The following is a 467,910-nucleotide window of genomic DNA, read 5'->3' on the forward strand; positions in this document are numbered from 1 at the left end:
AAACAATAATTTGAACAAACATCTTTAAGAAAGCACTTTTTTCAAAAAAATACCCATCAAATAAACATTGTGAATTTTAACCTCTATTAGAGCTTTTACATGAACTAAAGAGCTTTCTTTAAAAACTTGTTATGAACTGGAAATGTTTACTTCGTGTTTCTGAATTAATTTTGCATGCATGTGTCTGATTTCCCATAATGCACTAAAGCATAATCCATTGAATTAAAGAAATTTTCCCATCACATTCCAGCTGTGAAATTGTTTTTCTTCATCTAAATGTATGAATATATTTCAGAAGTGTTATCAAGGTAATACTTGTGCTTAGTATGTTTTTGTCTAAGCAGAAAATAAGTTGCAAAAATGGCAGTAACAGTATGTTCTGGAAGTCATCAGGCCAGGCAGCAACTGTGGAGAAAGGAAGGTAAATAATTGTAATCCAATTAGAAGCAAACTGACTATTGTTTTTTTTTTATTAACTGCATCCCTATTTAAAATGTTTTAACATTTAAGCTATTTAGAAGAATTGTATAGTATTACTTACTAATTTTTAATCCTGTTCTAAATGCCTTTGATTAAAAGAAAAGTTAAAAATGATTCAAAGGCCTTCCACAACAGCAAAGTGTTGAATCGCCATTATGGTTTTGGAGGAAATAGGTGTCGGGATCAGCTCTTACCAACCCCTTGCCACTCACAGCAGGATTCCCACAACAGTCTGACCAGCGGCCATCCTGCAAACACATCTTTTTTTATATAAGGGGCACAAGATGGTGAGCAATTTTGGGCCCAGTGTCTAAGGAAAGATGTACTGGTCCTGAGATGGTCCAGAGGAGAGTCATAAGAATGATCCTAGGTATGAGAGGCTTAGCATATAAGGAACATTGGATGGCTCTGGGCCCATACTCAGTGGAGTTCAGGGGATGAGGGGAATCTTATTGTAACCTACTGAAAATCAAAAGGCGTGGATAGTGTGGACATAGAGAAGATGCTTCTTTTATAGACGAGTCTAGGATCTGAGGTACAGCCTCAAAATAAAGGGCCTCATTAAATCAGAGATAAGGAGGAATCTTTTTCTGCCAGAGGCTGATGATTCTGAGGAATTCATTGCCACAAGAGGGCTATACAAGCCAAGTTATCGGGCATATTTAAGGTCGAGATGAAAAGATTCTTGTTTGGTAAAGGGGATTAGGAGTTGCAGGGAGAAGGTGCGAGAATGGGCTTGGGAAAAAAAATAACCATGACTGAATGGCAGAGCAGACTCAATGGGCCAAAGAGCCTTATCTTCATCCTATATCTCATGCTCCTATGGTCCTATATCTCACGGTCCTATGGTCAATCTTGACTGGAATGGCAGAAGTCCAAAGAGTGAGTGTGGTCACTATCCAGGACAATCCACTGAAATTCAGCCTTTCTCTCTCTGTGGGTGTTACCCAACTTGCCGAGGGTTCTTAACATTTCAATTTTTAAGTCTGCACTATTTTGCTTGACATTACATATATTTGTGCTCTAATATTTTTGTTTATGTGCTTTGTAAATCAGCATAAGAAATGAGAAAACAATCTGTTGCAGCAGAGTGTTTGTTGTTCCAGCTTCCAACATCTGTTGTCTATAGTATCTCAGGACAAGGCATGAACCTACTTGTGGGTGGGAGGCCCTTTGATTCTAGTAACATAGCATATGAGTGGTGATAGGTGTATGGATGGACGAGCTGAGTGACAGTGGGAGGGTGACGTTAAAGCTTTACACACTGGATCATTTAAAAAGAAGAGGGAATCATAAAATACATTATCTAGACATGAGGATTGGGGGGAATCACAAACATGAGAATGTCTGCAGATGCTGGAAATCTAGAGCAACACACACGAAACGCTGGAGGAACTCACCAGGTCTTGCAGCATCTATGGAAAAGAGTGAACAGTTGACGTTTCGGGCCAAGACCGTTCTCCAGGATTGAGAGCTAAGTGGGGAGATAGCTGAATTAAAAGGTGGGGGGAGGGGAAAGAGGCTAGCTGGAAGGTGATAGTTGAAGTCAGGTGGGTAGGAAAGATCAAAGGCTGGAGAAGAAAGAACCTGATGGGAGAGGAGGGTGGACCATAGGAGAAAGGGAAGGAGGAGTGGATCCAGGGGGAAGTAATCGGCAGCTGTGATGAATTAAAAGGTCAGAGTGGGGAAGAAAGGAACAGTGAGGGGCACAATTTTGTTCACTGGAAGGAGAAATCGATATTCAAACCATCAGGTTGGAAGGTACCACTGGGAGATGCAGTTGAAGTGAGACAGTGGAAAAAGGCACAACTTAGAAACAGAATGTGAAGTGACTGATTACCAGACTGCAACCCTTCAAATGTAATCTGCAGTTTTTGTTGACTTTATCTTAGGAAAGAAGCAAAAGATAGAAAGAGGAGAAAAAAGAGCGATGAAATGAATGAAGCATAAAATGAAAGAAGACCAAGGGATCATAAGCACTCTGATGACTCCAGTGTCTCTAAAGACAGAGTCCATGTACTCCCAAGCTAACGTGAGAGATTAACAGGAATATGGACAGACAGAATTCAGAACTCAGCACAGACGTTTGTTCATTGGCGCAACAAGCTAAATGGCTCTACCTTTGGCACAGGTTCAATGGTTAAGTTAATTACGAATAATAGTAATGGCTATGTAAATAGTGGAAGAATATTGTTTAGTAATGTAAGTGTCCTACAGCTCCATCTATGATGCTTTGCCTGCCTCAACCAACTTCACGATTTGGTATCTGTTTCCCAACGTTAGGGTCCCACGGCCTGTAAAACACTCTCTTGTAAAAATAAGTTTTTTTGTCTTTATTAACTTACAAATCATATTTCCAGCATTTAATTTTCATAGATTAGCAAGAAGACAGATTTTATTCATCCCTATTCTTCCTTCCGAGTTTGCTTTATTGTAATGAGTTGATTTTATCCATTCTTAGCCATTTTATCTACTTTACTGCACAGTAATAATGCATTGCAGGCTTTTGAATATTAATTTCAAGTCAATTAAATGCAAGTTAAGATGTACAGTTTAGGCTTAATATGAAAAGTAAATTGATAAACTCTGATGTAATTATTAAATGTGTATTTACTATTTCCTTCTTTCAAAGTTAACTCACAAAATGTTCAAAAGCACATGCTTTATATTATTCATTATCTTTTTAAGTATACTTAGTAGCTTTTAACAATGAATACTCTATAGATTTTAATCTCATTAGTTTCTACAAACACAACAGAATGCAATATTGATTAAGATTAGAATAGCAGATCCAGCATGAGCTGTGAGTGGAAATTCCTGATATTAATTATTTTAAAATCTGCACTTTCAAGGTTGTAATTTCAAGCTGAGAAATGTAGCTTGTAATTTAGTCAGCATTTCAGCTACTCTGTGACTTTCGTATACTGGAAAACGCTATGTGTAACTTGCAATATAGAAATTGCTATTGTACGTGTGGCTATAAGAATTTTCTTTGTATCAGTCTTGCTCTTTTATAAAGTTGTAAGTATTTTGAAACATTACACTGTAACTTCGGTGACATTTTTAACTATTTTGCCACCTTCCTTTTGTGACTTGCTGTATGAAATTTGAACTAATCAGAGACAAATGATTGAGGTACAGAAAAACGGGATACAAACAATTAGCAAGAATTTTATCCATAGTAATTCATCTTTTGGTGTTTATGCGTGTATTGCTGACTCTCCCTTTGAGACCTGGGTTTGTTCTTGCTTGAGACCACAGCTATAAACTCAGTATCCCAGACCTAATCTTCCACGGATCTAATATATTTGTTGAATCTTTCCCATTATAGTGCAGGGTTTTGCATTTTCATAATCTGGTGTCTGAGAGAGGCAGCTTCCTGAAGGAATCCTTGGAAAGTGTTTTCACAAATAATGCAGTTAAAGAAAAGAAGTTTGCTGTTTCTTGAAAATGCTTCTCAAAGGATGATTATCCTCTTCTGCATGTGTTCACATCCAATTTTCCCAGAAAAAAATTATCTCTCACATAGCTGTCTCCACAAATATATAAGTTCTCGAACTATTTCTGTTGTATCATTTGTTCTTTCACAAATCTTTAAGGAACTGTACCCCACCATACCTTGTTCCTCATACCTTTGGGCATGCACACACACACACACACACACACACACACACACACACACACACACACACACACACACACACACACACACACACACACACACACACACACACACACACACACACACACACACACACACACTATTGCAACCAATGGTCTTTAATGTTCTCAGTGCAGTTCACTTGAAGATCATGAAGCCAGCATAGGGATATGGAAGGATCTCTAAGATGACAAAGGGTAAAGATAGGAAATATAAGCCTAAGAAAAAAAAATACTCTGCAAGAAAAAGTCTGGTCATGCTGCACTATATTGGCCTTATGGTAATTATAAAGGATAATGCAATTTTTCAAAGATAATGAAAGAGCTCCATATGCAATGACAGTACAGTAATGAGATGATAAGCCCAAACTAACAAGGAGCTTTACTGCAATCAAAAGGAGTAATTAAAGAAGGTGGTAAGGAAAGAAGAAAATTAAAATAGTATTTTCCTGCAGGTAAATGTGCAAGGGCGATAAATTGCATGTAAAATTTAAATAGAGTGTAGTTGTGGTGCCATCTAGAGGTTCAGATATTGGAGTATGAATGTTAACACTGACATCTACTGTTGGGAGGACTGAAAATATCGTGTATTTATATTTCTCTTTGTGAAACCTAGACATGGTGAATCTAGAATTGCATGCTAGCATTGATGAAACATTGGAATTGCATGCAAATGTTTAGTATAGTTCATCCCACTAGTGTAGAGCAATTATTCCTACAACTTTGCCATGTTTATTACATTTAATATCATAAATACAAATTACTGGTCATTATCCCATTGTATGTTGGAATTTACTGTGTTAGTCTGGGTGTTGTGGTTCCAATAGTACAGGTGTAATAAGTCATCACTGACTTTCAGACTCTTTGGATGACCCAAGTGTACTAAAGTGACTACGTGATTGCATCTTTTTTTGCTCCAGTTTCCTCCCATGGTCCAAAGAACTGGTTGACGGTTTAGTCGGTCATTGTAAATTGTCCCATGATTAGGCTAGGGTTAAATTGGAAGTTGCTGGGTAGAGTGGCTTGAAGGTCAGAAAGGCCTATTCCATACTGTACCTCAATAAACAAATAAATCAATAAATATCAGCTGAACTACTGTATAGTTAAAGCATGGGCTGAAACAGAAAACATATGATCCCCGAATCATTTTTACCCAATATATACAGTACATATATTCTTTCTGCTGTGATTCATACAGAGTAAAAAGTTTAAAATTCATCTCCTTCCCATCCCCTCCTTCACAATGAGATTGTGTTTCAAATTTTCCTTTCAATAATGAGCCAACATGAAAGCCCATAATATTGATTGTTATCCAGATAAGACAGAAATGAGAGATTTACCAATTGAATAAAGTGGGAGTCCTTCTTTCAGATAAATAGATATCTGTGGGTTGGACTAATATTTCATTTAGTACCAGAATGTGGATAAAAACTAAAAACAGAGAGATTTTTCCACTTGTGGAAAAAATCCAAACAAAAAATTCAAAATCTCAAAAAGTCACAAATAAATCTAATGGGTAACTCTGGGAAAGTTCTTTTACCCAGAGAGTGTACACTCTGTGGCCACTTAATTAGGTCCACCTGTACACCTGCTCATTAATGCAAGTATTTAATCAGCCAATCATGTGGCAGCAACTCATTGCAGAAAAGCACGGAGACATGGTCAAGAGGTTCAGTTGTTGTCCAGATCAAACATCAGAATGGTGAAGAAATGTGATACTATATAAGTGACTTTGACCATGGAATGATTGTTAGTGCCAGGGAAGATTGTTTGAGTCTTTCAGAAACTGCTGATCTCCTGGGATTTTCACACTCAACAGTCTCTCGGGCTCAGACAAAATTGTGTGAAAAACAAAAAGAAAACATCCAGTGAGAAGCAGTTCTGTGGGAAACAATGCCTTGTTAATGAGGGAGATCAGAGGAAAATGGTAAAACTAATTCAAGCTGACAGTAACTCAAATAAGCAGGCATTACAACAGTTGTATGCAGAAGAGCATCTCTGAATGTACAACACATTGAACCTTGAAGTGGATGGGCTACAGCAGCAGAAGACCATGAACATTCAGTACTGTGCAAAAGTCTTACACACACACACACACACACACACACACACACACACACACACACACACATATATATATATATATCTACAGTGCCTTAGGCTTTTGCACAGTACTGTATATTATATTTTTCCGGTTACCAAATAACTTACTCCTGAGCTCATACAAAGCTAAATACTCTTGTTTCTGTTTCCCAAACACCTTCCTGTTTTAACCAATACTGTGCAAAGGTCTCAGGAACCCTAGCTATATATATGTGCCTAAGATTTTTTGCACAGTGCTGTGCACTCAGTGGGCACTTTATTACGTACAGGAGGTACCTAATAAAGTGGCCACAGAGTGTAGCTTGATATATGAGTTACAACAGGAACAGTTGAAGTAAATAACATGGATACACCTAAAGACAAGTAGGACATGTAAGAAAGAAAGAAATGGAAGACATTTATTTATTTGTTTGCTTGTTGACATACAGCACAGAATAGAACCACTCGCCCTTCGAGCCACACTGGCCAACAAACCTCCAATTTAATCCTGCGACAATTTACAATGACCAATTAGCCTGCCAAGCGGTACATCTTTGGACTGTAGGAAGAAAGCAGAGCACATGGAAGAGACCTACACGGTCACTGGGAGAACATACAGACTCCTTACAGGTGGTGATGGGAAATGAGCCTAGATTGCCTGTACTGTAAAGTGTTGTGCTAATCACTACACCACTCTGCTGCCCTATTATGCTGATAGGGTTAAACATAATGGATCGAAGGCCCATGTGGAACATGAAGCATATGGTCTTTTTTCTTTAAAGATAACTTATATATCACTGGCACAGCACCCTTGATATTTCCCATAATTACTCCTACACATATTTTATTTCTTTCATTTAATTCTGCCAAAATTCAGTTTCTGTATACTTCTGCAGAAACAATGATTCAGAAGATCCTGGGGCCAGAATAGAAATACTCTGCTATTAAGTGACGTGGTTGAGAATCTAATCTAACAGGATGGAGTGCACTTTCATTAGTTTCAAAGGGATTGCGTAAAAGCTCATCCACAAAGCACATTCCACTTCATCCTTTGTCCCTGTTACCTGGGACACTGAAAGTTATTGTTGTGCAACGCTGCAGGGAAGATGTGTTTCCAATTTCAACAATTGGCTTTGGAAATGCAATTAATTACCAAAACAGTGAGAATAAACATGTGTTTAGTGATTTTTGCCTCCCTCCCTGACTAGACTCCGAAGATCTGTTTATCAAAATACACCAAACAAGGCCCTTGTTTCGATGGTAGAGTTGGCAAGATGATACCATGGCAGAGGAGGATTGATAACCCTTTCAAGTAAATAAACATAAATATGGTCATTTTATTTCAGACCAGTTCTGTTCTTAATATATCTCTGTGTTGAATTGGCATGAGGAAAGCATATTCCCTGTTCAATCCCCCTTAAAATTGTCATCAGATCCCAATTATATCAATAGAGCCTTAAAGGTATTTTAATTGGTCCTTTTAGGCCTACCTGCTGAAATTCAACCATGTGTGTAATAATAAAAGCTTCTGCTAATGTTGTTTATACAAATGTTTATTTTATTTGAGCTAGATATAAACAAAATGATTTTATAGAAAAATGCCCAACAATCAAATATTGTATTAAATAAATATTTAAGAGAAGAATGTTAAAACAATCAATGAATATGAAAGAGCTTTTTTGCTGAACTTACCCAGCAGTTCGGCTATAACTTATGCGTTTACTGTCTGGTTTTCAGGCATTTGATAGTTTATTTCAGAAATTACTAAGTTAGCATATTGGTCATCTAATCCTTTCCTCCATTCGGTATTTTTGAAAGAATTGAGATGACTGTCAAGGTCCTGCATTAAAGGTCCATCACTAATAGTCCTTCAGAAAGCTGGTGTGAGCTGCCTTCTTGTAACTCTTGGAGTGGAAGTATTTACACAATATTGTAAGATAGAGAGTTCCAGTAGTTAGACCCAGTGAAAATAAGTGAACTGTGGTTTACTTCCATGTCAAAATGGGGAGTGATTTGGCTGGGAACTTGCAGCTCTATTGTGTTCCCAGTCACCAGCTGCCCTCATCCTTTTGCTGATGTCTTAGGTCTTAAGTTTGGGATATGCTTTTCAGTAGCTTAGGGAAATATTTTATAAATATTTGTCATGATGTGCTACTGGCAGTGGGAATGGACACAAACGTTGATGGATGAAGTGCCAATCAAGCAGGTTGCGAAGTATTGGATTGTGTAGAATTTCTGTAATATTGTAATAATTCAGCTAATTTACTGATCATTGGAAACACCAAGATGCTGACAGTAGGACATTCAGTAATGGTCATGCAATTGTACATCATTGGGTGGCAGGGTGGAGCTATATCTCTACCATAGGAACTGTAAGGTGCTCCTTCTCTCCGCTAACCTGCTGTTCACCCTTGGACAAGGCGTAGCACCTGCTTAGCAACCCCTGATCAGGGTCATGTGAAGCTATGGGAGCAGCTGGAGGATGGTCATATGAGCAGCGATTGAAAATCACAAATCCTGGTTATGCGACCACTGACACCAGGCAGAAAATCACTGAAGAGAATTGATAATGGCTGGGGCCACCTACCTTGTAAAGACACTGCCCAGAAAAAGGCAGTGGCAAATCAGTTCTGTAGAAAAGTTTGCTAAGAGTAATCACAGTACAGATGAAAGACTGCAATCACCCACATCATACAACATGGCACATAATGATGATGATGATTGTACATCAAGTGCAAGTGGTTCAATCTCATGAGATAGAAACTATCGTTGCCTGGCAGCTGTGCATCACAAATGCCATTTTCCAATTATCAATCCAAGACTGAACGCTAATCAGTTCTTTCTGCATGAAATACTTCATCGCCTGAAAAGTTGAAGAATGGAATTGATTATTAGTGATCTTTGCCAGCTCTGATAATCTTCTCCAAAACTTGTGACAATATACCACACCTCTGACCTGAAAACAAAGTAAATATGGTTGGGCCAACCCCACTTAAGTGATGCCTTGGAGATGGACTCTCCAGCAACCACAACTATCTTCCTTCTGCGAGATATACCTTGAACCAACGAACTGCTAACCTCACTGATGCCAGATGTAAATGTGAAGAGATTTTACCTCCAACAAGCTTTCAAGCAGTAAGTTGTACAGTAACTTCGGTTTACCAAAGCTCCTTGGTGCCACTCTCAGTCAAATGCTACCTTTGAGACAAGGAGATTCACACAAGTTTACCAGGTAAAACCCAAACTAAGTAGATTATTTCTGGGTAGGTTCTGCTTGATTGAGCTTTAGATTACACCTTCCACCACTTTGGTGATGATTGCATGCTATTTTTGTGTGGTAATTAGCCTTTTTAGTCCACCATGCATTCCTAGGCAATGTCCCACAATGCATGGCTTAGGTCAGTTTTTAACTTTACTGTAATGAATTATCTGATGTGTCTAGTTTAGCAGTGTGCTTTTCAAACTCATCATGCTTCAGAACAGTCCATCTCTTATTTCCATATTTTCAACCATGGAACATTAACAAAACGAGGGTCATTATGTCAATGCAGGTCACAAGGACCTCTATACAGGACTCTCCAGCCACCCTTCTAAATGTGAGGCCATTTTGTCTCCAGTATACTTTAAGGCAGTTAAGTTCAAAATTAACATGACTCATTGGGCAAAAAAATCCTCTCTAATCCTCAACCAGCTATTGTAAATCTTCATCTGCTTATTACCTTGCTATCTATCAAGAAAAATAGATCATATCCTTTTCATCATATCTAGTCTTCCCAGAATCTAAAGCACTTCAGTTAAATACCCCCTCCATACTACCCTCCTCCCAGTTTCTGTTATTCCAAAGTAAACAACCCCATTTTACTTTTTGGTCAGGTCTCCTCATAAGTCCAATGCTTCAGCTCTGGCAGTATCCATATAAGTAAGCTTCCTCTGCATTCTCTCTCGTGCTATCATATCCTTCCTGTAGTGTGGTGACTAGAATTGTGCATATTACTGAAGCTGAGGCTTAACTATTGTTTGCTGTGACTCCAGCATGACCTCCCTGCTCTTATAATCTATGCCTTAGGCTGTAATGTATCCCAAATGACATTTAAAGAACTTTATCTGCTTGTGTTTCTGTCTATAGGGACCAGCACATATGCATTCAAAGGACCGTCTCTTCCTCTGTAGTTAGCTTGCTCACATTTATCATGTATTCCTTAGCTTGCCCTGTCTTAAGTGTGGTTACTGTTGCTGTTGTAACAAAGGAAATGTGGCTGTGATATCAAGCATAACTAGACTTCACAAATAGAAAAAAATCAGGAAGAGATAACCTACTTTGGGAGTTGGCTGGTAATCAACATTCATCAGAACAGTAGAGATAAAACTACTCAACCCATCAAGTCTGCTCCGCTATTTAATCACGGCTGATTCATTATCTCTCTCAGACCTATTCTCTTGCCTTCTCTTCATAATCTTAACCTTGATGCCCTGACTGATCACAAACCTATGATCCTCCACTTTAAATATACTCAGTGACTTGGCCTCCACAGCAATCTGTAGCAATAAATTCCTCTGACTAAAGAAATTCCTGCTCATCTCTAATTGAAATGGACTTTCCTCTATTCTGAGGCGGTGCCATTTGGTCCTAGAATCGCCCACTATAGGAAACATCCTCTGTACATCCACTCTATCTAGGCATTACAATACGAGCTAGGTTTCAATGTGAAACCTCCTCATTCTTCTAAATTCCAGTGAATACAGACACAGAGCATCAAATGCTTTTCAGACATTGCCGCTTTCATTCCATGAATCATTCCTGAGAACCTCCTCTGCACCATCTTCAGACCCTCGGCAATGCCAACACATCTTTTCTTTGAGGGCACAAAATAAGGGCACAAAACTACTCCCAATACTTGAAGCGTGGTCTCACCAATGCCTTATAAAGCTTCAGCATCATATCCTTGCTGTTATATTCTGGTGCTCTCGAAATGAATGCTAACATTGCATTTGCCTTCCTTACCATCAACTCAACTTGTAAGTTAACCTTTATGGAATCCTGCAAGATGACTCCTGAGTCCCTTTGAAACTCCAATTTTTGAATTTTCTCCCCATTTAGTAAATAGTCTGAGCCTTTATTCCTTCTACCAAAGTGCATGACCAGACACTTCCCTACATTATGCTCCATCTGCCAGTTCTTTGCCCATTATCCCAATCTGGCTAAGCCCTTCTACAGACTACCTGCTTCCTCAACACTACCTGCCCCTCCACCTATCTTTTCATTGTCTGCAAACTTGGCCACAAAGCCAACAATTCCATCCTCAAAATCATCGACATATAACATGAAAATAAGCAGTTCCAATACCGACCCCTGTGGAACACCATTAATCACTGCCAGCAAACTAGAATAGACCCCTTTTATTCCATCTCTGCTTCCTGCCAGTCAACCAATCTTCGATCCATGCTAGTGTCTTTCCTTATTTTATTAAGCAGCCTCATGTGCAGCACCTTGTCAAAGGCCTTCTGAAAGTGGAAGTAAGCAGCATCCACTGACTCTCCTTTGTCTCTTCTGCCTGTTATTTTCTCAAAGAGTTCCAACACATTTGTCAAGCAAGAGTTCCCCTGAATGAAATTATGCTGAGTTTGGGCTATTTTATCATGCAACTCCAAGTAACCCAAAACCTCATCCTTAATATTAGACTCCAATATCTTCCCAACCACCGAAGTCAAGCTAACTGGCCTATAATTTCCTTGTTTCTGTCTCCCTCCCTCCTTAAAGAGCAGAGTGACATTTGTAATTTTCCAGTCCGCTGGAACCATTCCATAATCTATTGATAACTCTCCTGGTATTCTTCAAAAGTGACAGTGACCTTTTACATTTGAAAAGGGGATGATGGGAATGCTTTCTTTGTTGCTTGTTTACCACTATTTTCACCACAATTGTTCTGAATACAGAGCATTACTCTGATCATTTCTCTTTGTGGATGTAGACTGACCTACTGAATGTTCCTGGAATTTTCTTTTTTTTTAATTTGTATTTCAGTTATCTTGTATTTCTCTTTTGTTTGTACACTGACTATTATTTTTGGTGTTTATTATTCAGCTGTGCAATATTGTAGCTTCACTGAGTTAGTGTCATATTATAATGCTACGTTGATGTTTCCTGTCTCTTGTTGATTTATGTCAACTTCAAGTACATATTGATGTGGAATTGACATTGTCAAATGTTAGATCCCAATTTTACATCCTAATCTAATAAGCTTAGACATTTTTCATTGTAGATTTATTTATTCAGAGATAGAGAATGGTAACAGGCCGTTCCAACCCTACAAGCCCACGGCGTCCAATTACAGCCATGTGACCAAGAAACCTAATATTCTGGACCCAATATATTGATGCAATTAAAAATAATAATAATAATAATAATAATAATGATAGAATTATTTTATTGATCCCGAGTGGAAAATTCTTTTGTTACAGCAGCAACATTTAAAACACACTAAGCAGTGGGCAGACTTAACTAATAATAAAGCAGAGAATAATAATATACACAATAATAACGTACCAATGTGCAATAATAATGTACTAAATAATAAAGCAGGGATTATTGTACTATGATGTGTGTTTTCCTGTCGCACAGAGATGAACTGTTGTATATGCTTATTGCATTTGGTAGGAAAGATTTTCTGCAACAATCCTTGTGACCGCGGAGCTGAATGAGTCTGTTTAAAAGGGTGCTCCATTGCTTACTCAGTAGGTCATGAAGAGGATGTGCCAGATTGTCCATGATGGATAGCAGTCTGTTTAGTGACTTCCTCTCAACTATTAACGCAAAAGGGTCCAGGTTATGGCCAAGGACAGATCCATACTTTTTGATTCATTCTTTTTGCATCACCAGCACCGACATAAAGCAATAAAGAAGACTGCACTCATTACAACAGACTGGTAAAAGATCTCTAACATATCCTGCATACGTTGAAGGATCTCAGCTTCCTTAGAAAATAGCCACAACGGTGGACGTATTTCATTAGGTGTTTGAGGACAATTGATATATCCCCAAAGACACTCTCAGATGTACCATGGAGAGCATTCTGACTAGTTACATCACTGTCTAGTGTGGAGGGGCCAGTGCACAGGACTGGAAAAAGCTGCAGAAAGTTGTAAACTCTACAAGTGCCATCGCGGGTATTAGCATCCCCACCATTTGGGAAACCTTCAAGGGGCGATGGCTCAAAAAGGCTGTATCTATCATTAAGGACCCCCATCACCCAGGACATAGCCTCTTCTCATTGCTATCATCAAGGAGGTACGGGAGTCTGAAGACACACACTCAATATTTCAGGAACAGCTTCTCCCCTCCTCTATCAGATTTCTGTATGGACAACAAATCTACAAACACTACCTCAGTATTCTTTTTGTCTCTTTTTGCACTGCTTATTTAATTCAATTTTCTTTTTTATATATACTTTTTAAATTTATAATTTGATTATTATTATGTATTGCAATGTACTGCTGCCACAAAACAACAAATTTCATGACATATGTCACTATGATATTAAACCTGATTCTGATTCTGAACCCATATAAATTTGGAATGTAGAGGAAACCGGAGCACCTGGAGGAAACCCAAACAGTTAGGGGAAGAACGCACAAACTTCTTACAACTCCGGCAGGAATTGAACTTGGGTCACTGGTGCTGTAATAGTGTAATACTGTGCCACCCTCAAAACATCAGGGTGATTGCAATCCACCACTGCCAGGCCCTGCCTCAGAAAATATTAACTTTAATTTCAGGCTAATTGTGGTTCCAAGAGTCGTAGAGTTGAGGCTTAAGTGGACTATTAGGCCTTCTGTGACTTTTATAACATTATTAGAATCTAAATTTATCAGACAACATTAATATTACTAGTTCAGGGAGAACTGTGTATGCATGTTAAGCACTTGTGCATGTAACAAGGCAGCAAAGTTCCTGTTACAGCTGTGGTTAAGCAATGTAATCGCTAGATGTGATTTTCATTATTCTTGAGTAATGATGAAAATGAGCTTAAAATGTATCTATCACATAATTATATCCCTTAAAACTGTATTGAAATGATTTGTATTTGTAATAAGTTACACTGATGTGTTGACATTGTAGCTGAATAGTGTTAAATTTGCATACACAGCAATGTTCACTTAATTTAATGTTGGTTACTTTCCTCCATGAAGTCAAGGCACTGGAAAAACTTCCTGCTTGCCGCAGGAAGTCGAACAAATACTATTCAAGGAAGCTGTACCTGGAGTTCTCAATTAGTTGAAATACAGTAGTTGTAAATATAGCGTGTACAAGGACAGAGTGTTGCATGCATTTCAGTTACGCTTATATCCAGGAAACATGAATAGGAAAACGGTTTCAACACAACAACAACTAATGACACGGGATTATTTATTAAAAGTCTGTCAGGGATGATGGTTTATTGAACCATGCAGGATTAAGAGGTGCAAACGTTTTCTGCTTTATATTGATATTACGACGGGTAGTTGACTGGGTTTAAGTTGATCTCCCACTGCTCCTGATTAATTTGGGAGAGGAAATGTTTACATTAGAGTGAGAAAGAACGCGCTCTACTTGCAAACGGAAGAAAATGTAGAGCAGCCGAACTGCAAATCTTGAGACAACGCTGCTCACTTTCATTCCACCGGGTGATTGTTAACGTTGAACATCTACTGTCAGCCGCCACTAAGATGATGTAATGGACATTTTTGTCGAGCATTATTGAAATCCCGATTTCCAGAAGTCCGATTTCACAAATCCAGATATCCTAAAGGTCACTTGCAGCTTGGGGCCTCTAGTATTGTTCACCTCACGTGCTAAATCCGAACTAATTGTGGCGGAGGTAACCATTTCAGGGGATGGGACGAGTTCTCTGTTTTGATTACGTCAGCAGGAATAACCCATTCATAGTTTCAAACTGAACGCGACGGGCACTAGGACCCGGGAGCTACATTTGTGGTTAGACAAGCTGCGGTATGGGGGGGGGGGGGGGCTGTTGAAGAAAAGCTGCTAAAGTGGCATTTTAGAGCAGGCTTTTCCGTCTGAGTCCTGAGCACATGAACTGGGCACCTGGGCCCTCGACAGCTTCTTTAGGAACACATGTCTTTGCTGCCTTTGTCCCAAGTGAACTTTGTGACAGTGCCCGAGATCCTGCCCAGTCTGGGAGGGCTGTATGAGGCGAGTGACCGTCTGCCGGAAATCTCCCACGTCCTGATCCCGGCTCCCTCTATATTATGGTGCTGATCTCCCCCATCCAGTTTGATGCAAAGATCGCTAAGTTATCTCACAGTCTGCACAAGATGACAAGAGGACTTGGGCGCAGTGGTTTTGCAGCGAGACTGCAAATACTGTATGTTTTTATAAGCGTAACCGATGCATTCGTGACATGGAAAGATGGTGAGAGTTACTTTTTAAAATTTATTTTGGGTCCTAAAAGTACTATAACTTCTGTGTGTTTTCCCTACTATTTTATGGCCAATGCAATCGCCTTGCTTTCACGCCGTGCTCGTTACTTTGAGTCATCCATTGGCCGTTACACCATCTGGCTCCTATTTGAATTACTCAAAATACATTGGGATCAAACTTTCCTATTGTGCTTCAGAACAGTTGCACAGTTTACTTGGTATCCCGAGAGATATATTGAACCGATGTGATTCGTGCCCATGTAACTATGATCAAGACAGGTTTTCTGTCTTTTGGTTTACTTCCAGCGTAAGATTATTGACTGAATTTGATAGCCAGTTATTCTGTTCTCCGATCCTGCCTGCATCGCTCAAAGCGCGGGGCAGTTCTGCTGTGCTGGGCGTAATGCTCTGGATTGGAAAGCTAATGACCATTGGAAGGAGCTAGAAGTTGGAAATACTTTAGTACCGTTTTATTAGTGTTAGATCCAGTTCGGTTCGGCGCTTTTATAAAAGCTGGAAACTATTCACTTAAGAAAAAGTTACTAGAAACTTAGCAACAAAGTGACTTGTGTGATGGCATTTTTGGATGCAAACAGCGTTTGGAATTAAATGCGAAATCCTGTGATTTCGCTAACTCACTGATTGATTTGGAGTCATGAGCTGGCATGGAATGATTGAGCGAGAACTTCGGAGGTTACTTCTGTGCTCCTAATTAAATGTCAGCATCAGAATATAGTTCTCGATCCTTCAAAGTGTGGCCAATACTGATTAATACTTAGGTTTAAGGGATCTCCTTGCGGACGTATACTCGTTCCCTCTCCCAATTCTCTGTCTTTGTGCTTTCCAAAAGGGCATCGCCCTCTTCGTAACCTACACACGGAGATAACGCAGTTAACTTGAACCACCTTTCACTGATGAACACAAGCTCCCATCGTGTTTGGTTAGAACAGGAGTTAACCTGTATTTATTTGCCTTGGTTGTAATTATGTGTTAGAGGTTAGCTGGAGGAAACTCGCTTATTGAATTTGACGTGTTTCACCTTTTATCAAACGTTAAATCAAGACATCAGTCCTGTCACAGGCTGTGGCATCAATAAAATATTCCCCATTTCTTTCCTGAGTTGGACATCTGATGCAGAGGTTATGTTTTTTTTCTATGTTATCAGTGAATTTGGCATTTCATCTGAAAGGCTAATTGCTTCCCCAGATCAGGCAGCTGCAGTAATCAGATTTTTTGTTCTTCCTGTATAATGAAAATGAATGTACACGATGGATGGAGCTAATTCTATCTAAAACAGTTTCAATATTGGGCTTCTAAAACAGAATGCTAGTCTTTGGAATGTTGCAAACTGAAACAGGTGAGGATTGAATTCATTTTCATTCAAATATGTGTTCATAATATATCAGTATTCAGTTCCTTTAGTCATATGCTGTCAGTTGATTAATCAGTAGTGGGAACTGTTATGTTCCTTTTCATTGGAAGTTCAATATTCTTCCATCATCAGCAGGACTGATAATTTAAAAAGATGCATACTGTCGTGTGGTATGATGTTAATCCAGTATACTGTGTGAGAGAAATTTATTCCACTGGCTCTCTAAACAAAGGGTCTTCTGCCTCAGTTAGGCTGTCATAAGAGGTAAAAGGTCAGGCATTTTCCCTCAGGGAATGAGCAAAAGCCGGAGGAAGATTCTCCAAAGCCTGTCACGTCCCTTTTAGTGATGGATCCTACAGATAGAAACAGGCCTTTTGGCCTACTGAGGCACATCGACCATCAAACACCCATTTATACCAGTCCTACACCATCTCTTTTTTATTCTCCCTGCTTTCTCATCCATTCTTCTCAGATTCTATCACCCATCTACACACTAGAAGTGACTAGAAGTGATTTAACCTAACCTATCTGCACTTCTTTGGAATACAAAAGGAAATTGAAGCCCCCATGTGGTCACAAGCAAAACATTTTAATACATAGATAGCATCAGAAGTTAGGATTCAACTTGGGCTACTGAAGCCATGTGGCAGCAGCTCTCCTAGTTGGTCCTCTGTGTTGCTGTTGTTCTCTGAAGTACAGAAATGAATGGATCTCACACAATGTCCACAGGACAAGATTCATCCATTAACCTGCTGCTGCTGGACAATATCACCTCCCAACAATGAAGGATTCTGGGAAATGAATCACTTCACATACCCATGGGACCCATTATTCAATGAAGGCATTCATCAATCATGAAATTCACCACCACCTTCAGTATGCCTTCTGAGGAAAAGTGTGCTTGAAGCACAGACCTAACAAGAAGCTCATTGTCTCTCAAGTGTTGTGATTCTCGCCCTCCACTTTTGAGACAAGCCAGCTTGAAGTACTGGAGCGGTACCACAAAATACGTGTCAGCAAAATCTTCCAAATCCACTCAGAAACTAAACCAGAAACACCAGAACCTATTCACGGTAGCATAGTGGTGAGGGCAACGCTTTAGACCACCAGTGACAAGCGTTCAATTCCCACTGGTGTCTGTAAGGAGTCTGTACATTCTGCCCGTGACTGCGTGGGTTTCCTCCGGGTGCTCCGGTTTTCTCCCACAGTTCAAAGACGTACCAACTGCTAGGTTAATTGGTCACTGTAAGTTGTCCTGTGATTAGGCCAGGGTTAAGTTGGGGGTTGTTGGGCGGTGCAGTCATAGGGCCAGAAGAGCCTATTCCATGCTGTACCTCAATAAATAATAAATCGGGTCCATTTATGCACACTTCATATGCTGAAGTCCTGTATAGAAGTAGATTTTTCTTAGTTGTATGATTTATATCAAGATCAAATCTGTAGCTGATGATACCTGAAGTCTGATGATATACTTGCTTGACTGCCTGCGATCATCAAAGGTGATAGGTCACAGCCAAAGGCACCAGCCTGCATTGGATCCAATCTATTCCCTTTGATGATCAATTCAAAATAATTCTGAGCACCTTGCACTGGGATTAGCCATGAAGAGACAATAAGCAGGTCTGAATTATGACAGGGATTATTGAGTATTCATCAGTGATGTTTTATTTTATTGCTGACAAACATTTTGCAAATCATTTCTGATCTGCATTCTGTGATCACTGATCAGTTTACACTTTGCGGTAACGAGATGCAGTTCATAGCACCAAAGTCCATCTCAGCAGGCCCTTGCAGGAACTAGCTCAAGTACACAGGAGATTGCTGTGTCCCCTCCTAATCTTCTTTACATCACCTCCTGAACAGCTGCTCAGTAGAATAAGTTAATTATATACTTCCCAGGGCAGTGGTGTTGGGCTATTACAGGTTCCTTGTGGAGCTCCAGACATGATCCAGACAGATCTCATTTGAATTGATGACTCCTTTTGTAAAATGCTTTAGCAGTGCCTTTGACTGATATTTGCAGGATATTAATGCAATGCACAACAGGTGGCTGGCACACCAAAAATAGCCTTGTCTCCGTCAAGGCCTAGAAGACTATGAGTTGCTTGATGGTCCTCTTTCTCAGCAATTAATGATGTGCTTTTCAAGAGCTTGGCAGCCACTTTATTTTTGCCAATGGCGCAGAGACAATCTGTCATTAAGGGCAAGGTCAGGGAACAAAGTATGATTGAGATAAAATTGCCTACACCTCGGTACTGCTTAAATTCAACCATTCTTCTGTTATAATTGTGGCTGTTCATATAGAACTTTCCGAATGTAATTGCCACCATAAAAGTTTTTTTTCTCAGAATGCATTTTCAGCACTTTTTAAGTATCATTCACAGAAAGGAACAACGGTTACAAAGGATAGCAGTCCAGAGGAACCTGAGCAAGCCAATGAGTGAGAAAAATATAAATAATTGAAGTGTTTTAGTAAAATTATTATTATATATAAAGTTAATATTAATCTTGAAACCCCTTTTGTTTTAGTTCAAGTCTTCTTTAAACATAATGATAGTAACTCTACCATATTACTGGTTTGCTTAACTTTCTTGGGAACGTTAATCTCTGTTTGAGCATTGAAGGTGTATTTTGGCAAACTGAATAGAGGTGAATACATCTGGAAAATGTTACTAATCACATGAATAGTCACAATAATCACACAAGTGCCGCCAAATTTAAGGGGTAATGTTATTACCAAGCATAATGGACATTTACTTGAATGCCTGACTTTGTCATTGTTGACAGATCACATCTGTGCCATATCTAAGCTGACAAAAGGCATCAAGTGTTTGTTTCAACACAAATAGTTGGTTCAGAGGAGGGAAGCTGATTAACCACCGAATCACCAGCCATTGTCACCTTCTTCCCTTCAACGTCTTCAAAGGGAACTCAAGATATCCAGTTCTCTTTCCGCTGATGTGATAGATGTCACCGCCTCCCTGCGAGTATTGGGCCCCATGTCAGTTCTGGCTGTATAGGTTGTAACTTTCCCTCATTTTTGGGAGGATGTGATTTCATATCCCACAGTGGAGACTATGAGACCGTAAAACACAGAAGAAGAATCGGACCATTTGGCCCATCAAATTTGCTCCGCCATTCGATCATGGCTACTTTATTTTCCCTCTCAACCTTACTCTCCCTGTAACTGTTGACACACTTACTAATCAAAAACCTATCAACCTCCTCTTTAAATATATCCACTAACTTGCCCTCCATCGCCATCTGTGACAATGAATTCCACAGATTCACCACCCTCTGGCTAAAAAAATTCCTCCTCATCTCTACTCTATTCTTCTATTCTGAGGCTGTACCCTCTGGTCCTAGACTCCCCTACTATTGGAAAAATCCTCATCACACCCGTTCCATTTGGTAGGTTTCAATGAGATCCACCCTCATTCCTTTAAACGCCAGTGAAATCAAATGCTCTTCATACCTTAACCCATTCATTCCCGTGATCATTTGTAAACCTCCTCTGGATCCTCTCCAAGGACAGCGCATCGTTTCTTAGAAACAGTGCCTTGAAAAAGTATTCAGCCCCAACCCTTTGTTCACATAACCCTTTGTTCCCTGGTCTTACAACCAGGGATTTTGATCAAGTTAACTGAGAATTTTTATTTGTGTATTACCCTCCCCCACCACCACACACAGTAAAGCCCCCAAAACACAGAGAAAATTGTAAAGCATGAAAAACTACAAATTCAAAATCTAAAATGTCAGCAATTCAAATGTATTCAAACACGAGAAAATCTGCAGATGCTGGAAATCCAAAGCAATGCATACAAAATGCTGGAGGAACTCAGCAAGCCAGGCAGCATCTATGGCATCTATGGAAAAGAGTAAATAGTCAACGTTGTGGGCCAGGACCATTCATCAGGACTGGAAAGAAAGGGGAGAAGTCAGAGTGAGAAGGTGGGGGGAGGGGAAGAAGAAGTACAAGGTGGGAGGTGAAGTGGAGGGGAGAATGGGGTGAAGTAAAGAGCTAAGAAGTTGATTGGTGAAAGAGATAGGTAGCTGGAGAAGGGAGAATCTGATAGGAGAGGACAGAAATCCATGGAAGAAAGATAAGGGGGAGGAGCACCAGAGGGAGGTGAAAGAGGGAAATTGGAAGGGGGAATGGTGAAAGGAGGGAGGCATTACCAGAAGTTCGAGAAATCGATGTTCATGCCATCGGGTTGGAGGCCATCCCGACGGAACACAAGGTGTTGCTCATCCAAGCTGAGTGTGGCCTCATTGCGATAGTAGAGGAGCCCATGGACTGGCATGCTGGAATGGAAATGGGAAGGTAGAATTGAAATGGGTGGTTAATATGGGAGATCCCACTTTTTCTGGCAGATGGAGTGTAGGTGCTTAGTGAATCAGTCTCCCAGCCTAAGTCGAGTCTCACCGATAGGACTCACCAGGAGGCCACACTGAGAACACTGGATACAGTAGATGTCCCCAACAGACTCACAAGTGAAGTAATGTCTCACTTGGAAGGACTGTTTGTGGCCCTGAATGGTAGTGAAGAGAGGAGGTGTAGGGGCAAGTGTGGTACTTGTTCACCTTGCAAGCAAAGGTACCAGTAGGGAGGGACACCTCGGCAAGGGAGTCGTGTAGGGGGCGTTCCCTGCAGAAAACGGGAAGTGTGCAGGAATGATGTGTTTGGTGGTGCAATCCCGTTGAAGATGGTGGAAGTTATGGAGAATTATGTGCTGGACATGGAGGCTAGTTGGGTGGTAGGTCAGGACAAGAGGAACCCTATCCTTGGTGTGGCAGTGGGAGGATGAGGTGAGGGCAGACGTGCGCAAGATAGAAGAGATGTGGGTGAGGGCAGCGTTGATGGTGGAGGAAGGGAAACCTCTTTCTTTGAAGAAGGAAGATATCTCAGTAGTTCTGGAATGAAAATCCTGATAGCAGATGTTGCAGAGATTGAGGAACTGAGAGAAGGGGATGCCATTTTTTAAAATCCTTTCTTTCAATATCTTCTATCCTCTCTTATCAGATTCCTCGTTTTTCAGCCCCTTATCTCTTTCACCAATCAACTTCCCACCTCTTTACTTCACTCTCCTGGTTTCACCTATCACCTACTATTTTGTACTTCTAACTCCCCTCCCCCCACCTTCTTACTCTGCCTTCCCCTCTTTCTTTCCAGTCCTGATGAAGGGTCTTGGGCCAAAACGTTGACTGTTTATTAATTTTCATAGATGCTGCTTGGCCTGCTGAGTTCCTCCAGTGTTTTGTGTGTGTTGCACCATGTGATAGAACAAGATTTGCCCATTCCTCCTTGTAAAATTGCTCCAAGTTAGTTGGAGTGTGGTTGTGGACAGCAATCTTGAGGTCTGGCCAGAGATGTTCAATTGGGTTAAGATTAGGACTCTGACTGGGCCACTCAAGGACATAAATTTTCGTCATTTGAAGCCATTTCATGGTTGTTCTGGTAGTGTGTTTTGGGTTGTTCTGCTGAAAGACATATTTCCTTCCCAGAAGCAGAGGCTAGCAGGTTTTTATCCAGGATCTCTCTGTATTTAGCTGCATTCATCTTCCCATCAATCCTGACCAGATTTCCAGTCCTTGCTGCTGAAAGGCATCCCCAGAGGATGATGCTACCTCCATCATACTTTACAGTAGGGATGGTGTTACCTGGCTGATGTGCAGTAGTTGATTTACGCCACACGTACCACTCAGTGTTGATGCCAATCGTAATACCTTCTCCCATATCTTCACCCTATCTACTAAGTGACATTTTACAAAGCCTTTACGGGCAAGGATATGTTTTTTTTAGCTATGGCTTCTTCCTTGCCACTCTTCCATAAATACTCATTTTATGCAAGGCCCTAGAGATTGTGGAGCCATGAAATCCATCTCCATTTGCAGCCATTGATTTCTTCAGCTCACTCAGAGTGACACAGTTGGGGTCACAGTTGCCTCTCTTAAAGGCCCATTCTTCTCCAGCCATTTAGTTTAGAGGGATGGTCTGATCTAGGCAGTATGGCTGTGCTTTCATATGTTTTTTCACGTTTTCACAATGCACTGCACTGAGCTGAGGTATGTTTAGTGCTTTTGAGATGCTCTTGTATCCTTCCCCAGATCTGTGCTTCTCTATTATCATTTCCCTGACTCACCTTGAATGCTCTTTTGTCTTCATTTTGGGCTGCGCTATTGAAAATCTGCCATGCTGTTGAACCTTTGAAAGAGAGGGGGTATTGATTCTTATGAATTCATTGAAAACAGGTATCCTCCAATTTTGTACATCACAAATTGGTTGAGTTGGTAAGGTTGGAAAGTTAGCATAATAATTACAAAAGGGCTGAATACATTTTCAGCCTCACAATTCTGGTTTTTAATTTTTAACAGGTTTTGTAATCTTTTCTATTGATTTGAGATGATGCACCATGTTTTGGAGATTAGCTGAAAATATCTTACTTCAATATATTTTAAATTTAGAAAATAAGACAGTAAAATGTGAGAATAGTTGAGGGGCTGCATACTTTTTCCAAGGCAGTGTCTGGGACCTAAAGCTGCTCACAATGCTCCAGGCCTAATCTGACCTATGCCTGATAATGTCACAGCATTTGCTTTTATAACCTGGTCCTCTTGAAATGACTACTAACATTGCATTTGCCTTGAATGAAATACAAGTTCTGGGTTGATAATCGATGTGGTCAGTATGGAACGCTGCTTTGTCAAATGTTCTCTCAGATGGACAGTACCGATTGTATGGGGCTATTTCAAAGAAATAAAAGACTAGCAAATATTTACCCGTCAAGTGAGAAAAGATTATCTTTTCATTGTTGTACCTTGGAGGTTTCAGAAGTTTTGTGTGCAAATTGCCGCAATCTTATTTTATAACTTCATTTTAAAAATGCTTTTTTAGCTGTGGAACACTGGGTTTTTCTGGGGTGTGGAAGACTTATATTAGGGCATGTCTTTCTTAATCTCTTTTGTCAACAAAGTTTGTCAGCACCACAGACACACTTCACTATTAAAGCTTTTTTTTTAGGTGATAATGAGATTTGCTTGAAAATTAGATTTTCAAGTAATTGCTAAGCAATTGAGTTACCAATGCAACCCTTTACTTAAAAAAATGTGTCAAAATGTGGAATTCACTCCTGTTTAAGTAAAGATAGAGTCATAGAGTAATATAGCATTGAAGGTGGCCCTTCAGCCCAACTTGTCCATGCTGACTATTGTGTCCCACAAGCTCGTCCCATTTGCCCAAGTTTGGTGCATATCTTTCTAAGCCCCTGTTACCTGTCTACTTATTCAGATGTTTTTGGAATGTTGTTATTGTACCTTTGTCAACCACTTTCTCTGACAGCTCGTTCTATGTGCATACCACTATCTGCAAGCAAACACTGCTGTCATTTTCCTTTTAAATCTCTCACTTCTCAGCTTAAACATATCCTCTCTAATTACACTTCAATAAGGTCACCCCTCAATCTGCTAAATTTCAAGGAATAAAGTCTTAGCCTGCCCATCTTGTCCATATAATTCAAACCCTCAAGTCCTGGCAGCATCCTTGTAAATCTTTTCTGCACTCTTTCAAGTTTAATCATTTCTTTCCTGTAAAAGGGGAACCAATTCCATGTGTGGCCTCACCAATGTCTTGTACAACAGCAACATAACACCCCAACTCTGATAAAATACATCAAGGTCATTTAGTGTATACTGGTCTCCTGGTGCAGCCTCCTCTACATCAGACAGACCCAACACAGATTGGGAAATTGCTTCATTAAGCACCTTCACTCCATCAGTCTAACAGTCAGGATCTCCCGGTGGCCGGAGATTTCAATTTTAATTTCCATTCCCACACTTACATGGTTTTCATGGCCATTCACCTATCACCAACTGAGTTGTGCTCTTTCCCCTCCCCCACACTTTTTTTTCCTTTCCCAGCTTGATGAAGGGTCTCAGCCTGAAAGGCTGACTATTCATTTACCCGCATCGAAGCTGCCTGATCTGTTTTGTACAAATTACTCCAGCATTCCAGCATCTACAGTCTCTCCTGAGTCTCTCATACACAATGCTATTTCCAGTGAAGGCCAGTGTACCAAACCCTTCCTTCACCTGTGACACTGCTTTCGGCAAACTGTATATTTGTTCCTGTAGCTTCCTCTGCTCCACAACACTACCATCCACTGTACAAGTCTTACCCTTCCTTGATTTCCCAAAATGTAAAACTTCACGCTTATTTAACTTCAAATTCACTTGTGTAAAGGGGGTTTCTTCTTTTTTCTTTGTTACTGTGTATGTAATCAAAATGGCTTCTTTGTTTTTGTTAAAAGTAGGAATGCTTCTTTGTTGCGAGAGAGTGCTGGAAGCTTGTTTGGGTTAAAATTTACTGATAATGAGAATTGTATTCCTTTGTAAACCAATTGGGATTAATGTTGTTCTTTCTTCTGAGTCTGTAAGCTATTGTTGGCGGGCTTTTGGGGAGATCGGCGCGAGGGGTTGAGAGAGAGAGGACGCGATGCTGTAAGCTGGGCGAGGAACGGACCCCAAGCGGGGGTCCAAGGCCAGGAGTTACTCCGAGGAGAGGAGATAAAGCTAGATGTGCTTGGTTGACCACTTCGGGTGGTCCTAAGCTGCGAGTCGAGGAGTTCGGAGGGGATTGAATGGTGGCCAGAAGACTTCAGTAATTGAGCTCCAACGGTTGTGCACAAAGTGGTTTGGACTTTGATAAGTTTGGCACCTTTTCTTTATTGTTTTTCCTTCATATATACTGTATCGTTATTAATCACTTAGTTATAGTAACCTTTATAAATTGTACTCATTTAATCGCATATGGTGTACTGTCTGTTTTTGGGCGAGGCAGGGACATCACACAGCATCCACACCAGCTGATTACCCAGTTTGGCGGGGCCGAAGGCTGCTCCCCCTAGACGAGAACAAGCTGAGCGAGCCTGAGGCGACCCAGAGGATTACATTGTGGGGGCTCGTCCGGGATTGATTTATGTGGAAGCTGTGTGATCACCCTCTTTAAATTATGTCTGCGGCGAAGAGCTGGTGTGCCTTTGCGGGTGTGCGATTGCTGGTTATCTCTGCATGTGTGTTGGGTGAGTGGCAGTGCTTGGCTGAGGGAAAGTGACAGGAATTGGTTGGAAGTTTGAGTAGGTGGGCTGGTGACGTTGTTAGAACTGTCGGGTACAATTACCTCGAAGTGACAGCTGCCAGTTCCGGGAAAGTGTGGGAAAATGCATGTGGTTCGACTGGAAGTCAAATGCCGCAGCTGGGGGGCTTATCATATCCGTGGCAGGAGATTGGTGGAAAGTTTTTAGGGTATCTCTTTTGGCTAGGGGGGCAGATAAATTGTTTGCAGTGCCAGGGGGATCTGTCAAGGGGATCAGCTCCTCCCTCAGTTGTTCAGTTGATCCGAGAGCTGTCGGGAAACTTAGAGGAGGCCCAGTGGGGGAACGGCTTGGGGTCTCTGGGGGAGCACGTTCCCAGCGATGTACCAAGGAACTCCCGAAAGGAACAGCCCCTATTCCTGAAGGCTTAGAGGGACCAAGCACACAGGTGCTGTTACGGATGGATGGAAGTGGCGCTGGTTAAGTTGCTGTACAGTTTGTTTTATAACCGTTATTGGAAGCATTTACCCTTGACGACATTGAGGGCACTGGAGATTTGGGGTACCAGTGCCAGTGATTATCCAGATGACGGTTGTTGGTCAGTGAAAATGGAGTTCTTGGAGGCAAAAGTGGAGGTGACTGAGGTTCGTGAATCATTAATGCTGATGTGTCTGGACACTGTTGAGACGGGCAGCGTTTTGGTTCTGGAGAGAACCAATATCCTGCTGGTGCGCTTGGGGGCCTGCCCGGAGGAGGTGGGTGAGCGTTGTTTGGAGGCATTATCGATGCACCCAGAGTTTTGAGCTGCTTGTGCGGACGTGTGTAGCAGCATTGGGCCGATACCGAATTCAAACAAGAGCCGGTGGTGGTACGGCCTGGGGGAAGTATCTGAGGGTGAGACCCTCTTAGTGGACTCTGCGAAATACCACGAGGGAGGGGAGTTGACCGCTGAAGACACCTTGGTGAGAGAGAGGTTGCGGCGACTGGCCCCTGAAGCCGTGGAAGACGTAGGCAGCGTGCGTGTGGATTATATTGCGCTGAAGAGGCGCACTGTCAGTGACCAGAATACGGCCCCGAGAGCCGAAGAGGCGATGGCCTATCTGAGTGGTGCGAAGTGGTTTAAGGTGCTGGATCTGAGGAGTGGATGTTGCCAGATCCCGATGAGTGGGGCCGACAAGGAGAAGACGGCCGTTATAAATTCCCTAGGAGTCTTCCGTTCTGAAAAGATGCCACAGGGCATATCTGGAGCCCTTGCAACCTTCCTGCGGGGCATGTGGAAGACCATGGGGGATGTGGAGGTGTTTGGAGTTTTGGTGTATGTGGATGATCTCTTGGTATTTGGATTTGCCTCAGGAGAATATGAAGTGAGGTCGTTGCAGGAGCGGCTGAGAACTACAGAGTTAAAGTGTTTTCTGGACACGTGCCAGGGCTGGCGAAGGTCGCAGCTCGTGAGTGACTGTCTCTACGGAATCAAGTTTGAAATGAAGATGGAGAGACTGGAGAAAGTGATCTGGAACTGTTTGGAAGACTTACAAGTTGAGGAGAACAAAGAAAGTTGTCTGACTGAGGGCAACAGCAAACTGAGAACCTGGAGAGGGGAGTTTACGGAGGTGAAGAAATTACAGACAAATCTCGGAAGAGGGAAGCGGAAGCTTGAAGGGAACCTGAAGATGACCATCGACAGTTCAAATGAAGTGCAAAACCTGAAAGTTGATCTGGAAGAAGTCATGAAGAAGAAAAAACTGGAGAGAAGTGCAGTGAATACTGAACTGGAGGCTGACCAATCTTTAACTGCTGCTTTTCAGGTCGGGGTGGAAGAAGCTGTTGGAGTAACTGCGTCCCAGATTGAGATGGCCGGGATGCGTGAGTCAGAACTGCTGAACCTGTGGCGAGAGTTGCAGGGGCCAGAGAAGAAGCTGATGTCTCGATTGCAGGAGGCTGAAGAGATTGCAGGAACAGTGCAGGCCACGTGTTTCCAGTTGGAGAAGATCAAACCGCAGCTACCGATCGCAGAAATGAGGAAGAATACAGATTTGATGGATAATGTGCTGGATGTGTGGTACATGCTGCCTTTTGCTGACTTTCCCTCGATTGAGGAAGAGACCTTTGGCCCTTCTCCCACTGAGTCAGGTGTAGTGGGGAGGGTTAGCTGTGTGCAGTGTGGGGCATGAGTGAGAGGTTGAGAGAGGAGTTGGTAGCGGGCCCGAGGTATCCCCAGTTGTGACCGAGCCTGAAGGGTTTCGGTGAGGGGGTACGGAGGTCTCAGAAGGGTTAGGGAACTCCCAGATAGTTGGCCTATGTAGCGCCTGAGGAACAGGGCGTGAGGTTTACTGTGTGGAGAGGAGATGTTACTGTTTGTGCTTGGGTTACGGTGTGTTGGCAGGAGAGGTGGCGAGTTATTTAATAGTCATGAGGACATGACTTTTATTTGGTGGGGGGAGAGTGTAAAGGGGGTTTCTTCTTTTTTCTTTGTTACTGTGTATGTAATCAAAATGGCTTCTTTGTTTTGTTAAAAGCAGGAATGCTTCTTTGTTGCGAGAGAGTGCTGGAAGCTTGTTTGGGTTAAAATTTACTGATAACGAGAATTGTATTCCTTTGTAAACCAATTGGAATTAATGTTCTTTCTTCTGAGTCTGTAAGCTATTGTTGGCGGGCTTTTGGGGAGATTGGCACAAGGGGTTGAGAGAGAGAGGACGCGATGCTGTAAGCTGGGCGAGGAACGGACCCCAAGCGGGGGTCCAAGGCCAGGAGTTACTCCGAGGAGAGGAGATAAAGCTAGATGTGCTTGGTTGACCACTTCGGGTGGTCCTAAGCTGCGAGTCGAGGAGTTCGGAGGGGATCGAATGGTGGCCAGAAGACTTCAGTAATTGAGCTCCAACGGTTGTGCACGAAGTGGTTTGGACTTTGATAAGTTTGGCGCCTTTTCTTTATTGTTTTTCCTTCATATATACTGTATCGTTATTAATCACTTAGTTATAGTAACCTTTATAAATTGTACTCATTTAATCGCATATGGTGTACTGTCTGTTTTTGGGCGAGGCGGGGACATCACACAGCATCCACACCAGCTGATTACCCAGTTTGGTGGGGCTGAAGGCTGCTCCCCCTAGACGAGAACGAGCTGAGCGAGCCTGAGGCGACCCAGGGGGTTACACTTGTCAATCCTCATCCCACTAATCTAGTTGATCAATAACCCCATGTAATTTTTGATAACCTCCTTCACTGTCTGCAATATCACCTTTTTAAGTATCATCTGCAAACTTACTCTGCAAGACAACAAACTGTGCAAATACAGAAGTTATAAATTCTTCCTTTTAGCATGATTTTTGCACAGTGGTCGAATGGCGAGTTGGTGTGGTCTTTCATTGATTCTATTATGGTTATTATTCTATTATGGATTTATTGACTATGTCTGTAAAAAATGAATCTCAGGGTTGTATATGGCGGCGTGTATGTATTTTGATAATAAATTTACTTTGAACTTTGCATCTTCTTCTTAGCCACTTCTTCAGGATTGAGGATGATTTCTCTGCTCCCAACTGCAGTCTAACTTCCAGTTTATGTTGAAACAAATTCAAAATATTGAGTTAGTTGATTAAGCTTATATCATGCATGCACAGGAATGATTTAGAGCAGAAGTTCCCAACCTTTCTCATGTCATGGACCCCTACCATTAACCGAGGGGTCTGTGGACCCCAGGTTGGGAACCCCTGGTTTAGAGGGATATGAAGCAAATTGGACTGGTTTGGAAGGGCGTCTTAGATGATGTTGATCAATTGGGCTGAAGGTCCTATTTCCATGCTGTATAACTCCATGAAATGCACCCACTCAAGCTTTGTGGGTTCTGTAGTGACTAATGAGAATAATTATGTGAACTTTGAACTCTTCTACTGATTGAATAGGTGGTGGGTGAGGGGGTGGACAGGGTGAACAGGATTGTGAGTTGGTGCTCTCCTTCCACCGCTCACTCTCCTTTGAGATTCTTAGTACCATGCTGCAGGCTAAGTGTACAAGAGAGAGGAAAGACTAGAAAGATATGCTGATACAAAGGGATAAAGCAAGACAAGACATTGATCCATGGGGCCTAAGTATTGACATGTGGCCACAAGGTCTTTCTGAGCATTATTATAGGCCTCTCTAGTTGAGCATCCAAATCAAAATCAGTGACCCAAGGTTAAGTAGAAGAGTCAAAATATTTATAAATCATCTCCTTACCACTGTAAGACTTTTTCTCTATAAAGCTATATAATTACCTTATCAAATGATGAAGTGGTGCTAAAAGAGTATCATTTTTGATGTATCCTAATGAGTCACTTGGTTTTTACATTAATGTTCACATAATAGTTTTGTTTGAAGATATAAATAGTTGTAAAATCAGAAGCATTTTTATGGTTATTTAAGGCCAATGGTAGGGTATAAAATCTATTTTTTGTATGAGGATGGGTTAAATGAGTGGGGAAGGTAAATTCCTTATTTAGTTGAACTGCTTAAGTCAATGGAGTTAAAGCTGGGAAGAACGCAGGGTATACTAATTTTCACTATATGTTGTTGATCACAGTAATTCTTATAAATAATATGCACTGTTTAATAGAATTTTGGTCAGGATGTACAGTACATGACTAATATATGACAGGCTGTAATTATGATACTTGTATATTAAAAAAAACTTTTTCTAAAATATTGGTAACGTACTGTTAGAGACCACTGTTTTTAAAGATACATTTTTAATAAGATTTGTACATTTAAACAAACTCGTATTTTTCACGCTCACTGGCAGAAAGCAGTATAGCAGCTAATGATCTTTCTTATTTTTCATTGGCTTCCTATTAGCGCATTACCCACGTGATGTAATTATTTTAATTATGTAGCCTATTAATTAATTCAGTCCTATCTGAGACATTTTTCAATTTTTATTTATAAAATTGATAGATTTTTCCGAAGCGCCATCTTTATTTTTTGTCTTAGCCTTAATTCCCCTCCTTAGCATTGTTTCTTAGCTCTTTATTTGATTTGCTTAGTTAGTATTTGTATGTTTGTTTGTACTCCAAAATAAATGGAAATCTTAGAATAAAGACTGCTCATCATTCTTGACTCCTGGAAGAGCCCCAAGGATCAGAAAATAAACAGAAACAACAGGATCAAACATGACATATTCTGAAGTGGTATTGAACTTTATTCAGTTATTATGATGATTTGATTCTGCTTCTGAATTACCTTTTATATAAATGAAAGTGTAAAGTACACTTGTCTCAAATTGCTTGTTTGTAATCTTCCTTTCAGCATTTCCTTTTGATTACATGAACTTATCCAATAAATCATTGACAAAGCAATATACAATAGCTCAAAGCAATACATGCATTGTAGGTCATTTAGGATATTCAATATTATGGTGACAAATAATAAATCAGATATGCATTAAAATAGAATATTCAATAAGCATGGAGCAATGAAACTTGCTCGAGTGCAATGGAGATATTACAAAATTAATATCAAATTAAATTCATACACCAGAGTTTGTGAATCAGAAATGTGGCTCCATGCTGAGTTCACAGGTAGCAGAATATGTCTATTGCCCCACAGCAGCCAGCAACTCATACTGTTGGTCTCTTAAACACTCACTTGTATGTGAATAAGTTGAGTATTTGTGAACTGGGGAGTACCTGTACTGCATAGTTTAAATAGACTTTACAACAAGGGAGCACACGAAAAATTTATTAGTAGCCAAGAAGGCATATTAACAACATTCTTTCAATATTTTTTGGTTTTTGAAGAGAGAAGCATCCTCTTGTGTTGATTTCTAAAGATTATGATATGGTTCTAAGGATTCATAAATATGTAATGCAGCTATGTTAAGGTTGTGCTTTGTGAGATAGAATGTTTAATATAATTCAGCCTTTCTTAGCACTGATCTCTCCTAAACTGTCCATCCAAGGAGTCTTCTGGTAACTTAGATCCCTGTAGATTATGTTCAGAACTCTTGGATCAACTCCAGATGTGCTGGATGTTAAACTAAAATACCAAAGCTGGCGAGCATATTCTGCAGGATTTAATCGCCTTTTTGGAGAATAATAAATCAGCAATATTAGAATTATCGCTCACACCAAAAAAAAACCTAAAATAAATGATTCCATTGTTAACTTTTTCTGCTCAATTTATCAACATTTTATTTGTCAGGTTTTAATTCTAACTTATCAGATAGATTGACACCACTTAGCTCTTAGAGGGAAACATATTTCAATTTGAAAACCAGCTACTGTTATTCTTGGAATTGTCAAATGATTAAATGTATTATTACAATAAAAATGGCTTTGAATTTTTGAATATTTTAAGGACCTTTTACATTTTTAACTATTTATATTGCTCTGATGTGCTCTTGAAAAGTTGAATATTTCAGAACTTTGCTGAATCTTTCTGCAAGCTGATCAAAGTATTGCTCTGCAATGTGGTATTTCTTAGGAAAATATAATGAACAGATAAAAAGACTAATGTGCATTTGATAAATATTTGTTTATTTGTTTGATCCGCTGTGTTTATGTTTACTATTAATCTTTGCCCTATCTCCTTACTCCCGCTCCCAATTTGGATTTATTGATCAGAATCTTGTAAAGGCATTGGCATAAAATCTGAATAGCTTGTAGGCCCATGACCTATGTAAAACTTTATTGTCTTCCCAGGGATCCCACAGAGCAAATGAGCTCTCTGAAAAGCCTTTTGTAATGCATGTAAAATGTTATATTCTGTCGACTTCCCCATTTCCATTCCTGCATGATCATTCTTATTTTCATCCTTTCCAATATCCATCGTTCCCAATTTCCAACCTTCTCTAAACAATACCGCTCTTTATAATCTTTTTGATCTATAGCGTCTATTCATCCTTCTCTTCCAGCTCTTGTAAAACTGCAATTAAATTCAAAGGTGGAGCCAGTTTTTCCCTGTACTAAGGAGGGTGTCACCCCAAGAGATTGTGCCTGGGAGCATGCATGAAGGAATACTTCAATGCACTGTGTAATATTTTGATCTGTATAAACAGCATGCAAGACAAGCTTTTCACTGTGTTTTAGTGTATGTGACAGTAATAAGCTAATAGAAATACCAAATTTGCTGGTGCGAAGTAACAGGCCAGTCATCAGAAGATCTGGTCCATTGACTCTTTGCTAGTTTATGGTTTCAAAGACCTGGGATGCTTTCCAGTGTTTCACCCAAGAACCCATTTTTCATGCTAGCAGTCAATCTTGTTGGAGTTTTCTTTCTGGCTCCATTCTAGATAGTATCATTGGTAATCCTCATGTAATTTTGATTGGGATCACTGAGTTTGCATAAACAAGGATAAAACTTCAAATAGTCTGGGGACTGGAATTTCCACATGTTCTTCTCCCGATCCTGAATGGAAGGAAATCAAATTCTGTGATATATTAAGTGATATGTGGCCACATCTATTAGCCCTATGCATTTGATTATCCATTGTTCTTACGATGATGCAGCATTGTCTTCACCCGAGGGTTTTCCTTCCAGTTGAAGTAGTGATTGGGTCAGCTGGTGATTCTGCTCATTTGGGAAGTATGTCACACAGCATCCAGACTCTCTGGCACACACAGGCACAGCATTTCACCATTAATCACCCAATCAGCAGTTAAATGAGGCTGCTGTCTAGGTCTGCCTTGTTGTTACAGCATTTATTTGAGTAACTATGGATAAGAACATCAATCAGTTGATCTGTGTTGTTGCTTCTGTAGACATTTCAATTAGTTAAACGAGGAGAATTGCCTAACAGTCAGTTAGAGCTATGTACCTACACTGCAGCAGCAGAAATAATCAACTCCTGCATTTCATTTGATTTCACCCAGACCGCAATGGCCTGGCACCAGTTATAAATTGGTAATGCGCAATTGTGCTGATAATTTGCAGGACTTTTCTTTCAAGTTTATGCTGATGAGTTTCCACAGAAACTTGAGTGAACATACCAGCAATGTCCTGTACACTCTTGGAGTGTGTTGCTGATTGCGCCACTGCAGATATTCCATCTCCTGTTTAGTCTTGCTTGGATACTGCCTTGTCCACGTAGGCAGGCAAACAACTCGAATATAATTGTTTTTATTTAAGCTGTTTTAAATCTGTTACAGTTAATTTCATTTAGTGCACACTCACCATTATTATTATTTCTTTTTTCTCCTCTTTTTGTATTTGCACTTTGTTGTGTTTTGCTCATAGGCTGTTTGTCCGTGCTGTTGGATGCAGTCTTTCATTGATCCTATTGTACTTCTTGTATTTATTGTGATTGCCCTCAAGAACATGAATCTCAGGATTGTATGGTGCCATACAGTACTCCGCAAAAGTCTTAGGCACATATATATAGCCAGGGTGTCTGAGACTTCTGCACAGTATTGTAGTATTTTTATGTATTGCATTGTACTCCTGCTGCAAAAAAAAACAAATTTCATGACATACGTGAGTGATGATAAACCTGATTCTGATATGGGTCTCTATTGTGGAATGAGAGTGGAAAGGAGGCAGGGAGAGGGGAATATGGTTGGGAAAGGGGAAGGGAGTGGTGTGGGGGAGCGGGAATCACCAGAGAGCCATTCTGTAATCAATAAACCAATTGATTGGAATTGAATGACCTTGCCTGGTGTCCCAGGGCTGGGTGTGTCTGCACACACATGCCAACCCCTGGCGCTCTTCTGCCACTTGTCCCACACCCCTCCCGCAGCACTCCACCATCACCATTTCCAACATTCTTTGCTCCCGCCAGATTTACAAACTCGCTCTCCACTCTGCGTTGACAGTACTGTGCATAACCCTGGCTCTCTATATATATATATCTGCCTAAGACCTTTTCATACTCTATATGTACTTTGAAAATAAATTTACTTTTAACTTTGAACTGGGTCCCCATTTTCTCTTTCAAATTCTCTCCAGCTGATAAATTGATTTAAATTAACAAATGTCTCCAACTTACACAGACATGTATACCTACAGCTTGCCCTACTACTGTTGTATAGTGTTAAAGTAGCATTTTGTGTCACTGATTGAAATTCTCAGTTTAAAATCATCTATTACATGACTTGCAGAACAAAGTAGTTGAATTTCTTTACAGAATACTGCTGAATGTAAGTTTCAGGAGAGCTTTCACTCCCTATCTAGTCACTCAAGTTCTCTCAGCTGCTGGCATTTAACCTAGCATGTCCAACCTCAGGAGTCAGCTCTTTAAGGGTCACACAACAATACGGCAGCACTGTCAGCCAGGGAGAAGGTTAGTGATGCACCTGTGGTGAACTACATATACCTGTCTGGACTGCTCCTGTGGCTCCTCCCACAGACTCCTGCTGACTGCTCCTGTGGCTCCTCCCACAGACCCATGTATAAAGGCGATTGAGGCCTGAGCCCGGCCTCATTCTCCAGGATGTGGTATTGTTCATTCTTCCAGTCAATAAAAGCTGATATCTCGTTTCTTACGTCTCAGAGTGAGTTATTGATGGTGCATTAGGTATAATGCACCTAATATGGTATATGTTAGGTATAACATATATACAGGTATATGTATATGGTATATGTAGTTCATATGTACTATATGTATATATATATATATATAGTATATGTAGTTCTATATGTAGGTATATGTATATACATATATATGTGTATATATATGTACAGGTATATGTATATGGTATATGTAGTTCAGGTATATGTAGGTATATTTCAGGTATATCATATATCATATATCATATATCATATATCAGGTATATGTAGTTCACCACAGTTAGTAATTATGTTGTTTTAATGAAGTAGGATGTAGTAAAGAAGGGAGGGAGGATGCAAGCATGGAAAGAATTATAAAAGATTGTGCCTACAAGAGTTATGTTTATGTGCAAGTGACCAGCCTCTGGTCTGGGGCATTTCTGCAATGAGAACTACTTTGAGCCTCACCAATCTATGAATGGTTAGAGTTTAGGGAACACTGCATTCTAGTCAAATGATTCTGCCTCTACCTGTGGGCTGAAAGAACAACAGGTAATCTCTCCCTTGAAAAGTGAGGATTGAGTGCCCTGTCTTATTACAGCAATGAACAGCAATCTATAAGATGTGGAAGGCATCTGCAGGGGCCTTGAATGATTCTGACACCGGAGAGATGACTGTGGCTGTATCAATGACATGGACTCAGCAAAGTGGACCAGGAGCATTGGATGCTGTGTTTGGCATCACAGGAGGTCATGGCTCTCAGTTAGTTCAAAGCAAGCAGTTTGAGTTTTGGCCCTCATAGTGGCATGGAAAATGTGGTTATTCTGTGAGTAAATCAGAGCTGCATTTTTTTTCACATGAGTGAGGTGAAAATCGTGCTGGAAAACTCACTTTAACTTTTTAATATTTATCTCATCAAACAGAAATCCCATGGAAGCATCATGTACTGACTCTCCATGGGCAAAAAAAAGCTATTTAAATGTATACATCAGTGTATTTTCATCTGAACTGATTTTGAACTACTCAGCATTTTTCTCGTTAAAGTGCAAAGTGATAGTGTTTTCAGATCTAAGTACAAGCTTTAAAGTGATTCTAAAATATGCTTAAAATACTTGAGTTAATTCTTTTTCTTCTCAAACTCTAGCTTGGCTGAGTCAGAATGTAGTGGATTCTAATCGCACTGCTGACCTGGAGTGGAGAAGATTGCTTGAAAGAGTGGTGCTTTGTTGGAGGTTTCGTCCCTTGGAGGAAACTTTAAACCAAGGCCCCTTATTTAGGCACATGTGAAAGGATTCCATTGTGTCATTGAAGAGGATTAAGGAATTAGTATCCTTACAGACATTCTTTAGTCAGACTCACTATCAAAGTGAGTCTTATCTCTTTTGTTGCTTGTGTGGTCTTGCCATATGCAACTTGGTTGTTACATCTCCCCAGAAAATTCAAAAAATATATCCTGGTTCTTAATTTATTGAATGCAATGTACTTTGAGAAATCATGAGGAATATATTGCAAGTACTGTATAAGGAAAGTAATTTTGTTCTAACTTTGTCAAAGATGGACTTTTGGCCTCACAATCTACCTTGTTATGACCTTACACTTTATCATTTACCTGCGCAACACTCATTTGGTGGTTTTTACACTTTATTCTGCATTGTTATTGTTTTACCTTAGTGCACAATATAATGATTTGGTCTGTATATGCAAAACAAGCTTTTCACTGTATCTTGGTACATGTGACAGTAATAAACCAATATACCATTACGAATAATCTACATCGGTTGAAAAAAGATTTCAGGATGTATATTGTATACGTTTCTCTGACATTAAATTCGACCTTTGGACCTTTGAAATTGTATGAAATTACAATCAACTACATGTGGAAAAAGAATTAAGTGAATAGTAATTATGCTTCTTTATATGTTACAAGTGCAAAAATCTGGTATTTATATTTCTATCCATCACCCATGTCTACCATAACAATCTTGTTAGTTTTATAAGTTACATTTTCATTTCTGATCCTTGTAGACATCTGACACACACAACATAAATGATATTTTCTGTTTTTTTGTTTTGAAAAGCCAACTCTTGCAGAATGCTCGAATTTGACAACTATTTATTGACCCAGGTTTCCTGGAGAAACCGGCAGAGATAAGAAAATGGACTTAATGTACAAACATTTCAAATTGACATATTTTTTGTTTGTTTTTAAAGATAAAGTTTTGACATACCAGGAGCCACTTTCTCTGTCTAAAGCAGGGCATTATTTGCTCTGTATCCCAGTTTATAAAATAGTCTGCAAATAAGAATTCCTAATTCATCATGGGGCTGGTTTTTAAAGGGGTGGAACATGAGTGTAGGGGGTGGGGAAGAAGGGAAGTGGACCAGTCTGGAAATGGCTCTTGTCAATGACAGAACTTCATGACAGTGAACTGCTGTTCATCTGGTATTAAAACTTATTTCCTAAAACCTCTCTATGAAAGTTAACCCTGAAAAGGTAATTCTTCTCAAATAAAGTTATTACTGTTAATAAATGGAGCCAATAATAAATGTTAACTGAGTATCTTGATTCCATGACAGTGACTTAGTGGTAAATCATGATTTCCTACATAGGAATAAATTGGTACAAACTAAAGTAGGAACTATTGAAGCTAAATCTGATAGCCCTTAAAAAGTTTGGGGTATAAAGGATCAAGAATTGCCTTTATTCGCCATCAAGGACAACTTTCTATCTCTCTCACTTAATAAAATGAGTGTCTATTCAAGGTATCCTGCTGCTGTAGCCCATCCACTTCAAGGTTTGACGTGTTGTGCATTCAGAGATGCTCTTCTGCACACCACTAGTGTATATGCATGGTTATTTGATTTACTGTCACTTTCCTGTCAGATTGAATCAGTCTGGCCATTCCCCTCTGACCTCTTCTCCATTCTGATGTTTAACAACAACTAAACCTCTTGACCTTATCTGCATGCTGTAACGCATTGAGTTGCTGCCGCATGATTGGCTGATTAGATATTTGCATTCATGAGTAGGTGTACCTAATGAAGTGGCCACTAAATGTAAATATACAAGTGTCTCTTAACCGTCATTGTAGCAACCTTTACCTGGCTGTTCATTTCATATACATGAGAAGTTGTTGCCCCTCTGTTTTCAATTAACTCTTACCCCGTAAACCTGGGGTTCATAGACCCCTCAGTTAATGATTTGGTCCATGGCATATAAAAAGTTAGAAACCCCTGCCGTAAACCTTTGCCCTCTAGTTTTTGGTTCCTGTTCCCTGGGAAAAAGGCTATGACTATTTACCCTATTGATGCCCCTCATGATTTTATACAACTCTGTAAGGTCACTTGTGTTTTAAGGAATAAAGACTTAGTCTGCCCACCCTCTTCCCATAACTCAGGCCCTCAGATCCTTGCTATATTATTGTAAATCCTCCTCGCAGTTTTATTTTGTTTAGTTCTAGAGGTCAGTCCCTTTAAAGATGAAATAAAAAGATATTAAATTGTAATTCACTTTTTCCTTTATTCCTGACACCATTGAGCTATATATTGTGTAAATACACGGGAAGGGAATAAAATTTTGTAGTGTATAAACAAAAGTTGTCTGTCAGTTCGCTGTAGCTGAGGTATATTATAAGAGGACCAAACCAAATAGTGATGGCTGATGTGAGAATGTTCTCTATAATAGTAGTGTAGAATTGTATTGGTGCCTGTTCAACTGGATGCAGGCAGCATATACACTACTGTGCAGAAGTCTTAGGCACATATATATAGCTAGAGTGCCTGAGGCTTTTGCACAGTGCTGTATTTGTCAACGTGGAGCGGAGAGCGAGTTTGTAAATCTGGGGGTAACAAAGGATGTTGGGAATGGCAAGAGTGGAGTGTTGTGGGAGGGGCAGGTGGCAGAGGAGGAGTGCTGGGGGTGGGGGGTAGCATGGGTGCAGATACACCCAGCCCTGAAACACCAGGCAAGATAATTTAATTCCAAACAATTAGTTTATTAATCATTATAGAATGTCTCTCTGGTGCTTCGCACTTCCTTCCCCTTTTCCCAATCATGATTCCCCTTTCCCCATCCCCTTCCCACTCTCAGTCCACAAAAGAGACCCATATCAGAATCAGGTTTGTCATCACTCACATATGTCATGAAATTTGGGTTTTTTTGCAGTACGGTGCAATACATAAAAATACTACAGTACTGTGCAAAAGTCTCAGACATCCTAGCTATATATATGTGCCTAAGACTTTTGCACAGTTCTGTAAATGTTATTCCTGTCTGCTAAATATAATGCCGTAAGCATCCTGAGAAAGGAGATTTTCTCAGTGCTGTCTGGTGGCTGTTGGTGAGGAATAACAAGCTGTATCTTTATAGATGCCCGTTAAAAAGGGGTTTTAGCTGTTTTTGCTGGGGTGTCTGCAAGTAGTCAAATTCACACATACAGTACATATCACCAGTTAAAGTTAATCTGCCTTTCTGAAAGGCGAAGCACATTGTAGTGGAGCGGGTGGTATCATCTTCACTCCCAGTGAAGCTGACCTGGGAATAGATGAAAAATGATAATCAGATTGAGTTCAAGAGCCACACAGTAATGTTGTAGGTCTATTAAGCTGTGATTAGACCATGATTAGAATATTGTGTTCAGTTCTGGTCATCTTATGAAAGGAAGGATGTGAAAGCTCTGAAGAGAGTGCGAAGGAGATTTACCAGAATGCTACCTGGATCAGACAGTATGCCTCGGAGGAAAGTTTGAGTGACCTAGGGCTTTTTTTCTTCGAAGAGAAGGCAGATTAGAAAGAACTTAACAAGGGTGGCAATGACCAATATAGGATCCCTGGAATGCACTGCCAGGAGTTGGTGGTGGAGGCTGATAAACTAGGGACACTTGTGAGACTTTTAGATAGACATATGGATGCATGAAAGATGGAGGGCCATGTGCAGGGGGAGCGTTAGATTGATCTTAAAGAAGGTTAAAAGTTTGCACAACATTGTGGGCTGAAGGACCTGTACTGCGCTGTTCTGTGTTCTTTGATACTACACTTGTTCTGTGTTCTTTGATTTGTTGGGTTGGAGGTCTTGGTTGTAGAAGATGACAAAGAAGAAGGGAGTGAGAGGCTCCAGAAGTTAGAGCAGATTAATTCTGGAGGTGAGATTCTGAGGATCTGGTTGGAGTCCCGCAAGGAATTCCGTTGGAATTTACAGCAACCTGATTGCAGTTCATCATGCATTCCTCACCAGAAATTTCTTTCAACCAATGCTAGCCTTTATGCTGGGGAACCTGGAAACTATGCAGCTTCGATTCTGCTTCATTTATGAGAACAAAAGGTACAAAACATCAGTACTTTGTGTTTTTTAAAATAACTGAAATAGCTTAAAAGCTTTGGTAATTTTTATAATTATATTTTACAGTTTTATTGATTTTTTGGATTGTTTCAGACATTAAGAAATATTCATTGTTTTAGTAGCTTGGACAGCTGGCTAAACTAGTCTTATCTTAGTCAGTCAATCTTGTCAGTAGTTTTAGGGTTGGGTTTATTGTGGTTCATTTAACTTTATGACAGAATTTAGGGATATTAGGGGTAGGAAGCAGGCCCATGTTTGTGCTGAATTTTACCACAGAGCTTAGCATTGTTAGCAGATTCTAGACCAAAGCTTTAGGTGTGATCAAGATAGAATGGCTTTCAGAAGCTACGTCCTGTTTACTGCTTAACCTGATTTGAGAAATGCTTAAGTCACCACAATCACTTGCCTTTCAATGTGGTCTACCAACCAGGACTCTAATCTGATGTTCATACACTGCACCACACCCTTTCAGATCTGACATTGTACAAACCTTTCACCCATATCTTGCAGCTTATGAACATTGCCAGCCTTTTAGATGTGGCAAAACGTATCAAGCAAACAGATCACATAATGTTCACTGGCAATTTCCCTCTCCCTTGCAGGACAAGGAGATGCAAACAAACAGACACATTTACAACCAGATGAATGGAAGAGGAATAGCTACATGTCCTAAGCCGTGATGAAGGCTATGCTGACCTTAATAGGATGTCCAGAGCTGAGGTTGTGGCCAGTGGCAGGGCTGAAATTGACTTTGCGTCCTCAGACTTATGTGTAACCTCTTACATTATACCCCTGCATCAGTCTTTGGTAAATCATGTCATACATTTCCTTCACCCCACAGAACAGACAAGCTTTATTTTTCTCATTTCTGATAATTACACAAATTATCATTACATTAAGGTCATGTTTTACTCCTGTGACATTTTCATGAACTTCACCAGATTTTACCACTCACCTACACGTAAGAGACAATTTATAGAGGCCAGGTAATCAACCTTTGGGATGTGGGAGGAAGACAGAGCAGCTGGAGGAAGCCCCCATGGTCGCAGCACGAGTGTGCAAACTTTAAACAAACAGCACCAGGGGTCAGGATGGATCCCGGATCACTGGCACAGTGAGGCAGTGGTTCACTAGTTGAGCCGCTGTGCTGTCTCAAAACTGGAAGTTGGCAATCCAAAGTTTTTCCTCATCTCATGTCCATTCCATGCATCAGGTATCCCTGGCTGATTTTTCTCTACCCTATTCAAATAAATATGATTATTGTTGACACTGAGACCATTTAATTAACTCACCAGTTAACTGACCAATGAACTTCTCATCTGCATGTCAGTTCTGTCAAGATTCAAGGCTGTTTATTGTCATTCTTCAGTAGATGAGTGTAAGGGAGAATGGAATTATTGCTACTCTGGATCCAGAAAAAACATAATAAGCATAAAGAACACAATAGAAACACATACAGAAATATAAAAGCAATCCTATAAGACAATGTACAAGGAACTGTTTAAGTGGACTGCATATACATAATATTACCATATTTACATAGATTATAAGTACATAAAGAGGCTGATGTGTATGTTGTGGTGTCAGTGTTGCTTGGGTTGGTTAATGGGTGGAGGTGTTGATCAGCTTGATGGCTTGGAAAAGTAATTGTTTTTGAGTCTTGAGATCCTGGCTGCATAGCCTCTTCCCTGATGGGAGTGGAACAAACAGTCCATAAGTAAGGTGGGTGGGATGCTTCATGATATTGCTGGCATCCGTCGGTATGTACGTTTCAGTGGCCTCTTTATTAGGTACACCTGTACACCTGCTTGCTAATGCAAATATCTAATCAGCCAATCATGTCACGGCAACTCAGTGCCTGAAAGCATGCAGAGATGGTCAAGAGATTTAGTTGATGTTCAGCCCGAACATCAGAGTGGGGAGGAAATGTGATCTTAGTGACTTTGGCCGTGGAGTGGTTGTTGGTGCTAGACGGAGTATCTCAGAAACTGCTGATCTGCTGGGATTTTCATGCACAACAGTCTCTAGAGTTCACAGAGAATGGTGGAAAACCATCACAGGCACTTCCCCCTCCACATTAAGGATACATTTGAAGAGGTGGTGTCGCATAAAAGTGGCATCCATCACTAAGGACACTCACCATCCAGAACAAGCCTTCTTCTAGGGGAGGAGATACAAGAGCCTGAAGACCCACACTCAATAAGTTAGAAACAGCTTTTTCCCTTCTGTCATCTGATTTCTGAATGATCCAAAAAACCATGAACACTACCTCGTCATTCCTTTTTTTGCACTTTTTGTTTATGTTCTAATTTATAGAAATTATTATGTCTTTACACTGAACTGCTGCTGCAAAACAACAAATTTCACGTTCAATAAGGCAGTGATACTAAACATGATTCTGATTTGATTGTTGACCTCATTGCTAGTGTGGTTGTCTGCTAATGCTTTTTTGGTTCCTGTGTTACAGCAGATTAGATTTCAAAAGTATCAGTGAAAAGATATTTAGGATGGGAAGGGTGTTATACAGCTGTGAACAATTGCTGTCTGCAATGGACTGACATCTACCTTGCTAAAGCCAGGCAGCAAACTCTTGAAAAGTACCCAATTCCTGCACTACTCACTATTCTCCCATCCACTGCCACCAAACCTAGAGTTCCCTTACTCCACACTGTTTGCTTCTACCTCCTACCCAAGATCTACAAACCTGATTGTTCAGGTAGGCCCATTGTCTCTGCCTGCTTCTGGCCACTGTATTTGTGTCTGCATACCTCAACACTATTCTCTCCCCCTTGGTTCATTCCCTTCCCATCTACATCCACAACACTTCACATGCTCTTGAAATATCTAACAATTTTCAATTACCTGGCCTTGACTGCTTCATTTTCATCATGGATATCCAGTCCCCATACACTTTTATCGCCATCAAGAAAGCCATAAAGCTCTCTGCTTCTTTCTCAATAAAAGAACATACCAGTATCACTCCACCACCACTGCCCTCCTCCATCTGGCAGAACTGGCCCTCACCCTCGACAATTTCTCTTTCAGCTCCTCCAACTTTCTCCAAATTCAAAGAATAGCCTTGTACCCCAGCTATGTGGATGAGTCCATGATCCAACCCTTCCCCCGTAAAGCTCCCCAACTCTTTCTGTGCTACATTGATGAATGCATTGGTGTTGCTTCATGGCCTCATGCTGAGCTCATCAATTTAATCAAATTTGCCTCCAACTTCCATCCTGCCCTTAAATTCACTTGGTCCATTTTTGAACCTCTCTCCCCTTTCTCAATTTCTCTGTCACCATCTCTGGAGACAAACTGCCTATCGACATCTTTTATATATGTACTGATCCCAACGGCTATCTTGACTATACCCCTTCCCACCCTGTCTCCTGTAAAAATGCTATTCCATTTTCACAATTTCTTCATCTCCACTGCATCAATCACCAGGATGCAGTCTTCCTTTCCAGGACATCAGAGACGTCCTTCTTCCTCAAAGAACAGAATTTCCCTTCCTCCACTATCGATGCTACTCTCAGCTGCATCTTCTCCATTTCCTGGACTTCCACACTTATCCCATCTTCCTACCGCCTTAACAGAGATAGAGTTCCTCTTGTCCTCCATTACTACATTATCCTCTCATCCAACACATCATTCTCCACAACTTCTGTCGTCTTCAACAAGATCATACCACCAAACACATCTTTACTTCCTCCCCGCTCTCCACTTTCCACAAAGAATATTCACTACGTGATTCCCTTGTCCATTTGTCACCCCCACTAATTCTCCCTCCAGGCACATATCCTTGCAATTGAGAGAATTGCTACACGTGACCGTTCACCACCTCCTTCAGCTACATTCAAGGCCGCAAGCAGTACCGCCAGGTGAGGCAACGCTTAACTTGCAAATCTGCTGGGGCTGTCTATTGTTTCCAGTGCTCCCAATGCAGCCCACTCTACGATGGTGAGATCTGACGTAAATTTGGGAACTGCTTTGTTGAGCACAACCGCTCCATTCTCGAAAAGTGGAATAGTTCTGATCCATTCCCATACTGACATGTTGGGCCACAGCCTCCTCTTCTGCCATGATGAGGCCACACTCAGGGTGGAGGAAGAACACCTCATATTCCATCTAGGTAGTCTCCAGCCTGATAGGATGAACATCGATTTCTCCTTCTGGTCATTCTTTTTGCTAATTTTTTCCCCTCCCCCTTCCCTCTTCTTCTGTTTCCCACTCTGGCCTCTTACCTTTTCTCATCACCTGCCAATCCCTTTCTCCAATGCTCCTCTCCTCCTTTCAGCTTCCTTCTTCTCCAGCCCTTTACCTTTCCAACCACCTAGCTCCACATATCACCTTCTAGCTTGTCCTCCATTCCCTTATCCCACCTTTCGATTCTGGTGTCTTCCCACTAATTTCCAGTCCTAATGAAGGGTGTCAGTCCAAGACTTCAAATGTTTATTCATTTTTGTAGATGCTGCCTGATCTGTTGAGTTCCTCCATCATTTTGTGTATGGTTGCTGTGATGGTATAACAACTCTCCTATAAAATAGCATAAAAGATATTAAGCTCAAAACAACACTCACAACAAATTATAATTTATTGTAATTAGTAAAGGAAATGTATAAGAGGTCCTAAACATATATTTAGGTAACTGAAATAACTAAACTAAGTTATAAATTTGCAATTAAGATATACTGATAACAATGAATTCCAGTTAATTGGGCCATCAGTTATTCAGGGAAGCTGCTTATTTGAGCCAACTTTTAAAGAAGAAAAACTAATTAAGAAATAGCCAAGATTCCCTTAATTTATTTGGGTCACTATGCCGCTTAACTGGGGTGGGAGACTGTGGCTGAACAGTTTCTAACTAGCATCCCAGATGAGTGCACTTGTGTGTCTATGAGACACTACACCATGCTTCGAACAGTTTTTCAATAGCATCAGTTATGTGTGCTTTTGTTCAGAAATCAGAGATTTCTCTCACTGATAGTTGGTGAGAAATAAGCAGTAAGATAATTCAGAACTGTTTTTCTCACTGCGGTTTCAAACATTCAGGCTTAGAGATGCCAGAAACAGCCAGGAGTGAAAATGAAATTAATTCAATGCTTCAACAAGTTAGGAACTATAAAGAATCTGAAGATATCAACAATCATCTTGAGTGTTCCAATGAAAATGAAGATTTGGAAGATGCACTCTTCGATAGCATTGTATGAAAGCAGTCAGTTATCTACACACAATATCTGCTCTGATTTTGTTCCTTTATACAGCAGCGTACACTGAATTCCTCCATCAATAACTATTAGAAACTAATACAGTTTTATAATACTATAGTAGTATTTGTAGTGTTTTAATTTGTTATTAGTGTTCTCATTTAAATACATAATTTGTTATTCAGTTAATTGGTAGCTTGTCTTTATTATATGTTTTTAACTATTTCCATGAAACTTTGACAGTTTAACACAGCCGCATAATTGGGCCAAAATGTACTGGTTCCAAGCTATCTGAATTTATTAGAATTCACTGCATAGTGTTTTCTATAATGATACCATAAACCCCTATTTATAGGAAAATATATATGAAAGTGAGGAAAATAAACAGGAAAAAGGAAAAAAAATTCAGGAGGAAAATACAGAGGCAAATCAGAGCAAGATGCAATTGCTTTTTCTTGCTGATTAGTGACATACTATATGATATATGATTCTACTTAAATCTTTAAGTAAAAAATACTTAGCTGTATATAATTTTATACAGCTCTGTTAAAACTCATCTTAGCCTTCCAAGCTTTCTCATAGGTGGAACTTCCATCTTCATAAATTACCTCTGTATTCTCTGCATTTCACTCATTAAAGGTAAAATGTAGTGAATGAGAACTATAGGCACAAGCTGCTTTAATGTGCCACTCCACCCTTTGGTTGACTCTGGAAAAAGCTATTTGAATTTGTGAAAACCCCTGAACTACCTACAACAGGTACCTCAAATGCAGCTGGAAAATGGAACGTATGTTGTCTCCTGCAGAATACTCCACGTACACTGGAAGTATAAGAGAACCGGTGTGATTGCCTCTTTCCAAGACATTGTCCCCAGTATTGAGGTCTGGTTTCACTCAGTCAGCTATTTTGGGATGGCTTTGGTGTTGTGTGTTTGTCACTAGACTCCTAGGATAGAATCTCTGTTCCAAGCTTGGTAGTGAGAGGAGAGTTTCAGGTGGAAAAGAATCAAAGAAACATTCAAAGCCTCCTTGAAGATGCGTAACATTTCCACCGACTGCTGGACTCCAGGCTATGACCACTCTAATAGAGAAGGAACATTCAGTATGGCCTTGAGAACATTGAGGGTGTGTAGTAGGACAACACAGAGGCCGTGCATGACAGAAGCAGTGGACCACTGTACAAAGTAACTACCCAGTCATCCAATTCAGCAACCTGTGGCCCCATCTGTAGAACAGCATGTGATTCCCAAATTATCCCTATCAGTCACCTCACAACCCACAAAACCAGTGTGGAAGTAGGTCACCCTCAATCCTGAGGAAATGTCAAAAAAGAAGAAGCAGTACTGTGCATAAACACTCCCAGGACACACTTTCCTTCCTTCTATTTCCCTATGTTATTACGCCAGCCCAAATGCACGAATGCACACATTTCTGGATTAACTTCCGTTTTAGATTTTCTTGTTAGTACTAAGGGCCAAGGCTGACTACAATGTGGGAGCCAGCACCTTGTGAAAGTGGGACACTCTTTCTGAAAGGAAACAATGACATCCATGGTTCAAAGCGCTCTGGTAAATTGTAATGCACTTGGTATCCAAGCAACAAAATAGACAAGTGAGTGGTTCTGCGGCACAGGAATGCTGTTACAATAGAAAGAAATCAGCAGGTTATGGGATGGTATTTCAATAAGAGGACCCACTTCATGGATGGAGGTAAACTTTATAAAAGCAACATCTCCCCCAGGAACTATTGGAAACAAAGCTGAGAGTCAGAACAATTTCTTACACAATCCATTATGCATTAATGGGTTTTGACTTAATTCAGATATAATTCAGGACCTTAATGGCTTTGCACAGTATTATTTGCAGATTAGTAGTGTTCTGAGCTTTTCACTCCTAACATGCCATATATATTATGCATTGGGCACTAGGTAAGCTTAGCAGTAATATGAAGTTGCTGATACAGCGTCATTGAAAATACCTGAGAGATTATTATTCACTCGGTTTTGACATCAACATTAATCTTGAAATTGAGTACAGTCGATGTTTCGGGCTGAGACCCCTCAGCTGATGGGTCTTGGCCCAAAACGTCGATTGTACTCTTTTCCTTAGATGCTGCCTGGCCTGCTGAGTTCCTCCAGCATTTTGTGTGTCTTACTTGGACTTCCAGCATCTGCAGACTTTCCCTTTTTTGTAAATGAAGTCTCTTTGGATAAATCCGAGTGTGTTATAATTTTAGAGCATACCATTTTAGCCAGCTTTAATTTTTAAGAATACTCATATATTAGGTTGCTACAACGTAACTTGCAGGTTGAGTCGGTGGTAAGGAAGGCAAATGCAATCTTCGCATTAATTTCGTGAGGACTAGAATACAACTGCAAGGATGTAATGCTGGGATTTTATAAGACATTGGTCAGACTGCACTTAGAGTATTTTGAGCCATTTTGGGCCTCTTGTCTAAGAAAAGATGTGCTGGCATTAGAGAGGGTCCAGAGGAAGATCACTAAAATGATCCTAGGAATGAAAGGGTTAACATATGAGGAGTATTTAATAGCTCTGTGCCTGTAGTCACTGGAGTTAAGAAGAATGGGTCGGGGGGGGGGGGGGTGCAGAATCTAATTGCAACCTGTTGAATATTGAAAGGTCTGGATAAAGTGGATGGGAGAGGATGTTTCCTATAGTGGTGGAATTCTAGGACCAGAGGACACAACTTCAGAATTGAGGGACATCCATTTAGAACAGAGATGAGAAAAAATGTCTTCAGTCGGAGGGTGGTGAATCTGTTGAATTCATTGGGCAAGTCCATATGGCAAGTGCAGGCCAAGTCCATAGGTACAGTATATTTGAGGTGGGGGTTGATAGGTTCTTGATTCATCAGGGCATCGAAAGCTATAGGGAGAAGGCAGGAGAATGGGGTTGCAAGGGATAATAAATCAGCCATGACGGAATGGCAAAGCAGACCCAACAGGCCGAATGGCCTAATTCTGCTCCTATGTCCTATGGTCTTATGGTCTGAGAGTCATTTAGTTATTTTGTATCAGTTCACAATAGGACCTGCATCAGGCAAGAGCAAGGAAATATTGGAAATTACTCTCGGAAATATATTTCCTGGTCAAAGAGTAGTCTACATGCCATAAATTGAAATTATGTAATTGCAGCTCAACGGTTAAGAACAACAATTCCACGAGGAAATATATATTATCGAGCTGTTGATGGTGCAGAGAACTAGTATATTTCATGTTGAATGCATCTGGTAAACCTGGAAACCAGAAATGTGGCCTACTGGCGCAAACTGTTTCTCATCACCTTGAACACTAGGGACACAGTATTATCATCTCTAACCTCTCTAGGCCAGCTTTGGCATCCTCTAGTCTTTTCAGATCATCAGCTGAAGAAATACTGTACATTACAGAAGTTCTGCTCAATAGAGAAAAGAAGTCACCATGTACGACCAATAATGAGTCTGACAAGGCTCATTCCTCATGGCATTAAACTTCAATAGATGATTTATATTTACATTTCATATGCATATGTTTCACAGGCTGGGATAATGATGTGTGATGTAGAGTATATTGACCGGCTGCATTTCAGCCTGGTATGGAAGCACCAATGTCCTTGAATGGAAAATCCTACAAAAAGTAGTGGACAAAGCCCAGTCCATCACAGGTAAAGTCATACCCACCATTGAGCACATCTACATGGAGCATTATATCAGGAAAGCAGCATCCATCATCAGGGGGCCCCACCGTCCAGGTCATGCTCTCTTCTCACTGCTGCCATCGGAGCGAAGATATGGGAGCCTTAGGACTCACACCAGCAGGTTCAGGAACAGTTATTACCCCTCAACCATCAGGGTCTTGAACCAAAGGGAATAATTCCACTCAACTTCACGTGCCCTGTTTTTGAAATGTTCCCATAACCCATAGACTCACTTTCAAGGACTCTCCATCTCATGTTCTTGAAATTTATTGCTTATTTATCATTATTATTATTGTTATTACTTTTTTCTTTTTGTATTTACACAGTTTGTTGTCTTTTGCACACTGGTTGTCCACCCTGATGGTTGTGTCTTTCCTTGATTCTGCTAGGCATATTATTCTATTACAGATTTATTGAGTATGTCCATTGGACATACTTGTGAAAATTAGTCTTAGGGTTGTATATAGTGACATATATGTACTTTGATAATAAAGTTACTTTGAACTTTGAGACTGGGATAAGGATGGATGTGATATCAAACTCATTAGCAGAGTCTCTATTTTGTCTTGAAGTTTATTTCCAGCAATCGTGTATTTTCCCAAAATGTTCTTAAGTCTATTGCTTCAACATTTCAGTTCAGCAACAATGATGTACAAAGAACAGGATTTTCCACTCGGAGCAACATACAAGTGCTCTGGAGGAACTCAACTGGTTAGGCAGCATCTATGGCTGGAAGTGGGTAATTGACATTTTGCAACCAGATGAAACGTCTTGAGTCTCTTGAGTGGCTTTGTGTGTTTCTCCAGATTTCTAGCATGTATAGTCTTTTGTGTCTCATCAGGTTGGTCCACTTACCCATACTATAAAGGCATCATATCCCCCGTACTACTAAATATGAAACCAAAGTTCAGGTCTAGATTCAATCATGTTTGAAAGCAGATAAGCATAATGTAGGATAAAAGAAGACTACATAGCTTTGTTCATATTGATATCTCAACTAGCCTGACTGGGTTAACGAGTTACATTAAAAATGTTATTGATCTTCATCGAAGGCAGAATAAGAACAATTTTGAGATCCAGCCAACTGGATTAGCTTTTTCTATTGTTGCTCAGAGGACTTCCCGATGTTTGTCAAAAGCTAATCTTGCTCCTGGACTATAGTTAGCTGACAGCAATATATAAAAAAAACAGGAGATTGTCGACAGCTGCCACAATTGAGTTTCAAACATGCCGATCCACCTGGAATTAAATCACTTCTCTTTGCACTTAGCTATTTCACCACTCTAGTGGAGCTCTTTGCTTTTTGCCGAGCTACACTGTGGTACAGCATCAGAGTATGGAATGCTGGGAAAACCTAACCCTTCTTGAATCCATTAAGAACGGGCCGGGAAGTACGTGGTCACGTTGCATAGATAAACAAAGAGCAAATGTACTTGCAGTGATGTTATCGAAGTTTTATCAGGAAACCTCCTCCTTAAAGATCCTTTAGTAGTGGCACTTTCCTCTTGATTCTCCGGTCTCTGATGTTGACTGGCAGAAGGTAATGGATGGAGACATAAGATGCAGTAATCTGGAGCAAAACAACACATTTCCAGAGGAACTCAGTAGTTGTTTTCCCTACATCAGCAGCATCTATAGAGGCAGAGAGATGGTTAACATTTCAGTTTGAGACCATACATCAATCCTGCTGAACTGCTGAATTCAATTCCCCTAGCAGATCATTTCTATTTTACAGAAAATAATAGGTTATGCAATTGCAGTTCAAAGGTTTCAAAGGTCCATTTAATGTCAGAGAAACGTATACAATATACATCCTAGAATGCTTTTACTTCACAAGCATCCACAAAAACAGAGGAGTGCTCCCAAAAAATGAATGACAGTTAAATGTTAGAACCTCAAAGCTCCCCCCAGCTCTCCTCCCTCCCATGTGTAAGCGGCAGAAAGCAACAATCCCCCCCCCCACCCCAATGGCACAAAAAAAGCATTGGCACCCGCCACCGAGCACTCAAATGCGAGCAAAGCAGCAGCAAAGACACTGACTTGCAGAACCCAAAGATCACTTGTTCACCCGGTCTTCGACATACCACAGGCTCTCTCTCTCTCTCCCTAACAAGGGAGAAAGAGATGTCTCCGTTTCACAGCAAGAGGTAAGACATAACAAACAACTTGCTGGTTTAAGATGTTAAAAGTCCATTGCGTCGCTTTTTTCCGAGCTCTGTGCCCAAAGATCTCGGGTCTTTGTTTCCCAGTTAAAATGCTATGCCATATTGGATGATATGTAGTCCCGTGCCGTACTTCTAGTGCACATTCTCCGCTCCAATATTACTAACTTCCCTGAAGTTAAAATCCTCATTAATTTTTTAAACCGCATCCAGCAATCACTTTCTCTAACCATTCAGTTACTGTCATGTTTATTGATAGTTATCAAAGTAGGAAGTCTTGGCTGATTTTCCATTCCCTTCATTGGAGGTCTCCAGTGGGATTTCAATTACTGCCTAACTTGGAAAGAATTCATTCTTGAGACGAGCCATTAGTCCAGAAAACAGAGCAGCACCTTAGCTGATATATACTTGTCAGCATCGCATCATTGCTTCAACAGTTACTGAGAGACTCCAATTTCTAATTTTCTGGAAATTGTGTTACAGAAATATACAGCTCATTTTGATCACCAATAGATTTTCAAAAATGGAAGTAAAATAAGAAGCTTTGGCAAATTTTACAAAATTCTGCATGCATTGTATTTGGCACAAAATTGTTGTAAATAAATATTAGATAATTATTATAAAATAAATATTAGATAAATATTAGTTCAGCATGGACTAGAAGGGCCGAGATGGCCTGTTTCTGTGCTGTAATTGCTATATGGTTATATAAGGTCAGAAAATGGAGGGGTGGAGAAGAAGGCAGATGGCAGGTCCAGTAATAACAGACAAGTGCAAAATAATAGGTATGATAGGACAGATAGATTGAAGATTTTAATGCTCGGATTATTTTTGGCAAGGGTGATGAACTTAGACCATGGATCAGTGTGTAGAACTATGATGTTGTGGCCATTATTGGTTATGAGAGGGACAGGAGTAAGTACATAATGTCCCAGGGGGGTGATGTTTTAGAAAAGATAGAGAGGGAGGTAAAAGGAGGGGGTTGCACTCTATCAGGGACTAGATCACAGCTGTACTCAGAGGGGATGTAATGGAGGGCTCATACTCTGTATGGGTAGAACTCAAAAATAGGAAGAGTGCAATCACTGATGGGATTGTACAATGGACCCACAATAGCTACCAGGACATTGAGGAACAGATATGCAGGCAAATGAAGGAATGGTGAAAAAAACAGTCATGGGGGACTTCAACTTCCCTAATATAAACTGGCACTTTCTTAGTGAAGAGGTTTATATAGGACACAATATGTTAGATGCATTGAGGAGGACTTCTAAAATCAATATGGAGATAGTCCAATGAGACTGGTGCTGGGTGATGAGCCTGGCCAGGTGATTGGCCTTCAGGTGGGTGAGCAGTTAGGGAACAGTGACCACAACTCCTATGGTTTTAAAACACCAATCAGGATGTGTGGGCCTTGTGGGAGGGTATTAAATAGGAACAGGGTAAATTACAAGAGCATTAAGCAGGAATTAGTGAGAGTTAATTGGGAACGGCTATTTTTGGCAAGTCCACATTTGACACGAAGGTATTTACAGGCCAACTGCACAGAGTACAAGACTGGTATGTTCCATCAGAAGGAAGGACAAGGGCAAGGTAAGTTAACCTTGGATGTTGAGAGCGGTGATGAATTTAGTCAAGAAGAAAAAGGAAAACTATGTAAATCTTAGGAAGCTAGAATCAAACAGAGCCCTTGAAGATTATAATGGAGCCAGAAAAAAAAATTCAAGGGAATTAGGAACTTCAGGAGGGGCCTTGTAAAGTCCTTGGCAAGTAGGATTAAAGAGAATCCCAAGGCATTCTGTACATACACCAAGAGCAAGAGGATAACTAGGAAAAGGGTAGGATCACTCAAGGATGGCGGGGGAGGGACATTTGAATGAATTGACTTTATTGCTTATATCCTTCATATACATGAGAAGTAAAAAACTTTATGTTACATCTCTGTTCAAATGTGCAATTATAGTAATTTATAATAATTATGTACAACAGGATAGTCAATATAACAAAGAAATGCAGTTACATCAGCATGAATTAATCAGTCTGATGGCCTGGTGGAAGAAACTGTCCCAGAGCCTGTTGGTCCTGGCTTTTATGCTGTGGTACTGTTTCCCAGATGGTAGCAGCTGGAACAGTTTGTGGTTGGGGTGACTTGAGTCTCCAATGATCCTGCGGGCTCTTTTTACACACCTGTTTTTTGTAAATGTCCTGAATAGTGGGAAGTTGATATCTACAGATGTGCTGGGCTGTCCACACCACTCTCTGCAGAGCCCTGCGATTGAGGGAAGTACAGTTCCCATAGCAGGCAGTGATGCAGCCAGACAGGTTGCTCTCAATTGTGCCCTTGTAGAAAGTTCTCAGAATTTTGGGGGCCATAACAAACCTCTTCAACCGTTTGAGGTGAAAGAGGTGCTGTTGTGTCTTTTTCACCACACAGCTGGTACGTACATACCATGTGAGATCCTTGGAAATGTTTATGCCGAAGTATGTAAAGCTGTTCACCCTCTTAACCATAGATCCATTGATGTCTATAGGGGTTAGCCTGTCTCCATTCCTCCTGTAGTCCACAACCAGCTCCTTTGTTTTTCCAAAACTGAGGGAGAGGTTGTTTTTTTGACACCACTGTGTCAGGGTGATGACTTCCTCTCTGTAGAGAAACATCTGCTTGGATACAGAGGATTAGGATGAGGCCCTGAATACTTTACATCAGTATTTCCCAAGGAGAAGCTCATGGAGGATAAGAAGATCAATGATGAATGTATTGATATGCTAAGGCATTTTGAGGTAAATGAGGAGGTAATGTTGGGTCTCTTAAGGAGTATTAAGGTGGACAAGTCCCCAGCGCTTGATGGGATATGCTCCAGGTTACTGAGAGAGGCAAGAGAAGGGGCTTTTGAGTCTTGGCCAATATCTTCATGTTCTCTCTAGCCACAGGTGAGGTCCTGGAGGACTAGTGAGTAGCTAATATTGTTCCATTATTTAAGAAGGGAACCAGGGACAGCCCTGAAAACCATGGAGAAGTGAGTCTCACCTCAGTGGAAGGAAAGTTACTGAGGAGAATTCTTAGGGATAGGATTTCTGAGCATTTGGAAAACCATGGCTTAATTAGGGAGAGCCAGTGTGGCTTTGTGCAGGGCCAGTCATGTCTTACTAACTTGTTTGATTTTTTATTTTGATGAGATGATGAGGGCAATTGATGAAGGTAGAGCTGTGGATGTTGTCTACATGGATTTTCGTAGGATGTCTGATAGGGATCCTCATTGGAGGCTCAACCAGAAGATTAAGATGCATGGGATCCTTGGAAAGTTTGCTGTTTGGATCCAGAACCGGCTTGCCAATAGATGACAGAGAATAGTGGTCTCAGGGACTTATTCTAGCCGGAGGTCTGTCATTAGTTGTGTTCTGCCGTGATCTGTACTGAAAGCTCTGCAGTTTGTGATGTACATAAAATGAGGTTTGCAGATGGTACAAAAATTGGTGATGTTGTAGATAGTGTAGAAAATTGACAAATAATACAGAAGGATATAGATCAGAAGCAGATATGGGCGGAGAAATGGCAGATTGATTTTAACCCGGCAAAGTGTTGCACCTTGGTAGGTCAGTCAGATGTAAAGAGACAGTATACTGTCAAAGGCAAGGCCCTCAACAATGTTGATGAGTATAGGGAGCTTGGGGTCCAAGTTCACAGCTCCTTGAAAGTGGTTACACAGGTTGGTAGGGTGGTTAAGAAGGCATATGACATGTTTTCCTTTGTTAGTCAAGGCATTGAATTCAAAAGTCAGGAAGTTATGTTGCAGATTTATAAAATTCTTGTTAGGCCTTATCCTGAGTATTGCATACATTTCTGGTCACCCCATTATAGGATGATGCTGAGGGTTTGGAGGGGGTGCAGAAGAGGTTTACCAGGATGTTGCCTGGATTAAAGGACATGTACTATAACAAGAGGTTGGACAACTTGGGTTGGAGCAGTGGAGGCTGAGGAGAGAGCCGATAGAGATCTATAAGATTATGAGAAGCATAGATAGAGCAGATGGACAGCGTCGTTTTCTGAGATTCGAAATGTCTTATTATCAGAGGGCGTGCATTTAAGGTGAGAGGGTGTCAGTTCAAAGGAGGTGTGAGCTGCAAGTGTTTTGCACAGAGTGGCGGGTGCCTGGGGTGGTGGTGGAGGCAGATACTTCAGGGACTTTTAAAAGACGTTTAGATAGGTACATGGACGTGAGAACAGTGGAAGGATATGGGTATTTTGCAGGCAGAAGAAATGAGTTCAGTTGGTCATTTTTTAACATAATTTAATGTAATTTGTTCTGCACAATATTGTGGGCTGAAGGTCCTGTTGCTGTGCTGTACTGTTCTATGTTCTATAAAGGAGCATTTGTCATCCAAACAGCCAAATTACAGCTGAGTAGATCAGCTATTAATTAACCTACATTTAATGTAAGTTACATAAATGATTATAAAATAGACTTATGTGTGTACAACATTGACATAATGTTCTGATGCAAACCTTTTTTTCAAAACAGGCTATTTGTATGAAACATTTTTGCTTTTAATACAAGCCAAGCGTGCTTACCATGACTGATGAGTACAGATTTCCAGTCATATGCTTTGAATGAAGCCATTTATTAGCTCCAGACTTGAGGTTTTCAATAGGCCAGAATTAGAAACTTAACTTATTCAAACAGGCTAAAGTTAGGTACAAAACTAGATATAATGCTTCCTTTCTGGGATGACTCTGCAAATTTAGAACTGTGTTTCATCTCTTTCAAAATATATTCTTTAAAATATGTATTTTGTAGAGTTGGAAGATGCTTGAATATGATAGGACTGAGTGAAATTGTCTCCTTTAGGGAACAAAGGAACATACAGTAGATTCCGGTCATGCAGACGGTTATATAACCCTCTGAATTTGTAATGCTGTTCTCTAAGCAATACAGTGGATTCTGGTTAATCGGAACTCATCTGGAACCATATATTTTGGCTCAATTAAGAGGCTGCCCAAATTAGCTGAAGTTTCATGGAAATAGTTAAAATGTATAAAAAAGACTAAAACTGATTAAGTAATAAGTTATGTATTTAAATGAAATACAGAACAAATTAGAATGCTACCAATACTATTAGCAATACTATAAACTAGATGAGGTCCTAGTAGTTATTGACAGAGGAGTTCATCCGGTGTACACTGCCATGTTGTTTTTGTGGTAACTTCTACTTTACAAAAAGACCACTTGACAACTTGATGGCCAAAAGAGCATCTTTATCTGGGACGGCAAATGATATTTACAATACAGAGGCTCCCAGGTACCTCGTGCGGCATGGGTGGAGGATCTATATACAATGCATACTGGGAGTAGAAAGAGCGGAAGTAGAGATCCCGCCAACCCCAGATCCCGCCTCTTGCTACCACAGCTTCCTGATTAGTATTAACTTACTTTTAATAATACCGGTACTTACATTACAACACTTCTCCCCCTTTAAAGTCCAACATCCCCAAATAAAGAAGAACTGGGAAATAAAAACAGTGGCATCATTAGCAACAGGTTACCAATACAAAAATACTTTTAAAAAAAACATGGCAAATTCAACATTCAATCTAACAACAAAAGAAACTATCCAATCAAAGATTCAGTCTGTCAGGAGGTTTGCGAGGGTGCTGCGATCTACGCACTACCCCCGGTGACCCAGCAGACACCACTGGTGAGGATGTTTTGAGTGGATCTAGTGTTGGGGACACGAGGGGTCTGTGTGTCTGCATGAGAATGTCCATCCTCTTCAGGGGACTCTGCCCCCTCTGCCAGTGTGCCTCCCTCTAGCAAAGTCACTGGTGGACATGCTTCCCCAGTAGTCTGACTTACCATTGCAAACTACATGGAACTGTCTACCTCTGAGCCGGATTCATGACGCAGGCGCACATGGTCCTGATATCTGCAGAAAACACACCCATCAGTCAGCTTAACAACAAAGGAGACTGGATCAGTCTGCTTAAGATTAACACCAGGTAGCCATTGCTGATTGTTTCTCACATAGATATTGTCATCCAGTTCTAACGGTCTGTCTCGCGCATGTTGATCACATCCCTCCTTCTGCTTTTCCTGCTTTCTCTCCACTTTTGCCTTTATGTCCAGGCACAGCAGGTCCAATCTTGACTTAGGCCTACGCCCCATCAGCATCTCTGCTGGAGTGCGTGCAGTTGTAGTCTGTGGAGTGAGACGTTATTTAAACAGGAAATGTGAAAGCCGGGTGCTAAGAGAGTCCCCTGTCATTCACTTCAGGCCTTCCTTCACTGTCTGAACAGCCCGCTCAGCCAAACCATTTGAGGCTGGGTGGAAAGGGGCTATCCGAATGTGACGAATGCCAATTTGATTGACGGTAAATTAACAAAATCAGCACAGACTCCTCGTGCAGATAATGGACTGTCTTCACACAATATTTTCGACTATTGCATCCTCCAAATCTTTATTTGCATTGTAACATTCCAGATGATTATCGATACCTTCAAATTCTTTATAGTTCCTAACTTGCTGAAGTTTTGAAATCATTTAATTTTCACTCCTGGCCACTTCTGGCATCTCCAAGCCTGTATGCTTGAAACCACAGTGAGCAAAATGGTTCTGAATTGTATTACTGCTTATTTCTCGCCAACTATTAGTGGCAAAAATCATTGCTCTTTGTACATAAACACACGCAACTAATACTATATAAAAATTGTTTGCACTAAGCACGGCCACATGAGTTCACGTGACTGATGCTAGTTAGAAATTTCAGCAACAGTTTCCTGTCCCAATTACGCAGCATAGTGCAGAAATAAATGAAGGGAATCCTGGCTATTTTCTCAATTAGTTTTGTTCTTTAAGAGTTGTCCCAAATAAGCGGCTGCCCCAATTAAACCGAAGGCCCAATCCACTGTATTACTCGGCTACATACCTGAGTTTGTCAGGAGATTTTTAGGAATACTTTATTCCTTTGCATTACGAATCAATAGGCTATAAAATTGATACATTTTTAATTCAAATTCAAGTCAAGTTTATTGTCATCTGGTTGTACATATATACAACCAAATGAAACAACATTTCTCTGGACCACGGTGCACCCACAACGTATACATCACGCACAGCACATAAAAGAAAATATGACCACAAATAAGTTAATAAAATATAATTCAAAATGCATGTGAGGTGTGCAGTACAGGTGAACAATAAACAGTACAATATACAATAAACACTAAACAACTCACTGTCCTGGTGATGAGACCTAGTGGTGGCAGGGTATTCATTAGTCTCGTGGTCTGGGGAAGAAGCAGTTACCTCCTTCTTGATGGTAGTAGATAAAAGGGATTGTGGGAATGGGTGGTAGGGGTCCTCAACAATGCTTTGGGGCCTTTGTATACAACGCTCCTGGTAAATGTCACAAATAGAGGGGAGGGAGACCCCAGTGATCCTCTCCAAAGTTTTTACTATCCTTTGTAGGGTCTTGAGGTCCAATCGATTACATCATCTATACTACTCAATTCTATAAAAATATATTAGCTGTCTTGTAGTGATTAAAAGTTGCTAACTTAATCATCACAGATTGGGTTTCTTCTTACCTATGGCTATTTTGCTTAAAATTTCAGTGCAACTTCTCATTTCAACACAGATCTTGGAAATTGCAGACACTTTACAAGTAGACATACTGTGATTGCAATTTAGTAACTGAAAGAAATCTAGGTACATATTTTACAATAGAATTAAAGAAATGTACAGAATAAAATCAACACATTTTGGATAAAATTTGACTGTTGTTTGTGGTAATGGTCACAGAGGAAAAGGGCTGTTCATTTTCCAAGATCTGTCCTAGATTCCACGCAAGTCAGTTCAGTTGAGAAAGACCTGTCATTGTAATTTAGTTTGCTTTCGAAGCACAAAAGTGGAAGCATCTTCTTGAGAATTCCTGTCGATATAGTGGACATATTTATATTGTGAAGCTGTAAATTAGCTTAAAAATCTCAACCCAATTACTTTTAATGAAAATGAAAAGATCCATTGTCTCACCATAAGTTAAAAGCTTCATTGTCATTGTAGGAAAGAGAAATAAAAATAGTTGACTTGAAGTCAACGGGCCAACTGACATCTCTTTATGCTATAAAAATTCAGTGATCTATAAATGCACATTCTGTTTTACCAACAAACATGGATTAGGAACAATTACTGGCCATTTGGCCCTTCTGGCAGTTCATCATACTGCTTTGTTGTCCTAAAGTTCATTTTAGAATTAGAATTTTAGAATTTACCAACTCGGTACATGGTAGATCAAAGAGGAGCAACTCGTTTTTCTTTTCTCCGTTTTAATATAGGAGATGGTATAGCTATTTTGCACAAAGTAAACTCTCTCACCAGCTCAATGTCAGGGTTACAGTTTACCTGCTTCTCAGGGCTGAGGATAAATGAAGCAATTCAATGTTGCTGCTTTATAAGGAATGGCCATGCTTGCAGTTGATGCTTTAACAAAGAAAAAAAGTATTTGTTTACATATCTGAGTTGAAATAGTATGTGTTGGTAGAATAAATCAAGAAAATTAATCCAATCATAATTTGAGTTGAAAATGAACTTAAGTAAAACTCCAATAAAGTGACATGTACTGTATGTACATGTCCTGACGAAGGGTCTTGGCCCGAAACGTCGACAGCACTTCTCCCTATAGATGCTGCCTAGCCTGCTGTGTTCTCCCAGCATTTTGTGTGTGTTGTTGTTTGAATTTCCAGCATCTGCAGATTTCCTCGTGTGTACTGTATGTTCAGTGAATAGTAGGTTTTTTAGATGATTGGAAGTTCTTAAAGATCAGTACTCCAACACGCTTCTAATTACTTCTCCTTCAGCCCAGCCTTTGACCTCGTCCATGTATCATTCCCAGTTTCTCAATTCATCCCTCTCCCCATTCACCCACATTCTCCCTCACCTGGACCCACTTATCAGCTTATTCTTTTCCTCTTCCCCCGAACTTCTTATTCTGGCTTCCATCCCCTGTCCTGATGAACGGTCTTGGCCAGAAACCTTGACTCTTTATCTCCTTTCGTTGATGCTGCTTGATCTGCTGAGTTCCTCCAGCATTTCATGTGTATTGCTCAAGATTTCCAGCATCTGCAGAATCTCTTGTGTCTCTTAATTCCCTTTACACAGTAGTAGTATAAAATTTCCAGTGCATTTGGTCGGCTTAAAGTGAAGGATAACACTAGTCCTCGAGATGAGATTCTAAATTGGAAAAAGTCCAATTTTGATGGTATCAAAAGAGTTTTGGCAGGTGTGGTTGTTTCCTGGCAAAAGAATGCTTGAAAAGTGGGAGGCCTTCAGAAGTGAAATATAGAGAGTACAGAATCTGTATATTCTTGTTAGAATAAAGGCAAGGCTAACAGGATTAGGGAATCTTGGTTTTCCAGGAATATTGAGGCCCTGGTTAAAAAGAAGAAGGAGGTGCATAGCAGAATAGATAGCAAGGAACAAATGAGACACTTGAACAGTGTAAAAAATGCAATAAAACACTTAAGAAAGAAATTAGGACGATTAAAAAATGACATTAGGTTGCACTGGCAGACAAGATGAAGCAGAATCCCAAGGGCTTCCACATTAAGAGCAAAAGAATATCAAGGGACAGAAGTGGTCCTTTTGAAGATCAACGTGGTCATCTATGCCTGGAACCATAAGAGATGGGGGAGATTTTAATCAATATCAGACTCATAGAACACTTCAGCACAGAAAAAGGTCCTTCATTCCATCTAGTCTGAGCCAATCTGCCTAGTCCCGTCGACCTGTACTTGAACCGTAGTCCGCCATACCCGCCCATCCATATACCTATCCAAATCTCTCTTAAATGTTGAAATCAAACCAGCATCCAGCACTTGCACTGGCTGCTTGTTCCACACTCCCACCACCCTCTGAGTGAGAGAGTCCCCCTTCACCTTCCTCTTAAACATTTCACTTTTCACCCTTAACTCATGATATCTAGTTCTAGTCTCACTTAACTTCAGTGGAAAAGGCCTGCTTATCTTTACCCTATTTATACCCCTCATAATTTTGTTTACCTCCATCAAATTTCCCCTCATTTTTCTACGCTCTAGGGAATAAATTCCTAATCTATTCAACCTTTTCCGATAACCCAAGTCCTCAAGTCTTGGCAAAATCCTTTGTAAATTTTCTCTGCACACTTTCAATCTTATTGACATCTTTCCTGTAGGTAGGTGACCAAAACTGGACACAATACTCCAAATTAGGCCTCTACAATGTCTTATAAAACTTCAACCTAACATACCAACTCCAGTACTCAATACTTCAATTTATGAATGCCAAGTGCGAAATGCTTTCTTTACGATCCTTTCTACCACTTTCAAGGAATTATATATCTGTTTTCCCAAATCCCTCTGTTCTGCTGCACTCTTAAGTGCCCTACTGATCAAAAATGTAGGTCCTACCCCTAGTTTGTCCTTTCAAAGCGGGAAACCTCACACTTGTCTGCATTCAGTTCCATCTGCAGTTTTCCAGATCCTGTTAAACCTATGATAGTCTTTCTCCCAATCCACTACACCCCCAAATCTTGGTGTCATCTGTAAATATGACAATAGACAATAGACAGTAGGTGCAGGAGTAGGCCATTCGGCCTTTCTAGCCAGCACTGCCATTCACTGTGATCATGGCTGATCATACACAATCAGTACCACCTTCCTGCCCTCTCCCCATATCCCTTGACCCCACTATCTATAAGAGCTCTATCTAACTCTCTGTATAAGGGCTCTATCTAACTCTCTGCTGGTACAATTTACCACATTATCATTCAGAATATTGATATATAGTAGATGACAAACAGCAATAGACCCAGCACTGGTCCCTGTGGTGCCTTATGAGTCACAGGCCTCCAGTCAGAGAGCCAACCATCTACTACCATTCCCTAGCTTCTCCTGCAAAGCCAAAGTGTAATCCAATTTACTACCTCATCTTGAATGCTGAGTGACTGACCTTCTAGCCCAACCTCCCATGCAGGACCTGGTAAAATGCTTGCTGAAGTCAATGTAGGCAACATCCACTGCCTTGCCTTGCATCAAACTTCCTGGTAACTTCTTCGAAAAACCCTGTAAATTTGGTTAAACACAACCTACCACCTACTAAGTCATGTTGACTATCATCAAGCAGTCCCTGTCTGCCTAAGTACACACACACACACACACACACACACACACACACACACACACACACACACACACACACACACACACACACACACACACACACACACACACACACACACACACACACACACACACACAAAACTTGGAATTTCAACTTGAGGATGAGACCTATCTTTTTGCATAACTATATTAACACTAATGGCATTGTGATCACTAGATGCAAAGTGCTCCCCTGCACAAACCTCTGTCACCTGTTCCTTCTCATTCCCTGATAGGAGATCTAACTCTGACCCACTCAGCCCCTTTACACTATAGGAGTCGCAGTCAAAATATGGAAAGTTAATATTATAGCCTGATGTTTCTTTCAACAGTCTGAAATCTCTCTATGGACTGTTGGGTGAACTATAATATAATTTCATCAATGTGATCATTCCTCTCTTATTGCTCAGTCACTCTGTCCCACCTATATAGACTCAGTAGATGGGCTCTTCAGTCTTTCCTGTCTGAGCACTGCCGAGACATTGTCTCTGACGAGTAAAGCCACCGCTTCCCGTTCTGTGAGGATTATATTTTTTGATTTCTCAAATACTGTACCTTCAATACTATACAGCCTTCGTACCCTTAGAAAGGATTAGAAAGACTGGCTGTGTTATAGGAGTCAAAGTGGTCACACTGGAGGCTGTGGTAGAACAAAGGACCCTGTGGAAACTCCTGGCAATTCTGGGCAATGTTTCTCACCCTCTGCATGCCACCTTGGCTGAACTGAGGAGCACTTTTAGTGACAGAGTAAGACAACTGTGCTGCTCCAAAGTGTAGCATATGAGGTCATTCTTAGCCTTAGCCGTTAGGCTCTATAATGAGTCAACCTATAGCTGGAGAAGTGATAACCCACTTCTGTTAGACTGTTTGAGGTAACTTATTTTTTATTCTTTCTTACTTCTCTTCTAATATTTGTGTATTTGTACATCTGTGCTCTTGTAATGCTACTGTGACTCTGTAATTTCCTTTGGGATCAATAAAGTATCTATCTATCTTTAATGCTCCCCCACTTTGTCACATCTAAAACAACGGAACGGCAGAACATTGAGCTACCAGTCCTGCCCCTCCTGCAAACAAGTCTCAGTAATGGCTATAATGTCATAATTCCACGTGCTGATCCAGGCCTTAAGTTCATCTGCCTTTCCTACCATACTCCTTGCACTGAAATATGCATGGTGGTGGCATCCATCGGACTCGAGAGACCATGGATCTGCACCTGGAGTTTCCAGGGCGCAGGCCTGGGCAGGGTTGTATGGGAGACCGGCAGTTGCCCAAGCTGCAGGCCTTCCCCTCTCCACGCCACCAATGTTGTCCAAGGGAAGGGCACTAGGACCCATGCAGCTTGGTACCGGTGCCTTCGCAGAGCAATGTGTTGTTAAGTGCGTTGCTTAAGGACACAAACACGCTGCCTCAGCTGAGGCTCGAACCAGTGACCTTCAGGTTACTAGTCTGATGCCTTGCCCACTAGGCCACGCGCCAACACTATGCACATGTCAGGATATTAGTCCCACCATGCTCAATCTCTTGATCCTGACTTTGTGTATAGGCTTAACAACATCTTTGCCCACAACTACTCTGCTATCTGCTCTGGTGCTCTGGTTTCCAACCCCCTGCAGCTCTAATATAAATATCACCCCACCCCTGTGCTGCACTAGCAAGCCTTCTTGCAGGGATATTACTTTAGTCCCTATCCATTTCATGTGTAAATCATCCCTTCCATACAGGTCCTACTTCCCTGGAAGAGAACCCAATGATCCAAAAATCTGAAGCATTCCCCTCCTATACTAACTCCTTAACCACGAGTTAAACTGTATGATCTTCCTATTTCCCCTTTACCCCTCCTGACAGTCACCTGTGTCCTGCACCTTGGGTGTAACTACCTCTCTATATGTCCTGTCGATCAACACTCAGCCTCCTGAATGATCGAAAATTCATTCATCTCCAGCACGGTCTGAAAGAAGCTGCAGCTGGACATACTTCTGGCAGGTATAGCCGTGAGGGGCACAGGAGGTCCCTCTGCCTTCGCGTATACCACAAAGGGAGAATTCCATGATCTTGTCTCCAATGCTCTAACTGTGCAATGAGAAAGAAAAATGAAATGAAAAACAATTACTTATAGCCCCCTGCCTCTCCTTGCCGAAACCTCTATGAGCTAAAGCCTGAATTCACACTCTAACACTGGCCCACTCACACAGTAGCTGCTCCCACAATGCCTGCTCTGCTTAAACCTAACTTTTTTACTGGCTCTTTCCAAGTGCCTAATTATGCACAATCCAAGATCTTCTCAGGAACTGCGGCACAGAGAATGTCCTGACTATGGCCGCTTGCTTCTTTTAAAACCTCTCTCTCGCTATGCAATCCAACATCTCCTTGGGAACTGCGGCACTCTGATTGTCCCTCTGACTACACCCAATCCAACATCTCCTTAGTGCTGGGTTTGTTGTTGTTTATCATCTGCTTTAATGATCTACATGATAATGTGGATCAGCATATTTGTTTATTTACATTAAGACTGAAGGCATTTTTGACAGTGAGGAAGGCTATGCAAGCTTTCAGCATGATCAGGACCAACTGGAGAAATGGGCTGTAGAATAGCAAATGGAATTTAATGCGTGGAGGTGTTACCCTTTGACTGTACAAACAGGGAATAGTACAGCACTGTTCCATGCAGTGGAACAAAGTAATCCGGGAATACAGATCTGTAATTCATTGAAAGTGGCATCACAGGTAGATACGGGCGTAAAGAGGGCTTTTGGCACATTGGCCTTCATAAATCAGAGTGCTGAGTACAGGAATTGTAATAATATGTTCAAGTTCTATAAGACATTGAATAAGATGAATTTGGAATACTATGTGTAGTTTCTGGTCACCTATCCACAGGAAAGATATCGATAAACTTGAAAGAGTTTAGAGAAAATTTACAGGAATCTTGCCAGGACATAAGGACCTGAGTTACAGGGATAGATTGAATAGGTTAGGACTTTATTCTCTGCAGCATGGGAGAATAAGGAGCGATCTTATAGAGGTAGACAACAATTATGAGGGTGTAGATAGGGTTAATACTCTTTACCCTGAGGATTGCTGAGACAAGAACTAGATGTCATAGGCTTACAGTGAAAAGTGAAATACTTAGGGGGAAACTGTGGGAGATCTTCTTCACTCGGAGGGAGATGTGAGTGTGGAATGAGCTGCCAGCAGCAGTGGTAGACATGGGTTGATTGGCAACATTCAAGAGAAGCTTGAATGAGTACATCAGTGTGAGGGGTATAAGGAACTATGGTCCGAGTGTGGATAGCTGGGACTTGGCAGAAAACCAGGCTGGCATGGAGTAGATGGACCGAAGGGCCTGTTTCTGCACTATAACGTTCTTTGACTCTAAAGGGAGTGTCTGAAAGGGTTAAAGGGAGAGTGGGAATTACAGCCCAGTGAGCTCAAAAGGAATTTAGGACCCAAGACCCCAGTGAATGGAAGCAGAGTACTGTTGAGTTTTGGGGGGGGGGGGGGGGGTGGGGGGATACCAGGATCGTGGATTCTTGGAATTTCACTGCACTGTCAGGCCAAAGTGAGTCTACCGAGAGCAGCTATGCCATTTTAAAGGCATCTAATACTGACTCTCTTCATTACATCAACTGACCCACTCTATTTTGTTCACAGTTAATTGCTGATTTCATTGATGTATGAAACTGAAGAAGAAAGATACACATTTTCTTGAAAGTTGCATTCAAGGGTGAACATGTCAAGAGTAAAATTATAAACTTTTATACCCTCTGAAAGTTTCTCAACATGTTAGACTTTACTGGAAGTAATATTTCAGTCGTTTTTTTCTTTGTCCTTTACTGATGTAAAGCTCCTTGTATAAAGTTGGTCATCCATGAGACAGAAAAACTAAATTCACGTTAAGAGAGAGGAACTCACACAGCTGTGCTCAAATAATTTCTGGCTCCTGTAAACTTTTTCACTGGCAGGGATGAGACTGATTTTATTTTTGTTAACCTGGAATTAACTGGAAAAATTCAGCGCGTAATATGTGAGGAGAGCCCGGCAAAATTAAGCAACGGGAATATTTATTTAATTATTTATTTGTTCTGTCTATGCAGTCTGGTTCTATTTAAGAAATGCATCAAGTTTTCTTTATGCTAAAGGTTATCCACAACTATAATTTCTTTCACACCAATCTCCATCCTGCTTTTCTCATAACAGTTTCCAAAATGTAGCATGACATCATGAAATTGATGTTTCTGAGTGTAGAGCATGGCTGTATGAAATATTAAAACCTATCAGGAGTCAGGATTCAATTACATAAGCAAAGAAGAAAAATATGAAGGGGTATCAGAGGCATCTGAGTAGATTAATGCAATCCTTCTGCATTTCCCACTTGTTTTCATATGTGCAGAAGTTACCAATGTCGTAAGCTACAACAAAAAGATATTTCACTTGGGCCATTAACTTGGTTTCATCATTAAGAAAAGGTCTTTTGCTGATGGGTAGGTAAATGTTAAGTTGGTACTTAAAACTGAATCATGGTCTCTGCCTTAGCTTTGCCCATTATGTATTTAGGCCAGATTACTGTACATTGTGGCCAGGTTGCCATTATTCAATGATTTTTGGAAAAGGGCCAAAAAAAAAATCAAAATGCAGCCAAAGTTGTATCACACAAGTCCAAAAAGGGAGAAAAAGAACACCAGTCAAAAAGGTGTTTTTCTTGTACCAGAGATATTGCTTGTATTTTTACGGCTGTGATGGGTTGTTGATAGCCACTCTGGCAAACTCCATCCTTGGTTTGTTCAGCATCCAAAGGCATCTTGCATTTGCTTATTGGCCCATGTTCTGAAAACTCATGGGAATCAGAATGCAGCTGTATTGTTAGCTCGTCCCCTTGGAGTGTGTCTTGTTCAAACATTTGGGGTGTGTACAATCCAAGCAATTGTAAAATCAACACTGGAGACTAATTTCTGAAGTGCTGCCTTCCACTGTTCCTGTCTTTCTCTAAAGACTAGATTTCTGTTCCATCCCTTGTATCTGAAGTGCTCGGTTATCTTGACACTGTACAAGTGATGACTGTGGAAAGTGAGGGAGGATGTCTAAGGCTACAGCAGGATATAGATCAGATGGAAAGCTGGACAGATAATTGCCAGATGAAAATTAATTGTAACAAATGCAAGAGGCTGCATTATAGTGGTAGGATACTACAGTACCAGCAGAAAATATGCAAATGCTGGAAATCCAAAGCGACACACACTCAAAATGCTGGAAGAACTCAGCAGGTCAGGCAGCATCTATGGAAAAGAGTAAACAGTTGGCATTTCAGGCCGAGACCTTTCTTCAGCACTGAGGAGAAAGGGGAAAGATACCTGAATAAAAAGGTGGGAGGAGGGGAAAGAGGCTAGCAAGAAGGTGATAGGTGAAGCCAGGTGGGAGGGAAAGGTCAAGAGCCAGAGAAGAAAGAATCTGATAGGAGAGGAGAGTGGACCACAGGAGAAAGGGAAGGAGAAGGGATCCCAGGGGAAGTGATAAGCAAGTGAGATCTGCAAGGTCAGAGTGGGGAATGGGGGCGGGAATTTTGATCACCAGAAGGAGAAATCAATATTCGTACCATAAGGTTGGAAGGTACCCAGATGGAATATAAGGTGTTGCTCCTTCTCTCCTGAGGGTGGCCTGATCTTGGCACAAGAGGTGGCCATGGATCATCACATTGGAACGGGAATGGGAATTAAAATGTTTGGCTACTGGGAAGCCCCTCTTGTGGCAGATGGTGCTCGACAAAGCAGTCCACCAATTTACATTGGGTCTCACCAATGTAGAGGAGGCCACATCGGGAGCATTGACACATCCAGTAAATGGTGGCACTGTTGATGAACAGAGGGAGCATGTGGTTTAAGACCATAAATTTCTGAAGGTAGCAGCACAGATAGTGAATGACACAGTAAAAATGTACGTTCTTTTTACACAGACACTGGTCAGTGCCCAGAAAGGATTGACAGGGGTAGTGGTAAAAGCAGGTGTAAGTGTGGTGTTTAGATGAACAGAGAATGGAGAGATGTGGATCTTGTGTAGGCAAAAGAGGTTCACGTTTGGTGCAGATATCATGGGCAGAAGGGTGTGTCCCTGAGCTCTATTGTGCTGTTCTATCTTTGGTGTTTAAAAAGCATTGGTTAGAACACACTTGGTGCATTTCTGTTTACTACCCTATCGGAAGGATGTGGTGCTGGAAAGAGGACAGAGGAAATTCACTGGGATGTTGATGGGCTTGGGGGACTTTAGTTAAGAGGAGAGATTGAACAGGCTGGGTTTGTTTACCCTGCAATAAAACAGGCTTAATACTGACCTAACACTTGTATATAGAATTATAGCAGGTGGAGATAGAATAAACAGTCAAAATCTTCCCTTGGTTGCAGGATCAGAAACAAGACAGCATAGGTTCAAGATGAGAGGAAGGAGTTTTAAAGAGAATTTGATGGTAATTTTTTTACACAGAAAATGGTTGTTATCTGGAAGATGCTGCCAGAGGATGATTTGGAGTCAGATACACTCATTATATTTAAAAGACATTTAGATTAGGCACTTAAATAGACATGGTATAGAGACAGAAGGATACAGAGCTAATGTAGACAAATAGGATGAGTGTAGATGAGCCAAAAGACCAGTTTCTGTGCTGTACAACTCTATGAAAATATTTCATCCTTTCAGGAGTCTGATTAGAAGATTTTGTTTGAATTTTTAAGGTTAGGCTTAAACAAAGACTTTGAAACCCATCACTTATGCTGCTGGGTTTTGGAATTGCATTGAACTGCAGCAAATTAGCCTCTGCTTTCTGTTACTCAGTTCCCTACAGTCATAGATTCACGACCCTGGGGAGGATTTCAGTGGCACTGTCACTAGAACACAAACTATGTGTTCCTTTCATTCCAAGAGTGGCTCTAGAATGGCTGTCTTCATTTGAAAGGTTCCTTTGTGTGTATCAGAATATCGATAAAACCAGTTTCCTGACTGCTGTGGATTTGTAAAGTTTAAGATCAGCAATTTTAATATAACCACATTGTTTTCAGAAACAAAGCACTTGCCACTTAAGCATAAGTGGCCGTGCTGTTGCTTTCTTAATAACACGTGCAAAAAGTTGTTTCAGTTTCTAAAACAAAACATCAGTTCTTTGTTTTGTGACAGGATTATGCAGCCAATTTTGATTTTCATTTATCAGATTGTGAAGGGTTTCCAACTGTTTTATGTTACTGTTGGTTTGATCCCCTTGCAATTAATGTGTTGAGGAGAAAAATAACTACATTTCTGTTTGTTCTGCAAATATGATAAATACTTAGATGCAAGTGTGCACAGATTTATGTCTAGTGTATTTTAAGCCTTTTAGAGGTTTTTAAGAAAATTACATATGTTAATAAAATAAAATTGGTCTTTTGCCACAAGACATGCCAAAATGCAATAGTTGAAGTTATTATTTGTTTTAAAAAACATGTTTAAAACATCCAGTACATTTCCGGTAAAAGATATAACATTTTGTATAATACCCTTGAGCTGTTTAGATAGGAGTAGAAACTTGTAACCAGAGTATTCGTGTACAGCTGGTTTCATGACATCATAAGTCAAATGTTATTGATCTATTTTCTTCTGGCATTGTATACAACGGACTGTTTTTATATAGATGAGATTTTAATAAGACATAAGGCAGTGATTTTTGAAAGAGAACAAAACATTAGGCGCAAAGCAAATCTTAAGTTGCTTTGCATCACAACTGAATACATAAGTAATGAAGTGGTATAGAAGCCAATATATTGAAGGTAGGAACATCAGCCTGATAAATAAATATTTTGTCTAACACACACAAGATAAGTATTTTATATAAATCTCTAAAGTACTGGTGGTTGGATTTAGATACAAGTAATTTTAATTATTCTTTGTGAGAATATCAATTTTTCGCAATTAATTTGAATTGGTATTTTTTCCCATTGTAAAAGAATATTTCATTTCCAACTTATCTGTTGTCTCACTTAAACATTCTGTTCCTATTTCTTCAAATGTTGAACCTTTTTCAAAAAATGTTTAGAGATCTGATGAAATTTGTGAGATTTTACTAAATAACTATCTCTATCAAGGTGATATGGTTGTGACAAAGATTATAGCATTGGAATGAGTCTTAGATGGGTTTGAATTTGGATGTTCTTTTGTGCTGTAAGCATTTAAGTGGCATTTGCCATTCATACTATGACACACATTCTGTCGCAGACCATATTAATTGCTGGCTGTGATTGGGTACTTGTGATATCGACATTGATGTTCAACTCTGGAAGTCAAGATTCTTGAAACTGAACCAGCTCTCGATCTCTCATTTTCTATTCCTACTTCTGCGAACCTTCTTTCCATTGTGATACTTTTCTCTGTGCTCTGTGAGCTATAACTTAGGTATTTTCCTTGACTGGTTCTGCAACTTCCATTTAATGCCTCTTTCCCCCTGCCCAGAAGAGTTTCAATGGGTTAATTTGCTAGCTAATGGTGGTCTTTGCTGGTCGAATTGAGAATGACTTGGAGCTTGCACGGTGCAGTTCAACAGCAGCGGCTGGGTGACCTTGATTCTAAATGAGGTGACCATTGGTTGACCATCTTCCCATTAATTCTGATAATTAACTCCCCTCCCATGGGGAGCTTGTTGGAAGTGGAGTGCAGCTTTGTCTTGAGAAGTTTGAGAAAAAATGTTAGGGCAATGACTCAGACTTGCCTCATGCTGGTCTTCACTGAAACTGTCTCTAACAGTAAATTGGTTGGCTAGTGAACAAACCTAAGTGCCATTGCTCAGGCTAACATCAATATCTGTAATACTGTATGTTGGTTAAAGTAGGAAGGTGGTTGGGAAACAGAGATAAGAGTACTTAGCTTTGTATTAGCTCAGTAGTATTAAGTGTTATTTGGTAACTGGAAAGATATAATATACAGTACTGCAAAAGTCCTAGGCATATATATATGCCTAAGACTTCTGTTGTTTAAGAAACTCTTAGATGTGCACATGAATGAAAGAAAAATGGAGGGCTATTTAGGAAGGAAAGCAGATTTTGCAGAATAGACACTCTCTTCTAAGCTCTGTTGTGGGAACTGATTGTCAGGTAGTCAACGGAAATGATTTGAGGAATTGCTCAAGGTGGAGAAGGAGTGTTTGTGGTGTTGTGAGTCATGAGGCCTCATGTGAGCAGCACACAGAGACAGTGGAATCCACACTCTGGGTTTTGGTGAGAGTCACATGCTCTTATGAAGCTGTGAGCTTTTAAAAAAAATCAGACATAATCAGCTGTAATAAACATTCAGTGCAAAGGTGTTTATGGTGTGCCAGAGGTAAAAAAAACTTTTAGAAAGAGTGCAACAATATTTACAGTGGAAAAAAATAGCAAAATAACAAAAATGGCAAGAGAAAATGCTGATATATACCATCAGACCTTTAGGAGTACAGGTTCAAAAATTCAGACTGAAGTAATACACCTTATCTTAAGCCACCATCTCTACTGCTTCCCCACTTAGACTAAATTAACCTTTAAATAAGGATCTCCTTACTCTAGGAAAAAAGCAAAAGTCCATTCTTTGGAATGGGGGATGGGGAGGGGAAGAGTTGTTACCATGAACCAATTACGCAAAAGAAGCAAAACGCAGGATTTCACATCCTCCTTCACAATTGCAAATGTCCACAGATACATTAACCACGTTACGATCGTAATGACATTGTCATATTGTCCTGGTATGTGCAAATACAAGCAAAAGTGTCCAGGCTGCACGTTAGCCGAGCATGTGCACCAGATAAGCATAACGTCAGCACTGCCTGGCAGAGAAAATGAGGATTACTGGGCTACTTGGGGTACGGGGAGGAAGGAATTACTTGTGGTAGACCTGCTCTGTCACAACACAGACACCAATTTTCGCAATATCTGGCAACTCTTCCTCCATTCATGGGAAGTTCTTCAGTTCCCACGTTGGCTCCAAACCCACAAAACTGAAGTGGAAAGAAGTCACCCTCATTCTCGAGGGTTTGCCTAAGAAGAAACAGGGGGGTGACAAACCATCCTTAGGTATGGGGTTTACCTTGAGTTAGCAGTTCTGTTCTGAAATCTAGAAACCAGACAAATGGAGAGGAATTATTGTCACCAGTGAATGGATTCTTTATTAGAAAATGGACTGAATTATTTTTGTTAACTAAAACAAAAGCTGGGTTTCTCTGTAAATTCATCCGGCATGATAAAGCCCATAAGCTGATGGGACCTCAGTCAGATGGTGAGAATCCCCACACGAAGGTGCAGTGCAGAATGAAGTTTCTTGTTCACTCAAGATACACTGGGCTGTTTGCACTTCAGGTCTCCCACCTACAGATAGTAGATCCTCAGGGGAATATAGTTTATCTAGACGCAAGATACCACTCAGGAAAACAGAGATTTTATAGCATGGTATTTAAGTGATTGGAGTAGGGATTAATTCGCTCTGTTGTAATCGATGCAGGATGTGAAAAAATATCTATCTATCTATTTATTTATTGATTTATCTATCTATCTATCTATTTATTTATTGATTTATTTAATGATACCATGTGGAGTTGGCCCTTCTGGCCCTTTGCCCCATGCTCCCCCCAGCAATCCCTGACAAACCCGATTAACTCTAATCTAATCATGGGGCAATTCACAATGACAAATTAACCTACTCTGTATGTCTTTGGACTGTGGGAGGAAACTGGAGGACCCAGGGAAAAAAAATCCCATGCACTCCATGGGGAGGGCATAAAGAAGCTCCTTACAGAATGGCACCGGAAATGAACTCTGAACTCTGGAACGCCCCCCAAGCCATAATAGCGTTGCCTCAATGGAGAGAGAAGCAGAGTTGGATTATTGGCATACTTGCTGATGTCTCGATTGACATGTAAAAATGGTCACTTGACATATTGATCATCATTCTTCCTTGCATCCTGCTCTTAGCTAGGACATGAGGCTCTAGATCAGGGGTTCCTAACTTTTTTTATGCCATTGACTCCTACCATTAACCAAGGGGTCCGTGGACCCCAGGTTGGTAACCCCTGCTTGAGATGCTGATCAGGGATATTGCCCAGCAGCTGCATTCCTCCTCTTGCTCTTCTTTTTTTCTGCTGATCTTTAGGCTTTGCTCTTTGGCCCTCAGGCTCCAAATCTGCTTGCTGCTCTCCCCTTGACACTGGCAGCTGTTTCAGGTTTGCATGATGGTGCAGCATATAATATGCAGCGATTAGTCCCCTGCATCTTGTAGCAAGTACAGCAATGTGCCCCCAGACAGATGCCGGCAACAAAATCCCATTTTGAAGAGGCCAGTGGCAGCTTCCATGGCAACGGTGATCGGAGAAGGCAACCATGGAAGTTGAGAGAGCCTCCTGTCCCCCAGGATTCTTTGCTCCAGGCAGTGCTGGCTGCTAAACCTAAAAATGTCTGGCAGACTGGATTCCCTGAGGTCAATGGAATCATGTGTGGTTCCCAGAAAAAAAAAGAGCATTCACCACTAGGAATTAATTACCATAATCCACAACAAGCAACATATTGAAGGAATGGAAAACTTTCTTGTTGATGGATTCTTAAAGGAAGCCCTTATGAGCAAGCGATTGCAGTCAACGGCTGCCTGCATTTTGGTAAGCTAGCAATCACAGCAAATCACAAGAACCAACAAGGCAGCTGTTACTCAAGGTAGATCAAATCATTTCTTAGTGAGCGTCACCATCATCATCATCATCATGTGTTGCGCTGTGGGACATCATGGTCTATCCATGACCATGATTGTCCTTGGCAATTTTTGATAATGAAGTGGCTTGTTACTGCTTTTCTCTAGGCAGTGTCTTTACAAGATATGTGACCCCAGCCATTATTAATCCTCTTCAAGAGCCTGTCTACCCGGCGCCAGTGGTCGCATAACCCAGTCTTATGATATGCAGTGAGAGGGCGGCCTGTTGGGAGATGTAAGAAAGATCTGCCATGATGAGTTCGAAAGATCATGTGGTGAGGAAACTCGTGACATGGACTGCCACAAGTAGAGCAGCTCAGGCACAGGAATGGGAGTGAAGGTATCCAAGATGGCACCTGTGAACTACGGCAACGTGTTGCAGGCTGCTTAAAAAACTTCTAAATATACTTCGTTTGAACTATTCCTACTGAAATCTGTAGCTTGTAATTTACATTTAATAAACATATATTTGAACCATCTTAATGAAGTAGCAACTTTATGATCTTCAGAAAGACTCAGCAGACATGACTCTCAAGCATGCAGGTATGGCACTTTTACAATGCCTTGGCCAGAAGTGAGGGAAGAGGGTGGACTCTGAGCCTGACTGAGATGAAAGAGAATAAAATTCCCTCTATCCAGCATCTTGTTATCGAATGTAGTCACTGGAGAACAAGATTGAGAACAAGATTGCTATGTTCTGGGCTTCACAGAGGCATGGCTCGCTCTGGACATGCCGGATGTGTGAGTAAGACATGAAGGCTTCTCAACACGCAGGATGGACTGAACTGCTGATTTGGAGAAGGCAAGAAGTGGGGATTTGTGTTTCATGATAAACGCTGTGGTACTTTGATGTCTGACTGCAAGAACATGGTTTGAAGGGCCAGAAGGGCCTACTCCTGATGCACCATCAATAACTCACTCTGAGACATAAGAAGCTAGATATCGGCTTTTATTGACTGGAAGAATGAACAACACTACATCCTGGAGAATGAGGCCGGGCTCAGGCCTAAATCGCCTTTATACAGGGGTCTGTGGGAAGAGCCACAGGAGCAGTCAGCAGGGGTCTGTGGGAGGAGCCACAGGAGCAGTCAGCAGGGGGTCTGTGGGAGGAGCCACAGGAGCAGTCAGCGGGGGTCTGTGGGAGGAGCCACAGGAGCAGTCAGCAGGGGGTCTGTGGGAGGAGCCACAGGAGCAGTCAGCAGGGGGGGGTCTGTGGGAGGAGTCACAGGAGCAGTCAGCAGGGGGTCTGTGGGAGGAGCCACAGGAGCAGTCAGCAGGGGGTCTGTGGGAGGAGCCACAGGAGCAGTCAGCAGGGGTCTGTGGGAGGAGCCACAGGAGCAGTCAGCGGGGGTCTGTGGGAGGAGCCACAGGAGCAGTCAGCAGGGTCTGTGGGAGGAGCCACAGGAGCAGTCAGCAGGGGGTCTGTGGGAGGAGCCACAGGAGCAGTCAGCAGGGGGGGGTCTGTGGGAGGAGTCACAGGAGCTGTCAGCAGGGTCTGTGGGAGGAGCCACAGGAGCAGTCAGCAGGGGGTCTGTGGGAGGAGCCACAGGAGCAGTCAGCAGGGGTCTGTGGGAGGAGCCACAGGAGCAGTCAGCAGGGGGGGGTCTGTGGGAGGAGCCACAGGAGCAGTCAGCAGGGGGTCTGTGGGAGGAGCCACAGGAGCAGTCAGCAGGGGTCTGTGGGAGGAGCCACAGGAGCAGTCAGCAGGGGTCTGTGGGAGGAGCCACAGGAGCAGTCCAGACAGGTATATGTAGTTCACCACAACTCCTTACTGTATTGTGAAGTATAGTTGCACATATAGGGTTGAGTGAAGAGCCAATGAAATGACATCTGCTGTTGATCTGTCACAATGGTAAACAAATTAGAGCAGATCTAAGTCAGTTCACAGGCAGGAGTTGATATGTTTCATCACCAACCTCTCAAGGCACTTCATCACAGTGGATGTCAATGGTACTTGACGCTATTCATTGAGGCAGGTTACCATGCTCTTCTTAGGTAAGGATCGAATGGAAGCCTGCTTGAAGCCAGTGGATACCTCAGACTGCCGAAGTTGAGCAGCACAGTTTGTTATTCCACAGCAGATGGCATTTCATTAACTCTTCACTCAACCTTATAGCATCTGGTCAGCAAAGATGTAAACATCACCATTCCCTTCAGTGACTACAGCTACAAATTCAATACCATCATCCTCTCAAAACTAATCTTCTTTTTCTTCTTCTTCTCCTTCTTGTTTTACGACGGTTGGCACCCAGCTTAATGGTGCATTACCACCACCTTCTGCTCCGGAGTGTGGATCAGACGATAGACTTACATTCTAAATCCCTTCGCCCATTCCCACACACACACATACCCTAATGTACACTTTATTCTTCCTTCTATTTTCTCGAAACTAATCAATAAGCTTCAAAACCTTGGCCTCTACTTCCTTGTGCAACTGGATCCTTGATTTTCTCACTTGCAGACCCCAGTCAGTTCGGAATGACAAAAGCATCTCCTCTACAATCTCCATCCGCACAGGTGCGAGACAAGGCTGTGTGCTTAGCCCCCTGCTCTACTCACTCTCTACTTACGACTGTGAGGCTAAGCACAACTCCATTGCTGTATTTAAGTTTGCTGATGAAACCATTTTTGTTGGCCATATCAAAGGTGGTGACAAATCAGCATATGGGAGAGATATTGAAAATCTGGCTGTGGTGCCACTGCAACAACAACCTCTCACTCAATGTCAGCGAGACCATTGACTTCGGGAGGAGGAAACCAAAGGACCATCAGCCAGTTCTCACTGGGGGAATCATAGATGGAGAGGGTCAGAGACTTTAAATTCCTCAGTGTTATCATTTCAGAGAATCCCTTCTGGGTCCAGCATATAGTGGAATTACGAGGGACAAATGCCAGTGCCTCTACTTCCTTAGAAGTTTGCGAAGATTCAGCATGACATTTAAAACTTTGACAAACTTCTATAGATTTATGGTGGAGAGTATATTGACTGTCTGTATCACGGCCTGGTATGGAAACACCAATGCCCTTGAATGGGAAATCCTACAAAAAATAGTGGATATGGTCCAGTCCATCACGGTTAAAGCCCTCCCCACCACTGAGCACATCTATATGGAGCGATGTCGCAGGGAAAGCAGCATCCATCATCAAGGACCCGCACAATCCAAGTCATGCTCTCTTCTCGCTGCTGTCATCAGGAAGAAGGTTCAGGAGCCTCAGGAAAAGTTATTACCTGTCAGCTATCAGGCTCTTGAACCAGAGGGCATAACTTCACTCAACTTCACTTACCTCATCACTGAATTGTTCCCAGAAACTGTCGATTTACTTTCAACGACTCTTAGTCTCATGTTGTTGATATTTATTGTTTATTTATTTATTATTCTGTTGTGTTTCTTTTATATGCTCCGTACACCAGCAAAAAGCAATCTCAGGGTTGTATATAGTGACATATATGTACTTGGATAATTAATTTACTCTGAAGTTTGGACTTGACCAACAATAACCTCTCAAGCACAATACTCTGATAGCACATTAATGCCCCCTCGTAGGATGATACATTATGAAAGAACATTTCGGAATTGAAGTTTCAGGACATTGTGCTAAGTAATTCACCAGTGTCTGAAATATAACTTTGGATAAATTATTTGAATGACTAGTGCCTCTTCTTTCAGTTAATAGAAGCTCTTCTCTTTTGAACTTTATTTTAATTTGTTTTTAAGCACTAATACTGAGTACTAGTAATATCCTCATAGACAAGGTGTAAGAATATGCATTTCGCTATAGAATGAAAAAAAAGAGTACGGGAAGTATTGTTAATGGTGCAGAGCTTCCATTTAAAAACTGGTAGATGTGTCTGAACATTACCAGTGTGTTTGCAATTGAATTCAATCTTAATGATAAATAGTTAGTATAATGTGGGCAAGATACAATTGACTGCTCATGATATATTAGCATAAGTGACTTGGAATAGGTTTATCTCCAGCTTTTAAATATGTGCATTATGGATTTAGTAATTCTGCATAAAAACAAGCCTTATCTTCTCTTTGCTTTTTTGGCAAATTATCTTAAAACTCTGTCATTTGGCTATCAATCTTTCCAACCCTGGAAACAATTTCATCTTATTTAGTCTTTCAAAGCACTTAATAATTTTGAATAGCTCAATTAAATGTACCCCTCAATCTTGTTTGGTGTCTTCATATCATGTGAGCTCCTCACTTCTAGTATAATTGTGGTATGTCCCTTCCAGGCTCTCTCCAAGGCATTATCATCCTGGACACAGAACTCCAGCTGAGGCCCAACCAAGTGATTTATTATGCTTAGCATAACTTTGGTTTGACATACCTCTGTGCATAAAAAAATAAAAGACCCATATTATTCTTAAATAACCAACCTGTGATGTTGGAAATGAGGGAATGTTTATTATTTGTGGAGAGTAAGGTAAATTGTATAGAGGGTAGTATTTGTGGACAGTAGGGTAAATTGTATAGAGGGTAGTATTTGTGGATAGTAGGGTAAATTGTGAAGAGGGTAGTATTTGTGGACAGTAGGGTAAATTGTATAGAGGGTAGTATTTGTGGACAGTAGGGTAAATTGTGAAGAGGGTAGTATTTGTGGATAGTAGGGTAAATTGTGAAGAGGGTAGTATTTGTGGACAGTAGGGTAAATTGTATAGAGGGTAGTATTTGTGGATGGTAGGGTAAATTGTATAGAGGGTAGTATTTGTGGACAGTAGGGTAAATTGTATAGAGGGTAGTATTTGTGGACAGTAGGGTAAATTGTGAAGAGGGTAGTATTTGTGGATAGTAGGGTAAATTGTGAAGAGGGTAGTATTTGTGGATAGTAGGGTAAATTGTGAAGAGGGTAGTATTTGTGGACAGTAGGGTAAATTGTATAGAGGGTAGTATTTGTGGACAGTAGGTTAAATTGTATAGAGGGTAGTATTTGTGGACAGTAGGGTAAATTGTATAGAGGGTAGTATTTGTGGATAGTAGGGTAAATTGTATAGAGGGTAGTATTTGTGGATGGTAGGGTAAATTGTATAGAGGGTAGTGAAGGGCTGCTGAAGGCTATAAATGGCTTAGAGAGGGCAATGGATTTCGAATGCAGCACACTGTGGGAAAAAATTTTGAAGCTGTAGCTTTCAGAAGATCAGGAAAAGAAAAACATTCCAAATTGTAGGATTTAAAGGTTGTGGGGTAACAGATGAGCAGATAAACATATCATTAAAAATAGTAGGTTATAAAAAGTATCTTAAAAAAGTACAGAATTCTAGTTTTTTTTTGTCCGGAGAAGAAGAACACAAGTGAAAGGATTTAATGTTGGGTATATATAAAAGAAATATATATTCCAAGGCTTTGGTCAGTATGTTGTGTCTGGTTTGAGTGTTTTCATTTTTGTGAGTGCATACAATTAAATGAATGGGATAAATTCACTGGGATCTTATCAGAATGTAGAATTGTAGCCATAAAAAGAAGCTTAAATTGTTTTTGACAAAATTCTGAAAGCTAATGGAATAGATTATTAAAATGGAAATAAATAATAGAATTTTTCCACTTGTTGACAAAAATAATACAGCTGACACAAATTTAAGATAAACAGGGAATGAAAGGCAAGGAATGAAACATATATTTGTAGGAAGTGTGATTGCAATATAAATCTTCACTGTATTATAAAGTAATTGAATTAGAGTCCATCGTATGAGATGGTTGTTTGAAAGATGGCAGTTAATAACTGTAGCATAATCATAATCAACTATTCATTCTTACCTTTGTGAAGTGTAATGATATTGGAGTGTCATACTTTCTGTAGAAAGCAAGTAATAACTTTACTATATTCTCATCAGTAAGCAACTTTCTTGTATTGTTAATTTCATTGAGTTTGGTTCATATTCCAGCAAAGAGGAAATTAAATTTTGGGGCATTATTGATCATCATATAGATCAATTTAATCTATTCTAAATTGAGATCAGGCTATAACTTTGTGTGGTTCTACCTGGTCAACCCATTAGGAGTTATTTAAACTCTTCATGTGTAACAATGGTTTGAAAAGGTCCTTTCCTATTTTTTGGAAAATCAATTGCTGCAATTAAAATGTCAAGTGAACAGTTATTTTATTTATCTCAGTAGATTACTTAATGTCTAATTCCTTTACTATTTTATTAGAAATTGCTTTGTTTAATAAAGATAAGTACCCTGTAAATTTTGGTCTTATTAACTAATATCTGACAATAATGTGCAGAAGTATTGAAATTGCTTTAAATGTAACTTGTTTTTATTTGATTTAAATAAATTGTAATGAAGTGATGTGAATTGAGCATCAGACAATGACTAAAGCTTAGTGGCATAGTGGTTAGCAGAATGCTCTACAGTACCAGCGACAAGGGTTCAATACCCACTGCTGCCTGTAAGGAGTTTGTATGCTCTCCCCATGACTGCATTTCCTGGGGTTTCCTGGGACTTCTCTGGTTTCCTCTCACAGTTCAAAGACATACCAGTTGGTAGGTTAATTTGTCATTGTAAATTGTCCAGTAATTAGGCTGGGATTAAACTGGTGGAGAGTCAGGCAAAGGGCCCCGAGTAGCCTACTCTGCACTGTATCTCAATCAATAAATAAACAAACATTTAAATGCTATTCCTTTTAAATGCAGTAGCTGATAGCTCTCCAGCAGAGGCCATCATGTAGTCTAAAGTAAGGACACAATGCTTATTTACAAATCCTATCTGATTAAATTAAACATACTCAGAAGAGATTTACAGATTTCTCCGTGTGTACGCAGTCACATTGGGCTGAAGCTTGCTGACTGATAGCAAGGGAGTTCTGAAACACTCTGAAGATCACATGCTGACTCCTTTGTTGAGTCCATTGGCAGAGTAATAACTTGCTGAAGGGACAGTCTTTGCATAAGGCCCTCAGCATTGCCCTGTAGAGAGCTAGCATAGCAGGCATGGCCCCATTCAATTGACTGGGTTTGTTAACCATGTGACTTAGAGGTAAATTATTTTATTGTAATGTTTAAAAAGTTTATTGTTTTTAATGTACTTTTAATTAACTTTATGGTTTAGCTTTCAAAGTGATTTAAACATTTTTGTAAAATATTTAAAATCTGAATATTTAAAAAATATATCTCTCAGGTGAGTGTCACAGGTAGTCAGGGCATCGAAGTGGTGCTAGGTCTTATCGCTTAAAGCTTACTCTGCATTGCTGATGCCCATGGGGGATGAATTATGGTGATGGGGGTTTTGGTGAGCTCACATCCAGATAAAGAAAATGCAGGCATGCAGGTAATGTGGGTGGTGAGTCTGCGTCGAGAGTGACCCTGCAATTACTTATAGGTCGCACCACTTTGCCAAACTAGAAATTGGTAATCTGATTATCAGATCAAACTTTTTATTTTATTTTTACATTCAAACTAGTAAAGTTTATGGGGAATGGGAAATAAAATGTTTTGCACTCCCACACGATGTAAACTTGTAATTATTCTAGTTTAGATACAGCATGGGAGGGATTTTATGACAGTACTTAAATATCCTCAGTATAATACTTGCAAATTTCTAAATCAACTGCTATCAATTCCTTCTGACTCAGATTGTCAATGTAAGCTAATTGCTTCTTGATAATGGAATTAAATTATAGCTATCCAATCTCATTAGAGCTGGTAGAGCAAAAATGTTGAAAAAGGTGCTATCTAAATGCAGGTTTTTTCTTACATTCCATGAACTGGTGTTGGAATTTGATTGTAGAGATAAAGTGCAGTGTATTCAGCCGTCATCATCACCAGATTGTGCTGTGTCGTATGTGGTGGCCGATCATGGTCCCCATGATGATGATAGTTCTTGGCAAACCACTTCTGTAGAAAAATTTGCCATTGCCTTCTTCTGGGCAGTGTTTTTACAAGACAGGTGACCGCAGCCATTATCAATACTTTCCAGTGATTGTCTGCTGGGCCCCAGAGGTCACATAACCAGGATTTGTGATACGCGCTAGCTGCTCATACGACCATCCACTGCCTGCTTCCATGGTTTCAAGTGACCCTGGTCGGGGGGGCTAAGCAGGTGCTACACCTCGCCCAAGGGTGACCTGAAGTCTAGCGGAAGGCAGGAGTGCCTTACACCTCCTTTGGTAGAGACATCTCCATGCCACCACCTAATTCATGCTTTACAATGTTTAAAAAGATTTGGTCTAACTTGAAATCATCTAACATAAGGAAAAATCAGAACAGAAGCTATTAATGAAGAGTCATCATGAAATATTAGCTGCCTTGCTAGGGGTACTGCTGGAGCAGCTGAATGTCTTCAGCATTTTCTGTTTTTATTTCAGATATCCTGTTCCTTTAGGGTTACTCAATATCTTATGGTCAACCCATCATCTCATTAGACATCTGCCAACAATATTTCATACGATTAAGACTAAAAGTATAATTCACATTCATAGACTGCATTCATGCCTCTAAATATTCAACCAAAAGCTGTGTCACCCTCCAGGTATTGCAGGGTGTTGTCTAACACTCACCTACAGGTAAAGATGGCATCCAGTTGTTGGCAGTAGCATCTAACTGATAAGTGAATAGAGACAGCCTGCAATTATCTTAGTGACTAATACTAAGATTGTGTATTGGTCCTGAATCAATAGAAGGTGATAATCATCCTTCTCACATTTTAGTTGTACCTCTAAACAATCTGCATGTATTAATTACTTACTCCTCTACTTCCCTGACTTTAATCCTGTCCCTATAGCGCACTTCTTTCTGAGAGAAACTGCAGGCTGATTAAACATTGGTACAAAATGTGCGATTGGCTTTGATTGGATCTGCAGGTGTGAGTAACTGACCATTAGGATGAGAGAAATGGGTACCTTGCATGGCACAAGTGCTGCAGTGGAACACTACACTTGGCCAAAATGTTCTGGTATGCTTTGGATGCCTTATTGTACCCAATCCAGATTCAATAACATCCCAGAAAAAAACAGAGATGAAGTTCACAGTCATTATCTACTCATGACCACTTAAATACTTTCACCTATTCTCTGTAAATTTCACTTCATTCTAAATTCTCTGTCTTTATCTTAGCTCTAACAAAGTCCCATTCATTTATCACACTCATGCTGGTTTGGTTCACGGTTAAGCAGTTCCTCAGTATTAATTTTGTCAAGCCAAATCAAATGAGGGTTATTTCCATTTAACTACATACATTTATATGCTGTATATAACCAAATAATGTATATAGAAACGAGACACTTCTTCGAACCAGGGTGAACACACAATATGAAGGTAAGGATAAAATAACAAACTAAAGTGCATTAAGATTAAATATTGTAAGGTATGGAACAGATTAATCAGTGGCACTTTGATTACAATGTGGCTGGGAGTTCGGAAGCCTAATGGCCTGGGAGAGAAGCTGTTTCTCATCCTCACCATTCTTGTTTTTATGTATTGTAGTCATCTTATATTTCTCTATTAGTTGCCTGTTAGTTTCTTTTTAACCCCTTCAAGACGATAACATTCTGACTGATCTCCGTTTCATGACCTTGAGCTCCTTTGCTGCATTAAGAATGATATACAAGTTGGAGTAGATGTGGTTGCTAATGGATCTCCAATGGACAATGTTGACTTTGTGTTGAAATCATGCAAATGGACTTTGGAAGCAACTGGTGTGAATTTATTGCATGTTGCATCACCACATCTTAGGTCCTATCTAAATTAGTCCAAAGCCAATTTATTGATATTGATTAAATAATAAGTGTTGACCAAAACACCAGGAGAATTTCTCTGCTTAGCTTGTGAACATTTATTATCACCCATCAGTCAAGGTATCAGCTAAGTAATGCATTGGAAAAAATTAAACAGTTGCTGTACTCCCACAGTATTACTTTAGTACTCAAATTTCTGGAGTAGGACCTGGATAAACAATTATTTGACCTCGAGGGAAGAATCCCACTAACTAACTCATGACTAATATTGATTATTATGTCAAACTACCTGCAAAAATGTTAGCCACTATGTTTTTGAATGCTGTATTTTCCTTTTTCTGATTTATGGATCTTCCTAAATTGTATGTCTTCTGCTAGTTGGACAGATTATCTGTTCCCAATGTAATACCAAAACAAAAGAAAACAAAATAGCTTGCACTTGGGTAACACATTTCCTGACTCAAATTGTCCCTTAGCTTTTTCCGGTCAATTAATTATTTTTGAAGTTTTGACACAAATACAAAATAGGAAACCCGGCAGTTAATGGTTTGCAACAAGACCTAGAAAGGGCAGTAAAATGAAAGACCAGCTAACCCTTTCCAAAAGTTCCATAGTTTTTTTGTACTTGGACGAGAAACATGCCTTTCAAATGTATTTTGTTGTTTATAGTCCATGTGAGTCTCTTTCCATTTCAGGTACCTCATCGTTTTGCCTTTCAGGGTATCTGTTTTTGCTCATATGCTTTAATTTCCCTTTAAAAGCATTCTTTCCCTTTGAAAGCATTTCTAAGCTTTTTATCCCAGACTTTTTTCTATGGTATGAACTCTACATAATTAATTAAATATGTCAAGCAAAAGGTGGTTTCAGGGCATTCGACATAAATATGATGGATTATGTTTCTGGACTTAGATTGAGAACATGATCTTCTTCCTCAGTAATGGGGCCGATATCTACAGCCAAACTAGCCGGAAAATGCCCAATCTTGTCCAGTTTCGGAGGCTAAGCAGGCTCAGCCCTGGTTAATACTTGGATAGGAGGCTAACTGGGAATACCAAATGCTGTTGGCTTACTCATGACAGTGGTAATACTGCAAGTCCAGTTCTCTGGGTTATTGGCGAGACTGACGGCTGAGGACCTTTGTTGTGTGGACAAGCCCCTCATGTTCTGGAGTCACCTGTTGCGGGTGAAGGGGATGCTGGAGCCAGCAGCGTACTGCTGGATTTCATACTGGGTTGGGGGAGGGGCGTGGAAATTGCCCCTTCCTGTGGGTGCTGCCCTCCAGTGTTTGATTGGTGGAAGTACAAGCTGGACCGGGTCAAGTCAGGGACATGGGCTATGTTATTATTATATTTCTGTTTGTGACTATGTTTTTCTGAAACCATAACCATATGTGCTATGTGCAGTGTGCTGTGAGCTGTTGGTAATACCTTTTACATTTTGGCCCCGGAGGAAAGCTATCTCATTTGGCTATATTCATCGATGGTTGAATGATAATTAAACTTGAAACTAAAAGTTGTCTCACAATGATGCAGGTAAAAGTGCTGGAGAATGATGATCCTCCCTTCATATTCTGCCTCGTTCTGTGCCACTTTGCAGAGCCTCTGTATAGCGCATCTCTACATTGCAAACCATCTCCTGCACATAAAAACAAAAATGCTGGAAATACTCAGCCGATCAGGCCAAATCTGAGGGAAGTGAAAAAGTTTTAGCTTGAGGTCTCATTGTCAATTCTGCTGAAGGGTCTTTGATCTCAACTCTGTTTTTCTTCCCACAGATGCAGCCTCGCCTGCTGAGCATTTCCAGCATTTTATTTTAATTTTAGATTTTCATCATCTGCAGTATTTTTTTTTTAAAAAGTCATCTATAATTAATTGGTAGAATATTTCACTTGGGATGTAACGAGCAATGAAGCCACTTGGTGCAGGATTTATGGCTTTTGTCCGTTGCAAATTGAGGTGAGAGTGACAGACGTTCACAGCGCTTGGTCAGTTATACATGCTCAAGTTTCAAGTTTAAGATTTTTGTTAAAGGTAGATATACTTGGGATATAAACACCATGAAAGTTAGCTTTTTGGAGCAGCACAAAACATTACAAACATGAGAACATAAATTAATATAGACTTAAATTAACATAACTTACTCAACAAATGAACTAAAATAAACACAATAATGTTTGTACAAATTGAGAGAGAAGAAAAGAAATATAGTCCGAGGTAGTTTAGGAATTTTTCAGGTTTGTTCAAGAACCTAATGGTAATGTTGTTGAAACAACAAAGAACTTTGGTAAAACTGAAGTAACTGTGAATCAGAGGAAAGTACCCCACAGGTTGGATTCAAACCTTGTGCAAAGGAAGATGTTTGTGATTGTAGGTCAATCATCCCAGCTCAAGAATCCGAGGAGTACCTTACACTCAAGTAGCTGTAGCTGCTGCATTCACGATCTTCCTTCCATTGTAAGGTGGGAAATGGGGATGATGGCAGATGATTTCACAACGTTCAGTTCCATTCACAACTCCTTGTTAAATAAAGCGATGGTTGCCAGCCTGCAGCAGGATTTAGACAGCAATCATATGGGACTTATATTGACATTGACCATTCCCAACAAGAGGGTCCTATCACCACCTATCCTTGCTATCCAGTGGTATTACCACATTCGAGTTCCCCACCAACAATACCTTGACCAGGAATCAATCAGATCAGCCACATAAGTATCAAGGCATGAAAAATAGGTTGGAGGCTGAGAATCTTGTGGCCAATAGTGCTCCTCTTGAAACTCCAGTGCCGTTCCTCCATTTACAAGGAATCTGCCTTGGAGTAAGATACAATATCATATCCCCTCGACAATATTTGAAACTATCCAGGACAAAGCGCCCACTAGTACCACACTCACACTCTAAACATTCATTCCCTGTGACAATAAAGAGTGTTTCATTAAAAAATAAAATCACGGATCAGCATTATTTCCCATGTATATTTACATGTATTAGGAAATTGCTGTGGTGGGTTGGTGCTACATGCAAAAAAACAACAATCAATGATTATACAGAGTAAAGGATTATATAAACATATTGTTAGAAGTACAGATATGGAATAACATACTGTATACATAAATATATAAATACCAGCATGTACTTACAATGTACATAGCATTATAAATGGCGGTTTAAAGTGTTTACTGCACCTTGTAGTGACTGTGGTAATAGAAGGGGTGGGGAGGCTAACTAGAATGGTTGATCAGATTAACAGCCTGGGGGAAGAAACTTTTAAGATCGTGCAAAGCTTTTGTTTTAATAGACCTATAGTACTTTTCAGAAGGGAGCATTCAGAAAAGCCAGTTTTCTGGGTGGGTAATGTCCACGATGATTTTTTCCAACCCGGTGTCTTGTCTATGTAAGTTCAGCACCTTCCAAACCTTGACATCTACCACAGAGGTTTCAAGGGCACTAGAACAGTTCCGATTACAGTCTCCCTTCCAGGTTGCACACCACCCTGATTTGGAAATAAGTTGTTGTCCTAAAGCCTGGACTGTGGGAGAAGCTTTACCAGGAAGATTGCATGGTCCAAGTGCATAGATCACTGCCACCTTCTAAGGGCTAATTCAAGGTATAGCAATGAATGCCAGCATAATCAACGAGGACCAGAGCCATAAAATGAATAAATAAAGACATCTATTAATCATATCAAGAAAAAAACCACTTGCAATATTGCTTAAAGCAACTAGAAAGACAATTGCATGTATAGTTGTTCAATGCCCTGAGCTCGAGTGTTCAGGAACAGAATATAAATCTGAAGCAGGAGAAGACTTTTCAGACCCTTGTATTTGCTGTGAGATTCAGTAAAATCATGGCTGATCTTTTACCACAGCGTCACTTACCTAGACAGACCCAATATCCCCCTATTCCCCACTCTCCAAACTTTAATCAATCTCTGTTTTTAAGTGACTGAACCCCTGCAGCTTTCAGGGGCTGCTAATCCTACAGTTCAAAGCCCAAGTGGATAGGTAGTTCCTTGTCTCACTTCTGTAGTACTGACCTTTATTTCTGAGCTGGGGTCTCCTAGTTCCAGACAGTCTATCAGGGGAAACATCATCCCTACCAATCCCTGTTACAGATTTCTGTGTTTCAATGATGCCATTTCTCTTCTAAGCTCTGGGGCAAAGCTGCCTAGTCTGTTTAGTCAAACAGGACAGTTCCCCTTATCCTAAGCATAATCCTGTTGAACCAGGTTTAGCTTTATTCAGGGATGCAATGGGGAAAGCCAAGACATTGTTTTTTTGCTTGCCAAATCTTTGTTGTAGCAGCACTTAATATTCTGTAGCTACTGCTGCAAAGTATACCTTTATATTTTCCCCTTATGACACATAAATGTATCTGAACAAGTTTGCCACATTATAGTACATATGGGAGCATGGTCCATTTCCTCATCTTTAATAATAATGATGTACTTACAGGCAATATTTTGTCCAGTAAATTGTCATCGCCTAGGCAACAGGACCATCTAAAGCAGCTGCAACAATATGAGCAAGTCGTTCCTTACCTCCTGGATGGAGATCACCAGGAACAATCCGGCAACCTTCATGGAAAGGTCGGCATCTTTATTTTTCCTGTTTCTCACATGACAAAGTGGCCTATGCTTAATGCTTCATAAATAACGATTCATAGTGGAATCAAGTAGATACAATCATTGTCATGTACATTTAATATCTTTCTAACATCTTTTAGAGTAATTTGCTGGACGTTTAAGATTAGATTGTTTATCTGCAGAATATTAAATAATGCTTAGTTGGGCAAAATGAGTCATTGCCTTTGGACAAAATCTCAGTGTCGATATATTAATGTTCAATATCGGAGACAGTCTGTTTTGCTGAAATGTGCTAATTTTCACGAGGGAGAACATGAAGCCAAATCTAACCTCAGCAGATTTTATGCAGTTTAAGTTTACTATTCATTATATTAATTGTTGCTTATTTTTCAGGAAATTATGTCTCGCTGCCTTTCAAGGAAAACTATTCTGATTATTACGTAGCAAGACTGTATCCAGTTTAGAGGTTAATAAACATTCTCTACCTAGTAGTAAGGCACATAAGGCATCAATATAATACACATTTGAAGTATGGAAGTCTTGATATCTTTTACCTTTACAGTCAGAGTTACATTCAAATGAAACTTGGAACATTGTTTTTATTTGTTGTAAGTAGTTAGTCAGCACATGGAGAGTGTCCCTTAGAACTGTACTGAGTTCTAGCTTTCAAACGAAGTTGTAGATGACTTACATGAAGAAATAGGGAGCTGTCTTTTCCACTTCGCTGGTGGAACTGTATTAAGTGACGCAATTAATAGTGTACAGTGGAGCAAAGGTACATAGCTGGATTAAGTGAGCAATAAATGCTAGAAGGTGGAACTTGGATACAGGAGAAGCTGGAGGGTGGAGATCAGGTGTGGGAGAAGCTGGAAGGTGCAGATGGAGTATGGGAGAAGCTGGTAGATGAAGATTGCATGTGGGAGAAGCTGGTAGGTGAAGATTTCATGTGAGAGAAGCTGGAAGGTGAAGATTGAGTATGGGAGAGGCTGGAAGGTGAAGATTGGGATTGGGAGAAGCTGGAAGGTGGGGATCGAGTATGGGAGAAGCTGGTAGATGAAGATTGCATGTGGAAGAAGCTGGAAGGTGAAGATCGAGTATGGGAGAAGCTGGAAGGTGAGGATCAGGTATGGAAGAAGCTGGAAAGTGAAGACTGCATGTGAGAGATGCTGGAAGGTGAGGATTGGGAGTGGAAGAAGCTGGAAGGTAAAGATCGGGTGTGGGAGAAGCTGGAGGTTGGAGATCAGGTACAAGAGAAGCTGAAATGTAAAGATCAGGTACAGGACAAGCTGGAGCGTGGCGATCGGGTGTGGGAGAAGCTGGAAGGTGGAGATCAGGTGTGGGAGAAGCTGGAAGGTGGAGATCAGGTACAGGATAAGCTGGAGCATGGCGATCAGGTGTGGGAGAAGCTGGAAGGTGAAGATCAGGTGTGGGAAATTATGTTCCATCCAAGAAAGATAAACATTTGGGAACACTGAACACAACAGAGAAGTTGTTGAAGCTATTCTACTGGACAAAAATAAATTTAAAAGGTAATGAAATGTCAGCCTTTATCTCAAGTGGACTGTATTTCAAAGGGCTGGAAAGTGTTACAACTGTATCGAACTCTAGTTAGATTTTATGTGGAGTAATGTGCTCAGTTCTTGGTGTCATACCACATGAAAACTATATTCACTTGAATGGAGAGCATTCCATATTCAACTGGTAAACTTACTTACTGCCAGTTACACCGCTGACATTTAGGGCAACAACGAAGGTCCTCCATCTCTGTCTCTCCTTCTAGAAACCAATTTTATTCTTGGGCTTCCTTCATCAAGCCAGTAGCTTCCTGCCCATTTTCACTACTATCAGCCTCAGTCTCAGATGAAGACTCAGGAATACTGTCACACTCAGATGTAGAATGATTCTTCATTACTTTTTCTATAACAATTTCGTTTGACTAGTCAGGGTTGTTAACCTTGAGCTGAACCCCCGAATGTGGAGGACTGTTGGGACACTCTAAGTCTGTCTCTACCCTTTGACCTTTTGGCATGCGTGATCCTACCAAGAGCCAAACCACAAAGCCCTGACTCCAGCCAGCATAGCTCTCTGGGTCATTGAGGCACACAAGCCTCCAAAGCACAACAAGGTTGTGGTCCTCTTGGAGGAGCAGGTAATCTAATTCAATGATTAAAGGGTTTTATAGAATAATAGGGAAGAAATTATTGTCTTTGGTCAAAGATGCAGAACAAAGAGGGAGAATGACCTTAAAGCTGGAGCTTCCTCTTATTGTTGATATTAGACAAAGCTTTTTATTCATGTTAATGAATATCTGGAACTCTCACTACAAGAATTTGTTGAAGTTAGATCAATAAAATATTTCAAAACAGGGTGACAGTTCTTTAAGCAAGAGAGCAAGGATATAAGAGAAAGGAACCGAGCTGGATGAAAGCATTTGAAGTTCAGATCAGCCCTAATCTAACAGAATACTGAAGTAAGATTATATATTTGAAAGGCCTATTCTAGTTCCAATACTGTGGATGTCTATGCATGCAGACAGTTACATAACCTGTTGAATTTGCCCTGCTGTTCTATGAGCAACTGTAGTGGATTCTAGTTAATGGGGACACATCGGGACCAGTACATTTTGGCCCAATTAAGTGGCTTACCCAATTAGCTGAAGTTTCATGGAAATAGAAATGTATAATAAAGGCAAGCTGCTGTTTAATTGAGCAACAAATTGTGTATTTCAATGAAATACAAAACAAATTAGACCACTGCCTATACTACTACACTATTCTAAAACTGTGCATTTGTTCCTAATAATTATCAGTGGAGGAATTAATCAAGAGGAGCCTACTGTGTTCTTTTGACTGACGTAAATGAACAAAATCAGCACAGACACCTAGTACAGCCTTTATACAATGCTCACGCTGTGTACATCTTCCAAATCTTCGTTTTCATTGTAACATTCAAGGTGATTGTTGATACCTTCAAATTCTTCATAGGTCCTAACCTACTGAAGCAGTGAAGTTATTTCATTTTCACTCCTGGCTGTTTCTGGCATCTTCATGCCTGAACGTTCGAAACTGCAGTGAGCAAAACAATTTTGAATTGTCTTACTGCTTATTTCTCGCCAACTATATGACAAAATCACTGCTTTCTGAACACACCCACACACGCAACTGATGCTGTTTTAAAAACTGTTAGCTGTAAGCACGGTATAGTGTCTCGTGCCAGGCAAAAGCACATGCCTGACACTAGTTAGAAACTGTTCTGGCCACAGTTTCCTGCCCCAATTAAGTGGCATAGTGTCCTAAATAAGTGAAAGGAATCGTGGCTGTTTTCTCGATTAGCTTTTGTTCTTTTACAGTTATTCTAAATAAGCCCCTGCCCCGATTAACTGATGGTCCAATTAACAGGAATTCACTGTATATGTGTGTAGTTCAATGAACCAGAATTTTCATTCAAATTTGGATTTGGAAAAAGTAAGCCCAGTTAGGCAGCAAATCTGAGCATCATGCTGGTTGATGAACAATCCTGCTGAATTTATTATGTTTAAATCTACTGCAAACTCTGTGCCTTCGCCACTAATTCTAGCCTCTCCTGTTTCCCAAGGTTATTCAAATAGCTCATAAGTCTGACAGCTTGTTTAACTCTCAAAACCATCTCTTCTTCATCAAACAACCATCTCTTCATCACAAAGACTGCCTCCTTCTGTAACATCTGCAGCGTATAGCCAGACTCATCTTGAAGCATGTAGTAGTTCATTGTGTAATGATGTCTAGTGCATGAAAGCAATTTGGAGGTTTTGCTTTACAGTTAACATAAAACTGGATTAGTTTGATAATTTTGCCAAACAAGCATTTGAACAATCTGCTGTGGAGATTGTAAGAATTTTGTGATAAGTTTGAGGACTTTAGAATTGTACTTTTGATAGTAGATCAGCCAAAAGAGAAATACACTAATTCCCTAAACATTATTAAGAAATAAACAAGCTTTGTGTATCTGAATCATGACTTAAATTTAAGAAAATTATGACAGAAAAATTTAGTGTGAATTGACAAACACATTAGGGATTCGGATGAAAACATTGTGGTTAAATGCACAGGCAGCCAATATAATGCTACGTGATCATATTCAGAAACTTATCAGTTTCATCCATCAGCAAAAAACAAGCTGTGAATTTATAGAAGAACATCCTGCATCTATCATTGTGCAAAAAGTACCACAGATAAGTGACTGGCATATTCCAGTGTTTAACCCTTGGGCGTGTATTTGTGTAAAATACATTAGAGATAAAATTTCTCCTCCCTTTGACAATTCTCTAATTAAAATATAGATTGAACATAAATATGGTGAAATATAGAGAGAAAATGATAGCAGGGTTAAAACATTACCCCAAAAGTGTAAAGAAACTGTTATAAAAGTATATATTTTTATTAAAAAGGCATCCATCTGCACTATATCTCTTCAAAGTTCAGTGTTTAAAGTAAATTTATTATTGAAGTACGTCTACTGTATGTCACTATATATGACCTTGAGATTCATTTCCTTGTAGGCATTCACAATAGAACAATAAAATACAATAGAAGCAGTGACAAAAAATTGCATGTCTGCTATGAGTGCAATGCAGATTCAACACCTGCTTTTTTCTTTCTAATATTCTCACCATTGAGGGATCGTAATTCTCCATCCAAGCAAAGCAGCAATTTACTTGTACTTCGAATTTTGTGGACTACATTTGGTGCTGTTAATGTGGTTTCCCCCAAAATGGAGAAACCAAATGTAGACTGGGTGACCCTAAGTTCAGAGTCGCCACCCACTTCCAATCTGACCCCTCTGTTTTTGTCCCCTTGCACGGTTCCAACAAAGCCAAATATAAGGTGAAGTGACAGGATTTCATTTTTCCAATGAGGAATGCTCTAGCCTCTGTGACTCTACAACACATTCACGCATATCAGATAACTAGATGTTCTAGTACTTGTATGAACTAGCCTGTTCTGATTAAATGTCACTAACCTGTAATACTAACTCAGTTTTTGCCTTCTCACACTCTAAATGCTGTGTAATCTGATGGGTATTTCCAGCCATACCATTTATTTTGGATTTCTAGAAACTGTGGTGTTTTGTATCCCATAGTTCCAGCACTTCTTGCTCTCCTCTGTTCCCCATCCTCTCCTTATTATTTACATCTGAGCAGGTGGCACAATTGCATTTAATAAGCCTTCATCCTCTTGCGTTGGACACTAACACTTTTTTTTTGTCATTCAGTCTCTCTTGTTCTCCATCCCATTGATGATGTTTCCTTTGTTCTCTCTGTGCCTCCCAAATTCGACTTCTACCTTTTACAAAAATCTGACCAAAGGTCATCACTTGAAAACTTTAACTCTGCTTCTCTTTCCATGCATTTCCAACATCCTCTTGTTTTCCAATGGCTGTTGGTTTTACTTACACTTTGATATTAAATTTACTTTGAGCTTTGAATTATTGAACCAAAAGCTAGATTTACTGGTTAATAATATTGTTGAGAAAATAAGCAACTTCAATCAGAATCAGATTTATTATCACTGTCTTGTATGACCCACAGTAGGTGGAATTGAATTTAGGAGCCGATAGGTAATGTTGCAGCTATATAGGACCCTGGTCAGACCCCTCTTGGAGCACTGTGCTCACTTCTGGTTGCCTCACTACAGGAAGGATGTGGAAGCCATAGAAAGGGTGCAGAGGAGATTTACAAGGACGTTGCCTGGATTGGGGAGCATGTCTTAAGAGAATAGGTTGAGTGAACTTGGCCTTTCCTCCTTGGAGCGACGGAGTATGAGAGGTGACCTGATAGAGGTGTATAAGATGATGAGTGGCATTGATCGTGTGGATAGTCAGAGGCTTTTTCCCAGGGCTGAAATGGTTGCCACAAGAGGACACAGGTTTAATGTGCTAGGGAGTAGGTACAGAGGAGATGTCAGGGGTAAGTTTTATACTCAGAGAGTGGTGAGTGTGTGGAATGGGCTGCCGGCAACGGTGGTGGAGACGGATATGATAGGGTCTTTTAAGAGGCTTTTAGATAGGCACATGGAGCTTAGTAAAATAGAGGGTTCTAGGTAAGCCTAGTAATTTATAAGGTAGGGACATGTTCGGCACAACTTTGTGGGCCAAAGAGCCTGTATTGTGCTGTAGATTTTCTATGTTTCTGTGTTGTTTAGAACAATACAGCATATGACCAGACTCTTCAGCATACCTCTCCCTACCCATGACCAGTCCAATTAATCCCTTCTGACAGCACACGCTATTCTCTGCCTGCCCATGTGTCTACACTAATCTCCACATCTATGTGAAAATTAAAAATCTTGCATTACTTAACTTATACCAGTGATAATATTAAAATGTTGCATTATTGTATAGGGTTGAAAAATACTTTTTGTTTATTTCAGGCTTTCCTAAATTTACATCTTCCAGCTGTGCAATTGGTGTGCACCTCTGGAGTGGCAGATTGCATTGATTCATCTCTAATCCCAGTGGGTTGTATTTTCTGGGCAATGGTGAAGGGGTGTGGTTGACATCTGCTTCTGGCCATGATGTTATATTTCCACTCCAAGGGAGGGCAGGGTGGAGTTTGGTTGAATCCTGTTGCCAGGGGTTGAGCTTTTATCGCAGTCATTATATTTCTTTGGATAGAGAAACAATGAGAGGCAGCGTTGGAAAGATGGAATCTCTTCATAGGAAGAGATGATACAGTCCAGCTGAGCATTGTGTTCATTTTCAAAACAGTTGCTGAGTGGTTGTGGAGCCACTTTGTCTGTCGACTTTTCAGAGTCCCTTGTACTCATCCAGAATGTCATCTTGCTACCTGTGTGTTGGTTATTTCCCATCAACTAGTAATCCCTTCTGAGCTGGCCCTCTGCAGAAAACATTGAGAGAATTAAAGTATGCTTCACCAGTATATTAAAAAAAACACTGAACTAATGTTGTTTTTAAAGCAGTACTCTACGCCGTAGGAATAGAATGAGCACTTGAAAGAGTGTATAGAAGTGATTTAAAAGAATGTTAAACAGAGGAGAATCAGTTTTCTGGAATAGCTTGAATTGAACTGAACTGATACCACAACTGAACCTATGGACTTAATTTCAAGGACACTACAACTAAAGTTATTATTTTTTTATTTTAATGCCTTATTTATTATTATATTATTTTTGATTTTGCACAGCTTGTCTTCTTTTGCACATTGGTTGTTTGTCAGTCTATATTTGTGTGCAGTTTTTCATTGATTCAACAGCATTTCTTTCTTCTACTGAGATTACCTGAACGAAAACTTAATCTCAGGGTAGTATACGATGACATATACAGTGTGTATTTTGATAATAAATATACTTTGAATTTACTTTGAACTTTATTTTCAAAGGGCATGGAGGATAAAAGGAGATTTGAAGGAAATATTGGAAAATCTTGAATGGTTTGATTAAAAAAAATAAGGAGAAATGATTTCCAGTGTCTGAAGAATGGGTGATCTATGGAGGCAATTTAAAAATATTTGAAAAAATAACCAGTGGGACGACAAGGAAAAGGTCTTTTCAATGAAATGTTATACTCTTGAAAGGGCTGTTGGAAAGGATGAGGAAGGAAATTTAAGATTTTTTAAAAGAATTACAATAGATTATAAGGCCATGGTTAAGAATAGTGACATGGAGATACAAGAAACTGCAGGTGCTGGATTCTGGAGAAACTCAGTAGGTCAGGCAGCATCTATGGAGGCAAATTTTGACTCGAGATCCTTCAAATGAATTTAAAGAGGTGAGATTGCCAGTATAAACAAGTGGAGGGAAGGGGTGGAGCAAGAGCAGACAGGTGAATCCAGGTGATAGGCATATGAGGGAGGAGGGGAGTGAGGAAGATGTTAGAAAGTACAAGATGATTGGTGAAAGAGACAAAGGTCTGAAGATAATGGAATTTGATAGGAAAGGACAGCAATGCATGGAATAAAGAGAAAGAGGTGGGGAGGGGATCCAGTGACAAGAGTGCATGGGTTTGGTAATTAGAAAGGGTGGTGGAGGGGCAAGAGATAGGATGATGGGGCCAGGTAGATTAGGAGGAGAAAAAAAAAACAGAGATAAGTGTGTGGGCCTGGGAGGTAACCTAAAGTCTTAGAACTTGACATTCATTCTGTCAGGTTGGAGACAGTCCAGGTGGAATATGAGGTATTGTTCCTTAGGAGGAATGAGATTGCTTCTAATCCCCATTCTGAAAATAATGCTAATTGAAAATGACAGGTTTTTTTTCGGTCAATATCTATTTTAAATAACTAAATATTCATTTAATATTAGTCGGAAACATCCAGTAAAAACCAGATTATGGTTGAGTACACCTGCAAGGTCTGACGTTTCCGCCTTGAGGAATTTGAACGACGTTATTCAGTTACTTCCCAAATTTACAATTGAAATGGAGGAGAAAGGATAAAAATATTAATATCTTTTTGCTTTCCAACAGTTTTTTCACTGAGAAGTGTTTCCATAGATTAATGAAAATTAATCATTAATGCATGATTTTCTGATGCCCAAGAAACACCCTATCCACATTTCAGAAAAACACTTTAAAAGTCATGTAAAGGGTTTTACAGTTAATATCATTAAGGCACAGTACACAGGGCTTTTGGCCACTATCTTTGAATTATATATCAGCTTTATTCCATTGTTCAGATGTGAGTATAAGGAATTGGAACCCTGCATGATTAATTTGTTTCTGATTTAATCTTGGAAAATATATGATGTTTTGTAGACAAAAATGGAATGATTCTAGTAGTTTTTTTCTGACAGCTAATGTCTTATAAGTTTTAGCTTTGGCAGTGAAACAGCAGCAAAATCAACACAGCTACCTGGGAGAAATTAAACTCTAACGCATCAAAATGCATTTGAAGGAAACACCTCAGCTTTTATCATTCCTGAATTTTGTTTTTCTTGGGGGTACTTTTATTTTGAAGAACATGCAGATTGTAATAGCCATAGATGCCAGAATTCATCCAAGCTACAATAACATATTTTGTCACTGTGAAGTTTACTCTTGAGATAGCAGCAAAAGTATAAAATCATCTGTTTTAGTAATCTGTGCAAACTAAGCTTGTAAATTAAAATTAAGGGTTTGATTTGAGTATCATAAATTTCTGTTAAAAGAGTACCTTTTCCTGGTTCCACAAGTAATAAGGTCAGTGTGTGGATTTACATGGAAACCTGGTCCATTCTGACCTTATTTTCCTCTATTAGTTAGAGCCAGACAATCTAGGGAAATCTCTCTGAACATGGTTTAGCTGCATCAGTACCTTAGACTCTTTTCTCACCAGTATAAACTCCCCCATGCATAATGAACCATGCAATGCTCATGTAGAACAGACTGATCAATAATTATATTCAAATCTTCCTGATTAACATATGGCCAGTCAAGGTGTTGATTTTTATAACCAACTTCTCACATAAGATTATTTTCATGAGAACTTTTTTTCATAGACTCTGAAGATACACTTCGGCTCTTTTGGACGTCAAACAGTAAACACAGCCACATGCATTTCCTTTTATATAGGGTCACTAATTGGTACAGGGCCATTAAGTGGATAGAACATTGGGCCATGAGATTCGATCTAACTATTGTAAGGATTTGGGAAGAGGAAGGTTGTTATATTTACAGCTGCACCAAAATAGGAGAGATAGGTATGTATGTTGAACAATACTAAGAAACAAAGTGGTGAAGATACTTAAAAGTTCAAAGTTCAAAGTCAATTTTATTATCAAGTACATATATGTCGCCATATACCACCCTGAGATTCATTTTCCTGCGGGCATACTCAGCAAATCTATAGAATAATAACTATAACAGGATCAATAAAAGATCAGCTTGAGTGCAGAAGACAACAAACTATGCAAATGCGAATAGAAAAAAACCCAATAAATAACGAGAACATGAAATAAAAAGATAAAGACTCCTTAAAGTGAGATCATCAATTGTGGGAACATCCCAGTGGATGGGCTAGTGAGTGTGGTGATCCCCTTTTGTTCAACAGCCTGATGGTTGTGGGGTAGTAACTGTTCTTGAACTGGGTTGTGTGGGTCCTGAGACTCTTGTACCTTCTACCTGATTGCAGCAGCAAGAAAACCATATGCAGGTCAGGCAACATATCCAGGCACAGATATGGGGTCAACACCAGGATTTATTAAAACTCCGAAAAGTTTAAGATACAAGAAAAGAGAACAGAATCAAAGGAAAGGTTATTGGTAAATAGAATGCAAGAAAGGTCAAAGATGGGTGTTGGAAAGGAAAAGGGAATAGTCTACAAGAAAAGAAACAAAGGTTGGCTTGGAGGTAAAGTTCAAAAAGCCTTTGACCATAATTATATCCGTAATGTGGTTGCATGGGATAAAGAAATGAAGCTAGAGTTAGCCATCAAATAGCTAGGTTTTGTTCTTCTGTTTCATAAAAGACTTTAAGACAATTAACATCATCTTCCCCAGGTATAAAATCAGCTTTTAAGGTGGATGAATTTCACCTTTATGGAAAGTTTTAATTTGTTGAAAGGCAAACATTGTTTATATAGCATGAGGCAATTTTCAACATTGTTGGGGGCTAGAAGTAATATTGATACTGACAATATTGGTAAATGTACACGGTATATATATATATAGACAATGCTATGCTGATAAAAGTTGATAAGTAATATGCTAGGTTATGAAATTCATGATTAAATTTGCTTTCAAACATATTACCAGAATAACTATTATTCCTTGCAGATTCTGGATAAATTCAAGTAATTCAACCCTTGCACTGCAAGATGACTGCTAAGAGATCATGTGATCTGCACGGGCTGTGAAAGTTGAACACAAATAAACTTGATTCATGTATTTTTTTTAAACCATGGCCACTCACGTTCATGTCTTCCAAGTGTAAGCAATAAAGTGGCGCAAACTTTAAACTTGGCATTCTCTACCCCTGAAGAAAAGTGTGCCATGTCATATAATCACTTCACTGTACTCAAGAGTTCTGGTATTCTCAGAATTGTGAACTGGCCTCTTCTGTCACAGAAGCACTGTTGTTGGCTAGGCTGCGTTGATTATAATGCGCATTGCCAGCTTTCATCACAGTTCAGTGATAGCTGGATAGAAACCACAATGAAATGGTGAATAGACCAAGCATTACTCCAAGTAATCTGAGACACATATAAACAACAATTTTTAGTGTACGATGTAGGTTAATTAGCATTTCAATATGAATTTTGTATTTTTACCATAGAACTATCCAATGCGGACCAAATTCCTAATTGAAGCTGAAGGCAAACAGCTGATCATCGAACTTGAAAGAAATAAGTGAGTAGCAGTAATGTTCCAAATTGATGACATATGTAATGCCTAAGGCAATGATTGTGTTCTGCTTAATGATGTGTAGCTTCTGGTAAATATATTGTAACTCTAATAGTTCTATTTAAATTTAAATTATTCTTAACTTAAGTAAGCATTAATCAACAAATTCTAAGAGTTAGTGAAATGTGCCAAGTGATATTGAACATTCATTGACATCATAGATATAAGTTCAAACTTTGAGACAAATATTATGACAAACTATCTTAATGACACTATTCCTTTTATATTTTTGCTTAAAACATGTAGCATTGTTATTTGTCAACAGTAAAGTCTTCCAGCTTGAAAGAGCTTGAACTCTCTGGTAACTTTGTCTTGCTCTAATAAATCTGAACTGCAACATTTCATTAAACATGCTTGCCATGAGAGCAGCAATGTGTGATTGAAAACATCATATTCAATTTTACGATTTATTATTACACTTTTTACTTTGTCTCTATTATCAGATTTATAAAGTTGGTAATGTGCAGACCGGAAAAAAAAGAACCACTGCATTATATAACTGCCCTAAAAAGACATTTTAGTGTTGCATACAAAGTGGAAATTGATAAGTTATTTCAAAATTAGTTTGCCAATGCCAGCAGCTGTCATTCTTAAAATACTCTCCATTTCCTTTTGACGTGGACAAATTATAACAGCAGTTAGATGAGGACTGGAAAAGATCAGACTTCTGTTCTAATGAGACCCATGTACATTAAACAAGGGACCGGTTGCTGTAGGCTACATTGGTAGCTAGTAAGGTTATCCTGAACAGTGATGAAGAATTCATCAAAAGTTGTTTAATAACCTGTGTTCTGTTGCTACTGCATTAAAGGTAGCGCAGTGAACATAATAATGACAAAACACAATGAGCTACTTTTCCATCCACTGTCAAATTTGAAAGAATAATTGTTTTCAAAGGTACCAACAATTACATAGTGCCATCAACTTTTTTATTGCTGTTCAGTTTGAGTTTAAATTGCTGAAGCTCACGTGCTTGCCTTCTACCTATCTGTATTGAGATCTAAATTTGTTCAATTGTAGATTTAATTATTTTTATTTTTACAGCTGTGGTTTAGAATAATAATTCAAAAATGTCTCTTTCTGAGGACCACCAACTAAACCTGCAGATGTCAAACTGTAGTGAACTTTATTCAACCTTACAGTAAGCCACAACATCACTCTACATTTTATGCTTTCAGATTTTCCTGTCAATAGTACAGTATACCAGACAAAATACCATAATGCTTCTTTAACAGGGCTTCCAGTGAAACTATAAAAGATAAAGGGAATTCTACAGACCGGACGAAACAGTATTTAATCCATTAATATGAACACTTTGGTTACAGTCGGATTCATTATAATGAAAGCTATTTCCCTCAAGATGGTCGTGAGCTACAGTACTGTACAAAGGTCTTAGGCACATATTTATTGCCTAAGACTTTTGCACAGTGCTGTATTCGATTACATGAAGCAGAGAGTGTACTTGTAAATCTGGCAGGAACTAAGGATATTGGGAATAGCAAGGGAGGGGCGTAGGACAGGTGGCGGAAAAGGAGTACTGGGGGTGGGGCGTGGTGTGGGTGCAGACATATCCAGCCCTGAGATACCAGACAAGGTCATTTGATTCTGAACATTTGGTTTATTTATCATTACAGAATGTCTCCAGTACTTCCCGCTCCCTCCCCTCTCCCTTCCTCTTTTCTCAACTATGATTCCCCTCTCCCTATCCCTTCCCACTCTCAGTCGACAACAGAGACCCATATCAGAATCAGGTTTATCATCACTCACCTATGTCATGAAGTTTGTGGCAGCAGTTCAGGCAATACGTAAAATTACTACAATACTGTGCAAAAGTGTTACATACCCTAGCTGTATATATGTGCCCAAGATTTTTTCACAGTACTGTATAAGATTTTTTTCTAACTGAATTGCATAATTGACTGTGATGGTATTATGATGATGGTAAAATATAAATTGTTCATTTATATATTTCTTCACTATAATGTATTTATGTTTTCAGAGTAGTCTGGAACTATTTACTTAGATGTACAAAGGAGCAGGGTATATTTATGGTGCCTACACAGTGAGAACCCAGGAAGCCTTAACATTGGACCTTGATGCTCACATCTTCCAGGCGAGATGAAGTTAGCAATCATCGGATAAATAGACAATAAAAATCTGTCTCAGGGCCTTCCCTGCTTCCACTTTGCTATAATTAATCTTATCAGCTGAGTTTGTGATCTAGGTGTTTAGGATGATTATTATTGTGGAACGGTTTTGTGCTGATAAGTACTAATGATTCTGCTGCCTTTGTCTCTTAGTCTGTGTTGGCCATTTCTCAACCATATACTCCACACAAGTGTACTTTTTTTGTGTGACTGCATGGTTCCCAGTGTCCTGGAGACAGAGTGGCCTGTGAATGATGCCCAGGCCTCAAATGCTGGAAACTTGGAGCACCCAAATGGCCCTTTGACAGTTCATGTTTTTTTTCACTGTCTCTAATTGTTCTTGATGATCAGAGATACTTAAAGACTGTTGGCGTGCAATTTAATAAAATATATATTTTTTGAAAAGTAAGCCTTGATGAAATTATGTAGAATAATTAAAATTATTTATGCTAACTAAAATAAAGGAAGAAATAGAGACATGGAAGGAACATGGTTCTGCTTGTGCCTGCTATTTACCCATCCCCTGTCGATTCCCATCATCCTTTCCTATCAGAATCCAGCAATGGTAGTCTTTCGTATTCCTGCTTTTTACATCCAGCAGCTGTCTCCAACCTTCACTCTCCCCTTCCTCCACTTTCCTCTATCTGCTCCTTTTTTTTGCTCCCTTTGTTGCTCCAGCCAACACCCCCAACCCTATTCTCTCTCTCCTCCCCTACCCTACCACAACCTATAAATCACCTTTCATCCCCTCCTCAGTTGACAAGTATTGATGGGCTCCAGTCTCACCATACCTCCTCTCTTCTCTACACTGACCATCTCCCCTCTCCACTCCTGGTCCTGATGCAGGGCTTCGAACTAAAGTGTCAACCATTCCATTCCCATTTCAGACGCAGCTCGACCGACGAAGTTCTCTAACAGGTCGTTGGCTGCCAAAGAAAAATAAAAACTTAGCCTCAGCTAGCTATTTAATGAAGGTCAGTGGCCATATTTGAAAGAAAGGGGTGCACTAGATGTGGCTGGGATAAAGCCGAGGAACTGAAATTAAAAAGTATTCAGCCTTGCAGCTTGGTCTCATCAAGAATTCATTCTGAAGTCAGCATGGAGTGAGATATCCCTTACATCCACCACGTTCTATATTCTGCACCACATTGAGTAGGTGTGCAAACCCAGAGCGAACTGACGTGAACAATACGCATGGAGGTTGGTTTTCTGTAGCACGTTGGGTCAGCGATGAGTCCTAATGCAGCCCCTTCGTGAAGAGACCCAATATAGCTCATGTAATTGCACTTAAGGATTATATTTTCCTTTTTTTTTTACAATTCTCTGATCATGCTTTTTATCTTAAATTCACAATAAATCGCTGTTCTGCATGAGATAAGAGTAAGTTGCAAAAATAAACACTTGGGGGAGCTGCATAAAATATCAGCCTTTTAGGAAAAAAACACAGTTGTCAAGCTTGTATCTTGTGGCTTGAACCTTTTGCTTGCTAATCAAAATAAACAAGAAAATGTTTAAAGAAAGGATCAGCCTTACTGGATACAGTTACAATTGCAACATGCCAGTGGAATGTCCATCACAGACTGGGGCAGTCAGTTCAATCCCCAATGCACAAGCTAAAAGAGTTAACTTTGTTACTAAGCAAATCAGCTGGTGACCACGGAAATGCTGTCCTACCGAACAGAACATTCATTAAACTGACCCTGCTCTGTCTGTAATTAATCATGTGTTTAAATTAAATTTCTGCTCACAGATTCCTACCAACAGCATTGACCTTGTCATTCATTATTGCCTAATTCACTGTAGCAGAGGGCTACATTTAAATTAAAACACATTAATATCATATGTCAAATGCTTTATAAATATTTTAAAGCCTCCATTTTCAGGGACAGCATCCATTTTGTTGGCTGCATGTCATAAGTGTAAAGAGAGCTTCCTTAAGAGGATTAAAGTTTTGCAGAATGTTTTTATTCGTCATGGTAAATGGAATAAATAGAATCACTGAGTGTTAAACAAAATCTGGAAACTAAAGCAGGAGACTAATTATCTTTTGAATCTGATGCTGTACTTTGCCACATGGTTACTGTATGCAATGATATGTCAAAAATATTCAATAAATGTCAACAAAATGCAGTGGCTTGAAGTGGGAAAGAAAATAATTGCAAAAGCAAATAATCTGGTGGAAATACCCAGCTGGTCAGTCAGCATCTGTGGAAGACTCTTTAACCTGAAGCATAATTTCCTCTTTTCACAGACACTACCTAACCTGTTGAATATTGTCATAAACTTTATTGTCTTTAAAATCAAATTTAATTATGCATTCATTTCAGAGTTGAAGTCATAGAAAAGTAGGGCACACAAACGGGCCCTTTCACTCATCTAGTCTGTGCCAAACCATTTAATCTGCCTACTCCCATCAACCTGTATTTGTTTTTGAGTTACTGAAACAGTTCCCAATTGTATCACTCTCTTCTATTTACTGTCTTCCTCCCTCCCACTCTAGATCGAAGAGTTTGATAGCTCTGGCAGCTCTACAGTCTTATTCAGGTGGGGCTGCAGAAGCCAAGTAAATATGTCAGAAGGTAGTCGGGGTCTGGAGTTGACCATGAAATGTGCAATAAGTAGCCAGTTTCCCAGAAAAAACAGAGCCAGGGTCCATTCATACTATTGCTGTAAGAACTCAGCAGGTCGGGCAGCATCTGTGGAGGTAGAGGAGTGGTCAATGTTACAGGTTAACACCCTACATCAGTAACTTGATGACTGACCTGCTGATCACACCAAATGAAGTCTCTTGCATCTCTTGTCTTATGGACACCATTGAAGAAATACATTTACAGTATTTATTTGTTGAGATACAACATGGAGCCATGTTGCCTGGTAACCCCCAATTTAATCAAAGCCTAGTTACGAGACAGTTTATAATGATCAATTAGCCTACCCACCAGTACATCTTTGGACTGTGGGAGGAAACTGGAGCACTTAGAGGAAAGCCACGCCATCATGGGGAGAACATACAAACTCCTTACAGACGGTGGTGGGAATATTGTATGTGAACAAGCAAAGAAATGAGCCTGGTTGTGATATATTGCTTTTGAATAGACTGTTAACACTTATTATCGAAATTTGGGCATGACAAATATTCATTTACTCCAAGTAATGAGAGTATTTGCCATCCTAGGAAATGTGCTATAGGAAACATTGATTACCCAAGGATTCAGATGTGCCCATACCGTTTCTTTGGCAATTTTGCATGGCATTTGAACAAGCAATGGGTTGTGTTTTTCAGAATCAGAATTAGGTTTATTATCACTGACGTATATGTTGTACAGAGCAAAGAGACAAAAATTACTATAAATTACGAAATAAATTGTTAAACACAAGGAATATTGAGGTAGTGTCCATAGACTGTTCAGACGGCTAATGGCAGAGGGGAAAAACTTGTTTCTAAGGCATTGAATGTAGGCTTCAGACTCCTGTACGTTCTCTCCGATGGTGGCAAGAGAAGAGGATGGTAAGGACCCTTTGTGATATTTGCCTCCTTTTTGAGGCACCACCTCTTGAAGATGTCATCAGTGGGGAGGGAGGGTTGTGCCCATGATGGAGCTGGCTCTATCTCCAACCCTCTGTGGCTGCTTGCAATCCATTGCAATACATTGGAGCGTCCATACCAGGCGGTAATGCAACCAGTCAGAATACTTGCGTGGAGTACGTGGTTGCTAGAATGTTTGGTAATATACCAAATCCCTTAAAACACTTAAAAAGTAGAACTGCTGGTATACCTTCTCTGGGATTGTGTTATTGTGTTGAGCCCAGGATAGATCCTGGTTATTCCCGCTGGATATTCATTGAAGTGGCAGGGCCAAGTGTAAATACATTGGAAAAAGAAGTTTCCACTGCAATATTTAGGAGTTCTGCTAGTCCCTTGTTTGCAGTGATTAGGCCCTGTAAAACTACCAAAATTAGGCAGTTAACTGCCAATTTTAATGTATTATTTACATGACATATAACTTGTTTTTTTCATCATTTGGGAAAATGTAATGGCTTGTAGCTCAAAAGATGATAAATCAGGTTAGCTAGTCCAATGGAATTGACTTTACGTGCAAATTGTATTAGTGTGATGAAGATTGTCATGGAGATTTCACTTCAAAATTAAATTTTGTATGTTCTTGAAAAATAATGATTCTAGTTGTTTGTTTTCATAAAGACAGATTCTTCTTCTGAACCCAATCTAGTTACACCTAATTTAAAACTTTTTATATTTCTATCATCCAAAAAGAGGTCTCAAGGTCCACCCCATGTTGGAATTGCCTATCTTATAAAGGCACAGTAAGATATATTCCAGCATAGGTGGTTAGTGCATTTGAGTGAGACTGCAGGACAAGATGATTTACTCTACTCAACTGCATAGTGTGGGGGTGGAAGTTGGCTCCCATTCTCATGATGGATTGATTCATCATTCCTCTGAAGAGGTCAGAGGAGGTAGGGAATTAAGTTGGATGTGGGGGGAAATGCATTAATGTACCTCCTGGATTATAAAAGGAACTGTAAAGACACTTAATCTAATGTCTATGCCCCCTGTGCATAATTTTCTGTTATTCTAACTCTTCTAAGTATTTTTAGTATTTTCTACTGTCTGTATTTATTATCTATCAAACCCCAATGATCTCCTGGTCATTGGCATCTGCTCAAGACAAATTTATAGTACAATGAAACCAGTGTATCAGCAGTTTTTTGATGTTGTGGTACTTAAAAGTATTTGTAATAAACTTAGATTCACACCTATTTTTCTTGAATTACAATTGATTTATGAGTTAAAGTCTTCACATTGAAGAGTTCTACATGCTCTTTCCATTTCCGTTTCATGCTTCCCAGTTGTTCTAAGGATAAATAGCTAGGTTTAGAAAATAAAACTCAACAAATGACATCAGTTCTGCATCTTGGGTAAATTGCTAAGTATGTCTAAACAGAGGAAGACAGGATTACTCTCAGGGTCAATTGCCTCCTGTGCATGAGTCCCTCGCTGGGCACTTGTCCCTCACAGGAAGCAAAGAAGCAGGGTCATAATTATAGGCTTAGGAAGTCTCGAGCAGGACATGACTTAAGATTCAACTTCTTTTTCACATGTAGGTTTGTAGACCTATGAAATATATGCTACTAAAACATACAATCTGTGGAAGCTTTCAAGACGGAAATGGATATGTTGCTGATTAGGGAAGAAGGATATGCACTTGGCACTGATCCAGACTAATCTGTCTTGAACATAAATTCAGAAAAAGGACTTCAACTGGAGAGAGTTGAATTACCTTCCTTTGTTCCTAAGCTTATTTTTTTGCATAAATAGATTTTAACTCTGGTATTAATACAGTCATATTTAAATTCTTGAATATGTTCTGATAAATTGAATTAAAGATGCTTCTTAATAGTAACAGAAAATACTTATTTGTATCAAGTTCATTCCTTTGTCTCATTTTGCTTATTCCATTTTAACATTATTTCTTTCATTAATTTTCCTGTATTCAGCCACATCTTTATTAATCTCAGTATTTTTTCGGCAATGTGCTTCAATTACAATATATAAGATATAATTATAGATGTAGCTGGCAACTAGATGTGTTATTAAACACATTGCATATAAATCATTTTGCTATTTCCCTTTTAAATATATATGTATTTAGTTTAAACTGGGTAATTGTATATTTTGATAAAGGGATTGTTAATTGAAAACAAATCAATTAATTTTTTGCATTAGAATTCACTGAAATGTCCTCATTTACCAGGGCTGATACATATTTGATCGTTGATAAATGCCCCCAGTGTGGCCTTGTGACATCAGGTCTTAGGTGACCTACTGGTGAGGCTCTGTCCCCAGATCACCCTGTGTGCCTTTGTTAGGAAACAAAGCTGGGAACAGAGCTTCAACGTCTGTCAAAGCCAGGAGATTTTTAAAAATAGGTTTTAAATATCTCTGATATTCAGAGCTGCAGATAATTAAAATTGAATTATATATGTTACGTAACCCCGTAACCAGGTAACTTACCAGCAAAGATAGATGGATCAGTTGAGTCGGATGCTACTATTTTCAAACGTTTTATTCAAAAAGGGCACAAACGTATGGTTAATACAAAACATTCAGATCATAGGCATCGTCAAACTCAATCTAAAACACCGGTGTAACCATAATCAATCAGAAATAAGCTCTATAGTTGTCTAGGGGTAATACTGAGTCCAATTGAAATATAAAGAGTCACTCAGAAGTTTGCAGGCTTTTCCCTTTTGGGAACCGCTGGGGTTTTCACGTTGTAGAGAGAGAGAGATGATTTAGAAAGGATAAACACTTGCCCGTTGTCTTTGCAGAGCAAATCCTTGGAATCAGGGGATCAGGCTTCCCCGTTGTTAGTTAAAAGCAGTCTTTCGTTGGTTCTAGCCACAGATTCAAAATTTGGAATTTAACACACGTGGCTTCCTTCAAAATGGCTTCCCGCTCCCACGGGAATCGGTATCGTGTCTCCTTGGTGCGTCTGAGGGTTCCCCGCCTCAGACCCTCCCTTATACTTCTTCACGGGATCGCAGGTGTCAATCAAGTTGCAGGTAATGCGATCTCTCTCTCAACCAGCCCACTTTGCCCGAGGGCTTTTCACGTGGTCTCCATGAGACAATAGTCAATGTCACCTTTATTCTGCTTCTTGGGAGAACGTGGTCTCTCTCTCTCGCTCCCATTTTCCTGTGTCTATTCAGCACGCCTCTTCCTCTTTTGGGTCAGTTGACCCCCCCTTGACTAGGGTTCTTGCGATTCTCACAAAGGAGGGGGCCAAGGGCATAACACCTCCCCCCATAACGGGTTTTTAACCAGCGGTTAAAAACAGGTTGGTACAGGATTTTTTTTTGAATCTACATACTACACAAGCTTTTCTCTTCACAGAGTACTACTGTTATACATTCAAGTCAGTATCTAAACAGGTAACAAGTACAGTGCCCCTTTTCTTTAATACCTTAACCTCACGTGCCATACTAACGCCTGGTAGCATCAAACTTCAGCTCAATAACCACCTTATTTATTTTCTTTCTTCAGCAACATAACTAAGGAGGTGTGATCTTAGCTTACATACATCTACAAAGGTTCATGCAAAATACTAATTTTTATGTTGCTTTCAAACTTAACAGTCAAGCTTCCATGGGTGTTGTCTTTATTATTCACATACTTTGTCAAAATCCCTTAAAACCGGCTTCTGCTATTTAAAAATCGCGTCCCCATTAACCCTCGCCTCTTTTCCGGTTAATTCCCTCGTGGTGATCTTGGGCACCCTGGCGAAATAGGCTTTCGCCCGCTCCTTTCATAGGAGTTATTTTATCAACAATGTGTACCAGTTTAAACTCTTTGTTCAAACAGCATTTCAAATTCTGCCTTTTCACACCACACTCTGGAATAACAATAGCGTGTGGGGCCCCTTTACCTTCCAACTCAACCTGTAATTGATTCACAGGCTTTGTGGTACCAAGCCATTGTCTCTGTAGCCTGGTTGCTGCTTCTGATATCAGTCCAGCCTTTAAATTTTCTTCATTCAATTTGGGAACTACACATTCCCCTTTTCCTTCAATATTAATATTCACCTCACCAACTTGTAACCCACCTTCGAGCATAAACACCTGGGAACTCGCACTTCCCAAGGGTAACCCTTTTTTTTCCGAACCAAGTCTATCTGATCCAAAAGGACGGCCGTCTCGTCCAGCTGAGTCAAATACCTCCACTTTTTCCTGAGCTCCGTGACTAGGTTCAGCACCACGTGCATCCCCATCTTGGACACACTCAAACGGGACATTGGCCTCTTCCAGGCTTTCAACACCCGTACCTTTTTCAAATTCTAACGTCCCCCAATCCTTCCAGCTACTCTCTAGGCAGCCCCCCGTTGGGGAAGGCGCAACCCTGCGAGCTGAAACAACCTCCTCGGCCATTTCAGCTGACTTCTCCACAGCAAGGATACCCTTCTCCTCTAAGACTGCCCTCATTTCACTCTCGGGACCATCGAGAACACCTTTAGAACTCTCAACTTCTCCAAACAATTCTGCCAAACCAGTCAGATCAACCACGTCCAACTCTGGACGTTTTAACAGCTTTATCCGTTTCTCATCTTTATTTCCTACCTCTAGGACCTTTCTCTTCACTAAGGGGGGGGGGCTATCTCCTCGCCCTTACCCCCTTTTACTTTACTACCTTCTGTTTTACCACCCTCGGAACCCTCGTGGTATAGGGTCGGTAAAAACGTCTTGGCCAATTCACTACTGGCCCGATTTAAACTGCTCTGGTTCTCAGCTGCTTTTCTCGACAGGCTGCGAGTGACCGCGCATGCGCGATAGCTTTGGGACTCTAGGGGCGGGGAGACCGTACTCGCCGGTCAGCGGGTCGGCATCATGGCTGCCGAAATCCTTCCTCTGGCTAAATCGTCCCCCTCCCCTCTCTCTCCCCCTTGAGCTCTTCGCTCTTGCCTTCGCCTGTCCAGCTCCAATTCATGGCTCCTTTGTTTCTCTTTCTCTTCTGCTTCTAGCTGCTTTAGCTGGAGCTCACGACCCCATTTCATCTCTAATTCCCTTAGTCTGAACACATGCTCCCTTTCCGCAGCCTTTTCAGCTCGTTCCCCGGCCTTTTCAGCTGCTTCTAGCTGCTTTACTTTAAGCTCGTGGTCCAACCTTGCTTTCTCCAACTCTAACTGATCTGTCCCACTCGCTAATCTCTTTTCGGGGATATTTTCCAAATCCTCAGCTGCAAACACCTTCTTCCCAACGTAATGCTGTTGTATGACCCTTCGCACTTCCTGCTTTTTCATTGCTGGCTTCACCGCTGTGAGGTCTAACGCCTGCGCCAAATTTACCAAGTCTGATTTTGTAGCCTTCCCTAGTGCCTCTACCGTCGGGTTTCTCATAAATTCATCCACATCCATCTTTGCTGGTTTCCCGTCTGGCTACCTGCGTAACCAGATTTAAGTTTGGACTTACAGCCCGATTCACTGACCCTCCCGTTTGGTTTCAAATCCGGGACGAGAACCCCACTTGTTACGTAACCCCGTAACCAGGTAACTTACCAGCAAAGATAGATGAATCAGCTGAGTCGGATGCTACTATTTTCAAACGTTTTATTCAAAAAGGGCACAAACGTATGGTTAATACAAAACATTCAGATCATAGGCATCGTCAAACTCAATCTAAAACACCGGTGTAACCATAATCAATCAGAAATAAGCTCTATAGTTGTCTAGGGATAATACTGAGTCCAATTGAAATATAAAGAGTCACTCAGAAGTTGCAGGCTTTTCCCTTTTGGGAACCGCTGGGGTTTTCACGTTGTAGAGAGAGAGAGATGATTTAGAAAGGATAAACACTTGCCCGTTGTCTTTGCAGAGCAAATCCTTGGAATCAGGGGAGCAGGCTTCCCCGTTGTTAGTTAAAAGCAGTCTTTCGTTGGTTCTAGCCACAGATTCAAAATTTGGAATCTAACGCACGTGGCTTCCTTCAAAATGGCTTCCCGCTCCCACGGGAATCGGTATCGTGTCTCCTTGGTGCATCTGAGGGTTTCCCCCCCTCAGACCCTCCCTTATACTTCTTCACGGGATCGCAGGTGTCAATCAAGTTGCAGGTAATGCGATCTCTCTCTCAACCAGCCCACTTTGCCCGAGGGCTTTTCATGTGGTCTCCATGAGACAATAGTCAATGTCACCTTTATTCTGCTTCTTGGGAGAACGTGGTCTCTCTCTCTCTCTCCCATTTTCCTGTGTCTATTCAGCACGCCTCTTCCTCTTTTGGGTCAGTTGACCCCCCCCTTGACTAGGGTTCTTGCGATTCTCACAAAGGAGGGGGCCAAGGGCATAACATATATAAACATTGCAAATGCATTGAAGGACTGTTATTACTTGGGGAACATTAAGTAAGGTATGTAACATTAAATAACAATCCCAATTGCAATGGCAGGAATCTCATTACATGATTGGAGATTCTGAACATATAATGGAAGTGCTTGATGTGGATTGGGAGTGGCTGATTTCTCAGACTTAAATGCTAGAAATGCCTGCAAGGAAAGATTATGCCATTGGGCCTTGTTGAGTCCAGCGACAGGGGAGAGTGGCAGAGATGAGCCAGCATCTATTACTCACCGTTCCCCAGGACTGGCTCAATGAGAAATGCCGAACATTGCTGGCATTCTTCAGGGCAGGGTTTTCCAACCTTCTTGTTATGCATTGGATGAATACCATTAAGCAAATGATCCATGGACCCCAGGTTCAGAACTCCTGCTTCAGAGCTACCAGATACAGCCAGGAAACTTTGGTAATATATGCAAAACAACACACACACAAAGTGTTTGAGGAATTCAGCAGGTCAGGCAGCATCTATGGAAATGAATTGATAATTGACGTTTCGGGCTGAGAATGTTCTTCAGAAGCTGCTTTTAAGCTGTGTGTTAATGGAGGTTGAAAGGCAGAGGGGTCTTTTGCCCTTGGGAGCTGGAAGTACGATCAGTAGAGTGTTTAGTTCTGGCATGAGGAGGAAGTCAGAATGAGAAGGCCAACGATCTCTCAGGCAATTATTGTACAGGAGATTCCCGAGGTAAGAACGTTTGGAAGCAATTGGGATTCAAGGACTAGAATTTTAAAATTAAGGTGTTGACCATCAAAGAGCCTTTGCAAGCATGAACGGCCGGTGAACAGAACTTGATGCAAGTGCAGGCATTTGATGGCCTCTTTTTTTTCTGAAATTAGAGCAAGGGAAACAAATCAGTATTTCAGTAGGTTCATCAAGATTAGAGGCTCAAAAGCATGAATGAAGAATTCAGCAGTCTGGTGACGTCACAGAGGGAAATACAAGCTAACCTGGTGGTGATACAGACAAGAGTGCAATTCACAACTTGTGAACTACATGGAGGGTGCGAGGGATAGATTCTGAGGAAGAGCACCAAAAATGGTGAGAACTTGGGAAATGAAGAAATTACTCTTTGTTTTCATTCTACAACTGGCTAAGTGCAGAGATAAACAGCTGGATGAAGATCTACAAATAAATCGAAAAGGATCAGGTCATTGTCATAATCACCTGTGATTAAAGTGCTTGTCTGCAATGGTAAGGCTGAAATGTGACTTTAGTATTTCAAACAAGAAATACCAGGCATCTTGGGCAGTTGCAACACATTCAGACTTAAACAGGAAAGGGGAGGACAATGTTACGGGTTTCTACAGATTTTCTTCTCTCATCAAAGAGAACAACTTCATAAATAAATAATGGCAACTATTATCATCAGTTCATTGTTTTGCAAAAGGTATCATAGTCGAGCCAGATCCCATTTTCATTTGATGTCAACAGCACACAATTTCCAACACTGGTAAGCAGAAATGGAAATTGATGTTCCAGTGGAAAATGAAAATAGTTAACTGAGTCTACTTTAGAATCAAATAACTCTTGAGTCTTCACTGTCAGATGTGATATAGATAACCTCTTACCTGTTCAACAGTAAATCCAGATATCATGCAAACTGTATTTAATGAGTCTATATCTAAAAAGCTGTTAACAATTCAACTAGAATGGATTAGGATTTTCATCATTTCAGATTTTAATATTAATAAGACCTTTATATGTAGACATTTACTGCTATCATTCACTCGGCTTCAATAATGATAAAATCATTTCCCTTTATAAAAGCAAGTCTTACAGGGCTATTAGGATTATGACAAATAATAGAACTCTATCATGACTCATTGTTGGGAATACACTTTGGCATGAAAGTAAGAAGCCTTAGATTATTACCAGTTGTAAAAACATCACCCATTTCTTTGAAAAAGTATCTTAAAGAGTTTCATAAATTTCAAATGTCTGTTTCATGGCTTGCAGTTAGCGTCAGTTTTTTAAAAATACTATCTCATCTATACAATGAATACCTACTCCATTGAATGGCTGGTCATATGGAGAGAATTCAATGGCTCTGGGCCTGTATTCACTGGAATTCAGAATAAAAGGTGAACTAATTGAAATGTATTGAATGGTGAAAGGCCCTGATAGAGAGGATGTGGAGAGGATGTTTCCTATGGAGGAAGAGTCTAAGACCTGAGGACACAGCCTCAGAATGGAGAGGCATCATTTTTAGGGTGGAGATGAGGAGGAATTTCTTTAGCCAGAGAGTAGTGAATCTGTGGAATTCGTTGCCACAGGCAACTGTGGAGGCCAAGAATTGATGTATATTTCAGGCAGAGGTTGATAGTTTCTTGATTGGTCAGGGCATGACAGGATACGTGGGGAAGGTAGGTGATTGGGGCTTAGAAGAAAAATGGATTAGTCATGACTAAATGGTGGAACAGACTGGATGAGCCAAAAGGCCTAATTTTGCTCCTGTATCTTGTAGTCTTATGGTCCATCGCAAACTAACATGGTTCCACAGGATGATCGATCTTGCATTGCATTTTCCTAAATTTATGAATTGCCAATTTGCTGACAATTTCAGCATTCACAGGCAGGTAACAAGATTATGGAGTCTGCAGCATGGAATCAAGCTGTTGGCCCAACTCATCTGTGCTAACTGAGACCTGGTCCCATCTGCCTGCATTTGTTCCATAGCTTTCTAAACTTCTCCTATCCACGTACTTATCCAGGCGGCTTTTAAAACCCCTTTTTTTTTACTGCCTGTTACACCTGGTGATGTTTAGGGCAGCAATGAAGCTCCTCCATCTCTGTTTGTTCTCAGCCACTCAGATGTAGAAGGATTCTTCATTGCTGTTTCCGTAACAATTTTGTTTGACCAGTCAGAGTTGCTAGCCTTGAACTGAATCCCCGAACCTGGAAGACAAGTGGACCACTCTTAGTCTGACCTCTACCCTTTGACCTGTTTGGCACAGGTGACCCTACCAAGAGCCAAAGCGTAATGCCCTGGCTCCGGGACATTGAGGCACATAAGCCTCCAAGCCATGACAAGGTTGTGGACCTCTTGGAGGTTTAAAAGCCATCCTGGACTTAAATAGAACAAGCATTAGACCTAGTGTATTATCAATCCCCTTTCATTTCAGTGACGTTTTCTGGCCCTGTCGTATAAACAGAAAAACATTTTAACTTAATTTACTTTACTCTATTTCAATGCTTTATTTCTTCATGCCTTATTGTGTTTCTCTAATTACAATATTTCTCAAAATTTCAAAAATATTAAATTAATATTGATTTCTTATACATATCTATGAATATTATTAATATTTAGAGCTTGCTACAAAACCTTTCAGGCTTTGATATGAGGTGATTGTTTCTCTCCCAGAATTACCTGTAGACTAGTCAAGGTGCAAACATACTGTTGTCACGCTCACATAATCATCTCTTACAGACAGTATGTCGTATTCGTTCATTATAATCCTTGAGTGTGATCTGTCTCACTGTGGTGGCAACATGGTGGCCTATAGACAAGAGACAAAACAAGATATTCACTGCAGACACTATGAACTTTCATGGTATTAGGTCAAAAATAAGTAAACCACCTGATTACTGGCTGCAATCTTTCTTCAATCAGTGAATCAGTGCAGCACTAGGAAAAAGCTTGGACCATACCAAGAACACAGAAAGTACTCTGAATAGATCACTTCAATATTCTTCACCAAGGGCTTGGTAGCCTCACTAATGAATGAGCTGGTCAAGTCCTGAAGGGCAGAGCTGGCAGAATGAGTTTACAGCAGGTGCCAAGTGAACCAACATGGGATAAACCTACTTGATATAATCTTCACCAGTCCACTTGCTGGGGATGTGTCTGTCAGATCAGTAAGAGCTCACACCAAACTGGTATTGTTGGAGCAAACTTTTTTTTTCTGAACAGCAGGGATAGTCTTCATTGTGTTGCTTGGCAGTATCGTAGCAATAAATAGAATAAAGTCAGAGGCAGCCGAACAGCTCCGAACTGGACATTCGTAAGGAGCTGAGAGCCATCAGCAGAAGTACAGCTGTATCGTACTGTGGCAAAAAAATAACAGCAGGTTGAGCAGAATCTGTGGGGGTGGTGGGAGAGGAAGGAATTGTTGACGTTTTGAGCCTGCTATCCTAATACAATATATTGACCTAAAAATTACACAATTCCTTTCCCCTCACAGGTGCTGGTTGATGCCCTGAGTTCCTTCAGCAGCTCGCCAGATCCGAGCGTCTACAGTTACTTGTGTCTCATCTGTATTCTCCACTAACCGGTGAATGGTTACCTGTTACATTGATTAATGTATGTGGCCTTGGGTTCTATACACTGAAAGATTCTACAGTGTCTATATCCATTGAGATAAATATTTCCAGAGCGTCTGTTTTCTGGCACTTGCCCTTTTTATATTCCAGAGCCTAGCCCAGCGGCAGAGCAGCAGGCGGATAATGATGCTTGGCGAGTTTGATTTCTGGTCATTGACCCTCTCACAATCGCCTGGGAGATTTCTTCACACCAGAAAGTCATAAAAGCAGCACGTGCAGCTCGTGTTTGATCAGTGCTCCCTGGGATATGGTCATCCCTGCACAAGGACTGCCACAAGGGAGGTTATTGTTCTCCGGAGAGATGTGTGTACACGCTCTGGTATTTTATCTGTATTCTGTTGTGTTTTGTACTTATTCCTACATTTCAATCGAAGGATTTGTGTTCGGGCTTACCTCACAATGGAGTATCTTGCTACAATGAAAATTAATTACCAGAGATTTAAAATCTACCTTCTGGAGGAGAGTTTATAGCCAAGTCTGACAAGACATCAATATACTGTATCCCTAGTCATTTCAGTTCAAAGTACAAAGTAAATTTCTTAGCAAACTGCATAAATACCACCATATTCATCCCTGAGAGTCACTTTCTTGTGAGCGTAATCAATAAACCCAATAACTATAATAGAATCGATGGAAGACATCACCAACAGGTGGACAACCAGTGTGCAGAAGACAACCAACTGTGCAAATACGAAATCAAAGAAATAATAAATAAATAAATAAACAAACAAACAAACAAACAAGCAAGCAACAAATATTGAGAACATGAGATGAAGAGTCCTTGAAAAAGAATCCATTGGTTGCGGGATGGGTCAAGTGAAGTTGAATGAAGTTATCCCGCTGGTTCAAGAACTTCATGGCTGAGAGGTAATAACTGATCCGGAACCTGCTGGTGTGAATCCTGAGGCTCCTATACCACCTTCTGGATAGCAGCAGTGAGAAGAGAGCATGACCTGAATGGTGGGGGTCCCTAATGATAGATGCTGCTTTTCTGCGACCGTGTTCCATGTAGATGTACTCAATGGTAGGGAGGGCTTTACCCGTGATGGACTGGGCCGTGTCCACTACTTATAGGCTTTTCCATTCAAGTGTATTGGTGCTTACATTCCAAGCTATGATGCAGCCAGCAATATACTCTCCACCACACAACTATAGAAATCCGGCAGAGTTTTAAATGTCATGCCAAATCTTCGCAAAGTCCTCAGGAAGGAGAGGCGCTGATGTGCTTTCTTCATAACTGCAGTTAGGAGCTGGGACAGGTCCACTGAAATGATAACACCGGGGAATTTAAAGTTGCTGGCCCTCTCCACCTCTGTTCCCCTGATGAGGACTGGCACTTGGACCTCCGGTTTCCTTCTCCTGTAGTCAATAATCAGCTCCTTGGTCTTGCTAACATTGAGTGAGAGGTTGTTGTTGTGGCACCACTCAGCTAGATTTTCATTCTCCCTCCTATATACCGATTCCTCACCACCTTTGATTCGGCCTACATCATCAGCAAATGTAAATACTGTATAGCATTGGAGCTGTGCTTAGCCGCACAGTCAGAAGTGTAAAGCCAATAGAGCAGGGGTCTAAGCAGGCAACTAGTTGTTAGTTTAGGAACTGATGTATCGTGAGCGTGCTTCATGTTGTCAGAGACTATTCACAGAGAGGATTTGTTGTGAAAGGGACTAAACGCATGCTCACCAACAGCTGACCTGGCTGCATCTCCTCGTACTTCCTTTCAGTGTGGGAAAAGGAAATTTGTGAGGAAATTCCTGCTGCTGGTCTGTGAGGAGAAACAGCTGAGATTCTAAAATGTACTCAGAATTTTCCTACTTTCAAAACTCACTGACTTCTCCTCCTTGGGTGTTCCCTCAGAACTGAGTATAACAAGATTCCCCCCCCCCCCCCACCCACTTTTTTTAAGAGATACAGCATGGTAACAGGCCCACACCGCCCAAAGGGCCTGCACTGCCAGTTACACACGTGACCAATTAACCTGCTATCTGGTACGTTTGTGGAATGTGGGCAGAAGCTGGAGCCCTTGGAGAAACCCCACGTGGCCACAGGGAGAACATACAATCTCCTCGCAGACAACAGCAGGAATCAAACCTGGGTCACTGGTGCTAACTGCTATGCTACCATGCCACCCTTCTTTTCTGTTGGACTGGAGGTGACTGATGAGGGGAGTGTGGGACCCAGAGACTACCACAAGGGGTGGCAGGAATTGCTTGAAAAAGAAGTTAGTGGGTAGATGGGGCGGTGATACATTGTACTTCTTTCTCCATTCTACATCATCCTGATGAAGAACCTAAAGTTCTAAGTGCCATTCCCAATAGTCCTCCTTTTTGAATAGTCAGAGCCAGGAAATGCCGCAAGTTTTTTGGGAAGTTATACTTCTTCCAATTTAAGGTAGTGCAGAGTGTTTAGAACACTGATTGGGTGACCATTTTACAAGTTACCTGCATTTAGTCATCAGGAGTGGCTTTGAGTACTGCCACTTTAATTCCCCATCCTCATGTTTGCTGTTGTGTGCTGGGGCAGCAGGCTGAGGGTAGCGGACACCAACAGAACCAAACTCATTCGTAAGGCCGGTGATGTTGTGGGGGTGGAACTGGACTCTCTGACGGTGGTGTCTGAAAAGAGGATGCTGTCATGCCATCTTGGACAATGACTCCCATCCACTCCATAATGTACTGGTTAGGCACAGGAGTACATTCAGCCAGAGACTCATTCCACCGAGATGTAACACTGAGCGACATAGGAAATCATTCCTACCTGTGGCCATCAAACTTTACAACTCCTCCCTAGGAGTGTCAGACACCCTGAGCCAATAGGCTGGTGCTGGACTTATTTCCACTTGGCATGATTAACTTGTTATTATTTAATTATTTATGGTTTTATATTGCTATATTTCTTCACTATTCTGGGTTGGTGCGGCTGTAACAAAACCCAATTTCCCTCGGGATCAATTAAATATGTCTGTCTGTCTGTCTACTCTCACTTTGACCTATTTGCCTGTGGCCTCCTGCACCTTTGTAACAAGGTCCAACACAAGTTTGATCAACCACGCGAGTCTGATGAATGACAACTCATTTTCCATCTGGGCATCTTGCAGCTTTCTGGACACCATTTCAAGATCTCAGGCAATTCACTTTCTTCACGTTTGTATCAAAATTTCAACTTGCCTGTCATCATTGTAACTGTTATGTAGCTGTTAGTGTGAATCTGATGTCATTTCTAAGAAGTCTGCACGTTTTCCACGTGGAATGTGTTGGTTTTCTCTGAGCCCTCTGGTTTCCTCCCACGGTCTAGAGATGTACTGGTTGGTAGGTTAATTGTCCATTGTAAATTGGCCCATGATCAGGCTAGGATTGAATCGGTGGTTGCTGTGGCGTTGCGGCACAAAGAACTGGAAGGCCCATTCCGCACTATATCTCTACATAAATAAATAAATATTTTCTTTCCTTCACCTCCGTACTGTCTGGTGTGCTGTCCCAATCAAAGCCACTTAATGCACTTAAATTGTCCCCATTAACCCATTTGAAATTGGAGGTTCTGCCCATTGCTCTTGCACTGTTTCGCATGATGAGAACTGCTTTCTTTTCTCTTTCCCTGTTCTGAGGAAGCCTTTTGGACCACCCTTTGGACCAAATCCATCATTTTTCTGTTTTTTATTTCTGCTGGACGACAGAGATAGTGAGGTTGGGGTAATTTTGGTTCTGATATGGAGGTAAAATGGGGAACTGTTTTTCGTTGGTCCTAAGGCCTAGCTCCACTTCAGTGATGTGTAAGACTGAGAAAAGTGTTGGTGGGAGGTAATGCCACCTACTGCTCCTCGATGGACTCTGTTGGCCATTAGATGAATAGAAACATAGAAAACCTGCAGCACAATACTTAATATGGATCTGAATATACCCGGACTCTTTTGATGACTTTGTGATTTGGTGCATTGTAATCTGTGTTTTTTGCTCTTTTGTGATGTTCTTTATTTTTTTGCACGTTGGAGGCTTGATGATTTTCTTTAAACAGGTTGCATGTTCTTGGCTGTTTCATGGCTGTCTGTGGGAAGACAAATCTCAGGGTATTACACTGCATACATACTTTGATAATAATAATAGCTTTGAATCTTTGAGATCATAACGTAACATGCACAAAACAAACTGCTGGAGGAACCCAGTGGGTCAAACAGTGCCCATGGAGGCAAAGAAATGGTTGTTGTTTCAGTATGAGACGTGGATCTTTGACCAGCTTGGGTCAAGCTATGATGTAGCCCTGCATTGGAGGTTGCAGGCCTGAATGCAACAGGTGCAAGATGGAGACATTTCCAAATATGCTTAGAATTTCAGCGTGCTCACGCAGTAACACAATACCATGTGATATTACATTCAGTTTATCAGCGCGGTAACTGAAATGGGAAATGAATTATTGTGATGTTCAAAATCATCCTTCTTGGGATGAGTAAGCATCTGCACAGCTGAAACTTTTGAATGTTGTAAATAATTTGTGGTTTATTAATCCTCATGTATCTCAAACCTTACATCACGTTTGCCTCCCTTGCCTTCGACTCTGTCAGTGCTTTCAGATATGGCCCAAGTGCGGAGAGAAAGTCACTGAAGTGTGTCGATAGTTCACAGACTTTAATGTGACCAGGGTTTTAAGGGAAAGGAAAACAATAGGCACCAGGCCAAACAGGGCTGTTGACTAAAACTCTGAAATGGAAAACTAGATGCCAACACCGCGGCTGAAAGGAATATCTAAATATAAAATGAATAGCACTCGTCTTTAGCGGCAGTCGACTTGACAATCCACTTTCTCAGGCAAGGCTGAATACAAGCAGGCAGTGCAACATTGCTGCTCAAGTCTCAGCAAGCACTACAACAAAAAGAAGGGAGTTAAATACCACCATAATGAAATAATCATTAGCTAGCACACGCATGTTCACGAGCACAGTTGCCGAGTCTGATGTGCTACTGAGTTCGTGGTTGTGACACACTCGGTTATCCAATCCCATTGGTTTTACAGTTCTGTTGCAGAAACGAACACGGAATCTGAAGGAAAGCTAGACAGGGCTTTGGCCTGTTCTTTCAGCTTAGTTATTCATTAAGATCATGACTGAATCTTTTTTGGCAGTGGCACATTTCATGTTGGTCCGAAGCCTATTAATCACCTTATGATCCCAAAGTTTATCATTCTTAACCAATTAAATGCCTTTAAGAGGTTAAGATAATTTTGAGCTTTTGGATAGAGTTCTGCAAGAATTATTGGAGTGGTGCACAATAATGAGAAAAACTGCAGATGCTGAAAATCTGAAATAAAACAACAGATGCTAGAAAGACTCATCAGGTTAGGCAGCATCTAAAGCAGCGGTTCACAACCGTTTTTATGCCATTAACAAAGGGGTATGTTGGGAACCCTTGATCTGAAGGGTCTCTAAAGCTGAAACATTAATTGTTTCTCTTTCCAAAGATGCTGCATGAGCTGCTGAGTGTTTCCAGACTTTTCTGTTTTTTTTAATTGTATGAATTATACTGTTTAACAATAGTTTTCTAAAAGAAACTGAGTGGCAGGCTTGTGATATTTCCAATAATTATGATTTGATATTGATATTTTAGCTGTGCTGAAATTGACAAGTATGGCATTTTGTAATCTTATAAAGCCATTATGATTTGGCATAAAATACATAAACTCTGCCTTAATTGATTTCTGAGCCTTGCTGGCTCTGACCATGCTGTTAAATGAAGTCAGAAGCAGTTATCAACATGCTGCCACAAAATATTGATGTATTTTTTTATCTTATGACATGAGTATGATACAAAATCATCTCATTACACAAACATGAGTTTACTGTAAGACAGTCAGACATTGTTGTGATCTGCTCTATGCATAGTCAATCCCAGAATATCAGACTATGAATCTAGTAAATTGCTACTGAGATTTTATGTATGGCCAGAAGTTAGTGGTTTGAATTTTTCATAATTTAACAAATAACTAATGTTTATTCCAATGCAAGAAGAAATTTTTAGTGGGAAGACAAGGAAGAGTTTGTGCAGTAACTACAATCTATCAAAATATTTAACATCATTATGAGCTCCATTTCTAAACGAAGATCCAATGATTTCCCTTTCTAGGATTATAGTTTACACAGAGGTGTGTAATGTGCCAAAGTCAAGACAATTAATCATTCTTCACTCAGCCAAGTTGATCCTTGCCCCCATTTGTTTACCTCATAATTATGCCAGAAGCACCACACAATTCAGACACTTGTTCTTCAGACAGCACAGAAAAAGTAAAATAGTTATACTTATTTTATCTTAATCAGTATGTTCATCAACACTGACTGTTGGTTATCAGTTACTGAAAGCTAATTATAAGTTTACACAAGACAAGAAAATCTGCAGATGCTGGAAATCCAGAGCAACACATGCAAAGTGCTGGAGGAACTCAACAGGCCGGGCAGCATCTATGGAAAAGAGTAAATAGTCGATGTTTTGGGCTGAGAGCCATCATCAGGACTAGAGAAGGGTTCTGATGAAGGGTGTCAGCTCGAAACATCAACTGTTTACTCTTTCCCATAGATGCTGCTTGGCTTTCTGAGTTCCTCAAGCATTTTATGTATGTTGATTTATAATTTTACAGCTTGACAGAATAGATTTAACTTTTTGTTTCCTGTTACTAGATCTTCCTAAAAATATGTTTTTATTGATTTAGTCTCTGCTAAGCTTGGCCTTGACAGGAGTTTCACTCATTAGTTCATATTGAAGTGTATCTGTTGGCAAAAACACGCTGTGAATATCGACATTCCACTGTTACACATACTCTACCAGAAGACATAGATCCCTTTAAGTTGGCAGTGCAAACAAAACCTGTACAAATTGGTGTTAAGGGTGATATAAGTTCTTCAGATACTTATTTCAAAATAATTGGGTTTCAAGAGTTTCTCAGGGGAAAATTACCGGGAATTATCTCATGTCCTATCGGGCTCTGTTTATTGTCAAACTTCCATCAGTAAACTGATGTGGACAGCTAAATGGACATGTTATATAACCTGTACCCTATTTCTGTGTTGTTTGTGATTCCTTTCACAAGCGATTAGTTGGCCATTGCACGACGGATATCACATAGCCTTGGAAAAGCCAAGTCCAGGATGATTGGAGAACAGGTTCCTCTGCACACTTGTGTACACACACACACACACACACACACACACACACACACACACACACACACACACACACACACACACACACACACACACACACACACACACACACACACACACACACACACACACACACACACACACACACACACACACACACACACACACACACACACACACACACACACACCTTCACCTGCTTAGCCCTGTTCTGGAATTTCCTCCTTGAACTTTATGTCAAAATCCTCCCTTTTACTTTGGCCATTTAGTTATCTGCACTTGGTACTTGGTAAAGTACCTTGGTACTTAAAGTGAGGAACTAGTCAATGTTGGACATTCAATAGATGGTAAGTGATTTCGATCATCTTCAACATGGTGCCATTTCTCGCCCTCTCTCCATTCTCAGCATTCTGCAGAGACCATACTTCTACTACTCCCTAATTCGTGTTTCCACGTCCATGAGGACCAGAAAATAAATGGCCAGTGTAAGCATTTAAACATTTGCTAACCATTTGTGTTACTCCATACTTGAAATTAAGAATATCATAAAAATATTAAAATAATATCCACCTCCAGAATTACTCCCCCTTCTTCGAGTCCTTTTCCAAGCAGCTGCAGGAGATATATCACCTGCCCTTTTACCCTTAGCCTTTCCATCATCTGGGAGCCAAACATTCCCTCCAGGTGAAGTAGTAATTCATCTCTCCTCCAGGCTAATCAGAACATAGTGATTAACAATCACTATATTAACATGTTGAGTCTTGATGATGCACCTCAGCCTGAAATGCCGACTCCTTATTCCTTTCTATACATGCAGCTGTATCTGCTGAGTGCCTCCAGCACTTTATGTGTGTTATATTGATTAACAACTCTTCATTGAGCCTTCTCAGTTTGCATGCCACTGCCTATGACATTCAATCACTCTTGTTTCCACTTTTCTGCAAGCATTCTCTTTGTTTTCTCTGTCTTCCATCATCAGGGACTTCCACCTCTCAGGTAATGCTGTTTTCTTGCTGCTGCCATCAGGAAGAAGGTACAGGAGCCTCGGAACTCACACCACCAGGTTCAGGACCAGTCATTACCCCTCAACAAAAGGGGATAACTTCACTCAACGTCATTTGGCCATCACTGAACTATTCCCACAACTTCTAGACTCACTTTCAAGGACTTTTCATCTCATGTTCTCGATATTTATTGCTCAGTTATTTATTATTTTTTGTTTCCTTTAGTACTTGCATAGTTTCTTTTGAACAAATGTTGTCCGCCCTATTAGTGCGGTCTTAGATTGATTCTATTATGGTTATTAGATTTATTGAGTATGTCTGCCAGAAAATTAGAGTGAATCACAGGATTGTATGTGGTGACATATACACATTAGCACTTTAACAATAAATTTACTTTGAACTTTGAGAACTCTCATTCCCAGTGTAATTACATCTACCTAATTCTACCTAAATCTACCTAATTACATCTACCTAAAGTGTTTAACTTTGCTTTTTTTTTCTCTCACAACTGCTGACTGGCATTTTTTAATTTCACATCCTGGTGGTTTTTACAGGGATTGTAGAAATGGTTGGAGCATTAATCTGAATTTGTTCAGGAATTCAGTTTTCCACTAGAAGTAATGTCAGGTGTACACTAATCACCCCAGTGAAATTGCGTCTTGCATTGTTCATGCAGGAAGAATGAGGCTTAAAGTTTTCAGGTTAATCTTGCTATGAACTCAGTGGATTAGGCAGCATCTATGGAGGGAAATATCCAGTTGATGTGTCAGATTGAGACCCTTCATCTGGACTGATGTTATTTGATTATAGGAAAGTGGTCTGCTTTGCAACCACCTTATCCCAAAAGCTTTGGAAAACTTTTTTTTAGTGTTTGGCTCTGCTGCAAGCATTACCTCATTCAAAATTCAGGAGTGCTTCATTGCCTGAAAATTGCATTGAAATGTCCAAGTTGTGAAAAGCATTATGTTAATGCAAGTTGCTTATTTTCCTTTCAGGTTATTACCAGTGTCTCAGCACATTTAAATGTCCACCTCGCCTGCTCAGTGCTACAAGGGCCTTGAGGCTAAAGAGTAGAAAGCTGCTCACCTTCACCTCCAGTTCCGCCCAATTTCTGTCAGGTGGAGCAAGATTTGGAATTTCCCCTCCTATTAATTGGGAAGTGATCTGGAGAGAGACAGGCATCTTTCTCTGTGCCAAATGTAGGCATGGTTGACGTGTAACAGCTGACTTGGCTCGAATCAGAAAACTGAATCCTCAACAGCCCAGCACATCATCTGTTTGTCTTCTCTGCTTATTAGGGAGAAGGAGCTTGGCAAATCTCTGCAATTGCTCACTAACTTTTTAAGTAATTTACCTGATGGTTTCCATATTGAAACAAAAAACTGGGGAGTAATTTTCGTAATTTCAGAAGAGTGGGGAGTAAAGCAGGGGAACATTCTGTACTTGCAGAAAATACCACAATTATGCATGGCCCAAGAAGTATGTAGCTGGTCAGGCTTTACTTTTGCTTATGACTAGTTTTGAAAATCTAATTTGAAGGCTCAGAAAGTACTAACTGCATATTACCATAAACTCTTTATTTTTTACTGGGGGAAGGGTCTATATATGCTTAAATGGCAAACCACTGTTGAACTGCATTTTATGGGGGAGTGTATTTTGCTGAACACTGAATTAACAACATATGTTCAGTAAGACATTACACAGCATTGCCGTACATTCAAACTCGTATATCAGTAATCCTGTTGTATGTTGTAGAAGTTCACCCACCCATGTATATTATATTACTTAACATGAATATTTCATTGCATTTTTTTGGCTTGCCTTACTTTGCTGTTACAGCTTCCAAACTCACACTGTTGTCTTGGAAGCAAATACTTAAATCATCTTGTATGAAATGTACGCTATTACAATATTTTTTGATTTTCTGAAGCTTATGGATTAGCTGGCTTGATGAAGTTTGTAATCAGTGGTTTGTACTGCCATTAGTAAAAGGTCAGCAAATAGTTCATCTGAAACTAGGTTTCTTTTGAGGGGTATGGATGGATGAAGAATAAGGATTGATGTAATGTGGATGCAGATGTTATTAAACCCTTTTGAGATTCTGGAGGTTAAATGTTGTCTTATATTTCCTTGAGTAAGTGGAATGTTTTCATGTTGCTATTTTTAAAAAAAAATGTTCAACTGAAGTAAGGAAAATAAAGAATGATTAAATCCAGATATAAGTTCCACTGTGGACCGTAGATACATTGAATATTGTTCAATTCAGACAAAATGAAATTTAGAATTACAAATTCATAAAGAATTCCATTGTTTCTTAGTAAGTGATAGAAATGTAATTCAACACCATTACCCAACGACCTAATCATTTTATTCCTGCAGAACTACACATCGGTAGTGTAGTGCAAATAAATCGATTTCTCGAACTTCCAGTAATGGCCAACTTCCCACCCCCCATTCACCATTCCCCGTCCTATTTTCTCTCTCTCTCACATTATCACCTTACCTACCCATCGCCTCTCTCTGGCGCTCCTCCCCCTTTTCTTTCTTCCTTGGCCTTCTGTACTCTCCTGTTAGATTCCCCCTTCTCCAGCCCTTTATCTCTTTCACCGACCAACTTCCCAGCTCGTTACTTCATTCCTCCCCCTCCCAGTTTCATCTTGTGTACTCTCTCCCCTCCCCCAACCTTCTAACTCTGACTCCTCATTGTTTTTTTTCCAGTCCTGTTGAAGGGTCTCGGCCCAGAAAGTCGACTAAGCTCTTTCCCATAGATGCTGCCCGGCCTGCTGAGTTCCTCCAGCATTTTGTGTGTGCTGCTTGGATTAACAGCATCTGCAGATGTTCTCATGTTTGGGATTGACCTTTTTTTTGGTATGATGAAGTATCATTGTGTGCAATGCCAAATGGGCACCCCCAGCCCAGATGATCACAAAATTGGTTAGAAACAAGCGTGCAACTGTGTTAGCGTAGTTTCAACCTGAAGCAATGCATGAAGCACAACCTGTACAGGTCCCAGTGGTTACTGCGTTACTGTGACACAGCTTTTGCCATTTTGCTGAGCAGCTCTCCGGGAAGATCATGGATTCTTAAAGTCATAGTCCCCACGGTAACCAAATACCAGAGGAACGAGATGCCATGGATATTGAGTCCTAGCTGTCTATGTGATGTACAAGACAGTACACTAGCCAGAGCAGTACGATATGGAGAGCAAGCTGTTGCCCATGTAGCAAGCTCCCCCCCCCCCCCATACAGCTGATGAATGCAAAGGAACAGCAGAGACCAATACAGCTTGGCACCAGGAGTTGCCAGTCAGCGTTGAACTCAACGTAGGGACTCCAGTTCCGGATTTGTCCTCGAGATCTAGTCCTGAAGCCTTCCCCGTGAGTGGATATAGACACAAGGCAGCAGTGGTTTGAGATCAGGGTTTACCTCCTCCTCGATGAGCTATTGGCTGATCTAGCCCCATCTGCCCTAAGGAAGATCTGAAGAATACAGGCTGTGTAAAGGGCAAGAGAAGCTGCTTTTGGAGATTTGGATTTTTCTGCCTTCTTTCTCAAAAACTACCTAGTACCATTTAGCACACAGAGCCAGACACTATCTGCAGGATAATAGTAAATTTGAAAATAATATTACTTTCTGAAAAGTTACATGTTTAAAAAAAAAACCAACTGGCATTAAATTTGAGTATAAATGGCACTTTGGAATATGTACAGACTCCTTTGAGTTCTTGAGTTACCTTCTAAAGTTCCCATGATTGCAGACTTCCCCTTTAAATCTCGAGCAAAGCAAGACTGCAATGCAACACCTTCCAGATTCTCCTGACAGTTCCACAGAGTCATTACGTAGGTTTCCTCCTCTGCTTTATGTTGATGTGGGCAAAAACCTGCATGTACAAGGGTTGACAGTTGAAGGTAATGGGTGAGGATTGATGGATTTGTTGATAGTGAGCTGGACCACCACTGGCTATGGAGCAATTTTGCTGAGTAGGTAAGATGGGCCAGAACAATGGCAGGTGTAATTTAGTCTTGAAAAATATGTGGCCATACATTTTCAGAGGACAAGAAGGCTAAGACATGTATAATGAACAGCAGGATAATAGGAAGAGACCTACGTGTAGCTGATCCCTCACACGAGCAGTACAGAAAGAAAGAAAAGATGGCTAGGAAAGCATTTGGGATATTTGTTTTCATTACTCAGGTCATAGAACATTAGAACCGAGAGCTTATATTCAGCATTAGTTATGTCACATCTATCGAGTACTGAGAACCGTTCTCACCAGACAGTAGGAAGGGACTGCAATTGGAGAGAGTGCGGAAGTGATTCACCACAATGTTACCTGAGTTTATTTTCTTTGAAGAGTGGGGGCTTTACTCCCGAAGCCTTCCCCATGAGTGGGTATTTATTTATTTATTCATTCATTCATTCATTTACGGGATGGGGGCGTCGCCACCTATGCCAGCACTTGTTGCCCATCCCTAGCTGCCCCTGAGAAGGTGGTGATCAGCTGCCTTCTTGACCCGCTGTGGTCCCGCAGGTGTAGGTAGACCCACAGGCAGCAGAGGCTTGAGATCAGAGACCAGGTTTGGTGGGTGAAATGAGTTACATGATATTAGGAATAGTATAGATAGAGTGGGTAATGAGAACCATTTCCCTTTAACAGATATGCCTATAACCAGAAGACATTTTTATAAGCGTAGGCATAGGAGCTTTGAAGGGGATTTGAAAGAAGATTTTTATTCACTAAAGGATGGTTGAAATGCGCTGTCTGAGAGGGTGACACAGGCAGGGATTCACAACATTTATGATGTACGTAAATGATCACTTGCAATGCCATGGCGTAGAAAGTTAAGTACTAGGATGGATAGATAAATACAATGGCCAGGATGGGCCAAGGACTCTGTTTCATGTTGTTTGACTATGTGACACCATGATTTTATAAGGTATCTTATAGGCCTGCTGTAGGGATAATCTTAGGTTTGTAATGTGAATAGAAAGGCTAGGTGTAATTTCACTATTAACAGAATTTCACCAGGAAATGATTCTAACGTGATTTACACTGGGTATAACATCTACTCTGGATTTTGTAGCAGTGAAAAAAATAAACGTCTCAGCTAATATTTCCAAAACTGGATCAGAATATTGCCAAGCAGGACATTTGAAGAAATTAACACACAGATGGCCACATTAGCTGTATCCACTCATAATCCTTTTCAGTACCAGGATGTGTACGTTTGTGCCAAAATGTCACAGCTGGGAGCAGTGTTGGAAGGCTAGGTTGTATTCAGGAGAGATTCCATGAATTGCATTTTTTTTTTAGTTTGGAAATTAGCTTATATAGACCAACAAAACCCACTATTACCTCCTATTTTTCACACCTTTATGTGCAACGCAAGCTTTCTAAGCAAAACTCTGGGCCCTGTAAAGAGCTGAAATGACAATCTGAATTTTGTCTTGAGGAGAGCTCCATTACACTGGTGTTATCCAGTTTCTAACTTGAATCCAAGGAATGAAGGTTTCTGGCATCAATTTAGGAACAACTACGTGTACACCAGCCCTGCGTCTTTCATAGACTGTGGTCTGACATTCCTTTTTGTACTAAGATGGTCTAGAGGGAATATAAGGATTTCAATGTGTAATAACATCTGGAAGGGGCAATTAATGGAATTATAATTTTTTCATTCTTTTGCAGATTTTCCCACAAATATTATTTCATATTTTTATGCATCATTGAGAACTGAATTAGTTATTGCTTGTCAGCTTTGATTTATAATTCAGTGTTCATTTTATTTTTATATGAAAAAAAGCATTTATGATGGAATCTGAGTACAAATTTCTCCTTGGAAGGCATAGGGCAGAAATGTTTTATGAGATTGCCTTGCAACCTTTTCCATATTATGCTGTTTGGTATTCTTCGGGCAAATTGCTTAGTTAGTCCAATTATAAAATGCCCAGCCTGACGATGCAATACTTGATGATGAGTATAGGGAGAGCTCTTCCTGCTACCTGTTGACAAACAGCTTCCTTGGCAACAGATTTAGATCATGAATCATTTTTTTGTCAGGCAGTATTCATTGCAATTCATCTTTAAAAATTATTTAAGAAATAAGCACCAAAAGGAGGTAATTTTCTGCACTTTTTCTTGAAGGGGATTATAATGAAGAACATCAGGATTACTTTCATTATGCTTCATTGGGACTTTCAGAAGAACAGATCATGGCTTGGGTTTCAATTAGATTCACATTAACTGGAGGAACTACGATGAAGCAGGATGGGATCTTCTCTTCCTTTCTGGCTGCTTACTGGACATTACTTGGCAATTGTTTGATAACTTGATGCTGTGGTCCGCCCTTGGACTATCAGAGTCCTGGGAGCAGGCCAGCAACATTAGATGAGACATTTCTCCAATGTTATTTTTCCAATCACAACCATCTGGCTGGCAGCAGTGAACTGTGGCTTTTATATCTCTGCCCCAGTTTGTTTCAGCTCCTTCCACCAGCACTGGGGCACCTCCAATGTGCAATAAACACTGCTTTGGATACTATATTATTGACTGATTCTACAATGTGATAAGTGTGTGATGGGACAATCAATCCCATTGTAATCAAGCAACCCTTACCCTTTTCCATTTTAGTGAGCAGTTGTGAGTTACAAAGCGATTAAGTTGAGAAAAGGATAAAACCTGGCATGAGTACTCCTACTTCCAAGTCAACAGCACTCGATTTAGGGACAACTGAGTAAGCTACTCCGTAAGGGAGGGTCTGTGATTCCAGAGATTGAATAAGACTGCTTCCTTTGCAATGTAAGAGCCATTTGAATTTACAGGCTGCAAACAGTTGCTGCCAGATCTAGCAAGAGCTCCCCTTTGTCCTGGCAGTGAATTCTCTGTCACATTATGCCTGCTTTGCTGTGACCAGTTGGCTATCTTTAGCCCAGCTCCACATGAGCTGCAGACTCCTAACCCACTCTCCCCACTATTTCTCCTTCTGTACTCCACTGTCACTGTTCATGGCCTGTGCCTTGATCTCTTCTAATTGATGGGATATCTCAGCTGACCCTGGCTGTAACTCTACTATTGGGCTTCCTGTCTGGGCAGAAAATGGGCTTTTAAAAAGTTTTCTCATTAAATTCACCAGGACTGCTGAGATCTTGGCTTTTCCAGATGTCCCGGCCAGAATCACACGCACGCACCTCCTTCTCCCTCCCGCCACTTCCTTCCTTTCTGTAACTATTGGGGCCTACCAGTCAGAATAAATCTGACCCGTTAGGAGTACCATTCAGGAATATGAGGTGTCCTTTATATCGGTTAGTTCTTACTAAAGCTACTAATGCTCTTACGGCCAAAGTTCTGCAGATGCCCAAGGGTTTTATCACTTACCCAATCATGGCTAATTATTTATTGTCAACTGTGGAATATCAAGATCAAAGCGCAGAAACGGATTAAGAAGTGTGATAGCTGATCCTCCTTGACCTGTTGTGACACCTTTTAAACAGCCTTTTCAGAACTTTTTGAAGAACAGGGCCTGGCTGAAAACTTTAAAGAACACTGCACACTGTTGTTTATGTAAGTGAATAAAGAAGGCTCTCCAACCTATGCACTCAGCACTAATTCATTTTGTTTTTGCAGGTCAATGTCACTGATTGAATATGATACCAGGAAGTATAGAGATGAAAGTATGCATTTTAAACAGATTAATGTCCCAGTTGTCAGAATCAGAATCACAATCAGGTTTATTATCACCGGAATGTGTTGTGAAATTTGTTAACTTAGCAGCAGCAGTTCAATGCAATACATAATATAGAAGAGAAAAACAAAATAATAATATTAATAAATAAATAAATAAATAAATAAGTAAATAACTTATAGTATATGTATATTGAATAGGTTAAAAATCTTGCAAAAAACAGAAATAGTATATATTTAACAAATGAACTAGTGTCCAAGGGTTCAATGTCCATTTAGGAATCGGATGGCAGAGGGGAAGAAGCTGTTCCTGAATCGCTGAGTGTGTGCCTTCAGGCTTCTGCACCTCCTAACTGATAGTAACAATAAGAAAAGGCATGCCCTGGGTGCTGGAGGTCCTTAATAATGGATGCTGCCTTTCTGAGACACCACTCCTTGAAGATGTCCTGGGTACTTTGTAGGGTAGTACCCAAGATGGAGCCGACTAAATCTACAACCCTTTGCAGCTTCTTTCGGTCCTGTGCAGAAGACCCCCTCCATACCATACAGTGATGTAGCCTGTCAGAATGTTCTCCATGGTACATCTATAGAAGCTTTTGATCTATTTGTTGACATACCAAATCTCTTCAGACCCCTAATGAAGTATAGACACTGTTTTGCCTTCTTTATAACTGCATCAATATGTTGGGACCAGGTTAGATCCTCAGAGATCTTGACACCTAGGAACTTGAAACTACTCACTCTCTCCACTTCTGATCCCTCTATGAGGATTGGTATGTGTTCCTTCATCTTACCCTTCCTGATATCCACAATCAGCTCTTTCATCTTACTTACGTTGAGCGCCAGGTTGTTGCTGCAATACTACTCCACTAGTTGGCATATCTCACTCCTGTACGCCCTCTCGTCAATATCTGAGATTCTACCAACAATGGCTGTATCATCAGCAAACTTATAGATGGTATTTGAGCTATGCCGAGCCACACAGTCGTGGGTATATAGAGAGTAGAGCAGTGGGCTAAGCACACATTCCTGAGGTGCGCCAGTGTTGATCGTCAGTGAGGAGGAGATGTTGTCACCAATCCACACAGACTGTGGTCTTCCTGTTAGGAAGTTGAGGACCCAATTGCAGAGGGAGGTACAGAGGCCCAGGTTCTGCAACTTCTCAATCAGGATTGTGGGAATGATGGTGTTAAATGCTGAGCTATAGTCGATGAACAGCATCCTGATATAGGCATTTGTGTTGTCCAGGTGGTCTAAAGCTGTGTGGAGAGCCATTGAGATTGTGTCTGCCGTTGACCTATTGTGGCGATAGGCAAATTGCAATGGGTCCAGGTCCTTGCTGAGGCAGGAGTTCAGTCTAGTCATGACCAACCTCTCAAAGCATTTCATCACTGTAGATGTGAGTGCTACCGGGCGATAGTCATTAAGGTAGCTCACATTATTCTTCTTAATTGTTGCCTTTTTGAAGCAAGTGGGAATTTCCGCCCATAGCAGTGAGAGGTTGAAAATGTCCTTGAATACTCTCGCCAGTTGATTGGCGCAGGTTTTCAGAGCCTTACCAGGTACTCCATTGGGACCTTCCTCCTTGCGAGGGTTCACTCGCTTTAAAGACTTCGGCCTCTGAGACAGAGATCGCAGGGTCATCAGGTGCAGCAGGGATCTTCGCAGCTGTAGTTATATTCTCCCATTCAAAGTGGGCATAGAAGGTGTTAAGTTCATCTGGTAGTGAAGCATCGCTGCCATTCATGCTATTGGGTTTTGCTTTGTAATGTCTTGCAAACCCTGCCAGAGTTGTCATACATCCGATGTCGCCTCCAACCTCATTCGAAATTGTCTCTTCACTCTTGAAATAGCCCTCCGCAAATCATACCTGGTTTTCTGGTACAGGCCTGGGTCACTAGACTTGAGTGCCACAGATCTAGCTTTGGGCAGTTGACGTACCACCTCATTCATCCAGACAACATAGTGCTGCACAACTACTATATAATAAAAGGAGTTTGAATATTATCTTTGACTTAGCAAATTGTGCATAGGTACATTACAGATACATCAAATGGCTGTGACATCAATACAGCAGGGGAATTAAAGGAGTGAACAAAAGCATGGCAGAACTGAGGACTTCAGAGCATTACGGGAAAATAGGAAGGATGAGATGTGAAGGAGTTAGAGGGGGACCTGCAGAGCAAAAGATGGCTGGTTAAGGGAAAGTGATGTAAAAAAAATCCAAAATAAGGGGAGATTTTAGCTTGATTCATAAGGAGAAGTTTGTAGGACTGGAAGAAGATAAGGAAAGATTAGGTTATATATTCAACAGCAACATTCAATATTTGTAGAAAAGAATGTAAAGAAAGGGGGAAAGAATGGGAAAATGATTGTTATGAACTCTGTTGTAATGTGAACCAAGTCACCAGAAAGGCACTGAAGCTAATGGATACAGAAGTGTTTTATTCAACAAAATGTGACACTCTCGGAAGAAGAGGCTTACTTGACCTATTTTTACATGATTTTGGCTAAGGATCAAAGATAGCGGAAGGACAATTCTATGTTTATAATGTATCTGCAATGCTTCCTTTGAATTACATATAACTTTCATGCCTCCTTCTTCGCACCCATACACCAGGCACCCAAAATGAATGTTAATCAGCATTGTCTGGTTTTCACTTAGCTCCAGGAAACTATTGTCCAGGCCTGCATTTTAAGTTCAATCTACAATCCAAGTTCAGGTCTGAAGATTGATTGCTGAAGTAATATTTGCAATATACCCTACTCCTGAATGTGCCTTCATAAGCTGTACTCCTCTGAAGAGATCTAGCAAATATTTGAAATGCCAAAGTCACCCACAAGCTTCATGGAGAGAAGCCATGGCATGATTTAAAGACAACGAATCAATGTGTGATTGGGAACCAATGTGTGTCAGTGAGGATGAGGGTGTGAGATAGAGTATCAGCAGCGGAGTTTTGGGAGATGTGGATCTTTTGAAGGGTGGAGGGCAAGATTGAGCCAAGAAAGAAATTGAGTAATCATATTTCAATCGATGAGGGCATGTATAAAGGTTTCAACAGCAGATGTTAATACAATGTTTTGGAAATTGAAGAATGTTTACTTTAGGAGCTGAGGACAACTTTCCAGCGATTATGTTGCTATACTTCAGTGTTATATGTAGGATAGCATATCCTCTCTGAGTTCTTAACTTCAGATTTGCACTTTAATACCTCTCCCTGGCCGTTGCCTTATTTTATCCACAGCAAGCTTGATGAACAGCTGGTAAAATGACCCCTGAATATTCAGTGAGCTAATTTTTCTTTTGAAATTCAACCTTCATTATTAATCCACAATCTAAAATGAGAGAAAAAGTTAAAACGGCCGGTAACTACTCAGTTGTTCAACTTTAAGCACTGGCTGAGAAGAATTATTGTATCTGCATTCAAAGGTCTGGGACTGATGAAAAACAGAAGGGAAAGTCTGGCAGAGAAGCTAATTACTCTTCCCATTGTTCCTTTCAGCCGTTATCGTACCGTCTTCCAAAAGCACTTTGTTTTCCTACCTTTACTCGACCATGAAAAGCCCACTAAAACTTTGTACTCTGTCCATATTTCCAGTCTCCACATCAAATTCTATAACTAAAACAAAAATGTTGTTGTTGGAAATCTGAAAAGAAGGTAGAACATGCTGGGAATACCAAGTCTATAGTTAACAGCTAAAGGTTTCATGTTGCTGAGGCTTCAGTGTAGCAGGTTGACTCTGTTCTTCCACATAAGAATCCCTGGCTGCTGAGTATTTCCAGCACTTTTTGATTCCAGTTAAAACTCCTTCACTTCTTGGTTGGTGTTCCTAACAATCATTCCACACTAAATCTTCACTGTATTCAATGCACATGTTCCCCCCACACACAATCTCCAAGACCTTCTTATAAGCTTTTAATGTTTTCAGATATTGGGAAAATCAGTTTTTAAATAGCTCTGCTCTGAGCATTTGCCAATGTTCTACCATTGTAGTATGCTGCCTTCTTTAGTTTTTTTTTTCAGTTGCCAATCCATGATATTTCTAGTTTCTAGAGACAGTTGTGTGTGAAAATCCCAGGAGATTAGCATTTTCTGAGATACTCAAACCACCCCGTCTGGCACCAACAATCATTCTATGGTCAAAGTCACTTTGATCATATGATGTTTGTCCTGAGAAACAACTGAACCTCGTAACCATGTCTGCATGCTTTTATACTGCTTGATTAGCTGATTAATTACTTGCATTAACTAGCGTGTATATAGGTGTAAAGAGGGCTCTGTGTGTAGGTGAACTTAATAAATATGCTACAACAACAGCAAGAGTCTTGGTTTTAAAAGTACAAAATGTAAAATACAAAAATGTGCAAAAATGCAGCATTGCTGCTAATGCAGTGAGGGTGTAGTTTTGCCTCATTTGTGGTGATTTTATGTTTCTGTAGCTGAAATAAATGCAGGAAGTGGAATAGATGTTCCTCCAGATTTTTTTTGGATGTGCTCTTGAAGACCAAAGCATAGTCGGAAGTTAAGTAAACTCTCCTGTATAAGAATAAAGTTTTTTTTTGCAATAAGTAACTTCTAAAAGGTTTATTGGAGCAAACACTGTTTCAGCCCACACACAATATCTGTTTCCATTAATATATTTTTGCACAACCTCACCTTTCCATCAAAGAGTAAATCAATGCAAAGAATCATCTGTCCCATGTCTCCTTTATGAAGTCTAGACAGAGGCTTTATTGTGACTGGACTTGTGAGGTTATGGGAGAAAGCTAAGGTTACTGAGGTTATGAAAAAGCCCTGTGCCATTTTGTGTGTTTGCCTCCAACTGCAGATTTATACACCAAATGAAAATAACACATATGTCCAAAGTGCATAGGGGAAAATAAAACATTAGGTGTCAATATCAGGTGTCCAGTAATATAAACTGTAACTTAATATTTCAATAGTGCAGGGCTGCCACAAGCAAGGAAATATGAGCTTAAAGGCTAATGTATTTCCAGTATAATCCTTTGCTTCTGTAGAATTAATGTTGTCTGGATTCTCATTGCTGCAGTAAAGATAAAAAAAATGTTTCAACAGAAGTTGCATTGCATGTAGGGGGCATGGGCCCCTTTCCTTTCTAATAATTATTACATATGATAAGTCTGTTTATAAATGCCCTGCCAAAGCAGTTGTATTTAAATTAAACTGCACATACCTAACAGCACATCATAAAGGAATCAGTGCCTCTTGCTTTGTTTATTTATGATCCCTTAAAGGGAGATAAAGCAGCTTATCAACAATTAAATTAAAACTAACTGTTGTGTGCAGGAAGTGCTTAATTTAATCCATTTGGCAGAAATGTCAAATCAGGCTTTGTTTTTCTTCTCCAGAAGAATATTTTTGCAGTTTTACACAAAATTTATCCTTGGAATGTTTTGCTGATGTGAATTTATGTTTTTCAATTTAGTATTAGACTCTTACTAGGGCAAGTTTTATGAAATACCAACAAACAGTGGGCCAAACCTAGCAACAGCATCTGTTGGATTTCCATGTGTTGATGGCTAAATGCAGAAGGTCCCACATGGGAGATTGGTCAAGACTGTTCAGTTGCTTGGCATTCTAGATGAGGGTTAGACATTGGTTTCCATGGGAGAAACCAAAGAGTGGTAGTAGATGGTTTCCTCCCTGACAAGAGGCCTGTAACTAGTGGAGTGCCACAGGGATAGTTGTTGGGTCTGTTGTTGTTTGTCATCTATACCAGCAATCTGGATTATAATGTGGTAAACTGAAAGAACTATTTTGTGGGTGACAATAAGGTTGGAGGGGGGCATAGTGGACAGTGAGGAAAGCTTGCAAAAGATCTGGATCAGCTGGAAAAATTGGCTGAAAAACACCAGATGGAATTTTATGCAGACAAGTGTGAAGTATTGCACTTTGGGAGGACAAACCAGCATAGGACTTAAGCAGTGAATGGTAGGGCTCTGAGGAGTGTGGTAGAACAGAGGGATCTGGGAATACAGGTCTATAACTTATTGAAAATGGTGTCACAGGTAGAGTCATAAAGAGGGCTTTTGCCACATTGGCCTTCATAATTCAAAGTATTGAGAACATGAGTTGGGATGTAATGTTGAAGTTGTATACAGTGTGATATTGGTGAGGCTTATTGTATGCAGCTTTGGTCACCTACCTATAGGAAAGATATCAATAAGATTGAAAGAGAGCAGAGAAAATCTGCAAGGATGTTGCCAGCACTTGAGTTATAGGGATAAGTTGATTGGTTAAGAATTTATTCCCTAGAACATAGAAGATTGAGAGGAGATTTGAGAGAGCATACAAAATTATGAGGGGTATACATAGGGTAAATGCAAGCAGGCTTTTTCCACTGAGACTGGGTGAGACTAGAACTAGAAGTCGTGGTTTAAGGGTGAAAGGTGAAATATTTTAGGGGAGCATGAGGGGAAACATTCTGCACTCAGATGGTGGTCAGAGTGTGGAACGAGCTGCCAGCTGAAGTGGTGGAATGGGTTTGATTTCAGCATTTCTGAGAAATTTTGGGTAGGAGGAGCATGGAGGGCATTGTTACTGGTACAGATCAATGGGGCTCAGTAGATCAATAACTCGGCATGGACAACTAGGCCGAAAGGCCTGTTTCTGTGCAGTAGTGTTCTATGACTCTATGTCTGTAAGAAGAATCCAGTAAATTAAATTTTCCTGACCATTTGCTCCACTCCCAGAGTCATGAATGAGTTGAGCACTGGAGCACCGACATGTTCAGCAGAGGAATCAGCCACATATCGCATCTGGCCCTCTACCCGAGGACAGGTACGGATCTACTCACTTTTTACAGTATGTAATGAAGCCGTTCACCTCATTGCATCCAAGCTTCCTCTCAGTAGACAGCTCCATCAACCCCACTGTCTATTTGCAAGGATCCAGAGGAGGTACCAATATTTAAAATATGAAATAGCTGCTTCTTGTGACAAGTACTCTACTTGGTCTTAGTTATAGTGCATTCAAATCTCTGCATGCAGAGAAAGTATGGGGATTAGGTGTGGACAGGGGGCAGTGACCTACTGCCCTTCAATTCTTCCACCCATAAGTTTACCCTCAACTCCAGCTCCCAGCCATTGTACTGACATTGACCCCATTCACTTGAACACAGTGAACAGTCCCGTAAACAAAATACGTGTTTATTTGGCATAAAGTAGAAATTGAAATACTTTGACAATGACAGGAGGTCAGTGGATCTATTGGCACCTTGGGAACAGGCTCTCAATGCAGTGATTCCTGGATCCCACTCAATCTCGTCCACTCCTACGCCTCTAAGAAGTAGGTGAGGGCTGCAGCCGGAGAGTCTGGGCAGTAGGGTGGGTTCAGGGTGGTTCATCCCTTATTATACCAACCAGCACGGTTTGATATCTGGATTGACCCTTCCTGGAATAGCTAATGTTTAAGGGCACTTTAATGTTCCAAGCAATCTGAAAGCATCATTTCAATTCCAGTGAAGAATCTACAGCCAAGACTACATCCCCGCATGTTTTATTTCTTTGGGTCTAAAGTACATTTTCCTATTGTGTTTAGGATTGATTTTGAAATAATTTGTTCAGAGCCAAGAGAAAAATGGTCCTGTTTTCAGTTCCTGTAATCATAGGCAGTGGTGTTGATTTTGACCACCAAGGATAAAGTGTAGTTGGGAAGAAGTTAAAAAGAAGTGGCCCAGTTGAATCTATGTGCGTTAACCTGCTGATTTTTAACTTTGTAGTCTCTCTCCCCATGTAATTTGTCCAGCACCCCACCCTCCTCCTCTGTTCCTGGTCTCAGAATCAGAATCAGGTTTAATATCACTGACATATGCTCACTGTGCTCCTTGGCTGCTTTCCCACCCAACAGGCAGCCAACCTGTCAATTTGGCTGGTTCGCAGGTGAAAAAAAAATAAAATAAAATCTCAAGAAAAATCCTGCAGAACTCCCAGCAGTCCTATTCTTCTAAACTTCCTGGGCAGAAATCCTCCCTATTCTCACCATGTACTCATTGAGACCCTTTGCTTTCCTTCCTCTCCGGCCTTAAATTGCTTTGTATTTATGTTGTTTGTTTGTCTTCAACTTCCTGTCTCCACTCCTCCAGTCGTGCAATTAAATTGTCAATCTTTCTCAAGGGAACAGAGAAGCAAAGACAAGAACAGGAGTAGGATATTAATCCCATAACCTGCTTGATATTTAATGAAGTCACAGTTGACTGATGGACTAAATACTTATGTCCATTTTCCCTCATATTTCTTAAAATGCTTTGATTTATAAAAAAAATAATTAACCTCAGGTTAAGATTATAAGTTGACATAGCATCGTGTGATATTTGGGGAAACCCATTCCAAATCTCTACAGTTTTACCTTGCATGACTTGTTTCTAAATTTTAATACTCTTCAATACTTTGTTTAGAACTCTCAAAATAGTAGAGATAATATTAATAATATCTTAATATTTTGAAAACTTCAATCAAATCACCCTCTATCCTTCCAAACTGCAGGCAAACAGCCCTTATTTGTGTTAAATCTCCTCGTAATTTAATCCACAGGTATCCTGCAGATAGATCTACCCTGCCCTCTCCTCAGTGTCAATAAATTGCTCCGAAAGTGTGACACTCCAGGTGTGACCTTCGCAGGTTTTCAAATAGTTGTAGCTTAATTCCAACACCTTTATATTCATATCCTCCCAACACAAACTCAACATTTCATAAAAAATTCTGAATAATTTCCATTTGATATTTACATGGATCTCCAAGTCTCCTTTGACTTTAAATGCTGTTAATTTTCTTATTTAAGAAGTGTTATTTCCATGTCTGAAGTGAAAATTCCACATTTGTCCCCATTGAATTATATTTGCCATAATTTTAATTTTAATCTCTAATTATGTTTTTACAATTTAATGGTTCCATTACACTACTAGGTTTGTATTGAAAAGCTTGGTAATATGGATTTCTAATCTCACCATCTAAATAGTTAAGAAATGCTGAAAATAATTGAGCCCCCAGCCCTCAACTTCTGGACATCATTCAAATTCAGCAAACAATCTCCTGTGAGGACCTTAATCAGATGTCCATTTAAAAGTTGTCCTTAGTCGTTCCCGTCCACAGTCGCTGCATCATCTGAACCTCCTTAAGTCTTGTCAACATAACTTATTCTTTCCAAAACTTTCCGAACTGACTCTGATCAGCTGAAGAATTCTAAACCTTAATTTTAGCTCCAGTATGTCAGGGAATGATTCGCAGAATTTATTCTCATGAATGAAAGTGGACAACACTGACAGCAGACAGGGAGGAATAAAATCATCTTATACACAAGTGGCCAGTTGAATTTCAAAAGTGATACAAATTGACCAAAAGATAGTTTATATTGCATTTCATTTAAGCTAAATTGAATCTTCTGGTCATAAAGTCTCCAGAACCTGTTTACTGCTTGTTACGTTCTTTCTCAGCAATGAACAATTTCACTCAACCATTGAGGTTCTGTAAGTTTCCCCACATCCATTTTTAACTTTCTACATTCAACTCCCAGTCCCAACTATCTTGAAGCCATATCTCAGGAGCGACCACTCTTTCATATTCTTCTGGACCTCCACATAAAGACCACTTCAGCTACACACCAAATCCCAGTTTTAATTTTTGAAGTCCTGATGCACCATCAATAACTCTCTGAGACGGGAGGCGAGAGATCGGCTTTTATTGACTGGAAGAAAGAACAAGCAGTAGTTGACCACCATACTACATCCTGGAGACTGAGGGCAGGGCTCAGGCCTCAATCGCCTTTATACCGGGGTCTGTGGGAGGAGCCACAGGAGCAGTCAGCAGGGGGGCGTGTCCAGACAGGTATAGGGAGTTCACCACAAGTCCCCATATTTCCTATTTATTTTTCACATTTTACTGCTTTTAACCTATGATTTTCCCCTCACATCATATGCTCAAATTTTGATGAATACTTTATCTTCCTTCTTTTATTTTGGAATTGATATTGGTAATGGGCTAAACCACGCTGGATCTGACTCATAATCTATAGTCCTTGCTTGCCTGCTGGCAGTTACCTAGGCTAGTGGAGAGGACTGGTCTCTGCATTAAGGGGGAAACCAGCAAGGTATAAGACCATAAGCTATTGGAGCCATTCAGCCCATCGAGTCTGCTCTGTCATTCCAACATGGCTGATTTATTATCCCTCTCAACCCATTTGGAGGCTTCGGCGGTGGCATGGTATGACAACCCTGACAACGTATAGCGGAAGCCTTACTTCTGGTACAGCTTGGGATGCTATTTTACAGTTTCTGAGAGCATCCAGTATTTAGTCCCAATAGCTGTTCTTAGTGTTCAGCATGCTGAGGCTTCCCAGAACTAAAAGATGAATAATAATGGCTGTATCTACTGAGTAGCTTTTTACAGTTGTCATCTTAAAATAGGTCCTCTCCATGGACTCTGTCTATAATTCTCACTGCCTTGGTAAAACCGCCAACGTAATCAAAGACACTTTCACCCTGGACATACTGTCTTCTCTCCCCTCCCATCAGACAGAAGATATAAAAACTATACTGCTATAGTAGGAATACTGAACAGGTCTCTTATATGACAAGGTGCACTCTGCCTCACGTTCTACCTCAATGTGACCTTGCACCATATTGTCTGCCTCCACTAAACTTTCTCTGTAACCATAACACTATATTCTGCATTCTCTTATTCCTTTTGTCTTGTGCTGCCTCGAAATATTGATGTAACAAAGTAACTATGTGGATGGCATAACTGTTTTTGCTGTAGCTTGGTAGTGTAGTTTTTGGCACAATGCATTACAATAGCAGTGGTAGGGTTCAATTCCCACTGCTGTCTATAAGGAGTTTGTACATTTTCCCCATGACCACGTGGGATTCCTCTGATAGTCCAAAGATGTACCAGTTAATAGGTTAATTGGTCATTGTAAATTGTCCCATGATTAGGCTAGAGTTAAATTGGGGGTTGGTAGGTGAAGTCGCTTCAAGGGCCAGATGGGCCTGTTCTGCATTGTATCTCAATAAATAAATAAAATATGACAGTAATAAACCATTGTTACAGTTATTTTCACTCCCACCCACCACTAAATCATTCATTTTTCAAAGTCTTCACTTAAAGAACAACAGATTTTGTTTCATTTTTAACATTCTTTGTTTCTCTTCGGTCAAAATAGAGGTTAAATAAATTATTTTCATTTACATCATTTGCTGGGTTCTGTACTTGTCCCAATGCAAGGAATATTATTCTTGTAAAGTGGATGCATATTGTCTTGGAACGGGAAGCAACTGGGATTGGCTACACCTGAACCAAGCTGGGACTAGAGACCTGATCCAAGGGATATTCAGCTGACGGTTCTAAGAATAATTGCTATAGAATAGCCACTCCCAATCAAATAAGTCCTGGGTATCCCCAGTCCCGAGTTATGGTATAGAATCAGCTGGTGGTTTCTTTCGCTTTGCTGTTTCTACCAGAGAGTTCTGCAGAAAATACCACTGATACTGACAGCTCAGTTCAATTTCAGTTTAACAATAACACTTTTTGACATTTATAGTGAACATTTGGATCAATTAGAAAATGGTGATCACTGACAGCATTCTTGGAGATATAAAATAGTGGGAGGAAGGTTGAATGGTTCAGATGGGACACCAGTGGAGATGGCAGGTTATGCAGCTTCTGCTGTGTGGTCAAGTACGAGGTAAAAGCAACTGAAGCAACAGAGACACCTTGTTCTTTCTTCTTCCAAAAAAAAAGATGATTTCCTTTGAGAATATTTAGTACCTTATTTAAATTGTAAAGAAACATAGAAAACCTCCAGCTCAATACAGGCCCTTCAGTCCACAAAGCTGTGCCGAACATGTCCTCACCTTAGAACTACCTAGGCTTACCCATAGCCCTCTATCTTTCCAAGCTCCATGTAGCTGCCCAGGAGTCTCTTAAAAGACCCTATCGTTTCTACCTCCACCACATCCACCGGCAGCCCATTCCATGCACTCACCACTCTGAGTAAAAAACTTACCCCTGACATCTCCTCTGTACCTACTTCCAAGCACCTTAAAACTACGGTATGTTGTCTCTTGCTGGCCATTTCAGCCCTGGGAAAAAGCCTCTGACTATTCACATGATCAGTGCCTCTCATTATCTTGTACACTTCTATCAGGTCACCTCCCATCTTCTGTCGCTCCAAGGAGAAAAGGCTGAGTTCACTCAACCTAATCTCATAAGGCATGCTTCCCAATCCAGGCAACATCCTTGTAAATCTCCTCTGCACCCTTTCTATGGTTTCCACATCCTTCCTCTAGTAAGGCGACCAGAACTGAGCACAGTACTCCAAGTGGGGTCTAACCAGGGTCCTAAATACCTGCAACGTTTCCTCTTGGCTCTTAAACTCAATCTCATGATTGATGAAGGCCAGTGCACCGTATGCCTTCTTAACCACAGAGATAACCTACGTAGCAGCTTTGAGTGTCCTATGGACTTGGACCCCAAGATCCCTCTGATCCTCCACGCTACATAGAGTCTTGCCATTAATGCTATATTCTGCCATCGTAATTGACCTACCAAAATGAACCACCTCACAGTTATCTGGGTTGAACTCCATCTGCCACTTCTCAGCCCAGTTTTCCATCCTATCAATGTCCCGCTATAACCTCTGACAGCCCTCCACACAATCCACAACACCTCAACCTTTGTATCATCAGCAAATTTACTAACCCATCCCTCCACTTCCTCATCCAGGTCATTCATAAAAATCACAAAGAGTAGGGGTCCCAGAACAGATCCCTGAGGCACACCATTGGTCACCGGCCTCCATACAGAATATGACCCGTCCACAGCCCGTCTACTTGTTGATGGAATACTTAGAAATAATTCTTCTTTTCACCAGTGGTTGGTTAGAATATTTTAGAGCCTGTTGCAGTTATGGCAGAGGCATGGATATCTTTTTAACCACAACAGGCACAAGTCCACTGCAGACAAGCAACACTTTTTTTGTCCATCTTTCTTGCTCTAACAACCTTCTCACTGGAATGGAGTCACCTATAAGGCAAATGCTAATCTACTATAAACTGGCCCCATCACGCTATCTCTTTCCCATTCCTCATGCTCTCCATCTGCCCATCACCCACAAACTTCCCCCTGGTTTCCCTCCACACCTCCCTCTCATTATTCTATGCTCCACCTTCTTTTCCCATCAGATTCTATCTTATTCAGCCCTTTGTCACTTTCAATTATCACCTCCAGCTTCTCACATCATTCCCACTCTCCCCTTCCCTCATCTGCCTAGCATTCCCTCACCTGGGTCCACCTATCAGCTGCCAGCTCTTCAAAGTTCTACGTTCAAAGTACATTTATTTTCAAAGTATGTATACAGAATACAGCTCTGAGATCTGACCTCCTGCAGGCAGCCACAACACAAAGAAACACCATGGAACCCATTCAAGAAAACATTAAAAACCCAATGTGCAAAAAAAGAACAAATTGCGCAAATGGCACAGAGATCACTCAATTGATCCAAAAACACACCATCAAAATGTAAATCACAGGTTCCAATTGCACACACTTTAGTCAAAGAATCATATTGGAAAGGGGAGGGAGGTTTGATGTTTTCTATGAACTGGTTGGTTCCATGGTTGTTTTGTGACTGCTGGTGGAAAGTTGAATTACAGAGTTGTATATGGAATCAATACCTTGATAATAAATGCATTTTGAACTGTTGAACTTTAAAATAAGTTTTGTGAACTGTCTTCAGGATGTCACTGTTTGTTGTGTTGTTCACTGTTACCCCAGAAGAAGCCCTTCCCTTCACTTTTTTAAACTGGCTATCTCCCCTCTTTCCTTCAGTTCTGATGAAGTGTCTCTACCCAAAATATTAACTGCCCACTTCCTTCCGTAAATACTGTCTGATTTGTTGAGTTCTTCCAGTACTTCGTATGTTTCTCCAGATTCCAATATCTTCTTTTGTGTCTCCTGGTAAATTATTAAGCCTACAGTATGTCCCAGATTCAGAGTTACTGTAATCTCAGCTATGGAGCATGGTTACATGGGAATACATATATCTAGAAAGTAGCCTCCAAGTTATTATTGATTTTTTCCCTAGAGCTTATAGTAGAATGGACATTGCATTGGATGCCAGGAAACAAAGATTCTCATCCAATAAAAGTGTCCAATGAGTCCTTGGCAATCATGGATTAATTTGCAGATCCGAGGAGCCACCTCTCATCAAAGATGGACGTTGCTAACGAGTCTTATGAAGATCAAGACATAAAGTTCAGGGTCTGCCAGGTAGCAGCAATTCCCATATTCTGTTAAGACATGACTGCTTGTAGCAGATACCTCCAAATGCTGGAGATATACCATCTGTGTTAACACTGAAATATCCTCAAAATCTACTGGCAGAATAAGGGAACATACATCAGCAAATCATAAGCACCAGAGATTCTGCAGCTGCTGGAAATCTTAAGCAACACACAAAATGTTGGAGTAACTCTGCAAGTCAGGCAGCATCGATGGGGGCGGGGGGGAGATAAACAGTCAACAGTTGGTGGGGGTGGGGGAATGAGTACCAACTGGCAGATGCTAGATGAGTCCAGATGAGGAGGAGGGGCAATGAAGTAAGAAGCTGGGAGGTTATAGGTGGAAAAGATAAAGAGATGAAGAAGAGGGAATCTGATAGGAGAGGACAGTGGACCATAGAAGAAAGGGAAGGAGGGGAGGCACAGACGGAGGTGATGGCAGGTGAGGAGAAGAGAAGGGATGAGAATCTCTTCTCACTTCATGTCCTTCCCCAACCCACCCACCGACCTTTCCCCTCATATATCTCACCTATCACCTGCCAGTTTGTACTCCTTCCCCCCCACCCCCAAGCTTATTCTGTTTCTGTTCTGTTTATTGAGATACAACATGGAGTACATCCTTCCGGCCCTACAAGCAGTGTCGTCCAGCAACCCCCGATTTAACCCTAGCCTAATCACAGGACGATTTACAATGACCAATTAATCTACCAAACAGTACATTTTTGGTTCTTGGGAGGAAACCAGAGTGCCCAGAGAAAGCCCACACAGTCACAAGGAGAATGCAGCTTCAGGCGTTGATCTCGGGACGCTGGTACTGTAAGGCATTGTGCTTACCACCATGCTACCATGCTGTCCCCTTCCTTTCCCATCTTGGTGAAGTCTCAGCCCAAAATGTTGACCATTTCCCTCCGTGGGTGCTGCCTGATTTGCTGAGTTCCTTCAGCATTTCGTGTGTGTTACTGAACATCAGCATTCTCTTCCGAGACAAAATTCCCAGCACCTTAGCTTTAATTACATTAGTTTGATTCAGCTGGATAGGGTGTCTCAGTTGGACGTCCAACATCAGACTCAGAAAGCAGACAATCTACTCAAGTCTAGCTGAGCAAGAGATTACTCCTTATACAGGGAAATGAAGCAAGGATGTCTCAATGTTTCCTACAAAGTATGACATTCAGACTGACTGATGGGAATCCACTCAACGAAGGAGCGTCTGGGATCGGACTGAGTTCCTTCACTGGGAGCGCATGGAAGCCCAGAGTAAACAGCAGAAAAGTTACATTCCATGAACACCTCATTATGCACCTCCTCTCTGACCTCAAGGAATGCCTGAGAAGAGGGTGAATGTTTGATTTGTTGGTTAATAAGTGTGGGAAAATAACGTTCAACGGCACATCTGAAGTCAGAATGAATTGGTGGCTTTCCTCTAAGTTGTGTATATTGAAGAATGCTGTCAGATTTTCCAACAGCATCTGCAGGCAGTTGGCTGCTTTTCCCACTTCTGGACCCCACAGACAGTGCTTATGGTCTGGTCTGTGAGTCAGTTTCCCTTCCTCAGCAGAAAATGTTAGCCTTGGGTCAGACTTCCTGCTGTAAACTTCCCGCAGTAACTTTGTCATAATCTGCTTGATGTCAGTAGTCTACATGTCAAGAATCATGGCCACTGTGCTGAGTACTTAGCGGAAATGTGCTATTTTCTGTGTTCCTTTGGGAGCAAGACTCCTCAGCACAGGCAATCTGGCATCGCAGGCCATGTGTGTGCTGGCTGACTTTTATCAGGCAAGTGTGTCTACCAGCCTGCCTTCTCTGAAAGCTTCCAGTAGGAGTAAGGCATTCTCAAAGTTACTAATGCTTTTCTCTTTGAAGCTGTTTCCAAACTTTTCATCAGCCATAACAAAATAAGTTTAGTTCAAATCTAAGGCTTCAATTCAAGCTAAAAGCAGTATTGGTTGGTAAACCCATTTTTGTTTTTGTGATTGGAAATTTTTTCCAGTTAGATTTCATTTGGCTCCACCATATTTATATAATCAGCAAAGTAACAGGGGAAACAAATAATATGGGTATCGTGCGATAGGTCAATATCTCCTCTATGATAATAAATTAGGTATAAGCTTAAAATAATCAAAATATGCAGCATGATTTCCTGTTCCAAATTACCCAAATACTGTCCATTGAAATGTAATATTTGTCACTTATAGCGCTACCATGGCAATTCCTCATCCTTGTACATGTTGATACTAAGGAGAATTGGCTCGGTCATTAAATATCTAGAACCTGGAGCCTCGGTTTCTGGAGGACTCACCTGTCTCTCAGTTCATTTTCAAGTAAAGAAGAGTGGCCTTAAGATCCAATTCACCCATAGTTCATGCTTTCCAAGCATGTAGGAAAATTGCTGTGAGAGAAATTGCTATTTTCTCTTCAGTTAAGTTTTTAGTCTTTGAAATACATTGGTGTTCTGCTGTCATTTATTATATCTTCATGTTTCTGCTTTAATGCTACTCCCAGATAAGGGAAGGAGATGAATATTCTGAGACCCTTTCTGAAAGTTTTGTCAAATAGTAGAGTTCAAAGTTCAAAGTAAAATTATTGTCAAAGTACATATATGTCACCATATACAACCCTGAGATTCATTTTCCTGCGGGCATACCCAATAAATCCATAATAGAATAATAGCCATAACAGAATCAATGGAAGGCCACACCAACCTGGGCATTCAACCAGTGTGTAAAAGACACAAACTGCAAATATAAAAAGGAAGAGATAATGATAATAAATAAATAAACAATAAATATCGAGAACGTAAGATAAAGAGTCTTTAAAAGTGAGTCCATATGTTGTGGAAGTATTTAAGTGATGGGGGCAAGTGAAATTGAGTGAAGTTCTCCCCACTGGTTCAATCCTTGATGGTTGAGGGGTAATAACTGTTCCTGAACTGATGGTGTGAGACCTGAGGCTCCTTTTCCTTCTCCCTGATGGCAACGGTGAGAAGAGAGCATGAGCTGGGTGATGGGGGTCCTTAGTGATGAATCCTGGTTTTCTGCAACAGTGCTCTGTGTAGTTGTGTTCAACGGTGGGCAGGGCTTTACCCATGATGGACTGGGCTGCATTTATTGCTTTTTGTAGGATTTTCTGTTCAAGGGCATTGGTGCTTCTATATGAAGCTGTGATGCAACTAGAGTATTGCCACTCATGATATTTTGCCCAAAGAATGGCATTATTTTTAACAGACTTTCAATATCCTGATTGGTGTATCTCTGCCTTTGCATATCCTGGAAAGGGCAGGAAAATTCAGATGAGGCAGGTTAGACATATAATGCATAATCTTTTCTAGGGCTTCCAGCTGGGTACTGGTATGGATTATTACCGACGTTTCGATGACAAACACTGCCATCTACTTCAGGCATATGTTTACAGTATATTATAATTTATCCTCATGCTACCACTGCTCCAGACTTCCTTCTTTGGAGTAGTCTACAGATGTCTGCTAATGCATGCTCTAAGATTGCCAAGAGACCAGAACTATCATACACATTCCTGAAATAGTCTTGGAAGCTGCTTCCGAAACAGGGTTGGCTGTCAATCATTAGTAGCAGTTACAGTTATAATGAACATTTATGGGGTAGATTTCTATCAAACAATCATAATTGTCTTTTGTCACCTCTGCCAATAGTTCACAATTTGCTTTTCAACTCTTAGAATGGGCATTCCCAATGGAAACACAGTGGTTAATTGGGGCATATTGGGACCAGTACATTTTGGCCCAACTAAGCGGCTGCCCCAATTAGCTTAAGTTTCAGGGAAATAGTTTAAAAGGTATAAAAAAGATAAACTGCCATTTAACTGAGTAACAAATTATGTTTTTAAATGAAATACAGAACAAATTAGAACACTACCTGATAGTCAATCACAAACATGAGAGAGTTTGCAGATGCTGGAATTCCAAAGCAACACAGAAGAATGTGGAGGAACTCTGCAGGGCAGGTAGCATCAATGGAAAAGAGTAAACAGTCGATGTTTCAGACCAAGATCTTTTACAGGGCTATCATATCCGACAATGACAGGAAACTCATGCAGGTGAGTTTTTGCAGTGGAAAAGCCATTGCACTGGGGCAGTCACACTGTCTCAGCATCGGAGGTCTGGGTCCAGTGGGATGAGCGGGCATCATAACGGGAGTCTTCTTTGATTGCAGTGGTTGACCATGACTTGTTCTTCTGTGCAGCATTTTGCCCTGTGCTCTCTATGGAGCTTTGCAGAACCACCTTCCTGGCCATTGGATCTCATTGTACATCTCATCCGCCCAGTCCGCCAGAGCTGACCACATGCTAGGACAGCCATGTGCCTATGTCTCTGGGGTGTGAGATCCACTGGCGTCCTTCAGCTGGTTTAGCCCGACTATTGAGCCAATGTACTGGGGTGTGGCTGCTGTCGCATACAAACAGCTACTTGGAGTCACAGGTGAGAGCTGAGTGTCCTGTGGGGATCAAAGATGATTCAAGATGATTGCCGATAACTTCAAATTCTTTGTAGTTCATGACCTGTTGAAGCAATGAAATCGTTTCATTTTCACTCCCAGCTGTTTCTGGCATTTCCAAGCCCGAATGCTTGAAACCACCATGAGCAAAACAGTTCTAAATTGTCTTACTGCTTATTTCTTGCCAATTAGCAGTGACAAAAATCACTGGTTTTTGAACACAAATACCTAGGACAGACGCACTTAAAAACTGTTTGCTGTAAGCACGGTGTAGTGTTTAACGGCCGCACAAGCACACATGACTGATGCTGGTTAGAAATTGTTTGGCAATGGCCTTTTGTCAACTAAAACAGCAAAGTGTCTCAAATAACAAAGGGAATCCTGGCTATTGTCTCAATCAGTTTTTGTTCTTTAAGAGTTGCCCAAAATAAGCGGCTGTCCCAATTAAGCGATAGACCCTTGACCAGAATCCATTGTATCCTGGGTTTCTTACTAATTTGATACTCTATCTTAATCACTTTTCTTATTCAACAGAAAGTTAAATCAAAGTGGGGATTGGGAGCTGCATGAGGAGGGTGGGAACAGAAAATTGGTGTTTAACTCTAAATTGTTACTGGGCCAGTTGGTTTTCAATCATCCAGCTCGAACCCCAGCCACTTGTTCTTTGCCAAAGCTAGTGAATTAAGCCTTTCAAAGGCAACAGGAAATAACCCTTCATTTTTGCCATATGACAAGTGTACCCAGAATGCATGGTATAATTGATGCTCCTAATATGGTCACAAGTATTTCAACCCAAGACTGTTCTTTCAGGAACAGAAAGAGGTGCTGCTCCAAGAATACATAACTGTTCTCCAGCCACATTGCGCATATGAATGTCATTACATTGGCATCTTCAGTCATTTCTTCATCCAACAGCGGTCAACTCTGCCAGCACTTTTTGAAGGGCTATGAAATCTGCAGTGGCTGCTGGGAGAGCAGAAATATACCTCAGCCAGAGCTCACAAAACTACATGCAAATCCAGGGACGGTAAACAGTGAGGTAAAATGTGGCAGAAGAAAAGGAATTGATTGATGCTCCCAAAGAACATTTCAGATGCCTGGAAAGAGCAGAGGTGTGCTGCAGTTTAGTCTTGCTTGCAGAATTCGCCAAGGGTATTATAGCTTGCTGAATAACTTTGCATGCAGTTGTGACAGGCAGAAGAAAGTCTGCAGCAAGTGGGGGAAAAAGATAAGCAAAACAATAAAACCAGAGACATAAACCAAGGTTAAATAGATCAAATATTCATGAAAGTGCATTTTACCTTTAGTAGACCAGACCCATCTCTGTATGTGCTCAGAACATTTGCCATAAATAGCATTGTCTTCATTGGGTTCATCAGAATTCCATGGATGTCACTCAGACTCACTCCAAGATCCACACAATATTAAAGAACAGTCGGGAAAGATCACAGTAGGAATTAATCATGATTGATTCACTTGGCATTTCAGGATCTTTGGGACCGTCCTCCAGCCTAAAAAAATTCTGATATTTCTTAATGATAGAAGCGATCAGCAATTGAAGGGGCTGGTGAGTCATATTAATACACCGAACAGCTGTACTAACAAAGTTTTCCATATTCATAGCAGATCAGAGGCTCATTGGATGCTTGTTGAACATTAAAGAATCATTATTGCAGATGTTAGCATTTATTACTCTGTAAGAGATTGAATTCTTATGAACCCTGTCTTGCAACCATGATGGTTTAGTGGGTTGTAAATTAACAGAAACTTGAAAATCTCTATTTTCAAAAAGAAAACTTTTGTCTTTGCACCTGCTGCATGGTTTGGGTGATGACATGAAGGTAAAGAGAGCAGGTCTTCCTTAAGTAATTTATCATTAAGGTATAACAGATAAATTGATTGCTGGTAGAGCATTCTAAAATGATTTGCAAGGGACCAAAACTGATATGAGAAAAAATGTTTTTATGCTGTGAATGGTAAGGTGTGGAATGATCTGCCTCAGGCGGTAGGGGAGGCAAATTCAAATGTAGTTTTCATAAGAAAGCCTGATAACATCTGATGAAGGGTCACGGCATGAAACTTCGACTCTTTATTCCTTTCCATAGATGCTGCTTGACCTGCTGAGTTCCTCCAGCATTTTGTGTGTGTTACTCTGGATTTCCTGCATCTGCAGAATCTCTTGTGTTTATGGTTAATATCTGAAAGGAAAGAATTTGTGGTGAGGATGAGGGAGTAGGGCTAGCATAATTTTATTTTCAATTTTTATCACATTTCATTCCAACATAAATAGAAGCCTACAATTTTTTATGTAACATAAGATTTTAATCTTTAATTTTTGAAAGATATTTGACATTTGACCACTCACTTTGACTGAATAATGGAAAGCATATATAAGCCAGCAGCTGATGTTCTGGCGCTCGGAACATGTGTGTCCCCCATTTTATTTCTTGGATGTTTAATTTAGTTTGGAACATAAAGGGGAATTTTTCACGAAGGAGTGGAGACATCAAAAGCCTTTGTGGTCATTGGTAAAATTATAGCTTTAGGTGTGCTTAAGAGCAGTGTTCATCGATTCTTCAATTTTCTTTCCGGTTTTGTTCATCCTCTGGGCATCTCTGGGAGCTCCCTGGATTTGCCCAGTTTTCATGTGCTGTACAAAGAGAGTTGATGCGACACCTGTAGCCACTGGCCTTACAGGTCTCATGGTCTGCTGAAAGCCAAATATCCCAGGTATGCTGATGTGCTGACCAACCTGTTTCAACATAATACATTCACTGCTTTCTTCTAAACAACAAAATTAATTGTGTTTATTGATCAGGGCTTGTTACTACTGTTCATTTACAGGAGGTGTTTTTATTTTGTAATTTATTTTTTTATTGAAGTTCATCAAACAAACATTTCTATAAGATGTATTTCAGACATTGTACATATATATCATATAATCATATATATCACAAAATCTCCACAAAGTATTTATCTGGGGTATACACATAGAAAAGAGTGGAAAGAAAAAACAAGCAAAAGGAAAGAACTATGTACAAGTAGGGAGTGATCTTTTTTTTTTACAACAGATTCATTGATTTGTGAGAATAAAATCAGGCCTATGAGGCATTATGTAGTTAAACCATTTTTCCCAGTATGAATCAAATTGATTCAGCTTATGATTAACAGATGCTGTTATCTTCTCCATTTTGTAAATGCATCCCCCAGATGATATCTCTTTGCCTCTATTAACAACACAAAAAGTTGGTTTATTAATAGGAACTTTGTTTCAGGCACAGTAACTGTTAAGTCGTTAAGTATTAGCCTGCAAAGTGGATTTGCGCCTTTTTAATCGATAAGCTGTGCATTAGACGTGTTTTTTGACCAACTTCATCATTGTTCACAGCACTCATTAGTTACCCTGGTGCTCCCCTCCCCCTTTCTTTCCCCCTAGGCCTCCTGTCCCATGATCCTTTCCCTTCTCCCGCTCTGCATCACTTTTGCCAATCACTTTTCCAGCTCTTAGCTTCGTCCCACCCCCTCCGGTCTTCTCCTATCATTTTGCGTTTCCACCTCCCCCCTCCTACTTTCAAATCTCTTAGTATCTTTCCTTTCAGTTAGTCCTGACAAAGGGTCTCGGCCTGAGATGTCGAAGGCGCTTCTCCCTGGCCTGCTGTGTTCCACCAGCATTTTGTGTGTGTTGTTTGAATTTCCAGCATCTGCAGATTTCCTCATGAATAATCTGATGTAGGTGTCTTTGCTGTCCTGATGATCCAGAGATGAGTTCAGGGCCAGTGTGAGAGTGTCCTTTGTAGACTTGTTTTGGTGACAGGCAAACTGCAGTGGGTTGAGGTTATCTGGAGAGCTAGGGTTGAGGCATAACATTACCAACCTCTTGAAGTATTTCATGACAGTGGATGTTAGAGCCACTGAACAGCAGTCATTAGGCAAGTTATCTTGCTTTTCTTGGTTAAAATCTGCAGATGCTGGAAATACAAGCCAACACATACAAAATGCTGGTGGAGATCAGCATGTCAGGCAGCATCTAAGGAAAAAAGTAAACAGTTGACATTTCGTGCCAAGACCCTTACTAGGACTCATTGAGTATGTTTATTCCCTTAGTGCCGTGTTCCTGTCCTGGGGCACCTATCTTGCTGTGTCTCACAGGGAACCATTTTATTGTGCCTACCCATCGGTTCCCTTCACCTCCACGAAGTCATCAGTGCAGTTTTTTTGTAAAGGGACTATGTCTGGCCTCTGCAAGCTGGCATCTTTGGCATCTTGGCCTAATCTCACTCTTCTATGGTGCAGACCATGGTCTAACTAAGCACATGTTGTGATGGTATGGGATTGCTGGCTGTGGAGTCCTGAACTCAAATGAAGATCTTAAGCCCTGTCCAATATAGTTAGATATAGGTATCCTCACTAGAGGGAGGTTATACTGTAACCACCCAATCTTCAAGGGCTAGTTCACTTCCATGATAAGTTTAGCTGCCAATACCCAATATATTGTGAGGTAGGTCTCCTCTCCCTACCAACAGGGGATACCTCCAGCTAACAAAGTAGTTTAGATACAGTTCATTTACTTTTAGTGATACACATTTAAATTCAGAGAAAATTCTTAAAACACATTTAAAACTCACTGAGGATTTCTGTCTTTGGAAAAGATTTCCAAACTGCAAACCATTTTTAAAACAGAAAGGATTTCCAAAACACAGGTACAATTCCTGTAAGATAAAAAGTCCTACTACCTAACGAGTTGCAGACATCAAATCATCCGTTGCAGAAATCGAAAGTAGAGGAATGGATTCTAGTCCCCTGTCTTTCTATCGTTCTTCTTAAACATGAGAAATTCTGCAGGTGCTGGAAATCCAAAGCAACCCAGGGGGAGGTGATAGGCAGGTGAGAAGAGGTAAGCAGCAAGAGTGGGGGATAGAAGAAGGATGAGGGAGGGTATTTTTTTTCCCCCGGAAGGAGAAGTTAATATTCATGCCATCAGGTTGAATGCTACCTAGACGGAATATAAGGTGTTGCTCCTCCACCCTGAGAGTGGCCTCATTGTGGCACAAGAGGAGGCCTGATACCCTGAGTACACAAACCTTCCAACTATTAATAAATCAGCTATTTGATGTGCTGTGTGTTAGTCTCAAGTTTTCTTGAACTATCTAGTCCAGGGCCAGGAGGCTATTCTTTTTTGCCAAGCTCAGTTTCTAAACACAACAGCTATGAACTTATACAGATGAAAGTTTCCTTGAGCTAAATAACTTACCCAGTGGTGTGTGGTTTGATGTAGGCAAATTAGCATCTACCATTGTCTTACCCTGTCCCTCTTGAGTGGTCAGCCCAGGTGGGCCAGCATGCTCTGCCTTACAGACAGTGCTTGTTTGTGAAGCTGTCCTTATAATTTCAGGCTGGTGCAGTTTCACAGATTGCGATGGAGATTGCACACATAGTTTCTGCATGCTTAAACACAATTCCCATTTTTCTAGCCTTCGAAAAAGAGGGACTTGTGTTTCATGCAATATGGGTGATGTGGTCATAATATTGAAATAGCCTGCCCTGTGTGTACACTGTGAGCTATGGATGTGATACTTACAGTTGTAGCGGGTAAGGAAAACTGAGGTGGACCATTTGGAGGTTGTGGATGAACCTAATTAATAAGGACCATTGGGATGGATTGAGGTTCTCAGTTAGGGTTCCTGGCTCAATCTGTCTTCATCCACTGCCCTCTAAGCATGTGCCTGGAGCATTTCAAATCCATGACACATCTCTTTCACTTCCACCAATGTTTCCAGCATGGTGCTCAAAAACTTTAGTACCCACTGTTTCTCACACCTTTTCTCTAACCAAACTTGATTAGTCAATGCTCCTGCCAATAGGCACCTCCACTTTCAGAAGTTCAGAATAACTTTAAAGTATTCAGCCTAATTTAACTGGTGCTGAAATAAATTATTTTGAATTTTTTGCTCGCTCATGTAATTAATCTGTATTTTGTTAGAAAGAGTTACATGTTTAAGTCATGATAATGATCAGACAACATGAAAAAGCTTCATTGCAATCTGTGAAACTGTATCTGGCAATGTTTCAGTTCAGCCTCCTGATAAATATACGTATAACTATATAACTGTATATCTACACTAATGTTTAGGTGAATAGTCTACAGTTCTTCAGATTAATAATGTCTTCATTACAGACAGGAATTACGTGTGTGGTTTGCCATTCCCTGGCTGTTTCCCTTTTTCTGATGGATTTTATTTATTTAGAGACTGTTCTTCCACTTTCTGCTTTGTAAGAAGATAAACAAAAACTTCTTTAATAAGTGAGAGCTTTCAAAAACATGACAACCCATCTCTCTGAACTAACAGATAGAATTTATGGTTGGGATTTTATTAATAATTGAAATTCTCAAAGTTACTGTTTTATTAGCTTGATTTTTACTGAGTAGGGCTGACTGCCTCCAGCCGCCAGTTGTATACACTATAGGCATAAACCTACCTGAATATGAGTAGCCAATCTTATTGATGGAGACAGTCCTGGAGAACAATTTTAAGGCCTTCTGCAGCATTTGTTTCAAGTGCCCCAGTGATTCCGGTCTGTGAAAAGAAGACATTATTAATCTGGAAAACCTTAGACCATTTAGCTAAACATCAGTGGTAGTATACAGTATATCAGGAGGTTGAACCGAACAATTGCCAAGCACAATTGCAAAGAAGGCACTTGCATCAAGTCATGTGAGCAAACCAGAATACTACTGTAGACTGTATGTTAAAATTGTTTAAAAATTTGGAAGAATGATTAATCCTCTTAAAATTCTTTTAAACAATTAAAAATATTAAATCAGACACGAATACTTAAAATAGCACAGCTCATTTTCTTCTTACTATTCTTTCTCAAAATCTTAGAATCATCTTTCAAATGAATTTGTTTGGGGCTCAAATATCAACACTAACATGGAGCAGGTTCTCAGAGGAGATCTTGAAGAAATAGCATGCAGGATAGTCAAAGGAGAGTCAGTGGATGTTGTTACTTGGATATTCAGAAGGCTTTTCACAGGGTGCGGCACATGCAACTCAGAAAGATAAGTGTCCATGGTATTACAGGAAAGATACTAGCATGAACAGAAGATTGCTGAATGGCAGAAGGCAGACAGTTGAAGAAAGTGGGCCTTTTCTAATTGGCTACCAGTTACTAATGTTGACCCGCAAAGGTCTGTTTTGTCTCCATCACTTTTCACGTTATATGTTAATGATCTGGATGACAAAATTGATGGCTTTTTGGCGAAGTTTTTGGATGATACAAAGATAGGTGGAGGAGCTGGTAGGGTTAAGGAAGCAGAGAGTCTGCAGAAGGATTTGGACAGATTAGGAGAAAAGGCAATAAGTGGCAGATGAAATAGTGTAAGGAAGTGTATGGTCATGCACTTTGATTGAAGGAGGAAAGGTGTAGATTATTTTCCAGATGGGGAGCTCATTTGGAAATCGAAAGTGCAAAAAGAATCCTAGTGCAGGATTCCCTAAAGGTTAAATGGCAGGTTGAATTGGTGGTAAGGAAGGCAAATGCAACGTTAGCATTTATTTTGAGAGACTAGGATATAAAACCAAAGATGTAATGCTGAGGCTTTGTAAGGCTTTGTTCTGACTGCATTTGGAGTATTGTGAGCAGTTTAGGACCCCATATCTAAAAAGGATTTGCTGGCATTGAGAAAGTCCAGAGAAGGTTTGTGAGAATGAACTCTGGAATGAAAGGGTTAATGTAGGAGGCGCATTTGTTGGCTCTGGAGCTTTACTCACTGGAATTTAGAAGAATGAGGGGAAATCTCATTGAAACCTGCCAAATATTCAAAGGACTAGATAGCTCGGATGTGGAGAGGATGTTTCAAATGGTGGGAGATTCTAGGACCAAGGGCAGAATAGAAAGACTTAATGTTAGAACAGAGATGAGGAGGAACTTCTTTAGTCAAAGATGGTGAATATGTGGAATTTGTTGCCAAAGATGGCTGTGGAGGCCAAGTCATTGGGTATATTTCAAGTGGAGGTGGATAGGTTCTAGATTAGAAAGGGTGCCAAAGGTTACCAGGAAAAGGTAGGAGAATGGAGTTGAGAGGGAAAATAAATAAACCATGATCGAATGGAGGAGCAGACTCAATGGAGTGAATGGATTAATTCTGCACCTATCTCTTATAGTCCTTTCTCCATTTTAAGTGCTGTGACATTCCACTGTAAGTTTTCATTCAGTGCTCAGAAATACTGGCTGCATTTGGGCAGCTTGTTGGGGCATTCACATTTACCTGGAAATCTTGGAACCTACAGGCATTTCTGTGATTATCTGTAGTGCCAAGGTAGCATAGCGGTCAGTGTGGCGCTATTGCAGCTTGAAGCGTCGGAGATAGGAGTTCATTTCCAGTGTCCTCCGGCAGGAGTTAGTGTATCCTCCCTGTGGAATGTCTGGGCTTTCTCTGGCTGCTCCAGTTTCCTCCCACTGTCCAAAAATGACAATTAATAGATTAATAGACTTAAATCGGGGGTTGTTGGACGGTGCAGCCCTAAAAATCCAAAGTCCCTGTTCCACGCTGTATCTCAAATTAAAGTAAAATAAACTAAATGTCATTATGCAACAATTGCCAAAGCATGCGTCTTCTATTAGTACTGTTCTGGAAGAAGGTTGAAGTTCACCGTTGACTAGGTTGACAGATCTGTGGCTAGATGAGGTACAGCTTCACCATCACAAGGGATCATCCTGCACCGCCAACTGGCACTCAACATTCGGAAGAAGATTTGACAAGAGGAAGTGGGGAAGGGGATCTTAAACACAAGAGATTCTGCAGATACTGGAAATCCAGAGTAAGACAGACAAAATGCTGAAGGAACTCAGCAGGTCAGGCAGCATCTATGGAGAGGGAAAAACAGTCGGTGTTTTGGGCTGAGACCCTTCATGTGATTCAAGATTCAAAATTCTTTAATGTTATTTCCAAGACACAAGTGTAAAGGAGAATGTGGTACAGTAATTGTTATTCCAAATCCGATGCAACACAAGAAAACACAATAAAATAAAGAACACAATAATAATTTAAAAACATAGCACATAAAATAGCTTATATATGTGGACAGTCATTACAACAGATGGCAGGGGTACACCTCATTATGAAGGGGTATCTATTTAATTGTCCTGTTACTATCTCACAAACATTGAGTACGTTGATAATTTTTTTTGTTTGATCAGTGAGATGAGTGGACTGCAGGCCTGTGCAGACAGGTGACCATGCAATGAAAAATTTAACCCAGTGACCCAGGCTTTGGATATATCAATGTGTTCACAGACCCAACAGCAAAATAGCTGACACCTGTTAAAACATTAAACGAGAAGCACAGAGACATAAGACAGGACAAATTATGCTGCAATGAACAGGAAATTGCTCTGTGATTTGGAGTTCCACCAGTATCACACCGTATGAATAGTTCACTTCATGAAAATGATAATTTCTCTGGCATTTTTCTTCTATGACCAGGGACACAGCAAACACCATCAAGCACATTCACTCATGTTGGTCCTTTGTGCATCTTAGAAGGTGAAAATAGGGACATATAAGCACAATATGATTAGAATTAGAGCTCACTTAAACATAAAATATAGCAACAGAATGAGGCTGTTCAGCCCATCAAGTCTGCTCTGCCATTCCATCATGGCTGATATATTATCTCTCTTATCTCATTCACCTGCCTTCTCCCAGTAACCTTTGATGCCCTTACTAATCAAGGACCTATCAACCTCTTCTTTAAATATACCCAATGACATGGCCTCCACTGCCATTTGTGGCAATGAATTCCACAGATTCCCCACCCTCTGGATAAAGAAATTCCTCATCTCTGTTTTAAAGGGACATCGTTGTATTCTGAGGCAGTGCCCTCTGGTACTAGACTCTCCCACTATAGGAAGTACATCTGACAACAAGCTTAAAAAAGTAGATGTTGGTGACTCCTGGTTTCAAAAAGAATCATTAATCATTAATCATTAATAGTTGTATAGTTGGCTTCATGTAGTGTAAGCAGAAGTTATTGGAATCAGTGCTGATATTTGAATTGATATTAAGCAACCTCAAAGAAGAGATAATATGTATAATTCTGATTACAAAATTAGGGTTATTTGTTTACTGATCCTTGTTCAAGACAAGTATTTCCCAAAACGTTAAACAGAATCACAACTATCTGTTGATACTGAATGCTCCAGATGTTTTCAAGGTACAGTACTCTGGGGAGAGGTTTCCACTTGTAAACCTCAGCTCAGACACAAATCCTCTGGGACCTTACAGAACTGCAAGTGATTTAATTTTATTATGACCCGAGAAAGTTAAGTACATGTATCTCATCCTGGAAGTTCCAAAGAAAGAGGTAGTGGCTCTTGATTTGACCTTCCTAAATGATTTAAATGAAGTGTTTCCTTACGGCTTGGATTGTGTTCAAAATGGATAACATAGAAAAGATTTTGAAATTGTGCTTACTTGCTTTGTTTAACTGCACAAACTAAAAATCTGTTCTCAAACTGCATTGTAGAATGTGGAAACAATTATAGTAAAAATTTTGTTATTCTATGACAACAATGCCGTATGGCCTAAATTAAGGGCCTAAAATTCATCTGCATCGGGCCTGTTTTACTAATCACACAGCTCAAAAAGGATCTTAAATAGCAGACGCAAGGCTCACCACATGTGTAGAAGAGAGAGCAGCTGCATCATATTAAAGATTAAGGTTAAAGATTAGCTTTATTTGTCACATGTACATGAAAACATTGAAAGTTACAGTGAAATATGTCATTTGGATCAACAACCAATACTGTCCGAGGATATGTTTGGGCAGCCTGCAAATATCTTCATACGTCCAGCACTAACAAAGCATGTCTACAGCTTACAAAATCGGTACGTTTTCTTTTAAGGGGGTGCACATAGGCAGATTTCTAAATTAGGAATAATCTAGGTAGTTGTATGCCTACACTTTGCATCATATAGTTGTTTGTCTGCATTGTGTTGACTTCACACTATTCAATTTGACATTGCTGGCAAGAAGCTCCCTCTCCACATTATCTTGAAATGATTCATGCCATTTTCACATGCCAGTTTCTAGCTCACTATATCTGGCTTTAATTTCCAGGTGTGGTTGAATTTTAATAAATTTTAAATCTACTTTGTCTGCAGAAGCAAATTTGCTGATTCTGCTGACAATGTGGATTACTTACTGTTCAACTGGTGGTTCTATATCTCATAAAATGTCTGTCTGAAAATATGGATAGTCTGAAGCAAGTAAATTAGGGAGTAGGGAATCAATAGGAACTGCAAGGAATGCAGGAGGAAGCCGTAGATGTTGCTGGGTGGGGAGGAAGAAAACTTTGTACGGAAGGCTTTAAGCACAGTGAGTTTTCAGCAAAAACACATCTTAGCTCAACCTCAAAGATTAAGCAGTTAGTGAGGTGCCTCTGTTTCATTTTTGACTTATTGTAGACAAAGTGGCAGTCAGCGCAGTGGAATGCACCTCCTGCAAGATGTGGGAAGTCAGGGAAGCTGGCAGTCTCCCTGATGACCACATCTGTAGGAGGGTGCAGGTGATGTGCTCAGGATCATCTGGGAGCCCAAAGACAAGAGCTCAGTGAGGTGGTCACACCTCAGATGTAAGCTGACGGGTGACCACAAAAATATATATCAGTGGAGTAAGGAGATAGTGCAGAAAGAATCCTTTGGCCAACCCCCTCTTTCACATATACCCTTTCGAATACTGTTGGAGGAATGACCTTTCAGAGGCCAGGATCATTAGCTGGGTTAATGGCACTCTGCCCACCTCTGAGGCAAAGAAAAGAACAATGAAGTCAAGCAGGAACAATAGTGATAGAGGACTCAATATAACAAACGTAGAAAGGTGGTTTTGGGGTCATAGTCAAGACTCCAGTATAGTATGTTGACTCCTAGGTGCCAGGTCAATGATATCTCACAGTGGATACTGGACGTATGGGTATCAGTGACATAAAGAATAAGTTCCTGCAGAGGGTCTTCCAGGGTGGTGATCTCAGGATTACTGCCCATGCAGCATGCAAGGGAGGTGAGAAATAGATATGTGGTGTAGTTCAACACCTGGATAAAGAGCTGGTGCAGGAAGGTGGGCTTCAGATTGGTGAAGACAGAGAGCAGGGTGGAAGGCTGTTATTACAGCTGGAGGTCCGCGACCAGTGGTGTTCTGCAAGGATCAGTGCTGGGACCTCTGTTGTTTCTGATATATCAATGATTTGGATGAAATGTAGATGGGTGGATTAGCATGTTTATGGATTAAACCAATATTGGTGTAGTTGTGGAGCATCGAAGAATACAATGTGATATAGATCAGTTACAGATATGGGCTGAGAAGTGACTAATGGAGCTTTATCTAGGTAAGTGTGAAGTGTTGCAGTTTAGGGTGTCAAATGAAAGGAGTAAGGATGTATTCAAATGTAGGCCATGAATAGCACTGAGGTACAGAGGGATCTTGGGGTTCATGTCCATCATTCTCTGAAAGTGGCAATGCAAATGGATAAGATGGGTGTATAGTGTGCTTTCCTGCATTGGTTGGCATGATGAGTGTCAGAGTAAGGGAGATATATTGCAGTTATATAAAGCTTCAGTAATACTGCATTTGGAATATTGCATGTCATTCTGACTGCCTCATTATAGGAAGGATGTGGAGATCGAGGAGAGGGTGCAGAAGACGTTTACTGGAATGTTGCCTGGATGAATGTTTATGAGCTGTAAGGAAAGGTTGGATGAACTCAGTTTGTTCTCCCAAGTGCATCAGAGGCTAAGGGAAGACCTGACTGAGGTTTTTAAAATTATGAAGGTCATAAATGTTTCCCCAGGTTAGAAATGTCAACCAGAAGAGGACATGCTGATGAGGTTAAAGGTGACATGATGTGCAAGTTGTTTTTTACACAGGCATTGATAAGTGCTTGGAATATGTTACCAGGGTTAGTAATGGAATCGGGCAGTTTGGTGGAGTTTAAGAAGCTTTTCGATAGACACATAAATGTAATGGGGATATATGGATGATACACAGGAGAAAGACATTTAATATAATTTAGCATCAGGGTTGGCTCAAAATTGTGGGCTGAATGGCCTGTCCAGTGCTGTATTTCCAATGTTTTATGTTCTAAGAAGGTGGCTTCTACCTTCATAAGCCTCATCTACTGTTTTAAACCAGGACCCTACCTGCAACCCCAAAGCAGTGTGGCCCTCAATTTTTTTTAACCATCATTTCTGTAGCATCAGATGATTTTATCTACATCTGACAGCTTGCAGTTAACCAGTGTATTTTGGGAAGCTACTGACTCTTCTCCATCATGAAATATTTGTCAATCGAAACAAATGGCAATGCCTCACCAAACAGCTGTACTGTGCCCACTATGTGTCAGTATTCCTTCATTCTGCTCCTGTCTACAAGGGCTCAACTCACCACTCCAAGTGAAGGTGTTATTAAGATGGAGGCTCATTCCTTCTTCAGGCATCACCATTAGATACACTTGCGTTCAGAACAGAATCTGTGCTCCATGTTGTTGTTAGTTGCCTTTAAGTTTCTTCCTTCCTTCATGCGCTGGGCATAGGGCAGGTTATCTGACTTTGAAGAAGTGTTGCACTCAGAGCATTAATTTGTCTTCCTATTAGAATCACACCTTAACTGGTCCTACATCTTTTATTTTTACTTTGTATTTATTTATAGAATGTGCTGGGAGATCAGTGATGTAACCTGGGGTCATTAGGTGTTTCACGTCGTTCAACATCAGACACCCTCATCCAGGTGACCCAGTCAGGGTTGCTCAGATCCCGGCAACATTGGTTCCTGAGTCACACCTCTTGCTCCAGAACCATCAGGAAACTTGCTCAGCAGCCTCTGTGATGGTCCTGATGATCTTTTACTTTGCAGCACCCATGAGAATAAGCAAAATATTCATTTGATTTCTTGGCAGGTTAGATAAAGAAATATAGGAGTTTAAATCAAATACCATTTTACTCTTGCATACCTTTTTTGTTTTGGTATGTAAATGGTAACTGGTTAGTGTTTTCAGGAGTTTGATTAAAGTCAACAGCATAATTATGTGCTGTGTTGTATGACGTGGGTAATCATGGTCTTTGACCATGATTATTCTTGGCAATTTTTTTCTACAGAAGTGGTTTGCCAATGCCTTCTTCTGTGCAGTGCCTTTACAAGTCGGGTGAGCCCAGTCATTATCTCTTAGAGATTGTCTGCCTGGCATCAATGGTTGCATAACCAGGACTTGTGATATTCCCCAGCGGCTCATACGGCCATCTGCCACCTGCTCCCATGGCTTCACGTGATCCTGATTTGGGGTGGGGAGGGGGGAGGGGCCCCAAAGGGGACCTGCAAGCTAGCGGAGGGAAGAAGCACTTTACACCTTTCGTAGAGACGTATCTCCACCCTGCCACACTTTGATTAAGGTAGCAAAGTCAATAAAAGAGTGAATATTGCAGATATTCAAACCACAGATGAGACAGTTGTTTGTAATAGCATTAGCTGGACAGAATAAGTTAAACAGAAGGGAAAAGTCACTCGTCATCCCGTCCAGATGTGTCTTATTAGTGGGTTTACAGATGTGGCACTGCACCAAAATGGGATTTACAGTACTGTAAAGCACAACTCTTACATATCTTCATACAAAAATTATCATCCTGGAACAGTATAATTTTTTTCAATATAATTCAACAGTATTAAAATAAAGACAACTTTATTAATCAGCTGGAAAAAAAGACCTAGCAGCCTGAGATCTAATTAATCATTCGTCAACTAAGTAGTTTAATTTTTGAATAATTGTAATGACATGTACCAAACATAGCTGAAGCACTGAATTTACATTACCCTTTTCTGTTTGAATTGTCTCAAGTATCAGTGCTGCTATGTGCAGTCCATGACCAGAACATAGAACCATTAACAAGCGCGCCACGGTGGTGTAGTGGTGTACAGGATGCTATTACAGCTCGGGGTGTCAGAGTTCCGAGTTAAATCCTGGTGTCTTCTGTAAGGAGTTTGTACGTCCTCCCTGTGAAATGTATGTGTTTCCTCCTGGTGCTCCAGTTTCCTCCCGCAGTTCAAAGACAAATGGCTAGTAGGCTGTTTGGTCAATGTAAAGTGTCCCGTGCTTAGGCCAGGGTGGATCTCTAATCTCCACATTGTATCTCTAATAATAATAATAATAATAATAACTTTATTTATACAGCTCCTTTCATACGTTAAAATGTGGGCTCAAAGTTCTTTATATAGATTGTAAAGATAAATCAAAAGAGCCATAAAAATGAGACAAGATTAAAAATCAAAGTAAAGACGAATGTTATATAGAATAAAATGTGATTGAATATACCAAATTATATAAATGTAATCAACATCAACAAGCATTAAATAATCCTATGAGTAGGCCAAATTTTTAAAAAGTAGGTTTTTAGAAGAGTTTTGAAACAGTCCACGGGATTAGCCTGGCATATCTCTGTTGGTGAGTATTCCAGATTTTTGGTGCATAAGAGCCAAAAGCTCCATCATTTTATATGCTTGGCTGTAGGAACACTAAAGCAAACCAATATTCAGGGATCTAAGATTACAATTATGGTTGTAAGGGGATAGACGCTCCAAAATATACGAAGGAGCTAGATTACTCACAGCCTTATGTACAATTAAGAGTATTTCAAAATTGATCATTAAGGACACAGGCAGCCACTGTAATGATGCCAAAACCAGTGAAACATACTCAGATTTTCTCTGTTTTGCATAAGATTCTTGCTGCTGCATTTTGAACAAGCCTCAGCCGATTTGTATCTTTCTTCGGCAGTTCTGAAAAGTGTGTATTACAGCAGTCTATTTGACTAAAAACAAAAGCATGGGTCAATTTTCCTGCATCTTGAGATGTTATAAGAAATTGAACTCTTGCAATGTTCCTTGAATGAAAGTCAACTAATATAGTCTTACTAATATGGTTAATATCAAAAATTCAAAGTACGTCTATTATCAAAGTAAGTATGTACAACCCTGAGATTCGTCTTTCCCAGGGACAACCACGAAACAAAGAAAACCGTGGAACCCATTCAAAGAAAAACAGCAAGCTTCCCCCAAGACGCAAAAAATAAACAAATCGTGCAACCGGAAACAGAAAAAAAGGCAAATAAGCACAGAATGTAAAACACAAAAACGAAAGAATCCAGGCATATTCAGTTGAGCTCTGTGTTCATTATCTGCAGGCATAACCGATTCGATGTTGTCTGAAACAACAACAGAAAAAAGGAGTGACCAGAAACCAGAAACGCATCATAGCATGAACTACAGCATCTAATCCACAAGCAGTGTTGATTAAGCATTGCCCATGAACTCTGGCACCATCTTCAAACAGCATCGACGGAGTAAGAGAGACCACTTGAACGCAAGGGCCTTCCTATGTGATTTGAATTCTACTCAGAGTCAATAATAGAAACATAGAAATATAGAAGACCTACAGCACAATACAGGCCTTTCGGCCCACAAAGCTGCACCAAACATGTCCTTACCTTAGAGATTATCTGGGGTTACCCACAGTCCTCTATTCTTCTGAGCTCCATGTACCTATCCAGGAGTCTCTTAAAATACCCTATCGTACCCGCCTCCACCACCGTTGCTGGCAGCTTATTCCACGCACTCACCACTTGCTGCATAAAAAAACTTATCCCTATATCTCCTCTGTACCTACTTCCAAACACCTTAAAACTGTGCCTTCTCATGCTATCCATTTCAACCCTGGGAAAAAGCCTCTGACTGTCCACATGATCAATGCCTCTCATCATTTTACACACCTCGATCAGGTCACCTCTCATCCTCCGTCGCTCCAGGGAGAAAAGGCCGAGTTCACTCAACCTATTCTCATAAGGCATGCTCCCCAATCCAGGCAACATCCTTGTAAAGCTCCTCTGCACCCTTTCTATGGCTTCCACATCCTTCCTGTAGTGAGGCGACCAGAACTGAGCACAGTACTCCAAGTGAGGTCTGATCTGGGTACTATATTGCTACAACATTACCTCTCGGCTCTGACAATTTTGGTTTATTTTATACTGCCCTTTTTTCATAATCATTTTCTTCTTTGCTAAATAACAGTTTTAGGGAAGAATGGTTCCTACTGGAGGATCAAAAACAAAAAATTCCCACTATTAGTTGATGCAAAACCATTGCGTTTGAGCCTTGATCTGAGGCGAGAAACCAATCTGAGCAAAGGAAATAGTCTTCCTCCTTTCTGTGCAGTTCTGGTTAAGGGGTTCAGCCTGAAACATTGACTGTTGAATGGTTTTGTAGATGCTGCCTGATCTGCTGAGTTCCTCAAGCGTTCTGTGTGCACGCTGACAATATTGTGATGGTGAAGGAAAAAAATCCTACTTCTAATTACAGTCCATGGATAGAAATGTACTGTACGTGCTGTAGATAGTCAAGAGGGATAAAATTAGGCCTGATGTCTCCACTAGGGTGAGTACCTGAAATCAATACTAGCCATTAAATCAGCCTTTAATGCTGTCTTCAGAAATAAAGGGAACGTCTCCATCAGTTTCCTGAACTCAGCCAGTCTGTTAGCTTTCTCAGAGGGATATGCACAGTCAATGTTTCAGGTTGGAGATGCTTCATGTCTCATTGGCTATCCACTTTCCTCCACAGATACATTCTGGACTGTGGAGTTCCTCCAGCAGCTTATTTTTATTCACACCAGTTTCCAGCATCTGTAGCTTTTGTCCTCTTGTTTTTGTTTTTAAACTATATTGATTGAAACATGTAAGACCTGAATGAGGCGATATGGAAGAAATATTTCTTCTTGAGCAAAAGTCTAAAACCGGTGGAGTGATTTTATTTTTTTCTCAGAGAGTCATAAGTCTTTATAAATTTCTCCGTGGAAGCGAAGTATATAAATATATTTTAAGACAGAGGTTTTAGATAATTAATAAGCAAAAGAGTGGAAGTTAATGCAGGTAGATGGGAATACAGAATTGAGTTCAGATCAACTATAAAGTGACAGAGTTCAGATCAATCTTATTCAGTGACAGAGCAGGCTTTGAGGGCCTAGTTGCTTACTTTTGTTCATGATTCCTATGTTTGAATGTATATGCATATTTGCTGATGGGAAGTATCATCCTCATTGTTAATATGTTTACCAAAATTCATATGTATCAGAGCAGACCATTGTAATGTTAGGTTTTGGAGAGAGGCGTAAATTCAGTTTCCTGTTTAACTTCCCAATATACATCCCACCAGATCTGATTCTCTCTCACACACCAGCAGAAAACAGACATGGAATCTACCACATCAGAAGACTCATTTTTTATGGATCTGCTCTTGACAGAACAGTGTGGGTTGGTCATGTTCCAAAGTCCACAAGAATTGTATGAATAATGTGTAATTTGTTAATGTTAAGATGACTGTAACTTGATCAAAGAGTTTTCAGGCAAGTTTGTTGTTGGAGCTATTTTCCTCATAGGTATTTTGCATCACAATTTTGTTTGCTACAGAATACATATATTGTAGCAGATTTTACAGTACTGTGCTAAAGTCTTACGAGCATATATATAGCTAAGTTGTCTAAGACTTTTGCACAGTGCGGTAGTAATTTTATATATTGCATTGTATTGCTGTCACACAAAAAAACTAATTTCATGACATACGTGAGTGATGATAAATCTGATTCTGATATGGGTCTCTATTGCGGACTGAGAGTGGGATGGGGGGAAGGGTAAGGGGAATTAAGGTTGGGGAAGGGAGCAGAAGCACCAAAAAGACATTCTACAATGATCAATAAACCAATTGTTTCAAATCAAATGACCTTGCCTGGTGTCTCGGGGCTAGTGTACATCTGCATCCATGCCAACCCCCACCCTAGCACTCCTTCTCTGCCACCTGTCCCACACACCTCCTACGGCACCCCACCCTCGCTATGCCCAACATCCTTTGCCTTTGTCAGATTAACAAACTCGCTCTCCACTCCACGTGGACAAATAGAGCACTGTGCAAAACTCTTAAGCACCCTAGCATCTGGCGTTGTGTAACTATTTTAAGCTGTAGAGAGACTTTGTTTTTATTATGAAAGTTAGAGCAATGAATCTAAATTTGTAGCATTACACAAAATCAGTATCCAAACACTAGTGGTTGTGTTACGTGAAGCAATTTTGACCATTATAATTTTACTTCCTGAGAATGTAGAGATCTAGAGACTTCAGCTTTTAAAATTTGTGATGCAAATGTCATATTGATGTTCATAATAATTTCTGGCGCAGACTGAAAGGTATCCTGTTCCCTAATAGAACATTCCCCAAGTTTAATGGTATGTTGAAGATTAACATAATGAATCATATCAGCTGTTCATATTCGCTTTATTTAACTCACAGACAGTCCTTCTGTACAACATCAAGGCAATAATCTCTACACATGTTACATAACTCAAAAGATTCTCCTAGACTAAATATTTTCATTTGAGGCAGCTTAGATCAAATGCTGGAGAACTTAATATCTGTGTATTTTGGTAATTACATTCATTTATTCAAGTACATTTTGTCACGTTCATAGTCATCTTGGCAATTAATTCAATGCTTAAAGATGGCAAATGTTTCTGAACGTGCATACTGTTCCACCTTATTATAGACAACATCTTCCACTACGATTATCAGTGGAGGGACACCCTCATGAAAGAATGAACAAGATTGGACTTCGGCCTGAAATGTTGACTGTTCACTCTTTTCCATGGATGCTGCCTGGCCTGCTGAGTTCCTCCAGCATTTTGTATGTGTTGCTTTGGATTTCCAGCATCTGCAGATTTTGTCGTGTTTGTGACAAGCTTGGATAACTTGACAATTGACAGACAAGGGCAAAAAATAGATGCATAAGGAAAGACCTATGTTAGGAAAAAGAATGATCAAGATGAATGAAAGCATAATGAACAGCTGGAACATATAGAACCTGTTATGTTTTGTAACTTCAAAACATTAAACTAATTCAAAGGAACACACAGGAAATTGGGAATGCGGGTCTAACTTCAAGGTTACTTTTAAGCACGGCATGCTTGTATCACTTGGTAGCATGACGACATATGCAATTCAAGTATTTTTACATTTATCCCATAATTAATTGTTTAAGTGAAGAAAGGACGTTTAACCAACAACATATTTACAAGTTTACTCAAATATTACTGAAATATTAAATACACAATGGAACCTAAAGAAGTTTTGAAGCATCCAGCATTTAAAGGAAACATTTTAGACGCACCTAGTGTAGCTAACAGTGTCCCCCTAGGTAGTATATTGGCAATGAAAAGTTAGGCCAAAAATTTTAACTGCTTGTCAAGTTAATCAAAATCTTATCAATAAAGACAGCATCCATTATTTCCTAAAAGACTGCAGTCAGTTGAAAGGCCAAGAACATCAGTGAAAACAAGCAATTTCTAAGGATTGAGAAATGTAAGACAAAAGGATTCAATTTATGTTGTAAGACAAGAATAAATTCAGAAGGTGTATGATGTGTTGGCCTTCAGTAGTTGGGGGACTGAGTTCAAGAGACATCAAGTAATGTTGCCGCTCTAGAAAAATTCCAGTTAGACCACATTTGGAGTATTGTGTTCAGTTCTGGTTGCCTCACTATAGGACATGGATTAAGATGGAGACTACCTGGATTAGAGAGCATGTTTTACAAGAAAAGGTTGAACAAGCTAAGGCTTTTCTCTTCGGAGTGAAGGTGACTTTATATAGGTGTGAAAGCGATAAGAGGTGCAGGTAGAGTGGACAGCCAAAGTCTTTTTCCCAAGGTAACAATGGTTAGTACAAGAGGCATAATTATCAGGTGATCGGAGGAAATTTTATGGAGAATATCAGAGGTAGGTGTGTGGCGCGTGGCCAGGTGGTTAAGGCGTTGGTCTAGCGAACTGAAGGTCATGAGTTCAAGCCCCAGCCAAGGCAGCGTGTTGTGTCTTTGAGCAAGGCACTTAACCACACATTGTTCCAGTCCACCCAGCTGAAAATGGCTACTACGGGTTAACCTCACGATAAACTGGCGTCCTATCCGGGGGTGGGGGAGTCTCGTACTCTCAGTCGCTTCACGCCATGGAAACCGGCATAAGCACCTGCCTGATGAGCCTATAGGGCTCGGGACAGACTTTGACTTTAACTAACAGAGGTAGGTGTTTCACATGTTGAGTGGTAAGCACAGTAGATGCTGCCAGAGATTATGGCAGAAGCAGATACACTGGTGACATTTATGAGACTCTTACATAGGCACACAGATGATCAAAAAATGAAGGGCTATGTGTTAGATTGACCTTGGTTAAAAGGTCGGCACAACATTGTGCGCTGAAGAACTTGTGCTGTGCTTGTTCTATGTTCTAAACTATTTCTATAAGATCAACTTGAGAAATACAATGTGTTGAAACGTACCAGATCTCAATTCAATTTATTTGTATTATTTTCCTTTATTCTTTGGGAGAAAAGAAAGCCTGGAATTTGAAGATTTAATCCACTTTTTTTTTTGCAGTTCTTCCACTACTTTATCACAGATATTTAGTCATTTTGCACCTCTACTGAAGTACTAACCTAAATACATGAAATTGTATATTAAATATCTATCCAACAAAAATATACTACATACAGCAATTTCTAAGCAATACTCTTTGATCTGGAATGTATATTTGTTAGATGGTGTACATAAGACTTCATGCTCAAGAACAGTTCAAAGTTCAAAGTAAATTTATTATCAAAATATATACATGTCACCATATACAACCCTGAGATTATTTTAATGGGATTTACAGCAGATACAAATACAATATAATCAATGAAAAACCATGCACAAGATGGTCAAACAACCAATGTGCTAAAGACATCAAACTGCAAATATAAAAAGAAAATGAACAAGAATAAATAAACAATAAATATCAAGAACATGAGATGAAGCATCTTGACAGTGAAGTCCATAGGTTGTGGGAACAGTTTGGTGTTGGGGTGAGAGAAGCTGAGTGAGGTTTTTCTCTTGAGTTCAGCATGTAGGAGGGAGGGAGACTGAAAATCTGGCTGAGTGGTGCCACAACACAACCTCTCACTCAATGTCAGCAAGGCCAAGGAGCTGATTATTGAGTACAGGAGAAGGAAATCAGACGTCCATGAGCCGGTCTTCATCGGGGAATCAGAAGAGGAAAGAGTCAGGAAATTTAAATTCCTTGGTGTTATTATGTCAGAGGATCTGTACTGGGTCCAGCACTTAAGTGTCATTACAAAGAAAAAGAAGATCAATTGATAGGCAGTAAAAAGTCGACATATATTGAAAAACGGTACAAGCATTTCAAGTTAGGCTATGGGTTCTGTCTATGTGTGTCACTTGCACTGTCCCACTCCAGGCAGTTTTGATGACTACAAAGAGTTCCTTTCTCAGAACAGTGAGAGGAAATCCAGCAAGTTTGCTTTTGATAAATGGTATCTCGGGTTTGCTTGTTATTCTCAAAACAAGCAAATTTTCAGCAAAGAAAACAGTGGGTTGTCTCATATGCTGTGAAGAGAGTAAGGTTTGTCAGCCTAAGCCATGAAGTCCCTTTCACTCTCGCACTCAGAATGTATCGTTGATAGTTTTCTCACTGCTGTTACAGGTTTTTTGATTTTATGATTCAGTTCTATAGATGATGAAACTTGGCACTTGTAACATCAAGTAACAATTCAGAATGATGTGCTGTGAGGGAGAATCACAGTAGCAATTCCTGCCAAGTCTCTTTTTGATTCTGGAAATAATGCCCAGTGGCTTTTGCTGATTTTGACAGTCATTAAATTAAACACATACTGTGTGGCTATGGCATTAAAATGAAACATGATCTGTTTATGCATCTAAAGATTCTTATGTTAACCAGACATCATCACATCGCCAGATAAGAATTATGACAGACCAAACCTACTTATCCAAACACCAAGTCTGCTACTGCCTGTGGGCTGTGTAACAATGTTGGACGGCTTGTGGGTGTGGGCACAGACCATTTCAACCCCCACCCCTTGCCTCTGTTAAGTGTCTGTGTTGATGGTACAGTCAAAGCAGTATGTCAATATGTGCTGTAATTATGACAAGGCGTACATATTCTGCAGGGAGTTTGTGCATTAGCACGATAAAGTAGAACAACCATTCCTTGAATTACGTTGTTTTATTGGATTCCAGTGCGGTAAGCATGTCCACAGGGCTAATTGCCCTTTTTTTCTTTTTTGTTTTTGCAATATGAAACTAAGGGCAATTATTTCAGGCCTCAAATCATAAAAATAGAGCTTTGTTCACTGAAATTAATGGAATCCTGGCTGGTTCTGGACGTTCTCAAGACATTTTGGGAAGTGAGACACACTTAAGGGGCCACAGTGAAATGACTGCCATCTGATAGTTCCCGACTGAACACTACCGGTCAGGTGTTCGAATCTCAACCTTTCTCAGGTTCTGACCTGCACTCGATGAAAGGTGGAAATCTGAGAAACGGGAAATATCAGGTGCCGGTGCACTTGACCTCCATCATCTGCAGTGGACTACTGACCCCGGCAGCAGATCACTGAAGGGCCAGGGGGAGAAGTCAGGTCCATTTTGCAAACAGCAGCTCACATTTATGTCAGGGACGGCTGATTAAAAAAGAACTCACCTCCATTTATTTGACTGTCCATCTCTATGGAAACACCTAAGTATTTTCTTCTTTTCACTTTTTTTGATTTATTAGTATTTAAGCTACTTTTAAGTAAAGTTATGCTTCCTAATTTTTCTAGTATTTTTATTTTACAGTACTGCGCAAAAGTCTTAGATATATATGTATGTGTGTGTGTGTGTCTATATATATATATAATAAAAGGAATCATGTTTGGAAAAAGGGGAAGGGAGAGGCGAGGGAACGAGAAGCACTAGATAGATATTCTGTAATGACCAATAAAACAGCTGTTTGGAATGAAATGATCTTGCCTGGTGTCTCAGGACTGGCTGCATCAACACCACCCTCTGTCCTTGGCACTCCTTCTCTGCCACTTGTCCCACACCCCTCCACCCTCACCATTCCCAACATCCTTTGCTCCCACCAGATTTACAGACTTGCTTGACAAATACAATACTGTGCCAAAGTATTAGCTCACCTCACTCCATAGATGTGTCTCAAGTCTTTTTGCACAGTATCGTATGTAAATATTTAAGTTTATTAGAATAGTTTTTAAATGTTCCCAGCTACTTAAAAGTGTTTATAATGGAGAGTCAGCTTGTTCAGCCCTCCACAAACAAGCAAACTAAGTCCTCTAGGACAGATACCTCCAAAGTGAGGCTTGTCAGCAAGCTAGGATCGGTGGTGTCTGGCCTGGTGTTTATTTTGTGTTATTACTATCTTAGACATTTACAAATGACCTGAATCAAATAGTTTTGGGCCATTTTCACTTGGGTGCCAGCACTTCTGCCACACTGTGACCACACATCACATTAGAAGTTTTAAGTTCAGTGCTGTCATTCCGCTTTCTGACCTGTATTATTTGCTGTCAGTTGGGTATGTGCTGCACCAATGGACCAGCGTATTCCATCTGGGCAGCACAGACTTCTTCCGATTTCCCAGCTCTCTCTCACACCAAGCACTAGGCTGAGCAAGCCCAGTGAACCCACTGAAATCACAGCTGTTGGGAAACGTAAGTAGACATTTTGATATACTTACTTTAGTTATTTTTAAATTGTTTTTAACATTTTAATGTAGTTATTTTAACATACAGTACTGTGCAAAAGTCTTAGGCACAGATATATGTAGTTAGGGTCCCTAAGACTTTTGCACAGTACTGTACATCCTGGCTGTTTCTGAATACTCATGATGTCAAAGATAAGTTGTGAGCCTAACTGGAAAGTCAAGGGACCTCACCAGCTGTCGTAGCTGTTCTCACAGTGTATTGTCACATCCGAGAAGGAAGGTCTTACACTGTGCAGAGCTGTAGGACCCAGCTTCCCAAGAGCATAATAAAAGAAATGTAATGGCTTAAGGACATGTGGATGATGTTCTCACAGCAGGAGATCTGCCCCATTTAAGCAGTAATGCAAAACATATTGGTAATCTGGGTTACTTTTCAGTCATGTATCCTGTTAGAAGCCCATTGTGAATGTTTATTCAGTTATTAATATCATACATTCATATTTGTCTTCATGTAAAACCACAAATTCTATATATGGTTTTGGGTTTGCACAATGAACAGCCTAACTAACTATTCAAAGGATTCTTTTTGTCCCCCAAGAGGAAAACTTGCTGTGTAGAAATACATAGACCACAATTTTGTGTGTGATTAACAAATAGTTGTAGGAACCTAACAGCGGTTTGCTCTCCAGTGCATAAATAATGCAGTATTTTGCAAAAGCAGGGTTTATGCTTCTAATTTATTTTACTTTGATAAAGAAATTACACAGTTATGGGGATCCAGCCACTAAGATAATCAGTGAGTGTTCATCTAAGAAGAATAGGGATGTTAGAATAAATTGTGGTAATCCTTTGTTGAACTATGGTCTGTTAATTTGGAAAATTTGCAATTTAGGATGTAAGAGTATCAAAATGGTAGTGCTGTGGCACATTTGAGCATCCTCCTGTTTATGTAATGATTGTTTGTTGAAGTTAAAGGCGGCAAACTCCAATGGTACCTACTATTAGGGGCCACATATATTTTAAGGATTTTTGTTTTTCTAGTTTGACACCATTTTTTTCTATTAGTAAAGAGTATAAGGTTAAACAGGTTACCTTACATAATTATATATGAATCCACTGAGTGAAAGAAGTTAATAGATCTACATTATATGTGCTCAGATTGTAGATACACTTTAAAGTTTGATTGACGCTAATTATAATTAGTTTTTCCATTAAAACTTTGAAATGCTGCTACCTGGGTCACAGAAAAATAAATTGATAATATCTTTTTCTGTAAGTACTGCACTTAAGCCCAGAAATTAGATTGCATTGCATTTTTAAGTACTGCACACCCCAGTATTGATTATCACATAAATCAGAATGAGTTAATAATCATTTTGGGTGACATGTCAAAGTTCAAAGTTCAAATTTATTGACATATGTACAGCAAATGCATCCTTGAGATTCGTCTTGCAGCAATCCACAAAACAAAGAATTCACTAAAAAGCACACACAACAAGACCATCACATGTCCAATTTACAAAAAGGGACAAATCATGCAGATAGTAAAAAAGAGAGTAAACAAAAATACATGGAACATGAAGTGCAGAGTCCCCAAAACTGAGTCCACAGCTGTGGATCCCGCTCAGCAATGAGGCGAGTGAGGGCAACAACTGCTCCCGAACCCAGTAGCGTGGGACCCAAGACTTCAGAACCTCCCACTCCATTGCAACAGGAAGAAGAGAGGGAGATCAGACCGATGCAGGCAGACGGCAGCAAACACCTGTCCATTCTCTGCTCTCATCCTCTACGATTGTAATCTTGCTCGACGATTTAATTGGCGCATTGTGACGGAGCCAGCCACATGTTCGCCTTCTGCTGTCAGGCCTCGATGCAGCAACCACCCCCAGTAATGGCTGACCCATCCTTACCCACGCTCTTGAGACTCAAGTTCGCCGAATCCCCCAGGAAATTGCATATGCGTTTGTTTAGTTGGTTCAAAGCTGCATCTTTAAAATGGGAATTGCAGGCTGCAAACTGCAGCAATTGCAATTCAGAAAAAATATATCTAATAGTTTTGTCGTGTCATGTCCATTCCATTTGTGTACTCATTAGTTTGCCAACTTGTGTGGACTGCAAGGAACCCACTTCATGATATCACTGGCCGTGCAACTCACGTTTCTACCAATACCACATAAAATGGAACTTAAAACTTCACGCAATAAATATCATGGAACACACTCAACAGACTACCCTAACCTGCATTCTTCTTGTCCTCTCCACTGAAGGAATGCATCAACATCAAACAGATTGAACCAGCATCCTGAAACTACCTGCAGATTACTTCAGCACCGCTCCAGGACTCTCCAAGGTTCCAGACTATACCACAACTACCAGAGAGCATTTTTTTCCTGCATTCAGCTTCTGGGTAGCTTTATCCATGGTGTTTCAGTACTGTCTTTGCTGACTCGTTGGCATCCTTTGTAGGACCATTGCCATAAGCCTGAGACAGAGTCTTAGAACGTGAGTGCAAAAGGCAAACAGATGCCCATCCACAAAGAAACTATCTCGTGTAGCTTCAGACATTGTAAATAGACCTCTGTGATGAATGAGAGTCTTCAGATTTCAATGTCTTCAAAATGAAGAATGTGACATCCTGCGAGAACTTCATATGTGCTTCCATTGCCTAGACAGAACTCTTATTGGAGGTCATGGTGACAGTGCCCGTTAATTCCCCGGTTACTGTATCATTCTTGTCACCAGTAGTGGATTTGGGTTATATTTCTAAACTTGACGCTCACTGTAATATCTGAGGCTGCATTACTCATGAAGGTAATTCTTTTTTTTATTTAACTGAGGGGAGAGTGGCACTGGGATTTGTCATCACTCATCTTCCAATGAGGGTAATGATTCATAAGGCCTGTTCATCAATGGAGCTTGCAAAGTAAAAGTCTGTAATGCATACTAAATTACCTTTTCTTTGATCAAGGCCTCCCCATCGGCATAACACACCTACACTCAGGTGGAAGAAATGACAAGATTCATATTATTCCTTCATAACCTTTAGTGTACGTCATTCCCTGATCTGAATACAGTGTCACTGTAGCTCCCAATAAGTGGAACCTCACTTAAAGCTCTCTGGCCTCTGCACAGATGAACTCTACTCTGAAAGGCAAAACAACGCCCAAAAGCTTGTAAGCGTTGGTCCGCTGTTCACCATTACATCCAGAGCAGTTGAGACTACTGCACAGCACAATACATTGACAAATTTGGCATGCAATGGGGGGAGGGAATTACTGACATTTCATGGCATGAGAGCCAAGAGTCAATCAACAATAAAATAGCCCTTTGTGTCAACTGACTGGTTCAAATTACAACATGGGGAAGAACTGATCGATCAGTGGCAGAAGCTGAAAGTTCTATTCCTTTCACTTTTAGATGTGGTCAATGTAGTTTCACAAGCAATTGCTTTCGAGTAAGGCATCTCGCCTCTACTTTCATCGATAAATCTTTACATTGTAACTGTCTTCACAGTCGTGTCCCCTGCTGTAGTGACAGGATCATTTTTTTATGGAAAAGCATTATCCAATATCTTGCAAAAAACAAAGGGGGTCTCAAGTACGTTCACATGACATTAGCAGATTTTTTTAGTGAGGCATTAAAGTTCAAAGTAAATTTATTATCAAAGTACATATGTGTTATCTTATACACCCTTGAGATTCATTTTCTTGTGGGCATTCTCAATAAATCCAATAACTGTAATAGAATCAATGAAAGGCAACTAGTGTGCAAAAGACAATAAACTTTGCAAATGCAAAAGGAAAGAACACATAGTAATAATAATAACTAATAAATTAGAAGTACATATTGAGAACATGAGGTGAAAAGTCCATAAATTTATTATTGAAGTACACATATTATGGATTTATTGAGTGCGTCACCATTCTAAATAAATCCACAACAGAATAATAATCAATGAAAGACAGCACCAACTTGGGTGTTCAACCAGTGTGCGACAAAACAAAAAACTCTGCAAATACAAAAAGAAGGAAATAATAATAACTAAATAAGCAGCAAATTTTGAGAACATGACATGGAGAGTCTTTGAAAGTGAGTCCATAGGTTGCAGGAACATTTCAGTGATAGGGCAAGTGAAGTTAAACGAAGTTATCCCCTTTGATTTAAGAAGCTGGTGGTTGAGGGTGATAACTGTTATTGAACCTGGAATCCTGAGGCTCCTGTACCTTTTTCCTGATGGCAGCAGTGGGAAGACTGCAATGGCCGTAATTACCACACTAGTGTAACTTAATCCTGCATACTGAAGGATGTTAGATGCATTAAATATTAAACACTAGAATGCCTTTGGTATCTTGTAATCATTTATAACAAAGCAAAGGCGAATATAGCTATATTTCATTAGTCTGACATGCCTCATACCGTGGTGGAGCAAGATTTTCCAGTGAACCAGAAAAACAGGGACTATTCTATTACACTCCAGATGAGAGGTGGTCTCAAAGGGTAAATCTCTTGCTGCGGTATAGCAAGCACCTGGACTACACTGTTTACACTGGAACACTGAAACCAGTGTTTCTCATTAGTAACCCCAGGAATGTTGACAGTGGAAAATCAAATAAAAAGCTGCAGATTTTGGAATTCTGAAATAAAAACAGAAAATATATTTTTTAAAAAAACTACTCAGCAGGTCAGGCAGCATCAATGGACAGAAGAATAGTTAGGGGTTCAGGTCGAAGACCCTTCTTCAGAGTTGCCAGACCTCCAGAGGTTTTCCAGCAATTTATATTTTTATTTCCTGATAATGCCACTGGCAATAATGAAGATTGCGAAATTAGTAGAATGATTTTGTACAGCTTTAGCTCCCACTACCTATTAAATGCTCCCAATGGTGTGCACTACAAATAGCCTCTAACAACCAAGTCCAGCTCCTGGACTTCACGTGTGGCTTCACTACTGAGCCCAGTGGAACCATTTCTGCTGACAGGAGATGAAGCAAAGGCATCTTAAAACCAATCGCTTTGGGTAGTTGGGGCTTGTCAGCTGTGGTTGGTAGCTCATCTAGAAGAAGGAAAATTCTGATCTCAAACCTCTACTGCCTTGTAGTCATACCCACTGTGGTGAACTACATATACCTGTCTGGACACGCCCCACCTGCTGACTGCTCCTGTGGCTCCTCCCACAGACCGTGGTTCCTCCCACGGACCCCGGTATAAAGGCGATCGGAGACACAGCCCCGGCCTCAGTCCCCAGGATGTAGTGTGGTGGTCATTTGCTGCTTGTTCTTTCTTCCTGCCAATAAAAGCCTATATCTCGCCTCACGTCTCCGAGAGTTATTGGTGGTGCATCACCCACTCATGGGGAAGGCTTGCTCTCCATATCGTACTGCCCAGGCTTGCACATCTAGATGGCTAGGAAGCAACATCCATAGTCAACCCTGTCTGACAGAGGCCTCACTCACTCAACTCAAGGACATTTGTGCAAAGGAAAGTGGGACCTCATCAGCTCTCAAATCCCCCCACAGAGTGTAGCTGACCCCTTGTTGCAGGAGAGGTCCTGACACCCTATAGATTGGTGAGTTGAGTGTGTTGATGGAGTGACATTTTTTCTGATGATCAAAAACAGATGCAATCCCCCTTCTAGAGTTCAGATTTGCCGAGCTGTTCCAGAGAAAGTTATTACTAATATAAGCTTGCTGTTTCTGTGTTATTTCTACATTCAAAAATTTGTATATTTAGAAAGCAATCTTAAATATTCAGTAGGTTCTTGATCTAAATCATCAGAATGCTCTGTGCTAATGCTATTGTTGGCTGAGCACAGGATATGTATTTGCATTGTATTTCTTACCACATGGAGATGTGATGTCACTGAACAGCAGGTTTGGCATAGAAACCTACGCATGCTACTTCCTCTTTCTAATGCCACATTCAATTTCCTACACAGACTGGCAGAACATAAACTTTCCATAGAGCTACAAAAACATGAATTCAGGACCCAATGAGGCAGAAAAGTCTTTTGTTGAAACTTTCAGTGAGTCAAAATAAATGTTACATTTGGGACAATTCACGGGCTAATGTGAATTGTTCAAACACTTGAAGACAGATGAATCCAATTGATTTTTTTTTTGCAACCATTTATGTCTCAGGAACTGAATTATCTTTTTATAAGATTATGTTTGCTAAAATATTGCAAAATCATAGCTGCCTGTCCCTCATCTTTAATATTATTTAAATAAATTTCTCTGAGATTTATGCAACTTTGAACCACAGAGTACATACTAAACCTTCATAAATCAGCAGATAAACAGGCAGTGTATTCAGTCCAATTCAGGCATGGTTTTGAGAAGCAGATCACTCATGCCAAATCCTAGCAATTATCTTTCTTCAAGGCACTCCCTCACTGTGTTCTGACCTCTTCATGGGAGCAGATCACTGGGCAACAATAGATTCATTAAGCTGTCTTCTTAATCTTATCCTCCTGTCAAAAAAAGGCTGTGCTTTATAATGTCGGTGGCCCAGAAAATTAAGGAGAATTGACTGAGCAGGGAGGAAGAAATGGGGTATGTAAAGTTTTGAGTTCAGAAAACCTATTGATATAGACCTTCTGCAGCTACTGCTGAACTTAAACTTTTTGACGCCATTCCCCAAGCAGATTGAGAGGCTGGTTAGCCGGTGGGCAGAAGCATGCTGTATCAGGAAGGTAGAGGAGGGAGCAAGAGATGATCAGCATGGGGAAGGGAGCATGCTTTGGGAAGAGGAGAGAGTGATCGTCCTGTTCGGAGAAATTGGAAGAGTTGGGAACGGCATTTGGGCACTAAAATGAGGGAGGTGAATTGTTGGAAGTCAGGGAACAATTGTCAGAAAAGTGAAATGTTATTTAATTTGGAGGGCTACAACTCCGGAGAAGGCAATTCTGCCTTTTACTGATGTACAGGCAATGTTCTGGCCTACTCTCAACTGCTTTATGTCTCAGCCTAGGAAACTTGAATGATAATGGATCTAATGCTTTCCCAGTGTAGTCATTTTCCTCAGGTTGGTAACAAAAAAAGAGCTTCCCTAACTGGCTGATACATTGACAGAACAGATCAGATATCCATGAGAGAAGCTGGCTGGACTTCATTCCATTGATTTATAATCTATAATGTAAAATCATTTTTCTGTTATCACTGAACCTAGTTACTAAATCCAAATCTGAGAAAGCCTGCAGAGCATTGGAAACTAAGTGAAAATAGCCAGAAAATGTAGGACTCAATTACTGAACTGTCTGGAAAGTTTTGCCTCACATTATCAGTGCTGAGATCCTAATAGTTCTTGGATCCCATTTCAGTTAAGTTGGAAAAGGAAACTGTAAAATATATACATTTCTGGTTGTTGTTAATCATTACCCCTTGCTGTGCAGATTATGCAAAGCTCTGTCTATTAAGCAGATAAAACAACTCAAGGATTGTACATATTAGAGACAATTAAAGGCTCTTGCATCTTGAAAGCTTATGTCAAACTGGTTGCCAAATAAAACCTAGCCAGATGTAGGTTGCCAAAAGAAGAGGCAGTTGTGTAATTTGTTTTTTCAGTTTGAACATCTTTGGAGTATTTCCCCCCAAAATGTATTTTTATTCTAGAATATTTCCAGAATTAGAGAATGGTCCAGCACAGAAAGGGTGTATTCATTCCATATTCTTTGAAAGGTTGTCCAATTAGAACTACTCCCTGCTCTTTCCCCAGAGTCCTCCAAGTATTTTCCCCTTCAACTACTTATCCAGTTCCATTTTGAAGGTTATAGTAAATCCTGAACCATTTCAACGCACAGCTTAACTTTTATTTTTCCTCATGTCATCTCTTCTTCTTAGTCTGAGGCTCCCAATTCGCTTGTGCCTGGAAGCTGATCCCTGTCTCAATTATTTGTGATTTTGAACAACTCCTTCAAATCTCTCCTTAACATATTCTGTCGATCAGAAGCAATCTCCGTTTTCCAAGTCTATCCTCGAACCGTTGTCTTTCATCCTTAATGTTGTTCCCTTCAGTTTTATCTGTGATATCTTGACATCGTCCCTAAAGTAAGGTGCCCTGAAATAGCCACATATTCCAGCTAAATCCTAATTAGTCTTTTATAGAACTTATGCACTGTTTGTTTATGTTCATTACTGTTTAAAGGAGAAACACAGTTTGCCATTCTGACAGCTATATCAACTTCTGTCGTCACCTCTTTGCTCCTCCTTGGCCTCTAACAATTTGGAATTGGATATATTACTTACTTTTATTATCTTAGACCATAAGACTAAAAGATATGGAAGCAGAATTAGGCCTGTTTGACCCATCAAGTCTGCTCTGCCATTTCATCATGGCTGATCTGTTTCCCTCTCAGCCCCAATTCCCTGACTTTCCATATCTCTTTGATCCATGACTAATTAAGAATCTATCAACCTCTGCCTTAAAAAATACCTTGTTGCATGTTTTAATATTTGCCAGTGATGGTCTTGCTAGCATTTTGTATGTGTTAATTGACCACCCAAATCCAGAGTGTGTATTGATATCACTGGACATGGGACTGCATTTTTAAAGACTGGTATCTTCCTCTGATTGCTATACCTGAAGTGCTTCCATCTCCACTAAATTAGGCGATGTTCCACCTAGGATGCATTGGCTGGTATTCGTACGTGTTTCAGAGTGTAGATCAGCATTTCATGATTGCAAGAGATCAGATCAGACCATAAATCATAAGAGCAGAATTAGGCCATTCAGCCCATCAAGTCTGTTCCACCGTGTCATCACGGCTGATCCATTTTCCCTCTCAACCCCATTCTCTTGACGTCTCCCCGTAGCTTTTCACGCCCTGACTAATCAAGAACCTATCAATCTCCACCTTAAATACACCCAATGACCTCTCCTCCACAGCTGCCTGTGGCAATAAGTTCCACAGATTCATCACCTTTTGCTAATGAAATTCTCCCTCATCTCCGTTCTAAATAGTCAGTCCTCTATTCTGAGGCAGCACCCTCTGGATCTAGACTCCCCACTAAAGGAAACATTCACTCTATCTCGGCTTTTCAACTTTCAATAGGTTTTAATGAGATCCACCCTCTAATAGATTAGGCACTAGTACAGTAGAAATGAGTGAAATCCAATTGCCAGGAACCTATGTCCTCCTCCAGTTTAAAAATCAACTAATCATCTTCCTGTCTGATTTTTGTTCCTTAGATAATTGTATATCCATGATCTTTCAATCTGCTTAGTTCAATGTTGCCACCATTTTAGGTTCTTACTGAAAATTTCTCTGACAGGCTTTTCCTTGAGAAGTTAGACCCTGCTGAGGTGAGCTGGAGGCCCCCAGAATATTTCCTTTGAATTATAAACATAATAGGATGTTGTACATCTGTGAGCTTTGTCCTTTGTTGCTGCCTCTGCCATTCCTGGCTATTGAGGTTACACACTCCGCACTGTTTAAAGGTCTTGTAAGCAGCTGAGAAGGCTGGAAGCAATTAAAGGTAAATTTTCATTGTCGGTGCAGAGATTCATGAAGATTAGTAAAACTAAGTACAGCTGAGACTGCGTAATAATCCTGGCTTATTACTACAGGTTTTATTATAAACTCTGGTGACATTTAAAACTTTAACAATATTTGTATTTGTAGTTTCAAGTTAAATGTTTCTAATAACAAAAGACAAAGGAAAGTTTGTGAATACTACAATGTTATAACTGGGATGTACAAAGGACATGTTTTTCTTATCTTGTTATCTTTTTTTTAATTGAGATACAGTCCGGAATAGGCCCTTCCAGGCCTTCAAGCTGTGCTGCCCAATTTAATTCCAGCCTACTCACGGAACAATTTACAATGACTCACTCAATCTACCAACTGCTACGTCTTTAGACTGCTGTAGGATACTGGAGCACCGGGGGGAAATCCACGCGGTCACGGGGAGAACGTACAAACTCCTTCCGGGCTGTGGCGGGAGTTGAACCGGGTTGCTTGTACTGTAAAGCATTGCGCTAACCACTACAATACTGTCCCCAGTTTTGTTTTGCTGCAGATGTGCACTGACCTACAACGTGGATTTATAGCATTCTGTGGTTTTAAATCTTATTGGCAGGATTTATATATGATGAATTTATAAATAGCACGTGGATTAAATTGGACAGAATTGGATAGAAAGTATGGATTTATAATACAATAAGTAATTAAGCCAATGCCTGTCAATTAGTTGCTCTGTTTTACCTCAGGAGAGAGGAAAGCACATCAGGGTCATACTATTTCAACATTAGTGTATGCTGGCTTTCCGATACGAGTAGGAGATTTGCAAAGAGACTAAACTCACGAGACTGAGGGGCTCAATATGCAAATGCGGTAAGATTCTTGTTTAATGGATGGGAGAGTTCCGCCATTGTGGTGAACTAGCAGTTTGTAGGTCACTGGTACTGATATTGGTTTATTATCATCACTTGTATTTGATAGATTCTTGATTAGACAGGGCATGAAGGGATACGGGGAGAAGGCAGGAGATTGGGGCTGAGAGGGAAATGGATAGGCCGTGATGAAATGGCAGAGCAGACTCGATGGGCCAGATGACCTAATGCTACTCCTGTATGACTCCTGATGAAGGGTTTCGGCCCGAAACGTCGTTATTACCTCCTCCCATAGATGCCGTCTGGCCTGCTGAGTTCTGTCAGCATTTCGTGTTTTTCTACTCCTATATATTATGGTTTTATGGTCTTGCATAAGCCAGCCAGTGGTGTGGTGGCATCTGCACTGGACTTCAAGGCAAGTGGTCTCTGGTTTGAACCTGGCCGTCTCCTTGAGTGCTTTCCATCCGTGTTGGGTTGAGTATCGAGTTAACGACTCGGCCTCATAAACAGACAAAATGCTAAAGAAAGAGCAAAGTTCCCAGAAGGCATGGAGAGGAACAACAAAAATAGCCTTGTATGCAAAGATACAGCGAACGGCTTGTCTTGTATGCTGTTTATACAGATCAGATCATTACACAGTGCATTGAGCTAGAATAAGGGAAAAGCTAGCAAAAGAGTGCAGTACAGGTAAATGATAAAGTGCAAGATTAATGAGGTAGATTGTGAGGTCGGGGTTCCACTTTATTGTACAAGAGGTCAGTTCAAGAGACGGGTAACAGTGAGATAGTAGCTGGCTTTAGGCCTGGTGGTATGTGCTTTCAGGCTTTTGTATCTTCTGCCTGAGGAGAGGGGAGAAGAGAGAATGTCTAGAGTAGATGTGGTCTTTGACTATGTTGGCTGCTTTACTGAGACAAGAAATATAGACAAGAGTCCATAGAGGGGAGGCTGGTGCAGTACTGTAAGTATAATATATGAATATGCATTTACTAAACTTGACAAAGAATGTGAAGACAAACACTGCATTTGTATACTCAAGGCATGTTTCTGGGCATTCTCCTTGAAAATGTCCTCTCTTGCCCTCACAATGTCTGTAGGGCTGCCTAGTTCCTCAGCTTGTCCAGAACACCAAGTCATTCCCTTCTATCTCCTCCTCTGAGATATAGATGAAAGCATTTGACAAGTGGGGTGTGCACTCTCTCCTGTGTTGTAGCATTTCTTTGTCAACGTGTTGAAAGTTGAATTTGCCACCACTCGCTGTTCCACCGTTTCAGAGAAAAAGCTGCTGACAAGCTTAAGTTGAGTGAGCAACGTTGGCTGATCATTTATGAAAATGGAAATCTGTGCTGAGGAGTTAGTCAGCTTAACAGTTTGGATATGCTGGCTGAGTGATACGATCAGGTGACTTTCAAAACAAATATTTAGCAATATTTGAAAGTGTAGTTTCAAGCTAAGTGTTTCTGAATATCAAAAGGCAAAGAGAGGATAACAAATACTGCAAAATTATAACTGAAATCAGCCATGATTGAATGGTAGAACAGACTCAATGGGCTGAATGGCCTAATTCTGCCCCAATATCTTATGGTTTTATTGAAAATATGTAAAGGATACGTTTTTCACCCTATGAAGCAGATGTTTATCCCATGGACCTTTACCCTTAACCAAGGGTTCCATGGATCCTAGCTTGGGAATCCCTGCATTGCAATCCATCATCGGAGTGACTGTGGATTGTGCCATGGTGAAAATCATTAAAACTGACGCTATCCTTATGCCTAATTACATTTATTTTTGAACCAATTTTTCATCGTAAAGACATTTCTGATTTACAGATTGCAGCTGGTGCACTAGGCACTTCGGCTTTTTGCACCTTGTCACTAGACATCTCACCTTGTGTCTATCTCATTTCAGATGATGTAGAACTGCAGCCTGCCCAGATAGTAATGGAAGAGTCAGTAAACAATGTCAATGATTACGAGCATTAGCTGGGAGTAGTGAACTTTCTTTAGGAGTCTGAGTATCCAACTAAGACCATAAGATATAGGAACAGAATTATGCCACTTGGTGCATTGAGTCTGCTACGCCATTTCATCATGGCTGATCCATTTTTCCTCTCAGCTCCGATCTCCTGCCTTCTCCCCGTATCCCTTTATGCCCTGACCAGTCAAGAATCGATTAACCTCTGCCTTAAATATACATAAAGACTTGGCCTCCACAGTTGCCTGTGGCAGCTAATTCTACAGATTCACCATTCTCTAGCTAAAGAAAGTCCTCCTCATCTCATACCAATATATATAGCGCATGCAGACTTCAGCATCCTGTTCATTGGACACCTTGGTGGCACATTGCTGAGGCTGGTAATGGTTCTTTTTCATCACATTTCCAAGCTTCGACCTTGCACATAATAAAGTGCATTGTGAGTGCTGTGTTGTATGTCTTCGTTGAGTTACACAAATGGTTAAATTGCTTGAATCAGCTGGAATTCTTTGTGAATAGGCAAAGCTTTTTGGCTTATACCAGAAGACAACTCTGATTTGCGATGTGAGGATGACGGATTGTGGATATTAGTCTCTTGGATAAACAAAGTATCTTCTGTGCTGTTCTTGGGAATAGAACTTACATGGGTAAAGCTCAAACAGAAACCCACCTCTGTTTCCTGGAAGTCCTTCCAGGTGCCTATAAAGAGGTCTGCAAAGTGTCAATGACAACTTCCCAGGATTTCCTGAATGCTTAACGTGACAGAACTGCAGAATAGAAGACAGCAGACAAAGACCAAGGCTGAAATACCATTTGAGATACATAATGCTGCAGTCCTTTAAGATCTATAATACAGCACAATTTCCGGGTGCTGATTTATAGTGACTGGCATTTCTAAATTAACAGTCCCACATGGTGCTTGATCAGCCTTTAAAATAAACTGAACGTAAAGCAACATCTGGATTCAGCTGAGATCAAGTCCTACTTTTACGTTGATTCTTAGATGGGAGAGAGTGGAAAACCGACCTTATTTTCTTACAGCAATACTTAATTGGCAAATGTTTATTTATTTTCTTTAGGGATACAGCACGGAGGGGCCCTTCTGGCCCTATGAGCCACGTTGCCCCAGCAACCCTACAACCCCAATTAACCCTAACCTAATCACAGGGTAATCTACAATGACCAATTAACTCACCTAGTATGTCTTTGGATTGTGGGAGGAAACCAAAGGACCTGGGGAAAACCTATGCATTTGATGGGGAGGATATACAGAGACTCCTTACAGAATGGCACAGGAATTGAACTCCAAACTCCGGAACAGCCTGAGCTGCAATAGCCTTGTGTTAACCTTATGCTACAATGGTATTCTATTGTTGTCACTAATCTAATGGGGGACATGTTGGTCAACTGGGACATTGCATTCCCTTGTTTGTTACTACACATGCAGTTTGCCTTCTGCCTTTTTCTCTTGTCCCTGATTTCATTCAGGAGTCAGACAAAGCTAATCTTGATTGTCCTATGAAAAATCCTCACAGCTGTTGGCGTCATCTTTGCCTGCTCATAATGGCACAGAGGCAAGGGCTCAGTCTATATTGCCTGGGGGCCTAGTTACACTTGCAGCCCACTCAACTCCATTGGAAAATGAGAGCTCAGAGTTGTGGGGAGCCAACCCTTCACAACAGAGTATTGAGGCCACGGAGCACCAGTCCACCTCAGAACTTTTCACACACACAGGTGGCCAGGGATATGCCAATCTGCAGACAATAAGTTGTCAGCTATTCAAATAAGGCACTGCAGCCTTGCTGAGACATGTGTGATAAGAGCTTTATGATTGCATTAATCTGACAATTTTGATATTCGTCACAGTTGAACCAATTCTGTAATTTAGTTTAAAAATTATTTAAGCTGTTCATGGAGGCCATTTCACTTCAGTCATTGGATTGACCATTTTCTTGAAACAAACTTAATGTGTTTGTTGCGTCAAGTGATGCAAACCTGATTAATTGCTTATTTCATAAGATATCTGTGCTCCTTCTATCTATAAACTCTCCATTCCTATTCTACCTAGACTGGAACGGAAGATATCCTTCCATTCCAGTCCCATGGGTTCTGCAGTGGCTGAAGAGGCAACTGTGGAATTTGCAGCCTCTGACATAGGTGGGCAAAGGATCCTCAAAGGGGCAGGTAGCTGGGTAATTTAGGAAGCCCCCTCTACAGTGAGCTTCTGTGCAGTCCAGATGAAGGGACATGAAGTTTTCACTGTCACTCACATGCTTCTTCATTATGAGCTGGTAAAGTTCAGGGATACCTGTAAGTCAGTGAGGATGTAAGTTATTTCAAGTTTGCTTTGAGAACATTTTAAAATATTTTCCATCATCCTCATAATGATCTGTCTTGCTGGAACAGAGCTCAGTATAGAGCATCCATTTGGGAGCCTGGTGATTCTAGCCACTTTGCCTCTAAATGCATTTAGAGGCAGTTGTCATCTAGTCGACTGCATCTTGATAGGTCATCTTGATTCTTCAGTGAAAGTAATGCAAGTGGAAGTTGAAGCAATTTCCGTTGCTTCTGTAGATTATTTCCATTCTGCCAGGAGGCTTGTTGGATGTCATGTGATGCATTGCAATGAGAAAGACTGAGAAATTGATAAGTTTAAGGAATAGCTTCACATAACACCAAACTATGCTGTGATTAGGACTATTGTTTTACCCCTTCCTTTTCAATCCTGAAGTAGGGTCTTGGCCTGAAATGTCAATACTTAGTTCACTTTCATAGATGCTGCCTGACCTGCTGAGTTCCTCCAGAGTTTTGTGTGCGTTGCTTTGGATTTCCAGCATCTGCAGACTTCCTCGTGTTTACTGACTTGTTGGTAACGGACACAATTTGTACGCCATTATGAAGCAGATGTAAACCACAAATCAGTTTGTCAGTAAAATTTCTACATGGACCTGTATTAATTATGTTTTAAATTTAAACCAGAATGTAGAACAAATCTTTTATAGAAGTGTAGAGACAGCAAGTTAATCATTAACGTTGCCTTCCTATTTTATTTCATGCAGAGGGTCTCACTTTAGTTCAGAAGAAATGTGGGCTAGCCTGTGGTATGTGGCTTTTATATTGGTCTCAGGAAACAATATCTGGAGAAGAACAAATCATAACTGTTGCCTTGAAGTCTATAGACTGTGGATGCATAGGGTAGGAAAATATGTGGGCCCCTCTCATCAAAGTCATGTGAACTTTTCCCTTTTCTGTCATTCTCTGCTTTATCAAAATTATTTTAACTACTCCCTTGAACTTTCCTCTGCAGCCCCTCCTGAAAACTCAATGCAGATCTGAGATGGCGACAAGTGTCTGATTTTCATAGCCTGAGAATCTATGAGGTTCGGTTTCCCTGGTGGTCGGAGGAGTAGTCTGTCTGCAGCAGTCAATTTCACAGGCAGTCCGGAGGGAAGAGGCAGCTTTTCCTTCTTTGGTAGCTGCCTTACCAAGTGGCCTATGAAAGCTGTCACTGCAAATCCTTCAGGCAAAATCGTGTTTTAGCAGGCTTTGTATTCAGTTGCTGTTAATTATTTTTTTTAGAGGGGTGCTGCGTCCTCTTGCAATGTCTGAGGCCAGCTGATTATTTCAACTTATTTATTTTTTTTAAAATGGTTTAGTCTGTGACATTGACTGAAATGTTTTCTCCAAAAACTGTAAATGTAGTATTCCCTCACTCCATCTGAAACTCAGCAAAGGTTATATTTCAGGGCAAACACAAGAAGCAGAATGTATCTTGAAATAGATCCAACTGCAAACTTCAATAAAAGTACACAAGATGTAAGAAATTCATGATACACACCATTTAAACATCTGAATATATTTCAGTAATTAGCCCTATTATAGTAAGAATTCCCTTGGCAGCTTTACAATAACTCATAGAACAATGTCCTTATATTTTTTTGGAAGAGGATGAAACTTAATTTAGTGTATGACCCTTCACCCACTTAAATTTATCCTGACTGCAGTTTCATAGAAAGTAGCTGGAGAGACAGCTATAATGTCTCTGTGCCTTCATAAATTGTATCCAATCACCAGACACCCTGAGAGCTTAAAATGGTGAACAACTGACACATTATTTTAAGAAGTGAGTCACACAGCAGCTGATGGGAGATGCCAAATAACACCTGTCTGACCAACTGTTAACAGACTTGAACTCCAAGGCTGCGTAGTTTACCCCCTTTTGGAGTTAATCCACAAAATTGGTTGATTCGCCATTTTGATGCACTTGAATGGTTAATTTCATTTAGCTCCTCAAAACTATCTGCAAGATCAGACATCCTGATCGCCAGCATAGGTAGTGCTGATGCCTCACGGTTGCATCAGCTTGGGTTCCATTCTGACCTGGATGTGAAGTTTCTCCTGGATCTGCTGGTCTTTTCCCACATTCTAAAGTTGGTTGGTTAGTTAGTTACCTTAGATTATCCCTGGTGCAGGTGGGTGGAGGATCTAGGTGGAACTGATGGTCCTGTGAGAAGAGAACAAGCGATAGGAAATAACTGACAGAATGAAGTTGGTGGAATTGTTCCGTTCTGTGGCGTGAGAAAAATAGAAATATGATAAGTGGCCTTTTCGTGGGTAAAATTGGAAACAAAATTTAGGATTAGCAGTTGCAAAGATATAACTCTAAGTATCTCTGTAATTAACTGTTCCAGTTCACGAGAATGACTCTTTTGTTAGCAGAATTGGAAAATATCACTTACCACATTGCATCAGTTGAGTTCCTTCCAATTCTTCAGACCTCCAGAACAGAACAGTTTGGTGAGTCAAACCAGTAAAGTTCTCAGCTCAGTTCAGATTCTTCCTGCCTTTTTTATGCCAACTCCCCACCAGTCTTGTAAAAATATTCAGCCTCTGACTCTTTGTTCACATATATGAGTATTACAACCAGGGATTTTGGTCAATTTAACTGAGATTTTTTGTCTATGAATCACATGCTCCATTTTCCACAATAGAGCCTGAAAAAGCACTGAAAATTGTAAGGTATGAAGAACTAAAAATTCAAAAACTGAAATGTCAGCAGTCCAAAAGTATTTATCCCCATTTACTCAGTACTGAGTTGAACCACCTCTCGTAGCTATTACAGCCAGTAGTCTTTTTGGATAAATATCTCTCAGCTTTTCACAATATGATGGAGCCCATTTCTCCTTCCAAAATTACTCAAGCTGTGCCAGGGGACTGGTGGTGGACAGTAATCTTGAGGCCTTGCCAGAGATGTTCAATTGGGTTAAGGTCAGGATTCTGACTAGGCCACTCAAGGACATCAATTTTCTCCCCAGTTTAAGCATTGTTATCCAAAATCTCACTGTGTTCAGCAGCATTCATCTTCCCATCAATCTCAACCAGATTTCCAGTCCGTGCTGTTGAAAAGCATTCCCAGAGCATGATGCTACCTCTACCATACTTTACATAGGGATGGTGTTACCTGGCTGAAGCATAGTATTAGATTAATGCTTCACATACTGCTTAGTGTTGGAGACAAAAAGTTCCACTTTAGTCTCATCTGATCACAAGACCTTCTTCCACATCTTTACAATGTCTTCTAAATAACACTCTGCAAAGTCTTTATGGGCAAATACATGCTTATTTTTTTTTACTCAGGGCTTCTTCCTTGCCACTCTTGCTTAAAAACCCTTTTGTACAAAGCCTTGGATATTATGGAGCCATGAACTTCATCTCCAGTTATAGACACTGGCTTCTGCAACTCACTTAGAGTGACTGTTGCCATCACAGCAGTCTCTCTTTCAAGTGTGATTCTTCTCCAGTGATTAAGCTTAGAGAGATGGCCTGACATAGGCAGTGTTTCTGTAGTTTCATATTTTTTCCATTTTTACACAATCAACTGCACTGAGCTCCAAGGGATGTTCAATGCCTTTGAGATAGTTTTGTACCCTTCCCAGATTCGTACTTCTCTATTGCCATTTCCCTGACTTGCCTTGAGTGCTCTTTTGTTTTCATTTTGAGTTGTTCTGATGAAAATCAACCATACTATTGGACCTTACAGAGAGAGGGGTCATTTATTCTTGCAAATTCATTGAAGACAGGTAATCCTCCAATTTTCTACATCAACAAATTGGTGGGTTTCAGCCTCACAATTTTGGTTTTTAATTTTTAGTAAATTGTTGACAGGTTTCCTTTGAATTGACATGATGCACAATGTTTTGTAGAAAAGCTCAAAAATCCTACTTCAGTATATCTTAAATATATCTTAAAATCAGACAGTAAAATGTTGTGGGGGCTGAATACTTTATCGAGGCACTGTATAAGGGATCGACTGGACTAGTTGCAGGAATACAGATTTACAAATACGTGGAGTGGCTGTAGAAACTTGGCTTGCTCTCTTTGGAATAGTGAAGGATATGAGGTAATTTGATTAATGTGTTTAAAATTAAAAGGATACTGATAAGAGTAAATACAGAGTGACAACTTAAAATGGGTGAAGGATGAGACCAGTTGAGATCAATTTTTATTTATTGTCTAAAAAACTTTAAGTTCAGAAAGGAAAGACTTTATTTTAAGCAGTGATATATTACGATTTGGATCCATAGATTAACAGGTGGCAGATACAGTTTCAATTATAGTCCTTGGGGTGAACTAGGTACATACTTGATGGAGAAATGTAGGCAAAAATATGGGATAAGAGTGAGTAAGGATATGAACTGTAGAACTCTTTGACAGAGCCAACAGGTTTGATGGGCCAAGTGACCTCGTTCTATCTTGTACAATTCCATGAAGTTATGCAGATGCTGGAAATCCAGAGCAACGCAAATGCTGGAAGAACTCAGTGTGAAGTTTCTGGCTGAGTTCCTCCAACATTCACCATGATACGTTGTAGCTATCAATCTGATTAATTGTTCAATCATATTGAAAGTAGTAGATGTTTTCACTGACAACAAATTGAAGTAATAGTAAATTTGAAACTACAGCTATTTTAATATCCAATTGACATGGTTACAGTTTCTTCATAATAACTTCCAATACATGGCAAATTGGTGTTGGACCTTGACGTTTTTTCTCTTTGAAAGTCAAGAATGAGGCATAAAATGTTGCTTACGATCGTTTAATAAGTGTTACAGGAACAGAGAGACAAGGGGAAAGGAAAGGTAGTGGAGAGCAAAAGCAAAACCTATTGGCAGGAGGGAAGAACAAAGAAGAGGGAGAAAGAGTCAAAGTGGTGTGGTACTCTTATACCAGTTTGCTGACACCACACATTCCATTCCAATTCCAATTACTCAATAAGCTAGAGCATATTCAAGAAAGGCAAAACCCACCACTGAAACTAAAAAGTTTCAAGAAAAATACAAAATCATCTGCAACGACTAAAAACAGACTGAACAATTACACGTATATAGGTAATTATATAAAAATACAAACAGGTATAAGAAAGTTAAACTATAAGGAAAATTATAGTTATACAGTCCAGTCCGGTTTGGATGGGCACATCAATGATAGGACTATGTCCTGGGTGCAGGTCGATGGGACTAGGCAGATTAATGGTTTGGCACAGACTAGATGGGCCAAAGGGCCTGCTCTATGCTGTCGTGTTCTATGATTCTATGACCCTAATCCAACATTATCAAAATAATGTAACAGTAGTGAGTGGACTGTACATAAGCAATATTTTGTTGATTTTGGCATTGTGAAAGAGGAATCCTGAATCAATGGGCACTCCATGTGGCACTTTTTTCTGAAAAAGGTCATAAATTAATTTCCCAATGTGTTGTTACTGGTAAATTAAGTATGTCATATTTACTATCCACAATAATTCTCAACACTTTATCTTATTGAACAAAATATTTAAACTTTATGATACAGCAATGAAGACATAATCTCAATTCTACTTAAACTAATCCTCAGATAAATGTAGTGTCTTTCACTTGGATTGAATTCAGATGTTCTCTATTGGCATTGGGCCTGCTAGTAGAAAACCGTGTTTGAATTGTTGTTACTGGAGCATAGAATAGCAATAGCACTGAAGAGGGAGGGAAGAACTGTGCTTGGAATTCAGGGCCAGGAAACAGGAGTGGTGTCGGATCAAGGGATAAGCAGGAATGGTGGAGGTAGTGCAGGGACAGAAGACAATAGATGTGTTGGGACAAAGAGGTCAGTGTGAATTGGAACTGATATGTACACACAGTATGGATACAGGAACAAAGATCTGCAGTTAGAGAACCAAATAGCTCAGGGTCTTCCCAATTATCAAAGGATTTTATCCAAAGCACTAGAGCCAATCTCCATGGACTGGTACCTACTCAGACAATAAACAAAGCGGATCTCCCAAGTGTTCTGCTTTTGCAAAAGTGTACATGAATCCCCAGGCCGTCTCCACGTGAACTAAAATTATGGACGTGACATATCTTGTGAACTGTTGGCCCTCTCCATCTGTTAGCACCTCAGGGTCTCAGAAGGACAATCTAAGACTTTGTAGAACATACACAATCCTTGATTTTCATTGGATTATTTCAATGATTGAAATTGTACAGCCTACAAACCCTCGAACTATATGATCCAATTTCTATGCAAGGAAACTATGATGTTACTGCTCTTCCCATAAAATTTCACAGTGCGGAATCAGCCCTTCTGGCCTTTTGAACCATGTCCCCTAGCAACCCCTGACTAACCCAGTTAACCCTAACCTAATCAGGGGACAATTTACAATAACCAATTAACCTACGGGTACATCTTTGGACTGTGGGAGGAAACTGGAAGACCTGGAAAAATCCCACGTATTCTATAGGGCAGGGCCTACAGAGACTCCTTACAGAACGGTGCTGGAATTGAACTCTGAACTCTGAAGCACCCCTAGCTGTAATGGCATTGCACTGACCGCTACACTACCAAGGCGTCCTTAGAGCAGGTTCATCACAAAGTTGCTAATGATTATAATTATAACCACAAGAAAGGACATTTAAACTTCAACGTAAAATATTTAATGGCCTTTTCAGTTTTCAAGCAGTAACTGTATAGTATCTGCGTGGATCATCTCATCACTGACGTAGGTAACATCTGAACTCGGGCACGTCTGGAGCATCGTTACTTATGGATGGTACCATTCAATTCAGTTTACTTCTTGTCTGCAATGAAAGACCAGTCAGGTTTAAATCTGATCTATTCAAGCTCCCTACTTAACATAAAATCAGTTAAATGCTAAATAGAAATATAAACTGTTTATTGTTCTCCTTGAAGAGGGAATAAAAGTGAATGGTTTATGCCTATAACACAAAGCAGTTTAAGGCTATTTACAAATTTTAACAAAATTACTTCTGTGCTGCCAATTGAACATTAAGGGTATATGTTGAGTTCATGGTTTTGGAACTACTAACAGATGCAGAGTGTGACTCAGATCTTTTTATCTGTAAAGCACCATGTTTTTGTCCCAAGACATATTACAGTTTTCCATATGCAATTGATAGTTTAATTATATCTTTAAAAAAAGCTAATTAAAATCTGCAAATCTTGTGACCTTGGTGATAACTACATTTCTTTATGTTGAAATTCAGTCCATTGACGGACTTTTAGGAGATTGTTCTACTGAATTGCTTGTAAGCCACAGCCTGAAATGCCGATTTACAAAGGACTGTTGTTCTTTAGAATATATTTTCTTTAAAACTTTCAGGACAATATAGTAATGGAAGAAATTAAACACAAAGAAGTGATTCACAGGGATCATTCTAAAGTGATTATGCTTTAATCTTTATATATCTTTGTAGATCTTTAACATCTCAGCAAGATTTTTATGTTATATTGATATTTGCTTTTTTTTTGTTTTTTAATATAGTACAATGTCGCTGAAGAGACTTGCCATGTATTCAGGCTGTAGGAACTAACCAGCAGAGCAATTAATGTGTGACAATGTGTCAGGAAGTAACAGGGCACGCGTTTCCATTACAGAATGTTCCTGAGTCGGTGCAATGTGGCAGATGTTGTAGCAGTACACTGTGCACAAATCTGGGTGCTGGCCGTAATGATAGAAACTGTCTTGGAGACAATGCTGCCCTGTGTTTGTTGGTAGAAATCTCCTACTGAGTTGTCTGCACAGATACTACAGTTAGCCCATACATAAAGCCAGGCAAGGCAAGTTTCTTTCTCGGTTTTCTTAAAGGCACACAGCTACTATGCAGCCATTCCAGAACTGAAATGGCTTATCAACATGTCAGCTTGAAAGAAAAGTAGTGGATACATCTCAGTCCCTAATGGGTAAAGACCATAAAACCAAAAGAAATAAGAGAAGAATTAGGCCATTTGGCCCATCAAGCCAGCTCTGCCGTTTCTCCCATCGAGCTGTTCCAGCATTTCATCATGTCTGATCCATTTTCCCTCTCAGCCTCAGTCTCCTGTCTTCTCCCTGTATCTCTTCATGCCCTGACTAATCAAATATCTATCAACCTCTGCCTTAAATATACCCAATGACTTGGTCTCCACGGCTGCCAATGGCAATGAATTCCACAGGTTCACCATCCTCTTGCTAAAGGTGTTCCTCCTCATCTCCATTCTAATAGGACATCCGTCTAGTCTGAGGCTGTGTTCTCTGGTCTTAGACTCTCCCACCATAGGAAATATCCTCTCCACATCCACTCTTTTGAGGCCTTTCAACATTTGATAATAAGGTCATCCCTTATTCTTCTGAATTCCAGTGAGTAGAGGCCCAGAGTCAATAAACGCTCCTCATTTGACAATCCTTTCAATCCCGGAATCATTTTTGTTAGCCTCCTTTGAATCCTCTCCAGTGTCAGCACATCCTTTCTTAGAAAAGGGGGCACTCCAAGTTAGGCCTCACCATTACATCCTTGCTTTCATATTCTAGTCCCTCCCAACCAGATCTACATGAAATGCTATCACAGGAAAATAGCATCCATCGTCAGGGAACCCCACCACCCAGGACATGCTCACTTCTCGTTGCTGCCATCAGGAGGAAGGAGTCACACCACCTGGTTCAGGAACATTTAATACCCTTCAACTATCAGGCTCTTGAACCAAAGGGAATAACTTTACTCAACTTCACTTGCCTTGCCACTGAAATGTTCCCACAACCCATGGACTCTTCATCCAAGTTCTCAATATTTATCTCTTACTATCTTTCCTTTCGGTTAGTCCTGACGAAGGGTCTCGGCCCGAAACGTCGACATCGCTTCTCCCTATAGATGCTGCCTGGCCTGCTGTGTTCCACCAGCATTTTGTGTGTGTTGTTGTCTCAATATTTATTGTTTATTTATTTATTTATTCTTATTATTTTTTCAATGATTCTATTATGGTTATTATTCTATAGATTTATTGAGTATGCCCATAAGAATCTCAGGGTGGTATATGGTGGCATATACTTTGATAATATATTTACTTTGAACTTTGAATTAATATCAAGTTTTCCAATATCCATTAATTTATTTTTGCTGCTTCATTTAGATCTTTCTGGTTTTCAAATCTACAATCAGCGGCCACTTAATTGGGCATTTACTGTACCTAATAAATTGTATTTTCATGGTCTTCTGCTGCTGTATCCCATCCACTTCTAGGGCCGACATGTTGTCATTCAGGGATGCTATTCTGCACACCATTATTGTAACGTGTAGTTAATTGAGTCACTGTTGCTTCCCTGTCAGTTTGAACCAGTCTGGAGATTATCGTCTGACCTCTTTCATTAACAAGGTGCTCTCACCTCAGATTTTTGTTTTGTTTTTTGCACCATTCTCTGTAAACTCTAGAAACTGTTGTGTGTGAAAATCCCAGGACATCAGCGGTTTCTGAGATACTCAAACCACCCTGCCTGGCACCAACAATCATTCCACAGTCAAAGTCATTTAGATCACATTTCTTCCCCATACTGATGTTTGGTCTGAACAACAACTGAACCTCTTGACCCTGTCTGCATGCTTTGATGCATTGATTTGCTGCCACATGATTGGCTGATTAGATTGTTGCATTAACATGCAGGTGTACCTAATAAAATGGCCACTGAGTGCACTTTGATAAACTCTTCCTTTACAGTTTTGTTGTATTAATAAAATGTTTCACCACCAGAGACTGTCAGCAATGATATCTAAGCTTTGAATGGATTGGTTACTTTGTGTATCAGAAAGATGAACTAACCGTTGCCTGAATGTACAGCTTTCTTCTCTTCAGTTTCCTGACATACCTTTGCATGTATATTCTGGTATAGTTGGAGCCTCTGGCTTGGATCAATGTAATCATCATTACAGTCCCGTCAACTTTTATCCTGCACTCATCTGAGCACGTGCAGTATTACAGAGCACGGCTAATTCAGATGTAACATGAGGCAGTGAAAATAATTAGAAAGTGAAGACTGAATAGAATTATTTCATTGCTCATGAATGTTGGCCTTTATTTCAAAACTGATTCCATATTAATAACCAACTTTACCATTTCCATTGTACTTTCTTCTCAAAAGCCACTCACTAGACTGGATGAAGTAAATTAGTTCACAATTTTATTGAAGCAAGATGTTAAATACTATTTTCTGTAGTGAATTCCAGTCTAGGTGCAATTGGTTAAAGAGTGTTGCTTTGAACACAGCTTGCTCTCAACATATGTTTCGTTGCTTATCAATCACAGGAAAATGATCTATAAGTTGCATCTAACATAGAATCAAGATCAATAGAAGCATGTAACAACAGCAGCATTCTGAACCAAACGGAGTCCTTAGATCTAAATGTCCAGAACAGCCCAGAGAGGCCCAAAGCCTCGGTATTCAGTTCATCCTATTCGCAGAGCAAATCGTCACGAAATTCGCAGATGCGAAGCACAGTAGCCTCAGCGTCGGGAGAGAAGAGAATCCAGACTATCTAGACCGGTGTTTAAATTGTCCGAACAGCAGATCGTACCTCTCATTTGGACCTGGGCACTGCTGTGGCCTAGATTTAGCTGCTGGAAAAAGCCGTTCTTGACCTCTCCAAATCAGCTCAGTGTGCAGAACAATCCAACCTCGCCCAACTCTCAACACCCTGCCTTTCTGGTCTACCTGGGCCAGCGTTTAAATTGTCCAAACATTGAATCAACCTTGCATTACTGCATTGTTTACATTTTAGTGTTTCTTTATACTGTAGAGACAATTTTGTGGAATACATTAACATTGTTCTGCATTTCTGCCATTAGATTAAAGGATTCAAATTCATGAAGACAATGCAATTCAGTAGCATACAGATATCAAGATCACACACTCAGAATTCCAGAAAAACCTAATAAACAAGTATTATTCAATCAATCTTCATCATTATATACCAACACGAAGGGATCTATCCAAGGAGCAAAACATTGAAGAAGAAGCAGTTGTTTTGCAGGAATTCAAAGGAAAATAATTCTGAAACTTTACAAGACACAAGAAAATAAATGAAGATTGTATTGAGTCATAGGGTCATCCAACACAGTAACAGGTGCTTCAGCCCAAATAGTTTATGCTAGCCAAACGCCTATGTAGGATAGTCCTATTAGCCTGCATTTGGTCCATATCCTTCTAAAGCTTGCTGATTTGTGTATTGTCCAACTGTCTTTTAAAATATGTCATTGTACCAGCCTTGCACAATTTCTCAGGCAGCTCATTCCAAATACTGTATGTACCACTGTATGTGTAAAAATGTTGACCCTCAGCTCCCTATTAAATCATTTCCCTCTCACCTTAACCTCTTCTGTCTAGTTCTTGGTTACCCAACTGTAGGAAATAGACCAAGTACATTTACCTAATCTTTGTTCCTCATGGTTTTATATGCCTCTTATGAACCTATGACATCTGTGCCCAATATGGCTCATGAAGAGATTTTGTTGGAATTAGAATCAGAATCAGGTTTAATAACACTGGCATATGTCATGAAATTTGTTTGTTTTGTGGCAGCTGTACATTGCAAAACATAAAAACTAAATTACAGTAAGAAGTGTGTATAGATATGTATGTGCAAACGTATACTGTGTGTGTGTATGTGTAAGTAGTGGAGCAAGAGAGTCAAAATAATGAGGTAATGCTCATGGGTTGGTTCAAGGTCCATTCAGAAATTGGATGACAAAGGGGAAGAAGCTGTTCCTGACTCATTGAGTGTGCGCCTTCAGGCTTCTGTACCTCCTCCCTGATTTTAGCAATGAGAAGAGGGCATATCCTGGGAGATGGGGGCCCTTAATGATGGATGCTGCCTTTTTCAGGCATTGCTCCTTGAAGATGTCCTGGATGCTGTGGAGGCTATTGCGCATGCTGGAGCTGACAGAGTTTACAGCTTTCTCCAGCTTATTTCAATCCTGTGCAGTGCCCCCTCCCCATACCAGATAGTGATGCAGCCAGTTAGAATGCTGTCCATGGTGCATCTGTAGAAATTTGTGAGTGTCTTTGGTGACCTGCCAAATCTCCTCAAACTGCTAATGAAATATAGCCACTGCTGTGTCCCCTTTGTAACTGGACTTGGGACAGATCCTCCCAAATGTTGACACCCAGGAACTTGAAATTGCTCTCTCTTTCCACTTCTGATCCCTCTATGAGGACTGGTGTGTATCACCATGTCTTACGCTTCCTAAAGTCCACAATCAATTCTTTGGTCTTACAGATATTGAGTGCAAGGTTGTTGCTACAGCACTACTTAACTAGCTGATATAGCTCGCTCTTATACGTATTCTCATCACCATCTGAAATTCTGCTAACAATCATTGTGTCGATAGCAAATTTAGAAATGGCATTTGAGCTGTGCCTGGCCACACAGTCATGGATGTAGACAGAGTAGAGCAATGGGCTAAGCACACGTCCTTGAAGTGCACATGTATGCAGTGGTCTCCTTTGATTCTTTAAACCCCATCCATCACAAAAAGATAGATAGATAGATAGATAGATAGATACTTTATTCATCCCCATGGGGAAATTCAGCATTTTTTCCAATGTCCCGTACACTTGTTGTAGCAAAAACTCATTACATACAATACAATACTTAACTCAGTAATAATATGATATGCATCTAAATCACTAGCTCAAAAAGCATTAATAATAGCTTTAAAAAGTTCTTAAGTCCTGGCAGTTGAATTGTAAAGCCTAATGGCATTGGGGAGTATTGACCTCTTCATCCTGTCTGAGGAGCATTGCATCGACAGTAACCTGTCGCTGAAACTGCTTCTCTGTCTCTGGATGGTGCTATGTAGAGGATGTTCAGGGTTTTCCATAATTGACCGTAGCCTACTCAGCGCCCTTCGCTCAGCTACCGATGTTAAACTCTCCAGTACTTTGCCCACGACAGAGCCCGCCTTCCTTATCAGCTTATTAAGACGTGAGGCGTCCTTCTTCTTAATGCACCATAATAATTTTTACTGCCAAATGAAGCAGTGAATGATTTTTATACCGCCAGAGACAGTGAGATGGCTTCACAAGAAATGTCTCACAATAGCTTGGCATCAAATAGACAATTTTGCAAGAACATGTGATGTTGGATGATACGCTTTGAAATCCTCACAAATATCATAATTTGGATAGTAAATGCTGTATGTATTTTAGCACCTCCATAAATACTTTTCAGTTGGCTTTTTGAAAAGATTAATATCAATAATTTTTGAACAGATTTTCTAAATTGTTTCACTTATTTTAATTTGTCACTATTATACTTTTATTAATAGTAAAACAATAAATACACATAAATAAGCAATGGGATTCATGCTTTTTCCTTAAGAAAGGGTCCATAATTATTGTTACTAATTCATTAATCAATGATAATCAAAATTGCCACTTTAGAGGAGTTCTTAGAAGATTTTCACCAATTTAGGCACACACTCTCAAAAATGTTGCCACCCCTGTTCTATAAGATCACCTTTTAGTTTCCTACACTCCAAGGGACAATGCCTGAGCCTGCCTCATCTTTCCCTAAAACTCAGCCCATCAAGTTCCTCTCAACATCTTTTTCTGTACTCTTTCCAGTTCAATGTTTCCGATGGCAGGTAATCAAGCTGAACACCGTACTCCAATTGGGGCCTGAATAGTGCCTTGTACAATTCCATTGAATTGAATACATTGACTTTATTTCTTACATCCTTCAAATACATGTGGAGTAAAAATCTTCATGTTTCATCTTCATCCTCTCAATTTCTATACCCAGTGCCCTTACTGATGAAGACTAGAGTACCAAAAGGCTTCTTCACCATCCTGTCTACCTGTGAATCCACTTTCAAGGAACCATGTACCTCAACTCCAAGGTCCCTCTTTTCAAAATCACTTACCAAAGCACAACAGTCCACTCCTGTTCACCGTAAAAGTGAATCTTCATTCAACTTTGCAAAATGCAAACTATGCTGTTATCTGAATTTGATTGCGTTTGCCATTCCTCAGCACCCTTCCTAGTTTATTTTTAATAGATAAAAATAAAACAAAATGGTGAAAATTTGATTTAGAACATAGAACATAGAAATCTACGGCACATGTTAAGTTCAAAGTGAAGCAGCAACTGATTTAGTCCAAATATGTAAATATGTCAGGATCACAATTTCAAGAGTTTTTGAAGCAGCAATGAAATGCATTTATCTCCTGCAAGCTGTTAATCATTCTTACAAAGTAACTGGCCTGAAATCTGAACAAAAAAGAGGCTGACTCCATCAAAAGCTCCCTGTAATCAAGTCAATTAATATAGCTTCTTTCCCATTCATTTAAAGGTGTCCAGACATCAAAAGTAGATATTAGATTGTATTGTCGACGTCTCGGCCTGAAACGTCGACAGTGCTTCTCCTTATAGATGCTGCTTGGCCTGCTGCGTTCCACCAGCATTTTGTGTGTGTTGTTTGAATTTCCAGCATCTGCAGATTTCCTCGTGTTTGCTTATTAGATTGTATTTCAGGGGTTTTTTCTGTGTCAAGCATTTTGTGTCATTGAAGTTCACGTTTTATATTTCTTTAATATTTTCAAAATTCTGCAATTAGTACAAGACTTCGGGTTTAGAAAGAAAGGTGAATCAGAATGTCAGGAGTTGCAGAGCAAATCTTCAAATTCAGCTGCAGATGATTCTTCCTAACGTGCAAACAAGTTTTCACTGATAACTTCCAGTGAAAAAAAGTTACTGGGGAAAAGAGAGCAGCAAGCAGCAAACGCCAGACGCGTTAAGCATGATGGCTTTGTGCTTCTGATCTCTGCACTTCTGGTCTCTACAAACCACAGAGCTGGTATCTAGGTAATGCCCAAACAAATAAATCATCCACAAGTTACAGTTACGTTTGGAACAGAGGCTTGTTTATTTTTACACAAATAATTTGCACTCTAGTAATTGTTCTTTGTCAATGGTTGGATGGATGTATGATTCACAAATTCAAGGAAAATATCAAGAACATTCACTGAAAGTAACTAGAGTGTTTCACCAATCAAGAGAAGTAAAACAAAAGGACCAGAAGTTGCACTTATAAGAAATTTTAATGAAATTACTGCAACTTAAGTAGACTAAAGTTGTTAATGTCTAATTTCGTAAAAGGACTAGAAGCACAATCGTGATGACTTAATATTTATAATGAAAATAATTCTCTGCTTATTGCAAACTAATTTACTTCTGTTTATTGAGTTAATTCCAAATCATAGGAATCATCTGTAACACTATTTGAGAAGATGGGGGCTGAACAGTGGTACACCCTCACAACTCTTTAGGCCCATCTAATCCTGGGAACCAGCAATAATCTTTTTCTATTTGCAGAATTTGTTGTCTTCTGCACTCTGGTTGAAACCCCAGTTGGACGGCCTTTCATAGATTCTGTTAAGGTTATTATTTTATGGATTTATTCAGTATGCAAACAAGAAAAGGAATCTCAGCACTGTATACGGTGACATATACGTATTTTGATAATAAAATTTTCTTTGAACTTTAATGAGCAGGCAGTAAATAAATCCACATCAATCTAGCCCATGTTGGAATTTGTAGGTTGTGAGTGCTGTAGAAACAACCACGGCTTTTCTAGTTTGGCAATAAAAGAATGGCAATTGAGGCTGAATAGTACCGCCCTATTTTCCTGCAGTATGTGGCAAGATAATAGTGATAAATTAGCAAAATGTTTGGAAACAAGGAGAGTAGTAATAGTCGCAAAAGGTCTGTTGCAACCACTGACGTGTGTCAGAACTGAAGTGCAAGATCCGTGCTGGTCACAATCTATTCCTGTTACTGTGTACATACGCTTGCCAGATGCAATATTTCAAACGTTAAACGTTTGTTAAAAATGCAAGTCAATGCATTTCTCTTGTTCATCTACTGGTATTGGGCAAGTTGGAGATCAGCAAAGAGCTGCCAATCAACAGCAGAACAATTGACCTCAGGAAATGCCTAACGTAAATGAGCCTGTAATTGACCTCAGGGTTAAACACTTCTATAACAGAAATTAGGCATTATTTTCCACTTTATAATAAAAAGGATCTGTGCCACTTTGTTAAGTGATAAATAAGTTGTCTGTTCTATCCAGTAGATGAGAATTTTCTCATGATATATGGCTAAAGAGTTACAGAATTCTTCTATAATGGTCTTCTTGTTCGGGCAGCATGGTAGCTTAGCAATAAACGCGATGCTTTACAGCGGAAGCTGTAAGATCGGTTTTCAATTCCCACCACTGTCTGTAAGGAGATTGTACGTTCTTCCTGTGACCGCGTAGGTTTCTTCTGGGTGCTCCAGTTTCCGCCCACAGATGTATGGTTAGGCTTTGTGAGTGAGTTGTGGGTATACAGACGGTATCACGGTGACGCTTGCAGGCTGCAGAGCACAATCCTCGCTAGTCTGGGAGAATCAGAAATTTAAGTGACTGTTTGAATCATCACCACAAACAATAGCTTTCCAGGGAGTGTTTGAATAAAAATTTCAAGATGGAATTTGTTCAATCCCATTATGTGAAAAGATTAAACAAATCAAACAGAACTGCTGCAGTCACATTTCCACATACATCAGCTTGACCTTCTTTATTTAATACCTAGAATAGCTTCACTTTGCCTGTAAATCACTGTTGGAGAGAAAATGACAGATGTAAACTGGGTTACGATAAATAACATAACCACTTAATGATTCCATGTGGCAATCAAGCAGTTTTAGTTCTAGGATATCAAGATAATAATTGGTGCAATGTTCTTACCAGAAATATTTATTCAAATACTACCATCCTTCAAGGAAACCTATCTAAACTCATGAGCAAATCAATAATAAAAATGTACTATTAACAATATAATGTGGAAATACTGAAAGATGCAAACAATTGGAGCTAAAGTATCTCTGTAAAAGCAGCATTTTTAAACAACAAGGAAATTATTTGTGACAATACTGAAAACAAGTCAACTTCTTTGGCCATCCCTTGCACTCAAGGCTGACTTGCTTCCACTATGATTTTGTAGATTGTGAGATGATGAACAAAGGCTATACAGGATCAATAGGCCCTCACTCAGGTGTGTAAATAGGACTATTCCATTCTTGCGTGTTCCCTCTGTTGGTTGTGAATGACTTCCACTCAAATACTTGGTAACTTCCAAGTACTTGTCACTTCAATGTTCAAAGTAAATATATGTCATATAAAGTGCATATATGTCACCGTGAGAGATATATATATATATATTTCAGAGTATATAATAAACATTATACAGGTATATATGTATCTCAGTGTTGTATATATTTATATATACAACCTTGAGATACATTTTCTTGTGGGCATTCACAGTAAATACAAGAAAATCCACAGAATCAATGAAATATTGTACCTAACAACCAGTGTGAACACATAAGCAGCAACAGACCTTGCAAATGCAAAAAGAAAGAGAAAAAGGAAATAATAATAATAAAAAATAAATAAAGCAATAAATATCGAGATAATGAGATGAAGTGTCCTTGAGGATGAATCTGTAGGTTGTGGGAGCAGTTCAGTGATGGGGTGAGGAAAGTTGACTGAAGTTAACCCCTTTGATTCAGAAGCCTGATGGTTGAGGGGTAATAAGTGTTCCTGAACCTGGTGGTTCGGGCCTTGAGTCTCCTGTACCTTCTTTTTGGTGGCAGCAGCAAGAAGAGATAATGGCCTAGATGTTCGGGTCCTTGATGATGGATCCTGGCTTCCTGCAACAGCACTCTGTATAGATGTGCTTAATGGTGGGGAAGGCTTTACACATGAACAACTGGGCTGTATCTATTAATTTTGTAGGCTTTTCCATATCAGGCTATGATGTAACCAGTCAATATACACCCAACCACACATCTATAGAAGTTTGTCGAAGTTTTAGATAACATGTCGAATCTTCACAAACTTCTAAGAAAGTAGGGGTGCTGTCATGCTTCCATTTTTTCAACTCAAATTGGAATTCCATGGAGAACATAATCATCTCTCAGGCACAAAATTAAGGTATGGCAAAAAGAATTCTCCTGTTGGTATAGGAACACACAGAAATGATGAAAGAGAAGAAGTGCATTTGACCCTGTTACTTCAATTAAATGTTATTTAAAAGTCCAACCAGAGTAGGTTCCAGCTGTGTGAAAGGGTTTGTCTTCATAAGTAGGAGTTTTTGAATGCATTTGTGGGAGGTTGAGAAGCAATGGTTACATCAGGCTTGTCTTTTTTCTTAAATGTGTTCATGATTACGGTATCTCTGAGGTCTTCCAGCATGGTCTTCTCTTCCCAAATTAAATGAAGTCATGATTAAATGCCAGATGTACTTTTCAATCAGGTTTTCGTAATGCACTGGGGATATTGTCTGCTCCAGATCCCCTATTGACTTTCTGCTGATGAATAGCTTTGTGGACTCTTTCTCAGGCTAGAGTAGCACTGGGGTTGTGAATGAATATGATCAGTATGGAATTGAGTCAGGGCTACATGCATCAAAGACAGCGAGCCCATTGTGACTTCCTCTGCATTGGTGAAACAAGATACAGACCGAGTGACCTCTTCACCGAGCACCTTTACTTGGCCCACCATGCCTGCCAATGGTCAGCAATTTTAATTCAATCTGTCTGGACTACACTGAAGAATCTTTGCACATCATACACTTATGCTGGATGTTGGACCTTCTCATTTATTTCCACTCATAATCTATGGTTCAGTTTTCACATTTTTTGTTGGGCCCCAGCATTTCAAAGCCTGTAAATCAGTTTTCTTTTCAGTTCTTATATTGCAATCTATGAAAGCATTGTGTTTACAATTCATTTGCTTCTGTATCATCTTTACATCTTTCTTGAGCCTGCCTCAGTTTTCTGCTGGAGAAACCGAGAGTGAGAATCAATTAACAGATGTAAGTTATGGTGCAGGTCAGGACAGACTAGGCATGTATGGATGCACTGTGAAAGCTCGGCCAGGTTGATAGAAAGGACAGAGTAGTGTGCCAATGTGAGTGATAATCAGTTCCTGCATGGTATGGTGGTATGGACCTCTTTGCAAATTCTCAAATAGAACATGAATCAGTACATGGAACTATGATGTTGTAGCCATTACTGAAACCTGGTTGAGAGAGGGGCAGGAATGGGTGATTAATAAACCAGGTTTTCAAAGCTTTAGAAAAGATAGAGGAGGAGGTAAAAGGGTGGGGGGATTTGCACTACTGATCAGAGGCAATATCACAGCAGCACTCGGAAGACTTAATGGAGGCATCAGACAGAGTCTATTCGGGTGGAATTCAGGAATAGAAAGAGTGCAATTGCACTGATGCAATTGCACTACAGACCCTCTAATAGCCATGAGTATTACATAGTAATGAGTACTTTGCTTTAATATTTACCAAGGAAAAGGATATAGAAGACTAGGAGATCAATGCTGAGTGTATAAATATTTCAGGGCACAGAGACCAAGGAGGAGGAAATGTTGGGCCTCCTAATGAGTATTATTAGGGCCCAATGGGATTTTCTCCAGGTTATTGAAGGAGGCAAGAGTCAAGATGCTGTGCCATTGACCAATATCTCTGTGTCCTCTCTGGTGTTGTACCTCTGTTTAAGAAGGTAACAGGGGAAAATCCTAGGAACTATAGACCGGTGAATCTCACGTCTGTTTTAGGGAAATTGCAGGAGAAAATTCTTAGGGATAGGATATATAAGCATTTGGAAACCCATGGCCTAATTAGGGAGAGCCAGCATGGCTTTGTGCAAGGCAGGTGGTGCCTTACCAACTTGTTTGAGCTTTTTGACAAGGTGGTTAGGGCAGTGGATGTTGGCTGCATGGATTTCAATAAGTCATTTAGCAAAGTCTCTCATGGGAGGCTAATCCTGAAGATTAAGATGCATGGGGTCCAAGGAGAATTGTCTGTTTGGATTCAGATCTGGCTTGTACATAGCAAACAGAGGGTAGTGGTTGAAGTGACTTATTCAAGCTGGAGGCCTGTAATTAGTAGAGTTCGCAGGGATCTGTGCTGGGACCTCTGCTGTTCGTGATGTATACCAATGACCTGGGTGAAAATGTAGATGGATAGGCTAGTAAGTTTGTGGATGATACCAGGATTGATGGAGTCATAGATAGTGTAGAAGACTAGCAGCAAGTATAGCAGGATAAAGATCAGTTGGAGATATAGGCTGAGAAATGGCAAATAGCAGAAGGAGTTTAACCCAGATAAATGTGAGGTGTTTCACCTTGGTAGGGCAAATGCAAGGAGACACTACACTGTGAAGGGCAAGATTCTTAACAGTGTTGCTGACCAGAGAGATCTTGGGATCCAAGTTCAAAGCAGGTCAATAGGGTGGTAAAGAAGGCTTATGGAATGCTTGCTTTTTTTAGTCGAGGCATTGAGTTCAAAAGTTAGGAGGTTCTGTTGCAACTTTATAAGACTCTGGTCAGGCCACGTCTGGAGTATTGCACGCAGTTCTGATCACTCCACTGTAGGAAGGACGTTACGGCTTTTGAGAGGGAGCAGAAGAGGTTTACCAGGATGCTGCCTGGTTTAGGGGGCATGTGCTATCATGAGAGGCAGGGTAAACTTGGGTAGTTTTCTCTAGAGTGCCGGAGGCTGAGGGGAGATCTGACAGATATTTACAAGATTATGAGAGGTACAGATAGAGTGGACAGAGAGTATCTGTTTCCCAGGGCTGAAATGTCTAATAGGATAGGATGCATTGAAGGTGAGAAGAGGTAGGTTCAGGGGCAATGTGAGGGGTAAATTTCTTACTCAGAGAGTGATGGATACCTGGAACGTGCTGCCTGGTATGATGGTAGAGGCAAGAACTACAGACGCTTTCAAGAGATGTTTGGATAAGCACATGGATGTAAGGAAGATGAGGGAATAGGGACATGGTGTAGGTAGGAGAGATCAGTGTTTAGGTGTTTTTGATTTGCTTTTTAGCTGGTTCCACACAATGTTATGGACTGAAAGTCCTGTTCCTGTGTTGTACTCTTCTATACTCCATGGCATTCTTCTTCAAAAGAAAGTATACCTCCCTTCTTCTCTGAACTGCTTCCTTATGCCTACAGTCTCAGTCAGATCAGTATTACCAGCATTGAAAAATCTAAGTTCTTGAGTCTGATGGAAATGTCGCGTTTAGAGCAGTTGCTGGTGGAATTGTCCAAGCAGCTTATTGATCCAATGGTAAAATGGCTCAAAGTGAATCAGAATCAGGTTTTTTTAATCACTGTCTTCTTTTCTACTTGCATGGCCTCTCAATTCTAAATGTCTATATCTGTTTCCCTCTTGTTTCCCATGTAGTGTATTAATGCAATTATTAAATGAACAGATTGTGTATGAAAAAAGAGTGGATAAGAATTACATGTCTTATTGAAAAGTAATTTATGAAATAATGTTGAAAATATTAATGACAGTGGGGGGGTTAAATAATTAATGTAATGATCAGCGTTTTGAACTTTAATAACTATTTTCAACAAAAGGCAAAAAGAAAAATATTTTCTCACCACAACAAAACACAAAAATAATAGCATCAATTCAGAAGTTTGATAAGATGCATCCAACATCTGATTTCTACAGCATTCTTCAGCTTAATAAAAAAAAATTATCTTAATGCCAGCTAAAATTTGGACTTGGATAATGTTGAAAGTGAAATGACATGCATTTAAGGGATCATGATTATTTTAATGGATTTGTTTGATGGCTGCGTGCACAGCAATAGAGATTATTGCTCAGACAAAGGGAAAACTTACTTGAGCACCATTTTCCCACTCTGTGCATCATTAGAAAGCAGATGTTCTACTGTCAGATTGCCAGATGAAAAATTTTGACCTCAAAAATGCAACCACAATAGTTACATTATGAAAATATATCATTGCTACTTTGAATTCATACTTTTCTTGGTTAATGTTTACATCTGCTAAACAAACTACATACAGTATATTAGTATGTGTAATTTAACAGATATTGGATTTCATGATGGGGGGGAAAACTACAGGCTTCTGTGTTCAGACACAGAAATCCACAGTCTTATATCCTCGATGCTGGGATGTAAATTTGTTTTTTGTAGGCTACAAACTATGCATGAACAATGAAATAAACAAGTGCTTACTAACCCCAGCACTCGATTTTCAAAAAAACCCCATATTTGGTGAAGTAAACACATTGAAAGTTTCTCACTTGGAAGTAACTAATAACCCATTTGTAAAGTCTGCTGGTTCAAAGAGGTTTTACTGCCGATGTTTTTATTTTTAAATCGGCAAGTTAGTCTCATGCAACATGTCTGTAATAATGCTACTTGTTAACGAACCCAGCAGCAGAATCAGCAATTTGGTCCATTTCCAATAGCAACAACCACTGGATCTGACTGGAACTGCTGGCTTTTAATTAGAAGTTCTGGGCCAATAGTTTGTTAGATTAGTTGCTTTATTAATAGACAACCGACAAAAGCAATGTGGTGTACAGCATCACCTGTGGAAACTGCAACAAGAACTATGTTGGCCACACAGGACGTAAACCCTCAACTCGTTTATGGGAACACAAACTGGCAGTACAGAGATGTGATCCATTGTCGCTGATCTTGGGACATAAAGACCGAGAAGGACACCACTTTAGCAAGGACACCATGGAGTTTCGGGCAAAGGCAGGAGAATTTTCAGAAGCATGATTCTCTTCTGATAACTCTGTAAACGAACATATCAAAATAGATGACATCTACTAACCCCTAAGAGCCAATGAAACGCAAGCCAATAGAATTCAAAGGTCAACTGAAGGGGTAACCAATCAGGACTGAGGCAAGCGAACAGGAGCCTATATAAACGTGAACACTCACAGCTGCACACTGAGGATGTCACCTTGACCTATGATAAATGTCTGCAAACTAATTGCCAAGTTTGGCGAGCACAACATCAATAGCACCAAGTATTAAGCTTTATTTAACAGTTGTAAGTCTTTGTGAGTCAGAACAGAATAATTTTAAATTTTGTAAATAAGTCAGGCTTCATAAAGAAAAGGTCATACAATAACTTAGTTTGTGGTGACTACCTACTTATAGAAAGAGAAATAAATAACTTTATTGTGTCCAAATAGTCTGGCTCACTCTTAAAGTTCATCACGTGATTTTGTAGTTCAGTAGTAGTTATAATTATAAAGTATTGCAGTGTTTACTAACCCCTACACTTCATGCTTAGCGAACAGCTTTGAATCTTTTAATTTTTATAGACTAAAGTAGCTCGCAGCAAGAATGTCAAAGGAGAACAGATGACAATAGCTCATTATAAGAAAAATAGAATAGAAACAAATCAGGCTTAGTCAGGGATTAGTTACTGTGAGCCTCAATGCAAATTAAGATGCAACTGTGTCCTCATTTGCATCTGTGATTTATTTTCTGATATATCTGCATATTCATTTGCAAAGCTGATATGCAAGTATGTGAAATAGAAGAAAAATACATAAATAATTATTGTACATAAGAAACTTAAGATTTATTCTGGTCACTGTTTCAATGGTATTTAAAATATAGTGGAATAATTTTGCCCAATTTCTATATATAATAAGGTCAAAAATGACCATTAATATTTTCACTTTGTTTACAACAAACAGCTAACACAGAGCACGCACACTTATTTAAAAAAAACTAATATACATCAGTCAGATCATTTCTTCCTCAGTTGTCTCTTTCCCCTTTTCACAAACCAGTAAAATAAAGTTGTCCCAGTGCACAGCAGCAGACCTCCATCAGTTTCAGTATCAATGTCTTATCACGCTTAGATATCAAAATGTTTGAGAAAACTGTGTACAGTATATAGAATTGTTTATGAAAGTAATGAAGTTTACTGAAGGCACATCAAATGCTGGATTGTAATCCAAAGACCTTCTCCTAACCCTATCCCTTCTCATATATCTCAGAATATAATGCACTGCGACTGTGCCAACAGAGGAACATATGAACTTGGCCCAATAATTTGTTTCAGTGTACTCCATAGAACAAGAAATGGTCAGTGTACCCTGAGATTCCACTTGGAGAATGCAGTGAAAGGAACACAAGGGGAGGGTTTAGAAAACTCAATCATCCATCAGTAAAACTTTTAAAAAGAATGTTGATGTGTTGAGAATAGGTAAATACTCTCTGTGCCCATAAGTGATGATGGTGCATTGTTCATGATTGATTGGTTGTTTCTGAAGATTACCAGAGATTGTGACTTATTTCCACCTTCTGTCTGAAACTCATCCTGCGGTGTTCCATATTAGAATTTTACTCTCTGAAGTTCATGGCCACTGTGTCCTTCAAGTGCTGATGCCATATGATCAGATGTTACCTAAACACTGTATTATAAATTTACCCCAAAACCTTCCTGCTCAACTTGAGTCCTGATAAAACGTATTGGCCTGAAAAGTTGACTCTTTGTTCCCCTTCATAGATGCTGCCTGAGCTGCTGAGTTGTTCCAGCATTTTATGTGTACTGCTCTGGATTTCCAGCATCTCCAGATTCGCTTGTGGTTCTTGTTTATGTTTTCTTCAGCGTATCTCAAACTAGGTACATAATCCAATTAATGCAAGTGAGGAACGAAGCGTCAGTTACCGCTTCGTTTTTGATGGTCATCTGCTTATTTAAACTTTTTCACTAAAGTTACGACACTGGATTTTATTTTTAATATTACAGTTTTACAAGAGAATGCATATGACAGTGTTTTTTTTTTATTTCAGTAGCCCGGAACTTTAGGTGACCTTCCTGTGTGATCAGCTTGTTGCAAGTTTGAATAGAATAGATAAAACCGATAGTGTGTTGTTGTGGGAGGTCAGGTTATGAACGTGACACATAAAAGATTTTCAGCATAACTAACCAAAGTCATCATCTGATAAAGTATTGAAAACACAAATACAGCACCTCGTTAACTGACCTTGAACAAGACAAAACCATGAGAACTGTGTTGCCTGATATTATGAGAGTATTAAAATTGAACCAGCTAATTATTCTTGATTATTCCAAAGCAAATTAAGCAGTGAATGTGACAGTTTTCTCTATGAAGACAGCACACTTTCAATTTAGCTTCAATAATTGCTTCCACAACATTCAATCTCTTAGAATTTAAAACTACTGGAATTTATAAAAAGAGAGAACGTTACCGTGTTATGTATTTCGTGAAATTGCCCTATGCTCTGTAAGATTCAGCAGCACAATCAAGGACCTTAATTGGAACAACGAGCAAGTTAAAAAGAGCAGAGAAGAATTCACTGCACAACTGACTAAAAGTGATAAATGCGTCCAAAGGATTTTTGAATGATAGGCAATCTATTATGCTTTCTGTAGAGATAAGTAATGTTAATAAGTAATTGTCTTTTCTGTGCTTAGTCATTCAATTTTTGAAAATGATGAAACCAAGAACAAGTTGTCTCTTGGCAACTGTAAATGCAAGAAATCTGGGAACTTGGAAGCAGCGCTTTCTGGAAAAGAATAATCAGGGTTTTAAACATTATGATCAAAAGTCAGCCTCATCAGTGTCCTTTCCTGAGCTAATACTGAAAAGTCAATTTGGTAGTATGGTTGGATTTGAAATTAATTTCACCATAAATAAAATTCAAAACTCTGAACGACCCAGTTTCATTTAAAGAATAGCATGAATTGCTCAGAGCTGAGACCAGGTTATGAACCCAAGTGGTTATTCAGTGAGGATTTTATTCTGATACAATTTAACAGATGGTTTTTTAATACAATGATACTTGCTGTTAAATAATACTTGTAAGTAAAAGAATGTGGGTCATTACATTCAGTGGAGTCCCTCCAGATTATGATCTGATGGAGATATATGCTCAGTGGCCACTTTTTTAAGTACCTCCTGTACCTAATAAATTGACCACTGATTGTATGTTTGTGGTTTTCTGCTACTGTAGCCCATCCACTTCAAGTTTCATCGTTCTGTACATTCAGAGATGCTCTTCTGCACACCACTGTTGTAATGCATGGTTATTTGAGTTACTGTCACCTTCCTATCAGTTTGAACCAGTCTGGCCATTCTCCTCTGACCACTTATGTGAACAAGGCATTTTCACCCACGGAACGGTCGCTCACTGGATGTTTTTTTTGTTTTTGTGCACCGTTCTCCGTAAACTCTAGAGGAGAAAATCCCAGGAGATCAGCAGTTTCTTAGATACTCACACCACCCCATCTGGCACCAACAATCATTCCACAGTCATATCACTTAGATTGAAGTTCAAAGTACATTTATTATCAAAGTATGTATATCATATGCACTACAATCTTGAGATTCATCTTCTGGCAGGCAGCCACAAAGCAAAGAAACACAATAAGTCCACGACAAAGACTCTCAAACATTCAACGTGTTACAAAAAGAACAAATCATGCAAACAATAAAAAATAAACAAGTAATGCACAGAACATGAACTATAGAATCCCTGAAAGTGAGCCCACAATCACAGAAAAAAGAATTCACTGCCGAAGCTGGTAAGATAGCTGCAGGCCAACAGTGCTCTTGAAACTGGCGGTGTGGAACCTAAGACTGCTGCAGCACCAGTCTGACGGTAGCAGTGAGAAGAGAGGGGTCAAACGGGACGGGTTCAGGTAGGGGATCCTGGCTGACATGGAGCAGTGAGCTGAAAACTGACATCTATTTAGTCTGGCTCGCCGCTTAAATTGGCTAAAAATTTCTTCCCCATTTTGATGTTTGGTCTGGACAACAAGTGAATCTCTTGACTATGTCTGCATGCTTTTATCCAATGAATTGCTGCCCCATGATTGGCTGATTAGGTTTTGCATTAATGAGCAGGTATATAGGTATCTAATAAAGTGGCTACCCAATCTATTTTGCTGACTCCAGTCAGATACAATGTATGAAATAATGTCTTGCATAGCACACTTACCTACACCCCTCCCCTCACTCCAAGGTTTACTCTACCGTGCTTCAGCTCCGTAGGAACAAATACGAAATGTTAGAAACAGCATTTGATTATGGCAACTGGTGACGGTGAATAAATATTTAATATGCTTCGCTTGTGTTTAGCACATACAAATAATAACTGCAGAAATAATTCACCGGATCAGCAGATTTGCGGATGACGACAAGATTGAGGGTCTGGTGGACAGCAGGCAAGGTTATCGCGGCTTGCAGAGGGATCTGCATCAGCTGTAGAAATGGGCTGGAAAATGGCAAATGGAATTTAATGCAGACAAGTGTGAGGTTTTGCACTTTGGTAGGACCAGCCAGGGTAGGCCTTACGCAGTGAATGGCTGGGCACTGAGGAGTGGGGTAGAACAAAGAGTTCTGGGAATACAGATACGTAATTCATTGAAAGTGGTGTTACAGGTTGATAGGGTGTTAAAGAAAGCTTTGGGCACATAAGCCTTGATAAATCAATGTACTGAGTACTGGAAATGGGATGTTATGTTGAAATTGTACAAGACGTGGGTGAGGCCTAATTTGGAGTATTGAGTGCAGTTTTGGTCACCCACCTACAGGAAAGATATAAACAAGGTTGAAAGAGTACAGAGAAAATTTGGATTTGGAGGGCCTAAGTTATAAGGCAAGGTTAAATAGGTTAGGACTTTATTCCTTAGAATATAGAAGACTGAGAAAAGATTTGATAGAGGTAAATTATGAGGGGTATAGATAGGGTAAATACAAATGGATTTTTTTCCACTGAGGTTGGGTGGGACTGCAACCAGAGGTCATGAGTTAAGGATGAACGGTGAGAAGTTTAAGGGGAACATGAGGGGAAACTTATTCACTCAGAGGATTGTGAGAGTGTGGAATGAGCTGCCAGCACAAGTGGTGCATTGGAGCTCGATTTCAACACCTAAGAGAAGTTTGGATAGGTACGAGGATATGGAGAGCTATGGTCCCAGTGCAGGTCGATGGGTGTAGGCAGATTAAGTGGTTTCAGTATGGACTAGATGGGCCGAAAAGCCTGTTTCTGTGCTGAACTTATCTATGATTCTATGACTCTAAGTTACCTCCTTTTATAAAATCAATCATGGGAAGTTCTCAACTTGCAAAAGCCCGTGAGCAAAAACCTGGGTTAAAGTGTGCTTCCATTACTTGTCCCAGTGATGTTAATGTGTGATGTCACTCATAGGATTAGGAGCCGGGCTCCTTTCGTTGGTGGGCAGTAACTTCAGAAGGCCAAGTCACCTGTTGAAACTGGCCACCACTAAGTGATATTGTACCAGCTTTTGCTAAATAGGAAGTAAACTTTAAATTTGACAATTGATGGAAGTTACCATTCAACTTAAGGAGGACCCAAACTGTTAAAGAAAGCACAGATAGGGAGCAGGTGCCCTATTTGACAAATGGGCTCTGGGAATTTTAGAAGAAAAGGCACATACCCTGATGGAAGTTCTGGCCACAAGAGTTCCAGGACGTCGTCAAAGGCAAAGTGCAGTAAGAACAATACCTACAGTAATCCTAAGTAACACACACAAAATGCTGGAGGAACCCAGCAGGTCAGGCAGCAACAATGGAAATGAATAAACAGTCGACATTTCAGGCTAAGACACTTCTTCAGGACTGAGAAGAAACGTGGAAGATGCCAGTAATCCTCATATGTTTGACCCCAGTTACTGCAAGAAGTTTAATGAAGCGATTCATGACGTGGTCATGTTTAAAGGAATTGGCAATAAGTTCCATCTGCCAACATATTCTACAATAATGCCCACATTTTCTATTGCTCCAACCCAAAGGGGAAGAAGGTCTGTGACAAGATAGAGCACTGCAGATATTGAAAAGTTAAAAGGAGCTTGGTGTAAGAGGTTGGTATAAAAAATAGTGAATAAGTTAATTATGCATGGAAGAGGTGCAAAATACTGTAGAAGTAAATAAATATAGAAACACATGAAGTAAGACTAGAACTGGATGATTTGGCACTTAAACCATGCTGTAACATTCAGTAGGATCATAGTTGATCATTCAAATTCAGCTTTTGCTGTTCTCATCTTTTGTATCTTAGGCCTTTGGGATTGTATGGAACTTCTTTTTAAATATGTTTAATGATTGAACTTAATTTTGCCTTCTGTGGTAGAGAATTCCATAGGTCACCATTCCTTAAGTGAAGAAATCTCTCCTCATCTCAGTCTTAAAGTATATAGCCCACATCCTGAGGCTTAGGTTGGCGGTTCTAGACTTCCCACCTACTGGGAACGTGTTGCTGGAACTTTCAGGATCTTAATAAGTTTCAGTCAGATCTCTGACTTCTGAACTGTAGTGAATGTACACCAAACTGTTCCACTCTTCTTATATGTGGCAATACCGACAGAAAGAGAGAAAAGAAGCAATGAATACTGGAAATATGAGATACCAGATCTGCAATTATTGATTTCCTGAAATTGTTGAACTCGGTCTGGAAGATACCATATGTTTGGCTGCAATGTTTCTTTTAAAAGCCTCTGTTGGGCCCAATTTGAATGATGCACTTTTAAGTAGATCTTGTATAATGAAGGCTCAATCATCCTCTTCTAGAACTGCAGAAATAGCTAGTCTGAGATGAATTGAATAAAAATAAAGCTGTATGAAGCACAGAACAGCTGATGTAATGCTTCACGGTGATACTGGTACTTTAGTATCAACACCCAGCAAGGTCATGTTCCAACCTACCAACAGATTGCTACATTAACTAGGAGATGAAAAGAAGTTTAAATGTAAGAAAGCAGGCTTTCCTTGACACTGAGAATGCAGCTCACTCTTTTGAGATTCTGTTCAACTGTGCTTCAAGTTTCAAAGGTGACATATTGTGTACAGCAGTATAGCCTGTCCAGTTCATCACTGTTTTTAATAATTTCACTTTCACTATCACCTAGGCATCAGACCTCACTCTTTTCACCATATCTTATTTTAGTAACTTCAATAATAAACCTTCAAGCACTTCTTTTGTCATCTATTGAATTGAAATGAATTGACTATTTCTTACATCCTTTACATACATGAGTAAAAACCTTTATGTTACACCTCTGTCTGAATGTGCAACGTGCAATTTATAGTAAATTGTAATAAATAATGTGTACAACAGAACAGTCAATATAGCTTAGAAAATACTATTGTATCAGTGTGAATTAATCAGTCTGATGGCCTCGTGGAAGAAGCTATCCCGGAGCCTGTTGGTCCTGGCTTTAATACTGCGGTACCATTTCCCGGATGGTAGCAGCTAGAATAGTTTGTGATTGGGGTGACTAGGTGTGGTGAACTACATATACCTGTCTGGACACGCCCCCTGATGACTGCTCCTGTGACTCCTCCCACAGACCCCTGTATAAAGGTGATGGAGGTCTGAACCCGGCCTCTCAGTTCTCCAGGATGTAGTCTGGTGGTCACTCACTGCTTGTTCCTTCTTCCAGTCAATAAAAGCCAATACCTCGCTTTTACATCTCAGAGTGAGTTATTGATGGTGCATCACTAGGGACCACAATGATCCTTCAGGCCCTTCTTACACACCTGTTGCCGTAAATGTCCTGAATGGTGGGAAGTTCACATCCACAGATGTGCTGGGCTGTCCGCACCACTCTCTGCAGAGTCCTACGGTTGAGGGAAGTACAGTTCCCATGCCAGGCAGTGATGCAGCCAGTCAGGATGCTCTCAATTATCCCCCTGTAGGAAGTCCTTAGGATTTGGGGGCTCATGCCAAACTTCAACTGAGGTGAAAGAGACGCTGTTGTGCATTTTTCACCACACAGCTGGTATGTATTGACCATGTGAGGTCCTTGGTGATGTGTATACCGAGCTGTTTACCCTCTCAACCCCAGATCCATTGATGTCAATAGGGGTGAGCCTGTCTCCATTCCTCCTGTAGTCCACAACCAGCTCCTTTGTTTTTGCGACATTGAGGAACTGATGTGGCTCCTCTGCACTGGCGAGACCTGTCATAAATTGAGAGACTGCTTTGTCTAGCACCTCTGCACCATCCACCACAAGCAGGAATTCCCGGTAGCCAAACATTTTAATTAAAATTCCCATTCTGACATGTCCATCCATGGCATCCTCTTGTGCCAGGATCAGGCCACCCTCAGGGCGGAGGAGCAACATCTTATATTCCGTCTGGGAACCCTCCAGTCTGATGGTGTGAATATAGATTTCTCCTTCTGGTGAACAGATTTCCATACCTCTATTCCCCACTCCAAATTTTCACTTCTTCTCACCTGCCTGTAACTTCTCCATGGGTCCCCTCCTCCTTCCCTTTCTCCTATTCTGCACTCTCCTCGCCTATCAGATTCTTTCTTCTCCAGCCCTTGACCTTTCCCATCAGCCTGGCTTCAGCTAGCCTCTTTCCCCTACACCCATCTTTATAGTTTAGCATCTCCCCCCTTCCTTCTCGGTCCTGAAGCAGGGTCTTGGCCAGAAACGTTGACTGTTTGCTCTTTCCTCGGCAGCCTGACCTTCTGAGTTCTTGCAGCATTTTGTGTGTATTGCTTTGGATTTCCAGCATCTGCAGTCTTTCTCGTTTTTATGGTAACCCAACCTGTGCCTGGCTAATTCGTGGTTCAAAAAGAAAGATATCAGATATTGCATGGGCACAACTGCTCATTCGCCATTGAGTTAATTCACAAAGGTTTGACCTGTTTACTTGTATTGCTCTACGGCGCTGCAGACTTGCTTAGCCGGGCATGTTGGTTGGCACAGAGAAATTAGACCAAAAAGCCTGTGTCTGTGTGGTACTACTCTATGGCTCTATGACTCTAAGTTCACTTCACCGAAATGGCTAAATTCATTCTAAACTGATTCCAGATTGGGTTCCAATTAAGAAAGTGAAAATGATGAAACTGAAAAAACTCAAGGCCTGTCCACACTCCATTAGGTTACGTTGCATATTGTTGGTACTGCACAGCGCAACCAAATGTGGACCTGATGTTTTAACAATGTTAGCATGCTGGGACTGATGTATCCAGCTGATTCAAATTCATTCTGCTCTACTAAAATAAATAAAACTATTGACATTGTCATGTTAACTTAAGTCAACAAAGGAGATTTAGGAAAGTATTTTGAAAGTATTCTTCCCCCTTAAGGCAGTCCAAAAGCTTTGTTTCCTGCCATAAATCCTGAACAGCACTCCAATGTTTTTTCACTTAGCATGTATCTCTAGTTGTCTCCATTGTCTGGCACTGGGTCCACCACAACTTGGTCTTTTATATTAACATAAGCTATTTTGTATGTCATACATTAGAGCCAATAACGTAACTATCTAGTTTTTATGTAGATCAAACAATTTTTAAGGTAATGTACCTCTCGGAAAATAGGGCATTTTACATGGTACTGTGAAGTTACAAACAAAAGTGGTAATGAATTGTGGTATTTTTAACTGACTCCAGTGTTGACAGTCAAGATTGATGTTTAGCATATAGAAACTCACATTGTGGTAATTTAATGAATAGTAGATATTGTGAAGATGAGTCAATTCCGCTGTAGGCTGTTCTTACATTTTGCAGTCTGCTATAATGTGTATTTGTTCTTGAATTTCACAATAAATAACCATCCCAGTCAGCGTTTTAATGTTTCATATGCTACAGTCTCAATGTATGGCATCCGTTAGTCTTGCAAGACCATGGATCTGCACCTGGAAAGTCGTCTCCAGGGTGCAGGCCTGGGCAAGGTTGCATGGAAGACTGGCTGTTGCCTATGCAGCAAGTTTTCCTCTTCATGCCACCGATGTTGTCCAAAGGAGGGGCAAGGGCCGATACAGCTTGGCACCAGTGTCGTCGCAGGAGTTGCCAGAGCGAGGTTGAAGGCAACGTCGGACTGCCTTAGGGACTCCAGCTCCGGATTTGTCTCAGGGTTTACTCCCGAAGCCTTTCCCATGAGTGGGTATGGCCGCAAGGCAGCGGAGGTTTGAGATCAGAGCTTTCCCTCTCTTAGATGGACTGCCTTCCCAGGCTGACAAGCTCCATCTAACAGTCTTAGGCACATTTATACAGCTGAGGTGTCTCAGACTTTTATGCAGTACTACATTAATTCTATGTATTGCACTGTACTGCTGCCGCAAAAAAAAAACAAACTTCATGACACATGTGAGTGATGATAAACCTGATTCTGATATGGGTCTCTATTGTGGAGTGAGAGTGGGAAGGGGGGGGGGGTGCAGGGAGAAGGGAATCATAGTTGGGAAAAGGGGAAGGGAGAGGGGAGGAAGCAGGAAGCACCAGAGAGACAATCTGTAATGATCATTAAACCAATTGTTTGGAATCAAATAACCTTGCCTGGTGACTCAGAGCTGGGTGCATTTGCATCCATGCCCCCCCCCCACTCCTTCGCTGCCACTTGTTCAACCCCTCCCATGGTGCTCCACCCTTGCCATTCCCAACATCCTTTGTTTCCACCAGAGTAACAAACTCACTCTCTGCTCCACACTGACAAATACAGTACTGTGCAGTCTTAGGCAGCGTAGGACTTCTGTAGAGTACTGTCTTGACAGAATATATTTTAGTTTATAAGTCAGATGTGTGGTACAAGGATGTTATATACTTTTTCACTAATGGAGGTATGGTTTGCCCGGTGCAATTCGGTTATTCTGTAGGGCTTGGTCAAATAAGGCCACGGACTTCCTTTGCGCGATTAGCACATAATGTAGCGAAGGTATATAAAAATACCCTGGCAAGTACTGATATTAAAATCATTATGTTTACAGTTCCGATAAAGGATCACAGACCTGAAATGTCAACCCTCTATATCTGCAGGGATGCAAAGGGAACAGTATTTTCAGCTTTTATTTCAGATTTCAGGTTTTTTGTTACTTCTTGAAAGGATTGAAGTGAATTCTTTAGACTTGGACTTGTCGTGGGCTCAGTATGCCTCAGAAATTGCATTCATTTCATCTCTTCCATTTTACCTGAGCCATTAAGTTATGTGACAGGTCATTTCAATCAAAGTGACTTGGAGAATTCTCATTTAAGTTCAAGTTTATACATGAATGCTGCCAAACGGAACAATTCCTCCGGACCAAGGTGCACAACACAGTACATATGACTGACACAGAACCCATAAAGTATTATTACCAAAAATAAATTAACAAATACTAAGGTGCATTTACGACACGTTAAAAAGCAAACAGTATAACGTGACAGGCGTTTCGTACGTGATGAGTCCTGGGTAGTGGTAGGGAGTTCAGTAGTCTCACTGCTTGGAGAAAGATGCTGTTTCCCATCTTAACAGTCCTTATCCTTATGCTATAGTACCTCCTTTGTGAAGTCTTGTGGTCAGATGGCCTGCAATCCCCAATCAGATGATGATGCAGCTGGTTTCAAAGGTACATTTAATGTCAGAGAATGTGTACATCCTGAAATACTTCTCCTTCGCAACCATCCACAAAACCAGAGGAGCGCCCCCGAAGTATGAATTACAGTTCAATGTTAGAACCCCAAAGTCCTCCCCAGTTCCCCCCTCCCACATGTAAGCAGCAGCAAAGCAATGAATCCCCCCTCCCTCACCAGCAAAAGAAAGAATCGGCACCTACCACCGAGTACTCGAGCGAGCAGCAAAGCATCAGCAAAGACACAGACTTGCAGTACCCCAAAGACTACTCGTTCACCCGGTATTTGACATACCACAGGCTGTCTCCCTCCCTAATAAGGGAAAAAGAGGTGTCTCCGTTTCACAGGGAGAGGGGAGACGTAACAAACAACTCGCCGATTCACAAAGCTCAAAGTCTGTTGCATCACTTTTTTTCTGAGCTCTGTGCCTAAAGAACTCGGGTCTCTGGGCACACAGCCAGCAGCCAGCTCGCAGCTTCCGATCTTCCGTCTCCCACGACACACCATGGTCAGAAGACTCTCAATGATGCTCCTGTAAAAATTGGATAGACTGGGAGGAAGGAGAAGAGGGGAGTCCAGCTTGCCTCACTCTGTTCAGAAAGTGGAGATGATGCTATGCTTTCATGACTGCATCGTCCGTTATGTGCGTGCCCAGAAGTTTGGTGTTACTGACTCTCCATTTAATGTACAGTGAGAAGTGGTCAGCCTGCACTTTCCTGAAGTCCACAGCCATCTATTTAATCCCATCCTCATTGAGACTCTAGTTGTTGTACTCAGGTCATTCTCTGAGCTGCTCTACCACCTCTCTGTATCGTCATTGGTGATGAGCCCGTCCGCCACTGTGTCATCAGTGAACTTGTTGATTTGGTTGTAACTGAATCTAGAGGCACATTCATGCATCAGCAGCAAGCAGGCTGAGCTCTACGGGCACAGTGCTCGGCGTGATGGAGCTAGAGACGTTGTTGCCAACAGGGACTGACCGTGATCTCTCTTGTCAACAGGTCCAAGATCTAGTTACAGAGAGAATTGTGACCAGATTTATGATCAAGGAAGGTGAAAAAAAAAGTAAACTGTCAGATTTGTTCCTTATGACCCTGGCTGAAGCAAAATCTTGATTTTTCACTCCCTTCAAGATTTTTCTTCAGCTTGAAAAATTATGTCTGCGTATCTCTAATATACAAGGCTATTTGCCTGAACTCTCTCGATAAAACATCCAGAAGTGAAGGCAATGTTGTTTTTGTTAAATGTTTTCATAACTTCCCTGTGACCCACAGAGTATTAATATTAGTTTATTTCCCATGTGAATGTAGCCTAGTCCTATTTGTATTTATCATTTCATAAATCTAAAGCTGCACTTTTGCATTTTTAGATACTATAACTGTGATGCAACAGATAGGAAGCCCACATTTTAAATAATTATTAGTTTGTCAGTATTGTACTTGGTTAAATATGCCTGTAACTTTGAGTCATTAATACCTCATATACACATTTGTCTATAAGGAACATAAATTATAAGGTCCTCATTTGTTCTGGGGAAATGTGTGCATCTAATAAATTTAGTACAACATCTCCACCCCTTTGGTTCATGCTTTGAAGTTTCATTGTAAAACTGAATTGCACTTCTTTTTTTTGGAATTTTGCAACATGCTTTACCCTGGCATGACATCATTGATCATATTTGGCTTTATAAATTTTAAATTAACTCGTCAGAATCAGAGCCAGGCATAATATCACTGGCATATGTTGTGAAATGTGTTGTTCTGCAGCAGCGGTACATTGCAATAATAAAGCTATAAATTACAGTAAGATGTATATACTTATTTTTTAAGAAGTTAAATTAAATAAGCAGTGCAAAAAGGGAAAAAAAAGTAGTGAGGTAGTGTTCATGGGTTCAATGTCTGATGGCAGAGGGAAAGAAGCTATTCCTGAATCATTAAGTGTGTGCCTTCAGGCTCCTGTATCTCCTTCCTGATGAGAAGAGGGCATCTCCCGGGTGACTGGGGTGCTTAATGTTGGCTGCCGCCTTTTTGAGGCATAGCTCCTTGAAGATGTCCTGGATGCTGGTGAGGTAGTGCCTATGATGGAGCTGTAGCATAGTTGATGGTATGGCATCATCATTGGTGCTACAGATGAGACTTTTAAGTTTATAGTTTTACTGGGAACCTAAGTATAAAGGCAAGAATGGCATCCCAAACAATATGTCAAATATGGCAATACCATGTTTGTTTATCTAGTCAAATTTTTGGACTGAAAAGTAAACTTCTGGAAGATCTTAACAAGTCAAGCCTCATCTATGGAGGCAAAGAGATGATCAACATTTCGGGTCAAGATCCTGCATCAGAAGGAAAGATATCCTATATATGGAAGTGATGTGAAGGAGTGAAATGGGGGTGATGGGTGGGACTAGATTTGGGAGGGAAGATTGGCAAATTAAACCAGGTGGAGGAGAGGACAGGAAATGTAAACCAAAGGAAGCGGAAGCCCAGGAGGATGGATGTGCCCTTTGGGACGAGACAGAGAAGGGTGATGGATCTACAGTGGGGGAGGCGTGAGTAGGGATGGAAAAGGTGAACAAAGGGACAGAGACTCTGGATGAACTGGTTGGATGGGTGATCTAATACTGAAACCCTCAATGTGTAAACCGTTAAGCTGTTGGCTACCCCAGAGGAATATAAGGTTTTTTTTCTAGTTTATGTTCAGCCTCAGTGTGGCACTGGAGAAGTCCGAGGACAGGCAGGTTGGTGTGGGAGTGGGAAAGCGGACATGGGAATCAGAATAGAACTCTTCCAGCAGTTTACCTTTTGCTCCAAATTCCTGCATCTGCAGTCACTTGTGCCTCCAGAGTTTTGGACTTGGCATTGATCTTTCTGTGAATCTCCTCAGACTTAAACTGAAGCAATAATAATATTTGGTACATGAGTGTTTGAATTCAGTTGAGCATTACTGTGTTCACCCACGCAGAGCTGTTGGTGGGGAGGTTACCAAAGGGCATCAGAAATTGTGCCCGTTGAGATTTCCACATGCTGTCCACATATTCATGAGTTAGGAATATATGTAACTGTACACAATACTAATCCAAAGTGAAGTCAGAGGGAAAATGAAAGAATATTTACCTAATATAGTTTCAGCTCAGGGTGGGAAAATAAGTAATGACAGAACTGTAAGTAGTGATCTGAATTTATTAAAATCCAGCCAAAGGAAACTTGAGGCAATAAATTGAAACATTCTGGCAGAACGTCCACACATCATGTAAGGAATAAAATTCAATTCATTGTATAAGTTGTAACCTGATTTAAAAAGTAATCCTGGTAACAATTGTTAGAAAGGTCATTGAAGCTGAAAATAAATAGGCCTCAGTTTCAATAGAAGTGTATGGTGATGCCCTCAAACAGTTTAGCTGAGTTCATAATCAAGTATAACAAAAAAAATTCACTTTACTGTTAGAGCCAAAACAAAGCACTGATGCATTGCACGTGTGCATTAATGTTAAAGAACTATAGCTATTTAAAATACTAGGACAGATCTTCTATCTAGGTACCTGGACTTCTGTTGAAATGTAACCTATATTACTTTGTTGAAGTAACAACATTTCGAACAGGTGTGGACTTAAGCTAACAGCGGCATCTTCCACTTTGTGCCAACCACAACAGTGAAGTCCTTACGCAATTCAATAGATATAGGAAATTTGCAGAGACTTCTAATTCTTATATTGGGCAATTTGTGTTTTGAGCATGTTACAGTTATTCTGGCCTCGTCGAAATGAATGTGCTTAAGCCAAGTTTACTTTTTACAACTTTGAATAATTTAAATGTTATATAATTAACTAGAGTTTCCAGTAATAAAAACAACATTAATATCTTTCCAAATGCAAAATGTTATTCTTTTACTGGACATGTTAAAATGCCAAATATTTTGAGAAGAAGTAAAATATTAGTGCTGGGAGCCCTTCTGAAGTTCATCAATCATTTAATGATGCCTGGAAACCCATGGCCAAGTGGTTGTTCTAACTTTTACTTAGTTTTCTCAGGGAATCACTTTTAATTGGTTTTAACTTTAAATTTGGAAGAAATTAAAACATTGAATTTTATGAAGTATCACAAAAATAAACGCTGAATCATAAAAGAGAAGCAGTGGAAATGAGAATCACTTATTTACTAAATGGTGCTTGTGTTATTAGGAGAAAATTTCTGGTTTGCAGTTTCTGAAAGCCCAGTTAAATATCTCTAAAATCATTAACTCTCTCATGCAAAGTTGCAAGCCTAATCTATAATTTTGCATCATAATTCCTCAAAAGAGCAGTGACAAAGTTTTAAACAAAAAAAAGCTTAATCATACAATTGTGTACCTGTTTCCCTTTAACACTGTACCATGATCAAAAAAATTATCAATATGCATTATGTGCTAGGTGCATTATGGGTCTTTCTATCTTCGTAAAAACAATCTGAAGGTAATATTCAAATACTTTGTAGTACGGGTCCTCTTCAGGTTACAGCAGAGTTCCTTTCCTCTGAATAGTTCATAACTTGAATACTTTGCATATCATAAGTGCATCTGCAAATCAAGGTGCATTCATCCTGCTGGTCTCCCAAACACTTGGTGATATATACTCAATGTTCTGGGAAATCCATCCTGCTGGTCTCCCAAACACGTGGTCATATGTACTTGATGTACATACATCGGGTGTTTCTGAGTTGCAAAGGATCTTACAAATCATCAAATAACTAATTGTTTGTGTTTTGGAATATCTTTAACAACTACATTTTGTATTTTTCCTTTATAAAGAGATGGCAATGAATTATCATATTTCCTGCCTATTTTCAGAGGGAAGGATCTCTGCCATAACCTAAAGAGGATTGGTCCAAACAAAGTCATTGGATTATACCTTCAGATTGTCTTTAGGAAAATAGAAACACCCGTAATGTACCAACTGGTAATTTACTTTATCATGGTACAGAAAACAGGGTACAACAGGTTTGGACAATTTAAGCGCCGGGTCAGATTGAAAAGGTCACTGTGTCAGGGCTGGAGGTAGGGGACGGGCTGGTTCATCTCGCTGCCCCGCGAGGTTTACTCATCTCCACGCTGAACTGAAGCTGTGGCCTGCAACTAACAGGCTCCTGAATCAGCTGTATTGATGGCTGGCTTTGCGACTATGGACTCAGTTTTGTGAACTTCAGTTCTGAATGTTATTTGCTTTCTTTTATTGTCTGCGTGGTTTACTATTTTTCTCTCTGCACACTGGGTGTTTGATGGTCTTTTTCTTTAATGGATTCTATTGGGTTTCTTTGTTTTGTGGCTGTCTGTAAGGAGATGAATATCAAGGTAGTATTTACCATAGTATACATATTTAGATAATAAATGTACTTTGTACTTTTGTACTTCAGAAACTCTAAAAAGTATAGGAAAACCAAATAATTTACAGGACAAGTTGATAATGAACCTGGAGTATGCTACAAGTTTGAAACTCGATGAAGAGATTCACATAGCAACGTAAACCACAAGTGACCATGCTTGAGGGGATCCCTGCTCAACTGATCCAAGAACGTGTGTCATAAATTTATACTCCAAATCTTTATTTGTTTCTATGATAGTATGATTTATTTTGTATTTCTTCTGCATTTGGAGATTGATTGGTGGAGCTTGTTGGGGTTAACGTCAATGGTTTCTGAGGATTGCAATGCATGGTTAACCCATACCCATTGCTTCCGATGCAGGCAACACATCAACTTTGCATGATTGGTGCGGGCAGCCAGCATTACTATACTGTTCATTAACTGCGTGCCTCAGCGGGGATTCAATATCAAACAGAGTTCACACTGCTTAAAGCTAGCCTGCACTAATTAAAGCCAGACCGCACCTTGTAAAAGGGAGGTGACTTATCAGTACCGGAGATGCTGGGAGATTTTCCAGGAATCAGCTTGAGCAGCTATCCTTTGACCTAGGTGACTACAAGGTAGCAGATCTTCAAGGTTCAAGATCGAACCTGTTTATAGTCACAAGCGGAAAGAAGAAAGCAATGACTGTATTCCCAGATCGGAGGGAGCATAAAAGAACACAAGCATAGCAAACTATAAATCCTATAAGACACAATGTACAATGGTTGTAATGTGCCAGTGCACGGGGAGGATGAAGGGATGTGGAGAGGAGTGGCTGATGTGGATGTAGTGGTGGCAGGGTGAGTTAAGGGGTGGAGACGTTGATCAGCCTGACAGCTTGCGGAAAGTAACTGTTTTTGGTCTAATGCGGATGCTGTACTGGAGGGCTTGATGCAAAGATTGTAGAAAAGTGATCCAATCCTCCACACAAACTTTCCAGAGACAATGGAAACAGATAGCTGTGGCAATTGTGTGGATGAGGATCTGCAAGCAGTTCAGTGATCTCAAATCAGCAACCAGCGGCCTCCCACTTTCATTAGTCAACTATCATCGATCTCTATCTAATGCAGTAGTTCCCAGCCTGGGGTCCTCCGTTAATGGTTAAGCTCCATGGTGTGAAAAAGGTTGGGAATCTCTGGTGTAATGGGAATTTTACCTAACATTATCCTCACACACTTACCATTAGTATACGCTGCACTCCAAATATTTTGGCTTTACACACTAACAGATAGTCAGTCATCAAAGGTGCATGCATTAAACTCTTTCACCTTAAGCACACTCTGTGACACAGCAAGGTGTCAGGCAATGTTATTCTCTTCAGGGAAAGAACATGTGGCCAGACCTTAACTGGAGGGAGGAAGCTGTCCTTCCTGTCGTTGCTGTGGCGATTGCTGAAGCCGTGGAAGATGATGTTGCCTCAATCAATTCTCCTTCCACATCCCATCCTCTCTACAGATTTACAAACTCAGATGTTTGTAAGAATGGATATCTTATTTTCTTTTCCCTCTCAACACCTCTGTATCATTCTCAAAGCCAGAACTCTAGGGCGTACACAACGAGGAGATAATGAAGATGTATGCATAACATCACGCCATGTCACTCTTACAGCTGCTGGCTCGGATACAGCCTTTGTGTATAATGTAGATAGCCTCGCGATAGGATCTGCATGTCGTCATTCACTACGTATAAGTCTACTACAGACTGGGTGGGTGGAAAGGATTACCAAGCAACTATCTCTCCAGAGGGTGAAGCTGTAAAATAACGCTGTCGCAGAGGATTCAGATGGGTATTCTGATAGGCAGCCTACTGTAGGAAGCTAATGTGGACACAAAAAAGAAACACACAGAACATTAGGCCTGCTGAAAAGATAAACCTGCATAGAAAAGTCCAGCTCTGATCTTATACAGGGTTTTGTTTGGACTTTGGAACCTCGCACATGGAGGTGGTAACCAAATACTCGTGAACCAGACTGTCTCACACATCTTCTAGCTAATGTCTGGCCTTCCAGCACAAATGGTAGTCAGCCATGTCTTGCAACCATGACAGAAGGAGATAAAGGTGTGGGACTGCTGGTGATTGCAAAATTAGAGCTGTATCTACTGCTGTCATCTTTGGATAATTTGTTCACATACGGCCCAGCAAGAAAGAAATTGCCTAGTTCTTGCCCTTTTTCCTCCAAATCCTCCTCTTCCCTCTCTTCCTCATGACACCCCAACCCACCAGTTTGCTATGTGGCTCGGGCCAAGTTACTTCATGATGCAGTGATCAAAATATCACAGATCTTTCCATCATCCCCACTGATTGCTGTGGGGGTGCACTGGAATGATCTCAGCATGACTTCCTTTATGCAACTTCCTGTGGCAACGTGATTTCAGCGTCCCATACACTAACAGCCTGGCTGTTCGCTCAACTACGCAAGAACGAAAACATTATGAATGCTGCTTAAATGCTGGTGCATGATGTATTCCTCAGTGTTACATTCTCTGCCTGCAGAAAGTGTGGATAGTTACCACACTGAAAGTTCGGAAATCTCACTCACAATTCACTATATATGATTGGAAAATTCTCCCTCTACTCCCCCTGTAGAAACTTGACCAGGACTTGGAAGGGTATGCTGGCATAAAAAGATCATTAAGTTTTGTATTGGTTAAAGTGGAGTCCATTTTGGATGGAACCGGTGACCCCTGTTTCCATCCAAGGGGTCAGTGTGGACATGGTGGAGGATTACAAATACCTGGGGATATGAATTGACAATAAACTGGACTGGTCAAAGAACACTGAGGCTCTCTACAAGTAGGGTCAGAACCGTCTCTATTTCCTGAGGAGACTGGGGTCCTTTAACATCTGCCAGACGATGCTGAGGATGTTCTACGAGGCTGTGGTGGCCAGTGCTATCATGTTTGCTGTTGTGTGCTAGGGCAGCAGGCTGAGGGTAGCAGACACCAACAGAATCAACAAACTCATTCATAAGGCCAGTGATATTGTGGGGGTGGAACTGGACTCTCTGACGGTGGTGTCTGAAAAGAGGATGCTGTCCAAGTTGCATGCCATCTTGGACAATGACTCCCATCCACTCCATAATGTACTGGTTAGGCACAGGAGTACATTCAGCCAGAGACTCATTCCACCGAGATGTAACACTGAGCATCATAGGAAGTCATTCCTGCCTGTGGCCATCAAACTTTACAACTCCTCCCTCGGAGTGTCAGACACCCTGAGCCAATAGACTGGTCCTGGACTTATTTCCACTTGGCATGATTAACTTATTATTATTTAATTATTTATGGTTTTATATTGCTATATTTCTACACCATTCTTGGTTGGTGCAGCTGTAATGAAACCCAATTTCCCTCAGGATCAATAAAGTAGCCCATTTTCATAACATGTCCATTGTCCTTTACAGTTTCCCCCAGGCTCATTTTCCATCGACTCCTGTTCCCTCAGTGAGCTCAGACAAACTGCAAATAGCATCCAGCTAGTGCAACATGCACAAAGTGCTTGTGAAGTTCAACAGACTATTAATATGTCTGTCATTATATATTACAATATTCAGTTATTTCCTTGGTTGAAAGCAAGAGTGAAGGTTTACTTTCTGTTTGGATCTGTTTATCCCACTATGAAAAGATGTACAACCGGAAAAAGGGGCAAAATTTCCTCTTAGTTTTTAACAATAGCATAAACACAACAGCAAATATTTCAAAAAGCTTTTAGAACATTTATACAACTTAGCTGGATTACTTGCTGCCATGTTTATAATACTCATCAAGCACAGTGCTCTGAGGAAGTGCCCTGGTGTGTTTGTTTATGTTTGGATCATAGAGTCTTGATTCACAATGTTGAAACTAAACCAAACAGGATTAATAATTGGCAAGAGTGTTTTGAAGATCATGAAGCAGTGTTTTGTGAATGCACTGGCTCATTTAGCTTCATGATCAGTTCCATAGAAAATGATGCAACGCTATCTCGCGTGTCAGCTTCCTATCAGTGAATGTGCAGCAGTTCCTGTCACTGCACCTGTAGAAAACAGAAGTTAGATAGCTTGTGAGTTTTTTGTTTGGAGAAATCCTGCATCCCAAGTTTTAGCAGTAATAGGACTTGCATTAGAGTTGCTTGTAGGCTTTTATTTCACTGTGCTTTGGACAAATTTCCTACATCGTTCTATACAATGCTATTGCCAATCTGAGTGGAGGTGATGGAGTAAATTGTCTGCAAATGAATCTCTGAGACTGCACAATTATAAGTGCCTGAGATTGCCTTAATACGCTTAATTTATATATCATTATCCCCCAGTTAATGGATTTTTCTGGTGAAATTAGTGTGTTTCTTTTCTGAGATGCTGCTGTTGTTTCTGTTAATATTCTTTAAACAGACTCGGTAAATGAACATTGTCTTGCTCTACCATAGACTGCGATGAGTTATTAGCCTTGATATATGCCCCTCATTGGCTGATGCAATATTGTCAATAAATATTTTGACTAAATTATTGGTGAGCACCATATGGAGTATTACATATGCTTTTTGGTCAACTCATTAATGTTTTTGTAATTGTAGTCGTTTATGTAAGATGAGTGTTAAATGAGCAAAAGTAGCTGAATACTGTGAATCTTCCTTGCATTTTAAACAAAATCTTTCTGCATGCTTCTGCAGAAAACATTAATACTGGTGAGCGGCCAGTGAGTAAGACGAGATAGCATTGGCTCTTTTTCCATTCCCCATTTGCTTATGGAGTCATAAAGCTGTACAACATGGCAATGAGTCCTTCAGGCCACTGACTATCAGGCACCCATGTACACTAATCCTACATTCATCACTTTCTATTCTCCTCACATTTACATCAACTCTCCACGGATTCTAAGCGTATCTACACCCCAAGGGCAACTTACAGATGCCAATTAAACCACCAACACACACATCTTTAGAAGAAAATGGAGAAAGAGGAGAAAACCCCAGTGGTCACAAATTGGTCACTGAGAGCATCAGAGGTCAGGATTGAACCAGGGTTATTGGTGCCGTGAAGAGGCAGCTATACATCTGTGTCATCTTAGCAAAGTCTTTTTTTAATTGATGTGTGGAATTACACTGATCAGCAGTGCTTTGCCCAGAGATGACTCAGGCCAAAAGAAGATAGATATACACCATCATTTTTTCAAACCTTTAGGGCTCCTGGGAAGTGTATGAAGACAGACTGTTGAGTATGAGCATCTTACATCACGGAGATTTATTATTCTACAGCGTGGACTTTGGGACTACAGAGTAGGGATTACACACTCTCAGAGGTCAATGCGCAGAATAGAAATTATTTTTCTTTCTCTCTCACTGTTGGCACCAGCACCCTCTTTACTCACTTATTCAACGCTTACACAACTGACACAATCCCACAAAACTTCACCACAGGATGCAAAAAAAAGATTTGCAACACACAGAGATAGACCGTGTGCTTCCACAGATCCATGCTGGTATTTGTGCTTGGCAGGTTCCTTCTCATCCTTTGCTTTATCCTGCACCATCACCGTGTCCTTCAGTTCCATTCTCTTACCTACAAATCCAGTTTCCTTTGGCATGCCTTACTGTAATGGTGGAAAGTGTAGTTGGGCTCAGCGAGGCACCGGTAATCTGATGAAAGTGAGCTTGTACTGCTCCCTGGCTGATGACGCAGACGTTTCCACCACCAGTGCCTGAAATAACCACGTGGTATCGAAGTTGAAGACAAAGTTTGTCTTCAGAGCCAACAGACGAGCAGAGCTCCAGGTCTTGAAGTAGGAGGTTGCAACGCTTTTATTTTGCCCGTTTGAAGAAGCACATTCAAATGCATGGCTCATCGTCATGTCCTGATCTTTCTCTTGCACGTCTTCCAAGCATCAAGTTTAGCTCACGATGGATTGAAATGTCCTTCACTGTTGCCTCAGCACCATTTGTCTTCCGACTGGTAAAACATGGGTAATTAAAGCCAGAATGTTATGATCAACAAATGAGTGTGTTTTCAATACTGCTATGCTCCTGGTTTCAAATTTGAGGACACGTTTTATGAAGGATGTGCAACATCAGAATGGGTGTAGAAGTGATCAGACATAGCAATTTTGGGGTGAGGGTTTACAAAGTAGATTTGATGGAGTTATTTATTCATGGAGAGCCCAGATCTCCCAGTGGATAACTAAGATCTGAGTGACTGAGAGGTCAAGATCCAGGAACACACAGATATGATTGAAGATGATTATAAAATGAACTGGGGATCTCATGGGGTAAAAATGCTTATACATTGAGTGGTTGGCAATTAGAATAGAGTGACTATTACAATGGTGGAAACGATTCGGTAGTTGGCTCTACAAGGGAAATGTATAAGTGTGGAGATAATGGGGGATGTACTAGGAATTCTTTGGAAAGGTCAGTATGGATATGACAGGCTCCGTCTGTTCTGACTGTTCTGAATTGCAGAGTGCATGTTTCTAAGCTGGAGATCTCACTGTGGTTTTCGGACTTCAGATCCACAAACATTTCACTTCAGCCTATATTTTCAGAATGCTGTGGCAGTCAGTACAAATTCGGGAATGCTGAGTTCTGCTTCAGCCTAATGCAAACTAGATGAATGGTGATTCATCAGGCTGACTGAAACATTTCAAAATGTGGAAAGAGATCATGTGAAATGTTTTTTTGATGAAAATTGGAGAGAAGTGTTTTTTTTTGCTAGAAAACTCTTTTTGTGCTGTTCTTGTATAGTGCATTTGAAACCTTAAGAATCTCACACTTCTCCTGTTGTATTACATAGGCCGTATCAGTGGCAAACTTGCTTGCTACTTTTTATAATCCCTATTATGGTACTACCAGCAAATCTTGAAGCAATGCCTATCACCAGTTGGAGATTATCTATAATAATATTGTTCAGCCCCAGGGAATCATTACTTAGAATCTGACTCCAGTCTGAGCAAACCACATTTACATTAATAATTTATTTTCTCATCCTTTGACCACATTTCTTCCCAAACTGCATTATTTATTTATTCTAGAAACTTTTGAATAAGTATATAAGACCATAAGACATAGGAACATAATTAGGCCATTCGGCCCAGTGAGTCTTTTCTGCCAATCCATCATGTCTGATTGTTAACCTTCTCAACCCAATTCTCCTGCCTTCTCCCCATAATCTTTGATGCCCTGACTAATCAAGAACCTATCAACTTCTATTTCAAATACACCAAATGACTTGGCTTTCACAGCTTCACCTCCCTCTTACTAAAAAAATCTTCCTCATCACTATTCTAGAGGGACAGCTTTCTATTCTGAGTCTGTGCTGTCTGGTTCTAGGCTCACCCACTGTAGGAAGCATCCTCTCCACATCCACTCTATCTAGCCCATTCAATATTTGATAGGTTTTAAAGAGATCTCCCCTCATTCTTCTAACCTCCAGCAAGAACAGGCCCAGAGCCATCAGCGTTAACTCCTCATATCATTTTTATTCCTGGAATAATTCTCGTAAAACTCTCTGGGCCTCTACAATTCCAGCACATCTGCAGCCCAAACTGCTCACAATACTCCAAGTGTGATCTGACAATGCCTTACAAAACCTCAGCATTCAATCCTTGCTCTTATATTCTAGTCCTCTAAAAATAGTGCTAACATTGCACGTGCCTTCCTTAACACAAACTCAACCTGCAAATTAACCTTTAGGGAATCCTGCACAAGGACTCCCAAATCCCTCTGCTCCTCTGAATTTTGAATTTTCTCCCCTTTTAGAAAATAGTCTATGCCATTATTCCTTCTGCCAAAGTGCAAGACCGTACTCTTCTCCACACTATATTCTATCTGCCACTTCTTTGCCCATTCTCCCAGTCTGTCTAAATCCTTCTGCAGACTCTCTTAATCCTCATCACTACCTGTCTCTCCACCTATCTTTGTATCATCTGTAAACGTGGCCATAAAGCCATCAGTTCTACCATCCAAATAGTCTTTATGATGGATCTTTATTGAACACCTTCCAAATATCTATTGACATTGCGTCAAACAGTATCAGCTTTATTTACCCCGATTAGTGTATATCAAAAATCCCATCGCTAAATAAATATTCTTCCACATTTTGGAAGATGAGTTGCCTGCACAATGAAAAAATTCAATTCATCAACTAACTCAAGTATATTTACTATTCTTCCGACAGGGTCTGTGAGCAAATTAACAGTGATTATAAATTATACACATGGAAATTAATATAAACTGTTATACCTTACAGTACTTGGAATTAAACAACAGAGTTGTGTGGACATAAATGATGTTTTGTTGCAGAGTACATGTTATCCCCATAGAAAACCAAGCAGGATATCATCTGCTCTGAGCAGTTTAACTAGGAATCATTAATGAGCACTTTTTATTGCGAGAAATCCGATTAACCTATTAAATGTATTTGGTTTACTTCCAAGTGGAACTGCAAACAATCCCTGACTAAAAGGCATTAATAATATCAAGACTTATGTAGGATTTTCAGTTCCTAACTGTGCCTGATATTTTCCTGTTCTAGATCTGTTTATGAGGTACATGTTGTGGCTTGTTCACCAGGCTAAGGTACTATAACATTTCCACATATTGGGTGCCTTGATTCAGAAAATTTACCTTTTATCTCAGCGCGTTTGTGTGTTAATGAAACGGAATTATGGTGTTTCAGTATATGCATCTCTAATTAGTTTGAAATATAGGGCTTTGATTACTTGTTATAACAGTCCAAGATTACAAATATATGAAAGGTCCTTAATGTTATTAAGCTACTTTAATGCCAAACCAATGATTCTGTTAATGTGAGTATCTTTATCAAAGGCAATTAATAGTGCTATTTAAGTAAATTTGTAAACAACCTGCATTTAACTGACTTAAGAATTGTGTTGTGGCTTCTTACTGCAGTGCAGAATAGCTATATGATTCCTTTGAGCAACATTGATTTCGATGGATATATATATAAAATTAAGGTGCCTAAGACTTTTGCACAGTACTGTATTTGTCACATGGAGCAGAGGGTAAGTCTGAAAATCTGGCAGAAGCAAAGGATGTTGGGAATGGTGAGGGGGGAGCACCAGAAGAGGGGTGTAGGACAGGTGGCAGTGAAAGAGTGCTAGGGTGGGGGGTAAGGTAATTTGATTCCTAACAATTGGTTTATTGATCATTACACAATGTATCTAGCACTTCCTGCTCCCTTCTCTCTCCATTCCCCTTTTCCCAGCCATGATACCCCTCTCCCTGCCCCCTTCCCACTCTCAGTCCACAATAGAGACCCATATCACAATCAGGTTTGCCATCACTCACTTATATCATGAATTACAGTACTGTGCAAAAGTGTTAGGCACCCTAGCTATATGTATATTTGCCAGACTTTTGCATATTACTGTACTTTACAGAAACACTTACCAATGCTTTAAAGATTCCACCAAGTATTAGAATCACAGTGACTTTAAGCAGCTTAAGATACCAACTTTAAGAGTAACTATGAAGTTTTCTCACTGCTATTATACAATTATACAAATTTGGGGTAAGTATCCAGAGACCCTCATGTAACTACAAATTAGGTTCACAGTCACATGTAGTGAGTCCTTACTTTTGACAGGAGATTTTGAATGTCTGTTGGTGACCAGTAAGTGAAGGGGAACATGGAAATAGGTTGAGAAGAATCGAAGATCTATGTCCCAGAAATGTAAAATATTGAGCAGATCATCGGGTATCCACAGTTTTGAAGAGAATATGCAGACCATTTGAGCAATTGATGGCCAGGCCAATGTCAATAACTAATGTTGCACGCGTACACTTACAAGAATCAGCTCCAAACCACCTCCGCCTTTCCTGAGTCTCACTGGTCTCTAATTTATTAGATTTCTTGTTGTAATCCTGTAATGAATATACAAGTATGTATTGCAAGGCCTCCATTTTCACCTCGACCCACTAAACATTCCTCCAGCAGGTGGTCTGTTGTTCCATATTCCAGCATCTGTGGTCTTTTGTGTGTGCAGATTCTTTACAGGTTTGGTGTGCAATATGGTCCCATGTAGAGCTTTAAATCACATATATGTTCCTTCAGTCTCCAGCTCTTTAATGTAATCTGCCACTCTTCGTTTTCTGTCTGGCATTGAAACCTTCATCTACACTTTTGTGTTTAGTACGCCTGACCATTCCAGTACATTACTGTATGGCTACCCTCCTTCAAGTGTCCGTCAGCTTAAAATGCACTGCTCAATTCACACCACGTCTCATTCATTGTCATACTGCACTCACTAATCTGCCTTAGCTTCTGATTAAGCAGCCATTTGATTTTTTTAAAAATCTCATACATTTTCAAATCTGTGCCTGTCTTTGTCCATTCCCCATATCTGTAATCTTTCATTCTGAACGCTCAGCCCTCTATGAACTCACTGACCTCACCATTGTGTCTTTAAGCTCTGGATTTCCATATCCCCAATCCTGTTTCTCTCTCCTCCATGAATCATTAACATTAATTAATATTAATTAATCTTTGATAAAGCTTTTGGTCATAAACTTTTAATTTCACTTTCAGTGGTTTGTCACAAATTTTTGAATATGTGGACAGACTTAAGACATTATCTACAAACTTTGTCCTCACTGATGTCTGTAATCTCCTGTGACTAAAAACACAGCTTCACATGAATGTGAGGGAAATGGAGGGATATTGGTATGGTGTAGGCAGAAGGGATTAGTTTCGTTGGCCATTTGATTACTAATTTAATTGGTTCAGCACAATATTGTGGGCTGAAGGGCTTGTTCTTGTACTGTACTGTTCTATGTCCTATTATGCCTGGAATTCTATGCTTGTGGTCATTTGAGGTCCACAGCAGGATCCTGGAAAAAAGGACCACTTCCCATCTCTCAGCAAGCAACCCTCATCAAAGGTACACATTATTTATGAAATTCACCACCACTCTCTGTGATTTTGGCAGGTTGGAGTGTTTATAGATCTAGAACTCAGACTGGTACTAAACCTATGGTCTACCACACAAGGAGTTACTATTGAAACATGGACTACTTAGAGCAGGTAGCTAGGAAGGTACCACAAAGGGGTCAAATCCACTGGCAGAATAAGCAAATCCACATAATATTCTCTCCCAACTCAATATACCCAACAATGAACACCTAATTACAGTCAGTTAGCTTTAATGAGTTCTCAAGTTCATCACATTCCCAACATCAGAATACTGAATTGATATTGAGCTCTGAACTCTGCCAAAAGATCATCAGATGAACAGAGGGAATCATTTAAAGATCTCAACAACACCTCCATTCCCATCATCTCGTGTGGTCTGGCCCATGGCTGCTTAAAATAAAGAAGCAGCACTTGGGATTAAAAACCTTGAGCCCAATTTTTTTTGAAACATGCAAAAGTCAGCACACATGGTAGAAGTATATCATCTCTCAATCACCTATGCACTCACCCACTGTAATAAAAACCTCCTGTAGATCCCATATTGGCCTCATCAACAACCTTCCCAAATTCCATATTCAAATAGAAGAGGCTTCATCTACTGTTCCTTATCCCCACAGGAGCAGACAGAATAATTTGTAATGGCTGCATTTTCAAGCTTTTGCAAAGTCAAGGCATTCAGAATCTTCATGGAACTCTCTTCAGAAGACCTGCCGGAGAGCACCTTGCTATTACCCCATGTACAAAGAATGGACCTTTTGTTGAGATAGTTTTTCACCAATCCATCAAAGTACATAATCTTGTTTAGGGGGTTCCCAACCTTTTTTATGCCATGAACCCCTACCATTAATTGGGGGTCTGTAGACCTCAGGTTGGGAACCCCTGCTATAACCCCTTGAGAGCAATATCTCATTCATTTCTTACTGGTGTAGCATCAAGTACTGTAGGTATATCCCTTAAGAGTTAGCTGCTGAGGTGTACCTGCTGTGCTAAATGCTGGCAGGTACAAGAACTTGCAATATATTAAAGTAAATGAGGCACAAAAAACAGTAATGTGAGTTTCACAAATAAATATGGAAGATACTGGAAATACTCAACAGCTGAGGCAATGTCTGTGGGAAAAGAAGCAAAGTTATAGCTCTAGCTCCAAAACTGAATATCACTTTGAGCACAGTGTATAGAAAACCAGAGTAATGATGTTCAGTAAGCTTTGATTTTGAAGGTTCGATATTCATGTGACATCCAGAAACATCAGAGTGATCCAAAATGCTGCATTAATGTCGCTAACAGCGGCTAATCCCAATTCCGGGAGATTGGGTTTGCTGGATTATAGCCCTATGATTAAAAATTTAGGCTAGCTTAACTCCTGTTTAAGCATTCGGAGCAGAAGATAGTTAGAGATTAATAGCTGAGAGCCTGCTTTAGCGTAGTGTGGTTGGCTTCCTCAGGAAGAGCAAGAAGTGAGTTTCCAGTGATGCCACAATCATCAAGTTGTCCATTATTCCTGATAGTATACCTGCCACCTGCCAACATCACCTCAGTTCAAACACAGTGTATGTCAATATCTTAGCATTGGATGTGGCAACTTTTGGAATGGAATTGGCAAAACATTTTCAGATCTGAATTTCATCCTAGACCAGAGGGCAAGAAAAAGAATTACAATCCTCAAAAATGGTTACATGTTAATTTGAAAATAATAAAACAATTATTTGTGAGACAGTTTTGAATTTAAAGCAAGAAAGAGATAATTTAATTTTGGATTATTCCTTATCCAAGGGTTTGATGATGAGTTGTTTGCGAGGTTGCATTGTCCTGAGCCTTGTTTCTAAACTTTTCATGTATTCTCTGTCTTGCAGAATGCTTTTTGCTGAAAACTACACAGAGACTCACTACCTGCTTGATGGCAGTGCCGTCACAAACACACGGAGCCATACGGTGAGTAACTGGACTTCCTTGTTCATAAATAGCAAAGCCACATTGCAGTGATTTGAGTACAGTTGCTGAGCTGAACAAACTCGGCCCTGTGGCTGTGCTGTCAATCAATTATTATTCATGTCAATCAATTATATCAACCATTGCTTACAACTCCTGTCTTCTCTTAATTATTATTAGTTTACAATTCACTAATAGAACACAGAGTCAGATTTTACTTGAAAATTAAAGAGTCAAAATTTAAATAAAGGGATGCTTGGCATTGGAATCTACAAACTTTGTATTTGTTTACCTATCTATCTATCTATCTATCTGTTCATTTCTTCATTCATTCATTTATTTATCTATTTATGTATCTTTTGATTGATTGATTGACATACAGTGTGGAATAGGCTTTCTGGCCCTTTGAGCCATGCTGCCCAATAACCCCTGATTTAACCCTAGCCTAATCATGGGACAACTTACAATTAGCAATTAACCTACCAACCGGTACGTTTTTAAATTGTGGGAGCAAGGCGGAGCACCCGGAGGAAATCCATGTGGTCATGGGGAGAACATACAAACTCCTTACAGACAGAGGTGGGAATTGAACCCAGGTTGCTGGTACTGTAAAGTGTTGTGCCAATCTCTACTCTACCGTGTGTAAATTTCATTTGATCGTGTTTGATCTATCATATCAGTTACTTTGTGGATGTAAAGAATTTACTTTAAAGTAGATAGAACATGATGGACCCACTGTTGGTCCTATTTGAACTACTGTGCACATTATTGCTGGCTAACTGCAGTTGTGGAGCTAATGTCACCCTGGGCCATGATGTTTGCTCAACCATACTGACCTTGGATAGATGGAGCTTGTCAGCCTGGGAAGGCAGTCCATCTAAGAGAGGGAAAACCCTGATTTTAAACCTCCGCTGCCTTGCGGCCATACCCACTCATGGGAAAGGCTTCGGGAGTAAACTCTGAGACAAATCCGGAACTGGAGTTCCTAAGGCAGTCCGACGTTGCCTTCAATCTCGTTCTGGCAACTCCTGTGACATCACTGGTGCCAAGCTGTATCGGCCCTTGCCCTTCCCTTGAACAACATCGGTGGTGTGGGGAGAGGAGACTTGCTGCATGGGCAACTGCCGATCTTCCATACAACTTTGCCCATGCCTGCGCCCTGGAGGGGCTGAAGCAAGACTTTCCAGGTGCAGATCCATGGTCTCGCGAGACTGATGGATGCCATCCACTGACCTAAAGAGTTGCCTGTAAGACCATAAGACACAACAGCAGAATTAGGCCATTCGGCCCATTGAGTCTGCTCAACTAATTCCATCATGACTGATTTATTATCCCATTCGCCATCTTTCCCCCTGTAACCTTTGACACGCTCACTAATCAAGAACCTATCAACTACAGTTTAAATATAACAATGACTTGGTCTCCACAGCCATCTGTGGTAATGAATTACACAGATTCCACACCTTCATTTAAGAGACTCCTTGTTAGGTACATGGAGGTCAAAAAAATAGAGGGCTATGGGTAACTCTAGGTAATTTCTCAGGTAAGGACATGTTCGGCACAGCTTTGTGGGCCACAGGGACTGTATTGTGCTGTAGGTTTTCTATGTTTAAAGAAATTCCTCCTCATCTCTGCAATATGTGTCCATGGGCCAGAGGTGAACATAGATATAACAATAGCATATTTTCAGATTTGGTAGTCAGATAATGCAATTTATTTTCATTGGCTCTGCCTTATAATTAATAAACATTTTTGTAGATATTTTTATTCTTATTAACCTTGGTGAAAGCTCGTGTCAAATATTGGTTAGTAAATGTCATAACTTCTAGAATGGCACAAAAATAATAAATGCTATATGAGAGTGAAGTTTTTTTGTGCCGGTGTTGCAAGGTTTGAGGTATCACTGCTGTGTTTAAACATTTACACCTGAAATTAGCACCAACTGCACAATACACCAGAGTAGAGTGAGCATTGGTGTGTGTGGATATTGCTGACCTTCACATCCCTGCCTAGGAAAAAGGAATTACCTGCCAAGTTCCAGACCTGATCGTTTCTGGAACCCTCTGCTGAGAAATACGTGTGTGTACAGTAAGCAAGGATATATTTCTATTCAGCAATGATATAGCCTGTGAAGCATGAAGCATGGACACTTAGAGTCATAGAAAAGTACAGCACAGAACCAGGCCATTTGGCCCATCTAGTCCATGCTGAGCCATTTACACTGCCGATTTCCATTGACTTGCTCTGGGACCGTAGCTCTCCATACCCCTACTATCCAAGTACCTATCCAAACTTTACTTAAGTGTTGAAATAGAGCTCGCATGCACCACTTGTGCTGGCAGTTTCTTCCACACTTTTATGACCCTCTGAGTGAAGGAGTTTCCCCTCATGTTCCCCTTAAATTTTTTACCTTTCACCCTTAATCCATGGCCTCTGGTTGTAGTCCTACCCAACCTAAGTGGAAAAAAACCTCCTTGCACTTACCTTCTCTATAGCCCTCATAATTTTGTACATCTCTATTAATCTGCCCTCACTCTTCACAAGGAATAAAGTCCTAACCTATTCAATCTTATAACTCAGGTCCTCCAGACCCAGCAATATCCTTGTAAATTTTCTCTGTACTCTTTCAAACTTATTTACATCTTTCCTGTAGGTAGGTGACAAAAACTGAACACAATACCCCAAACACGAAGAAATCTGCAGATGCTGGAAATTCAAACAACACACACAAAATGCTGGTGGAACACAGCAGGCCAGGCAGCATCTATAGGAAGAAGCGCTGTCGACGTTTCGGGCCGAGACCCTTCATCAGGACATATGAGTCCTGCATTTTGTGTGTGTGTTGCTTGAATTTCCAGCATCTGCAGATTTCCTCGTGTTTGCCGAAAAAATAGAAAATGCTGGAAACACTCAGGATGTCAAGCAGCATCTGTGGAAAGAGGAACAGCTAACAGCCCTTCATCAGAACTGGTTACCATGGAGAGCAAGTAGCAGTGGAGGTGTGACAGCGGAGTGGGATAAGGTTGAATAGGATAAGAGAGAAACAAGTTAATAATCTTACATTAGAACTCAAAATGCTGCTATAGCTATTCAACAGCACTGGCTTCTTGTTGAGACATGCTGCTGCTTAGCAGTTTAGTTTGTACTGACACTTTGCTAGCAAACTGCCTGCATACGAAGCAGTGAGTGTCTGTTAGTCTTACACCTGAGCCAGGGGACCAATCAGCATTTCAACTTCACAATGATGACTCTGAGCAGAAATTTGTGTCCCTAAATGACATATGATTCTCCTAAATGGATGCTCATTGGTGCCTGATGATCACAGGGCCAGCAGAAGGCAAAAATATATTACATGGCACAGTGGATTCCAAACACAAGTTAGACTGAACAATGCCAAGTGAGTGACCTCCCATGGAACTGAAAAGAAATGCAGTCTAAATTGAAGTGGCTGATAGTGCTTTTTTCCTTCTTTAATTCAGTGGCAAAATGAATAATTTGTTACTGAGCTTCTGAACCACTGGAAATTCACCATCATATTCAAACTTGGCTTATGGTAGTTCTATTCAACGGTTTAATTTCAGATTGATTCGAATTTGCGTTGAGGCCTCCAGTTATTTTTTTTTGTTCTGTTTACAAGATTTATATTGGCCAGTTTAACTTTGAGTTTTCATGCAATACATTTTCCATCTCTGAATATTGGTGCCATTTTCCAACCCATTTTCAGAGTGCTGCTCCTGTTCTGCAATTACCATCTGGAGTCAGCAGTGAAATTGTAACTCTGATTGGCACCTTGTCCATTTCTTCTTCCCAATCTCACTCACCATTGCGTCAGAGCAGAGAAAACAAGTCATATCCTATCCCCCTCAGGCTGTGCACCAGGACCCCAGTTTCTTCCTTGTAGCTTTCCAATTTTCTGGTTGTTATTTTTATATATTAACTTATTGCCATTATAGTTAATATTAAGAAACAAATAAGAAAGAAAATAATAATTCTGTAAATAGAAAATAACATTTGTGTCAGAGAAGTGCCAAACAAGTGAGAATTAGGCTACCAGCCCTTACATTCAGTGGCATTACCATCACTTCCTTCCCAGCCATCAACATTCCAGGCATAACCATTAACCAGAGAGATTGTTGGACCCACTAGTTCAATTTTGTGGCTGTGAAAGCAAGTCTGAGGCAAGTTCTCCACTGGTGAGTCACCTTCTACCTGATATCTCAAAGCCTTTGCACTATCTAAAAACTGCAAGGAAGATGTGTGGTGGAATAAAGAAGGTTTATTTTTTTATTGATAGAGATACAGCACGGAATCAGACTTTCTGGCCCTTCAAGCCGTGCCACCCAACAATCCCCCGATCTGATCCTAGCCTAATGATGGGACAATTTACAATGACCAATTAACTTAACGACCGGTCGCTCTTTGGTCTGTGGGAGGAAAGCAGAGCACCCGGAGGAAATCCAGGCAGTCGCGGGGAAAATGTACAAACTCCTTACAGACAGCGGTAGGAATTGAACCCGGGTCACTGGTACTGTCAAGCATTGTCCTAACCATTACATTACCATCCTGTCCTGTGCCACCCCAAGTTCAATACAATTGAAATCAGAGCTGCCCACTTGAATGTTAGCCCTTTCACCATCATAAACATTCATTCCCTAGGCCATTAGCCCACATGAATGCCATATATACCATTTATACAATACACTACCTAGGCTAACATCTCTCAAGCTTGTAACTTTAGTCTCCAAGGACAAAGACTGCAGGTGTATGGGAACTCCAACAGCTGAAGTTCACCTCCAGGTGATAAACCATCCTAACTAGGAAATATTTCCTCCAATGTTCATTACTATTGGACCTCACTTCCCAGTAACACTGTGGGAATCCCTTTAAAAGGAATTCCACACATTGATAAAAACATTGATAATTCTAAATAAAAAGGATTATAATAGTTCAAGAAGGCAGCTCACGGCTTCCTTTTTAAAGTTGTTAGGATCAGCCCTTATTCCAAGAAATTAACAGGTAAAGAGAAAATCTTTCAATTAAAAAAGAGTAGTATGATACAAATGAAATAAAGTTCCTCCCTGTGCCTTGTTTGGCATGTCGGGCCATTTCCTTAGTGCTTGTCTGTTTTACGAGGCCAAGTTGCTGGCTCAACGCTTAACCCAACACAGATGGGAAGCGTGCAAGGGGCCGGCCAGATTCGAACCGGGATCTCTTGTTCCAAAGTCCAGGTCCGGATACCACTGCACACCCAGCACAGACATAGCATCAAGTACAGAAGCCATGAGAAAGCATGTTTTAACTTATTTCTTAGGGAAACAAACACTAAAATAGTAAACTTATTCTACTCCCAATGCTAATCAAACAAAACCATTCTCTGTTTTTCCAGAAACTCTCGTTGTCACTGCTGCTGAGTTCTTCTTTGCAGTCATTTCCTGACTTCCTGTTAGTAATTTCCTCCTTATACAAATTCCTTGATTATTAAAAGACAGTCAGGATGTGTCTTAAATTAAGTAAATGCTTTGAAATTCTTTTTTCTTTGCAGTTTATTTCCTCTTTTTCCCATGCCCAATCATTAATCATATATTCAGATGCCAGATTTCATTCTGTAAGAGACCTGAACAAATTATACACAGGAGTGTGCTCAACAACTTAATTATGCAGTAGCATAATCCAAGGGTCAATTGGATCATCTTATGACCTAAATTATATTATTGTGCGCATTGCTCCTGTCTTTATGGACCCTCGCCATCTGGGACTTGCCCTTTACTCATTACCACCATCAGGGAGAAGGCTGGCCTTCTGACTCTTCTCTGTATTCATTCGTTCGTTCATTGTATGACGTGGGCGATCATGGTCTTTCCATGACCATGATGGTTGTTGGCGCATTTTTCCACAGAAGTGGTTTGCCATTGCCTTCTTCATTATTAAGCCTACAAACAAAAGCGGATACCCTGGGATGTGACATAAAGAAAAAGTCTGTCACTCTTGAAAGGATAAGTTGTATCGGACTTAATAGATCTGATTGAAGCAATGAAGTTGTCCAAAGTAAGCTAACATTTCAGGCTTATCTGGGTTTATGAGCACTTTCCATACTGTGTCTTGTGCTTGTGGTTTTTGTTTTTTCAAGCCTGTATGAATTTACCTTAAGCTAAAGCATATTTATCATTACGTTCAAATTTCAAAGTGAATTTTACTATCAAAGTACATATATCACCATATACAACCTTGAGATCCATTTACTTGTGGGCATACTCAATAAACCTATAGAATAATAACTATAGCAGAATCAATGAAAGATTACAACTTCCAACTAGGGTGTTCAACCAGAATGCAGAATACAGAAACTGTGCAACTACAAGGAGATATAAATAATAGTAATTAATAAATGAACAATAAATATCGAGAACATAAGAACATAAGTATTGAGTACAAGAGATGTTATGTTGAAGTTGTATAAGATGTTAGTGAGGTCTAATTTGGAGTATTGTATTGTGTACAGTTTTGTTTATCTACCTACAGGAAAGATGTAAATAAGGTTGAAAGAGTAAAGAGAAAAACATTTACAAAACATCCTGTGGATAATGTCAAAGAATTATGGAATATTTTGTCTCATTGTCAAATATAATTTTCAGTGTTGGTAAAATGGTTTTTTTTGGTGGGGGAAGCACAGTAGGATAGTAGTTAAAGCAATGGTTTAACAGTGGCAGTTATCACCAGCTGGGGTTTGATCCTAACTGCTGTCTATAAGGAGTTTGTACGTTTTCCTCGTGACCATGTAGGTTTCCTCTGATGCTCTGATTCCCTCCTAGGAAGACGTACAGGTAGGGTTAGGGTTGGTGAGTTGTGGGCATGCTACTTTGGTGCTGCAAGCGTGGTAACGTGTTGGCGGCCCAGCACAATCTTCGCTGATTTGAACTGATGTAAACAATGTACTTCACTGCATTACACGCACACAATGCTGGAGGAACTCAGCAGGTCAGGCAGCATCTATGAAATAAATAAAAGTAAAGGAAAAGGGAAAGATGCCAGAATAAAAAGGTGGGGAGAGGGAAAGGAGGATAGCTAGAAGGTGATAAGGGAAGCCAGGTGGGTTGGAAAGATAAAGGGCTGGAGAGGAAGGTATCCATAGGAGAAAGGGGAGGCGGAGGGGACCCGAGGGAGGTGATAGGCAAGAGAAAAGAAATAAGCCAGAGTGGTAAATAGAAGAGGGGAGGGGAGGGAAAGAATTTCACTTTATATTTCAAATAAAGCTAATGTTTAATCTTTCTGCTATAGAATCACTTGCACTCTTACTGTTCTAATACTGTACTATTACTATTACTGGTCCAAAGAACGTTGTTTGTAACAGATGCACAATATAATTTGTTGTTTTTCAATTGGCCATAATTGTAAACATACATTTACTTCACTGGAATATGTTTGTCTCATAAACTTAAGAACACCATTGTAAGAAGTTAATGTTTAAACATTGGAGTAAGCACAGAAAATATAGTTATTCCCTAAAATAATCTATAGTACTGTGCAGAAGTCTTAGGTACATATATATGGCTAGGGTGCCTAAGAATTTTGCACTGTTCTGTAGTGATTTTATGTACAACTGCCATAAAAAAGCTAATTTCATGACATGTGAGTGATGATAAACCTGATTCTGATATGGGCCTCTATTGTGGACTGAGAATGGGAAGGAGGCAGGGAGAGGGGAATTATGGTTGGGAGAAGGCGAAAGGAAAAGGAAAGGGAGGGAGCAGGAAGCACCAGAGAGACATTCTGTAATGATTGATAAACTAATTGGAATTGAATGAGCTTGCCTGGTGTCTCAGGGCTGGGTGTGTCTGCACCCACACCACCTCCAACCCCTGGCATTCCTCCCCTCCCACTTGTCCATACCCCTTCCGCAGCACTCCACCCTCAACATTCCCAACATGCCTTGCTCCTGCCAGACTTACAAACTTGCTCTCTGCTCCATTTTGACAAATAGAGTACTGTGCAAAAGTCTTAGCCACCTATATATATATAAAATCAAATAACGCTTGATTTTCCTATGGAAGGCCTATTCTATTTGTAGACTTGTGCAAACGAAGCATTTAACCAATAGGTTTGCTAATCATTCATTAAATGTTGGCACACCTGAGGAAAATCATTGTTAATATATATATAATATTTTCTTTTAAGGGTCACTGCTATTACCATGGTCATGTGCAAGGATACCCACAATCTACTGTCAGCCTCAGCACTTGTTCTGGTCTCAGGTATGAATTAAACACTTCCCATTTGCAACATGCATTTCTTTTTTTTTTCCCCCCAAGCTGGTGTTATTTCTTATTGAATACATGTTTAAATTTTCTGAATAACAATCTACATGTGGTATCCTTCTGTTAAGTTTGGGTTCTTTGGTTTAAGTAAGACAAAGATGAATTAAGGTCAAGGGAGCAGTGACTGAAGTTATTAAAGGAGATGTTCTCCTTATTTTTGATCCTCTCTGAAGAGACAAGCCAAATCTTCTCTTTGTTTTGAGTCAAAGCAATGCAGGTAAGACTGCTGATTTATTGGAGTGGGAAGTGAAAAGGGAATTTCTTCAAAAGCATGACTTGAAAAAAATGTCTGGTGTCACTTGACTTCTAGGGGGTCTATAAACTGACTGACAGCCTTATCGTTTCCTGGTACATTATGCAGATGCATCAAATTAGTGCGCGTCACAAATCAAGCAAAATTGTGAGGCAAGACCTGCAGCTAGTTCAAGCTTCCAATGCTGAAGCATATCTTTCCTAGAACATTTAGTTCTGCTTCATTCCTGCTGGCCCACTACTGGCAAATTGAAATTTTGTGTCTTCATTCAACTATGCTAATTATCAATGTTTCATTATTTATAATTGCTCCCAATCACAAGTCCTCCTCCACCCCTTCTCTCCACCTAAATTGATGGGAGTAGGCTGATTAATGGTTTGGCGCAGACTAGATGGGCCAAAGGGCCATTTTCAGTGTTGTTGTGTTCTATGACTCTAAGTTGTCCACTGGTCCTGCTTAGTATTCTTATTGACCTACCCTTGACTATTCCTTGGTCATTTCCCTGATTAGCAATCCACCCTTCCTCAGGTCTCTTCTACTCATGATCATTCTCCCACATTCACCCTGCAACCTGGTTTCTTCTCTCCATTTGTCTCCCAACCCCAACTTCCATCCAGTTCCCCTTCTTCCACTCTGAAGCTGAACATACTTTCCTACGATCCTCACTCTTCATAAAGATGGGAGTTTATAAAGGAAAGGACTTTGTGTGAGTTTATTCGTATAAATTCTGTTCTAAAACAGAAACCATATATTTTAAATCTGGGCAACAATAACTTGCAGAAACAAGGAACCAATTGTGAACTCTTGTGTCAGTTTAAAGTTGTAAATCTAGTTTTGTAATAATGTTGAATTATGAGCATAATAGAAACATAAAAAACCTACAGCACAATACAGGCCCTTCAGCCAACAAAGTTGTGCTGATCATGTCCCTACCTTAGAAATTACTAGGCTTACCCATAGCCCTCTATTTTACTAAGCTCCATGTACCTATCCAAAAGTCTATTAAAAGACCCTATTGTATTCACCTCCACCACTGTTGCTGGCAGCCCATTCCACGCACTCACCATAATAACACACGAGCATCCAGATTAGGAACAGGGTCAACCAACTTGAACATTTCCATCTATCATGAGAGATTTGATAATAAATTCAACTCGATAATCCAACCCATTTCTGGTACTCTTACTCTCTTTCCTTACAAAGAATCTATGTTACTCTACCCTAAAATATGATCAAAATCGCTACTTCCACTGTCCTTTAATTAAAAGAGTTCTTGTGATCCTGTGAAAGATTTCACCTCATCTCTCTTAGATAGCTGACTCCTTATTTCTCAACAATGATCACTATTTCAAAGTTCAAAGTAAATATATTATCAAAGTACATACACATTATGCCACCATGTACAACCCTGAGATGGAAATCAATGAAAGACTGCACCCAACAGAGCGAACAGCCAGGATACAAAAGACAACAAATTGCGCAAATACAAAAGAAAAATAAAGAAACAACATTAATAAATAAATATATAAGCAATAAATATCGAGAACATGAGATGAAGAACCCTTAAAAATGAGTCCATAGGTTGTGGAAACAGTTCAGTGGTGAAGCAAGAGAAGTTGAGTGAAATTATCCCCTCTGGTTGGGGTGTAATAACTGTTCCTGAACCTAGTGGTGAAAGTCCTGAGGACCCAGTAGCTCCTTCCTGCTGATAGCAGCGAGAAGAGAGCATATCTTTAGTGGTGAGGGTCTCTGATGATGGATAGTGCCTTCCTGCGACAACACTATGTGTAGGTATGCTCAGTGCTAGGGAGAGCTTTATCTGTGATGGACCGGGTTATATTGAATATTTTTGTAGGATCTTTTTGTTCAAGGGGACTGCTGTTTCCAATCCAGGCCAGTCAATATACTCTCCACCACACATCTGTAGAAGTTCATCAAAGTTTCAGATGACATGCTGCATCTTTGTAGACTCTTAAGGAAGTAGAGACACTGCCATGCTTTCCTCGTAATGGCATTTAAGTGCTGGGTCCATGACAGGTCCTGTAAAATTATATCTTCAATGAATTTAAAGTTGCTGACCCTCTTCACCTCTGATCATCCAATGAGGACTGGACAGTGGACCTTGGGGTTCCTCCACCTGAAGTCAATAATCAACTCCTTGGTCCTGCTTTTCCATCTCCCACCTATTTGCTGGTTCATCACCACCTTTGATTTGGCCAACAACAGTGGTGTCATCAGCAAACTTAACTATGGGATTGGAGCTGTGCTTAGCCACGCCGATTAATTCACCAGAGAGACATCCTCTCTACATCCACCCCATGAAGAGCAATTATAAGGTGGCCTTGTATGTGCTAACTTAATATTTGTTGTTCTGGCAACCTGCATTTGGTGTCAGTGGCAATGGAATCCATATTGGGGCCTTGTGAAAATGAGTTTTATATGTTTGTATATGTGCACCTGAAGAAATGAAATAAGTGTATAAGCTTTGAATGTTTTGTCAACTGAAACATATCAATTAAAATACATTTGATAAGTTTCCTCTCCCCAGAGAAAATAATGCAAGTCAGCACCACTCTGAAACAGCACAGCTTTGCAGTTCACTGAAATACCTGTACAAATAAATTTGGATTCAAAGAACATCTGTAAAGGATCAAGTGCACGGAAATATCCTGTTTTACGACCTTAACCTGTTGAAGATTAAAGAGATGTTTGCAGCTTATAAAATTAACATGTTATCCATCTTATTTCTTTTTGCAACTGCAGAAGGCAGATCCCATTGATTTTGGTACAATACCTGGAAGAGTTTTTGGGGATCATGGCTATCAGGGGAATTAGTTTGCCTGAGTTTTTTTAATAATGTTTTTTCATTGCCCATGCAGAGTCTACAGTTACACTGTATATGCAAGACTTTCAGTGTAATAAGCTTGTCATCCTCATCATGGTCCTAGTTTGCCACCCATGAAATCTAAGCAGTCCCTCTAATCTATTGTGGGCCTTTGCGACCAATGAAACTCCGTGCTTTGCTGGCATACCTGACCAATGAAGCAGCATTGTCTATGAATAGCAACCAGACCCCACCATGCCTCAGATTCAAGACGACTTTGCCCGGTTCAATCTGCTGGTCTTTTTTACAGCTTGTGCTGTCAAACGCCTTTTCAAGGGTCTCCAAATGAGTCTGACATTAGAGACATTGATGAACTGTTGAAGTGGTCAAGAAAATTGGAGATTTTTTAAAAATTAAAAATAATGAATGAGAGGTTGACTTGACACATTTATTTGATGCAGGTTGGTGAAAGATTAACGGTATAGCGCGGTTGCTTAGTGGTTAGCGCATTGCTTTACAGTAGCAACGACCCAGGTTCAATTCCCGCTGCTGCATGTAAGGAGTTAGTGTGTTCTCACCATGATCATGTAGGTTTCCTCCAGATGCGCCTGTTTCTTCTCACAGTCCAAAGTTGGCGGGTTAATTGGTCATTGTAAATTGTCCTGTGATTAGGTGCGGATTAAATCCAGGGATTGCTGAGAAGTGCAGCTCAAAAGGCTGGATCAGCCTATTCTGCGCTGTCTCTCAATAAATAAATAAATAGGTAGATAAAATAAAGTAAAAAGGAACCAGCTACTTGCCTTTTCATCCAGTTCTGCAACCCCAATCAACTGATTCAAATCAAGTGTCCAGTGTGAGTCACTGGGCAGCATGATCTAGGCCCAGGGCCTTTCACTGCAGTGTTGTCTGAGTCCAAGTGCCAGGTACAATGCGGCTTTTAGACAATTTAAACGCTGGCCCAGATCAAAGATGAGAGCCGACGTCACTCACTCTCCATGATGGACACGCCTCTCTCCAGGGTGTGGAGCCTTTTTACTGTTCCCTCATTGGGTCAATTTAAACATTGGCCCAGATAGACTGAAAAGACAGGGTGTCGGCTGGGACAAAGGCCGATTTCGCTCATGCGCCGCGATGGGCATCTCCATTGTCCTGAGGCTATGAAGGTTGCCCTAGCTGCTGTGCTCCATGCCCAGCAATATGATAAACTGACAAGCAAGGCTTTGGGCCTACTCCGGCTGCTCTAGAGTTTGGGTCTGAGGACTCATTTTTGGTTCGGAATGCTGTTGTTCGCTTCAATTATTTGCATGACTTGTATTTTTTCTCTCTTGCACATCGAGTGTTGGTCTGTTATTTTTATTCTTTTATTTTAAATCGGGTTCTTTCAAGTTTCTTGCTTTGTAGCTATCTGTGAGCAAGCAAATCTCAAGGTGGTATAATTTATATATTCTTTGATAATAAATGTATTTGTATCTTGAACTTGAGTCTTAAATCTTGAAATGAATAGTGTTGCAATGCATGTGTCAACATTACATGCAATCTGTGCGATGGTGTAAAGATGAGGGGCCAGAATAAAATTTATCCAGCCCCTTAGATCAGAGCTATTGCCCTCGAGGAATAGTCAAGGGCATCATAACAGCAGAGGTTAAATTTGAACTTTGTGAAAATAAAGGTCGGAATCTGGTGCTTCTGACCTCCAGTACATTCCTGAATTTCACATCTCAATGAACATGCATGGAGGTTATGAATGCACTGACCTGCAGGGAACATAGTTCTCTTCCAAATCAATGGCAAACGTAAGTACATTTTAGCCCGATATGCACAAAGCAGAGTATCTATGGTAGAGCCAGTCTCAATGATAATAGAAGTTCTGTATATTTTTCAGGGGGATTCAATGAACAGGAGTCTCAAAGGTTCAGTACAGTGGCACGGCAGGTACATGCTGAACTGAGGCTGCAGGGCCCAGGCAAGGAACAACCCAGTTTGGCCATGGTGGAACGGTCTTGGGGCTTACTTCCTTGGGGGCACTCTATGGGCCCAAAATAGTTTTTGCATGGTTAGTCAAAGTAGAAAGAACCACTCTACGTTTGGAGGCATGATAGTGGCTGTTATTGTTGAGGTGAATGGGTTTCAGATAGATGTCATGTCTGAGGCTACCGTCTGATTTCCATCATTGTAGAATGTCCAGGAATGTGAGGCTACCATTCTTCTCCATCACCATCATAAGTTGAATGTTTATATAAATACCACTGGACTAGACATGCCCAGGCACCTTCATTGAAAAAGATGGCAGAGCTTGTCATCGAAGCGTCAGTTATAATTGATACCTGTACCCAGCTGGAAAACCGAGAAGAGTTTATTTGTCATATACACTGGGAAAGCATTAGATCCTTTTTTATTTGAGCAGATGCTGGTGAATCATTTTAAAAGTTGTCAACTTGACAAGATTTGACTGTACTAGGGTTAGTTTACTTTGGAACAGGAGCTGGGGGCCCAGTTTAACGAGGCATAAAATTGTGAAGAAACTAACATGGTCAAAAACCTGTCGATTTAACTGAAAGTGAAAGGATTTGAGAAATATTGAGGTTTATTTCATCCAAAAATTGTTGGGGTGTGGAATTCACTACCCAGAATGTTGTTAGAGGTGGATGCTGTTAAATAGGGACAATGGACCAGAAGCTGGACAATTTAAAATATACACACAAGAAATGCTGCAGATGGTGGAAATACAAAGCAACACACACAAAGTGCTGGAGGAGCTCAGCAGGTCGAACAGCATCCATGGAAATTAATGAACAGTCGATGTTTCAGGCTGAGACCCTTCTTCAGGAAAATGTGCCTAGACTACAAAACTCCTTTACCAGCAGGGACATGATTGGTCAAATAACCTTCCCTCGGCTTCAAAATCTCATGATTCTTTGGTGCAAAAGAAATAAAGCCAAGTCTTTCCATAAAAGAAAAAAATAAAATCCGTTTTGAAGATTGAAGAAAATGAAGATTTGTCCCACTATTTTGTATAAAGTATGTGAAGCAATGTTTCGTTCATAATTAATAAAACTTAAAGATTTGAAATCCCTCGTTTCCTCATCACTTTGGAAAATGAACATAGCAAACTAGCTGAGCATTAAAATTTAGACTATGTAACAAATGATTGTCTTACTGAATCTAACAGATGGAAAGTGGTGAATTAACATTAACAGAGAGTGGGTGATTTATGTTCCTGTCGAGCATTGTGGTCTCCTTCAAGAAAAGACACACCCTTTGATGACATCATCAGTATTGACTATGCAACCAAAAATATTCTAAACGTTTGAAACCTTACATCAGAGTCGTTTTATAGTCGGATTTTTACCAAATACGTTCCCAAATAAGGAGTAAGATTAAGCTGCTGAATACTTCCAACATTTTCTGTCTTAATCAGAGAGGAAATGTCCACATTTTTCATCGTTCCCATTTCTTGGATCAGGGGTTGGCAGTTTTTCTGCACATGATGTTTTCCTTTAATTTATGCCATGTGTAACAGCTACTTTATAGAATCATAGCAACACTGTAGCACAGGAGGCTAAGCAGCCCACCACGTCCTGGTCAGTGGAGACAGCTGACTTCTGGTCAAGATGGTGCCGAGCGGTGGTCTCCATGGAGATCATGGCTCAGACTTAGCTGTTTTTTATTCATAGGGATGGTTTTGAGGACAACGAGGCAAGTTAGGGGTCAGGATAGGGTTTAGGAACAGGGATGTCAGGAAGTTGAAGGTCAGAGCAGAGTCTAGGCCTTCAATCCACGTTCCGCATTTGAAAGCCAGCAATGTGGACATGTAATGGAGGATATCCACAGACGGGTGCCAGGTCTGCAAGTGCTGTGGACGAAGGCCAGCGAGGATGGGGGCTGGTGGCCCCCAGGTTGGCAAGTCAGCCCAGGGCAGCGGGTCCCGAGATCAGGGGTGCATGATGGCAGAAGGCATGAGGTCCAGTGACTTCCTAGGTGAGTCCAGTGGGGTGTTCAGGGTCCTGTCATTGGCGACTCCTGGGATTGATACTGGCAATTGAAGCCCGAAGGTGACTGAAGTTGGTTAGTCCGGAAGCTGAGGCCTAAAGGCTGAAGCCTTGGGTCTACGAATCTACTGGGGAAGTCAGAGGCCCAATGATTGTGAGTCTATCAGTCCACTGGAGGGTGGAGGCCCGGATACGGCCTATCCTGGGGTTAGAGGACTGTCTGTGTGTGGGTGGGAGGGCAGAAAGGGGCTTCTTTTGCTGCAGTTATTGCATTGCTCATGCTCTGTTGCTGTTGTCACTTGTGCTTTTTTGTTGAACATTGTAGGGATGCTATGTCAGCGCCGGAATGTGTGGTGACACCCACCACATCCTTAGGTTGTGTTGGTTGGTAATCCAAATGATGCATTTCACAGTATGTTTCAACGTACATGTGATAAATAAATGAGTGAAATCTGCCCAAGCTGAATCCCTTTCTCCAGCATTTGATCCAATGCCCTGTAGGTGGCAGCACTTCAGGTACACATCCCAAGAAGTTTAAATGTGATTGAGGCTAGTGTTTCTTCCACCTTTTCAGGCACTGAGTGTCAAACTCATAACACCCGCTGGGTGGGAGAAGTTCCTTTCACTTCCCCTCTATTTCTTCTCATACTAAATTCAAATATATGCCCCTGTCTTTCACCCCTCTGCTGAAGGAGATTTATTTACATACATTAATCATAAATTCATACATACTGCAGGACAAAGGTAGACCTTTCAGGTTATCTAGTCCATGCTGAACTGTTATTCTTCCTAGTTCCATTGAGCTACATCTGAGCCATAGCCACCATACCCTCCCCGTCCAAGTACCGATCTAAATTTTTCTTAAATACTGAAATCGAGCCCACATCCATCACTTCGTTTCACACTCTCACTTTGAGTGAAGAATTCTCCTTCATGTTTCCCTTAAATATTTCATCTTCGCCCCTAACCTATAATCTCTAGTTCTAGTGGGAAAAGCCTGGTTGTAAGCCTCTCATAATTTTGTAAACCTCTATCAAATCTCCCCTCAGTGTCCTGTGCTCTAGCGAACAAGGTCCTAACCTATTCAACCGTTCCCTGTAATTCAGGTCCTCATGTCCCAGCAAAATTATTGTAAATTTTTTGCTGTACTGTTTCAATCTTATTGATATCTCTGGTGTGGTTAGGTGACCAGAACATCACACAATGCTCAAAATTAGGCCTCACCAATGTCAACACTGAGCATCATAGGAAGTCATTCCTGCCTGTGGCCATCAAACTTTACAACTCCTCCCTCGGAGTGTCAGACACCCTGAGCCAATCCTGGACTTATTTCCACTTGGAATAATTTACTTAGTATTATTTAATTATTTATGTTTTATATTGCTATATTTCTACACTATTCTTGGTTGGTGCGACTGTAACAAAACCCAACTTCCCTCGGGATCAATAAAGTATGTCTAATTCTGATTCTGATTCTGAACATAACATCCCGCCATCTGTACTCAGAACTGTGATGTACGAAGACCAATTTTGCCTAAAGCTCTCTTTACAAGCTTATCTACCTGTGAAGGCACTTTCAAGGAATTATGAATCTGTATTTCGAGATCCCTCTGCTCTACCTCACTCCTCTGTGTCCTGCTGTTCACTGTGCAAGTCCAACCCTGGTTTGTCCTCCCAAATTGCAACACCTCACATTTGTCTGCATTAAATTCCATCTGCCATTTTTCAGCTGATCCAGATTTTGCTGCAAGCTTTGTTAGCCTTCCTCACTGACCAGTATGCCCCCAATCTGGGTGTGATCCTCAGATTTGCTGGTCACTTTTGCCACACTATCATCCAAATCATTAGTACTAATAACAAACAACAACTGGCCCAGCACTAATCACAGGCCTCCAGTCGGAGAGGCAAGCATGTTCAGCCACTCTCTGGCTTCTCCCGCAAAGCCAATGTCAAATCAAGTGTACTACCTCATCCTGAATGCCAACCAACTGAATCTTCTTGGTCAACTGTCCATGTGTGACCTTGTTAAAGGCTTTTCAAAATAGAGTTATGCCTTTTTACCTTGCTTACCCTGTCTACTACATCAAATTACTTTCATACTGTGATATACCTAAATTAAATCTCTTTTTATTCTGCAGGTAAACAACCCTAGCCTATAAAATAGTTCCTTTTTGTGCACATTTTCCAGTCTTTGCATCATCCCCTGTAAACTCTCTAATGCAGTCACATCTTTCCTACAATGTGCTGACAAGAGCTGTCTACTGTGTGGAATCTGTGGCCTCGTAGAGTTCTAGACTGGCTTGGGATTAGAGGACTGTGTATGCAGGTTGGTGGGAGGGAGGAACAGGGTTTGTTTTGCTGTAATTGTTTTGTTGATTGTTGTGTTCTGTGTTGTTCTGCCGAGCATTATGGACATGCTGTGGTGGCACCAGAATGTGTGTTGACACTTTCAGGCTGCCATTAGCACCTCTTCGGGTGTGTTGGTTGTTAACACAAATGATGCATTTCATGTAATGTATGTTTCGATGTACATGTGATAAATAAACTTAAATGTTGAACCTAGTGTGACTAACAAAAAAGAAGCACAATACTTGCCCATGTGAACTACCTTATTCAACCCATTCTGGACTTAAACTTTAAACTCACATAGTTCTTCCACACCTTTCAATGTTCTCTCAGTTGGATGTTCCCTCACAGTCAATCATGCAGCCAATTGTTATGAAATTTGCAAATTTCTCATCATCTCCCCAACATTTTTAAGTTTTAATTATTGATATGAGCAATAACTAGAAAAGGATCAGACACTGAAGCTGGTGGAACCCTTTTGGAAACAACTTTTCAAATCTGTTACATATTACCTTTTACTTAAACCACTGAGCCAGTTTCAAATCTAAGTGGCAAACACTTCATTGGATCCCATGGGCTTTTGCATTTTTGACTAGGCAGCCATGGACAACCATGTCAAAAGTTTAGCTAAAATCCATTTAGAATACATCATATATTTTCCTCAACAATCCTCATTCTTACAACCTGAGAAAAAATAGCAAACTTGGTCAGGTGCAGGGTTGCTGACTTGTATTCTAATAATAAGGAATGTTATGGGGAAGGTGTGATGTACCACGGGAATGGCTTGCAAGCAAGTTTTATTCACAACAAGACAAGGGTTATAACAAAAGATGCTGGGAGAAGCACAAGCTCGGAAGAACTGCATTCGACCCATTGTATAGATAGCTTTCTAATAGAGCTGCTCCCTAGTTCCACCACCTGGCCACTTCATTCCCTTGCAAATTTTCGTCGCCATCTACTTACCTACAGCCCTTCTGAAGGTCACAGTAGAACCTGCCTCCTCCACCACCACACCTGCAGGCTCTACAATCCAGATTCTGCTCACAAGCTGTGTCAAAAGGTTTTTCTCTTTGTCACCCTTAATTTTTAATCTCTTAATTTTCCACTCTTCACCGCTAGTGCTCAGCTTTCACAACAGGGAACAATCTTCCTCTGTCACTTCTGTCCAGGTGGCTCATAATTTTCTATTCCTCATTGATAAAAGGTAGCTTGGTTTGTTAATATAAATCGCTAGTTATCTTCTGATATCTTAGACAGCAAATATATTGATCCATGTTGTCAAAAATGCTGATTGTTGAAAGGATAGTAGAGTAGAGCTAATAGGACTTGATGTTTCAATCCCTACGATAAGTCAGCACTCTCAATGTTGGCAGTGGGCTTGGAGTGGTGACAAGGAGGGTAGGTACCTCATCAGGGTCATCAGGTGGGCACCCTCCTTCTTTGACGTTTCGTTGATAAGCCCACGACGTCTCCAGAGGGCTCAACGGTGCTACGTGCCGTCCCAGATACACCCCATCAGTTCCGTACCCTCCTGTCTTCATCTTGCAGCCCAGTTGTTCTCTTTCCTTTTAATCCAAATCCAATTACTGCTTTCTTCTGCTGCATTTGTCAAGGACTTGATTGCTTGTTGAAGTGAATAACCCCTCACCCCCATCTTCTTCAATAGACTGGTCGTAGATGTAGCAACGAATCCCCTGCATCCCACTTCTCCAGGGAAAGTCTTGGTCTTCCAGCTGTTCTGAGCAGCTTCAGTTGCCAGTTCAGAGTACTTGGTCTTTTTCCTCTCATAAGCTTCTTCAACGCCATCTTCCCATGGTACTGTCAATTCCACAACATATGCCAGCTTGGCTGTTGTGGATCACAGGACCACGTCTGGCCGGAGTGTTGTAGCCAGCAATTAGATATTACCTTGCCTGATCCAAATACGAAAGAAAAGGTGTTAACCCTCCCAATGGAAACAGCAGATGAATGTAGGTGGAGAGATAGCAAACTGAGTGATTGCTTCAGATATTATAAGATGGAGAAGATAATGATTTTAAAGGAGCTACATTTTGCATGCAAGTAACTAAAGAGTGAAGGCAAAAGAGGAAAGAGAGGGAGGGGTTTACATTCTTTATTGAACTGGTAGTGGTAGATAAATCTGCGGAGGTGACTTTCAAGGTGGTATGGTATTACGTTGGCCATGAGGCACACACAAAACCTTCATCTGAGAGCTTGGAGATTGAATTAGATGCATTGCAAATATATGGCAAATTCCCACTGCTGTCTGTAAGAAGCTTATATGTTCTCACTCTAACTGTGTAGGTTTCCTCCTACAATCCAAAAGCATACCAGTTGGTAGATTAGTTAATCGTTGTAAACTGTCCCATGATTAGGCCGCGGTTAAATCGATGGTTGCTGGGCAGCGTGGCTCAAAGTGCCGGGAGGGCCTGTTCCGCACTGTATCTCAATAAATAAATAGATAAATTGGAAATAAATCAGTTGATCATTAGTTAAAGTTAAAGTCTGTCCCAAGCCTTATAGGCTCATCACGCCAGTGCTTATGCTGCTTTCTGTGGCGTGAAGCCACTGAGAGTACAAGACTGCCCCCCCCCCCCCCCCGGAATGGACGCCAGGTTAATCCCCAGCATTTTGCCATTTTCAGCTGGGTGGACTGGAGCAATGTGTAGTTAAGTGACCACATAAGGACGCAACACACTGCCTCAGCTGGGGCTTGAACTCACAACCTTCAGCTTGCTAGTCCAACACCCTAACTGTGGCCATGTGCCACAGTTGAACGTTACCTGGCCCTTATTGACAAGCAGCAGCAGGGAGCATCCTTACTTGTTTTCTTCACAGAATTAAGATTTTTAGTGATTAGTGACATTTCAAAGATTTTGAGAACTCCTCATTAGAAATCCGGTGATTTGTGGAGTCTGTGTGAGCTATTGGAAGCTTTTTGATGAGAAAAAAGACATTCAGACGTTCAAGGCCGGAAGCATTGGATAGTCAGGAACAGGAAGTGCCTGCAGTGAAGCAGAACAGAAGGTACAGCCTAGGTTACTTAGTTGGTGCAAGTTTTGCAGAGAGCAGTTTGTGTGGTTTGAAAAGAGTGTGTACAATGTGCTTTGAAAACTACATATTAAAGAAGACGTTAAATGTCCCTGAAAGTGGGTGAGTAAGTCATGCAGAGACATAATCAGATTCACAGAAGCCATCAAACACAATGTACCCACCGCCAATTATGGTCAATTTTGTGAAATGAACACCCACTAGATGTAATTATTTGGGGCTGTTGATTTGGGAGCAACCTGTGACCTTTCAGCTTGGGTGCGAGTAATGGGTGTTACCCTCCCGAGAAAGCCATCAGACCTGAGGCAGTGTAATTGGAACCGATGAGTCACGGGCGACTACAGTGGGACCTGCTGTGAGCTGCTCTCTGGAAGTGGTAAACCTAAAGAATTGAGATAGTATATGGATTACATTGTACCCAATAAAAAATATAATTCCCAAGGTGGTAGGGTGAAGAATGGAGCAGATGTGATAGATAAAACTATATCATGACTGGATTAGGAAGGGTGCCTCAGTGCAAGCAATCACTTTAGCCGTGTCACTCACTGATGAAAAAATGGATATTTTTCATAGAATAGATAAAGGAAAAGAACAAAAATGTGTTGGAGGTCTACAGGAAGACTTTGCATTAAGAAAAATCTGGATTGCTATTTTGAATTTGATTTCATTTTCTTTTTAATTATTTTATCACTGAAGGATGAATATAATATGTGAAGATGGATGGTTCCATTTTAAAACTGCAGTATATGGCCAACAATTTTTTTGTGTTAATATACAACTTCAGTGTAAAAGCTTGTCAGTCCCTGTAGGGAAGGTTACACTGAGAAATATGACTTTTCACAATGTAAGTTCTTTCATAAATATAGTGTATTTCTTTGCTCCTTTCAATTACCAGCCCATCCTTCAAAATCCTAAAGGGTGAGTGAGAGAGAGAGGAGACACTAAGACAGGAATGAGCCCAAGGTCTCGATGGTTTGTTCCACAGACACGAGCCGTGTGTTTATTACTTTGTCACTTCTTATCAAAGTCACTTGACAGAGACAGTTTGGGGAGAGGGGAGAAAAAATAATGAGCTATCAGTTTGGTTCAAAGCTTGCATTACCCATTCCCTGAGTGAAATGTCTGTAGAAGATCCACTGTTTGCTTTTCCTACCCTCCCGGATAGAGCAGGGAGCGGATGAAAAGTGACACCGCCACAATGAAACATCATCAATAAAGGATGCCTGCTACTGCTCCCCATTATACAATGAATGTACAGGGAAACGTCAGCCAGAACTTTCATTGGATTTACGTTTTTACATGCTTTGGTGTTTCTCCTCAAATGTTTTAAGTCGTGCTAGCTTTAAAGAGTTGAAACTAAGAAAAGATGTGCTGACGTTGGAAAGGACTCAAAGAAGGCTGAAGAAAATGATTCTGGGATTGAAAGAATTGTCATACAGTGAGTAGATGGCTCTGGCTTCTACTCACTGGAATTCAAAAGAATGAGGGGTAACTTCATTAAAACCTATCGAACGTTGAAATGTCGTGATAGAGTGGATGTAGAGAGGATATTTCCTATAGTGAGGGAGTCTGAAACCAGAGGACACAGCCTCAGAATAGGGGGGTGTCCTTTTAGAATGGAGGTGAGGAATTTCTTTAGCTAGCGAGTGGTGAATCTGTGGAATTTGTTGCCATTGGTGGCTATGGACGCCAAGTCATTGGGTATACTTAAGACAGGGGTTGACAAAATTCTAGATTAGTCAGGGCAACAAGGGATATGGGGAGAATGCAGGAGACTAAATGCTGAGAGGGAAATAGATCAGCCATGATGAAATGGTGGAGCAGACTCAACGGGGCAAGCGGCCTGTTTCTGTTCGTATATCTTATGAAACAGTACCTGATGCAAATCAGTGGTGGCAATCCATTATGCATACCAAGGTTTAAGTGCTCTTGTAAGGCTAAGCTTCCTGGTTGTTAGAGTGATTCCATTAGATGTGCCTGGTAGCATGATAGTGGTAACTTTCAAGGGTGACAGAGAAAAGTATGAAATTTAAAAAGAGAATATATCAATTTAACATGACTCCCTAATGACAAAAAGATTCAATGAAAGTGAAGTTTAAGGAATGTTCCTGCAGCTAGACTCTTTCAGACTTACTTCATTGCTTTCCTGTCACTGTAATAATGTATTGCTCAACAAAACAATCTTGCAGATGGGTCTCATTGTTTAACTCACACTAGGTTCACAAGATCAGTGAACAGAAACAAAAGTCATTAGGCTGCTTCGCAGTGGAAGGGAAATCTCTCTGTGGGGTCATGTTGGTGGAGAAATCAAAGCAGGGTTTCATAGAGATGTGAAATTTGAACCAATGTTAACTTGCGATCGGTACAGTAAAATACAGGCATATGAAGTACAAGCAGACAGTTTACGTTGGCACTTTCTTCATTGCTGACTGTGGTGCATTGCATCAAATCAATTGAAGCTCTAAAATAGTTGGAAAATATAAAAGTTCTTTTATGCTTTATGGTTTCCTGAAACGTGAAGATTTATTGAATTTAATTAGGTTCTCACTAAGAATAAATTGCTACAAAATTAAAAAGTGCTGTGGCAAACATTTTGGCTGCCACTTAACAAATTTTAAGTACTGAACTCTTTTTTTTAAAGCCAGATTAATAATAAAGCTAAAATCCAACTGAAACCTCCTCAGTTCATGTCCAAACCAGTAAAAGAAATTATTCTTATCACCTAATAATTTCTTTGGCATTTAATAATTCTTAGTAATTCTTTTAAAAATGTGTTTTAATCAGTTGTTAATGCAGAGCTTAATGAGCTGTTCAGATTTCCCCAAAGACTCCTATACTCATCATCATCATTATGTGCTGTGTTGTATGACATTGATGATCATGGTCTTGGACCATGTTTGTTCTTGGCAAATTGTTCTACAGAAGTGGTAGGACTTGTGATATGCACTAGCTGCTCATATGACCATCCACCACCTCCTCCCATGGCTTCATGTGACTCTGATCGGGGTGAGCATGTGCTACTCTTTGCCCATGGGTGACCTGCAGGCTAGCAGAGGGAAGGAGCACTTTGCACCTCCTTTGGTAGAAACGTATCTCCACTCCACCACCCAACTCCTCTACTGCTACATTAAATAATGACAACATATAGTCTCTTTATTGTAGAGAAGATGTCTGCTAGTTGCTTCAAACAGGCAAAATCAGATGCCCAAACCAAAGAAGAATATACCAGTTGAACAAAAGACTTGCAAAAATAAATGCTTAAATGCTGGAGCAAAAAGCGCTGAAGATGCTCAAGTTCAGAGAATTCCCGAGTATGGGGTCTACCTCAAGGAAACCACAATGGCCATTGGTTAGAAAAATGCATAATAAATCAGAATCAGAACACTAGACTTTACATGATGAAGTTGTAGAGCTAGGCAAACAAGGTGGTGTAATAGTATCAAGTATTTAATTTTAAGCATGAAAATGTTATGTTGTAAGATTAGGAGCTGTTCCTTCTGACAAAAATTGTGTTTTCTTCAACAGGGGATTTGTATCATTCGAAAATAAGACTTATATATTAGAACCCATTGAAGGTGCTACCAATAATACACACTTGATCTACCGAGCAGAAAATCTTCAGGGCATTATGGGTACCTGTGGACATAACTACAGAACTTCAGAAACCACTATGGACAGCATTGTTGAATCCTTGCAGAGATCTTCCACAAGGGTAGGTTAATTATATTTGTTTAGGGAACAGAATATGACATACATACAATGTGTGGCCAAGTATCAATGATGTTTTAAGAAGCTTTGTGAGAGGAACTTCCTAATAGAATTATTTTCCACTGAATCAGCTATCAGCAACATGACATTTCTAGCAGATCTAATTTAAATGTATGTTTATGCTGGCGCTGAGCCTTAGCAATAGTCCATCTTCAAATATAAGAATTATAGAGAGGTTGGAGTTCAGTGTTTTCATTTTCATACAAAAACTTTCTTTCAGTTAATAAAATACAATATTTTGGAAGATCTGGGGTTCACTGCTGTTTAGGTCAGCAGGCAGTGGAGACTGTTTCTAAGACAAGGAGAACATTTTGTGCCTGGCAGTGTCCTACAGTGTCATGAGTTCATTGTTCAGTATTATAAGGAAAATATTAAAAATGCAATTCTGCTATTTCTCATTAACCATTTCTTCGTGATATCATTCACAGTTAAAACATAAAAAATTCACAAAGTTAAGAATCGCCAGAAGTTACAGGAATAAATAAAATATAAACACAAGAAAATCTGCAGATGTTGGAAATTGGAGGAACACACACAAAACACTGGAGGAACTCAGCAGGTCAGGCAGCATCTCTGGAAAAGAGTGAACTGTCAACGTCTCAGGCCGAGGCCCTTCTCCAGTCCACATGAAGAGTCTCGACCCGAAGCATCGACTGTTTACTCTTTTCTGCCTAACCTGCTGAGTTCCTCCAGTGTTTTATGTGTGTTACATAAAATAAAATGATTTCCTATTGCATTTTTAAAAATATTGCACTTGAGGTGAAGGTTTATCTTCAGATATGATGATGCAAACTAAAGACTCCCACCTGCCCCCACCAGTAAACCAAACCCAAATGAGTTCAGTGGTCTTCACCCTTCCTCTCCAATCCCAATGAAGGATCTTAGACCAAAATGCCAAATGTTCATTCCTCTCCATGGATACTGAGTTCCTTTTATGTGCGTTGCTCTGGATTTCCAGCATCTGCAGAATCTCTTGTAATGATGAAAGACTGTGAAAGGGCCTTTGAATTACAAAAGACTGCATGTGCTCATTGTGCAGCATCATCAGCAATACTCAGCATATATTTTACAAGTATTAAATGTCAAAATATATGCCAAATAAATCATAAACCACAGAAATAAAAAAGTTGGATTTTTATAATGTTCATCATGTCCTCCAGATACTTTTAACTACATTTAACATGTAGTCATTATTGATCTGAAATTAAAATTGTGCAGAATTTTATTTGACTGACATATTGGTTAAATGATATTGATGAAAAATATAGAATTTTATCAGATTACCAATAGGCAAGGACAGCTTTAACTTGAATAAGCAGATAGGTCTTCATTTTGGCTTTTCATATGAAAGACGGGGCCTCAAAACTGGACTAACGTCCAGACAGGGATTACACGCTTTAAGACCGGGGCTGAAACTTGAACCTCTAAGCTTCTGACTGAGAAATATGAACACTATCATTTGCTACTGGTTGATGAATAGTATGGTTTTAAATCATGCCTTTCACATGTAGCTTGTTTTTAAATAATTGGAGGCAAGTTCCTACAATGATTCGGAGCTTGTCAGTATAATGGGAATAGTATGAAGAATCCTTCAAGTATTTTTACACTATTTTATAAGCTTATGTAGCAGTTAAGAAGCAATACCAATAGTGATTTTTTACATCATGTAAGATTGCCAGCTGCTCATTTGTTACCTTATGAAATCTTTGGCATGATTGTGAAGCCGTGATTGATTTATACACAATACAAGTAATCTGATCCACCGTCTACATTGAAAAGTAATTAGGCAGCAGAATCCAACTGTATTGGATTTCAAAGATTATAAACATTTCTTAAGCAATCTAGACATTTAAATTGGAATATTTTATCCAAGTAATGTATTTAACATTTTAATGCATGTTATTATACTTTTAGCCGGCAGAGAAGGCCTAGAAGCCGGCATCTGATTGGTTATTACTGAACATTTTAACTTTGCCATTGGGAAATTGGCTCCAGAACATACTTGTTAATTAGGTTCTGCTGCAAAAGTGAGCATTTATCAAGGGTATTATTACATTTACTCTTATCAGCTTTATCTTCTGATGGGACAATATACAAAACAAGTCATTGGCTCATAGAGATTACAAAAAAACGGAGATTATGCAGATAAGAACTGTGTTGTTTACTCTGTTCAATAGACTGGAGAACATAGCAGAACAGAGAAACCTCATGATACAGGTATACATTTCCCTAAAAATGGAGACATAGGCAAGATGGTGAAGGATGCATTTGGCATGGATGCCACTGAGTGCAGGAACTGCAATGCTAAAATGCAATTGTATGAGTCATTGATGTGACCTCACTTGGATTGTTGTATGCAATTCTGCCATCTTGTTACATGTTACTAAGCTGCAAAGGGTCAAGAATAGATTGATGAGGATGTTAACAAGACTGGAGGGCTTTAGTTATAAGGAGAGGCTGTAGAGGTTGGGACATTTTTCCCTGCAGTGCAGGAGACTGAGGGGGGACTTTATGGAATCACAAGGAGCGTCGGTACGATGACGGTCACAATCTTATGGAAACCTAAGACTAGAGGCCATAGGCTTAAGGTGAGAGGGAAAAGACTTAAAAGGGACATGGGGCAACTTTTACTGTCAGAAGGTGGTGAGTACATCAGACAAGCTGCCAGAGGAACCTGTAGATGTGGGTACAATTGCAATGTATAAAAGACACTTAGACAGGTACACAGATAAAGAAGGGTAGGGCAGGGGTTCCCAACCTGTTGTCCACGGACCCTTTGCTTAATGATATTTGGTCCATTGCATAAAAATGGTTGGGAACCCCTGGTTTAAGGGGTTATGGGCTAAACACAACCAAATAGGGCTAGGTCAGGCAGACAACTTAGTCAGATTGAAGAAAAGGGCCTTTTTAAAGGTTTTTTTTCGCAAGTTTGAATATTGCTTACTTGGAAAAATACAGGTAGTGCTATTCCTATGCCCTAGTTGTGGCATGAATAACATTGGGAACCCCTGTTTTAGGTGCCTGTGGCTGTAGATTTTGGATGTGCTGTCAAAGTTGCTGTGATACGCTTTGTAAATGGTGCACATTACAGTCAGAGTATACTGGTAGTGGAGGGAGTGAGAATCTCTCATAGCCCACTACTATAATCTGCACAGTTCACTAAATTTGATGTCAACTACAAATTTGGAAATTATATTACAAGTTCAATTCTTGACCAATCCCTCGGAAACACCAGTTGGAAAAACAAGCTTTCATGCTATGCTGTGTTTCCTGTTCCTTTGCCACTCTACTATCCATTCTTCTAACATCGCCTTTGATTTTGATGACATCCTATAATATTATATTTTATTTAAAACCTTCTGAAGCTCATATACAATATCAACTGCATTTCGCTCTCACTGACTGTCAAAAAAATTCTGCCCTTGTTTATTGTTCTAGAATTTCCAAACTGATATTAAACTGATTGTTCTGTTGTTAACAAGAGCTTTGTCCTCACTCAGTTTCTTGAACAAACCTCATGTTACCTCATCAAAACACAAATGATTTAAATATGGTTATCTATTCTAATGTGCGTAGGTTACATGAATGCAACAGTATTTTTTAGACATTGGTATTTCAACCTCACAGAGAGCCTTTTTTAAGCTCTGTGATACCCCTTTTCCAATGTCTTTTATTATAATATTTTTTAAAAATAAATGGGATTCGAGAGCTTTTAGAAAATAGTAGCTTATTATTTGTACCTTGTTTTGCAGCACAAGAGGGATATCTTGAAGACCACTAAATATGTGGAACTGATTATAGTAGCAGACAATCGAGAGGTAGGATAATGAACACATTTTCAGTTCAGAATACATCAGACCTTTTTTTTCGATTAATTGTGGTTTCTGTTTTATCATTGAGTGCTAGAGTAACAGGAGAACCACCACTGCTTTTGTTTGTCGACTGATAAGAATAAAAGTATTTTCCATGAGTGGACTTTGAAACGATGTTTTCAGTAAATTAATGTTCACATTTTCTTTTCCATCTATTTGGTCTATTTGTGGGGCAAGTCTATTTGTTATCCTTCATTAGTCAATAAGTTTTCCCATGATTATTTTGTGTATTACTGAGGCACTGTGCATTATAACTGTTAGGTGTAGCAATTGTCATCCTTTTGTGATTTTTTTAAAAAATGGTTACAGGTCAAAAGCAGTTAAGTTACAAAATTTTATGTCAAATACCTGAGAAATCAGTCCTGATGAAATATAATGGAATTAGGACTGCTCAGAATTCAACAGACCGATCATATTCTCCCATGTCTTTCATGTTGGCAAGTGGTTAAGGCGTTGGTCTAGTGATCTGAAGGTCGCTAGTTCGAGCCTCAGCTGAGGCTGCGTGTGTGTCCTTGAGCAAGGCACTTAACCACACATTGCTCTGCGACGACACCGGTGCCAAGCTGTATCAGCCTAGTGCCCTTCCCTCAGACAACATCAGTGGTGTGGAGAGAGGAGACTTGCAGCTTGGGCAACTGCCGATCTTCCATACAACCCTGCCCAGGCCTGCGCCCTGGAAACTTTCCAAGGCGTAAATCCATGGTCTCTCAAGACTAACGGATGCCTATTTTTCATACACAGCTTTCAAAACATGTCACAAAGTATTTAACCAGTTTGCTAACAAAACTGGTCTCAAATGTATATTTGTTTTGTGCAATTCAATTCCATACATTTTCCTCTGTAAACTAGTGGTGTTTACACCATTGGAGTTCATGAAAAGTGAATGGAACAGGATCTAAATTAGGTAGCCAACTGAAGGATAGCAGTTTTCCATTTACAAACAAACTGAAATTACCTCCACTCCCTCTTCCTCTGTTACAAGGATGTTGCTGGGTCTGGAAGACCTGAAGTGAAAAGGAAAGATAGAATAGGTTAGCACTTTATTCCTTAGAGTGCAGAAGATTGAGGGGAGATTTGATAGAAGTATACAAAATTATGAGGGGTGTAGATAGGGTAAATACAAGCATTCTTTTCCCACTGAGTTAGGAGGGTAGGACTACAACCAGAGGTCATGGGTTAAGGGTGAAAGACGAAAACCTTAAGGGGAATGTGAGAGTCTTTACTCAGAGGGTTGTGAGAGTGTGGAACGAGCTGACAGCACAAGTGCATGTGAACTCAATTTCAGTGTTTAAGAGAAGTTTGGATAGGTACATGGATAGTAGGGGTATGGTGAAAGTTGATGGCAGTAGGCAGTTTAAATAGTTTCAGCATGGATTAGATGGGCCAAAAGGCCTGTTTCTATGCAGTCCTTCTCGATGACTCACTGACTCTTCCCACCTCTAAATCTGATGCTTCCAACAAAGAAATGCTGTGATTATGGTGCATATAAAATCACACCATATGCTGTGACTAAATTCTTGTTTATTTCTCTATTTCCCATAGCTTAAGACCAGTCAGTACAAACCACAATATTGTGGTTGGACCAGTTTGCTGTGTACAATTAGTTACCAGATCATACAGCATTTCTTAATATGATTTATTAGTTACAAAACTGCTGTTGTAACATATGCAATCATATACAGCAGTGACTTTTAACTTGCAGTAAACATCAGAGTCATTTTTACAAAAAAAACAAAACCAAGCTTGCATTTATACAACATCTTGTAAGTCTTAGGGACTTTTCATTTCTTTGCAGCCAAATCACGTTTTGTGCAATTTAGGAAGCACAGTAGCCAATTCACACACAGCTAATTATCATAATTATCCGTATGTTGAAGCAAAACATGTCCAATGATGTTGATAAGGATATCTAAGCTAGCTCCCTTTTTTCTATGAAATATTACTGTAGGGTAGCAAGATGGAGATATGCCCCTACCAAAGGTGGTGTAAGGTGCTACTTCCCTCCACTAGCCTTCAGGTCACCCTTAGGCAAAGTGTAGTGTCTGCTTAGCCCCATGATCAGGGTCACCCGAAGCCGTGGACGGTCGTATGAGCAGCTGGTGCATGTCACAAGTCCTGCTTATGTAACCACTGACGCCAGGCAGACAATCTCTGGAGTATTGCTAATGGCTAGGGGTCACCCGTCTTGTAAAGACACTGCTAAGAAGAAGGCAATAGCAAACCACTTCTGAAGAAAAATTTCCAAGAACAGTCATGATCATGGACCTCCAGTTCAGTGATGTCAACAATCAGAAACTTTGAAATAAAATAATCACTTTTATTAATGTCAGCATTTTGCAGCTATATTACTCTCTGACTTGTTTAGCCAGTCAATTTTCCTGACTTAAGTATAAATACTAAGGTAGATATAACAAAATAGCATAAACTTAACTATCAGTGTCTTCCGCATATTCAGTTTCAGAAACATGGAAAGGATTTGGAAAAGACCAAACAAAGATTGATAGAAATTGGCAACTTTGTGGATAAGGTAAGCATGCAGCAAAGTATTTAAATAAAACAATTGTTCCCAAGTAAATGACGAATAGAGAAGGGAGTGGAACAAATACTGTCGTGTGACAAATGTAGTAATTTGTTAATTTGTGGATATTTGATCTTATTCATTGCTCTTCTGACAAGGAGTCATTGTACAAGTTTTTTTTGACTTAGTAATATCTGCACGGCAGATTTGGGAAAAGAAAAACAAGGTGAGCCTTAAGATTACTAGCTCTAATCTTCACTCAAAAACTTCTTGAAGGGTCCTGATGAAGGGTCTTAGCTTGAAATGTCAACTGTTTACTCTTTTCCATTGATGCTGCCTAGCCTGCTGAATTCCTACAGCATTTTTTGTGTATTGTTTTGGATTTCCAGCATCTAGAGATTTTCTCGTGTTTGTGGCTGAAAAACCTATACCTGCTTTCTCCTCCACCCTGCTCCCACAAAAAAATCTGCCTGCCTTAAGGTCTTCAGAGTTGTTCAATACAACCCATTGAGTTATCTGAATCAGAATCAGATTTAATATCACTGGCATATGTTGTGAAATTTGTTGTTAAGCAGCAGCAGTACATTGCAATACATAATAATAATTTTAAAAACTGTAAATTACAGAACAAATATATAGTTAAATTAATTACATTAAAAGAGAAAAATCAACAATGGTGAGGTGGTGTTCATGGGTTCAATATCCATTCAGAAATCTGATGGCAGAGGGGACAAAGCTGTTGCTGAATCATTGAGTGTGTTCCTTCAGGCTTCCGTACCTCCTTCCTGATGGTAGCAATGAGAAGAGGGCATGTCCTGGGTGATGGGGATCCTGAATGATGGATACCGTCTCTTTGAGACATCACTACTCAAAGATGTCCTGGATGCCCATGATGGACCTGACTGAGTTTACAACTTTCTGCAGTTCCTGACAATTGAAGGAATATGGTGTATTTGGTTTGCTTCATGTTTCTTTGTACTTACTTTGTTGTTAATCTTACTACACAACTGCTCAATGATTTTGTTAAGTATTACTAAAGAGGATAATCTTATTTTTATGTTAGGAAGAAGAACAAGAGGAGTTATATATGTATATAATCAGCTTGGCAGACATTAGAATATAGCCTCTAAACACAAATTCAATGAGTTGAAACAAAAACTTGACCTCTCTGGATGCCTTAGAAGTTTACATAATCTTCTTGTTTTGTTGCCATTTGGGAAATATATAAACTGCTAGCTTATGATCAATAGTCCACTTTTACTAACAGTATAGTTTAGTCAGTAAGTTGTTCACCATTGTCTTAAATGTCATTGTAGTTAGACTATTCTATGAAGCATCAAACAATATATGGCACATGAGCCACTTAGCAGTTTAGGAAAAATTATTGACATATTGTTCAGGGAGGGTGTATAATTAACTTCCTTAAAAGTGAAAGCAGAGTAAAACTGAGATCTTTGTACTGTGGACTGGTGGCTTCACAGATATGGAGGCCACAATAAATGGATCCCAGGTCCTATGAAAAGTATAACAGGCTGATCAACATAGCATAATCTCTCCATGAGAACACTTCCAGGGATCTGTAGTCAGCTCAGCTCTACACTGGTGGTTGGAAAAATCTTTTATTGAATGTGTATAAGAGAACCAATGCAGGACTTAAGGTTAAAGCCAGGAAACAAGGAAAAGATTGGACAATTAGCTATCTTCTTGATGGAAACTAGAGCAGGGATGAAGAATAAAATCAGAATGATGTTTATTTTTGCTGATTTATATGATGTGGAAGTTGTTTTGCAGCAGCAGTTCAATGCAAAACAAAAAAAAATAATAAATTATAAAATAAATAGTGCACATTAAGGAATAGTGAGGCAGCGTTCGTGGTCTCATGGACCATTCAGAGTGGCAGATTGATCTAAATTTGTGGAGTGCACTAAATTGGTGGAGAAAGGGTGACAACTGAAAAATGACAAGTAAATCGTTCTTACTCTTGACAAATGAACCTCACCGGAAGTAAGTGTGAGGTGTAAGCAAAAGTTCCTATTACTTGAGAATAAGAAACACGGTAGTGAAACAAGAGGATTTTGTGGAACCAAATGTAAATCATTAAAAATATTGAAGCAGGTTAATACGGCTATAAAAAAGTAAACCAAGTGCAAGAACTTACTTTAAGACATATAAATTGGAAAGTTGAGAAATAAAGTTAAACTTGTATTGAGCCATAATTACTGCATTCAATTCCAGTTGCCATATTATTATTAAATGAACACAAAGACATGGAATGAATACAAATAAATTGGTTCATAAGATCAGAGGCAGATAATTGAGCTTAACCTAGAAACAAGAAACAGCAAACAAGCTATGTTCCTTTCCTCTTGAATAGAGGGGCTGAGAAATAACCTAAATTTATGGAAGATTTGAATTGCGTGGACACTATGATTGTATTTGCAGGGAGGAACAAAACTTACCTTCAAATATATTGAACCATCAAAACAAATGATACCCAAAATATTAAAAAGTGCTTTTGAAGGAATTTCTTAATTGAGAATGAAGCAGGATGTATTACCATTGTCATGACCTCAGCCCCCTCCTTCAAGAGAATCGCAAGATCGCTATTAATTCGGGTCTTGGACCCAGGAAATGAGAGACAATGTCACGGAGTTGACCATTGTTCTAAGAGGCACCTGTGTGAATTGCAACTCTATAGTACGTGCCAGATATCAGGGACATGGACACCCTTGGGCAATGTGGTGTGGGGATGGCCTCACCCTACCTTGATTGACATTTACAAATCTGCCAGCCATGATAAAAAGGAGACTGCTGGAGGCGGTACTCCAGCGACGCACTAGACGGACACCATCGCTCATTCCTCTCGTAATAACGTGAAGCTGCTCTGAAGCCACGTGTGATTCGGATCCCCTAGCTAGGGAATCAAGTGGCTAATAACCCCGAAAAGGAGTTCGGACTGACAACGAGGAACTCCCGTTCTTGATCTCGATCTCAAGCTTTGGCAAGTTTATTTTCTCTCTCCGACCCGTGAACACGCAGCGGTCCCTCAAGCGGCAAAAAGCCTCCATGAACTGGCGAGACTTTTATATTTCAATTGGACAAATTGTTTAACCCCTAGACAACGATAGAGCTCATTTTTGATTGATTATTACTACACCTATGCTTTAGATTGAGTTTTGACGATGTATATGATCTGAATGTTTTGTATTAACCATACGTTTGTGCCCCTTTATAAATAAAACGTTTGAAAATAGTAGCACCAGGCTCAGCGGACCCATCTATCTTTGCTGGTTAATTACCCGGTTACTGGGGAATGTAACAAGTGGGTTGCTCGTCCCGGATTTGAAACCAAAGGGGAGGGTCAGTGAATCGGGCTGTAAGTCCAAACTTAAATCTGGTTACGCAGGTAGCCAGACAGGAAACCAGCAAAGATGGATGTGGGTGAATTTATGAGAAATCCGACTGTAGAGGCGCTAGGGACGGCTACCAAATCAGACTTGGTATATCTGGCAAAGGGGTTAGGCCTCGCAGAGGTGAGGTCATCAATGAAAAAGCAGGAAGTGCGAGGGGTCATAAATCAGTATTACATTGAAAAGGAAGTGTTTGCAGCTGAGGATTTGGAGAATATCCCCGAAAAGAGATTAGCGAGTGGGACAGATCAGGTAGAGTTGGAGAAAGTAAGGTTGGACCATGATCTTAAAGTAAAGCAGCTAGAAGCAGCTGCAAAGGAAAAGGAAAAGGAAAGGGAGCAGGTGTTCAAACTAAAGGAATTAGAGATGAAACGGGGTCATGAAACAAAGGAGCCATGAATTGGAGCTGGACAGGCGAAAGCAAGAGCGAAGAGCTCAAGGGCAAGAGAGAGAGGAGGGGTTTGATGTTAGTCGGGTGTTGAGGTTTGTCCCCCCCTTCGAGGAGACGGATGTTGATAGTTATTTCTTGATTTTTGAAAAGGTGGCAGTGAATCAGAAGTGGCCCAGAGAGCAGTGGGTGGCGTTGTTACAAAGTGTGTTACGAGGGTAAGTACAGCGGGCATATGCCGCGTTGCCCCCAGAAGGGGAAGGGAATTATGATCAAGTAAAGGAGGCCATTCTCCGAGGTTACGAGTTAGTACCTGAGGCGTATAGACAAAGGTTCCGAAATTTAAGAAAAGGATGGAATCAAACGTATACCGAGCTAGCCCATGAGAAGGGTGTGTTCTTGGACCGTTGGTGCACCGCGGAAAAGGTGGCCGAGAATTATGGGCGTATCAGGGAGTTATTTTTGATTGAGGAATTTAAAGGTTGTGTTCCGGAAGAGATCCGGATGTATTTGAATGAGAAGACGAATCAGTCCATCTCAGAAATTGCTAGGTTCGCAGATGAATATGCCCTAACCCACAAGACAAAGTTTTCCTTGCCAAAAAGTTACCAGAGAGACCGTGGGAACGGTAGAGAAAGTCCGCCGGCTGAGGCGGAGATCCCGCTGGGAGCTAGTGGTAAAATTGAGGAGGAGAGGCAAGACGGCAGGGGAGGTCCTGGCTTGACCTGTTTTAATTGTGGAAAGGTGGGTCATATTGCATCTAAATGCTTTGCTCCAAGAAAGGAGTCAGAGAGAGAGAGAGCAGCGATCCCTATCGGGTGTGCAGTGGTAATCAGAAAATCGGCAAGAGGGTCCCAGGGGAGCAGAGAGCGCGAGGGGTCAGAGATTTATATGTCACACGGAACCGTGTCTGTGAGGAAGGGGGACCCACCAATTCCCATTCGGATTTGGAGAGACACGGGGGCGGAGCTATCATTAATTAGCCGTAACGTATTACAATTCGGACCTCCGACGGGCGAGGTAGCCCTGAGAGGAATAGGAAAAGGGAAAGAAAGGGTGTCTTTGCGTAGGATCATTTTGGATTGTGAGCTGGTGTATGGATCAGTTGAAATGGGGGTGCCATCAGAATTCCCGAGAACTGACGTGGATGTCCTCCTTGGGAACGATTTAGCAGGAGGAAAAGTTTGGTCGGCCATGACTATGACCCGCCGACCGGTGCGTGTTGAGGCCCCGCCCATAGAGTCCCCGAGCTATCCCGCATGCGCGGACACTTGCAGCCTGTCGAGAACGGCAGCTGAGAAAGCGAGCAGTTTAAAATTGGCTCAGACGTTTTTACCGACCCTGTGCCACGAGGGTTTCGAGGGCGGTAGAACGAGGAATAGTAACGTAAAAGGGGGTAAGGGAGAGAAGGTAGATCCTCCCTTAGCGAAGAGAAAGGTCCTAGAGGTAGGAAATAAAGATGAGAAACAGATAAAGCTGTTAAAAGGTCCAGGGTTGGACATGGATGATCTGTCTGGTTTGGCAGGACTGTTTGAAGAAGTTGAAAATTCTAAAGGTGTTCCCGATAATGAAATGAGGGCAGTCCTAGATGAAAAGGATGCCATTACCTTGAAGAAGTCTGCTGGGTTGGCAGATGGGGTTGTTTCAGCCCGCGGAGTTGAGTTTACTCCGGTAGTGAGTTGCCCAGAGAGTAACTGGGAGGATCAGGGGAATTTAGAATTTGAAAAGGGTACGGGTATTGAAAGCCTGGAAGAGGCCAATGCCCCGTTTGAGTGTGTCCAAGATGGGGATGCACGTGGTCCTGAACCTAGTCACGGAGCTCAGAAAAAGTCTGAGGTATTTGACTCGGCAGGACGAGACGGCCGTCCTTTTGGATCAAATAGACTTGGTTCGGGAAAGAAGGTGTCTGTGCTAAAGGGGGTGTTCAGAGTTAAGGTGGAGTTTACGAATGGGGAGATAACTGTTGTTGTGGAGGAGAACGGAAAATCTGTAGTTCCCAAATCGAAGGGGAAAAAGTTAAAGTCTAGATTGATGCCTGCGCATCGATTACAGGTTGATTTGGAATGTAAAGGGGCCTCACACGCTATTGTTATTTGAGAAAGCGCTGTGAGGAAGCCGAAATTTAAATGCGGCCGGAGAAAAAGGTTCGAACTAAAACACATCAGCCTGTATGGTCTTGACAAAAGGGTTAACTACCTGTGTAGCATTAAGGAATTGGGCGGGAATTCCCATGATGGACTAGGTTGGGGACACGGAGTTAAGAGAATAACCCTCGAGGAAAGGAAAGGCGGGAGAGTACCTCGCCAAATTACTCAAGTTCCCCACGGGGGGACTCCCCGGGAAAGAGAAGAGGGTCAATAGAAATTGTCATTTTTAAACAGCGACGCCGGTTGTACGGGTTTGCGCCCAAGTCGGTGACTAATAAAGACAACCCTTTTGGAGACCTGCCGGTGAAATAACACGACCGAAACAATTAGTATTTGTATAAACTTTTGTAGATGCACCTAAGCTAAGATCACACCTCCTTAGTTGTGTTGCTGAAGAAAATAAATAAAAATAGGTGGTTATTGAGCTGAAGTTTGGTGCTACCAGACTTTAGTACGGTACGTGATGTTAAGATATTAAAGAAAGGGGCACTGTAATTGTTACCTGTTTAGATACTGACTGGAATGTATAACGGTAGTACTCTGTGAAGAGAAAAGCTTGTGTAGTATGTTAGAGTCCAAAAAAAAAAGATCCTGTACCAACTTGTTTTTTAACCGCTGGTAAAAAACTTTTAAGAGGGGAGGTGTCATGACCTCAGCCCCCTCCTTCAAGAGAATCGCAAGATCGCTATTAATTCGGGTCTTGGACCCAGGAAATGAGAGACAATGTCACGGAGTTGACCATTGTTCTTAGAGGCACCTGTGTGAATTGCAACTCTATAGTACATGCCAGATATCAGGGACATGGACACCCTCGGGCAATGTGGTGTGGGGATGGCCTCACCCTGCCTTGATTGACATTTACAAATCTGCCAGCCATGATAAAAAGGAGACTGCTGGAGGCGGTACTCCAGCGACGCACTTGACGGACACCATCGCTCATTCCTCTCGTAATAACGGGAAGCTGCTCGGAAGCCACGTGTGATTCGGATCCCCTAGCTAGGGAATCGAGTGGCTAATAACCCTGAAAAGGAGTTCGGACTGACAACAAGGAACTCCCGTTCTCGATCTCGATCTCAAGCTTTGGCAAGTTTATTTTCTCTCTCCAACCCGTGAACACGCAGCGGTCCCTCAAGCGGCAAAAAGCCTCCATGAACTGGCGAGACTTTTATATTTCAATTGGACAAATCGTTTAACCCCTAGACAACGATAGAGCTCATTTTTGATTGATTATTACTACACCTATGCTTTAGATTGAGTTTTGACGATGTATATGATCTGAATGTTTTGTATTAACCATACGTTTGTGCCCCTTTATAAATAAAATGTTTGAAAATAGTAGCACCAGGCTCAGCGGACCCATCTATCTTTGCTGGTAAATTACCCGGTTACTGGGGAACGTAACACCATGAAGAGTCGCTGAAGCAGAGTATAAATGGGTTTTTTTTACGATAAAACTAGTGAACTACGTGGGAAAAAAGGGAAAGAAGGTTTTATTGATAAGAGCTAGACAAGAAGGGACATGGGAAATGAGCAACAATAGTATCCTGATTCTGTCCTAACTCTTCCACATACTTTTATGTGCTGTGCAACACAACTGCCCCTCTTTGCCTTTGTCTCTGCCAAAAGCATATTCACAGGGCTGAATGAAAACCTTAATTCTCTTCCTTCTGTTCCTTCAGCTATTTTGCAATGCCAAGAACTATAAAATCTGGCCGCAGGTGCTACATACCAAAGTTGTATTTCATTCCCTCCTAAAAGCAGAAAGCCATTTTTTTGCTGATGTGTAATTGCTGCTACATGAGTTCTGAGCTTCAAGGCTAAGTGATGTCAGAATCAGAATCAGGTTTATTGTCACTGGCATTAGTCAAGAAATTTGTTGTTTTGTTGCATCAGTACAGTACAAGCATGACAAGTTACTAAAAGTTGTGATGAAAATGAATAAATAAATAAACAAATAGTGCCAAAGAAGAACAGCAAGGTTCATGAGTTCATGAACCATTCAGAAGTCTGATGGCAAAGGGGAAGAGGCTGTTCCTAACACGTTGAGTTTGGGTCATCAGACTCCTGTACCTCCTCCCTAATGGTAGTAATGAGAAGATGGCATGTCCCATCCACTGAGGGCCCTTAATGATGGATGCTACCTTCATGAGCCACCAACTTTTGTTGATGTCCTCAATGGTAGGGAAGCTTGAGTTGGCTGAGTCTCCAACCCTCTGAAGCCTCCTACGGTCCTGTTACCTCGTAAGCCCGATTCTGATTCTGACTCATTAAATTTTACGATTTTTTTTGTGTTCATTAAAACAAGCTGGTGAAAGGGCTAGTTTTGACGTCTAACTTAATGCCAATAGCAGAGTTTAAAAAAAAAAAAAAAAAGCTACAATAGTTGTCTCTGTTGCCTTTGCAAGATAGTGATAATTTTAAATGGAAGTTTCTTTTGGTCTACAGCATTTCACTTTAATGACTCTCACCATCCCAGAGCAGGAAATCACCAATGTTCAGGTTCCTGGATGTATTAATGCAAAGTCTACTGGACTATTTGTTATGATGTTTTTGTGATCCAGGAAAGTGTGTATTTCTTCACCAAGTGAATAAAGAGAGTCCTGCACTATTTACTAATGGTCTTCCATAGTCTATCACAACCAGGGGTTTCCAGCCTTTTAAATATCAGAGCCCCTTACCATTAACCAAGGGGTCCATGGATACCAGGTTGGGAATCCTTGTTCTAAGCAGACAGCCTAAAATGATTAAACATGAGAACGTATGAAGATGCTGGAAATCTAAAGCAACACACACAAAATACCGGGGGAAATCACAGGTCAGGCAGCATCTGTATAAATCAATAGAAAGTTGATGTTTTGGGCTGATGCCCATCTTCTGGAAGGAAGGGGCAAAGATGCCAAAATAAAAAGGTGGGGGGGGGGGAAGGAGGCTAGCTGGAAGGTGATAGGTGAAGCCAGGTGGATGGGAAAGGTCGAGGGCGGGAGAAGAAGGAATCTGATAGGAGAGTGGACTGTAGGAGAAAAGAAAAGAGGACGGGATGCAGGGGGAAGTAAAAGGCAGGGCAGAAGAGCTAAAAGTATGTTTTTTAAATTCTTTCATATATTCATGAATTCTGGCTTTCAGATAACATTGGATGTGCGATACAGGCATCAGTAGTCTCGATAACGCACACAAAATGCTGGAGGGACTCAGCAAGTCAGGCAGCATTCACGGAAGGAAATGAACAGTTGACATTTCAGGCTGGGGCCCTTTATCAGGAATTCCTCCAGCATTTCGGGTGTGCTGCTCTGCATTTCCATCATCAGCAGTCTCTCTTGTGTCTCCAGTATTCTTACCCAGTTATTTTGCTTTCAATTACAATAACTAGTAACAGTGAATAATGAAAAGGTGCAGTGTTAAAAAGTTTAAATGAAATTGAAACTACTTTTTGATTCATATGATAAATTATGACCATTTTAAGACCTTTAGCCATTCAGTGCCTTAAATTGGAGATAAACGGACTTGACTAATATTAATCCTGAACCATTCATACTTGTTTTGCTTTTTCCCATTTGGCTACAATAATTTGTAGTTTTACAGACCCTTGAATATTCGAGTTGCTCTAGTTGGAGTGGAAGTCTGGACTGATATGGATAAATGCTCAATAACTGGTGACCCATTTACTACACTCAATGAGTTCCTTGACTGGAGGAAGGTGAAACTACTGTCCCGTAAACCACATGACAATGCCCAGCTTGTAAGGTAGGTATTCTGCAGTTCCTCGAGTTAATCAGGTTGCAGTTGTGTTGAGTTCATGGTACATTGCACAGATCCACCATTTGGTCAAATATATCCACACTTTTGTTTCAGTTCTTCCTTCTGCCTGGAACTTTGAATGTTGATACTGTTATAGTTTAAACAACTGTAGCAATAATACAAGAGTAAGAAACTCAAGCCACTTTTAGTGTTCAATTAAGTCCATAAGACCATAAGATATAGGAAAAGAATTAGGCCATTTGGTCCATTGAGTCTGCTCTGCCATTTCATCATGGCTGATCCATTTCCCTCTCAGCCCCAGTCTCCTGTCTTCTCCCCCTCCCCATAACCCCTCATACTCTGACTAATCAAGAATCTATCAACCTCTGCCTTAAATATACCCAATGACTTGGTCTCCACAGATTCACCACTCTCTGGCTACAGAAATTCCTCCACCAGAGGAAACATCCTCTCCACACCCAATGGTGAAGGCCTTTCACCATTCACTAGCTTTTATTCGGATCCCCCTTCATTCTTATGAATTCATTAAATTGTGGGTAATCTGAGTTTTGACTCCTCTGGGCAATGCAAACCTTTGTTTACATCTCTATGAAACAGAAGTGATGTGCATTAACTAGAATGAAAGTACAGTACTTTGCATGGAAAAAATTGGTGTAAGAAATCAATACCACATCTTGTAGAAATGCCACTTAAGATTCAAATTTCTTTGAATCTTCTGAATTAAAGAGAGATAATCAAGAAGCAGGGGGTCAGAATCAGAATCAGGTTTATTATCACCGGCATGTGACGTGAAATTTGTTAACTTAGCAGCAGCAGTTCAATGCAATACATAATCTAGCAGAGAGAGAGAAAAAATAATAAATAAAATAAAACATAAAAATAAATAAACAAGTAAATCAATTATGTATGTTGAATATATTTTTTTAATGTGCAAAAACAGAAATACTATATATTTAAAAAAGTGAGGTAGTGTCCAAATCTTCAATGTCCATTTAGGAATCGGATGGCAGGGGGGAAGAAGCTGTTCCTGAATCGCTGAGTGTGTGCCTTCAGGCTTCTGTACCTCCTACCTGATGGTAACAGTGACAAAAGGGCATGTCCTGGATGCTGGAGGTCTTTAATAATGGACACTACCATTCTAAGACACTGCTCCCTAAAGATGTCCTGGGTACTTTGTAGGCTAGTACCCAAGATGGAGCTGACTAGATTTACAACCTTCTGCAGCTTCTTTCAGTCCTGTGCATTAGCCGCTCCATACCAGACAGTGATTCAGCCTGTCAGAATGCTCTCCACAGTACAACTAGAGAAGTTTTTGAGTGTATTTGTTGACATGCCAAATCTCTTCAAACTCCTAATAAAGTATAGCCGCTATCTTGCCTTCTTTATAACTACATCAATATGTTGGGACCAGGTTAGATCCTCAGAGATCTTGACACCCAGGAACTTGAAACTGCTCACTCTTACCCAAATATCCACGAAGCCCCATATATGGAAGTAATTTTCCCACTTTGCCAAAAAATAACATGCCAATTCAGTTGCTAGATTCCAAGGAAGCAGTGGAGGCAGATACAATTATGTTTAAAGGGCATTTGGACTGGTGTTTGGAAAGAAAAGAAGTAGAGACCCATGCAGGCAAATGGAATTAGTGTAAATATACATCATGTTCGGCATGGACGCATGGGGTATATTTCTGTGCTGCACAACTTAGTGACTTTTTGGTCAAACCCTAGAAATAAAGGGAATTTAAATGGTTAAAAATGGAGAACACATAAGTTCTAATTGCATCTGGTCATTTTGCAAATTGCCACTAACTTTCCCAGGTAAAGGAATATCTGAGCTGAAGCTGATCTCAGAGCTCGACTAATTCTTAACAAGTATTTGCATAAAATGTTATGTAGTTTGAATATGTCAAATCACAACAAGGGCATTAGGAAAGTATAAAAGTTAGAACAAGCAGCATCTCATAAATTATCTTTGTTTGAAATGAAGAATACATGACTTTTAATTAGAATATTTACTTGTGTATGAAGCACTTGCCATTCATCAAAAAGAATGCAATTCTAATGATAGTTCGCAGTGGAAGCACTTTTGAATGACTGATGGTGCATTCAAAGCAGAAAATGCACCATAAATCATTTTTAAGTTATTTCCTCTGTTAGAACAGCAAACTGAGAAATATCCTGAAGCTTTTGTCTGTGAATACCGTTAACGCCCTCTTCCAGACAACAAAGGTAAAAGGCTGTCAGTTTTCTTGCTAATTTTATCTTCATCTCCGATATGCTCAGAGCCTTTGTTGGGGAGACTTCTGAGCGAAAAAAAAGGTGAATAGCAGATACTAACCATCGGTCATCGTTAGCAAGTCTAAACCTGTTCGCTGAGACTCGCTGGATAATGATCCAGATGAGAACTCTTGGCATTTTCCCTGTTAATACAGGCCAATTGTAGCACCTCTAGAGCAAAGCTGATCAAAAACATCTAACTTCACAGTTGCCAGAATTCAAACCTGATTTTTACAGCTCTGTAACTGAAATTTATTGTCTGCATTTTTTATAATTTGATAATATGTTTTATTGTTCAATCTTTGCCACTTTCATGATTTGTAGACTTTATCCATTTTCACAAGAAAAATATTAACTAATTAATCAGGATATATCAACATTGATATTGGTAATTTGATAAATTTGTGTATTACTGCCACATTTACCAAGCTACAGTGGAAAACTGGTTTGCACACAGTTTATAAAGTTTTCATTACATCAGTGCACTGAGGTAATACCAGGGGGACAATCAAAGAATGCAGAATAAAGTATTGCAATTACAGAGAGATTGCAGTGCGGGCGGGCAGTAGGGTGAAAGGTCATAAGGGATTAGATTATAAGGTAAAGAGCCCTTCTTATCATACTGGAGGACCATTCGGTTGCCTTATAATTGAGTATTTATGAGTAATTTCAAAATCTGAATACATTTGGCCTGCCCAGCACATCCAGAGACCAGACTACACACTATCCAGACTTCTCATCAGCAAGACGTTAGTCAGACAAAGGAGCTCAGCTGTGCATTCAATAGCTGCATCATTTCACCCCATTACAGTCATTCCCTTTGTTTCACCCTCTTGCCCTCACACGCCTTCTCTGAAACTCTGCATCACTCTCTATAATTATTCGGCAATCAATGACTGTAACATTGACACCTAACAGCATAGGTCATTGAGTTTCGGAGTATGTAGAAGTACTGGAAGTGAGCTGGAATGAATGAAGGCATTCTCACAATAGACTGTCAGTATCTTGGACCGGGAATGGGGAAGTTTGTTGTTTATTATTACAGCTTTGAGGGGTCTAACCAGCAAATTTCCAATGGCACTCATTCAATGACATCTGCGATACATCGGCACATGTGAAAGCGGAACTGCTTTGCAGAAAAGGCATGCGTCCAGTGAAAGTTCATGGGAAGTACTCGGAGCAGACAGGTCATGATGTCAATCATCGTTGACCTCAATCGACGCCAGCTTTGTCCCACTGGAGCTCAGAGCTCCAATTAAAGTTCTCTCTTAACTTTGCATGCTTGACTACCTGCTAGTGAGTAGAAAAGCTGCCCTTCCCACTCCAGTAATACTGAAAGGAGTCATCAAAAACCTACAGTTTAGGACCAGCTGGATTGCTGTTGGCCGATGTCAAGTTACATGGTGACGTGGCTGATAGCAAAGGATCTCCATCATGATATAATTAGTGATAAGTGCTTTCAATGAGAAGGTGATGTCAAAGCAATTTCACGGCAACAAGGCTAATGGCAATGGGCTAGTCATGACTGCTGAAAGCAGAGTTCTGGGGCTAAACCAGGTGAGGTTAGCCACCCTGGCGAGATAGGGGCATGCCTTCCATAGCATGCCAAGTCAGCACCGGCAGACTGGACAGATGAGATTCACAGCAAGATCCAGTGGCCAGATCGGTGACACGGCAACGCTCCGCGGAGAGCGAAGGGCCTGACAAGCCGCAGATGACATCATGGTCATCCACTGCAACCAAGGAAGACCCCAGTTTGAGACGTACCACTGGACCCAGACTTCTGAGGTCGAGAGAGTGGAACTGCTTCATTGCCATGGCTTTCCCACTTTAATAACTCTGTCGCACGGGGATCACCGTCATCATTGGAGACGACGGGCAACTGCCGATCATGACTGTTGACTCTGATATGGAAGTCACAGATACGTCACCAACATGCTCTTCGGATAATCTGGAAGAGCATCGGGTCCTGGCAGAATAGATACCATGATTGGCGATTTCAACATCATGAGGTGCAGCCCTTGCTGCCAGCTATAAATGGAGCAGCTAAAATCCAGGAACATAATGAAGAAGAGGAAGGAGGAAGCAAGGACCCATCCATGTGATATTAACAGTATTCATTCTAATTTTTCTTACACCAACTACTGCTCTGAGCAGGAAATTTTTACATGGCCTAAAAACTGCGTGGCACTTTAAATGATCTTTTTGAAAGATTATTTACCAAAAAAATTCAGAATATAATTTTTTTTCATCTCAAACAAACACAAAACACAACTCATAACACAAGTAAATGATATCAGGCAATCAAAATAACTGACAGACACAATGGCAAAAGTAAATTGTTTTGAATAGATGGCGTTGGCATTCAGCAGACTGGCAGTTTATTAACAGTGAGCTACTGGCTTCCATTCTGCGTTTATTGTGGTCATAGTGAGTGGGAAGAAATTCTGGACACTAAGAATGGAAATGGGAGATGAGGAGGGAGGAAGAGAGACAGTGGAGGAACAGTGAGGAGGGAAGCAGAGAGACAACTTGGGGAGGCAGTGAGATACATAGATGGCATTGTATGTTTTGTTTTTATATTTAAAATCTAACTATGTAAAAGTATGTATAGTTTAAATTTAACAAACTGATCAGAAAATTAATGTTTTTGCAAACTAATTGTGACAAAATTATCTCGCTAAGCATGATTAAAATATTTCCCAAGAACGATCATTGATTGTATTTGGATTGTCATTTTGCCTTCCTCTTCAAAACAAAAACTTGTGCACCACTGTCATCAGGAAAATCAGCTCTTTAGCATCCTCGATCTGCAGCAAACAGTTTGAAGGTGAAACTAAATTAGGGTCATGAATAAAAGGAAGATGGAAAAAAACTGCACCATTTGAGCAGTTTGATTTGTTTGTTTGGTTTTCTTTCTATTTCATTAAGAAAATATATACTGTATGGCTGAAATCCAACTAAAATCTTGAAAATTAAAGCATTAATATATTGTAAAATTTAATAGGAACATCCAGCATCGTGCTGGAGTAGGTTTACACATCAATCAATCATTATGCCCTTCCATGCAATTTGTAGGAAACACTGCCACTTTTAACTGATTAGTATGTCACGGTTCTTGCCATAAACTTAGTCCAATTACCTAGGAATTTGGTGCGATACTTTTAAGATACTCTATTAACGTTGAATATTCAACCATTTATTAGATTAGTTGTTTAGTGATTAGAAATACTTCTCGATGTCATGTCCTTTAATTTGGCACAATGTTGTTCCCTTAACTGATAATCTGATGATTTGGACATAGGAGAAATATCAATCTGGCAACATGTTGCTGAGACATTGCGACTAATGGACCGACATTCTTCAACATGCCTACATAAGAACATAAGAAATAGGAGCAGGAGTAGGCCGTTCAGCCCATTGAGTCTGCCTCACCATTCAATAAGATCATGGCTAATCTACCAGCTCCATCTACCTGCCTTTTTCCCATAACCCTTAATTCCCTTACTATGTAAAAACCTATCTAACTGTATCTTAAATATATTTAGTGAGGAAGCCTCAACTGCTTCCCTGGGCAGAAAATTCCCCAGATTCACTACTCTCTGGGAAAAATAGTTTCTCCTCATCTCCGTCCTAAATCTTCTCCCCTGAATCTTGAGGCAATGTCCCCTAGTTCTAGTCTCACCTACCAATGGAAACAACTTTCCTACTATCTTATCTATCCCTTTCAAAATTTTGTATGTTTCTATAAGATCCCCACTCATTCTTCTGAACTCCAGAGAGTATAGTCCCAAGCAACTCAATCTCTCCTCATAGGTTAACCCTTTCATCCCTGAAATCAACCTGGTGAACCTCCTCTGCACTGCCTCCAAAGCCAGTATATCCTTCCTCAAGTATGGAGACCAGAACTACACACAGTACTCCTGGTGCAGCCTCACCAGTACCCTGTATAGTTGCAGCATAACCTCCCTGCTTTGACTAATAATTTGATTTGTACAATAACCAATTTGACTTACACAGAATATTGCAGTCTCAGCAGGTTAGGAGGGATATATAGAGGAGTAAACAGTCTGTAGGAGCCATGCATTTGTTCTCTATTTCTTTTGTACTCTGTGTTGTGTGTTTATTATGTTTATTATGGTAACTGGTCACATTAGTTGAGGCATGGTAAGAGCGAAGGGAATAAGTTACATATCCTTGATTACTACGCTGCAGTTTGTAACTTGGGACTGGCAAAGATCATTATCTTTGCCGACTCCTTCTTATCACTGAATAATGCTTAGCTTGCATTTTAGTACGCTTAAGTTCATCGCTTCAAGATTGTATGTTTCCTAATTGCTAATAAAGGATTGAAATAAAGGATTTGGTGCTTTGGAGCAATCATTTTATTGGAGCTGAGGATGTGTCATGCAAATATAACAACCCCATGACAGTTGTGGGCTAGCAGCAATTGTTTTGTTTTGATTTTGGATTAGTTTTGCCACTGCACAGTCAATGAAACAGTGACGATTTATTCCACTCCACAGATGCTGCCTGACCTGCTGAGTTCCTCCAGCATTTTGTGTTGTGTACTTCTGGGATTCCAGCCTCTGTCAAATCTCTTGTTATCTCAGTTGTCAAAGTGTAGACTCCCCACCAAAGTCCAAATTGCAAACCATATCTAATTCGAAATGTGAATTAAGAAATACGAGGTGCTGAAATTTTGAGAACGTTAAGTTTTGTACAAGTTCAGAATATGATGAAGTGTGCTTATTATCTATCTACAGTGGCGTGTACTTCCAGGGAACTACCATTGGAATGGCACCGATTATGAGTATGTGCACAGCTGAACAATCAGGAGGGATTGTTATGGTGAGTAATGATCGGGAAACATTACATGGTGTGAACTGCAATCTGTCTATCATGAAGGGTTCATTAGTCTTAATAGGTTAAAAATGGAGGCAAAAAGATAGTGAAATTTCTTTAACTTCTTAATCCTCACATTCGGATGCTGTCTCTGATTTCAGGTGGAATGTCTATTTCCATCTACTTGCAGTTTTATTCAAAGAGATGGATAGTAATGTTGGTGGGGGCAGAGTGATTTTCTGCAGATTGGAATTGATTATATCATTAGACTGGTTTGAAAAAGGGTCAAACATTTATTCTGAAGAAGGGTCTCAGCCTGAAATGTCGACTGTTTATTCTTTTCCATAGATGTTGTCTGATCTGCTGAGTTCCTCCAGTGTTTTGTGTGTGTTGTTACGAAAAACAGTTGCTGCATTTGATCTTGAAGTAGTTGAATTTGATGCTGGAAACTGAGATATTATAGAAGTTAGCTTCATGCTGTATAATCTTCCACCTTTAAGTTCTTCTTGGAATTCCAGGTTTAGCAAAATTGTTTCATGTCAATGTCCAGGGGCTGATGAGCATGCCTCCATATGGCTATGGACCAAGAGGTGTAACCAGTGCCGCTGGGACCTGATCAACCCTGGCTGTGTCACCTGGGTGAGGGTGTCTGACTTCGAAAGACCTGAAACACCCGGTGATCTCAGGCTACATCATGGATGATGTGTCCAGATACATCCTTGGAAGTATCTCAGTATCCACCTGCTGTGTCAATGTGTGCTGACCAGTGTGCTGTTATGGGACATTTTCCAAATATGCAAAATTGACATCTGCAAACATCTATTAAGCTGAATGCTCAAACATGCCATTGCCTAGAAGGCATCGACAGTCTGTTCCCTGATTGCGCTATGTAGTGACTTCAACATATTGTACTCCACTCTAGAAATTCATTCCATTGGAGTCCAGAGAATAAATTTCAGAGGCTGAGGCAACGTGCTGATGCTATTATGTGGTGTAATTAATGCTAATGAGCAAGAATGTCTTCCTAGGCAGGTATATACAGTATATCCATGTTTGCTATTTCTTTCTTTTCATTGGTTTTCTTTGTTTTTCTGTTGCGTGGCTGTCTGAAGAACACAAATCTCAGAGTGGTATACTGCATACTTTTTTAATAAATGTACCTTGAACCATGAGCCTTGAAATAGAGAAGCCACAGATGCTGGAAATCTGAAATGACGATGGAGGATACTGGAAACATTGGTAAATCTGGCAGCATCTGTAGAAACAGAAGCTAAGTAAATATTTCAGCTCATCTCTTTGTCAGAACCTTTATCTAAAAGTTGAAGGGTATCAATGTGCGATGGTCTGATTGGACCAGGAGACAACGCACGGATGCAAGGGAGGAAGAAGAAGTAATTTTGGTGGGGCAAGAATTGGCTGAAACAATAGATTTGACAGGACAATTCTGTTCATCCTGATCCAGGTCCAATGACGAGTTTTTGATGGAAATGTCACCTTTGTTCTCCTTTCATAGGTGCTGCCCGAGCTGCACGTTCTGTTTTTAATTCCTTCTTTTTAGTCCACTGCTGTTACAACAGGACAAAGATACCAAAATGCACACCAGATATGGGCTTTCCCCATATGGGGAAACAAATGTAAAAGAAACATTTAGAAATTATTGTGCATTATAATTACTCATCATCAAAAAATGGCACAGTCTGTTAAGCACTTACGACACAGTAAGCCAAAGTTGTTTTTGAGCCGCAGACCCCACTACAACCATCCCACTGTCTCCTTCCACCAACCATACCATTACAATGTGCCTATCATATCCTCCTGGGTACTTTAATGTAACAAATTACATTACTTCATTCATTCCCAACAAAGACCTCAAAGGACATGTTTCTCTTAGAGCAAAATCTTATAGCATTCTTATTGAACAACTGTTTTCTTTCCTTATTGTCAAATAAGGAATCTTCTTACATGATTCTGAAGTTAATAATTAAAGTATCAACAGTTTCCCTATATTTCCTAAAGGTGTCAAATGAAAACTTTTCAAAGCCTGAGTCAGGTCACTTTTTTCATGCCCTTTCTCTTTGGAAGTGACAATCCATCAACTTGTGTTTGTCCTGGACTTTATCCAGATTTTTCACTTTCACTTTAGAATTATAAATTGTGCAATTATAATTAAGTGGTGTCATTTTCAATAAAATCACAAAAAAATTGTCCTGAATGAAATGTAAAAGAGGCAGCAAATTACTTACGTCACTAATAGTCACTTTATAAGTTCTGTGTTCAAAGCTGATTCGTTCAGTACTGGTTCATTATCTTGCTTGTTCTTTGTTATCCTAGAACTTTTAATAGCGGTTAAGCCACAATGTGATGATTAATCAAATTTTAGTATAACATCTTGAAACTTCAACTCTTACAGCTCACTCCCTGCTCTCTTCATGTTGTGATGTCAATACGTATCGTGGCATCTGGCTTACCAGATGTGATGAAAAGCAGGCAAAGGGAGGATGTGTGTACAAGTTGCCTTCTAAATCAGAAGGGTAACTTGCTGAGTGGCTGGTGGGTTGGAGACGCGTCTCTACCAAAGGAGGTGTAAGGCACTCCTTCCTTCCTCTAGCCTGCAGGTCACCCCTGGGCAAGTTGTCACATGAAGTCATGGGTCACGTGAAGCCATGGGAGCAGGTGGTGGATGGTCGTAGGAGCAGGTGGTGGATGGTCGTAGGAGCAGCTGGTGCATATCACAAGTCCTGGTTATGTGACCACAGACGTGATTGAAACAATCACTGAAGAGTATTGATAATAGCTGCAGTCACCCACCTTGTAAAGACACTTAGAAGAAGGCAATGGCAAAACTCTTCTGTAGGAAAATTTGCTAAGAACAGTCATGGTCATGGAAAGACCACGATTGCCTACATTACACGACACAGCACATAACAAACAAATGAATGAAAGATCTTGCTGATGTGGTTGTACAAATGACTGGCATTGAATGCAAGTTCTTTTATATATTAGAACAACAGTGGAGGCTAGATTAGCAAGTTTCAAGCTGCTTCTTTATTTCTGTGATTCTAGCTTTCTGGAGGCCCATTAGCTTAAATGCCTAGCACACGTTAGAGCCCTTTACCTTTCCTACCCTCCTGGCTTCACCTATCTCCTTGTATCTCCAGCCCTTTGCCTCTTCCACCACCTGGCTTCACTTATCACCTTATCAGCCTCATTCCAATCCCCCCCACCTTTTCATTCTGGCATTTTCCCCCTTCCTTTCTCGTCCTGAAGGAAGGTCTCGGCCAGAAAATTCAGCTGTTCATTCACTGCCCGAGATGCTGCCTGACCTGCTGAGTTCCTCCAGCATTTTAGGTGCATGCTTTGGATTTTTGGCATCTGCAGACTTTCTGGTATTTACGCATTAGAATTTGCCACTAACACCTGAAATCAGACTGCACTTACTAAACAAGGAAGTGCAATGAGCTAAGTGGACGTGAGTCTTACAGCAGTACCAAACACGTTAGAGTGCAAATAAGCATGAAGATTGGGTATGAGTATTGCAAAACATGATTATAGATTGATAGATGAGGAATAAGGGAGCAGTAAATTGGGCAACACTGGAAGATGTTGCATTGATTGACTTTGACCAGAACATAGAGTTTTCCACCATGCATCAGGGTTTGCTGGTTGTTTGGCTCCTGTGCCTATGAAACCTTTCACTCCCTTGAAGCATCAGAATGGCCTTTGTACATTCTCCACCAAAACTTCCAGCGTAGCTCCGGGAAAAACGAAATGTGACTTTGCTCTCCTGTTAGGTGCATTCTTCACAGTTTCTAGCTTGGCTTCATTTGCAGAAAAAACTGTCAGCCTCTTCCTTTGGTTCAGTGCACTTCCTCATTTAATAAGTGCAGCCTGACTTCAAGTAATGGTGGCAGGCTCTAATGTGTGCTAGGCAATGATGATAATGGGCCTCCAATGGTGTGTCCACCAGGTGAATGGCTTAATTAGCCCTGACAGAAAGCTGATATCATGGAGATGAACAGGCAGCATAAAATTTGCAAATCTAGCCTCCAACGATTTTCTAATAGATAAAAGGTTTTAATGTGCACTTATATTCGAGTAATTTTCTCACATGGATACACATAATATCACATAACATAGCCATCAAAGCCTCAGCTGTGGAAGAATTCTTTGCACAGAAGTTGGATTCAACCGCGTTAGATGTGCTGAACTAATGTGCTGGAGCTCAATACGATCTTCTCCAAAATGTTACAAAAAAATTAATTGAAACCGTGTTAGATTGTTTTATATACAGAAATGTGCTGAAATATGCTTAGCCACACAGATTCTGTCCTTCATCGATTCCATTTAGTCCAAGGCTTTGGGGAATAGCCGAGAGGCCACTAGTTTGCCTGTGTAAATGCTAAACATAAACTTCTACTATGATTCTATCTATGATAGGTTTTATACTTTAGAACTCTATTTAGAGTGTAAACCCTATCATGAGTAGTCTGGTAGGAGTAACTGCAAGGGTTAATAGCAGGGTCTTCCTCGCCTCACTGAAAGGAAATAAAGACTAAACTATTCTGAATATGTTCATTTCATTTAGATAATCAGCAAGAGCACTACAATTGGCCTCAGCATCTTGGAATAGAGTAGAGAAAAATCAGCCAAAGTTCCTGTTATCTTTGCATTCTGTGTGAGAATGTGTTGCAGAGGCAGGCAACGGCAAGATTGGGTTCAATTGTATTATTTCCCAGGGTACTGCAGCTTGTTTAAAGCCATAAAGAACTTCTATTGGGTGAGAAACTGGAATTACTGAGCATTTTCAGTGCAGGAGAGAGTAATGGGGAGAAAATTGGATGTAAAAAGACCCCTATGGTTCTACTTTTGACTGCTATCCAGTGGTCTCCCCTATTGAATAATTGCATCTCTACTTCTTAGCCAAAATTCTTGGTCCCTGCAGGGTTCGACAGCTTCAGGGAAGAAAGGTTTTGGCAGGAAAAATTTTAACAGGGGGACTTCTCTTACATGTGTTGAAAACTATTGACTTCAGTCTGTCATCTATAAACTCCCAATCTTTGCCTTTGAAATGAATGTGTACTTATTGAGCCTGCTACATTTGTGTATGTTAATCATAAAATATTCCGTCCTCCATTCTGCAGGCGAAGATTTTTCGTATTTGTTCAATTCAATGTCAATAATGAACTGTTAGATCTACCAACATGTAACAACTTTATTTCATATATATATATTTTTCAGTTTTAATCATGTTAGACCACGTGATATCGGAGTAAAATTAGGCCATTCAGCCCTTCGAGTCTGCTCTGCCTTTTCATCTTGGCTGATGCATTTCCCTCTGAGGCCCAATCTCCCGCCTTCTCCCTGTATCCTTTCATGCCCTGACTAATCAAGATCAGATTCAATTGTGTTATTCCCCAGGTATTGCAGCTTGTTTAAAGCAATAAAGGACTTCTACTGGGTGAGAAACTGGAATGACTGAGCATCTAATGGTGCAACTCTGAGCAACTCTTCACTTAATTCTATTAGAGAACACACCATTTAGTAAAGAAGTATTACAGAACATGATCTAAAACTTTCAACCAATATCATCTAAAATATACCCTCATGAATAAAGTTTTCTTTAATTAAATAAACTTTCTAGAATAGATTAAATGCTCTTACTAAAATATCTGTGTACCAAGATACCCAGTGGAAATTAACACCCCAGGGATTTCTGGAGGATTTCTCTAAGTATTTTTCAATGAAATCAGTAAGAAATTGGAATGAAATTGAACATGTTTTCCCTAATGTTTCTACTAAATAGAGATTTTTTAAAGAAATCTCCCATGCAGTCACAACTAGACAATAAAAGCTTTTAAAAGAATTAGGCATTCTTCTTCCTGCACCTGTTGAATCCTTTCAACTCCTGTGGCTCCCTGCCTGACTTGTAACTATTGAAGCCTAACATTCAAGGCCTAATATTATGCAAGAGGACAGCATGGTTATGAAGAACTCCAAATCCTGACCTATCCGTTCCGGTACACCAAAGCATATGACTCATGTATAGTTCATCATCCTCACAAAAAAAAGTTTGTTTTCAAGACAAACTAAGGCAAATTAAGGCAAAGCTTCCAGGAGAAATACAAATTCCATGTTAACAAACATTTCAAGTACATGATTAAAAATATCCACACCACTATTCTCTTCCCACTATCTTCAAATTAGAGCAATTTTGTTCTTTGGACACAATCATAAAACTAAGAGTAAATTGTTGCCAAGTGAACAATATGTATCTATAAACAGTTGCTATAAACGAGTCCTGTTTCTGTCCCAAACTCATTATAAATGTAGATCTCCCTTGAATCAATGCATTTGGACTACACTTTACAACCTTTTTATCCTAGTGGATTCCCTCCTTCCTTTCCAATCCTGAAGAAGGGTTTCAGCCCAAAACAAGCTGCCTGTTCCGCTGAGTTCCTCCAGCTTGTATATGTTGCTTTGGATTTCCAGCATCTGCAGACTTCCTTGTGTTTTAAGATTTTACAACATCTCTCTTTTGTTTTCTCTGTGATGCATTAAAATATTCTCTGTGATATATTTAAGACTGCTAACCCAATGCATTTTAACAATTCTTAAAATAGCTTTATCAGCAAAAGTAAAAAAAACAAGTTTCTTAGAGCACCACTTTAAATTATATAATTTTAAACAATCAACATTAAAAATTATGCTGAATCATTTACTGATATAATTGGAGTGGAGAATAATGTTTAATAATTTTTGAAAGCAGCCTGCCATTGCCCTTGCACCTAAGTGTTGAACTATTTCAATTTTGAGATCATCGTCAAAGTCTGTTGAGAACTACTTGCAGAAACTTGGCGTGATGATTAACTTAAGTTTGGTGTGCACCACATCTGTGAATGCATCATTCCCAGTGGCATGGTAGCATAGTGCACTGTGCTTTACAGTACCAGCTACCTAGGTTTCTCTCAGTAACCACATGCCACATGGGTTTCCTCCAGGTGCTCTGGTTTCCTCCCACAGTCCAAAAACATACTGGTTGATAGGTTAAATGGTTATTGTAAACTGTCCAGTGCTAGGCTAGGATTAAACCGTGGGGTTGCTAGGCAGGGCAGCACAAAGGGCCAGAAGGGCCTATTCCATGCTGTACCTCAATAAATAAATAAACATATTGTAAGGTTTCTATCACAGTTTAAAGTAAGGCAAAAAAAAGTCCCAGAAACTTGGTTTGCAGAGAACAAAACTTTCATGGTGCCTTGTCTTACTGGATTCTTTTTGTCAAGTTAACATCAGGGCAGCCTACAGGAAATGCAGCCCATTTTATTTTTCTTCCCATACTTTGAAAGTCAAAAAACTGCTTAGAAGTGAAGCATGACTTCCTAGTTTTCTGTTCAAATCCCCAAACAATGAATTATAACGTTCTGTTAGATCGCCAATTCACTTGCTGTATTTGCACGCTAACCTTTTGTGAATCATGCAATAGTACACTCAGATTCCTCTGCACTTCGGACCTCTGCAATCTCTTTTTATTTAGATGTCATTTGTAAAAACTTGTTGGCTTGGAGCACTGATTGGGGTAAATAAATGCTCCCTTAGAGGGTCTAAATCCATAAAATGAGAAGCTGCTTTCCTAATCCTCCAGGCCCGGGAAATCTATAGCTGAAAGATTTATCCAGCCCACTTTTCTCATGTTAGTCACATAAAGACAATTTCAACAACAATTACTGTCAAATCAGATTTAAACTAACAAATTCTAATAGGCTACAAGAAGAAATGGGGAATATGGAATCTATGAAAGGGGCTTTAGGCTAAACTTGATACACTAATCCCCTGCTAGATACTACAAACCAATATGTTTTAATGTCTGAAAAGCAGGATGTTACAAATGCACACACAGAAGTTAAGTAAGTGGGAAAACATATGTGGCAGAAGAAGTCCGATATGGGGAAGTCTGAGGTAATTTACTCTGTTTCCAAGAAAATCAAATGGGAATATTTTCTTCTTGTTGACAGAGAAAGAATTCTGAAAAAGGAAGGATGAGAAATTAGTACAAATATATGCAAATCTATATGAGGAACTGAAAGACTCTCCGGAAATCAGGGAGCTGATTCCCAGAAATGAACTCAAACCTGGCCTCAAGAAAGCATCTCGGAAACAAAAGATGACTTTCAGCAATGCCACTCGCTTAGGGAGAGAGATGATGAAATGTCAATGAAGCCAAGTTTGTGCTTGATGCAGTTAGTAAATACGATGCATATGAATTATGATCGGGGTAGGCCACTCAGGCCTTCAAACCTACTCTGTGATTATAGCTGATCTGATTTTAACCTCATTGCTAGATCCTTCATTAGCCTTGCTTGGCAAGAATTTATTTGCCTCTCTCTTCAAAGTATTCAAAGAATTTACTTCCACTGCTCTGAGGAAGATCATTTGAAAGGCTCACGATCTCACATCTATCTTGAATGGGTGGATCTTTATTTTCAAGCAATGACCATTGGTCGACTATGGATGTTGCAGCCTAGCTGCCTAGATACACAAGCCAGAGCACTACGAGATGGAGAGTAAGTTGCTGCCCATGTAGCAAGCCCAGAGGAACAGCAGAGACTGGTTTCAATAGGTTTCTGTAGTTTAAATAAATGCTCTGACAATAGCATTTAATGTCAGAGAAATGTAAACAATATACATCCTGAAATTCTTTTTCTTCACTAACACACACGACAACAGAGGAGTGCCCCAAAGAATGAATGACAGTTAACTCATTGAACCCCAAAGCCCTCCCAGCTCCCCCCCACACATAAGCAGCAGCAAAGTAACAGAGGTCCCTCTCCCCCACCTGCAAAAAGCATTGCCCCCCCGAGCACTCAAGTGTACAGCAAAACATCACAGACTTGCAGTACCCCAAAAACTACTCGTGCACCCAGTAATTCCACATACCAACAGGCTCTCTCTCTCTCTCTCTCTCTCTCTCTCTCTCTCCCCCTAATAGGGGAAACAGAGATGTCCCCATTTCACAGCGAGAGGGGAGACATAACAGAACAACTTGCTGATTTATGGTGTTAAAAGTCTGTTGTGTCACTTTTTCTGAGCTCTGTGCCCAAAGAACTTGGGTCTCTTAGCACACAGCCAGCAGCCAGCTCGTGCTTTCAATCTTCCGTGTGCTCCCACGACACATCAGGCAATGACACCGGCCTTGAATCCGTCTGCCTCCAGAGTCACGAAAATCTGGCACTCTGAAGGCCCACTAGTCTCGCAGGCCACCTTAGTATATTGAAAAGTGGCTGATCATGAGGCACTGAGAGCGGGTCCCATTTCTGCAAAGAACAGAAGGCAGCATATAACTCCAACTCAGGGTCTTCAAAAGAACCTTGAAAGGGAAAAAAAAGAGATATCAAAGATAGAAATAGAGCTGTTTCGGAAGATGCAAGCTGTTAGATGCCATCATTCCCCTAAGCTCCGCCCAAATTGATACAGGTGGGCACCAGCAGCATTGCATGAGTTGCCAGTCAGTGTTGAACTCAACATAGGACTGCCTTAGGGACTCTCTCAGGGTTTACTGCCAGAGCCTTCCCCATGAGTGGGTATAGCCACAGGACAACAGAGGTTTGAGATCAGAGTTTTCCTTCTCCTAATTGAGCTGCCAACCCAATCTGCCCAAAGTGACTGGTTTTAAAGCACCTTTGCCCCTTCTCCTGCCTGTAGAAACAGTTTGTAGCTAAGCCACACATGAAGGCCAGGAGCTGGACTTGGTTGTCAGAGGCTTTTTGAGGTGCACACCACTGGGAGCATTTAACAGGTATTGGAAGCTTATCCCCACTACCACTCCCGGCTATAACAACCTTAAGAAACCTTAAGCAATGACTGTTTATTCAACATGCTCCTTCAAGATGAAATATCCTCTCCATATCTACCCTGTCAAGATCCCTCAGGATCAAGGAATTCTTCTGAATGCCACCTGCCACATGATAAGCCTATTTAACCATTTCTTATATGCCAATTCAACCTTTCCAGGTATCATGCCGATAATCCTTCTCTGGATTATTTCCAATGCATGAACATCCACCTTTGAATAAGGAGACGAATACTATACCCATACCTCCAGATGTGATCTTATTAACAGTCACAGGGGTCAAGCAATTCCCCTGACAATGAATTATAATGTTCTGTTAGATCCCCTATTCACTTGCTGTACTTGCGCACCAACCTTCTGTGGCTCGTTCACATGGACACTCAGATCTCTCTGCACTTCAGACCTCTGAAATCTCTTTTTATTTACATGTTTCTTTGTGGAGGGGGGGGGGGGGGGTTGTTTTACTGCCGAAATGGATATTTCTTAAAATTCAAAGTTTTGTTCAGGCTGACCAAAAACATTGAGGTATTCCTCTTACAGGTTTACTGGTCTACAAGTGGTTAAAAATAAACTTATATAGGTTTAGATTGAATGAGGATGACAACAAATGCATTTTGTTTCTCAAAAACAGCTTCCCAATAACAATCATTGCTTGGATATTCAAGTATCAAGTCATTCTGCCTTCTACATTGTTTGATATCTGCTATTTCAGTCAAAATCCATTCCAGTGCTTCCCAAAAGAGTGATTAAAAACCAAACCATCTTAATTATTCCTTTAATTCTAAATTTCTTTCTGAGATTCACAGATTACATACAAATAAGAAGGGTGTATAAAACAGGAAAAATTGCTGCAAAAACAAAAGTTCAAAGTTCTAAATAAATGTATAATTAAAGTACACATCTGTCACCATATACAACCATGAGATTCATTTCCTCATTAAAGCTATAGTAGAATAATAACCATAATGGAATCAATGAAAGACCAACCTGGATGCTCAACCAATGTGAAAGTACCCAAACTGTGAAGATGCAAAAAGAAATAAATAATAATAATAATAATAAATAAATAAGCAATAAATATCAAGAACATGAAACGAAGTCTTTGAAAGTGAGCCCATGGGTTATGGGAACATTTCAATGATGGGGCAAGTGAAGTTGAGTGAAGTTATTAAGCCTTTGTTTCAAGGGCCTGATTGTGGAGGGGTAATAGTTGTTTCTGAACCTGGTGGTGTTAGTCCTGAGGCTCCTGTACCTTCTTCCTGATGGCAGCAGCAAGAAGAGAGCGTGACCTGGGTAGTGGAGGCCCCTGATGATGGATGCTGCTTTCCTGTGACAAAGATTCATGTAGATGTGCTCATTGGTGGGGAGGGCTTTAACCATTATGGACTTGGCTGTAACCACCAGCTTTTGTGGGATTTTCTGTCGAAGGGCATTGGTATTTCCATGCCACGCTGTGATGCAGCTAGTCAATACACTCTCCGCCATACATCTATAGATGTCATGCCGAATCTTCGCAAACTCCTAAGGAAGTAGAGGCATAGTTGTGTGTTCTTCATTATTGCACTTACATGCTGGGCCAAGGAAAGGTCCTCTGAAATAATAACACTGAGATTCATGTATATGAAAACAAAATGAAAGAAGGCAAAATAACAGTAACAGAAGGACTCTGAAGATAGATTGAGTTATTTAGTATATAATTATGAGGGAAGAAATGAAATAGCCAAGAGTCTTCTGGACTATTATAAAACATGAAAATAAAGAAATAAATATATATTTTGAGTCATACCTGATGAATAGGGAACATGATAATATGATTAATATTTCCGGGAAATGAATTATAGATAAACTGAAGTTGACATAAGCAAAGAAATTGGATTTTAAAACTGGAACAACAGGATGTCAAATCCTCTGTATTTCCTGGTTCCTATCCCAACAATTTAAAGGAAGCAAGTGTGGAAATTAAGACATTCGAGAGCTCTGCCCATTCAAGTTTTCTTTCTTTATTTGGAAAATTGCAAAATATATTCACATTTGAAAAGTGAGAGAAAAAAATAGAGGATATTAGAGATCTGTGGGTCTCACATATATCTGATATGAGGAAGTTCTGGGAGTTTATAATTTAGGACAGAGTAATTGAGAACATAAGAGAAATCAGAGCCAACTAGAGGAAGCCAGTGGATTTGAAATGTGTGGTACAAATCTGACTGATAATTGTGAGGAAGTAATTGAAGGAGTTGTCAAAGAAAGGTCCTTAGAAATGCTTTATAGCAACTTCCAAATGGCTTTTAGCCAAATTTCATGTAAAACATTGTGAGATAAAATGACAGCTTTGGAGTTGCAAAGTAGCAACTTTTTGATTTGATTGGGGTGTGCCACAGTAGTAGTAGACAGAGGGGCGTGCTAGCAGATGGAATGGATGTATACTCACATTTAAAGGAAGTCACTCATGCCACCAGATACTGTAATGCTGGTGGTCATCTCTTCATGGTGTTAATTAATGTCTTACATTAAGCAGTGGAGAGTCATATCTGCAAATTTTCTGTCCACACAAGATAGGTGGCATTGCAAGAAGACTTGACAGATATGTACTGTAAAATTGTGAAGAGGCAATGATAGAAAGGGACCTGAGAGAAATCTTTACTGTCAGCAAGAGTGTCCAAGGCAGGGAAGATTAGTTTCAGAATCTGGGAAATAAGTTGAACAACATTTCTTTATGCAAAGGGTATAAAGTTGTATGCAAATACACAGTCACAGTAGATACTAGCTCAGTGAATCACTTAAATCAGAGAACGGTTGGTTTATGTTAACCTAGGTTTTTAAAGGATATGGGGTAAAGGATATCTGTCATCCCACTAATGAATGACAGATCAATTCCAGGATCTTAATGGCCTCCTATCGTTCCTGCATTATTATAGCCAAAGGAAATGAATATGGAAACTACACTTAACTGGAGATTTGCATTGCAGTGAGTCCATTTACTAATTTATAATGTTACGGACATTATGAGATCCTTCTGACTCCCATATACAGTGGTATGCAAAAGTTTGGGCACCCCTGGTCAAAATTTCTGTTACTGTGAATAGTTAATTGAGTAGAGGATGAACTGATCTCCAAAAGTCATAAAGATGAAGCATTCTTCACAACATTTTAAGCAAGATCAGTGTATTATTTTTGTTTTGTACAGTTTTAGAGTGGGAAAAAAAGGGAAAGAAGCACCATGCAAAAGTTTGGGCCCCCCTATAGATTTGAGCTCTCAGATAACTTTTACCAAGGTCTCAGACCTTAATTAGCTTGTTAGGGCTATGGCTTGTTCACAGTCATCGTTAGGAAAGGCCAGGTGATGCAAATTTCAAAGCTTTATAAATAACCTGACTCCTCAAACCTTGTCCCAACAATCAGCAGCCATGGGTTCCTCTAAGCAGCTGCCTAGCACTCTGAAAATTAAAATAAATGATGCCCACAAAGCAGGAGAAGGATATAAGAATTTTATATAAGAATATAAAATAATAATATAATTTATATAATAATATAAATTTCTATAAGAATATAAAGCATCTTCAGGTAGCCATTTCCTCAGTTCATAATGTAATTAAGAAATGGTAGTTAACAGGAACGGTGGAGGTCAAGTTGAGGTCTGGAAGACCAAGAAAACTTTCCGAGAGAACTGCTCATAGGATTGCTAGAAAGGCAAATCAAAACCCCCATTTGACTGCAAAAGACCTTCAGGAAGATTTAGCAGACTCTGAAGTGGTGGAGCACTGTTCGACTGTGCAGTGACACCTGCACAAATACGACCTTCATGAAAGAGTCATCAGAAAAAAACTTTTCCTGCGTCTTCACCACAAAATTCAGCGTCAGAAGTTTGCAAAGGAACACCTAAACAAGCCTGATGCATTTTGGAAACAAGTCCTGTGGACTGATTAAGTTAAAATAGAACTTTTTGGCTGCAATGAGCAAAGGTATGTTTAGAGAAAAAAGGGTGCAGAATTTCAGGAAAAGAACGTCTCTCCAACTGTTAAGCACAGGGGTGCATTGATCATACTTCGGGCTTGTGTTGTAGCCAGTGGCACGGGGAACATTTCACTGGTAGAGGGAAGAATGTATTCAATTAAATGCCGGCAAATTCTGGAAGCAAACATCACACTGTCTGTAAAATAAGCTGAAAAAGAAGAGGATGGCTTCAACAACAGGATAATAATCCTAAACACACCTCAAAATCCACAATGGCCTACCTCAAGAGGCACAAGCTGAAGGTTTTGCCATGGCCCTCACAGTCCCCCGACCTAAACATCATCAAAAATCTGTGGATAGACTTCAAAAGAGCAGTGCATGCAAGACGGCCCAAGAATCTCACAGAACTAGAAGTCTTGCGTTTACAAGCTGTGATACTTACCAAAGGGGGTGTTACTAAGTACTGAACATGCAGGGTGCCCAAACTTTTGCTTCGGGTCCTTTTCCTTTTTTGTTATTTTGGAACTGTAAAAAATGGAAATAAAAAAAGTGATCTTGCTTAAAATATTAAAGAAATGTGTCATCTTTAACTTTATGCCTTTTGGAAATCAGGTCATCTTTTACTCGCTTAGCTATTCACAGCAACAGAAATTTTGACCAGGGGTGCCCAATCTTTTGCATACCACTGCAAAGTCAACATAGTTCTTTGATTAATTTGAGTATTTCGGCTTCTTAGATGGAGCAATGTTCTTTCTGATGTTTAAACTCCAAAATATGATTTTGGCTGTCCAATTTTACAGGATCATTCGGACAATCCTCTTGGCGCAGCAGTTACTATGGCGCACGAGCTGGGCCACAATTTTGGCATGAACCATGACACTCCTGAGCGTGGCTGTACCTGCAAGGCGTCAGCAGACAAAGGAGGCTGCATCATGACACCTTCCACGGGGTAAGCTACACAGTTGTACATAGACATCGTATTTGTCTGTGCTTTGTCATTGAAATTTGGAAGCTGTCCAAGAAAATATTGTAGCGTTGGAGACTGGAAAAAATATGCAATTTTTTTTGGCTGTAACATCCCTATGGTATTCTAAACTTAGCATTGCACAAACTAAAGAACTGAGGAACTCACACTTCATTTTAATTCTTTAACAGTTCATAGTTTTTGGATCATTGTGGGCCTGGTATGGGATATTATTTTATGAAGCAATATGTCAACAACCAATGAATTCAGTATTAAATGGCTATTGTTATAAGGTCCAAACAAAATAAATGTTTGCCTTCATTCTTGATCAGAATGCCCAGAATCAGCAAGGAATGTACCGCAGAGATCTCATAGACATTTTAATTATTTATTTGTTGAGATATAGCACGGAATAGGCCCTTCCGGTCCTTCGAGCCATGCTGACTAACAACTCTCAGTTTAACTCTAGTCTAATCATGGCACAATTTACAATGAGCAATTATCCTACCAACCAGAACACCTTTAGACTGTGGGAGGAAACTGGAGCACTCAGAGGAAACCCACGCCGTCACTGGGAGAAAGTACAAACTCCTTAAAGGCATCGGCAGGAATTGAACCTGGGTCACTGGTACTGTAAACCACTACACTCCTGTGCCACTCTTCTATGAGGCCCTTCTGACTCACACATAAATCGGTAACATTTATGACAGTTAGCCACTACAGTGAAAAAGCTGATCATGTGCCTCACTGCCCTGATGAATAGCCATCTTCCTCAAATTTTGCTGACACATTTAAATATTTCTTACATTTTCATCGAGGACAATATTACAAAAATCAGGCTCTGAATGCTGCTTTTTATATGTTTACTCCCTATACTTGATGACCAGCCATTGCCTATAATGTGAAGAAATTAATCTAGACTCTTCCTTGTGTAGGAATTTATGGTGGATTGTAAATTACATTTACAATTTCATTAGAAATGTTAGTCATTTCCGTGAATCATGGAAAGTTATAATATTGTTTCACATTAGAGGTCGTTTTAATTTAACCCCAGGAAAAAAATAGTTTTGGGCACTTGACTTAAACCTGCTTATCTTCAGCCTATTGAGTTTTGCTAAAGTTATAAAGTTTTTAAAAAATGAATCAGTGCATAAAAATCAGGAGCAGGAGGAGGCCATGTACCCTTTAAGCTTGCCTCATCATTCACTGAGAACATGGCTAATTTTCTATCTCAGCACCATTTTCTTGCAATGTCCTCATATCCATTGGTTCCAGAAATCCATCAATCTCCCTTTTGAATGAACACTGTGACTGAACATCAACAACCATCCAGGGTAGAGAACTCCAAAGAATCGCTACTCTCTGAGTGAAGAAATTTCTCCTCATCTCAGTTATATATAGTCTACTGTTTACCACGATTGTGTCCAGAGTAACCTGTTGTCCATTATTACAGGACTGGGGAATGCCTATTACTCTGTAAATATTCTATTCTACACAAACTAGTTCTATTCCTGGAACTGATACAGCATAAATGCCCGTTAAATCAATTATAAGCTCGATAGATAATAATAGGATAAATTATCTATTGTGTGTGAAAGGATTGAGTGGAAAAAGCAGGCCGAACAAAATTGATTGTAGTATGTTGACGGACTGGAAAAGTTAGCTCTGACAGATTGGATATTATTCAGCCAACCGGCTGCCAACTATAACTCATTACAAGCTTTAGATTATCCTCACAGACTAATATTTAAGGATCATGCTTCTGCAAAGTATTATCACATACTTAAAAATGCCAAATGGAGTTAATTAAGTCACAAACACGAGAAAATGTGCAGATGCTGGAAATCCAAGCACACAAAATGCTGGAGGAACTCAGCCAGCCAGGCAGCATCTGTGAAAAAGAGTAAACAGTCGACGTTTCAGGCCGAGACCCTTCACCAGGACTGGAGATAAAAGATGAGGAGTCAGGGTAAGAAGGTGGGGGGAAGGGAGGAAGAAATACAAGGTGATAGGTGAAACCGGGAGAGAGGGAGCGGTGAAGTCAAGAGCTGGGAATTTGATTGATGAGAGAGATAAAGGGCTGGAGAAGGGGGAATCTGATGGGAAAGGACAGAAGACGATGGAAGAAAGAGAAGGAGGTGGAGCACCAGAGGGAGGTGATGGGCAGGTAAGGAGATAAGGTGAGAGAGGGAAATGGGAATAGGGAAAGGTGAAGTGGGGGAGGGCAGTTACATGAAGTTTGAGATATCAGTGTTCATGCCATCAGGTTGGAGGCTACCAGATGGAATATAAGGTGTTGCTCCACCAACCTAAGTGTGGTCTCATTGCACAATGAGCAGAAAGGAGTTCATTAAATGCTATCTTCACACAAGGGTCAGCATGTAACATACAGTACTACCTTTTCACCACACTGCATTCCATAATGAAACTTCTCCAGTTGAGGAAAATTTCTGCTTTCCCAGTAAACGTTCCATCGATAAAGATTGACCTTAGTTTTATTTTGTTGGAGTTCCACATGCTGGTCTTAATTCTGTGCTTATGTGGAAAATAAGTAGTAAGAAGAACGTAGTGCTTTAACCTCTGTCTGATATATTGCTTGTGACAAGACTTGTATAGTTTAGCCAGCAGTGCAGAACTTGACATGAAATACAAGTAGAAATATCACATTTACCCAAGAGGCGTTCTGCTGTAAAATGTGCCCATGGGTCTCTATTACCTCTCAGTAGTAAATTGTCCCAAGTGCTAACATTTGAACTTGTCATAACATTTTAATATCAATTTATGCTGTCTAAAGGACTGGCCTGTTGCAGACTCTATGCCAAAAACCTGTTTTAGAAAACATGACTTATTTTAAGGACAAGATGTCTAAGACATGCAGCTTGTAAGCAGGAGTGTCTAAAATGAGATTCCAATATGAAGTGATATTTACAAGCATTAACTAACTTTACGCACATCTAAAATGCTGGCAGAACTCAGCAGGTCAAACAGCATCTATAGAAAGGAATAAACAGTCGACATTTTGGACAAAGACCCTCTATCAGGATCTGCAGAATCTCTTGTTTTTATGATGAATTTATGTAGTTGTTTTGATGGTTACATTTAAAGGCAAAAGAATATCTTTTTGGTGTATGAGATTATCCATGCAAGAAGTTAGACAAATTAGTATAAATCAGGATTTCCATGCAAAAATTCCTCAATGGAATTTCAAGCCAATTATAATTCCATATGGACAATTATTAATTGACAATTGTTATATTTTTAATAATAATTAAGAATTATTTCTTTGTAACCCAGGAAGTAGGTAAATGCATTTTCATATTAATTTCCAATGTACATTTGACTTGACTTTAAAATGAAGCTTTAAGGCCTAGTCTACATTATAAGGCAGTAATATTGAACCACATAGAGTTTCAGAATAAAATTGTGAAAACTTTGTTTATATAATCTGATATGATACATTAATATGTGGTTAGATTGATTGATTGATTGTCCAGCCTATTTCAATCTCCGACAAAACTAATTTATCTGGAAGCTGTGGCATTGTCCTTTGGTGACATGGAGTCATTGAACACTACAGCATAGGAACAGGCCATTCAGACCATCTAGACCATGCCAGATCATAAATCTGCCTAGTCCCATCAACCTGTACCTGAACCATTGTCATCCATACCCCTCCCATCCATGTACCTATCTAAATTACTCTTAAATGTTGAAATTTAACCACATCCACCACATGTGCTGGCAGCTCACTCCACTCTCTCACCACCCTCTGAGTGAAGAATTTCAAGTTCAATTTCAAGTTTAGTTGTCATTCTGCCCTACATGAATACAGCCAAATGAAGTAGCTTTACCTTTGAGCCAAGGTGCAAAACGCAGTACCAACAGTCACACACAGCACATGTAAGATAGTGGTTAAATATTGTCACATGAAAAATATATAGTGCACGTCTCTGAGTCCATGAATGTTCCAACAGTCGACATTCGAACACAATACATCTTGTGTTCTGCCAAGTGAACACTGACTCCAGTATAGATGCCATGCCACACCACTTCCAGTGCCCTGGTGGACTCCGAAGCCAACCTCTTTGGCACCTGCAAGCAGGTGACACTGCAGCTTGAGGCTAAGTTCTCACTACAACTGAGACCACACAGCTCCCCTGCTGTTTGCCAATAAGCCAGTGAATTGGACTTGCATCATTCCACATTAACAATGGCCAACAGGGTCTTGCAATCACAAGAAAAGCGACTACAATGATCGCTCTCTGTTAGACTGCACATCTCCTTCGTGCACCACTGCCTCTCTGTCGAAGGCAGCGTCACTGTCCACTCCAAGTCCAGCTCCTTCAGTTTCTCCGCCATTGAGCAACTCACTGATGGGGTAGACCTGAGTATTTTAAGCTCTTATTGTCCAGCAGAGTTTTGCAATTGTAAAAAATATATTTTTAAGACAATAACACCTTGGGGTAGCCCTGTAGAAGCCTCTGCATCAAAGTGAACTGCCATCTTTGTTCCCCTAACCTCTAGTTGTAGTCCCACCTAACTTCAGTAGAAAAAGCTTGCTTGCAATTACCCTATTTATACCCCTCATAATTTTATATACTGTGCCTCTATCAAATCTCCCACAATCTTCTATGTTCTAGGCAAAATTTTCAACCCAATTCAACCTTTCTCTTTAGCTTAGGTCATCAAGTTTTCACAACGCTCTTGTAAGTATTCTCTGCACTCTTTCAATTTTATTTATACCTTTCTTGTAGGTAGGTGACGAAAACTGCACACAGTACTCCAAATTAGGCCTCACCATCTTATACAATTTCAACGTAACATCCCAACTCCTGTACTGAATACATTGATGTACTACCTCATCTTGAATGCTAAGCTACTGAACATTCTTGACCAACTTCCCATATGGGACCTTGTCAGATGCCTTGTTAAAGTCCATGTAGGCAATCTCCACTGCCTTGTCTTCATCAGCTTTCCTGGTGACTTCTTTGAAAAGTTCTATAAAACTGGTTAGACAGAACTTACCACGCACAAAATCATGTTGACTATCCTTAATCCGTCCCCGTCCTTCCAGATAATTATATATCCAGTTGCTTGAAACATCTTCCAACAACCTTCCCACTACTGATGTCAGGCTCACTGGCCTATAATTTTCTGGCTTATCCTTAGAGCCATTCTTAAACAACGGAGCACCATTAGCTATTCTCCAAACCTCCAACATCTCACCCATGGCTAAGGATATTTTAAGTACCTGTGCTAGAGCCCTGCAATTTCTGCACTAGTCTCCCACAGGGTCTGAGGAAACATCTTGTCCACACTAATTTGCCTCAAGACAGCAAACACATCTCCTCTGTAGTATTTATAGAGTCCATAGCTTCATTGCTGCTTTGCTTCACCTCTGTAGACTCTGTGTCCGTCTCCCAAGTAAACACAGATGCAAAAACAAATCCATTTTAGATCTCCACCAACTCTTTTGGCTTCATACATAGCCTACCATTCTGATCTTCCAGAGAACTAATTCTGACCCTTGCTATCATTTTGCTCTTAATATATATCTATAGAAACCCTTAGAATTCTCCTTCACTTTGTTTGCTAGTGCGACCTCATGCCTTCTTTTAGCCCTTAATTGTTCTCTTGCTTTTCTTATAGTACTCATGTAGTTCATTTGTTCCCACCTGCCTAGACCTGCCATGCACCTCTTTTTTCTTAACAAGGGCCTCAATATCTCTCAAACACCAAGGTTCCCAAAACCTGTTATGGTTGTCTTTTACTCTGTACCTTCAAAAAAATTACGCTTTTGAAGGCCTCTCACTTACCAAGTACACCTTTGCCAGAAAGCAGCCTGTCCCAATCCACACTTGCCGGATCCTTTCTGACACCATCAAAGTTGGCCCTTCTCCAATTTAGAATCTCAATCTGAGGAGCAGACCTATCTTTTCTATATTTACTTTGAAACTAATGGCATTATAACCACTAGATGCATATTTTTCTACACAAATTTCTGTCACCTACCCTGTCTCATTCCCTAATAGGAACTCTAGTATGACACTCTCTTTAGCTGAGATCTTATGTACTGATTAAGGAAACTTTCCTAAACACATTTGACAAATGCTTTCCCATCCAACCCTTTTACATAATGGGATTCCCAGTCATTATGTCCAAAGTTAGAATCATCTACTATCACAACCTTATGTTTCTTGCAACAAACTGCAATCGCTGTACAAATTTGCTGCTCTAAATCCCGCAGATCATTGGGTGGTCTGTAACATAATCCCATTAACATGGTCATACATTTATTATTCCTCAGCTCTGCCCTTATAGCCTTACTAGACGAGCTCTCCAGTCTGTCCTAATTGAGCACTGGCATGAAGTTTCCTCTGACTAGTAATGACACTTCTCCCCCTCCCACTCTATCACATCTAAAACAACTGAACCCTGGAACATTCAGCTGCAAGTTCTTTCCCTCCTACAAGTAAGTCTCACTAATAGCTACCATGTCATAATTCCACGTGCTGATCCATGTCCTAAGCTCATCTGCCTTTCCTACCATACTCCTTGCATTGAAAATATACACAGCTCAGAGCATTAGTCCCACCGTGCTCAACCTTTCCCTGACTTTGTACGTAGGCTTAATAACATCTCTCTACACAAACACTGCACTAACTGCTCTGGAACTGCGGTTCCTATCCTGGTTTAACCCCTCCCCCCACCCATGCAGCTCTAGCAAACCTTCCTGCTAAGATATTCATCTCCCTATAGGCCAAGTACAACCCGTCCGTTCTGTACAGGCCCCACCTTCCCTGGAAGAGAGCCCAATCATCCAAAAACCTGAAGCCCTCCTTTTTGCACCAGCTCCTTAGCCATGTGTTAAACTGTATGATCTTCCTGTTTCTGGGCTCACTAACACAGGGTCCAGGTAGCAATCCTGAGATCACCACCCTGGAGTTCTTGTCCTTTAACTGTAGCACCAAACTCCCTCAACTCACTTTGCAGGAGCTCGTCAGCCCTCCTACCCATGTCATTGTTACCAGCGTGGACCACGACCTCTGCTTTCTCACCCTCCCGCTTAAGAATGCTGTGGATTTGATCCGAGATTACCCTAGCCCTGCAACTCGGGATGCAACATCCCTTCTGAGCATCTCATTCTCGGCCACAGAAACTCTTTTTCTGGTCCTTAACCAACGTTCCCTATCACTACAGGTTACCTCTTCTTCCCACTTCCCTTCTGAGCCACAGAGCCAGACTCAGTGCCAAAGACCTGACCACTGTAGCTTTCCCCTGCTAGCTTATACCTCCCCAACAGTATCCAAAGTGGTAAATCTATTGTTGAGGAGAATGGCCATAGGGGTGGGGTACCGCACTGGCTGCCTATCCCCTTCCCCCCTCCTGACAGTCACCCAATTACATGTGTCCCACATCTCAGGTCTAACTACCTCCCTGTATGTCCTGTCTATCAACCCCTCAGCCTCCCGCATAATCTGGAGTTCATCCAGTCCTTAACACACCGTCTATTAGAAGCTGCAGCTGATTGCGCTTCCTGCAGGTGTAGTCGTCAGGGACACTGGAGGTCTCCTTGCCTTCACACCTCCTCCAAGAGGAGTATTTCACTATCCTGCCTGGCACACCCACTGCTCCAAATGTAGAATAAGAAAGAATAAATAACAAAAAACAAATATACTTACGGCCTGTTGCTGTCATTGCCGAAGCCTCAATGCACCAAAGCGTCAACTCCCCACTCTAACTCTGCTCACTCACACAACAGTTGCTCCACTTAAGCGTAGCTTTTTCTCTTGCCATGCTTAATTATGTGCAATCCAATGTCTCTTCATGAACTGCCATCAAAATTACCAGTCTTGTAGTCAGCTAGGCAACCAGATGTCAGAAAGTCATTGTACAAAAGTTCCAGATAAAAATCTATGTATAATATACTGTATATATTCAGTCCAAAATGAGATAATTTTTAAAGCTTTCATCCATAATGAGGAATATTCAAAATGTATAAAATGGGGATTTGACAGAAAACTTATTGACAAATTTACACACGCCAATGAATCTCACATGCCTAGTATGAACAGCATAGAGACAATCTCCAGCCACATTGTGATAGGTAATTTTAACCCACTAAATGGACAGAAGAAGATTAAAAATCCACCATCTGGAATTTTATCTCTTTTAAACTTCTAATTTTAATGGAGGCACATTGAGAGTAGGGTAACTTATTTCCTACTCTTATTTCCTACTTGGAGGAACTCATTAATTACTGAAGCATTTTAAATAAGGATACGTTTACTTTAGTTTTCAGACATACAGGAAGGATTTGCTGGACACGGGAAAACCTGAGTGATAAGGGGAGACAAGTAGAACCATACCCATCAGATCAGTGCCTTGACAGTCCTGTATGTGGGCTAAGAGGAGCTGGTGCATCCTGTCTGGTCCTACCTTTAGCCAGCTGGCCCATCAGCCAAGTTGACTGAAGCCATGAAATTCATGCAAAATTTTTAAATTAAGTCCTGTTGTTAAATTTGGCAGCACCTCTAAGAAATACTTACCTCGGAGTTTCCTGGCTGCTAAAACTCTCCCCCAGTTCCTTCCTTCCTAGCCATCAATATTGGGGTATTTAACACACAGTATTTCTTCTGTAGATGGGCCAGATTTATGTCCTGCATCCAGTGAAGGTAAGCAATGGCATTTTAATTAGGTTAGGTTTATACTTCGCTCTGGTTATGGAAAATAACACTGAGCACATGCAACCTTAGATGACTTCATAATGAACAAACTAAATGCAGTGATCTGTTTACGTAGAAATTCCATCTGAGTGCAAAGGTCTCTTCTAACTTCTTCAATTCAAGGTCAAGGGACATTGGTTTTGAACACACTTACTGCAAAATTTTGGCATCTTTGAGGGTTTTCTCCATCTATCAAGCTGTAAAGGATGAAATGTTTCTGTTTACCAAATTTAAACACAGCCAATCTATCTTGGCTTTTTATCAGTGATTTTCCTGCAGACTCAGATATTATGACTTGCCAACACGCAACTATATTCCAAAGGCAATTCTTCCATTAACCCCTTTTATATGTTCAGTGTCTCCAATGTTGTCAGCAGAAAGAACCGTATAATATTCAAACACAAGATTCGTATCTTTCACCTGTGTTTCTTTTGCAATTTATTTTACTGATGGATCTGTGGCCTAAAATGTAATAGAGAAGGGAGATGAGCCAACAATTTATAGGTTTGACATGATTACAGCTACTTTGCCTGGCTGCATGATTTCCTTTAGGAAAAACTGTTGTCTGAGTGAAATTCCCAGTGTGGTCTGGAGACAGACCCCTCTAGATTAATGCTCGCAAGCTGTCAGCTTTGATGAATTAGCTCTCAGAGTTCATTTTATGCTTGAGCCACAACTTCAAAGTGTTTTTGTTACATTTGTGAATACAATATTTTTTTGTCAGGCTACCCAGGCCATGTGTCAAATCTGTCACCAATCATAACAACATTAAATCTTTATTAACGTGTGATTTCTTTGTCACAAAGCCTTTTTATGCATCTTATGAAAATAATGTTTCAAACTGAAGTTAAATATTTTCACACAGTTCTTCAGAAATAACATGGACAGCTCAGTGCATGGGAGTACTTAAATGGTAAATGGTCAGCGAGTTTATAAAGTAATAAGACATTTGTCCTTATATTTATAGAAGACTAGCACGGAGCAGGCAGAAGGTGCAGTGGGTGAAAATTTAACAGCAGGTCCTGATATAATTTTGGGACCCCATTTTGCAGCCTCAGCTCTCGGCCAAGGAACTCACCAACACCAGGCTGCGGAGAAGGAGTGGAGAATAGAAGGAGGAAAGGATAATTATTTGTGGGGATGTCGAGAGCATAGGATCTGGTCAGAGGAACCAGAAAGAGGGGTGAGGATTAAAGAGGTGGTGGCTGCAGCTGAGGAGTGCTTGGTGATCACCGGGTCCCAACTGCTGGGAGGTTAGCAGATCTTTTTGGCGGTTTGGGGTGAAGGGGGGATCTGTCCTCCTTCTCAACTACAAGCATTGCTGATACAAGCTTATGCAATGGGTTTAGGTGGGAAGCCCCGTCTGCTGAGTTAAAATTTAACATCTACGAGCCTGCTAAAGTATTTCAGTTAGTGGCCTTCCACAGGAGACCAGCTTAGTTACCTCCTCCCCAATGTGCTGCTTTTTTCCCACTGAACTAGGTTTGTTGGAATTCAATTGGCTTTAAACTTACTGTTTTTGGAATCCCAACCGCTACCCTGAAAGCGGCCTTTTCTCGGCTCTCCACCCTGCTTCAGCCAAGAGAGATCCAGGAGTTATAATAACCTCACCGGTTCATTGTTAATTTCCTGTTCTGCTCGGTCCTCTAGAGTTTATTTCTGAAGTTCCTTGCACATTTTGTCATTGGAGTTTAATTTGTAAGCTTGATTCTGAAGTATTAGAGACAGAATCATAATATACAGATTTCCAAACGTGTGGCTGGGGTCACTCCTTAGAAGATACGTGATATTCCTTTGGCTGGGGATGCTAACCTAGTCTCATACTTCTTCCCTTCTACTTTGTTCCTGACAAAACTCATACAGATGTTCGCAGAGGGAGAAAGGGAGTGGTACATCCCATCACACGTGCTTGGCTGCACTAATCAAAGCTGTTTTATTTTGATAGTAACGTGAAGTAAGTTTTTAGGTTTTAAACTAACATTGAAATTATTCTCAATATTGATTTTTATAGTACAAAATTAATTGGTCTGTCACTGTTAATACTCCATGTCAACCTTGAGCCTTCCTGCTTTACCAACCATCTGAGGCAATAATACATTCTCCTACAACTTTGCCGACCATATGCCTGTTTTAATGGTTCCTTATTGACAAATTCCAACAAAAATGTTACAAAGTATGTTTATTGTTAGCCAAGGCTTAGATTGCACAATTTGCCAAACTGACTAATAATGTTGAAGGCAAAAAAAACAGCTTCGGAGACAAAAAGGCTGTTTCAGATAAGCCACACTGACAGCATTCTCTTGTCTCACACACTCACGTGTTCACTTTGTTTTCTTCTCCCATTGTTCATCTGCACATCAACTCCCCACACCTGGTTCCATTTTCCTGTCATCCCCTCCCCACCTGGTTCCAGATATTACCATCAGCCCCTATTTTAACCCTTCCCCCAGCTAGCTGTATCTGCTCATAATCTCCTCACTGTTTGTTCCACCTATTACCAGGAAGCCTTTCCCCTGCTCCCCCAACTTTGCTCCATCTCCCTGTCACCTCCATCCTCCCCTTCCCATTTGGTTCCACCAGTTACTAGAACCTCTTTTTCAACCCAGCCCGCTGCTCTATATATATCCTTATCACTCTCACTTCTGATGCAAAATCCCAAACCAAAAAGTCGAATTTAAACTGTTTACCTTCAGAGATGCTGCTTAACCTGGTGAGTTCTTCCAGCATCCTGTGTATCTTTGATCAATAACATTGTAATTTGTTATGGTCCTTGAATTGACAAAAACAAAAGAAACGAAAAGTTCAAAGTAAATTATTATCTAAGTACAGTATATGTCACCATATACAACCCTGAGATTCATTTTCTTTTGCATACTTGGTAAATCCGAGTAACATAATTGGTTCAGTGAACGACTGCACCCAACAGGATGGACAAGCAATCAACGTGTAGAAGAAAACAAATTGTGCAATTACAAAAGAAAAAAAATAAGCGATAAATAGCAAGAACATGAGATGAAAAGTCCTTGAAAGTGTGGGAGCATTTAAATGATGGGGCAAGTGAAGTTATCCCCACTGCTCAGGAGCCTGATGGTTGAGTGGTGTAGTGGATCAGCATGGTTGTGGAGCTGCACTATGACTCATGACTAAGTTGAACTGGTTTGTCTTTGGTAGAGCTTTGTTGTAGAGCCATTAAGTAAATGCAAACAACAATGAACATAATGTACCCAAATGACTTGTGATCAGATCTCCAGAGAAAGGTACAGTTGGAGCTGGCAAACATATGCAATGTTGGGCTTATAGCAGCTGAGCACCAATAACACTTTCCAAATCAACTCTCCCAATCTCCAGCTCATTGGAGCAGGTTTTCCAAATGTTCCCAGTGTCGGAAGCTCCATTGCTGAACTATTTCTTCATACCACTAGATCTCAGAACTGTCAATGTGTTGTTCATTAGCAGTAGATCTAGTGATGAATTTCAACGTAGGGCACCATAATTAATATGGTTTAGGAGCAACAACGTTGTGTGCACCTCATACTGCCATTTCAACCCTATTTATTATTCTATTGATCCTGTTCCTTATCAGGCCCCAGAAGTACATCAGAAGCAAACAGATTAGTGTTTCACATCAGTAATCTCTGCCAATGGCAAGAGAACTAAACATTTGCCATCGGCTGCTGTTTAAATGTAATTTTTTAAATATAATTTCTCAAGGATTTGTCATTTGTCATGTTGATATTTATTTCACTAATCAATTTTCAGAGCAATTTAAGCTTCAGGTAATTATCGTCTTCAACTTTGTAATAGAAGTTTCAGCAAAATTTTTTGAGAAACATAGCCTAACTTTGGGTTCGGTTACTGATTCTGACACAGATAATGCCTCCCATTTTTGGAGTGTTTTCATTCCTCATAGTTTCCTCAAAATCATAAATATTGCAATATTGTCAAAATCTGCCATATACCAGAGAAATTTTAAAACATAATGTAAAAAAATGCTTCTGTATTGTTTTTCTGTGTTTGTTTCCATAGAGGCACACCAGCACATCAATTTCAAGTTAAAAATTGAACTAATTAAAGTATATTTTTGAAAATGTTGTAAGACTGTCTTCTAGTTTAAAGTCTCCCTAAAGATTTGTAAATGATCATAATTCGCAGAAGCACTCTGGAGGCCTGGTCAATTTTGTGGGCAGGAATGAGCACAGAAACTGGCTTACCACTCACTGCTTGCATGCATAAAATATTCAAAATTTGAAGCCAATTTGTCAACTTTAGCTGATTAAAGTTAAAAAAAAAAGTGCAATCAAACGGAAGTTCTAGTCCAACTAAATCAAAGTAAAGCAGAATTCTTAGGTTCGTCTCATTTGTTGTCAGTTTCATGCAAATTTCCTACAATTTCAGCAAAGTTTATGAAGCAATATTCCAAGCCTAAATTCCCCTTTCTTTAAATACATGTTAATTAAAATTTGATCAACCATGCAGCAGTTTTCATAGATTTTGCACCGCAGCTTTTCTCAGTCAATTTAGCACCAGACAATAATATAATCCCTGCCTTTCCCAAGACATCCAAGATGACTGGTATAAGGTAACGTCTGTACATGATTCCAGATCAAAGTATCTGATAGATTGGTCGCAGTAATCTGACACTAAACTTTATTCTTCTTCCTTTCCTTTTCAAAGAACAGTTGGTCAATTTAAGTAAAATAAAACAATATTTAAGAACTTCAGAATCCAGAACGTTTTTTTCTCTGTTGGTCCTTCCTCGCATATTGTTTTCAATTGCAATGTCTGACTAGATTTAGACGATTTCAGACTTGAAGTAATTGGGGAAACATTAGAAAGCATTCTTCTTTCATTGTCCATTATTGCTTCTAGCGAGTTCCATGAGCTTCACAGCTGTCATGATCCTGAATTCGAGTGCTGGTTCCCTGGCAACCACTTCCCTTTTACATCTCAAAGATGCGCCAGTTGGTTGGTTAATTAACTGCCATAAATTAGATGGCTGGTGGGAGAATTAGGGTATCACTAATAAGCAAATGAGACTCAGATTCCGTAGTGGGGGAAGGGACTGATCATATTTCTCTATGTACCAGCATGGACGTGATAGGTTAAACGGCCTCCTATTTTGTAAGAAAATATTAAAATTTAAAGATAAATATGGTTTCCTTATGGCTTAAATAAATAGTCCACATCTGTTGCAATGTCAAGGAAAGGATTTATTCTAAATTTTCAACTAAATCTTCACGTAAGTCAATTTTTTCTTGATGAGGAAACTATATATCATGAGCAAACATTAATTCATATAAGAATAACATTAAAAGCTTAATATTTTCCACATTTGTATAAGCTGGTTCAATAGACAATAGACAGTAGGTGCAGGAGTAGGCCATTCAGCCCTTCTAGCCAGCACTGCCATTCACTGTGATCATGGCTGATCATACACAATCAGTACCCCGTTCCTGCCCTCTCCCCATATCCCTTGACCCCGCTATCTATAAGAGCTCTATCTAACTCTCTCTTGAATGCATCCAGAGACTTGGCCTCCACTGCCTTCTGGGGCAGAACATTCCACATATCCACCACTCTCTGGGTGAAACAGTTTTTCTGCATCTCTGTTCTAAATAGTCTACCCCTTATTCTTAAACTGTGGTCTCTAGTTCTGGACTCACCCATCAGCGGGAACATGCTTCCTGCCTCCAGTGTGTCCAATCCCTTAATAATCTTATATGTTTCGATCAGATCCCCTCTCATCCTTCTAAATTCCAGCGTATACAAGCCCAGTCGCTCCAATCTTTCAACATATGACAGTCCCGCCATTCCGGGAATTAACCTTGTGAACCTACGCTGCACTCCCTCAATAGCAAGAATGTCCTTCCTCAAATTTGGAGACGAAAACTGCACACAATACTCCAGGTGGGGTCTCACCAGGGCCCTGTACAGCTGCAGAAGGACCTCTTTACTCCTATACTCAATTCCTCTTGTTATAAAAGCCAGCATGCCATTAGCTTTCTTCACTGCCTGCTGTACCTGCATGCTTGCTTTCATTGACTGATGTACAAGAACACCTAGATCTCGTTGTACTTCCCCTTTTCCTAACTTGACTCCATTTAGATAGTAATCTGCCTTCCTGTCCTTGTCACCAAAGTGGATAACCTCACATTTATCCACATTAAACTGCATCTGCCATACATTTGCCTGTCCGTCACCCTGCATTCTCATAACATCCTCCTGACATTTCACACTGCCACCCAGCTTTGTGTCATCAGCAAATTTGCTAATGTTATTTTTAATCCCTTCATCTAAATTATTAATGTATATTGTAAACAGCTGCGGTCCCAGCACCGAACCTTGCGGTACCCCACTGGTCACAGCCTGCCATTCCGAAAGGGACCCGTTAATCACTACTCTTTGTTTCCTGTCAGCCAGCCAATTTTCAATCCATGTCAGTACTCTGCCCCCAATACCATGTGCCCTAATTTTGCCCACTAATCTCCTATGTGGGACTTTATCAAAAGCTTTCTGGAAGTTCAGGTACACTACATCCACTGACTCTCCCTTGTCCATTTTCACAGTTACATCCTCAAAAAACTCCAGAAGATTAGTCAAGCATGATTTTCCCTTCATAAATCCATGCTGACTCGGACTGATCCTTCTACTGCTATCCAAATGTGTCGTAATTTCCTCTTTTATAATTGACTCCAGCATCTTTCCCACGACTGACGTCAGGCTAACCGGTCTATAATTCCCTGTTTTCTCTCTCCCTCCTTTCTTGAAAAGTGGGACAACATTAGCCACCCTCTAATCAGCAGGAACTGTTCCTGAATCTATAAAACATTGGAAAATGATTACCAATGCATCCATAATTTCTAGAGCCACCTCTTTAAGTACCCTGGGATGCAGACCATCAGGTCCTGGGGACTTATTAGCCTTCAGACTCAACAGTCTATCCAACACCGTTTCTTGCCTAATATAAATTTCCTTCAGTTCATCCTTTACCCTAGTTCCTTTGGCCACTATTACATCTGGGAGATTGTTTGTGTCTTCCCTAGTGAAGACAGATCCAAAGTTCAACTCATCTGCCATTTCTTTGTTCCCCATAATAAATTCACCCATTTCTGTCTTCAATGGCCCAATTTTGGTCTGAACTATTTTTTTGCTATTCACATACCTAAAGAAGCTTTTACTATCCTCCTTTATATTCTTGGCTAGTTTACCTTTGTACCTCATTTTTTCTTGGTGTATTGCCTTTTTTGTTATCTTCTGTTGCTCTTTAAAAGCTTCCCAGTCCCCCGGTTTCCCGCTCATCTTTGCTATGTTATACTTCTTCTCTTTTATTTTTATACGGCCCTTTACTTCCCTCGTCAGCCACGGCCACCCCTTACTCCCCTTAGGATCTTTCCTCCTCTTTGGAATGAACTGATCCTGCACCTTCTGCATTATTCCCAGAAATACCTGCCATTTTTGTTCCACTGTCTTCCCTGCTAGGGTATTGTTCCATTGAACTTTGGCCAGCTCCTCCCTCATAGCTCCATAGTTCTCTTTGTTCAACTGTAATACTGACACATCCAATTTTCCCTTCTCCTTCTCAAATTGTAGGTTAAAACATATCATATTATGGACACTACCTCCTAATGGCTCCTTTACCTTGAGACTCCGATCAAATCTGGTTCATTGCACAACACTAAATCTAGAATTGCCTTCTCCCTGGCAGGCTGTAGTACAAGTTGTTCTAAGAATCCATCTCGGAGGCACTCCACAAACGCCCTTTCTTGAGGTCCAGTACCATTCTGATTCTCTCAGTCTATCTGCATGTTGAAATCCCCCATGACAACTGTATCATTACCTTTGCAACATGCCAATTTTAACTCTTCATTCAACTTACACCCTACATCCAGACTGCTGTTTGGGGGCCTGTAGATAACTCCCATTAGGGTCTTTCTACCCTTAGAATTATATGAAGTGAAAATACATCTTTGTAAAGAACTTTTAAAGTTTTTCTTCTGTTTAATCTTTATAATCCTTCCCAAGATGAAAGCTATCTCTTGGGTCTTAGTCCCCAGATGGATGCCCTGTAACTCTCTAGTTAGGCTAAGCAGAAATTTTGTTGTCACTCAAGAGGGCAATGAGGTTACTAAATAGTATTCCCCAGAGGAGAAGCTATGGCCAAACTGGCCCATGGCTACAACCTAGAAATTTCTGGTGACCATAAAAATGCATGAACTTGGTCGTACCCAGCAGAACAATAAATGATTCACCTGAGGGACAGCTGGTTCAAGATTCTGAAGGCCCAAAGCTGTAGACTGGGCCTTGTTCCGGCTGAAGTTTCTCTTTTGGAATGTAGGAAGGAAACAAATGGATTCCATGTGAGGAAAGCCTACAAATGTAGGGAAGGTTGAATCAGCAAGAGAAGATGATGTGGAAGGCAGTGGGTCCAGTAGATTTGAGACTATAAGGGGTGGGTTGGGTAGGTAGCCACACTCAGCTGTTGGGTGATTAGACTAGCATTCAGATTGGTGCATCAAGGATTTAGAGGACTGAGAGTCAGCCTTACCATCAAGAGAGTGTTACGACTCAGGCTCATAATCAATTAAGAAGGGAATATTGAAGTTTGGGTTGTTGAAGATCAAATGGAAGACTATACTGACTTAAAAAGAGACCTCGGAATGTAGGTCTCCAGTGCTGGATTCCACAGCCTGGGATTCCCTCAACTAAATACACAGTGGGCCATATGTGCTCTAAGGACTGCTTTTGCATGTTTGGCTTGGCCATATGTGTGTGTGTGTAATGAAAAATCATGGTATTGGGATTCAGGCATGCATTTTTCACAGCTGGATATCTCTACCAATTTTTGGATACATCTGTACCGCATGTATTCATCGCACAGGACAGAAAATCGTTTTTTTTCAGTAAATAGTTTTTTGTTCATGAAAACTTCTCATAGGAATTCTATTTTGAAGTCCACATGGTCAGATGCTACATGACTGAGCTTCTCAGCTATTTCGGCATGGACTAGCAGGGCCGAGATGGCCTGTTTCCGTGCTGTAATTGTTGTATGGTTATGCTGTCCCTATTTCTCATTTCCTGGAGTGTGCTGGATGCCGAAACAGTCCACACAATTAAAAGGGGACTTGATGAAGTAGTTGAAGAACTGTGAGACTTCCACCCTGCCCCTGGCTGGTGGGGTTGGGCTAGGAAGTTTGAAATAACCACCAAAGACACAATGAGCCAAATGGTTGCCTATTTGTCAGAAGATTTTAATATGCAAGTTTTCAAATCTGAGCAGATACAAATCATCTTGAGCGATTGTCTTAGCAATGATTTTCTCTTTTTGAACTAGGTCATCCCGAATGTGCTAAAATGCATAAAGTATAAAAGGTTCAAAGGTTCTTGTAATTTCAGAGAATGTATACACAGTATACAACATGAAGTTCATCCTCTTCAGAGACATCCACAAAGCAAGAACCCCATAGAATGAATGATAGACCATCGAAGCCCCGGAACCCTCCCTCTTCGAACAAGCATCAGCAAATGCATTGACCCTCACCCACACCAGCAGAAGCACCAACCCCTGCCCACCCCATCATGCAAGCAACAGCAGAAGCCCCCAAAGAGTCCCTTGATAAAAGCGAATTAGCTATTTGGTATTTCTGTCATTGACTGTAATTTTGTTATGTGAGCCCACCACCCCCACCCTCATGGCACTAACTGGATTCTGATGTTTCCTTTGTTATTTATGTGTTTGCCAAATTCCTTTCTATATTTCTGTTAATAAAATATTTTTCTTTCTCTTTGTAATTCTTCTGAATTGCCTTTCCTGACATTTCTGTACATTCTTTTACATTATTTCTTCTGTTGTTTAGGCACTTTTGGAATGTGGACTAATGTAATGCCTACGATAAAATGTGAATCAGATCCGATTACAGCAACAACCACTATGTTACTCGGTCAAATCAATTCATACCCTAATTTCATTCTGAAACTAAATTTAATCTGGATAATGTCAGTTTATTAAGTTAATTCTAATTCCACTTACGTTTTGAAAAAGTTTTAAGTTCAGCGATAAACCCATTAATAGCAAACTACATTTGTGTAGTGTGACACCTTTAACACTTATCTATAACATGAAATACTATGTTTATTCTAGCTAAATTTATGTTCTCCATATTGTCAACTGTAATTGAAATAAAATACTTGACAATCCTTGAATAGAGTCCCTTTCTTCTCCAGTTCTTGCAATCTGGACTGAATTAGAAGTTTATAAGGATTGACAGCAGGGAATTAGAAAGTAATGATAGTGTTAAGAAAGGACTCAGAAATCCTGGAAGCATTTAGCAGGTCACTTAGCATCTGTGAAAAGATATGAAACCTTCATATATTACAGATGAACAGCATTTATAAGAGAAAGCAGACTGGAACAAAGGGAAATGGAATAGAAATGTACATACACACACAGAAATAAGACCATAAGGTTTCGGAGCAGAATTAGGCCATTTGGCCCATTGAGTCTGCTCTGCCATTTCATCATGGCTGTTCCATTTTCCCTCTCACCCCAGTCTCCTGCCTTCTCTCCATATTCCTTCAAGCCCAAAGCATTCAAGAATCTACCAACTTTGGCCTTAAATATACCCAATGACTTGGCCTCCACAGCCACCTGTAGCAACAAATTCTACAGATTCACCTTTCTTTGGCTGAAGAAATTCCTCCTTATCTCCGTTCTAAAAGGATGCCCCTCTACACTGAGGGCGTGTCCTCTGGCCTTAGACCCAATATAGAAAGCATCCTCTCCACATCCACTCAATCGAGGTCTTTCAAGATTAGACTGGTTTCAATAAGGTCGCCCCTCATTCTTTTGAATTCCAGTGAGTAGAGGCCCAGAGCTATTGAATACTCCTCATATGACAAGCCTTTCAATCACAGAGTCATTTTTGTAAAACTCCTTTGAATACTTTCCAGTGTCAGCTCATCATGCTCAGATAAGGGGCCCAAACTGCTCACAATACTCCAGGTGAGGTCTCATCAGTTTTTTATAGAACCCAGACATTACATCCTTGCTTTCTTATCTAGTCATTGTACACGGACCCACTGAACGCAAATAAAATAACATATTGTTGGTTCTCAGCAGTTCGGTAGAATTATTATTTGAAGATTTATGTACATTTGGAGTGAGTTAACTGATGAAGGGAAGCAAGTTCTGCTCAAGGAACAGTAGAATGAAATAAAACAGAGATCACTTACAAGCTATGGGCTGAGAAATTTCTTTATTACACTTTAGTGACTTTAAAACAACATTGTATAAATCCCTTAAAGATTATAAACTTTAGTTGCAAGCATCACAAAACACCATTGTTGGGTTTCCCTGATAAACCCATACTGCATACGGCCTAGCTCCATTGATCTCACAGTAGCCAGCATTTAGCTTTGTAGCCACAGTCTTGGCAGCCAGCTTTAAAGGAATATATCAATGTACAGTCCTGTGCAAATAGTCTCGGGCACCCTAGGTTGTTTATATATTTTCAGATGGTATGGCCTCCACAGAGCCCTGATCTCAACATCATCGAGGCTGTCTGGGAGTACCTGGAGAGACAGAAGCAAGATTAGACAGCCAAAGTCATCAGAAGACCTGTGGCAAATTCCTCAAGATGTTTGGAACAACCTGCCAGACGACTTTCTTATAAAACTGCATGACAGTATACCTAAGAAAATTGATGCCATTTTGTGCTCACACCAAATATTGATTTGATTCTGATTTTTACTGTTTACCACTCTTCATAGTAATTTTTTTGATATTTAGAAACTTTTCAGTTCTTATTTTTACAGAATTTTTATATGTGCCTAAGACTTCTGCGCAGCACTGTACAAGTAGCAATCTTTCTGCAAAGTGGAATGCTGACACGTATATGTGGTGATAGGAAGGGATAGCCGAATGCCCATAGAACATCAGAGGAGCTTGGGCAGGTTGGTTGCTCAAGGTCTTCTGCTGGACTAGGGGTAAGTCCCAGCTGAATTAATGGATTTGGCCTAAAATATTAACTTTACTTCTCCACAGATGCTGCCCAATCTGCTTTGTGTTTCTCGCATCTTCTGTTTTTATTTCACATGTCAAGCATTTGTAGATTTATTTTTGATTTCCATTTACTGGTGAAGAATAGTGCCAATAAGTAGCAGAGTCTTTGCACAGAGGGCCACAATGATCTTTTGGAGCTGCTTTTGGAAGGAGTTTGTCAGACAGTCTCTGTAAGGAGTTATACTGTGTGAGGGCAGCCATTGAATAATTGCCTTTCTAGGAAGCCTCTTTGACTGCTTCTGTCAGCTAAAGCAAGTGCCCAACAGGAGGAAGAAGGTACAAGAGCCTCAGGATTCATACCACCAGGTTCAGGAATAGTTACTACCACTCAGCCATCAGGCTCTTGAACCAGAGGGGATAACTTCACTCAATTTCACTTTGCCCCATCACTGAAATGATCCCACATGCTATGGACTCACTTTCAAGGACTTGTCATCTCATGTTCTTGATATTTATTGCTTCATTTATTTTTTTTCTTTTAATATTTGCAGCTTATTGTCTTTTGCAGACTGGTTGGATGCCCATTTGGTGGGGTCTTGCATTTATTCTTTTGAGGTTATTGGATTTATTGAACTTTGAAGTATTTTTCCTCTTGTATGGAGATTTAGTGACCTTTGCAATGTAGCACTGAGAAATGTAGAATGATCCCAGGGCCTGGAAGCTAAGAGAGACCACCATAGATAAAACAGAAGTCACAACAGTGGAGCACGTTTGAGATCATAGTAAGTCACAAATCTCAGTAAGGAAGTAAATGTACAGTACATCAATCAGTGACCTTTTAAATAGCACAATTTCAGTGGTAAGGGAATTAGTAAAACTCATCTGTTCCCTGAATAAATAACATACAGTTCAGTGTTACACTGCAAATGTATTTTGGTCATTGGAGTACTGTTGACATCATCTAGATCTGTCTTATGCTGGAAACATTCTACAGAAAATTCAAGAATCAATTATCCTCTACCAAGACATCCGGGAGTGAGCGCCACATTACTGGTTAAACCAGCTCCCAACTGCTTTACACATTGTTTTACTGGAGTTACCTAAAAGGGGTTCCTTAGCCTGAGACTAGCAGAGCAAAGAAAAAAATCAAAAACATGGACTGTGGGATAAGTATGTTTGTTTCCAAATCAGTTATATTTGCATGTGTTTATTATGTTATAAGTCTGAATGTCTGGAGTTTATAGGTAGAAGCGTGTGGAACTAATGCTGCAGCTCAAAAAAAAACACCAATTTTTCCAAGTTTGTATGTTGCCACCTTCTGAGTTGCAAAGTAGCATGTACGTACTGCTAGTCTTTCTTGTTTTGTTGCAAGTGCTGACTGAAAATTGATTAGTTATTCACGTTGCTAATAGCAAATTATTTGATTATGGAGAAGGGTGTACAGATATGATTGTCATTGAAGTCATATTTCAAAAAGATTTATTGATACCCTTATTTAGTCATCTTCTATCAGGCTGTCTTTGTAAATAAATGTTTTGGATGCTAACCATCAAAATCCAATCGGTCTTGTGTACGTCCTCCATACTGAGTATGCAGGAATGGGCTTTCTCAGGATGGAAGAAAGAAGGTAGATCTTCAAGCTTCTCCAAGTAAAACCACATTTGCTATAACAATAGGCATGCATCTAGCATATCATGGAGTTATTAATGAAGGAACATACGTCTCCAGTGCACTCGTAAGAAACTTACAATGGGGTCCTCATCTGTTGTTAAAATTTACGAAGGTGCCTAGGAAGAAGGCAAAGCAAACTAAATGTCCAATCAGAATCAGAAACAGGTTTAATATCACTGGTCTATGTCGTGAAATTTGTTGTTTTGCAGCAGCAGTACAATGCAATACATAATAATAATGAAACTATAAAGTACAATGAGAAATATATAGGTTTATTTCTTATTGATATATATATAATTAAATCAGTAATGCAAAAAGATTATTAAAAAGTAAAAAAAAACATTGTCAGGTAATGCATATGGGTTCATTGTCCATTCAGAAATCTGATGGCAGAAGGGAAAAAGCTGTTCCTAAAATGTTGAGTATGTATCCACCTTGATGGCAGCAATGAGATGAGGGCATGGCCTGGGTGATGTGGCTTCTTAAGGACAGGTGCTATCTTTTTGAAGATGTCCTCGATGTTGGGGAGTCCAGTTCTCATGATGAAACTGGCTGAGTTTACAACTTGCTGCCACTTTTTACGATCCTGTGCAATAGTGCCTCCATACCAGACAGTGATGCAATAAAGTTAGAATGCTCTCCATGATACATCTGAAAGAAATTTACGAGAGTCTTGGGTGACATGCCAAGTTTCCTCAAACTCCTAATAAAATATAGCCACTGTTGTACCTTCTTTGTAATTAGAAACATAGAAAACCTACAGCACAATACAGGCCCTTTGGCCCACAATGCTGTGCCGAACATGTCCTTACCTTAGAATTACCTCGGCTTACCTATAGCCCTCTATTTTTCTAAGCTCCATGTAGCTATCCAAGAGTTTCTTAAAAGATCCTACCATTTCCGCCCATTCCATGCACTCACCGTTCTCTGTGTAAAAAAAATTACCCCTGACATCTCCTCTGTACCTACTTCCAAGCATCTTAAAACTATGCCCTCTCGTGCTCGCCATTTCAACCCTGGGAAAAAGCCTCTGACTGTCCACATGATCAATGCCTCTCATTATCTTATACACCTCTATCAGGTCACCTCTCATCCTCCGTCGCTCCAAGGAGAAAAGGCTGAGTTCACTCAACCTACTCTCATAAGGCATGCTCCCCAATCCAGGCAACGTCCTTGTAAATATTCTCTGCGCCCTTTCTATGGTTTCCACATCAATTTGCTTTGCCCAGGATAGATCATCAGACATGTTGACACCCAGGAACTTGAATTTGCTCATACTTTCCACTGCTAATCTCTCAATGAAGACGAGTGCGTTTTCTTGACTTCTTCCTGAAGTCCACAAACAATTCCTCAGTCTTAGTGACATTGACTTCAAGGTTGTTGTTGCAACACAACTCAACGAGCTGGTCTATCCTGCTGCTGTACGCCTCCTCGTCACCATCCAAAATTCTGCCAACAGTGTCGCTGTCAAGTGTATAGATGGTGTTTGAGTTGAGACTAGACACACCATCATGGGCGTACAGGGAGTAGAGAAGGGGCTAAACTCACATCATTGAGGTGATTGTCAGCGAGGAAGAGATGAAAACATCAGATCTTTGGCCCTTGAGTTCTTCAACAAAAGCCAGATGTTTTGCCAACAGGCCTGCAGCTGATGCTTTACCTCTTTCCCTTTCTTCCTTCACTTGTTTTCTAATGTGTAGCACTTCCAAGAAGAATGGCTGCGGGGCATGCAATCTGACCAGAGGATTGACATTGCCCACTGATTTTGTGTGCCTGCCAGAATGGGAAGCTTCTCTCACCAGTTACTAAAGCAAAGGAAGGGATTGAGCTCGGTCACTGGATATAGTATTCGGCACATAGCAAGTTTCAGTGAAGAAATTTTGGATACTGAGTAGTTAATGTAGGAATATGCATAATTATGAGAAATATATACACACGGCTTTTGTAGTAATTGAGCTTGTGACCACAGATCAAGTGTATGAATCCATTTCAGTAAATGTTAACAAGTTAACTTTTCTTCAGCATGAACGAGATTGCTGTAGTAATTACTGACGGAATATATGGTCCCTGCTTTCAATTTCTTTCTTGCTGCTTGTGATTTCTGATAGGATTATTTCACTGACAAATATTCATTTGTATTTGGTCATGCAGCGTTATGTCAGTAATTCTGAATCAGGTGCATTCCATGGTTCTGCTCTGATACTTGGCCATAATAATTTCTTTGCTAACGTTACGTAATGGTTCATATGCTAATAGGATCTAATGAGGATGTGAAGTAGCTCATGTCAAGCCACAGCACTGGAAGTGAGCACTTTCTTTCTGTGCTGTAAGATATCTGCAATTGATAAAATCATGTCATTATCCCAACTGAACAAGTTATTACCATCATGTCACCTTAAACTAGACCAAAAGACATAGGAGCAGAATTAGGCCATTCAGCCCATCAAGTCTGCTCTGCCAGTCCATTGTTATCCCTCTCAACCCCATTTCTCCTGCCTTCTCACCATAACTTTTGATGCCCTTACTAATCAAGAACCCATCTACATCCACTTTAAATATACACAATGACTTGGCCTTCACTGCCATCTGCGGTAATGAATTCCCCAGATTCACCCACCCTCTGGCGAAAGAAATACCTCCCAGTGTCTGTTCTTCTATTCTAAGGCTGTGCCCTCTGATCTTAGACACCTCCGCTATTGGAAACATCCTCTGCACATCTACTTTATCTAGGGCCTTTCAATGTTCGATAGATTTCTATGAGATCCCTCCTCATTCTTCTAAACTCCAGTGAGTACAGGCCCAGAGCCATCAAATGCTCCATATACATTAACCCTTTCATTGCTGTGAACCTCCACTGGGCCTCTCCAATGTTAGCAGATCCTTTCTTAAATAGGGGCCCAAAGTTCTTCACAATACTCCAAGTGTGATCTGACCAAAGCCTCAGCATTTCATCCTTGCTTTTATATTCTAATCCTCTCAAAAAGAATGCTAACCTTGCATTTGCCTTCCTTACTGGACATCTTTGCTTCACCAGTCGTCACTCAGCAGAATGAATTTTATATAAATAAATGTTAAATATTGCAGCAGCTGTCGAGTGCACTTTGGTTGTAAATAGTAGCATCGTATGAGAATATTTAATCTCAAACTGATGTTCACAGTCTAAATTTTATACAGCCCTGTACCATAATGACTGCCATATATTGTAAGCAACATTAAACCTGGTTGCTTAGGCTGTAGACCAAACATGTTAATTAATCAGACTCTACTTTCCGTAGAATTAATGTCCTGTTGCTGCTTGTGACAACTGATATAGATGTTAAATGATAATGTAACACAATTGCATTTATTTGGCTTAACACTTTTTTTCCCCTTTTTCAGATATCCTTTTCCCACAGTTTTTAGCAGCTGTAGCAAGAAAGATCTGGACAGTAGCCTGGAAAAGGGTGTTGGAATGTGCCTTTTCAATATGCCAGAAATAAAACAGCTCTACGGTGGGCAAAAATGTGGCAATGGATACGTTGAGGAAGGCGAAGAGTGCGACTGTGGGGAACTTGAAGTAAGAGTACAAAACATGGATTGAATTTGTTTCTGATTCCCTTAAAATTCAAGAAAAAATTTCTTAACAGCTTGGTGACTAAATTATATATAAAATACAGAATAGCAATTATTATAGCCAATTAATTTTTACTGAATACTTATGAACTAGTGCTGTAGTAAATAAGTCATTGTATAACATCAGGTAGCTGAGTCAAAACCACATGTGTATTATCAAAACATTAATGCAAGAAGTGTAGTAGTTTTAGAAGAAACTTCCAAACCAAGCAGCCAGTTTAAAAGCCTGTTGGGACCAAGCAAATATTAACATATTTCATGTAAGTCCAGATACAGTATAGCAAAATTCTCAGTTACAGGATTTGTTTAAAAAAACTTACTTTGCCAAAATTATGTCAGCCAATGATTTGTAAATCATCGAAATTTAATGATACTATGTGGCCACTTTGCCCATCATCTACGTGCTGGTGGAACAAGGGCTTTCTAACTTAATTATGCCTTGCAGCACTTGATTCTACCCCTGCAGGTCACAAATCTTCAAGGACACATCCAGAAATATGATGATGCTTTCCATTTTTGTGCCCTCCTCACCCCCACCATACTAACACCCCGCCACGTGCGCGAACACACACACACACACACACACACACACACACACACACACACACACACACACACACACACACACACACACACACACACACACACACACACACACACACACACACACACACACACACACACACACACACACACACACAATCCAGGTAGTGAATTCCAGAACCCTACATCTCTCCTAATGCTTCTACCAATTATTTTAAATATACCGTATATCCCTTCTACTAAAGGAAGTAGTCCCTTTCTATCTGTCTATTCATCTATCCATCCATCCGTTTATTTAAAGATACCTCCCCTTCAAGCCACGCCACCAGCAACCCACTGATTTAACCCCAGCCTCATCATGGGAGAATTTACAATGACCAATTAACCTACTAACTGGTACTTCTTTGGACTGTGGGAGGAAAGCAGAGAACCCGGAGGAAACCCATTCATTCATGGGGAGGATGTACATACTCCTTACAGAATTAAACTCCAACCTCCAATGCTCCGACCTTTAATAACACCATACTCACCACTGCGCTACCATAGCAAGGTCCCGTATCTCTTGAACACTTCAGTTAAGTTTCCCGTCACCCTCTCCTGTTCCAAAGAAACCAATGCTAGCTGATCCAATTATTTCTTATGGCTACAATTTTCTAGTCCTGACAATGTCATGATAAATATTGTCAGTACTTCCCAGAATATTTTTCTCGTAAGATACACTAGAGTGAAATTTAAGAGACTAGTAGGTGAGTATATGGAGGAATTTAAGGTGGGGGGTTATTTGGGAGGCAGGGTTTAAGGGTTGGCACAACATTGTGGGCCGAAGGGCCTGTACTGTGCTGTACTATTCTATGTTCTATTCTATGTAACTGTGCACATTAACCTTCCCTCCCACGTAGCTCTCCATTTTTCTTTCATCCATGTGCTTATCTAAGAGTTTCTTAAATGTCCCTAATGTATTGGCCTCTGCCACCATCCTGGCAGCAAGTTCCATGCACCATTCTCTGTGTAAAAAAAAAAAGTTTCCTCTGACATGCATCCTGTGCTTTCCTCCAATCACTATAAAATTATGCTCCCTCATATTAACCATTTCAGCCCTTGGAAAAAATGTCTGGATATCCATTCGATTTATGCCTGTTATCATGTAGTACACTCCTTTTATCTCCCGTTTTCTGCTTATTCCCTTGCCTTTTTGAACTTCCCCAAACTGCACTGCCTTACGCATGTCTAGATTAAATTTCATTCACCTCCTTATTGTCTGCCCAACTCAGCTATCTAAATCCTGCAAAGCTTTCCTCAACCACAAGGTCAGTTGTTGTGTCATCTGCAAACTTAATTAGAGATGGGAGAGGCAAAAGCCCAATGCAAACAGTGAGCAAAATCAATTCACTCAGCGAGGAGGAAATGAAGTGAGTGAAAGATAGGTATGAATAAATTATGGGCATAAAGTCACTCTCAGTCAGTAATAGCAGCTTCGTCACCAAGTCTGATTGCAGTAATTAAGTCAGTCTTCTCACTTTGGCTGGCTGAGTCATTGCCACAATGTGCACATGAGTAAAACACATCCCAAACAGAGATCAACAATCAATAGGGAATTATCTTGGAATGGTGAGAGCTTCTAAGGCTACGTCCACACTACACCAGATAAGTCCGTAACCGAAGCGTTTCCTCTTTGTTTTTACCCTTCATCCACACTAAAACGGCATTTTCATCCCCTGAAACTGGAGCTTTTCAGAAACACTCTCCAAAGTGTGTATTTCTGAAAACACTGTCAGGCAGCAGTATGTCATTTCATTGTTTTCCTGAACGCAACCCCCCCCACCCCCCACAACCTAACAATTTTAGAACAGACGGCAACGAGACTGAAGCCAGAAGAGTTAGTCATGTACTCACCAAATACTTTGACCCATAACTTACTGAATAAATAAGTACACTCACTTTGCCCTGTTTTCTGTCCTTGCTTGTATGAAGCTGGTTTACCTATTTATGCAAGTACTTCTCTGACAATAGATGTGTAACAGCCTAATGTAACATTGTATGGAAATACAAGATAATACTGGTGCAGACATGTTTTACACATTTAACAAGGTGCTTTATTAATGCAACAGAGTTAGTCAGTTTTTCAATGTTCGTCGTCAGCCGGTTCATACTGTCCGTGAACTCCCTGTAGGTTGCCTCCATATGCTCCAGTATTTGTTATTTTTACTTTTAAGTCCTCCTGCGCGAGAGCCAACATCTGCCCGTCGTTTAAGTTCTTCTAGTCTGTAACTGCACAAACGCGCACTTTCACAGCGAGATTCGAAACCAAACGTGCTGCTTGTTTCGATGTGGACGGAGATATTTTTAAAACGCATAGTGTGGACACCTATCGTTTTTACACGAAACCGGCGTTTTCAAAATTATCCGGTCTAGTGTGGATGTAGCCTAAATGGAGTGGCCTTGGAGCTTGGTGCTGTTCTGTTTAATTTATGTAAATAATGTGGATTTATAAATTCAGGCTAAAGTGATAAATACTACTTAATGAGAAGAGGCAATTTTCAGTAGAAGACAAAATATAAATGGACAGAACAATCAACTTGTAGAAAATAAACCGGGAGTTCTAAGCATGGGAAGCAAGAATCAGCAGCACACATCACTTTTAGTAGTGTTGAAATGGCTAATGATTCAACTCTAATTTAATTCAGCTAATCCAGAAAAACATTCAATGCCACCTGTAGAAAGTTAAAATATCTGTCTAAAATTGTAGAACAAAAGGAAATGATCATCAGAATTTGTTTTGCATATATCAGAATAATTCTGCATCCAATGCTGGTTGCCAAGACATCAGAGAACACGAGAGAAAATGCAGCAAATTGCTACTGGACTAATTCTAGCTGCAAGAGGCGGAGGTTATGGGGAAAAGACTGACAAGACCTGTGGTTTGCGTTCTGGAGTGAAAATATCTGAGATAACACATTATTATTATTAAGGCTGTATGTACAAGAAAATCTGCAGAACCTGGAAATACAAAGTACAACACACAAAATGCTCGAGGAACTCAGCAGGTCAAGCAGATCTATGAAAGTGAATAAACAATCGACAATTGTGTCTCGGCCTGAACCCGTCGACTGTTTATTCATTTCCATAGATAACTGCCTGACCAGCGTTTTGTGTGTTTTGATTAAGATTGTATGAAGTTCACGTAATATATTTCTTCAGACTGAGCACATAAATAGTACCAGAGGATTGGAGTTGAAAGTTATGAAATGTAATTTTAGGATGGAAATCCATGAATATTAGCACGTGAAGTACACTTCCAGAAAAAGTGGGGGAGGTTAATAAAAGACCATAAGACAAAGGAGCAGAATTAGGCCATTCAGCCTGTCAAGTCTGCTCCACCAATGCATCATGGCTGATCCCGGATCCCACTCAACCCCGTACACCTGCCTTCTCGCCATATCCTTTGATACCCTGACTGATCAGGAAACCATGAACTTCTGCCTTAAATAAACCCTCAGACATGGCCTCCACTGCATTCTGTGGCAGAGCATTCCACAGATTCACTACTCTCTGGCTAAAACAATTCCTCCTTACCTCTGTTCTAAAAGGTCGTCCCTCAATTTTGGGGCTGTGTCCTGTAGTTTTGGATACCCCCACCATAGGAAACATCCCCTCCATGTCCACCCTATCTAATCCTTTCAACATTCGGTAGGTTTCAATGAGATTCCCCCAAATTCTTCTAAATTCCAGTGAGTACAGGCCCAAAGCTGCCAACTCTCCGCATATGCTAACCCCTTCATTCCCAGAATCATCCTAGTGAACCTCCTTTGAACCCTCTCCAATGACAATGGATCCTTTCTGAGATACAGGGCCCAAAACTGTTGACAATACTCCAAGTGCAGCCTGACTAGTGTCTTATAAAGGCTCAGCGTTATCTCCTTGCTTTTATATTCTAGTCTTCTTGAAATAAATGTCAATGTTGCACGTGGACTCCTAGGTCTCTGCACATCTGATGTTAGAACCTTCTCCCCATTTAGATAATAGTCTGCACTATTGTTCCTTTTACTGAAATATATAATCATACATTTCCCAGCACAGTATTCCATCAGAATTTGTCTAAGTCCTACTGCAATTGCATTGCTTCCTCAGCACTACCTACCCCTCCACCCCTCCTCATATCATCCACAAAGCCATCAATTCCATTATTCAAATCATTGACAAACAATGTGAAAAGCAGTGATCCCAATACTGACTCTTAAGGAACACCACCAGTCACGGGCAGCCACCCAGAATCATGTAGTAATTGAAGAAATTATCAACATCTCCAATTAATGTCATTCAGGTTTTTCTGGCTAGACATACTGAGTCAAATCAAGTTTACTGTCAATTAACTATATACAGGCACACCGCTATTTCTCTGGACCAAGGTGTAAAGCACAGTAGTACATATGACACATAAATAACACACATTAACTTAGGAAAGTAAGAATTAAATCTACAAATGAATTATGCATAGATAAACAAAGTAAAGTGAATAAATTAAATATTGTAGGCTTCAGTACAAGTTGTCCAGTGACACATCGAACGTGATGCAGCAGTGAGCTCAGAAGCCTCAGGCCTGATGGAAGAAGCAGTTTCTCATCCTGATGGTAGAATGTCAAAGAGGATGCTACTTGGATGGGTGGGGTGCTTGATAATACTAAGGGCCCAGCACTCCTGAGAAATGTCCCTGATGGATGGCAGAGAGAGCTCTATGAACCTCTCGGCCGTTCTCACAGTCCTTTGTAGGGACTTCCAGTCCCCAGTCCTCTGCTGCTCCCGTACCAGATGGAGATGCTTAGCTCTCAATGGTCCTCCTGTCCTGCTCCCGTACCAGATGGAGATGCAGCTCTCAATGGTCCTCCTGTAAAGTTCATTTAAGGTGGGGGGTGGGGGGGGTGCCTCACTTGCTAACAGACCAAATACCATCCTCAGCGCTAATCTTCTTGTGAATAAAAACCAGCACGCTATCCAGCTGTGTCTTATTTCTAAAAGTGAAAAGCAAAAGCAATGCTTCCACTGTCTGAATTTGAGTCGTCTTTATATTTGTTCCCAAACTGCAAAGATCACCAGCTTGCATCGATTTTCAAGGCTTATTATGAGAGTTGAACTAACACACACAGGTTGTCCTGTTGTGGCCTTTGTCAATAATGTCGATTGCTCAACTGATGAAATTTATGTTCTGTATTTTATCACATATAGGCCATAAATGAATATCTAGGTATGGCACAGGCAAAGCATAACATAATCAATATGTCAGGAAGAGATTCTACGATAAAAACAATCTTTGAAGGAAGCAAACAGATTTTAATGGTTTGTTACCTTGTGGTGGCTACAATTCTCTTTGTATTCTGGTAATTGTCTATTCCTTCAATTTCTAGTAGAATATGCATTTAAGTAACCGTACAAATTCCTTTTTTTTCCCCTTTTCAGGAATGTACCAACCCCTGCTGTAACGCAAGTACTTGCACATTGAAGCCTGAGGCTGTTTGTGCTCACGGACTTTGCTGCAAAGACTGCAAGGTAACCAAATCCTCCGAGAACTGAGGTTCCTCCTCTTGTAACACATTGACGTTCTCCATCCACAAATCCCACAGAAATAAAATGTTAGCACAGATGCTGTCTAAATCTACTACAATGAATGTGAATTGATATGGTGGAGAGAAACAGCATATGCTGCAGTTATGAAAAAAAATAATGGAAACTTTCTAAAATATAGAACAGGAACTAAATATAGAATATGTTCTTCTATGAAGCTCAAAATTTGACACATTGTGTTCAAAGGTCAAGTAATATATTGCGCTCAGCATAGTGTTTTCATCTGTGTTATTTATTTTGAGATACAGTGCTGAATGGGGCTCTCCAGCCCATCGAGCTGCAATGCTCCGATTTAATCCCAGCCTTATCACGGAACTATTTACAATGAATAATTAAACTTCCAACACCGGTACGCCTTTGGATTGTGAGGAAACTGGAGCACCCGGAGGAAACCCATGTGGTCATGGTGAGAACGTACAAACTCCTTACAGGCAGCGGCAGGAATTGAACCCAAGTTGCCTGTACTGTGTTGTGCTAATCGCCATGCTACAGACAGACAGACATACTTTATTAATCCCGAGGGAAATTGGGTTTCATTACAGTTGCAGCAACCAAGAATAGAGTAGAAATATAACAAAGTAAAACCAGAAATAATTAAATGATAATAAGTAAATTATGCCAAGTGGAAATAAGTCCAGGACAAGTCTGTTGGCTCAGAGTGTCTGACACTCCGAGGGAGGAGTTGTAAAGTTTGATGGCCACAGGCAGGAATGACTTCCTATGACGCTCAGTGTTACATCTCGGTGGAATGAGTCTCTGGCTGAATGTACTCCTGTGCCTAACCAGTACATTATGGAGTGGATGGGAGACATTGTCCAAGATGGCATACAACTTGGACAGCATCCTCTTTTCAGACACCACCATCAGAGAGTCCAGTTCCAACCCACAACATCACTGGCCTTGCGAATGAGTTTGTTGATTCTGTTGGTGTCTGCTACCCCCAGCCTGCTGCCCCAACACACAACAGCAAACATGATAGCACTGGCCACCACAGATTCATAGAACATCCTCAGCATCATCCGGCAGATGTTAAAGGACTTCAGTCTCCTCAGGAAATAGAGACGGCTCTGACCCTTCTTGTAGACAGCCTCAGTGTTCTTTGACCAGTCCAGTTTATTGTCCATTTGTATCCCCAGGTACTTGTAATCCTCCACCATGTCCACACTGACTCTTTGGATGGAAACTGGGGTCACCGGTGCCTTGGCCCTCCTCAGGTCCACCACCAGCTCCTTAGTCTTTTTCACATTAAGCTGCAGATGATTCTGCTCGCACCATGTGACAAAGTTTCCCACCGTAGCCCTGTACTCCACCTCATCTCCCTTGCTGATGCATCCAACTGTGGCATAGTCATCAGAAAACTTCTGAAGATGGTAAGACTCTGTGCAGTAGTTGAAGTCCGAGTTGTAGATGGTGAAGAGAAAGGGAGACAGGACAGTTCCCTGTGGAGCCCCAGTACTGCTGACCACTCTGTCTGACACACAGTGTTGCAAGCGCACGTACTGTGGTCTGCCAGTCAGGTAATCAGTAATCCATGACACCAGGGAAGCATCCACCTGCATCACTGTCAGCTTCTCACCCAGCAGAGCAGGGCGGATGGTGTTGAACGCACTGAAGAAGTCAAAAAACATGACCCGCACAGTCCTCGCCGGCTTGTCCAGGTGGGCGTAGACACGGTTCAGCAGGTAGACGATGGCATCCTCAACTCCTACTGCGCTGCCCTGGATTTCTTATGCTATTAATGATCTTGGAACCATAACAATATCAAGCAGAGATTATTGTGCTTATATGCAGGAACCTGGAATAAATATAGCTCTTACATGAAATATCACCTTTACTTATTATTTGGATGTTATCTGACGCTCTCTAAGTCACACTTTCTCCAGTGAGGGTGTCAAATGTACATCATTATCACCCAGTTAGAGATCATCCTTCTGATCTTTAAGAACATAGGACATTACAGCACAGTACAGGCCCTTCTTCACACTTTTTACAAAACCACTACCCCATTAAAAAAGTCAAAACGTAATCAATCCATGTTTCACTTTATGTTGGCATTAATGGTGACTATCGTAGTAGTATTTATTGACAGAGGGTTTTGACAAAAATCCGTGACACAAAAGGCCAATTCACTCAATATGGTAATGGTGGCTGACAAAGAGGTTTTCAGCCTTTTTCCACTGTCCAACTTTTGACTCATAAACTTGCAAGATACAGTTTTCCAAGTGCGCATTCAGGTTTCTGCACTGCCCACATCTTAAGAGGGTGAATTAAACCTGAGAGATCAAAAGCTTCTCAATTCTCAATCCATTCCTCTACGCCCTCTACATATCAATCTCTCTGCAGCAGGTTTACTTCATAAGCTTAAATGCCTCCATTGCTCCTCAGCCTTATTTCTTTCAAAATAGACAACCGTCTGTCTAATCACAAACATGAGAAAATCTTCAGATGCTAGAAATCAAAAGCAACATACACAAAATGCTGCAGGAACTCAGCAGGTTACGTAGCATCTAAGGAAAAGAGAAAACAGTCAACGTTTCGGGCTGAGACCATGCCCTGAAGAAGAGTCTCAGCCTAAAACGTCGACTGTTTACCCTTTTCCATAGATGCTGCCTGGCCTGCTGAATTCCTCCAGCATTTTGAGTCTGTCTAATCTTTGTTCATAACTAAAACTCACAAACCAGTGCAGCAGTTTCGTTAATTTCATTTGCAGCCTCCCAATTGCAATTTATCTTGCAGATCTGTAACCAGGATACACATTACAGGAATACTCCATTAATCCATTATCTAGCTATTTGGAAATCAGGATGGTTTTTGTCATCTGCCTTACCAGTGATGTTTCACATGCTCCCCTGAAATTCAGCAGGGCCCCATTACTGCACTTCCTTGAATCAATGTGACTCCTGTTCCCACACTACCCAGAAGCTCATTGATGCTCTAGTTCACATGATCTCCTGCTTCCTGTGCTCTATTTAAACATACTGGGTTAACTGGAAAATGTATTATTATACTGCATAACATCTAAACTAATGATTTTAAATTGTGTTGAGCTATCAATAAGAAAAAAATATTGAGCAGTCTGCAAAGTCTGTGAATCTGGCACCACAAAAATGCAAAGTGTGGCAGAATCTTTGAGTTTTATTGCATTCCAGTGCTACTAAACTAATATGCTAATACACATCTAGCATCATCTTCCTGTCCCATGTGTCTTCTTTACTACGTTAGCTACGCATTCTGCTACCTTCAGGAGAGTCTGTTTGTTTCTCTTAAGGGTAGAGGTAAATGTAAAGTAAAAGGATTGTTCAAGTACAGAGAAATAAACAAAAAAAATCAAACCTGTTGTATGGTACTGTGCAAAAATCTTAGGCACATAAATATAGCTAGAGTACCGAAGACTTTTGCACAGTACTGTAGCAATTTTATGTATTGCACTGTACCGGGGTCACAAAGAAAGATTTCATGACATATGTGAGTGATGATTCTGATATGGGTCTCTATTGTGGACTGAGAGTGGGAAGGGGGCAGGGAGAGAGGAATCATGGTTGGAAAAAGGAGAAAGGAGTGGGAAGGGAGCAGGAAGAACCAGAGAGACATTGTGTAATGATCAATAGATCAATTGTTTGGAATCAAATTACCTTGCCTGGTGTCTCAAAGCTGGGTGTGTCTGCCCCCTGCCCCTGGCATTCCTTCGCTGCCACCTGTCCCACACCCCCTCCCATGGCATTCCACCCTCACCATTCCCAACATGCTTTGCTCTCACCAGATTTTCAAACCTGCTCTCCGCTCCACATTGACAAATACACTACTGCACAAAACTCTTAGGCACCCTAGCTATATACATGAGCTTAAGACTTTTGCACAGTACTGTATAGCAAACAGAGACTTGCATACTTATCATTGTGAATAAATGCGATATCCTCCTTGCAAGTAAACATCAGCAAAGGCAGTGTCTGTAGAGGAACATTTATCATTTCAAAACTTAGAACCCTTTCTTGGCACTGAAAGTGTTTGTCAATGAAACAGATATTTAGAGAAGAAAAATCATTAGAGAGGAAGAATATTAAAAAAGCAGAAGAAAAGAATTGGGATAGTTTCTGAAAACCTAGCCTGGAAATAGGAAATGATTAAATTGTTAAAATGATATTGACGAAATGCTAAAGGAAGCACAATGGAAAGAAGAATGTTGTCATTCAGCAGTAGCATTAAATGAGCCCCTATCCTTTGCACAAGAACTTTTCACTGCCCATGTATTTTTCTCTTGCCTGCAGTTCTTTTTCAAATAGTTTTCACTTGTGATATCTTCCAGTTGTGACAATGAATCCTAAAGCTAAAACACAGGCTTCCACCCCACAGATTCGACCTGCCCTAATGAGAATTAGGCCATCGTTTACTTCTCCTTCCATCTTTCTCATCTGGTTTCATTGAGCTTCGTTTTAATGTACGATGTTCATATGATCAAACGGTAAACTTATTGAAAAGATTTTATGTGGCAGCTTCTGCTGTTGTTCTGATGGCATTCAACTTCCAAAGGCCTCATTCATGCCTGGTCTGAGATATATAGTAACCAGGTTAATCACTGTGGGTGTGGTGTAAATAGATAAATCTCAGAGGCCGGTGGGAGAGGAGGAATTGATTCAGTTACATTCTCCATTTATTTTGATGTTTTAAATTACTGACAGCTGGTTTAGGAATTGTTAGTATGATTAACATTTCACCTTTATGTAGACACCGTTATTGTACGTAGAAATCCGGACATGAAGAGTGCATGATTTACCTTTAATTATATCATTGCTAAGAAAGAATTTCTAAACTTTTAAAGTGCATTAACGATACTCGAGGCCCTCTGCTGGTAGAAGAACATGAAAATCTTTCATTATGTACTGGAAGCACATTGATTAGCCTAATTCAGCTGTTTCTGAGATGAAAATTGCCTGGACCAGATTTCCCTGGATCAACTGCTCCTGACAGTTACCTCAAAAACATGAACTCAGTTCCAACATGTAAAATTAAAGGGGAAACACTGCACTGGTATTTTTATTCCAAAACAAGTGAAAGCGGGTCGCTGGGTTGCCACTTGCCTTCCAGTTTCAGTGCTGACTGAATCATTTCTGATGATCAATTTCCGTGAACTGCCTAGCTTGGCTTGCTGTTCGAGGTTTTGAAGGCCAAAGAATGTGTTTTTTTCTGATTCTGATGATCAGAGGGAGCTTACTAGATCTCTCTGATCCTCAAATCCAATCCTGCAGATAATGAGGCTTTCACAAAAGGAATGACATGGATACTAAACTTTGCTCTGACGTTTCTTTCTGAGACACTTTTAACTACAGCCATTTACTCTTACCCTCTACTATATCTCAGGCCTATAACTTTTTTTTTAATTGAGTACTGTGCAAAAGTCTTAGCCACATATATATAGCTAGAGTGCCTAAGACTTTTGCACAGTGCTGTATTTGTCACCGGGGAGTGGAGAGCGAGTTTACAAACCTGGTGGGAGAAAAGGATGTTTGGAATGGCAATGGTGGGGTGTGGGACAGGTAGCAGAGAAGGGGTGTCAGGAGCAAGGGGGTGGTGTGGGTGCAGACACACCCAGCCCTGAGATGCCAGGCGAGGACACTTAATTCCAAACAACTGTATCTCTGATGCTTCCTGTTCGCTCCCCTCTCCCTTCCCCTTTTCCCAACCATAATACCCCTTTCCCTGCCCCCTTCCCACTCTCAGTCCACAATAGAGACCCATATCAGAATCAGATTTATAATCACTCACGAAAGTCATGATTTTTTTTGCGGCAGCAGTACAGTACAATACATAAAATTACTACAGTACCGTGCAAAAGTCTTAGGCCCTAGCTATATACTTTTGCATAGTACTGTATGTCTATTTTTTACTTGGGATATGGGAGTTAATGGTAAGGCTAGTAATTATAGCTTTATAGCTGATTACTTTGAAAAAGAGGCTGAAGGGATGCTTTCTTATTACCACCTTAACAAGTTTAATACAGAAGAGTCGCTTATTATGTCACTTCAAGTGACAGTTAAGATTAACTGAGTTAGTTTGAAACTAAAGCCACACATATTGTGGATTTGACAAACTTTGAACACCTGGTTTCGTTTCTTAAAGAATGTGAGTGAATAGGCTGGTTTTTAATCTGTTCAAAATGTTGTTTTGAATTAAATGAAAAGATTCACATCTACTCTAAGGTGTTTTTTTTTTCTTGTTTTTTTTGCAGAACAGGACTTCATGCTGTTTGCAGACTTCAAACTGATCAATGCAGCTTCAAACACATTGACTCACTTTGTGCTTTATTTTGTTGATGTGCATTTACAGTTGAAACCTCCAGGAACCCCTTGCAGAGATTCCAGCAATTCTTGTGATCTGCCTGAGTTTTGCACTGGAACAAATGCACAGTGTCCAGCCAATGTATATCTACACGATGGGCAACCATGTTATAAGAAGGATGGCTACTGTTACAATGGGATTTGTCAGACTCATGAGCAACAGTGTATTACGCTATGGGGACCAGGTACTTCGTGGTTATTTAAATCTATCTACAACATTGCATAAGATATCATATTATTCACTTCTGTACAGAATGTTTTCAAATTGGAAGATGGAATTTTGTTAATAATCTAACACATTTATAATGTATTTAAAGCAGGTCAACACTCATTCCTTTTATGTTTTGAGTTCAGTTCTCAACTTCAGTCTAATACATTATCAAATTGCTCAGACTAGTGTTGATGATAGTACGCTGTTCTCCCCAGAGAATGAATCAGTCTATACAAAAGGTCTGGACAAAATGGAGGCACAGAATGAGATAGATTCAGAGCAGAGCTGACAGGGCATCTATAAGGTGCTACCAACCATTGACAGCAGTGTAAGTGTACATCATCATAATAAATATCCTCATGGCCTTGCAAATCTCTCACCCACCATCACTGTCAAAGCACAAGGACATCTCTGATTCGAGAGCTTTGCAGCTGAAACAGCAGGCATTGGACAGACCCAAATGAATTTACAACTAACTCACCAGATTAAAGCTCTGGAATCCCAACACATCTATCAATGAAAGGCGGTAGTCAAGTGGTAGTCCTTCAGATTCGAAGAAGACACGCTGTTGTGCAGCTCAACTGTGGACACGGAGGTGGCTCTGCAGTCCCAGTCTGGAAGCACAGAGTCCAGCACAATGGGGGCACTGGAAGTCCGTTGTTGTAATAATTGTGGCTGCTGTTCTGTGATGCCGCTCACGGTTTTCTATCAGTTTTTGGCAGCGCCTGTCTTCAAAATTGGTGTAGGCTTCATAGCACAGGGCTTGCCAGCGGGTTCTGTCAGCAGCCGCAGCTTCTAGTTCCCTTGGCTGGGTGTCACAGTAGCGTAGGGTTTCCTTCACAGCGTCTTTGTAGCGCTTGCATGGACGACCTTGAGGTCTCTTTCCGGTCTCCAGTTCAGCATAGAGCAGCTGGCGGGGCATACGGTGGTCGTCCATTCTGGTGACGTGTCCCACCCACCGCATCTGGGCTCTCATGATCAGGTAGTCAAGCAAACAGCTAACAGTCAGGAGCATCTCCTTCACAGCAAATGCCAAAGACCAGGATGAAGCGCACACAGCCACTTCAGTCAGAAGAAGAAAATGGATGTTCCACCTCAGTTTTCTCCGGATTCCCCCTCTCCTGCCATTGCAGAAGCCAGTCATCAACCAGTTCAGTTCATTCCCCGTGAAATCAAGAAATTGTTGGACACACTGGATACAAAAATGATTGTGGGACCAGACAATATACTGGAGGTAGCGGTGAAAATCCACTCCCTGGTCAAGTTGTTCCAGTACTGTTACAGTACTGATTTATTAACACAACAATGTGAAAATATTGCCCAGGGGTGTTCCATGGACATAAAGCACAACAGGTCCAAGCTAACACAATACCACACAATCAGTCTACTCACCAATTTAAGACAAGTTATTGAGGGTGACACTCACATTGCAATAAAGCGGCGGTAATGCAGAACCACTCCACTCCACGCGTTAACATAATCTTGATCCAAACATGGATCAAAGGTCAGGATTCCAGGTGTGAAGCAAGTAGTGTCTCGAAGCTCCATGAAAACTGAAGACAATTGGTCTATTATTGGCTCATATATTGAAGTGAAGTGGAAAATTTCTTGCATGCTATTCATACAGATTATTTCAAAACATAATTACATTGAGGTAGCACAAAGACAAAAACAAAAACAATAACAGAAGGCTAACTATAGTGCTATAGATACAGAGAAAGTTCAGTGTAGGTAAACAATAAGGTACAAGGGACATAATGAGATAAATTGTGAAGTCAAGGGTTCTTTGCATACAAGAGGTCCATTCAAGGGTCTTATAACATAGGGATATGAGCTGTCCTTGAGCCTGTTGGTGCTTTTGTACCTTCTGCCCAATGGATGAGGGAGAAGAAAGAGGGAAGAGCCTTTAGGTTGGCTCCTTTCTTGAAGCAGCAGGAAGTGTAGACAGAGTCCATGGAGGAGAGGTTGGTTTTGTGCTGGACTGAGCTCTGTCCGCACCCTTCTGCAATTTCTTGTGGCCTTCAGCAAAGCAGTTGCTGTAATAAAATTCGATGCCTCTGGACAGGATGTTTTCTATGGTGCACGTATACCTTAGCACCGTTGATTCATACAGGGTTATGTGCTGCACCCTGCTTTCTGAAGTCATCGATCAGATTGTTTGTTTTGCTGACATTGAGGGAAAGGTTGTCTTGATATCATACCATTGGGCCTGCTATCTCTTTCCTCAACTCCATATTATCGTTGTTTAGGACCTGGTCCAGTACAGTGGTGTCATCTCCAAGTCTGTGGGTGGAGTTGGATCAGAACCTGGTCATATAGTCATGAAGGTATACAGAGTAAAGTGAGGGGCTGAGGATGCAGCCTTGTGGGGCACCAGGATAATCATCACGGAAGTGTTGCTGTTTATCCTTACTGATTGGTCAGAAAGTCAAGAATGAAATTGCAAATGGAGGTGCTGATTTCCAGGCCTCGGAGTTGGAAGATGAGTTTATATGTAATTATGATGTTGATTATAAAGATGTAGTTAATAAATAGGAGTCTGGCTTAGACATCTTTGTTGTCCAAATATTCCAGAAATTAGTGTAGAGCCATGGAGATGGTGTGGCAGGAAAATTTCAGTGGGTCAAGATTGCCTGAGAGGTTGTAATTGATGTATACCAAAACCAGCTTCTCAGAGCACTTCATGATGATGGAGGCCAGTGTCATCTGGCGATTGTCATTAAGGCATGTTACCTTACTTTTCTTTGGCACCGGGCAGTAGTGGTCTTCTTAGAACAGGAGAGAACATCAAATTGAAGTAAGGAAAGGTTAAAAATGTCTGCAACCAGCTAATTACAAATCAAAAGATCCCTTGCTGAAGTTGGTGGTTGGAGGTAAGTGCAAGAATTCTTCAGGGCAGGACCTAAATGCTAACCATCTTTGTCTGCTTCATCAGTGAGTATCATAACTGATGATTGCGTGATATTCGATTTCATAGCATAAAGGGTCGGACCACACTTGCATGCTACAAGATCTGGACAACACTTTCTGATTGTTAAAATGCCTGAACAGATTAGATATGGCGAAGTTATTTCCCATAGTAGGGGAGTCTAGGACAAGGGGGCACGACTCCAGGATTGAGGGACGTCCATTTAGAACTGAGATGCGGAGATATTACTTTAGTCAGAGGGTGGTAAATCTGTGGAATTTGTTGCCATGAATGGCTGTGGAGGCCAAGTCATTGGGTTATTTAAGGCAGACACAGATAGATTCTTATTAGCCAGGGCATCAAAGGGTGTGGGGTGAAAGCAGGGGAGTGGGGATGACTGGAAGAATTGACTCAGCCCATGAATGAACAGCAGAGCAGCCTCAATGGGCCAAGTGGCCTACTTCTGCTCCTATATCTTATGGTCTTATGGTCTTATAAAACCTGCCCCCCCCCCCCCAGGATGGGCTGATAATCAGCAAGTAATATTTGTGCCACAGCTATGCCAGGCAACAATCATCTCTAACAAGCAAAAGCATAACAATCTGCCCTTGACATTCTATGGCATCCCCATTACCAACATCAAGCTGGGGCTAATCATTGAATAGTTACTTAGCTGGGCCAAACACAAAAAATGCACTTACTGCTAGAGCAGTTCACAGGTTAGGTGTGTGTGAAGGGTGACTCAGCTTTTGACTCTCTAAAGACTTTCCACTCCGTTGGAGTGATGGCCCTATCAAAACCCAAACTGCGCACCAGCGAGTAATTGATAATAATGACAACATTTTCTTCAACCTTGCTAATATATGAGTTGTGATTGTGGTTGTCTTGTTTTTTGGGAATAAGACCTACTTGGACATACCAAGGCACAAGTCAGGGGTATAACAGAATTGTCTACTTGTCTCTAGCAACATTCAGAGTGGTCAATACTATTCAGGACAAAACAGACCACTTAATTTGTACCTCATTCAGAACCTAAACACTCATTCCCTCCAGCACTATTACACAGAAAATGATCGGTGTTTCTTGGTCTATGTGCCATCTACAAATTGCACTGCATTTACTCACCTAAGTTACTCTGTAGAAACGTCCCAAAGCAGCAAACTCTACCACAAAGAAGGACAATGTTTACAAGTGCATGGGAACACTATCACCTGCAGCTTCCTTTCCAAGTTACATGGCATCTTTTGTCAGAAATATATTGCAGATTTCTTCACTGGTCCTTAGTCTAAATTCTGAGACTCCTTTGTCAACATCATCATAGGAGTATTTTTAGGTGACATATTTTGGTGGCTCAGGAAAGCAGTTCACAAGCTTCTCCACAATGTTGTACAAGCAATGTCCAAATCATGAAAAATGAATAAATAAAAAAGATGTTCAATTTAACTGGTAAAAGACAAGTTAATTAATTTCAAAGTAATCACATAAGCAACTTGAACCATAGACAACTGGGTCAGCTTATCCTTTCATTATCCTTTAGTTCCAGCTTCTATAGCAGCATGTCACTTTTAGAAGGTCTGCTTCTAACCGTAAAGTTCCTATTGTGAAGATTCATAGAAACAAAATTTATATTCATCTGTATCATACAGGCATGAAATTGGTTTGATTTCAATCCTGGTCAAGGATCAGATGCTTGTCTGAAAAAGAATTGAAAAAATATATAATTGTTATTTTTACGAGGCTTGGGATGAATATGATAGAACTCCATTATATATGGAATTCAGGTATGTGGCTTACCTAATCATCTGCTATAGCTACCCAGTTCTGACTTACTCCTGTAAGAGATGAGTTTCAATGATTAGCTTTTGACAAAGGAGCATTCTACCATCATGGTTGATGGACAATCCGTCTGTAAAAGGGCACTTGTATACACAAAAGAATGTTTTCTTGCCTTGTAGAGAATTCTGCATGGTGTACTGCGTGGGAATGAAATTGAAGTATAGAATGTTCAATTTATGACATAAACTAATTTACTTTAGTTTGCTAGATATTACTATATATCATTCAATGCATTTGAAAAGTGTAAGTGCTACCCGAGGTGTTATTCAGTCAAGTTTTATATTTTATGAAATATTGTTACTTGATGTGAAGAAAAAAGAATCAGATGTTATTCTTTCATATTCTGTTTAATCCTGCCTTTGTGGAAAATGAAAAAGAACTCAATTTCAGTACTTTATTTCTTTGCCTTTCCAAGCATCCATAGAAATGACTGCAATATTTCAACTCTTTAGGTGCCAAACCTGCCCCTGGAATCTGCTTTGAAAGAGTAAACTCGGCAGGCGACCCGTATGGTAATTGTGGAAAGGACTCATCTGGTTCATTTGCAAAGTGTGAGATCAGGTACACACATTTTCAACATGTTACCTTCTTACGCTCTTGTCTCATTGTGTTACAACATTCTCAACATAAAAGCAATAGGTTGTGGCCAATAAAATGATTGCAGAAAATGCAATATACTTCTACAAATTTCATTTAACTTTTACTGTCAATTATGTTTCTTTTGCTTCCGCCCCCCCCCCCCCCCAGTGATTATTAGTTGCTTCACAGTTTACTGCAGGGTGCAGCACCTTTTTATCAGATGTTTTAATTACATTAGATCTGTTTCATAAATGGGATAATTGCCACTGAAATGTTAAACCATATTATGAGAAGTTTGGATGCGTGTAGATTGAAGACAGTAACCTACAAGTGTTTTAAATTGACATGTCTGTTCCACTTTATTTCTTTTGCAATATTGGAGCACTATTATCCAGGATTTTTGTCTCTTCCTTGAAAATTTTTCAATTTATTGAATGAAAGCAAATAAAATCTTTTATTTTCCAAATGATGCATTCCATTTTAAACTTGGTAAACTATTGCAACAGTTAAAGGGATTTAAGTTTACTACTGTGTAATAAAAAGAAAATTTTCCATAAAAATCAATTGAACGTGCAACCCAAATATTTAGTTTTCATCTCCATCTATTTCCAAAGGACTAACTTGAGCCTACATCCATAGTTTCCATTTTCTTGATTGCCATAGAAGAATTACTTATCCATTTACTCAATATTAAAGTTCCCCACAAATCTGTGGAATTTCCACACTATGCATTGTTCAAACAGAATACAGTAGTGAGGAATTAGTTACTCAAGGACTCAGAAACAGCTTCTTTCCCTCTGCCTTCAGATTACTGAGGGCTCCATGAATCCAGTAACACTACCTAATTATTCCTTTTATTTTGCATTATTGATTTATTTTTGTAATTTGTTAGTAACTTTATGTCATTGCATTGTACTGTTGATGCAAAACAAGTAATTTTGTGTCATCTAAATCATTACTAATAATTCTGATTCTGTAAAAGTGGTAGAGCGTTAAAACAAAGAAAGGTAGGGCATTTAACATTTCTCATTTGAAGAGTATAAAGAAAACAAATTAAAATCAAATATCTAAAATAACTCATCAACACAAGAGATTCTATAGATGCTGCAGATCCAGAGGAACACAGTCCTGATAGAGGGCCTCGGCCTAAAACATTGACTGCTTAATGGGCTTCCAGCCCGGTAGAGATATCGACTTTAACCAACATTTCGATGACAGACTGCCATCTTCGTCAACGATGAGGTCTAGGCATGTCTAGTCCGGTGGTATACACCCCTGTTGTCCATCCCTCCTGATTGGTTAGTCCTCATCTAATCAGGTTTCCACTGTCACACCTCGTTTACAATCGAATTCCAGTTCTTACTTAGAGCGAGGCCTTCGGCTTTGTTAAAATTCTTTTCTTCTAGGTATATTTCAATGGCTTCCTCCGACAAGTGGTCCCAAAACCCACTGGCATAGCACAGTAGTTTTGTGCCATCGAAGTCAGTTGTGAATGTTATGTTCTGCTACCACCAATTTCTCTGGGTAACCCAAACGGATACTCCTTGTATAGTGTCTGTCAGCCAGACGGTGGAAATCCACATCAAGGAGCACAGGAGGTGTATCAGTTTTGACCTTTTGTCAGAACTGGAAAGAGCAAACAAATTGGTTTTCAGTCCTAGGGAAGGAGGAAATTGATGTGTAAAACAAAAGAACTGACCTTGATGGGGTGAGACCAAATGACTTAAAGTGGCATTTTGAACCCTGATATCTTTCCTAATCTGCTTGATATGTTGCTGACATTTCTGTGAGACATACCCAGCCAGTTAGACTATTCTGATGAGAAGAGAAAGCATTGGTTTGAAAATTCAATATTGAGTCTGTTTGCCCAGGCAGAAGGTGAGGTGCTGTCCTTCAAGCTTGTGTTAGACCTCGAAATAGCTTTAATCTTTAATTTAGAGATACAGCACAGTAAAGGGTCTTCAGCCCTACGAGCCAGTACTACCCCTAATACACCCATGTGACCAATTAACCTAACCTATACATCATTGGAATGTGGGAGGAAACTGGAGCACCCAGAGGAAACCAACGTAGAGAGATGGAGAACATGCAAACTCCTTACAGACAGTGGTGGGAACTAAACCCGGATCACTGGCACTGTAATAGCAATACGCCACTGTGCTGTTGAAGGAGACACTAGACAGAGGTTGGAGTGGGAGTGACATTGTACATCAAAGTGACAGACGAGCAGAAGTTCATTTTCTTTGTGGACTGAACATGGATGATCTGCAAAGCAATCACCCAACCTGCACTTGGTTTCTCCGTTGTTACGGAGATCACATTGTGACCATCGAGTGCAGAACGTTAGATTGGAAGGAAGGCAAGGATATCACTGCTTAATGTGAAAAGCCTGTCTGGGTCCCTGATTCATAGGAATGGAGAAGTCCCCTAAGGTGGTTAATGATCAGTTGTGATGGAAGAGCAGAGAATGGCATGGGGTCTAACCCAAGGATTCTGAAGGATGACAGGTGAGAGGAACCTATGCCTGGAGATAGAGTTTTATAGGAGATGGTGGATATAGCAAATACTAAACTATTAAATGTGAGGCTGTAGAGAAGGAACGTGAAGACAAGAGGAACTCTGTTCTTGCCTTGTTCAGAAAGAGGGGTGAGAGAAGAGGTGTGGGAAATAGATGAGATGAAGTCAAGGGGTTTGTCCACTGTTATAGAGGAGAAGCAGTTGTTCTGGAGGAAGAAAGACACTTAAGATGCATCTATATGGAATGTTTCAATATTGACCAAATGTGAAGAAAATGCAGGAACTGAGAGAGTGGAATGGAGTCCTTTCAAGAGGTAGGAGAGAAGGAAATATTATCAAGGTAGATGTGGAACTGTAGCTTGTAATGCATGTCTGTGACATGCTGAGATGGAAATGGACAGATCCAGGAAGAGTAGTGTTAGTGACGGACCTCGCAAACACAGGGGGAAATGGCAGCAAAATATTGATTTTGTTTTTGTTTCAGACTGAGGGCAGGAAGCAGCTTCAGTGCTTTCTTCATTCCCCTATCCATGAAAAACATCTGCAAATCCATCTTAAACACAAGAGATTCTACAGTTGCTGGAAATCCAGAGCAGCACACGAATGAAGTGCTGAAGGAGTCCAGCCAGTCAGGCAGCATCAGGAAGGAGCACAATCTGGCCGGTGATAGGTGAAACCTGCTGAGGGGGGACGTGGGTGGGCAGGAAGGGTGCAGATAAAATGATAAGCTAGAAAGTGATAGATGAAAGAGGTGGAGGCTAGGGAAGAAAGAATCTGATAGGAAGTTCATCTGCAGGTTGCAGAGCCGAAGTGATTGTTTACATCGAAACAGTCTTTGTAATCCTGTCACGAATACTTTTATGTCCCCATTGCCAAAATATATAGGTATGACTTGTTTCTGATCTTTACAATGAATCCACATCAATTTTCCCTCAATTTTTGTGTTCAGCTCCCAGAAGGCTCCATTATAGCATTACTGTAAATTGATAAAACATAACTTTTTGATTACAACTGCACTATCCTGAGTTAATGCCTTATCTTAGCAGAACATTCCACATTGCTTCCAAATCAAGTTGCATTGTAGCTGCTTTCCTTTGCAATTGGTGTAGTATTGTGTAGAATTGAATGTTTGAAATCAGGTTTGCTTTTTCCACTGGTGTTCAGAATCAGAATCTATCTCCCTCCCTGCATGGCTCATCCCGTTCACTCAATAAACTTTTCATGTGTCTTCATTAAGCTCTGAATTTCCAAAACACATTGAATACAAATTGTCCAACTCCAGCAATATCTCACAATCCTTAGCCATACATGCCCTTTCTGTCTTTTCTCCATGTTATTCCTGTTGTTGATTTTCCAACATACCTAGCCTGCCTTGGGTTAGTTAAGCAGCTTTGCAGATCTGTAGCTACTTTCATGAGCAATGTTCTCTCTAATTTTTTTTTTTAACTGCAAGAACCTGCCATTGCTCTGGGCAGGAATTTTTTTTACGTAGCCTGAAAACTGGGTGCCACTTTAAATGTTTAAATGTTAAGAAAGCGTCAGCTGTGCGATAACATAGGCTGCGTGCACGGAGCGTTCCAGTAACTGCGCAGCCACGTGCCCACACAGCTTAGAGTTCATTCTGACTCACATAGTATCTGCTACATCTGGCTGGTCTCCTGGATTCAGCTTTAGCAAGTCTAGAAGGATTATCTTCTACGAATGTCAGCAAAATTAAGAAGGTCCCCATGGATTCCTCCTACTCCTGATTGCATGTAAATAATCTGTAGTGGTCAACTTTTTCATTTCTATGTGGGTTGGCAATATGCTGGCAATAATTCAGTGCATTCTGTGTGGTTCCATTTGAAGGATTTATGTTCTGATGCAATTTTTTCCCTTGTGACTAATAACAGAAAGTAGTTGCTTTTAGCTACAGTGCTTTATCTGCCGTAACTGGCTCAGTATGAAGTCATCCTTACACTTTTACTCTTCTTTAGTTAAGTTAATTGGGTGGAAATCCAGTCACTCAGGACATGTACCATATAAGCTCCCAGACACTCAGTGCACGGCCACATGCTATCTCAACTGAGAGAGATCACATCAGCATTCAGCATTCTGACTCCGGCAGGCCATCAAAACTTTATAGTTTTATCAGCCATCATTAGTTCTGGTACCAAGTGTAAGACTTCCGTTCTAAGTTAATAGATCTAATTATTTAAGTTCACAGGGTTTCTTTGTTAACAAAATTTTACCTAGATAATTTTACCACCAATTATAAAAATCAAGGAATTTAAAAACCCAGTATTTTATCTGCGATCAGCACTGCAAAAAGTTTTTTTTTGGCATATTATATTTTATTTAAGTAAGTGAAAGACAGTGTCAGGCCAGCACTTTTTGCTGTCACTCTCTCCAGAGAGACAAGAAGGTTCTGGAATTTCCAACAAGAATTTTATTGCTGCAATGCAGTAAGCACATGATGTAACCATTAAAGTGGTACTCAGTGAACCAACAATCAGAATAAGGTCATCACCAGCATATGTCATGAAATCTGTTGTTTTTGCAGCAGCAGTACATTGCAATACACAATAATAGAAACTGTGGATTACAGTAAGTATATATATTAAAAATAGTTAAATTAAATTAAGTAGTGCAAAAATAGAAATAAAGAATGTAGTAAGGTCATGTTCATGGGTTCAGTGTCCATTCAGAAATCAGATGGCAGAGGGGAAGAAGCTGTTCCTGAATCATTGAGTGTGCATCTTCACACCTCTGTACCTCCTTCCTGATGGTAACATTGATAACAAGGCATGTGTGGGTGATGGAGGTCCTTAATGACAGATGTTGTCTTTTTGAGGCATCACTCCTTGAAGATATCGTGGATGCTGGAGAGGCTAGTGCCCTTGATAGAGCTGACTGAGTTCACAAATTTCTGCAGCTTATTTAGATTCTGTGCAGTAGCCACCCCCACACCACCCCCCCCCCCCCCCATACAGTGATACAGCCAGGTAGAATGCTCTCCACGGTACATCTAGAAATCTGCAAGTGTCTTTGCTAACATACCAAATCTCCTCAAACTCCTAATGAAATATAACCACTGATCCTGCCTTCTTTAAAATTGCGTAAATATGTTGGGCGCAGGATAGATCCTCAGAGAAAATGACACCCAAGAACTCGAAAATGCTCACCCTTTCCACTTCTGATCCCTTTGAGGACTTGAGTGTGTTCCCTCATTTTGCCTTTCTGAAATCCGCAAACTGTTCCTTTCACAAGATAGTCATTTTGTTCATGACTGATATTACATGATTTGCATCATACATTTTGAGGGTTTTATTTTTTAAGTTTAAGCTTAGCTGTGGGAGACAGCCTGCTCTACATCAATTTAAGTACAATTCGCTAAGGCAAAACTTGTGATTAGTCGTAAACTATATGTACAAAGAGGACTGAAACTTTTGTTGAACATTTGCTTAAACAATTCAGGTGACTAATGCCAACTTCAGGTGGATCTATCTTGAACAATTATTGAGTTCCCTAACCATTATGGCTTGCACAGTATTTCTAAGGCTTGCAGAACACGAGCAAGCTGAACATCATTCTCTCAGTGAAATAGTTCACATATTGTTAAGAGCTTATTTAAATTTGAAACAGTTTCATAGAAGGAGCGTGTTCTACCAAAACTGGGCCCAGGTGGGTGAATTCCACAATGAATAGAGAAAACCTTTCAACCAGGAAAATTACTTTTTGAAGCATTGAAGCAGCAACAACTGATTTCATTCCACTTCAGAAAATTAACTATCGTGTGGACTATTGTAAAAATATCCTAAATCAATTCTGGATGTCTATGCATGAATTTCTGAAAGGAGCAGCAGGAATGTTGTTTCCATAGATCTCTTGAATAGTCAAATGATATTTCAATGAATATGATAACATTGTGAGGTACCTTGGCCTTCACCCTGTCAGAATGTTTCAAGCAGAAAACTGTGAATTGAAGTTGCTTTGAACTTTAGGGCTAAGTCAGCTTTTGGGTTGATTCACAACTTAACTCAAGCAATAAAAATGGAAAAAAGAACAATCATAACTTCCTTGGCAGATAGTAATACTAACAACACTAACCTTATGGTCCCAGGGAAGTATAGTTTTAATTTTTAAATGTAAGAATACATTTGAAAGACAAAGTCATATTTTTGAAAACCCTGAAAAAGTTTCTACATGGATAGGAAATACTAACTCCAATTTGATTTCTGGTCATGGTCCTTCATTTTAAGTAAACACTTGGAAATTCAGCGTAGCTTTGTTTGAGGTTAGCTGTAAGATGCTTGGGACTTATTTTGTTGTAGAAGTAGTTATGAGACATTAAATTGGGTACAATTAAGGCATGCCTGATACCTAATTTCAGTACCTCATCCATGGCTAACAAAACTATCCAGTTCTGTCAGGACCCCAGCAATTTTTTTTTTTCTTTGCTTTCCACAATGTCTCAAGATGCACTCAGTCAGGCCCTGGTGGCTTCTCCACCCTTACGCACTTCAAAACATTTAATACCTCTTTTGTAATAACAATATGCTTCAGCATGCAGTGTTCTCACTAAAAGAAAGTTAAGATCAGGTTTTAGAGGAGCTTCTGGCAATGTAGGCATGAAGGTAACATTCAGATAGCAATGTATTTTTTTCAAGTGGGATGGTATGTGAATCGGTGATATCCCTAAAGATATTCTTAAGTATTCAACTAATGGATGGCGCAAACTCTGAAAGTGGAATAGACTGAGACTTAAACACAAGCGATTCCTCAGATGCTGCAACACAGGAGATTCTAATAGATTGAGATTTCCCCTTTCTAGAAATGGAATCAGTATTCCTAAGCTCCTGAGGCTCAGTTAAACATAAGCAGATCAGGCAGCTAAAATTTGACAAGTACAGAGGCTGTTCTAAGCATCTTGTCATCTGAGCTTCTTGGATATATGCAAGTACAGCCAATAAACCAAAAGCCAATAGAAGGTTGTAAGGTTTATAGCAAGGGAAATTAGATACAGAAGAGGAGACAATATGCTGCAATTATAAATAAAACACATCTGGTGTATTGTGCAAAGGGTTGGTCTTTGGATTTGAGAAAGAATGTAAATACATTGGAAACAATTCAGAGGAGGTATACTGGACCAAAAACCTGGAATGATCTGGCTGTTTTATGTGAGAATAAAGAGATTAGCTTCATTTGTAACAGGTACATTGAATCATGAAACATACAGCGGAATGTGTCATTTGTGTCAACGACCGACACAGTCCGAGGATGTCGCCATGCTTCTGACACCAACATAGCACGCATACAGTTTACTAATCCTTCCTAAACTATAAATCTTTGGAATGTGGGAAGAAACTGCAATATCCGGAGTAAACCCACACGATCGTGGGAAGAATGCGCGAACTCTTTACAGACAGCGGCAGGGAGTCCCAAGTGTTGGCACAGTAAAAGGTAGAATAAACAGACTTGTATCCACTGGAGCTTAGAAGAGAGAAAAGTGACTGAATGAAACATACAGTATAAGTCTTGATATTGCAGATCTCTGATCTAGAATCTAGAACTACAGGTCACTCTATAAAAACCCATTTAAATCAGGTTTTTTTTACTCTTGGCAGATTGTGAGTCTTATGGGGGGAGGCTTAATGCTTTTGCCTCTTCTTGTGCAAAGGGTCGGGGGAGAAGGGCCTTGGGGCATCAATGTTCCTATCATCCACCCTGGGGTTTCTTGTTTCATGGATGTCTGTAAAGAGTACAAATTTCAGGTTGTATAGTGCATACATTCTCTCCAAACACCGGAAAATTGAAATATCTGTGCATGCCCTCGGAGCAAGTATATAAGACGATAAGACCTAGGAGCAGAATAGGCCATTTGGCCCATCAAGTCTGCTCCACCATTCCATCATGGCTGATTTATTATCCCTCTCAACCCGATTCTCCTGTCTTCTCAACATAATCTTTGCCACTGTAACTAATCAAAAACCTATCAATGTCTGCCTTAAATATATTTGAGACATCACAGTGCTATCCAATGGAAGAAGTAAGGATTACAAGTATTATTTTACAGTTCCTATCGTTTTGTAAAGGTCACACCTAAACAACAAATTAGTTTATTACATCCAAGGGTTTTATGAAGATTAACTCATATAACTAATTAATTGAACAAATCCATGGTCATTCAAAAGGAGTCTTCAAAAGAACCCAGGGACGCAATAGCTATTCTGTCAATTAAACTACTCAACAAGGCACACTTATTAAAATCAACGCACACACAAAATGCTGGAGGAATTCAGCCAGTCACGAGCATTTATACAAATGAATAGATCATTGATGATTCGGGCCAAGGCCCTTCTTTAGCACTGAGAAGGAAGCAGAAGATGCCAGAATAAAAAGGTTGGGGGAGGGGAAGGAGGTGAGCTGGAAGGTGATAGGTGAAGCCAGGGTGGTGGAAAAGGTCAAGGGCTGGAGAAGAAGGAATCTTGTAGGAGAGGAGAGTGGACCATAGGAGAAAGGGAAGAGGAGAGGACCCAGAGAGAAGGAATAGACACATGAGAAGAGTAGGAAATGGGGGTGGGGGAGTAGAATTTGTCTAACAGAAAGTAAAATCGATATTCATGTCATCAAGTTGGAGGCTGCCCAGATGGGATATAAGGTGTTGCTCCTCCACCCCATCTTGGCACGATAAAGAGCCATGGACCAACATGTTGGAATGGGAATGGGAGTCAGAATTAAAATGTTTGGCCATCGGGAAGTCCCGCTTCTGGCAGATGGTGCAGAGGTGCTCGACGAAGCAGTCCCCAAGTTTATGACAGATCTCACAAATGTAGAGGAGGCCCCATTGGGAGCACTTATTAAAAGGCAGTCTGAGGGTGAAATTTCTCTCTAGGACAAACACAAGAACCACAACTTTGTATGCTTTTGGATTTAGACCTTTTACATTATTTATAATATTATTTCAGATAAAACTTTTTATTTTGGAAAAGTCAATGTAAGTACTTGCACCAGCATGCCAAAATATACCTGAACTGCTGAATTTGCTCAGTGGAAGCGTTCTCCGTGCAAACTGAAGCCATTTGCTTCAGGCTTCATCATTTATTCAACGTGCAGGAGCCCTATCATTTATTTACTGCATCTGGCAGCTGAGGCATTAATAAAGTTTAAATGAACTTCCAGTCAAAGGTATCAGTGAAGCTAAACAAGGCAAGTTTGCAACATACAGTACTAAGGGAAGAAGATAGTGTGGTGATAATTTCTTTGAACTCTGACCCATTTAGTTTATTGAGATTACTACAAATTAGTAATAGTTATGAACTTTTGCAAATGCCACTAACCAGCAGAAGATTGTTGCAGAATCAGAATCAGGTTTAATATCACCAGCATGTGTCGTGAAACTTGTTGTTTTCGCTGCAGTGAAGTATAATGCAATACATAATAACAGAGAAAAAAAATGAATTACAGTAAGTATGTATCTTAAATACTTAAATAAGTAGTGCATAAATAAAAATTTAAAAGAACTAGTGAGGTAGTGTTCATGGGTTCAATGTCCATTCAGAATTCGAGTGGCAGAGGGGAAGAAGCTGTTCCTGAATTGTTGAGTGTGTGTCTTCATGCTTCAGAGCCTCCTTCCTGATGGCTGTAATTTCTCTATTTATGACAATAATTTCATTAGCAAAGGCTGTTTTGAACTTTGCTAAAGAATATTCAGCAATTAAAATGATAATTGTGATCAATTGCATTACTTTGATGCTTTTGTTATGCTTTTCGCCCATTTGATTGACATTCCCTCCCATTTACGCCAGTCACCTATTTCTTTTTAACAGGGATGCTCAGTGTGGAAAAATCCAGTGTCAAGGAGGAGCAAGTCGGCCTGTTATTGGGACAAATGCAGTCTCCATAGAAACGAACATCCCTTTGCAAGAAGGTGGAAAGATCCTGTGCCGTGGGACTCATGTCTATCTAGGTGATGACATGCCTGACCCAGGACTTGTGCTAACAGGCACCAAGTGTGGAGAGGGGAAGGTAGGAAAGATCCAGCATCAGTAATCTATTGAATTAGATCATTGCCATTAAAATTTAAGTCCTTTTTAGCAGATTAAAACATGGACTTGCATTGGGAAGGTGGAAATAAAAGCAATCTGACATTCCAGATCACTTATAAATGAAAATGAATGGGGAAGCAAGGTAGCATAGTGGTTAGCACAACACTTTACAATGCAGGCGACTCTGGTTCAATTCCTGCTGATGTCTGTAAGATGTTTGTATGTTCTCCTCTGCGACGGCATGGGTTTCCTCCGGGTGCTCCAGTTTCCTCCCACAGTCCAAAGGTATACTGCTCAGTAGGTTAATCGGTCATTGTAAATTGTCCCGCAATTAGGCTGGGATTAAATTAAGGATTTGTTATGTGGAGTGGCTCAAAGGGCCAGAAGGGCCTATTCCGCACTGTATCTCAATAAATAAATAAAGTCCATTCCTTAATACCTTATACCTTATGTATTGTGAATATTCAATATTCAGTAGATTCAGCTCCAAAGAGCCAGAATTTTGATGAATTTGGCTCAAATTGCTTGCTGAAATGGCATATCATTTACAGCCTGTCTGTGTAAATCATCTGCTTCACAAAGTCCACAAGAAGAGGATAAAGGAGGCTGCAGGGTTTTTGGCAAAGAACATCCCTCCTGTTTCTCCTGGATCCACAGCATAAACTTTTTTTCCTTTTTTCTGTCTTATTGATGACCACAAGAAATTCAATGTTGGCCAGACTTAATGGATGTGAATTTTAATATACTTAGGAAGCTCAGACCAGTTTAAAGCATATAAATATTTATGAATTTAGCACTGGAACTGACCACTTTATTGAATAGTGTAGGCTTTCTCCCTGCTAAACCAGTGTCCTCAGCCCCACTTTCTAAACGATTTACTACTGATCTGACAAGTCTGCTATTGCTACTATTAATAAGGGAGAAGAAGGAAAAACGTTTGCATTGACAGAAAAACTTCAAGCATCACAGGACATTCTAATACAGAGCAGAGCCAGTGAAATATCTCTGAGATGCAATTGCTCACGGAACTGATGGAATTGCAGCATTTCCCAATGCTTGCACTAAGAGGCCACAAACAGGAATAAAATAACTGTTTGAGTAACTGGCAGAAGGATAAAATTTGGCCACTATATTGGGAGAACTCTCACACTTAGCTTGAAGTCATACCATGGTTCAGTACTGCGCAGAAGTTTTAGGCACATATATATACTTAGCTCAGAAGCCTAAGACTTTTGTAGTGATGTTGTAATTTTATGTACTTACTATACTGCTGCCTCAAAAAAAAACATATTTCATGACATATGTTAGTGATGATGAACCTGATTCTATTATGGACTGTAATTGGGAAGGGGGCAGCGAGAGATGAATCGTTGTTGGGAAAAGGGGAAAGGGGGGAGGAAACGGGAAGCACCAGAGAGACATTCTGTAATGATCAATAAACCAATTGTTTAGAATCAAATGACCTTGCCTGGTGTCTCAGGACCAGGTGTGTCTGCACCTACACCACCCTCCCAGTCTTGTCACTCCTCTCTGCCACCAGACCTACGGTTCTCCACCCTCACCATTCCCAACATCCTTTGCTCCTGCCACATAAAGTCTTACAAACCCTAGCTCTGTGTGTGTGTGTGTGTGTGTGTGTGTGTGTGTGTGTGTGTAAGACTTTTGCACAAGACTGTATTTGTAAATCCCCTTGATTTATGCCCCATTGGAAAGTTAGTACTTCCCTCACTCCCTCAATGTCACCGGAGATGCTGTTATCAGATATTGCTCGCACACATTACAATATGACAGAATGCAGATGCATGAACTCAGTGATCGAGCAGTATCTGTGTGTGTCGAGGAACTGGTGCCTGGCATTTTAGGTCAAAACCCTGTATCACAACCAGGATTGGAGAGGTAAGATGGCCAGTGTAAAGAGGAGCGAGGAGTGGTGAGACATGCAGCAAAGATGATAGGCAGACTGAGGAGGGGTGATGGATGGTGGGCAGCTTGTGCCAAGTGGGAAAGTGGCAGGGTGGAGTTGAGAGACAGAGGCAGGTGGATAATGGATGAAGACGGATCAAAAATAGAAAAATAACGAAGAAAGATGGAGCGAGGAAGGCGAAGGAGAGGGGAGAGGTGGAGTTCACTTCTCCATTTTCTACCTTCTCTCTCTCCTCCTGGAGAAGGACAAGGTATGGGGATGAGGGAGGCAGATTTTCTTGTATTGTTGGGGGAGGAAAATAACATCTTACATTTATATGAAGCTCCCCTAAAATAAAGTATCCCTACATGTTTCATGTTAGTATTACAAAATATTACTGAAGCTCCAAGAAAGATATTAACTTGGATGCTTGCCCTGAGTTTTCCTGTTTTGGCTTAAATTTTGATATTTTAAAATTTTTAAAAAAGAAAGGCGGTCTTTTTATTATTACAATTGCGAATGTAGTGGGAAAATGTACAAAAAGGTAAGCATCAGGGTTGCAGTAAGTTTGATGTAACTTTCATTTGGAGTTTTCTGGGACTGTGTTTCATCCCACAGCAAGTGTTGCTCACTATCTCTTTGCCTGCTGCCTTCTGATGCCTGAACACCGTAGATTTGAAACCAGTCCTCATATGTTAGATCTCAGCATGGACTCACTTCCTCCTGATCTCTGCAGTGTCCTCGCAGGCTATAAATGCTCCATGAATGCTTTTGATCACCTCTCCTTATGTAACATATTTATTACCATGCTGTTTTTATTTTAATTCGAGCTCAATGGAGCGTTTTACTGTGTTTTCTGCATCAAAGGGATTTGTCATTGTTGTTCAAGCTACTTAAAATAGGGATTTCTATGGACTATTATTGTACATAATACCACAGAAAAGTTGTTAAGTAGAAAGCAATTCAAATATTTTAGAGAGCCTGCACTTCTAGATTAATTTATATGTAATCAAATGTATTCATGAACAGTTACAGTATAATAACAGAAATATTTCTGCTTTGCCAGATCTGTCTAAACCGACGATGCCAGAATATCAGTGCGTTTGGAGTTTTAGAATGTGCTTCTAAATGTCATGGTCAAGGGGTAAGATTGTGCATTATCACTTTTTTTAAAACACGTTTTAGTCTTAATACTAAATGTAAAAAGGCTCTCTGTGAAAATTTTCTTTGGTCACTTAAGCTTATTCATGAGTTACACTGATAAGATCATATTCCATTTAATATCAAAGCACTTCCATCAGCAAAATCAGTTCAAGTTTAATAGCTGGTTTTAAAGGCCAAGTTGTTCTGTTCATTTTTAAGTCAGTAGCCATCCAAATCAGATCTTGTTCTCAGCTGAAAATATTGATGAGATACTGAATTGGTGACGTATCCTAAACGGCAGACTAAGTCTAACCTTGCAGACGATACTAGCACGACAAAATTTTAAAACTCAATGCTTGTAATGTCATATGTAGAAAATAAGAAAATAAGAAAATGAGATTGGCAAAAGTAATGTAAACATATTTTCATCAGCAATGCCATCTGGTCTGAAGTATCCTTCGATGAGCTTTGGAGGATAGATATGAATAGGTAACATTTCTCTGGTGGATCTTTTCTGAGAATATTTTTTCTGAATACATAAAGGTCACTGTAGGTTGTATCTTAATTGTAACTCTGAACTCATGCAGAAGAGTTCTATGAGCTGAATGGGACATAAAATAAACATTTGAAAATATTGGATAAAGGGTAGGAGGATGTAGGACCTAGAAAAAAAAACAATTCAGCTAGTGCTGCTTACTCCTTTATTCAAATAATGTGGACTAATTTAATTACTTTGCACTCATTTTCTGTAAAAAAAAAGTCAAGTTGGTTTATTTTTTGACAAAATTCATTTTTGTACAATTTCCCTTCAAATTTCAGTTTATACCCCCATTTATCACTCACTGTCAGTTTAGCAGAGTCCCTGGTAGAACTTTTGGTAGCTTTTTACCTTGATGTTAAAAATAAAATTCCATTCAGCAAAATAATTCACATTATTACCTCCAGAACCTGATAAAGTGGCCACTGAGTTTATATTTGTGGGCTTCTGCCGCTGTAAGCTATCCACTTCAAGGTTTAACATGTTGTGCATTCAGAGATGCTCTTCTGCACACCACTGTTGTAACTCATGGTTATTTGAGTCACTGTCGCCTTCCTGGCCACTCTTCTCTGACCTCTCTCATTAACGAGGTGTGTTCACTCATAGAGCTTCCACTCACTGGATGTTTTTTGTTTCTCACGCCATTCCCTCTAAAACTCTAGAGAGTGCTGTGTGTGAAAATCCCAGGATATCAGCAGTTTCTAAGATATTCAAATCACCCATCCAGCACCAAGAAGCACTCCACAGTCAAAGTTACATAGTTACATTTCTTCCCCATTCTGATGTTTAGTTTGAACAACTGGACCTTTTGACCACACCTGCTGGCTTTTATGCATCCTATCAATTCATAGAATGCTTTTATGCATTGAGCTGCTGCCACATGATTGGCTGATTAGACATTTGCATTAACGAGAAGATGTACAGGTATATCTAATAAAGTAGCCACTAAGTGTAGAAGAAGCTGCTCGACAGAGAGCAGACTCTCAGAGTACTGTAATCCTATCAATCCCATATTTATCAATTTGGTTTTGTACCTGACTGCAACATCATAGTTATGAGTGTATATGGATTCCTGAGACTGTTGCATCTCAACTATCTCTAACTAATCATCTTTCAGGTAAATCTTGAATTTACCTTTTACTTTCCATCTGCATTAAATTTTATTCCCAATCTTCATATAACCAGCATACCTGAGAGTTTGAATTTCAAGCATGTGATCTGAGTCATTAGTTGAGATCCAGCGTGGTTCCCTAGGGAATGACACCAGTCACTCTCACCCATTGGAATGATCATACCATACAACCAGTCTCCTTTCAGTTTCGTAATTTGCCTCAGTTCCACCAGCTTTAGCGTCTACCTGTTTACATTCAATTGTCTCTTACTAGTCTGGACAAATGAAAACTTTTGTTGAATGTGTTTAAGTAACAGAAATGTTACATTCAAAGTATATCTAAAAATCATTCATTACTTACAGAGAATGGAAATGCTACCTATTACATCATCGTCATTATGTGTTGTGTGATGTAGGCGATCATGGTCTCATCATCAGGATTGTTCTTGGCAACCTTTTTTTTCACAAGTGGTTTGCTAATGCCTTCTTCTGGGCCATGTCTGTACAAGATGGGTGACCCCAACCATTATCAATACTCTTCAGCGATTGTCCGCCCGGCATCAGTGGTCACATAGCCAGGACGTGATATGCACCAGCTGCCAATACGACCATCCACCAGCTGCTCTCATGGCTTCCCGTGACCCTGATCGGCGGGCTAAGCTGGTGAAACACCTTGCCCAAGGGTTACCTTCAGGCTAGTGGACAGAAGCAGCACCTTACACCTCTTCTGGTAGAGATGTATCTCCACCCACCACCCATAGCTTTTACACTAATTCTACAAATAACGACAAAATGAATTTATATATACAAGTTCAAATAAAGCAATATGAGAAATACTTTTAAAAGTTATAGTAGCATTTCCATCTTATTAAATATGCAGTATCTTAGTTAATAAATCTCTTTAACAAATATAATGGAATTTTAGGTCTTATAATAGGGTATGTAAATATGTAAAAGTCTTTATATAATGGTGAGTGTATGTGAAATCTTCACAAGAGCTCAGTTGCATTTACCCTGTCATAGAGTGCTAGAAATTATTGGGAAAATGTTTGAAGCTTTAGAGATGGTACAATATAATTTCAATTAAATTCTCTTTGGTAAAAGATAAAAGCAATAAATTAAGAAAGGTTTAATGACTTGAACCATTTCTTTATAACAGCAGTATATGGTGTAATATGATATAATTATATTCAAGTTATGTCTAGAAGGAACTAGTCAGCAGATTATTCCTAGAGTTTGATAGACCATGCGTACGAAGGATGGAAAGCAGATATCAAGAGATTTATTTGCACCGTTCTGAGTTAAGGATTAATGATTGGCAGATAAAAGAAACAGAATTGAAAGATTAGTAGCCCAGCAAATGTGAGTAGAGCTGTTGCCTTGCATGAAAGATAAATAAAAATATGCAACTTCCATGAGCTGATGCAAATTCATTACAACAAAAGCAACAAATATTGATGTTCGTCATTATTTATTAATCAGTATTATTTGTTTCCTCCCTATTTTTATAGTAACTCAGCTTGCAAACTGTTTCCCTTAAAATGAATACTTCATGCAGATGTAATCCATCTTCCCTATACAGGGCTATTTCATATTCAAATATGAACACTAATCAGGAGAGAGAAGAAAAGCATAAAGATCAGCACCTCTCCGATTATCCCTTTTTTGTTCTGTTATGCAATGAACTTCTCTGGAAGCACGCTAGTTGCATTGCAAAATTTTCTCATTAACTAAATTCAATCTGATTTTGAATAAAATGGTTGGCATGGTAGCGTAGTGGTTAGCACTACGATTCACAGTACCAGTGACCCGGGTTCAGTTCCTGCTGCTGTCTACGAGGAGTTTGTACGTTCTCCCCGTGACCACGTAGGTTTACTCTGCATGTTTCGGTTTCCTCCCACAGTCCAAAGAAGTACCAGTTAGTGGGTTAATTGCTCATTGTAAATTGTCCCGTGATTAGGCTAGGGTTAAATCGGGATTTGCCAGATGGCGTGGCTCAAAGGGCCAGGAGGGCCTATCCCGCACTGTATCTCAATAATTAAACATATAAATAAATAAATAGCAATTAACCACATGTTATCATTGCTTTTTCCACCCCAATCCTGCACAAATTCTTGCAAATTAACCAGGCTTAATGAGTAGCACAAAATGCCTTTATGCCATTGTTCCTTTGAACCTATTTTGGGGGAGAATCAATTCGCATTAAAAATTGGTCAGAATACATCATGCATATATTGAACCATTATTTATTTATCTTGTATATTGAGGGTGCTTTTCAAACTAGTGCCAGAGCTTAAAAATAAAATTTTAGTCAGGCAATTTTCCTTTCAAAGGAAGTGGGTAATTTACTTTCATTCAATTGGAAAGATAATTGCACAGCTTTCTACATTCATTCCTCAGCTCAGTCTGTTTTATGCTCCACCAGTATGTTGAAAATTAACCCCATTTACTTTCCCAGTAAAATTAACATCTGGATTAAAACTTGACCCATTATTGTAATGTTACATTGTAAGATTGCCAAAATGTAATTATTCAAGTTAAAAACTATATTTAAAGAAAAAAGCCAAAAACTTTCACAAACTGATTAAAACTGAGCTAACAGAGTAGATTCAGTGGGCAGAATGGCCTAATTTTGCTCCTAAGTTTAATGGTCTTACACTCTTAAAATCTTTCTGAGACATTACTAAACTATGCTAAAAATTGTTCTCATGTTATCAGTTTATGTTATCATTATCAGTTATGATATTAAAATCTTTTATTTTCACTTGTTCAAAATCCCGCTTTGGCTGAATATCTTATCTATCCATTGTGCTATTGCTCTGGTTTAATTCTAATCTTAATTTTTGCAACACGTATTTCAACCCAGTGATTGCTTTTTAAGTGTGAAAATTTATGAATGCTACAAATTCAGATTAAAGCAAAAAGTAAACATCTTTAAAATTTATTTATTTGCTGAAATGTATATTTTGCTGAATTTCAGTCTTTCAGAGTGAGAAAATTGACTTTTTAAAAGCTATGTGTATCTTATCTTCAAAAAAAGAGTTTTTATGTGTTTTTATATATTATGCAAAAGATTTTGACCAATACTTTGCAATCCTTTATGGAATACAGTTTCTGTGTTTCCATTGGCTCCCTGGCTCAAGCCTACCAGAAGAGCCAAACACAAATATATAGATTTTCCATATAATGTAATTATGACTTTAAATTAGATGGGAAAGTTACAAGCAGTCTGCAGTTTAATTTTAGATATACGTTGCCAGTGTGCAAGGCTTCCTGCTAGGAAAGCAAAAGCAGTAATCTGCCCCTTCTGATACTGCTGAAGTAAGCAGAAAACACTTGGCAGGTGAAGGAAGGGACAGTCTGAAAAGCCATTTCCCATTCCAGTGGTTTTCCAGTGGTTTTATCCAGATTTCTATCCCATTTGAAACTTACTTTCCTTCCCCCCGTTTTCTTATCTGAGTGAGATGGCTAGGATATACTGTAAGCAACAACGCTTGTGCATGGTAGCGTAGTGGTTTGTGCAATGCTGTCAACTGTACAATCGGAGTCTGATTTTTTGCTGCTGTCTAAGGGGTTTGTACTTCCTCCCCATGACTACGTGGGTTTCATCTGGTTTCCTCCACATTCCACGTACATACAGTGAGCTGTGGGCGTACAATGTTGGCATAGGAAGAGTGGCAACACTTGTGGGCTGTCCAGCACAATCCTCTCAGATTCTACTTGACACAAAAAAAAACACACTTCTCTGCAGGTTTTGATGTGCAAATAAAGCTAATCTTTATCTCTTTATAACCTGTCCGCAGTGTGGGTTAAGTCATGAGAGCCTGGGTGTTCTGGATTAATTTTAGATGGTTTAATCACCCAGGGATGTACATAAGGCCGAAAGACACCCAGGAGTCATGACATCCTTCCCTATTAAAAATGTGTCCATTTACGTACATTAAGTGCTCCATATAGAATTCCTCTACAAAATTCATGAATATTTTCTGGAAGCCTCTGCAGCCGCTATTTTTCACAAAAGTTAGTGTCAGCCACCACTGATTGAATGTTCTTGCAAGAAATTACAGTTATGATCTTCAGTCCTGCCACTGTTAAGGTAACACAGTGTAATGATTTTCCACTGTGTTATGCTGACTATGCCCTCAATATGAGTATCAAGCCACTTGCTGATCTACATTGACTCCCAGTTAAGCAGCGGCAACTTCAATCGCTGAAGTCCTATGCTTGGTTTCAAGCCTCTGTGTGACTCACCTCTTCGTACCTCAGTAATCTTTATCAAGACCCTCTCTGATAGCTTATGTTTCTTTCATTTCCATCTTTAAAAAGTAGCTTTGTATGTTCCTCTTCAACAAACATGTTGCTCATAGGCAGTGTTATTTGTTTATATTGTTTGGTAACACTATTAGATTTCGAGAGAATTTGGCAGAGTACTAGAGCGGTTAGACATTCCAGATTAAATTTAACACAGAAAGTGCCAAGTGTCATATTTCAGTAAAGGAATGAGAAGATAGTTCGAAGTTCAAAGTATGTTTATTATCAAAGTATGTACACTGTATACAACCTTGAGATTCATCTCCTTACAGGCAGCCAGGAAACAAAGGAACCCAATAGAACCAAACACAAAAAATCATGCAAACAATAAAATTAAGCAAATAGCTTTTGGAACTGAAGTTCACGAAAGTGAGTCCACAGACACGAAGCCAGGAATCACAGCAGCCGATTCAGGCGGTGCAGGAGCCTGTTAGTTGCAGGCCGCAGCCTCAGTTCAGCACAGAGATGAGTAAACCTTGCAGGGCTGTGAGCTGAACTGGCCCGTCCCTCGCCTCGAGACCTGACACCCTGACCTTTTCAATCTGGCAATATAAACAGGAGGAGCTAAAAGATCATGAATTTAGCGGTAAATGTGCGTAAATCATTGCAAGCGGCAAGGCAGATTTTTAAAAAAGCAGTTAAGAGGGATAAAGAATCCTTGGCACAGAGTACATGAAATGAAAATTAAAAGAAACTACAGGTGCTAGAAATCCGAAATAAAACAGAAAATGCAGTGACATTTTGAATCCTGTGCCAGGGCTAATCTAACATAGAATCTGAAACCCAGTAGTTTTGCTGTTGGAGTCCATAGGAAATTAGGTAACAGATTCTGCATTCCAAATCCAACCAGAAGTTCAGGGAGTTCTCATTTGACGATGAACTTAGAAAAGCCAGTCTTGTTTCCATTTAAAGATGTAAATGTCAGCTGCTTCATCATTCATCAGCATGATACTTAAAGTGTATTTATCAACAGAGCTCCAAGATATTCAAGTAATGTTTGAAAGACTGAACATACCACTTATACTAACTTGATATTTTAGTAACACACACAAAATGCTGGTGGAATGCAGCAGGCCAGGCAGCATCTATAGGACGGTCGAAACGTCAACTGTACTTCTTCCTATAGATGCTGCCTGGCCTGCTGCGTTCCACCAGCATTTTGTGTGTGTTGCTTGAATTTCCAGCATCTGCAGATTTCCTCATGTTTGATATTTATGTAGTTTTTTTTTTTTGACTTAGTATCTATTATAGCCAGAGAGTGGGGAATCTGTGGAATTGGTTGCCCCAGGCAGCTGTGGAGGCCAAGTCATTTAAGCCAGAGGTTGATAGACTCTTGATTAGACAGGGCATGAAGGGAAACGGGGAGAAGGCAGGAGATTGGGGCTGAGAGGGGAAATTTGAATTAGCCATGAAGAAATGGCAGAGCAGACTCAATGGGCCAAATGGCCTAATTCTGCTCCGAAACCTTATGGTCTTATATAGCAGGTGCTGTATGTTATATGAGCGATGCGCTGTGTGTGACTATATGTGCTCTGATTTTTACCTTGGCCCCAGAGGAAAGTTGCTTCATTTAGCTGCACTCATGTGTATGGTTGAATGACAATTAAACTTGAACTTGATCTATGAACTATATTAAATATGAACTAAATCAGAGAGGTAACGTTTATTCTTGTGTTAGACTTAAGCAATTACTCACAAGTTACTTTACTTGTTACTAGGTGTGCAACAACAATAAAAACTGCCACTGCGACCATGACTGGGCTCCGCCATATTGTGACAAACCTGGTTTAGGAGGCAGCATAGACAGTGGACCCATGAGGCTTGAAGGTGAGGATTGACTGCATATGGCAATGATTATCAACTTAGCTCCTTTTTGTGCTAGCTTTTACACAAGATTTTGCATACATATGGAAACTATAATCAGTATGATAGAAATAAAAATCTGTTAAACCTAAGAGCATGCCAATGGTGTAAAAATTTTCATATTATTCTGTATGGGACAGTAAAATGCATGGTGCAACAAAAAATAAGCAGAGGCACCGTACATTTAATGAACTGAAGTAAAACTTTGTCACCAGAGTGCAACTGTGTAAGTTTAAAATATCCTCTAAGTATGATCTCTGGTACTTTCCTTTAGGCAGTACGATGAAGAGTGAGTTTTGGATTTGTGCTTGACAATATTAGATTGGCAAGTGCCCCATATATGTGGCTGTTAAATGTTTTATAATAACCCTCTAACATTAAGCAATCTTAAGGTTGTCATAGCTGAGGGTGGTACTGGGGAGAAGCTCCCACTACCTATTAAATGCTCCTAATGGCGTGTGTCTCAAATAGCTTCTGTCAACCAAGTCCAACTCCTGGTCTTCATGTGTGACTTAGCTACCAAGCCCAGCAGATCTGTTCCTACTGTTATTGGCAAAGGTGGGTCACTGGCACCTTAAAACCAGTCACCTGGGCAGATGGGACTCGTCAGCCGTGGTTGGCAGCTCATCTAGGAGAAGAAAAATTCTAATTTCAAACCTCTGCTGCCTTGCGGCTAAACCCGTTCATGGGGAAGTCTTCATGAAAAATCCAGGGGTGGAGTCCCTAAAGCAGTCCTACATTGAGTTCAACGCTGACTAAAAAACTTCTGCAATGTCGCCAGCGCCAAACTGTGTCGGTCACTGCCATTCCTTTGGATTCATCAGCTGCACGGAGAGAGGCAGACTGCTCCATGGGCGACAGTTTGCTCTCCATATGGTGCTGCCTTGGCTTGGGTACTGGCTTGCGAGTCCATTTCAGAAGCTAGGACACAACATCATGGTCGATCCCGACCAACAGTGCAGCACACAAGCAACGACAACTTGCATCTGAGTAAATACAAATCAAAAACAAGTATCAATACTGGAAATCTAAATTAAAAAAAAGAAATTGCTGGAAACCCTCCACAAGTCAGACTGCCTCTGTGAAAAGACAAATGGTTCATGTTTCATATCTGATACCCTTTTGTTCTTCTATTCTGATGTACTGGATTCAGTGGTCACGTTGTGACCTTCCCTACACTGGCAAAACCAAATGCAGACTGAGGAATGGCTTTATGATACACCTGCTTTTAATCCAGAGGAAAGCTCCTGAGCCTTCAGTTTCCTGCTATCTTAATACACCGTCCCAACCATTTTCAGACCTGTCTTTTTATGGCGTCCTGCAGTGTAGCAACAAGAACCAATGCAAACGTGTGGATCAACATTTTATCTTCCATCTGGGGAGTTTGTAGCCTCCTGGGCCCGATATTGAATTCTCTAACTTTAGTTAACATTCTTTCTTTCTGTCTCTGTCAGAACTGACCAATTCTGCCTGGCGCCATTCTGGCTAGTTTCTGTTCTGTTGTTCTGTCCTGCTGAGTAAATCCCACAGCTTTGCTTTTAACAACACATAATAGACTTAAAAAGGCTTAGCCTGATTTTTTTACTGCTATATTAAGTCATTTGGTCTCACCCTATATGCGATATTCCTTAATACATGATAAACCTCACCTCGCCTTCTCTTCTACTGAAAACTATTCGGTTTTCCAGTTCTGACAAAGGGGCTTGGACCTTAAATATCAACCGTTTCTCTTTCCACAAATGCGGCTTGACTGGATTTGCTGCTTTTATGTTTATTTTCCCTCACATTAAACAGAGCAGAATGTCCCAAAGTACTGAAAGAAAGAATAGAAAGTGTGGAATATTTCTAAGCTTGTGGATCTATTAATAGTTCAGAACACTTGATACTCGGCACCAAGAGGAGGTATCGGGGCACATGGCCAAAGGCTTCGCCACGGTGATACATTTGAGAAGCAACCTAGAGGAGGAAGGAGAATTGGAGAGAACGTTTAGTGACGAAACTTTAGATTTTAGGGATGTTGCTGATGGTGGAGTAATTAAACCCTGCATTGGGCTAGAGTACAGAATTAGAGGCATGGCATGATATTACAGATATAGGGAGGAACAGGCCCTAGGGAGAATCTGAACAATGTATGAGATTTTAAAATTAAGACTCAACTGGAAAAGGTGTGGGTCAGAGTGCACAATCTTGGAGTATGAATAAGAGAATAATATTTCATTCAAGAATGAAACGATTTCAAAAATGATACAGACAGCCAAACTTCAGAAAATTGTGAATCAGTTACCAGTGATTGATTACTGATTAAACGTTTGTACAATTATCAGTTATGTATTTTAAAGACTATGTTGCAGTCACTATTGAAATTAAATTGTATGTACCCTTTGTGTTTCAGGAAACAACAGCTTGTTTGTGGGCATTCTAGTCACCATTTTGAGTCTAATCACAGCTGGCGTGATCATGTGTTTCAAACGGAAGACACTGCTTCAGCTTCTTTACTCACATAAAATAACCACCGTAGAAAAATTAAGGTAAAGCCTTTATAAGGAAAAAATTAGGTAAAAATAATTTCATTTTTTGCTATGGAGACGCTTGGAAATGTCTTTGCTTTTTTAACTTAGGTCTTGAATTAGAAGAGAAAAGATCTAGTTGGTCCATTGCCCTAATTATAGATAATGGATGTAAACATTCCTGTTTCTCTAGTCCTTCCCTTTTTAAATCAATTTTTAAAATTCCATTAATATCATTTTAAATATGGAAGTATGTCTAAATCAGTATAATATTTATTTTAAAGGAAATATTCTTAGTCCTTAACATTCATCAAAGTAATACGTGAGAATGTCAGTGAATGGAAGATGTTCCAATTTGTTCCTGATGACGGTAGTGGGTACCAAATATTATACATGCAGTGCTGCAAGATGAAATTGACCCAGAACACTTCTGTTTCAGTCCCAAAGGACCTTGTGTTTATTTATTTAGTTAGAGATACACCGTGGTCACAGACACTTCCAGCCCACGCCGCTCAATTATACCCATGTGACCAATTAACATACTAACCTGTATATCTTTGGAACATGGGAGGAAACTGGAGCACTCAGAGGAAACCAACGCAGTCTTAGGGAGACATTGGTAGAGTCTTATGATATACTGTATCTTATAATGTTATGAAGGCAGGAGATTGGGGCTGAAGGGGAAATGGACCAGCCATGATGAAATGGCGGAGCAGACTCGATGGGCTAAACAGCCTAATTCTGCTCCTATATCCTGTGATCTAATTTAACCCGTGTAGCTGCTGTTTTAATAGCATTATGCTACTGCGCTGCTTAAGTTCAGCACATCATACATTTATCCTTTAAGTTATTGATGTTCCTTTAAGTCTAAACTCAGAACGCATCGATGTGCTCTTTGCTACTTGTGCCAAATCCCAAGCCCAGATCCCCTGTGCCACTATCAGTCTGCAAATCCTGCTATTCACCTGTGTCAGTGCACTGCTCACAATTACTTACACGCTACTGGCTCATCAGTGTTGCTGTCAACATAATTTGAAAGCGCCTATACCATAAGACATCGGCCATCGAGACTGTTTCTGATAACAGTAGGATAGAAGTTTTCGTTAAGCATTCCAGCTTTTGTATATTGGGCACTCCAATTCATCAAGATGTCAATTATAGAAGGAAAGCATTGATAGCTTATATTTCTGGTTACAAATCCAAGTTATCTTTTGTTAGGAATAAATTAAAGAATTCTTGGCACTAGGGTGATGTTGCAGTAGCAAATCTGCACGTTCCAGGACAATGAAGTTGATGAATTTATGCTTTCCATTTGCAGCAAATAACCACAAAATGCTTTAAAGATGAAGTTAAAGCTGTGGCTTTGTGTCTGTGTTAGTGTCCTATGAATGTCTTCAGCCTCTCCTTTCTGTGCCTCCTACTTTAAGAATAAGATATTATTGATACTGTACACATATAAGATAAAGAGATTTCCCTTTATGCACAATGTAGGTATTTTTTCCAATGCGTATTATATGGACGATGGAACTCATTTAGACTGGAATGATGAGAGGTGATGTGAGGCATCATACAGCAGTGTACTCTACTTCAAAAGAAAATACTGAATACTAAAACCAAAGCAGAAGAAAATAGATGCAAAGAAAATACTGCTGTATGTTGCAAAGAAGCAAACTGCTGGAGGACCTCAGTGAGTTGTGAGGCACCGGTGAGAGGTTGTGGGGAGTGGGGGTCGGAGCTGCATGGTAAGGAATTGAAGAAGCGGTCAGTTTTGGTTTGAGACCCTGGATCGAGAGCGGAGATGGCTGATAGTTGGCATAAAGAGAAGAGCGTAGGTGTGAGGCAGGGGCCAGCTGATGATAAGTTGGCTGAGGTGGGGTGAGGGATGGTGGGCAGATGAAGCCAGTTGATGGGAGGGGTAGAATTGGGAGGCAGAGGTAAGGGAATGATGAATGGAAGCATACAAGGAAACAAAAGATGGATGGAGCCAGGTGGTGGGTTAATGTGGAGACAGGGTGATAAGCTTGAACACAATGGATACCATTGTTGGGATCTGATGAGTAAGGAATGTGACAATAGGACCCAGTAAGGGAGTGATAAAGGACAAATTGAATCAGATAGGGAAGACATCTGGCGGGTGAAGTCTTTGAGTTGTAGGGGGATGGAACTAGGAGAGGGAGAGGGATGAAACTAGGTTATGGAGTCTGGTGGGGCATATGGAAAAGGGAACAAAACTGAGAGAATCAAAGGTGGGTCAGAGAGTAGAAGCACAAGAGGAACGGGTCAGTGAAATTGGAAAATTCAATGTTTGTATTTGTAGACCAAACATGGGCAAAGTTGGTACCTACTATACCTGGTAGAGTATGAAAAGTTGTTCTAGTTGATGTTGGGTTGATGATGATGGGTTCATAGTGAGGGGAGGTGAAATGGCTTGCAACAGGAAGCTTAAGGTGGCCATTTCACTCAGAGTGCCGGTACTCTGCAAACTGATCACCTCATCTGCCAGTTTGCAGTATACCACTCTGTATACTTCCTTTTTCTGACGCTCATGATTTTGATCTGATAGATCAGGATTTCATTTTATCTTCCTACTATAATTATAGCTGCATATATTTCCTCTTAGGTTTAGTCTTTACCTTAAATGCCACCCTAAATAATTTCAGCAACCCATCAAAAGGAGAACATTTTCAAATAAATAGTATGGGCTGGGATGGAATCCAGGTACTTGCATGATAAAACAATGCAAAGTAAGCGAAAGACTCACTTAATGGCCAGGCATTTTAAGAACAGGTTGAATACCCCTTATTCAAAATGCTTGGGGCTGGAAGTGCTTCAGATTTTGGATTTTTTTCAGATTTTGGAATATATAGAAGCAGTTTGAGATCGTCATCATTTATGACTGAAGTTATGTGCTACCTGTAAGCAGTCTTTGTCTTCCACATGTTCATCACACATGTGTACTTAACAGTAGAAATGATTACATACTTTAATGGAATGAAAATATAATGTGTGCAGGGTATCAGAAGCAGCACAGTAGCATCAGGAGAATACCTGAATCAGCTGTTGAACAACGACAAACAACAACAGGCTTTCTGTCTCCACCTACAATGATTAAAGGGTTACAGAAAAATGTTTTTGTAATTTAGTACTTTTTTTAGGTTTTATGCAAGGTATATAACAATCAGTATTGTAGGTTTGTTCTAGTGTGAGATCAGCGATAATCTTTGCAAACTCATCAATGAATTCCCCTCCTCCTTCATGATCAGAGTTTATCTTTAAAATTTTTTAAAATCTTTAAAAATCTAATGCCGTGCCTTTTCTTAAATTTCTGCAACCAGCCTGCTGCATATTCACAATTACCTTCAATCTTCAGTTCATTGTGATAGATTTTTGCTTGTCTCAAGGTCAGCATACTGTTAAGCTGCATATGTTCAACCAACGCTGATGAATCCAGTCTTTTAGTACATGATCAAGGTCTTCATTTTTCACCTTATGCAGTGTTTTTCTATTTTTCATTAACTTCTATTGATCACATATGTGAGATCACTTCTCAGAACAGTCAGTGGTGTGCAGAGGCCTGTACGAAGCCTGGGAACCTTCCCAACACTTTGTGGCATTTTCCATGGTGACAAAGCGTCAGCACTCAAAAAAAATTTTTGTACTTCAGATATTTTCAGATTTGGTATTTCAGCTAAGGGGTATTCAACCTGTGTTTTTTTCCCCCCAAATCAACAAACCATTCAATCTTGTCATTAAAATACAGTTGCATCCAGTGGAAGGAATGGAAAAGTATGGTACACTGTACCTCTGTTAACAATGCCAAAGTTAATTCCCATTTGTTTTAGGTCAGTGGACAATAAAAAAGCATAAAAAAAGGAAGACTCTAGTTATCCATCTGCCCTAAGTTAATTGGCCTCATTCAGACAGTTGTGTTAAATAGGTTTTGATTTAAGAAATAAGCAATGAGGATAAAAGTGCAAGAATAAAAATAAGTAATTTGGTCCCCAGTAACTGGAATAATGTGTACCATAAATACAAACTATTGGCTTGTTGTTGTCGCATGTATCAAAATACAGTGAAAAGCTTGTCTTGGATACTGTTCATACAGATCAAATCATTACACAGTGCATTGAGTTAGAAACAATAACTATGTAGAATAAAGTGTAAAAGCTCCTAAAAACTGCAGTGAAGGTAAACGATAAAGTGGATAATCATATCAAGCTAGATTGTGGGGTTGAGTCCATCTTATTCTACAAAATGTCCATTTAAGAGCCTGACAAGTGTGGGAGAGAAGCTATCGTTGAGCCCGGTGCTTTGTGCTTTCCAGGTTTTTGTATCTTCTGCCCGATGGGAGAGGGGAGAAGAGAGAACCATGGTTGGTCAGGGTCTTTGATTATGCAGGCTGCAAAAAATGTGAAGGCCATGTTTGCCCAGCTGTGATGTCTAGAAGCAAGGATTGTGTCTAAAAATTAGGGATCAGCCATTCAGGATTGAGATGGAAGAAATTGCTTCATCCAAAGCTTTATGTATAGTATATTGTTGTCAGATAAGAAATGAACTTGACTTGTTTGTGATGTAAACGCATCTCCCAACTGCGTATAGGAGAACAATAATTCTTTTGTGATTAATATGTTTCTATGTTACTTTTGGTGTCAGTGGAACACAACTCATTACATTTAAGATGAGCTTGAGAACAAGAACTACATTAAGTTGCATTTGGCAAAGACTTGATCAGAAGCAAATGTATTCATATTATTCCTAACTTTAATTAACTGTATAATTTTGTTGTTTTAACTGTATTAAATCTGTTCAAATCAACTGTATTAATAATTTTTCCTATTGTATTTTGTGGATCCTACTAGATCTTCTACGCCAAGCCAATCTAGCACTGCCTACACGACTCCTATCAAAAGACAATCCAAGATATACAAGGTATATTACCAGAGAAAATACTGTATGTTTTCAATAGGAGATAGAGTTCATTGTTTCTTGACTCAATAGAGACTCTCATAATAATTTACTCTGCTAAATCCAAATAAAATTTTGGATACCAAGTTAAATGATTGCCAATTAACACATACTGAGTGATTTTATTATAGTTAACTTTGGTTGCCTGTTTGTTTCAGCATGCAGACAATCTTCAGCCTGCTAGTTCATTCCCATCCCCTGCTATGCTGGATCAGGCTGCACGGCGACCACCCGGCTATCAGCCTGTTCATATTAGCAATCCACTGCCACATTCAGTCAAAGGAGCAAACTTGCACTTTTCCCTGACACCGCAGCGGGTCCTTCCACCCCTCAACCATGGCATGGAGTCAGGTTCTGGAGTACCCAGCAGGCCACTGCCGGCCAACCCTTCCTTCAGACATCCCCAGGTAAGCCTGTGGCCTGTACGGTGCTAACATGCTGTTAAGTTTTAAAGACGTCTTTTACTTGAAAATAACTCACATATTTCTGCAACATATTCTATTTTTGGTCAGAAATTTCTGGAATACTTTTTATATAAATAGTGAAAATAAAGCAGGCAGTTAAGTTGAAATTGTTTCATAAATTTTGCACGCATTAATCTGCTAACATACAGAAGGCCTTAGGAGGCATGCTAAAGTAACTTTGTTGTTTTAATTATTTACTAATTAATTTTTTAGGCTTCAAATTCAGCAAAGTCATTATTTGAATATTGCCCTGTGACTGTGTGAGCTCCCCCCACCGCCCCAAGTCATTACCCCCTTGTCATGCTTGTCAAAGTCACGCTGAGCGGTTGCTTAATTGGTTATGGTAAATTATCTCTCGTGGAAGTGGGAGGTAGGAGAATCAAGGTTGTTGATAGGAATGCAGGAGGGAGTAGGGTGCTGTGTAATATAAGCCTCCCCAGATTATGTACGCCTGATTTACTGAACGTAGTGTGTACATATAAATGAGCACTTGAGAGACTGGTGGTATGGAACTGCTGGACGTTGAGGGGCTGCTAGCAGCCAGATTTCTGACTTGCGAACCATATGGGTTGCCAACAGTTTACCAGGATAGAGCCTGCCGGGGAGGATCTGTCGGGGAGGAAATTGGTTTGATGGGAATGAACTGGAGAGCACTTGATGGGCTGAATGTTATGAGAAATATGAAAAACATTCAATATGATAATATTCATATTGTTTTTCAAAAGATTCTTTTTTAGAATGGAAGATTCCATCAGAAGTATGCATAAAAATAAGTTTTCCAATGAAATGGATTCACTGAACTAATATTTCTCCAGAGATAAAATAGTGCCTCTTGATTCTGGATTTCTTGCTAAACATGCGCCAGAATTATTAAACAGCGAAGTTTCATAAATATTTAACATAGCGCTCCCAACCACGATTCCAAACACATGATCACCCGTTTCTGTTTTGGCTTGGAGAGGTCATGGAAATCCAATGCGAGCATATCCTTATTGCTTTAAAATTATACATCAAATCTTTTCCTACAAGTTGTTTCTTTTTGTTATCTTTTAAGCTATGGTAAGATTTGAGAGGGCTAGAAATAAAAGCCTGAAGACAGCAGAGAAAATATGAAACATCATTTTGCTGTGAATGTGTTGAGTGATGTTGAAATATTTATCATTCAGGCAAAGAAAGGGACAAGATGGCAGGCCAAGGAGGCTGCTGGAACTCCTACTGTGAGCTGCTTTGCTTCTTTAATCTAGAGGACATCTGAAATATATTTTAATGAGATTTAAATGAGGCTCCTTTGACTTAATGGTTACTTTTGGTTAACTAATTAAGGAATGGTTTTGCAAATTTAGTTTTTATAAAGCTTAAGAGCAAGCTACTGAAATAAAAGGAAGCATATTTCAGGCATGGGCATTTTGCACTGTGAATCCTTTAATATTTTTCTCCTTCTTCTTGGGCCCCTAGCTCCCAGTGGGCAAAGGCATTGATGACCTCCTGTCTCCATCGTCCAAAGTCAATGGTATGGTTGGAGTTCATCAATGGTTCTGGAATCTATAGTATCCACAGTCCAGGGGATTGGCCTACACAGCTTCCCCAGAGCCCTTTTGGTTGGCCTTATCTGTTTCCACCTCTCACAACTGGGTTGGACTTTGAGAGGCTTAGCATCTTTAGATGTTAAAGTGAACAGAAGAACTTAGGGGGCAAAAAGATGACATGAATGGCTTTGACAACCAGGATTAGGAGAATCCCAACAACTTTCTTTTAAGAATATTTGAAGCAAGAGAGTAACTGGGGAAGGAATTGATCCCTTCGGGCACCTATCAGGAATTCTGTGGGTGGAGCCAGAGATATGAGTGGGATCCTAAATGAATACTTCACTAGGAGACGATGGAGAGGTAGAGGAGGGCTACAGTTACAGTCTAAAACATATGTATGCCACAAAATGTCTGTAATATTGGCACACCTAAAGGCAGATAAATCCCCATGGCAGGATCTATCCCAGGATGCTATGGGAAGCAAGAGAGGATGTTACTAGGCACTCATGGAGATCTTGGCAGCTTTGTTAGCTATGGGTGAGATACCAGAAGACTGCAGGACAGCTAATGTCCTCTTATTAATAAAGGGCAATAGAGATAAATCGTAAAATTATAGGTCGATGAACCTTCCATCAATAGTAGGGAAATTACTGGAAAAACCTGAAGGGACAGGATTTAAGTTCACTTGGAATGGCAGGGACTGATCTGGAGGTGTCAACTTGGCTTTGGCAGGGGAAATCCTATCTCACAAAACCAATTGAGTGCTTTGTGGAGGTAGCTAAGAAAGGCAGAGCAGTAGATGCGTTGGAACTTAGGAACAGAGCAAGAGGCTTTGACAAAGTCGTGTTAGGTCCGCAGGTGGGATCCAAGATAAAACAGGCAAGAGATCAGTAAATCAGGCAGCATCTATGGAAAGGAGTAAATAGTCAATACTTCGAGCCAAGCCCCTTCAACAGGAAGGGTTTGAGCCTAAATCTTTTACTCAGCCTGAAATGTCAATCCAAGATGCGTTGGCAAACTGGGTGCTAAAAATTGGCTTTATGACAGTAAACAGAGAGTAGTGGTGGATGGGTGTTTCTCTGACTGGAAATCTGTAACTAGTGGTGCACCGCAGGGACTGATGCTGGAATTGTTGTTGTTTGTCATGTATAAATAACTTGGAAGTGAACATCAGAGGTCTTATTGGTAAATTTGCTGATGACATCAACATTGGTGGAGCAGTGAGCAGCAAAGAAGGTTGCAAAAGGTTCCAGCAGGACATAGATCATTTGGAAAGCTGGGCAGGGCCGTGGCAGAACTTAATCCTGTAAAGTGTGAGGTAATGTAATTTGGGACATCAAATACTCAGAACATAAATGGCAACATCCTCAGGGACCTGTTGATGTACAGAGCGACACTAGGTACGATTGTTTAGCTCCCTGTAAATGGTGACAGAAGTGGATAGGGTACTGAAAATGGAATTAAGCTTTCGACTTAAGCATTGAGAATAAGAATTGGTATGTCACACAGCAGCTGTGCAAATCAATAGTCAATCTGCAGTTGGAGTATTGTGTAACGTTAGCACAACGCATTACAATACCAGTGACCCGGGTTCAATTCCTGCCAGTGCCTATAAGGAGTTTGTACATTCTCCTCATGGTTACATAGGTTTCCTCCGGGTGCTCTGGTTTCCTCATACAGTCCAGAGTTCAAGGTTGGTGAGTTAATTGGTCATTGTGAATTGTACCCTTGATTAGGCTGAGATTAAATCTGGGGATTGCTGTCTGCATGGCTCGAAGGCCCGGAAGGGTCTAATCTGTGCTATATCTCAATAAATAAGTTAGTTCTGGTCAGCACACTAAGGAAGGATATGCTGACATTGGGAAGAGTAGGATGGCAGAAGAGATTCACCAGGATGATGCCTGTAATATAGGCCTTTCTTCAAGAGATTGGATAGGGTGTGTTTATTCTCTCTGGAACATTGGAGGCTGATAAATGACCTTACAGAAGTGTAACATTATGATGGGCATAGACAGATAAGAGTCTTTTTCTCCTGGGGAGTCTAAAACTAGCAAGCGTAGATTTAAGGTGTGAGGGAAGAAGGAGCAGATCTGAGGGATAATTTTTTCTCTCAGGAGGCAGTAGAACAAACTCTCGGAGGAAGTAGTAAAGGCAGATACAATTGCAATATTTAGAGGGCAGATACTTAGATTAGAAAGTAGGAAAGAAGGATACAGGCCTAATGCATGCAAATTTGATTAGCGTAGGTAGGCAACGTGGTCATCACAAATGAACTGGGCCAAAGGACCGTACAACTCTGTATCCCTCCAGCTGTGTTGAAATTCTGCTTCCATGTCTCACACAACTGAATACAAGCTAAAAACTAAATTGTCAGGATTCGGTAATCCAGCTGGAACTGGCAGGCACTCACACGCTAAAAGCCACCACAAATTACAACATAAAAGCAAATTTATGAGAAAGAGAGACTTTATGGAAGACAGTAATGCTGATAAAGATACTTTATTGACTCTGTTATCTTTTGCAGCTTTTACATAAAATATAATTTGAAGCATCAGGAGGTGACAGAGCAACATAAATTAAAATGTTCTACCCCACTGGCTTTTAAATGCAAATATCATAAGATATATTGACATGTCATTTTACAATCAAAATATCAGCGTTCCCATTCTAGTTGTGAGGATGGCACTTAAAGTAGCGTCATAAAATATTTGAACATCCCTGGATTTAGTTTACACAAAGAGGAAGTGTGCAAATGCTGTTGTAACCCTCAGGTTCTGTGGGCTGTGTAGGTCTAGGGAAGACAATCTCTGGCCCCGCCAAACATATGAAGTTGAGATGCAAAACTTCCTATTTGTGTGGACGCTGCGTGATGTGTTCCCATCTTACAAATCAGTACCATGAAATAACAGATGGTACTCCATATGCAATTAAACAATTTAGCTTTATAATTCTTAATTTGACTGAAGGACTAGTAAAGAAAACCTAAGAGGAAAGGTCTAATGTGCACAGGCTGGAGCTCACGGTTTCCCTTTTGCCGATCCTCCATCGATTTCCCCGGGCTTCATCGAATCCTGGCCCCACTCCAACTCTTCTCCTTTCTGGTGTCTACAACCTCTTCATCTCTCTCTGTCTCCCGCCGAACAAAAGACCCAGACCACCCTGGTGTCAGACACACGGCACGAAAGCACACTCCCCTCATTGGACGGCTCACATTCCAAAGCAGCCGTTATCTCCAACCATAACCCAAACACTGCTTCTACAGAAAGACCATTACATTAGCAGAGAAACCTTTCCCAGGGTGTTACACTGGAGCTAGAATCAAAGCTGAAAACAGAAAGTGCTAGGGATACTTAGCAGGTCAGACAGCATCCATGGAAAGAGGAGCAAAATGAATGCTTTATTTCAGATGCCCTTTCACGGCAGGGTTATTGCTGTCTCTCTGCAAACGTTGTCTCATCACCTGTTGATTGTTTCCAGCTTCTTTCATTACAAATACTGAACATTTAAAACCAAAGTGCTGGATCTTGGAGATACACTTACATAACAGCACACAAAAAGTGAGAACATTTTCAGGGCGGCATGGGAGTGTAGTGCTAACACAACACTTTACAGTATGGGTGACCAGGGTTCAATTCCTACCGCTGCCTGTGAGGGGTTTGTGCATTCTCCCTGTGACCGTGTGGGTTTCCTCTGGGTGCTCTGGTTTCCTCCCACAGTCCAAAGACATACCAGCTGGTAGGTTAAGAGGTCATTGTAGATTATCCCGTGATTAGGCTAGGGTTAAATTGGGGGTTGCTAGGCAGTGTGGCTCGAAGGGCCAGAAAGGCCTACTCCATATTGTATCTTATTAAATAAAATTAATGTAAAAATTACCATTTTATGAACTGCTGGTTAAACAGTAAATCTGAATTGCTGTTTCATAATTTTTATTGATATTAGAGTTACTGTCATTAGGGAAGGAGAAGGCCTGTGGACTTATGTATGTGATTACCATTTTTTTAATTTGCCTGATTGTATATGTTAAATATTTACTGTTAAACCAAGGTTATAAAAGGTTAATACTTGCTATTATGAATGAAGCTATTATTGTTATTAAATATGATGACACATTGGAAGTGAATAGTAAATAGAACATTTTTATGTATTCTAAGTAAAGTACACTCCCAATTACACTTGTTAGTCAGCAGAAAACCTATCATTATCTTTCATTTGTATTAGTGAAAGTCCAACAATGCACTGTATCTGGAATTATCACCATTTGCCAAACAAATGACAGTACAAAATTTTTTTAAGTAGTTAGCCCTCTTTAATAGCGTAATTGTAAAACTGAGATAGCATATTTAAGATGATATTAAGCCTGAGTTGCTCTACACAAACAGTGCCACAGGCCATAATCATCCCTCAGTTCAGTACCTTGATACCCTGAGCTTCTCTTCATCATTAAAGATGTCCACATTCATCTCGGTAACATGTCCCATCTCCAGTCCTAGCCCCATACATCTGCAGCTGACAAACATGCATCAATTATTCTATCCTCTAGTTAATCTTCTCACCATCCATTCTCTGTAAACTTGAACTTAATGAAAAATCTGCTGCCCATATTCAAATTTGCACTAAATCACATTTATCCTTCACCTTCTGCTTGCTGACATAAATTGATGCCCTGTTTAAATCTGTTACGTTATCTTCACATTGTCCACAGTCCTGCCATGCCCCACCTCTAAAACCTCTTACAGTCCATCTATCCAGTTCCTCCATTTCTTTGACATCTGGAATTCTGGTATTTTGGGGAGCATTATGGAGATTTTTTTGCTGTTCTAACTGATTTACCAGATTGTTTCAAATCAGTACAAACCACATTTTGTTTCTCATGCTAAACACAGGGGCCGCCTAAACGTAATCCGCCACAGAAACCTCTGCCAGCAAACCCTGTTAACCGGCCAGTTCAACTGCATGCCTCCATTCAGAACCCTGAGATCCAGATCAGACCAGTTAGGTAAGTTATTTATGGAAGCATTAATTTTTACTTGACGATGAGCAAAGAAAAACATCAAAGGGAATAAAGCAACAAACACGAAATGCTGGAGGAGCTCAGCAAGCCAGGCTGCAGCTGAGCTGACCTTTGTCAATCAGCCAGGGGCGGACATCCTGGAGGAAGGCAGGACATGGGAACCTGCTCTAGGGAAGACTGAGCATTGAGTGTTGTGCAGTAAACTCACACAGTGGAAGATGCAAATTGACACCCGAACCTTTCACTTTTTGCTTCATTAATGTTTAAGTCTGGTCTTCATGAATAACCTGATAGGTGAAGAAGGTAAAGAGTGCAGAGTGAGACAGAAAATTCAGGTGTTTCTTCTGAAGTTCAGTCACTATCTTTCTTATGCTGGTATACTTCCTTTCCCTGATATATTGACCTCTGTAAGTACCCCATTCGCAACTAACTATGGAGAAGACAAAGCTTTCCAATGTGTTGAATTCCATTTCCCACTTTTGTGAGCAGAGTAGGTAGAGGGGAATCTTTAGGTGTGGTGTTTCGGAATTCCAGACAAGGTGCCATACAAATTGAAAGGAGACTTCAATTAAGTGGATTCCGTGTTCTTTTATATAAATCACAAAAAGACAGCTGACCAGACAGCTGAACTTAGTGATTAACAAAGGAAATGTTATATTGGCTGTTTTTAGGCACAGAGGGCTGGAGGTTAGAAATAGGGACGTTTTGTTACAATTACGGAGGCCAGATCAATAGACAGATTTTAAATGGAGTTAGATATATTTTTGAGATATCCGGGAATTGAAGGCTATGGACGTCTAGCACAGAGGAGAAATAGGTCAGCCACGGTCACATTGAATGATGGAGCAGGCTAGATGGCAAAGTGATCTACTCCCGTCCTATTTTCTTGTGTGTAACTCATCTTGAAAGGATAGATGGATTCATCTGTTGAGCCCCAATATATTTGCATCCTCATCCATGTGTATGAGATTTCAATATGATGTATTATCTCAACAAGGTAAGCTCTGGGATCTATTCCTTTCGTCTTTTTGGACAAATCTTCAAGGACGATCTTCTTGGTTACAGTAGCTATGAAATTAGAAACGAGAAAATCTGCAGATGTTGGAAATCCAAGCAACCCACACAAAATGCTGGAGGAACTCAGCCGGCAAGGCAGCATCTATGGAAAAGAGTACAGTCAATGTTTCGGGCCGAGACCCAGCATTTTGTGTATGTAGCTATGAAATTAGATTGGGTTTACTCACATTATATTTTATATAAATTGCTTAATTTTTACCAAAATGTTTCTTCCTTTGAAGATACAAATATTGAAAATAGTACCACCTACATTTACATTTCTCAAGCATTACAAAAGAAATGATTCATCATACGTGACATTTTGATTGCCCTCAACCTTGGAAGGACTCAAGTTTAGATGCAGTCAGTTATACCTGAAGACATTTGGTCACCTAAACCAAAACAAAGACAGTAGAGGCAAGAGGACTGCAACCTTGTCATGGTTTGGAGACTTGCCTCGATGGCCCAGAGAGCTATGTTGGCTGGAGTCAGGGCTTTATGCTTTGACTCTTGGTAGGGTCATCCATGCCCAGTAGGTCAAAGGGTAGAGGCCACTCTAAGAGTTGTCCACTGGTCCTCCTGATTCAGGGGTTCAGTTCAGGGCTAACAACCCTGGCTGGCAACACAAAATGAATGCAGAAACAGCAATGAAGTACCCTTGTACATCTGAGTGTGACGGTATTCCTGTTCCCACCAGAACTTGAATGACTGACAGTAGTGAAAACTGAGCTACTGACACGATGAAGGAAGCTCTGAACACGGCCAGAGATGGAGAACCTTCATCGCTGCCCTAAACACCAGCAGCGTAGCAGGCAGTAGAGAGAGAGAGGCAGGACTGATGACAGAACAATGACAGTTAGCCATACGTGCCAGCATTTAATAGAGGAGTAGATGGATTCTGGAGATAAGCAAAGCAGTGATATGAAGAAGAGTTTGATTTGGGACATCAGACCACCGAGGATCTGTATTTTCTTGGCATTGCAGGACTTGTTGAACACCTTTGTTTACTCATTGTCTTCTTTTGTTCCTCTTTCAGACCAGCTCCCAAGAAGCCTCAACAACACAATGTGAATCGGCGTTGTTGATATTGAATGAGAGGAGTTTATCTGCCAGCAACTGACCAAACATGTTTGCACTATATGAGAATTCTAAACGGAGTTAATCCTCTTTTTAACCAGCATTGCGAGTAGGAATGTTCCTGCCATATATCCATATTTGTGCCCATATTTCTTGACTGGCATGGGCAAAGTCTCATAAAATATAGGTGGTGGCCAAACTGTTCTTCTCAGCCTAATTAGTGGAAGAGGAAATAACTGCTAACGTGTCTAATTGAGAAATGCCTAGAACATAGACCATCAATATGTTCTTTATACCATGAAAGTGGTCCTGCCTCCAACTACCAATAATATTTCATGGTACCACAATGCATCTTAGCAATGTGCTGTAATAGCTTCATTGTATCCCATCTCCGGTTGTTATATTGTAACCCATACTAAAAATGCATTTTATTCAATTTTTAATGACATCAGAGCAAATCATTTAGACAGTCAAAGCACTGAAACTTGACAGTGCCTTCACTGTGTAAACAAGTCATCATATGGATATAATGCCTCTGTGCTACATGATCAGAGCCATTCATCATGTTAGAATTGTATGACAGCAGACATAATATCTGTTAAATCTCTGAGTGACTTATGAACCCACATGATTAGGCATTTTATTTGCTGCATGGGCTAATAGTGACTGAACCAACTGTTTGAAATGCAACCTTATACTGTAAATAAGAGATAAACTCACACCACCAAAGGTTGTGATCAAATCAGCTGGTGCTCCACATATTTTGTGTACAGATAAAGGGACTCTGAGCTCCTATTTTTGGTGCTGTGGCTCCTTACGGTGCTTTGTACTTGCTCAGGTACGTGTAAATTATTAATTTATGTTGAATATTTATTACAATGCAGTGCACTGTGGTCGACACTTTTGCAATAACTGAAATTTCTTAACGGAAAAACTCTGAGTGTCATAATTGTGATAATTTTCAGTGAAAACATTCTGCCTAATTGCAGCTTAGCAGAATAAATGCATTTGCTCTACAGTTACTAGGGCACCAATAAACACAATGTGCTATTACTCTTAAACAGCAGGAATTAAAACAAAAATCAGATTGAAATGAGGAATTCAGCACAAATTGGACTGATTCACAGAATTTATATAAATCCAATTACTGCATTGTTTCCTTCTTCAGGTAAACCATTGTGTAAAATGATTTTTAAGAAATCCAAACTTGTTATTAGTGCCTGATGTAGTTTATTGATTAAACTATACACACATTTTTGTAGCATTTACATATACTAGAAGGTCAGCTAGCCACTCCAATCTCGTATTTTTTAAATGAAATGTATGTAACATTCCATTTAAGCTTGTTCAAGTTAGTTGTATGTTTTAGGTTTTACAGGGAAACATTTCTGCAATTTGTTTTCCTTTGCCATTGATTCAAGGTTATGCTTGTGAACTGTCCATTATTCACTAAATTCTGTGTTCAGACAACTCCCTTTGTGTCGTTAGTTATTGTGTACATTATCATGCCTTAATATCTCAATATAACATCGGTAAGTTCAACTAACTAAAGAATAGAAACAACACACACAAAATGCCGGAGGAGCAGCAGGTCAGGCAGCATCTATGGAAATGAATAAACAGTCGACATTTCAGGCCGAGACCCTTCTTCAGGACTGAGAAGGTAGTTGCCCGAGTAGAAAGGTGTGGGGAGTGGAAGTAGGCTAGCTGGAAGGTGATCGGTGAAGCCAGATGGGTGGGGAAGTTTAAAGACTGATGAAGAAGGAATCTGGTAGGTGAGGAGAGTGGACCATAGAAGAGAAGGAAAGGGGAGAACCAGGGGAATTCATAGGCAGGTGAGAAGGAGTGAAAGGTCAGAATAGGGAATAGGAGAAGCGGAGAGGGAATTTATTCACTGGAAGGGGAAATTAACATTCATGCCATCAGGTTGGGGTGTATCCAGATGGAATATAAGGTGTTGCTCCTCCACCTTGAGGGTGGCCTCATCTCAGTAAAAGAAGAAACCATGGTGGATTGACATATTGGAAAAGGAAACAGAATTAAAATGTTTGGCCACCTGGAAGTCCCAGTACCCAAACAGAATTATTTGTAATCAATTATAACTTACAGTATGTAAAAATAATCAGAAATAATAAGCAGACATTCCATAAATCTCTCCTTCAATATGAAATAGTTATATTCAAGAAATATTACTTAATACTTTTTCATCTTATCATATTCTGGTAAAGGGGTGTTAGAGATTTTAAAAAAAGAACTAACTATTTTGAAATTTATAAACTGCATCCCACCAAAAAAAAAGCTGATCTTGAGAATTGTTCCTCAGGAATTAATATTCTCTCATTTTATCTTAACTTCAAGTTATCCAGAAAAATTAACAGTTAGATCTTTTGATCTTAATGATACCCTACTTAAATATGATCATAGTAAAACAAGTAATTCTGCTTCTATACTGATTAAAATCTTCACCTAGTTTAATTAGAACACCAGAAGTCTAGGCAAAACTCTTGGTCACAAAATTTGGCTGCTTTCCCCAGCTTTATGCAGGTGGGTGAACTTGAGCAATGAGCAAGATCCAAGATAATCCACCTATTGGAATACACAGCATAATAACGGGCAATTCCAAGCCAAGTGGATCAATCAAAGTACAGAAGAGCTGAGTTTTTATTTCCGACAAGAGAAAATCTGCAGATGCTGTAATCCGAAAAATGCACACAAAATGCTGGAGGAACTCAGCAGGCCAGGCAGCATCTATGGAAAAGAGTATAGTCGACATTTCGGGATGAAGCCCTTGGTCAGGACTGGAAAAAAAATGAGGAGTTGAAGTTAGAAAGTGGGGGGGGGGGGGGGGGGTGGTAGGAAGAACCACAAGGTGATAAGAGAAACCAGGAGAGGGTGGGGGTAATGTAAGGAGATGGGAAGTTGGTGAAAGAGATACTGGGCTGGAGAACGGGGAATATGATAGGAGAAGATAGAAGGCCATAGAAGAAAGAAAAGGAAGAGGAGCACCACAGGCAGGTGAGGAGATAAGGTGAGAGAGGGAAATGAGAGTGAGGAATAGTGAAAGAAAGGGGAAGGGAGCACTACCAGAAATTCGAGAAATTGATGTTCATACCATCCGGTTGGAGGCTACCCAGATGGAATATAAGATGTTGCTCCTCCTGGCCATGTCGCGACACTAGAGGAGGCCTTGGACTGACATGTCGGAATGGGAATGGGAAGCGGAATTAAAATGGGTGGACACTGGGAGATCCCGCTTTTTCTGGCAGATGAAGCATAGGTGCTCAGCAAAATGGTCTCTCAATCTCACGGGGTCTCCCCAATATACAGGAGTCCACACCAGGAGCACTGAATACAGTAGGTGACCCCAAAAGACTCACGGGTGAAATTACGCCTCACCTGGAAGGACTGTTTGGGGTCCTGAATGGCAGTGAGGGAGTAAGTGTAGGGGCAGGAGTAGCACTTGTTCCACTTGCAATGATAAGTGCCAGGATCAGTGGGGAGGGATGAATGGACAAGGGAGTCACATAAGGTGCGATCCCTGAGGAAAGCAGAAAGTGGAGAGGCAAGAGGGATGTACTTGGTAGTGGGATCCCACTGGAGATGTCAGAAATTACGGAGAATTATGCGCTGGACGCAGAGGCTGGTGGGGTGGTAGGTGAGGACAAGAGGAACCCTATCCCTGGTGGGGTGGCAGGATGATGGGGTGTGGGTGACATGCGCAAAATAGAAGAAATGCAGTTGAGAACAAAGTTGATGGTGGAGGAAGGGAAGTCTGTTTCTTTGAAGAAGGAGGACATCTAATTTTATTTATTCACTTTTCAGAATATGAATATCATTGGCCAGGATGATAGGAGCCACCATCTTGAAACACCTTAGTTCTGCTGAAGCCTGTCCCAAATATATTTTATTTATTTATTTAGAGGTACAACGTAGAACAGGCCAGTCCAGCCCAATATGCCACACAGCCCAGCAACCCACCAATTTAACACTAGCCTAATCACAGGACAGTTTACAATGGACAATTAACCTGTTAATCAGTGCATCTTTAGACTGTAGGAAGAAACCGGAGCTCCCAGGGAAAACCACATGGTTCACAGGGAGATCATACAAACTCCCTACTGGAATTTAACTTTGAACTCTGAGCTGTAATAGCATCATTCTAGAGAATTTCAAGGTTCCTACCTGGAGATGACTGAGGAAGGAATATATAATTTCAAGTCTGGATGTTATGTGACTTGGAAGGGAAACCACAGTGCTGGTGTTCCAACGTGCTGCTGCCGTTGTACATTTTGATGGATTTCAGAAGCATTGTTAATCAAGCCGAGGTGACTAATTGCAGTGCATTTCATGGGTAACTACAACAGTGGCCATGTGAACGATTGTTTAAGATGGTGGATTGTGTGGAAGCAAGCAAGTTCCTTTTACTGGGATTGTGTCGAGCTTCTTGAATGCGTGGAGACCTGCACATCCGGTCAGTTGGAGGGAACTCCGTCATACATGTGCAAAACAATGCATAAAGAATGCTTCCCATTTTTTTTAGACCACGCCAGCACAGAGCACTGATTGCAAAATTGGCCCAGAATCTTTTGAGTGCAATTCCTTTTACAGTGATTGATATTTGCCTGACATCGGCATCACAGCTAATGATTTCATTGGCTGTGCATCGCGCATTTCTCTAATGCTGACAGAAGATGTAGCTTTGGGGGAAATGCTATGACCTTAGAAGCAAACTCAGGGCACAGTAAGCAGGTTTCAGGAATGAAGTGCAAACAAGCTGTTTTGCATGCAGCATCTTGCTGCCTCATTGCTATGGTCATCAGTGTGGATAATCAGTCAGTGGTCCTCCCGGCAGTGATCATAACCCGTTTTGAAGATCATTTGTGATGTGCAGGCTGCAATCATTTCTGCCTTAATCAGACTCAAATTCAGCTGTGGCTCTGAGAAATCGTCCAGGAGTGTGAGGGCCCAGATATAAAGAAGAACAACTGTGTCTCTCCTCCCACATTTTCTCTAATTTCCATGATGCCTTACTGTCACTGCTGTAAGACCTGTCCGAATGACAGTGTATTTGCCAGCACACACTGTAGCAATGGCATCGCAGGTGAAAGGTCTATATTCAACACCCTCTGGACAGAACATAGGTCACATTTATCTCCATGTGCTTAATGCCATCGCATAATTTATTTTTGGCCAATATCCTATGTTTTTGCTGGAAATCTGAGCCGGTGTTATCACTATACAATCTGTGTTTAACACACCAACAACTTCAGGGCAAACTATGCTCATTATGCTGAACTATAAACTCATCTTTTTTTATCCAAAATAATTTTTTTTGTACTGAACATAAATTAAGATTCTTCGCAGCTTTTCAACCTGAGAAACACTTTTTTTTCACTCTGTCTGAATTGTTGAGTATTTCCAACATTTTCTGTTTTTATTTCTCAACTTCATAAGTTTGCTTTGAGAAAACCATGTTGAAAATGTAAATTCAATCAACATTAAGACTAAGCGTAGACCATTATGTGTTCAAATGCATCTAACATAATCTTTTCTAATTTACTTCAGATTAGTTATATTTATATCAGAATCAGAATGTTGTGATATTTGTTAACTTTGTGGTAGCAGTACAATGTATGATAATAGAGAGAAAAAATTATGATTGGGAATGTAGATGTTCAGTAGAAAAAACTCAAACTGTATATTTCACCAGGAAAAGAATTGAGGTAGGGAAGAAGTTAAGGATGTATGGGACAGAATTAGAAAAGGTTAGATCATTTAAATTTCTGGGAGTTATATTTGATTCACGGTTAACATGGGCAGACCATATCAGGAAAGTTGAGGAGAAATGTAAAGTAATAAATGTGATGAAATGTTTGACTGATAGGGAATGGGAAGCAAGTTGTTCAGCATTGAAGAGAATGGATGTGGCTTTAGTAAGATCAGTGTTGAACTATGGAAATATAGCATATGGATCAGCAGCCAGGTTTCTTATAAGGAAACTGGATGTGTTTCAGGCTCAGGCTTTGAGACTGTGCAGTGGGGCTTTTAAAACATTACCACTATCAATCCTACAGGTAGAATTGGGAGTAATAACTTTGGAGCTAAGAAGGATGCAATTGATGGCAAACTACTGGGCTAATTTGCAGGGGCACAATGATTCTCACCCCACAAAAGGAGTGTTGCAGGAGTGTTGGGAGAATGGGAGGTTTCAGAGGGATCGCTTTAGTCGGGTAGGGATTGATATTGCTAAATAATTCCTTCAGTAGTTTATCCGGTTGTAGCTCCATGGAAGATTGTATGGCCTGACATAGACTGGCATTTGTTAGAGGTAAAAAGGAAAGAAAAATATAAAACTGATTTGGTAAGTGCATTTAACTGCCATGTGATGGCAAAGTATAGGGATTATACTCAGATTTATACGGATGGTGCTAAGGAACCTGAAACAGGAGTGACAGGGTTTGGGGTGGCTATACCAGCAAAAGAAATTGGAATCAGCAGAAGAACATCTAATAAGTTAGGGGTGTATACAGTGGAGATGTTGGCAGTGTTGGTTGTATTGCGATGGGTGGAGAAAGCTAGACAAGTCAAAGTGTTGATATGCTCGGATTCATCCTCTGTTCTGGCAAGTTTAAGGTCTTTTCACTCAAACAGTCAGCAAGATGTACTTTATGAAGTCCTTCAGTCAGTCACAAGAGTTGCAATTTAGGGAGGTCAGGTAAAATTTCTATGGGTTCCAGCTCATGTAGAGGTGAAGGGGAATGAGAAGGTGGATGAGTTGGCAAAGAGGGCATTAAAGGAAGAAAATATAGAAATTGCACATTAGTATCAGTAAAGCGGAGGTTAAGTGTGTAATCTAGGAAAAAATCATCCAAATGTGGCAAGAAGGATGAGACAGAGAGAGGAAAGGGAGGCATTTATATCAAATACAAAAGAGTGTTACAGGTACTAGGGTAGGCAGTGGATACAGAAGAGAGGAAACTGTGAGGACTAGGTTAAGGCTGGGGCACTGTGCACTAAACCAAACATTGAAAATAATAGGGAAACACCAGACAGGATTGTGTGAGGAATGTCAGGAAGAGGAGTCAGTAGAACATGTAATTCTGAGTTGCAGGAAGTATGGGATACAGAGAGAGATGATGAGAATTAATCTAAGGGAATTTGGGGTGCAGGAATTCACATTAAAAGGGTTGCTGGGCATGGGTGAGAGGGCACAGGTTAAGGTGCTTTTAGCTTTCTTAAGGGATGTAAGGGTTTTTTTAATAGGATATGATGGATAAGCAGGAATAGGGTACTAGAATGGCCAAAGAAGGAAGGATAAAGTGTAGATTAGGGTGTGTGTGTGTGTGTGTGTGTGTGTGTGTGTGTGTGTGTGTGTGTGTGTGTGTGTGTGTGTGTGTGTGTGTGTGTGTGTGTGTGTGTGTGTGTGTGTGTGTGTGTGTGTGTGTGTGTGTGTGTGTGTGTGTGTGTGTGTGTATTTAGAATGTAAGTCTATCGTCTGATCCACACTCCGGAACAGAAGATGGTGGTAATGCACCATTAAGCTGGATGCCAACCGCTGTAAAACAAGAAGAAGAAGAGAGAGAAAAAACAACTGTGAATTATGTTAAGTGTAGTAGTAGGCAGCCGTTGTTCCCAGGGGATGATGGGTTTGTGCCCCTGGTGGACTGTATCCTCTCCAGGGCGCAAGCCCGGGTGGGAAGATTTGAAGAACGGACTGTTGCCCATGCAGTGGGTTCTCCCTCTCCACGTCACTGATGTAGTCCAAGGTGAGGGCAAGCGCCGATACAGCTCGGCACCAGTGTCATTTTTTACCAGAGTGAAATTGTAAACAACATCAAGCTGCCTTAGGGACCCCAGTTTCAGATTTCTTCCTTGGGGTTTACTCCCGAAGCCTTTCCCATGGGGGGGTATGGCTTCAAGGTATAAAATCAGAGTTTTCCTTCTCCTAGGTGGGCTGCTGTTCAAGGCTGACAAGCCCCACCTGCCCGAGGCAACTGGTTTTGAGGTGTCAGTGGCCTGCCTTTGCCCCTTCTCTTTTCAGTAGAAACAGCCGGGCCTAGTAGCTAAGCTACACATGAAGGCCAAGAGTTAGACTTGGTTGTCAGAGGCTGTTAGAGTTGCATGCCATTTGGGGCACTTTATAAGTAGCGGGAGCTTATCCCCACTACCACCCCCGGCTATGACAACCTTAGGAACCTGAGTGTGGACCTTCAGGCTCCCGTGCCTCCTTCCTGATGGTAGCAATGAGAACAGGGTATGTCCTGGGTGATGGGGGTCTTTAACCACTCAAGATCTCCACTGGGTGATCGGATGGAGGTAAGACTATACCAAAGGAGGTGTAAGGTGCTCCTTCCCTCTGCTAGCCTGCAAGTCACCCTAGGGCAAGGTGTAGCACCTGCTTAGCCCCCCGATCAGGGTCACACGAAGCCATGGGAGCAGTGGGGGATGCAAATGAGCAGCTGATACAAATCCTGGTTATGCTTCAACTGATGCCAGGCAGACAATCTCTGAAGAGGATCAATAATGGATGGGGCCACCCCTCTTGTAAAGACACTTCCCAGAGGAAGGCAATAGCAAGCTCTTTCTGTAGAAAAATTTGCCACAAACAATCATGGCCACAAGACCACGATCACCTACGTCATTTGACACTGCACGTAATGATGATGATGATTTCTGTAGTAACGTGAGCAATGTCACTGGACAGACACTGAACCCAGTGGATATAACAGTATTTTATTCAACAAAAGCGAACAGCAGGCATCATATTGAGACATTCTCGGAGGAAGAGGCCTGCTCGACCCAATATTACATGACATTTTTATATGCTAAAGATGAAAGGTAACAACAGGACAATTCTGTAATTACAATGTACCTACAATGCTTCCTTTTGAATTACACACAGTTTTCACACCCTCCTTCTTCACACACACACTCCTGACACCCAAAATGAATGTAATCAGCATTGTCCGGTTTGCAAACGTCCAGTGAACTATTGATCAGAGCTGAAGATTGGTTCCTGGAGCGGTTAATATTTGCTACATACTCTAACCCCAGAATAATCTCCACCCCTTTTTAAAACTGTTTAACACTTGAGTAAAGTTGTTTTGTTCATACTTCTTGCATGCTTGTAAAATTTAGAACACAATGGACACAAGTCCAGCAAAAGTCTTCAAGATATATCTCAATTTTGGAGAAGCATTTTGTTTAACTTCATTAAAAACACACTGGTCTGCAATTTTGGAGCACTTGCTCATGGGTTTGTTGGAGGCAAATGAGTCCCCATTCAGTATCAAGAGACTCATATCAGCCCAGTTTGAAAGAGCATCTGCAGAAACATCCTCATGGGCAACTCATAAATTGGACAAAGGTAGAAAAACAAAGGGCTTTACACTGTCACTGAACAAAAAATGAATCCTAAAAGTATCAAATTCATTAATATTAATCATTTATTACCAATAACATTTCTAATTTAAAATGCACAATTATCATTAATGTGTCCTTAAGTTGTTGTAAAATAAAGGCAAGGTCGCTGCTTTCATCATGTAAGTTCTCATTGTCTTCCAAACTACTCAAGGACATAATCACATTTTATGGAACAGAAATAATGTAAACAGTACATTGTTACACAAAAGCAAAAATTAACAATCAGTAGATAAAATGCTAATCCATTACTGAACCAATGAAATAATTTGCATTAAGTTACATACAGAGCCTCTGTGCTGAAGGATTTGGCCACTTGCAGATTACTCATGGTATACAAAATTCAAGGACAGAAACAAAATCACTAGGGCTGCTAAAGTAATATTTCTTATCAATCACCTTCTGTAACACAACACACATGGTGGTGCCAGTGAACAATGCAATCAATGGCGACGTCCTGCGGACAGTTCATGAAACTACCTCTTTTACATCTTTCAAATATGGTTCAGCTACTAAGCCATGTGTGGTTGGAAGCTAAGATTTACATTTCGATCGTGTGCTCTTGGGCTTTGCTGTCTCTGATGATCGACTCCATTGCTCCTCTCCATTTGAAGCATCAAGCAAGGTTGAAATTGCTGAGAATGAGAGGGGAGGACAGGCAGGTGTTTGGCGCCATCTGCCTGTGTTTGACTGGTCTTTCCTTCCCTCTTGCTAGCTGCTGTCAGAGGAAAGTGCAGTAGTCTTGGGATCCATGTTACGAGGATTGATCAGCAAGGCTGTGGGGGGGCTTTGAGATTTTGGCACATGCGTTTCTGGAGTCTAGTTCCATGGTGTTTCGTTGTCTCGTGGCTGCCTGCAGGAGGACAAATCTCAGAGTTGTATTCTGTATACATATTTTTGCTAATAAATATCAGAATCAGAATCAGAATCAGACTTTAATCGCCAAGTACTTATGCACATACAAGGAATTTACTTCCGGCAGATGTTGTCTCTCTGCTCATAACAATAATAATGATAAATATAAATGAAAATATAGATTATACATACAGGTAGTGCAATCCAAGTAATAGTTAGCCGACAGTTAACCAGCAGTTAACTGTTCAGCAAAGTGACCGCAGTAGGGAAAAAACTTCTCCAGTGCCTATTAGTCTTAGTCTGGAGGGATCTGAAGCGCCTACCAGACGGAAGCAGATCAAACAGTCCGTGCGCAGGATGGGAGGAGTCCTTTATGATGTTTCCCGCCCTCTTCTTCAACCTGGAAGAGTACAGGTCCACAATAGAGGGCAGGGAGGCTCCAATAATGCGCTCGGCAGTCCTCACTGTGCGCTGTAGTCTGGTTCTATCCTGCTTGGTGGCGGCTCCAAACCACACAATGATGGAGGTGCACAGGACAGACTCAATGACTGCAGTGTAGAACTGCAGCAGCAATTCCTGAGGCAGACTGTACTTCCTCAAGAGCCGCAGGAAATACATCCGCTGCTGGGCCTTCTTCAGGATGGAGCTGATGTTCTGCTCCCACTTCAGATCCTGAGAGATGGTGGTTCCCAGGAACCTGAAGTTCTCCACGGTGGACACAGGGCTGCTGAGGACTGTGAGGGGAGACATACTTTGAATCTTTGAATGATAAATCTGATTCAGAATTATATTGAAAATACTCGTGTCTAGTGACATTGAAGTATTATGAAACAATGGTATTTTCACAAAAATAATAAGTAATTTGTTGCTGCATTTGTATATCGCTAAAATTAACAAAAACAGTATTTGCAGTAAATATTTGAATAAATTATTGAACCAGATCAATAGACATCTGCAAAAAATTTGACCTGTAACCCGATGTGACAGTGGATGGAATCACAGCCAAAAAAAAGATATTTTAATCTTTTAAAAAATGTACAGTATTATCTAGAACAGAAATGTAAGAAAATTGCCAAATTAATGAGCAGTATCCAGAGGGTCAAACAATAAGTTCATCAGCAAACTTTGCTGTTGACCTGTCCAGTGAATATGCTGTTAATTAGGAGGCTCTCTGTAATTAAATATTTTAGAACAATCATGCCACTGAAGATCAACTGAAAAGACAAGAAGACAAATTTCAAGCTGTTTTGAGCATCATGAGACCAGCGCCCACAAGCCACTTACAAAAAGGGTTTTAAAACCACCAGAAATCCAAACAAAAGCCCCTGTAAAGAAAATAATTATTTCATTTCTGTAGTGCCTCATAGCTTAGCTGAATGCTCTGTACAATCTTTGATCTACATATCTTTCATCCGTCTGCAGATGAATCACATATTTGCCAACCAGTAAACCTGCGAGCAGATTCCTCCCCAGGCCATGGAGATCCTGCGTTATAATGCTTATCCTTTGGTCAGAACCTCATTAATGCTGGGCATGAACACTTAAGCCATTCAAAGTTTCATGCAAGTGAAATAGAGAATAGTTCAAAATCAGAATCAAGTTTAATATCACTGGCAGATGTTGTGAAATTTGTTAACTTTGCAGCAGCAATACAATGCAACACATGATAATAGAGAGAAAAAGAAAACTATGAATTACAGTAAGTAAATATATATATAAAATAGCTAAATTAAATGAGTAGTGCACAAAATAGGGAATATTTCTCCACAGGGGTCTGTATTGGCACTGATTATTTTAAGGTTGTATGTCAATGACCTGAATGATGGAATTGATTGCATGACGGCAAAGATTGTAGACGATGTGGAGGGGCAAGGAATTTTGAGTAAGTAGAGAGGCAACAGAAGTAATGGGCAAAGAAATGGCAGATGGAATACAGTGTCGGAAAGTGTATGGTCATTTAATTTGGTAGAAGAAATGGAAATGTGGACTATTTTCTAAATGTGGAGAAAATCCAACAAAATTGAGGTGCAAAAGGGACTTGGGAGTCCTTGTGCAGCATTCCCAAAAGGTTAATATGCAGGTTGAGTCTGAAAATGGAAAGAGCTCAAAGTAGCTTCACGAAAATGATTCCATGATTGAATGGCTTATCATATGAAGAGTGTTTGATGGCTCTGAGCCTTTATTCACTGGAATTCAGAAGATTGAGGGGCAAACTCATTGAGACCAATCAAAAGGTGAAAGCCCTTGATAGAGTGGATGTAGAGAGGATGTTTTCTATGGTGGGAGAGTCTAAGACACTTGCCAGAGGAATGACAGGGGTCCCTTTCGAACAGAGTTGAGGAGGAATTTTTTTAGTGAGAGAGTGGTGAATTTGTGGAGTTTTTTGTCACAGGCAGCTGTGGAGGCCAAAAGTCTTTATGTATATTTAAGGCAGAGGTTGCTAGGTTCTTGATCTGTCAGGGCATGAAGAGATATAGGGAGAAAGCTGGAGACTGGGGCAGAGAGGGAAATGGATCAGCCATGATAAAATGGTGGAGTAGGCTCAATGGGCTGAATGGCCTAATTCTGCTCCTATATCTTATGGTCTTATAAAAAAAAAAGCAGTAAGGTAGGGTTCAATGTCCATTCAGAAATCGGATGGCAGAAGGGATGAAGCTGTTCCTGATTTATTGAGTGTGTGCCTTCATGCTTCTGTACCTCCTTTCTGATGGTAGCAATGAGAAGACGGTACGCCCTGGGTGGTGGGGGTCCTTAATAATGGACACCACCTTTCTGAGGAACCACTCCTTGAAGATCACCTGGGTGCTATGGAGGCTAGTGCCAATGATGGAGCTGACTGACTTTACAACTCTCCCTGCATACCAATATTCCTAATAAGTTCCTTGGGTTTTTAGCTGCCGTTACATTCTCCTTTGTGGCAGACGTGTTCCAAGAGGCCTATAGAAATCTGGATCACTGTTCAGTCATATCACAAAATCCTCTTCCTAAGAGAAGACATCAATTTAGAGCATGAACACAAATCTAATATTATGCATCATTTGCAGTTGAGACCTTAAATATAAAGATATGAAAGTGGGGATTGTACCAGGAGTGGTGAGAATGGGAGATTGAATTAATATGGCATTATTGAATGTGGCATTTACAAGCTGAAAATTACTTACAGATGAAGGCAAGGTGACTTATTATACTCAATAACCCTACAGTCACCACCCATCCCTTCTTTGCTTCTAGCTGCCATGAGCCCTCATTGCAGATATTTTATTTTAGGATGTCTGCCAATGCCACTCTGCTGAGAAATCCATTTCAAATATGAATCACAGTCTGCATGTACAGAATTCTCCTGACACCAGCCCTGCAGTTAGATTTTACAACTGAAATCTTTATTTTCACTGCTCAGTTCTGTGTTAACATTTAACTGGAGATTCAGCAACCTTTCCAGTTTTGCTGAAAGAACAATAGCTTTGTTTCTCCTGCGGCTCCCCAAGGCTGGAAGGATTGGAGCAGAAGATAAAGTCATCATCCATGTTCCAAACCATTGCCACCCCATCATAACTTATATTTGACAGGACAGTGATGCAATGTGATTAGGAGAATGTAATTTACATTATATAGAAAGGAAACAGTCAACCTGCCTGTCTGATTGCATTTTCTACTTTTCTGTTGCCTAATTTGGGGTGCAATAGCAAAGGAATTCCCAAGCCAAGATATCTACCACCAAAAAAAAATGATTGTTCTTTCTTATCTGCTTATTCCCCCAAGGATGAGGCACAAATATTCATAAGACATCTGGATACAGAAAGCTTTGCATTACAACTTTTGTTATAGGAAATCTAGCAGCTTCAGGATGCAATTTCACTACAGTACATGTAGGATGTTGACAGATTCAATTGTTACATAAGGAGAAATAGCTTAAACCCTTGAGCTATTATGGAGGCTTGCAGTGAAACATATCAAGCTCAATAAACCAGCCCTTCAGTGTGTGGTTCTTTAAATATACAGGGGCCATCCAGTGACACCATATGGGTAGAACTCTGGAATAAGAAAAATGAAATCAATATGATGTAGTTATATTATAGTCCTCCCAAAAGGCAATGGGAACTAGAGGAACTGATATGCAGGCATATTATGCAAAGATATATAAGCAATAGGGTCATTGTAGTCAACTTCCTCAATATTGACTAGGGCATTCCAGGTTCCAGGGACTTGAATGGAGAAGAATTTCTTGGGTGAATTCAGGATAGTTTCTCGAAGGAACAAATCCATAATTCAACCAATGTGAATAGATTGATAGTGATAGAGCCAATTAGACATTATGCAGGGAATGAGGGTGGGCACACAGTTGCAGTTTCCGTGGGGGAGCAATTTGGGAACAGTGACCTCACTTCCATGAGCTTTAAGATACTCGTGGATAAGATAAGAATGATTCTCAGGTGAAAGAGCTTAAGTGGAGGCTTGCAAATTACGAAAGTGAAGGCTGTTGGAGGGCAAATCCACATATGACTTGTGGGTGTTTCTAAGAACATAACAGCATAAAAAATAGGAGCCCATCGAGCCTGCTCCGCCATTCAATAGATCATTGCTGATCTGGCCGTAGGCACAGCTTCACTTACCTGCCTTTTCCCTATTACCCTTAATACCCCTACTGTGCAAAAATTTATCTGTGTCTTAAGTATATTCAATGAGGTAGCCTCTACTGCTTCCCTGGGCAGAGAAATCCACAGATTCCCTACTCTCTGGGAAATGCTGCTCTTCCTCATCTCTAACCTAAATCTATTCCTTTGAATTTTGAGGCTATGTCCTCTACCAGTAATCTAACATATCAGTGGAAACAACTTATTTGCCTTTTTTATCTATCCCTTGCATAATTTCATGTTTCTATAAGATCGCCTCTCGTTCTTCTGAATTCCATCAACTATAGGTGACTCAATTTCCCCTCATAGGCTAAACCCCTCATCTTCACAATCAATCTAGTGAACTTCCTATGCATCTCCTCCAAAGCCAGTATACAATTTATCAACTAAGAAGACCAGAATTTCATGCTATACTCCAGGTGCAGCCTCACCTGTACCTTGTACAGTTGCAGTGTAAACTCCATGCTTTTAAATTCAGTCCTCTAGTAATGAAAGCTATCATTTCATTTATCTTCTTGATAACCTGTTCACCAGTGATTCATGCACAGGCACTTCTTAAGTCCCTCTGCACAATCATTCACCACTGAAATAATAACCTGATTTTCTTGTTCTCCATACAAAATGAGTGAGATCGCATTTACAAACATTGTACTCCATCTGCTATCATAGGTTCCCAGCCTTTTTTCATGCTGTGGACCAATGCCATTAAGCAAGGGGTCCATGGAGACAACATCAGAAATCCTTGTGCTAGACCTTAGCCCAATTACTTAACCTATCTATATCTTTTAACAGTCTCTTTGTATCCTTAGCACAAATTGCCTTTCTACTCAAGTTTCAAGTAGAATTAGCATTCAACCATACATGAACATAGCGAAATAAAACTGTGCTGTTTTGGGGCCAAGGTGCAAAACACATTACCAACAGCACACAGCACGCTGCACATAGCACAAATATCAAATATGGTTAGGATTTCAGAAAAATGTACAGTCACAAAGAGAAAAAAAATAGCATTGTCGAAGACCCTGAATTGTCCTGGTCCAGCTTGTTCTTCCACCAAACAAACACCGACAGGAGGGTCCTGCCCCCAACCCAGTAGAAATCCAGCCGCACACAGCCAGCTCTGACATCTCCTTTGTCAGCGACTGAAACAGGCGACTCCAAGGCATGTGGGCCTTGTCCACACAACTGAGGCAATTCAGCTCTGCCACTGTCGGTCTCACCAATGAATCAGTGAACTGGGTTTGCAGTATTCTACGTTAGCAGTGTGCAACAGGGTTTTGCGATCATTATAAAAATGTCCAAGACAATCACTTACATCTTTGATTTTTGGACTGCGCACCATCTCGGTACAATGGTACACAACAAGCTCAGATGATAACACAACAATGGAAAGCAATAACCCCAGCTCCTCACTGTTGAGATAATCCTCATGCATTCTTTCATATGGATGTCTGTTATCCAACATGTTTGCGAACACTATCTGCTTTTAACATCCATCTGTTCTCCTCTATCCACCGCACTCATTATTTCCTCAAAGAACTTCAGTAAGTTTGTCAAACAGGATCTGCCCTTTTTGAATCCATGCTGCATCTGCCTGATGGAACCATTTATATCTAGCTGCCTTCCTATTTCATCCTTAATGATAGCTTCAAGCATTTACTCAACTACAGACATTACAATAACTGGCTTATAGTTACTTGCCTTTTACCTGCATCCATTTTTAAATAGTGGCATGATATTCATTATCTTCCAATCTACCAGGACCTGCCCAGAATCCAGAGAATTTTGGCAAACTGTAACAAAAGCCTCTACTGTAACTTTCACTATTCCTTTCAGTATCCTGGGATGCATTCAATTAGAAGCAGAGGACTAGTCAACATTTAGGCCCACTAGTTTGCTCAACACCACCTCTTTATTAGTGATTGTATTGAGGTCCTCACCTACTATTGCATGCATAACATCTCTCTTTAGCATGTTAGACTTGTCCTCCACCGTGAATTTTCAATATGAAATAGTCATTCAAAGTCTCAGTCATTTTGTTATTCCATTATTAATCCCCCCTTCTCACCTTCCAAGAGAAGTACTTTCACACTGACCACCCTTTTCCATTTATTCCACTTGGGCAGCAATATAGCATAGTGCACAACGCTTTACAGGAGTAGCGACCCGGGTTCAATTCCTGCCGCTGTCTGTAAGGAATTTGTACGTTCTCCTTGTGACCACGTGGATTTTCTCTGGGTGCTCCAGTTTCCTCCCACAGTCCAAAAGACGTACTGGTTGGTAGGTTAGTTAGTCATTGTAAATTGTCCCGTGATTAGGTTAGGGTTCAATCGGGGGTTGCTGAACAGCACAGTCAAAGGACCAAAAAGAGCCTATTCCACGCTGTATCTCAATAACTAATAAATAAACTTTACGTAATTATAAAAAAGTTTTCCTAGTCTTCCAGTTCCCTACTATTCTTGGCAACTTTGTTTGAATGAGGTTTTAGTTTGGCGTTTCCCTTTATGCCCTTAATTATCAAAGGCTGTCTGTCCTTTAAAGGCTAGTTGGTTGGAAGATAAGAATGGAAAAGTTCTGGGATCTTGGGTGACAAAACAATATTGTAAGTTTAGTGAAGCTGGTAAATTGCTTTTTTATTGTTACCTGCAGTGAGGTACAATAAAAAAAATCTTTCATCCCATTCATACAGATCAATTCATCACAAAAGTGTACCGAGGTAGTATAGGGTAAAACAATAACAGAGTTTTTATAATTACAAAGGAAATGCAGCACAGGTGGACAAGAAATTGCAAGGCCATATTAAGTTAGATTATGAGGTGAGGAGTTCTAGGGAACCAATCAATAGTCTTAAAGCAGTATATAAACTGTCCTTGAGCTTGGAGGTGCGTACTTTCAAGGTTCTTATATCTTCTGCCTGATGGGAAGTGGAAGGAGAGAGAATATGGTGGGTGGGTGGAATCTTTGATTAAGCTGGCAGCATTACTGAACCAAGGAGAAGTGTAGACCGTGTCCCTGGAGGGGAGGCTGGTTTCTGTGATGTGCTGAGCCGTGACTACAGTTCTCTGCATTTTCCATAGCAAGTCATGTTGCACCCAGATAGGATGCTTCCTATGGTGCATGGATAAAAATAGGTGAGAGTCGAAGAGTACATTTCAAACTGATAGAGGTGCTAGTAAGGTTTCTTAGCTGTGGCGTCAACATGGTTGGAATAGGACAGACTATTGTTGTCGTTCACCTGAAGCTCTCAACCTTCTTGACCTCAGCAGCACTTTTATGTAAACAGGACCACGTGCATCATACCCTTCCTGTGTCATTGGACAGCTCTTTTGTTTTGCTGATATTGAAGGAAAGGTTGTTGTTATGACACCATTTTACTAAGCACTCTATCTTCTTCCTGTACTCACATTCATTTGTTATAAGGATTTACTCCTCAGACGGGCACAGACAGAATCTGTATTAACCAACAAGTACCTTTGTTGTCTCACCTGAAAAGCACATGAAATTACAGAACCGAATACTGCACACCTGCTAAGTTTCTCTGACCCTCCATGAACAGTCAAAGAATAGAAAAGGTGGTATCTGGGAAAGGGTTTACGATGACCAGGTATTCCACATGGTCCCCCTCCGATCTCCACATGTCCGTGGGGTCCTCCACATCCGCGATGGTTGGTCTCCGGAGAGTTGTCATTGCTTTGCAATCAAAGTTTCTTTCTTTTCAAACACTTCTCAAAAGTTCAATTGTCATATTTCCATCCTGTTGGATTGCGTTCACCTGATCTACCTGGGTCACCTTCTTATTGGCTCTGGTCCAGGGCTACAACCAGCATTGCTCTGCGGTCTTTGCCATCAGTCCTGTGCCTTCTGTTCTTTTCAACTCTGACTGGTTCAAGTCAACCAAACCAGGTGACCCAGACACTGTGCCTTCTCCTGCACACTGGCCACTTTACATAACACAGTTACTTTTCTGATGATTGTCTCAGGTTTAGCAGGTCATTAGTTGAAGCTCCTTTTGTGTCCACATTCAGTTGCTCTTATTAAGTTATCCCAGAGCAAGAATCAGTTCATCAAACAGTTCACAAAATGGGGGCTGCAAGGAGAGTCTCACAAAATGGTCGCCTCCACTCCTGTTCACTGGTTTTTGCTCTTTTGGGCCAACACGTGGCTGTTTAAGATATGGCGCCCTGTGATGGTATCATCTACAAACACACAGCCTGAGTTAGAGCAGAATCTGGCCACACGGTCATGGCTGTACATGGAGTAGAGTAGGGTGGCTGAGGACACCATCTTGTGGGGCACCAATATTGTGTTGCTGGCTTACTGATTGTGGTTGAGTTTGCTTGGAATGATAGTATTGAAAGCAGAATAGTAGTCAATAAACAATAGTCTAACATTGATTTCTTAGATTATGAATGTTCTTGGCTAATTGTTCTACAGAAGTGGTTTGCTGATGTCACCGACTGAAGCATTCCCTGCCAACGTCACGAATGAAGTGTCATGGGAGACAGCGGATGTGGGTATCAGAGGTCCCTGCACTCAAGCAATCTCTCTCTCTTTCTCTCTCTCTCTCTCCCCCCCTCTCTCTCTCTCTCGATAAGAGAGAGTTTGCTGCTGATTCTCCCTTGTTAGTGGGAGTGAGGGCCTTTTGAGATGTTGAGGTGCTAGGATGTACAGTCTGTTTTGATGGTTGATTGACCATGGCCTCTGGGAGCTTGCTATTGCATGGTGGAGGAATGCTGATGCTTTCTACTGGAACAAGTGGGGGGGAGAGGGAGGGGAGAGGAAGGGAAGAGGAAGGGGGAGGGGTGATGATTTTCTGCTGCTTGTGCATGGGAGGGGGCAGGTTTTGGGGGTTCAAATGCTTTTCTGTCATTCTTTCTTTGGGTTTTTTTCTTCTGTTTCATGGATGTCTGCGATGAGTAAAGATTTTAGGTTGTATACTGCTTACCTTCTCTGATATTAATTTGAACCACTGATCCATTGAACCATTGCCTTCTCCTGGACAGTGTCTTTACAAGATGCCATTATCAATACTCTTCAGAGATTGTCTACCTATTGACAATGGTCGCATAACTAGGACATGATATGACCATCCACCACCTGCTCTCACGGCTTCACGCAACTCAGATCAGGGCCCAGGCTAGTGCTACACCTTGCCCAAGGGTGACCTGCAGGCTAGCGGAGAGAAGGAGTGCCTTACACCTCCTTTGGTAGAGACATATCTCTCCTATGCCAACCAACTCTCCAGATGCTGCAGAGTTAAGCGTAGGCCTGGGAGATGACCTGCTTTGGTGGTAGGTGAATTACAGTGGGTTAATGTTGTCTGGAAGTCTGGTGTTAATGTGTACCATAGTCAGCTCTTAAAGCACGTCATGATGGTGGATGTCAGAGCGAGCAGGGAGTAGTCTGTAAGGCCTGAAGAAGGGTCTCAGCCATTCCTCTCCGTAGAGGCTGCCAGACCAGCTGAGTTCCTCCAGCATTTTGTGTTTATTGCTTTGGAATTCCAGCATCTGCAGAATTTCTCATGTCAAATCATTAAGGCATGTTCCCCTGATTTTCCTAGGAATCAGAATTATATCAAAAGTCAAAGAGGAGAGTCAAAGGGGAAAAGGAAGCATATACAAGATTTAGGAAATGGAACTCAAACAGAACACTCCAGAATATAGAAGAATCAGGAAAGAAATTAGGATGAATAAAAAGGGGCCATGAAATGTCTTTTGAAAGTCAAAGTAAGGGGAATTCCTAGTATGTCACCAAAAACACTCGCAAGATTCTACTGTGCAGAGTGTTCTAACTGGCTGCATCACTGTCTGGAATGGGTTAGTGCTACTGCACAGGATCGAAGTAAGCTCACAGGTTTTTTTCTGCTCTTACGTATTGCATTGTACTGCTGCCACGAAGTTAACAAAATTCACAGCAATGCCGGTGATATTAAACCTGATTCTGACGTAAGACCCTCTTTGAGAGCTGGTGACAGGAAAAGCTTCCTCCATCATCATCATACCATCCATCTTTTATTTCTATCATTTCTTGTCGGTTGTCACTTTTCAAATAAGCTCTGAAAGTTGTCTGACTCTGTACATCTACTGCTGGTTACCTGAATATTTGCGAATGTAACCTTTGATGACAGTGCTCGACAAGTTTCTTGCTCACTATGATGTAGAAGGAAGTTATTTAGTCCATTGGGTCCATTCTGGCTCCCAACAGAGCAATCCCATCAGTTTCATTGACCCCTCCTTATTTCCTCACGGCCCTGCAATTTATTTTCTTCCGCATTCATTCAATTCCCTTTTATTCTTGAGTAATATAATAGATTGTACAATTTATGTCATGTTGATAAATTTATTTAGACCTTTTTCATGAAAAATGAACAAATCACTAAAAGTGAAGAATAGAAAAACCTTCAGAGTTTGAACCGTCCGTTACCCATGCCAATGCCAAGCTGATATTGAAGTGGAGACTCTGAACCTCTACTTGCCGATAATCAGGATATAAAGTGCAGCATTTCTAGATGTGTAAATGCCCTTGGAAGTGTGTAGAAGGAAAATTGTGAACACTTTTGATCAGCTAATTGAAAACATATTCACCTAGAAATTTAATTTCATAACAATATTTTTTTCAGCTTTACTTAATTAATTCTTTTTTCCCTAGAGTGAAACACGATCACAGCCACTGCCTACACATTTCACATCACTTCACATCATCATGGCATGTGGGATTATTTAATTTTCTGCCCAATATTCCTATTGCATTACAGGAGAATTTAGAGTGTTGTCCAGGGAGCACAGCTGGGGCAAGAGGGTCTCCCAATAGCAGCAATGGACTGGGACATCATCATTTAAGAGAATTACTCAGCTTTGTCATTCATGCCACCTGCCATCACATTCTCCTCCACCCTTCACCTGCCATCAATCATTGGTTGCCAACCTGCACCCCAAACCTCTTGAGCACCAGAGTTCCACTTCCCAATCTCCCACCCCAACCCCCCCCAACGCCCATTGTTCAAAACCCCAGTTCCACGCTCACACTCCTGAAGTACCTCTGGCTACAAACCAAGTGCTGGTCCGAATCCCCCTGCCTCCATTGTCACCACCTTACAAACACCAAACAGTATCACTAATCTCCATTTGATTCATTGACTCTCTGTTCCAACGTCACAATCCCATTTCTCTCCCCCATAGCAACCCAGGGGCAAGTACAAAATGCAACCCCTCCAACCCCCTGCAATATGCCAAAGTCAGTGCCAATCCCTTTCATTCCCCCATTCTGGGCAGTATAAAAATTGCCAGTTCCTAATCTACAACTGACTCGCCACCACCCCTCAAGCACAACGTTCCAAAACACAAATCTCTACTGGGTTGATTCACCAATACGCTACATAAGGCAGTTCCCCCAAATCCACCCTGCCATCATCTCCATATTAGAAAGTGAAGAGTCACTGATCAAAATGTCCATTGTATCCCACCACCGGAAAATTTAGTGTGCAGTGTAGGGATCATTGGCGATTGTTTCTGTGCATCAGCGTTTTTTTAAACAACTTGGTGCCTGGGGGTTGTGGGGGGGGGGTGGATAATCTTGCTGCGCCTTTAGTGTTTGTCTGTTTTACCAGGCCAAGCTGCTAGCTCGGCACTCAACCCAGCATGAGAAGAAGGAGCCGGCCGGATTCGAACTCAAGACCTCTCGCTCTGAAGTTTGCTGCGGATGCCACTGCACCACCAGCAGAGACATGCATCAACGTGGTCAGTTTATAATTTCTTGTGCTGATTCTCTACCACCTCCATACTGCTTTTTTATTTGATGGCACCTCTATTATTTTAAATGAGAACTGTGTAATTTTAGAGGGAATTAGAACAGTGATATTGTTAAAACATGTGGAACTAATTGGGATTTTTATTGATTCCATTTGTATTGCAATTACAAAACTGGTTTTGAATGAATTCCGTACCTCACAACCATCATTTATCATCCATTCAATTACACTGAGGAGTTCCCCGTCCATAACCTCGTGCAGAGGATGAGCCCCCATTATCGCGGGCTTGCCATGTAGTTGCAAATCCCTGAAGGCAATTAACAACATCCAGGTGTTCAGCAAATCAAGCTAGCATTAAGTTACAACATAAGAACTGTACCAATATTATCCCAAAATATGAAATTTTATTTCTTTTATTTATAAATCATTTTCATTTTTCTGAAAAGTTATATTTTGGTATTGTATTATTAAAGTTTCAAGAAACAAAGCAATAGGTTGTCAAACAATGGGCCCAACATATTTTTTTTCTTTGTTACTTCATGTGGCCTGTCTTCATATCTACCATGCATTAGCAGCAGAATTTGTCAGAATTGTTACCAACTAGGGAGTAGTAAACGTTTAAATTGGATTTTGTCATTGCCAAGCAAGCTACTACATGACTAGGAGGATTTGCTTCTTCCTGTGACAAAATCAAATTACCCCAAAACATCTGATACATGTACAGCCCTTCTCTGGATATAGCGATAAATATGGCTCATACAATTTTTCCCTCCAGAATTATAATTATGATAAAGGAAGCAATTTATATATATTATCTTGTTAGGTAGTTCCTTGAGATGGAAGATAACTGTGTCCATTCCTATTCTGTAGGTTCTGAGGCCAATGTAGGACATAGTGGGGCGTAAGGTATGTGACTGAATGTCTATTGGGTACCTTGCGAGGTGGTATGCTTCTTCTGGGCTTCTAAGTGCTCCCAGTACATCAACTCCAAAAGAAATGCAGAGAGTAATTCTACCACCACCTTATCTGCCCATATGAAAGCTTTCGATTCCCCCAGCTGGGAGCACCCTCCTAAAATTCAGCACTCTGCAGAAATTGACCTCAAATTTACTTAACATTGATGAAGTCTTATTAACAAAACCCAAAGCTTTTTTTTAGCATAGCTAATAGCTCTTTTGAAATGTTAATAATTTTGTCAATATAGAAAACAAGTAGTCATGTACTAAATGACTACAAAGAGAAATGTAACAATAACCTGATAATCATTTTAATATAAGCAGGACTCTGGAGATTACTCCACTGGTGTTCAAAGGAATGTATTGTGGCCTTTTACACGAGTGAGCAGAGAAGGACTCAATAGCTCACATGAAAAGTAATGCTGACAGTACAGTAATCCTTCCAAATGCCTTTGGAGCATTTGCCTAGATAGTTGCAAAATCTCTTCACGGGGATTTGAACAGAGAAATGTCTGACTGAAAGGCAAGAATGCTCCCAATTAAGGGACACTTAATCGCTAGTACAATCAGAGCAGATGCTCTCCGTTATCTAGTTGGTGTTGCAGTTTCTTATTGCATCCCCTTTTGAAGTTGATGATCATTATCCTCTCCTATCCTTCCTTCATTCTATTTATCCCATTCAATCCTATCCAGTTTCATCCCGATCCAGCTCTTACACCATGTGGAACAAAACAGAATAGGTGGCCCACAAAACCGTGCCAGCTATGAAGATTTCCCAGCGCACACCACCGACTGGATGTATGACAAAAGTATCCCAAGGCTTCTTCACTTACTTACTTGCAGCCCGTTATGCCATTGACATTTAAGGCAGCAATGGAGGCCTTCCAGCTCTGATGCACACAGATATAGAATGATTCTTCATTGCTGTTTCCAGAACAATTGTTTTTTTGATCAGTCAGGGTTGCTAGCCCTGAGCTGAACCCCCGAACCTGGAGGAGCAGCGGACTACTCTTAGTCTAGCCTCTACCCTTTGATCTGTTTGGCGTAGGTGACCCTATGAAGATTCAAAGCACAAGGCCCTGACTCCAGCCAACATAGCTCTCCAGGTCACTGAGGCACACAAGCCTCCAAATGCTACAAGAAGGATGGGGTCCTCTTGGAGGAAGGTTTCTTCAGAAGCACCTGGAAACCTGTAACTTCTGCTGCTAAGCGAGAATGGGGACTGAAGATAGTTGTGAACAGTTTTAACTCCAAGTTCTTCTCTATCCAGATATCACTCAACTGGAACAAAACACCATTCCTTCCTCACTGCTGTGGAAATATCTCGGTAGTCTCTGACTAACAGGATCATGTATTCCCTTCTGCACACGGACAACACCAGTTGAAGCTGGTGGTGAATTTATCATCCATTCAATCACATTGAAGTGCTCCCCATTCATAACCTCCCGCACTCAAGAAGAGCCCCCATTACCTCAGGCTTCCCACATAGCTCCAAATTTATGAAGATGAATCATTTTCTTTGTAATTCTGTTCATGTTGAGTTCTGATACAACTTTACCTTTCTCCATAGATTCCGCCTGACCTGCTTCATATTTCCAACATTTTCCCAATCAGAATTAGGTTTAATAACACCAGCATATGTCGTGAAATTTGTTAACTTTGTGGCAGCGGTACAATGTAATACATAATAATATAGAAAAAATAAATAAGTGAATCAATTAGAGTAAGAGTAGATATGTATATCAAATAGTTAAATTAAAAAGAGTGCAAAAACAGAAATCATTTTTTAAAAGTGTGGTAATGTTCATGGGTTTGATGTCCATTTAGGAATCGGGTGGCAGAGGGGAAGAAGTTGTTCCTAAATCGCTGAGTGTGTGCCTTGAGGCTTCTGTACCTCCTTCCTGGTGGCAACAATAAGAAGGCATGCCCTGGGTGATGGGGGTCCTTAATAATGGACACCACCTTTCTCAGGCATCACTCCTTGAAGATGTCTTGGGTATCACGGAGGCTCGTACCCAAGATGGAGCTGACTAATTCTGCAACTTCCTTTCAATCCTGTACCGTGGTACCGCACCCCACCTCCATACCAGACAGGGATGCAGCCTGGGGTCAGGATACTCTCCACAGAACATTTGTAGAAGTTTTTGAATTTCACATTTAATATCACTGGTATACATTGTGAAAGTTTTGTTATGCAGCAGCAGTACATGGCAATACAAAATAATAAAACTGTAAATTACTGTTAAAAATATATATATCTTACTGTAGTTTTATATATATATATACACACACACTTGCCCATACACTACCTCCCTCATCTCAATTCAGGGGTGCAAACTGTGAAACGACATCTGCGAGGGGAATCTGCGGGTGTCATCGATTGCGTCTGGTACTCCTGATGCAGTTGGTGAGACCTGTCAGATGGGCTTACTTCATTGAGCACCTCCGCACCATCTGCCATAAGCAGGACTTCCCAGTGGTCAAACCTCCCCATTCCCAATCCGACGTGTTGTCCTTGTCCTCCGCTTGTGCGATGATGAGGCCACCCTCAGGGCGGAGAAGCAACACCTTACATTCCGCATGAGTACCCTCCAACCTGATGGTATGAATAGCAATTTTTCCTTCCAGTAAAGAAATCCCACCCCACTTCCCCCTTCCTTTATTACCCCACTCAGACCTTCTTACCTGCCTGCTATTCCATCTGGTCCACTCTTCCTTCAGTTTCTTCTATGGTCCACACTCCTCTCCTATTGAATTCCTTCTTCTCCAGCCCTTGACCTTTCCCACCCACCTGGCTTCATCTATCGCCTTCCATCTACCCTCTTTCTCCTTCCTCCACTTTTTAATTCAGGCATCTTCCCCCTTCCTTCTCAGTGCTGAAGAAGGGTCTTGGCCCAAAATGTCGACCATCTATTCTTTTCCATAGATACTGCTTGACCTGCTGACTTCCTCTAGAATTTTGTGTGTGTTTCTTTGGATTTCCAGCATCTGCAGACTTTCTTGTGCTTATTATACATATTTTAAAAGTTAAATTAAAATAAGTAGTGCAAAAAGACAGGAAAAAAGTAGTGTTCATGGGTTTAATGTCCATTCATAAATCTCATGGCAGAGGTAGAACATACAACATAGAATAGTACAGCACAGAACAGGCCCTTCAGCCCATAATGTTGTGCCAACACTTAAACCTTGCCTCCCATATAAACCTCCACCTTAAATTTCTCCATATACCTGTCTAGTAGTGTCTTAAATTTCACTAGTGTATCTGCCTCCACCACTGACTCAGGCAGTGCATTCCATGCACCAACCACTCTCTCGAGTAAAAAACCTCCCTCTAATATCCCCCTTGAACTTCCCACCCCTTACCTTAAAGCCATGTCCTCTTGTATTGAGCAGTGGTGCCCTGGGGAAGAGGCGCTGGCTGTCCACTCTTTCTATTCCTCTTAATATCTTGTACACCTCTATCATGTCTCCTCTCATCCTCCTTCTCTCCAAAGACCTAGCTCCCTTAATCTCTGATCATAATCCACACTCTCCAAACCAGGCAGCATCCTGGTAAATCTCCTCTGTACCCTTTCCAATGCTTCCACATCCTTCCTATAGTGAGGCAACCAGAACTGGACACAGTACTCCAAGTGTGGCCTAACTAGAGTTTTATAGAGCTGCATCATTACCTCATGACTCTTTAACTCTATCCTTGGACTTATGAAAGCTAACACTCCATAAGTTTTCTTAACTACCCTATCTACCTGTGAGGGAACTTTCAGAGATCTGTGGACATGTACCCCCAGATCCCTCTGCTCCTCCACTCTACCAAGTATCCTGCCATTTATTTTGTACTCTGCCTTGGAGTTCATCCATCCAAAGTGTACCACCTCACACTTCTCCAAGTTGAACTCCATCTGCCACTTCTCAGCCCACTTCTGCATCCTATCAATGTCTCTCTGCAATCTTCAACAATCCTCTACACTATCCACAACACCACCAACTTTTATGTCATCTGCAAACTTGCCAACCCAGCCTTCTACCCCCACATCCAGGTCGTTAATAAAAATCATGAAAAGTAGACATCCCAGAACCGATCCTTGTGGGACACCACTAATCACAACCCTCCAATCCAAATGTACTCCCTCCACCATGACCCTCTGCTTTCTGCAGGCAAGCCAATTCTGAATCCACCTGGCTAACCTTCCCTGGATCCCATGCCTTCTGACTTTCTGAATAAACCTACCATGTGGAACCTTATCAAATGCCTTACTAAAATCCATGTAGATCACATCTACTACACTACCCTCATCTATATGCCTGGTCACCTCCTCAAAGAACTCTATCAGGCTTGTTAGACATGATCTGCCCTTCACAAAGCCATGCTGACTGTCCCTGATCAGACCATGATTCTCTAAATGCCCATACATCCTATCTCTAAGAATCTTTTCCAACAACTTTCCCACCCCAGACGTAAGGCTCACTGGTCTATAATTACCCAGACTATCCCTAATACCTTTTTAGAACAAGGGGACAACATTCATCTCCCTCCAATCCTCTGGTACCATTTTTGTGGACAATGAGGACATAAAGATCCTAGCCAGAGACTCAGCAATCTCTTCCCTCACCTCGTGAAGCAGCCTGGGGAATATTCCACCAGGCCCCGGGGACTTATCCGTCTTAATGTATTTTAACAACTCCAACACCTCCTCTCCCTTAATATCAACATGCTCTAGAACTTCAACCTCACTCATATTGTCCTCACCATCATCAAGTTCCCTCTCATTGATGAATACCGAAGAGAAGTATTCATTGAGGACCTCGCTCAATCCCACAGCCTCCAGGCACAACTTCCCATCTTCATCTTTAATCGGTCCTACCTTCACTCCTGTCATCCTTTTGTTCTTCACATAATTGAAGAATGCCTTGGGGTTTTCCTTTATCCTATTCGCCAAGGCCTTCTCATGCCCCCTTCTTGCTCTCCTCAGCCCCTTCTTAAGCTCCTTTCTTGCTACCCTATATTCCTCAATAGCCCCATCTGATCCTTGCTTCCTAAACCTCATGAATGCTGTCCTCTTCCACCTGACTAGATTTTCCACTTCACTTGTCACCCATGGTTCCTTCACCCTACCATTCTTTATCTTCCTCACCGGGACAAATTTATCCCTAACATCCTGCAAGAGATCCCTAAACATCGACCACATGTCCATAGTACATTTCCCTGCAAAAACATCATCACAATTCACACCTGCAAGTTCTAGCCTTATAGCCTCATAATTTGCCCTTCCCCAATTAAAAATTTTCCTGTCCTCTCTGATTCTATCCTTTTCCATGATAATGCTGAAGGCCAGGGAGCGGTGGTCACTGTCCCCCAGATGTTCACCCACTGACAGATCTGTGACCTGACCCAGTTCGTTACCTGATACTAGATCTAGTATGGCATTCCCCCTAGTCGACCTGTCAACATACTGTAACAAGAATCTGTCCTGGACACACTGAACAAACTCTGCCCCATCTAAACCATTGGGTGCCAATCTATATTAGGGAAGTTAAAGTCACCCATGATAACAACCCTGTTATTTTTGCACCTTTCCAAAATCTGCCTCCCAATCTGCTCCTCGGTATCCCTGCTGCTACCAGGGGGCCTATAGAATACTCCCAATACGAGTAACTGCTCCCTTTCTGTTCCTGACTTCCACCCATACTGACTCAAAAGGGGATCCTGCTACATTACCCACCCTTTCTGTAGCTATAATAGTACCCCTGACCGGTAATGCCACCCCTCCTCCCCTTCCCCCCCCCCCCCATCCCTTTTAAAGCACTGAAATCCAGGAATGTTGAGGATGCATTCCTGCCCTGGTGCCAGCCAAGTCTCTGTAATGGCCACAACATCATAATTCCATGTATGTATCCAAGCTCTCAGTTCATCACCTTTGTTCCTGATGCTTCCTGCATTGAAGTACACACACTTTAGCTCTTCAATATTACTACCTTTACACCCTTCATTCTGCTTCTCTTTCCTCAAGGCCTCTCTATATGTTAGATCTGGCTTTACTCCATGCACTTCTTTCACTGCTCTACCACCCCAGGTCCCATCCCCCTTGCAAATTAGTTTAAACCCTCCCGAACCATGTAGCAAATCTACCTGCAAGGATATTGCTCCCTCTCAAGTTCAAGTGCAACCCATCCAATCTGTACAGGTCCCACCTTCACCAAAAGAGATCCCAATGATCCAAAAATCTAAAACCCTGCCTCCTGCACCAACTCCTCAGCCACGCATTCAACTGCCATCTCCTCCGATTCTTACCATCACTATCACGTAGCACTGGCAGCAATCCTGAGAACGCCACCCTTGAGGTCCTGTTCTTCAGCCTTCTGCCTAGTTCCCGAAACTCAAACTTCAGGACCTCATCCCTCTTCCTGCCAATGTCGTTGGTACTAACATGTATCACAACTTCTGGTTGCTTTCCCTCTTGTACCAGGATGTCATGCACCCGGCCAGAGACATCCTGGACCCTGGCACCCGGGAGGCAACAAACCATGTGGGTTTCCTTCTCACATCCACAAAATCTCCTGTCTACTCCCCCGACTATAGTCCCCAATGACGACAGCTCTCCTCTTCTCCGTCCCACCCTTCTGCACCACGGGGTCAGACTCAGTGCCGGAGGCCCTGCCACTGTGGCTCACCCCTGGTCGGTCGTCCCCGCCAACAGTATCCAGGATGGTATACTTACTTTTCAGGGGAATGGCTACAGGGGTGCTCTGCACTACCTGTCTACTCACCTTCGCTTCCCTCCCCCCCCACCGACCTGCTTCCGGCAGCCTAGGTGTGACTACCTCCCTGTAGCTCTCATCTATGTCTCCCTCATTCTCCCTTATGAGTTGAAGGTCATCCAGCTGCTGCTCCAGATTCCTACATGGTCTTCCATATCACCCAGCCGCATGCACTTCTGGCAGATGTGACTCTGCAGGAGAGGGGAGTTTTCCCAAGACTGCCACATCTCACATGAGAGGCACATCACCCTCTCAGGAAGCATTGTAAAGCCTAATTGGGAGCAAACTTGTCTTCTGCCTCTTCTTGTCAAAGCCTCTCGAGTCAAAGCCTTAAAGCCCCACTCCTTCACTGGCCCACTCACTCACTGGCCACTTACCTGGTGAAGAAGCTGTTCCTGGATCATTGAGTGTTTTCTGTTTTAGTTCAATAAACACTGGCCTTGCCCATGTGCTAAGTTTTAACATTTTTACATATTTAAAAAATTCTTTCTCTTACAAAGTTCTCCCATACATTTTCCATCACATTTCATTTTTCCTTTCTGTCTGTTTTGTTATTTAGTTTCATTCTGCTTGTTGCCATTTTCACTCGTCAATAAGTGCCCTTTATTATTCTGTTCTATCGCAAAAGGATTTCAGTGATTTATAAAAGAAATATTGCTTCCAAAAACTAAAAATAATCTTTGAAAAATATGAAAGAAACTTGATGATGTTTATTAAAAAATTATATGGCAACAGGATATGAAAGAAATATGTAGGCTGTGTGTGCAGATAAAAATAGTAATGTGTGATAATGGAATTGTGAAAACTGTCCTTAATGAATATAGTACCAGTCTTTTCAAAATAGGTCAACAATAAAAATACAAACAATATTTTTTATTCTTTATGGGTTAAAGAAGAATGCAAAATAGACTGATGTGCAAAGTTCTGATGAAGATTTTCACACCTATTATCTCTGATTCTCTTTCCACAGTTGTGACTGGTGAGTGTTTCTAACACTTCCGTGTTCCATTCAGATTTCCAGTAGCTTTCGTTCACTTTCAATGCAAAGTACTCCACACCATCACAATCTTATCAATTGTTCACCTCTTATAGAGTGGATACATTTTCAAGGAATCTCAGGTTGTTAAGGATATAATAAAGCTCTGTGTATAATGTGCTGTGAACTGTCGGTGCCAATTACCAACAGAGAAGTGGAACAAGACATTTAGTATGAAAAAATATTGGGGAAAATATGAAATGGGAATACAAATTGTATGACATTGACAAGATTGTTTAAAGTACAACGTTTGTAGTAGAACAGATAGATCAAATTGCTAAGAAGATTTTACAAGTTGTTTCTCTTTATTGACCAAAAAGAAGAGGTCATGCTGGAAATGAAGAAAACCCAAGTTGGATAATTACTATGTACAATTTTGTTCACTCCTTACAAGAAGGATATGATAGTAGTATAAAGGGTTCAGAGGAGATTAATGGAGATGTTGCTAGGGATGAAGATTTTTTTTCTGAGCAAAGTTTGACTAGGCTGGAGTTGTTTTCTTTGGAACAGAGGAAATCAGGAGAGATTTAATGGAGCTGTGTGAATTTATGAGGGGCCTAAAAGGGGCAAGTAAGAAAGACTTACTCTCCTTACCAAAGAGAGGAATAAATGGGGAACTAAATTTAAAATAAAAGCTAGAAGGATTACAGGAGAATTAACGAAAAATATTTTCATCAAAAGAGTGGAACTAGGTATCTGAATGGATGGCCAAGTTTGAGGTACTAATAAATTTTTTAAATTATCTGGATGAATACTCATTGTGGATTAACCTACCAAGGAGAAAGCATTAGAAAGTGAGATTATACTGAATGGTTCTTGAGGTCAGGGAAGACATAACTAGTCAAAAGGGCACCTCCTGCTATTCTGTTACTTCTATCATGCTTGAGCGATATACTTTTTAAACACTATCTTTTCTTGTAGGATGGGAAAAAACAACTAGTATTAAATTGAACATAAGCATAATTCAGTGGCTGCTCCTGGCAATAGTTGTACATTACGCACAACATGAAGCAAAACATAAACTGTCAATAAATATTATAAATGTTTCAGAGAAGCACAATGACATTAAATAAGATTTATTCAATATTTACAGTATATAAGTGGCTTTAGTGCCATTCCACCATCAATTCAGTATATAGTATGAAGCTGAAGTTAACATTAAATGTAAGGACAGCATAGCACTTCAAGGTTGACCACCTGTAAACTGTCACAGCTGCATATAGGAAAAACATAGCTCAAAAATTATTCTATTCTATGGTTAGGTTTTAGCTGAACTGTAAAATATGGTATCATTGTAATCTCAAATCAAATCTGTTATTGTAGTGACAGGCAATAATATGTTCCCCCAGTACACTCGTCCTCCCTTTTCATCTGAGCTTACTTGATATAAATTATAGGGCAGTCAAAGAAATACGCTTTTCTCAAAACTCAGGGTTTGACAAGTGATTGATTTGCAATTGAGTTGTTATGGTGATATTCCAACAGTACTATGCAAAAGCTTTCGGCACATATTTATAGCTAGGGTGTCTGCACTTTTGCACAGTACTGTATTTGTCAACGTGGAGTGGGGAGCAAGTTTGTAAATCAGACAGGAGCAAAGGATGTTGGGAATGGTCGAGTGCCGTGGCAGAGAAGGAATGCCCAGGGTGGGGTTGGCATGGATGCAGATACACAGGGCCCTAATTCTTCAGGCAAGGTCATTTGATACTAAACAATTGATTTATTGATCGTTACAGAATGTCTCTCTGGTGTTTCCCACATCCTCTCCTCTTTCTTGCCCTTTTCTCATCCATGATTCCCCTCTCCCTGCCCCCTTTCCACTCTCAGTCCATGATAGAGACCCATATCAGAATCAGGTTTATCATCACTCATATATGTCAAGAAATTTGGTTTTTTTTTCGTGTGATAGCGGTACAGTGCAATATGTAAAATTACTACAGTACTGTGCAAAAGTCTTAGGCAATCTAGCTATGACTGTAAGATTTTTGCACAGTATTGTATGTGGAATATTATATATAGCTTCCTCAATAGCTTACTGAGTTTGTATCACAGTTATTTTCCACTGTAAATTGATGTGAAGTTATTGAACAATTATAATCAAATATAGATAATGGAACAATTTTATAAGGACTGTGCAGGACATAAATTTTGGAGGCCAGACGCCTCAGTCCCAGAACATCTCTATGGATTTTCCTCGAGTCATTATGCTAAATCCATTTGTTTCGTCAGTGATCTGACCTACACCGTACAGTTACTATTAAGAATATTCACACAGGACTGAGCAGCCTTCAGTCCATTTGTAAATTCTCCAAGAATCACTCACAATCTATATGAGATCCAGGTGGATTCCAACCATTTAGCACACATAGTCAAATATCTCAAAATCAACATCTTCAGGGCCACCACTAACCAGAAACCTATATGAATGAGCTCAATAAACCTTGTGGCTACCAGTGCCCCCTCAGAGGCATAATTTCTGCAATGCCTGAATCACCTCCTGAACAAGAAATCCTTTCCAAGACATGTCAGCTATGTGATGTAATACTTGGCTTAATGAGTGCAACCCCAAGAACACCCACCAGGTTTAGCTCAATCAAGGGCAAAGTGGCTTTTTGATTAGCATCCCATCCTCCTGCAGTTTAAACTGTTGCTGCAAGTTACATCATCTACAAGATGTGCCAAAGCATCCTGCAAAGATTTCCTCAGACAGAGCCATGATCGCATTCATCTCGAAGCACAAATGCAGTAGGCAGCTGTAAACACTGCTGCCTGCAAATGCACCTGAGTCGCAGACCATCCGAAAGACAAATTCTCCCATTACCTCAATCAAAATCCTGGAATTCCAGCTCTGACAACACTGAGGGGGTACTTTCAACACATGCCCCATAGCAATTGCTGAAGGTGGTTGGACATGAATACAAAATAATCTCACTATTAAAAAATTCAAATTTTCTGCTATTTTGTATCCTCGTTTGTCTCTTTTAGACATGGGTACTGATGTAACAGAGGGCTTGGGTAAAGACTAATTCCCTAAAATTGCTCTCAAAATATTGGTGAACTCTTTACATTCTGCTTCACATCTGTTGGTGCTCAACAGATCACCGGATCAACTTTGCAACATCTGGTTTTCGACTTTTGCTACACAGCCTAGGGGGCAGTTGATATAATTTTCATCTGCAGAGTTTGACTCATAAGAGGAATGTTACCTTCCAGTATTGTTTGAGTTGGCTCACCATCTAAGGTCTATCTAAAACCATCAGTAAGCTGTCATAAGGCTGACATTGTGTGATAGATTGAAGCAAGGACCACACAGGAATGAGCGTCAGCTATGAAGGGGGCTTTACGTATTTGTTTCATGCTGCACATTTTTGTGAGTCATTGAAGCTGATTTAAAACATAATTACAAATCAATAGAAATGGATTCCACAAAAATGTAGACTCCTAAGCATGAAAGCTGCCCATTTCATAATTCTGAGGCCAATCAAAAATCAAGCTACGAATGAAATATTTATAATCTAAATCATGGATGGGAATATTGGATGAAATCAACAAATACAGTAGAAATAATTTGGTTTAAATATTACATTCCAGAAGTCTCCAGGTAAGTTTCCAAAAAGTTGCAATATGTACTAACTGAACGAGCATAAAATCCCGTCACAGAATTTTCAAAAACTACCAACAAATATTTGGATTTATTTCAAGTTAGTTTTTGTTAGAATTTCGATTTACTATTTTTGTCTGTAATGTTCTTATCATGCCTCTTTCATTGGTATCTGACAAAAGGTTTGTAAGATCATATGTAGAAAGAACCACAACATATCAGGTATCAAGTATGCTGCCCGGATTAAAGGACTTGTGCTATCACAAGAGGTTGGACAAACTTGGGTTGTTTTCTCTGGAGTGGCAGAGGCTGAGGTGATATGTGACGCAAGGTTATAAGATGATGAGAGGCATTGATAGAGTAGACTGACAGCATCTTTTTCCTAGGGTTGGAATGTCTAATAACAGAGGGCATGCATTTAAGGTGAGAGGGCGTAGTTTGAAAGGAGATATGAAAGGCAAGTTATTTTATACGCCGTGGAGGGTGTTTGGGATGGTGGTGAAGGCAGATTTATTAGGGGCATTCAAGAGACATTTAGATAGACACATGAATGTGAGGAAAATTAAAGGATATGGACATTGTTCAGGCAGAAGAAATTAGTTAAGATGGCATTTGATTATCATTTTAGTTGGTTCAGCACAATTAATTTAGTAATTTGGAAGGGTCTGTTCCTGTGCTATACTTGCTCTATATCCACCTTCACATCCCTGAAAGAATAATAAATAGGCTAGCAGTTTAAAAGATTGATTCACATGTTAATACCAATGAGTCTTTTAAAATTATGAGATAAAAATAAATTTTAACATTGAAATTTTAATTTTGAAAATTGTGCACAACAATTACTATAATTTATTCAAGTCCCCATTATTTTCTCAGAATGAGGCAGTTGTAAGTTAACCATACATATAGAGCATAGAAGAGTACCGCACAGGAACAGGCCATTCAGCCCATGATGTCCTGCTGAACCAGCTAAAAAGCAAATCAAAAACACCCAAACACTAATCCCTCCTGCGTGCACCATGTCTACGTCCCTCCATCCTCCTCACATTCATGAGCCTATTGAAATGGTTCTTAAAAACCTCTAATGTATTTGCCTCTACCACCATACCAGGCAGCACATTCTAGGCATTCACAACTCTCTGAATAAAAAACTTATCCCTCACATCCCCCTTGAACCTATCCCCCTCACTTAAAGCTCACCTACGATATATCTAAAGCATACTGTACTTGGAATAACTTTATGACTTGACTATTTTCATTGCATTGTGATGGGCTCCTTCCAAGAGCTCATCACAACCCAATGATGGTAGTCAATCCTAGGAAACAATAGCTAGGTCCTGCGTAGGGCTCCCTCCTGTGGGGTGACCCTCAGGGTCACAAAGTCAGCACTGAGCTGATCTCCAGCTTGTGTCACCTTTCTTATCTGAGATGGGTTTGCAAGACTTTTCACACCACCAAAGTGAAAATAAAATTACTTGAATTGCTAATTCTTATTCATGAACGTCCACTTAGAAACATTTGTGTAGTGATTTGAGAAGAAGACAAGAATGAGATCAAATTGACAAGCCCTCCCAATCACCCTTGTCAAAAACATGCTGCTATTGACATCTAAAGATCAAAAGTGATGCAAAATAATGAATGTGTTTATATTTTTTTAAATGAAATTAAAAACTGAGATCGTGTGAGTAGTTAATTATTGAGTAATCAGATATAATTAAAGACCATGCTATTACTTGAGCTTTCTAGAGAAGATTGTCATATGAATTGCTGCACTTTGCCTAGCAATCATGGTCCTTGAATTTAAATCACCAATGGTTTATCTTTGATGTTATTAAACATAAAATTATAGAAACTGTTTCCCTTAAATGAGTTTAACATCAAGATACAAAGAAAAGAGGGCTGCATCTTAGGTGATCAGACAGAGTAGTTAATATTTTTCCCTCCTTCTATCCAGATCAAAGTCCTCCAGGCCACGTTGCCAAGGCCGTCTCATGAAGAGTGATCATCTGTGAGCAGTGACCAGGCCTCAGACAGTGACCTCCCATCAATGTCTATTGGTTTTTTGATATCTCTTTGCTGTCAAGGGCCTTTGAGCTGCTTTTAGATGTTTCTAACAATCAGTGAAATTTAAAATAGCTGATTAATTTTTGAACCAATTAACTATAATTAAATTGGGGGAATGCTTCACTGAGCATCTCCGTTCCATCTGCCAAAAAAGGAACTTGCTGGTGGCCAAACATTTTAGTTCCAATTCCCATTCTATTGTGGCATGTCAGTCCATGGCTTCCTCTTGTGCCAAGATGAGGACACCTTCAGGGTGGAGAAGCAATACCTTTTATTCCATCTGGGAACCTTCTATCCTCATGGCCTGCATATCAATTTCTCTTTCCAGTGCCAATATATTAAAAAAATTCCCTCCTCCTTCTTCTATTCCCCACTCTGGCCTCTGACCTCTTCTCACCAGCCTATCACTTCCCCCTGGGACCCCTCCTTCCCTTTCTCCTATGGTCCACTCTCTCCTCCTATCAGATTCCTTCGTCTCTCACCCTTTATCTTTCCTACCAACCTGGCTTCACCTATCACCTTCCAGCTATCCTGCTTCCCCTTCCCTCATCTGGCATCTTCCCCCTTCCTTTCTAGTCCTGAAGAATGGTTGCGGACCAAAATGTTTATTCATTTCCATAGATACTGTCTGAACTGCTGAGTTCCTCCAGCATTTTGTGTGTTGCTAAGCATAATTAAAAATTTATGTGAGAAATACATTTAAGTGGTAGAATTTAAGATTAAGTTAAACGTATCTGTACTTAACTGTTCAACAAGATATGCAACCCCAAACACAAGAGAGTCTGCAGATGCTGAATATCCAAAGCAACACACACAAAGTGCTGGAGGAACTCAGCAGGCCAGGCAACATCTATGGAAAGGAGTGAACAGTCAATATTTCAGCCCGAGACCTTTCTTCAGGACTTGCATACATATCCAAACCACGCTTGGATATGTACACATCTACCTCATCAGAACCTTTGCACCTTATTATGTCCCTCTACGGAACTTTCTCTGGAACTGTAGCATTATATTCTGAATTCTGTCATTGCTTTTGCCTTGAGCTACCTCAATATACAGAACTTGTTTTGAAATGGTTGGTACGGATGGTTTCATCATACCTTGGTACACGTGACAATAATAAAGGCTTGAAAGGTTCAAAGGTTCATTTTATTGTCAAAATATGCATGTACAATACAATTCTGATACTTGTCTTCTCCCCAGGGCCATGAATTACAGAAAGACCATGGAGCTGATAAAAGAAATAACATCAACTCCCCTAATGCCAAACCAATGTAAGGATACAATTCCATGTGCATAGAAATTCAATGATTAAATAATAGAATTCCATTAGATATACCTAATCACTTGTTAAAAACTAAAATATCCATAGGAGTATCAGTTACCTAGTATTGAAAATAGGTGGAAATTACTGAATAATTGTAATAGCATCACCTATTATTGTTGCAATTGGCTCATCATATTATTCTGAATTACAGCATGATGTAGCTGCATTCTGTTCACTGTTTCCCCTAATTATAAAAACATAAAGTAAATAATTATGATCTTTATATCAACCGTGAAGTCACAAAAACAGAATAACAAATAAAAACCATTGAGAAAATCCTCCTTACAACATGGAAAAAGAAATTAAGGAGTGGTAAAAAATGAAGTTTCATGGCAGAGTTAATATCATCAATCTCAATGCCAGCACTCAATTCCCAAATAGGAAATAGTATGGATTTTTTTAATGCTAATGCTCCTTTAATATGGATGAGAAGTTAGTGTTAACACTCAAGAAGTTTGACACCATCCAAGACAAACAAACTCAAGTTACTGGTACTTTACCAATCTCCCTAAACATTCATTTCCTCATCACCAGTGTGCTGTAGATGCAAACATCTGAAGTTACTCAACTAGATACTCTGACAAAACCTTTCATACCTTTGAACTCTACTAACAAGAAAGACAAGGGCGGCAGGCTTATATTAGCACCACTATCTGCAGCGTCACTGCCAAGTTATGCACCATCTTGTGGTGAACTACATATACCTGTCTGGACACGCCCCCTGATGACTGCTGCTGTGGCTCCTCCCACAGACCCCTGTATAAAGGTGATGGAGGTCTGAACCCGGCCTCTCAGTCTCCAGGATGTAGTATGGTGGTCACTCACTGCTTGTTCCTTCTTCCAGTCAATAAAAGCCAATACCTCGCTTTTACGTCTCAGAGTGAGTTATTGATGGTGCATCACATCTAAACTTGGAAATTTGTTGTTCTTCCCTGATCATCACCAGGCCTAATTGCTGGACTTCCTACCAAACTGGTTCCTCAAGGTTGTCATAGCTGGGGGTGGTAATGGGATAAGCTCCCACTACCTATTAAATGCTCCCAATGGTGTATGTCTCAAATAGCCTCCGACAACCAAGAGCAGCTCCTGGCTTTCATGTGTGGCTTAGCTACTCAGCCCAGCAGAACCATTTCTACTGATAATGAAAAGGAGAATTACTAGCGCTTTAAAACCATTCACATTGGACAAATGGGGCTCATCAGCTGTGGTTAGCAGCTCATCTAGAAGAAGGAAAACTTTGATCTCAAGCCACCACTGTTGTGCGGCTATCCCACCGCATGGAGAAGGCTTAGGGAATAAATCGTGAGGGAATATCTGGAGCTGGAGTCCCTAAGGCTGTCCTATGTTGAGTTCAATGCTGACTGGCAACTCCTGAGATGCTGCTGGTGTCAGACCATATCAGTCTCTCCTGTTCCTTTGGATTCATCAGCTGTGTGGAGAGGGGGAGCCTGATACTTGGGCAACAGCATGCTCTCCATATCGTACAGCCCTGGCTCGCTTATGTAGACAGCTAGGACAACACATCTGTGGTCAACCCCAACCAATGGAGGGTCTCTTTCTCACTATTCAACTGCATGTGGAGGTGACCTCACTAGAAGGAATGCAGCTTATAGAACATAAAACCTTGGCTCACAATGGTGTGCCTACAATTTTAACCCTTTCCTCACACATACCCCTCCATTTTTCTATCATCCATATGCCTATCTAAGAGTCTCTTAAGTGTCCGCAATGTATCTGCCTCTGCTACCACCCCTGATAGGTGCACATTTTACACACCCACCACTCTCTGTGTAAGGTACTTATCTCTGACATCCCCCCCATACTTTCCTCCAATCACCTTAAAAGTATGCAATTTCCACAGTGGGAACAATCTCTGTCTGTCCTCTTATCATCTTGTAGATTCTATCAAATCACCTCTCATCCCCTCATCCCCCTTTGCTTCAAAGAGAAAAACCCTAGCTTGCTCAATCTATCCTCAGAAAACATGCTCTCTAATCCAGGCGACATCCTGGTAAATCTCCTCTGCACCCTCTCTAAAGCTTCATCCTTCCTACAATGAGGTGAACTGCAATGAGTACAAAATTTCAAACAACACACACAAAATACTGAAGGAACTCAGCAGGCCAGGCAGCATCTATGGAAAAAAGCACAGTCAACGTTTTGCACTGAATTGGTCCTCCAGCATTTTGTGTGTGTTACTCAGATTTCCAGCATCTGCAAATTTTCTCTTGTTTGTGACAAAATTGCATATGTGGTCTAACCAGGGCTTATAGGGCAGCAACATTACCTCATGGCTCTTAAGCTCAATCTAATGAAGGCCAACACACCATACACCTTCTTAACAATCCTATCAACTTGCATGGCAACTTTCAGGGATCTACAGATGTGGACCCCAAGATCCCTGTGTTCTCCACACTGCTAAGAATCCTACCATTAATACTTGAGAAAGGGGGACATTATCATTTCACAAGGTTAATTAAGGATGTATATCGTCAACAATGTTCACATTCCAAAAATGAGTAAACTGTCATATTTGCCAAAAACTACCATAGGGTATTGGTACATTCTCAGAGGTTTTGGTTAACCCTCTTACAAGGTATTAATGCCTATGCAAAATAAAAGTTTTCCAAATGCAATGTATCAGTTTGTACTGAACAGGAGTATATGTATAAATCTGCAAGCGCATATGTCTCTTTAAGATAAATAAAGCATCTGCATTTTATTAAAGTATTACAAAGATGTAATATTTGTAGTCTTACTGTACAGAAAATAAAACACAGGAAACATAATTTTAAAGCTGTAATATTCATAGCACAGAGATGCATGACTCATAGACTGATCAAAAATTGTTGATATCTGGGATCCCCAGGGAAGGAAGGAAGTCACATCAAGGTCAAGTTTGTGTAAATATTTTGCTTTCATTCTAAGTTATGCACAGTCTCTGATTAAAGAATCAAGGATTAAAGGAGCAAAGAAGGGAGCCAGGAACAGTGACCTTTACAATCAAGGAACGCCACCTTGATCAACAAAGGAAGAGAATATAACAAAATTAGGCAAAACACTAAAAATGGAAGTTTTTGAATTGCACTTCCTTACATTTACGTTTCATTTTGTGAATTCACCTTGTGTATCTGAATGCAAATCCTCATTGATTTGATAGAAAGTTTCATCATAGCTTTGATAACTATGCAAGAACTAATTATGCAACCACTAAACACAGGAAAGATCTGATATTCAAAATTGTGTGGAGTCAAAATGATGGCTGGAGCTAATCTACATTGAATTGGAAATAAAAGCTAATCAAGACATCATCTCAGACAACTAATTGGATGTGATCTTAATGTTGGGCTGCTAATTCAGGCCAGCTGAAATACAAAACTTTCAGCCCTTGAGTCAAACTTCATTCTGTTTCTTCTCGCATTTGATACATGAAATCAAGTTGACAATTCATTAATATTTCTTTTGAATGAAACTGTGTATGCATATAATTGGCCGTCATTATAAATGCAAGTGGTTGCAATGTATAATGGGAAAAATATGAAGCTTGGAATAGTTGACAACACATCAACCACTGAATAAATCAGCTCAGCATGCAGCTGTCACATTATGGCAAAAATTTGATTAGTAGTGAAAAAGAACATCCCGTGACGCTAACTTGCAGTGGAAACAGTAATACCTGCATTGTAGACCCAGGATCCTGAACAATTAATGACTTTTAATCAAAATCTACATAGAGTGAAAGCTGAACCCCCCTCCCCCCACCCCCACTTCGCAATATGCTATTTGGCACGTGTTTTGAAAAATAAAAATAAAGTATGTTTTGGGATACCAGAATAGTACAATTCTTGGTCAAATAAATTAAATATGGAATCCATATAAAATAAATAATTACATAGTACTTAAATAAGAGAGACAGTAAAGAGTAAACACAGTTCTTACAAAAAATCTAGAAGTTTTAAGAGTTATAAACACTTTAATACCTTTTTTCTACTGAGAATTCAGTATAAACATTTACTGATTACATCTAATAAGAACTCCACTGCCTGTCTGGATTACAGATGATATCAATGTGAGAGAGACAAGGAAACTGAATTAGAATTAACATACAAGCTTAAACCCATGAGCAGTGTGTGTATATGTGTGTGTATGTCTGTGTCTGTGTGTGTTGCTCTAGATTTCCAGCATCTGCAGAATCTCTTGTGTTTAAACCTATGAGTAGGTTTTGCAAATCCTCAATATTAAATGTTAGGTCCCCAAGGTAGAAGATTACACAGTACTGCAGCACAAAGGTGTTAGTTTCAGTACATAATTGTTAATATTGTTATAATGCAGCATGAAGAATTCTCATCTACTTACAAATAAGGTACTACAAACAAGAATTCATAAAGATAGTGATGACTCTCCTCCAGTTAGTGGGCCCCAGGAAAAGTTAATCATGGAAGAGAAACATTATCAAGTTCATTAGAGAGAAAAATTGTTTCATTTTATACTGATTAGATTTAATTTCATACAGAATGGAAATATGTTACATCTCTGATAATTGTGTATCTACTTGGAGCTTAACCGTTTGAAACCAATGTACTTCTGCCATCTAGTGATTGTAGTGAAAATGACAATGAAGAGGGATGACGATGTTCAAAACTACATCAGAATCAAAATCAGGTTTAATATTACCGGCATATGTCATGAAGATGGTTAAATATGCGGCAGCAGTACAGTGATAATATAGGGAAAAAACTGTGGATTACAATATGTACATATTTAATAGTTCAATGAAATAAGTAGTGCAAAAACAGACATAAAAAGTAGAAGCAGCATTGCAAACGCAAAAAAATCTGCAGATGCTGGAAATCCAAAACAGCACAAGTAGTGAGGTTGTGTTCAAAGATTCAATGTCCATTCAGGAATCGGATGGCAGACAGGAAGAAGCTGTTCCTGAATCATTGAGTATGTGCCTTCAAGCTTCTGTACCTCCTTCCTTATGGTAACAATGAGAAGAGGGCAGCCCTGGGTGGTGGGGGTCCTTAATGATGGACACCACTTTTTTGAAGCACCACCCCTTGAAGGTGCTTTGGATACTATGGAGTCTAGTACCCATGATGGAGCTGACTAATTTTACAACTCTCTGCAGTTTACTTCAATCCTGTGCAGTAACACCCTGCTCCAGCCCACCACCCCGCCCCCCCCCCCACCCCCACTGCCCCAATACCAGAGAGCGATGCAGCCAGGTAGAAATTTGTGAGTATTTTAGGTGACATACCAAATCTCCTCAGACTACTATTGAAATATAGCCGTTATTGTGCCTTCGTTACAACTGCATCAATATGTTGGGACCAGGTTAGGTCCTCAGAGATATTAACATCCAGGAACTTGAAAGTGCTCACTCTCTCCACTTCTGATCTCTCTATGAGGACTGTTGTGTGTTTCCCCATCTTTCTCTTTCTGAAGTCTACAATCAGCTCTTTGCTTCATGCTTCAGTCTCAACATATTAATATACTACAAAATTATAATTTATAACAAATAATATTAATAATTATTCAATACAAATATTAACAATTGAAAGTTGTTACTGCTAGCTTGTATCCAATGCACTGTAAGCTTTCAACATTATTCTTTTGGAGATTCACAGTTCTAACAGAGCTCAAATTGAGAAACATTGTTCCTGAAGCACCATTCAATACACAGTACTGTAGATGTACTAATTAAAATCACAATACCATCACTGCATATATTAGAAACAAATTTTGTGTTTCCCCAAATTTAAATACAATGTTAAAAACCATTCCAATTAAAAGCTTTTAAGGTCTGGAATTAGTTAAATGCAGTAACATGGCCTTCAAAAGTGGATAATAAAGTGCAAAGTTGTAAGCACTGCATTGTTATGCAGGAGCAACACCTTATATTCCGTCTGGGTAGCCTCCAACCTAATGGCATGAACATCAATTTCTCCTTTTGGTAAACAAATTTTCTCCCCCACCCCCCCCCCCCACTTCCTCTATTCCCCACTCTGACCTTTTACCTCTTTTCACTTGCCTATTACTTCCCCTTGGGTGCCCTCCTCCTTCCCTTTCTCCTATCGTCCATTCTCGTCTCCTATCAAATTCCTTCTTCTCCAGCCCTTGACCTTTCCCACACACCTGGCTTCACCTATCACCTTCCAGCTAGGTTACTTCCTCCACCTTTTTATTCAGGCATTTTTCCCCTTCTTTCTCAATCCTGAAGTAGGGTCTCGGTCCAAAACATTGACTATCTATTCATTTCCATAGACGCTGCCTGACCCACTGAGTTCCTCCTTCATTTTGTGCATGTTGCATGATGATAATTTTATGTTTTAGTCAACATGTGTCAAAAATGCTTTCATATTGTGGGAACTGTGGTTTGCAAAATTCAGCTGGCACCTCCAGTCACAATTAGCCTAGAGTCAGATGGTGCACGGGTGTGACATCAACCAGTAAGCAACACACAATCATTATCAACTAAAACTTGGTCAGCTTTTTATGCCAAACAAAACTGGCTAGACACTCAAAGCAGATTTTCATAACTCTCCATTTACTGTAGTTGAGGATTTGAAAGGCTGCTCATCCTTTTGACTTTAATTCTGCAGTCTGACTCCTGTCAATGGCAAATGCTCAGAAGAAGCTCAGTAGCATAGTGGTTAGCGCAAAGCTTTACAATACAGGTGACCTGGGTTCAATTCCCACCACTGCCTGCAAGGAGTTTGTGTGTTCTCCCTGTGACCGTCTGGGTTTCCTCTGGGTGCTTCAGTTTCTTCTCACAGTCCAAAGATGTATTGGTCAATAAAATTGTCCTCTGATTAGCCTGAAGGGCCTAGTTGGCACTGTATCACAATAAATAAATAGATAAGCTAGAGAAAAAAAATAAAAAAACACACACACACACACACACACACACACACACACACACACACACACACACACACACACACACACACACACACACACACACACACACACACACACACACACACACACACACACACTTTGCAAAACCTTCTTTCAGAGGAGATATGCTTTTGTGAGAAGCTATTCCCTCCAGTCCTTCTTTCAGATGCTTGTGCCAACTTACTCCTGAAGGGAAAAGCTGTGTGTGATTGAAGGTCTGTGTGTCTAACTGTACCAATAGATGAACCCAGGTTCAAAAGTAACCTCAGGTGCTGATTGTGTGAAGCTCTCAGATTCTCCCTGTGGCTACATGGAGTTTCCATTGAGGTTCTGGCTTCCTCCATGTCCAAAAGACGATGTTAGTATGTTAATTTAGTCACTGTAAATTGCTTTGGTATAAGGGAATGGGATGGGTACATGATAAAGAGAGGGGGAAATAAATGAGATATTGGGATTGCTGTAATTGAGCTAAGATCCTCTAAAAACATAGAAAACCTACAGCACAATACAGGCCTTTCAGCCCATGTTACTGTGCCAAACATGTACTTACTTTAGAAATTAGCTAAGGTCACTCATAGCCCTCTACTTTTCTAAGCTCCATGTACCTATCCAGGAGTCTCTTAAAAGACCCTATTGTATCCACCTCCACCACTGTCACCACGTACTCACCACTCTCTGTGTAAAAAAATTTACCCCTAACATCTCCTCTGTACCTACTTCCAAGCACCTTAAAACTGTGCCCTCTCATGTCAGCTATTTCAGCCCTGGGAAAAAGCCTCTGACTATCCACACGATCAATACCTCTCATCATCTTATACACCTCTATCGGGTCACCTCTCATCCTTCGTCACTCCAAGGACAAAAGGCCAAGTTCACTCAACCTATTCTCATAGGGAATGCTCCCCAATCGAGACAACCCAATGCTCTACCCAACAATCAAATAACATCCTTCAATGCCGTGAGAAAAAAAGAAAAGATATTCCTGCTTTGTAAATGCAGTGGATTCTAGTTAATTGGGCTATTGGTTAATCAGGGCAGCCACTTATTTAGAACAATTCTTAAAAATCAGAAACTAATGGAGAAAATTGCTGCAATTCTCTTCATTTGTTTGGGATACTATGGCATTTACTTGGGGCAGAAGACTGTTGCCGAACAGGTTTGCACTTTTGTGGCCATTAGGTGCTACACCATGCTTAGAGCAAACAGTTTTTAAATAGTGTCAGTTCAAAGAGCAGTGACTTTTGTCACTGATAGTTGGCAGAAAATAAGCAGTAAGACAATATCAGAACTGTTTTGCTCACTGCAGTTTCAAGCATTCAGTTCAGGAAATGCCAGAAACGGCATGGCGTGAAAATGAAACTATCTCACTACTTCAACAAGTTAGGAACTATGAAGGACTTGAATGTATTGACAATCATCTTGAATGTTACAATGAAAATGAGGATTTGGAGGATACAGTCGATAGCATTGAAGGCAGTCTATTATCTTCATTAAGTGTCTGAGCTGATTTTGTTCATTACATGCACTGGGTGAATTTTTCTGTTGATAGCTATTAGGAACTAATACACACTTTTTTCAAACTGTAGAACTATTAGTAATGTTCTGATTTGTTCCATATTTCAGTTAAATACATAATTTGTTACTTAGTTTGTCTTTTTTATACTCGTCAACTATTTCCAATTGGACCAAAATGTAGTGGTCCCAATGTGTCCCAGTTCACCAGAATCCACTGTATTCCATAAGACCATAAGATATAGGAGCAGAAGTAGGCCATTCCCCCCATTGAGTCTGTTCTGCTATTCAATCATGGACTGATCCAACTCTTCCAATCATCCCCATTCCCCTGCCTTCTCCCTATACCCTTTGACGCCCTGGCTAATCAAGAACCTATCTATCTCTGCCTTAAATACACCCAATGACCTGGTTTCCACAGCCCCTTATGGCAACAAATTGCACAGATTCACCACCCTCTGACTAAAATAATTTTCCCACATCTGTTCTAAATGGGCGTCCTTCAATCCTGATGTCATGCTCTCTTGTCCTAGACTCCCCTACATTGGGAAATAACTTTGCCATATCTAATCTGTTCAGGCCTTTTAATATTTGGAATGTTTCTATGAGATCACCCCTCATTCTCCTGAACTCCAGGGAATACAGCCCAAGAACTGTTAGGCGTTCCTCATATGGTAACTGTTTCATTCCTGGAATCATTCTCGTGAATCTCCTCTGAACTCTCTCCAATGTCAGTATATCCTTTCTAAAATAAGGAACCCAAAACTGCACACAATACTCCGTGTGGACTCACGCGTGCCTTATAGAGCCTCAACATCACATCCCTGCTGTTATATTCTATACCTCTAGAAATGAATGCCAACATTGCATTCGCCTTCTTTAACACCCGACTCCCAAGTCCCTTTGCATCTCTGCGTTCTGAATTCTCTCCCCATCTAAATTTGCATTTTGTATTCCCTTTTGTTCTTTCTTACATTCTTTTCATCCATTCACATCCTCCTCCCCCCTCCCCCACACACACAAGTTAAAGCTTATTCATCTCTAGAGTTTTGAGATGTAATTTGTCAAATCTGTAAGGGAAGTAGTAGATGTGCTGCATTTAGATTTTCAAAAAGATTTCAATATGATCCTAAACAAACAATTAGTGATGAAGGAAATGACTTATGGAATAGAAGGCAATATACTGACATGGATTGAGAACTGTCTAACAGACAGATAGCAAAGAGGGTTAACAATCTGTGATTTGTGCAGTTTGGCAGAGAGTAGTATTTGGGTTCCAGCTGTTATGATTTGGGAGGGATTGGTGTTTGAGTTCCAGCTGTTTAGAATCTATTACAACAATGTGGCTGAGGAGATCAAATTTCCAAGTTAGCTTATGGTGCAAAGGTGAATGGAATTGGCACTTGGGAGAATAAAACGAGGCTTCAAGGTGATATAAGCATATGAGGTGAATGGGCTAGAATATGACAAATGGAATATAATGTGGAAAATGTGAAGTCATTCACTTTGGCACACAGAACTGAGAATTTGAGTACTTCTTAAATGATGACAAACTGGGAAATGTTAACGTTCAGAGATTTTGGAGTCCTTGAACACAAGCCACTTAAAACCAATATCTAGTTCCAGCAAAGTAAAGTTGTATATTTTTTTATTATGAGGAGCTTTGTATATAGAAGTATTAACGCAATTATATAGGGCCTTAGAAAAATTATGTATAGCTGTAATTTTCGTATGCAATGAAGTTTCATCAGCTTGACTCCTGGTTTGAATTATGAGGAGTTATTGAGCTGACCAGAGTTGAGAAGAATGAGATCTGATCTCATAGAAACCTACAGAATTCTTACAGGGCACCAAAGATTAGGTGACAAGGATATTCCCCTTGGACAAGGTGTCCAAGAACATCGGTCACTGGTTCTGACTGGGCTATTAGGGTTGGGACTGGGGAAGACTTCCTTTACTCTGAGTACAGTGAATCTTTGAAATTCTCAACCTGAAAGGGCTGTAGAGGCTAGGTTGACCTCATTCAAAATAGAGATTGACAAATTCCTGGATGCTGAGAGAAACGGGAATCATGCAGGAAAATGGTGCTGAGTTAAGTGGTCAGCTGTGATCGCGATGAATGGCAAAGCAGGTTAGAAGGGCTGGCTCTCATTTCTTCCATCCTTTTGTTCTCTGCAGCAGGAAAGCAGCTTGAAGCACTGAACGATTTGTGTAATGCCACCAGTAGCTTGATCATAAGATATCCTTCATTAGCTGATTGCTGTTGACAATGGGCATAGTGGTGCTGTCTATCAGCAGCTTTCTGTTCAAAAAGCAGTGCAATACTGCACCTGAACGGATTATTCTCATACAGCAGCAGAGATATATCCCCCTTGCCCACACACCTCTCCTTCAGCATGGCCTGTTGAGTCACTTCTCTCCATACTCACATTATGGAGGGAACTGACTCAAGGAAAAGAGTGAAGACAGCGAAGGCAAGACGCCCATGCCTGGACCTGTCTGTCAATGAGCTCAGCCAGGTCAGAGTGTCAGAGGATCATTGTGCCACTTGTCTATCCAGAGTTTGCTTGCAGTGTTAATTCAGAAGATGATAGTTTCTTCATGAAGAAGTCAAATCACTCCCCACTATAACCTCTCATTCAATGTGTCTTCTCTTCCCCATTATCAGAGAGTTAGATTGCTCTTTCAATTGGCCCTGAGCATCTGCCTGAAATGGACCCACCTAGGGTGAGACAATCTCATGGGTCATCAAGGACATTTGGGTAGATTCAACTTGAAAGGGAACTGTCTTTTCAGCGGCTACATGTGGGTGCTATGATGTTGCACATACATTTCAAAACCCACACATAAGAGTAACATAAGAAACAGAACAGGTATTAATTTCACAGAATGGTGTAATGATTTTCCTTATTTTTCTTATTTATCTCTTTTCCCTGTTGTAATAGGCGAATAATGTGCTCTCCTTTAGGCCAATTAACATCGGGCAGAATGATAACATAGTGGCTAACACATCGCTATACAGTACCAGTGATTGTGATTGGGGGTCAGTTCCCACCGTTGTCTGTAAAAAGTTTGTACGTTCTCCCAGTGACCGTGTTTTCTCCAAGTGCCCTGGTTTCCTCCAACATTCCAAAGATGTACGGGTTAGGGTTAGTAAGTTATGTTGGTACTGGAAGCATGGAGAGACTTATGGGCTGCTCCAAGCTCAGACTTGAACTGTGTTGGTCTTTGACACAAATGACATTTTTCAACATGTGTTTTGATGTACATGCGACAAATAAAGCTAATCTTGATCTCTCAATTTTTTTTTTCTTGCAACAACTGTTGGCATTGCTGCAAAACTTATCATGTCTCAGCTGGGCAGGTTACTAATGGAGTGCAGCCTGTGACGAATCAACATATAGGAGGGAAACTGAAAAGCTGACAGAGTGATGCCACAACAACAATCTCGTACTCGATGTTTTCAAGACCAAGGAGCTGGTTACTAACTTCAGGAGGAGGAAACCAACGATCCATGAGCAATTCCTCATTGGGAGATCAGAGGAGGAGAGGGTCAGCAACTTTAAATTCCTCATTGTTATCATTTCAGAGGACATGTTCTGGTCTCATCAGGTAAATGCCATTACAAAGAAAGTATGGCAGCACCTCTACTTCCTTAAGAGTTTGCAAAGATTTGGCATGACATCTAAAATTTTGACAACCTTCTACAGCTGTGCAGTGGAGATTATATTGACTGACTGCATCACAGCCTAGTATGGAAACACCAATGCCCTTGAACAGAAAATCCTACAAGAAGTAGTGAATACGGCCCAGTCCATGATAGGTGAAGCCCTACCCACATCTGCAAGGAGCATTGCCACAGGAAAGCAGTGTCCATCATCAAGGACCCCCACCACCCAGTGCTGCCATCAAGAGAAAGGTACAAGAGTCTCTGGACTCACACCACCAGGTTCACGAACGGTTATCACACCTCAACCATCATGCTCTTGAATCTAAGAGGATAACTTCACTCAACTTCACTTGCCCCATCACTGAACTGTTCCTGTGATCTATGGATTCACTTTCAAGTACTCTTTATCTCATGTTCTTAATATTTATTGCTTATTTATTTGTTATTATTATTACTTTTTTTCTTCTGTATTTGCACACTGGTTGCTGCCCTGTCGGGCGTGGTCCTTCACTGATTTTATCATGGTTATTAAACTTTCTGAGTATGTCCACAAGAAAATGAATCTCAGGGTTGTAATGGTGACATATATGTACTTTGATAATAAATTTACTTTGAACTTTAAACTGTTCATTTCATTTGTTTGTGTGCGTTCTTTGAACTTTGAATGAAGCCAGAGAATGTTGAAATTAAAAACATTTTTTGTTTGATTGAGCATGCTTTATGTCGTTTGGAAGGTGCTTGAGCAGTCAGCAGAGAATTGAGGAGTTGCCCACTCAGGTTTACTGCCAGCGGAACATGGTCTCTTTGAATAACACAATCTATTCTTTGCTGCCCTGATGCAGCGTTTTGAACCTGAAATGTTGATGATTTTTTTTCTTCCTACAGATATCTGTCTAACTATTGAGTTCCAACAGAAGATTTCTTGACACTCTTAATTCTACTCTGCCTTTTTATCAAACAACGTTTTTGCACCCAGAAGTCTCAACTTACATTGTGAGATAGCAAACATATAGTGTAACACTTGTGAAGACATTGTGATGCCTTTGTTTGCAGGGCCTGTATCAGGGGATAACACTGGATGTGCTAATGTGAACCACACATGGAGGTATAATGAATATTCAATGTGACCTACCCTTGGATAAATCACTTTTATGTGAAATTTGTACATAAAAAAGTTATTAATGAATTTAGTTTCTAGCCCAAGGTCTCCCCAGAATAGTTATCTATTGTGGAGAGCATCCTGTCCATCTTTCTGTATGTCTATATTTTTCCTTTACTTATGGGTGAATTCCATTAAAATAATTTTAGTGAATTTTTGGAAAGCTTCAGCTGGAAGAGTTTCATGAAGCTCATGAAACAGTATTTCATTTACAATGCACAGATATTATTACGGATATTTTCTTCAGATACATAAAGGGTAAAAGGGAGGTGAGAGTGGATATCGGACCACTGGAAAATGATACTGGAGAGGTAGTAATGGAAAATAATGAAATGTCACTGTGAAAGACACTAGCAATATGGTGGAAGTTCCAGGGGTCATGAAGTATGTGAAGTTACAATAACAAGAGAAAAGGTTCTTGGGAAACTAAAAGGTCTGAAGGTAGATAAGTCAACTGCACCAAATGGTATGAACCACAAGGTTCTGAACGAGGTGGCTAAAGAGACGGTGGAGGCATTAATAATGATCATTCAAGAATCACTAGGTTCTGGAATGGTTCCGAAAGACTGAAAAATTGCAAATGTCACTCCACTCTACAAGAAGGGAGAGAGGCAGAAGAAAGGAGACTATAGGCCAGTTAGTCAGACCTCAGTGATGTTGGAGTCGATTATTAAGGATGAGGTGTCAGGGTACTTGGAGGCACATGATAAAGTAGGCTGTAGTCAACATGATTTCTTCAATGGAAAATGTTGCCTGACGAAACTGTTGGAATTCTTTGAAGAAATAACAAGCAGGATAGACAAAGGAGAATCGGTTGATTTTGTGTACTTGTATTTTTAAGTTAATTTTTTAATGCATTTCTACAGAACAACTACAGACAAAAAAACCAACTACAAAATGAAAATTAATACAGTGCAAAATACACATATCAAATATAAAGTTCATAACAATAAGGAAACAGCACCCAAAGTAAGATCATATAGAGATAGTAACCTCCCCATCATCCCACAACAAAACTCCAGGCCAACCATTACAATATGTAAAAAAAAATTAATCGGAACATTCAATCCCTCAGAACAGTAATATATAAGAAAAAATATTTTTAATGCCTACTACCAAAACTATAATATAATTCCCATCAAAGAAACAATAAAACTTAAAAATAAAGCTGAAAGTAAGGGATTGGAAAAAAAAAGACTTACTCTAAAAGGGAGTTATGAAAGTATTCGAGAAAAGGTCCCCACACCTTTTGAAACTTTATATCCAAATTGATGAGTGAATAATGATTTTTTTCAAGTCTAAACAGGACATCATATCATGAAGCCATTGAGCATGGGTGGGTGGGGGTACTTGAATTTTCAGAAGGCCTTTGACAAAGTGCCACACGAGGCTGCTTAACAAGCTCCTGAGTGGCATTACAGGAAAGATTCTAACATGGATAAAGCAGTGGCTGATTGGCAGGAGGCAAACAGTGGTATTAAAGAGAGCCTGTTCTGGTTGGCTGCCAGTGACTAGTGGTATTCTACAGGGGTCTGTTTTGGGACCGATTACTTTTACGTTATATGTCAATGATTTGGATGATGGAATTGATTACTTTGTTGCAAAGTTTGCAGACAATTTGAAAATAGGTGGAGGGGCAGGTAGTTTTGAGGAAGTAGAGAAGCCACAGAAGGACAGACAGATTAGGAGAATGGGCAAAGAAATGGTAGATGGAATACAGTGTCGGGAAGCGTATGGGCGTGCACTTTGGTAGAAGAAATGAAAGGGTTGACTATTGTCTAAATGGAGAGAAAATTCAAAAATCTAAGACACAAAAGGACTTGGGAGTCCTTGTGCAGGATTCCCCAAAGTTTCACTTGCAGATAGAAGACAAATGCGATGTTAGCAATCATTTCAAGAGGACCAGAATCTAAAAGCAAGGATATAATGCTGAGCCTTTATAAAGCACTGGTGAGGCCTCACTTGGAGTATTGTGAGCAGTTCTGTGCCCCTTATCTTAGAGAGGATGTGCTGAAACTGGAGAGGGTTCAAAGGAGATTCATGAAAATGATAACGGAATTGAATGGCTTGTCATATGAAGAGCATTTGACGGCTCTGGGCCTGTATTCACTAGAATTCAGAAGACTGAGCGGTGACCTCATTGAAACCTATCGTATGGTAAAAGGTCTGGATAGCATGGATGTGGAGAAGATGTTTCCTATGGTAGTAGAGACCAAAGCCTGAGGATACAGCCTCAGAAGAGAGGGGCGTCCTTTTAGAACAGAGATGAGGCAGAACTTCTTAAACCAGTGAATGGTGAAGCTGTGGAATTCTTTGCCACAGGGCAGCTGTGGAGGCCAAATTACTGGGTATATTTAAGGCAGAATTTGATAGATTCTTGATTGGTCAGGGCATGAAGGGATACGGGGAAAAGGGAGAAGATTGAGGCTGACAGAAAAAATGGATCAGCCATGATGAAATGGCAGAGCAGACTCAATCGGCCAAAAGGCCTAATTCTACTCCTATATCTAATGATCTAATGTTTTGCGGGTAGCTAACAAAGCTACCAACTATTCTAATAAATATGTTTTTTCTGGACTACGATCACTGCAACCCACAGCCCGTAATTTCCCTTTGGGAGGTGTGCTTTTGAACTGTTCGTACGTCCTGACGTTTTTTGCAGTATTCTGAAGGACTCGGCAAACTGGACTTTCAAGAATATAGGTACAGCTGCGGCTTTTGCTGGGGTGGACTTTGGGCCAGATTGAAACTGTGAGCATAATTGAAACTTCAGGCCGGATTGAAAGTTTGAATCGGATTGAAATTTTGGGCCAGATTAAAGCAGCGGAGCCCAAGTGTAGAAAATGAATCAATGTTTAGCTGATTTAAGCGCCTAGCCAGATTAAAAAGATTAAGGCATCAAGGCTGATTGTGAAAGACAAGCTGGTGTTCGGCTCACTACTGTGTGAGGCTTCACTCGCCTCAGCGCAGTGGCCTGCAGCCATTGGTGATTACCTCTGCGCTGAACTGGCTGCGGGGCTGTGGCCTGCGGCAGTCGGGTTCCCAGACCATCTGCAGTGCTGAACTGGCTGTGTGGCTGTGGAATGGACTCTGAGGACTCTGCAGTTCACGGTCGGTGATTTATTTGTTCACTTTTTTTATTGTTTTCACAGTTTGTTATTTTCTTGTGCACTGGATGTTTGACTGTCTTTCTGCTGTGGAGTTTGTCGTGGATTCTATTGTTTTGTGGCTGCCTGCAAGAAGATTACTTTTATGGCTGTATATGATAAATTGTATATACTTTGATAATAAATGTACTTTGAGCTTTTGAAATTTATAGTAAGCAAGATGAGTTTTATAGGCTTTGTGGTGCAAGTAATTCCTCCACAAATGAAAGAAATGATCTAAAGCCTGCTATAAAACACAGACATTTTAGATTTAAAAAAAAAAGCTCTTTTTCTTAAATTGATTTGAGTTTGATAATCAATTTACAAAATTCAAAATAACAACTCTTGAATCTTCTTCAGGAAAGGAAAAACAAAATCTAACTAAGCCTCCTCATGAAATAGGTTAAGATTAAAACATTGGGTTCTTGAATTATTACACCCAGAAATTATTACACCATGATCAAGGATAGAAATAGTCATATGAGGCTTCTTCAAAGTGGGCATGGTCAGATATTGTGTGGGAATGATGAATGTTTAGATGTTAATGCAATAAAGTCATTACAAGAATGGAATGCTCCGAAAGATAATCCAGAGAACATGAAGAAGGCAACCATAGAAGCTCACCCAATGGAGCACAAACTTGTCCTCATCTGCCTCGAATGACAAGTGTTTTCCACAGCAGTAAGACAAAATCTGTAGCCAGCAGCAAGACCAAAGCCACAGATGCTGATAACCTCATACTTAATCTTCGTCCTCATATCTTGTTTTCTACTCAACCCACGCTTTGTGTTGTTGCAAGCTGTAGATCATTTGCTTACCTTTGAACTACAACACAGGAGACCAACTTACTGGCATGTCTTTGGGACCTAGGGAGATACTAGAGGTTGGATAGAACACAGGTCTCTGGAATGATGAGACAGCAGCACTGGCGATGTAAATTTTCAATGTAAATGGATTAACAACACATTGTCACTTGAACTGACACAAGTATAATAATCCAGAAGAGTAATAATGGCTCTGCGGAACACAAATCTGCTGACCTCTTTCAGGATGCCAACACTCATAATCTCCCACTGTCAATTCCCAGCTCTTGCTTGTCACTCACTGTCACTGACAGCTGCTTACTGTGGCATTATGATCCAAACCATTGCCTTTTACAGCTATTCAGTCTCCTGATAGGATTATTTAAATTCTCTTCCAATAGAAGTCAACATCCATCTACAAGCCTTTCTTCATCACTGTGAAAACAGTGCATAAAAATACCAGGTCGGGCAGTGGGACACAGAGGTAGGACTAAAGGCTGATTTATACTTGCGCGTATGGGCTATGCTGCAGCCTATGCCGTAACCCTGATTTTCACTTCTGCATCGCTCTATGTCATAGCGAGCATGCGTTGGTGTGCGCCAAAATGTTAGTTGGCTGTGGGGTTTCTATGCCACTGTGTTGAGTTTCTTCGTGAGAGGCATGGACAAGGAAATGCATTTCAAACATTTGCGCATGTCGGCAGGTAGATTTGACGACTTAGTTCATCTATTTCACATCGGTGTACAGACATGGCGGAGAAGAAGCAACTGGAAATGCGATGCTACCAAGCAGACCAATCACAGCTGCTGCAGTCTGCGTCACTGTGACGCATGAGTAACTTTTCTGGAGAGCTGCACGTCACCCTACAGCGTAGGGTACATGTTACCTACGGCGTCGATACAATGCTCAAGCATAAATCAGCCTTTAGGGAACACACATATGATTGATCAGTTAATAATTCCATGCAAAATAGCATACTTTGGTTCATTAATTTAGAATATTGAATATCGTTTATTTTGCATTGAGTTTTTTTGTTATATCTTGACTAATGACTTGCTAAAGTGTACTCCTATCGCCTTGCACTCTGAGAGAAACGACCAGCAAACCTATCGTGTCATTACAGCTGTTTCAACCAAGACACACTAGATGGGCTCCTGACAGAGCTCTTCAAGTCTAAATTCAAGACACTAAACGCAATTTGGATTGCAGTAAAATCTAACTGAAGCAAATCACCCATTTTATAAACACGAGGAAGTCTCCAGATGCTGGAAGTTATCCAAAGCAATACACACACGATGCTGGAGGAACTCAGCAGGTCAGGCAGCATTTATGGAAAAGAGTAAACAGTCGACATTTTGGGCCAAGGCCCTTTTTCAGGACTGAGAAGGAAGGGGGGAAGATGCCAGAATAAAAATGTGGGGGGAGGGAGGGGAAGGAGGTTAGCTGGAAGGTGATTGGTTAAGCCTGGTGGTGCAGTGAAGATAAACTCCAAGGAAGGATACGTGGCTGTGATAGCTGGCCTGGGTGATATATGCAGAAATCACATAGGGGGAGCAGTGAGCTGCCCCCCACCTTTTTATTCTGGCGGCCTCTCTCTTCCTTTCCAGTCCCAAAGAAGGGTCTGGGCTCAAGGTGTCAACTGTTTATTCATGTCCTCGGATGCTGCCTGATTTCCTGAGTTCGTCCTGCATTTAATGTGTGTTGCTTTGGATTTCCAGCATCTGCAGAATTTCTCATGTTTTTAATTATCAAAAAAATTTGGAAGCACCTGATCATTCCTCTAAAGACCATATGGTAGAGGCACCCTACCTGCTGCTGGTGCACTTAACACTCAGCATTAGCTGCATGGCAGAGCTCTAGTTTAACCGTGCTGCTCTGAAGTCAGTTTTACAACTGACTGGCATTGTGCTGTGCTTATTCTGCACAATCATGGCATCTTTTCCAGGGTGAGGGTCAGAACAACTCACACTATGAATGCACACAGTGGGCGCCAAACTGAAAGCAAATTGGCATCTGTTGTAAGCAAACACAGTAATAAGTAGCTGGGTTGTGCAGGTTTTTCCACTCTATGTTTTCATAACTCAACCTCCTCTAAAGAAAGAAGGATATATGCCTTTATAACGATGAATTACAAAACATGTATTGTAATGTAAACAAGGACAACCTTGTAGCTCATGAGCTTCTGTGAGTCACCCATCCCTGTTTTGTTCAATTAGTTTAAATTATACTACATTCCCGTGCTGTCAAATAGGTCTTCTCCATGATTAAGCGCAATAAATCCCTTTCAGATCTCCTCTAGTCCCTGTAGAACAGTGGATTAAAGTTACTACAAAGATAATACCACTCAGTACTTCCCAACATGCAAAGTTAAACCTTCAACGATTAACCATACCTTCAGTTTTCTAAGAGATACAATGTACCTTTTGGTGTTGCTTAGGGAACTTCTCTTGGTCCCCTACTCTTCTCGTTGTAAATGCTCCCATTAGGAGACATCGTTAGGGAGCATAAACTTGATTTCCTCAGTTATACAGATGACCCACAATTGAGTTGAGTACAGTGATGATAACACCCAATCTTCTCTGACTTCTGGTCTGACTGTAATAAAGAAATGGATGAGCAATGATTTCCTAAAACTAAATGAAGATAGAACTTCGATATTTTTGGTTGGTCCCAAAGCCAAAAGAGATAAATTTCTTGATAAACTTGGGAACTTGGCTCCCCTTGTAAAATCAGAAGTAACAAGCTTGGGTACTACCCTTGAATCAGACGTCACTGCTCCTCCCACTGTCCAGGAGAGTCATGCAGCATGGACGTGGACCCATTTTGTTGTTAATAAAAGCCTTTCCGTAGTTACTCTACTTCCAGTCTTTTGGAGTAATTGATAGTGCATCAATTTTATTAACAACAAAATGGATCCACGTCCATGCTGCACGACTCTCCTGGACAGTGGGAGGAGCAGTGACACAATCGCCTTTATTCAGGGGTCTGTGGGAGGAGCCACAGGAGCTGTCAGCAGAGGGACGTGTCCAGGCATGTCCAGACAGATGTACATGGTTTACCACAGCTTCTGTCATGTAACAATGCTGAAAAAGTAATGCACCCCTTTATATCAAACGGACAAGATTACTGCAGTGCACTTTTTACTGGCCTTCCAAACTTCAACTCACTCAGAACATCGCTGCTAGACTTTTAACCAAAACCGGGATGAGGGAGCACAGCACTCCTGTACCTGATATTCTGCATTGGCTTGCTGTGTACTTTAGAACCGATTTTAAAGTTCTCCTTGTTTTTTAATAGTCTGGTACCAGAGTACATCACAGAATCATTTTTGTTTTATAATCCTGCTCAAGCTCTTCTTCTGCTGGTCTCTTAAATTTAAACAATCTCCCTCAAAAAACAATTGGCAGGTCAGCTTTTTTGAACTATGCTCCTAAATGGTGGAATTGAGTACATAAAACTATCAGGGACGCAGACACAGTTGACACTTTTAAATGCCAGCTTAAAACCGTTTTTAAATTTAACTTTGCTTGTAACTAACATCTTTTTGTCTTTTATTTTCATTGTTATTTTTATTATTTATTTTACTTTCATGTTTGTACTTATATCCCATTGTAAAGCACTTTGAACCACACCTGTATGAAAAGTGCATTATAAATAAAGATATTTAAGATAGAAGGTATCGGGCATGGGAGTATACAAGCTGCTAAGCATAATTCAGCAAGATGTATAAACCTGGTAGGAATTTGATAAAGATTAGTTTTATTTGTTACATGTACATAGGAACATTGAAACATACAGTGAAATGCATTGTTGTGTCAATGACCAATTCAGTCTGAGAATGTGCTGAAGGCAACTGTCGCCATGCTTCCGGCACAACTTACCCTAATCCATACATCTTCCGACCGTGGGAAGAAACTCGAGAACCCGGAGGAAACCCATGTGGTCGCGGGGAGAATGTACAAACTCCTTCTAGCAGTAGGAATTGAACCCAGATCTCTGGCACTGTAATAGCATTTTGCTAACCACTGTGATACTGTGCCACCCAAACTGCCTTCTGTATACAGGACTTCGCAATTCTATTCAGAACTGTGACCAGTACTGTGTTTAATAAAATATTGTGCAGTTGAATTTTTGCTTAATGCTTGTTATAATACTAATTGTTTTTTCAAACATTGGATCCAAGTGGAAGCACTGATTCACATTCTCATAACTAGGAAAGGAAGAACTAAACTGAAATTTCTTCATGCTTTTTTTCCTTAATCTTTATTCAATAATTCAGTAGTTATAAATTATTCCGTTTTAAATCTGGATTCAATCATTCTAAATGGTTCTAGATTTACACAGACGTTGCCGAGGCTTGGGTTACAGGGAAAGGTTGAACAGGTTAGTTCTTTATTGCCTAGAGCACAGGAACCTGAGGGGAGATCTTAAATTATGGAGGGTATAGATAGGGTGAATGTTTTCAGGGCTTTTTACATGGGTGGGAGAAGTATGGAGGCTATGGTCTGGGTGAAAGTGGATGGGGCGGGGTAGAAAACTAGGCAGGCATGGGCTGAAGGGCTTGGTTCAGTGCTGTAGTGCTCTATGACTCTGAATTCTTTACATTTTGCCTGCCTATCATGCACACTATTAGATTAATTGTGATGGTCATGTAAACTTTATTGAAATATTAAGAGGTGTATCATAAAATATAAACTAGAATTGATATATAATTGCAGATGGTGAAATAAAGCTTTGCTCACCTTGGATTCAAATTTTGCGCAATAAATACATTGATTTACTGAGAAGAGGATTAAAAGCCTGGAGAAGTGGATTTAATGGAATTGACAGAGGGATTACAGGGAAGATAAGGAAAATATTATTACGCAGAGAGTGGTGTGGGTCTTGATCTCATTGCTTGAAGAATCTGATAGAGGCAAATACCTTCACAATACTTAACCAGGATATGTCAAAGTAACTGCTGTCACTGCTAATAAATTAACTAGCTAAAATAACAAAAGTAACTGGGCCCAGAAGACACGCACTCTTACGACTCAAGCATCCTTTTTATTTTACTTGTGCACAAGAAGAACAGCATGGACCCTGTCACCCACACTGTTCTGAAGTCAGCACAGAAAATTGCTACCTTTCTCCAGAATTGGCTTATCATTTATGGGTATTGATTACTGTAAATTACACATGTTTGTATTCCTTACTCGCAACATCATTCGCCATTCACAATAGAGGTGTTAAAGTCAATCAGAACTTTGAACGGACTTTATAATATTTTGGAGTTATTTGGAGTTAGTAAAGACAACAGAGGCTTAGTTGTAGCTTATGTTTCACATTCTTCTGTCATCTTGTCTGTCTATGAAACCCCACGTTGTGTAAAGGGACACTAAGTTTTAGGAGGACCTTTCTGGAGAAGTCTCACTACTGAGGCTACATCGTTTGGCTTGTTTACAAATTGCTGCAGTAAATCTCATCCGTAGTAACTGGTCTACATTATTGTATTCCTTGTTCTACAAGAGAACAACTCTCCCTGCCATTGAGGAAATCTTCAAGAGATGGTGCCTCATAAATGAGGCATCCAAGTAACACCGTCACCACCAAGAATATTTCCTCTGCGATACTACCATCTGGGAGGAAGTGGGGAAGCCTGAAGTCCCACACTTAGTATTTTAGGAGCAGCTTCTTCCTCTCTATCAGATTTCTGAATGGCCCATCAACCCACAAGTACTACTTCATTATTCATCTTTTGCACCATCAGGTGTCCCCCACTTTACGCCACTTCACTTTTACAAAAGACCTACATTAGTACCTGTTTTCGCTAACCGAAAGAAATCCGAAAAGGATTTTCACTTTTACAATAAAAGGCGCCCCGCTTTAAACTTGTGTTTACCCTGAGAAAGACTACCATGACCGTGAAGCCTTGCGAGGACAGGTGTGTGTGCATGCGTGTACCTGCCGATTTTTTTCTACAAATCGGTTTTTCGCTAAATCTTCCCGATTCTGGTAAGTGAAACTACACTGTACAAACATTATTTCTACTTTATATAAGCTGTGTATTTATCATATCATTCCTGCTTTTACTACATGTTAGTGTTATTTTATGTTTTATGTGTTATTTGGTATGATTTGGTAGGTTATTTTTTGGGTCTGGGAACGCTCAAAAATTTTTCCCATGTAAATTAATGGTAATTGCTTCTTCGCTTTACACCATTTCAGTTTACGAAAGGTTTCATAGGAACACTCTACTTTCGGATGGGGGGGAAACCTGTATTTAATTCTTTATTGTAACTTATAGTTATTCTTATGTCTTGCACTGTACTACTGTCACAAAATAACAAATTTCATGACATACAGTGCTGTGCAAAACTGTTAGGCACATATATTTAGCTAGGGTGCCTAAGGCTTTTGCACAGTGCTGTCGTAATTTTATGCATTGCACTGTACTGCTGCTGCAAAAAAAACAAGTTTCAAGACATATGTGAGTGATGATAAACCTGGTTCTGATATGGGTCTCTATTGTGGACTGAGTGTGGGAAGGAGGCAGACAGAGGGGAATCACACTTGGGGAAAGTGGAAGGGAGAGAGGGAGCGGGAAGCACCAGAGAGAGCCATTCTATAATGATCAATAAATCAATTGTTTGGATTCAAATAACCTTGCCTGGTGTCTCAGAACTGGGTATGCCTGCACCCACACCACCACCCCCTGCCCCGGCATTCCTTCTCTGCCACCTGTCCCACACCTGTCCCATGGTGCTTCACCATTCCCAACATCCTTTGCTCCTGTCAGATTTACAAACTCTCTCTCCGCTCCACATTGACAAGTGTAGTACTGTGCAAAGGTCTTAGGCAACCTAGCATGTATCTAAGATTCCTGCACAGTGCTGTATGTCATCGATAATATTCCTGATTCTAAATTAGATTCAAGGAAGTTCAGGGAGGACTGACAAAGTGAAGAGAAAATCTTTCCAATTAAGCCCTTAATTTGCCTTCAAGGATGCTGAAGGTTCAGTAATGGACAGATCCTACATCACTAGACAATCACTAGAGATATAGTATTTATCTGATTATTGCAGATTTTGGAAAGACTGGTCACTAATTTTGCAGAATAAACTTTCAATGAGACAATCACTTCACATAAATTTCCAACTAATCGGTTGATTACTGTGCATCTGATCTTGATGTCACTCACACGCATGCCAGGATATGAACTGATGCAAGTGGGATGGGGAAATGGAGTAAATTGGTGTGAGAACTGAGAGAAAAGGGAGCAGATTTGGCTGGAAGAACTGGTCCCTTTTCCCTTGGATTCAAAGTCACCTGGGAGGCAGGCTTGAACGGGTCTTTCTTCTGTGAGAAATTCTAGACTGAAAACACCCTTCCACACCTATTGACAGCTTGTAATGTTTGTTCTGAGTAAGGGACTTGGCAGTCTACATTCACGGAGGACTCACTAATCTACCAAGGGGGAAAGATGGTATTAGTTTGATGGAGATGAAATAGAGAAAAATGCTGCAGCAAATGGTTACAGGCTTCATGAAATTAAAAAGATAGAAGGAATTAGATTTATTTGACACCCTTCTGTGGTGAACTACATATACCTGTCTGGACACGCCGCCCTGCTGACTGCTCCTGTGGCCCCTCCCACTGACCGTGGCTCCTCCCACAGACCCCGGTATAAAGGCGATTGAGGCCTGAGCCCTGCCCTCAGTCTCCAGGATGTAGTATGGTGGTCAATTGCTGCTTGTTCTTTCTTCCAGTCAATAAAAGCCAATATCTCGCCTCACGTCTCGGAGAGTTATTAATGGTGCATCACCTTCATGACCTGAGAACTTTACAAAGCCAATTAAATACTTCTGCAGTTGTAATGTAGAAAATTTGTGTAGAGCAGCCTCTCACAAACAGAAATGCTGTATGATGAGTTAATCTACTGGGTAGTGCAGCTCATAGAGCTGGAGGGGCCTATTCCAGGCTGTACCGCAATAGACAAGTATTGATTAATGAATAGGTATTATCCAGGGCATAAGCTCTCCTTTGAAATAGTATGAGAGGACCTTTCATAATTCTGTGATCCACTTTAAAGCATGAACAGAACTCAGTTTAATACCTCACCAGAAAGACAGCAACAGCGATAATGCACCACACCTCAATTCTACAACAAAGAGTCCATCTAGATTTTTTGAGCTCAAATATCTACAGGGCTCCCAACCTGGGGTCCACAGACCCCTCAGTTAATGGCAGGGATCCCTGGCATAAAAGAGGTTGGGAACCCTTAGTCTAGAACATAATTTGAACCCACAATCTTACAATAACTAATATTTCAACAGTAAACTTTGTAGTTTAAGAAAGGGCCCAAAGTAAATATAAATATTTATAAAATACTACTGCCAATGACAATACATTGTGATAAAGGGTGAATCTCATCCCTATTGTTTCTCATTCATCTCTGCTCTCTGCCTCTGACCTTCCTTTCTTCTTCCCTCATTTTCACTCTTTCTCTTCTTCCAATTTCTTCTCTCTTCCTTTTCCTGGAAGTGGAATTGGGACCATGCAGCATATGCACAAGGCCCGAGGTCAACCTGGTTACGACGAATCTTACCATATTATTAGTTAATTCACAATCATTTGGCTAATTACTTTCAACATGTTTCCTTGCAGTCATTCAGGCGATGAGGGCTTCACAGGCTGACCCAATGTGTAACTGCTCATCCCTAACTGCCTCTGAGAAAGTGGTGCTAACATTAGACAACATTTATTTCAAATTGTTGCTTCCTCAGAGTTTTATTTTAGTTTATATAGGCCTCGAAGCTGAACACAAATATAATTTCAGACTACTTGTATCATGTAGGAATTAACAAGAAAATAACTTTTATTGAATGTAGTGCTTAATGGTAATGATGCTAACAGTTCAAGCTAAAATGCTTTGTTCATATTTTCATTTGTACTCAGTGTCTGAGGCTTCTCGCTTAAGGGTCCAACAATAATCAACCAGCACTGATGGATTTTAGTTGCCCTGATACCACTTCTCCATGACTTTAACATCCTAGTGAAACCTTTCACCGTGCTCGTCACTGACAAGATTTACTGGGAAGAAGCCTAAATAGGAGTGTGGAAAATGAATCTTTAGTGACATGTTACACTCCATGGTTTTGTTTGCTTGAAGTATGTTGTCAACCAGCTGCACGTAGTTTGGTGCTCTGTAGTTGTCAAGAAAATTTTCCAACATCCTTGAACGCCTTCCATGTGATTTTCTCCAGTCCCACTAGAAGTTCTTTGAATTGCCTGTCATTGACGACATGTTTGTTTTGTGGACCAACAAAAATGCCTTGCTTAATCTAGGCAGCAGTTATTCTGACCTGAATTATGAATTGAAATAATAGATGGAGGCAATTTCAAAAAAAATGGTGCATGACAGGGAAATTTCATGGTGATTTTCATGTTCAGCAGCCCAAATCCATAAGATACACCCAGAAGTATTTAGGAAGAAAAATCTTTGTTGTCCAGCGTAACGTGCCTTCTTGAACTACTGAATTCCCTGAGATTTGACAGAAAGCTCCGGGATTTTGATCCAGAGATGGCGATATACTTCCAAGTCAGGATGGCGTGTGGCTTAAAGGGCATCTTCTAGGTTCCCATGCTTTTTCTGCCCTCGTTCTTCTAGCAGGTAGAGGTTGTCTAAAGTGCAGTCAAAGGAGTCTCGGTCGGTTACTACAATGCATCCTATGGATTCTGCTTCTGTGCGTTGTGGATGAGGTGCCTCTCAAATACAGGTGTCCTGTGTGGCATTGAGTTTCTTGACTGTTGTTGAAATTGCACTCATCCGAGGTATCTGAGCTTTGCAGATGGTGGACAGGCTTTGGGGAGCTAGGAGCTAGGAAAATCAGGATCAGAAGCTGGTTTATCACTGGCATATGTCATGAAATTTGTTGTTCTGCGGCAGCAGTACATTGCAATGTCTGAAGACCACATACCAGATGTACAGGACAGCTACAAATACCTGGTGACCCTGCAGGCACATGGACGCCACGATGAGGACACAAGGAAGGCTGCAACATCCAAGGACTTCCAAAGAGTGAGACAGGTCCTAAAAAGCCAGCTGAATGGGGAGAACACAATCAAAGCCATCAACACATTTGCCTACCAGTCATCAGATACCCAGCCACAACAGTGTGCTGGCCAAGGAACGATCTGGAAGCCGCTGATATCAAGACCCAGAAACTACTAACAACACGTGGAGAATTCCATCCAAATTCCAATGTTGAGCAACTGTACACCTACCGGAATAAAGGAGGATGGAGACTTAGATGTGTCAAGGCAACAGTCCTAGAAGAAATGAGAAACATCCAGGAATTTAGTCAGAAAGATGGCCCCCAAGGATGCACTGACAGGAGAATACCTCAGAGGGCAGGCAGGGGACATGGAAATGGAAGTGGGTGAAGCACAGCCAGAGGACCAGAGGCTATGGCAGGACAAGCCACTGCACGGGATGTACCTTAACCAGATATCAGAGATGGCTGAGATAAGAAAATCCTATAAATGGCTGGAAATGGCAGGACAGAGGCGCTGTTCATGGCTGCACAAGAACAGGTGCTGAGCACAAGAGCAATAGAAGCGGGGTCTATCACACCAGACAAGACCCAAACGCAGAGTGTGCAAGGAATCCACTGAAACCATCCAGTACGTAGTAGCAGGGTGCACAATGCAGGTAGGGACAGCACACACTGAACAGCACAACCAAGTTACAGGAGTTGTGTACAGGAACATCTGTGCTGAGTATGGATTGGACACTCCCAAGTCCAAATGGGAAACACCCAAGAAGGCAATGGAGAATCAAAGTGCTAAGATCCTGTGGGTCTTCCAAGTACAGACTGATACGCAGGTACCGGCCAACCAACCAGACAGAGTAAAACGGGACAAGGAACAGGAGGAAGTAATAGTAATAGATGTGTCAATCCCAAATGACAGTAACATCAGGAAGTATGAGAAGCTGGAGAAATACCAGGGCTTGAAAAAGCAGATAAAAAGGATGTGGAAAGTTAAAGCCAGAGTAATCCTGGTGGTAATAGGAGCACTTGGAGCTGGATTGGGTGAGTGTCGCACTCACTAGGTAGTGCAAAAAGAGAATAAAAAGTAGTGAGTTCAATGTCCATTCAGAAATCAGATGGCAGAGAGGAAGCAGCTGTTCCTGAATCATTGAGTGTGTGCCTTCAGACTCCTGTACCTCCTTCCTGATGGCAGCAATGAGAAGAAGACATGTCCTGGGTGATGGGGGTCTTTAATGATGGACACTGCTTTTTGAGGCATCACTCCTTGAAGATATCCTGGATGCTAATGAAGCTATGCCCATGATAGATTAGAAATTTCACAACTTTCTGGAGCTTATTTTGATCTTGTGCATTGCCCTCTCCTCATCCCAGGCCGTGATGCAGCCAGTTAGAATGCTCTCCACAGTACATCTGAGGAGATATGCAAGTATCTTTGGTGACATACCAATTCTCCTCAATCTTCTAATGAAATATAGCCACTGTTGTGCCTTCTTTGTAACTGCATTGATATGTTGGGCATATGTTATATTTATGTTTTCTAAGCTTGAAGTGAAATGTACGGTCCCAATTAAACCTCTGCATGTAACCGAACAAAGTAAAGGTTGGTCTGGTCTTCCTGCTTTCCATCACCTAACTGCAATCACAGTGGCAGGGGAGAGCAGCAGAGATGCTAAACTTCCCTCCAGGCATGGTGCTTTACTGAGACAGACTTCGACTTAATGACGTTGGTAGTCACCTTATGTTTAACCCCAAATGAATAATCAAGGGATCATGATTGCTTTTGCTATTCAGCTGGAGAGGAAATGATTAGGAACATGAGGAATCTGGTGCCATATTTATTAAATGGCTTATCTGGGAAGGAAACCAGAAGAAATAATAGACAGGAGGCTCCCTCAGATCACAAATTTTTGGGAAAGCAAATTTCCCCTGGGCTGTGTGTTTAAAATAAGATCCAATTGATAACTGAAAAAAACACAATAAGAAGCAGGTTTTACATGAGACACTTTACACTGTCCCAGACTTTTCTGGGTGGTTTAATTGCTAGCATTCTACTGTGAAGATGAATAACAGCATTTTTAGTTTATACTGCTGCTCTTCAGGAACCAGTTAATCTTACTGGATAATCAGTGATAAAGATAAGTGGCATCCTGAGCTGCCATCTGGACTGGAATGCCTTTGTAATGGAGCCAGTGGGTGACATAACAATTAATACTACATGTGATGTTTATTGCAAAGTAAATATGAATTATATTGCCACCTGTAGGAACAACGTATACTGAATGCAGCACATGTGAGCACTTCTAAAATGTATTTTCCCCACCGTCAAAACCAGACCTGTTTTAATGTGACTTGTGTCTTACTTCATTCATTCTGGGTTGGGGGCAGGCCCCTTCTGTCAGTGGTGCCCTCTGGTGTTCACACAGTGCTGTTCTCCAGTGTTCACTCGGTGCTGCCCTCTGGTGTTCACACAATGCTGCCCTCCAGTGTTTGCACAGTGAAAAAGCAAACTGGACCAAGACAACTTACCATGCCATGCCAATCATGTCACTCAGGGGCTTGGGCGATATTATTCTTTCTTTATGTTTGTGTGCTTTCCTGAAATCATAGCCATATATGCTGCCCGTGCTACGTGCAGTGTGCTATGTGCTGTTGGTAATGTGTTTTGTACCTTGGACTCGGAGGAATAGTGTTTCATTTGACTATATTCATGTATGATTGAATGATATTAAACTTTAAATTGAACTCAGTATAAATGCTGGTTTATTAGTTTTGCATGTGCCAAGACACAGTGAAAAGTGTTTGTTTTGCAAGGGCATCTAGACAGATCATGTCGTAAATAATTACATCAAGATAGTAAAAAGAAAACAGAATGCAGAATATAGGTAATGAGAGAGCTAAGGATGGTGGTGAACCCAGTTGTGGAGTAAGGTCTGGAATTAACTCAGATTTGAAATAAACAAGATGACACAAACAAAATCCAAAGGTGAAATCGGAAATAGTAGTACTAGAAATGGAATTCCTACAATTGAGCACTGAGTGCTCAGCACGAGGCCTTTAAGGACAGATTTTCCATGAAGGAATGTGGCAGGCAATAATAGGCAGTTTGAGTCTCAAAGGGACAGTGGCAGCGAACCATACTCCGGGAATTGGAGCGCTGAAACATGGGTGCCTGCTGCTATTCAGTCGAGGCCATGACAATGGAGTATTACTGTTACAAAAAAGGTGCAGTGCAGGCAGACAAATGAAGTGCAAGGGTCACAATGAGGTAGATTAGGTGATGGAGTTCAAGATTTTTCCTTTAGTGTATGATATGTACATTCAAGAGTCTGAAAACAGCAGGATAAGAAGCTGTCCTTGAGTCTGGTGTTCTTACCAATACCAACAAACTGAAAAATGAGTTGATCTATTTTTGGTTGGAGGAATATAAGAAATGGCACACAGAAAGTTGCTTTCTTCATGTGTTTTATTTTCATTTTAATGTAAAGGCAGTGTTGTGGCTTAATTTTTCAATAAAATATTGTATCTCTGACAATGAAGCACTCTCTCAGTAATATACAGAACTGTGCGAAAACCTAAAGGCACATGCATATAGCTAAGGTGCCTAAGAACTTCTGCACAGTGCTGTAGCAATGTTATGCATTGTACTGTACTGCAGCAAAAAAAACATATTGCATGACATATGCGAGTGATGATAAACCTGAGTCTGATATGGTTCTCTATCATGGACTGAGAGTAGCAAGGGGCAGGGAGAGAGGAATCGTGGCTGGGAAAAGGGGAAGGGAGAGGGGAGGGAGTGGGAAGCACCAAAGAGATATTCTGTAGTGATCAATAAACCAGTTGTTTAGAATCAAAATACCTTGCCTGGTGTCTTAGGGTTGAGTGTGTCTGCACCCGTGCCAGCCCACCTCACCCCCCACGAGCTCTCCTTCTCTGCCACTTGTCCCACACCCGTCCTCTGGCACTCCACCTTCACCATTCCCAACACCTTTTGCTCCCATCAGATTTACAAACTCACTCTTCACTCCACGTAGACAAATACAGTACTATATATAAGATTTACAAAGTATTGTACAAAGCATTTTCTTAGATTATGTGCTTAAACCCTAAGAAACAATATCAATATTCAGTGCTTTCAGCTTTAAAATGTGTCACTTAGGTCAAATGGGCAACCTTTGTTTTAACCAGATGATGTCACAGCTGTTCTGTCAATGTTGTTTAGTATTCCACCTTGCAGTCTTGCACTGATGACATCACAAAAGGAAATCACAATAAATATGTGACAGCAATATTCAAAGCTGAATTTTGACTTTTCCTGATTTCATAATATTGTGGAATTCCATCTCCACAACTTCAGCAAATCGTATTCGGCATTTCTATGCCTGTTACAAAGGGCATTCTTAGACAAAGTTATGAATGGAGATGACAGATAGATTAAAGAGACAAGAACAGATTAACGGGTACTTTCCTAGATATAACACAAGGTAAGAAAAAAATCGTTGTGCAAAGTGATATAGTACTAGTTAAATAAGTTAAAATTTGTTGAGTACATTATGGTTCAAGCATAAAAATAAGGTAAATCTATCAATTATTTATTCTAAGCAAAATGTGGTCCCCGCCAGTGACATATTAAATCTTTGTATACTGTAACACCAAAGATGCATTAAATCAATAATATAACACACACACACACACACACACACACACACACTCTCGCTCTCTCTCTCTCTCTCTCTCTCTCTCTCTCCTGGAGGAACTCAGCAGGTCAGGCAGCATCTATGGAAAAGAAAAAACAGTCGATGTTTCAGTCCGAGACCCTTCTCCAAGAATGGAAAGGAAAGGGGAAGTTGCCATATGGGGAGGGGGGTAACAGGATAGCTAGAAGATGATAGGTGAAGCTAGGTAGGTAGGAAGGGTAAAGGGTTGGAGAGGGAGGAATCTGATAGGAGAGGAGAGGAGAGGAGAGTGGACCGTAAGAGAAAGGGAAGGAGGAGGGGACCCAGGGGGAGATGATAGCCAGGTGAGAAGAAGTAAGAGGCCAGACTGGGGATTAGAAGAAGAGTGGAGGGGGAGGGATTTTTTTAAAGGAGGAAGAAATTGATGTTCATGCCATCAGGTTGGAGGCTATCCAGATGGAATGTGCTCCTCCACCCTAAGAGTGGCCCAAGAGAAGGCCACGGACCAAAATGTCGGAATGGGAATGCAAATCGGAATTAGAATGTTTGGCCATTGGGAGGTTCTCCTTTTGGCGGATGGAGTAGACATGCTCAACGAAGTAGACCCCCAGTTTAATGATGCTATGCCAGAATGGGACTGATTATTTTTGAAGATTTTTAGAGATTACTTGTATGTGGTTTAATGATTTTTCCTTAAATTAGGAAATATATTTCTTCACTGTATACTCTAATTCCTTGCAGCTGGTGTCTATTCCAGTAAAATTCAGTATGATAGTGAGACAATTTGCCCACAACAGGAGAGTTGGCTTGGGGATTATCACCTGGCCATTTAACAAAGAAAAAAATCTTAACATAAGCTCATAGAATTGGAAAAGGGCAATGCTTTTTATGAACTGTAATAAATCATAAGTACCTCAGTTATAGTAATGCATACTATTTTGGACTGGACACCATTACGTGAATGAGGCAACTTCTGCCACAGCTTATTCTTCTAGCTCAGGGTCCATATTATTAATTCTGCTAGGTCACTGCTAAGGTTACTATCATTGGGAATGAACCACAAAGTATCTGAATCAGAATCAGAATCAGGTTTATTATCACCGGCATGTGTCATGTAATTTGTTAACTTAGCAGCAGCAGTTCAATGCAATACATAATATAGAAGAATTAATAAATAAATAAATAAATTGCAGAATATGTATATTGCATAGAATAAAAATCATGCAAAAACAGAAATAATATATACTAAAAAAAGTGTGGTAGTGTTCACGAGTTCGATGTCCATTTTGGCATTGGATGGCAGAGGGGAAGAAGCTTGCCTGAACGCTGAGTGTGTGCCTTCAGGCTTCTGTATCTCCTACCTGCTGGTAACAGTGAGAAAAGGGCATGCCCGGGCTGCTGGAGGTCCTTAATAATGGACGCTGCCTTTCTGAGACACCACTCCTTGAATGTCCTGGGTACTTTGTAGGCTAGCACCCAAGATGGAGCCAACTAAATTTATGACCCTCTGTAGCTTCTTTCAGTGCAAAGCAATGCAAATGTAGTAAAAGTAATTTCTAATTTTCATTCAAATGTAGCGTTTTGGAGATCATTTTGCAACTAACTTTATTAAATATTGACTCAAGTGTTAACATAATGTGCAGAATAAGCTAGAGAAGAACATTGTATGCCGAGAGAAACTGGAAACTGAGGGCCTGTCATGAGGTGAAGGATATATAGAGTGATGCTGTCCCAGGGTCTACAATATGGAGGCACTCGTGCAAAGGTTGATGCAACTCTGGAATGAGATAGTTGATATGCCAAAGTGGCAACACAAGTGGCTAGTGTGGTGAAGAATATGTATGGCCTGCTTGCCTTCATGGGTCAGAGCACTGAGTTAAAAAAAAAAGGGAGGTCATTGTGCAGCTCTGTAAAACTTTGTTTAAGCCACATTTGGCATAATATGTGAGGTTCTAGTCACCATATTACAGATACAATGTGGATGTATTGGAAAGGCTGCTGAAGAAGATCATCAGGATGCTGCTATGTCTGGAGTGTATTGGCTGTAAGGAGAAGCTGGACAAACTCAGACTGTTTTCAATGGAATGTCAGAAGCAGAGGACCTGCGAGAATCTCAATCTCTCTCTCTCTCTCTCTCTCTCTCTCTCTCGGTGAGAGAGAGTTTGCTGCTGATTCTCCCTCGTTAGTGGGAAAGAGGGCCTTTTGAGATGTTGATGTGCTAGGATGTACAGTCTGTTTTGATGGTTGATTGACCATGGCCTGTGGGAGCTTGCTATTGCTTGGTGAATGGTGGAGGAACACTAATGCTTTCTGCTGGAACAAGTGGGGGGGAGAGGGAGTGATGCACCATCAATAACTCACTCTGAGACATAGGAAGCGAGGTATAGGCTTTTATTGACTGGAAGAATGAACAACACTACATCCTGGGGAATGAGGCTGGGCAACAGGCCTCAGTCGCCTTTATACAGGGGTCTGTGGGAGGAGCCACAGGAGCAGTCAGCAGGGGTCTGTGGGAGGAGCCACAGGAGCAGTCCAGACAGGTATATGGGAACAAGTGGGGGGGGGGGGGAGAGGGAGGGGAGAGGAAGGGGGAGGGGTGAACCTTGAACCTTTCTTGACCCTTTCATAAGCTTTTCTTCTCTTAACTAGATTTTCTACATCCTTTGTACACTATGGTTCTTCTACTCTACCATCCTTTCCTTGCATCGATAGAACATACCAATGCAGAACACCATGCAAATATTCCCTGAGCATTAGTGAATTTTCTGCCATGCATTTCCCTGAGAACATCTGCTCCCAATTTATGTTTCCAAGTTCTTGCCTAATAGCATCTTATTTCCCCCTACCCCAATTAAATGTTTTCACAAATTGTCTTCTCCTGTTCCTCCCCAGTGCCATGGTAAAGGAGATAGATCTGACACCTGACCAGGTTCATTTCCCAATATCAGATCAAGTACAGCCTCTCCTCTAGTTGGCCTATCTACATATTGCATCAGGAAACCTTCCTGAAAACACCTAACAAACTCCACCCCATCTAAGTCCCTTGCTCTAAGGAGATGACAGTCAATATTAGGAAAGTTAAAATCACCCACCACAGCAACCCTATTATTATTGCACCATTCCAAAATCTGTCTCCCTATCTGCTCCTCGATGTCTCTGTTACTATTGGAGGGTCTATAAAAAACACCCAGAAGAGTTATTATCCCTTCTTGATTCTGACTTCCCCCCACAATGACTCAGTAGACAATCCCTCCATGACTTCTTCCTTTCCTACAGCCGTGATACTATTAACTGTGCCACCCACCACCTTTTTTGCCTCCCTCCCTGTCCTTTTTGAAACATCTAAAGCCCAGCACACACAGCAGCCATTCCTGCCCCTAAGACCTCCAAGCCTCAGTAATAGCCACAACATCATAGTTCTACATATTGATCCATGCTCTAAGTTCATCCACCTTGCTTATGATACACCTTTGCATTAAAATACACATCTCAAACCATCAGGCTGAGTGCATCTTTGCTCTATCATCTTCCTATCCTTCCTCATAAACTCCCTACAAGCTGTCACTACTTGTGTGCCAACTGCCCCATCTTATGCCTCTTCACTTCAGTTCCCACCACCCCCTCTGCAAATCTAGTTTAAACCCTCCCTAATAGCATTAGCAAACCTCCCTCCCAGGATATTGGTTCATCTCCAGTTCAAATGCAACCCGTCCCACTTGTGCAGGTCACCCTTTCCCCAAAAAAAGCTTTCAATGATCCAAGAGCTTGAAACCCTGACCCCTGCACCATCCCCTCAGCTACTCATTCATCTGCGTTATCTCTCTGTTCTGACTTTCACTAGCTCGTGGCGCTGGGAGTAATCCAGAGATTACCACTTTGGAAGTCCTGCTCTTCAGCCTCCTTCTAACTCTCTAAGCTTACTGTGCAGGACCTCTGCCCCTCTTCTGCCTATGTCATTGGTACCAACATGTACCACGACCCCTGGCTGCTCACACCCCACTTCAAGAATATTCCGCGACCACCAGAGACATCCTGGACCCTGGCACCCGGGGGGCAGCACACTATCCTGGCGTCTCTTTTCCTGCCGCAGAGTCTCTTACCGGTCCCCCTAACTATCGGGTTCCCTATGACTATTGCTTCGCCTTCTGAGGCTCAGAGCCGACCACAGCGCTATTGGTCTGACTGCTGCTGCCTTGCCCAGATAGGCCATCCCCCTCAGCGGTATCTAAAGGGGTATACCTGTTGCTGAGGGGAATGGCCACAGGGGGACCCTGCACTGACTTCTTTCTCCCTTTACCTCTCTTGGTGTTCACTCATCTACCCCCCCAAATTCTGCACTCTGGGTGTAACCACCTGCTCAAATCCCGAATGATCCCAAGTTCATCCAACTCCAGCTCCAGCTCCTTAATGCAGTCTTTCAGGAGCCGGAATTGGCTGCACTTCCCACAGATGTAGTCATCAGGGAGACTATCGAGTTCCATGAATTCCCGCATCCAATAGGAGGAGTATTCCACTGCCATATCTGCCATCCTGTCTAGACTGGACAAAGGGCAACCAAGATCAAATCTGCTAACCTGTTTCTTTCTTCTTCTCGTCGAAGCCTCTTGAGTCAAAGCCTGACGCTCCTACTCTCACCACTGGCCTACTCCTGACAATGGCCACCCCGCTTGCCCCTCCTGTAATTTGCAGTGCTCTGTTCCCGATGCTGATTGGACTCTGAAATGTCCAAACGCCCGTAAAGCTCTCCTTTTATACAAGCTTCGCCAACCTGCGAGTAACTTCTTCCAAGTGTTCTGCTCCCGACCTCTGACCCTGACCAGGTGACGAGGAGTACAGAGGATCCCACTTCCAACCACTCATGTCAAATATGGTGGAATCACGTTCACTGGGCCAGGCTTGATGCCACGTACAGTATATCATATTGCAGCTGATTGATGCAAATATGGGAAGCTTCACTGAAATAATGATGCTATTATAATGTTAATTTTGTTCTCTCTCCAGAAATCCACTTTAACTAGGCACTGAACTTAGAGTGCAGAGTGCAGCTGCATTGTACAATTGCACTCAATTGTTACATTTACCATTCATTCAGATGTTAATGAACAACTAGACAGTTGAAGGATTCACGTGAGGCAGAGAAGGTAACTCCCTTTGTGCAAAATAAAAGGTTATGGAAAAGGAGAGTCAAACCGCAAACAGGGATAAAAGGGTCATATTTAGATAGGCAATCAGTTTCAATGAAGAATGTCGATGTCAACAGGCCAACTGGACTAATTCTGCTCCTATATCTTTTGGTTTTATGGTTTCAGTACTAGACACTCAATCATCATTATCTATATTGATGACCTGAAAGAACAAACCTACTTGAGCAGATTTGTCGGTAATTCAAATATAGATGTGTTCACAAGTTGGGAAGAGAACACAAGGAGCCTGAAAGGAGACTCCATATTTCATGCTGCCCACATCTGCATTTCATCCATTTCCCATTTATCAGCCCTCATCCATCCTCCCAGCAGCGTAACAGGGATAAGTTTCCCCATGTCCTTACCTACCATCCCAAAAGCCTCAGTATCCAGCACACTATTCTCCATAAACTCCACCATTTCCAATAGGAACCCATTACTCCCTTGTCCATCCTGGAACTTATCCCTGCAAGTGGGACAAGTGCTACACCTGCCCGACACCTCTTCCCTCATAACCATTCAGGGCCCCAGCAGGTGAGGTGAGGTGACCTTCCAGGTAGGAGAGGCGTGGTTAGCACAACGTTTTACAGTGCAGGTTCAATTCCCGACGCTACCTGTAAGGAGTTCATGCATTCTCCTCGTGATCGCCTGGTTTTCCTCCGGGCTCTCTGGTTGCCAAAGATGTACCAGCTGGTAGGTTAATTGGTCGTTGTAAATTGTCTCATGATTAGGCTAGAGTTAAATCAGGGGACTGCAGGGCAGTGTGCTTGAAGGGCCAGAAGAGTCGATTTGGCATGGTATCTCAATAAATAATACATAAATTATTTAGGGTTATCAGAATCAGAATCAGTTTTAATACCACTGACATGTCATGACATTTGTTGTCTTTGCGGCAGGAGTACATTGCAATATATAATAATAGAGGAAAAAATTGTGAATTACAGTAAGTGTATATATTAAATAGTTAGAATAATTAATAGGCATCCGTTAGTCCCGAGAGATCATGGATTTGTGCCTTGGAAAGTTTCCAGGGTGCAGGCCTGGGCAGGTTTGTATGGAAGACCGGCAGTTACCCAAGCTGCAAGTCTCCCCTCTCCACGCCACCGATGTTGTCCAAGGGAAGGGCAAGGGCCGATACAGCTTGACACCGGTGTCGTCGCAGAGCTATGTGTGGTTAAGTGCCTTGCTCAAGGACACAACACGTTGCCTTAGCTGAGGCTCGAACTAATGACCTTCAGATCACTAGACCAACACCTTAACCATCTGGCCACGCAGCAACAATAAGTATACAAAAATAGAAATAAAAAAGTACCGAGGTAGTGTTCATGGGTTCAATGTCCATTCAGAAATCGGATGGCAGAGGGAAAGAAACTGTTCCTCAATCATTGTGTGTGTGCCTTCAGGCTTCTGAACCTCCTTCCTGATGGTGGCAATGAGAAGAGGACATGACCTGGGTGATGGGGGTCCTTAATGATGGATGGCACCTTTTTGAGGCATTGCTCCTTGAAGATGTCCTGGATACTACAGCTAGTGCTCATGATGAAGCTGTCTAAGTTTACAACTTTCTGCAATTTACTTTGATCCTGTGCAGGGGTCTCCACACCACACAGCCAATTAGAATATTCTCCACAATACATCTGTAGACCTTTTTGAGTGTATTTGGTGACATAACAAATCGTCCCAAACTCCTAATGAAATATAATCACGTTCGTGTCTTCTTTGCAGCTGCATTGATATACTGGGTCCAGGTTAGATCCTCAGATGTACTGACACACAGAAACATAAAATTGTTCACCCTTTCCACTTCTGATCCCTCTATGAGGTCTGGTGTGTGTTGACTCGTCTTACCCTTTCTGAAGTCCACAATCGATTCTTTGGTCTTACTGATGTTGCTGTGATACCACTCAGCTAGCTGATATATTTCACTACTGTATGCCCTCTTGTAACCACCTGAAATTCCGCCAGCTATGTTTGTATCGTCAGCAAACTTGTATCATCAGCATTTGAGCTGTGCCTAGCCACACAGTCATGGGTGTGGAGAGAGCAGAGCGGTGGGCTAAGCACACATCCCTGAGGTGCATCAGTGTTGATTGTCAGCAAGGCTGGAATGTTGTTTCCGATCTGCACAGATTGTGGTCTACCCATTATGTCGAGGACCCATTTGCAGAGGGACATACAGAGGCCCAGGTTCTGGAGCTTTTCGATCAGAACTGTGGGAACAATGGTGTTAAATGCTGAGCTGTAGTCAATAAACAGCATCCTGATGTAATTATTTATATTGTCCAGGTGACCCAAGGTCACATAAAGAGCCAATGAGATTGCATCCACTATAGACCTATTGTGGTGATGGGCAGATTGCAGTGGGTCCTACTGAGACAGGAGTTAACTATAGCCATGACCAACCTCTCAAAGCACTTCATCACCGTAGATATAAGTGCTTCTGGATGATAATCATTAAGGCAGCTCGCTCTGCTCTTCTTCGATATCGATGTAATTGTTGCCCTTTGGAAGCAGGTGGGAACTTTCAACTGTAGAAATGTGAGATTGAAGATGTCTTTGAACACCCCCACCAGTTCGTTAGAACAGGTTTTCAGGGCCCCACCAGGTATTCCATCGGGGCCTGTCACCTGTAAGTCTGTCAGGGTTAGAAACTGTATCCAGTGTTCCTGATGCAGCCTCCTCTATATCAGTGAGACACGACGTTGACTGGGGAACACTTTGTCAAGCATTTTGCTCTGGCTGCCCCAAAAGGTGGGATTTCCTGATGGCCATCCATTTCAATTCAGCTTCCCATTCCAATTCTGGCATGTCGGTCGCTATTGCCTCCATGGGGCCACTCTCAGGAGCAACACCTCATATTCTGTCTGGGTAGACTCCAACTTGAGAGGTGACAAAGTGCTTTATGGCAGATCATTCCAATTAAATTTTTTTTCTGGTGTAATGCAAACAGTCTGATTGAAACAGAGAGAATCTACTGATTGGGGCTTTGTGTTGAATCACAGATCATTAACTCTTGTCTCAGGATGAATAAAGGATTCAGAATAAGGGGGAGAAAAACAAACTTACACAAGCAGATATCTGTTCCTAACCAACGCCAAATGCATAACAATCACGCTTCTGAAACAGGAAGCTGAGCTTGAAATATACTCCAGAAACTATATATGATAACTGAAATGTAACCATCTTTCTTTGTTTTCAATTCCCTGGCAATAAACAACAACAACAACAGCGCGCGCACACACACACACACACACACACACACACACACACACACACACACACACACACGCACACGCACACGCACACGCACACACACACACACACACACACACACATTCATGGAAAAGAATAAACTGTTAATCTTTTGGGTCAAGACCATTCTTCAGGACTGAGAAGGAAGGGGGAAGAAGCCTGAATAAAAAGATGGGGGAGGGGAAAGAGACTGGCTGGAAGGTGATGGGTGAAGCCAGGTGGGTGGGAAAAGTCAAGGGCTGGAGAAGAACAAATCTGACAGGAGAGCAGAGTGGACCATAGGAAAAAGAGAAGGAGGAGGGGACCCGGGGGCTAGTAATAGGCAGCTGAGGAAAAATAAAAAGATCATAGTGGGGAATAGAGGAAGCGGGGTTGGGGAGGGAGGTGGATTTTGTTTAGTGGAAGGGGAAATCAATATTCGTACCATCAGGTTGGAGAATACCCACACAGAACCTCCTGCTGGTTTCACCTGCCTCCTGTCCTTGTGTGAATCCTTCACTCAAAAACTCAGACCCTTCTGTGTCTCAGAGCTCCACAATCTCTCATCTTATAGATAACACCCTTGATTTAAAAAAAACCTACCAAAATAGACAACATCATACTTATAATTATTCTACACTTTTTGTCAGATCTTAGTCAATCTATCCATCCTATTGCCCTCTTCACTACCTATCTACCTTGGTGTCGTCGGCAAACTGACCATTCATACCATTCAAGACTCTTAAATAATCTGTAAAAAGTTGAAGCCTCAACACCAATCCCTGGTACAGCTGTTCCTCTGCTTTACGAATGTTCGCTTTACGCCACTTCGCTTTTACAAAAGACCTGCATTAGTAACCTGTTTTCGCATTACAAAGAGGATTTTCGCTTTTACGAAAATTTTTCCCATATAAATTAATGGTTCTTCACTTTATGCCATTTCGGCTTAAGAAAGGTTTCATAGGAACGCTCTACCTTTGTAAAGGGGGGGGGGGGGAACACCTGTACTACACTTGCGACATTCAAGAGTCAAGATTCAAGGTTGTTTATTGTTAATATCCAGTACACAAATGCAAAGAATGAAATGATAGTTACTCTGAATCTGATGCAGCATAAAAAAGCACAATGAGCCTAAAGAACACAATTAAAACAAAGCCAGAAAACACAATGAAATGAGGAAAGTCCATCTCCCATCCCCCATCCTTATCACATTCTACGAGGGTTGTATTGAGAGCATCCTGAGCAGCTGCATCACTGCCTGGTTCGGAAATTGCACCATCTCAGATCGCAAGACCCTGCAGTGGATAGTGAGGTCAGCTGAGAAGATCATCGGGGTCTCTCTTCCCGCCATCACGGACATTTGCACTACACGCTGCATCCGCAAAGGAAACAGCATTATGAAGGACCCCATGCACTCCTCATACAAACTCTTCTCCCTCCTGCCATCTGGGAAAAGGCTCCGAAGCATTCGGGCTCTCACGACCAGACTATGTCACAG

General features: G+C 40.5%; 1 protein-coding gene across 5 annotated transcripts; it reads left to right on the forward strand.

Annotated features, from left to right (window-relative positions):
* Positions 1 to 15,235: 15,235 nt before the first annotated feature.
* LOC140715423 (disintegrin and metalloproteinase domain-containing protein 12-like) lies at positions 15,236 to 389,174 on the forward strand. 5 transcript variants are annotated; one of them, XM_073027589.1, is made up of 24 exons: positions 15,236 to 15,631; positions 88,989 to 89,122; positions 100,361 to 100,434; positions 243,061 to 243,139; positions 251,309 to 251,385; positions 267,437 to 267,623; positions 271,432 to 271,497; positions 274,007 to 274,078; positions 283,586 to 283,755; positions 290,816 to 290,900; positions 305,490 to 305,638; positions 331,427 to 331,604; positions 337,655 to 337,744; positions 344,141 to 344,336; positions 349,559 to 349,667; positions 360,011 to 360,209; positions 363,199 to 363,276; positions 370,954 to 371,062; positions 373,491 to 373,626; positions 378,465 to 378,534; positions 378,729 to 378,977; positions 380,201 to 380,251; positions 385,444 to 385,556; positions 387,664 to 389,174. In XM_073027589.1, exons 1-24 carry the CDS (start codon positions 15,469 to 15,471, stop codon positions 387,710 to 387,712), a joined length of 2,883 nt encoding a protein of 960 aa, XP_072883690.1. In that variant the 5' UTR covers positions 15,236 to 15,468; the 3' UTR covers positions 387,713 to 389,174. The 5 variants fall into 5 exon arrangements, with proteins under 5 accessions (XP_072883690.1, XP_072883691.1, XP_072883692.1 ...); XM_073027590.1 differs by lacking the exon at positions 380,201 to 380,251 and having other exon boundaries at positions 15,238 to 15,631; XM_073027591.1 differs by lacking the exon at positions 88,989 to 89,122 and having other exon boundaries at positions 15,498 to 15,631.
* Positions 389,175 to 467,910: the final 78,736 nt, after the last annotated feature.

The sequence above is a fragment of the Hemitrygon akajei genome, chromosome 23, assembly GCF_048418815.1.
Source record: "Hemitrygon akajei chromosome 23, sHemAka1.3, whole genome shotgun sequence".
Lineage (NCBI taxonomy): Eukaryota > Metazoa > Chordata > Chondrichthyes > Myliobatiformes > Dasyatidae > Hemitrygon > Hemitrygon akajei.

Coding starts and splice junctions, on each gene's coding strand:
- LOC140715423 (XM_073027589.1), top strand. CDS start 15,469: ATGGTGCTGATCTCCCCCATCCAGTTTGATGCAAAGATCGCTAAGTTA. Junction 15,632..88,988: donor ATTCGTGACATGGAAAGATG/GTGAGAGTTACT, acceptor ATGTACTTACAG/GCAATATTTTGTCCAGTAAA. Junction 371,063..373,490: donor TGGACCCATGAGGCTTGAAG/GTGAGGATTGAC, acceptor TTTGTGTTTCAG/GAAACAACAGCTTGTTTGTG.